At 40.7% G+C, this 551,482-nt stretch overlaps 12 protein-coding genes across 42 annotated transcripts; 6 read left to right on the top strand and 6 right to left on the bottom strand.

The window, feature by feature from the left end:
* Positions 1-498: 498 nt before the first annotated feature.
* ADGRA1 (adhesion G protein-coupled receptor A1) lies at positions 499-278,765 on the bottom strand. 10 transcript variants are annotated; one of them, XM_038181087.2, is made up of 19 exons: positions 278,694-278,765; positions 227,448-227,519; positions 175,227-175,298; positions 171,327-171,398; positions 161,058-161,129; positions 160,132-160,295; positions 145,014-145,227; positions 133,220-133,384; positions 129,144-129,342; positions 127,705-127,854; positions 124,253-124,414; positions 119,455-119,667; positions 58,029-58,236; positions 56,871-57,079; positions 47,694-47,821; positions 46,656-46,779; positions 38,314-38,459; positions 8,371-8,466; positions 499-5,118 (listed from the first exon to the last, which is right to left on the bottom strand). In XM_038181087.2, the coding sequence occupies exons 4-19, from the start codon at positions 171,356-171,358 to the stop codon at positions 3,897-3,899; spliced, it is 3,504 nt and encodes a 1,167-aa protein (XP_038037015.1). In that variant the 5' UTR covers positions 171,359-171,398; positions 175,227-175,298; positions 227,448-227,519; positions 278,694-278,765; the 3' UTR covers positions 499-3,896. The 10 variants fall into 10 exon arrangements, with proteins under 10 accessions (XP_038037015.1, XP_038037014.1, XP_027316606.1 ...); XM_038181086.2 differs by lacking the exon at positions 278,694-278,765 and adding an exon at positions 271,593-272,003 and having other exon boundaries at positions 127,705-127,812; XM_027460805.3 differs by lacking the exon at positions 278,694-278,765 and adding an exon at positions 271,593-272,002.
* A 55,242-nt stretch (positions 278,766-334,007) lies between these two features.
* Positions 334,008-380,984, bottom strand: LOC101803823 (gamma-aminobutyric acid receptor subunit pi). Of its 5 annotated transcripts, none has more exons than XM_027460181.3 (10): positions 380,898-380,984; positions 373,035-373,123; positions 366,941-367,044; positions 357,968-358,035; positions 356,319-356,536; positions 355,590-355,672; positions 351,030-351,167; positions 341,290-341,442; positions 340,233-340,426; positions 334,008-334,674 (listed from the first exon to the last, which is right to left on the bottom strand). In XM_027460181.3, exons 2-10 carry the CDS (start codon positions 373,088-373,090, stop codon positions 334,363-334,365), a joined length of 1,326 nt encoding a protein of 441 aa, XP_027315982.1. In that variant the 5' UTR covers positions 373,091-373,123; positions 380,898-380,984; the 3' UTR covers positions 334,008-334,362. The 5 variants fall into 5 exon arrangements, with proteins under 5 accessions (XP_027315982.1, XP_012949299.2, XP_012949302.2 ...); XM_013093845.5 differs by lacking the exons at positions 373,035-373,123; positions 380,898-380,984 and adding exons at positions 367,317-367,466; positions 367,566-367,814; XM_013093848.5 differs by lacking the exons at positions 373,035-373,123; positions 380,898-380,984 and adding exons at positions 367,317-367,351; positions 367,665-367,811.
* ENTPD1 (ectonucleoside triphosphate diphosphohydrolase 1) lies at positions 368,182-436,272 on the top strand. 9 transcript variants are annotated; one of them, XM_072039673.1, is made up of 11 exons: positions 368,182-368,262; positions 403,584-403,770; positions 426,343-426,476; positions 426,877-426,994; positions 428,060-428,210; positions 428,931-429,090; positions 429,677-429,913; positions 430,464-430,724; positions 431,340-431,456; positions 431,665-431,802; positions 431,959-436,272. In XM_072039673.1, exons 3-11 carry the CDS (start codon positions 426,363-426,365, stop codon positions 432,163-432,165), a joined length of 1,503 nt encoding a protein of 500 aa, XP_071895774.1. In that variant the 5' UTR covers positions 368,182-368,262; positions 403,584-403,770; positions 426,343-426,362; the 3' UTR covers positions 432,166-436,272. The 9 variants fall into 9 exon arrangements, with proteins under 9 accessions (XP_071895774.1, XP_071895771.1, XP_071895770.1 ...); XM_072039670.1 differs by lacking the exon at positions 368,182-368,262 and adding an exon at positions 383,474-383,604; XM_072039669.1 differs by lacking the exon at positions 368,182-368,262 and adding an exon at positions 402,628-402,774.
* Positions 436,273-439,595: 3,323 nt separating this feature from the next.
* CPN1 (carboxypeptidase N subunit 1) lies at positions 439,596-449,087 on the top strand. Its single transcript, XM_027459871.3, has 9 exons — positions 439,596-440,103; positions 442,546-442,742; positions 442,991-443,146; positions 443,258-443,440; positions 444,304-444,415; positions 444,708-444,847; positions 445,162-445,261; positions 447,155-447,273; positions 448,820-449,087. The coding sequence occupies exons 1-9, from the start codon at positions 439,881-439,883 to the stop codon at positions 448,949-448,951; spliced, it is 1,362 nt and encodes a 453-aa protein (XP_027315672.1). The 5' UTR covers positions 439,596-439,880; the 3' UTR covers positions 448,952-449,087.
* Positions 449,088-453,756: 4,669 nt separating this feature from the next.
* DNMBP (dynamin binding protein) lies at positions 453,757-485,888 on the top strand. 9 transcript variants are annotated; one of them, XM_072039684.1, is made up of 17 exons: positions 453,757-453,894; positions 462,356-462,534; positions 464,838-464,960; positions 465,534-467,459; positions 478,135-478,322; positions 478,925-479,024; positions 479,719-479,866; positions 480,230-480,247; positions 480,861-481,060; positions 481,388-481,518; positions 481,763-481,867; positions 482,065-482,193; positions 482,620-482,952; positions 483,395-483,577; positions 483,655-483,853; positions 483,951-484,402; positions 484,697-485,888. In XM_072039684.1, exons 2-17 carry the CDS (start codon positions 462,390-462,392, stop codon positions 484,883-484,885), a joined length of 4,569 nt encoding a protein of 1,522 aa, XP_071895785.1. In that variant the 5' UTR covers positions 453,757-453,894; positions 462,356-462,389; the 3' UTR covers positions 484,886-485,888. The 9 variants fall into 9 exon arrangements, with proteins under 9 accessions (XP_071895785.1, XP_071895784.1, XP_071895781.1 ...); XM_072039680.1 differs by lacking the exon at positions 453,757-453,894 and adding an exon at positions 457,298-457,890; XM_072039681.1 differs by lacking the exon at positions 453,757-453,894 and adding an exon at positions 457,943-459,786.
* A 408-nt stretch (positions 485,889-486,296) lies between these two features.
* Positions 486,297-503,198, bottom strand: ABCC2 (ATP binding cassette subfamily C member 2). The gene is made up of 32 exons (XM_072039686.1): positions 503,037-503,198; positions 502,651-502,824; positions 502,222-502,347; positions 500,671-500,805; positions 500,132-500,254; positions 499,729-499,784; positions 499,100-499,331; positions 498,587-498,759; positions 497,989-498,166; positions 497,364-497,618; positions 496,824-496,889; positions 496,253-496,390; positions 495,939-496,085; positions 495,580-495,664; positions 495,253-495,319; positions 494,930-495,056; positions 494,574-494,750; positions 494,282-494,449; positions 493,779-493,965; positions 492,799-492,931; positions 492,243-492,348; positions 491,704-491,923; positions 491,104-491,258; positions 490,462-490,617; positions 490,160-490,359; positions 489,453-489,579; positions 488,952-489,053; positions 488,714-488,857; positions 488,013-488,171; positions 487,615-487,781; positions 487,286-487,480; positions 486,297-486,885 (listed from the first exon to the last, which is right to left on the bottom strand). Exons 1-32 carry the CDS (start codon positions 503,076-503,078, stop codon positions 486,756-486,758), a joined length of 4,650 nt encoding a protein of 1,549 aa, XP_071895787.1. The 5' UTR covers positions 503,079-503,198; the 3' UTR covers positions 486,297-486,755.
* A 2,981-nt stretch (positions 503,199-506,179) lies between these two features.
* On the bottom strand, positions 506,180-511,094 carry CUTC (cutC copper transporter). Of its 2 annotated transcripts, XM_038180926.2 has the most exons (9): positions 510,965-511,025; positions 510,607-510,678; positions 510,451-510,510; positions 510,064-510,273; positions 508,976-509,011; positions 508,431-508,564; positions 507,715-507,742; positions 507,212-507,317; positions 506,180-506,623 (listed from the first exon to the last, which is right to left on the bottom strand). In XM_038180926.2, exons 1-9 carry the CDS (start codon positions 511,023-511,025, stop codon positions 506,512-506,514), a joined length of 819 nt encoding a protein of 272 aa, XP_038036854.1. In that variant the 3' UTR covers positions 506,180-506,511. The 2 variants fall into 2 exon arrangements, with proteins under 2 accessions (XP_038036854.1, XP_071895789.1); XM_072039688.1 differs by lacking the exon at positions 510,451-510,510 and having other exon boundaries at positions 510,965-511,094.
* COX15 (cytochrome c oxidase assembly homolog COX15) lies at positions 511,041-515,079 on the top strand. The gene is made up of 8 exons (XM_038180925.2): positions 511,041-511,291; positions 511,539-511,661; positions 511,911-512,097; positions 512,327-512,494; positions 512,981-513,062; positions 513,406-513,560; positions 514,508-514,621; positions 514,842-515,079. The coding sequence occupies exons 1-8, from the start codon at positions 511,098-511,100 to the stop codon at positions 514,971-514,973; spliced, it is 1,155 nt and encodes a 384-aa protein (XP_038036853.2). The 5' UTR covers positions 511,041-511,097; the 3' UTR covers positions 514,974-515,079.
* Positions 515,080-515,209: 130 nt separating this feature from the next.
* ATP6V0E2 (ATPase H+ transporting V0 subunit e2) lies at positions 515,210-516,562 on the top strand. Its single transcript, XM_027460338.3, has 4 exons — positions 515,210-515,466; positions 515,542-515,589; positions 515,687-515,816; positions 516,010-516,562. Exons 1-3 carry the CDS (start codon positions 515,363-515,365, stop codon positions 515,778-515,780), a joined length of 246 nt encoding a protein of 81 aa, XP_027316139.1. The 5' UTR covers positions 515,210-515,362; the 3' UTR covers positions 515,781-515,816; positions 516,010-516,562.
* A 406-nt stretch (positions 516,563-516,968) lies between these two features.
* On the bottom strand, positions 516,969-521,725 carry ENTPD7 (ectonucleoside triphosphate diphosphohydrolase 7). Its single transcript, XM_027460337.3, has 12 exons — positions 521,579-521,725; positions 521,076-521,225; positions 520,792-520,997; positions 520,561-520,714; positions 520,146-520,249; positions 519,948-520,004; positions 519,617-519,765; positions 519,375-519,541; positions 518,730-519,054; positions 518,560-518,645; positions 518,297-518,458; positions 516,969-518,170 (listed from the first exon to the last, which is right to left on the bottom strand). The coding sequence occupies exons 1-12, from the start codon at positions 521,584-521,586 to the stop codon at positions 517,951-517,953; spliced, it is 1,788 nt and encodes a 595-aa protein (XP_027316138.3). The 5' UTR covers positions 521,587-521,725; the 3' UTR covers positions 516,969-517,950.
* A 385-nt stretch (positions 521,726-522,110) lies between these two features.
* On the top strand, positions 522,111-526,386 carry SLC25A28 (solute carrier family 25 member 28). Its single transcript, XM_072039696.1, has 4 exons — positions 522,111-522,446; positions 522,765-522,993; positions 523,814-523,870; positions 525,279-526,386. Exons 1-4 carry the CDS (start codon positions 522,126-522,128, stop codon positions 525,794-525,796), a joined length of 1,125 nt encoding a protein of 374 aa, XP_071895797.1. The 5' UTR covers positions 522,111-522,125; the 3' UTR covers positions 525,797-526,386.
* A 7,969-nt stretch (positions 526,387-534,355) lies between these two features.
* NKX2-3 (NK2 homeobox 3) lies at positions 534,356-536,547 on the bottom strand. Its single transcript, XM_027460331.3, has 2 exons — positions 536,029-536,547; positions 534,356-535,405 (listed from the first exon to the last, which is right to left on the bottom strand). Exons 1-2 carry the CDS (start codon positions 536,363-536,365, stop codon positions 534,765-534,767), a joined length of 978 nt encoding a protein of 325 aa, XP_027316132.2. The 5' UTR covers positions 536,366-536,547; the 3' UTR covers positions 534,356-534,764.
* Positions 536,548-551,482: the final 14,935 nt, after the last annotated feature.

Here is a 551,482-nt window from a genome sequence, read left to right on the forward strand (position 1 = left end):
TATTTCCATGTAAAGAAGATTCTGTGTTAAAAAGGTTACTGGCCTGATCCTCCTGATGACAGTTTAGCTTTCAAATTAGTCAAGTGGACAAGCCTCCCATGTTAGGCAGTCTCTTCATTGTATTAAATTAATTAATTAATTAATTAATTAAATATAAAAAATCTTTTCCAGAATCTAGTCAGCTTTGTAAGCCTTAATCATATCTGTCCAAGAGCAAATTCAGATCTCTGGGGCATCCAGGATGGTTTGGCTCATGTTCCCACACATGATGAACCTAAAGTATACAAAGCATCCAAAAATGTTTCCTTCAACTCAGGCTTTTCTGATCATAAAATCTATTGTGTTGTTTTGCTCTTATTTCAATTAACTGAGCTTTTTAGGTATGCTGACTATTTTTTTTCTGGATTTTATTGTCTTTGTGATCACTGTCAGAGACCGCTCAGACCTATTATTGCAGACAACCAACAGACTTCTTGGGAATGACACATATGATCAGCATAATGTGAAAAAATGTATGCTTTATTTTTACACCAAAATTCTCTATATGGGGCTGGGTACAAATTCTTCCTGTAAACAGACTTAAAATGGAGTCACCTGGATTATCTGAAATTTGGTCATGAGAGCTGGAATTCCTATATGCAGAGAAGAACACTGCATAAAGCATCAGAGCATATTTTTATCCTGGCAGTACAGTAATAATGACCCTTCAGATTTCTGTTGATTGCATTGCTCTCCAAAAATTATCATTTTTTTTGATGAAATTTCTCTTGCTTGATCTCAAACAGAAAGGAGCAGTAAAAATCTGTTCAATCATTTTTATATCATCAATGAATCACCAAAACTAGTACTGATATTGAATCATGTTAAATGTATTTATCCATAAGGAATTTACTAGGACAATGTATCTCTTAAACTCCAGTTATTTCATTGACTTTATTTTCAAAGAAAGAAAGAGTAGTAATGGTTCATTGACTATAATTGACCAAAAACCCACAATAAAACAAAGCCAGACTTCCAAACCATTGAAATTATTTCATTTATCATAAGGAAAAAAAAAAAAGTCAAAAGCACAAAAAGCATTTTGGTCAAATTTGATGTTACAAAACATTTTTATATTTATTTAATATCATGTTCTTCTACTCTGTAGTTATACTTATTTTCTGAAAAAATAATATGCAAACAGATTATTGCATAACACATTTCTTCCAAATTAGCCCAGAAATATTCACTAAATTATTATTTTAACACATAAGAAAAGTGTTCTAATATTTTACGTTTAAATTCCAGAGAGTTTTATCACGTAAGATATTCTGTGGAAAGCAGCACCTATTTACTTCTTTGTAAGCCATTATGAAGGTCGAACAAGCCTTTTAGACGAAATAACAGCGGTGATTAAAACACAAGCTGAATAAAGAAGCTCGCTGAGTGGGTTCTTACAGAGTGAGTATTTCACTTGGCTGTGTATGTGGAACATTTTGCATAATGGTCTACAGACCTCCTAGGATTTTGCTAGTACAGAAAATACATATACATAGTGCTGAGACACAGAGAAGTGGTATTTCACATTATGTCTATGCTTATTTAGGGCTCACTGTCTACATGGAATGAGTAAAAGTAATATGAAAAGAAAATAATTATTAAACAGAAAATATTCCATTATGCAAACAAAGAAAAATACTGTATTTTAGTTTAGAGAGTTCAAGCATATACAGCATATACATAATAAAGCTCAGACATTTGTCTCTTTCTTTCTTTCTTTGCTAAAGAAGCAGTCATGAAACTTGTATGTTGGCTTTAAACTCGACAACCACCTAGTGCATTCTTCTTGCTAACCTTTTAAAAATACACAATCTGAGATGGATACATTGCACTGCTGGAGTTTACAATATATACTTCAAATTTACAAAAATACAGAAAAACAAGATTTCTTGCACTCAGATACTGAGCATTAACCCTTTGAGTACTAATTCCCACCTGCAACACTGCAGAACACATTCATCTGACTTGCATGTTTTTATAACATTCTAACAATTATAATTGTCATCTTTATGTACACTATTAGGAAATGCATTCCTACATATCAAAAAAAAAAAAAAAGGTAGAGACTAATAAAGTACTAATATAAAAATAATGGGTTGAAGTATGTGAAGATTTCTGCAAAATATACACAGAGAATCACAGACAGATGATTTCTCTAGGGATTTTTCTATTTCCTTTCTGCAGCAAAGTAACAATTATGTAAGTCCATGTTAGGACATGACAGCAAACTTTCTCATGTGGCCATACAGAATTGTGCTTTTTCTCTTATTTATGGATGCTCTGTTCACTTTTCACTGTAGACATTTCTCTCTCAGCTCTATGCTCCTATTTGCTTGAATGCAATCCATTATTATTCTGCACCATTGCTGTCTGAAAAAAAAGGGGTTTTATTTCATGTAAGGATAATTGTGATGCAGTTCTGTACTGTGAGTTGATGCTTTGTGTCCAGATGTTCATGGAAACATGAAAAAATTTCTTGCCATAGCAAGTCTTGTTAAGCCTTGTTAATAGAGAATGTTACTGACCCTGGGATGCCCTACAATTCAGCAGAAATCATGAACATAAAGAATTTCTCTGAAGGTCAAATTTGCATTAAAGAATGAAGACAATGTGAAATTTGCTGGGAGAGGAAATGGATTTTCAGAAAGCAAGAGGTGAAATTAAGAAATAGGCTCTAAGAAGGTATGTTTTTGGAAAATGACTGAGCTTTCTCTTTCTTGACAACTCTGGACTACATTGATCATGTAACTAAATAGATAGAATTGTATATACAGCATCTCTGAACTAGAGTAAGCTATTTTTAAGAAAATAACTGTAGTCCTCAAAGAGTTAATGATAAAACCGCTCTACTTTAACAGATGTGGAAAGGTTATTGTGAAATAGCTTAAAGATTTGTTCAAAAGGCATACTTTACAAAGAAGTGTAAAACTTGTTGAGACGATTGTTATTACACTGTACAGTGTCACATACAATGAGTAGTGCATGCTCTGTAAAGACATTAGAGTGGACCCTTATCAAAGCTATCATATAACCTTATACAAAGGATTGTGCCACTTAAACTAGTGCAGAGTGTTTTTTTTTTTTTCTGTAGATTTATAATGCTCTAGATTAATATCAATAGGGTTTTTCACAGCCTTGTACAACACCTTTTTTTTTTTTCTATTTTTTTTTAAACACATGTAACACTATAAAACAGCAAATGGTATATCCTGACATATGTCATGCAAAATACAACCAATACAGCACCATAGATGTAACAGAGACATTACCTAGCACTTTTTTCCAACAAGAAAGAGGACATAGCAGAGACTGTACATTACACGACTTTACAGGCCATATGCTACAGAAGTTCTTTAGAGGCAGTATCACTTTTGTAGATCTAAAAAGCTGTAATTTTATAAAATCCTGTTTATCATTTCTACTGTAGTCACTTCTGATTAAAATCCATGGCACAGTAATAATATTTTGCTACAAAAATAAATAAGTAAAAGTTTAAGATGCTGATATGCTTATAAAAAGTGTCTGAAGTTACTACAGAACAGAAATGAAAATAATGAATGCAAGTGATGTATTTCTAAATAAATGTGCTGTGTAACAAAAGGATATTGCCTCTCGTATTCAGTTGTCTAGACTTCATTTTCTAATTACCTTTCAGAATAATTTTATAACTTTTAAAAATTACTTTTAAAACTCACTATCTCTTTCTTTTAGACTCTTATTAAGAAAATGGAAATAAAGATGGAAAAGCTGTACAATTTGCTGATGAACGACACAAATAAGCCATCTTATTTAGTTTAGAATAAAAGCAAAGATAACGATGGTTTAGGTGGAAAAAGGACATTATGATGGCCCATGAACTACACAGTAGTTTCATTTTTCCAAGGGCCAGTTTTGATATTTCCTGTACTATCTGAGCTGTATATCATGGCTTCATGCACATTTCCCTTGAGAATTCCATTGTGATTTGTCGTATTAAACGGCAGTGACTGTGTCCGTGGGTGCATTTCAAAATGAGCTGGATGGTGCACAGAGTCACTTTCTGGCATTTTAGCACAACTATATATTACAGTACTTGCGTCGCTACTTTCGGGCTGGTTGACAGTGGGATATGGATCACTTTTTGAGCAGCAGGCCCGTCTGTGACCTGACTGGCTATCATGTGTACTGTGGGGACTGTCTGTATGTGAACTGTGGATGCTGCCATCAATACTTGAAGGAATGTGGTAGGCATATTCTCTCTCACCTGCAGATCTATGCCGGCTGAAATAACGTGGCTTAGTTCTGCTTTTCAGACATCTATGAATGTGCATATTAGGTCTGAAGCTTCCCTCATTATGGACATGAATATGAGCTTCATCATCAAGCAGCTGATCACAATGCATTTTTGCACAACATGGTGTCACAGGAGAAAGGCAGTTAACGTGATTTTGAACTGCTTGTAGGTTAGTGAGTTTGCAGTGGCTAGCAGCTGGATGATTAAACACTGCTGACTTGCTGGGACATGGTGATTCCTGAAGACAAGGTGCATGAATTTGAGTGTCCCCATTGATGTTAACCTTTGGGCGCACGTTAACTTGGACGGAGTAGGTATTTCTTCTAGATGGGCAACAGGACCACCAACAATGCCACACATCATCTCGCTTTGCACAGTGATGGATCAGGATGAAAAGCCCCAAGGTCACACAGAAGGCTCCATAAAGACAGCTAAATATCATATCCAAGAAATGACCTTGAGATACTGCAAGTGCTCCAAAGGTCCACGTGGCAGTAAACAGGAACAAAGTGAATGCTGCAGCTCGAAGCTGAGCCTTAAATGAATGCTCATTTTCCAATAAGGAAGAAGAAAGCATGGAGCAGGCTGCCTGGGGAACAGACACAGAGTCTGTAATATGACCATGGCCCACCTCAGTACTTGGTATTCTCTGCGGATCTTCTGTCCTTTCCTTTAACTCATACTTGCGTTCAGGATGGCGCTTCAGTTGAACATACGTGCAAAGAAAGTAAACACAGGTAACTAGCACGATGAAAGCTACTGGCCCATAGAAAGCACCAAGACTAGGCTCCCATGCCATCCAGCAACTGGAAACAACAAAAAGAGAGAGTCAGGAACATATTATAGGTCACTTTAGATGTGATGCACAACAGACTGAAGTGAAACTGGGCTTTCTTACTAACTTGTATGTCCCAACAGTTTCTCAGAAGCTTGGATAGGTTTATTGTGAGAACAGGACTGTGTCTTTAACATCAACGAAGCTGCAACACTGCTTTCCTTTTTTTTTTTTTTTTAATCAGAATAGAATGTCTAGTATAATTTAGAGCATATTAGGGATGAAAATTTCAAAGAAATCTAGGTCAGTTTAGAATCTAGAATTCCACTGAAGTCTATTTATGTCAACCTCCAGTATTAAAAATGTCAGCTCTAATACATTGATAAAAAAGCAAATGAGGCATAGCTTATACAATATGCGTGAGCAATAGAAATGTACAGATTTCAATGGGACATTTTCTTAAGTTTGAAGATTGTTCTCAGGCAATATTCTTGTTCCCAAAGTGGAGAACTGGCTGAGTGGAGACTCAGCAGGAGAGGAGACTGAAAAAAGTGTTTCAGTTGAACAGTGTCACCAATTTCCACAGTGAGCAGACCCAAAAGTTACATGGCATTTCTGGGTTCTCAACACTTTCTGAAAGTGCTGGCAGTTAATTTATATGAATTATTTATATAGTTATTGAATGCTATCAGAAAAATTAAGGTAATTGACAGCCACTTTGTAATACACCGGTAGCATAATATTACTGTAGCATTATTATTTGCTGGGCTTTAAATACTGTAACTATGACTATTTCAAAGAAGTTTAAAATAGTTCTTGGCCAGTATGAGATGAATAAACCTCAGTCAGCTGCATAATTTAGCAGCAGTCTAACAGGACTGTCCTGAGGATGAACGAGCTGATAAACGTCAGAGAAGAAAACACTTCAGGCTATTGAAATCCTAGATGGACTTTGGGAGAATTTGGGTTGGGGGTGGGGCAAGAATTAATATTTGCCCAGTTTTTACTCTTCTTTACAATCTACTTTTACCCATTGTTACAGACAGGCTACTGAGCTGGTGGTATAAGCTAGCACAGCTGTTATTAGGTTCTTTATTTCTAAATGTTGCATGGATTACTGGAAAGAGAAGTTAATTTCCTTGTTTGTTGGACTGTAACAAAAAGTAAGCATCTCAAACTTCAGAAAAAAAATAGAAAAAAAGGTTTAAATTAAATTTTCAAAAAGTTTTCTAGCTGTTAGGATAATTATGGTAATAAGCCATTGGAATAAAGTGTGGTGTATCCATTATTTGAGCATTTAAAACACCTCAGATAAATAACTGTCAGCAATAGTTTGAATAGAGCTAATTTCCCACTGGGTCAGAAGGACAGACGAGGCGATCTGTCATGATCTGTTCCAGCTCTAAAAGCAACCCTGTGTGACACTTTGTACCCATTTAGGTATACGTGATTGGTCACAGTCCCTCCATTACAGTGAGGAACCTTCTGATATCCCATTCTTGTCAAGCCAGGAATCATCCACCACTTACTATAAAAAGGACAGAATGAATTTATCTTCCAAGCTGAGAACCTCTCAGCTGAAAACGATGAGGTCCCACTGGGTATTCAACATGACAAACTGCAGCATAAATACCTTTTTTTTTTTTTTTTTTTTTCTGAACCTTAAACAAAAACATACACCCATTCCATTTATTAATGAACTTAGAAATCATCCAAGGGGTATATATTTTGCTGTCAGACATGCACATGAAAAGATTCCATGAAAAATATCTGTGAAAAGATAGGTAAGCTACTACCTATATTTAATTGGATAAACATGCAGCACTAAGCTACATAAATACTTGAAATACATTTGAATTTGAATGCTGCATATTTGATGCAAAGTGGAAAATGGAATGTTCCCCAGTGGAACAGTCTCTTGGGATGCTCTTATTTCAAGTGGAATCTCATTGTGCATCACTTCAAAAATCAGTTCCGTAAAAAAAAGTTTAAGTTTGTGCATCTACATTTTTCTGTGCTAATACTATTAAAAATGAATAAGGCATATAACCCACTATGCTGTTGTTGAATTAGATGATTTTTATTCATTTTTAAAACCATCCCTCACCTGTGCCTTGTTTTCAATAAAGATTGTGGTACCATGTACTGATTGGCTATGATTAACATCATTAAAGAAGTATAACCTCTGTAACTGTGCCAAAACCTAAAATGTCTCACACATTTATGAACATAAATAATTGAGCCTTTTAATATACTGTTGATTATAAGTGATTGTCTAATTGGATAAGTTTGAATAAATATATGAATATGAGTTGGGCCCTAGGCAAAGCAAACAGTTAGCCACTGTATGCACTAATTTATTACCAGAATTTAAATTTCAATTACCTATAAAAATGCTTTTAAGGAGCCAAATGTTCACTTATGAACCATTCTGCTTCAATTTCCACTCTTCTTACACAGAACATAGCTAGTTTCAAATGCATTATAATAGATGCTCAAAGCAGTAACTAAGAGTAACATCCTCCAAAGTACAAGCAACAAGGTGCTGGCAGAGCACTAATAGATCCATTTATCCATTAGTGTGTCAGTCATTACCATATTGGTCATTTACATAGAATCTATTTAACTTTACAGTCTAATTCACTTTCTGCCACGCTTTTATGGAGAGGCTTACTGTTCTTTGTTGATCTCTCATGTTTCAAGCCAAGAATTAACAACATTATGATGCCTGGACACCTTGCAGAGATACACTGAAGACTAACATGCTAGTACACAAGAGAGCTATGTCACGACTGCAAGACATGTTGACTGAAAAATTTCCATATGGTGAAAATCCAAAATTTTATCTTTTTTTGGGGGTAGGAGGAATGAGGATTTTTTCTTGTCCTTTTCTTCACTTAATGATTTGTAACTTACTTTAAATAAGTTTTCCTGAAGAATATAAATTCAAGGCAGATAACTTAATGAATTAAAAGTATTTACTTAAAGGTCCCATTAAACATGCCTTCCATTTTATAATATTCTTTCAGTTACTCAGGTGTATATGAGAGGTGATTTTATAAATGAGAAGTGGCTCTATCGACCATAATGGAGTCAAACTGGCAGACGTGAAGCAGCAGGCCTCAGATTAACAAATCACTCTTTCATACCTATCAATCCATAAAATTTCATATTAAATGGCATCCCAAATGACCCTTTACAAAGTCATTTATATTTATAAGCATAATAATAAAAATGTTTTTCTTAAAATTTCTATTGTAACAGTATTTATTGTAATACTTACTATGGTGCATTGCCTTCAATCCCATAATTATTGATATTGGTTGCTGCTGTAATCCCACATATAATAAAAGGAACTCCACCACTAATCAGATAAAATCTGTTGAGAGATAACAACTGATATTTTAATTTGCCTGACTTGTAGCTGAATAGTTCTTTGTAAACTGTTGTTATTTCATGAAGTTTCTTGACTATACAATATTGCCCAAAACATTAAAAATGTCCCTAAAAATCAGAAAGCAAAACCAAAGTATTATCACAATAAACACTGCAGTTTATAAAGCAAACAGAGCTTAATATTTGATATTTAAATGGATCCTCTTTTCTGTGTCTTGAAGAGTTACTCTAGAGTTACTACTAAATCCTTAGTAATAGTTACTATCAGTAATCTTAGTAAATGTAGTTACTATTGCAGTCATATGGAGAACAAAACCTTGTCTAATGAAAGAACCTACATTTCAAATAAAAATACTTGCTTCACTTACCTATGTATTTGTATTTAGTAATTATTAAATGTGTATTATATATTAAAAATATCTATTAAAAATATATAATACAGACAACAGACAACTGTTTTCATTTTAACCTGAAAATTTTCTCAGTGAAATTCAGTAAATTCACAGAAACTGTTTCCTAATTCCTGGATGACAGATGAAATGGAGTTGAGTTAGGCAAAGAAGGAAGAAGCAACCAACTTGTCAAAATATATATATATATTTTTTTTTTCTGAACAGAGGAGTAATCTGGAGCAATCAGGAGGATTAAATATCACTTTGCATGTACCATACTTTTGTTCATTAAATACCATTAAATATCCAGCCTTGCAAATGCATTAAAATGTGAGGGCCTCTAAAACTTCAGCAAGATCTCATAAATATCTAAGAAGAGTGTTCATCTCCATGTTAATCTTTCTTTAGAGACTTGTATTTGAAGACAGAAAGCACAAAGTTTCTTACCCCTTTAACTGGTTAAATGCCACTGAGCTACTTGGAAACAGCAGTCATCCCAATGTATCATCATTAGGCTTAAATTAAAGTCCTAGGGGATACCTCACTGAAGTTGGCATCCTGCATTCCTATGTCCAAATGCAGAAAAATATATTGTCCTCACATTTCCATTTACATAAGCAAAGCACGAAATTACATGTGGAGCACAGCACTTCAACTGCTGTGGCCTCTGAGGTGGAGAGCACCAGTGCCTGGCACATGTAAGGCTACAGCTGGCAGGAATGCTGCTTAGCGACAACAGAGCAAATGTTTCACTGAACTTAGAAGCTCAGCTAGTTCTCTGAACATCCCTACTCATTTTCTGTTTCAACCTGTGCTCTTCTCTCAGTAGAAAAAAAAAAAGTTTATTTACAAGACATTCCTTTGCTGTGGGAAACATTAGGCAGGGATGCAAACACTTTCCAATCATTGATATTACATCGTCCAAAAGGACTAAGAAGAGCCTGATAATATAAAGAACACATTCTGTCCAGAATCTGGCCACTAGTTTTCTAAAATGTTATACATAAATTAGAATTTTTTTTCAGCCACTGCAAGGCAGGATTTTTACAGAAACAGAGACATAGTAACTTTGACCATTTAAGTCCAACCCTGAATTAGTGTTAAAAATTTCTTCACTTGTTTCCCCCACGTCCTTGGGAAGCAGAATTAGAAGCCAGGCCTCAGAAAATTTCACGTTAACATTTACAGTCAGTCTTTGTCCTAATGATCTAAGCTGTAGACAGAGTAGAGAAAATCATCCTCGACATTCATCAAAAACCCTTTCAGCTTTTATAACTTCAAAGTCATTGAATATATACATTTTCTTCAAACTTGGCTTATTCTGTAAAGCTCAACAAATTCCAATGAACAAGCTGCATCCTTACAAAATCCACTCATTCACTGCATTTTAATGATTGTATCTTTTGACTTGAGCATATTGAATAAGCTAGCTTAATAGCTTATTATTATTTTTAACAAAGATGTTCAATGACATTTTTTGAAACTTCAGGAAATGGCTAGGGTAAGCAATGAGGCATAGAAAATTTAATCCCAATTTGTCTAAGAAATAGTAAACAGCAGAAAAACAGTATAGAAGGAAGTATAGAAAACTGCACTTCAAATTCATCTGAAGTGATTACACCATAGAATTTACCTACAATGCAATCTATAATTTCATTTTTTGCAGAGCAGCCACTTTTTACAAATTGGATACATAGATTTAAATCATATCATTATTTAAAGTCTCATACAAGCCTGTATTTGGGTGTTAGATAACCTACTTCATATCTCACACTTTCAGCAAGCTGCTGTACAAGACAACGGTAGCATCAGATGTTCTGCAAGCACTTAGCTACTCGGTGCTTCAGAAGCATGGCAAAATCTAGCCAAATTCCTGTCCTGTCTCATTTGTGTGAGCTCCTGGATACCCCAAAAAGTACATTAAGAGAGAAAAAATGTAATGAAAAATCACCAAAAGGAGAAGTATTGTTCATGAAAATCTACATAGATGTGAGTTGTGAGGAAGTTAATTTTACACTTAATAAATAAATAATTTAGACCAGTATAAATACAATCTAAATGAAAAAAAAAAAAAAAAGTTTTTATCAATTTCTTCTTTAACACTCAGATGAGATGATTAGTGTAAAAAAAAAAATTAAATTAAATGGATGAAATGAATGAATGAAAATGTGAAGAAAACATTGATACTAAATAGCCAGGATTTGTACTTGTAGAGAACTTTTTATCTAAGAGAATTGAAGTGCTTTATAACAAGAATTAATTTAACCTTGCAACCCCCTGTGTGACCAACAAACATTATTTTCCCTGCTGTATAGATGAGAAAACAGACAAGAAGAGATTAGGTGTTCAAGGTTATGCAGAAAACCTGTTTCAGAATGAGACTCCTTAAGTCCTATCATACGTTTAAACACACAGCACCTCTATAGTACTCTAAATGAAGAGCCTGGGCATATCATACTATCTAGATATATGTCTCCAAGCCCAAGAAGCAGGGTTTGCCTCTCCAGGGGTTCAAGCAGGAACAAGAAGAAAGCTCCTTGCTGATGGATTCCCTGGGTAGGGTGCTTTCCTGTTACTCCCTACAAAGTTTGGCTCCTGGAGGACGAGCTTGTGTGCATTATTTTATTATTACACCAATGATAGGACCCATAGGAACAGTGTTAAGCTGAGGCAGGGGAAGTTTAGGCTGGACATCAGGAAGATGTTCTTCACCGAAAGGGTGGTCGCACACTGGAACAGGCTCCCCAGTGAAATAGTCACTGCAACAAGCCTGTCTGAATTTATGAAGTGATTGGACTGTACACTTATTAGCATGGTCTAAACTTTTGGGTAGACCTGTGTAGTGCCAGGAGTTGGACCTGATGATCCTTATGAGTACCTTCCAACTCGGGATATTTTATGATTCTATGATTATTCCCTGTGCAACACTAGCACTAACGTCCACTGGTATTTCATACAGGGTTGCTGAGCACATACATGGAGCTTCCAGATCTGCTCAAGTGGTCTGAGTTAAAGGCTGTAACTGGAGAGATACTTCTCCACCTTCTCTTTTTCCCCTCAAAAAAAAATAATAAAAAATTACATATATATATATACATATATATATATTTCTCCGACACTGTTTGCCTAGCTTACATTTACTACTTCCTCTCATGATGGTCTTGGTTTTAAAGCTTGAAAGGTCTACAGCCTTTGGCTTAGTAACCAGCTTTCATCTTTCAATTACTTTCTCTGATTTTTGTAAACATGATAAAAGACATTTCGTATGAAATGTATACAAGCCCTGGCTCTACACCTATGACTTAGTGAGACTGGAACTGTGGGACTTAGGAGATTGTTTTCTCACTATACCAGTAGTTGTCTCCTCTTCTCTACAAAAAAACCATGCAGTAACTCAGGTCTCAGAGCCAATTTCATCAACTTGTGTTACACTTCTACCATTCAAGGAAATGAAGGGTGATACTCAGATTACCAGTAATGAAATGCTGTAGGAAGCAGAAAGAAGATGGGCTATTTGGAGATCCCTGCTTTGACAGATCTGACTGTTTTGAAGGAGCCAGCTAACACAGAGGACTTGTAGTTGAGATAGCCATGCACACGGATCTTTAAAGACTGGGAAACCACGGGGAGGAAATTAAAGCTTTTTTCATCTAAAAATTGATCTTGACAAATGGTTAATTTATATAATATTTTTAAATTGTTTTACAGGGAAGAGCATAAAATCTGTGGGGTGATTTTGGACTTTGAAGCAACTGCCAACCTGTTGCTTCAGTAGCCTTTGGGAAGAGTTTTTAAGATTTGTATATTGTTGTTTTAGGCCACCCAGGGATATCCTGAGGATTCCGAGCAGGCTCTCACATCAGCATACATTTATTTAGTGAAGCTCATTCTATCACATCTTCAATAATGTTGTTATCCAGTCTAATTAGATTAAAGCTAGCATGGTAGGCTTCTGCACACTGCATTTGCACCTTCTAGCTGCAGTGCAGGCACCACCTGAGGCCTGAAAGTCAGACTATGCAGATGCACTCAAATGATGTGCAGCAATTTGTGAGGTGAGGAATCATACTCATTGAACATGAGAGGGCATCCCTAAGTTCCTGCTGCAGCTGCCTGAGACCAGTGAGTACCATATTTTTTATTACAAGCAGCAACATAAACACAAAAAATCCCCAGCACAGAAGCAGACACTGCTTGAGGTGATGTCCCTCTGTTGACATCACATCTTACTATATTCCAGCTTCCTTTCAGCAAAAACTCCTCTTGTAAAGCGAATTGTACAACAAAATACTGGGAGCTACATAGCCAATCTGATAGAAACAGGATAATGTCAGCAAGAATGACTGCAATAGCCTGCAGGCAGCATCAATTCTGCTAACTTAACATACAGTATATTCTTCTAAGTTTATTTCCATAAATATTACTCAGTAAGTCACTGAGTGAAAGGAGAGTTCTACCCAGAGATGAATTTCTTGCTTGAGTGTCTGGCTTTTCTCTAGCCCTAACTTGATTCCAGATTAAGACCCTTGACTGGAATGAATTCTTCCTGTGCTCCAAAAAGGATGAGACCTTGGCTTTTTGGGTGTAACCCACAAAACCTTATTTCTTATTCCCCTGCCCCCCAGAGGTTCATATTTATTGCTTGTGTTGTTTCCCTGTCTGCAAGTGTAATATAAACACGGAGGTGACACCAAAAAATAGGGGAGGGGGGAGAGAGAACAGATCACAGTATGCAATATTAAAGTTTATTTTAGTGTTATTAGCAAAGTCAAACTCTTGAAGGTAGATAATACAAGAACAAAGAATTGTGTGGAAACTGCATCTAGCACCTAAATGTGTAAATATTATTATTCATTTTAACTATGTGTTTACATTCCCTTTTTTTTTTTTTTTTTTTTCCACAAGAACTTTCACTCATTCAGCACTGATGTGGCAAAGCTCACTGTATAGGTAGGTATTATTTTATTTGCATATATATAAATAAATATATACATATCCCTTCTTTCTAGATCTAATTGCAAATTAAGAGCTTCACAAACATTAATTAATCTTCAGAATGTCCCTGTGAGAATATGTATAATCTTTTCCGTTTAGAGGCAGAAGCTAAAGCGCAGAGAGATGAATGACAAAGCCATTAAGAAAATTCTCTGCAGATTTGTTGCTCAACTTAAGACGTCTAGACCCTCATTCAACAAAACCGGGCTCTAATTTTCAAGAAAAATTGGCTGTGACACTGGAATTTAAATACTTTGTTGGATCTGGCCTTAATATGGAAATCTAGGTAATAAAGAGGGAGAATGTTAGTCATAGAAAACATGAAGCCTCACCTATCAAACATCTTCAAAAACACTTGCCTCTTTCATGTTAGCCCACTGCGGTAGATAGAGTGAGCTTCTCTTTCTGCCTGGCAGAAAGGGTAAAGGGTTACCCTGTAGGCCAGCCTGAGTCAGAAGAGAGAAAAGAAAAACAAAAATGCATATACCAAAAACAACCAACAAAAGCAAAACAAACAAAAGAAAAAATACCACCAAAAACTTGGAAAAAAGAAAGAGAAAATTCAGAAGAAAAGATAACTATTGTCTCTTGTGTAGCTACACCAACTTGAAAAGTTATTTCATTTAACAAGCAAGGGAGACCTTGCTATTATCTTATCTATTTCTTTATCTTTCTGGAGAATGCTTTGGAGATTGTTGGAAATCAGAAAAAACTGACTCCTACAGCAATTTAGCTCTGTTGATTTCTACTGCTCAGGCTTAACGAATAAATAACTTCAGTCAAGATATGGAGGTACTCATGCTGAATTTACTTCTGAAGTAGTAAGTAAAATATTATATAATGTGTTGATGAGAAAGAATATAAATGTATCACTATTTCTTGAAGAATATGTATCTATCTATGTATATTTTTTAAAAAGTTTAAAAAAGAGAATAGGTATCACAGAGAAAACTCTATGGCAATACTTGGATAAAAATAATAGCAGAAAGCCTCACCCTTCCAATAATTCATGCTTTGAGTATTTTCTATTTGCACAATCACTTTATCCCTAGGAAGCACAACAGGTTTTTCAATTCTGTTTCCACAGTTAATTTCTAGAAGAGAAATGGCTGATACTCTCGTGCTGAGCAATACATTGCTACCTCATTTTTCCAGGCATTTGACTACTCTGGTGTAGAGCTGTTAGCTGGAATTATTTTGCAGTTCCAGCCTACTGAATCAAATGCAACTGCTTCACTGAGCATTGCCGTACACCTTTAGAAAGTCAATTACCATCAAGATGTCCTTCTGCTTTTCAAAGGGGATAAAAGAACCATTAACCTATCAACCCTCATCAAGGCAAGAAATTCTGATAACAGCCTATATATGACAATGACATTTTATATAATATGAAAGTAAAATGAAAAGTAAAACATGCAAAGACAGTAAGTACTATACCCTTATATTGCTACCTATTTAATATCTGATTTGTTTTATATTAACACTATTTTATGCATGTCAGTAGAATCACCTTGAATTTTAAATAGATAATATGGATTTCTTTGCTTTTACTTGATGCCATATTTCATTAAGCCTGCAAAAGGGACCAAATGACACCACTAGCAAGAGGAAATATATTTAAATTTGGATCAGCTATGAAAGCCACTTAAAGGGTTTCTGATCTTTGTTCCCCTATGACTCAATTTTGAAATCACATTTTTTAAAAGGGATTTATATCAATCTGATATTTAATTATGGCATTCATTAATACAACTTTCTGAGTTTCATGTGATGTAGAGTTTGACACTTGTTCTGTAGTCAACTCCTTGATTTCTAATTTATATATTATCTGAAAATCTACTGTTCTTTACTTTCAGAGGAGTAAAAACTTTGGTGAGAACATTTATGGGTTCTTTATTCACTGCTTGGCATAAATTTGGTCTTAGGAATCAGAAAACAGCACCAAAACCTATTTGTTGCATTAAAATTGATACTCTGAGATCTTATTTTTTATTACAAGCTAAATTACATCATTAGAGCTGAATCATTTTGCCTGCATGAGTTTCACAAGTAATATGTGAAACTGTCTATTTTCTAGAGAACAATGGTCTTAGTTATATTTTCTGTTAACTTTTTTTGCTGTACATGCACAGAATAATTCAGAAGATATTCACGACACAGCAATCGATGTCATGAAGATAGGGACTTTATTGGTAGACCCAGGTGGCTTGTTATTAGCTTTGTTAATAACAGCTGAACATTCAAGACAGATGTGTGCAAACAGACTATGAAAAGAGAATACAGGAACTCCTTGGAAATATCTCCAAGGAAGACATGTTAGTTCTCTGCTCCTAAATTCACATAGACTTCTCCTCTTTTTTTCATATATAAATAAATGATATTATATGAAGGGCAAGACCTTTATCCACAGTGCCAGAGTGATTAAAATTGTTCAGCAGAAAGGGAAAAATACAAGAAATGCTTCAGAAATATGAATATCCACAAAAAGTACATAGTTATTTGCACAATTCTTGCAAGTCTTCTATCATATTGTGCAATATTAAATCCTGTTCCAGAGGGCAGGTGATAAAGAATTTCAGCTTTCTCTACTGAACTTTTAGGTGGGCACGGAAACAACTGAACTGTGATTTCCAACAAATTTTGTCTTATGATTTCCTTTGATGTCTAAAAATTTGCAAGATCCTCTTGAGATCTTTCCCATAGTTACGACACTTAGTCTCTCTCTGTCATTTCAGTCTTCCCTTATTCTGAGATATTTATCTTTGACACTCACCTGCCCCTCTAGCCATGTGAAACTTACAGGAACTTAATGACTTCTATCCATCTTAGATTACCTAGCCCGTTAATAGAGTGGGAAGGTCTCAAAGACAGTCACATATATAAACAAATTGCGTGATCAAATAAACCTTTAAGGAAGTCTTTAAAGAGACCACGATATAAGTGAAAGTAAATTTCCATTACAATTATAAACAACATGTGAAAAATGTGAACTTCAAAGGCTCAAAAACTAGCATAGAAATAGGAATCTTTAAATTCACTGTTTTCAAAAGATTTTGTCTTTTTTACACTAATACCATTTTCACTCTGGTTTTCTTTACTCTTGAACAGTGAATGTTGGCTTTAGTACTTACAGAGAGGAAATGGTAGCAAGAAAGCACAGCTACCACAAGCTGAAAAGCATTTTTATCTTCTCTGCTGGCCCTGAAACATTTCAAGCATCTTATAAAACCCATTTGATTGATACAGGTCATTAAAATAATGTGTTTAGGAAATTTAATGTTGTCCCATGAAATCTGCTATTTCTGCCATAAAAAATGGGCTTTCTTTAATGAAAATGAAAATTACAGCTTCACAGATAAGTGCATGTAAAACTGCTGAATGCATCAGCTGGTTTTTGTAGCATAAAAGTGATTGGGTGGTTACTATTATACAGTATACTATCAGAAACTTTAAAATTATAGATGTTCTGCCCACTGTGTAACATGCATAGTTTTAATATTTAGTACCATATATCAGTATCTCCATATAAATTGCTTTCTTGTGAAGTGTTCAGAAAAATGGTAAATTACATCTCTTTATCTAGATTTCTTCAGTGTATCCTATGCATATTTTAAAATATCCACCCACAATGTTCAAGATATTTTTACTGTCTATGTATAGGTATATATGGAGGTAGCTTTACTGGCTTTTAAATATTAAAACTCCAAATTATTACCGAATTCTTACTGTGCCTGAGGTTATTACTGATAAGGTAATAAAAGCCACATCTTTAAAATATTGTTTAGTATTAGGTGCTGCATCATCAAAATTAAACAGAGTTAGTGTTTCAGGCTTCTGCATCTCTGGGTTTACAATTATGTGCTAATCACAATTTACTTCTACCTTCCATCTATTTAGGTAATTGGGTTTATTTTCAACTGCATGTATCTAAAATCAAATCACACAGCTAGAGCAAGATGTATCCTCAGGCAAAGTGAGAGAACAAACAGTCTTGTTTAAGACATGAAGCAACCACACACTAAATAAAAATAATATCATTTTGATTATTAAATCTTCTTGGTCTACAAGAAGTATTCACTCACAAACCCAGAGGGCCATTTAAATAGAGATGCATTTACACAGAAGATCCATGGAAATCACAGAACTATATCTGCTGATTCTTTTAAGCTACCAAGCTTTTGTCACCAATATATCAGAAACACATTTTTAGAGAACACATGAAATGGTTTCCTGAAAAGATTTTTTTCTGATGTGAAAAGCATACAACCTGGTCTTGAATTCCTCTAACGTCCATATTCAGTAAAGGAAGAGACTCTGTTTTGGTTCCCATTAAAAACAAAACCAAACCCCTCTTAATTTCTTCAAATTATTCTAATATTTTTAGGGTTTGCCAAAGGTCATGAGTTAAACAGAGGAAAAATTCCTAAAAGCTAAAACCAAAACCAAACAAACAAACCACAACAAAACAGTACTTAAATCATCAAAGACTTGATTTTCAGTGATACAAAATACTGCTTTCAATCACACAGAAAACCATACAGAAACACTTTCAGCTGAAAGCAGTATAAGACACAGATGTTAACATCCTAAGATATGTCATCCAAGATGATTTTGCATATCAATTATTAAGGCAGTGCAGTATTTTTTAATTTGTTTACCAAGACTGTACAATGGAAAATAATAATAATAATAAAAAAATTAACAATAATAAAAAAACTATTGTGTGCAATGTGTCTGTATGAGTTAAACATAGGGCTTTTTCTTTCTTTGTATTTTTACCCTTAGCTTTTCCTTGCTCACTTGGCGAAATAAATAAATAAATCTGAGTACTTATATGGAGCAATTGAACAGAATAATGTACCTGTCTTAAGAATTAACTTGCAGTCCACAAAGACTGGAGTTATTGAAAATTTATGCACTAGAAATTTTAAATAGGAACCTGCAAATGTAGCTCAGAAAAAAACAATCAAGATGAAACATCTCAATTTTTTTCAACTAGAAATTCTTCTGAATATCTATTACACAATCACTTCTAATTATTTACTTTAATGTTCTTTTCAGAATAAGAAAACATATAAAAATGTTGACATTTCTTACGAATAACAGATCAGTTTTACAACTGCCCACATTTGGAGCACATATATATATACTACTACTTATAACCTCAAAGGACTTATATAGAAAGAAAGCATTAGAAATCCAAAACCTATTAATTTTAGAAAACACATTTTATTACTTCCTCTCATTTGTCACTTAGGAATGCTTAGTAATGACAGCTTCACTTCCATGTATTTCAATATTGTGGTATACTAAGTGTATTAAGTTAAATTTCCTTCTTTTCAGGACTTATTTAGGACTTATTTCAGGACTTATCAGGCTGGACCAAGTCATTTTCAAACCATGTAACAATGAGTAATGTATTTAATATTTTTCTAAAATAATAACAATAGCCTGAACCACATATCATTCATTCTTCACATAAATGAATACATCACATTTTTGTTATGGCATAACCAAGTTCCCTTCATTCTTACACAGACAGGCTGGTCAGTGTACACTGACCAAGGTGAGCAAAGAGCTATTATGCATAACATGTCCTGAGGCAGGAAACAATTTAAAGCATACTGCTATTTGTCAGTTAACTTATTTGAAAAACATTTTTAACAACACCCAACTTCTTGATGTACAAATGTATTATTTTCAGAAAATGTTTTCTCCATTTCTGTTTGTTTGGGAACAATTTAGAAAAATGCAGTCTTTGATTATTTTTTTTAGGAAGATCTCATAGCTGGGGAGTAAATAATAGAGGAAGATGGCTATAAATGTTTATTTGGTACAGTGAATTATTATACAAAGTGAACCTGCTCCTCTCACTGATAACCACTTGTGCAATAGTCAGATGCCTGGACTCTTCTGTGATGGGGAAGACCCAGTCTCAGCTTAAAATAAAAAAAAAATAATGGTCAGTCATATCACATATGAATGTTGACAACAGTAGATATTGAAATTTTCACCCCTTTTTTCAAAAGATATTTTGAATTCACAAGTGGTGCTAATTTCCTTACGAGGTAGGGATGTTTTCAATTTGTGAGGGTGAAAAATCGTTCCTCCAATTTATTTTTTCCTTCAATTTTTTAGAAGTTTGTTAAACTTCTGGAAAGGCTGAAAGACCAGGGAGATAACAAGCAGCGTCCTCAAAGGCTGAGGCAGAATGAGGTGGATACCACATGATGAGTTTCTTTTGCTACCTTATATTCTCTAAGCAATAGCTTAGATATACTATGTGTAATTTTATGGTAATTTCTTGTGTTCATAGACATAATATATATTTTACATTATGCAGCTATGAATTTTATCTTTATATAATATAAACTATTAATTTTAATGATGTTCTGTTAAATTCATTGGAGTTAGTTTATGGGATTGAGAGTGAATTTTTGTGTGCTTTAATTCTTACTAGTTTACAGCCTGTTCATTTCATGTTTGTGGTCCATTTAAGATGAAAGGTAAAAGGAAACAAGATGAAGATGAGAGGAAGAAATTAGGTCCTTGGAGATTTTCAAAATTGAAGAGTTAAACTAGATGACTTAGAGATATTCCTTCCAAACATTGTTTTTATGTTTCAATGATTAACTTATTATTGATTATCTTTTAAATCTTGTGAGGGTTCACCCATATCTTCAGTTGTCATTACTGAGAGAAGGGCTCTTTAGACTTACTTCTAGCTTAAATCACTCTGTTAATTGAAATATATATACTACCTACAGAAGACTGACTCACAGGTGAGTGAGCATAGCTTGAAAATTCATACAGTTAGAAGACTATGTATTAGCCAGGGAGAATTCCTTAGCAGAGCACAGTGCATTATTAAGATGTAACTGAGGAGAGGACTGAGGTCAGAAAGAGACCCCACTTAACATTCCACCAACAATGTCTACAGCTGAGACTGGAACGTAGAACAGTTGCATCAAAAGAAAAATATATATTATAAATATAAAACCTTGTTATTATTGTATCAGATCAGTTGTGCATTCATTGCTTAGGTAAGTGTTCCTATTAACTTTGGTAAAGTCCCATATGAGTGAGATACAAACTTGCATGATTTTGTACTACACAACTGCATTCTTTTACAGAAACTAATCCGCCATTAAAGAATCTTATCAAAGTTTCATTCCTACATTTTGCAAAGGAAGAAGCTTAGTTTTTCTTTTTCTCCCATGGCGAAAAATTATACTAGGATTTTTACAGTGTGATCTACTTCTAAAACTCACAATTTACCTTGACAGATATCCAAGTAGCTAACTTAAAATGTTACCAAGCAGGTGTTACTGGGTATATAACAAATAGCAGTGAAGAGTTAAAGCATAATGGCAATAACTTCCCCTCAAGATTTTGGACTTCTGGCTTCTTACTGGAACATTTTCTCCTTCCTATTCCATATTACATAATTTAACCAGTTAAACTAGAAGCAGCAAAAAACATTGTCTTTTAGTACCATACATGAATGAATGATTATGAATTAACCAGTATTAAATCACAGACAAGCTGTGTTCTAGTAACGACTTGAATCCACAAAAGCATGGAGATTTAAAGTTAATGGTAAAAATTTAGGTTGACATCTAGTCCTTAATTCACCCTATTGAAAAGTAAGAAACAAAGGTACATTGGCATGAGTTCATGAGTGTCAACCCCAATTTTTAGTTTTAACATTGAATTTTTTTTTTCTGTTGTCGGTTTTAGTTTAAGTTGAGCTATAGTAAATACTATATATATGATGATTGTACAAATGTTTGCTTTTTTCTATTTAAAAGCTGACATACACAGTAATCAAATTTTGGCGATTCCTATCCCAGATTTTAACCAGGAGCAAAAACAAAGCTTTTCCATCATATTAAAAGGTCAAAGGGTAAGATTTAAAAAATTTACAGGGTTTCTTGGGACACTCAGCCAGAAGAGATCATGAAACTTTGAAAGAAAAGGGCAAGCAGAGGAAGAGATTTATCTTTATAAATAAATAATAATAGAGAAATAGTAATTAAAAGCTAGAAATGACAAACCATTTCCAGAATGTTATGTTACTGCATTAACAATGCAGAGAATAGAGATCTGAAAATCAGTGAACAGCAGTCACTGCTAGCATCACAAAACTCTAAATTTCATTAGCAATGAGCATCTCATTGCTCAACTTTCCAGGTCAAAGTCTGCCTAGTTTTGCTAGTTATAATAATTGCTATAGGATTTGGAAATGTCAGAACATCAGAAAGAAGTAAAATGTTCTCTCTAGTTGGAAAACACTCAGATGCATGAGGAGGGAGTATAGCTTACTGGTTGCTTCTTCAATATTACTAATGGAAGACTAAGATTCTGCATAAGCACAAAATTTTAATATCCTTGTTATATGAGAAAATAATGACACGATGTTAAATAGTCCAAAATGCCTTATGTATGAATTATAGACATCAGGGGGTGGCTATTCTGAAAATAACAGTGGTAGTAATTCTTTGCCCATGATTCCTGCTCCTTATCTCTTTGACTCATGAGAATGAGTTTTACTGACATCAATAACCCCAGAAATCAAAGTCCAAAGTGGTATACATAAATATTTATGTGAAATGAACCCTGACTATATTTATATGTATATATATAGGTTTTTGTTTATTTATTTGAAAAGCAGGATCCTATGACTGACCATTCATATAGATAACAAAAACCACAGATTAAGACACTCCACATTGAAGTTATAAAATCAAGGATTGCAAAAGTAAAAAGAAAAAAAGTAATAGATATATCTGAAGAAACTGTCATCTACTTAGATATTTACAGGCATAAGTCTGTGGATTACCTTCTTAGTGAATTATCTATTTCTACTGAAGTGATTATTTGTAATAAGCATAGCCACCAGTCAAAGCATTTTAGAATAGGAAACATCTTACATTTCATGTATTTTCCACAAAAATCATATAGAATATTTGAAGATAAATCTCCACAACATTACTAACATATCCACTGCTCATAAATATTGAAAGCCAAATGCTAATGATCTTCAGTAACCATAGTTCTATTATCTCTTAATTAATAGCTAAAGTAGTAATGAGGTATTTCTCATAATCAATAGATAAATAATAGTTTTCTCTGAAGGTCAGATTTTCTTTCACAAATAATTTAGGCTAGCTTTCACTTTCAGATAAACTGATAAAATCTTGAATGATTCCCTACGGACCAAGTGTGGTCCAATAATAATGGCACTAGCCCTTTATTATTTATTGAGTACTCAATTAATATAGGCATAAAGTTTCATCTGGACATTCTGTTCTGCTAATGTATGTTAAATATTATACATTTAAACTATTATACATTTAAACTATTTTAATCCCTATCTTTAAAATTGCAGGAAATTTACATAATTTTAACTAGCAATAAGCAATAATTTTCATCTAAGAACATTTTTTTTTTTTTTTCCTGTGGTTATGTGTGTTTAACTGCCTCTGATTCACTGAAAACACTTTGTGGGTGTGGATGTCTCAGAGCAGAAGTTGGCCTAATTTTTTTGTTATGTTTTATACAGTAATGTGGTACCTGAACAAAAATACCTGGAGGATCAGCAGCCAGTTTCTACTAGACTCATAACATTTCCAAGCACTAAAGGCATATTTGGAACACATTAGTTTCAAAGTCTCTTCTGTCAAAATTTGCTTGCATAATAAAACACTAGAGATTCTTTTAGAGTTCCACAAGACTGTAGGAATTCAGCAGTAAATAAAGGTCTGAAAAATTAGAACACTTAAGAAAAATGCTTAAGAATAATCAAATTGTAGGACAGGAATGAACCTCAAGAGGTCATCTAGAACGCTTAAAAATTCTGAGGCAGGGTCACATTAAACACTGATCAAGAACGGCTTAGGTTTATCTAATCTATGTTAACAAATTGCTAACGACAGAATTTCCACAGCTTCCCAGGTGAAGTGTTTTAATTTACAACTATTCTTGTAGTTTAAAATATTTTCCTAATATCAAACTATTTACCCCCTACTGCAAATTAAGCTTATTATTTAGTCTTCAGTACTTTCAGAGAATTTTGTCATTAATATATTCTAGACATCTTCCTAACATTGTTTTTAACACACAAATAGCCATGAGAGTTCACAATTTTTAAGTAATTTCAGTTCACGTATTCCTTCTTTCAATTTTATAGCTGTCATTGCAAATAAGGAGTTAGAAACTTGCTTTACAAATCCAGGCTGAGGGGTTCAAACAAAATCACATGACTCCAGAAATCAAACTCTAAGCACAATGTGAAATATTGTGAGTTTTATAATTGTAATCGCAGATATTCTCTTTTTCCTTTCCTGCTCTTTCAAATGTAGAACCTCTCAAGAGATGTGTCTCACTAACAGGTAGGTCAAAATTTCCTTTTCTGATGCCTCTCTTCAATGCCCTTATCTCCCATTTTCTGTACTTTCAACTATTTCACTGAGTTTCATTTACAATGCATGCTGTTCTGCACAGGCAATTGTCCAACTGCCTCTGTAAACACAACATATACTCACAGCAATTTATAATAGCATACTGAACTAATGCAAGACAGACGTTGAAAAATCAGATCAATACACAGGAAACAGAATGCCCATTTTGAATATGTTGCAGCTGTACTTGAAAATTTTTTTTAAATGTAAAATGTAAAAATGTTAAATGTAAAAATACGGAGTTTAAAATGTTCAGTTAAAACAGCAGAGAAAATATTACATATGTACAAGAACTGCAGACCTACAAGACCCACAGATAAGACCTGCCTTTCCCCTAAGACATATGAACTACTGTAAGGAAGCTCCCAGCAGGCAATTTTGAATTAATCCAAAAAATGTTCCTCTTTAACACCTACAGTCAATATAACCTATTCATCATTAGTGAATATAACCTACCATAAGGGTTTCATCCGCTCTGTGTACTTTTTAGTACACACTTTATTCAGAATACTAAAATTATGTTACATAGAAGAACTTTCATTTCCCACTCTGCAGTAACCTCAACATCTCTGATTCATTTTCCTGTTTATGCTAAAAGGAAAAGTGCTGATAAAAATAAATGGCAAAACTCTGAGGCATTGATGTATGAAATGTAGCTTTGAACAGTGAGCTGCCCTTCTACCTACACCTTGCTCTTGAAGATTATTTCAGTCCTTACAGCCCTAGCAGTTGAAGGACAACTAAAATTGATCTGAAGCCTGCACAAAGTTCTAAAATACTCTACCTTTAAAGTATTTTGAAAAACAAATATTCCATTTTGCAGGAGGATGCTAACTTTAAACATTTTTGCTTTAAAACTGATTTTCTCATTAATTTCTTCTCATTTGGAGTTTTTAAGACCAAGATGAAAAGAAAAGAAACATCTGTGTTTCCACTAATGGGTTTCAATTATTTAGGATACAAAAGCTCAAGGTGATCAGCTGTGTATATGCGTATTTTACTGTGGTAGCCAAACTCAAAAACAAGTGAATTATTCTAATGCAACTTTTCCTCCTGAGACTTCTAAATCCTCCTTCCAAACATGCATAAACCAAACAGAGATTATCAAATGCATTTGGCAGGACATATGCATAGAATGAGTCAGGTCTGAAGCTGAATTTATGGTACTTAGAGTAAAATATGCTGCAGTATACTAAATTTAATTTGTGTATCTGTAGATTTCACCAGCCATATTTGTCCAAGGAATATATTTTTCTTCCCATGAACTTTTCCAACCCTTAATAAACAGAAAAATCTGAAATGTTAAAATCATACATTTAAAACCATAATTGCATAAAAATATTGTTTAAATATTTGTTTTCTGTTCCTAACTTATTTTAAGAAAACCCATATACTATTTATTGTTTAACAGTTGCTCTTGGTATCTTATAATATCTTAAAGCCAAAATTAGTTAACGGAATAGTGTCAACGTATTGGCAAATTCAATAACATAAAAGATCTATGCCACACTACTATTTAAATGCATAGTACTCGTACTGTACTGCAGTTACTATAGAATATTGAACAATTCTAAAATATACTAGTTGGTTGCCTGCAGTGTTCCAGGTTTCTGTGACATTGCAGTTCATAAGTCTGTAGAACATTACAATTCTTCACATCTTATTTTTTTCTTGCAACATCACTGTTCTCATTACAGTTAAGCTGGATGTGTATGTATAGTTACTTAAAGCAAAGGTGAACTGTGCCAAACTTTTAGTTGCATCTTTCTAATGTAATTTTCATAAGAAGGACTTGTGTCTTACAGAAGTCTAACTTTATTTAAATGAAAAAAATGATTCACTTTTAAATTTTTCAGTAACTTAAATAATCCACAATTAAAAGTTAGAAAGTGTTTTCTGTAACTGTTGTGAATATTATTTTATCTAGATGGAAATATTTACTTCTTTGTCCATACCATGGCAATAGACAGAGTTGAAATTATCTTATGCATTTCTCTTTACAGATTTTTTGCATAATCAAGTTTAATCTACAGGACATTAGAGAATTATATAAGAAAATATTTAGCTCTTCCAAATCTGATAAAGTTTTCTACAAAGCCCCTGTTGGAGTTTGAATATATTATCTTCAAGGATTTTTAGAATTTGCAAAATTTCCAATCAGGGTTTTACATTTTGCCTGGAGCAGCATATCAAAGCATGGAACATTTTATCAAGCTTACCCTACCCTCTAACTTGTCCTGTACAATTATGTATATGACTAGCTTGAATTCTAGAAAGTGTTGAGACAAGGAGTAGTGCGACAAGAATTCTGAATTTACAGAAAACACCTAGATGTGAACTCATGATAAAAGCAGCTGAAAATTCAACCTAATACAGTTCTGAAGATCAGTATTTTGTAATTACAGCCTTTCAAACCTGAAAATATCACATATATCATTACGATTCTTTCTGAAGCTCATTTCTTTGTAAGCTTACAAATGCCATAACTCATATTGTTAATTTTTAAGTCATCGTTCCCTCATTAAATGGCCAGGTCATTAAAACACCATTAAAACACCATCGATGATGTTGTTAAGATGCCTTTTTTTGGGGGGGGTGGGATACATTTGTGAATAACTAAAACCAGGGACACTTCCAGGTCAAGGGGTCTTGATCTTGATATAAGACTTGCAAGTTCAATAAGTAATAGTTAATATATTTTTTGTTTGCAATAACCACTATTCCTTTTTATCTATGGGGAATAATTCAGACACTGTTCTTTAAACAAAGAGGAAAAATTTTTCCCTCTACATCAACATCTCATAAAGATTTGGTTTTATTAAATTTATACTCTGGAATTCATCAACATCATGTGTATGCCACCTGCATGTTACTTATGGCAGTAACAAAATCCTTTTTCTACTTGGACTGTAACAAACTCTTGAAATAAGATTATCAATCAATGAGGAAACTCTTTTCCAAGCATCATTCACTTAAGATGTATTCAGTCAACTTGAAGGTGAAGAAAAGTTCTAATCACTTCCCATTTGACTCAGGCAGGAAAATGCCTCCTCTACTGGCAATTCAATGCTGTCTAAACAAGTATTTACATATCCTATGCAAAGCGCAACATCTTTCTTAGGGTACCACTAACAATATATTGCTACTGTGAAACTGTTTCATATTTTAGTACTTTGCTTCTAATGAAAGTGGTCTAGCATGAAACAATTAGTTCAAAGCTGAATTAAATATTTTCTCTGACCTAAGATAATTTTTCTCCATTCGACGGAAATGCATTTAGCTTCAAGCTGAAATTGAACATGAAGAATTCAGGAAAATGTTTCCCTTGTCACCATTTTATACTCTTTTCCAATACAGATATTTCATTCTAATTGCTGGCTAGCAATAAAATGGCTCTGGCTATAATCCATGACTCCATTTGACTATATATCAGCCTTTCAAGAGTGAACATGTAATACCAACATGTCCCTAATGTATCAAACCAGCTTCAAAGCACCTTTAGGTTCTGGAATACTCTCCACCTCATTCATGATGAACAGACTTCCAAAGTCTGTTTTGTATTCTTAGGTTTTGCTTTTTTGCTCTTTCTAGGTTTTATTCCTCAGGTGGCAGAATCTTTCTGTTCATTCTGGCTAGGGTACCAGCATTGTTTTTTTTTTTTCTCCTCACACTACAGTTTTACAGAACAGCGTTTTTGGTTGTACCATTCTATCACTAGCTGTATCATATTTTAATGTCAGTCACTAAAATTGTCTTCAGAAAAATAACATTGTTCAAAAGATTATCTTTATAATTAAACCTAATCAAAACTGCAATGGCTCCTTAGATTATTTCAATATCCAATATACTAATACACTAAAGTATTTTGACTTTGAATATAAGGAATATTTTGATGAATAAAATTAAACCAATAGCTTGAAGGAAAATATGGCTTCTCTTACATTCGATTTCACAAAATCACAGAATTGTCTAGGCTGGAAGAGACCTCAAGATCATCGAGTCCAACCTCTGACCTAACACCAACAAGTCCTCCACTAAACCATATCGCTAAGTTCAACATCTAAACGTCTTTTAAAGACCTCCAGAGATGGTGACTCCACCACTATCCTGGGCAGCCCATTCCAATGCCTCACAATACACTCAGTAAAGTTCTTCCTAATACCCAACCTAAAACACCCCTGGCACAACTTTAGCCCTTTCCCCCTCATCCTGTCACTAGGCACGTGGGAGAATAGACCAACCCCCACCTCTCTACAGACTCCTTTAATGTACTTATAAAGAGCGATAAGGTCACCCCTGAGCCTCCTCTTCTCCAGGCTGAACAAACCCAGCTTCCTCAGCCGCTCCTCATAGGACTTGTTCTCCAGACCCGTCACTAGCTTTGTTGCCGTTCTCTAGACTCTTTTGAGTACCTCGATGTCCTTCTTGTAGTGAGGGGCCCAAAACTGGACATGGTACTAGAGGTGCGGCCTCACCAGAGCTGAGTACAGGGGGACAATCACTTCCCTAGACCTGCTGGCCACGCTGCTTCTTATGCAAGCCAGGATGCCGTTGGCCTTCTTGGCCACCTGAGCACACTGCTGGCTCATATTCAGCCAGCAGGTCTTTCTCCGCCTGGCAGCTTTCCAACCACTCATCTCCCAGCCTGTAGCTCTGCTTGGGGTTATTGCACCCCAGGTGCAGGACCCAGCACTTGGCCTTGTTGAACTTCATACAGTTGGCCTCAGCCCATCGGTCCAGCCTATCCAGATCCTCCTGCAGAGCATTCCTACCCTTGAGCAGATCGATGCATGCACCTAACTTGGTGTCACCTGCGAACTTACTGAGGGTGCACTCGATCCCCTCATCCAGATCATCAATAAAGATATTAAAGAGGACCGGCCCCAGTACCGAGCCCTCGGGGACGCCACTAGTGACTGGCCTCCAATGGGATTTGGCTCCATTCACCATGACTCTTTGGGCCCGGCTATGCATCCAGTTTTTAACCCAACAAAGCGTATGCCAGTCCAAGCCACGAGTAGACAGTTTATTGAGGAGAATGCTGTGGGAAATGGTGTCAAATACCTTGCTGAAGTCAAGGTAGACCACATCCACAACCTTTCCCTCATCCACCAAGTGCATCACTTTATCATAGAAGGAGATCAGGTTCGTCAAGCAGGACCCGCCTTTCATAAACCCATGCTGACTGGGCCTGATCACCTGGTTGCCCTGCAAGTGCTGCATGATGACACTCAAAATAATCTGCTCCATGAGTTTCCCTGGCACTGAGGTCAAACTGACAGGCCTATAGTTTCCTGGGTCTGCCCTCTGGCCCTTCTTGTAGATGGGCGTCATGTTTGCTAGCCGCCAGTCAACTGGGACCTCCCCTGATAGCCAGGACTGTTGATAAATGATGGAAAGTGGCTTGGCCAGCTCCTCCGCCAGTTCTCTCAGTACCCTCGGGTGGATCCCATTTATCCCCATCGACTTGCATACATGCAAGTGCCATAGCAGGCCACCAGCCATTTCCTCATGGATAGTGACGGCCACATTCTGCTCCCCATCCCCTTCCACCAGCTCAGGGTACTGGGTATCCAGAAAGCAACTGGTTTTGCCGCTAAAGACTGAGGCAAAGAAGGCATTAAGCACCTCTGCCTTTTCCTCATCTTTTGTAACTAAGTTCCCCCCTGCATCCAGTAAAGGCTGGAGATTCTCCTTAGTCCTCCATTTTGCATTAATGTATTTGTAAAAACACTTTTTGTTGTCTTTGATGGCAGTTGCCAGATTGAGCTCCAGATGAGCTTCGGCCTTTCTAATTTTGTCCCTGCACTGCCTCACAACATCCTTATAGTCCTCCCGAGTGGCCCGCCCTCTTTTCCAAAGATTGTAAACCCTCTTTTTCCTCCTAAGCTCAAGCCACAATTCTCTCTTGAGCCAGGCCAGTCTTCTTCCCAGCCAGCTCATCTTTGGGCACGTGGGGGCAGACTGCTCCTGTGCCATTAAGATTTCCTTTTTGAAGAGCGCCCAGCCTCCCTGGACTCCTCTGCCCTTCAGAACCACCTCCCAAGGGACTCTACCAACCAGTGTCCTGAACAGTTCAAAGTCGGCCCTCTGGAAGTCCAATACAGTGGTTTTACTGGTCCCCATTCTGGCTTCTCCAAGAATGGAGAACTCTACCACTTGGGCATACTCACTCTGCCCAAGACAGTTTCCAACCACCACATCTTCCACCAGTCCTTCTCTGTGTGTGAAGAGAAGGTCTAGCAGGGCACCTCCCCTGGTAGGCTCACTAATCAGCTGCGTCAGGAAGCTATCTTCCACACTCTCCAGAAACTTCCTAGACTGCTTTCAGCAAGGTTGGGAAGCTTTCTGGCAATGTCCCTGACCCTGGCCCCAGGGAGGCAGCAGACTTCCCTACGGGTAGGGTCATGCTGACAAATAGGTCCCTCTGTTCCCCTGAGAAGGGAGTCACCCACAACAATCACGCTTCTTTCTGTCCTGGTGGAAGCAGTCCTGAGGCGTGGAGTTGACTTCCTTGCCCTAGGCATCCTCCTGGGTAGACTTCCTATCTCTTCCTCAGCTACCAGTCTCTCAAGCTCCAGGGCACCTGGGAAGGTGGGGCCGGTAGGGGGGGGCATCATCTGTGATGTAGAGCAGGGACCTGTTTCCATTCCTCCTCAGTTCCTAGGTCCCCCGCCTCTGCCCAACAGCAACAGAGAAGGGGGTCCACCCCCATTTGGGGTGTCTCACCCCAGTACCTGTCCTTCAGGCCGTGCAGGGAGTTGTTCCACAAGTCTATCTCCCGCTCACACTCCCTGACATCCCTCAACCTCTCGACCTCCTCCTTGAGTTCTGCCACGAGGTGGACCAGGTCATCCACCTGCTCGCACTTCACACACACAGTCTCTTTGCCCCCCACAGGTGGTAGCAACAGGCTCAGGCAGTCCCTGCACCTGGAGACCTGAACTGCCGCAGTTTTGAGCAGGCAGTCGGTCTGGGTGTGTACAGACTTCCTGGAGAGTGTGCTGTGCCTGGTGTACACCATTGCAGCTGAGATAGTGGTAGACCTCCATTAGAGGAGGTGTTCATATGGGCAGGGGGGAATGCTCTGCCCTGCCAGCGCTAACTGCCGCGCCACTCCCTTCTGACATGCCATGCCCTGTTTGCCCATCCTGGTCACTCGCGCACCCTAGGGGCAGCTTTTGAACGGCCGAGGAGGCCGTTCTGCGGAGCTGCTGCCTCCGACTCCGCCTCATTCACCTCCCTCGCGAGGGCTGCTGGGTCCTGGCGGCTCCCTCAAGTGGGCTCAGTGCCGGAAAAATTAGCCCTGTCTGTCCTTTCCCCTGCTCTGCTGCAGAACGCTTCTGCCCCGGAGCTGATCGCCTCGGCAAGTGGCCATTTTCATCAAGTGCAAAAATGCAAAAAATGTATTTCAGCAGTATGACCTTACTCTGTCCTGCAAAATATGATAAATACTGAAACAAGAAAGAAAGGACCACAGATTTACAAATAATATGTAAGAAAATAGTTGTTACACACTGTTATTTTTAAGAGCTTGTGGTGTTTAGGCTATAAGCAGCCTTCCAAACTCATGAGGATAGAAAAAACTTCCATTGTTCAGGAATGAATCAAACTAATTACAGCACAATTTGAGAGTGACCTAAAAATATACATTGGAAAAAAAATCAACTTTCTAGTATTAACTTACAATAATTAAAATAAAAGGCACTGATGATAACATCAGAGAAGTTACATTTCCTAATGACTGACTCAGCCCACAAAATATTCTTTCCTCTAAGCAAGGGATTCAATAAGGTATTTAAAGTACAGCCAATTTCCATGAGCGTGGCACAGCAGATATTTTAGTGACTGCTAGCTTGCTGTACAATGATTCACCCAAATAGTGAAAACTCTATTCACAGTGTGTGTGTGTGAGCGAGGGGCATCACTTTCACATACCCTTCAATGACAGAACTGTGGCTATTTTAACAGCAAATAGTACAGAGATCTCAGGGGCTCTGAGAATTCTGTCCTCTGGCATCTTCCATTTGTTTCAGCATTTACAAACTACAGAGAGTTGTTAAGAAAAAGGCTCATAATCATTGGGATAATCAAGCTTAAGTTTAAACTTTATGGAGGAGGTTTGGTATGTTCACTGTAGGAAGGAAGAATCAACATCCATGGATGAAGAGTAGAGGAACTAATATTTAAGGGCAGAACATATAGAAGAACACAATAGATTGTAATGGATGCTTTTCATCTGACCCCTCTCTCTCTCCCTCAATCATTATTTGACACCAGAAGACATGAATTCACAAGAGCCAGTGCTAATGAAAAATGCACTAGAACTTAACTGCATTTCAGAGCTATTGGTGTCAAGGGTACAAGTAATGTCTGTGTCTGTCAGAATGTAAATTAAGTCACTTATGATTCACACTCAAGATCTAGAAAAGAACATGGCCAAGAAGATGACATGATATATTTGGAAAACTTGACATTCAACAGAGAATTTGTTATCATGGTCAAATTTTGATTCCCTGTTACACTGATGTGATTATGCTGCAATAAATTATAGCCAACTGGTTATAACTGATAAGGGAAATTTCCTAGACCCTCAGAGAAGTATTACCTGTTGAAGACACTTGTAACCTTGGGAATATTAGAAATCATCAGTTCTTTTTATCATAGGGGTTTTATTTGGTAAAGGATATAATCACTCTTAAAAGAGTGAATATGTCTTTGGTCTTCATTACTGGAGTTAGTACCTCTGTTACAGTGCCAAAACATCACACACCAATTTTCAGTGACCTAATTAGTATTGTAGTATGCAACTCAAGTTCAGGAAAAAGCCTACTCTATTGGTAACTTATTCAGTAAAAATTGCCATATCATCAAATTGTGATGAAAGTCACACCACTTCCAGCCAAGCTCTAGTAGATCCATTTAGTAGGCCCACGAGTTGGTTTCTACCTTGTCAGAATCCAGACCAAGCACCTAAGTGTTCATCCTAAGACAAGCAGGGTTGTTATAAGAAAAACACTCAGCAGATGCCATAACCATTGTGGTGCCATGCAAAAGTCTGTAAAACCTTCCCACTGCCAAAGACAAGAGGCTCATCACCGGATTTGTTGACAGAAATCAAAGGAGATAATTTTTTCTGGATGTGAAAGTTCAGAATGTTTTCTGCTTTTTGCTGTGAAAGAATTTAACAGAAGTCAATGTCACAGACAAATATACTTAGCTACTGTTTAGCTGGATACTACTGATAAATGCTTGGGTAGCTGAGATAACGAACCAGGGAATGACTGTGAAGAGCTGTTGCTACATTTGTAGGAGAGAGGAGGAGGATGTAAATAGAGCATTATCACGCTTGCACATGCATGTGATCAGGTCGTAGGCTGTTAGTCATTGCTACACATAACCCACAAGGAAGACCCCTGTTGCTTCTTCCAAGACATCACTCAGTAATTGTACGTACACAAGCTCATAAAGAACACCAGAAACATACACATGTATGTATGTATGCATCCGCTAGCAGATATGAGTTCAGCTGACCATTTCAGCTGTTACCTTCTAGGTGACATTGTAGACTAGGTCTACTGTTTGTGCAAATTAAAAGATGGTTTCTATAATACCATTAAGACATTTCAAAAGATATGAAATACGCAAACAGCTTTTTTTATTATTCTAAAAAATTATTCTTAACTTAAAAAAATATAGTTAAAAGCAATGAAGAAAATCAAATTGAAGCCAGTGATACTGACTGTAGGTGCTCTGAGTGTGCTTGTGAAAACTGATATAAATTGCTTGAGTTATGATATCCTAAAAATTCTTTATGTTATTTTTTAAGAGCCATAGTACTAGGACTAGCAAATCTGAATACAAAAGGAAGAACACACAATCCATTCATAAATTGTTACTAATGGTATATATACAATTTTTCTAAGGCACTGAAAAAGATACTTTCCCCCTAAGTCCCACAGCGATAGTAAAAACCTTTCAAAAAGTGTATCAAGATACATTACACAATAAACAAGATGAAGTTCAGCAGAGACAGTAACATAACTTGTTATCCATTTTACGATTCAGTAGACTTATTTATGTATATTGGATGGTTTTCTTTTCATGACAGATATAGGATTCTCTATAATCTGAGGTTTGCTCTATTAGTAACCTTGCAGGATGTTCACTGAATAAAAGAAGATGGAGGAAATTAGGAGACGTACTTGTACCCAAATATGAAATTAAAGGTAACTAAATTATCTGTCTCCTTAACACCAATATCTGGTCCATCTGCAGCTTCTTAAATTTTTATAGTGCAATTGTGCTCAGTATTTACAATGATAGCAGTCTAATTTTGTTCTCTTTCTGGAAAGGAATGATTTTAATAGAATACCTTAAAGAAACATTTTCTACCTGGTCTGTAATTCTAAGCTGTATGCACTTAAGTTATCACATGAAAAATGAATGAATATCAGGTATAAAAAATAATGCTACCTGTACCTCAGCTTGGGTTGACAAGTAGTTTTGTACACCACAGGTATACAAAAAGCTGAATCTTGCATGCCCCTTTGCTAGCAAAATATGACTTCAGATTAGTCAGAAGCCGAAACAACGCCAGGTTTCACAAATGTCCACAGAGGATGAACAGACAGAATTACTTATTTCTATTAAGAATACTAAAGAGTATATTTTACAAGAAGTGATTTCATTATCTGCTGAAGTGCCAGGGTTCAGTATTTAAATACACAAAATTCAATGATGCATTAATTTGATCCATCTCATTAGCGTCCAGACACATTTAGTGAAAAATGTCAGAATTGTTACAGCTGTTTTCAGTCAAAGTGGTATGTCCTGACAGTTTTATCTCTATAATTAATGTATAATATATATTTTTATATATTATATATGACATGATATATAATGTATGATGTGTAACATATATGATATATCATATATTATATGATTAATGTATAAAAAGAGGCAATATTCAAAATTATATTGTCATGGATAACAAGTTTCAGTAAAACTATGCTGTAAAAGGGCTTCCAGTTTAATTACTGGATCTCAAAACAGAGAAAAATAATAGGGAACCAGTATTTTACATAACAGGATACATATTTTCTTTTCAAGAAAAACTAGCTGGAAAAGATCAAGTCTACATCATTAATCATACTTCAGTAAATTAATATAATATATAACATATATATAACAATATATATAATATAATAATAACATGGCAGGGAAACAGAATCAATTGTTACAAGCAAATTGTTTTCTACTAAAAGGTACAAATATCCCCTTTAGATATTTTGGTATTTATTTTCAGTATTTCATCTACATTTTAGAGTGGATCAAGCTCCTTGAAAAAAATGTGGTGTGAATGTGATTTCTTGGTAAATTCCATGTCACAGATTTATGTGTTGATTTTTGGCAGTAGTTTCAATTTACTGACTCACAAAAAAATATCCTTATGTTTCATATAGCAAGTGCATACACAAAGAATTAAAAAAAAAAATCATACATGAACTGGAAACCCCGTCTATCATATATATTCATTACCAGAAGGGACTGAAGGAGAACAGCAAAGTGCACAGTTCTTGCCAAACACATTCGTATGTGTTCAGCAAAAGCTGCTGAACACTTTTTTTTAAATGTTCAACAAAAACTGAATACAAGCCAAACTAGTTCTGTAGACGCAGATTACTGACAAACCACCTCTTCCTTTAAAGTTACTTGCAGACTGCATTATATTCTTTCTAGCAGTGATGGTCCTGATACTCAAAAGAACCTAACTCATTCTTCGTTTGAATAAACTTAATATTGCTTAGCTATCTACTGGTGATGATGGAGACAGAAATTACCACAAATACCCCATACCCAGACAAACTGTGATGTTATCTCTTATGTACCCAAGACACAATAGGTAGAAAGCTGGCATCAGCTTATAGATACAAGAACAGTCTGGTTAAAATATTTCTTATAAATGACTACACTGAAATGTAAGTATCTTAAATGGATTTTATGGAAATATTATGATACAGAATAATTCTGATTTTAATTTTATTAAAACCAGTAAAGTTGAAATGGCCATAAAAATAATCATTATAGGTCTAAAAGAACAATAATTACTAATTATTTAGTTTGGCGTTTTCTTGCTTAAAGCAATTTATAATTTTCCATATACTATGCCCATTTTCTACATGAAATAAAATTGATCCTCACTACTTTGAAGCTAGTACTAACCATTAAAAAATCATATTATACATTCCAGTGGCTGTGTCTCTAGGACATATGGTGCCCAGAGTGTGAAAATAACTCTGGAATCATTTTACTTAGTTATTAAACAATTATATTCATGTTCTTCTACAGCTAAAAGTAGGTTTATCATTTCTGTTACTAAACTAAAAATATCTATTATTTATTTTCACTGGCTGAGAACCTCAACATGACTGATACAAGGATTTTAATTAGAATAATATTTTCTGGAACTTGAATGCCTGTTGTTTTCCAGCTTGAACAAGATTTGAATTTGAAGAACATACACTATGCTGTATATATGTAACCTGAAACAATTTTCTACCTTAATAGCCACATGGCAGCATTTGAAAATTGGCAATTATTCATTTTACCATGGGCTACTAGCTGGAAGAGTGAAGTTCTCATCTGTGAAGAATGGTATAGTAAATCATGGATTAGCAAAGTCAGGCACTCTCTGTGAAAGTATTTCCTTTAGCTTGTACCTAACATATCTAATATTCAATATAGCTCTTCTCTTGACTATAAAAAAAATTATGTGAACTTTATATAATTTCTTCTCCCTGAAAGAATATATTTAAAAATCAGGGAACTAGTCATATTAATACAGATTTCACTCAGTAGAGTCTGAACAGAAAAGCTCATTCATATTCCCATAGCCTTTTAACAAGTTGTGACAACTTCACACAGCCATTATAAGGACTGCTTAATAAAAATTTTGTGTTCAAAATAAAATAGCTAGACTGTGTTTAAAAGAATACACTAATCTGGATTTTTTGGCAAAGCCATAAAGAGTAGAATGAATACTTCTTGTTTGTCAGTATATAAAAATGATGTCTTTAGACTAAATTGTCTGTTTTTTCCATGACCTAAGGTGAAAGAGAGATACTTCTGTATGATAACTCATCCTGTCTTCACACAAACATACAAGACAGTTGCAAGGAATTGCTCTCTGGAAGTTCCTCTTAGTCTCCCTCTAAAATCTACACAGGGACACTATATATAACTTTTACCAACACAACACCTGACTTTTTCATAGCTGAAGTCAAAAAAGGCAAATCCCTCTTCTCACACCTGTGGTAGAAATCTTAGTGTTTTTTTTTTTTTTTTTTTCCCCCCCTGTACAATTTTGGCTTGAAGCTAGGCACCCAGTTAACATTCTTGCTGCATGATGGGAGCAGTTAGTCTTATATTCAAGATGCTGCGTTACAATTGCTACACTGTCAGAGACATATTAGTGTGTTCTATCTAGAAGGCTGACAAGGAGTCCAGACTTCCAGTCTCTCCAGTAATAGCATTAGATCTCTAGTGTGGAATGAGGAAGGTTGCTATCAGGTTACTACGCAATCAATACAAGTGTGGGCAAGATTTATAACAAAGGATAAGGGTAAAGAGAACATCGTTATAGAAGAGTTTTGAAGATTAAATAATGCCTTAACCCAGAAGCAAGCCTTTTATTATTATTATTTTTCCCCTATCCATAGGAAACTGAACAAGAACACTTGAATTGTTCCTGTTGAGACAGAGGTATCTAAACATAGCCAATACCAGTTCTGCATATCTCCTGAGTATAGTTAACTATTAGCATACGATAAATATTCAGATTTTTATGTACTCTAAACGACTCATTTCTTTATAGGTTATATTTATAGTCTATAAAAATAGAGTATACAGAAATAAAAGTGTTTAAAATTTACATGCTTAAGGACTACTTAGAAAAATATTATATGTAATATTCTATACCTGAGTAGTGGTTGCTTTGGATAAGAAGGTTGGTCACTGTTTTGGCACGACTGAGGTTTCTTTGTGACTTGCTTATAAATATTCCTTGCAGTTACTCCAATCCATAGCATAGTAGATAGAGTAGAATAATGAAGTACTATGCCAACCTAAAACAAGAGCAGATAGTTAAGCAAGTTAATAAGTATTTCTAACCAGAGAAGGAAAACACTTTAAAAAAAAAAGCAGACAGAAACTGTTAATTAATTATCATAGATAGATATCTGTAAAACCAAATGGTATGTTATGAAATCAAGACTGTAAAGACATTTGTAAAGAACCTGATTAATTACAATTTTTTATACCTGGATTTAAAGTGATGCAAAATGTGGTTTGTTTTACAAACTTTGTTAGCTTATTGTGACAATGCAATTTAAAAAATAATGACAGCATTTTTGCTTGCTATTATAATATTTTCTTTAATTTTTTCATCAATATACATTGTGATATCTTGTTGTAGTTCTGTCTCAGCTATGTGTGTCACAGCCAAGGTTGACTTCTTGTATTGATTAATTATTTGTCTGGGATCAGTGATAGTTGCCTAAAAAGCAAATTACTTGCAGGCATATTTTGAGGAACTTATAAACTTGGCCAGACAATTTTTAAAACTAAATGAGAGACCTTGGTGTCATCCCTCAAAAGGAAATGCAAACTCTCAATAGTGTTATTATCATGATGTCTCCAAGAAACGGGTGTGTTTATCATTGAAAGTAAAATAAAATACAGACACCTTTAAAATACTACCATCTTTGTTATGTTAGTAATTGTTATTCATTACTATGGAAACAGTAATTGGAATTTTATCCAATCTACAGAGCTTTATTACATCAGCTAAGTCTCCATCTGATTATATAAAATGAGGTTACCTTTGAAGCAATAACCTGACATTTTGCAGTGACAAGTAAAATATTGGTATAATTGGAGACCACATAAATGTTAAGGAATACAGAGAATTGGCTAAATAAAGCTAACACAAATCTATTATAATGATTTATTTGAACCAGTGTTCATTTTTGCTCAACTTAGAATAACTGACAGATAAAGGAAAAAAGAAATCCATTAATTTTGTTTTTATTTAGTAACATATCACAAAACTTGAGCACTGCAGAAAATATCATCAACAGAATACCCTTTGTAATTTTCTCTGGGACTTGTCTGACACATTAGACAAGAGAGCATAAAGCCTTCATAGCTGTTGTCGCTTGAGGTAAAAGAAGCGGAAATAAGAGAACGAGACAACTTTGTACCATCAGCTGGCAGACATTGCCAGTTCAGTGGCTAGTGCTGTCTGGACTTAGTTCATGTGCAGCTTGCAGCATTTCTGTAGGGACACAGTGAATATGACTATGAACTGAGGGGAGCAAAGGAGTAAGACAGGAAGGAGAAAAGGGGGAGGAGAAAGTGAAAAGAAGGTGGCAGAAACCAGAAGAAAGAAACTAGAAAAAAAAAAAAAAAAGGTTCAGCACCTCTTCCTCATTTCAGCACATCACTGTTATTATAAATTCTGTAATTATTCCATACAAGTATGCCAAAGACTTGATAAGATGAACAGCAAGGATGAATTCTGTGTGAGCAGACACCAACATGTGAAATTCAGCGTATATAGCCATATATTCAGAAAATGTGAGCCTCTTGAGAGAATTAAATTCCTAAAATAGCACAATCAAATAATTTTATTGAACTTTGCAGGAGACAACTGAACTGAATGGAGAATATTGCTATGCCACACCTTAGTCACACTACCTTTCTCCACACTATGCCTATATTTCAGCAACTTAGTTGCTTCTGATAGACAACTCAAGCAAACACAAAAAAATAGACAGAAATGTGTTCAGCTTCTGTAATATCTTTTCAGCACTATGTCTCTTTTTCTCTCAAAATAAAGTTCTCCACTTGCATTTTTTGCTTAAGGCAAAAGAGTATATATCCTGATGTTACAGGACCTCCTGATGACTGATGAATATGAAGGATAATGGTGACAATATGGAGATAAAAACATATAGGACACTTAACAAAACGTGGAATTTGCAAGTGTGCACCAAGCTTTTATACTAAAATCCAAAGGAAAGGGTACTCTTTTCTCCTTGTGGAAATAATTTTTTCTGGACTAGAAATTTTGTTCTTACTCATTAACTAATAATCATTAGAAAAGGAATGCTTGTCACACATCATCTTGAAAATTCAGTAATTCAGTTTCAAAGTGGTGGGCTCAGCCCTCTGACTCTTCTTTCCCCCTATTTCCACACTGACAGCACTCATGACATGGAGATGTATTTCCCACACTGTTGCACTTACAGGTTGTGGCTTTATGCTCTCTTGTCCCCCTCAGTGGGACCACCTCTTTCTAGCTGTCTTAAGCTAGGTAGACATCTGAGCCCTATGCTATGAATACGAGGTAACAGTTCATGACATCCAAAACAAGGTTAACAGAAAAGGAACAGGACAAAGTTATTTCTGTTCAGTAAATTCTCACTTAGATCCATTAGCAAACATAAAACTTAGGTTTATTGCATAAAGATCCAGGGTATGAGTTTATCCGTGTATAACTTGTTACTGGATTTGTGCCTCTGTAAAGCTGAGGAGGCCAACAAATTGATACAAATGAAATATCAAAATGTTCACTTAAAACTATCTAATGATAAACTTAAAACTGTAAAAGGGAAGTGGAGGTTCTGGTCAATGAAAATTGAATGAGAGTCAGGAGTGTGCCCTGGCAGCTAAATGGGCCAGCCATATTATGGATCAGGTGGATCAGGCACAGCATTGCTAGCCAGCTGAGGAAAGTGATTGTCCTGCTCTGCTCTGGTGTGGCATCACCTTGAGCACTGTGTTTAGTTTTGGGTGCCACAATATAAGGACAAAAAACTATTTGCATCCAAAGAGAACAACAAATATGGTGAATGGTCTAGAGGGTGAGACATATGAGGAGCAGCTGAGGGCACTTGTTTTGTTCAGCCCAGAGCAGAGGAGGCCTAGGGGAGGCCTCATGACAGCTGCAGCTTCCTCACAAGAGGAGTGGCGGGGCAAGCGCTGAGCTCTGCTCTCTGGGGACAGCAACAGGACCTGAGGGAACAGTATGGAGCTGGTACAGGCTGGGTGTTAGGGAAAGGTTCTTCACTGAGAGGTTGGTCAAGCACTGGCACAGGCTCCCCAGGGAAGTGGTCACAGCACTGAACCTGCAGGAGTTTGAGAAGCGTTTAGACAACACTTCTTAGACATGGTTTCATTTTTTGGGTGGTGCTGCATGGAGCCAGGAGTTGGACGTGTGGGTCCATTCCATCTCATGATTCTATGATCCTACCTTTGCTATAAGCGGAGCTTACCTTCACTACAATGTACGTTTCACTAAAATTGTGTGGGAAGGGCTATGTTTTGCTTACAGAACAGGGGTTATGACTGAATATGTTAAAGGTATGATGCTTATTCATAAGAAGGCTTTCCACTCACAAGCCAAATGATACAGAAAGAACTATCAAGACATATGCATTGAAGCCAGCATTGCACCTAAATCTGCTTAATAACAGCAGTTATTATGGGGAAAATTTTCTCATTTCCCTGGACTGTATTCCTAGAACTGGGGATAAGCACCAGCCTACTGAATAAAAGTTTGCGGTTTTTTGCAGTAAGAAGATGCTGTCTTTATGTGCTCCTTCAGCAAATTTCAGTACCCCAGAGGTTAGAAGTTCCACATGATGCAGTTGCCGTGGGAATGACCAGAATACAAATTTATGCAAAACATCCTGGCACAAAACAAAAACAAACAAAACCACTGCCTTACGCAGCTCTAACCTACACATAATTTCCCCCCCCCCCTTTTTTTTTTTTTTTTTTTTTTTTTTTTTTTTAATATTTCAGATAAATAAGGCTCAGACAGTTCTATTTAAGGGAAGATATGGATATGCACTAACATTCTGATTAAACAATTAATCCTTCACAGAAAGAAAATAAAATCTTTTCAGTGAAATGGAAGGATTTTGAAATTTCCTTGTGGTTTCTAACACCAGTGGAAATATGTCGTGATCATAAAGCATTTATGCTTTAGAACAGCCTTAGAAAGCCTTAGAACAAACCTGTTCTCACTTCACGGTTAGAAAATTCATAGCAAGAAGCTGAGACCCAAAAATGAGATGGGTCTCACCAGGAAGGGACCAGGAAGTACAATCTTCATCATGCACATCTAACTCCACAACATGAAAACTCTTTCAGTGTCACTGGTTGCTGCAAGCAAAGTTTCTAGCCACTGATACTCTTGCTAGAACATATGATTAGCTCTTTTCCTCTTTTGGGAGAGCTAAGCAGTGCAGCATTAGAGACCTCTCAAAAGCCTGTATATAGAGTATACTTCTATATCTCTTGAGATGCCCTAAATGGCATACTCAGAAATACTCTTTTCTCCTCTTTCTATAATATTTTTTTATCTATGTATCCAGAGCTCCCACCGAAGTTGTGGCTCTTAACTTCTTAAATCAGTAGGTCACAAAGTGATCATGCTACCTAGTCTACTAGGATTAAAAAAAATCAAAAATTCTGTCCCTTAAAATAACCTTTCTGTCTCCTGAGTCTTGTGCCCCTAAGCCTACTTATTCTTCATGCTTCAACATGTGTAGTGGGACTAACCATTTCATCCCCTTGTGGTTATAGCCTCAGGGCTATGATGCTTTACAGGAAAATAGGGGGTGCCCTCACTCTTTCAGACTGAGGGTACAGAACCAATGCCTCCCACACTGTGGAGAGTGATCCAGCTACAGTTGTGTCTGCCTCCATCTCATTCCTTACAGGAAAGGAATAAGCCTTCTTCCCTGCCCTTTGAAGGATAGTAATCTGAGGGCCTAAGCAAGGGAGATAGAAGGGATTGGCTGCATTCTCCACCAGTTGGCTCAAGCACCTTTCTGTCTAGTGTAGTGTCTCTGAATCATCTCATTATGCTGTTCCTAACACAATCTTTGCCTTTTAAATGAATGATTTTGGCATAAACTCAAAGCTCTGGATTCTACGTGAACAGCCAGCATTCAGTGACACTCAGAGTCAGATTTGTGGGTAATCTCAGTCTGTAGATATAACCTAATTCACACAGGAAATCTGTGAAGAAGCAATTAGCTCTTCCAGACCAGCATTCTAACATCAGCTTTCTTTATAAATCACAAGTAAAGACTGCATAGCAAATATGTGAGTGAGACTGTCTATACAAAATCCTCTCTGAAATTGGTAGGCAGATTTAAAAGTAAGTTTTTAGATTTTTAGATTCCGGATAAAAATAAATATCTTACTATCTCTGAAAATACATTTTTTAATTCAATTACTTTGCCTTCAAGGAGATATGAAGGTTCTTCCAGCTATCTATCAGAGAAAATTGGTCCATTTCTATAGTATTAATTCCTGCCACTTAAAGTTAGCCTGGGCCACATCATATAGAGGGAGAAGGTGATCCAAATGAAGTAATTTTAAAACCATCTTTTCTGGTTAATTATGAAGAAAAAAAATAACTCAGTCTACTATTTCACTTGGGTAAGAATGTTGCAGTGAAATTTTTGTGAAAATTTTAGGAATAATTACAATTAGAAAGGTAGATGTTCAGTGGCTTTGGCACCACATGTCAGCTGTTATGTCAGAAAATGCTTGCACTTGGAAGATTCCCTTATGCACTCAGGAAACCTAAAGTGCAAATTACATTACTGCAAGGAGAAGCTCTGTTTTGAATTTGAACAGATGGAAAGATACCTGTACTAGAACAACACTGATGAGGTCACATGCATGGTATAACTAACATTTTAGTGCTGCTTGAAACAATAATATTTTTAAAAATATGTTCTTAAACTCTAATACCAGCTTTTTTCCAGAAGTAAAAAAAAAAAAAAAAAAAAGAGAGAGAGAGACACAAACTCAGACCTGACACATGACCTCATAGCAGCTGCACAAATGTACCTTTCATTGGTCTGAGTGATTCAAAAAAATTCTATATTCAATGGGCAGAAGAAAAGGAGCACTGTGCATCCCACCCCTGCTTAGGCAAGCTATGGGAAGCATTAAAATATATGAGTTTCTCAGGAAACCATCAGCAAATCTGATCTGTCTTAGCTTTGGCACCCTGAAGGATAAACCACAGGGTAATCCTCTCAGGGTTACCACAGGATGAAACAGGCATTGGTACTCACAGAATTTTGAACACAGGCAATGTCATTAGGCAAGAAAAGGTCCATGGTGGGGTACAATGTTCTGGTAGTAAACATTTGTTCAGCCTGTGTTGCCAGCTACAGGAGTCTTGTCTTAGATTACTTGGACTGTTGCATCAGTCAGCCCTACCTTATTCCATCAATTTCTACCAGGAACCAGAGAATGGTGTGTGTCGTGTGTGCCCTGTATCTTTGCTGTATCTTAACTTCTGACAATGTTTAAGTGGCATGATGACGTCAATAAATAACTTAGTGAAACTGATTAGAAAGCATATGTGGATCCATTCAGTTTCCCTAAGTATGCACGTTTCTCAGCATCTCAGGGCTGCCTCTGTACCATAGCACTAGACAGTTGTCACTGATAATGCATTTTATGAAGATACTTCTGTAGTTTATGTATTACTCAACACATTATTAATAACTCATTTATCATAATCAATTTTTCATTATTACTGCTAACACTGCATTGTTACCATGCAATCTGCAAAGTAAATAACCAGACAATGATTCTAACAACAGATGGTCATTTGTGATCATGTAATTACATGGCCATGGCTGCCCTACAAACTCATCTTCTACCCTCACTTGCAAACTGTGGATAAAGACAATGGTAAATGATATTTCAATTTGATAGAACTCCCGGATTAATTACAACACATTTCACTAGATATTGTGAGATAAATATCTCAGAATAATTTCATGGACAGCTGTGTCAGTTAAATGAAAAATGATGTAATGTACATATGTAGACTTTATAAACAGAACATTATAAGTGCTTACAGATCTACTGGTGCTGTTTACTGATGGTCGTGCACAAGTATACACACAAACTTTCCAGAGCATCTCACTGAAAACTAGAGTAATAACTCTTAAACTGAAAGTTGTATGCTGCCTATCACGGGAACATATAATCTATTTTTAAAAATTAATTTTATTTTTCATAGTGCACAGAAGTTGGAGTCAATATACTTCCTTCCTTTAGTCTTTTGTATCTCATTTTCCTCTAACTTCCCCATATAAATAGGTTACCTTCTTATGCAGTAAGTATTGTAGTAATAACTCAGACCAGCATTCTGAAGCAAATTTATCTAAAACCTTCTAAAATTTTAAAGTGACAGGATAACACAAGTACAAAATATTATTTCACAAATAGCCTTAAAATTCTTCATTCACTTGTTATGAAGATTCAAAATATTCTATCAACTTTTAAAATAAATCGTATTTTTGATTTCACAAAAGCCTGAAGATTACACTGCAACAAGTATAGGTGTATTGTCTATATTTGCATCAAGCAATAATAGTGAAACAACCATTCATTGCTTTATAACTTCATAAATGTATAATACAACAATTTATACTGAAAATTTTCCTAGTTACGTTATTTTCTTGTTTTTCTTAGACAGGAATTATTCTGAGTAAGATATGTAGCTTGCTGTTTATTATTCCTTGTAACTATTCCTTGTAACTATCTCAGAAAGTGTTCAGGTAAAAATTGTAAGATGATTTTTTACACACAAATATAGAAAGTCAATTAATTATGTGCTACTGTTTTCAGTATGCTTGCTGAGAATTAGCAGGAGTGCTTAGATGAGTAATGCTATGATTTTTTCTAATAATAGAAATTTTACAAAGTTTTTTTTTTTTTTTTTTTTTTTTTTTTTTTTTTTTAATTCAAAGTGTGGACATTGTCGCGAGCCAAGAAATAACTTGTTTTAGTTTAACAAACCAAATGGCCCCTATGCTTACAGTAGCTCAAGCCATGCCTGCTCTGTGCATCTCTTTATGCCATACCCCTGGAAAGAACGGAACTATGAAAGATATGAAATAGTCCATAAATCTTAAGTGTACTGTGCTTCGTCTCCTTACTGTGAGCTGTAATTAAAAGACATAATCATGCTATAAACATTAGTCTACCCAAGCAGACACTTAGGGAGGCCAGCACCATCCTCAGATAAATGGCATAATAATGACTTATCATTAAGGTTAGAAAAGACTTATTCTAAAGAACTTAAAATCCACAGACAAAGTATGAAAAGAAAAAGAACTAACAATATTATGTTAAAAGATACAATTTCAAGTTTTAATTATCTAATAAGAATTACTTATTATGTTAAGTATATTAAGGCACATACTTACAGCTTGACATATAATTGGGTATTTAATGCGATTGATTCCACCAGCAAAAACAGCAAAGGTAAGAGCAGTATGGAAACAAAAGTTGAGAAGCATGTGCCATCCTTTTCTGCTTATTCGGATTGTACTGTTGAAAAAAAAACGTTTAAAAATGAAAAAAAGCATACCCACTTTGCAAATTATACTTTGGAAAAATGCTTAACATGATATAGTTAAATTCACTGATTCTTGAATACCTACACAGCAATATGCTTATAGAACACAGTCTAATTTATACAGCACTGCAGTCAAAAATAGGGGACGTAAAAAGGGTCTACTAATTTAAAGGTTCCTCCATCAAATCAAGCATCTAAAGAAGAGTGAGAAAAGCAAAAGGCTTATTGCATAACTTCAGATATGCAGGTTTAACAAGACATCTCTAAAGAATTAAATGGAAGCTGAAGATCAGAAGTCATTGCATTAAGTTCACTTAATTAATATTTAGCAGCTTCTACAGTACAATATATTCCTACTCTTTTAAATTGCTAATGGTCTTTAACAGAAGTATGCAGTTAAAATGACATTTATATAAATCTTTTATATAAAAGAAAACACAGGTTTTCTAAAACCAAGAAGACTTAAAAGTTGAAGAAAGTTTCTTTTACCCAATGACAGTAGCCAAATCTTTCAACCAAACCAATACCCGTGTAGCTGTCCTAGGTGCTGCTGTTTTGCTATTTCAACAGAATTTGCCAGACAAAACTTTGATAGTGCCTGTGGTTTTATATTAAATTGTCAAGTTAGAAGTCTTAAGAACTATACACAGACCATTTAGAAATACATCTCAGGAAAGATAAAGTTTGGTAAAGGTTAATATAACCTTTTTTTTTTTTTTTTTTTTTGGGGGGGGGGGGGGTCTTCTCTGGTCTAAATCATGTTGACAATGTTGCCATCCAGCAGCAATTCACAACATTCATCTTCTCAGTAAGGGTTAGAAAAATTGCAGTATCTCAGCGTAACTCTGATCACTCTAACACAAATCCTTTAAAACTGGATTCTTACCTGTGATGGACAATGTAGGTGATAATGGAAGCAAACAGGCACAACAACATAACTGCAGTACATGCATATACCACAGGGTGCAGAAACTCCCCTGGGTACTGGGGGAAAGACAGCACTGTCTTAAAATCCTATGGAGAAAGCAAAATGATTTAACACTGTTAGGCATGTGTGAAATGCAGACTTCATTTCAATATGACCTGTCATTTCTAGCTGTTTCTTCTCTAGAGCAGGAAAATAAAATGATGAACTTTTTATGTAGATACAATTCATGAATTTACATTGACATCAGACTGCTCCTTCCTCATCTGCATACACTTTGCAAGAGAAATTAGCCTTTTTGTATAAGCAAACATATCCTAATTAAAAAAAAATAATAATGAAAAAGTATACAGAATATTATATCTTGCAGGCTTTAGTAATATCTGTTCCTTCAGATAACATGAACTTTATGCATGTATTTTACTAGGATATTAAATACAAAATATCAAATTACCATAAAGGTCCCCAAATGGCATACAGACAACTTCAGAAGAACCATTCAAAGGAACAAAAGCCCTAAGATTACATCCAAAATATTGACTTAGCAGCTCCTATATTCAAATACTATCCCCAGTTGATGCACCCCTTCTGACCCAGTGACCTTCGTGCTTAGAAGCAAATACTCTACTACCTATACAAATTCAAAAGTAGTTTGACAGCTATATTAACAGAAAAGTAAAGATCTGTGTATTTCTTTTGGACCTGCTAGTGTCTACTAACAAAATTCATCATAAAAAAATCAAGAAAAACATTAATATCTTTGTAAAATTAACCATATTAATTTCTGATTCTAAAGTACTAGATCTCACAATGAAGAAATAATAAGAGAGCTAAGTCTGCAGGTGAAATGGATGGAAAGCAGGAGACTGTTACAGAAAACAGTGTCTTCACACTGTCTGAATTACACAAAACATTAGATTTCCACTGTAATACACTAAGCCACATCTGTTTGTGGCACTACATTTCTGGAAAAAAAAAAAAAAAATATATATATATATATATATATATATATATATATATATATATATACACACATAACTTATCACCCAAGTGCAAACAAAGTATTATCTGTATGCCAGTTTCCATGGGCAATGCCATTAACTGTGAACTGTGCACACAGGAACACACACACATCCTAGCACAGAAAAATGCAATATTCAAAAAAGCTACTAAAATACAATCCAGGAAATATTAACACTGAAAATAATGACAAACTGTTTTATTTATGTGTTTGTTTTTTAATCTTATTGATCAATTTTAGGTTGTGGTGGAGTTTAGCTCCCCAGTAGGGCAAAAAAATCACACTTGGAAAAAAATATAATTTTCTTGAGGTGAAATTTCCTCTTGGATACTGGGACGTTAATGCTAGTACTTTTCTTTTTTTTTTCTTTTTTTTTTTTTTTTTTCTCTTCAATTACATTTGCATGCAGAGAGCTGCTTTCCAGCACCATTTGTGTATATGAATTTGTCCATGTACAAGCAGCTAACATTCATGAGTACATGCAAGTACTAAATTAGGGAACAAGGCACAGTTTGGTTTACCTCCCAAGTAATATATGCTGTAGTAGTCATTATTTTTCTTTGTAGCAGCTTTAAAATTCCAAAGAGTGATTGTAGCAGTTTCACCAGATATATATTAATTTCAGACATAAACAGAGTAGCTTACAACATATATAAAGAATATCAAAATGAACAAATAGCATGAACTAGATAACAAATCATCATCACAACCTTCTGTCACAGAGTACCACAGTACTCTTCAAGTATTTCCTCAGCTAGTGTGTGTCCCTCAGTTTGAACTCCTCAGTTAAATTTGTTCAGTCATTTGTCCCATACACAAGTACTCTCTGAGCCCTGCCGAGTATGCCAGGACTCAAAGTCAGTGATGGAGTCACTTGTCACAGAGGTAATCTTATACTGTCTCCTAATATTTTTGCAACTCTTCACCACATTTTTTTTTTTTGACAATTAATTAACAATTTAAATTTGACATTAATTAACAATTAACAATTGTTATATTGGACAATTTAACAAGAAATACTCTGCTGAAAGTGTTTACTATTACTAATATAATCATGTTTTGGTATACTAATAGCATAGTTTGTTGAAATTTTAGATATATACTTGCTTCACTCTGTATTAAGAAACCACACTATAACATCGTTGCAACAGTGAAGTTACTTAAGTCAATATATACCTTGGACACTTCTGGAAGAGTCTGAAAAATTACCAAAATCATGAAGAATGAAACACACTGAAATGTGAAGAACACACATTTTCATTTATCTAGCAACAAATGAAAATGACTTTGCATCATGTGGCATCAGTCAGTGTACTAAGAATTATCTTTTATATAGTTTAAATGCAAGTATCAGCCAATCACTATGTTTTAATACTTATATAAAAGAAAATGCCATATGTTTTACAGGAATACAGCCCTTTTGCATGCAGAAGAACCAAGAACAACTGGCAACTTAAATCTAATTCCATTTTTAAATCTTCATTTTTATCTCTTTTCTAATCTTGTACAGCAATTAAGTGGTAAAACTTTTGAGTATTATAATGTGTTACATGTATTACCAATGTAGAATATATTTTTAAAGATTTTTGTACTGATTTCATTACAGATATGCAATAGATTCATCTTGTCTGCTTTTTAATGGCAATTAAATCTTACTGATTTGTCAACTTCCCCTGAGTAATCCTCCGAGGAAGAGAGCATTCAGAAAACAAAGTTTTGTTTTGTTTTGTTTTCATGCTGTATGCAAAGCAGCATAATTGTATGTTAGATTTAAATAAGGCAGGTTTAGTTTATTTTCTGGAAGTGACTGAAATGATGACAGTACTGAAAAAAAATCGGAATTATCTACAGGAAAATGAATACACACAAAACTGTTACCTTTACAAAGGAAATGCTGTGTACAACTCCAAGACCAGTAAAATACTGTCTAATGAGACATCATCATTCATTCACCCTTATAACATTATGTGGTGTAAATACCACTGTAGCTCACAAGGCATGATAGAAATTAGTGATGGAAATTAATGACAAAAGATATTCTATCAGCTATTTTGTCCATCGATGGGAATTACAAAAATATCAGAGTGCAAGTGGGACTGTTTCTCTTGAGTCTTCAAATGCAAAAATCAACTAAAATAGACACATCTCTCCTGATCACTTAAAATTAAATATGGAAGTATAAAAAGGTACAGACGAATTACATGCCACGGGCATCCCTGAGATATCTAACAACAGATGCTGAGAAAGGTGAAGGGAAGATATGGTGAGCTAGTATTAAATACCTGGTACTTCCATGAAATCATATATGTTAAAAAACTAGAAATCTAGTTTGTGTTGTAACTTTTTAAAAATCCATATACTGATATTAGATTATATGTTTATTTTTGATATATTTCTTATAACAATATGACTAAGAAAGTATAATCTAATTGTTTTTTGTGTTTAAAGCACAATACTTGAAATTGTTTTCCCCAAGGAATTCATATCCACATGCCTCAGAGACTTAAAAAGAGAAGTGCATTTGAACAATCAGTTACAGTGAGAGTTAGATTCCTCATACTTAAGCAAAACAAAAATCAGTTAGGTGCCAAAGTCTGTTAAGATGCTTAGCAGCACCACAATAAGGAAATTAAGTGAAGAACTGGGTCATTACAAGGAGCTGAAAACACTGCAATGCACACTGAGTGGAGCAGCTGATGTGCTAGAAGGCAGGGTAGCCATTTGGTGGAATCTCAAGAGGCTGGAGTCATGGGCTGACGGGAATCTCATGAAGTTCATCAAGGAGAAATAAAAGTTTTCCATCTCTGGGATAGAGGAACCCTGACAGCCATACAGTTTGCAAGACAAGTGACTGGAAGCCAGCTTTACAGAAAAGGATCAAGGGGTATTGCTGGACAATAAGTTGAAAGCAAATCAGTGGTGAGACCCTGTGTCATGTACCATTAGCCACCCTTTGGGCTGTATTAGAAAACCACAGACAGCAGGTTGAAGGAAGTGATTATTCTCTTTATTCAGCATTTCGAGACCAAATCTCAAGTAGCGTGTCTGCTTTGGAATGCTTCAGTACAATGAAGATGTTGAAAAAATGGAAGTCCATTAGAAGCAACCAAAACAATAAGGTGGCTGAAGACCTAGATCCTAGGGCTTAAACTTACATCTCTATCACCCAAGAGTTGGCCCATTTTACTGAGCTCCTTTACAGTCTGGATCCCTTTACACCGTTGTGGAAGCTGTACCACTGAGAATGGAAGATCCCTTAAAGCAACAGAAAGCAAGAGCAAATAGATATAAAGAGCTTGAGCCAGAGGCCTGCTTTGCTATAAAGTCAGGGCATTTTGAAGGACATGAACCTGTATTTTTATTCCCAGTGCCAAGCCACCTTATGCATTTTACAGCACACAAAAAATACATACTATGCAGTATAATTTAATGAAAAGTAGATATAATCCAAGGAGAAAAGAATTAAAGAGATCTTGCTCTTCTGATTATACTCACTCTAAGGCTTTGTACAAAAGATTAGAACATTCAAAATATTCTGGAAAAAACAGAAACTTTCTGGGAAGTTGATTTCAATACAGTGCACTAGGCCTAAGCACTGTTTGCTATGTGAATAGTACATCCCAGCTCAAAACTCAGGTGAAGAGTGTGCAGATCTTTGCTAGGCCACTGACTGACAACAGAGCTTGGAAAGTTAGCTCTACACTACAGGAAGCATCTATAGTTGCTTATCAACAAAAATTACAAAAAGCTTATTCTTAAAACTCCCTCTTTAAAAGCAGCCTGATTTATCAAAGGATTGAATGGCTTTTCAACAGTCTGTTATGGCAAAGCCCTGTGTTTCCTATAGGGAAAATGTCAAATACCATAATTATATCAAGCTTCTAAATAACATCTCTGTAATACTTCCCTGACTCATGAATTAATTTCTTGAAGGGTTTAACAGGCTGTTTAACTTGGAGAAACCCTGAAACATGGACATTTAGAAGACTATTTTCAGGAGTGGACTTCATGAATAGGTAAAAGAAATCCTGCAATTTTCTCCAGTCACATTGAAAATATTGAAAATGTAGTATTTGTGGTGCTGTGATCCTTCCAGCTTGGAAAGGCTTCAGTCTTTCAGGAAATGCTCATAAAACAAGGGAAAAATCCTTTAACTTCTTTGGCATGATCCCTTACTAGTACCTTGCCTCTCCACAATTTCTCCTTCACACAATTTTTCCACAAGGAAAACCTTCACACAAGGTTTGCTTCCAGAGTGGTTTCAAAATTTGCTCCATTTTTGTCAGCTTCGTCTCCTCAGCTGTATTTATCACCAATAGCCATCCACTTTTCCAGTGAATGACTCCTTTCAGTTGCAATAAAAAACAACTCAACAAATAACAAAAGAACAAACAAAAAAGAAACACACCTATGTTATTTGGAAGTAGTAGATATATGATGACAATAAAGGAAAGGAGTTGTTTTCAATTTTATGTTTGTTCAACCTATCTCCAAGATTAAAATAAAAAATGCTAACAATATTTATTAATCCATTTTATCTTAATTGAGAAGAAGCATACATAGACTTGAGAATTTTGCTAGTGCTTATTTGTCAGATTTGAGAAAATTACTATTGACAAAGCAGTCTTGTCAGGGGAAAAGGATATGCTGTACACAATTACAGTAATATCCATCACTATTGAATTGCCATTCTGTTCTAAGAAAAATGAAGGGAAGAACAAAGGACAAAGTATGTCAAAACATATTTAGCAAATTTTGAAGTTCAATGTTACTGTTGGATATTTTTGTTATCTTCTGAAGAGTTTTTACTCACATGTACTTCGGCTACAGGGCACTAGATTGATTATAACATACATAAATTATCTTGAAAAATTAAAATATTGATATACAGCTCTGATCACAAAAGAGCACAAATACATAGTATTTATGCAACAAATATTTATAATTAGATATTTTAAATCTTCAATATTTAGTAAATTATATTTCTAAGCTTCAGAACATATCAATTCATAATGTTACTCTAAATCAGAAAATCAAATTGCAGAGGTTTATAGTTTGATACCTCAGAACGTTTTGGCCACCTCCCAAAAGAAACTAGAGTGAGATGGTCTCTCTTCCAACCTGCAGATACCAGAAGAAAAGACAAAGTAGGGGACTAGCCTAAACACAGTATATGAAGGGAAAGGCAGGAATAAACCCAGGAGTTTTATTTCACAATATTTACTCTCACCACTAGGTCATACCATTCAAAAGCTGATCACAAAAAACGATAATGCTGTATTACGTCTGGAACTAGTGTTTCATTTCCATCCACTGGCCCAACTCAGAGCACTGTGAAAGTGTGAAAGCAATGTGAGGAAGGAGCTCATATATCCTTCTTTCCAACTCAAATGCCAAACTGTACTCTCTCTCATTGACATCACTTGAACAACTGTCATACAGAGAAATGAAATAGCTCTACATGAATCCTCTCTCTTGAAGCATGCTCATGCTTATTAATTATCAATCATAGTTGATAAATCCTTGATTACCATCTTTCTAAAAAAGGACTCTACAAAACCTTTATTTTAACCCTTTTATGGTATCTAAGCAGAAGCAACTTTTATAACAGTTCAGTGAACTTTGTCTTTCTATTTAAAATGATGACGACCAAAAATGATGAATCAGAATATGTGCTGTACTAGCCATAAAATGGACAGCTAGATTAAATGAGTCTTCTATTTCATCTTGTTCCACAGAAGGATACATTATTCTGATAGCACTGTAAACCTTCAAGTTCACTGTTACTTTATTGCTGCTCTTCAGTTTACACATATTGCTGCTCTTCAGTTTGCTGATATTAGCCCAAAACATAATAATCAATTATGAATTTTTATAGCTTAATAGATCTGAGAATCAAGATTAAAAAAAAAGTATCATGTTATTCTAGCAAACTTCATCAGCTACATACTATATACTACCTATTTTGAACTTGCTGTCCACTTGTTAGTATTTTAAAATGTATTAGGCAGGTGGGTGTGAATTCAGAAGAAACATATAGACACTTTATATTGCTCATGTTATAAAATAATAGCTAAGTAGAACAATGAAATACATTTTCTGGTATGAGAATTCAACTGCCCAGAAAAGTGTAATCTATATCAAAGAGAACAAACCTTGACTTTATGCACTGATTAAAATACTTGAATGAAAATGGTTGTACAAAATGAAGTTACAGAAGTGTTCTAATAGCTGTTCAGAAAGACAGCTGATGGAACACATACTTGTGTATATATATATATTATATATACATATATATAAATGATTTAAAATCAGACATCTTTTTTCTTAAAAGTGACTGTGAAATACGAGATAGGGAACAAATTATTCGCTACCGTTATCAATTGCAAAGCAAGACTGAGTCTCACATTCTATTTACTTGTCTTGCACAGATAAAAATGAAAGATGCACACAGGAAGAAAAGCAAACTTGAATTACCGTAACAAAATAACAAAAGTCAGAAGACCTGAAACAGAATTACATATCAGGTACAAAATCAGCATTAAAAGTTACCTCAGCTGTCTTTGCGGTTGCGGAAAACCCAAACTGCTACTTTTTATCTGATATAAATTTGCATTCAGCTTTATAAAATTGTGACCCTTATGTCCACATAGTTACACAAACACAGCAAAAACATGGAATTGGTTGCAGGCAATTAGTAGGCATTTAATAACTACTCAAAGTTTAAGAAGAAGAGGCTAAACCCAGCCATTGAAGGAGGAGGAAGCCATTTTGGGTGTGGCACCTGCAAAGTCAACAGGTGCTTTCTTTAATAAATTTATAAAAGCATTCTCAAAGAAGAATTATGTTTCACTTTCAGAGTAACAAGTGGCTTGGGGAAAAAAGGGAACTCACAAGAGCTGTAGAAAATGAGGGATATTTAATGTCATGAAATCTTAGGAATAGCTCTTAAATTCTGAACAATTCTGGAATGGGTGAAAAAATGTTCAAGTAACTCTGAGAGTAATCAGTTCTTATGAAGTGGACGATAATATCCGCATTTAACTCGTGGGTGCTCAATCATAGCCTTGTGCTATGATTGGCTGCCATCTGGGCTCCATCTGACAGCAGCAGATTGGTATTCTCTGCACACGTCCTCGCAATTCCTGTCGCCTGTTTGCTGTCCCTTACACATATACACAATACAGTATTTACTCAACTATAAACATTTCTGTAATGTACACAAGCAGCATCCACAGCACAGTTATGCACCAGCATTTAGGATCAATTTGGTATTAATAATACATATCTGTTTAATCTTTTCTTACAACTGATTTATAATAAAATATTTCATGGTGCAAATATTTTTTCACCTCTATATGTTAGAAACCTTATCATTTTTGTATTTGCTTTCCTTATTTCCCTTTATTCCCACAAGCCATTATTACATGCAAAATTTTTTTGCTTTCATTATGGTAACTTTCTGTTAAACAGGATAGTTAAATAACTGCAATGGGAACTGTGAGTGTGACTGAGAACAGACTCAAGCAGGCTGATGTCTTAGCACTGCACAGAAATATTTTTCTTCACGAGCAGCAATTTACCAAGAAGGCTATCAGAATCAGTATACAAACTAAAACTCTTCCAAGATCAACACAGACACCAGTCCCCTTACTTAAAAGAGCAGAAGATGTTATTCCTTTCCATTTATTAAATGATTCAACATTGCGGTACGCCTGCAACTAATTAGTATGATCAACACAGTGCAGGGCAGGAACAAAAGCAGTCCAGCCTCTGAGATGTGCTGATGTAAAAGCACACAGGAGTATACATTTTTAAACCCTGTCTCATAATTTATAACCATAACATACTAATCATTCCTTGATGGAACTTTCATTTGTAAGACTGAATTAAATGTCATTTCTGATTAGGCCTGTCTCTGGATATTAAAATTGACCAGCACGTTTATTCACTTACTAGCAGTAACTTACTTTCTTTAAGGCTGTCTTATACTAAACATTATAGAAAACAGAAGGTCAGTTACTGACAAGTAAGAATGATACAAGCGCATGTAAAAAGAACATATAAGTACGGTGAAAGAGAGAGCAATAAGTATATTTGCTAAGTCATATACTTACCATTAGCACTGCAAAGTTATTGAAGTGTGTACTCTGAATGGTGGTAATATTGCCTGCAGAACTAATTATGTGGCACCCTTCTCCCCACCAGCCTCCATGTCCATCTAGAAGGTCAAAATCCCAGAAGGCTGCAATGGGGTCTATACCCCGTGCAAAGTGCCTCAACCCTATAGTAAGAGGGCTGGTGAGGTTTCCAAAACTGCACCCATCTGCAAAAGCAACAAACTGAATCAGAGAGATGGAGTGGAAAACCCTTTATTGATGAATGTTGTGTAAAGAGATCAGATACACTAAACTATGGAAAAAAAAAAAAAAAAAAGCAATAGACATATACTCTTAATGGTCAAAATCAAGGGTAATGTTCACATTCAGAAAAGTTTGCAATAGTTTAAATAAATCCGAATGAACATTTCTGTCTCATAATGTGTCCAAATGTTCTAATCAACCTTCACAAAGCTGATTTTTTTTGTCTAAGATTCTTCAGTTACAGCCAGTGTTATACTATTGCCCATGTAACTGCAAAAATGGCAGTTTCATCATATGATTAATAGCTGAGAAAATTCTGCACTTTGAAAGTCACATTTAAGCATTTCAAAAATGTTAATAAAACGAGAGCACTGCTCAGAATCAAATAAAATTATTAAAATTGCCTGGGTGAATAATTAATCAAAATAATGATTCAGTAGCATATAAGATATGTCACATTTAGACAAAAACATTTAACACCTGTTTTATGTCCATTATATCAGAAAGTATACTGGAGAGTAGTGATACATGCAACAGGGCACTGCTCCCTCCCTGACAGTCTTATTTTTCTCAATGTCTACGATGTTAGCATTGCAATTTTCATTATAAAGAAAAGAGTAAAACAAGATTTTTTCCTATAGCTCTTTGTTTTAAGAAACAAACCTCCGTAACAACACAGTCAAAAAACATAGTAACCACAAATCTGCATTCCAGTCATACAGCAATTGCATTTCTTTATTTGCAGAAGAGTTTGAATAAAATGATGCAGATAGGAATAAATTCAAACATTGCTGCTAAAGAAACAGACCATTCCCAGCCTCTCAGCATACGGTATACTCTACTCTATTCTCTACATAATCAAGTATACCTTAGCTTTCAGATTAAAGGAAATAATGCATAACAACTCCTCACCTATTTTAGCAAAAACAGCTGGTGTGGCAACCGTCCTACGTTTCCCATCATCTGCAAGATTTGATGAGTTTCCTGTGCTGGGAAAGAGTTTTCCATTCCGAAAGACAATAAACTGTAGCTTGCAAGTGGAGTTATCAACAGATTGCCAGGCTGAAGACTGAGAGAAGACAGACTGTGGCAAATGAACTGAAGCTACTGCTACAGCATTCTGTACAACGAGAAAAAAAAAGAAACATTTAAAATGCAAATCACAACAGGGTTGCTTTCATGATGTTTTAAACTCCTGTACAAGAAATGTATGCTGCTTTCCTTTTCCAACAGACTGGAAGCAACCAAAGAAGCACGAGCTGTAACCATGGGAATAGGATTGGTACAGTGCATATTAAAAGGGAAAACGTTTTGATTGAATGTGTGAGTCTATATGGTCAAGCTCCCTGCTGCAGAGGTGAGAATGGTTCTTACCGTGCCTGCTAGAGGGTCCATCAACACTGCAGATCTGATTTAAAGAGACAACCTCTACCAGGTTTTCTCCTTCACTTAAAACAGAATCAGACAACTAACATTGAAACATTTCTCTGAAAGGGTATTTGAAGAGTATTAAAATAATTTTATAAATAAAAGTATTATTAAATAAGACAGTAAAGAACTGCAAATGTGCTATATAACACTTCTTATAAATATATTTTTCTTGCTTCATATATGGAAAATCAGTTAACTCCATGTTTTAGCAATCCAGGATAAAAATATTACAAGCACTAATGTAACAGAAAACAAGACAGCACTAAGAGAAAATGAATGAAGACTGTCAGATCACTATAATGGCTTTGCGTTGTGATTGTGTTATACACCCTTTTACAAGCAGATAATTCGCTTACAGCATATTTATAAAGCACACCAAACATTATGTTCAGAGGACTTCACCCATCAAGCATTTTTTTTCCTCTGACCAAATAGAAAGCTAATCATTAAAGGCTGAGATATTTACAAGAAAAAACAAATGATGAGCAATGGGAAAATAAACAGGGAGTCTGTCCTGAGCCTTGAAGTGAAAAGTGTATGTATTTAAAAACAAACAAACTACAAAATGTTCTAATTTGCATTTCCCCCAAGGGCAAAGTATAGCTTCTGTGCACATAATTTACATAGATTATCACACAGTTTACTCATAGTACATGTGCGCTACCTCTTCCAGAAGTAAAAACAATAATCTTCACAACCATGTAAACAAACGATGTTAATATATGTCCATATGCTAGGAGAAATACACGAGAGATAAAAGGCACAACAGAGATCATCAAACTAAAACATTAGAAGCACATAATGACCTCACAGTAAATAGGGGGGAAAATCATGAGTAGTCTGTGATGTCACTGAGATGCTTATGTAAACAGATAAAAGGCTCGTATCATTTTTTTTTTTTTTTAATCACCAAGCATATTTCGGAAAAGTTTTGTGATTCTAACAACAGAAATTCAAAAAAATGCCTTTTTTTAAATATTTAATTTAGGTGATGTCACTTAAATATATTCATAAAATTAATTATGTTAAAAATATTCAGGAAAAATACAGAAAATAGCAACAGCACATTTTTACATTAGATTTTAAAATAACTGTGAAGACTTTAATTGGAATTAACTGAGCTAAACATCAAGTACTTATCGTTAGATTGTTTCCACTGCCTAATTCACTGATTCTAAAGCTGTCATAATTGGCTTTGTCTCATGCTTCTGAAAAAGACATATTTCACTCTATGATATCCCAAAGTATTACTGTAAGCTGAATCTCTGATGATTCCATTTTAGCCATAAATTTGTTATTAATAAGTACGTACAGAAATTTTTAGTAGTGTCATTTGTCAAAACCCAAATCTCTCCTGACTTACCTGGAGATCTACAAAAGTGTAAGAGAAATTATAATGTGATTAAATTTATATAGGATTTTCATTATTATTCTATGCTGGAAAAAGCAACAACAATGACATATTAAATTACACTAATTACTTATTATGCACAAAAAGAGAAAGCTAGAAGCATCTGAATAAGCTTATGATAATGAAACCAACAGCTAAAGGCATTGGGATAAGCAACAATGTGCCATGACTTGACAAAAGCTGTCCTACAGAAGGCAGAGGAACACAACTGGTTTATAGCACTTTTGCTGAGGCAAAATTGTGTAATTCATTGAGGCTCTCAAATTTCTTCTCTATTTTGACTTACTGATAGCAATGAGAAAAGCAGTGATACAGTGTGGTAAACAGAGTTTGACTTTGAGACCGGGGAGGGGAGAGAAGTGGCTGCACACATCCAAAGCACAGAGAGCTGGCTTGTTTGCAGCAACTGGCCAGTTGCACAGTTGCGAATGATCAAGGTGATGGCTACCCCCTCACCTCCTTTACTTCCCAGTCTCTGCCCATACAGAGTCCCTTAACTACACAGTGTAAAGGAACCTGATCACAGAGACCCATAGACTAGCTTAAATCCAAGGGACAAAGACTAATGCAGTGAAGAAGAACTGTGCACAGCCAACACATGGATTCAGCACAGACTGTATGCAATCCTTGGACTGATGGAGCAAATGTCACACGTGCAGCAATGCAATATTTAACTAACCATGTGGCAAAAAAGACACATTTACAGAAAATTATTTCCTCTTCAGGCTTCAGAAGAGGGATTTCCCCCATTTCTCCAAACAGAAGGTACAAAAACCATGAATATCTATAACATTAACTATTTAATAATCTCTGGAAAATAATGTCTACAGGCAATTTCTGGGATATGGTGTAATTTTGAACACTACCCTGTGTATACCTGATATTTCAACCAATTTATTTTGAGTGCAGGCAGAGCAAAGGAACAAATTGTGACAATGTATAGGTAAAGTCAAAACTCAGTGCATACCAAATATTTAATTTATGTAGAAGTTCCTTAAAATTAAACATCAAAATCAAACTGTTTCCTACAGCAACTTGTCTGCCAACAAACTCCTGTGCTAGGATATTCATGAAAAATGCACACACTGAGAATGCCCACACATTTGCAACGCTGTTTAAAAATATGAATATTTGTGAACAATTTTTACATGTAAGATATTTGAGAATCTTTATTTTAATAGCATTAGTCACTATTCACAGGAAAAGAATATGAGCACTCAAGCCAACCCTATTATTGCAGATGAGAATGGATGGCGCTTGACTGGAGGCTCAGTCTTCAATTCTATGTGTTGTGATGAATAATCAGTTCACCACTCTTGCCTCAATTTCCCCCTCATGTGGTGAAATAAAAATAATACTATTTCTTTTCCTCCAAAGCCTAGAGATGAAACACAATATGTGAACATATTATTACTAATACCAACAGTAACATTACATTTTGAGTGAATGACTGTGCTTTAGATGTTTCAAACTCCATATAAATAATCTCCTGTTTTAAATTTTTATTTGGACACCATATTGCCACGTCACACAAGAATTGACATTCCATGGTGCACTAGTGGTAGTGTCTTGGGAAGCCACTCTACCTCTAAGGGAGAAACAGATCTAGAGAAAGAACCACCACCAAATGTACTGCATGGGATCTGCAGCTTTGCAATGACACAGGTCAGCACTGGCAACTTATATTTTCCCTGGAAAAGCTTACAGTATGTGTCAGCAATTTACCAGTTAGGATTTAGACATTCTGTGATCGTTTTCAAAACCGAATGTCAATAATCCCCTCATGACTCCATTTCACTTTTAGTCCTATTAACTGGATTGGACTGGCAATCATTAAAAAGGAAATTCTGAGCACTATAGATTTTTCTAAGGAACATTCTTCTGCTGGAAAATGACAGTGTTTTTAAATGAAAGCTAGCCACAGAGATCCATCCATTTCTACAAAAATATGTTAGAAATTATTCAAATTTCAAAACCTCCCATGTAATCTGTCCAGATATTCCCAAATCTGCTGTGTGATCTGCACCAGGGAAAGAGGGCAAAGCAGTAAACCAGTAAAGCAGTAAAATGTGTTTTCCAGGAGGCTGCCAGCTCTGAAAACTTGTAACCTGGGAAAATTTCCTAAAAGCTAAAGGAAAGGTTCTTTTGAACACTATGATTCATAATTGGAAAGTAAATTAGCAAGAATTTCTGAAGTTTCATTTCTTGTTTCCATTTCCATGCTAAGTTTGTTTGTTTGTAGATTTTTTCGAACTAGCAGAAGAACAGAAACACAGATCCCGAAAGTTTAATATTTGAGTGGAAAACCTCATTCCAAAGAGAAAATGGTTCCCAGAATATTGAGAGCTACAGACTTCTGACATTTTTTTGCAGCCCATGCATGCATGACGTATTAAAAACATTTTAAAGGAAAAATGAAAGATTTGAAGTGAAGTTTTTCCCCAGGCAATTTTATTCTGGTCTGCAGTTCATTCCTTATAATCAATGCTAGCATTTACAAGGAGTTTTTAAGCATTTAGGAAAGACAGCCCCTCTCACCTTAGGTACCTTTGCAATACATTGGCCCTGCTAGTTTCATGATCCTTTAAAAAGAGCTGCTCCCATTTGCTATATTGCTTCCTGATTATCTTGTTCAACTTGGCTAAAATTTAGCATAATTTGAGAGAACATACCTGTTATCAGACAGTTCTTAACAAGGGAGATACTTGGTAACATTGTGGAATGGTATAAATCAAATTATTTTCAGTTCTTCCTGCCTTGATACTAGAATGATATTGAGTTCAAGCACGGTATTTATATTTGAGATAAAATATATTTCATAGGAAAGCATTTAATTTTGATTGCTCAGAACAGCTGAAAGGTGTATTTTTTTCTAGTTGTCACTGTCCTCGACTTTAAAAACTGTACTTTACAAGAAATCGGAAGAAAATGGGGGGAAGGGGACAAAGAGTAAATGAAATCACCTGAACACCAAGCAGACAACTAGAAAAAGCAACTTCACTGCCTCCAGATTTTAAAGAAACTGATTATGTGTTTTACAGATTCAAATACAAGATGTCATAGATTATTAATGATCCAAGGGTGTTGCTAAAGTATGCACAACCTATATAAAATTACGGTAGCAGTAAAAATGTAGCAACTAAGCTCTACTGGTAATAACCTATATTACTAAATAAGTATCGACTGAGTTAACAGTGTGGTCGTCATCATAAAATCAAGTGAATACATTCTGTATATAAATACAATAGATGCTAGTTAGGCCCTCAAACAAGACAGTAGCTCCTCAGAAGCAAATGAAGAGATCGATTTAGAATTTATGTTAAAGGTTTAGTGGCTAACATAATAAAATAGTGTGAAAATGCTTTTCATCTGTCTCTCCTGCTATTTAAATCATACTCCTTTGGAATTATTTCAGCACCTGAGGTAAGGGATACAGAGAAGTGTTTGTCCCAGCACTGTCAAGCTGTATGTATGTACTTCTCTCTTGCTCTGGCATGGAAAGCATCAAGAAAACAAAACAAAAATTTAGAATGTCTGGGAGAATGTCAAATAAGTGTTCTGTAAAAGGAAGGGAAACAATGGCACTTTGAAGAAATATGGTTATATAAGACTCAATGGCAAAGCAATTTGACAGGTCTTGACAAAAAAAGATAGGATTGATGTTTGTTTTTTAAATAGGAGGCCACAAAACAAGGAGAGTGTAAGGAGATTCCCAGAAATATTAGTTTGTATACATTGTTCCAGATTTATTAGTTTACTTGTAGTCCATGAGGCTGCTGAATAACAAAAGTCTGGAAAGGCTCAGAAATGACTAGCAAGAAAAAAGAAAAACTGATACAGATTCCCAGACAGAAATGAAAAGATATCTCCAAAAACACGACATTAAATCACCTGGCTATAGGGATGAAATTGCTATTCATGTTAGGATTATTATGTAATAAAGTCGTTATATTGTAATGCTGAAGCCCACATCCATCTTAATAGCTGGAAACCAAAGTATATACACCAAAATACCGTTGTTGTAGCCAGACATAAATGTCATTTTAACGCATAGTGAAAACGTAACAATAAATATAGGCAATTATACGAAAAGGTACAAAACCATCTTAAAGTGTATTTAAAGGTATATCTAATAAGAATGGCTTTCTAGAATTCATGCTACATAAATGTTAGTTTCAGCAAGCAACATGGACATTTTAGAAAAGCAGGTAATATAAAATAATCTTTGAAAGCCTGATAATCACTAATACCTCTTCTAATATATGTAAAAAATAAAAGCAGTCTCCAATTTAGGATTTTGTATTTCAGATTTTAAAACTTGGCAAACTCTGAAAATTTGTTAATAAAAGTTACCTGGATTAACAAGATCCAGCATGGAAAAGCAACTCAAAAGAGATATTGAATATAATCAGAAAGACTATGAAAAGAAAAATAAAAAAACCCAAACTCATCGATCAACAAAAAAGTAGTTTTAAGTGTCAAGAAATGGATAAATACAGGGATAACTGCCAAAACATTTGCATACAGTACTAAGTTCTTCAGACCTATATTTAAAAAATGGAGAAGGAAAGAAATAGAGTTGCTATGTAGAGAGAAACAGGTAGAGATAAAACTAGAAAAAAATCATTGAAGGTGTTGATGTTTGCATGGAGACAGTTAGGATCAATAAGAAAAACGTTATAAGAAAAATAATATAAGAATTACCAAAAATGTTAAAGTAAAATTCAACATGGGCTGAATAATGTCATGCAAATCTTTGATGCAACTGACACATGAAATCAGAGGACAACTATGTTTTTTTGTTTGTTTGTTTGTTTTTTTAAGGATTATACCAAGCCAGTCATAGAGCACTGATGACTTCTCTGTAAAACGGTCTACAGTTAATGTGAATAAAGTGTGGCATGTAATTAAAACAGTATAGACCTATGCATGATTGACTTTATTGCACAGTTTGCATCATATACAGCTGCTGCTGCCACATCCCCGTATTTGTCTGCTTCCATGTCAAGAGACAGGCTGCTTTTACAAGTCTGAGAGTTTGGTAAATTGCATAAAAATGTGGTGTCCTTAAGGTATGCCTATATGGACGGCTGTGTCATTGTTTGTAACTTCCAGTGTGATGCACTGAAGTTGCTTATGCATTCATGCATAATTCCTCCAAAACATAGGTCAGCTCATTGCATCTAAGACTTCATTATTAATGCATCTGTAAAAATACACTCAGAATACATAATACTTTTTTTTTTTTTTTTTTTTTTTTTTTTCCTGAGGAAGGTAAGATGTGTAGAATTCAAGCAAAAGCTGACTTTGTAATCTGATATTATGAGGGGAAAAGAGAAAGGGTAAAAAAAAAATAAAAAAAAAAATCAAAGGAAAAACTAACACTAAGGGAGACAGGATAGGTTTACCACAGATAAATAACGCCAGACTCATGTAATAGTCCTTGATAACTTTTCTAGACAAGGACACACAGGTCACCTAATTTCTTTTGCCCTCAATAAAATACTGGATACTATATGGAAAGCTGAATTGAGACACTGAGAATTAGTGTCTAAGTCACTAGAAATAGGGTCAGGTGAATAAGAATCTAGCTAAAATTCATAATAAAATGAATTTGAAAGGAAACAGGCTGGAGTGAATGTACCAGAAGTTTTTAATGAAAATTAGTTTGGGGACTTACAGTTTTCGTCTGATGACCTTTAAACAAGGAAGAGGAACATCACCTAAGACAACGCTCAAAATCATATGCTTTACATATTTATAATGAGAATTTCTGTTATAAACTGGTGAAACAAACCACTTTGAAAAACAAAGGACTTGAATGCATTGTTTTATCACATGGATGAATCTGAGCCACTGCAATTTAACAATAAAAAAAAATACAAATATAGTCTGGAACATTTCAAATGAGCCATTTCCATTAGACAGAGAAATACTGTGATTTTCAAGAATAATTTGTTTTACAAGTGCAGAGGAAGAGAGTTCTGCATTGTCAGCCTAGCAGAATGAAAGGAGAAAAGGCTGTGTCTGCTGCCTTTAGAAACACCAGAGGAATAGCATCTAGAGAGGAAGAAGAGTCATGTGAGCATGAACACAAGGACAAGCAGGACGTTGGTCAAGAGCAAAAATTCCAATGTGAAGTATGAAAATACTTCCTAGCCTTTATTACAGAAAGGACATGGTGGTCTCCAAGGAGAATGGACATGCACACACAAAAATTCACCTACTTTTGACAGAGCATTTGAATATTTTATGATAGAATTACACAATACAGTTCTCAGGAAAAAGAAAGATTTTGTAAAACTATTCAGTCATGGCAGTGTCAAGTGACTTACATCTGCAATAAAAGAACATTGAGCATGGAACTGATATCATTATAAAAAAAAAAAAAAAAAAGGAAAAATTCTGCACACACAACAGCTGCAGACAGTTGGCAAACTTGAAAATTAAGCCACATTTAATGCAGACAGCTATTTTAGAAATCTTAATATAAACATGTAAAAATAGAACAATTAAATACAGATCTGACTTGGAACATTAAAGAAATGAAGGCCTATACATTTTTCTATTACTTATCTTCCTACAAATTGTCCTTAAAATTGATGAGATCTTTAGCATTTAAGTAACAAGAGCTCAGTGTCCTATACTGTTTGATGGTCTAGCAGCAATATCTGACACAGATGACAGCTAACTACTGACACATGCTCAGATGAACATTCCTAGTATACAATTACCTAAAAATGGTATCACCCTAATCACTGCACTATTATTCTTTAATAAAAATTCCAGATTTACTCTACCTGAGATGTTGAAGATATCCCTAATTTCTGCTAGCTGCAGTGGTACCATTATCGGTTAACCTTGTGGCTTTGAATAAAAGACAAAATCCTTTGTTTACATTGTTGGATCTGCTAGCAATCTCCCATACACCTATAGATAGAAACATCTTTGACTATAATATTGTGGTGACTGCAAAGAAAGCCTTCAAAGCAACTTGAGTGTAAATTAAAACAGATGATTCTACAAGAGACGCAAAACCACAACAAATCTGCAGAAAGCCCCAAACATATTGCTCCAGTAGATACAATGTAAGAATCAGTATTAAAATCCACATTTTTCAGTTATTTACTACTGATATTTTAGTATATTTTTTGTGTATTCCAAAATTCCATGTCAACAATTTTATTTTAAAATTTCCAAGTTTTACCTATTTTCACCTTTTCTAGAAATATACTTTTCTCCATATGTGACAATAAAAAAACAAACAAACAAAAAATACAAAACACTGTAAAGCACAAAATTTGTCAACATTATATAAATTGGATTTTATATAATAAATACATCACAATTTTGTTATAATTTCGATTATGATTATGATTATTATTTAAAAGCAATTTCAAGAAACTATTTAGATTTTCAAACAGTGTTATAGGATTGCTTCAGTTCAGGGTTCCTTATTTCAAGTCAAGCCGAATCTGCGTTAGGCTTGCCATAATGCAGAAAGCTATGCTAGGGGATGCATAAAATTGGTCTTCTTGGGAATATGAATTCTTAAGGGTGGTTTATGAGTTTTCAGCTGGAATGTAAAGTTTTTTGGGGGGAGATGAGAGGTGAGGAAGGTGGAGATGCAGATCCTTGAAGTATTGATTTCAGACATATCCCAGAATTCATGCTGTATCTTCCCATTGTTTTCCTATGAACCTACAGAGGCTTGCTGCAGCTACATTTTTATAAAGAATGGCTTCTGGCAGTGCATTCTACAGGAAGATTTGCCCTCTTAGGAATTTGGCTCACTGGGCCCTTCAGGCATGTATGTGCTCCTAGAAATACTACATTTTCCTCCAAGCTGCCTGAGATGAATGAGTATTTTGCCTTTTTATTTAGGGGCTCAGTTCATCTTCAGGCATAAAATATGTGAGATCTTTCTAGAGAGTTTAGATTAGCATATTAGGTTGTTGGTTTGTTTGTTTTGTTTTTTAAATTACACTAATGAGTGACTCTGATTGTTACAGGTGCCTTCAGAGGGGATGGGCATATGTAAATTGTTAAAATTTTAAAATATGAAGTCAAAATAAATCTGGTGAGCTAAATGGAACATTCAGCTGCATAATGACAAACTTACACCTTGGATCTTAGGAAGTACATCATAATCATACAGAATACCTAACTAACCAAATACCTTTTGCAGTTTATTGACTACTGAGCTAAAAAGCCAGTAGATATTACTGTTTTTGAAAAAAAATGAATTCTAGCTTCAGTATACCAGCGTGTTGTTTTTTTTGTTTGTTTGTTTGTTTGTTTTTTTCCCACATGCCCATTTTTAATTTCTCTTTTGAACTAGGTGAATTATGTTAATGTAGGCCTTGTAACAGTCTTACTTTCTGTGTGGTCCATAGCTTAGTGATTAGCATACTAAAGAAACTATTAGAAATGGGAATAGATAACTTAATATTTCCCAGCACCCAAAGTATTCATAAAGATTTTTCTGAAGTTTGAGAAACATGATTAGATTAAAATAAGAAGAGATATTAGGTGGCTTATATGCATCAAAAGACACTGTAGTAAACAAAATTCATATACATTTTAGTACAGTGCAATGCATACAATTATGGATTTTATGATTTTTCCAAAGTCTTAGATAATTTGGATATATCCATTCATTGAATATGAGTACACACAGATGCAGCTAGTAATTAATAGGGTAGTTCAAAATGACCGGATATTGCAACTACTTAAGTATACTAGATGATAGGATTTCTGATTTCACTGATATGGTATTCACACTTAGTTAAGCCAGATAAATATAAGGTTCACTTGGTAACATAAGTTGGAATGTAATAAAAAATATTAATTCTGAATTTTTCAAAACACTATTTTGATTTAATTTTCCTGAGGCAAAGTGAGTTGCTATATTGCATGTAATTTGCAGAAGTCCAAGTATTAAGTGTTCTTCTGGTGCTGACTTTTTATAAAGGTGACTGCAATAAGATGCTGACACTGTAGCTTGATGACTACTGAAACATTGACTCTGATAACAGAGGAAATCTGAAACTGCTGAAAATTTTAGCAGTTTTAGCAATTAGAGACTTCAAGGAATAAGGAATTTAAATTTCAAGGAATTTAAAAGTTCCATAACCATGCAACAATTCAGTATTCTACAGATTTTTGAATGGTTTAGGTATTATCCTCAGGAATGATCTCTACTGGCTATAGCCATTAAACAGCGAAGACCTAGCAAAGCTCCTGCAAACTATAATTTAGGTAAGACATGTTTCTAGAGAATAATGTCGGTCCCCTACATTCTCTTGCTTTACTGTATAGAGACCACTAAGCAGTGAAAAAGTGGTAAAGTTGTCTTTGCTTTAGCCTATGCACACTCACACTTTCCTTCAGTCTATTACAAAATACAATTTTGCTATCCTCACAATTGTCAAGAAAATATGCCTCCTCAAGCAAATATAATTTCTTCCCTACCCCTACTCAGTTTTCCAGTTTAAAAAATCTATATATTATAGTCTCCAATTTGCCACAACAGTAATCTGTCTCCTTGATTTCAGCCACTGAGATGATTTACTACCTTCCACAATCCAGAAGTGCAAAATGGTGAGTATAGTCACACTACTAAGAGAAAGGTTCTGAGTCACAAAAGTGACTTCACATTTGGACGAAAGTACCCAAGGCCTCCAGACCATTGAGTTGCATGGTGGTAAAGTGGACGAACATCAATGACATTTTAGACAATTATAGTTGTGATGTTAAATATGAAGGGCAGATACTCCACACCTGCTAATGCCAGTACTTGTTAGTAGTCACTGCTCTCCAAAACTCTCATACAAAATCACAAACCCTGTGTCTTAAGTCTCACATGGATCTTTGGGATTCAGATGCACTCAGTGTGAACACAAAAGATAAGATATTGAGCTCAGTATGATAATGGCACAGTCATGTCAGAATTTCACCTTTAAAGATCAGTTCTGGCCAAATGCCCTGCTGAAAACCTAGAGAGAGCAAAACCAAAGAGATTCACTGCATATGTTTGAGCATAAAATGAAATACCGTAGATATTAAAGGAATTTATCCAAGGCAACATTTACACAACCCAGTTATCATCACTAATGATTCCAATGCCACAGGCATGATGTGAGACATTTCTGCTTTTCTTTAAAACTGGACAGAAAAGCAATGGAGGAGTAGAGTCCATCCGGCAAGAAAGGTGTCAATTCATAAGAGCAATAGCTTTTTCCAAGCCATTGTATTTTGCGGTTATATAGAGCAAACTGATGCCATCTAAGGAATGATATATTCCCCCACTCCCTTTTTAGAGAAAGAAACAATGTAAGTTGTTCTTGCAAGTAATATATTTGAAGATAGATTTTCACCAACAATGTAAACTAGAGGCAGATGTCACGAGGCAGCTTTGAAAATAAAACTTTGAGATGGATACATAAGCACATTGTGTGTATACTTCATGTGCAAATCTGTTGTGTCATTCCTTTGGTTCTGTCAGAAAATATTCAGAGCCAACCAGAACACTTTTACCCTCATCTGAATCACATACACACTCACTGTCTTTAATGTAAATGTTGACCAGGACAGATTCCTTAGCCCAAAACTCAGCTGTAGCAAGCACTTATGGACAGTCTTTTTTTTTTTTTTTTTCCTACTAATTTTTTCTAAGGGATTTGTTACAGAATTATGAAAACACCAAAAATATTTTCTTGCATTATCTACAGTAAAATCCAATAACAACAATGATGGAAGTGAGGTCTGTCTGGTCCTTCTTTCAGATCACATCTCCGCCAACCATCATTTCATATGGTGGTATGACTTGAAGAAGGCTGGAAGAAACCTAACTCTTATATATTAAAATTTCATAGATGCTGAAAAAGCACCTTGGCATATGTAAATTTTGCTTTATTACTGCAAAAATAGTCACTTGATATAGTCAGTGTTAGATACTTCATTTCTAAAAGCTGACTGAACTAAAATCTTAATCCTGTACTCAAATCAAGTTTTGTAGCAATTGATGACAAAGCAGTGATGATGTTCTCCAGATTCAGAGTTGAAAATATTAACATACATTATCATTTTTTTTGTCATCAGTAATCACTACATGAAAACTCATAATTTATATTGGGTGAAGATGCTTTTATATTTCTGAGGCAGTATGCCCTGTATTCCTCTTACTCAAGGGTGTGCCTTTGAGTTGAGGTCCCAATGAAGGTTACTTGAGGCTTCTTGTATCCTGCATGGACCCAACTGAGATATGAACTAACCACTGGAGGAGCACCCCTCAATCCCATTCATTGACAGCTGAGAATCAAGATACCTACCATAATATAATTGATTCCTAATGTAATAGATTCCCTTAAATGCTCAGGTAGGTGCTAATGTTAACCTAGCTAAAGTTAAACAGGATGAATAGAATAGTAATAAACGAAGACTGAGAACTAAGAACTGCACCAGTCTTCTCTCCTCATTTCTTAGATCAAACAAAAGGGAATAAAAATAACCTTCCTAGATCCAAATGAAAAACTGTTTTTAGCATGCAATATATGACTGGAGTGGATGGGAAAGCACAGTGTTTTGCTTATGGCTTATGAATTAATATAAGTTTCCAAGTATTAGTGCTGCAGGGCCTGTATCCTGAAAAAGCAACAGCAACATGTTCATTAAAAACAGCAGCCTCTATGCCGTGAAGTGTTCATTTTTAAATCCTGTAAATTGGTTATATAAGTCACAAATTTGCAATTTAATCAGTAGAAAATGAATTGTTTTACATTGTTATATGTAATCATTTTCAATAGTTTGAATATTTTGGTCTTCCTTTCTTGCTATATGAATTTTCTGATCTCTTTCAGTAAAGGTCAGTTCTTCTGGTATCAGTATATTTAATGGGTTCACAGATTTGTACAAAGGACCTGTATTCTTAAGGGCTTCATTTTATCAGTCAGACACATCAATGGTGTGTATAATTCAAACTTTCTCAAGGGCTTCCACTGCCAAATTTGACTGATTCTCCCCTCCCCCCCCCCAAGTGTGTTATCATTCTCACTGAATCACTTTCAGTCTCCTGTTAAACTGATATGCCTTTACTTTACACATCAGCAATATTCATTTTTCTAACATAAAAACTTAATATTTTCACCATTTCACTATCTTTTTCTTCTAACTCCACAGTTTTACATTCTGCATTAAATAGGATGGGAGTACTTTATTGAATCCTGCACATGCATTTCTGAACTCTTACTACTGCTAACAGCAGATGCTGATATGAGTACCTGAGCGTATAAATTAATTATTTAAGAGCGAGGATCAGAAAGAAACATGCTCAAGAAGAGAAAGTGAGAGAAAAATCAATACAGAAAAAAAATTGAGTCTCTCATGCCAACTGAAGGTCTAACACCATGTACAAAATTAATACCTAACATTATTAGCTGAAAGACAGTGTATCTGAGAAAATCTGGCAGAGTCCCAGATTGTCTATCTCAGTAACAGGAAAGTCTTAAGTTTTCTTATCAGGAATTCTGGGTCCTGGTAGCTCTGCACATTGACAATAACATGAAAACGCTGCTGCCAAGGGCACAGACTCCACTAGCAACTGGATTCCCATTTTTCTCTATTGGCTAACATAAGGAAGAAATATTTGACTAACAAACTGGGTATAGATAAAACTATAAAAGGCTAACTTAGAAAATAAAACAATAGATTTTGGTCCTATTTCCCCAACTACACTTCCTGTGTTTTCTTTCTTTCGTAATCTTCTGAAAACACCATTAAGTAAATGTCTGAATATTAACAAACGAAATAACTTCAATTGATGTCCTATTTTCTTCCAGACAAACAAAAAAATAAAAACTGATTGGCCAGTTTCTTTTCATCTGCCATTCTAAGTTCTCATATTCCCATATTTCTCCAGCAGATCTACATAAAAAAATACAGTGAACAATACATGTATATGAAAACAAAACTGTATTCACTAGTTATAAATATCTTGCAGTCCATCTCTTCATTTTATCACCTTGTGGGGGCTCTCTGAGGAACTTACCAAAAATATTTTCTGGATAGTTTTGATATCCTCTAGCTTTTTAGATTTCTTTTAATGTCTCTACTCAGAAGCAATAAATCAAAAATGATACAGTCTGCATGTCTGAACGGCAGCGTTTTCTTGCATTGTAACCTTGACATGGAGAAAGCCAGATACTTGTACTTGCTAAGACATGGTCTATTCAGCATCATTGTGTTAGCATTATTCACCAAGTGGAATTAAAAACTGCACTACAGTTACCATGACAACCAGCTGTCTCCCACATACAGCATCAGTTTGAATTTGTGCAGACCATTTCTAACAATGATTTAAGTCAACAAATTCAGTATTACCCTAAGGTAAAAATATGGTTTAAGAACAAACAAATACTTTCAGTTTCATAATATTACTTAGCTCGATACATTAATACCAAGTATGACTTAGGAGTTCTTCAGAGAGCTGACTTTTGTCAGAAATTAATGATGAATGGTAATCTTCTTGTCAATATATAGTTGGGAACAACTGAAATTCTTAACCCAATAAACATGCAAGCTGTAATATTCAATACCATGTTTTATTAAGCAATATTAAAAAATTTCTAGTCCATCACCTTTGTAAAACTGACTCAATGTAGCATATGATGGAATAAAAGCCCTGTGCTCTTTTAGACAGATTTTAGTTTTTCATTTTGATTTTAAGGCCTTCTCTATACTATGTTGGTAAGGTGTTGCCCATTGCAGATGGAGAAGTGAAGGCATAACATTTGTAGGAGAGTTTGTGTGGAAAATGTGTTAGAATATTTATTTAATCATTCTCTAAATTTACATTTGAATTATGCTGTTGATTACCGTGTGTAGTATCACTAAGATCATTAGCGTATGCTCACTGTAGAGATTCTTACTAGAAAATAGGGTGTAATTCTTGTTCCTCCAAAAGTATCAGCCAGCAATTCTCCATTATCATTTGGAAAAATAATCTAAAACCTGAAATATAATTTCTGAGCTGGGGAATTCCAAAATTCCAAAAAGTTCCCTTTCCCGTAAACTTAATGGCTTTCTTTTTTTTTTTTTTTTTGTATGTTTACCAGACCAGCTTACATGCAAAGAGAAGTCTCAGTCAGTCTTGAAAGAGCTAAGCTGTAAAGAAGAGAGGGTATATCAAACTTGCATATCGTATTTACAATGTCTGATGAAATATCATACATTTGCATGTCTGGTCATCTGTATGAAACAGCTACCTGCTGCTTCACAAGTTCAAAGCAACATATTTTGGGTTCTTTTGACTTCCAAGCATGATTTCTGTCTGACAGTCATTGCAAGTACGTAATGGCAATGATGGCCAGTTTTGCTGGCAGAACAATAGGATGTATTACAAGGAGAAGGAAAATACAAACCTGCAGAACAACATGGAAAACATACAATTACAATTGTGTATGTGTATGTTAAGTGTGGGGAGAGAAGAAAAAGTAAACACTGAAATAAGGGTAGTTAAACTATTAAAAATTCAATGTATGGTCAAACTACAAGTAATAAGGCTATTCTTCATGGAAGAAACTATTAAAAAAATCAAAGACAACTTAAACAGAGTCCATAATTACTAAAGAAACTGCTAATGTTACATACTGAAGTTCATATGTATTAATGATACATCCTCAACTCACTCATTTTTCTGGAAGCAAGTGTCAAAATGAAGTGTTACTGTAGATTACCATTTGGTACGTGGTATAACACTTGTTGCATCACAGAACTTAAAAACACATCAGAAAAGAAAACAGGACAAATCAGTGCAAAGTGTTTAGAGTTAAGAAATTCAGAGGCTATTAGCAATGTGAGGGCTCTTATGAGTAGAATTTTAATCTGTGATTAAGAGTCATTGAAGCCTAGCTCTCAGGTCAATACATAATAATGAAAATTTTGAGTTTGAAAATAATGCTTTCAGTTTTAAATGATTTAATTTATGTGGGAGTGCTGGTCAGATAGAAAAATAAGTGTGATCTAAAAGATTGAGGAAGGAAGTAGCACAGAAATGCATTTAGTCCTGTATCACCATGGACACATTTGTTATCAGTGACAGGCAATGTGAAATCAGGCACAAATTGAAATCAAACCCATCTTTAAGGTTACACTAAACTGAACTGACAGGAACACTACACACAAGAAAGAAAAAGAAATGGATTTCTATATAGCACTTCAATCTTCAACAATGGGAGTGCATAATGCTTAAATGTAAAAACAGAGGAATTCAAGGCAGAAAAGAGACCGAAAACAAGAAACAGAGTAAAATATAACCTGAGGCATCAAATCCACAAACCCAGACAGGAACATTTTTTTTTATTTTTTTTTTTTGTCAGCAAAAAGACTGTACACAGTCAAAAATAAGTGTCAGTGGGAAAACAAATATGATTGTTACTGGAATTTAACAGATATGTAACAATCCATTAACTCCTAGATTGAGCTGCAATGCAATACCATAAAATAAAATAAAAATTAAAAGTAAATCAAGATGACAATCTATGCAGATGTGTATCATTTTACCCTGAGGCTGAGTCTATACCCTTGTGTCAAGGATGCCTTAGTGGGGCTAAAGTAGCATTGCTAACAATTAATGGATGTTTTCTTGTTACATTTCAAAAAGATAGAGCACCATTTATTATTATTATTTTTTTGAACACATAGCTATTTAAACAAAGGAAAAAAATAGAGCATTTCACCACTGCATTTTTCTAAAAGAATATATTTGAACAAGCTTGCCAAATCCACGTTCCTTTAGTTCTGTAGACTTCTGGGTTTGTATGTATTAGTATTTTAGTTTAGATTAGGAACTCTGGCCTGATTTCAGATATTAATTTCATCATATTGCTTTCAAATCTGAACACCAATTTTCAAACAATTTTCCTCTGTCTGTTGCCATGCTTTGACACGGTAGTCTCATGGTGCCCAATGTGGATTCCATTTGGATAAAACAATCACAAAATCCATTTGGATAAAACAATCACAAAATATAACTGGTGAGTTACACAGGACCAGAGCAGAGCTAAACTGGAGCAAATTCCTCAAATACATTTGAGGTTAATGACAGACTCTCAATACCATCTGTTTTGCTCCACAGATTTGCACATATTGCACTGCACTACTTTCTAAGGTATTTTTAAAATCATGCCTCTTTTTTTTTTTTTTTTTTTTTTTTTTTAAACAAATTTCTTTTTCCACTCTGTGACTCTGGTCTCTCCTGGTTCTCTTCCCTGACCTTTGGAAGTAAATGAAGTCTGTCCTCTCCTAAGCCTTAAAGCCAGCTAAAATGGAGTCCTTGCTGCTCTTCCCTACAACACAACCTGTCCTCTTCCTCTTTCTAAAACTGTGAATAGCTCTGCAATCCTTACAATCATTTCAGTCTTTAGGTTCAACTAGAACTTCTGTAGACTCATCATTATGACTAATAACTGGCAACCTCATCTATTGTCTCATTCAAGGACAACTATCTGAGCTGGAATTAAATGCACTCATGGATTAAGAAAAAAAAAAAAAGTCAAAAAAAGCTTCAAAGCAAGAGGCATAAATTTGATTACATTCTCCCCAAATAAGTAGGCAAAATAACAGTGGTTTCCTGGGATATGTATAAAATTATTTATATGCAAACTGAGACTCATATTTTTCAAATATATTTTCTCCTGAAATAATGTTAGCCACAGCTGCAATACTATCTGTGTACTCAGGTTTTAATTTTAACTGAGTCCTTTACTTTTTATGAAAGAAAGAGAGAGAGAGAGACTCAAACCAGTGAAAACTTCTATGGTCTGATTAACCAATTTGGCAAAGACCCACCCCTGCACTTTTGCAATGATCCTTTTCAAGTCAAATTTCTTTCTACCTGACAAATTAATATTCTAAAATTTTAGGACTGTATCATTGTATACAGGCCTAAAGAACTGACAAATCAGAATGTTTTTCATTAATGTAATTATTATATCTTGTTATTTATTTTTCTTGAAAAAATATTCATCTTTCCACATGCTTAAATATATGTGAGTAATATGATTATATTACTACTTAGATCAATTTCCATAATCGTATTTGATAAGTGTATAGGTATAATTTAAATATACTATATTAATATAATAATATAATAACTACTATTTCCTTTCAGACAGTATTGCTTCCTTGGAAATAATTTAATGAATTAAACAATTGGTTATGAAGCTAACACAGCTTTATTTAACAATAGGCTTTTTCACCTGAAATTTGAATAAAATGTTACAGATATAGCTCTAATTCATTTATTTAGAATGCATACAAGCAAACGTTCGTATAAAATGGCATACTAAATATAAAATTGAAAGTTAACAGAAAAGGTGAAAAGAATCCCATCTGTTATCATAAAATAATTTCTTAGAAGAGCTAAACAGCATACATATGCTTACTTTAAAGAAGCAATACAGGGGAAAATCCTGTATATACAAGGCAAGTGCAATACACATTTTCCAGAAACTAGATACTCTGCAGAAAATGTAGCATAAGCTCTAGTCAAATAATATAGCTGGATTTGCACCAAGCAAAAGCTTCAGCTAGATGTTACTCTGGCAGTGTCTGATTCACAAAGAACTTTCATTTTGCAGTTTGCTGTACAGCACATGTCCTTTCTGCTGGATGTAAAGGAGTGTTAGCAATTTCACACTGTGCACTTGCCTGTATATACCATATGGAAACAAAATTATCTAACAAAATGAACAGAATACATGTAAATTAATATATATCTATTGTTTTAAATAGAGAACACATACTGTTCATTTAGGAAATACTGATAAATGGCAGCTAATATATATTGACAGTTCAGAAGTGAGACAGATCATCAGCCACTGTTATCTACACAGCTATGCTAATTTACAGCAGTTAAGCATTTGCTGTAGCCACCTTTCTGTTCTCAACAAACACACAGAAGATTGCAAAAATATAGCATGATTCAAAATAAGACTATTTTCACACGCTGTAATTTTCAGCAGCCAGTAGGACTGTTTATCCTAAGCAGTGAAGATCTTTTCCTGCTTAATCAATGAGTTACTTCTCTGGCATCAAGACAGGCAGAAGCACTGAACGAAGGCCAAAGTTTTTGTAACGTAAAATCACTTATTGCTGAAAACCAACTCTCTTTACTTTGGCAAAACAGTGATGAAGAGGATGGATGCATGGGTTATAACAGGCTTGAGAACAGATTTATTGTATATGTTTCAATCCAAAAGAATCTCCTCTTTGCTCATATGGTAAATGACCAATTGATTTTCTTGTCTCTATTCTGAAGTAAATAACCTCACATACACTGCAAGGTGAGGCAGACATCCAGAAAGTCACGTTTTTTTTTTTTGCAGATGTTTGCTTACTCCTCAAAGTAACCATGTGTCAGAGTCACACCGTGAGCAGTTGAAACATGTCAGGACTGCAGGCTTTGTCTCATACTGCAACAGGGTCTCTGAACAAAATGTCTCTGAACTGAAATAAATTTTCATTTGAAATTGTTTTTCCACAAATATCAAAAGGTTGCCGGTTTTATGTAGATATTTTCTATCACATTTGTTATACACATTTGCTCTGCTTTATACTATTCAATACTAATGCCATTAATTCATTGCAGATCACACCAACATATCTCCAGTGTTACAAATGTTCAGCCCCTTTCCTAAGCTGTCCCCATCCTTCAGCTCCCACATGCTAAAACAAACAAACAAAAAATAAACTCTTAACTTAAATGAAAAGTTCTAACACACTATTTTAAAGTCCTTTCCTAGAATTTGTGACAACAAACCAGTACCAGTTTTCTAGCTATTTAAAAATGGGCCTGTTAAAAGGGAAAACTGCTACCATGTTCATATGTTGTTTCACAATATTCTGATTTTCTAAAGACATAGATCAAAGGATCACCGTTCACATATAGATACACAATATCAGAGCTCAAAATCATGGGATGGAGGTCAGAAGAATTTGCCCACTGCTCTGGCACAGTATTTAATGAATTGCATGGAGGATTCTACAATGAGATAAAAGAGAGAGCATCTCTATGGAAACACTATGGTCTACTTCAGCATTAATGGATAGCTCAAAAATGAGCTATCCAAATGTTACGAGGCAGTTCAGTAACATAATGATTTGAAACTAGCGCCTACAGAACCAAAATGGAACTATAAAATGTCTCACACAAATTGCCTGGGAAATTTTACCAGCCATAACCACCACAGAGGTGATTAAACTTTTAATTGTTCTTTGGCCGTATGGCACATAAATTCCCTGATGTCACTTTCATTATATGCTATGTTTCAAAAATAAGATGTAAGCTGCCATAGCATAATTTTTGTCAGACGAAAACTTTATGAATTTAGTACAGTTTTAGTAACTGACCAGCTAACTTCAGCTTTACATCACAATAACAAGTATTTTAAATGAAATTCCACTAAAAAAAAAAAAAAAAGACTATGCTAAAATGGCATTGTTTTAATCAACAGCTCGACTCTAATGATGTTTATTTAGGATGGAATTTCTTACTTCAGTGCCAAGACATTATTTCTGATTTTCTATTGTCATCAGTCCAGATATAACACAGCAAGAGACAGAACAAACTGGCTTCTGCTTTTCCTTGTGCATCACCAGACTGGTACAGTAGCAACTACAAAAAATTAATTTAAGTCAGCATTAGCAATAATGGCCTAAACTGTTCTATTAAGAAATTACAGTTTCTGATTTAAAAACACAAACTCATTCTTTAAGCTACTTCACAACTGGCTTAGTTTAGAGGGAAGAGAAAGTTTGGTACAGCTTCAAAATGCTGCAAGAGCACATTAACTGATCCTCACTTTTATAAAGAATAGCTAGCATATCTGAAAATAGGGATGAGTGAAAACAACAGAACTTGAAAAAAGACACATACAAGACAGAAGCTGGACTAAGCAAGTTAAACAACAAAATGAGAGCTAGAAATAGACAAAGTATATTCAAGTATATTCACTGAATTATTTTTTCTTTTGTGCCCCTATCTCCTCCATCTGTCTCCTGCACCCAATAATAGGTTCTATAACTAATACACCACACATGTATTTTATACCTGACAGCAAAGATGGTGATTACAGTGTGCATAAATATCTTAAATCTCAAATCTAAGATGTAGGAGGACTAAACTTTACTTTAAAATTTAACTACATTATTATTATTATTATTATTATTTATGCATCTGTAGCTTAGGGGTAATACTATTGTGGCATAAAGAACATTACAACTGTTTCTCTTCCTTGTATTGTATTTGTGTGTATAGGGTCTAACAACTTTCTATAATAGTTTTTACTAAAAAAAGCAGAGGAGGAGAAATCTTGGCTATGCTGAAGCACACAACTTTTATTTCAGCTTCAGTGAGACCAGTATTTTGCTTGTTTTTCATTTGTTTTTCAAGGTTTGATAATTACATAGCTTGTTTTCTTCCAACATGGGTTCAATGAAGGTATTGATAGATTATTCATTTGTATGTGAAACTAAACAAATTTCCCTACAGATATCTGAATTTCTCTGTCTTAGCTCAAACTTACCTGTCTTCAGAGTCTCAGGTATATCCACCACAACACTGTTTGAATCTCTTGTACTACTTTATACAGAATAACTATGGGTTTTAGGTATGTTGACTGTGCCCTGGGGAAAATTATCATGCTTGTCTAACTGAAAATTATGTTTCTAAATTATCAGTTTACAGTGTTCTTTTTTCTACCAATTCAAAAAGAATAAAAAACAGTTATAAAACTAGTGATAAACACAACATCCAAAATCATGAAAACAGTGCAGGATGAAAAATTGTATTCAAATGTTCCATTAATCCTAATGATTATCCCATAAAATAAATACGGTATTTCTTAAGAAAAATCAGAATGGATGGCATGAAGTTAAAAGTAGAAAGCTACAGAAAAGAGATATTTTATACTACACATACCCAACCAGTACTTGGTATATAAAATTCTAAATTATCTTGAAGTACATTTAGAATGGGTATTTGGAAATGCTCAATTTCTCACATTTTAGCTGGGAAATTTTAGATAAAGCTGCAGTTGTATACATTATTTATGAGAAAATCTAAATGATGTACATTCTAAATGTTCTTCTGCTACTTAAAAATAAGCCTTACTTTTTTTTCTTTACTTTAATGATTATTTTTACAGAATTTGTTCATGACGTGAGAAGTATTCTATCAGATTTTGTTTGGTGAAAGCATTACTTTGTTGAGCGTCATTGTGAATAATGGCTCCCAATGGATCCCATATCATTGGTATGGGATGCCATAAGACATACAAGAAAAACAAGACAAAACACAACCACCAAAGATTTGACTGAAGCATGCTACCAAGAATAAAATACAAATCAACTATATAACCAGTTTGAACCACCATGCGTAGCCAAGGTAAAAATATATATCTATAGGTACATATATATATAGGTAAGATGTACTGAGAACACGTTAGATGTGTTTTTGGACATATTCTAGACTTGAACAATACTTTAAACTGAGAAAAAGGCTTTAGATTTATCAACTTAGACTAATGAATGATATAATTTTGAACAATACATGACATATATAAAAGAAAATGACCTCAATTTAAAATTAGTTGTAACAGATTTTACCCAGCAATGCAGTGAAACCTAGTAATCCAGTAAAACTCAGTAAAAGGTAAAAAGAATTCTATAAATACAGGGATATGGAAAGAGGAATTCCTTCTTGACTCTTTCAAGAATCACAGACTACTTTTGGAAAAGGAGTCCTGAAGATGCAAGGACAACAGCACACTTTAGGAATATGTTAAACCAGTATGTTCTGTACGGACTTGATCTCCAGCAAAGAATATGGTTTTGCTAACATGTTTGCATTTAATGGTGAATTTTTGAATGGTTAGGCTGGTACACCCAATTACTCCCAGAGTAGCAATAAGAACAAGCACAGAAATTCATCTTATTAGAAGCAGCTATATTCATATACTACAGATGTTACGATCATTGGAATATGCTCTTTAAAAAAATGTGAATAGAGAACAGGCATGACAAGTGAAACTAAGTGATTTGCTTAGCCAGAAATTCTTAACTTTGTCTTTTAACAAAGTGAACACAGATCAGAGCATAAATTTTAAGCTGGGAATTTTGTTGTGCTTCCTTCACTAATAGGAAGTTAGTTAAATCTTGGAAGGTTACTTCTGGAAAGTTTTGGTATTTTATAATTCTTTTAGTTCTCTGTTGTGAGGGTCATATTTTCTTCCTTCCTCAAGGATCAATGAAACTGAACCCTGGCCTAAAAAAAAACAAGAATGGCATGAAGAAGGTAAAAATTCAAGAGAAGATGAAGAAAAAGCACTGATGAAATTTACAAGAAATATGGTAAAGGTAACCTAAATTTGCCTTCAAGATTTCAGACCTACACTGCTGCACAAAAGTAGCCACAAGGCTAGTTTTGAAAATGGATTCATACTTTTTCTATACCTTTTTTTCATTAGAGAATGCTTGGAGCAAGCATTATAGGAAGACTCAGTCATACTCCTGGGCATTTGGGTAGGCAATTTAAAAGGCACCTTTGGCTGGATTTCATAGCCATGAAGCTACATTTGTCTGGTCTACCAGCCTCAACATATTTCATCTGTTATTTGCTGACATCATGAGACTGATGTCACAAAAACAATGTTTCTGGCATTGTGCAATCATACTAGACATAGCTACAATAACCTTGTTTTTACAAAACACAATATAAAGAAACCTGCACTTAATACCGAAAATCTGTTGACCCTTCAAAGCAGAAGTAATGTCTCCCAAATATGATGTCTTGTTATTTAAGACACAAAACCACGGATTTAGAATAATAAGAAAATGACCCTAAAGAAGTCCACAAGCTCTGCACAGGATTCAGACTGAGCAGAACGTACACAAGTATGAGTGTGCAGAAAAGATCCTGAATAAGTATAAAACCATCATAATAGCATCCTGCTGAATGTTTTTTTTTTTTTTTTTTTTTTCTCCTTCAATTCACACTTCATATTGGAAAGAATTTACAACTCATGGTCTCATAATTAACTAAAGTAATTCACGCCCCTATATCTTGCTATCTGAAAATAACACTCACTGCAAAAAACAGTATTTATAAAAAAGAAACAGAAAAACTAACAAACAAACACAAATATTAAAAAAGAGAGAAATTCAGCCCAGTACTAACTTAATTTAAACAAGCATAGTTCAAATATAGATAGAAAAGCTTTCCTCGACTTACAAGAATTCATTTGAATAGAAATGAAAAATTTCTATTATAGAACTTTTACATAACTAATCATTTCTGTTGAAAACTTACACTTGCCAGTTAAAACAATTTTATCTCATTATTTGAATAACCATAGACATTCATAGAGTAAACATAAGAAAGTTTACATTATATTCCAAATTCTGAAGTAAAACAATTTAAGTAGTGTTACAAAATGTTGCATGATTGGCAAGCCGGACCTTGTAAATCACATTATTTAAATACTTAATAACTACCATGAACTGATTTATCCAGCTTCTTGATAAATTAATTTACAATCAAATGCAAAGAGAACTGAACATTGTGGTAAACTTCCTCAAAACAAAAATCTATTGCTAATGAAAACCACTTTTCGTTCCTTTATCGTAATCTATTCAAACATTTGAAAGTGATTCATTAACACTTTACATAATTCTACAAGATAGTAATTATCCCTTAATTGCTCAGGTTGTATAATTGGGTCTCAGAAAGTACAGGTGATTTAAGTATGATCATCCAGAAAATGGGGTGCAGGCAAAAATTCAACCCAGATCTTCAGCACTGTAGCCGGGAACCTTACACAAAAGGCCACAATTGTATTTATCTTTGGCCTTGTGTTAAATTGAACAGATACTGTAATAAAAGCCTACTCAGAAAGATTTTATAGGTATCTTCAGTACTGCTTCCTACCTTTTTCTTTTCCAGTCTCCTATTTGCTTCTGGGGCCCTTGCTGAACCCTGTATGTTCACATCCTTTTATTGGAGAACCAAGACGTGTTGGCTCACACAATCCAACTAGTCTTACTAGCGCTGAGTGGCTCATAGGCCACAGACAGGCTGCAGTATCATTAGTGATGTAAAAAAGCAAAAAGTGACTTATAAAAGCAACATATACCTGAGACTCCAGTCATGAATGTTTCTATGTAATGTTTCTATTTTCATGTTTCTATGCTCTGACTGAAAAATTATCTATGCAAATACATAAATAGCTAGGAACAGTCCAATTGAAGACGCTGGGTGGTTTGAATTTATAATGAAAATCTAGATGGCCTTTAGTGCAAAAGATATAACATAGAATTCTCCAGAATTGAAAAATATTTTTTAATAAACTCCTGTAAATATGTATTTTTTTAAAAAAGGCAAAGAAATGGAGAATGGTAGCAGTGAGGATTCTCAAAGTGTCTTAAAAAAAAAAAAAAAAAAAAGAAAAAGTATCTAAGCATGTCCCTTATTTTTTACTATCCAAAAAAGAACAGTAACACAAAAATCTAGATGGCTTCTCATCTGATGAGATGCACTACATATTTATTATGTGATGCAGAATATATGATTTTCTTTAAGTATCCATTTTCTGTACTGAGATTTTCATGGACTGAGTAACAATATGAATTAGTATACATATCAGTATATGTTAAGCCCCTAACTCTTATTGTTAAGAGATCCACAATTCCTAGAAAACACTTCAGAAAAAAGTTAATGAGGGTAATAAAAAAATCAGTTTCTTCACCATAGTTAGAACATATGTATCAGTTTTTGGGAGCTTAAATAAAACCATATATAAATTATAAGAGAGTCCTTTTATGACCTTATAAAATAGATGTTTACACTTCAAAGAATATTTGTGGAAAAAAGATGATATAATCAAGTAATTAATTTTGGATGTCTAATAGTAACATATATAATATGCTGGATCCAGTACAGTATATACATAATTTTCTGTTCATAAGAGAAATTTTATTTTCAAGGTATTATGTAGAAGCAAACTCTAGATAGCCTTGCAATCCAAGTAAATTAGCTCTACATACTGCAGAGTTAAGGAGAGCAAATTCCTCCCATAGGGTTCACAGCACTAAAGCAGCTGTTCTGTAGTCGTTACTGTAGTCCATAGGCAGCAGCAGCCACAGCTGTTATACATTACCCTAAACAAGCATTTGGGGCAGTAGATTTGTGTAATCACAGCCTTAATGGTCATCTTTCCTTCTCTTCCCCCTAGCCCCCACCCAACTCATTAACTCCTCCTCACTGTTATGGTGGGGGGATGGAGGGCGAGGACAGGGGGACAGATTTTCCTGGTGTGAACTAGGAACGCAGAATTCCTTGTATGCTTTGAATGGCTTTCCCCCTTAGCAAAACTTTACGTACATAGTGCCATCTGTGTTATGTGCCACAATGGAAATTTGTCTTCTAAACAGTGTATTTCTTTTACATCATCTTCATTTTCCCTTTATTTTTCTCTGTATGCATAATTGGTTTCTGAAGTGTACACACATTTTTTACTATATTCTGGATATTATTTGAAATGTGCCCTCTAATCTGCTGAATAAATTGAATAATTAGCCAATACTTATTGCTAATCTGCACATGCATTTAATTCCCAATTCTACTTAACATTTCTGTCAACAAAGCAATTCTCATTCAGATTTCAATTCTGTTTTTTAATTATTCATTACAATAGTCTCCAATAATTTAATGCCCCACGTTCAGAATCTCTCTAGTTGTCAGAAGCTCTCTAGTTGATCTTGCAATTTGCAGGCAGTATCTTGGTATGTTTCCAGTTTCCACCTTTTTCTCAATATTGGACATGCCCTTAGAAGACTAATGATGTTCTCTTCTCTCTTTAAAAGAGGTCTCTCTCTTTAATTCCCCGTCACACATGCTGTACTCAATACATTGATCATGACATACTTCCCAGTCATTTAGTACAGTTCACTGAACTCACCAGATTTCAGTTTATGAACTCAGATTTTTTTTTTAAATAAAACTTACTAGCATTCTATCACTACTGTACTGATACAGTGTCTCCAAAAGCTATAAATCATTAAGGAAGGACATGCAGAAGAAAAAAAAAAAAAAAAAAAAAAGCAGTGAGGCACCATATATCTGTAATGAATATGCTTTCTCTGCTGTTCAAAAGCCTAAGACCACTGGATGAGAATGAAAGGGAAGGAAGACTCAACCAGTCTCATGATATGGGTCAGAGATGTATCAAGTCTAGATGGAGGGCAAATGACTTTCTCCAAAGCAATTAACAGGATAGGAAGTGGTAAGCTGAGTACCCTAACTCTGATACATAAGCAATGCTAGAAAATACAAGTTGTCTAACGAGTTCTCAGTATTTGCTGTAAATAGATTCAGAGAGTCGGACAAGTAAGCAGCTAGAGACTACTGTTTCAATTCTTATTTATATAGGGAATCTGGCAAAGAGTATAAGGAAACCATTCTAGTGAAAGTTACCAGAAAACAATAAGAATTCTCAAATACTCAGAAAGGAAGGAATTGCCACAGCAAAGTAAGAACAATGGCATTCCAAAACTGCACTTTAACAAACTAAGGAAACAAAAGATAGAATCTCTTGGGCAGACATTCAAAGTGTTTTTGTTTTGTTTTTGTTTTTTAATTATGAATTATTGTCTTTTGGGGGTAGGAGTGGGTGGGCAGTAGTAGTGGTGGTGGGTTGTTATGTTCAGAACAGGAAGCTACTAATAGAACTAGTTTTGGAAGCAGAAAAACATTGTATCCCAAACAGGAAGATAAAAAGGAAGTACAAGAAGAGACTTAAGAGTCTAAATCAATATTTCTTGAATGACTGATATTCAAAAGCAAAATAAATAAATAAATAATGCCAACAGTGTCTATAATAGTATACATAAAGGCATAGCAAAATTATCTTGGTGGCCTGGGGTAGATTATGGTACTAACATGTAAGGTGCATTTAAAAACCAAATGAAACACAAACAAACCAAGAAGATGCTATTAAAATAACAAGTAAAGGAAGCAAAAAGTTCCTCTTTTTTTTTTTTGTTCATTATTGAAGTTGTCAATCAATAGAGAAAGATAAATTCCCTGATAACAGAGAAAGCTAAAGCAGTTTGTACACTTATTTTTGTCTCGTGTAAACAACTAGTTGTAACCAAGCAGTTGACATAATTTTAAGAAAAGGGATAGCACAGAAGACAAGAAAAAAATGAAAGAGTAAAATATGTAGATTTCTAATTCAGCAGGAATGTGATGACACTTCTTTTAAATTACCAATTGAAAAAGAACCTTCAGTTGTTAAAACTGACAACATATGGAAGAGGGGCAGCAAAACCAATATTTACATATAAAGGAACAGGAGAAAGTATCTGTGAATTTACAGATTAGTTGATTAAATTGGGATATCTGAAAATTTACTAGAACAAATAATTCAAAAATCTATTTATAAGCATGTGAGAATAGGAGAATACTAAGATAATAAACAGTCAAGAACAAATCATATTAAACCAAACTTTTTTTTTTTTTTTTTTTTTTTTTTTTTTTTGGTCAGAGTAATGAATCTAGTGGATAAGAAACAAATAAATATTCATGATGTATCTTAACTCAGCAATGTCTAGTATATAGTCTATACTCTACTGTCAGCTATAGTCTAGCTGACAGTGCTGAAAGATAAGCACACACAGATTGGAAATAAGGACTGCAAAAAGCAGGTTTTGACATGAGATTATAACAGAAAACATTTACCCCTGCATTCAGAAAGGCCTGGTTGAGCAAGTCACTCTTTTGTATTGCCATGAAACTCCCCAAACTGGAGTATTGTTGCAAATTGGAAGTATAAAAAGGTATAATCCACTTAAGAAAGATACACAGTACCTTGCCACTTACCTACTGGCCAGGTCAGTCTACAGCTGTCTGTCTAAAGCATTCTTAGGTGATGAAAACTCTATTAAAACAGCCCACCTTGTGTTGTATTTAATAAGTATGTATTCAAATTAAACATACTTATTAAAAATTAACAAATAAAAACAAGAGACTTAATTGATTGTGTATTTAAGGGTAGAAATGTGGAGATTAGAGAATTTATATTGACAGATATAATGTCAAGACAAAGATTCATAAAAAATAAAAATAAAAAAAGAAAACCCAATGCTTTTCATCTTTAAAGCCTAAATAAACCATATGCCTGGAATTTAAATGTAACTCATTTGTCAGATTTTGTTAAAATTTGTTGAAGATATCCTTTAAGAGAATGTGAAAGGAAATTTGTCAGGTTCAGACATTAAAAAAACTTTGATTGTATTTAGGTATATTCGGTAATATGATGATTATTTCAAGAGCTCTCCCCATTTTCATCTGAAGCACTCAGATTTACATGAAAAGCATTAAGTTACTTTCTGAAAATTAGCCAAATGATAAAACACAATAGAATCTACAACTTGGAACAAAATCAGGCTTTTCATTCTATAGCTATCCCTCTACTGCTCGAATAAACTCTGTGCCACGACAAGGTTTACCAGTCTCCTTTACCAGTGAAACTACTGGTACTCTCTCCATAAAGTCTCCATCCTGTTCAAAATCAAATGGAATCCATCTCACCTGCAGTTATGTCTATGTCTGTGTACCAGGACAGAAAAACTAATAATGAGAAGCAAAAGATTATATCTTATGGATTTTGTTTTGATACTTCAATACATCTTTTATGGCTCTTAAGGGTATCTTAAACTTTTAAGAGACATGTTCCATATCATTTTCTTGCCTGGTCATGGGAAAATAATTTATTGCATTTAGTTACTTCTTTGCAAAAACTTGAGCATTCTCAATAGAAATTCAGACATTTCTAATTAAGACACTTTTATTAATATCAGCTTTGTGTCTTACCTGTAAAATATCCTAGCTACATTTTACAGTCTTGCAGCTGTGTCTCACTTAACACAAATTAGTTTAGACCTCTCTTTCTGACTACACATTACTCAAGGAAGAGATAATAGGGAATTAAACCATATTATTATTGTTACAATGTTATAAATGCTCTAATCAGCTTCTTCTGCACATCAAGTAAATACATTTTATTTTAGAAACTTTACAGTTCCTTCATTGCAAAGCACATTTACTAAAAGCTAAAATACTAGCTTTTTATAGGATGGCTTTTTATTCCATTAGTTTATTATTATTATTAGTCATGTAAGGAACATTTTTAACATGCTGTGCTCTGAGAAAGGATCTTTGTTTATTCCTGGAAATATCTTGGCAGGATTAGCTGTACACTATCTACATTTTCAGTCCTTAACCTCTAAAAATTGTTGCCTGGTTCTTTGATTAGAAGGGTGGGTTTGACAATGTTCCAGACAGGGGTCATCTTTTAAGCCTTCTGAGTTGTCCTAAGGTATCTCCATGCTTTACTTATCTGGAATTACAGAATTTTGTTTGTTTAGTTCAGCTGAAAAACAAACAAATAATAATAATAATAATAAAAACAAACAAACAAAAAAAACAAACAGTATTTTTCCTCTGGGTTCTTGTGAGATAATATTTAGCTTTAGTGCAAATTTCATTCCATGTTCCTCTATGGAGAGGCAGTAAATCCAAACTGCATGTTTGTGTGCACGTGTGTATGTATATGTAAACTTAAGAAAAAATGTACTGAGAAGCACAAAATTCTTCTGAAGGTGTAGATAAGTATCTACAATGATACAATGAACAATGCAGCAGAAAACCTAGATATTACTAAGACATAATCACTCTGTGCTAGTTAACAAGCAAGGCTGTGATTAAGGAGAGTTCCACTGTAGAGATGGCAATTCGCATACTACCAAAAAAGGCAATGGATTACAGAAGTAAGTTACTTAACTTGAGATAACACACAAGCAAACGATAATTGAGAAGACACTACAACAGCAACAGGATTTGGCAGTTAGGATACATTTTAACAAATCTTCAACTCAAAATACATTCTCATCATACCATAAGGATCTCATAGCTGGAAATTCATCAGCAGTGCGAACAGATGTCAAAGAACTTTCAAAGCAACTGCCTTAGAAAAAATTATACATATTAACTTAAATCAATTTATAAACATGCCAAAATTTCTCAGAGTTCATCAACCTTCTCTCCTCTCTGTTCTTACCCTGAAAATATGAGGCACACAGGAAGAATGAAACTCCAGTATTTACCATTGCATCCCTAGGCAGCAAATCAAAGACGCAGTGGGACAAATGAAATTCTCTCTCAATAAGAGCTCTTGGAATTGAAAACAAACAAACAAACAAACACAACAACAACAACACAACAACAACGTGGATTTAACAATACAGGAAAAAAAAAAGTCATCATAGAACAGCGATAGCATAATCGTATCAGTGCCAGAAGAAATATTAGATTCTGTGGGAAAAACTGAATGGAACAAAGTTGTTGCATAAACACTAATAACATGGGAGGCCACAAGGGGGGAAGTCTTTTATTTATTTATTTATCTATTTATTTATTTATTTATTTATTTTGGGGGGGGGCTAACACTGAGAAACATTTCTCTTTTTTAATGTATAAATGCAATTTACATAATAAATTATGTAAATAATTATATTTTTTTCATAAATCATAAAATTATTTGGGTTGGAAGGGACCTTAAAAATCATCTAGTTCCAACTCCCCTGCCATGAACAGGGATACCTCCCACTAATTCAGGTTGCTCAAAGCCTCATCTAACCTGTCCCCGAACACTTCCAGGGATTCGCAGGAAAGATTTGCAGTCTTTATATTCTAGAGAACTATTTGTGTTTTCTTGTTTTTGTTTCCCCTTTAAATACTCTGTAGAAGATTAAGAAGATGACAGAAAAGACTCTACTGCTATAGAGAAGAGGCTCTACTGTTACAAGTACAATTTCTAGTAAAAATCTGTGGGGAAGAGTTTTATATATTGGTCGCTAGGACACTTTCTCTTCCTGGATATGGAAGACCACTGTCAGGGCATTGTGACTTAATATACACAACTTATGGCCTACCAGAGTGAAACACTGTATTCTGTAGTTGCTTGTAAAATGAATTTGTCAAAAGATATAAAGAAGAGTTTCTCCCATTTTTATAGAAAAGCAATCATGTTTTATGATATGTTGAAGCAACCATTTATTTGATACAAAATATTTCACTTTTATAAGAGGCAAGCTAGAGAAATAAAAGCACTCTACCTAAAAGTATGGTGAGCATATAATTGCTGACATGTTAAAAAAGAAAAGATATTGGACCTGCTAGTCCAAATGAAATAAAATACAGAGAGCTAATTTTGCCTCTTATCTGAGCCTTCTTCACAGACAAAAAGCCAGTAGTCTAAGTTTCATTACATAGTTAGCGGACGAATAATATTATGACTATTTAGTCAACAGATTTCAACACACAAACCATGGGTATCTGTGAATTTGTGGAGTAATTCTAAGAGGTTTATAAAGAAAGTGCTAAGAAAAATAAATTAATTGATACTGAATACCACATAGTTTTAAGATGGCCTATAGCATCAATGAAAATATACTAATGTTCCAGGAACCAAAAGGATTGAAAATCCTTAGGTACTTGAACCTGAAGAATCACATAGAATTGTGTATGTGATGCTTCCACACAGCATCTGAATTAATTTCTCATGAGATCAGATAATCATGTTGATATCTGGGCCTATGTTTTCCATTTCCTGTTCTACTGAGAGTGAGCTCTAGCATGATCTTATAGTTTCTCTGAAAAGATACCCCCCAAAAAACAGTCATATAATCAGAATGAGTAAGTCATCATATCTGTCAGCAAATCAAAATGAAATATCAATGGAGCAAATGACAGTTTTCACCTATGACAGATCATGAAAGCTGTATTTCTTACAGTGAAAAGCTACTAAAGCACTTATTTGTGAATGGTCAAAATTAAGCATTAACACTTTTGCTAATATCATACTTTCATAAATATATATATATATTTAAGCCTTAGGATAAAATTATCTATGAGAGTTACACAAAAGCATGACAACTTTTGCAGGACTCAGGAAACAGTATGACTGAAATTTTACCTTGCCTTTATAAGTGTAGCGTAAGCTTAGTAACTTCAAAGCCACTGCAGCTATTTTGCAGTATTTTAAACACTATTTTTAGCTACTCATATTAAGTCATCATTTCTAGTGGCCTACTAGAATTGCACAATTATTTCCAATTAATATTTCATTTATATTATTAATTATTAAATTAATTTCTCAATACAGAAACATTATAAGCTTTCTTTAGGTCCTAAAAGAAGAAAAAGTAACACCATAAGAGGAAGCTTCTTTGACACAGTTCTGTCATGACTATTTACAGACAGGTCTTCCAGCGAAGTGCATCAGATCACACAAGATGCTGAATACCTGCTGGGATCTTAAGTACACCGTTTTGGCAGAATATGCACTATGCAATACTGAAAGTGCTGTAATTTTCATTAGTAACAGTAAGACTTTCAGAAATCTCTTCATTTTCTATTCTGAAAAAGTTCCTCAGATGTAATTTACCACAACACAAACATGAAGACAGATTTAGCCTTTGAATGCCCTCAAAGTGCAGCGCTCTACAGTCTTCTAGCTGAGTTGTTACCAGTACGAAAAAGTATAAAAACATTTCTGACAGTTAAACACCAAACCCATGATTAACCTGATGTTTAAAATGGTTTATCCTAAGTCACAATTCTGTCTCATTCTCCAATAAGAGAGTCCCTAATAATAATTCATTATAAGATATTCCCCTAGTCAAGATTACACAGGAAATCCCAGAGTTGCAAAATGATGGAATCTGGAAAAGTGTTCTGGGACACTATTTCTTCAGTCTAGTCCTCTTCTGACACTCTTCCCTAAGCATTTACTGGTAGCTACTGCCAAAGACTAAATAAAGAATTAATTAATCTTTAGTATGGGCTATTTGTATGTTCTTTATTCTTTACCAAAGTATCCTACATTCAGAATTGGTTTAGTTAAGGATGATATTTATACAAACCAAATATCATACCTTTACAGAGGGGCCTTTGAAATTCAGGGGTTGTATCCTACATGAGAAAATAAGCAAAGGCCACATAGAAGACCTACCTCCTCCCATAGTATGTGTATAGCTCATGACTTCTAAAAACCTGCAGTGGAACAGGAGAAAATATTCTGTTGTGAAAGAGATTCACATCAAGTTCCAGTGCAGAAAAACATGCCCAGACCACAGCTGTTGCACTCAGGCGTGTCTGTATTTTACAGTGTTGTGGACTGTATTCAGGAAAGAATGTAGATGTAAGCACTATACCCATCAAGTCATTTCCAAGGGAAATGCAGATATGGAAGCTATATGCAGAAACCACAAAGTAACTAACAGGTAGCTTTAATTTTGTGAAGATAATTAATGGTGGTATATTCAAAATATGACAGTAAAGATAAATGTGTCTTACTTAGCTCTTTACTGACAACCTGTTACTACTTTTTTCTTCTAAAGATATAGGGAAACACACCCCAGTCAATAATATTTGACATAGATTTTTAAAGTTCAGGAGAAAGTTCAATTTGTAGTAGCTACATGTCAAGCATGCATATGCCTGTACTTGACTTTCTCTGTCTGACTTCTGCAGCTCTTTCTTTGGGAGGCTTGATCAGTTTGAACCTTCAGTAAGATGGTAAATATAGTATGCATTTAAGTTCTAAACTGTTCACATAACTGACTGAAGGTCAAGCCTATTAGGCTCGCTTCAGCTCACATCAATTATCCCCACCATTGAAGGTGATGTAACTACAATTCCAGCTAATTAAGTCTGTAATATTGAGATACAGTGCTTAATAAGGCACTACATGGGAGAATCAAGTCAACTCTGTCAATCTTTTTTGTAGTAATGCATTTTGTCATCTAAATAGTCCAACAGCCCAGGATTTGTATATGCACATTCAGTTACCTTTTTCTAATCATAACAAGGCAAATTCCTGGAACCAGAAACTGCATTCTTTTTGTGGTAAAATATCCTTAAATTACATTCAATGGCATTGCAATAAATATATTTTAGTACTGAAAAAGCTAATGCTTATTTAACTTTCTACAAATAATTTATCACCTGTAAAACAGAAAGCCAGCGAAATACCCTCCAAGCAACATCTAGTTACTAACTGTAAGTAAACAGGGAACTATCTATCCAGTCATTCCTAGCAGTCAGGGTTAATTTTCTCTGTCTTTGTATAGCTGTAGATAATTACATTCCTGTTAATTTACAGCTATGTTCTAATCCTTAATTTAAAACTCTACTGAGATTTTGATTTTAGCACCTGAACAATCATTCGACAATGCATGAAGTGGCAAAGGAATACTAGTAAACCTGAGATTTAAGTTTTGCCCAAGGGTAAACATTCATGGTAGAAAAGTAAGGAAAAATCCTAACTAAAGGAACATCACAACAGTGACCCTGTTTTGAGGGTCATTCATCATACACCTGCCCATGCATGTGGTTATGTAGTCCTCCTCCATCTTCCTGGTCTCTGGCTGGAGCACAGAAGCTGGAAGTTGGAATTGTACAGAACACAATTTCTTCCTTTCTGGGAAGGCCTGGGAGAATTCCTGCATTCCTGCATTTATTTATTTTTTCTCCCTACCCCAAAGCTCAAGAATCAGCTGAGCCAACTAACAGAGTTAGATGAGTTAATGTTAAATATTATTACTTCAGTAACTTCTAATTGACAAGGCAGGATTCCATGCTGTCTTACTTATTTGGGATGTTATTTAGCTGACGTTTAACATGAAATAATTTTTTAAACATAAATGTACTGCTGCAGTGGCACTCAAGTTACAGTACAAGGATTGTAAAGCTCTTCTATCAGGCTTTCCATGACAAATTAACACTCAGCCCTTGCCACTAGCAGTGTCATTAATTATGCTTAGACAGCACAACAAAGTCAACAGGTGCTTGTAGAAAGGTCATACAGAGGGCTTTATAAGGAACTAAAAAGTGATTATTATGACAGAGCAAACCAACAATACAGACAGAAGAAAAATAGATTTCTTGAAAACTGTTAATGTTGCTAAACAAGGAACACTCAGCTAGTAGCATCAAGAATATCTTGGCTTTTAGATTAAAAGAAGTAATAAAAACAGAAATATAAGCACAGATGTGCCAAACTGATTCAGCTTGAGGAAGTAAAATATTTCATTAAAGAAGATGCAACTTGGTCTTCTTTAAATGGCTTTAACTACAATTTTATTTTATGCACAGAAGAAAGCTTTATACTATGTATAAATAGCAGTTTATAATTATTCCAATCTGAATGTACTACATACAAAAGCAATGAGCAGCATACATCAGACAGAAATAGAAGAGACCTACTTTGCTACTAAATCTCCTGCCAAAGATAAAATGATGAATTAACTTATCTGACCATGGGTTTTAAGAAAACGTAAAACAGGCTTGACGAATATGGCTGTTTTTGTATAGCTTGGATTGACTCTCCTCATCATAAGGCAGAAGAGACACCAGAGATATTAACATGGCTACATTATGCAACTGGAATTACTTGATATTCCTTCCTATTTTCACCTGCTTCACTTTATGGTAACAGATTACTCTTGCTCTAAGTCTCATGGCCGTTGCAGAGACTTTTGATTTTCTTTTCCTAAAGACAGGGTAGCAGACTTAAATGACTTGGTCCCCTTTTAGAAGGTTTCCTTTTTCTAGTCCAACTGTAGTTACAGAAATTGACTGTACTGAGCATAAAAATAAAGAAGCAAAAATAAGAATCTGCAGGACAAGAGAGTCTTCTGGACTGAGCAATAGAAATGCAGTAACTACCCACCTGTCATACAAACACAGTTTGAAGATAGGCTTCTCCTTACTCTTAAGCTCCTTCCTGTTCTGGCCATTTTCATGGACAGTAAAATAGCCAGACTGTTGTAAAACCAAAAGCAACTTCTAATTTACATCCTATTAACAGCATTTGCATATTGGTAATGATGCAAAATTAAAAAAAAATAAAATAAAAAATGTATCTTGGTATCTAAGCATTGATACTGAACAAATAACTACATCTTTGTAATAAATGCTGAGCAGTACTTGGAATAGAAACAAAGCTGCTTTTCGTAGTTCTACTTTATTAGTTCTCCCTGTTTAGCAAGAACTAAAAACAGAGGGAAAGGGCAAAGAATTTGCTTTTCTTGCAAAAGACAAGCCCTGTCCCCTCCAACTCTGACACCATGGGTATACATTTCTACCCTCTGAATGAGCAGATCACCTTTATCTTAGCTAAAGAAGGGGAGTGCCTCCTTGATTTATTTCTTAAGGAATAAGACTGGCTATTACAACAGCAGCAATAGGTCCATAATGTGGATTACTAAGTTTCTGACACCACTTCTTCTTCTCATAAAAAGAGTGTTTTAAAAGAAGAACTGAATATTCTTTAGAATTCTACTCCTTTTTATAATGCTATATACAGATTAACATACTTGAAATTGAGTCTGATACCCTCCTCCATTTCTAAAATCATTAATAGTAACGTGAAATACTTTTGAGTTGATATTTCAGCACATAGTTCCATTTCTAAAAATAAAATATACTTTTCCTACTTCAGATGAGTTTTTGAGTTTTAAAATAATAATAATAAAGCAATATACCTTTCTTCAAGGTTCCTGGGACACCCAGAAGTGAAAAGCCTACAGACAGAACTAAAAGCCTACAGTACAGACAAAAGCCTACAGTACAGAAACAGAGCAAGTCTACCATATGAAAAAGTACAGAGATCTTTAATAAAGATCCTTTATTCATTTGGAATCTTGTTCATTTTGTGGATAACTTGTGACACAGGCCACAGCAATGGAAATCAAAGGAGAGGGGATGACAGCAAAAGGACTCGAGGAATAGATGACGTGAGCCAAGGTTCACATTATGTGGTAGTCTCAATAACTTAGCATGTGGTACAATACCATGTTCTAAAAGGATATTATTTAAAGCTTCCTTTAAACAAAAATACAATCCTAAAACAAAAATACAAGCAAACCACCACAGATACCTACACACTTCATTTTCATCTATGTTAGTTCTTGGTTCTGGGCATTTAAAATAATCACTATGAAGTCATGATCCATACAGATATGGTAATGAAAGATTAATGTATATGTCAAACTTCAGTTTTTATGCACTGACCATGATCTCCAAAGTATTATTTTTAGTAAAGTACTATTATTTTTTAAACCAATAACAGCAGTTATGTATATGTCATAAATGATCCATAAAACCATATTAAAGATTCCACTCTCTTACCAGAAAAGTAAACATCTACTAGTCCTGCCAGCAGAGCAAAAGATGTGCAAGTTTAATTGAATGTACACTGAAAATTCAAATCCTATAGAAAGAGGTGAAAGATAACATCAGTGTTCTTAAGTCAGTGTCTGTACACAGAGAAAGGGATTTGTAAGGACTATAATGACTATATAATAGCTATATATAGCATCTTTTAAGATGTTTATACATTACATCTCCTGTCTTTTGATAACATATGATCATTCTCATCATTCTTTCAAATTTCTGAAGCAGGAGTTCTGGAAAAAAACAAAACAAAACAAAATAAAACAACCAACCAACCAACCAAACAAACAAACAAAAAAAAACAAAACACAGCCTTGTCTAAGCTTTAGTAGCAGAGGGGTGGAGGGAAGAATAATGTTCTCTCTGCTTGATCATCTCCTTTAATTTTGACTGCAAAACACTTGAACCGCTTGAATTCTTAAGTCCATCCTCTTCAGATCAAACAGACTTCATCTTCTCAATTAAAAAAAATAAATTAAAAAAAAAAGGGGGGGGGGGTATTGAGTGATAAATAACACATTTGTCTCTAAATAACTCTGGGAGGCTATCTGGTTAACCCTTGCATAGTGTTTTAATAATTTACGTACCATTGCATGTTCACTCACTATGTATAATCACCATGAACATTACAGGCAGTTTGCCCATTGGCAAAATTCAATGATTTCTATGTTTAATGGAAGGTTAAATGAAAGCAAGAAAAATGCATAAACAGCTATTTGATATATGAGAATTTAAAATAAATTATAAAGATTTAGATTGCAACTCAATGACTTTTCCCCTCAATTATCTGATTTAATTTTAATTCACTTTTAAAGCACATTCTACAAGAAAGCAAGCTCTTACTCCTGTGGGAGATAAGAGTAAAAGCAAAAATGGGACAGATTCTTGAAACATTAAAATTAATGGTGTCTGAGAAATCATCATGGTTATAAACTTTGAGCCTGACAGTTTTAATTGAAGGCTCACAAAAATTGAGAAAAAGTTAAATAAACTGAAAGACCAGATGGTCTCAACCTTTAGGGAATTAACTACAGACAAATAAGTTGGTAATCAGGAGTCAAAAGTCAGAAACAAAAGAAATTCTGGTGTTTTGAGAGGTCTGATTTCTGATTAAAGTCTTGAGAAGATCATTTCTCTAGAGAAAAATACAAACAAAAAACAGCATTCCTGAATAGTATTTTTCTAAGTGCTTTTTCATAACATACATTAAAAAGGTTTAGATTTTTATCTCTGTAACCAAGATCAGATCCCCGAAGATAGTTATTTTCATAAGAGGCATCAAGATTTACAAGTGCCAAAGAAAGAAGAAAATATTCGCCCTCTTTGGCCAGATTTTCTTGATAAATAATTCAAAACAATTAATGACCAGAGCATCAAGTAAGACGACAAACATTAAAGACTTAAATTAATTGCAGTATATTATTTCATTAAGTTCAGTAGGAGGACAAGCACAGGAATATTTAATTACTGCAAACTGCTTAGCCTTATAAGAGGAATTTGTACATTACCTTCCTGTTTTACCTACCAGTTAGATTTTTAATAAAATACAAAAAAAAAAAAAAAAAAAAAAAAAAAAAGCAAGCCTGTGTGAAGGATTATTTCTTAGTGGTTATGTTCTCACCACAAAAGTGAGCTATATTCTACTGAAATTCTTCAAGTTGTATAATGTTATGGAAACAAGCTTAATGTAGCAAAAATATAAGTTGTTTGGAAAAAAATACAGTCACTGCTATGTTATATGAAAAAAAAATCAATGTAGCTGAAAGTAATTTCAGATATTAAATAAAAATATCAAAACTGGTAATCTGAAAATATATAAATTTGGCATTAATTTAAGTTTTGTAAACCAGTGTACTTTGACCTTTAAAACACTATTTCTAGAGATCATAACTACAATTAAAAATGGGGCTTTCAGAGTGTAAGCAGCTATTCTTGCAAATCACTGCCTTAACAGGGGTGCAGAAGTTCAGGAAAGAATTTGTCTCTTTCTGTCTGCCAGAAATTTAATTATTCAGTAATTTTCATATTTTAATATCAGACTGAATCTAGATAGTAGCAGAAACCAAGCATCTTAATCACCTAGCCTGTTCAACCTATGTTCCACATAAAATCACTTACATGTTTTCCTTGCATGTATTTATATAAATCTTACTGTTTATTTGTCCACACAGAACTAAAACATTACCCAAATTAGATCTGGCAAGCATACCACCATTCTTGCAGAAAACAAAAACAAAAAACAAGGATTAAAAGGATTTGAAAAAAAAAATAAAACACCATTTCAGTCTTTAGGTCAGAATTCAAGAATTTTAGTGACAGTGGTGGGAAATGAATAATATCTAGGAGCTTGCCCATAGGCTCTGTCAGTTGTTCTTTACATATACAAATGATTTCAATTTCTATTACTTTGTGACAAACATTTCTGAAGTTGAAATGTAACAACATAAAACTTCAATTTCTTTCAAATAGTAGCACAGATGATTACAGGCAAACAGAATTCCTTTCAAATCATTCTAACCTGAGGAAATTATGGGAGACTGGAAAAATTCAACTACAGTTTGATGATTAAAAGTAGAGAGCAATTCAGTTCAGAGGTTTCTGACAGGTCACTAATGACAGAAAATGCATGAGTGACTCATCAAAAATCAGCCCTTTTTAGAAAATATAGACTCATCGCAATACTCTGATGACATCATTTTCAGTAATAAAAATCAACAACATTTACCCAGTTTTGCTTCTAAATGATAGAGACTGAAATAAATTCTCTTTAGTACATTCTTCCATTTCTACTGAAAGGCAAGCAAACAACCTGCATATTAAAACTTTCGTTTGTGAAATAGAACGGTGGAAGAAAAGTCAGTTACTATTAAAAACTGTCACTCAGTTTTACCAGGAAGAGATTAGGATAACAAATTCTTCTACCTGCTGTATATACAATCATATTGTCTGGACTCTTCTACTCCTCCCCTCTCCTCCCCAAAATGCTGTGCAACACCTTGAAATTCACAAAATTTCATAAGCGAGGAAGATGACTTCTGGTCAGTGGAATACAGGGTAAGAAAGAGGGAGTCTGAGAGGAGATTCATCAGTCCCCTCCATAAAATTTTGGGCTAACACCACAAACAAACCAAGAAACAGTGGAAGAGTAAGAATCTCTGCTACTTCTATAGAGCTAAAGAAGTGTGGAAAGAAGTTGCCTTTTGAAGGAAGCTATTCTATAATGTGGCTTTGAGAGCAGCAAGAAGAATCAGTCAGAAAACAAAATTAAAGCATTGGAAGACTCACCCCAGTGATGGCCTTAGAAGTGTTACAAAGGTGGCACACGAGCCCAAATGGGTTCACCATCAAGAAAGATTATCTACACCGTTCTGGAAGACATTAAACATCAAAATGAAAGTATCCAATTGTTTATTTCAAAACTGGTGAAAAATCTGACCTGTTAACAAGTAGGATAGATAATACTGAAATTCAACCATGAAAGGAAGAGAACAGACTGAAACTGATGATAGAGTGTCCATGACAAAACAAACTAACCAAACAACAAAAAATACACCAAACCACCATCCACAACCTAGGCCCTGTCAAAAAGGCTGATTATATTTTAAAAGACTAGAATGAAGCTTTGATGAAGTTCAGATAAATGAAATTAGGGTAAACTTTTATTCTATAATTTATTCTATTGACCAAAAGCAGATGATCCAGAAGATCTAGAGTACTTCAGCACTTCTTGCTCCTTCCTAAAATAAGGTCCTAAAATACTGAAAAGGAATGCAACGTGTCTAGTGAGGTCACTGGAGTTCAGTATTAGAACCACAGGGCACAAAATTAATAAGGTTTAGGAAAAGGCTTTTCTCCAAGAATCTCTCTTGTGCACACATATATATGTACATATGTTCTGTAATAAAAAATCTAAATCATACTACAAATGTAGATTGTTTTCACTGCTTTCCCCTGCAATATACCCGTAGGCAGACTTTACGCCATTTTCAGTCCATGCATCCCTCATTTTCACTAGTAACATCTACAAATCTGTTTCTTGTGGAGGGAGACTAAACCTCTCATTTTGACAAGCACATAGATTTTGCCATGAGATGATAAGAAAAAAATTGCATCTGAACGTAAACATTAAAAAAAAAAAAAAAAAGTCCCTCAAAGTTATGTCGCTTTATGGTACTTTCAGTCCATCCAATGTATTTTGATAAAAGGGACTACTTATTTATTTTTTTTCCAATGATTCTTAAGACAGAAGTTGAAAATTGTATATCTTCAAGCAGATAAGGCAAGTAATTGCTGGTTCATCCTTTCCTTGTCCAGGTATGTTTCTCAATGACTTTTTGATTTAGTATGATAAATCATGAAGCATTAAAAAAGGAAAAGTGTGTTTTGAGCTTTCCAAAAGACAAGGAAGTAATCTTAAATTGTGGAAGAAAGCGCAGCAGTAAAAGTTCCTGTTCTCTGAGACTGTAAGCTGCTCACCCTCAAAGTAGGCTTACTATAATTTTTATTGGGCAAACATTTCTCATCAAGACTATGCTAACTGCAACTGAAAGGAAGATATTTATATCAATATAGGTTTTTTTTTTCTTTTCTTTTCTCCCCCTGGGAACAGACTTCAATTTCACTTGCACAGCCATTATTCACAACTTTTGAAACTAGCACTTCTAATGTATCATTTATAGGCTAACAACTACAAGCATATTTTAACACTTTCTGCTCCTATTTTCTGTTAGTACTGGCTAATTTTCTTGTAAGTCTTGAAAGCAGCTATCTGACATTAGTCAAGATGAAACCATCTTAGATGTATATGATTTCATAATAATGCCTGCTCACACCTGAGTCCGATGGATTTTCAGTACAGGAAAGCAGATACTTCTAGAAACAAAAGGCAGTGATAAATGTCACACTGCTTATAAAACTGGATATCTAAGGCTTACATTTTTTTTTTTTATTTGCTGATAATAATTAATAATATTAAGACTTTGAGAGGTTCTATCTTACTATGTAACATGATTTTGCCCATCACTTTGCCTTACTGATATTAAATCTCTTTGATCCTGATAATGTCAGCACAAAATGCACACCAAGTAAATAATTATTCTAGCTTCTTCACCTAAATTTGGTCTATTGAATGTTTCAGAAAAAGAAGAAAAAGTCAGTTCTAAAAAGATGAATGATGCAACAGAGCTCTATTTTCTACATCCTGCACTGATAAGTGAAGCAGAAAGCACCAGCATAGAGTTATTGTTTGCTGCCTATGCTAATGTCAACAATGTAAACAAACCAATAGCAAGCAGTAGTGGGCACACCTTCCTTAATCTCAGTCCTTCCAGGAAAAGGATTTATAGTGTTGGTAGTGAGTCATTTTCCCCCGCACATTAGCACTAATCAGGAAAATAAAAGGTTTAATATTTATCTTTGTCTGACTCACATGAACATCTGGCAATTGAAAGTTATTAGTCTGATATGAACTAACCTTTGTCACAGAAAAGCAGAAAGATAAGCAAATACTGATTTTACCACAACTACACTGTGAATCCTTGTACACATTGGTCAATTCTTGTTAGCAATTTGGAGGGTTTCTACAATAATTTTCTAGTAAATTCATTGCAGAGTAAATGCACTATGAATGCATTTTTGTCCCACTTTACTAAAATTATGGATTAATTTTGATTGATTTAAATAATTAAGACTGAAGTATGTTGCTATTAAAAAACTGATATAAAATGAGTAAAGTTTCATCCATCTTCTATTATTTTAGTAGTAATAGTTTTTGTAACTTGGGCATTTATGAAAAGTTAATAGAATATTTGCTGAGCTATTTTTTCATGCTTTATATTGCATGTGATTAAATTCTAAAAAAAAATAATTTACTAAATAAAAAAAATCTAGAGCAAATCCAGTAATTTGAGAAGAGAAGTTGTGGGTGCCCTATGCATAGAAGTGATAGGGCCAGGTTGGACAGGTCTTTGCGCAGGCTGGTCTAGTGGAAGGTGTTGGAACAGGTTGGAACTGGTCTTTGAGGTCCTTTGCAACTCAAATCATTCTACGGTTTTGCGAACTGATGGCTGCTTTTTAATATTTAAATATATATACCCTTTAATATATAAGGGTAATATTTTGACTTTCCAAATTTGCTGCAAAGATTTCAATAAAATTTGAAGAATTTACTATAGCTGTGCCATTTCAAAATCTTATGTTATTACTTTCTTGGTAGTGCTGTTGAAAGATCATGGAAAGAAGGAATAGAGCTTCCCAAAATGAGAACTGATGAAAGATATTAAGGATAAAGTTCACAATAGTTTTCTTTGATCGTTAGAATTTTGAGGTCTGTCAAAATTCATGGTGCTTGCTTTCTACCTAGTAGAGTCCTTCCTGTGAAATTCAGGTTAGCTGTATTTATTACTGGTATACAAAACCTTGAATTCATATTTTAACTCATTATATAAAACTCTCAATACTGAGACCACAGGTCACCCTTTATGTAAATTTGCTGCAGCAGTATCAGTAAAAACCTCCAACTATTTTGTTAGATGGAGATTATAATATGCTTCTCTCAAAGAATTATTTAATCCTCTGGGCTTGAAAAAACAGGATGAAAAAACATCCTATTCCCCTGAAAATACCAGGAATCTTTGCTATTCGTTAAAAGCCAGATTTTAACCTGAAACTTCTTTCAGAAGTCTTGTAAAACAATGCTTAATTTTTTGACAAAGCATTATCTTATAACATAGACAGCTAATAAAATCCTCCTCCTCCCACCCCCAAAATGATGTATGTTACTTGTCAAGAAAAATTAGGTAGTATCTCCATTACTCCAAGTTTACCATATATTTACCAGAGGTAAAATGGACTCATCCTCTTGAAGCAGGAAATTTCCCTTGTGTCCTCTAAGTAGCAGTAGTTTTTATCTCAGCAATCTGCTTTCAAAGCTCTTGACAAAACCAGTTAAAACTTACACCTTCATATATTTTACATTCATTAGCAAGTGCGTGTACAATTTTAAAAGCAGACATACATTGCTTAGTAGAATGCTAATAAAGATATTGCTGCGTTTAGAACAAATTTGATTCTTCCTCTCACAGTTCACTCCTTGTAATACCCAATTTATATATTGTCAACATTTTAAAAGTTTTGTCAGTAATCTTATATTGACCTTTGTCAGTTGGGTAACCTGTGAAATGGAACTTATGACAAGATTTTTTTGTTCATAACAATATAAATTATGTTTTATATTGTATTAAACCAAAGAAAAAAAAAACAGTATTGATACTAAGTATTATGTAGGCTTCCTGAATTCTTTTTTTTTTTCTTTTGTTTATTTGGTTGTGGTTGTTTTTTGAAAATCAAGATCAGATGCACCAGACAGCATGGTGTTTTATTTTCTTTGAAACTAAGCAAGTACCTAATACAAAGAAAAAAGCCAAACTGCTTTTTTTCTTCCATCCAGACATCATTTTAATTTGCCAAGCATAATGATGATATGCAGTCTGCCTACAATTTTGTATAGTATTACATTTGCATTTTATTTTGCTCAGACTAAAAATAATAATATTCAAATCAACAAAATTTATTGAAACAAATCAACAAAAATTTTTACATTTTTCAACATTTTTTTATGAAAATTTGATTACCCAAAACTACTCACAGATAAGTTTTCCTTCATTCAGCTCTGCATTTTTCCTTCAATAGCTGCTTATTTACTTTAAAACCTTAAAAAAAAAGATTGTAAACAAAAAGTAATAATTCTATTTGTTCATTTTATTTATTTTTTGTTTAATAATTGTAAAATAATTATTAAAAATGTACTGTTATATAACAGTATGAAACTTGATAAAGAAATCTCAAAGATGTTATCAAGCAAATCAGCTTGAGCATGTTTTTAGACCTGAAACCTTCCCAGTGATTTCTGAATATTGTATTTTGCAAAAATCCATTTCAGCTATAGTATAGCTTTTGGAGCTTTACTAATGACGAGTAATTAAAAGAGTACAGCATTTTTCAGTATGCAGTTCCACAGATAAAATTATGTACTTTATTTCTTATTGGGATAATGAGAGGTCAGTCAGTCAGTCTTGCTGCATTGTGTAAGAAAAAATAAATACCCAGCCAGAGTGCAATAGAAAGATGAAACCGAAAAAAAGATAGAACAAAAACATCTGTTTCAAGATTAAACAAAGACAAGGTCATTCTCCGTGGCAAAATTAGTATAGGATGTGCCTTTTATGCCACACAGGAAAAACTGTGGCAAAATATGGAGAGAGTGCATTTTTTAAGAATGTGTGCAAGGGAATATCAAGAAAAGTTACAACAATTTGAGCAAAAGTCTCAATTTCAAGTGAATTAATAAACTCTACTTACCCATTATTTTCATTTTCAGCTGAAGTGGCCTTAGTTCAATTTAGATGAATTAATTTTGAAATTAATTCAGTTATACTTAACTGAATTAAAGCCACTTTGATTCTGGATAAGGGTGCCTGCATAGAGTTTCACTTAAACACTTTCAAAATTCATTTAGATTAATTTTCCCCAGTGTCTGCATGGACACAAAGCCCTTAAACTGAGCACAATGGGAAATGCAGAAATGATGCGTGAAGTGCCTCTACAAACTTATTTCTGAAATATCCTATTCAGCAACACAGAACTTCATCGTTTTCAATGCATTTAAAATGTGTGTGTATAAACACACACATGCATGCACTGAAACTCAGGGAGGAAGAAATAGGCATAGGTTTTCTCCCACCAATTCAACTCTAGTAGTTCTTTGCAAATCAGTGCGTTATGCTTTCATGGGAGAACATAGTAGCAAAATTAATTAAACAACATGAGAAAAAGAGTTCTTACAATTATACCTTACACTGCTAGAAATGTTTTCTTGTTCTTTGTTTTCATCATCATGGCTGTATGTGAAATCTGTAGTCTGTTCCCTCCTTGCACTGATGTTTAATTTACTGTCCTAAAGTTGTGAACCTCACTCCAATAGTTGTTCAGTGAGCTGAATAAACATCTTCTCCCTGACTCTTCAGGTTATATAACAACACATGACACATTTGCACATTTTGCCTACACAAGGTATATTTCGTTTTTGATTTTCATAGCCCTCTTGCAGAAGATGCCTTTCATTTCAGAGGAGGTTTATTCTCAGTTGCTATTAATGACTAAAATATTTAAGTATTTGGACTGAACTATGACGGCAGCCTATTTTACCACATTCAGGGATACTGACAAGTCAGCAAATATATGGTAGTGTATACCAAGTGAATACATATTCCTGAAACTGGAAGACATTGGAAAACAGATTGCCACATATTGATAACTTACTTTTTCCTAGTGGTAAGGGTGTATTATGAGAAGGAGGATTGTTGGGGATGTCTACCACAGAGCAACCCAAAAATAAACCTGAATAAAAACAGTACCATCTATGAAGGATGTCCAGATAATCATCAGTAGCAACCAGTTGCCAGCTCATTCTTATAGCATCCCAATACTTACTGCATATCTTACATTCATTTTAAAATGTTGATGATTTGGGTTTGACATAAACTAAAGGAAACTTGAGCCTAATACTAAGAAAATCATCCTTCAGACTTAAAAATGAAGAAATAAAATAGTATCAGTTTATTTCTAATACTAACATACTGGATAAGGTATTTTGAGAAATTCACAGCTCATTAACCAAGCTTAATACATACTTTTTTTTTTTTTTTTTTTGGTGTGGTGATTCCATTAGGATTATACAATGGTAAATCAGGCCCAAATAGTACCACTGTAGGTTTTCTAAGTATTTACTGGAGATACCAAAAGCTTTTAACATTCCCTGCTCGTTTTATGTCCACACTAATATTATAGAAATTAAAAACAAAACAAACAAATAAACAAACTAAAAACCACAAGCAGCAAAACAAAACAAACAAACAAAAAAAACAACACAAGAGTCACCATAGCAAAAGGTACTAAGTGATTCTGATCCAGTTTGAAAGTTTCTCCCTTACAGAAACTCTAAGAACTGCAATGTAGAGAAAAACTTAATGCTGCAGATCGACTCTGACATTTGATTTGATTTGTTATTTGATAGAATTAAGCTAAACTCTAAGGATAAGATGCACTTTATTTCAGATTAAGTACATACATGCTGACATATACTCCCATTACACATTTACTTACTACAGATATGAAGACTTAAAAAAGACATGAAATTTCTGGACAGGAAGGCTTAAGATATAGATGCCAAATCAATCAAGTACATTGAAAGTCCACAGAGACTGAAAACCATTGTTCCAGTGAACAGGAGCTGTTAACAAAATAGTCTGAAATGCATGTGGAACCCTATTTTATGTGGAAATTAATAATATACACATTTAAGTGATCAATACCACTTAAATAGAATATTTGATGGTCTACAACATTTCTGTAGATGACTATCAAGTGCAATGATAAAGGTTGAAGAAATACAATGTAGCTGTAAATAATTTCATTTCAATGATTCTGATAATTATATGCAACTTTGCATATGCAACTTTGATAGACTATATTTAGCAAGAGTTTCAAATCTGGTAAGACACTTTACACAGTACTGATCAAAGTGAGCTTATGAAATACAGGAGGTTTTCTGTAATATAATGTCACAGAAATTTTGTTTTGTTTTGTTTTTTAAAGTGTCAAGTCCTAAGATCACTTTTTCTTTTAGAGCATATGCTGGTCAGTGAAGCATTAACTACACAGCTGTTACATCTACTGTATGACCTGTAAATACTGAATTAGCCATTGTGCTTTTCAATTCTGGTTCATCAGACTTGTGGTCTGAGGGACTTTAATCTAAATTTAGCAAAGGAATACAATTCAGTGTTATCTTGTCTATCCATAATTCATAGCCTCCAGCCTGTTTTGATCTAAAATAATTGTTCCTTAAAAAATAAAAACAAACCACAGAATATATGAAAAATCCAATACAAGGATTAATAACAGAAAACCTCTAGGAGTGCAGTTTGACACTCTATGAATATATATTTTCACACACAAAAAGAGAATGTTAACAGATGCTGGCTTTTTAAACAACCATCATCACTCCTGCGCTAAAGCTTTTATTCTACACTAAGAAAGATTACTGTATCAACATCTTAGAACACAAATAATACAATTTAGTGAATACATCAAAACCGTGTGGTACAGTAAGACCAAATCCATCAAGATGTCTCAAAACTTCAGAGCATTTTTTCTGCAAAGAAGGAACCAGCTTCCTCTATTGATGATCTTCTGGATACAGTCTCTTTAGGAAGCCCATAAGCCATACAATTGCAAATATACAAAGAGAACTACAACCATATGATTCCCCTGCTTTATGTCTTTTCACCTAAGCATCAACCCCACTAGACTCCTACTAGAGGCAGGAAACCAGGCCAGACTGGGCTTTTGCCTGACCCTTTATGGCTCTTATACCCTTAATTCAACACTTTACACTAACATTTGAAAGAACATTACCTTCAAGTTTCTTTCTGGAATACTGTATTGTTTTGGTTATCACAAGTAACTTGTGATTATTATCCTTTTAATTGCTTTTGAATAACTCTTTGTGATACCAATGGAAGAAAGTAATATAAAATCTGGACTAAGAGTTATTTAAAACTATGTTCTTAATTTGGAACTGAACCCAAGTCATTATTTTGAATCTCAGCAGGAACAAGAAATCCCATTCTTCTAGGAATTCTTTTCTTTTCTCTTCAAGCAGGCTGTAGCAAGAGAGAAGAAAGAATGGGAGTCCTGTTGAACGAAGTCTGCTGCATAGAGGATCATGGGGGAAATAAATGATTGCTGTATGGTGGCTCCCTTGGCTGTAAACCAAGGAAAAAGCAATGGCAAATAGATCCCTAAGGCAAGATACTAACAGAGTGTTAGTCAGAACTAGATTTGAACTCTATGTGCATACTTTTATAAAGGAACATTTTTAGGTTACCTTAATATTTGGAATATGTATTTAAAAGAGGGAATTAATTTTCAGCGGGATAGTAAAATGCTGAGAAATATGGTTACTATTTTGCTTTATGTCAGCACAACCAATCAGAACAACACATTCTCTCTTTCCAAATAATGTATTATGAAACCAATGCAGCAGCAGATGTATTCAATAAATAGTTATATTTTAGTCTTATCAATATTGAATACTTCAAGCCCAAACATTTAACTCACTTTCCAAGAGTAAAGAAGAAAAATTTCTTTAAACACACAAATTGTTGAGCTTCAGTGGATCTGGTAACACTGTACTCAAAGACATTTTAATTTCAATATTCAGAATAGAGAAATGAAAACGCCATTAAAAGCTGTATCATTTCAATGGCCTAAAACTTAAGTATCATCAGTTTATTCCATGTTCTAAATTGTATTTAGTACACTTGTCATGCACTCATACAACCAAGTTGGCTAAAGATAAACCAAGATGACCGAATTACAAAATCAGCTACCAGAGTTATCCCATCTGTAAGCTGCAAATAATTACAAATTAACTAACTCTGAGATGTCAAAGGAATAAATTTTGAACCAGCACAGAACAAAAATGTGCTAAATACGTATCTAATTAATTGATATAACTCTTCGAGGGGGAATTTAACTTCAAGTTGATTAAAGAAATCTAATTGTCTGTATTCTGTCATGAAGTTCCCTCAGAATCAAAGCAAAGCTGAGGATGAGTTTCATTCCTTAGAAGAGATAGTGAAGCAAATTAACTTCACTTAGAATGACTGTCTGTGTCTAGGCATATAATGAATATCTATTTAGAATTCCTTTCTCTCTAAAACAGAGCATAAGTGCTTCAAAAAACAAACAAACAAACAAAAAAAACTAATACAACATTAAAACCAGTAAATTCCTTCAATGATGATTTGGAAACTCAATTAACACCCGCAAGTTCTTTCATTGACAGTTTGGGAGAAAAAAATAATTTAGACTAATGAGTTAATTCTATGTAGGAATACAGAATTTTAAAGATGTGATTTTTATAACTTACAGTCAGGTAGTTATTCCATGATCATAATACATGCAGACCTGAAAAGTACAGATATGTTGAACAACAATTTGACTACTGTACTACCTCTTCTTAATATAGGCCAACTATACAGAGGAAGATTTCCCAGTATGAACAAGAATCAACATTCGTTTACTTAAAAATCCATTTCTGACTGAGATGGACTCAAGAGACAACATGTCTTTGAGATACACTTTTAAAATATGATGTAAGAGTGCATGACTACTGTCCCAGTAAGTAACACATGACAGTCTAAAATGGCAGACAAGAATAAAAAATAGACTTCTGATATCACAAGTCTTCTTGTCATAAAGTTTTTTTTTTTTTTTTTTTTTTTTTTTGTAAAGAAAACAACAGAACAGACAACTCCTTCTCTCCCATCACCAAATATCTTGCTCTTCCCACACCCTCTGACAACATACATTTTAATAGAGCAGGGAATGATCTTGTGAGAACTGTAATCTCAACAAACTGATTTTCAGTTTAGCTAGTTTTCCACTCTCCTTCTCTCACTCTTTCCTACTTCATTCCCCAATGAAAAAAAAAAGATTTCAAAAGTTCAGATAATGGATGAGTTAAATAGGTATAGGAGTGCTTACAGTCACCATAAATACATAATATCTCATTTGTGTGTTCACTAATGTTTACACTATTCCTTCCAGAATAATCATTGCTAACTCCATTCACAGAGAGACCAAAACTCCAGTCTCCAAAATCATGAGACTTCCTTAAAAAAAATCCATAATTTATTTTTTCTATATAATTTCATGTAGGTGTACATGCATGTGTGCTCCAGGACACAGAAAAAATTTCGTGCAGGAAAGAACCATGGAAGTTTACTTCAATTTTTAAAAATAAGAGAAAAATACATTCTCACGTCATTACTTTGTATAGGTGTTTTTAGTGACTACCACTGTATTACATCAACAACTATTGCAAGACAATGTTTTACTTCACAGAATTTTGTATCTTTTTCTTTTTTTTTTTTTTATATTAAGACTGAAATCAACTAACAAAATGAATAAGAACATGCTATGTGTTTCTGGATTCACCACAAAACAAAACATTTCTCAAGTTCCACAGAATAATAACAGTCAATGGAATAGACTCTACCAGTAAATTAGGGAAAAAAGAAACAAACTGAAAATATTTGATATGTGACCTCAGAAACTGTTTTATTTGCCTTTAATAAATCACCAGATTGTTAATTGAAGTTCAGGCCACTGCTTTCACTATTAAAAAGTGAAATTTTGGATTATTTCTCAGTGAGCACCTTAATATCACATGCAGGGTTTGAATCCTCCAACAGAAACATCTCTCACACTTGTGCCATTGGGTTTGAATCCTCCAACAGAAACATCTCTCACACTTGTGCCATTGGCTCCTTCCCCGTTATCACATACAGCTGGACATTGGAAAGTCACAAAACAATTACATTTCTAGAAGGAGAACCCACACTCAGAAAACATTTCTAGCCATATCACCTGCTAATTTTCAAAGTAATCTATTTTAGTGAACTCTTTATTGTAATCATTTTTTTTATTAAATCAAACTATAACCAACAAATAATCAACTATAATCAATCCATAACCAACAAAATAAGCCAAGAGGAATTAAACCAACCCAGAAAAACAAACAAACAAACAAACAAACAAACAAAAAAGTTATATATATTTCTATAGTTACTAAAATTATATGTTTAGAAACCGAAAATGTCTTCTCTAGCAGCAAAAACAGGTAATGCTCAGTTAAACATGTGGTGAAAAATGTTTTGAGTAATGAATTATAAGTATTTATTGGATGCTGAGGTATGTTCTCTCTGAAGGTTTCAGAATTTCTCAGTGAAAGTTAAGTAAGCATTTAAAAAAAGATTTTAGAAAACAGTAGTTGAAAGTATTGAACTTTGTATTTTACAGAGCTATAAAAATAGAACAGTTTCTCAGTATAATAGCAAAATTAGAGTTCAAGTATAATTTCTCAAAAGTGAATGCACAGCCAGGAATTTTGCTAGTACTCTCAGTATTATACTTACTCATTATTATCTTCAAGCCACTAAATCAACTTAAAATATAATCTAACAATTAATGTACTGCATTATTTGTTACAGTGTCAATGTGTTTCTGTTACAAGATTTATCTTAATTAGTATACGAACTATTATTAAACAGCGGAATGCATATGAGGAAGTCTGGTAATTTTGCTTCCTTTGTTAGAAACAAAGGAACTAATCTTATAATGCCCTTTGGGCAGTCCCAAAGAGAACTTTTCCATAACAAGGATGGTGCAGAAAATCAGAAGAAAACCTGGTGGATGAGAAAGTGAGAGCATCTTTCTCAGATATATATTGAATGCATACATAAAATCAATACGACTAGTGCCTGTCCAGAAACAGAAGATTGTTTCACAGGAAAGCAAATGTGAGTTGAAATAACAGTTTTTTATATCACAAATTGGTAACTTTCCAAGTCCTTTTGTTCTTCTTCATAGGTGCACAAATTAAAAATCCAAACTGTACATAGCATTAATGGAGAACTTAATATCAGTTAAAATATATAAGTTTTAAACATGATATATGTATCAGAAACATCAATACCATAAACAGTGAAATACAGAAAACACATCCAGGTGACTGATGTAATTTGCAGAGTTAAGTCTTAATCTGCTGAAGACAGGGCATGATAAGTGAAGAGTGACATGAACTTGTAATGAAACATTTTAAAGTTTGTTTTATGCAGAAACCACATATAAAATAGGAAAAAAAATGATACATTTTTCCTACTTTAAGAGAACCTAATGTGCATTCATTGCATTAGTATATGTTAAAAAAATGTAAGAATTGTAGAAACCCTTCTGTGTACCTACTATATTTGACATTGTTGCACATGCATAGATAGTATTTTGACGCTATTTCATTTTCTGCATGTTTAGAAATAGCAGCATAGCCTTTCACATCATAAAACACATTGGCAGTATGTGCAGAGTAAAGAAAGCATACTGAATGCAGGACACCAAACTATATGTATACTGAAGATGTCATGAGAGACATAAATAAAGACATTTTTTGAGAAGGAATAGTAGTAAAAAGTACAGATATGCAAATGTCTGATTTGAGGATTTTGTAAGAAGAAAGATAGGGACAGTTTGTCTTGTTTGGGTTTGATTTTGAAGTTAAACCCACCCAACCAATTGAATGTCAGACACTTTACTTTTTTCTATAGCTAGTACTCAGTGTACAATCACTGCTCACCTTCAAGCAAATTCATACCTGCACAGAAAATACTAATTCCTATGTTACATGGCTGTAATTCAAAATAAGTGGAAATTCTTCCCTGATCTTTTCTTAGTACTAAATGTTTCCAGTTGATACAGATTTTATTTTAAAACAATGAAAAAATGGCTTTAATAAGAGAGCTACCAGCAGTGACTTTTCTGGACTTTTATGTATCTCCCAGATTTCACGTATAAGAATGAAGAATAATGTAAAAACAGTATTTTAAAAAGTAATTATAATGAATATGGTCATTCAGAATATTGAATAAATAGATACTATATGTCTGGGTAGATTCTAAGTCACAATAAAAGTCACTATAGGATAATACTTAAAACTAAATTTTAAAAACAAAAAGTGTATAGAATAAATGTTCAGGAATGGAAGCAGGTTAAATAGAATAAACTTTAAAATCTCGTTATTACATAAAGATATACCTTTGTGACAGTACAAACAAACTATCCACAGAGTAAGAAGAAACAGACCTAGAATGGTTACTCTAAAATCAATATAAAGAATTTACATCCAAGCAAACTTATGGGAATAAGTTCCCAGAGCAAATTCCCAAACCAATATCAATATCCAATATAAGAAAAGCAAAATGCTTTGTGTGCCATAGCACACAAAGAAAAGGGCAGATGAAAAGGAAAATGGGCAAAAGTAGACAATTCCCAAAGCAAAATGAACGGGACAAACTCTAGTGTGTAAAATGAAGTGTCTTGGTATGGATATACAATCACGATTGTTTTTGCAATACTTGGAGAAATGATACTTTGAAACCCAAATAAACTATGATGTTATGTCCATCAGAATTGAGCCAAAGCCATGGTAATACGCCATACATGTAAACTGAGAAAATAGCTTTTTTTTTTTTTTTGGTGGTGTCCTGCTCCACTAGGCAGTTTTTTATTTATTTCTGCAGTCATAAAAGGTAGAGATTAAGAAAGAAAAGAAAAAAAAAAAAAAAGGATAATCTTGTAGTATTCTGTTACATGATTTACACAGACATATTCAAAGTTCATCATATTTGATGAGAGAAGTGCCATGATACTCTCTAAAAAGTGATGTATACTGGGAAATGAGAGAAAATCATGTTGGAAATGTTGATAACATAATTCATGCTACATGTATGACACTCTAGAAGAAGAAGTACAGAATGATCCTAATGATATAGTGTAGCATGATCCAACTGATATATTGTAGGTAGTATAGCAGTATTTTGTTGGGTATTTCAGGTTGTATTTTGTAAAAAAGATGTATGTGGTTACGCAAAATTGCTATGTGAATCTTCTCTGCACAAATGTGTTTCAGTGTCTTGTAATCTTTTTAGTGTAGAAGTGAATGAAGAGATATCCAGACTGGGAGAACATGTCCAGACTGGACCAGAAAAACTAGTTAAAAGCAGATAATTCCTGTGAAAGTTGCTGAAATTATTTTCATTTACATTTTAATTGAGTTCACAAATTCTACACATTACTTAAAATGTTAGATTTCCTTAGCTGATCTTATTGCCCTGAAAATTTCAAAAAAGTATCTTTAATGTATAAGCAACTCAATGAAGTTAGTAACACTAAGAACATGCTTGAATGAAAATACTTTCCTTAAACAGGTTCACAGGTAATTAAAATATATATACATGTCTGTTCATGAAAATATATAATCTAACAAGCTGGAAGGTAAGTTTTTAAATGCTGTCACTGCAGGTACTGTTCAAATATTAGAGTCAAAACTACTTGTTTTTGTAGAAATACTATAGGAAATCATTTTGGAATCCACTGGTAATCACCAAAATTACCAAAATCCTAACTGCACATCTAATAGTCTGGCTTTGACATTTCCAGTATAAATCATAATTATTATTTATATAAGACTTAGTTTCTGCATTAATGAGAAAGTTAATTATTCCACAGTCTACTAGGCAGCTTCTAAATGGATACAATTAATTATCTATAAAGATTCTGAGAATTTTACATACACTGAATTGCAGTGAAAGGCACTTTCATTATAACACCTATTAGGAAATAGGTCTTATACAGCTTAAGACTTTTTCCTTCACAGTTCCTCTTTGGGACTTTCTGTGCTAGCCCGAAGTAGTGGCTGGCAGTGGAAATCCTTGCATTAAGTTATTTTTGGCAATCCTATTAACCTTTACATATGAACTTACTATAATTATATAGATTTTCTGTATGATCTGACATTCATATTGATTTTATGCAATAATATATATATATATATTTACATACTGATTGTATATTTTTCAGTAACAAAAATATTTCTAAAATTGTATAATGTCTGAAAGTGGTATAAGCAAGTGGTCATAGGATTTTCCCAAAGAACTTCAGAATTTTTCTTCACGATTAGCATATCTACTACCAAACATAGTACCAATTTAACCTTTAACATTTTAGCATATGGACATCACCTGTAATGCAATCTGACAAATCAAAAGGCCACTCTGGCTCAGAAAAAATAAAAGAAGTAAACAGAATTGAAAAGTTAAACAGAATGCATGGAACGTATTATGTGGAACTTGAATTTCAGAAATTAGGGATTATATACATACAGGCTATGTTTGCTCCTTTGAATTCAGTCCTGTGTCAGATGAAAAACTAAACTTTTTATTTAACAAGTTTTTTTAAACAAGCAATGAAGCTGAAACTGTAAATTACATTAATCAAATTATTTCCTCAAAGTCCAAGTGTGAATACTGAGTCTACAGTCCCCTATAAAATACATGTTTGTCTGTGATACACAGGAGGCTTAAAAATTCACTTTATGTTGACATTTTAGTGAGGTAGAGGAAGGATTAACTGTATAAGTGATCTCTTTACACAATGGAGATAATTTCCAGGATCAGACTAGAACAGGGATTAGGTCCAGACTACTGGTCTGATGGAAACCAGACGATGGAATCATATTCAGTGGTAATAAAATTTCATAAGCTGTTCTCACATTGAGTTCAAATGTTACAGCAGACCTATTTGTGTGCCACTGTTGTGCTATCCATACAGCACAGTCAGGTCATGGGACAGTGTTTTGGAAGCACTTTGTAACATGATCTTAAACTGGAGTCTTGGGCTGGGAAGATGCCATTAAGCCAATTTAAGAGAGATGGAAATGACCACAGTATCAAACTACAAGCCACTGTATCATAAAACAGGAAGCTATATTATCTTGAGGTCTCTTCCAGCCTAGAAATTCTGTGATTCTGTGATACCGAGCCTTTTTTTTTTTTTTTTTCATCCAGGAGTCCAGTTGGGCAGTGAAAGCTGTCCACTACTGATGGCAGAAATGGGATTTTAGATCTGCGTCTAAACTCTAAAAAATGAACAGACAGCTACTGACTAAATTTATATCCATTTGTACAAGTGCCTGAAAATATCACTATGGGCAAACTACAAAAGTTTGTGTTATTAGGAGAGTTTGTGATCATCTGTTTCAGTTCTCTCCCATCACCTGTCCACTAATTGCTTTATGAGCTTTTAAAAATTCATTAGTACAATTGGCTATCAAAAGACAGACGGCATAATGCTTAGTAAGCAGATGATTTACAATATTGTACATTTGAAGAGGGCTACAAATTTTACCACAAAACAATGTAAACATTCTCATTTAATAAGATTTTTTAAGCACAACTTTTTATGCTTTTATTAGAAGTAAATTAAAGTTATAATCACCATTTGTACTTGGTGATTTTCACCAGATTATTTTTCTTCTTTATGATTAATCCTGTGCTAAATAGAGAAAGATTCTAAGAATAAGTTCATCATCTAAAATGGCATTCTAAATAGTCAGAGTAATGAGTACTTTAAAATACAGTGACTAAACATTGGAAACTAGGAACTCCCACCTCCATCACAAATTCTCTATTTTCCTAATTTTGCATGGCACACTCAGGTAGGTTTACTGTTTGTCTCCTCTGAGAATATACAGAAATAATTTTGCTTGTGGATGATGATAAAGAATCCTATTTTCTGTTATCATTTACATTTCTACAGATTGTTCTATTAAACAGTGAAGAAAATAACAGAAGGAATGCAACTCATTTGAGAATAAATTACAGGAATTCTTAGCCAAAAAGTTTCAGAGAACAAAAATTAATAGAAACCCCTTGTTTATCAGGATTTGGTTAAAGGAATATATTCTATTTATTCACATTTCTCATTTAAAACCTGAGCACATTTAGTGCTAAAACCTAAAGCCATGAAACTAATATTTAGTTGAATCTCCTGTAATGCGCTGTTACAAAATGTACAAATTCACACACATGATAACTAGTGATCTAATAACGTGACTTCTGCCAGAATAAATATCAATTAGTTTAAAATTTCTTTGCATGGAAGTAAGTTTCCTTTCTATATTCTAACTTCTTCCTCTGGATACGTAGTAGTCTCCCTTCTGTACGTTGTATAAACTCAGGTAGGTTCAAAATACATTAGGAAAGATTTTACTGAGCTGTTTATAGGGTAACATTCTGCTAACACTTTAGAAAGGGTTTCAAACATATATTCTGCCTTGCTCTGTGTATTTGGTATATGAATGCTGATATGAGAGATGGGAAACTTGTATTTATGATACAATTAATTTTAAGAGGAGAGAGACACCAGTACTTGAACATCAAACTTTCAAGAAATGCATTTACTAGAAATGCTGTTACTCAGTTTCTGAAACAACAATATTGGTACAGATGATAAAGAAAACTTTCCAAATTACGTAATTCCACGTATATTTCTGTACTGATAAAACTATCCCATACATATCCCATACTGACAAAACATATCCCATACATTGCAGAGCATTTCAGGGTTGCTTCTTGCAGAAATCTTCTTTTAGATCTCTGATACTTGGTTTTCATCTTCCGTATGTCTCTTTTAAGAGACAACTGTCTATGTTATCTTATAGACAGAGATGTTAACACTGTCCACAGAGGAAATGAATTACATTGCAGTAACAAATTTTAACAAATTCTTCCCTTATTAAGAATGGCTCTTTTTTACTAGAAGACCCTGAAAGCACAAACTACTACATCACTGCCTAATCTTTATAGAAGATTAAAATGCAACAGAGAGAAAATAACTTAAATCAAAATACTTTCAAAGTTCAATACACTGGTAGTATTATCCAGAAAAGTATCATTTTGTCATACTAAGTATTTAAAGAAATAAGCCTATTAAACTGAGATTCAGCTGATGGATAACAAAAATTAAACTCTGCAATACTTAAATTTAATAACATGCTCAGTCAAATGTAAAATTCCATTTCCTGCTAGATCAGAATTTAATTGTTCCACTTCATTATTTGATAATAACAGTACATTCTATTAAAAGGCTTATTTGTTATTGTATTTCTTGGGCTACTACTCAAAAACTGCAATGTAACACTCTCCCTCTGTATATAGTTCAGAAAATAGAGAATGTAATATTATTTAGCGGAAGTAAAGATAATTTCCCTAGACTAACAAATTTCTGAAATCTGAAATCCAGAGAGCACCTCACTAAAACAAATATTCCTGAATTACTTCAAATATGTTGCTTATACATTGAAAAGTTTGCAGAACTGTTCTGGGTCAGAACTGTTTGCAGAACTGACCCAGACACAGAATGCACAAGACATTTACTCACTTCTATTCACATCCTGCATTCCTTCATTCTTCCTGATTATATTTGTGGATATCTGTTAGCACAACAAAATATTATGCACCCAATACACTAGTTTATGGATACTTAAATGTTGAAATTATAAACCAGTTTACAACACCAACAACCCATAAAATACATTTGCCAAATCAGTACTCTGCTTAAAGGTTCTACTCAAAACACATTAAAATACTTAAGTTGTATTCACAACTGTACTGACTTACCCTGGTAGAAGAATTCACCAAGGAACTATTCAGATTGCCAGTGTTGCACTTGAAATTTAAATGTTGATCAGAATGGGGATCTGCTTCCCAGCTTCCCAAATCATGTACCAACTTGTCAGAATTTGCAGATATTTTCTGGAAAGCAGTGCAAGTCATACCTATGAAACTTGATGGCTTGATCATAAAGGCCTCCAGAGCAATATTATGAGATACCTGTCAAGAAAGATGCAGGTATGTTGCTAACTCATTAAGCGTAATTACATTATACATGCATTTTGTATTTACTGTACGTATGTTATAAAGGATTGTGCACGTACATGTACACGTACAATTTGCTTTCCATACACATGCATATGTGAAAGAAAGAAAACTGAATTTATTTAAAAAATAAAAAAAAGATCTAGAATTCTACAATAGTACATCGGGTTTGCTTGAAAATTCCTTAGGGATAAATAAAAACAGACAGGATAGCAAGTAAATATACAAAAGGACTTAATTTGTCTCTCAATTTGTATCAGTTTTGTGACTGTGTCATTATCAGCTTCAACAGACTTAATCCCAATTTAAAGCATATACATATGAAGTGAATTAGTAACTGCAGTAGTAGGAATTATTTAAAAAACGGGCAAGGATGTGCTCTCTGCCTCAGAAGTGAAACAGAAACATGCTTAGCTATTTGTTGTGTGGACTGATTGATTTCTGATTTTTTTTTTATATATATTTTTTTATTTTTGCAGATCATGTTCCATTATCATGTTTGCAGAATACTGCTAACATAGAATCATAGAATGGCTAGAGTTGGAAGGGACATGGAAGATCATCTAGTTTCACACATACACACCACCATGGGCAGGGATGCCACCCACTAGATCAGGTTGATCAGGGACTCATCCAACCTGGTCTTGAACACCCCATCCACAAGCCCTCTGGACAACCTGTTTCAGTGCCTCACCATCCTTTATGTGAAGAATTTCTTCCTAACCTCTAATCTAAATCTCCCTTCTTTTAGTTTAAAACCATTCCCCCTTGTCCTGTCATTATCTGATTGAGCAAAAAGTCACTTCCTATCTTTTTTTATAAGCCCCCATTAAGTATTCATAGGCTGCAATAAGGTCACCCCAGAGTCTACCCTGTAGGCCAAACAGCCCCAGCTCTCTCATTCTTTCTTCATAGGAGTGGTGCTCCAGCCTTCTGGTCATCTTTGTGGCCCTCCCCTGGACCCATTCTAACAGATCAACAACCTTCTTGTACTTGGGGCCCCAGACCTGGACACAGTACTCCAACTGGGAACTCACATGGGCAGAGCAGAGGGGGAAAATCACCTTCCTCTACTGTTGGCCGCCCCTCTGTAGATGCAGCCCAGGATGCAGTTGGCATTATGGGCTGCAAGCATGCACTACTGACTCATGTTGAGCTTTTCATCCACCAGAACCCCAAAGTCCTTCTCTGCAGGGCTGCTCTCAATGAGTTCTTCTCACAGTCTCTACTCATTGCCAGGACTGCCCCGATGGAGGTGCAGCACCTTGCTCTTAGACTTGTTGAACCTCACTAGGTTCACATGGGTCCACTTCTCAAGCTTGTCCAGGCCCCTTTGGATGGCATCCTTTCCTTCTGTTGTATCAACTGCACCACTCAGCTTGGTGATACACATCACCAGAATCAAGCTACTTGCCTCAGTTAAAACGTCTGTGTGGAAACACATGTTCTTGAACCCTGGCAATAGCCATTTAAGTATTCAGAAATCCAAATTTCTGCTGTAGAATGGAATAGCACTGGTTTCCTACTACACATTTGTGAGATGAAGGTTAATAAGCAAATGTTAGCTAGATAATATTGTATAGAGGATTCAGGTGATTTCACATGTAATATCCATGTTTTTTGTTTTGTTTTGTTTTGTTTGTTTGTTTGTTTGTTTGATTGATTGTTTGTTTTAATTGAGTAGGAAATTCTTTAAACATAAATCTTTTCACTCCACAAATAATCCTATAAAGGCCTGACAACATTCAAATAATATGAACACACCATTCTCAGCATACAGAAATGCATAAAACAGAACGCAAAACAGTTTTCCTTACATAGCACTCTAAAACGAGCTTTAAATTGATACAGATGAACACAGAGAAAAAATATCCATGGAAACAAGCAACAGTCAGAAAGGTGCGTGTTAGGAAACAACAACACAAGTTAATTTTATATAAGTGTTGCAGATATAGAAAATGCTAATGTGGAGCCCATTTCCTAAGTTTCACATAAAAGCACCACACTGCAGAATGGCCAAAGGGTTTCCTTACAGGGGTAAGCTGAGAACAGCACTGAAGAGAGCAAAGTGAAAGCACAAAAGCACCCAACCAACCAATCAAAAACTTTGCAATTAGCCTAAAATATTCTGAAAGTTTCATCAGGCAGAGAGTAAAATTAAAACTCTTCAGAGGCTGGTTCGAAGGCAGCTACACTCTCCTGACAGGACTACAGAGTTACGTTTTGTCATCCATGGGAAGGCTTCCTTCTCATATTGCACATCTGACAGGTACACACAGAAATATGTGCTAGAGTGAAGAAGCACCTCAGAACAATACCGATGCCTGCCTGAGCAGTGTGGTGACTGTGTCACAATCTGGCCACCAGCCAGCCACGTTGCCCCAGGCCTGCCACTGACCAGGGATCAGCCTCCTTGCCACAGCCGAGCCTGGCAATCACAGGGCTGCGACCTGGCCCGGTTGCCATCAGCAGGCCTCACAGGGACTAGCAGCGTTATGATCCCTGCTTGGGCTCATCACCACCACTGAAGACATGTGCCTGGGCTGGGGCAACCCTGCCCTGCCCTGCTCCCTGTCTGGGGGCAGTGGAAAAGGCCCAGGCTGGCAAGGCCTAGCCCTGCCACCCACAGGGGAGACCCAGGCCCTCAGGCCACCCTGACATAAACTTCTTTTCCACAGTACTTCTCTAAAATTTTAAATAACATACTGAAAAATAATATTTTGTTTTAATTTTAACTGTTACATGATTATTAAAGTATAATTTTAATATAATAAAATATAACTATGTAATAATAAAGTATAATTTTAGTAGCTTTAAGTATATATGTGCAATATATACCTCTAGAATGTATCTATCAAATGAGATTTAAGAAGGTCTAAATGAGGGTGTCAGTCATGGCATTTTTCTGACCTTGAAATTAGTCATTCCACAACTTTATGGAACTCGAAAACCATTTTTGTCTTTCAGAAATGATAAAGGAGTAACAGCAGAATTTACTCCCAGGTGGCTTTTCAACATACAGGGAACACAGTTGTGCATATGATATACAATTGTCACAGCTTATTGAGGTCCATTTTTTTCAGGAACCTTATTATGAAGTAGTAGTTACTTAAGATTTGGGGGTTTTATATGACATTTTCTAAAATAAAGAAAGCAGATGCAATTTCTGCATGAAGTTTGCTGGTTAGCCTCCAGAAGGACCAGAAGTGTTTGATATTTGAGAAGATAACACCAAAAAAAACTTCATAGCCTTGTTTATTTACAAATTGCACTCAACTGTTCTGTATGAAGCAATAGAGAACCCCTAGCAAATTTGCAAAAGACATTGCAGAAAACATTGCAAAAGACTTCTAAAAGGCAAATCATAAAGGCATCGTTCATTGATATAAATATTTGTAGCAAACTTGATTATTTTATGTAGATATTTTCTTTTAAAATTATTTTTATAATAATATTATTTTATTCTTCTAAAAAAAAAAAAAAAAAAAAAAAAAGAAAAAAAGAAAACCAAAACTATCCAATGTGTTTTATCACTTTATTCTGCAAGTGGAAAGATTGATTTTCTAAAATTATACAGAGAGGGGACTAAGGCCATTATGCTGTTAAGTTCAGCTTTTTTTTTTTTTAATATACCTTATTGCATATCTGAAACTAAAACTGAATTCACCTCTAGTAGCTTCACCTGCATTTCTCAACTTCATTGGACAGTGAGAAAATAATAAATAATAAAGGTTGTTTAAAATCAAGAAAGCAGGCAAGTGAACCCATGGAGCAATAACACTTCGAAATATTTAACTAAAACTCCGATAAAGATAACTTTCAAGTTTTAGATGCATTTCTAAGTTTTAGACATTGAAACAGACAGTTTCTCAGTATCAAATGAGAACCCTTCAGTATCCAAATGTCAAATTCATCATGTAAGTCAAGACCAAGGGAAAAAAAAACAAAAACAGTTACTTCATCCTGCTCCAGGTTGCTTCTAAATAACTAAAAATATCTGCAAATTAGTAATCTTTATGACAAGTTTTTTTTTGTTTTTTTTGTTTTTTTTTTTTAATATTTTGTAAATTCTTTAAGCATGTGTTCTCTAAACTCCTCTCTGAAAGGCATATTAAAAACTTTAGGTGACAAGGGAGCATGTTGTCTTTGCTCTTATTAAAAAAAATTCACTCAATTTATCCCTTTCAAAATAAACCCAGATACTACAGTGAAAAATAGAAACTGAGTGAATACTAAGAACACTAGAAATATGAAGTTGTGAACAGTCTATTGTATGGATGCATTAAATCAAATTCAGGAAAACCAATTTTTAATACGATTAGTGATATTCAGAAAAAACAAAACAAAACAAAACAAAACAAAACAAACAAACAAACAAACAAAAAAACAACAATCCAAGTGTATCTACATACTATTCTGTGTACCTAGTTTATACAGTCTTGCCCTCCTTCTCTGCATACAAGTCAGTAGTAAAAATCGTGAAGAAAAATAACATCTAAAAATATTTTTTACAAAAAATCTTTGTAATTTTATGAAATACCTTTGATATAACTTGAATGTTGCTGGTCAGTACTTGATTTGCAATATGTTCCACACATCGTACAATCCTGGTGCAGGCTTTGTCTTCTTTTTGAGCCATCCACAACACATGATCATCAACCAACATTATATTACTAGCAATTTCAATGAGAGCATCCCCAATCTGAATGATAAAACAAACAAAGAAAAAAAAAAAAAAACACACAGTATTTTCTACAAGACATAAAAATAGAATATAAGTGCACAGGAGTACAACTAAAAGTAGGCATTGTATTCTTAGTAGCCATCATTCAAAGATACTTTTGATTCTGTTAAGAAAAGTAAATGGACTGCAAAATTGATGGCAATGAAAGAAAAATGCTACTGCTTTCAAAGAAAAGCTTTTTGGTTCACAATTTTAAAGCTTAACATCAAGATGCACCACAAATACCAATGTCTCTCATTGGGTGAAAAATGCAATCCCAGAATTATTAACCTCTTTCTTAAACTAAGCAAAACTGGCCAAACCTCTCTAAAGAATTGTTTCATGGTTAATAAAAGAACCTTTGGGGGTGGGAAAGGGAATATATTTGGGAAAAAAATTGTTATAGACATATAGATATAGTTTGTAGATATATTTGAGATTTAACTCAGGTGCTGATACATCTGTAATTAACTGACAGCAGAATAACATAAATAAACAAAAGGTGAAAAATAAGAAGAGGAAGTTTATATTATAATTAAATGTATTATTGGAGAATAAATGCATGACATGAAAAAATACAAAATTTTGGGCTAATACATGTACATCTTCCTGGTAACGAGGAACCTGTGTGAAATTGGCGAAAGTATGGGCTTGTAGCTTTGTGTGTTTTGATTCACTCTTGCAACTAACTCCTCTTAGAAGTGACTATTTTTAGGCAAGGATACATGTAAATCCTTGTCTGTGCCTGGTGATACCTTGCAGTTTTCAATAAGTATGCCTGTGTTTCAAAATGTTGTTAGTATATCACATTTAGAAAGAATAAATACCACTGTGAATATTTTGGTGATGTTTTCACACTGAAGTTAAAATATTTACTTTTTAAAATTTTAAAAGTTTTTTTGAGCAAGATTTCAAAATTAACATTGCCATTATTTTTGAAGGCTTATGGTTACATGAGACACAAAGATATGCCAAAGATACACAAACCTGAATACAAAGTTATATAACAGAAAACAAATGACCAAGGGAAATACAGCTTAAAAAAAGCTCAAGAGGTTAAAAAGTCAAACTAATAGAAGCATAAAAATAAGACAAATGCACAGATAATTCAGTGAGACAAAAAAAAGAAACTCAGCAATAATGAAAATGGTTTAAGGAATGACAGTTTATGAAGTCAGTTCTGCATTTTCAATAAAAAATACATACATTTCACGTGCATTTCAAAGAAGAGAGAAGTAATGAGACTGTGTGAAATTATATGTGACTATTCCCGAAATATTTAATGTATTTTTGAGAATGTAATTACCAGGTAATTCTAGATGGATTTGACAATGTGACAAATAGAGTTATTGATACAATGAATAATAATAAAACACATTAAGAGACTGAAACGATTTATGAGAAAAGATTAAAGCATAGACTAATCAACTAAGCAATAATTAACTCAGGGCAGAACAATAGACTATAAATATACAAAAGATGAGAAATAAAGAGAAAGTAATTTATATTATAATTAAATGTGTTATTGGAGTATAAGGTATGACATGAAAAAATACAAAATTTTTGACTAATATCTTCCTGGTAATGAGTTGCAGTATACTGCAAATACGTCCCCAAAGTAGTTGAAGCTTTCTTGCTTTAGAAGTAAACCACCAGATGGGACAAAGTACAGCTAGGTCTTCTAAAAATGTGTAATCCAGTGCTGGCTAGGAATGGCACTTCCCAGAAAACAGTTTTAAAACTATTTTGGTAAATCACAGAAAACCTCCCTGTATGTATTTACTTTGATTTCTAATGATTTTAGGTAATTGTTGTTTGAGCTGTTAGTTCATTCCAAATTAACCTACCTTTGTTCATATGTTTCCCTACTTTAAATTAATTTTGATTCCATTTTGATCCCATTTTCATCCCATTTATTGAGCTCTTGGTTCCAAATTAACCTATCTTTGTCCATATGTTCCCCTACATTAAATTAATTTTGATCCCATAACTCAAATGTCATGGGTGAAGTTACTGACACTTGAACTTTACATGTATGTTTGTACCCTATGATTGAGAGTTAAGAAATGAGTGTTAGTAAAGTGCTCAGTGAACAAAGAACCTGCGTAGTGAACTTGAGAGAAAGGTATAAAGTTCAAAATAGAAGAGGACAACAGAGACAAATGAGGAGAATGTTCTAAATTACAAAAACAATATGAGATTATGAAATTACAAATGTAGAGGTAAGTGGTGGTGATAGAGCTGTTTTAGTACAGAAAACCAGAAAATGAATCCTATTTGAAAATCAACTAAGAGATTACAGATGATGCTCAGTTTTAATGCATAATGGAATGCACCAACTGCTAGTATGTGAAAAATAAAGAGACTCTATGGATAAATCCAAATATTTCTTTTTGGGTGGGAAATTATTTTTATTTTTATTCAGAAAGCAGTAAGATCTTATCAGGATTTTGAACTAGGAAGTTGAAATAGAGTTGTAGCTTTGAAACAATTCTTGGAGAGCACTTAGTAAAACATTTTAGGTCTGGTGAATAAAGATGAAATTGAAGTTGGAGGCTTTTTCAAATTGTCACTAAAATGTTAACTATTACAATCCCCAAAGCCAGAATGGAATGAACATTGCCAAACCAAAAGAAAACAAATGCTTTAACTATAGCTATCATATGTACAAAAAATACAGGTTATGAAATCTAATGCAAGCAGTTACTCTGACAATTAACAGTAAAAACTATGATGAATATTACTGTTCTCTATAAAAACTTATTTTTCCCATAGGGGTTTGCATACTTTGATTAGACTTCCCTGTAAAAATGCCATAGACTTTGCTAAAATTGTCTGTGGAAATTTGTACTTCAAGACACATTTTCTTCTCTTTACATGAAGTTCTACATGCTTTCAAAACTCAGTTAAGAAAACAAGAGAAGCATGAGTAACTCCTAGATAAAGGTAAAGAAGTGGCCAGCTTGAGAAGCACCTTGAATAAATTCTAATATGTTAGTCATGGTGGAAATTAAAACGAAAAAGAAAACTAAAGCCATGGCTTATTGAAAACTGAATTCTATTCCTTAGCAATAACACCTCTGTCAATCAGATGAGATGGCTCAGTTGTCTCACATAAAGAAAGACACAGCAGTATATGCAGAATGTTTGCAACCAGAATACCAGCAAGCAATTTTAGAAGCTTCAGTGTGTGCCTGCATACATTAAGATTAGGACCATCTGTGAAGACTTCGCTTCTAATTTTTTTCAGCATACAGAAGATATCTTACATCTTCAACTTCATCCACGAAGACAATTAACTTTTCCATTATATAAGCCAAATATATTACATCCATTTTATCCGCAAAGTGGGAAGCACCTCTCGTGTAGGCTGTCAGCTGGCGGGAAAATTCAAGCACAGTCGTCAAATTGATGTGCATCTGAAAATACATGAGAATTGCTAGGTGTAATAAATCAGCTACCTTTGTTCTCTAAAGACTGGAGATCCCATCCATTTGTATAATGCTTTCTATAAATTCACATGGAGTTATATGCATCACTAGTACCATAAACATAAATTTCAGTGAAATATTGTATTCTCAGCATTACATCACAGATTTCATTGTTGTCATCTCCAGACACCACCACATGTCAACAAATATTGAAAATTTTTGCATGTCTGCTTTCTCTGGACTGGAACAAACCAGCCTCAAAGCATTATACCAGCCTACAGTCTTGCCTTGCCTATATAATTAGATCATTAATGACAACAACAGTGGTATCAGTGAGGGTTCAGTGGTGCATAGTGGTGCATAGTTTTTACTACGCCAAAAGATAAGTTCAGACTGGATATGAGGAAAATGTTTTCTACAGTAAGGATATAGTCAGGCATTAGAATAGGTTTCCCATGGAGGTTGTGCAGCCTCCATCCTCAGAGGTTTTGAAAATATAAGCAGTTAAAGCCCTGAGAAACCTGACTTAACTGTATAGCTTACCTTGCTTTGAGCAGGAGGATTTACTGGAGTGCAGAAACCAAACAGAATTGTTTTCTTATCCTATAATTCTATGGGATCTCTTAATACAGTAATTATTCCTATTTAAATAGGAATACACTTGAAAACAAACTTCCTGTGGTATCTAGCACTACTAGTTAGGAAAAAATTACAAAGGAAACTGGAAGTGGTAAAAGTTATAGGTCTATGCCATCCTCCATGCTATTCACTGTTGTGCTCTTTTATCCTCGTGCATTTTCATCAATTTGCATTTTTACCTCATCCTCTCTTAACCATCACACACCACTGCTCTTATTTTTCTTTTTTTTTTTTCTTCCCTTGGACGGTATCAAAATGGCATTCTGAAGTAGCCTTCATTTCCACAGCTTGTTTAAATATATTATGGGACAACAGCAGTGGGAAAACAAAATTCCAGTCAACAGAACTCTGATATAGGACTTCAAGAGAAATTAATGTATTTCTAGTAAAAATGCAGGAAGGGTAGGCAAAGAAAGAACTGAAATGAAACAGTGATGACCCTGCCAACATTACTAATGGTCATCTAGTCTCCAGGCACACAGAGAAAAAAAAAAAAAGTGTTTCAAAAAAAAAAAAAGAAAAAAAAAAGCCAGCTACCAGCTACCACAAGCTTGTGGCTGAACAGACATTTCCTTGCAAGCTATTCAGTAAAACCAGTACCAAAACCAGAAAGGAAGCTCTGCATTTCATAAAATTACCTGACTGAAAGCATGAAGAACTTGAGTTACTTCTTGTGAATAAGGACATTCAGAATAGTTTTCTTCATCCCAGCGTCCAGTTCGATTACATTTACGCCATGCCTTAGACTCTTCTGCAGCATTGTGAAAGGCAATGGAGTTAAATGAATACTGAAGACAGGGATGGTAAGCAGTTATCCCAGCCAAAGTTTTGGGCCATCTATGATAATAAAAATAATAATAATAATTTAAAAAACAACAACAGCAACCAGCAACAACAACAACAAAAAAAATCCCACAGTGTAAATCTTCTTTTCAAAGGCATTTTACAATAGAGCAATAATATGCATGATATTTAAGGGGGGGGGGGGGGAAAGCTATTTTAAATTTCACCTCCTTATGTTCTACAATGAATTCCTTTTTTTCCTTGGAAAATGTCAGACTTATACAGGCTGAAGTCTGGCTGGTCACACATTAATTCTGAATTAATTGTAAGAAAGTATTTGGTGTTCAGGAAGAAAGAAAAAAGAAAGAGAAGAAAGAGAAAGAGAAAGAGAAAGAGAAAGAGAAAGAGAAAGAGAAAGAGAAAGAGAAAGAGAAAGAGAAAGAGAAAGAGAAAGAGAAAGAGAAAGAGAAAGAGAAAGAGAAAGAGAAAGAGAAAGAGAAAGAGAAAGAGAAAGAGAAAGAGAAAGAGAAAGAGAAAGAGAAAGAGAAAGAGAAAGAGAAAGAGAAAGAGAAAGAGAAAGAGAAAGAGAAAGAGAAAGAGAAAGAGAAAGAGAAAGAGAAAGAGAAAGAGAAAGAGAAAGAGAAAGAGAAAGAGAAAGAGAAAGAGAAAGAGAAAGAGAAAGAGAAAGAGAAAGAGAAAGAGAAAGAGAAAGAGAAAGAGAAAGAGAAAGAGAAAGAGAAAGAGAAAGGGAGAGGAGAGGGAGAGGAGAGGAGAGGAGAGGAGAGGAGAGGAGAGGAGAGGAGAGGAGAGGAGAGGAGAGGAGAGGAGAGGAGAGGAGAGGAGAGGAGAGGAGAGGAGAGGAGAGGAGAGGAGAGGAGAGGAGAGGAGAGGAGAGGAGAGGAGAGGAGAGGAGAGGAGAGGAGAGGAGAGGAGAGGAGAGGAGAGGAGAGGAGAGGAGAGGAGAGGAGAGGAGAGGAGAGGAGAGGAGAGAAAAGAAAATAGAAAAGAAAAGAAAATAGAAAAGAAAAGAAAATAGAAAAGAAAAGAAAATAGAAAAGAAAAGGATGTGTTTTCCTTACATTCACCTTTGCAGGTTGCACAAAGCAGAGCAGAAAGTCCACTAAGCATAGAACACCTATTGCTAAATGTTGTAAAAGGTAGATGACAATCTTACTTTGCATTTTGACCCAATATCACAAGGCCCTTTTTGCCGCAAAGCCCTGAGAAGCAAAAAATTCTGAATGTATCAGAAACCAATAAACATAATTTGAGTAGAGATTATGTCTTATGAAGGAGCTAGCCCTCAAAAATTAAGTATTAGGTATACATGATTTATCTACTGATATGTATGATTATGATATGTATGATGATTTATGCCAAAACAGACAGTCTTTGAAAAGAAACAATAATTCAAGAGGAGCCAGAATTGTTCTATTTATTTCTTGTGTCTACTGTGCAATACTATTATTTTTATATCTGCTGCATTCTCTTGAACTGCACATCTGGGATTGTTTGTCTAAAGAAAAAGAAAATCCATTATCCATTGCCATTTCCAGGCTAGTATGGACATAGCAGGATTAGGTAATTAAAAGAAATCAAACAAAAAGAGAAGAATATCATCTTCCAGTCAGCATGTCTGGAAAGGATGTGGTTTTGTTTTTAATTGCACTGATGTAATGACTGAAAGCAACCAATCAGAAAAAAATAAAATAAAATTCTGCCTCACACTGGCACACACCTTGACAATCAAGGTTTGCTCAAACATACATATAAATCCCTGTTAGTTATAAGAGGCAAATCCATTTGGACATTGTTACATAATATACAGACAGGTTTGGGGCTAAGTTTACATGTTTTCCTAGTTTCTAAAAAGGAAAGGTAAGGAGAAAAGTATTTTTATGTCATAGCTAACTGTCACTAGAATAATTCATGTGATGTGAAAAGTTGATGCAAAATGAAACATGAAAGGATTGTCACAAAAAATGAAATATGTACAATATTATTATATTCTCCTTTTGACTCTGACTCAATTGAGATGAAATATTATTTCAGTAAAAAAAATAGTATTAATTCAATTGGGCCACACTGAGTAACACCATACCTCAAAAGTAAAACTAAAAGAGGCTATTCTAAAAGTAAGGCACATCAAGTCTTAGCACAGATTGCAGAATCTGGTCTTTTTGACTAGGAATAATAGGGCAATGCAACATTACTGTTTGCATTTCAGAATGTTCTTCTGGTGAGCTGAAAAACAAAATATGAGCAAAAGATGGCCATCACAGAGAAAAACTCTTGGTACATAAGGCCAGGTCATTGTGACTCAGAGTGCCTAATTCTTACTGCAGTTATACAATTATAAATACCACCTAGGCTGATGAACTAAAGGAACCATACTTCCCTAACAGCTGATGCCTTTTTCTTTTTCCTTTTTTTTTTTTTTTTTTTCCCCAATAAAAGAACTGTTCTTTCTAGCTTTGCTTTTGTGTTGGAACCCTTTCTACTTATGTACTTGCTGTATTATCAAAACTTCAAAGACCTTTCTAAGAAAAATTACTGGTGAGATATCTGTATCTCTGAGGGTAAACCTTTGAAATAGTTTCAAGTGTTAATGCTAAGTTTGACCCTGATAAATTCCCTATAATTCTAAATTCATTCCCTTGAAATGCTAAAGAAATCTATGGACTCAGCATCCTTTTAATATACATTTTAAAAATAAATTTATATAGACTTCTGGAAAGGTGATCAATAGGGAGAGAAAAGCACACTCCCGTTCTTTTGGTTTATATAAAATGACAAAAATGCCCCTGGTGTTAGCACGGTCTGTAGAATTTATATATGTATATTTATTAATAAAAAGATGTAATTTTATGGAAAACAAAACAAAACAAAACACACGTGTGCATTAAGTTGTTATCAAAAAGATTTTTTTATGACATTACTTGTTATTTCATAGGATATATATCCTATGAAGGTGTATGTATCTTTAAAAGACCCAATTAGAAGTTTTAAAGTCAAAAGTATGTACAGAAAGTTCTGGTGTTTAAGAAAAGCTTCCTCTCTCAGATACTTTCCTTTTAATTAACTATTCAAGCTGAATTCTTATTATAATTCGCCTGGTAACAAATTACCTTCCTGATTTCTCAATGGGAATGCCATCATACATCAGTGTTATTGTCAAGCAGGTAATGATATTTTATTTTTAAGAGCTTTATGCATATCATTGAAGCGTTTTTAGAGCCAATCAAAAACAATGCCAAATTTAAAGAATCCTAGATTTTTTTTTTCAGTTTAGGGGTTTTAAAATTAAAAACAAACAAACAAAAAAATGACATATAGCAATAAAAGTAAAGATGAAATAAAAATTATGTAACAACAATATTGTGCAGAGACTATAAGATTCAGACAGAAAGATGGATGTGTTTTCTAATCATGTTATATAATACCTCCAACGATCTTTTACTAAATACTTTTACTCACTAGTTTGATTCTTTTCGGCAAGGTATTTTAGTAACAGTTTTGTATTTGTAACTTTTAATCTCAGCTGAATAAAACTAGTCAGAACTGGAATAGATTAGGAAAGTACTGAAGATTTAATCTTCTAATGCTTTATTGTAGTGTCATTATATTGCATAATTTCAAAAAGACCAAGAACAATTATTAACCTTCTTGCATTTAGCTATGAAGTGCCAATACCTTTTTAAATTTTCCATAATCTCACACTGAGGAATTTGAAGGATCCTCAGACAAACCATTGGTTTTCTTGAAACACTAGCTGCTATTCCCATAATAATCACACAGTACTCCTTCTTCTTACTCTATTACCTGACAATGACAAGTAAAATAAGTGACACATTCATACTCAACACTGTAGTATCAGCAAACATGGATATTGTCCATATGTGAAAATCACTCCCAAACCAGGAATTCATACCTGAAATCTCCCTTGTTGTTAATAACTCTTTCTGCAGGGCAGTAAGGTGCAGCCGTTTCCAGTACCACAATTTCTACTTGTTTAGTGCTATTTCCATAGGAATTGTTGACTAGACACTCCCAATCTCCACTTGCATCAATATCAATGCTAGATAGGATAAGTTCACTATAAAAAGAAAAGATTAATTACTGAATATACTTAGTTTTATAAAGATTGTTGGTAGTTTCCTGACATTAACTTCTCTTCAGAAGTTTTCTGTGAAAACATAAAAATGGGTTTTGATTTATATTATTATTATATAGACAGACAGTATGTGATTGTTTTGTATTAAAATTTTAACACCAATTTGGACTGACAACTCAGGTCATGAGAGGCTATAACAGAGATTGTAAGTCATCACTAAAGAACAGTTATGCATCAGTCCCCATTCTCCCTTTCCCTATTATTATAAAATACTGCGTTTGTTGCATAACCAAGCACTTGAAAGTCAGAAATACATTTTGAGTTGATAACACAACCACTCCTCAGAGACTGTTTCCCTTCAGCTGTGATTGGAGCTCCTATGGCATTTCAAAACCAGAATCTGCTGTCCTGTGTCATCACGTGACAAGTTTTCTAGAATAGCCGCTGACATTGGAAGCCATATATAATTTTCCTGATGAATGCAAAATGAGATGAGGCAGATGCTGATATTTCTTTTAGCACTGTGCTACTCACGAACTTCTTTCATACTGTCCCCCATCAAATGTGAAATGTAGTTATTAATATCAATAAATTAAGTTTGAATAAACCCTTTATAATCAAAGTGATAGACATGTTAAATATAGAGACACTTTGTGGCTTCACTTAAAATATGCACAATATGTGCGCATTGCACATTACTGCACCATGCCAATGTTTAGCTGTCTAAGCTAAATATTCTATGCATAATCAGAGGAAATAATTTCAATAATATTTAAAATTGCCTATAACTATTTTTGTTAGGATTTTCTGCATATTTTGAAATAAATTAGAAGATTTTATTCTTTTAATGGATGAAACCCAGGCCCAAATGAAGTCAATTAAAGTTTAGTTCTTCAAATAACTTCAGCAGGGAGAGAATGTTATCCAATTACTGTAATTCTATAGATCTCACAGACAAAAATAATGCTAACTACTACATTTTAAGAAAGTAATATATTAGATCTTAAATCTGTCATTGGCTTAGAAATAAATTTTACTGTAGTTTTAAAGAAAGTACAGCTTCTGAAAGTAGCTGCAAGAAGGAAAAGGTAGTAGTTATCTGAAGTATTTATTTTGCTTTGCACAAATGACTTGTTTCTGAATGTTTTTTGTGGTTTAGACAATCAGAAATTCTGTGGGAAGAAATGGAGTACAGTCCAAAAGAGGAAGATACATTTAAAAAGCAGAAGCACGGAATTCAAAAGTTATTAAGTTGATTTCAAATCTGTATATAAAACAAAATCTTAAAAAAATGTTCTTGTGGCCTTTGGTACTTTCATAAGGAGCCTGATATTTTGAAATATATACACAGAAAAATTATATACATTTTTTTTTTCTCATTTAAACTTCTCTAAAATGCCATTTTTTTCATTTCAAATCTTTGTATATTATATATCCACTTTTATCAGTGTTGCTACAAGAAAGGAACAAATATTCTTGTATATAAACTACTTCTTATATATAAATAAGTACACCACAATCAAGGTAGGAAGTAATTAGACAGCTGTTTACGTAATTTTCCCTTTGAAAGATGCATATAATGAAGGATGATTTTCTCAAATACTTACTAGAGGACTGTTATCTTGCTCTCCAGAAAACAACCAACCTGTGGTAAATAGCTTTTCTTTTAAGTTAAATTGCTCCAGATTCCTTCTGTAATTCTCTGGTAATTCTGTCCAATTTATGATTAAACTACCTTTAAAAATCTAACACCTATTTAGCATGGATTTGAGCTCCAAGTAGCCTGGATTCCCCAGTTTCATTGTTACAATGAATTCTAACATTTTTTATTGCAGAGAAAATAGAAAAAACTTCACTATCCAACACTGCTCAAAGTGACTTATTTCTTTCATATCAACAGCAGCAACTAATCTCTTAGGAAGTACCAGATCAGGAAGACCAATAACAGCAACCTCCTAGCTACCTCTTCCTAGCTTATCTCTATCTTTCCACATTCAGGCTGTAAAAGTTCAGTGAAATTAACCAGTTGATAAAAATTTTCAAATTAAGTTTTCTGTTTCATATGTTCCAACCATCTTGCATCATCTTTATAGACAGCTGAGAAAGAATATGTTCCTAGAGCTTACAAAAACTATTATCTATGAAAGCACCTTTTTCACTGAAACAATAAGCAGCATAAAAATTCACCTCTGGCAGCAAGTCCCAGAGACATCCCAAGTCCATAGAATGTATGAAAAACGTGCTCGTCTTTTGATTTCCACATAAAATAGCTGCAATCATTATAATATAATATTATATATAAATTATTAAAAATACAAATATTATAATTATAAAAATATAATATTATAATAACTGTAATCATACTGCAAATTTGATAAAACTGGGAACCGTGGTGATTTTAGGTAAATGATGGAGACAGAAAGTAAAGGAAAACTTGAAGATATCAGTTTTACAGGTAAACAATATGAAGATAAATAAATATGAAGAAAATGAGTACATTTTCTATTCATTTAAATTGTTGAAGTGTGTTCTGATGTAAATTTATCTGTCACTAGACAGATTTCCTGTCAATTAATTAGATGATGTTTCCCAGTTTCACAGACAAATATTTACTGATACATCATTTTTGCTTCTTCTAGAAACACAATACTTGAACTCTGGTCCAAGCTCTCTAAAATGATAAGGAAATCCTCAAAGTCACAATTAATTTTCTGTGGCTCTTCAGAACTAAAATGTTTGTTAAACCAAAATAAGTTTACACAATATAGAAGAAGCTGTGTAATGACCAAAACATGGAATCACTTCCTGAATAGCCACCTGGCCACTATAAATGAAGCACTTATATTCCTCTAGAACAATTTGGATAGTAAGACGAATATTGAAACTGTTATTGAAACAAATTGTTTTATAATATTGTTATTGAAACAAATGATTATTACCCTGGAGAATTTAAGGGACTACATTTAAAAAATAATTAAAAAAAAGTGTTTTAATTCTTAAAAAGAGGTCAACTTAATCTATTTAATACTTTCTTTGCCTATAATTTTGGCAATTCCACAGTCCTGGCAGACCAAAAGGGAAGGGTGGGCCTGCATAGAATTTTAAACCTCTTCATTAAATTCTTGTTAGGTTGGATACATATTTTAAGTTTTGACACTATTACATTAGCATCCCCAGAATTTCCAGTGTTTTTCGTACTGCCAGTAGAAAGGCATTCTTGATCTTTCTTGGTCAACAAGTCTTGGCAAAAGGCAGGAACCCTCCTGTTACTTGAGAACATTGGAGGACTCCTAAAACTCTGTGTTTTAGGAGCTTGATAAGAGCATATTAGAATTAGGAAAGAAGAGCACCATTGACTGTAGTTTACTTGATTATCCTATCTCACAAAAACTAATAAATGTCAGGCCACAAACAAAATGATTTTGCATTTACTATGCAGCTTTCCTACAGATGGATTATGCATCAGAAAGAGTTTCTGTTCACTCCACGCTAGCAATCAGACTCATGAGCACTTCTCAGAGTTGTGATAGCTGCTACTTTTGTGGAAATTTATGACCTACCAACCGATAAACAAAGTCAGACATTCATGAGGTGGAGTCAAGGCAAACTGAACATGAAGACTGCTGCCTGATGGGAACAAAAGGATGGCTAGCAAGCCTTTCTTATGTTTTCTTTGGAAATCATAGTGGCCTTCTCAGTAAACCAAAGAACACTGAAAATAAGAAACAGCAGATACATATTTCTTCTTTGCACTGTGAAATTTCATGCATATTAGGGTTCCTTCATCAATTGTAATAACTGACATATTGACAAATTAATTAATATGTAGAGCTGATACAACTGCATGAAAAAGTTATAATATTCAATAGAAGCCTGTGGCATTGGACAAAGAGAGGAACCTTAATACAGACAGAAGCAATACACATGTAATAAAGTAACCTATGACAAAAGATTTCTATTTGAGGCATAGTTTTGCATTGCTACAGCTATGCATAACTAATTAGACAATCAGAAGTAGGTCTCATTATGCAAAATTACTCAACCATGTCCTAAAGTAATACCTTAGTGACATTTACTGTAGGTCCCAGCACTCATTTGCATGCTAGAAAACAGTAACAAAGATGAGACTTCAACACCACATTTTGATTGGCTTTCCATGGGAAAGGTTTTAAAGTCTGGCTTGATTTCCTTTAAGACTGGATGAGAACCAACCACTCTTCTTGAGAAAAAAATAAAAATTAATTACAAAAACACAGTTAACACTCTTCTTCAGATAGGTAAGAGAATGCTTTTCTATAGTTCAGGCAGAAGGTCTGCATAACCTGCATCCAACACATACCACCTTTTATTATTAATACTAACACAAAACTTTAAAAATGAGTCTCCAGAGTACACTGCTGCTTGGAATACAGCCTTTCACAGGGGAAATAAGGTTAAAACACAGAAAATTAAGAGAGAATGTGTAAATCTAGGCACTTTAACTGAACCTCAATTGCTAGTTTGATCTCTCTGACAAAATTACTTATTTACCCCTGAAAAAACATAAAGCTGATGGCCTTTAACAAAACTTTCTATCTGGCCAACAGCAGTAAAAAAGATAGATTAAAGATTAAAACTGGTACTTTTTAACAAATCAATTTGTCATACATACAGGAAATACACAATTTTCTGTTTCTTCTGATTTAATACAAAACCAAAGCAAAACTTATCATTTAATGCCATCAGAAGCTATGCAATAAGCTTAGCATGCTATAACTTACTTTAAACATGATTTAAATGTTCATGTTAGTATTTTACTTGGATTTCACTTCAGAGGTGCCAATGGAAAAGAGCTGATTTTCTTGACAAAATATTGACAGGAAAAACAAAGAAATATCTACTTTCAAAACGGAATAAAAGACCTTTGTGTTAGTAAACCAAATTACTGTATTTTCCTTTGTGTTGCTCAAGTTACATCAACTGAAATGTAAATGTTCAAAATATTATCGATTTTTTATATAAACATTTGCCCAGTGGTAAGATGAATTTTCTCTAAGTGGATGTCAATGAACCTGTGACCCCCATTTATGTGCCATCGATTTATCTCTTAAAATTCTGAAAACAAATAATGCTAATACTACAGTAACTATACAGTACCATTTTCAGAAACAGTCTGCTATGTTCTAAATAGCTCTAACAGATACAACAGGCTTGGTATGTTTTATGATTCTTTTCTATCTTGCCAGGTAGAGACAACCTGTCTGCTGCATTGCTCAGTCTGCATGAAGTTGCATTTATCTTCATACTCCCACAACTCTAGAGTCAATATATGCCAGTCCAGCTAGCAGAGAACTTAAAGTAGAGAAAGAAAAAAAAAGTTATCAAAAGCTGTAGAGCACTCAAAGCTTTCTCTTGCTGAAGAAACCTTCAGGCAACTGGCAGGTCTGTTATGGCACAGTGCTATAAAGCTACATGAAGAGTGTACTCCTGAACCAGGGCTTATTTAAATACTTCATGAATCACATGTCTATCACTGAACTGCCTCGTCACTCAGTGAAAGGTTTGGGATGCTAAAATTTATGTTTATTGCTATTAATTTTTTTCTAACAGCAAACTGCTTGACTACAGGATGCATACAACTGCAGCCTTCTCAGGAAATACAGCTACACCTGCTGTATGCCTTTCATTTGCCCTTAAGTAGTCTGCAATATTATATCCAGAGAAAGCTTTATTTCATTAGCATAACTCTTATGATCTGTACAGTAGCAGAGGTTCTTAGACAAAAATAACACTATGACAATCAGTCCAATAGTCAAAATTGCATAAAAAGCCTTTCAGGGAAAATATTTTGCAGATGATTTGTAAGTGTTAACCTACTTATGACGAGTCTTGATTATTTGATTACATGCCACTGGGAGCAGGTGCCCCCTCCTTTCCTCCCTCCCCATTTCCTCCTCCCCCCCCCCAAAAAAATAAAAAATAATAAAAAATAAAAAAATAATAAAAAATAAAAAATACCACTACTTTGCCAGAATTTCCCACCCTCCATTGTCAATCACTTGTTAATGGTGATGTTACAAATACAGATTTTTTTTAAATGAATACTTACTTAATGGATTAAACCCTTGAGTAGTGGGGCTATAATACTGATTTTTTTATTGGCTGAGCTGTAAGAAATTTGGGAAGAACAAATAAAGAGGCAAGATAGAGCAGATTCCTATAGAAGAACTTCAGGAACTATCTCTATTCTTACTCCAGAAGCAAAAATGTTATTTTGTGATGGCCAAGAGTCAGCTAATCAAAATATCATAAACAAATAAAAATTAGATTCTTTTATTTGTATGGTGGATTGCTCTGATAATTACAGCTGGTTCAGAGGCTTACAAACTACTGCCTGGACTGAGAGAAAGTGTATAATTACACCTTATGTCAGAGCTGACAGGAAAAGTAATTTCAAAAAATACTGTCCTGGAATGTTCAGTCCAAAGCACTGCTGTACTGCAGTATCTCCCTCAGTCACACAGTTGCATTTTAAGCTGACCTTAAAAGTTCATTTCAGTGATACAGATGGATGGGCCCATAATTTTAGGAAATAGGCGGAGATGGAAATAAGAGGACAAAATCAACACTGCATTTATTGTACAGAGTGTGCAAGGCATCTTAGCATGGTCTCAAAAAAAAAAAAAAAAGTCTTTTAAAAGCATTCTAGACAGACTCTGTGATTTTTTTAGTTATTTATTTACTTTATAGTTTTGACTTACTGCTTTTCTATTTATTTCATTGTATCTGGCAGAAATTCTAACTAATTTTTTTTTCTGTTAGAATATTCTGTTTTTCAACCATATTTTGCTAAACAGTTCCCCAAAAGAAGCCTATGTTTTTTTATGGCACAGCATAATACTCCTTTAATCACAGAGAGTTGCTGGTTTTGCTTTTCATGTTATTGGCCAATTTTTCCACAGGTTATATTTTATATTATTCCCCAAACTGACTTGAGTAAAGCTTTCATTGGGTTTTATTCAGATAACTAAAAGCATGGTAAAGAAAAAGCCTAAGCTTAATTAATTAGCATGAAGATTCTCTTAATCCCTGGTAATCAAATCCTTAGCATATGCTTTTCATAATAATTTTCAATATTATCTTCCTGTCTGAAGCACAAGAACTTTTCTGGTAAAGGTACATCTGTCACTGGTCCTTTACTTCCAGCAGTGCCTGAAGTAAGCCACAGACTGTTGACTGCAGCATTTGAAGTAATCACAAAACAACATAGAAACATTGATTTACAATTTAAATGGTTATTTTGCTTCGTTTCTTTCCTAACTGCTTGACAGCTAAGGGTCAAATAGAGTCAATTAGGTGCACTAACAAAATATCAGTACTAAACAATTTCTGCTGCTCTCCCCTAGCCTCTCAGTATGACCTGCAGCTGCTCATCAATCTCCAAATGCTCATGACAGCAGAACACAGAACACAGAACACAATCAGATTCCTTGGGTCTGTTCTCTCACTTATTTTTTTAATCTCACATGGAGTGAACCTGCAATATTTTGCCATGATTTGGAATATGTCTGAACTTTCAGTTGTGCAACCAATGTGTTCATCACTGGCATACCATTTTCAGACTGCTCGTTAACCTAATATTTGTCTGAGCCACTTCTGCTTGCTTTGCAGCTCTTCCAGATGTATTCTTGCCACAAACTGTTAAGAGAGTCCAGGGATCATTTGGATTCTTTCCACAAAAAATAGACAAAGAATTTCTGCCTTTCTCCCTGAATTTCTCTGTTTTCTTCTTTCTTATACAGTTTGCCTGTGTGCATCACCAACTTGTCACGATACTACCTGTATACTTTGGCACCAACATGTTCATATTCAATTTCTTTCACTAACCACATTTTGAATTATCCTTATTCTTTTAGTGAAACTGTTTCAGTCAAATTCCAAATCCTTACTCTGATTTAGAAGAACATTTAGATTACAAAAAATATTATCATAGTTTTTGAACCACAATATTATATTGCTTTTAATTTGTCTCCCTGATTCTTCATTATTACAAGTGGATCATAATCTGGTGCTCTTCTCTGCTATCAGACATTTCTTTTGCAGGGGGAGGTTTTGGCTATTATCAAATAACCATATACTTCTCAAAGTAGCTTTCTGAAATGTGTATACACATTTTATGAATAAATATTTAAATGAGTGTTCTTACTGATGTCCTTATCAATATTACACCTAAAGTAATTGGTTGTAGTTCCATACTGTTGCATCCCAAACATTTCTATTTCTTTCATATACTTTTTAACATCCCATAGTGGCAGCTGACTGCTGTCAAAATGTAAGGAAGTACTATATGCTTTAATAAATAAGTAAATACATTTAAGCTTAGTTCTTTTTCATCATCATTATTATTAATTATTATCATTTTAAAAGAGACTGCAGTTGGCAACCATATTTAGAAGACTGAAATAGTTTGCACAGAGTTATTGATTAATATATGTGTGTGTGTGTGTGTGTGTGTGTTTGTTGTTGGTGGATGTGTTGTGTTTGTTTTTTTTGGGGGGGGGGAGGGAGGGTGAGTGTCACAGCTGAGATCTAACAGTCTCGATTTCCAATGGCACACCACTATGAAAAATGACTTGTGAAGAACTTATTTTACACTAATACCTGCTGTCCTAGGTTTAGTTAAGAGCATATTAGTTTCTCCAGTTGTAACATTATTTTCTATGGGTTCTTAACTTTCTGTACAGTTTAATGTTTTTAGAAACAGCCAGTGTGAACTGTAATGTTCCCAGAGCAGCCATTACAGCTGTCAGACATAACTGCTATTAAACACTCAGCACAAGTATTTACAGAATAGAACTAAAAAGACACTAAAATAGTCATTATGGTGTATGGGGTAAATAAGCAACTCCTGAAAATTAAAATCTCACACTACTATGGAGTTGCTTGGTTCATAAAATTAAAATATAATATATTTTTCTTTAGTTTAATATACTAATAACTGTCCTGCCAGCTGCTCCAGATGCAGAAAGGGAACAGTGGCAAGTAGGGAAAGATGCTGTGCTGCTTGGAACCATACATAATCCCTCTATCTATGAGGTTTCAGGGATATGGACTGTTTCATTGCAGCTTATTGGCATCAAGTTCTTAATCTAATATTCCAGATTTAAGAAATTAAGCCATCTTCATACAAACAAAAGTCACAATTTCAGCTTGACCCATTCTCAGATGATAGGAAATTAGTTCCATATCACTTTCACATTTTAATGTATGTCTATGACATTTATACACAGGAATAATGACAGAAGTTCAACATGAACAGAATCAAATATTATTATCATTGGCAAGAAATGGTAAATGTGAGCTAGCAGCAGAATTGAAAACACCTACTCAAGATCTCCTGCAAGTGAATATTCTTTGCCAAGAAAAATGTCACAGGCCAGAATACAGTTCAAAACTTTAGCTTAATTATTGCAACAAAAACATTTATTTTAGTTTATTCTCCTTTATCATAGGAGAAAAATAATACACACTTGGTTATTTCATCCTTCTCCTGTGAGAGTTTATAAAACAGAAGGGTTTAGTATGACATTTGTGTTGTAAATACATGTCCAGAAATATCTGGAACTACCCAATAAAATAACCACTTAAAAATGTTTGAATAAGCAGCTTTTGGAACTGCACTACACCTCTTTGTTTGAAACTAGCTTCAGAAATCTTTAAATTGCTTACCAGCACAAACCAAAACCTATCTTTTAGTGCAATCACATAAAGCCAGAGAGCAGACAATTGCTGTAAAGAATAGGTATAGGAAGGGAAAATATGACACTGTACGAACTGATTATAAATAACCTTTTTTTTTTAATCCAAATCATATGTTCAGCATATGATAACCTCAGGAGGGCATAGTCTTTCTGATGTTTCACTGTGTTCCACTAAACAGTGTATAATAGCATGTAACAAGCATATTAATGTATACTATTCTAACATGTGATAAGCAAACTATTACTTTAAAGTGTAAAAATGTGATATTAACAGAGTTGTAGCATGGTCTTGAAGATGAGATTAAAATTAAGAAATGCTCAGGAGTTTTTACAATCATAACTTGATCAATGTTTTCTCATTTTCAATATGAAGATACAATGCATATCTATAATGTATATAAATAAAATAATTGAGTTCAAAATATTATGGTTTTTTTGCTACTTTCAAAAGCACAGGGCCCCCACGCCTTCATTGAGTTAATTCTGATCAGCCCCTCGATAAAGGCAGAGCCATGTTTGCTTAAGTACTGTCAGTTTTTACTGGACGAGAACCATGTTGTACAATAAATGAAGCATTGATGCCCCTCCTGTATTGTGAAGTAAAACATACAGCTCAAATAAAAGGGCAGTGAAAATGGTTTAAGCTTTTAAGTAATTGTTTAGAGATTCTGAGTTTAATTTGAAGATTTTTTTTTGTCTTATTTTGTCAGTGTGTATCACAGTTTGGACAGGTCAAGTAATTTTTTTTCCATTATATAATAGCAAATGCTGCAAGGTGTTTAGAGAACACTGTTTCTGAATGCCTGGTCCAGGTGCATACCACAATGTAAGCATCGACTTTGCTGGTTTAATAGCACACTAAATGAGGTAGGTAGCAGATCTTTAATTCTTATTAAAATGTTATGGTGGACAAGGTTTTTTATTTCAAGGTCTGACAAAAATATAGCAGTATAAAGGAAAATTCAGGCAAGCTTCTATACTTCTACATACTTCTGTACTATAGTTTTTTAAAGAGGACAGCAATTAAGAAAATAATTTTAATTTGAGAATTTATTTCAGTATATTACTATGCTATGAATTGCTTACCTACTACAACATATAATTCAGTAGAAAAACAACAGGTGATTAACAGCATGATTTTTAATTTTGATATTGTGGAAATGAGAAGAACATGCTTTAATTTAAGTGACCTGGCAGTTATGTAATAGCTTATGCACTTGACATTACCATACTAATTAGTCTTTTTCATTATCCACCACAGCCCTACACATTGGTATTATAAAAAAAGCCAGCAGCTGTTAGGCCAGATCCACACCTCTAGATCTACAGGACTCCAAAAGGGGTCAAAATAACCAGTAAGCAGATTAAATTAAAATCAATAATACTGAAAGACCCCAGTGGAGATGAATTAATTTGACTCCCTTCATAATTTTCATTTGATAGTTCAAGAAGCGTTTCAGGTCAATTATATTAATAGAAAGTGATTGAGTGAAAAGAAGTTAATGATGAACCAGAGCTAATTAGCATAGCTATTTTCACTCCATCTTCTACACAGAATAAGACTTTTTTTGATCAGTGATGAAAATTGGCAGAGGACAAAAGGATGTGTGCAACAGTTTAGCAGCTTTTAGTGACAAACCTAGACTATGATGAAAACCAAAAATAAAGATAAATAAATGAATTTATAATAATGTATTAAATCAGATTTTAAAGGGAAAACTGATGCAAAACTAGAACAATACTTTCATTACCAAATATCATTTATATTAATTGTTGCTTCTTTTTACGGAAGCCTGTTCTGCATTTTTCACATCAGCATCTGTCCACCTTGTCTACAAGTCTGAATAGTACAAGGGATGTGTATACTTTACCGTGTAATTAAGCAGCAGTCATGAATGATGCTGTCTTCCACGAATATGCCACTCTCTTCATCTGTTTCAATAAGACGACCAGCATGGTACCAATGTACTTGAGTAGTATTGTCAACGTAAGTTGCAGTACACTGAAATGGCAAGCGGTCTCCATGAAAAACAACTTGTCTTTGTGATGGGATCAGCTCAAAAAGAGGAAGTTCCAGAGGCCCAGCTGCAAGGAAAGCAAACAAAAATAAATAGAAAAAAAACTTTCACAATGATTTCCTCTCCAATGAATATTGTAAGATGTACAATATGAATATTGTAAAGTATACAATTCTAGCTTCATAGATCTTAATAGGAAAGCACTAATATAAAATATACACCCACAAACTACCCACTTGAGTCTGATGATGTTAGTTATAGAGATCATATTTCTTTCATTAGTGTGAGATCAGATTACTAGAATATCTACAGAAGATGGATTTCACAGAATAGTTCACAGCATGGCTGGGGTTAAAAAGGATCTCTTGAGAGCGCCTGATGCTGCTTTCTGCTCAAAAGCAGGATGCTTTAATACAGACAAAAATCATTCTTCCAATTAAAGGGAAAAAAAAAAAAAAAAAAAAAAAAAAAAAAACAACAAACAAACAAAAAAAACCATATTAGTATAAATACGATTAACATTTACAAGATCATATCAGTGTCAGAGGCTGAAATTCCCAGTGAAAAAAAGTAATCACTGTAGAGATCCTAAACTATCTCTCACGCCTGGGATTTAGATACTGATATGACTAATAATGAAAGTTAAACTTTCCCCTCAAGTTCAACTGCCATTATGATTTCTTATTTAACTGTCCCTGCTTCCTTTTGTATCTTCTACAAGTCATCTTCACTCTCTAGATGTTTACTCTAGATTAAATATTTATCTAAGAATCTCTTCCTACTTTTTCTAGCACAGCACATATCATTATCTTCATGAATTTTCTCTCTCTTGTCTTTCCCCAAGAAATACCCTAATAAGAAGAATATTGCATATTCTTGTTCTAAGCAGAGTCTTACAAAAAAAACAGCTGCTATCAGCACATACCCAAATTTGTAAGGACAATTAAAAAATAAATAGCATTGTACTTTTGGAAGGCATATGCCTTTTTGAGACTGCTGAAAGTCTATTAATTTCACAGATTTGTCAGTAATTGAATTTTGCATCCCTTAAGACTGAATCTCTACATGGTGTTTCTTTCCTTCCATTTTTATTATTTCTAGACCCTGAAACAACCTAAATGCAATTCCTGTAAAATATTTTCTATACATTGTGAGATTAATGTGATTTCTTTAAATCGATAGCAGAAGATTGAAAATAAGCATTCTAGGGAAGGTATTGAAACAGATAATCTGCATCTAAAGGAAGAATAGAAGGTCGTCTTTTATGGGATAATAAGGAATAAAGGAATACCTTATTTTCTTTCTTCTGATACAGTCTCCTTAAGTAGGAGAAGAAAATTACTACCTTTGACACTGTTATCATCACGTAAAAATTCTAATGGCAATAAAAATACTAAGGACTCACATATGTGATTGAGGAAGACACTACCATGGTGATCCTGCATGATAATTCCTAAAATACAACCTTTTCACTTCAGCATACAATGCCAAAATAATTGACTGAGCCGGGGTCACTTTTAAACTTTATTACTGCAATCTCATCTTAGACACAATACCTACTGCCCTGCACCTTAGAAATCCTTCTAACTTGGTGAGAAAAAAAGAACTTATAAAGCTGTGTCTTCTCCCTTATTTTCCTTCTGCTTCAGTTTAAAGACTGCTCATAATTATTGTCTATCCAGCCAACAGAGCTGTCAGTTGAAAGGTCATTCTTCCACATTTGCACCAATAGTGACTATCTCAACCATCTATTTTCCTGACAAGTACTTTAACTTTTTTTTTTTTTTCCATTTCACTGCCTACAATCTTATCTTATCTTAAACTTTTTCTTCAAAATCCTCTATTTCCCATAACATATGCACAGAGGACCTTACCCATGCCTAACCAGATTGCAAGCCATAATCACCTGTTTTAGAACTGCTAATGTTTGTGTATAACTGATAGTGTTTGTTGCTCCCCTTACTCAGTATCCCACTCTACCACTCTTTACACTGTTCAGATGTTGTCTTTGGATCAGTTAAACTGTGAGAAACTGCATTTGTAAATCTAGCTTTTGGCTCTCAATACTATTGGGGAATTTAAATTTTAAATAGTATGTTCATCACCTACTTTGAATAAACAGTGAGAGGGATCACTTCTACTTTTTTATAGAGTAAGAATGCTGGCCAGCATAATACACAGGATTTGTGCATGAGTGAATATGTGATATTGCTACCTGGCATTAGCATACAGAGGATTAAGGGACTAACTGCTATCTACTGAAATGTTGCAAGTCTGTTGTTACTAAAAAGGTCAGGCTTCAGATATCATTCCTTATTTGCATATACATCCTGTGGTTTATCCTCTGATTGTGCCTGTTGGTGGACATGGATGCATTAATAAAAATTTTGTGAAACATACCAAGTATTTTTATACCTTCTTTGACTTCTAAGGGAAAGAGAAGTTAAACCAGATTACTACCGCATTCATAATAGCTACAGGCTTGGTCATTTGTATTAAAGGTTTTTACCTGAAGACTGAGATGTCAATCTCTTTCTCCAAAAGGCTGCAATCTTTATATTGCATCATGAAGTCAATTATGGAGTATAAGCAAAAGTTATGTTGTGAAATTTAGCTTTAAGTTGACTGAATGTTCTGTTTTTCTGGCTACATTCAAATCCCCCAACCAAAGATAATGAAAACAGAGTCCAAAAAATTAAACACACTGTCACAGCTACAACAGCAATATACAGAATTTGCAGAAATAAAATACTTCTCATGAAAACATTTCTCGTTTTCAACTGAGGATAAATGTAAGTTTTTGCTTAGGCAGTGAATGACACAGAGTGCCATGTAGTTATGAGGTAGTAGTAAAAGCACAAACTATAGTATCAATATTTTTTAAGTCAATCTAAATAACTTGCCTGACATATGGGTGGTATAGGTATAACACTAACTCTTTGACTTTATCTCTGCCTTTATAGTTGATCTTCAAGGCTCTCCTGTTATTGCTTCTATTGCTCGGCCTTGGGAATCAGACCAAACTCAAAAATGGAGTATGAATGAAGTGTTCTGAGTAGACTTTCACACTTAATGAACAGAAGTAAATGAAACGTTTTTTTTTTTTTTAATATAGTACATCAGAAGGAAGAAAATTATCCTTTTATTGACATCAATCATATCAACAACCTATTCATTTTCTTTTTCTTTGCAAGTCCAAGTGCCAACAAAAATGCAAAGTGAATGAAACATACTTTTGGCTTACCAATTGGATTGAATATACTTCTGTCCAGCTGAATCCTTTCAGAATGTACATATTTGGTTTGGCTAAATTGACAAATAATGCTGCAAACTAATTTTTAAAATAAAACTACCAAAATTTCTATGGATTATGACGTTTGCAGAGCATGGAAGGTGCATTTAAGTACATCTACAAAACATCTGCATTTAATCTGTGATGTCTATAAAAAAAAAATGACTGGGGCTGATTCTGCAACTATTACTCATGCAAAAGTTCCAGTTAACTTCAGTGACAGGTCACAGAGATAAGGATTAATTGCATAAATAAGAGCTTCAGGATTAGGGCCAATACCCTTTATCCCAAATGAAAAGATTGTATAGTTCCATCAGCATCAGTACTGAAAATATATATTTTAGTCCATAATTCAACAATCCTTCAGATTCATAATAAAAATAAAAGTATTTACCAATGCAAAGTATTTAAAAATGCTGCAGATAAGTTTTCAAGCTTGACTTTGAGGATAAAGAAGTACGAAAGGCAGAGATTCTAAGAGTATTTGGAATGATTTTGGCATTGATTTGACAGCATGTGAAATACAACTGCTCTGACAAGCATATCCCTATGCAAGAAATTTTCTCTTTGATTAGGTGATTACTGAAGACCAAATAAATACATATAAACTCTGAGGCTCATGGCTCATATATATATATATATATATATATATATATATATATATATATATATATATATATAATGAAGGCAAATACAACTGTCTCATAAAATTAATAATAATTTACAGATTACAGTGGTTTTATTGGGAGGGAAGGGACTAACTTAAAGGGTCTTCCTTTCTTCCTTCCTTCCAAGATTCTCCTTCCAAGACAATCCACATTGCTGCCCTCAGGTCTGGAGTAAAAAACACCATCTGCAAATAAGGGGTGTGAATCTCCTATGGGCACTTAGATCAAGGACTGCTGAAGTGTTTTACAGTCTTTACCTGTCTTCTCTCTAGTCAGCTCTGAACCATGATTGCAGCAGAGCACCACAGGAATCACTGATTGCAACATGAATCTAAAGGTCTAACTCATCATTACAGTAATTACATTTTTTTCTTTATCTCTCATTTCTCAGCAGAAAAGGGTTTTATTGACTGAAGGTCCCATTTTTTTGCTATTGAATCTTGCATTTCAGATTAGTTCTAGACTAGAATATTGAGGGCATATGGAGAAGGAATCAGGTTGCACAAATACCACTGAATCAGAGTATCATTTCTCACAGAGAGTGTATCTGTGCACATTTTAATGCATGCAGTGTCCCAATATGTATATGAAGCTGAAAAATAAAATGGATTTTTTTTTTTAATAACCATTAGCTAAAACAGATTAACAGCAAGGTGCACTGGAGCTTTGAGGACATGTTTTGCTGTTTGTGCCTTAAGTAACTTTACAAAACACCTTATGATGCGTATTTCAGATTTTCTGCTTTTTTTCCATTCATTTAATTTCTTGATATTTTAAAAAATAGTTTGATTTTCATTCTAATGTTGACCTTTTCTGTTCATTGTTTTAAAAAATGGAAAAGAGAAGAATGTGAAAGAAATACTGCTATCTGAAGATATATGGAAGATGAATATTTGTACTTATGTTGTACAAATACATTAAAAATGTACAATGCATCTCTAATCCATATTTTAGTTACATTTTAAATACTATATGATTACATTTAAAGTGTATGCACTTATAAGGAATGGACATTACTGTTTCCTGGATGAATGTGTATGCAGAAAAGCTGACTTATGCAAGAAATTTCCATCAGCACTGCAGAAAGTTGGCTAGTCATAGTCCAGCATGACCAATACAAGATGCTGGAGACATGAGCACAGAAAATGAAGCCACATCCTACCTAGTTTGTTGCATTTTCTCCTGCATATACAGTAGCATGGGCAGCTAAACTCCATACATCTAAGTAGCTTCTAACCCTCATTAACTAGTTTTGTCCATACTGGCAGCTTTTATATTCAGAAACAGGAAAATCCACAGGTCTCTCCAGGTTGCCCCTGCATCTGTGCAGTATTACAGTGTGAATATCTAAGGATATACCATTGACTCCTGTGCATCTCAGTAAAAAATTCAGTTTGCTACAGTGCACCACAAGCTTTAGACAGAAAAACAAACAAACAACGGTAATAACAACAAAAAATAACAGAAGTTGGCATTTTGCTTCTTGTTAATCACTTGATTTATTGTATTGCCAATGGGCTTTGTATTTGAATAGAGCATGCCTACAGAGTGCGGCACATCCTGCTGACAAAAGTGTGAGTTAGAGCTCTAATATTTGTATACAATCTCAGTGGGAAAGAAATGTGCATGGAAAGCACAGTGGGGAGAAGCTGGAAGTGAGGACAAAGTAAAGGAACAGGTCCAATAAAAGGACAGATGAAAATGAGGAAAAAATAAATTGAAAAATATTAGTTAAAAAATTGAATTGCTGATGAAGCAAATTACATCTGTTGATACTTATTGAACAGACCTGAAGAAAACAGAGTGATCTGAATTGCTGTGAGGGCTAGTTCTGCCAAGAAGGGGAGGTGCCAATACATCAATGCCAATTTCCATATAGCAGAATTTTCTGAGAATAACAAAAGGTCTGGCGTGGAAGGTCATAGACCATCCTATACGCTAAGTCAAGAACAAATAGAAAACTGGAGCCAAGCTTCAGTTTTAATAAAAGCTTTGCCTCGCTCCAGTTTTAACATAATATTAAGAAAATACAGATGCCAAGATGTATTAAACACATCTATATGAGATAGTCTTTTGGACCTGGGACAAGAAGGTTTTGGACCATATTCATTTACTGCAGAAAAAAAAAAAAATCTTTTATTTGTGTTTCACACCATTTTATCAGTCCCTTCCACCATCACATGTTTTTCAGGCAGGAGCATAAATAGATGTGTTTGGTTTTTTTTCAGTATCTCATAATTAAACCATAGCTTTAAGTTTAATTTGTAATACTAAGTGCTACACTGAAATGTTACAATATAATTAAGAAAAAAATGGTAGATAGTAATATAAGAGAAAAACTTCAGGCACATTATACTGCTTTACTTTCAGTTATGGATTTCTGACTCCTGTGAAGAGCTGTCAACTGGAAAAAAAAAAAAAAAAAAACAGGGATGGGGCATCCAGAGCTTCTCTGGGAAACCTGTAACCTTGCCACCCAGATAGTGAAGAATTTCTTCCTTATATTTATTCTAAATCTACAATTCTACAATCTTTAAATCTACGATTCTAAATCTTTACATTTCAATTTAAAGCCATTACCCCTTGTCCTATCACTACATGCCCTTGTAAAAAGTCCCTCCCCAGCTTCCCTGTAGGCTCCCTGTAAGTACTGGAAGACCACTACAGCCTTCTCTTCTCCAGGCTGAACAATGCCAACTCCCTCAGCTTGTCTTCACAGGAGATGTACTTCAGCACTCTGATCATCTTCATGGCCCTCCTCTGGACTTACTCCAACAGGTCCATGTCTTTTGTCTGATAGCAGGTTCCATTAGCATTTAATAAAAATGCCTAATATAACATTAATTTGTAAAATGGCAACAGCTACTTGAAAACTTTCCACAATAGAAAATTCAATTTTACAGTCTAATTAATCAAAAATATCTGCATGCATGCAAAATGAAATCCAAATCTTCTATTGTCCTACCTAGTAGGCTTTAAAAGAATGGGCAAAGAGTATTTTCATCACTAGTGTCTTCCTTATCAAATGCATCTGCTGTCACTTTTAAATTTCTTCTGTTCAATTTGTCCCAGAAGACTACTTAAGTAGCTGGGGAGAAGCAGAAATATTTGAGTGTTTGCCACATCCCAAAACTTGAAGACCATGACATACTGACAGCTATGGTATTAGAAGATTCATCAGGACAAATTCCTTCACTGGCAAGAGTCAGAAGCCATTACTAGAAAGCTAACTTTGATTACTCAAATTGTCCTTATGGCAGGCAAGTTGGCAGGCTCATGGCTATGAACACTTGTTACAGCTTGCAGTTAGTAAAAAAATGGCTGAGTGGTGGCAACAATAAAGCACCTAGCTCTACATAATATATTGATTATCTATCTGGGAAGTGCAGGGGTAGCACTCATCTTTTCAAACCTTAAGCACCACTAGCCACTTTCTCTTTATTTTCTCATCATTACTACACATGAAGTCCCAACAGTGGCAGTGCTTGCCCCTAATTGCCCAGAGTCCATCTGACTGCATGAGTAACCCTCTGTGTTACAAGAATGTCAAACATGGAAATATAAGAAACATAAAAGGTGCAGAACAGGTGACTTCTTTTGAAGTAAGAATTTGCCCCAGTCACTCTACAGAGGTTTTCCTTTCCAAATCCCTCTCATCTCAGCTGACAGTGCCAGTAACTGCAGCTCTCTATAATCATTTTTATACATATATTAGAGAAAGTGATTATTGAAAAGCGCTATAAAAATGTGAAAAATCATTATATAATAGGATACAAAGACAGAGGCTTTAACAGAACTTTCTCATGAGAACAAATAAGATTAATTACAACAAAATGTAATAAGTGCTGACAACATTAACACAGGTTTGGCAAAGAAGCTTACATCTTTTTGTCTATCAATTACTAGTGTAAAGTTTAAACCTATATTTTTAATACAGATGTTGCCATATTAAGATTATAAATATATATTCTAGGGTACTCCAATGCTAGCTGTCTTACTTTGCTCAGGAGAAACTAGGTTTTGGAGATGGCCAGTCAAGTCTCTATGTCTATAAGTTTTGAAGATTAGTGAAGCTTTGTTTCACAAATATTTTACTTAATACCTGTTAGCTAAATTTTCCTTTCAGTAAAAAGCTTTTTGCAAGCATCTGGGAAAAAGCAGACAAAGAAAAGGTAGAAAACCTGACACTACTGTACATTAAAAAACACTGAAATACATTAAGAGTAAGCTATGGGAAGAAAAAGAAATTTGGTACACTTCCAGCATTTAAATCAGTAAGATTTCAGGGGTGGAGAATCCTATGGAACTACATCTTCATGTGTGAGTACAGATGCAAGAAAACATGTAGTAGTAAAATCTCATCCTTTAAATGTATGTAAATGACTATTTCAATACTCCTATTATTTCACATTTAGTATTTTTAAGTAATGATATATTATTAATTTTGTGCACCCAACCTTGCAGCAGTGTAATACATTATCACTAAAGAAAATATATAATGTTTGATATTAAATGTAGAGTACTATGCTCCTTTTTCTTTTGTCTTTTTTTTTTTTTTTTTTCCAATTTGAGAATGATCACATTTAGATGAAAAATCTACAGTTTGGATCCAAAAGGTTAGAGTATTATTAGTTTCATGCTACCAAACGGTATACATTGAAAACTTTGGTATCTAAAATGGTCTGCTTAGTTCAGACAGAAAAATTACCACATCAGTCTTTGAAAGATCCAAAACTTACAGTCATATTATTTGATATATAGAGAATCTGTTACTATCCATATTGTGTTATTAAATAAATCCTGGATTGCTAACCCTGTAAAATAGAAAGAATTGTAAGAGTCTTTAATTACAGCGAACTGTATCACTATCTATATCTCGCAAAACTAATTACTAATACGCATACTTCTATTTAAATATCATTAGACCGTTCATATGATTAGGCACTCCCTGCAGAATTGGAGCTGAAGTCTTGATCCTGCATATTCTTGAAAACAACAATGCTCTGCACGAATGCAGTAGGCTATCTGTAGGCTGCCAAGAAACTGCGGGATTGGAATCTAAATCTGGATAATTAATCCATCGTTCGTTGTACTTGAGATTTTGAATTGAGTCAGTTACTACACATTGGGAAAAAACAAAAACAAAAACAAAACAAACACCACAGTTCAATATTTACATTATGTTAATATACTATGAATGACTTGTAAACAAAGAAAGAAGTGGTTGAAGTTTAAGTAAATAACAGATAACATTGTGAGAAATAAACGAAGAAAAAATGTACCACGTCAACTCTGAGACATTATTTATTATTGCAGTATGTTTCACATAGGAAAGAAAACTTAAAAATAATCTACATGCAGAAGCATACAGTTAGTTTAAGACTCCAGTGGCAATACAGATAATTCATTTTTTGCCACCATCTGAAAAAGGCAACTTTGAATCTCATTTTTCACTCAATATCCCTGGTGCAAAATATTAGATGCTGTTCTTAAAAGCTGATGCAGAATGTAGCTAAATGCATTCTCTTGATTTCAGGCTCAAATTCAAATGCTGAAAAAGTACTCATTCAAAGATAAAATTTCCCAGTTTCTATTTTTGGCATTTTAAAAGTACGCATCTCTTTCAAAGTTCTTCCTATTACACAGTGGAAGCACACTTTGCTAGAGAAGTGGAAATGATGTGCAAGCACATCAGATAAAAAATTCTAAGGACATTTCCACATTCATAGGATACAAGACATTGGTATTTCACTGTTTCTCACTGCTGCTGAGAAAGCAGTTAAAGCCACACTGTATTTTATGAAAATACATCAAGAAAACAAACAAAAAAAGACTTCAAAAATGTAAGTACTGTATAAACTACTGCATAAGTATCTAAAGGGTTTCTTTTCACCCAATTGCATTGTTGCAATTGATTTAAAATATCCCAAATCTGATTTTTTGTGTGATATTTTAGACACGATTACAAACAAAAACAAACAAATAAAAATACTTATGAAAATATACTAGGGAGCTGCATAAGGTCCAAGACAAATACACCTTAATAATCTGCTGATATTTAATTGTGAGAGACACAAATTAGATACTTGAAATTTCTTTGTAAGAAATCAAGTCTTAAAAAAGTCAATAAATCTGTAAGAACACAAGTAGAAAAAGTACATAAAGAATATATATGTGCTGTCTCTCTGTCTCTCTTTTTTTAATATGCACATACGGTGGAAAGGGCTCAAGGGTTGAGATAAGGACAGGGAGATCACTCACCAATCATAATCACGGGCAAAACAGCATACAGACCCACCAGAGGGAGATTAATTTATTGTCTACCACTAACAGATTAGAACAGTGCAAAACTAAAAGTAAACTTAAAACACCTTCCCCCACCTCTTGCCATACACTTTCTTCTACCTTTTCCACCTGAGTGTTGCAGGGGAATGGGGAATGGGTCAGTCCCTAAAGTCCCTGAAGTCTCTGAAAGAGAGTCTCTGCCACTCTTTCACAGTCGCTCTTTGCCCCTGCTCCAGTGTGGGGTCCTTCCCATGGGATGCCATCCTTCCCAAACTGATCCTGCATGGGCTTCCCACAGGCAGCAGCTCTTCGAGAATTGCTTTAATATGCATCTCTACCTTGGGGTCCATCTATCAGAGGCAAACTGCTCCAACATGGGTCCCCCCATGGGCAGCAGCTCCCCCCAGACACCCTGCTCCTGCGTGGGCTCCTCTCCATGGGCTGCAGCTCTGGCCCGGGTCCTGCCCCTGTGGGGGCTCTCCATGGGCCACAGCTTCCTCCAGGCCACATCCACCTGCTCCAGCAGGGGCTCCTCCATGAGCTGCAGTGTGGAGATCTGCTCCATGTGGGACCCCTGGGCTGCAGGGGGACAGCCTGCTCCACCAGGGGCCTCTCCACAGGCCGCAGGGGAACTTCTGCTCCCACACCTGGAGCAGCTCCAGCCGTCCTTATTCACTGACTTTGGTGTCTGCAGGGCTGTTTCTCACTCTTCTCTCCCAGCTGCTGTTGCACCACAGTTGTTTTGTTTTGTTTTTTTTTTATCATTTCTTAAATCTGCTCTCGCAGAGGCCCAACCACTGTGGCCCAACCTCAGAGACCCAACACACTGGCTCAGTTTGGGCCAGCAGCAGGTCCCTTTTGGAGCCAGCTGGAGCTGGCTCTGATCTGACATGGGGATGGGGCTGGTCTCTGCTCAGAGAGGCCAACCCTGTACTCCCCTCCACCTTTGCCACATAAAACCAATACACTGTCCCATTCACGTTAATAAAAGAAACGAAAATGACTTAGCTGCAATATGTTAGCCATTACTCTGTGCTTTGCAAGTTCTGTCTCCACCATATTTTTCCCCGAGAGCATATTGCAAAAAGATTTTTTTTTAACAATTGAAATTATATTTGTTTCTTTACTCTGGAAATGTCTTGACTGAGGAGGATACATGAAGAACATGCACTGATTGAGGGGGATGATTCTATCCCTCATCTCCGCTCCATGAGACCATACCCAGAGTGCCGCATTCAGCTCTGGGGCCTGATGTGAACCCAGACTAAAGATGTGGACCTGTTGGAGTAAGTCTAGAGGAGAGCCATGAAGATGATCAGAGCGCTGAAGCACCTCTCCTGTGAAGACAGGTTGAGGGAATTGGGGTTGTTCAGCCTGGAAAAGAGAAGGCTCTAGGGAGACCGTATAGTTTATAAAGTACTTACAGAGGGCCTACAGAAAAGCTGGGGAGGAACTTTTGTTTTTTATGGGAGACCCACATGAGAAATATTTATTTCTCTGTGGAGAATTAAAATATATATATAAATTTTGGTGGAAAGCAAATAATGCCAATGTCTTAAAGCACAACAAAAATGTCAGAAAAACTCTGAGTTTTATACTTTGACCTTCACAACATTTTTTGTATAATTTAGTAAATATTTACAATATTTTCAGCTAAATCATTTATTTAAAGATTACCAATATTTTGTCATCTATTTTCTAAACTTTACATAAAATCTAATTGGCGGAGACAGGAAGTCAGCACTTTTCCAAACATCTGTGTTCTGATGAGTCAATGTTTTCTATCAGAAAAAGGCTGCATTAGAATTACTTGCCAATTGTAATTTGCAGAACAAATGAACTTTTACTGCTTGAAGCTCAATAGCATCAATATAGCTCTGAGACTGAGAAACTAAACTCTAGTATTTCATTCATTGATGTAAATAATTAAAAACCCTTGTTAAGAGCTATCTTTTGTAATCCTATTAAGACAAAAACTCATACAAGTCTTCACTCAGTGAAGAATTTAGCTTATAGAATCAACCTCTGGTGATGAAGACCACAAGGGAAAATCGCAGACATATCAGGCCTCAGGTGGAATTTACAGCACTGTGTTCAGGTATTCAGGAAAATGTAATTTTCCTCCTGTAAATTGAGTAAGTTTTATTTGGAGTCATGGAGAAACAGTAACAAGGCACTGCATGAAGCCAATTTCACAATCATTTTTTAGAAAGATACTCTGTCTATACTGTTATGAATTCACTGCAGTCCCTCGTATTTAAGTACAAGAATGCAAAACTATCTTTTATCATCAAACTACTTTTCAGCCTTATTTCCAACACTGTCAAAAATTGCTTTATAACCACATTTCTGAGAGCTGGAGATTTTTGTTAAAGAAGATTTAAATAGCTCTTATAAGCTGTTAATGAAATATGGAAGCAGAGTCATGAATTCCAAACTATGCCATTACTTAGATTAACTTTTATAAAAATCCCAAAGCACTTTTCTAACTGCTGAATGGGTCACTTCTTTGGCTACCTTAAGTTATCAGATGCATGAGAAAGATTTGCCAGGAAGGAATTTGAAAGATGATTTCATGTCCCATCAAAATGTGAAATAGATGTAAAAAGCTCATGGCAAACTGCATGCTATATTGTAGGTAGAAGGATTTCTTTTACCGTTTAGTTTCCTCTCCATTCCCTTTCACATACTTCGACTTTTTGGTTCATTCCCTATCTACCCTGTGAAGATCTTTGCCATTTCTCTTCTATTTTTTTCTCTCTTCCATTCTCCTGTTCTTTTCTCATCTTGTGACAATGATACCTCATGACCTCAACTAGCACATAGAAGGAAGAACAGTAACTCTAAATACAAATGTCTGACAGTATGGAAGATGTTCACAGGCAGAAGTCTTCAATTTTTAAACTACTTCTTAATATTTTCTTTAAGATATGCTTCATTTGATTAGCTCTATGCATATTTCAACGCATACTACCCTAAAAACATTCTCAATAGTTGTTATTATTTCAGTGCCAGACAGCCTTCCATTACACCTAAGTTCAAATTAAGTTACTGAAAATAAAATTGCTAAATGTTGCGGGCATCATGATTTGCCCAACAGATATGAACACCATGAAGTATGTGGCAGGCACTAGAGAGCAAGTGGAATGCTCAGCATATATAATCAACAGGAAGCTCTCTGCAGATATTAAAAGCAGTGTCAAGTTATTGGCAGTCATTACAAACCCTGTCAAGTGTTCTGGACATTATAAATAGCAGTAAGAACTAGAAAGGTATTACAAATTCTGTATCAAGTGTGGAATGGAGTCCTATTTGGATTTTGGGTATGACATCCTGAGAAACTGCTCTCAGTTTCATTTCATCTGTAGAATTTGAAGGCACATTCACTGGCAACCTGGAAGTACCAATTAACAGTCCTTAATTGATTCTTCTGATCATTCCACCATTTTCAGGAGGAGGACTTTTCCTGCTGGGAAATGGATCTCTATTAAGATACCCATGCTGGGTCTCTGTAAAGTAAGAGCTCACTCACTTGAACTCTCAAAAGAGTTTGAGAGGGATTGCAGATTTTGAAATGTTCATTAATGCAGACTACTGGAAACTTCTCTCCCTTTCCCTCACAAGAGCACATTCCTTAAGATCCAGGCAGGTATCTGCGCTTCCTTAACAATTCAGCCGCTGGACCATTTGTGGTCTACAGCCTATAACATCTCTCCCAACTTGTAAAGGTCTGCATTGGTTGTTGTTAAAACCAAATTTTTTGTTATGACTCTAGTCAACCCTGATCTGCCTTCTGCTAGAAATGTGTTAGCAACATACAGAATTCCTCTTGTGGTTATCAGAATAAAAGTGTGTCATTCCTTTAGTTTCTGTATGGCATCAGCAAAGTCTCCACCCAGCAATTTTCTGTCATTCAAGAAAGTCAAGATTCTGTGATTAATATTTATTCATCAAATCATATTTCTGATCATGGAATCCAACAGCATAATCTCAGGCAAGGATATTTCCTCTGAACTATATGTTACTTATAAAATCTCTGGTGTTTGGTTTTTTTTGGTCTTTTTTTTTTTTTGGTCTATCCTTTGCTCTGCAGTGTTTGGCAAGAAATTAATTTTCTTTACTCATTCATACATTTTCTTGTTTATTTGTTACCTCATACTATATCCATCGTGTTTGCTATGGTGGAAAACCTTTCTTAGAAAGTGATTCGCATAAAGAATTTGCCTAACTAAAGCTCACTGTAAAAATCATACCATGTCCTGGGGATGAATAAAGTGTATAGTACAGGTTTATAAAAATGAAAGATACAAAAATGATATCTGACACTTATGTCAGAGATATAACTGAAAGGAACTGAAAGGAACATTCTCTAAATCCCTGTAGGAATCCTCAGGTTCATGCAATAAACCTGAGCTTAGAGCTACCATTATATATGCATGTTTATATATTAAGCAACATGAATTTAGGATTTAAATCTGGACAAAGGTGTTCTCTAAATATATGTATTGTTCTGGATGAAATAAGAATACTGTAATTTTTCCATTCTCTTTAAATATTAGTTGCATTTCCTGTGCAGTATATCTGAATTTATTGTCCCTACAAGAAAACCAGAGTTACTAACTTTTTGCATCACTAAAAAACAAACAAACAAACAAAACAACAACAACAAAACCACACACACTTTTCTCTATTCCATTTCTATTTGTAATACTAAGTCACAGCTCACCACATATCAGCTGGTTTTCCTTCAGGTTACGAAATGACAGTCCTTGTAAAGCACTAGGGTAAGCACAAACTGTTTCCTCTGCGATTCGGACTGAAGTATTTCTGGCCCATTGCAAGACCCATTTTAGATTACAGTCACAAATGAGTGAATCAGTGTTGAAATGCCTAGAAAGGCAAAGAAACATCACAACTGGTGTACGTATACTTCTCAGAAACATACTTAAACACTTGTTAGATTAAAATTATCTAACTCTAAAGACAAATATACATAGACATATAAGTAATTACCAAGATATCCTGATTAATTAATAGACATTGTCCCCATTTTAATGGCTTCCAAGACATTATGGAAAAAATTGGTTTTGGTTAGAGAACAGTAATCAGTATCACTGATTACTGAATTAAATTTGAGGAGATGGTGGAAGGTCATACTTTAACATACATTTCCTTACTAAAAAAAAAAACAACTCCTTTAAGAAGAAACTTAACTTTGGAAACACCCAATATACATTTTAAATCTCAGAGAGGTGCATTTAATATAAATAACTGGGAACCATTATAATTCTAGAAAAGTATTTAACATGAGTGTTTTTTTGCATTCAGAATTATCAGAAAATGTAGTGAAGGCAAACATGGAAAGGAATGATAAAGAAAAAAGAAAAAAGAAACAAACAGGAATGCCAGTCAGGATGGCCAATCTGGGCTTGTCAGGAACAGGGTCAAGTTGTCAGCACTAACTGATAGTGCTGAAATAGACAATAGACATATTGTCTATATGTGCTGACGTATCTAGACACTGATAACAAAACATATTTTATATTTCTAATGCATTCATGGCAACAATCCTCTTTGAATTCATATTCAACATTTATACATTTATTGCAATGTTTTTCCTGACTATTTCAGAATGTAGAGGATCATACTTACAGTGCTTTCAGAGCTAGCAGCTCAGAAAAAAGTCCATTCATGAGGCTTGAAAAAATATTACCTGACAAATTCCTAGAAAAAAAAAGATATTTACAGTCAGTTACAACAAGTACAAGAAAATAAAATTGTTATATAGTATAATTTTCAAAATGCTAATTAAAAATCTGCTTTCTTGACAACAATAAAAGCAAATTTAAATTTGTACATTGCTTTTTCATAAATAACAACAATCAAGTCAAATCATGAAATTTTACTCCTTTTATTTTCACAGCAGGTGTACATACAATTCACTCTGTCTAATAAACAGGAATACCAGTACATATTTAATAGAAGTAATATATTCTAGAATTTAAATGGAATTATTCATACAATGATTAGTCAGGGAGAACTATGTTGTAATTTTACTGTACATGTAGAATGCCACTGCAAGGTAAAGAAATAAAAACATAATAATTTAATAACACAGAAGACCTCAAGGAATTTATGGGAATACTAATGAGTTTTCAAAGTAACTAAACAGTTTTATTGTGAAGGGTTTTAAATAAACAGATTTTCCCATGCTTAAATTCTTATGGACATTTGCATCTTAACTACTATTTCATTATATTTTTGGTCTTGATGTTTGAACAGTTTAAGCTGAATACTTGCATACAAATGTAATTTAATATTGCCTAGTTTAGTAGTATTGTTGTGCCAGTGTCCTAACAATAAAAACAAACAAAAACCATAAATGCTTATCAAGTAATACTGCCTTTTTCTATATCAGTAAACCAAAAATCAGTGCAGTACAAGCTTAACATTTCATAAAGCATGAACTATGTAATTAGTTTTTGAAATACTGATAATATGTTCCTTTCTATCCAATGCCTGAAGCTACATATCTGAATCGAAGGATGGCTACAAAATTTCAACTGTTGGTGAAATTCCATATTTCTTCACTGGAGACTTGTTGTTACATATAGAAAATAATTTATTCTGCCAAAGAGAATTGATTCATTACTTTTTCATTGAAAATTTTGTTTTTATAATCACTGATTTTACTATACTTATGACTATAAGGTAAAAAACATACATTAAACTGAATATTCAAACTCACATCAGGACAAATATTCCAACAAGAGGTAAAAGATGTGAACCAACTTCATGAAGCAGAGAAAAACAGAAATATGAAGCATACTCTCTACAGAAACATTTACAGATACACAAATAAATAAATTCATAGACAAAAGAAGAGAATACATTGCAAAGTTTCAAATTATGTCAATAAAGTTATGGAGCCTTCTTGAAACAATAATTAATCTTATTTTCATATTCTAGACAATTCTTGAAGTGCATTTTTTTAATCAAAAAAGAAGAAAAAGAAAAAAAAAAAGAAAAGAAAAGAAAAGAAAAGAAAAGAAAAGAAAAGAAAAGAAAAGAAAAGAAAAGAAAAGAAAAGAAAAGAAAAGAAAAGAAAAGAAAAGAAAAGAAAAGAAAAGAAAAGAAAAGAAAAGAAAAGAAAAGAAAAGAAAAGAAAAGAAAAGAAAAGAAAAGAAAAGAAAGAAAGAAAATGAAAATGAACTTTGAACACTTGAAATTGTCATGGTAGCCTAAAGCAAAACTCTACTATTGCAGAAAAAATAATTGGCTCAGATAAGTTAAGTTAAATTATTTCTCATTATACTGAGTGACAATAAGTTGTTGCTATAATTGAGGTCATTGCTAGTATTTTATCTAACTGTGCACCTTTAATACAGTTGTGGTGCAAAGCTCTTGGAAATGGAAGGGCTTTCAAATATATCTTGAAGTGTGGGTGGCCTCTTTACTTCATATTAAATGGATCTACTGATTCTTATTGGACATAAGCCCTGACTAGGTACATGCTGAAGCAGCTCAGTGAACCAGGACCTCAAAACGGCTAAGTCAGAAACTGATAACGTTTACATTGAAGTAGATCAGAAGAAGCTCCACTAATATGAAATCTGTTACAGTAGTATACAGTTACTAGCAGAGGACAATCATGTTGAACTGAAGGACAGTGAAAGCAATCTGCCTAGCCTTGCATGGATGGCAGTCAGGTGGGAGAAACACGGGTTTCTTCTTTCTCCCATACCCCACTAAAATATGACAACAGTTCCAATTTTATGCAAATCCCCTTTTTTCCCTTAAATAGCTCACCGGACTTCATATAGAAAAATAAAAAGAACATCAATTCTGAAATTTGGTAATTCTGGTTGGACCGAAGTTTTATGTCTGGTCAATATTTCAGAAAACAAGATAAAACTAGGGATCATTTCCATCAGGGTTGAGCAGATGTATAGTAGCTATGCACCTGCCAATGATGTCCATCCTACATCTACTGAATCTATGTACTTTCCATAGGACCTACCAAACACACAGAGATACCTAGCCAGAACTGACTTTTGTTAACCTAAAAATGTATGTTCTACTAACAGATTTGTTGTTTCTTTTTATCATGACAGAGAAATATGTAACCCTTTTCTTCAGTGCTTTTACCAAGTGCTGGAATAATTGAGTTAAAGTTGGCACAAAGCCAGCAAATGAGTTTTCAGGTTCTTTCATATTCTTCTGCCAATGACTTGGTTTGAAGTTTCCATATTACTATTGCTAATTCGCAAACCAGGATGCATTTTCAGTGCTTTTACAGTGCTGTGTAAGTCAGAAAGAAATACACTAATATGCCCAAGAAACACCTAATTACAATGCAGAAGACTAGATCTCCAGCAGTGGGAATAGCTTCTTCTCTAAATCTTCAGATGTATTAAATCATCCCGATAACTGAGCACTTTTGAGATAGATATCTGCAGCATGCTGCAGATTCTTGGTTCTGTTGGTTCACATGCTGTTTATATTCTGTATTAAAATATCTCCATATCCACAGTTCTGTGAAATTCCACTATTTCAGATACATTAAAACCCCACTCTAGCTTGATTTAAAAGGACATTTTTTCTAAAAACATCTCTATCACCTAGTTTTCAAACATTTCAAACATAACAAATTAATGCACTCCAAAGCTGATAACACTTACAATGCCATTAACTTATTCCATTAACAGAAACATGTGCTCTCTATCAGAAGTAAACCATTTTAGTTTTATGCACAAGGTCCTGCAGTTATTTTTTCATATACCAAAAACTCTAGAGTTTTTACATAAATTAATAAAACACTTTTGCCAGAAGCTTTAATATAAATAACACATAACCATAAAACAGTCAAATGTATCTCGAAGGACTGTTTTCAGGCAAAATACAGGTGGAAGCAGGCATATATGAATACGAAGCATGCTTTGCTTTTATGAGCAGTATTAAAAAGCAGAGGCTGAATGCAAGGGTGATAGATTCATTTTCTGTGCAAAAAGACTGGGATACAAGGGCTAAAAATCTACAGTAGAAATAGAAATGTTCTGGTGCATGCTTTCACTGTGTTACTGAGATGGGGTCCATACAATTCACCGTGTTACTAGTTTTGTACGTTATCTCTGGCACCATACAAAGGGGTTATTTGCTCTAATCACCGCTACAAAGTCACACGAGAATTTATGGTGTAATAATATCATAAAGTTTGATGCTGATGATGATTCAAAGACAGGATGACAAATAAATCAGATGTGCTGTAATCAAACAATTGGAAGTAAAGAGGAAGGCTTGTTTTGAACTTCTAAAAGATACAGTAGTAGCTATCAAAATAGGTTTCAGGCTGCAACATTTCTGAACCTGAAGGGCTAACATGATTGACTAATAAAATGAAATCTGGTATATCGGTACAGTGGCACTACCCCAGTACTCTGCAGCTCTTGATATTTAGATTAGGTATAAACAGAATTAATGAGGATGGCAGTTCTGTTACCTACCAGAAATATATTTGCATACATCATTCTGGAACAAAGCACTGAAACATGGCCACTGAGGGGCCAAAGGAGATTTAGAAGATTTGTTGCATTCAATTATGTCACTCCTAGTTAGAATATGTGCACCTCATCACAGCATAAACACAGCCAAATGGTAATATATAAGCCAAAAAAGTTAAGCTAATATCTTTGAAGACAACAAATCTTCCCTTATGCTGTCTGATGCACTGTTAAATCCAACTGTCATATGATGTGAAAGCATTTTGGAATCATTTTCCAAGTACAAATCATCAGATCCAAGAAGGTGTAAAAATTAGATCAGTCCCAAGGAACATAATCACAACTCACTGGCTGCAGTAATTTCAGGAGCGGAGCTGTGTGAAATTTTAAATTTCATTAGTAACTTGAAATTCAAGTCCTATTCACTAAAATATACATCCTGAATACAATCTGACTAAAAGACTTTTTCTACGTACATTATCAAGAAGCTTAGATTTTCTTTGGATTTTGTATGTGTGCATCTTTTCAAAACAATACTGATTTTGTTTTTGTTTTTGTTTTTATTTATTTATTTATTTATTTATTATATAACATAAATTTAAGAAGCCAGCTGTCCTGAACAAAATACACTGCACAAAATCACTAAGCCTTTTGAAAACTCCTTACATTATTCCCGAATGTTCAGGCAAGTTTCATCTTTCATTTTAGTGAAGAATTTAAGCATACCTTTACCCTACTGAGTTTAAATATATTCATCACATTACTTGATTAAAAATGTATGTCAGTTCAGGCCTAGAGCTGACCTTGTACTATTTTTTATTTTCCAGCTGAATCAGACTTAGATTTTACAAGGCCAAGCATACTGCATTTTGTCCCACCTGATTTTGTGTTTGTAAAGAGTACAAGAAAGCCTCATCTATGTAGTTCACAGAAGGTGCATAAAGATTTACGTCCTTTGCTCTTTCCGGTGGACTCACGGCTCTCCCTGCTGGTTTTGATAACAGCCTGCAAAGATCCTTCTGTACTTCATTTCTGCTAAATTAACACAGGAGAGCTCTAATTACCACAGTCAACAATTGCATAAATTAGCGTATACGTATATATCTTTATAGTGCTCCTTTAGTAATCTAAACCATACTTGGTGGCTATGAAACCAGCTTTTTCTTAAAGAATTGTCTTCTTTTCCTTAGTATAATTCTATACACTGATGTTACATTAAGTAAATGCTGCTCCATACCATTTTCAGAGAGCATACTCCTGAAATTATAAGTAATCAGTAGATTACTTAACAAAGATATCAGTAGCAACAGAAAGGTAACTTACTCTATTTTACACATTATAATAATTTGATTCTGGGTTTTGTGTATAAAATTCCAAGGTGGGGAAAAAGCTAGAAAGCATTAGAAAGGTGGCATCAACCTGAAGTCACCAAAAAATCACTAGTTCTTACATCAGAGATTACAAACTGAGATTACCAACTCAAATAATTATCATCAACATTATGTCATTAATCAGATTTCTGAGATTGAGGAGCAATTAGCATTATGAATGGCAAGGATCAGTTCCTCTTGACTGAGATGATAGCTGCAATTCTTCACAATATAATCGCTGACCCAACAAGAGTAATGCTACTTTTGACTCTGGTTTGGTAAGGAGGACAGTACATATAAAAGAGAAAGTCATAACTTTTGATACAGCAATCATAAACTGATTTATCTGAGATGAAAGGGAAATTTAGACTGATCTATGATTAGGCCTCTCACTTCCAAAGGACAGACTTTTGAAAAAATAATAAAAAATAATAAAGTAACTGGAGAGGAAGTATTAAAGTAGATGTACTGGAATATGGGATAACCTCAATAGAATAATCAATTGTATAAAGGCAATTTAAAACCCAAATAAGAAAATTGAGAGACAGGTAAAGTGAATAAATAGCCAAATCTTAAATCATGAATAAGAATTCCATTTTTAAAAAGAGCAAAGAAGATATCCTATAATAATCAGAAAAGGCTAGCAACAATCCAGAAAGGGATTATGAATACCAAAAATTAACTTACTCTTTGCAAATTTTGCTAAAACAAGGGTTGTTAGTATATTAAACAATTCTTTTTACAAATAAGTAGTGAAGAAAGTAGATCATACATATCCTAAATATATCTCATTACTACTATGTCTATCTGTTCAGTAATGGTGGTCTTTTGGATTACATGCATTTATGGGAAAAGCATACATTAGCTTCCAGAAATGATCTTTCTTCCTAAGACCACCTACAGGATGACTCGTAAACTGCAGAACTAGTTAAAATCCATAAAAAGCTGGGCAGCTAGAGACCTTCTAGGCTAGTCCCAGTCAATAAATAAATAAATAGTATATTTATGTTTTTCCTGTTTCTGTAGTATCATGTTAGATATATACTAAAATCAATTAATAATTTTCCTTGACTAGAAAATCCATGATCTTTTTATATGCTTACATGATAAATCTTCAATTTCAATTTTGATTTTTTCCTCCATTTTCAATTTCCCAACATTTTTTCTATTTTTCTTTCTTTTAAAACTCACTTAGTAGCTGCGTCAAAACAAGTGAGGTAAGGCTAACAGGTCTACCAGAATCATCATTTTTTTTCCACTGACATACACACATAACATCCATAAAGATGGGATGCAGAAAGAAATGAAGACCCTGAGGCTAACTGCATTTATTGTAAGATACTGCAAGCTAATAATGGGAAGGATAGAAGGGAGGGGAGTGAGATGTTACTGGTGTTCTGCAGAAATCATCCTGTGACTACTCAGTGCTTTCACTAATGCTTCTGGCTCAGAAATGTAAACATATGAAAATAAAATCTGGTAATAACAAAACCAAGAACTGGTCAATATTAAGAGAACTACAGAATCATAGAACCATCTCGGTTGGCAAAGACCTTCAAGATCATTAAGTTCAACCATCAACCTGACCCACCAAGTCCCATCTATATCCCTTAGTGCCACATCTGCACCTTTTAAATACCTTCAGGGATGGGGACTCCACCCCTTCTCCCTGGGGTTCCAAGCATTTTCCAATGCTTGACCAACCCCTCTGTGAAAAAACTCTTCCTAATGTCCAATATAAACTTCCCCTAGTACAACTTGACTGTTTCCTCCTGTCCAAGAAGTCATTTTGTACAAGAGGTGAATGCTCTTGATGATGAGAAGTCTAGTAATTTCATTAAATAATATTATTCAAAGTGATATGTGTAACAAGAATGCCACCTGAGAATTACAATTAATTAATTCAAATTTCAGCTATAAACCACAGCCACAGAGGAAAACAATAAAGAATGCCCTGAGCCTATACCTGCTAGGAAATGAAAACTAGCCTCATATTGAGGAAAACATAAATATTTACCTAGGATGCACAAAAAGACTAGATGCTAGAAAACACTGTGTTAGTGATAACATATAGGGAACTAATGAAACTCTGGATCTGCACACTCAAAAAACATCTGCAAACACTGGGACAGGGACTGAGTTAGGATACTAGAATGAGCAGGGATACATAAATCTTTACAAAAGGAAACTGCAATGTGCTGAAGTTTGTTCAGCCTGGAATCTACCAGGCTTTTAGTGGGCATACATGCCCTTTTCTGACATCTCCACTACAAGCAAAGGATATGGATATAGACTGCCATACTCATTCTTGATATTCAGAGGAAAGTAATAATACAGCTAAACACAGTCACAGAACAAATGCTGTACACTCACCGTGAGTCATTTTCTGTTCCTTATCATCACAAGATTGAAAGTCTGTATTTAACTTCTAATTGTTTTTTAAGATGCAGTTTGGAAGATTAATGAATAGAATTTTTAGATGTTTTCTTGAGACAGTAGAGATTTGAACAGTTTCTAATGAGGTTACTCCTAGTGTCTAGAAGCACCTTCCATTTAATAAGGTGGCTTCAGCAGTTTGAATTAAACATATCTCCTATGATAGTCTGATTTCATAGTCACAGTCACATTCAGCGTGCACCACAAAAGGAAAACCAGCAAACCACAAGGGTGAGTCAGGCTTGTCAAGTTTTGGAAACATGTCTGAGTAAAAGAGAGGTGGTCTCCACCCATTCATCAACTTACTATCAAGGCTTTTCCTATAATCTGTTCTCATTTGTTTACATCAGAGAAGATTTGGCATAATTACTCTCATTAATGCGATCAGCAAGGCGTGCCAGATTTTGGCTTTTTACACAGTGTCATCTTGACCTCGTGGCAGATCTTTCTAGAAAGAGAAGATTTCCCTGTTTTTCTGAGGAAAAGCCATAACTGACTGGGGAGGAAGAAATAAAGTATGACGTTTGTACCATACTATGACACAGGACAGGACTGATTTCCCATTCCTGAATGAAGGTAGATATGGATAAAAATACAAAGCCCTCCTGGGTCTGGCCTTTTAAACCAGGATCCTGTCAATGTATCCTGTTGAGACAAGTGTATAACAAAATATTATTTCCTCCATTTATTTTTTCAGCCTTCAAATATTTGAGACCTACTATTTTCCTGAACAAGATAGGGCTTCTATAAATTCAGTAACCTTGCAGGGATTTTTATTTTATAACGTCCGTAGTCCCTTGACTTCATGTAAAAATTTTAACAGCATCCTGCAGCAAAATGTTCCATGTTCCACAGCTTAGTCTTTTGTTAAAATAAAATCAAAACAAATCCCCTCTGCTGCCCCGCATTTACCTCACAGTTTTTTCTGTACTGTGAGAGATGATAAAAAATTGGTTGCTGTTTGTCTCTGTATGTTATTCAGAATTTTACAGTCTTGTATCATACTCCCTTTCCTTTCAGTTGTCCTTTTCCCATCCAGGAAATTTGCAACCAAGTTATTTATTCCTAGTACTTCCCTATACTGTGCCACAGCTCTCACCTTTTTTTTTTTTTCTTTTTTCTTCTTTTTTTTCTTTCCCATGAACCTTTTCTAGCTTTGTTCATCTTTTTGAGCTGAGCAGACTGGAGTTGCCCATGTTATTTAAAGTGTGGGTTGTTGGCTTTTGAGTAGTAGAATGCGTGTTCTCTTATTTGTTCTCACATCCTTTAATAATATGGCCTAATTATTATTATTAATTTTTTAAGAGATACTGAGCAGATGTTTACATGGCATCATCCACTATAATCTCTAAACATCTTTCATGAGTTTTAATGATTAGTCCAGAACATACTGTTGGTCTTTTTTCCTCCCTCGAATCACTTAATGTTTACCTAAATTTCATCTCCCTTTTTCATCTCCCTTTTTACTGTGAAGTCATGGAGTCCTGTCCATTACTTCTGTCCTTCCACAAAATCAACCTTTACCCTGATTAATTCAAAAATCAACCTAATGCTCCGATTAACTTATATCTTTATATCTTTAGCAAACTTGGCCATTGCACATTTTATCCCTTCCTCCAAGTCATCTGATTCTCTCTAAAACTGAACATCCTGGGTATACTATCATAATCTTATTTTTTTTCTGATGGCTCCTTCTATAATAACCTGAAAATCTATTGATCACACATGCTCTCTGACATGCTTATGGGTATGCAAATTGATTGCATGTTCTAGGGCAGTTGTATGTGATAGATTAGTGACTTAGAAAGTACCATGACAAAAAATACGCACAATACAATACCTTAAATGGACAGTCTAAATTTGATATTTCTGAAGCAGTCAGAACTATCCTGATATTCCAGATTTAACTGATACTTTACATATTTTTTCTTCTGTTTACTTACATTCTTCTGTAATACTTTTTAGGAACAAAAAATATATATAACATTCTAATTGATCTCTAATGGATAGAAGGAGCAATATATCCATTTTCACAGAATTTTTTCACAGAATTTCTAGGTTGGAAGAGACCTCAAGATCATCGAGTCCAACCTCTGACCTAACACTAACAGTCCCCACTAAACCATATCCCTAAGCTCTACATCTAAACGTCTTTTAAAGACTTCCAGGGATGGGGACTCCACCACTTCCCTGGGCAGCCTGTTCCAGTGTCTAACAACCCTTTCGGTAAAGAAGTTCTTCCTAACATTCAACCTAAAACTTTCTAACCAGTGTAAGTCTCAACTTTGTGAATCATCATTTTTTTGCTTGACCTTTATTTGTTTCCAAAACATGCAAACACAAATGTCACATTCAGTCTCTTTACAATGTGAAAATGAAATATGTTCAATTTAATTCTTTGGAGTTCCGATAGATTTTACATTTACAAATAGAAATAGAAACCTCAAAATGTCAAGTAATTACAATCATGGGCTCAGCAGAGACTCTTTGTTTTCATAGGAAGACTATATTAAATTAATTTTGATGTAATGTAAGTTTATTGCCAACTGTATTCAGGTAGGCCATGTAACAGTATGGATTTCTCCTGTTTAAAACAAGAATGGTATTATACTCACAATTTATGAAGACTGTTAAGTCCAACAAACATTTCTGGTGTTAGGCAACCAATTCTGTTATTTGAGAGATCCCTGAAATTAAAAAATAATTATAATGGTGAAACATTAGTTCTGTGTTATTTGTGTACACATCCACATAACTACATAGAGTCTCTAATTTTAATGCCTAAGAAATTAGAGGAATTAGAATTTTTAATCGAATTAAACAGCTTTCACAATTTTAAATAAATGTTATTAAGCAATATTCCACAATTAAACATAATGCACTCCAATTTAAACTAATTGCATTAAAATGTGTTTTAATGTAACAAATAAATAAATAAATAAATTTTATGTAACAAATAAATAAATAAATAAATAAATTATCTTTAAAATAATTTTCCATATCAAATTTACTTGCACCTGTTTGTTTACCAATGAAAAATGTTATGTTCTGCATTTTATTGTATGCAACATTTAACCAAGATTGACACTTTTACTGTTTACTAATGTCTCAAATCATAGACATCATTTCTTGCTGAAGAAATCACATAAGCCAGGGGGCAATTAAAGTTTTAGCTAGTAAGGTCAGTCTTGCTAAGTATTTGACAAACTCTTCTAAGACAAATACTATGTCTGTCTCAGACTACAAATGATACAAAGCATTATGTTCTGTACCTCCTGTCTACAGAAAGGTGAATGAATGTTTTCTGTACAACTCATACATACAACAAAATGCATAGAATCCTTCTAGAAAGGAGATAAAAATAGGTATAAACAATGATAACAATAGAAATACTGCCCTTGGAGTATTCTGAAATAACATTTAATTTTCAAATGTTTGATTTTCAACTTTGACTATAGTATTCCTTCTTATCAAGTTTTTTATATATGTATATAATTTCACTTATGTAAGGATTTTAAATGATTATAGATCTTTAAAAACATTAAAATTTATCTGAACATTATGAATTTATTTTTGTTAAAGAACCAGAGGTAGCCTTCTAAGTCCTTTGTTGCATTGTGCGGATTCCCTATTTTTCTATTGCTATATGAGAACACAAAAATCAAAACAGGAGAATAAAGATAAATCCAGTTGGTGCTTTCATGGAGACATATCCAATCAGCTAGTATGAAAAGGCAATTTCTTCAGAATTTGCCTTCAGAATTCAGAAGGCTTCAGACAAAGAATATACTGTTGTGCAATTAAACGATGAAACATTGCATTAGAATGGAAATATTTCTTAAATGCTAATCAGGGACATTAAGTAGACAACAGCTGAAGAAAATAATCTGGATAACAATATAGTGCATTAATTGCATATTAGCAGTTATTCTTTAAATTTTCCTAATAAAAGCTACATAGAAGACTTAAACATGCAAACTTAAGGCAAACACATATATTTATCTTTCTTTTAGAACAGATACACAGTAAACAAGAACTCACCCAGAATTCTCAGTTGGGTGACTTTCTTTTGGCCTAAGCAAAGTTTGAACACATACAGAAGAAATGCATCACAGTGTGGAGCATAATTTGGGTAGGAAGAGTAAATTTTACCTACACTAATCAAAATAAGTACGTATTTCTCAACACGTGACACAGCAAAATAGTATTTTTAACAAAGCAAAAGGCTATGTACATGTCCTCTTCTCAAAGCCTTTTTCAGTGTTATTTTCACAGTAACATGTACATGGCTGAAGTCCCTATATTGTAGAACCTGCTTTTTAAAGCAAAAAGAAAAGACTGCTTCTTGCGCGTTCTTCCAGAATAATACATATTATATTAGGTATAATTCAATTCATAATGTACAGAACTGGTGTTCCTTTTCAGGAGAAAGACATTCAGTTTAATAATGTTGACTTGTAAAATTGATGCTAGAGAAACCAAGACTCTCCCCTGTTGAATAACCAAGTGCAGTAATTCTAGTGCTTCATAAATTTTCAATTTTCAACAATTTTCTGTGTACCTTTTTGCGTAAACCCTTGAAATAATTCAGTTTTTCATTCAAATACAAATTATAAGAGTTCTCCGAATTATTCACAGAGAACATTTTGATGTTGACAGCCTGCAGTTTATCTGCCTGACTTGCCATAGTTGTATCTCCTGCAATTGCCCATTTACATCAAATTCTACTTTTCACGGAATCATTTATATTTTATATGTGAAATAAGAGGATATGAGTGTAAAGTACAGTCATACAGTAATGATTGTATTCAGCATTCAACAAGAGTTTACACTATTTATTGCTTTTGCTCAATTGTCTGTTACTCTGCACAACAGTGTAGAGATTTATTTGTGTTGTTGTTTTTTTTTTTTTACCATGAAAAAATGATTTGTATGAAATTTGAAAATCTTGTAATTAATCAACTCATTGTCTCTCAGTTGTTCCCAGTGTTACTTGCTCATACCAGAAAAAATGTTTTGTTGTTGTTGTTGTTTTGCTTTTTCTTTTTAGATTTAGCATGAGACATCGCAACATAGCCATCCCTTGTTTACAGAAGAGAAATTTAATCTCACTTTTCCCAAAGCCTAATGACTTCACCTTCTTGGACTTTGGTAGCTGACCTAAGGCTTCACCTGTGCAGTCTTCAAATGTCCAACCCAGGACTTGTACAGGTTTCACGATTTTCCCACCAGAGGTCAGGGTTGTGTTATTAGACTATACGGCCAAAGCAATAATTAGAGCTCATTTTGATCACTTCATTTTGTTGTTATCCCTATATACAGAGTGAGCAAGAAAGTTTCAACTTCATTTTTTTTATGGCATTTAAAAAAAAAACAAAAAAACAAAGCATATTCTGCTCTGACTTCATATGTATCATGTCTTTTGATCAAACACTAAAACTCACTGCTAGGTGTGTGATCAGAGCTGGAAGTCTTTTAATTACAGCATGCAATTCGAGAATTTAACCTCAGAGCAAAAAAGCAGAATGATCCATAAATTTGTTTTCCTGTAGATTTGCATTACTCCTCATTTAAATCTTAGCATTCCTCTAAAATAATGTTTTCTCACAGGTCTCTTCACACATGAGACAGCATACATGATGGCTAGGCAGACCTCTGTCAGCCTTCTCAGCAAGTACATGGCCACTTGGATGCATTCACTTGGAAAATTATAAAGAGGATTCTTAGTTCTTCTCACCTGTTCTTCAAGGTGAGAAAAATTACAGAGGCTTTAGCCCTTGTTAATTTAAAATGAAAAGCCCCACCTCAATGACATGTAGTAACTTTGATAAGTTCTTACAAATATTGCTTAGTAATCAAGCAGTACTTCTGAAAGCACTTTGATAAGATTTTCAGTACAAGAATGCAAGAATGATGGACAGGAGATAAATTATATAAGTCTCTTTCCTTAAAAATAATAATTAAAAAAATAATGAATAAATACTACTAATAAAAAAAAATATCAAGCAAAGTCAATGTGAGAGATAAGAAGATTGTAGACAAATTCTGAAACAAATAAAGTTTCCTTTCTAGGAACTTATTTTACAGAACTGGCCTGTGATAAAAATAAGTAAATCTTACATTATGAAAAAAAAAATTATAGAAAAAAAGTAATGTTTACGCTTACTTACACCACTTAGTTTTAGTTCCAATGAATGTCTAAAGTGACATCTTGTCTGCTAAATCAAGGTTTGTTTTAATTCTTCTAATTAGGTTTGTTTGTAGATGTACTCTTTAGGATATTTATTGAAGAGCAAACATATTTAAATGGGGAAAAAGGGGGGAGGGGGGCGGGGGGAAGAAGGGAAAGAAAAAAAAATCATGGTAAATGTAAAAAGTATAGTGTGTAATTTTCTATTCTACAGCCAGTGTCCTTATGTTATTAATATGCTTGTTGGCATATTTGAGTTGCCCAAGGATAGAAATGTTGATACAAATGCAATTTTCAGAATAATTCAAATGGAATTAATACTTACAGGCGCTTTAGCTCTGAAAGTCCATTGAAGGCCCCTGGCTCAATTGTGCTAATCAAATTATTCTTCAGATCTCTAGAAAGACAAAATAGGAGGAGCAATTAATTATCACTTTACCTACTGTATTACTGCTGTACATACCGAGTGAGAAATGTAATGCAATTCTAACCGTTGTCTGTCATTAAAAAAAAAATAAAAATAAAAAAAAAATTGTAAATAATAACACCAAAAGCATTACATCATTTGCAGTTTATGAAAACATATTTTTCTAAGTAAGAAAGTGAAGATTAGGTGCTAAACAAAATGTTTTTAATTATTCTCCTATTTGTAATTTTCAAAACAAGCTTACCAGCCACTCTTGCCCAAGGAAAAAATGTTTTAATCAATGAGTGAATAAAATAGTCGGCAAAACAAGGGACTTTTAGTTTGCTTATTCATTGTGCTATGCACTTAACACTTAATAAATTTCTCATTTTCACCTAATGTAGGCAAAGCAGCTGGCACATGAGACATAAACAGATAGGTCAAGTTTCTGTCCTGAAATATAAGCAAATTTTCATATTTGGCAGATAGGTGCTTCATTTTGTACTTGGTGACAATCCAGAGGATCAGTTGTTGTGCAGATAAAGAATATTTCACTGGCATTAGCAATCTCATCTGCTCTTGGCACAGTGCTTGGGGCCATGACATTGCTCTCAATTCAGTCCCTGCAGAGATTTACTACTGAATTGTCTCAGGACTCTTCATGATGTGAACTCTGAAGAAATGCCTTCAGTGCAATTAGATAAGCAGGCCTAGGAGATGAACGCTGTAAATTCTTGTAGAGTCAGTGTTCATCTTCTGACAATTTACAATTCATAGGGAATGACTGGTGTGCAATAATATCAGTATTGTTTCTCTGACTGGCCACTTCCAGCATATTACAGCACATACCAGCAACTGCTTGACTGCCAAAGGATGGATGTATCAGCAGCTGTGTGAGTCACCTTATTTATGACTATTTACTTTATTGTAAAGAAAATGCACACTGGGTGAAATTGTAGTTCCACTAGGTGTGATTACATTCAATAGGGCAAGATTTTATCATAAATATTTAACTTACATTAAGATAAATTTTAATGTGAAAGTCCAAATAGTTCCTAATAATAAATATATATATATATTTATTTTGTTTATCATTTTTGCAATTTTTAATACAGTTCAAAAACTTCTGCATCAGATCCATTTTAGTGATGATGCTGATGAGTGATATGTCCCTAGCAGAGATCTCAGACTATTAAAAGTCAAGTTCAGCTTTCAGCTTGAATCATGTAACACTCAAACCCCTTAAGAAGGTGAAAAGACATTCAGATTACTTATGTACAAGTTCTGTCTTGCCTATAAGAAATGCAGGGCTATCAAAAGCACAGCTGACAGAAACCAAGTATATGCTGCACCTCATCTTGTGACATTACTGAAAAAAAAAAAAAAAAAAAAAGGAGAAAGGTAGGAAGGGAGCTAAATATTTAAAACTTAAATGGAACAATAAGTTGTGCTTTGAGTCTTTCTAATACATACATGTAAGTACTGCAGACCATACATGTTTACTTGTTTACAGTGTTTGTGATTAAGTACTTAAAATGAAGTAACAAGGATTCATAAAGCTATGAAACAATTTAGAAAACTTTATAGCCTCTCCAAAAAAACAGTGGTTGTTTCTTACTGTTTTTACCTTAGCTTGTTTGATGTTTTGATTATCTTAGCTTGTTTGATATTCCACAGTTCCTTTTATTTCTGTTGTTGTTTTTATTAATAAATCATTATTCATTAATCATTCAATCCCAATAAAATATGCTAATCTGAGTACAACACAAGTACAATGGATGTTGTAAGAAAATATTAAAAATGCAATATCACTCTTTTCAAGTACTGGTGTAACTTTTAAAAAGTGATGCATGAACATGTGCATATATATCTACAGATGTATACATATTTTAAATATATGCATTACATAGCATAGGTAAGCATTATTTACATGAGCCACAACAACACTGGATGCTAAGCCAGTAGAAAGCATAAAACCCAGAAGTGCTCCCTTTTCCCTGTTACTACTGGGTCTCGGAAAAAGCCCATAAAATTTCCCAGAGTGGCAAGCAAAGAACACTATGAGCCAGAGGCAGCAACAGAAAAGATGGCACTTGAGAGGGGAAAGTAAAAGGAAAGCAGCTGTTCAGGGCCCAGATAAATGTGCCAGAAAGGAGCAAAAGCTTGGGAAGGACCTTGATGGTGAGATGCACACTCTATGACAACTTTACACATAGGTCCAAACTCTTTTCTTTCTCCTGGAAATCAGTAAGTACCACAAAGGCAACAGCACAGATGACAAACCTAGTGCTTGCGCTGGTTCTTATGGACAGTCTGACAAAGAACACAACAACTCCACAGACAACAAAGAGGAAAGAGGGACTGCAGCCATCCTCCTGTGGGTACTCTGCCCTACTCCCTAATCCAGGCAAAGCAGTTTCTTGCTTGCTTTGTCTCCTCCTGCTGGATTTGGATGAAAGCGACAGTTGCTGATCTAATCAGACGTGAAATACAGTTGATGATATTTCATCATCATGACATGGTGATGTCATTTCATGATATCACAAAAACACTAGACATTAAAGAAACGTTGGGTTTTGTTGATGTTGTTTTAATGTTGTGCTCATTTTCATCTTGGCTCCCTGGTACCAGCAGCAGCTACTAGGTTATCTTTCTTCTGCTTTTATATGGTCCACAAATTGTGATCATTCCTCCAAACATCTAACTCAGAATTTTCCATACCTTTTCCTAAACAAACGACTTGTACAAAACTTTTGCAGTCTCTTCTCCAGAGTCCAATAAGCTTGCAAAGACAAGAGTTTATTAATGTGAGTGTATGTGAGTATATGTCAGTGTGTTTTCCTTTGATAGTTTAGGAAATTATTCACTACATGAGCCAAAAGTTCTCAAAACCTTTTTTTTTTTTTTTTTTTTTTTTTTTTTTTAAATAGACCTTCAAATATTCATCTGGTCTACTCTCATTCTGTTCACACCAAACATCAGGGCTTAGCCTTCTCTAGGCAGCACTACCGACAATATCCTCAAGAATTAAATGCAGACCCTTTTCCTTATGCAGTATGCTAAAGGAGGTCAGAGAAGTCAAAGATATTTCTTTGGTTTGTAGAAAAGTCACATAGAAAAGAAGGAAAGGACACTGTTCTCATTATCTGAACTTCTGTATTATTGGAACTTAAAAGACAAACAAACCAAAATAAAACAAAACAAAAAAATGACAATAACAAACAGCCTGATAACATAGACCTTTTGGATCTGTGCTACTTTATTTCATGCTTCACACAGGGATCCATCTGAAAAACTACTTAGAGGCATAGTTCAGAGCAAATATCCACATTTCAGGCAGGGGAAACTGACAATTTTAATCTTTACACCAATTACACACATTGTCTGTTAACCGCCAGCTCATCTAAATGCTCTGCAAGTTGTAATTAGATGGAGTGAATTAGATCTCTTATAACCAACACTGTCAACAACACACAACAAACATAAAGGAATCAATGAGTGGCAGACTGTTGGCAGGTAAGTTTTAATGCCAGTCAAAACAACCACGTAGACAAAGGTCTCCCATTTACTGAAATGTTCTATGTTCCAGTTTATGGAAACTCTGCTCTGTTTCTCCATAACTTGTAACCACATAGGAAAAAACAGCCTAATCTTAAACTATCTTCTACAGGAATAAAAATGTCTCATTTAATGTTAGTAGAAGCAAGACTATTTCAAGGAAAAGTGTTCATCAGTTGCACTGTCCCAAACAAGGACATTTGGCCTTCATATTTTGGAAATTACACATAAATTACCTAGGTCATTCTAAAAAGAGGATATTCTAAGATATCTCTAAGGATATTCTCAGAAAATTGTAGATGATTACAATTGTAGTACCCACAATCTTGGCACTTTCTTAGTAATTAGCATTATTCTATAATGTTTCCATATACTTCTGGCCTAACAAAATAGGTGTTTCCTTCCTTGTCATCCTTGGAGGACTAAAATGTGACTAAAATATATAAATAAAATGATCACACATGTTACTTGCTGTATTTATTTCTACATTAGAAGAACCTTTTATCTTTCCTCCCACTTGTATTTTTTACATAATTAATTTTATTGAAATATTATAATTACCATCTCCTATTTTCTAATTTAGGAAAGAGTTTTTTGCATTGAAACAATGAGTATCAACTTTCACTAAGCTAAATAAAGCAACCAGGGTGAATTTGGTTGTATGTTTACATTTTTTCCCCAAGAGCTACTGCTGAGGTTTGGCAAAAGGTCATGATCCAAGGCATGCCAAGCAGCAGCTCAGCTTGGGCCACACACAGGCACACATGCATGTATACCATGCAAGTGATTTTATTGTCAACCAAAAGTAAAAGAAAAGAGAAAAAAAAAAAAGTATCATAACATTGAATCATCACAGTATGACCCAGTTAAAACCTAAAAAGAAAGCATTTATAACTAACAGTTATGGTTTTGCATCATTTCTGATGGAGCATTCTAACTTAAAAGTATCTATTCTGAATCTGAATGACGTGTTATTAGTGGTGTGGCATGACCCAAAATCTAGTGGCATGACCTGAAAATAAATCAAAGCCTTTTACAATTACAGATAGATGGAAGCTACATAAAGTTAGCTATAGTCAAAACAACTGCAATATTTATATCAAGGCTGCACAGCTGCACAAAAAAAAAAAAAAAAAAAAAAAAAAAAAAAAAAAGTAAAATACTACAATATTGAAGTATATTCCCCCTAATTTTCTTAGTTGCTAGAGGTATTTGCTGTATGGCACCCTGATATCACGTAAGCTTGACTAGAAAAAGAACACAGAATGGACCTTGTTATCATTATTTAAAATCTCAATGGTTAATAAAGGAGAGTTTCCTTTTTTCTTCAAGTCTGAACTTACAAGTATTATACTAACCATTAGGCCCTGTCTACATGTATGTAGATAATTTGTATGTATAGGTAAATAATGCCCCCACAGGTAAGTACTGAGAATTCTTTTACTAAAAATATCATGTCTTTTACTACTACTATCACAAGTTACTGTGAGTTTATCATCTTACACATTAATCTTTGAATGGACTTGTAATTACTAATTACATTTAAGAGGAGTTACCTCAACAAAAGCAACTGACTTAAGGAGGGGAAATCTGTGTTTGAATACCCAGTTCCTGATGGCTTAGCTGAGATGTAGATGAAACGAGGAAGAGGCTACTGATGGGGCTTTACAAGAACATTTCATAGCTACTCCTGGCCTCTGAGCTATTAGACATCTTCTGTAGCCAAATCCCTGATTATCTAAATGTGTCTTTGAGATTCTTGATCCTTCAAGTTGTACGCACTTGTACAACATAAAAGATAGCGGGAAAAATATTAAAACATATCAAGTGCATTTACAAAAGAAACATTTTTTTTTTCTTATATCACATCCTGAAAGCTTAGCTATTTTGTATCATAGTCTATGCCTTCAGACACTGCAAGCTCTTTCCCCAACTTACAATATATATATACTGTAGATATTTTCAATACATATTCATAACAAGAATGTTCAACTAATTCCAGTACTTCGTTCAAATTCCTGACATCGATACATCTTTCATAAAAAATTATAGGTTGTACCAAGAGGACATCTGTGTTTAGAAAGCTGTCATTATGGTGCTGCAAACTTTCCAAAAAAGCTCTGAGAAGAGCAATCAGTTGTTGAGCAGATGCCAAATACCAATGAAATATGACTGACTTTCCACATTTTGCATACTACTATGAAACAACAACAACAGCAAAAAATATAAGGTCACATCTTCCACTTCTTTCTCATGCTAAATACTCCAGCTAAACTAAATGGTACTTTTGCCCAAGAAATGAATGCAGACTTGGGACAGTTAAAAGAGATTCTCTTTTAAAACGTCATGGTGGTGGGAAAGAGGCACAGCCAATGACGAAAGACCGCATTTAGCACATATCCTCCAGTCACAGTAGTGACACTCTGACAGCCTGGATATCATCAAAAATTATTTTCATCTCCATTGTTGGCAACTGCATTGCTGGTATTACACTGTAGACCAAGAAACAGGCAGGTATCACCATCAAAAACTAAAGCACACAGTGCTCCTACAAAAGTCCAGAGCTCTTGCTTTGTTTACAGGTTTTTTTTATGAAGACAGTGGATTTTAATCTACTTTCCAGAATCTGAAAAAAAATATGGTTGTGTTGCAGCTAAGTTTCAAGATACAATGATATATATATATATATTTAATATTATTTCTACAAGATAATGAAAATAAACATGCACAGGAATATGGAGAATAGTTGTGCCTTTGCAGACACAGAGGCTACAATGGTTGGATTACCTAAAACAATACTCCCTAAGGACTGGACAAAAAACAAACAAACAAACAAACAAACTAAAAACCAAAAATAATAATAATAAAAAAACACTGCTGGCTACTCAAGGTACTAGTGAATTACTGGAAATTTCAAACCAGTCACTTGGGATGGCAACAATGACCTATAAAGCAACTGAACAGTCATCACTTTTCTTTTTTTTTAATTTAAGGATGATGACTCATTCACATCAAATGTGCTGTGGTAATTTGGCATTTACTCTTTATTTAGGAACAAGCCTAAAAATGTTAAACAAAATGTCAATAATGGCAGCTGAAGCAAAGCAGAGATATAAACTCTACAGCAGTTTGCTCGCTCAAAGTGGTCCACAGAATGTTATTATGTATTTCATTTTAATAACCATAGAGCAAGAATATAAAGCTGAGAGCATACAAACCAAGGGAGCAGTATGTCAAAGATGGAAAAGTAAGTAAAAGGTATAGTAAAGCAGGATAGATTGTCAGTGTACATTTTTTGTTTATATATTTTTCTATACGTAGATATTCGAAAACTACTTTTTAAATCCCTAGTTTCATTCTAAATATATCAGAATATGGGATGAGGATGCAAAGAATTTTGTCAAGTACCCTTAGTTTAGTATTTTGTTACAGATAATTCAAAATGAAATGCATTTTCTAACAAAGAAAAATCATTTAAGTTTTTCCAGTTTGTTTTCCCCCGTCTGCTTTCAAGCAGAGCAAATTCAGCTCCATATTCAAATTCCCAACATATACAACTGTTCATATATATTTTTCCTTCTCCTGGAAAACACCACAAGAACCAGAGATATGTGGACTGTGGACCAGTTCCACAGGACTAAAGCCAGACTGGAAGGTCAGAGGCAACAGATGCCAAGGGAAGTAGACTTAAAAGAACATAAGCAATTCTTCACTGAATTTCAATTTGAACTTCAGAAACATATTTTCTTCCATGGCTTAAAATAAGTAAAGGAAATACAAGTACCTGCAGATGACATATCAACTTAGAGTAGTATTGAGCCAAAAATAATGTAGGTCACTACTCATGTAAATCAATAAAATAAATAGCATCTTTCCTACAATGCTTTTTTATTGTAATGACCTCATAACACAAAAATAGAAAACTTCAGAAAATAAGGTGATTCAATTATAAAACGTCAAGAAGAGACGCCATCTTTCCGCCTGTTTACTATTAATGTACTGCATTAGTAGAATAAGAATTTAAATGAAAGTATCACAGAGAACATAGTCACTGTTTACGTATACAATCTTGGGGGAGCTGGGAGAACTCTGCAATAGGCACCTTCAGGAATGAGTGTGCTCAAAACACTTATTCCTATTTACTGGGGCAATCCCTCTATTGGGGCAATGCCCAGACATATCCCACCTAAATCAGGAAGCCTTTTCCAGAAAAGGCAAGCAAACAGACAAACAAAGAAAAACATTCAAACAAAATGACCAATTCAGCTATTGTTAGAAAGAACATGACTTGCACAGAAATCTTGAAAATTTACAGCTGTTCAATAGTAAAATAAGACTTTGTTTAATGCATAATATAGGAGAACTCTCTACAAGCAGTTTAGCTCTGAGGAATTAAATCTTGGTGAAAGACTAGTCTAGGAATCCCTCTCCAGAAACCTCTGTTGTTATAAAAGCCATAAACTGCGGCTTTGGTAAAAACTAAGAGAAATTTAAAGTTAAAAAACCAACCATGTGTGCCAATAAGAAGGCATGAAGAATTGTCTTCTCCTACAGAAACAAGGGTTAATGATTATCCTGTTCAACCACTCTGAAGAAAAAAGGAGGACACTAGAAAGGAAGCAAGAAAAATGATTAGGGATAAATAGAATATTGTTGGTGATAATTACTGTTGAACAATGATATATGCTTGCTCAGCTAGATGTCAATTCCTTTTTGCCATCCTTCTCAATGGATACAATAATAAAACTTCTTTTCCTAGCATGCTATTTTATACAATCCTCCATGGCATCTCTTCTACATGCTTCTCATCACCTCTTTCCCAGCCCCTCAGAGACAATGCTTTGTTTCCACAGTCTTCCTGCACCGGGTCAGGGACCCTACTATTCTGTCCCACAAATAGTTAATTTTATTTGTTCAAACCTAGTCCAGGCATGAAGGGGGCAGAAAACCTGACAGGTGCTCTGGGAAGCCACAGTCAGATTTCTCTGCTCCCTGCCTAGCCAACTGTGCCATGCTGGTTTCCTAACAGGTTATTTTGTTTTCAGTTAGTTGTGGGAGTGGATTAAGGAATGCATTTCAAACTATAGCACATGCGCTATACTGAGAACAGAAACGTGTTTCTTAATCAACAGCAGACATCTCACTTTAAAGCCCAGAATCATGCCTTTATGTGATAAATCCTACACCTATTTCCCTACAAAGAAACAAACACAGTTAATGTGTTTCAGTGCTGCTAGTGTTGTAAGTTTTCAGGAAGAAACTTTGGTGGCAGCAAAGGAGCTTTATGGTGGCTATTTTAACACATGTATCTATAAATCTGTGCTTGAGACATCTTCTTTAAGGATGACAGCATCTGACACAAATCATGTGTTAACTTAATGACAACACTATATAAAACATCAGATGAGTATATCATACAGCTGAGATGGCTGACTGCACATCAGGCTAACTGGACTATTTGTGGTCCTAATGGGAAACAGGAGCCTAGATACTCATAAATTCAATTAAGTGAACTCCTGAAATACATCTAAACTTAAGTTGTTACATAAACTAAAGCCAAACAAAAATAAAAACAAAAAAACACCGCAGCGAACATATGATACATAATTTAAACTGCTCTATGAACTAACTTAATAAGTTAGTTTACTTTATATTCCTGTCATTTCTGACTACTAACACTGAATTTTATATAGATCATGTCATGTAATTTTTCTGTTGTCCAATGCCCTTATAAATCTATTCACAACTGTGCTGTAGCACGTATCACCTTAGTAGATAATACAAGATTGTATACAAATATAGTTTATTCGACTTTACAAGCAAAAATTATTATTTACACAGTATTGAAATGATGACATAAGAGCAATTAACCAGGCAAAACTCCCCCAAAATACTGGTGTTTGTATACTCCCACATTTTCAGAGGTACATAAAAAGAGTTTTTCATAATAAGAACTGTTCCATCTAAGAAACATATCTAAATTATTGCTACCCTAGAATAGTAGCAATATTATTGTAATATTATTGTCTAATAGAGTTACAGCTGAACTAGAATGGTATTTAATTGTACAGGTGCCTAGCACAGACTTACCACCTGGGAAGGATCCTTTTCATTCCTGACATCAGAAGTTATGTGAAAATGATGACCTTTTTCTCATATCTACAGTTGTCTAACACAACGCTCTTCCTCAACAATTCACTCACTTTTAATCAGTGGTGATTTTCCCAAATTTATTTTAGGAAATATGTTTAGCCTTTTTAAAAAGTACTGAGTCCAGTACTGATTCACAAAAGAAATCACAGGACTAGACTATGACCTAAATGATTTTTAATCAAAAATTTAAAAAGTTTCGTAATATTTTTATGAAGTAGAATAAATGATTGAATTGTGGATTATGAACATCACTTGAAAATATCATTCTAATTAAACAGAAACAGAATAATCATGATCTTTTCTGTAGTCCTGCTATGAGCTGTTTAGATATGAGGATAATTAATGTAATATAAACAAGACATTTTTGCCTTTATATAGTCATTTATATGAGAGACATAAGGAGCATGAAGATAACAGTTGCACCAGTAAACTATATTGGTATGGTGAATTCTGCCAAGTTATTTCAATTACATACTACATACAATTTTCAATGATTATTTAAGTACTGATGAAGTAATTTTAAACCATATATTCAAAGGATCTCCTGCATCTCTTCATGAAGAGAAGCTTTCACAGATGAGGCTTTCCTAATTTGGACTACAAAGTCACAAATAGTGTAACCAACAGAAAAACATTAATCTGTGGATAACTTAGAAAGCACTGTGATGATTATTATTTTATGTTGTTTTGATTACAAAATTATATCCTTTATTGAAAAAATATTTACAGTTTAGTACACAATTTGCAGTTCTGTACTGGACTTCTGCAAAAGCACCTCTCTGCAGTGACTAATTCTCTTATCAAAAAACAAAACCTGACCCTGCTGTGTCTCTCTCCGTGTTGAAAAACATTACAATATTTCTTGCTTTAGGAAAAATTTATTAAAGAAAAAACAATGCCGTTTCAACATACCATTTCCTTTCTTAACTTGCCATTTTTCCAAGCTACCTCATACCTTCTCAGCTGGAACCTTACCAACAACTCTGTCATTCATGATGATGAAGTAATTTTATGTAATTGTTAACTATTATTAATATTTATTTTTTTGTAATAATTGTAATGATAACTTTTGTAATAATTAACTATTAATTGTTAACAAATCATTATTTGTGTTCCCAAAGTTTGATATCAAATTTCCAATTCATCTTTTTTTTTCCTAAGAACTTTAACTTTATAAAGGCCTAAAATAACTCACCTCAACAGATTAGCAACAGCTGCCAGAGAACTCAATAAATATTGCACATGTCGCTCTTTGGAGGCTTGATTCTTCCTTTTGTAGGTTATTTTCACTTAGCCAATACTAAGACATAAATCTGTTACATTTTTACCAGAAGTATTAGTAAAGAATTCAGGGACACAGCCAGTCAAATCATGTAAAACACTCACAAACTGCAGTACAAACATTACTGAAATAAGAAGCAGAACCTGATAGTTCTATCTTCCATCAATTGTCTTGAACGGCTGAAATCATGCTGAACACTTTAAAATACTCAAAGCATATCAAACTCAGAAAGAGTAATGTACTCTGGCCACCAAAAGCATGATGGTAAAATTACTGGCCCAGCTCCAAAAAAGCACTTAGGCCATCTGAAGCCAAACTGCAGTGGAATATAGGTACTAAGTCCCAGAGAGCAGCTCACAGCCCTCTTTTCACTTCCCACATGTCTGCATGGCTGCTACAGATACCTTACTTAGACTTCACTTTTCAACTTCCCCATGCACAGAGATGGAGTTGGTCTCATAGAAAAGCTTTTTTAGGATTTGCAGTTGGGATATGCCCACACTAAGGATCTCCTAAGGGCTAGCCAGGTTAATGGGATGTAGTCAGCATGGCCACAGACACAAAACACAGCACAGCATCCCAGAGCACTACAAAAGGATGAGGTGGTGTTGCTATCCATCTTTTCTACAATAACTTAGTGATTAGAGCTCGGGAAATGGAAGACATTGTTTCAGTGCAGTCCTTGCCCAAAAGGGAGGCATAGCTACATTTAAGATGCACAGGAGATGAAAAAGCAGAGAAAAGCCTCTGTTTCCCAGAACAGTATTTCTGTGTATTATCAAATTAATGTTTATAGCAAAACCCATTTTCTCCTTGTTGATGAAATACCCTTGGCACTTGACTGCTTCTGTTCTCTTCTTCTTGGTCCCATAAATTTTAAACACTCGACTACATATTGGCACAACTCCACTGCAGACAGACCCACATCCTAGTTAAAGCCTTTCTCTCAGAGGTAGCAAATGCATGCTGCTCTCAGCTGAACATGAGGCTTTCTCTTCCCAAGCAGCTACTCTAGCCACCAGGCTGGTAAAGAGCACAAGTGCCCTTTACTTTCTCTTATGACCAGGTTTCAAAAGAAAACATTGAGTTAGTTATGCTTTTAAAAAGGAGAATCTTCAGAAGTATTCAGCTGCAAATCCCAGTCCCACAAAGGCTTCACTGGGAGCCTGAGTTATTAGGGTTACTCAGGAAAAAAATAATGTCAGGCCTCAGTATTTTTGTAAGCTACTGAGTGCCTTTTTAGGCCCTTTGCATGATGGCAAGATGGATCCTCATTTTTAGACACCTAATTCTCCCCATTTGCTGCACAAAGAGTTTAGGTCTCCAAAGAATAGATGAGAATTACACTTCAAAAGCTAGATACTGGTGCTCTATGCACGATAGCGCTGAGAGCCGTTAACTCCACTATATCTTGCTGCTGATGGGAGCCTTAGTGACTTCCTCAGCTACCAAGCTGCTAAATTTCCTGTTTAAGGGTTGTATGTATTATTTACTACCCATTTGGCTGTGATTTAGCTTGTTTTTAGCTGTTTTCAGATGGCTTCAAAATAGGCCAGGACTAGAACCAACTTCCTCTTCAAACCAGTAAGCAAAAACCAAACAAGACAGTGGTAGCAAACCAGAGCTGAGAGCATAATTAATGTGACACATGCTCACAGAGCTAAGGTATGTGCTTGGGACTGCAGCTCAAATGTCTAGGAAATAATGGCACAGTGAAATATCCCTAAGAAATGCTGCAGGCAAGACTTTGAAAACAAATCATTCTTCTAACTTTCAAAAAAGACATGTGGCATAAAGCTAAATATGATTTTGTATTTTCTTTCCCAGTTAAAGTATTTTAAAAAGAATCAATTCTGGAGAACAGTGTCTTCCTGTGGAACAATAAGCACTATGCATATATTCCATCCTTACCCCTTCCCTTCTGCAGATGAGTGGTGGGAAAGGGCAACTCAGAAAATATGTCATCCCCTATCTGTCTCCCACTCAGCACACACTAACCCAATTCTCCAAAATCTCATCACAGTGTTGTAGCTCATTAAATTCAGCTGAAGGATGAGAACTGAGCTGCACAACTAAATGTGCACAGTTTGTGTTTACCAGCAAGAACACTGTATGCAGTGTTGCTTACAACATACTGCATAATACGGAAGCTTTCTTGTTGGCAGCTTTGACAATTTATCTATTCATATCAAAGTGAAACAGAGGCTGCTTTAAAACTGTTGCTCCTTGTCCTAATGGGAAAAGAAGAATATTAAAAACTGTCACAGTGAAATCTCTGTTACCATCAAAAGGTCGTTGATTCAAGAGACAAACAACCTAGTGTTAATGATTTAACAAAACATTTTTCACAGAGATTACATGCTCATCTGTCAATATATGTTTTTCACATAAAGAAAACAAGGATCATTTCCTTCTAAAATGCAATTATGAAGAACTATGTGCAAATCAAAGACAATACTTTAGTAATTACGCGTTTACCTAAAAAAATGAATTATAAACACAAATAAATATAAGAACAGTTTGCTATTGCTTGCAAGTTAGACTCATTAACTGGAGAACTGTCCTAAAAAGAAAACAAAATTGTAGTGGAGTTTGTTCAACAGACACTTCATTTGAATAGAACTGTATGTAGGCAAGCATTCAGGCCTGACTTTTTTCACTTCTTTTCCTCTTTTTTTTTTTAAGCACATATATCCATGAGGATCGAAAACTAAGAGGTTGATCCTGATTTGATGAAAGTAAGTGGAGAACGACCTTCCTGACAAGCAGTATATAAACTGAAATGAACATCAGACGTTATTCCAACCATTTTAAATTTAAGAGAAATGAAACTACCATAGTAAGCAAAATAGTTTTGTTTTGTTTTGTTTTTAAAAAAGCTATAATGGCAATGTTCTTACACAGTCTTCAAAAATACCTGTCAACATTTAAAAGTTAAAATCCAGCAACACTCATCATCATCAAATTTATATTTTACTTGCAACTATATATGTATTTTTCATAATTACAACACACTTGTTTACAAAAAAAAAATGTTGCTATTAAAAAAAGTGTCAAAGATGTTGACAGGTGAGGTGGGTTTGTTTGTTCTGTCTGTTTTTCTAAATGAAGGTTTTACTCTCATTTTGAGTAGAAGTACATATAAATAAACATACTAACTTTGAGTCTGTATAATGTATGGGTGACTGATCCAAAACAACATCATATAGGAGGTATACATTTAAAATAATTCTCTGACATACTACCTACACATGTAGCATGCAAAGTTATGTAATTCAAGAAAGATAATTTCCATAAACCAGTAGATTCTGAACAGGGCGTGAATTTCAGGAGAGGATTTAAACTCTGTCTCTTGGCAAGATATTAAAAACAATCTATTTTGATCTTTGATTTATTTTCCACTTTTGTGATTCAATTGCATCTTCGATGTGTGAGTTCTTTTCAGAAGAATACTGCAATTCATCTAGAACTGGAACATTTCGTCAACATTTAGATTAAGTTGTTACTCTTGATTTGCTAACCAGTTGGGGTAGTACTAGTCTTTTACAAAATCACAGGGCTAGACATGAGGAATGAAAACATTCTACTATATTGATAAATCTGTCCCTTTACATATAAATAAAATACAGAAGATGATATCCAGAACAACTTCAGCATTTGTATTGATAAGATTTAAACTGGAAATATTCTTGTACTTTGTGTACTTTTGGCTCAAGGACTAGTTTCCAGGTACAAGAACAACAAAAAAATTTTATATTTATCTCACAGAAGTTTCCAGAAGGTTCCAGTCAGGGCAGGAGATCTTTTGTGCTTTGCAAACACCTTCTTTGTTTTTTTATTTTTTTTCTTTTTTTTTTTCTGTTCTGAACATATATGTATATACGCTCATATATACATAAGGATATATATAAAAAGTGACTGGATATAAGCTCACCCATATATAATCATTTGCAGGATCAGCTCACTGACCTCTGAGAGACCACAATGCAGTCAAAGAAATTGTTGTCATATAACTACTTGAAATACACCAGAAATACAAAGTAGCAACTGAAAGAAAACTTAAATAGAACAAGATTTAAATAATCAAAAACTACTCAGATTGCTCTTGAAGAAGGAGTGTTCATTTTAAGCTAATTCTGTAAACAGTGAGCATTTGACTGGGCACAGACTCTTCATGATACTGACTCTACAAAAAAAATTCCTTCCCAACCAATCTGCTTCTACTTTCTTAGGTAATGTATTTATGACACCAGTACTTAAGGATCTGTACAAGATTTATAGGCTATCACAGCATGAACTCTTGCCAGCAAAGTCTTAATTACTTTCAGAGAAAATGAGGAATGTGATGATCATGTTTATTGTTATAACCTTATTTCCTTTGAACTAATCAAACATGGCTTAAATGATTCACTGGGAAGACAAAATATTCATAAATGCTCTACAAGACAGTAATTATTGGAGGAAGTATCAGAAATTTTCAGAAGCCTGTCCCTTTTTTTTGGGGGGGGGGGTGGGGGGGGGAAGGGGGATGGAACAGGGACGACACCACCCCGGCATAGACCAACATTTCTGGCATTTATAAATGTCTGCAGTGTCACCCAGAAAACAGATATCTACTGTATAATGTATTAAGATTCTTAGTCCAGATGGTCCATTTTTTCTAAACTCTAAAACCCATTTCCAAAAATACAAAGCATTTTTAATGGATTTCAATGGTCTCTTTCTTTTACATAAAATCACTCAGAAGAAGGATGTTTTCTTAAAAACAATCTGCTGTCCAGGTCCACCCTCCCAGGCATGTCCCTTGGAACCATTCCCAAACTATCCCCAAAGCACCAGCGTTTCAGCAACTGGAATGACAACTTCTTTTTAATTGTTTGAGATCCTGCAGGCTTCTATCTGAGAACAAAGCGTGCACATAAAGCACATTCTATGGCCATGATTCAAGTCCTTTTGAAAATAAATTATATATTGAAACAATGCTATGTTATATAAAGCAGTCTATCTGACATTGGATGTTCAGCATTAGAGCAAATCATGTCCAAGTTCATTTCCCACCCATATGTTTGGACATACAAGACGTGCAATAAAATTTACATAAAGTAACTTTTTCATTATGTGAAAGCTAAAGCATTTGATGGAATTATGAAGAGACTTGGCTATGAAGAAGAAAAAGATGAAGCCTGTTTAGTAATGGACAAATAAAATAAAGAATCCAACATAAAAGTCTATTTGATAGTTGGTAGTGATACATTTTAATACTACAAGAATAAGGGAGTATCTAATGAAGTTCAAAAGCAATGCATTTAAAGCTGTCAAAGGAAGTATTTTAACACAATATGTAATTAACCTCTACAGTCTCATTACTGAAACATATCATTGAGGTCAAGAGCTTAGAAGGATTCACAAAAAAGAATTAGGAATTACATGCCTAATGAGGACATTCACATACACATCAGACAGCTTTTCTCAGGACACAGTATAAAACAAGGAAGTTTCTTTTATGGAATAGTTATTCTTTATCAAATCTTCCAGAAAGGAAATTAATTTTAGGATACATCTGAGCCCAAATCCTGACTCAACAATATGGGTAATGGAGCCACCAACTTTAGTGAAACAGGATGCTCATCCCTGGCATTGGCAAGGGACAAAATACTGGAAAAATTACATTAAAATTCTGATTTAGGGCATGATGACTTGAATTCTTCTAATTAAACCAGTAAAAGCCATAATGTAAATGCATTCAGAGCAATTTAAAACTGCTTAACTATATGCAACTCTGTTAGTAAATTGTTTAAATTTGCTTAGCCTACTTCTGTAATCTCTACAAGAAGTTGTGTGTATTTATTAACACACAGCATTTCTTCCCACCTCGCCCTTCACTACCAGCACTAAGGTACACCACTTCTATCATTAATCCCTTATTAATATTTATATTATCAATCTATTAATTTTTAATATATTTTTTAGCATGCCAAATGGCTCAGATACAATGTAAAGTTAGTGATAATTGATTTTGTAATTTAAACCAAGGGCTTGGGTTTATTTTTTTTTTCCTCAGAGTTGGAATGCATTTCCCAGGCAATATAGAGAAAATCACATTTATTAAATTAGGTCTCGGGCTTTCAGAAGACTTTACAAAAGGTTATGTTTGTAATCTTCCGTGTTTATTTTACTATGAAACCAACACATCCAGCAATAAGTCAGATTTATTGTGAAAATAAACACATTAAGACCTTATAAATAGTTGTTAGAAAAGTTCCGTATGGTCTGCCAAAAGTCCCAAATGATTGGTTCATGAACTTTTCCTTTGTATGCTCTAATGGCTTAAAAAAATTGTTTATTTTTGACTGGTTATGAATAGATGAGGATTATATTTCATCTACAGCCTCCATTAAAGCATCAGGATTTAGAAAACTTCCAAACTTAAGAAACTCAAATTAAAAAAAATAAACTGTTGACAGCAGATATACATAATGGCATGGTGAAATGGAGTGTTATTCTAAAGCTGCATTTACAAAATGAGTTTCTCAATTTACCTGATTATATCCCCTAAAAAGAAAAAATAAAAATAAAAAATCAGTGCTCAAAGATATTGCAAGACTTTAATGGTTTATCTAAATGCCTATAGCAATTGCTGTAGCCTGAGTTACTGCACAGAACTGTATCTCAGAGATTGAGAAGAATTTTACATCGCCTTCTACTTGCAGAATGTATGCTTTAACAGTGAGAGTAGGAGCCTTCTGGTGAGAGGCTGTCTGCACACCTAGCTGCCCATGATCCCTGCATCCGTTGGTATGCAAGACTCTCCCAGACTGGCTCCCTAAGAGCAACAACACTCGCCTCTATCAGGGCCAATTTCCAAATCACTCATGTCATTTCAGTTCTCTCCAGCACACAGTCTTCATACAGAGACCAGAATGCTACCTCCTGAAAATAGGATGGAAAAACATTCTCAATTATGTCTCTTCCTCAGCCATGCAGAAAGACTAATGCCCTAATCCTCAAATCTTGAAAGAATATCTGAAAAAATATGTTTCAGTGTTTCTGGGAGTACAAAACCAGTTGTTGCTATTGTAACAAAAAGCATACCTGGGTAGATCCTGTATAAGAGAAAGGTTTCAGGGCAGTGCTAAGTTCATTCAAAACTAGAAAAATCACTCTTGCAATTTTTTAAATTTTTATTTTATTTTTTTATTTTTTGAAGAAAACAGGAGAGAGGAAAAACTAAGAGGCCAGCATGCAGAACATGCCTTATGACAGAAAAGGGCCACTGCTTCCAATGCTGGGCAAACACTTGAGTTTGGCACTTGCTTTGATTTTAGACAAATACCTTGTTGGTTTTGATTGTCAGAATCGTTCTTCTTTGTATGTATAACTAAATGCTTTCTGCATTGGACTGGTTCAACAGAAACCATCATCTTATCTCACTTACAGCAGGGAGTCCCAGCAATCCCCTGCAGTTCCAACCACCCCTTCCCTCTCAAACCTTTGTCCTTCCCACTGCAAGAGCCATCAATGTATTACAATAAATAAATAAATAAATAAATTTTAAATTATAAAATTTAAATTATATAAAAATTATAAATCATGAATGATAAAAATAAAAAATATATAATATTTTTTAAAATTCAGTTTTGAATGAGAAAATACCTTCCCCCAGAGGTTTGAAAACACATGGACTCAAATGTTACCTGATATCAATCAAAAATTAGATGAAAATCCAAATATTGGGAGAAAAAAAAAAAAAGCATCATAATTCCTCTCTTAAGTGAGCAGAATGACCTCCTCTTAAGGTTTGGTGTTCCCCTCCTCCCCTCATCTAGTTACTTTTATGTGCTACAGCAGATGTACCACATTTTGTATTAGTTTCTGCTTGAATGAATAATGGAGATATGTGCACTTGTATAAACAAGGAAAGGTATTTAATGAACATATTGTACATGCTAAAGAGGCAGCTTTTTGCTGGAAAAGTGTAGAATGCATTCTTCCAAGTGCATGAAAATCCCATATTAATGATGCATGAGTTTTCTATGAACTGGGCCAGGAATAAACTGTCAACTATATTTAAAACACTGAGTCAAACCTGATAATTGCTTATTTCAGAGTTAATTAAAAAATAAAAAATAAAAAAAAATCCCTACACAGAAAACAGAAGATGTTTAAAATGATGATATTATTTTTATTTAGTTTTTCATTAGAGATCATTTGTTTGTATTTCTATTTTGAAAATTCAATCCTGCTGGTCCCAGATAAATGTGCTCCTCTAGAACTGCAATTTGTTTCATTGTATTTTCATTCATTTTCATTCTCTTCATGAGCAACAGTGACATTTACAAAACCAAAAGAAGAGGACAGAGTAGTTGGAACCTCATATTTACAGCACATTTATAGCACTTGGCACATTGGCCACAGTTTTCTGAAAGATATTATTAGATTTGTCAGTGAGCGTCTTGCTGCCTTTTCAGGACTCTGTGGGTTTTATCTACGAAGGCAAATGCTGAGGCTTTAAATGCCTGGCTGCACTCAGAGCCTCAAGTGAAGCTCTTTGGGCTCCTGTGCAATTGGAGTACAACAAGAACTATTAGACAGAATGAAAATAAAAGTCCATCCAGCCTAGTCCTGCATCCAATTGTGGCCAGCAGTGGACATAGTGCATGCTTACAAGGAACAGATACCTAGGGATGCCTCCCTTGTGTACCCTCCCAGCTCTGAGCTGGATGCACCACATCTATTTCATCATCAGTTAGTCATCCAGAGGTGACAGCAGCATGCCCTGATACCAAGATTACAGAGAAAGCATGCTGACATGATGAAGCAGAGTAAGTAGAGGTGGATGCAATGGGAGGTTGCTATGACTTTTCCCACACTTACTGGGAGTCTGAAGCATGACAGCAAGCACAGTAGGTGAAAGCAACATTGTCCCACTGAAATGGTCACCAGCACATCAGACCTAATGTTAAAAAAAAAAAAAAAAAATCTCTGGAAAAAAACTTCCCTTGAGCACCAGGTTCCTACAAAAAAGGGGTGGTACTAATTTTGAAGAAGGCATTTTTTGCAATCTGATGATATGGGCTACCAAAACCAATGACATAAATTTGGACCTGGCTAACAAGACAAACAGCGGGTGTTGTGTTGACAGCTATTTGGGTGACGACTTGTGGATTACAATCATAGCGAAAGGCAAGGAAAACCTAGAATTCACAGCTGGCTCTCCCAGTCTGTGTGACATTCTTCCCAACTCTGCTCCCACACACAGTGCAAATACTTTGGTTAAACAGAAATGATACCACTCATTCCATTGCATAAACTTCCCCCACGCTAAACTGTGGGGAAGGTACTTTCTCCACTCACAGCCTGTAATGTGCAGCTTTTCTCAAAGGAAAGACAGGAATAGTGATGCTCTCTCCTTTGTAGTTTAGGGAAACCACATCTTATTTCCAATATGTAAGATCTGAACTATCATCAACCATCCAAATATCCTCCTCAGCTACATATTTGGTATCCTCCTTGTGGAATTTGTTAATTCCCAATATTTAAGTTTTCCATTCTAGAATTAAACAATTCTACATCCTAAATAAATAAATAAATAACATCCAACTGATTATTCAGTTGGTGATGTATTCAACAGCACTTCCTGACTTGCACACAAACTGGTCTTGAAGTTATATATTACTTCTGTCATGCAAAACAGTACCTCTAAAACTAGAAAAATATCAGAGAGAACTCTACAATATATTATTGCTCTGCTTTTTTAGACAAAGTATGTAGCAAGATTATTTACTTCAACAGTTGAATGATCATCATTAATAAGGTTCTGTATTTCATTTAAGTCTTCAAGAGAAGTTATTACAAAATTTGTAGATTGTGGATTTTGTTTGTAACCTGCCAAGATTTTATTGCAGACATCTGAAACTTTAATATTAAACCTGGTCTAATCTTCAGGTTAAAGGGGGTGGGGGATAAGGGGGTGGGAAGCTCAAGTCAAAAACGACTAGATGGATATTCTAACACCATATGTATACCTCAGTAACAAAGCACCATCAAAAGCATGTGAATATACCATAGAAGCTACTATTGAATCTAAATGAAACAACAAAAATGGAAAATAAATTAAAAAATAATGTAGACTTGTAAATACTTGTTTAAGATGAGCAACTATTAACTAGTAGCTTGAGAAAATAGTTCAATCAGTTAATTTGGCTTACCTATCTCTACTGAAAACATTTTATGGATATGCTGAACTAAATTGCCAACTCATATAAGATGAACCAGAAGTAAAAATACATCCTTTAGGCAGAGGAGCAACAGTTACATGATGTGACTGGCAATATATAACTATAACTATATAACTATATAACTCTTAAAATATGGTTTTTGAACCCATTTGTTTTGTCTCAAAGTGTTCAGATTCATCTGTTCAAATGAATCTCACAAAATCAAAAAGCTATTGTATCTCACTTGCAAAAGACAGAGTAAAAGTTAGAATAGAAATCTCTTTGAATTAATGTCTTTTTTTTTTTCTTTTTCTTTTTTTCTTTTTTTTTTTTTTTTGGATGCTCTGGCCACTTATCCTTACTTAAGGATACACAATGCATGATGAGCAAGCAGGGGTGACCAGAGCAACACTCTCTTCAGGATTTTACTCACACAGAACTTTTCTGTTTTTTCCCAAACCCATTGTTCATTATTTTCACAGAGACTTGTGTATCTATTTCAAAATGTGTAAATATGGTATATTTAAATAGCAGCCCTGCAACTGTTACTGCTGTGACCTAGAAAGAGAAGCAAAGGGCAGTAAATGAACTTTGTTTAATTCACATGTTTTATTGGAAATAGGCTTCAGTGCCTCCATCATGCAGCAGCAACATCTAGGAACCAAACTGCTAGAGGCCAGTAAATCAAACAGCTACGAAGGGACAACATGACCTTTTATTTTTCAGCTACTGATTTTTTTTTTCTTAAGAAAAAATAATAATCCTACTATATACAGCTATATAGAAAATATGATCAATTGCACATGCTTTATCATCATAGAGCTAGTAGTAATATTCAAAATTTTATATGGCTGTCTTTCATAGTCAATTATAGGCTCTCTTCTGAGAGTGAAAGACCATCATCATTAACTGAATCCAATTTCACATTGATTAAATTAATCCTATTAAAATAAACCTACTGGCACAAAAGGCAACTTTCATTGTTTCTTTCCAATCAGCCATGCGGGAAAAGAAAGCAGACTCAATCTATTTCTCTTTTAATCAATAAGCCCTTTAAATGGCATCCACTGTAGTCCTTCACTGACACTGTTCTCTGAAGAACCATTCTGCAGTTTTACTCACCTGGAGACCAAAAAAGAGCACCATGTTGAACTGTATACCTTTCCTCTGCACCATTCACTCCGACCTCACCACCATCAGCATTTTCCAGATAAGTAAAATTGTTCATATACCTCAAACTTTGGTCTAAACAATGAGAGTGATCAAATACACCAATAACATCACAACAGATTTCCAGCTTCAGCTTGTTAGGAGAACTAAACATTACATATTGATTGACAAGAGATTCATCAGAATGTTTTTATTGACAACTTCTCAGCTGTATGAGCTCAGCAATCTTAAGTCAGTCAGTTTTAAACAGTAAATCTACTGTGCTTGAAATCTTAGCAAGCGACAGAATGGAATGTATCAGGACTAGAATGTGGTTTACTCAGCTGCTCCCTTTAGTGGCTCTGCCTAGGGAAGCACAATTTAAGGCTTGGACTTATTTTCTAGAATATTACATGATAGTGCAATATATCTGAGTCATTTTATATGAGTAACAGCCAAACTGAGCTGAACACCCTGAGCTGAACTTCCAAGAACCAACTGCCTGAAACAAAAGTCTACACTATGGAATTAATAGAAGAGCTTTGTATAAACACAGCTATTCATGGCATACTACTTGTCATTTTTAAAGAACTAATTTTCTCAATTGTAAAGAACTTACCAAGCTATTCTACAATTTAAAACTCAAAATTTACATAGCCAGTTTGACATACGCCTATAACGCCTATTGAATACTTAGCAGATGTTTTCACAGTTAAACTACCAAAAAGTACCCAAAGTATTCAAAGTATTGTGGTTCCAGGCATTTTTGTAGTCTTGCATAAAAGAGACGGTTACACCCTGCAGACCTCTGAAATTTTCACAGATGTTCTTACTTCTTTCCATTTAATCAGGCCATTCTTTCTTTGTCTTATCAAAGAAGATAATTTAAGAGAATGTATTTTCATGCCTTAATCACATTATCTGAGATTCAAATGAATTGTTACCTATAGACACTACTTTTACTCTCAGACATCAGTTACTTGGCTTTTCTATCTACTTTTTTTTCAGAATCCAATAATACGTATCAGATATATTTTACTGAAATAAAATAAGAAGTGCTGATGCTAAATATTTTTATGAATACATTTAGATCAACACAAAGTTCAGTATAAAACTTTCAATAGGCAATAGTGACACATCTAATATATTGTCTAGTATTGTTACAGATATTGTGACACAAAATTGTTGTACCCTATTACAGAAATTTACAAACATTGTTACTACTTTATAACTCCATGCTGTTTCTTTGCTTTTACATGGCCATAAAAATCTTCTCTATTCGTGTATATTCTAACAGTGGAATTATTACATAAGGCAATTCTTTGTCTGTATCATTTTTAGACACTAGAAAAATAATATTTCCTCAGTCCTCTTAATACTGACATAGTGTACAGTTAACTGACATATTTAGTATTCTACTATAACTATTAATCAAAATAAGACACTAGTAAAGGTTTCTGCATTAACTCCTCTTAACTGCAGCTGAACATGACTTAGACAAAGTCAAGACATCTGTGGTATTCAGTGCAGGAAACAACACGGCCCTTCATCTTGACCTTTTTATCTCCTTTGTATTAACAGAAGGAAAACATTTCAAATGCAACTAATTATTTGGTTTATAAAATTACAGGCAAGTTTTAAATCACAACTCTAAAACGTGTGGTGTGGATGAAAATCTATGGTGGTGGAAAAACTAGTTTTTAATTTTCTAGTTTTTCAGTATTTTAGTTTTAAAAGGCACTAAATACAAAGTATGATGCATAAACTGCTTAAGAGTATATATCTTCATATCACCTGAAACCAAAAGTGCTGAATGTTCACAGTCAAAGTCAAGATGCAGCAAACATAGCAATCTCATCTGGAAGGCTACATACAGGCAAAAGAGCCACTGCCATTCATTTCATCTGAAAATTTGCAGGTGTAAAACCATTATGAAAACTGAAAGGCACGAGAGACAAATTTCAAAAACAGCAGTTGTTTGGAAGTGAAGGATGAGTTTTCAATGTATCAAAAGGTTTTGAAGGAGAAGGTAAATAAGCATTACCCAGATGGTATCCGGTTGCCGGCTATTCATGAGTTAAATCAGTGAGATGACAGAAGTCTGAACCACAGTCAGAAGATGATGATTCTATAGCCTGAAATGTTCTATATTGTCATACAGCATCATGAATTTATATTTGTCACTACCAGGGAACTAGGATACAAAGTTGACATCAGGTGATAAAGGTCAGGAAACGCAAATCAGTCTAGCAGCCCATTTGTCATATTTTCTGTACTACATACCACCAAGAATTATTTCCCACACAGTTTTTCTTCTTTACTTTAACATTCTATGTATACACAATTTCCTGCCCCAAAATCTAAAGTTTTGCCCAATAATGGAATATGTGGCATCAACAACACCTCAAGAAGTGCTTCAAAGTCTTCAAGTTATTGTAAATAGTGCAGAGCTGCAGAGAAATAAATAAATAAATAATAGAAGTCTGTTACAGGTGCAATATCTGCCCTCCAAGCATCTGAGATCTTTTTCCATAAAATACATTTCTCACTGACTCAGGATACAGAAATCATTGTTAAAATACTCATAAAAAAATATAGAGAAGAGGAGAACAGAAGCCAAAGGAAAAACATCATCAGTTGTTTTAGCCTGAGAGTGGCACTATATCGAATAGAATTTTTTTCAAAGTATTTGATGTCTGCACATAGCAGACCTGACACTTCAGCGACACACTGAATCCAGCAGTGTTTGGCTTGTGCCAAGGTCCGCATCTGCCCAGAAACTTGACCCATTGGATTTATTTCATATACCCAGACCAAAAGCACATGCTCCCTGGATGGGCATGTGCTACAGTTCATGGATCCATAACATAGTTTTGTCTGAGGTTTTTCAGAAAAAAAATACAGAGCCAGGCAATATGGCTATAGTAGTGCATCTTTCCAATTCTCCCTGAGACTTCTGTCAGTTCTAAAGCTTTTCATACAGCTATCCAACTCCCAAGTCTGACATCTGTGGTAATGGTATTTGACATAACAATGAAAATAACCATGCCAAATATAGTAAAAGTATACTATAAATCAAAATAAAATACTGACTGAATTTCAAATGTTGAAAAAAAAAAAAAGGCACAAATCACTTCTGAGGTTCTTTTTTACATTGATTTAATTTGTAAAAACAATAACGACAATAAAATATGTAAATGAACCATTCCATTGTCTTCCCCTACGCATCTTTTACAGTTTTAAAAGGCTAATTTTATATAAATGTAATTAATTATTTATTTTTTTAAAACCAGTTCTGCTAACTAGTCTCAATAGCATGTGCCAACCCAAGATTTTTAAGGGGTAGTTAACTACGCATCTCTACTCTTTTAGCAATGCACATTGTGTTTAGCAACACAACAGATAGAAAACCACCCACAACCCTGTTCCTTAATCAGTAACCTACTTGCTCTTCTCAGCTTTCAGTTAACTGAGAAAAAAATATAGTCAAACCTACATGAGTATTCAAGACTAAAAATGACCTTACATTAATCAGCTGAAATAATTAAAGAAAAAATATAGGAAGCTGCTTTTTTTTTTTTTTTAAACTTTCAGTCTTGAACTCTGTGTTAGCTCACAAGCAGGAAAATCTGAAAAACTGCATAGAAATTTTTTGAAAATATAAGAAATGCCATCCCATGTGTAAAATATAAATAAATAAATAAAAATTTGATGATTAGTCTCAGTCAGAGGTTTCCTAGCCAAACATTTATGAGAAATGAAAAACTTGATATCATGCAACACCATCTCTAAGAAAAAATTAGTTTTAACAGGTTTCTGCATCTCATTTACTGTCCTGTAAATAGCTATCTGACAAACATGTCATCAAATTTGGTATAGCCTCTCTAATCCAGGAAAAAGGGAGCTGCAGAATTTATGTCAAATGAAAGTCTGGAAAATAAGTGAGACACAGCGTATGCTAATATAGAGAACCACAATTCCATTGAGTTATAAGTCATATCTACTCATACGTCTTTGCATTGTCCTTCTCAGGACTCTGGTTTTCATAAAGACTGAAGAGCCTACATGCAGTACTGTACTCATCCCTATGTGTATTTACTTTGCCATCACTCATCTGAACATTTATTACTTCTGTAACACACTTCTGTGTGCTCCCAGTTTCAGCAGAGATCCAGCACAAATTTTGAGCTCAAGCTTTGCACCACAAAAAAAAAGTTACACTGCTGCTGAGCTCAGTCATCAAACATATATAGACAAAAGTGTACATGACTCTGGCTGAACAAACAACTTTCAGAAGTAAACTAGAACTCAGATTATCTACTAATGGGTAAACAAAAACTGTTCATATTTAAGGGGATCATTTTCAAAACTCAGCAAAACATTCTACAGGCATCACCAGTAAGGATAAAAAAAAAGGGGGGGGGGGGGGGCGGGGGGGGAGGGAGGAGAGAGATTTATTGACAAAAATTCCATGAAAACAGTTGTGAAGGCTAAAAAACAGAAACAACTCCTTTTCATCTACTTCAGTGTTCATAGTATTAATTTGTAGTAGTACTTTCCAAAAATCCAGAAAGCAGAATATATCTTTCACTTTAAAAGCAACACTTTCCATTATACCCAAGACCCCAGTCCAGTAAGCAGGTTGATGGCTACACTATTACATGTTTTCATTATAGTGGTGGGGAACATATCTTAGAGCAATACTTGGTGCCTTTTTTGTTTTCCCTTATGTAGGCTTCTAAATACTCTAAACTGATTTCTTTTTCCAAGTAGAGACAGTTTTCTCAGGGGATGGAAGTACATCAACATAGGAAAGGAATTATTTCTTTAGGGAACAGAAAGTTGTTGGTTTTTCCCCTCCCAGTACCAAGGTAACATGACAGATTTTGTAAGTGAGGAAATGAGCATAGAATTCAATCTGTTTTCCCATATAAAATGCCATTAATGATATATTAACTTGTATAACCAAAACTATCTCAATAAACTTTCCAATTACATGTTTGAAGTATTCTTTGAGATTGACATCATTGATACCAATGAGAATTAATAGAAATTCCACAATGTTCTTTAGTGCATCAACAGAAGAATAACCCCCAAGGGAATTATTAAACAATACCTATATTTAGCAGCAATATAAAAGAAAATGGTTACAAAAAAGCTGGCATGTCAGCAGTCCTTATTAATAGTAAGAGTTGTTCCATTTTTCTTTAAAGGTCTTGCAGAAGAAAGGTGAGGGATTTTTGTTTTTTGTTTTGTTTTGTTTTGTGGTGTTTGTTTTTTGTTTTTTGTTTTTTTTTTTAATTTATGTATTTACTTTTGTCAATATGGCAACTATAATGCTGGTTTTGAATACAGGATTATAGAAAAATTGGTTATAGTGAGAACATAATCAGGAGGAGAACAGACAATATGCAGTGCTTCAGTGAATAATGCTTTCCTGTGGTTTGAATATGGCTGGCATAGAAGAATCTTTCAGTAACTTTAACTGAAACCGAATCAGCCTGTTAAGTAACTATAGAGAAACAGCTACACGCTTGTTCAGGTCTGAAGCTCTGTCTAGAGATTTTTTTCCTCTTTTCCTTTCCTGATTTAGGAAAGATTCTGTTTCCCATTACTTTCAGATTGAACTTGAGTAGTAAGATAACAGAATACTGGGTGAAAGATCCTGATGTGCAAAATCTATCCAAATAGCTAACTTTAACAACATGTGAAGTAATACTAGAAGATTTTTCTCATTTTCCAGCAGTAAACCCTTCATTTCTATAATTGGGTGCTTCTCTCCTGGGCCGTCAATAACAAGGTGGGTTCAATAGCAAGGGGTACAAAGAGGGTGGCTGGGAGCACAAGGAACATACGCACATGCTTCTCCATGCTCTCTGTTCCCATGTGCTTCCTCAACTGCATTCTTTTGCAAGTCTGCATATAGAGCTGGCTACGACTAATTTAAAATTCCTCACTTAGACAATGCATTCTTGCCCGAATGGTGCACAGCTGCTTCAGACATTTAGAATATTTCACAGGAGGTTGGTTTTGCTCACAAGTGAGCATCTTCCCTAGCGTCTACTATAAACTAGCTTATGTTTGCAATAAAGGAAGTTCTATTTCACATGTGCACTTCTATATCTGGTGAGTTTCCTTGTGATAAAATGCTTTACAAGAAAATAAAAGTTAGCTCTACAGTTATACCATTTTGACTGTATGCATTTCAGAAACTTTATTTGCAAATTGAAAAGTACAAATAAAAAAAATGAAGTAGTCTTTGTCAATGTAAATCTTGTTTCTATTGGGAAACCAGAGAAATAGAATTGGTATACAGGTAGACAAACATGGTCTAATAGGTTATTTACAGACATTATTATATTAAAATATATATATATATAAAATATATACCATTACATTAATCATATATAACATATATTATTGTAGTATGGGTAACTGAAAGTTTTACCCAGATGCTCTTAACATTTGTATAATCAGAATTTATGTAATAAACTTTAAAAACATATTTGCTTATGATGCTTTGAACAGTTAAACAGCTGTTTGAACAGAAAAACATGCAAGTTTCTGCTACCATGTGCATTTTAATTCAAAAATTCCTGATTTTATTCCATTGGATTCAGAGCACTACAGCTACATTTTAAAAACAAACATACCAAAAAAAAAAAATAATAATAATAATCCAGAGCTAACTAGTTTTTAAGGCTGGATCTTATTTTAAATTTCCACCTAAAAAAAAATCCATTATAATATAAGCATATACACAGATAGGAAACTATTTAGGTCAGCTAACTGTACAAATACCATTTTGCAAATACAACAACAAAAGTGCTCAATATCAAATGAATTAATACTACCATAGCTGCGTGGTTCATAACTAACAAAAATTTAAATCAGGTTTAAAGCCACCCACTGAGCTGAAAATATTTAGAATTACAAATGTAGCACACTATAATGAAGGATTTCACAAGCTTTACGTCCTTATTGCAGACAACTCGTTCATTAAACATTTGATGATGTGAGAAAAACAGAACACACTGTCTGTGTGAAAACCTTCCATCTAGCATAGCAACAAAAATAAATATTTCATTGAAAAAGCCTCAAACCTGTAAGTGAGGCTACTGCTATTACTTATATGGTATCTGCTTTATCTCCTGGGTGGCCAAAAATGCACTAGGCAAAGGAAAATGAAGAAGTTTTGGGGAAAAAAAAAATAAAAGAGAGAGAGAGAGAGAGAAAGAGACCTCATTCCTTTGTGTTTGACTAAGAATATTAAGCCTTCCCTGAAAATCTGGGTTATATTTCCATACCTTGTAAAACACTCTGCATACAACCTGGCACAACACACCCCCGAGAGGGTTTATCACACACCAAACTCCTTACCGTTTCAAAACATTTAAAAGGCAACCTGCTGACATATGACAAATTTCCATGGACAGCAGCAGCTGCGTGGCCTGGTGTTGTTGCCACTATTAACCTCCGTTACAATCTGATGGCTGAATTAAGTTGTCTGCCAGCAGTTCCAGCTGGCATAATACATTACTATGTGGTGTCATGCTGTTTAGCTATGGTCAGTGTTGTGACATGCTGAGCTCCATGTGTTTATCCTCTTTTCATAGATAAAGCTTAAATCCTGAAGCTTCATGCAAAGCACTGATTTCTTTAAGTCATAGCCAATCCAAGCCTTATTGGTTCTAGTTTTATATAAATTTAATCAAAATATACTACTAAACAAATGAAATTCATCTCTGAACACTGTGGTACTATAGATGACAAGACTGGGAAGAAGATAGTCTGAAGACACAGCTAAATTCAGGCTGGAGGCAAATAAAGTTTCATATCTTTATATTGCCTGGCTTTCAGATTGCTGTGAGGGCTGAAACAGCCTGGGGAAGATTAGTACAAATTCAGGGTAGAGTCCTGCAAGCTATTTTTGGACGGCACCTAATCTTGATTCCACAAAGAAGCACAATCCCATCCCAACGGGGATTCAAAGAAGCGCTTGCAGAATATGAGAAAAAATCTATTTGTAAAGCAACATAGGTCGTTACTTTGCTAACATCCACCCTTTTAAAACAAAGGTGCCCAACTTACTGTCCAGAGGCACAAGTGATATGCGCCTGGTACACCTGGTGTCCTGTTTTCTGAAGGTGGTTACCAGCACAGGGCACATGCTGCAGATACTCATCCCAGTCACAAACAGTGAGTTACCTGCTTATATGCATGCTAAGCCCAATATATCTGAAAATCACCAGCCTGCCTCACAGCTCAAAACACTCATCTGGAGATGCAGAGACACCTCAGTGTTCAGACAACCTCACTTGAAGCACAGCTGCATGTACAGCAGCAGGGTGCCAGAGAAAGAGCTAAAGCACATGGACATCTTTGGCATTAACAAAAACTAACTGTTCTGCAGCCACAGTAACTGCACTGCTCTCCCAGCAGATCAGCTGTTATCCATACCTACTGGGAAGGTCCTTTACCACCTTGGTTATCAACTGTTAAAGAGTTCCAATTTCCAAACCAAAAAACAAAATTCTCAGGCAAGTGTTTTTTTCAGAAGCAGTAACTACTGCCCATCCATGATTTACTTGCCTGAGAGAAAGCCTCTTTTTTCTATTTTTTGTGGAAGGTTCAGTGAGACAGGTTGTACTTTATTACTGCAATCTGAGCCCCACAAAATCAGATGACACTAACAAGCACTGTCTATTTCTCTCTTGTTAATCATTTAACAGTTATCTGCTCCAGCAGAAATGGGAGAACTTTAAAACAACGTGCTCATACAGTGTATAGCTCTGAATATTATATTATTGCTAACAAACTAAGTTTGAAACTGCATACAGCCATGACTTCAAACAGATTTCTGACTCTGATTTTAAGAACAGTGAAAGAACAATTCCATTGTCATGGCTCGCTTTGAGACACTGAGAATACTTCATAGTGGTATTTTGACAAACACCTTGTTATTTGAGAAATAAACTCCAAACCAACTCTCCAAAGGCAAAAGAAGAGTTTAGGGTGGTTTGTTTGTTTGTTGTAATTTGCATTTAACTATGTTGCATATGCATCTTCACAAGCTCTATTGTGTTAATTACTGTAAAGCCTTACTTAGAGAAATAAAATGCAAAAAATGTCATGGATTTTCAAGTGTAATATTTTTTTCTCTTCACTATCCAGTTTCCTTTCCTTAAAAATAGAAGCTCTATATTTTAAGATGAATAACTTTTTGAAATGCAGACAATGAAGCAAGGACAACCTTCCTGAGCAAAGCAACTTAATGAAATAATGGGATTTTATATAGTCATATTGTTATTGATTGCATTCACCACACAGCTCTGAAAACAAGAAAAATAATCCTTTCATTAATATTATACTAGCTCACTTTTATGCTACATTTAGTTGCATAAGAGATTTCTGAGAAGTTCTGAGATTTTTCTGCAGGATTAGCTTTCTCCTCCCATGCTATTTTTGAAGGTATCGACATTTATTAATTCCAATACTGAACCTAAACAAGACCTGTGGCTCCATGCAGAGCCAAGAGGAAGCAAGCCTGTTTCCAGCATTTCACTGACCTGTTTGAGATGGGGCTGGACTCCCTGCTTTTGCACACTCTGACATTGAGTCTGTGTTCTTCCCCTCCCTAATTACAGCAGCAACAATAATGAAACCTTACAACATTATTAACAAACTCCACCACAACACAGAGCCTGACCACTTCTAAAAGCTTACCTTTTTTGCAGTTACAGTCATTCTTTGAGCTGTTACTTAACCCATATCAACAGCTCAGAGAAAAATTTGAGAAACAAACTCAAATGCTTTTCTGAGTCAAAATGAGTTTTAAATGGTGTTTTGGTTTTGTTGTGTGGGGACTCTTTTGGGGAGGAAGGGGATGATGTCTTTCAATCAACTTGAGTGAGAGTCTTTCCCAAGCAAGCAAAATGTGTAAGGAATGCAGAACGGAGCCCTTGAGGTATTTGGGGGATGGTGAGGGAAACAAAATTAAAAGTAACTGAGGTGCCTCTGTTAAAACCATCTACTTTGTACGCATATGAACATTTCCTCATTAAACATTCATAAGGACTTTATAGTTTTAATGCACATGTGGCCAGTGTTACAGTTCAATAGCCAGCACTCTTAAAAAGAAAAGGAAAAGAGATGAGAGGAGATACTTTGCTGTTTTTTTAATTGACTGCCTTTTCAGAAGGGATAGAAACCTGCTTTTTTACACACCAAAGCTCAACTGCTGCAAAAGCCTGTCATTTTAAGAAAGACCTGAACAGATGAAAAATAAATCAGTGTCTGTAGTAATGCATATTCACAACTACTGCCCATTTCCTGCCTCTGAATTTCTGCATTTTCTTGTCCCAACAAAGAATGAAACCATGACCTGCAGTCACAACCCTACAATCACCTACCTGGCTGTGAGGAGTGCCTTGAATGGCTCCTAAGCAGCAAAAGATAATAAGGTACACAAGCAGAAAAGGATTACGGAAGGAAAAGGGGAAAGAATATACACACACATCAAGTTGAAAATTTGCACAGAAAGGTCAGCCCTGGATTTCTGAAGGTCAACCTAGGGCAGAATCTGCCCACAATTACTGCTGTTTAAGAACGCAGGGTTTTTTAAGATTATTTTTTTTTCTGATGCAGGTTATACTCCATTTCTCCTACAGTCTGTTGAGTAGTCATAGTAGTTGTGCCTCACAGGCTCTGGTATTGTTGCCAATCTTCCATCCTGTTACTTTATTTTTACTGGAAAGGTGAAATACTTCTATTCCTCTTATCCTTGTCATTTTCTTCTGTTGTCCAAATTATTTTTCTGACTTTTCAGGGATTCCTTTATTTTTCTCCCTGCCTCCCTCCCCACCCCACCTTTTTTTTTTTTTTTTTTTTCCCCAGAAAACTATCAGTACCTGAAAATCACCAACTAGACAGAAATCAGGCAGGCATCAACAAATACCCAGTCTGGTATCAGGGACTTCAGGAGGATTAGTTTCATGTCAGCAGACCTCTGGCATAGTTTTACAAAGGAAGTTTTGCAGTGGAGCAAATAACTGTGTAAGGATTACCCACCAGAAGGATTAGTGTTTTTGACTTTTTTTATTGGACACTCATAAATCATTTTTTCCAGTGCAAATGCAGACCATCCACTTTTTTGCCAGATCCTCCCTTCAGTGCCCTGCAAAGCAGATCTGATGCATATTATTTTTAAGCAATACCCACTCAAGTGGACACACTACACACTATGCAAGTGGTTTAAACAGATTCAGAGAAATGTTTTTTTTTTCTTTTTTTTTTTTTTCCTTTTTCAGCAGCTCTTTGGTACCCTCCCTTCTCCACGTCAGCATCCTGTCACTCAGTCACGTGTCCTGTATTTATGTCTTCCCAAACTACCTCTACTATCCTACCAGCCTAAGTTCTCCATCTTTGTTCTTTCCATCTTGATTATTATTTAATCTAATACTCCATTTTATGTTTTATCTTCTTATTTCATATTTTATCTTCTTTTTAACCTTTCCAGTATCCTTTTTAACAGCAGAGGCCTTTGTCATAGTGCTTTATGCCTTAATAACAATATTACCATCTACAGTGATCACCTTCATCTCCTGTTCAGTTGAACACGTGGTTTCCTGATATTGGTCAATGTGCTGTTTGGCTCGGTGCTGTGACACTCCAGCATGGACAAGAAGCTCTGCACTGCATACAGAACATGTAAATGCCTGATAAAATAGGCAGCCTTCCTACACGCTGATTTCTAATTCTATATAGCTTCTCATTATGATAAATCCAATGCTGTTTTCCCTCTATCAGTAAAAAGTTTAGTGCTTTCAGTTTGACTTTCATTTCCCAGAATTATTTAGCAATAAAATTCTTTATATCCCAAGATAATTGTCTTACTATTGGCTTCACAAAGTCAGAATATTTTTGTAGTGAATGACCACATCTCTACTGTGTCAGGATTAGTTAGTGATTAATAATGAGAACTAGCATTCTACCTACAAATTTCCATGCTCATGATTATCTTACAGCTAGATTAAGACTATATACTTGTAATAAATGTTAGTCACAAAAGCACACAACTTAGCTGGCAGCAGCAACAGACTTCTATGAAGACAGGCAAAACATAATTTTGATCAGTGTAAGTTTTTTCTTCTCAAACGTTATTGCAGTATAAGCTTAGTTTGCTAAGTTTTCTTGTGATTATAGTACTACCAGTGATTCCATAGTATTTGGAATTGACATACATTGACAAATGTATTTGTATGTTTATGCTCCCATCTAGTATGGGCAAAGACAATTGAGTTGACCACTGTAACAAAGGATACTCTAAGGATACTCTAAACAGCAATTCCCATTGCAACACCTAGATTTCACAGGAAAAAAAAAAAAAAAGAAAAAAAAAAAAAGATATTTGATACTTTTCAATATCAGATATTTGATAGATATGAGGAAAATTTCAAGGTTCCTTAAGATGACATGCCTTAGAACCATAGCAACCCTTAGAACATTATTTGTCAAAAATATTTTAACAAGTAAAATCAAGATAAAAAGACAGATAGATGGTAAAATTTTAATTTTCTAGACTCCTAAGCTTATGATTTCTTAATTCATTCTGCTAAGATCCAGGCACTCCTGTCATCATCCATTCTAGCTTGCTTATAATACAATAATAATAATAAAAAGAAAATGAATACTGCATTTGCAAAAATTCTTATTTTAAGTGACCAAATTACATTAGATTTGCAGGTGATTTATATATATATATATATACATACATATTGAATGTTTTGTATTTAGTTTAATTGCACAACATGTAGATATTCATTTACAGGCATACTAAACCACTGATATTATAATTCCATCATATACCACAACTAGGCAATCAGAATTTTCAGTCTATTCCCCAATTAATGAGGCTGTAATTTTTCCATTCAATGCATTTCAATCACATACACTATTGTTAGTTATTGTCCAGAGCTCTGTATGCATTTTTGAACTCATTTTTCTCATATTTTATTTTTATGCACTCAAATCCAGCAAGTTACTGCAAGAATGACTTTTACTGGGAATTTCCACTGTGTTTATATATGATACACACACATATAATGTACAAAGTGAATGTTGTTAGATCATTGATTTCATTGTTTAATATAAATCTTTCACAAATGTGAGGGATATTGTTTAAAACTTTGCAACTCAGCCAAATGAAAACAGATTATATTACTGAACTGTGGATGACCACATCTGAAACTCAGGGACAAATCTCTGCCAGATTTGTAGTCTGAATATTTCAAGTCTGAGCATAAAATGTTGAGAGAAGAGAGACAAGTGGATAAAAATCACAATTTTGCATAATTTCTTTAAATCCTGTCCAAAACTTCTTTTCCATTTGTCCTCTGAAAGAACTCAGTTTCTTTTTAATGAATCTCTGTAAGAAGTTAACCCCTGGTTTATCCCTAAGTAAATCAAACAGCAACCAAAGATCTGATGAAATTATTAGCACTAGAGATTAAAAATACAGGATTAGAACAAATCTGTACTAAGCTTTTGGAGTAGAGTTTTTTATAGGGAAAAAGAAAGAAGATCTCAAAATTAAAGTTTTAACCTTTTAAATATTTAATTGGAAAGCTAAGTCTGCATTTTGGAAGGTTTTTAAAGGAAAGTATTATATGACTATGCTATGTTATTTAAGTTCTAGATCAAAAAAAAAACCCTTGTATTTCAAAATTACATTTGCCTAAAGGTTGACAACACTAGCTTTAATGAGTATCTATTATATTCCAGGAAAATACAGTATACAATTCTATTAAACAGCTATAAAAATACTGAAAAAATATGTTTAGAAAGAGTTCTCTGGTGCAGTAAATTAGTTTTATTTTGTTTTCCCTGAAAAAGGAATTTACAATCCATATTCATTACGCAACCAAGCAACCAAGAATAGGTATCCAAACTTATGACTGTTCCTAGTATATAAAAAACAAACACAACACATTCCAAAAGTATGTGAGATGTATATAAACTGTTGAGTATATTTTAAGCAAAATGCAGTCAGATCAAATGATGGCTGATGTACTTGTTGCTGATGGAAACCGTTATTTCAAGAACAGACTCATCTCCAGCATCACTTCAGACATAGACTTAATTATGTTAAGATAAATTATATTTTTTTTTTGGCTCTGGTAACAGTCAATTAATTTATGACGATGATTACTGATTATCTTTAAAAACATCTTCTAACAAAGTTTACCCACCAATAATAGGCAAAGAAACCAGAAACAGGAAGGACAAGCCATCAAGGGGTGGATATATTAATACATGTATCTTCATTGCCTGAAATACTATCTTCCCCTGCAAGGTGTGGTATGCTCTAACCACTTCCATTGCCTTGGTCTCTGACAGAAGAGGAGGAGGAAGCAACAAAAGCAGCAGAGGACAGTGACCTCTGGCAATGCTGCACTTTGTGTTTCTATCAGCCCCTTCTTGAATTTTTTCTTTAAGTCTTTTCTTTGACATTGCTAGGAATGATGCAAACAAGCAGTAAAACAGACACCTTCGATTTAATTCTAGAGTCAGGTTGGATAAAATTAAATGGGAATGCCTAGGCAAATATGCTAGTAAAAATAACACTTAGAAATCCCTTGATTTCAGCAAAGATGATGAAATAAGATGAAATAAAATATGATTAGGAAAATTCAAGTCAATAAGCCAGAAAACAAAGCCGACATATCCCCAAATCTAACATATGGAAAACTCCCAGAATAGCTGGCATGCAAATGGAGAAGTGCCAGTTAAGAACAACGACAAAAAAATGCTTTGACTTCTAGCATTCTGGGATGTACATAGCTTGCTGGGTAATTGGCTGAGTGACTGTTCTCCTAACTTTCTGGGAGAGTGGTGGAGCAGGCAGGCTGACTTCCTTCAGGCTCACTGCTGGCAGATTGGCACTGATATTATACATATGTGCACATGTATTCTCTTTTTTATTTTCTTTGAATCCACGTTCATTTTGTCTCACAAAGGAGCTTGAAACTTCAATGGGAAATGAAAGGTAATTGTATCTAGAATAAATATTGCCAAACTGGCAGTATTATTGCAATCCATCAGCTCTTACTTAGCTAACCTGAATTTATCTGAGCAAGTGATGCAAACAGTGCACTCGTGTAGCTGTAAGGTAGAAATTCATGATAATTTGTGCTATTCTTAATGTCAGAACACCATCTTATGAGCAATGAAGTTACAGGTAACATTACCAAAATAATATTGCATTTAAAAAGATTGTTCTGAAAGTCAAGATCAGTACAAGTGGCCAGGTATGCTACTGCCTCAATATTGAAACAAGAAAAGGGGCCATTTAAAGTTTTAGTTCAGCATGCAGATAGATTGCTCTTTTTACATTAGCACATTGCTAAAGTATGACAGCAAAAGTTGTAAGCCAGTGTAAAAGGTTCTTTCACTCATTCTGCAAGACTGAAAATACATTGCTTGATCCTTTCTGCTTTTGGCTGGCTCACCACACCTCATTAGATTTTGTTTTTCATATATCATATATATCATTTTTTAAATGTTGTGTAACTGCACAATGACTTAAATAGGTCATCAGAAAAGCTTTGGCTTCAGAAAATTTTCTTCATGAAAGTCTGTATGTGGACCACAAGGAAGCATACATTCTGTTCACCCTTCCCAGATATCTTATATATTTTAAGTTTCCTGTAAATTCAGTTAATGAAAACAGTATCCACATCTGTTTTTAGATTAGAGTAACTTAAAAGAAAAATTGGGACTTCATAGTCTACCACCAGTAACTTCACTAGCATACACTAGAGCAACAGATTTACAGCCTCTGAATGCAAGAATTAAAATAAATAAATAGCTAAAACACACAACTAATTCTCTATAGTTCATTAGAAACACTAGAGATTTATTCTGTTGAAGCCTAACCCTACTAAGACACTCCAAATATTTGAAGAAAGGTATTTGCTAGGTTTGCTCGGCAAAAGAAAATGTGGCAGACCACGTGCAAGCAAGTTGCACAAGTTGAAGTAACAACTACAACAATAACATCCCTGTACAGGCTTTTGCATACATTGGCCAGAGTCCTGAAGAGTTCATGCTCTGATTGCTGGTGTGTGTTTAACTTCACATGTTACCAGTATACTTACTTGGTAAATTACTAATCATATTCTTTGTGGACCTCAATCAGAGACGCTGTTTCAGCTCTCTGTCTGAAACTACCTTTCTTCCTAAAAATGTTTGCTAATGAAATGTCTGCTCGGCAGCATGCCAGTTATGTTTTCTGAAGCAACATGGGCTGTTCCTGTGAAAGAGGTGGAGCATGAAGGAACTGCATCTCCATAGCATGGAGGTGTGGAAAGACAAGGGCTACTGAGAGGCATTAGGCAGGCTGAAGATAAGAAACTTGGCTTAACTCACTGACATGAGAATTAGAATTTTATTCTTTTAATTGAGGAATTTTCATACTAAAATGTTTTAATGGATGTCTGGAAAAACAAGGCAATGGTATAAAAAATACAGGACTTCATGCACACTTATTGAACTGTTTAACTAATTATACAGATATTTAATACTTCATGCAAGAGGGACGTGTCTGTCTTGGTTTGTAATTTCCACACAATATAAGTAGACAGAATGATATGGGAACACAAATACAGTGACAAATATTTTATATATATATATATAAGCCTATAGGAATCACATGTCTAGGAAACGACTATTTCACTTAAAAAAAAAAAAAATCAAAAGGGGAGAAACCTGAAATGAGAACACAAGAACATAGGACATACATCTGTTAGCACAGTGACCTAACACAGAGGTGGAAAGACCAGTAATTTCATTATGTCAATATGAATGAAAGAAGAAAACATGCATAAAGATCATGCATAAATGATATGCTGTTGCTAACTCCTTCCAAACAGACAGGTGCCTTCTGACATTCCATGTGCATCCTCCACTCTTCTAATAATATTTATAATTTTATCATATTATTTTTCTACTTTTGCTAGATGTTTTTCCTTTCATTGCCACTGCTTAACGTAAATCAAGACAAGGCAAATAGAGAAGTAGGAAATGGCAGAACGAAGGAGAAATTATGTCAGAGCTATTAGCTAGGATGAATTTTTTCATCTGACAGTAAGATAAAATACACGAGCAGACAGTTGTATGAAACCAGGGAGAAGCTGCTGACAAATAACAAAGTTATAACAAAGGAGAAAAATAAGTGAGATGTCTAGTTTGCTTCTGAAGAAAAACCGTTTCATTTGATTTACACAATTTGCAAAGTGATTATCACAGACCTCTGCCCACAGACCTCTGCCCACACACCTGAACACAAGGAACTCAGGAGAGAAGGCCTTTAGCAAAAGGTTTGCATTTTGTCCTCTTTCTCTTTGCAGATGACAGTTCAAATACAAACAAATAAATAAACACCCCCAGATGATTAATTTACTGAGTTCTCAGTTCTAGAGACAGCAAAAAGAAACAAACTTTCTCCACCCATACTCAGTAATATCATGATTCAACCTGAAAATAAGGAGAATAGAAATAAAAATAAGGAGAAAAGTAGGAATCAGTTCAATGTCACCAGCAGGAAGCTTTCAATTTTCACTGTGTTTAAATGACAATTTGGTCAGCACTGGCTGGTTACACAAGACCAGATAAAGCAGACCTCCTAAGCCCTAACATCCCAGTGAATTTCCAGAGGGTATTTACTGCATGTAGGTTCTCCAGAGGGGTCTTCCATGTATTGACCTGTATGAGAGGTTTACAGCGTGAACATAATTTTTGGATGTTAAGCTAGGCGGAAAAATTACTTGTCTGAACATTCAATAAACTGGATGCAAATATGTTTTAGACTATTAATAAAAGAATATATTGTCATTGGATACAGACTAAATCTTTGCAGATAATGATCTTACTTTTAGATACATTTGAAATTTTGCGCCCATAAATAAACATTTAAAGGTTATTTTCATGATGTCACTGAGATTACCCTATTTTTGGCTTGCTGAGCCCAGAAAAGTAAATATTACAGCATTGTTTATTAGTGGTGAACTAATGAGAAATAGTTTAATTTAAATTAAAGGATAACAGTAGTATACTGGATAAATAATAGGTTATTAGTACATTTAGACCACATATTAGAAAAAGTAAAAATGATACAAAGATATTTAGCTATTGCAAAAGAAAAAAAAAAAAGATTTGGAGCAGCCTTCACCATTTTGTTTGGTCAAAATGCTGTTTGAAACTGCTATGGAAGGGGGTTTATGTCTGGATGGCATTTACTAGAATTAAAAATTGCAGTTTGTGATATGAATCTTTGCATCTCCAGAGCTGAAGCCTCTCAAGGCTGTCATGCAAGGACCAGCAATTATTTATTTATTTATTTATTACTTCTTGTTTGATGCAGGATGTGGCTTCTGGAGGTTCCACCCCTGCTACTCCTCCCTTTTAATTAAGCTGCTAAAAAGTACCAAGAGAGGGAGTGTTGCATAGTATGTGCTGGCAACCTGAACTGGTTAGGCACTGAAAACATGTCAGGTGCCTGTGTTAGTGTACCTTGCTAGCACACTCATGGTTAAAGAAACCATCAGATTTGAACTGATAAGGATTTATTTGTTCCAGTGGCAAAGAAACATAAAAAGAAAATTATGAAAATAAAATTAAATTTAAAAAAAAAAAATAAAAGTGTCACATTACAATTTCATCTCCTCTAACACATTATATTTTTAAGGGACATTATTTTGAACTGAAGTTTCAGTGTTCTTAATGGAGTGCTGGAAAGCAATTAATGCTGTGGCTGGTTTATGGTGTATATGATGAGGGGGAGCATTGAACAAATTTTCTTTTTATCCCTGGAAATAGTCTGGCTGCAATCCATTCTGGTCACACATTCCTAAATATTTTTGTAAGTTCACATAACTATACAGTAGAAAAGCCTAATACAGTACTTAAACTTCACTCAACTGGGAGAATTGTCCCTTGTGAGGCACAAGCACTTCCCAGAAAAACCTAAAAGCAATTAATGGTACAAAGGGGAAAAAAGCTATCAAATGCTCAACTTAGCTGCTGACACATTACAGAAAACACTGCTTTGTTCTGAACACAATGTACTTTAAACTCCCGTTTCAGTTGAAAGGCATGTCTTTAAGGTCTTTTTTAAAAGTATTAACTTACTTTGCATTGAAACAAATGTGAATATTGAACACAAAAAATAAAATATAATGAAAAATAGAACACTTGCCGAAAATAACAAATGCACCATGTGTCTGGGGAATGTACGTTAACTGTAAAAGTTTCTTTCATTGGCCAGTAATTACCACATCATAGCAAAAGTATTACAGCTATGGTTGAGAGGGTATGCTTTTTAATATATATATATTTTTTCAGATACCTATAAAAACAATCATTTTTCCTGATTTAACATCTTTCAGATTTTTTCATAGATAGAAATGAATGGATTTGAAGAGTTTCAAGCTGCCCTTTTGGCAGTTTTTTGATTTATAAAAGCATGAAAAAACATTTTATTTATGCTTCAACAAGTTTTTTTTTTTCCCATTATGCTAACTCAAGTGGCTTATTTTTAACTAAAACTGTTTATTTCTATGAGATGAAGCTCACTATCATTACATATAATAATTTCAGTTTATTCATTCAAGTACGCAAGTTAATAAAAATACACATTTTTATTCCAGCACAATGTTTCTCTCTGTATTCTCCTCAGCAAAACACTTTCTAGAGTAGACCACAGAGGATTTTTTTTAATTCTTTTTTTTTTTTCCACAGAATATGTGCATAGCTCAGACTACACAAACATCCTCTATAGCTCTCCCAGTCACTTTCCATTTCAAGAACGAGGCAATTTGTGTTAACACAAGACAGCTTATCATGTGCTAAGTCTGCATGCAATTTTCTCGTGAGAACAACCATTTTGTACCTACTTGACACACGCAGCACTATACTACACCCAACTAATCAATTCTGTCTATATTAAGAAGTGGGGAGAAAAACTGCCCACAGCTGTTATATTACATCAGCTTTCCTAACTACTTCAGACAACTTATTTTGGGTTTGTAATTTTTTTTTTTTTAACTAAATTGGCATAAAACATAGTCTTTCCTTCTACTTCAAGTGCATTCTTTTTTTTTTTTTTTTAAATCTTCTCAGAGATTTTTGGTGAAGTACAAAAGTCAGAAAATCAACTATACTTTCTGCAAGCACTACAATAAGTTTTGAGGGCAACAAGCTCCAAGGGTCATTGGTTGCCATTGGCACATTTCTGCACTACCTTTCCATGAGTGAGTAATAGGTGTTCATCAGAGACCTCACAGGTCTGTAGACCTAAGCTTTTGGGATAGAACAAATTTTATATACTACTTTTTTTCTATAAATAAGCTAATGAGAAATGTCTGTCAATTGAAATCAAGTCAGAGAAAGAGAGGGAAAGAGGGAAAGAGGAAAAGAGAGAGAGAGAGGGAGAGAGAGAGAAAAAACAAGCTAAACTGAAAAGGACCAGTAAAACCTAGAAAGCTCTGGGAAGGAAGGATGGACTTTGGACTGGGCACACCCTTAAGCGGGAGAGATGTTGCTGTTCAAGACTTGAGGTGCCTCGCGTTTTATGCCCATGTACTACAAGATGAGGTAACTACCTTTGGCCTTTTTAACATTAAAAATGCTAAAGACCACATCACATATGAATTCAAGGATAATTATAATACTTTTTGAAGTTTGAAAATATTATTCCATCTGCATAAAAAATAGCTTACAGCTGAGGAATCACAACCTCAGAATACTGAACAGAGGGAGTCTGCTAGCAACTTATCTTGCAGTTCATTCATTAGATTAGCTCAGTTATTGATCAACTAGCACTAATTTTTATCAGCTTGGCTTCCCACCATGTTGCTGGTATGACTTTATACAAACTGCCCTTAAACACCTTGTTTTTCCCTTCTTCATCGACCAGTAAGCCATTTCTTTATAGGAAAGGTATACAGATTGCTTCACTACTTAGTAGTATGGTTCAGCTTGATCACTGACAGAAGGTTCTGCTATATGAATACAAAACAGTATAGACTTGAAATGAAATACTGACATCTTTGACAATGGTGTTCTTTAAAGTGCTGCATCCCCAGAAAACATTTTTATTCTGTCACAGCAGCATTTCCAACAGAAATCTGTTTTGTCAAGTAAAAAAAAACAAAAACAAAACAACAAAAAAAAAACAAACACTGATGTTCTAAATACTATTACTACATATATACCAGCATCTGTCAACTTCATGCCCAAGCTGAAACCATAGCTTCTTGCCCAAACTAGAGGAATGTAATCCCAGCAGCATATTCAGCATAAATTCCCATCAGGCAATAAGCAGTAGCCTGCAAGTGAATGCAGCCCTGGCAAGTCTTATGTCTAATTATGAAGAACAGAATTAAGAGCACAGACATGGTCTTTTAGTCCATGTTGTTTCTGTCAGAGAGTAAAAATATCAGAGGGAAAAATAACATGAGACCCCGAGAAATGAATGTTTAGAAGATAAACAACAGACTTGTGGTAGAAAGAAAAGATGAAAAGAAAGAAAAGTTGAAAATCACACTTGGTTCTGGATCCTTTGCACTAAAACTATGGGATTGACTTCACTAATCTGTTCTTTCAGAGTTAATTGCTGCTGCTTTTAAATGGCACTGTAATATCCCAAAGGAAATATATTTTCTTTCGAGAATTATTGCTTTTTTAAAGTGTCATGATATAGAAGCTCTGCACAAGTATATATACGGGGTATTTTCCTGTTGCCTCATTCCCTAAAATGTGAAGTATGTGATATCCAATATTGTGACTTTGTACTGGATAAAAACGACTGCCTAGAAGAAAAAAAATACATTATCTTTCTGTCAGATTACATTACAAGTGCCTTGACAGTCACTTCATGCTTGCAAGACTTACAGTACGTATGCCTATTAGAAAGAGGGTAATGTAATTTTTCTTTTTATTTCTAACTCTTCTGTTTCTGACAGTCGTACGAAAGATAACAATAGGTTCATAATTCCTGATAAAATGCTAAATTTCTCTTTGATACTAAGGCACAGTAATATCTGGAGTTTGGAAAATTTGGAGGTTGTAACTTATTGTTGTTGTTGGGTTTTGTTGTTGCTTTTCTTCTCCTCCCCCCACCCCCCAAAAAAAAAAAAAAGCAAAAAAAAAACTCCTACTTAGCTTATGTGTTACTAAATACTAAATGAGTAATTCATTGTTATTCACAAGATTTAACCAAGAGATCCATAAAGGACCACAGAATTAAGTTAACACCAGTTTCATTTGTGACATTAATCTTGCCTCTGTTTCTCCTTCTCTGTTTTCTCAAAATTTCTATGCAACAATTGAAAATTAATACACCCTTCTTCTGTGGAATACCTTAAAATACTACCTACAACAAAAACAGCATTTACTTTGAAATAAGTTTTACCTGTACTCCCTGACTTCTACATGAGGACCAACAGTGCTTTTTCCAAGTCCAGTTTTCCGTACCATGATGTTTTTTAAGGAATCTTCAGGTTTTGCTGCTTATGTAAGCAAGCAGGCATTTTCATCAAGCTACAGTAGAAAGGGCATCCACGGATCTCTCTCATTTTGTGGTTAGAACACTTAACCCAGTAAATACTAACAGAGAATGGGAGTATCAATTCTTCAAACTCAAAAGCCTAGCTTGGGGTAAGCTCTGGTAGGCTTTTTTTGTTGTTGTTCATTACATTATTCTTACTTGGCATATTTCTGATTTCATGTACTGTCCAAAGGGGGGGGGGGGGAAATACATTCAATAGGAAAGCTATAGATGATTTTTATCCATTAAAAAATAAAAAGCAACAGAATATGTCCAAATCTTTACATGAAGACTTACTTGCTAACAGGATTCTAGCTGTTTTTTATAGCAGTATGAATGCTTCATATATGATCCATCTTGTTTGAATTTTTCCCTGTGATATTTGGTTACACCGGATTAAATTCTTCCAGTAATATACATGTATGTCTGGAGTAATGCTGACACTGAAAAGCATGTCAAGAAGGCAGCAAGAGGATGACCACAGCAACACTTCACTTTAACCCTGCTAGCATTTGTCATAGTTCTCTCAGGTACAGAGATGTGCTGGCACTAACCTTAGTCTTGTCACTAAGAGATCCTGGGTCACAAGAGATTATAGACTGAAGATCATCTCTAGCCCTGTCCAACACCTGTACATGCACTGTGCAATTCAGCCAGGACCACACTCAGATGGTCTCCATGGGATTTAAATAAAGTTACTTCCAAGCTAAAGATTTTTCTGGTATGGGAAAATTTTCTGCTACAAAAACTGACTTTTCTTTGCTTACCAAAAACTGAAGTTTAAATCTACTACTAAACCCAGCTAATAACTTAATTTTGGTGATGCATGGAACTGCACAAAATATATCAACTAAGCATCAATACCCTCTCTGCACCTGTGTATTCATGCTGCTTCAGACTGCTTCCCAGCCAGGCTGTAAGGAGTGCATCATAAAAAAATAGATTATTCAATCTATATAAGGTTGCCACATAAAATAATTGGCATTACATAATTATCATCATAGTTTTTCATATAATCTTTTCACTCTGAGATCTCCAGTATTACTAAATTTGGAGATACTAGCCAAAAAATATTATTTTGCAGATGAAAAATTAAGGTAGAGAGAGATGTGACAAAGATTTAATAATTTATGGAAAACAACCCCCTCAAAAAAATACATCCTTGATTTTCAGTCATTTGCCTCAAATAAATGCTTTTTTATTTATTTTCTTCTTTCAAAGAATTCTTTTACATCAATATACAAGTATCATGTCCTATTATGTATTTGCTATAGCATGCATAGAATTCTCTGTGAATACAACTTATGACTAAGAAGGTGTAATTAACCTTAAGTAAAAGGCACAGTGGCTAAAAATCTGCTTTTATTAATCAAACGCAATGCCTTAAATGTAGCATCTACAAAAAAAAAATAAAAAATATATCTGCAATTGAATCCTGGATGGATCACAAAACTTTACCTTATAACAACTAGTATTTATATATTTTTAAACAAGTCTGTACAAGAACAAATATTTTGAAATTTAACTTATGAATTTTCTAACTTTGAATATGTTATATATATATATATTATTATTATTTTTTTTAATTTAAATTGTTTCAGCATTTCTTTAAGCATATTCCCAATCCTGCACACTGCCAAATAAGTACATTTCTGTTTCTGCTTGCGTACACATACATTTCAAATGTATAGGCAGGAAAAGTTAAGTGGCTAGTAATTTAAACAATGTAAATTGTATGTTATAAGAAACACTTCAGTATATAAAAATGCAAAACCTTTATATTTTAACCTTTCATCACTTGAGGTTTTCCAAAGACCACCTAAATATCATATTTTTATACCAGCTGCTTAACAACATAATTTTTTCTATGGTCTAATTTGCTGTGTTTGTCTTTCCTGCCCTTTCATTCCAAGTTAATGTGTTATTATTTCAGTTGCACAGCACAACATATTGTTGCAGAAAGTCATTATGCTGCAATCTAACAAAAACATGTTTTTGTGCATTCTTATCTAATAATAAATGAGGACAACATGTGCCTGCATAGCTGGTAACCTTACAATAACACAACATTTAATAAAGTTAATATACAATGTGAGACCTAGTCTAATAAGTCCGGTCCATATAGTTAAAATAAATAAATAAATACATAGATAAAATGAAGAAAACTAAAACAAAAAGTAAATTAACCCCTAAATTCCTAAAGATACTTCAGTGGTATTTTCATTGTCTAGAAACACTAGGAAATGCAATAGCAAGTTTCTGTAAAACAGTCACTTTTAAAGTGACTGTTAATGCCTGGTTCTTGGTGAACTGTGAAACAATCTGTGTAATATTGCACAGTGATCTTTCATCCTGATTTCCCAATGAAACACTGCTTATGCAATGATGGTCTGTTTGCATATGTTTCTTTATTTTTATTTGTTGATTCCCTCTAAATAACTTCTGAACTTGTTAAAGAGTTTCAGCCACAGGGGAAAAAGTAGCAGCAGCCTCAAAGGTAATTATGCTTCTATACACTTCAAGAAAACATACATTCAGTTATGAAAGAGAGAGAAAGCTTTCATAAAACCACTTCAGAAAATGCACAAGTACTAGATCAACTAGAGTACCAGGAAACCCACAGGGGAGTAGAAGCCACAACAGATTGCCCCAGGTAGAAGGAGCTTGGGGAGCTATCCACACAATTTTGATGCAGTGGCTGTTGTGGAGAGTAAGAAAAATTTGTGTTGTTAATAGCTCAGATGCATACTGTTTTTTGCCAGCTGACATCAGGATGAGGGAAAAACATCTAATTTCCTAGTTGAGATCTAGACTTTGGGTTCAGCGCAGCTGGAGCACCTGGTCCAACAGCCTCAGTTCTTGTACTCAGAAGCATTATTTGGAGTAGGGTACTCTCCAGAAGAGATACTTCTAAAGGTAGAGTATTGTCAAGAAAAAAGATATTTTCCACTACTGCTACTAATAATATTCATTTGTGGCACACTGAGACTATAGCGCTGTTGGATAAGGATCCATGCCATCTACTGCCATGATAGAGCACCTGCTAGTAACTTGGCAGTCTGCACTAGCCTCAAGTGATAACAATGATTATCCCTACTGCTCATAAGTTTATACATATATATATATATATATAAAATCAAACTATAATAGAACAGATTTTCTATTTAATGTATTGTTTCAATTTATGGAATATTTTTTACCACCAAACTATATAGGTTCATACCCTATCAGTTATTAACATCCTCCAAATCACTAACTAAATGAGAGCTTCTGGATAGCTGAGACTTACTCAACAGGACCACCTCATTGTCTCATGGCTTGGAAAACCCACTTTGTCTTTCTTATATGGTCCCTAGAGCATATGAAAAACTTACTTTATGATTACTTCATGCTGTCCTGCTCAGATCAATGTATCTCACTAGAATGTAAGACACCAAATACCAACAGGGTAGGCACCGGACCCCAAATAATTACAAGCTGTCAAGTCTTTGCCACAAGCTTCAAAGCCATACTGAACTCTCAGCCTTCCTGAATACAAAGCCATCTCCACAGGGTGTACCACAAAAATGGGTTCAAGGTCGTAACAGTTTGTTTACCACAGTTGTTTCAAATACGTTTATTTTTCTACCCATACTTCTGATTTTCATCCAAAACAAAGGGAGTAGTCAAGGTGTATATAACTAAGGACAGTCCAAATCCTAAGTTTACAGAAAGGTTCTATTCCCACATGGTTTTTTAAGTAATACTATTCACTTCTTAATACCTCTTTTCAGTTAGACTACAAAGTAAGCCCAGAGGCACAGAGGTGCATCATGATCCAGATGCTAAAACACATTTGTGAGTCAACCTTTCCAAAACACCACAAGGGTTTCAGAAAACTCAAGCTAAGTACTAAGAGTATGTGCCACCTCTACAGAGCACTCTTGTGACTCACAGTTCACACACACAGAATACAAAAAAGGCACCTTTTGTTGGATGGTGTTTTTTCAAAGCATTTTTGTAAACTGTTGAGTAAAAATGTTAACATTTATTAAATATATTCTGATCATTATTAATTATACATGTTTTAATACAGATACTATTAAATGTTTTATTTTTAATACAAACATTTATTATATATTCAATATTAATTAGTAAAGATTATTATCTTTTTTTATTATCTTTCTTTTTTTATTATCTACAAAGGAAATAACTGTATCCTCTTTTTTTTTTCCCCTCCGGGTGGCTGCATCATCTGAAAAGTTAACATCAGATTTATTTCTACAGCAATAAGACAGTTTAAGACAATTCAAAATAGAAAAGTTAAAATACTCATTCTATGTTAGAAAAAAAAAAAAAGAAAAAAAAAAAAAGAAAAGAAAAGAAAAATTCTGAGAAGCCTGCAGAAACAATACAAAGTGAGATCCAACTAAGATTAGAACAAAACAATGAAAAGTAATGCATTTCATGCACAATATGAGACAGTCTTCCACAGTCTTAAGATTTAAATAAATAGGTACTCCCTTACTAGTGGAACCGACAGTTGATGAGCAGTTTGAAGTTTCTCAGTTTACTTGATTAAAGTTGCATAAAATGGGGAGTTCTGGTTTAAGACTCAGTGAGACCTCTCACTTGTGTAACACACTGTTGAGAAATCACCAGGACTTGGGAGAACTAACACTTCTGTAATCCAATTCCTGTTGTGACATGTCTTGGAAAGCAAAATAATAAGGTGAAAGTTGTCTCTAGTTTACTGTACTATGGCTTGAAACAACTCTGTGCTCAAAAAGTGGTTTTGAGCACTCTGGGAAAAAGCACTCTGGGAATATACAAGTCACTCTGCTCCACCTGAAATTTTACTTCCCCTCTAAATTTTTCAAGTTTGACATTAAATGATTTTATAGTCCACATGAGCTAATGCTCTTGTGGTTCACAGTAACCACAAAAGAATTACTGACACACAATTCTTGTCTCCGTGGCATTCTCTTCACTAACTTTTTGTTCATTTTAAGACCACAAGGAGTGCAAAGCTAAATTGAATGAGTAAGCCTTAACTTCAGCATGCTTACATTCTAAGCACATCATCTTGTAAACTGAACATTACTTCAGTTGGATTGGTGCTCCGTTTTAAGCGTCTGTAGTAACTCTAAAGTGGTTTATGTATAATGTGAGGCATAGTTGGGAAACCTTGTCTAAAGGTTAGGAGTACTCACCCAGACCACACCCACTGCTTCCACCTCTTAAGTAGATTATCCAAGCCATTTCCAACTTCCCTGCTGAAACTGGATCTTTGTAAATACTGATGTGTGCAGGGACAGAACAAGCAGCAGGGCATTTGAATCTGATGAGAATGTCACCACCTGACTCCTAGTCTTTGCTGCAAGAATGACTTATTGATTTTGTATTAGCAGTGTGGCCAAAGAGCACTTACCATACACAGAGATGACACCCATTTCATCTGTAATGTTGTGAAAATCAATACTATAAAATTAATAAGGTTTAGATGGTGACGACAGTTGAGGCTACACAACTAAGGTATTTTGTTGTTGTTTTCTGACTGTTTTCAACACCATTTGCAATGTCTCTTCAGGTTAAAGTATTTCTCAACTAGATAACTAACAAGATTTTTTAAAAGTACATCCTTAATGCAATTACCAGTTTATTCAAATCTAATTCATTATGAATCCATATGTATCTTTGTTTTAAGTTTCCTTGTCAGATGTATAAAAATGCAAATTAAACATAAAAAAAAAGGAAATAAAAGAAAAACAGAAAATGTTTTCCTCTATTTCTAAACAACAATGCTTTATTTGTAATACATTAGGATTTTATTTACTGATTTATTTTCTTTCAATAAATTTGTAATTCTATATTTTATTCTACATTTTCTCTAAAATGTTTGCATACATCTTTACGAATCATCATTGTTACAACTGAGAATTAGCTAGTCAATAAATAACACACATCAGAACTACTCCATTCCATCAATATTCCACTCCTTAATATATGCTAATATTAATTGAAGAATTTGTTACATCTATAACTGTATGCAGAGAAAATTTAATATTCACTTACATAGTTAGCTTTATCCTAATCCTTGAAGGTGCTTAAGGGATTATTCCATTGAAATATATTGTTTGTTTTTAACTTACATTTAGACTAGTCATATATCTCAGTATCACATACTTAATTACCTGGCTTAATACACAACCATAAACAGCAGCAGCAGGCACATCACACACATACATAGTAAAATATTAGTTAGTGTTGAATTAAATACATTTTTTCCTGTTTTTTTGTTTGTTTGTTTGTTTTTTACTATATGGTAACATTCACTTGTCATAGAATACATGAATATATTCATGAATACACAAATGTAACAACCACTTTATATCCACAGCTCTATATAATGAAGGTGTTCTTAGGAATGAACATAAAAATAATTTAGCTTAAGCTGCAGGAGATATTTTAAGATAAGGCATAATATAATTACTCATTTAGATGTACTGGCAAAGTAAGTTGAGAAGTAAAAAAAAAAAAAAAAAAAAAAAAAAAAGAGACTATAAAGACTTTTAGACTTGCTGACATGATTGTTTTCAGACGAGTGACCTATATATACAGAAAACAGTTTTTCTACAACAGAGTTGCACAGTGCATTTATTTCATTGAAGTTTCCAAATGTTTTTCTCCCTATTTCATCAGTTGTTTCTGAGCAGATTAGACGGAAACCTCATTCTCTACCCCCTCTAAATGCTGACTGCAAACATACAAACATGGAGCTATATCAATGTCACTGTCTGCTCCAGTGATAAATGCTGTCCAATTTCTTTGTCTAGAATATAATTAAAAATAGAAGTATTGGAGACCAGTGAGTTAAACAATCCAAACTATATGTCAGGTACGTTAGTGTTACCATTACATATACCAGTCTTCACTATGATAGTGTACACAGCATAGTACAAGTCTTTGACTGGATGTTTATTTTAGTTCCAAATTGATGGTAGTGCCTTCCTGTATTTTCAGTGTCCATCCCCATTCACTCATTTCTATTCTGTTTCTTTACTTGACAACTGCTTAGAAACAGTACTATGCAGCACAGTTCAGAACACTTTAACGTTGTTTTTGAGGTTTGTTTTTACACTTAAAATATGAAGACTTTTTAATTGAAGGTGGAAAGAGGTTGATCAGTTACTCACAGTCTCTCCAGGGATCTCAGCCCAAAGAAAGAGCCATTCTTCAACCATAAGATCTTGTTGTTACTCAGAATCCTAGAAGAAGTCAGAAAATAATTTGGTTAATAGAACATGATAATTCCACTGATTAAAAACATGTAATTATAGTAAATGACTGCTCTGTAAAATACTAATCACAAAATTCTGTGCCTCATTTGCATTTTCCCATCATAGCAGTACATAAAGATTACCATTTCCTTCAGTTTCTTATTTATTAAATAAAAGCACGTTCAAGAAATATGTCAACAAATGAACTTTGGCTACAACTTGGAAAGTATAATATCGATGTGTCCCCACATCACTAGTAGATTCAAAATTACTACTGGCAAAGATATTTGCTGGACTTCCCAGTCAGCAAAAAGGCTGATAAAGCTAGGGAGATGTTAAAAACTGAGACAGAAAACAGAAAATATTTCCTTTTCACCTTCTATAGAAAAGAGAAAAGAGGGGAAAAGAAAAAAAAAAAAAAAGAAAAGAAAGAAAAAAAAAGGAAAAAAAAGAAAAAAAGGACTTTTACCACAAAAACGAGGCTTAGTCAAAAATGTTTTCCTCTTTCAACCTCTTTACAGTAGAAATTCAGTAATGCAGCAAAGTTTGTACCATTCACAACCATCAAGTATACATGCAAACTGACCCTACATACAAGCTATTGAAGAAGTTGTCTATTTTTCCTCTGTTGGTGTCACAAGAGTTAATTTAGTCATTTTGCACTGCAATATTTTCCTGTCTATTTCAGAAGCAATACAATACAAATATGCAGTCATTCTGAAGATGTTACCTATTAAAATATACAATATACAAAAGTGCAATTTGTTTTGGAAGCTCAAGAAATCTTTTTTCTTTTTTTTTTTTTTAAAAGAATAGTTATTCAATGTGCAGAAGAAATTTCTGTCTCTTAACAAACTTATTCCACTTTCTGTATGCTGTAAAAAAAGGAATATTTTCATGTAACGTTTAGAATAAGTTATAGAAGAGCTCAAAGTCCATTTCAAAATAAGAGACATTGCTTACCATAAGGATAGAAACCAAATGTCAGAAGAAATCATATGCTCATAACTAGCAAGCTTGAGACTTTGTGAGCCAACATTTTGCTTTTTTTCCTAAAGTTTTAAAATTATGTGTTGCACAAGACTATCTTATCTTGTCTGGCTCTTAGTATTTCTTATTACATATAAACAGTAAGCACTTTTCCAAGCATATGCATATCACATATTTTCTTATGTATAGATGCAAATGAAAACACATTAATACTGATACTGAAACAAAGTATAATTGATGTAGAAAAATATTGTAATGTTAGTAAGATTTGGAGATTTTTTCAAGTTATTTGTAAAATTTACCAATAAACATATGCATATAATTTGAGGTATTTTTATGGCCCACTGCCAAAGGATATGAAGAACAGAGCAATTCAGCTCTGAGCTAGGAGCTAATGTGTGTGTTGTTACACCCTGATGTGACTGAATGAGCTTGTGCAGCAACATTACTCCTTACCCAGATCCAGGCACTATAACATACACGTGGCAATTTGGGATCAATCATGAACAATTAAACCCAGGTATCTGAAAGCATGCAGATTCCCGTGTTTACAACATAAAAATGGCTATGCTCCAATATACACGCAGTATACTGTCGTGATCTAAGAAACTCCACATCTCGTAAGATCTGCCTCCTACTTTTCAGATAAAAAAAAAATATCATATGTACAACATTAAGTATTTTTCTATTCAACTGTTTAGGAAAGTCTTAACAATGTATTTCAACAACAACATAATGAAAGATCAAAAATGGATTCAATTTGTCTTATTTGTCAGATTTTCTGAATTTTTTAGATACCCACACTGTGACTAAATTTGGTAATTGTTTTAAAATTATAAATATCTAAACTGGAAAATGTAACTACATTAAATTTTCTATTATTTTATTCTGTTATTTCCTTGATCGTATCTTCTGAGGCTGCACAGAACTTGGATCAGTCAAGAAAAAATAAAGTCCCCACATTTAAATTGGCTAGGCTTGGAAAGACTAATGTCTCAAATTCCACTTCATACTGGGTCATTTAGTTATATATTGTGTTACAGAGAGACCATCTCTGAGGCCTATTACAATGACATTAGATATAAATATTATATTTGGACTGTTCTGCAAAGCCTGATTCACAAAGATACGTGCACTTCAGAACTCTCATCTGGCTTAAATACAACTATTTCTGTCTTTGAAAGATGTTCACGGTGCCAATTTGTTTTTCAGGTCTTCTGTTCATTATGCCTAGAAAAAGAGGGCAGTCTGAACATGACTGGCAAGTCCATGAAAATCCCACAACTGAGCAGTACACTAGTCTCCTACTCCATTTCTGGGTCTCCTGCCCTGTGGCCCCGGTAAGTAGACTGAAAGCAGCATCTTTTATCCACATAAAACAAACTCCTAGAAATTACAGAGAACTATCTAAATAAATTACAAGATTAAACAGAACACTTGGTTTATAAACAAAACAGTCAGTAAACACAGCTCATGCTCTATAATACTGCCATCTCATTTAGTCACAATTTTGTTTCTCCGAAGAAGAAATTCTTGAAAAATATAACAGACACCACAAAATTAAAAAATATAGAATTTAACTACATAAATTTGCATTTCTGAACTAATTCTTTCAGGTCTTTATACCGCACTTTTACAGAGACTTTCACACAGAGATCAGGTTTCGAAACTTAGGTTTCCTTCAGGGCCTTCTCTTCTCTACACTGCCAACTAAAACGCAGGTTTAATAAACACAGTAGTATGAGCATCATAGTTAAAATACAATTGTTTTTCTGTTCAGAATATGAAAGGATCATGGCTTTAGAGAATCCTAGCATTCCTATAAGGTCTGTGGGGAAGAAATTATATATTCTTCTTTAACAATTAATATGTTATCTACATTTCATTGAGATGGTTTGTTACATGGGAATTATCCACCTGCTTTTAATTAGCTGCAGTGAAGTCCAAAACCTTGCAATGGGCTGTTATCAGAATGGATTTGATTTGCACTAAAAACCAGTTCTGTGAATACAATGAACAACTTCACTGGAAAACTAAAATAACGCTACTTTTGTACAGTTATGAATTACATCAAACTTTTCATGCAATTCATAACATTCTTCCCTTCTGAGAACATGCTGTGGGAAGGGGCTGGAAGGGAGGAAAATGTTTGTTACACTGTTCAGCATACAAACACAGAAATGAGGCTTAACTACAGATGATGAAAAGAAACCCTTTCAAGTAATCAATACCTGGTCAAATTGTAGCTCTTACTCTTGATGCTGAAATTACACTGAATAATTTTGTATATTACTTCTTTAGGAAAAAAAAATGAATGAAAAATATGAATTATAGCATAACAAGTTAGGCATCTCTTTTCCCTTAAACACAGTTAGTCACCTGCATACAGGAAGATGCTTGCAATTAGAGACCTGCAGAAATCTTGAAGGAAAAAAAAAAAAAGACATGAAGAACATTCTTTTCACATACTTACAGACACAAAGGTTTGTTGGATAAACACGTGGAAAAGGGTGCTAGTCATGCATTTGATTTTAGATAACTTATACTGTAATTACAACTTCATGATGTAAAAGTACTTTTAACCACATCAGAAAATTAATCATTTATTTTAATAAAAGATTAAATATAATTTTGATTTTTAGAACAAATCACTGCTGTGCACACATTATTAAGTATTTCTCACATTTTATTCATTCACACCATTTTCAATTGCCTTATTTTTTCTCCTGTGCTATTGAATCATAGTGATAAAATAAATATTGCTATACATTGCAGCTAGGCAGCTGGTTTAAATAATTACCAGTTTCCAGCCATGTGTTAAGAATCTCACATTTTAAATGTTTTATTATGAGGAAATAAACACTAAGAAAATGAACACTCTTTATTCCAGTGAAGTTATTTTCCTAAACCAAATTCCATTCAATGTTTTACTTTTCTTTTTAATAAATAAATAAATAAATCGTTTCCTGGAGAAACCTTTTGAGAAGGTATTTATTTTAGAGTTCAGTTTTCAGACTGTCCTTGCAATATATATAATGATCTAAACCCCAAGTAATGGACCTAAGATGCAAACCAAATAAACCAGATGATGGTACTCAGTCCTAGATCTCATGAAATCCATCTATCTAAGATACTACTGGGGAGCACCACTCCCCTGAGCAGATACATTACTGAACTGCCATCTCACTTCATTAATCCCTTTGCAACTTAGGTCTCCTTCTCCCAAGATGCTCTGGGGGACTGTTTGTCCCAGGGACCACATCCAGAAGACAGTAATTCTACACCAGGTTTGTCCTTTCCCACCCTATGGAGCTGTTCCCACAGGCTCTGAAGCCTTCAAACACTCTCTCATGACATATAGCTCAGGCTATACCCTAGAGCATGTAATCCATACATCACACAAACACACTTCCCTGGTGGGCTGCAATGCAGGCTGTGGGCTATTTCATTCATACCACACTGGAAACCAACCAGCCTCACATACACAGCATTGCTGCTTATCTGGGAGACATGAGGGCCAGTGGAGATAGAGATCCAAAACCTCAAGTATCTGCTATGAGATAACTAGCCCAAAGAAGTGTGAATATTAGGCAATTTTCCATTTGTCCTTTTCACCTATATAAAGGTAGAAGGTTGCAAGGCAGGTTCATATTTAAATGGCAGCTTTTTTTCTTTCCCCTCTTCTTTGGAGGGGATGACTACGGTGAAAAAAATATTTAAGTTCTTGATATTCACGGCAAATATGAATGTATTTGCAAGCACATATCCAACTGCATATACTTGCTACCTTTAGGAATTTGTTAGGCAACATCACAGAGCAACCAACAGAGCACAAGTAGAACTCCCTCAGGAAAAAAAAAAAAAAAAAAGTGGGGTTATCATAAGGGTTATTATGATAATGGTGCTGGTCCGATGTTTTCTGAATGCCTAGAGAGACCAAATGGTGCCCTGCTCTCATGACCAATATCCCCAAACTATTCCAGCAGCAGCCACAGAACAGTTGTGGTATTTTCAGCTTGTGCATTATATGACTATATGAGCATTACTATGTAAAAAGGGCCAGATATCATTCCCTGAGGCTAAGTGGCACCAACTACTTGGCTCAAGGCCTTAGATCTTTTCTTGGTCCCTTCTGGTGTTCAGATCATCCTAAAATAAGTATCAGTTTGTTCACAGTATCTGAAAGAGCATGGAGGGAATGCCACAGAGAATCAGAACAACGTTTCTGAAGCATGATTTTCGGTGTGGAGGTGTGTGGCTTCCTGAAAACAGAAGATGATTTGCCAATGGAAGCCTGCTGGAACAGGACTGGAGAATTGTGTGGGACAGAGTCTAAAACTTTCCCTTTTTGGGTAGAACATTGGCATGAACATTTTCCAGCATAGTGCTCCCTAACAAGGACCAAAATCATGCCAAAAAGCATGTTAACAACTGAGAAGCAAAGACAATCAAAGAGTCATTGCTTCCACTTTATGTTATTCTTTATTAGTGCCAACATACCTAAAAGGATTAATTGTTCTAATGGGCTACAACCCATTTCTCCAAACTCCTTTCTAGTCCTTCCTTTAGAGTTAATCAAACAAAAATCATATCACAGTTTCCTTAAATGGTTTCCATGACTTGCTTTCATGAAACTACGAAAAGTGCAAAGATGTAGTCCTCAGCAACAAAGTCTTATTCAGGTATAAAACATGCCTAGAATTAGGTAATCTACTGTAGTACATCAAGATTTGTCAAACAAAAAGTTCTCAGTCATAATGCAAACAAACTTCAAATGCAACCCCTCAAGCAAAGAGAAATAATCTTTATATCATGCCCCCGAAGTCAATGGACTTGGGTTCACTCAATATAATAAACAAATTCCACAGCTGAAGCCTTTTCAGTGAGACAATGCCACATCCCAAAGAGCATGAACTCATGCAGTAGTGAATCCCACACAGAAAAAGCACATCTCTGATAACCAGACCCAAGAAAGACAAAATATTTAGATGGAGCCTGCAGTTCCCAAATGCATACTGAACAGAGAAGGAAGAGTTACTTAAAATATGCATTTCCTCTGATAATTTTCCCAGAGAATAAAAAATAAATAAATAAAAATTTCACTTGGGAAAAAAAAAAAAAAAAAGTAAATTACATTGGATTTTCTGCTGGGCAGCCCAGGAACTAGTTCAGACCAGACTTGACCCAGTTCTGCTTCTAGCTGATGGATGAGCTGAACAACCAGTATTCAGCTCATGAGCCCCTCTGAACTCCTTTCTTTAGGGTCCATTCCAACACCAGCTGAAGGTACACCAAAGTAACACAGGGAAGTGCAACCACCCCTGCCCCTGCTGTGCACTTCCTTTTCATTTCTGTTGTGTTTTTTTCTCCCCACAACTTCTTAGATAAAAAGGTGTGCTAGATGGATATCCAAGATAATTTGACAAAAGATAGAAAGTTCAGTCCATTAAGACTGTACATCTGGGACCTCTGTGTTGGGGTTGCGTGAAGAAATTGTTTTTTAAATTTTACAGCTTCTCTTACGTACTATCTTCAGTTCAAGCAGAATAGAACAACTTTTATATAAATATAAACAAGCACTAATAATAACTCCTTTAGATGAAACTGATAACAGTTGAAATGTAACAGTCTAAGCTGTTTCTTCTCTTTACAGTCATTATATGATCAGATACAAAAGGAGTGTGTGCAGACATCCCCTAAAAATGTGTGAGAATGTACTTCGTTTCTTTATGGTATCGTAATAAGACTGGAATTTTTTATATTGAAACACCACAGTGTAAAATGATAAATTATTTTTAAGGTTTTGAAATCCTCCTCGGTAAACCAGAATATTGTTTATTCCAACAGCATGCATAATTCATTGAGAGTTGCACCATAAAAACAAATTGGGAAGAGAAAAATGGTAAGAATTAAAAAATAAATAAATGCTTTTTGTCTTTTTATACTGCATATGTAGAGACGTACAGAGCTATCATAAAATACCATTAGTAATTGCACTTTTTTCTTCTCCAAACTGAAGACCACAACTAAGCTACTACCTAAGACTTCAGTAAGTTCATAATAATAAAGATATATTGGGAGGAAAGTTGTAGAATAATAACAAAACAGATTGAATATCTGAAGAGAGAAAAATGCCTGATGAACAGTGCTGACTGCTTACCAGATGAATGGGGTTGGGCAGACACCCACACATTCTAATGACAGAAAGGAGGAAAAACTTCTAAAATGTGAAAGGTATTTATCCATTCATTATCAGTCACTATCTGTATACTTAAAACTTAAGACAGTAATCCACAGTGCCTGCATTTGAGAATACCCAAATTTTAAAAAGCATCAAGAGAAGTTATCAGTATACTACAGATGTGTATAATAGTCTCAAGAAATGTATTCATCCCTAAGGTGACTGTGGTCTATCTTATTGATTTTCAGAATAAAAAAAAAAAAACAAAAAAAAAAACACCTAAATCTGTTTTCAACATTTTTAACAGGGGTCATACAAAAATGTTATAGCACATAATACAAAGTAGTCATTTAACACACTAATTCCAGTTGGTTTTATTCCAGCGTATTCCAGCTGTCAAGCAATCAGCTTTAATTTATTTGCAACATAACCAGTCCCAACCACTGGAGAAATAAGAAAATTTTCAAAATGACCTTCAAGTGTAGATAAGAAATGTGCTGCCAGTGGTGAAAATAAATAAATAAATAAATAAATAAATAAATAAATAATGAACAGCTATAGCCAAAGCAGTAACAATGTACTAATTATCCATCTAATTAGAACAGCGTTGGTTGAAAGATATTTCCAGATCCTGACACTATGTGATGATATCAAAAGAAGTGATAGAACTATAAGCACTGAGAAATTTACTTCTCAATAATTATTTATGTGAATGAAAGTCTTTGCACTCCAAAAGTGCAAAGAAATACTAATCGTCCATCATACATTTGATAGAATGCAGTAAGAGAAACTGTAGCACTCATAATATGACTACTTATGTTATGGAAACAGAATATTGCTTTTGCAGAAAATCACTGTTCAATACCCTCACATTTACTAAAACAAAATAAGAGGTGAAATACTTAAATACTTATTTTTGTTTCTTCTGTTCTTACTGGTGGCTTTTCATCAATACTTCTCTTGGGTGAGATAAGAGGCTGCCAGATCACACTCAAAATAACAAAGCCAGAGTTCTTGCATAAATCATCAGAGCAACTGATTTAATTGACTAAAAACATATTCAAGAGCATTTTTGTGTAAAAAACATCATAATCCAAACAGTAAAACAAATTATCGTCATCACTAACAGGATACACAATTTATGCTCTCCCTGGTTCAGTGGGATTAATGTATTAAGGAAAAAAAAGCAGGAAGGTCATCCTTGACGAGAAATCTTAATATGATTTTGTAGCAGTGGGGGAGCTAAAGAGCTCCCAGCTTTTGAAACAAGCTCCCTTCACTAAAAGGTGATATTCATTAACTGAATGGGAAAAGAAGCGGCGAGAATCAAAGCATTACTAGTAGGACAGTAAGTACTTCAGAAAAGAAGTATGAATGTCTATTTTGTGTTTTTGTTTGTTTTTAGTTCAGAAATTGCCAGTGCTTGACAAAATGATCCTCTTAAGTAAAGCATTTTTTCCATAAAAACTGATATGAAAAGATCGTATCTATAGGTCAGTGAAAACTGAAAGTATTCTACAGTTAAAGTTTGATTAACTGTATTCAAGGAATTCAACACATAAAAATTTATTTCACTAGTGGGTAACTGTAGAAACAGGTTTGACAAAGTAAACAGTACACAGAATAAAAGTGTGCAGTCCTATTTCACTGAAATCATGGAAAAAACGAATTTCTGAGGATATAAAAAACATGATGAATCATTACTATTTTACTACAGCATGTTATAACATTATTAAATACTCTATATAAATCTTGCCTTAAGTTTTTATCTCAGTGCAGAAAACTTTCAAACGTGATTTGAAAAAAAAAAAAAAAAGAAAAAGAAAAAGAAAAAAGATCTTTTGATAAGACAGCATTTCCATTATATCTTTTGAAAAATGGTGAACTTTTGGACTATGCTGTTACACATATCACATGCACAATATTTAGTCAAGAGATACTTATGTATGTTTAACTTTCAGTGATGAGTCCTACCGAGTCTAGCAGAATTGCTCATATGAATTAAATTTACGCGCCTTAGTTTCTGAAGATCAAAGATTCTACTCTCAACATTTTCTTTGGAGAAAGAGAGGAATTGTTTAAAACTATCTCTACAATGAGAAGGGAACTCTTACATCTGAATTTTCAGTAACACAATTTCTGAAAGCATAGGTAGATATGACAGCATGGGTCTGCATGCCATAGTTTTGCCTTTGACTCCTCACAGAGACTTTTATATCTATCTATCTATAAATCTATCTATCTATATAAATATAGATAAAAAATATTTATATATTTTGTGTATGCAAACATACATATATATAAATACTTAAAATGCATTTTTAATGGCAAAGACTAATAGAAAATAAATCTAAGTTCTTCACTAAATAAGCTGGTATAATATGTAAATGATTTTTATGTAGTCTTCATTTATAGGAGAATTAGCTTTTTATTCAACTCAGTTTACATTATGGTGAAAAGACATTCTGATTTTTTAGTCATTCATATTTTTATACAGTTCACTGATAACTAGAGTGAAAACAACATTAGGAGGAGCAGAACAGCTGAGTGAACAACACACAAGAACAATGTGCAGATTTGAGAATTTCAGTATGCTCAGCACCATCTAGATAAATAAGAGCCTAAGAAGCCTACCTCTAGGCAACCTCTAGGATAGGAAATTCTACACATTTCAGTGCGCCAAGGACATCATTTAGGATCCCCATTTCAAAACAGTGTGAAGGTTACTACAAGTAATTAGCCAGGGTGATTCATTGTAAGAATTGATTCAACACACAGCTTATTCAAATAACCATCAGTATCCCAATATTCCTTGCAGCTCTTTCAGGTAAGCAAAACCTGTTGCTTCACATTGGCTACAACGAATTGGAGTAGCTTTTTATTTTCAGAATAAGTTCTGAATCTTTGTTTAAGTTCAAAAAAAATTTAATTAAATTTCAGTAATTTCTTTAGTCTAATTTTTTATTAGAAATACTTCACTTTTTCTGTTTTGGATCTTACTACAACTTTCTAAGTCACTTTGAAAAAGGATTAACAGTTCCTGAGTCACCATTCCTTGTTTAATATACTTTTTCTATTATCATTTATTTATTTCCCTCATAGATCCTTTTAGCTTCTTTCCACATTGTTACTCTTACTCAGGGCAGCTCCCTTCTTTTAAAGCCTGAAACACCTGTCCAGCTTTTCCTAGTTTTGCTGTTTTTGTATTTTTTAAAACTGCATACTGGATTTTACATATTATTTCTGACATGACATTATGATGAAATAGATGATATAGTTTATGTAAAACATGATGAGAATTGTCTCAAAAAGATGTATGTCTCAGTTACTGCAACAGATAAACAGTAAACCTGTGGAATATAAATCCAAAAGATCAGTAAAATCTTCTCACTGTAGTAACTTATTTTGATTTCCTCCAAAACTGGTTTATTTTTATAACGGTTATATCTTAGCTCATAGGTTCTGCTGGGACTGTAGTTGTGTTTTGCAAAAGAGATATCTGCAGTAGTATTTTCCTAAATGATGATATATATCAACAGGTAATTCAATAAAAATACAAAACTCATTCTGTATCCTTTGGGTAATATATCTGAAAACTGAAAGCCTGAAAAAAAAGGCACATCTGACAACAGAAAATTATTCCTAGATGAATTTTAAGAGAAACTCTTTTCTTGTAAGGAGACATTTTAAAGAGATAGATTATTAAATGTAAGTTGTTTGCTCTATATTGCCTCAACCAGTAGGACTGCACATCAAAACACTCTTGGTGCTTCATTTGGTTTCAAAGAAGACTGACAGGAGCAGAGATTTAAGTATAAATCGGAGCAACATTTTAAGTATAAAAGGGAGCGACAAAGAAGTTTTTCTAAAGTCCTGCAGACAGCTACTGGTATATGCACTTGCAGAATGGGATGTGAAACAGTTGGTGATTATTCATATTTAATTCAGAGAACCAGCAATCCCTCCATAATACATACATGCTATCAGATCAGCTTACAGTTCTTTTAATGGTACTGAAAATGGCTTGAAAACAATTTTAAAATTTGAGATTCAGAAGAGCATCCAGTTGAGGTAGTAAATGCAAGACTATATGTCTAATTACAGCTATTTCGCTGTCTCTGAATCACCTCGATTAGAAGGGACATCCAATGATGGACCTCCAGTGAGGGACCACCTCTTGCCCAAAGCATGTCCAGTTAGATAATGCTGTTCACGGATGTGTCCACTTGGGTTTTGAGCATCTCCACAGAGAGAGAGATGTGCCCAGCTATCCAGTAGGTTCACAGTCTTCCTATGATGGGAACCTAGCACTTGCAGCTTTAGGCTTAACAAAGGGGAAAAAAATATGATATTCAGTGCCCATTTCAGCAGTAATGAGTCCAAAAGAAAGTATATTTAAATTATTAAGTCCTCCTTACTCTTAATCTTTATAGAGTTTCTATTGTTTCTGGCACTAACTTTAAGAGATTACTTTAAAAATGTTAAAAATGTTTAAAATGATTAAAAATGTCTCCATATTAATATATTAATATATTATGGACTAGATATTCAGAAAAAAAAATATTTCACATTAGGCTTTCAGCTTTTAATTTCCAAATTGAAAAACTTATTAAGGTGTGCCAAATAATTACGCTGAATTAATAATGAACTATTACAGGTAAAAGACTCAGTTTGCTTCACTAGCAGTACTGATTTTGAGCCTGTGCCAGGCTCTTGTTTCTTACCTCTGCAAGTGGATTTTGCACTGGTGAAGAACAACGTAGTTATCTCAAGAAAATGGGCTAAAACCTAAGATTCCCATAAGCAGTTTTGGAAAGAAGTTCTCACCCAGTGTAACAAATGTAACACAACAGCAATCATCTCCAAGTGCACCTACCTCTCAGCTTCTAAGCTAAAATGGCCAGTGACAGCCTTGCTTATGATCTGTCTCTCTCTCTCTGTTCAATATTTGATGTTCTTTCCATTTTAGTTGTAACTGCAATCTTAGAAATAAAGCTTTCAACACAACTGTTCAAAACACTGGTATAAGTAATACAAACAAATAAACAAACAAAAAAACTAAAAATTTACCTGACTTCCATCACAAAATAACTTTTTCCTACCTTGCTTTGTTTCTTTATATTAGTCAGAGTTCAGTTCATTCAACCACCTTTTTTTGATACTTGATTGCAAGTATTCAGCATTACCTCCCAGAGTGCATTTCTGACAAATGGCCCCAATACATTTAGTTCTACAGTATCTGTAGCTGACTGCATCACTTTTACAATAATAAAGTCTGGCAGCAATATCCACAAGGAATTCCAAAGCCTTTGTAGGGAATCGTGTCCTGAAGCTATCACAGCTGTTATATGAAGCTCCATTATTACTAATGGTTTGCCTATTCTTTTATTTTAGTGTTTTATTTAAGTTTCCCTTAAAAAAAAAAAAAAAAAAAAAAAAAAAAAAAAAAAAGAACAAAACACGTTTTTGAAGTGTCTTTAGAACCTTGAATAAATAATGAAAGTGATTACACCTTTTAGGGTGCCTGAAATGACATGAAGAGAAATTGATCTTTCTCTTATATATTTATATAAGAGTAAGACCAGTAGCATTTATTCATTTCCATAAAAACAGAGAATGTCCACAGGAAGAACAAAAAAAATAAAAATAGAAGAGGTAGGGCTGATATAGATATATGAGTACTAAAAAAGAAAAATGTCTAAAGGAAAGGCTGGTCCACACCATACAATTACACACATACAATTAATCCGCTATTTATTAAACTGCTCCAGAACTGTTCTTTTAAATAAAGAACACTTTTTTTTTTTTTTTTCTTAATAAAGAACACTTCTTCAGTAAAAGCAGTTCTTCTACTTTAGGAAAGCAGTGTGACCTGTTTGAAGTCAAGTAGAATGACAAAAAATGAGAAGATCCTTAGATAACTCCTCAAATAAATATCTCAGGTATCATTTTGTGTTCAAGACACTGTTAGGGTAACAGACACTTGGGTGTAGCAGAAGATATGGAAGTTACATCATTCATCAAAGACACACAGTGTGCACATAATGTTAGCATATAAGATGGGCACTATTTAAGGCGACAAGTTGCTAGTAGAGGTACTTAGTCTCTTCAATGGATTTAGACTGAAAGCAGGAAATATTTCTTAAAGGCTGACAAGTGCCAGACAGATAAAATAAATAAATAAAAATAAGTAAAAATCAATATTAGAAGAAAAAGTTTGTAACATCCACTCTCTGAATTTAGAAATAACACTTGGAACATTAAACCTGAATATTCTGGTGTTTTCAATAAGTTTTCCCCTTATGCTATGGTATTATAAAGACTAAAGAGAGGGTAAATATGATAATTTTCCTTCAAACTTCATTTACATATCTACTGCTGTTGTGGTTCCTTTACTGAATTTAGCTACCTTCAGTATTCCTTGCTAGTTGGGACCCTTTCTCTAAAATTTGTTTACTTATCTTCTGTCAGACTCCAAGTTCTTGTAGAACTGCAGGCAAGCACTCACAAAGATTTAGAGATTAGTTCAAATTAGTTTAAATAAATGCCACAGAACAGATAAAACATATCAAAAAAAATCATCCACAAAGCTGACTGAATGACATGTATTAAAGATTAGGTAAAAGCAGAGTTTCATTTTCAAAGCTAAACTCTTTCAAAAATGTAACAGAAAACCCAATATATAGAATTTATGTAAAAGTATAAATTCTACTGGCATTGCCTACTTATTCTAATCTTAATAAAAAAAAGTCTGATACAAATTAAAAACTTTCATTCTCAAATTTTCCTTTCTACTCATTAAAAAAAAAAAAATGTTTCTACCTATATGAAGTACATCTTGTTTCAAGATGACAGCTCTGGAAATGAAGTTTTGGAGGAACTTGGCACTTTTTAATCTCCATCTCCATCTGAGAATTCTGATTGTCTGTTTTAACAGTCTTTAAATAAGAAAGTTTCCAGCTATTGCAGATGCAAAAATAAAAGCATAAAAAGCTGACCTAAGTGCACCACATAGTCCAAAACTGGCTAGTTAAATAGAAAAATCCTTAGAATAAAAGGTTTGTAGTTATTTTTGTTTTTTAAATCCTGATTCATGACTGGAATACAAAAATTTGGCAGTAATGTCTTCTTCGCCCTTCAAACTCTAACATTGTAAATGCATACTGAAAAAAAAAGAGCTTGGAACCTTGAAATAAAAACAGTTGCCTGAAATATCAAGGGAGGTATGTAACTCCCTGCTGCACGAGAGAGCAGGCAGTGACCTCTGCAGTCCCCTCCATTCATTTCCTCTGGACCTCACCAAAAATCTTGCAAAGTCTATGCAAAGGGAAGGAAGTCAGGGCAGGGAGAGCAGGCAAGCAGCGGAAAGTGAACTGGGCAAAGACCCCATGCATATGGGATTCGAAAAGCACCAGGGAGCTGCTGATGGCTGAGTCCACACCAACAGAACTTTCACACTCACTTGGATTTTTCTCAATGTAGCAGAAGTCAGAATCAGAGTAAGGATCTGAGGATCTCATCAAGCAACTGAGTTTTGAGTGCCCAAAGGGCAATTCTCACAGCAAAATATTTGGGGTGTTAACTCTGAAGCACACCTTAACTAAAGGCTGTATGATCAGATACTCTGTACAGCCAGAACTTTAAAAGCCTATATTATATAAATAGGAAATTGATTTCCTAGGTGCTATTTTTACAGTTGAAACTTCTAACTACAAAGACTCCATTTGTAAATTTACTTCTTTTCATTGACACATGCTGGAAGCGCTCAGCTCAGAAACATTCCTTTGACAGACCAATCACTCTGAGAGAGGAAGTTTTACATTTCAGACACTACTGTGGAGGTGTTCAGACATTATTTGGGGATTCAGCAGAGCCAAGATTGCTGGAGTTTAAAATTGTTTTTGATGTTTCTTGCATCTACAGCAATGAACAGCATAACAGCTATCAGTTGTGATATATATGTGCATCAGAAGACAGTTATCATACTATACGTAGAAGAATGTTCTTTGTATGTGCTAAACTAAACTGTTTTCATACAATCAGAGCCAAAGGGGAGTTGTAGAAAAGTGAAAGGCAGTATTTTCTTGTGTTCTCTTTTATAATGCAAACTAGAGGATATATAAACATATCATTACTTACTCTGGAAGGTATTTTACTTGTCCAACAGTATTTTCTTAGCATTCTTTAAGGAAACAGATTTTAAGATATTTAAAATAGCAAAGTAAAAGATGTTGAACGTCAAAGGTCATTATTCATTGCTAAGCCTTCTCTCACTAGCAGAATGGAACTGATACTGCTTTTATTTTGCAATAATCTATCTGGATAAGCACACAGGACATGAATAAACACAAGATTTCAAGCTCCCAGTGCAAAATAACAGCCATCAAGCTCAGTTAAAATGCAATTATAAGAATAATGGAAACAAAAATATATAAACATTCACACAGTCTTTATGATCAAAGACAAAAGCCAGAATGGTGTCAAAGAAGCAAAAAAAGAGAGATGGTCTTCATCAAGATCCTAGCACTGGATATATTGTGCATTGTCTTTTAAAGCTCATCTGAGTATGCTTTGCCCTTAAAATTACAGCCATTTCTGTAAGTATTATTATTTCACAGACAGTGAATTAAACTACTAGAAAGAGAATTATTTGTGTGGTTTTGGACTTGTGGCTGAGTTGGCAACAAAATCAAATTTCCGGTGTTTCAGACTGAAGCTCAGAGCAAGTGACTCTCCTTCCCACTTCACTGATTTCAACCTGAGCATTAGGTTGAATGAGAATTATATAGCTGAGAATTACCACAAGAGCAAAATTGTGAGCAAGAATTGGTTGAGATGTATGAGCCAACACAGGAAAGCTTAAGACAAGTTCAGCTGCACTTGTTTAGGGCAAAGCTAATTTCACCCCTAAGACTGAGCTTCTTATTAAATCACTGCATACAGAAACCAAAATGTATTCACATGTTCATTTTATAAATTCCAATTAAACCAGTTCTGTTTCAGTGAAGACCCAGCTAATCTCTCTGTGAAAGCTTTCATGATGTTTTTCTTTTTTTAGTGTGAAACGCAACTGAAACATTATGTCAGCAACGCCATGTCTAAAGAGAAAGGCAGTGAGAGTGGTGATTCCTTCCAGGGAGATCTGATGCCCCAGTGCTGGATGGCAAAGGGCTCTTCTGAGCAGCATACTTAGGAGACAGAAAGTCTCAGAGCGAAGACTGATTTCATCCTGTCAGTACTCCACCATCTGACACAAAAATTAACTACCTTCGTAAGAGATAAACCTAGAGATATGCTCAGGTAATACACTGCAGAGAATAATATACCACAATAAAAACTGGGAACATCATTTCAGCAAGCATCAGCAATCCTAGAGAGGGTAATGGCCATTGCCATTTTTGTCAGCATTAAGTTACATACAGGCCACATCAGTGCCTTTAAAAACTGTTACACTAAGTGCAGTTATCTTCATAGATATCATGCCAGATCATATTGCTGTTAAAGTCAGAGAACAAGTGTTTTTCAGGCCTCTTTGGAAAAACAGTATCTGCTCTATCCTGCCAAACACTAAGGAATATCCAACTGAGCTTTAAAGCAGCATTCTCTAATTGTAACCAGTATGATTTGACAGAAATTCTGAGATAGCTTAACATAATTTGAGCAGACAAAATTAAAAAGAATTGGAACACAACCCAAGTATTGACTTTGCAAAGTCAAACTGTAAAGCCTGAAATCTCTTCCACTTAGCACATGCCACGTACTCAAAGACCTAAAAATCAGTACAAGACGATCTGCTTGCTGATCCACACAGTTCATCATAAACTTAAAGGCAGCAGCAAACAAATCCTGCCTGAGAATGCAGCTAAAGAACTCCATCAAGGTGTCAGATGCATGCTGTACTTTCAGCTCCCTTTTCATTGTAGGAGATAAATAAAAAATATTGCTGGACTCAGTGGCATTTTTGCAGAATTCTTCAAGCACTTTAGTTTGAAAGGAAGATTTTGACTGTCAACATCTCTTCACAGATAATCTCTCCACATATTTGAAGGGCACAAGGTAGAAAATTTACAGCCATTCCAAAGATTAAGATGACAAGTGACCCCAGCTAATGATAAGTACCTTCATTCACCACTCACAACAGCTCACTGTAGTAGTTATATCTGGAATTGGCCCAGGAAGGGTTAAAAAAGTTTTATCTTGGTGAAATCCTAACAGTAACTTTTATGTAGATGCTTGGCTACCAAAAGCTATGAAAAACTGTGGTGGCATTCATTGACCTTTCATCCACACCTAATACTGTCTGATCGAAAAACTGTTGCTCAATTTGTCAATTATAAATTGCCACCTTGCTCTCACTCTGATCAACTAAATCATTTGTGATACTATAAACAAAAAGCCTCTCTATAGCTACCTTGGCAATAAGTCTTATGAAAACATTCAGCATTGGATAAGGCTTTGAGCTTGTACCGGCCTTTTACAGCTGTGATAAATCACCATTACTATGGTTTGTGTGACCGCATATTTATCTTAAATGTAGATGAAATTACATTTGCAGTTATGGCTTGTACTCCAAAATAAGATGGTTACTCTTGTAAACCTTTCAAAGACTATTTTCTAAAGATGATTTCAGAATTTTAAGGACCTAGTGCTAGCGCTTAAGCCTGAAATCAGATACCTTGAAAACCATAGCATCTGTTCTAGTTCAACTTTCAATAATGCTTCCCCCAATCCCCCTTGATCCAAAATCCAAAACTCAAAGCACAAAATTAATGCATAACAACTTCCTGAAATACTCTAGAGTTGATATGAGTAAAGTAGTCAAATATCAATCTCATTTGGAGAATGTCAACAAAACATAAAAAAAACATTCAAAGTGCTGTTGACACTGCCTGACAGAGCAATACACATACCTTCAAGACTTTATAGATTTCATCACAAACACCTATTCCCCTTCTATAATGGACTAGTGCTTTTCAAAATGCCAAACTTGTAGCAAGAACTCTTTTCTTCAAGATTTTTCTATATTGCATATTTATAAAGCTAGTAAAATTATTAAATAACAAACAACTTAAGGTGCACTTTTCCTTGCTTGCGAATATAAATCAACAATGGTAGGGATAGTCCATACTTTGCTATTTGTCACTTTAAAGATATCTCTTTTATTTTATGTATTATTTCTGCTTTTGTACTTTCAGAGAATTAAAACAGTAATTTTAATAGATGTTTAACGTCTACAAGAGAAATGACTCCATACTTCCTGCCACTTCCATTCATGTTGAATTACACCGATTGAATACTTGAGTCCATCACTCTTACCTGTTTTAAGAAGCTGAGAAGCAATGAAAGTCGCACTGAAATCTAGAAGACTTTTTCACATTTCTAAGCAGGTGTTCACCAAAATTAACTCTTTGTAAAGACCTAGACCACTCTCAGAGAGTACCTGTTTTACCAACACAGAGTATCAATGTATGTGCCTTAGAAACTGTTATCAGAATAATCTCTTGCCTTCTCTTGTTTCAGCAACTGAAAAAAATCTATCACCACCTGAAGTACAGCGTGGAAGAGATCCTGGTCTACAGAGAGAGACAGAAGAAGAAACGAGGAGAAGATCCAAGACAAAGGCAACAAACTGCACAACATCCTTGTGCAACAGGCAACTGACTGAGGCAAATAATTAACTGGATCAGATTGAATTTATAAAAGTGATTTCACTTTTTTGCACTCCCTCATGCTTTTTAGATTTCAGAAATGTCTGACAAAAAGAGGTTGCAATGAATCCCCCAGCAAGTTTCACGGTGTTCACCATACTCGAATAAGGAACAGATTTTGGGTAAGTATCCTAACAAGAGGTAACCCACTTTAACTACTTGATCTCCCTTCTTCTAAAGCATCATGGTTGTAATTTTATACAAATGATATACCAGAACTATAAAAAGCTCCTTGGCCTACAATCTGGATCATCTCACTCCCATCTGTAAATCATCAGCTAACCACTGACTAGTCAGCAGTTACACATTTTAGGTAGTAATTTATTACATAATTTTTTAAAAATATATACAAAATGATTGTGGGCTTTGAGAGGTATGCAAGAATAAGATTAACAGATTTCTTATTTAGCTTGAATATGACTTAAATGACCAAGTCTGTAACAAGAAGCTTGCCCAGTGCATGCACTATTATTTCATTTATATTTCCTTAAGCTTGCTACAAGATTTTATAAGCTGCATTAGCCCAAGGCATATAACACTCATAAGATTAGTACAATTTCTTGCTGAATAGTTTATATTGCATTATTTTGTAGCTGCACAGTTTCAAGGAAAATGAGCAGCAAAAATCAACAGCAAACCACCACTAGCCTCATTCATTCCCAAATGAGTTATCACTTAAACAACTGAAAATTCCAATATCTTACTTTCTAACATGTAGCATAACTTAAAAAAGTACACTAAGCTTGGTTTCCAACTGGACTTGGTACTTTACAACATTCACTCTACTCCCCAGAGAAGGCTACTGAGCTCCTAATAGTTCCATAAGCTCAAAATAAAAGCAGAGCTCTTGGCCATACTGCTTTGGAATGTTAAGTCTGCAAACAAGGCAAAGTATTTTATATGCTTAGGGGTGGTTTTGATTCTATAATAAAAGGAATTTCAATTCCTAAATCCTATGGTGTTGTTATGAACCTTCAAGACAGTTTTCTAACCTTCAACAATGTGCCTTTATCTTTAAACTCCTTTATCTTTCCTACTATGTTTAAAGAGAAAGAACTTTCATAAGACTGATTAAAATTTTCTTAAGCTATATAGTTTCATAAATATGTTTTCAAGAAGAAAGAAGAGCTCTTGAACTTGAGATGGGCAGCTTTTGAATCTAGAAATTCAATTTCCTTAGAGAATATCTGAAAACCACATTACAGGAAGCTATGGTTCCTGACTTAAGGGAAGTGGATGGAAGGAAAAAGTATAATAACAAAACGTGCAGCCAACCTGAACCTGCCAAAAATAAAAATAAATATTACCTTGCATATATTGTCCTGAGCCTACACTACATTAAAACAGAAGCTGACATGCACCAATAAATGAAAAGGGTATGAACTTTGTTTAATATGTCAACATTTATCAAATTATCAAAACAACTGTAGCAGATTAAGTGAACTATTTTTATCAGCATTCATGAAGGTTTTCCTGCATTTTGCTCACATTTAAAATACATTTCTGATTGCTTTCAGCAATAAACAGCACAAAAAAAAAAAAAAAAAAAAGGTAGGAATTGTTGTAAACAGATTTTCTCAATCTACAGTTCCTTTTCCAAATTTCCTTTTAAAGCATTATATTACTTTCATTGACAATTTCTGTCCCTGCATTCAAATACAGATTATATTAGTATTAGTTGGTTTTAGCAATTTTTAAATTTGTCTTTCAGATTAACTAACTTTACTGCTTCTGCTTCATTTAGGTATTTCTAATTTAATGAAAGAACTTTGTTTAAGATTGTTCTGTTGTTGTTGTTGTCTTTCTTTAAGATATACTGCAGTGGTAAACTTTGTCTAAATAATATTACTTTCATAGGTGATGTTTGTGCTATACTTAAATTTTACTTGCTTAATTTCACTTCCTTTACAATGTTTTTTGTTGTTGTTCAGAACTCCAAAACATTACTGCAGCATAGAAAAAGAAATGGAAGCTTGTATTTTCTAGTTCCTTAAGTAAAAATATTTTAATGGAGACATGTTATTGTTTCTAAAAAAGAGAATTATTGTCATATTTCAAAATTTGCATATAATAAAATGTTGTTTCAGTTTGTTTTAAAATTCAAGAGTGCCTAACAGCCAGTAGTGATTTCTCATTAGCAGTCATTTGTGCAAAACGTGAGCAGAGTTTAAGAATACCAAGTGTAGACCAAGTCCTGCAATCCTGATGCCTGCCAAGGATAATATTCCCCTCCCAGTAAGCTACTGGTTTTTGTCCCTATCCTATCCTAAGGAGGAAAAGAACAGAATTAAAAAAAAAAAAAAAAAAAAAAAAAAAAAAAAAGCAATTAAGCACTTTTTCTGGGTTCAATGGACAAACATATAATAAAAGTATCAAAAATAATATGATTTATGATAATGGCTTGTATGTGTTAAGAAACAGCCCTGTCACTAAAGTATTTTAAAACATATCCTTCATTTCATTCTCCTCGCTCCTAATATAAACAGTCCAAATCCCTCTTCTTACAACTGCATAGGAATAAATTTCAAGATAATTTTGATTATGCCAGCATCCATGAGGTTTCTTATATTTTTACGCTTCAGCTTGAAACTTTTCTTTGAGGGTTAATACATTGGAATTGTCGTCTTCCTTCTGGGGAATCATTTTTTTCTGGTCTCCAGATTTTCAAAATGTTATTACAGCAATTCACATGTATTTGATGACTTAATTCTCCTGCATTACCTTCAAAGTCTACCAAATACCCTGTACCAAGCAACTCATTCATGGGATAAAATGACAGGCCAACAGGCAATGTCAGAACCATGTTGAGCCAATATGGCAATCCAGCAGTCATCAAATATAAGCCCACCTACCCACAAAAGCCAGCCCTCCTACTTCTCAGATTATTTATGAAATCCAATACATCTTCAGGGTATTTTACCAATAAATGATGGCAGGGGATTTTCATGCAGAAACAGGTCAATCATCATAGCATACTGGTACAGCATTTGTTTACAGCCATCACATTCTTAGTCTTAACGCATTGAGGACTGCACCTGTTATTTTTAATACATAACTGATCATCCAAAGACATTGCTGTCACATTCTTATTTTCTCACAAAAACCTTTGTCTCCAGATCAAAACATGGATACAGAGAGTGGCCACCCTGAAGAAGGCTGCTGTTTCCAGTTTGGTTTCCAGTTTGGATTCCAGTTTGGATCCAGTCAGTAATGGACTTCTCAAACCAACCAAGGAGGACCCAAAGCCCTACCAAAGCTCCTTTTTTCCTCAGTGACTGAGCATAAGACAAGAATGATTGTCTAGCATGGACATGACATTCCTGGGAGAAAAAACGCTCAGGGCACAGCAGCCATTACACTGCCACGGTTGCTACTTTTAGGCTAGGACTTGAGAAAATCCTCAGGAACCAGAAAAAAAGAGAAAGGAAAACAGGTTGTTGACTAAGCTGAGCAACTTTGGCATGACAGCTGGGAGGTTTATCAGCAACAGGGCTGTCGGTGCTGGACAGTTTTTAAACAGACTTAGGGAAAGCCTGCGATCCAAACACCACCAGAACATAACAACCACTCTCCATATGTGAAACTCAGTTTAGTTTCTAATGTATCTGTAAAGGCCTAGTTTACATTAAAATCAGCACAGTGGTAACAACACAGATTGTAACATCTAGTTACCTGTAGCTGGCAGTTTAACACTTTGACTGACTGTTGTAGGAAGTAAGCCAGGCTTACACGGGCTGGTGCCAGCTATAGCTAAAGACCATCTGGAAGTGCACAAAGTTTCATCTGAAAGCACTCCAGTGGAAAAGGAGAAGGAGGGGGGAAGTACTTTCCTTCCATCTCCTCTGAATTTCAGATTCCTTTAGAAGCAGAAATACATCAGCTCCCCTTCCCAGATAATGAAATTTCACAAGAAAAGCATCTTACACCAACTTGAGAATGAATGTATTTATTTAAAGATTATCCATTTGGAACATGCAGCCCTAAAGGAAAATGGCCTACCTCAGTGGTGCCCTGCAGGCAACACCTGAGAGGCAGCATTGACTTTTCAAAGCTCTGAGTTACTGCCAATGGTTCAAACATAGAATCAGAGTCATTAAGGTTGGAAGAGACCTCCAAGATCATCTGATCTAACCATCACCCTACTATCAATATCACCCTACTAAACTATGTCCCTAAGTGCCAAGACAATACTAAAATCCTGAATTATGACCTGCAGCAGCACGAGTCTTGAATTATCTGATGGTATAATGCTGGTTACAATAATTTCTTCAACAGAAGGATGTTTAACCTATATGTGTCTGTTCAAATACTCCACATATCTTGTATCTGATATAACATGATGTTACAATTAAAACTCACTGTGTTAAATCAAGGTAAAACAAATCAATCTGTCCTGTGAATGCACTAATTCTCAGTCAGAATTAGTCAGATGGCCTGCGTAAAAGCTGTGCTTAGCCAGTTTCTTGTCTTGCTCTTCCATACTCTGGCCTTTACATTCAGCCTTTTAATTTATTAAGTGTCTTGGTTATCAGCTGAAGAGTAACAGGAAACGGTAATATTACAAGAAAGAAAGCATTTTGAAAATAGAGCTAGTTCCTTCCCTTTTCAAATAACTTGATCATTTAAAAATGCTCTGTCCATATGAAAAACAAAAACAAATCAGCTTATTTTAAACACTCACTGCCATTACTTCATATTATGCTTTCTAAAGGTTTCAGTAAACATTTCAGAACTGATCCTAGCAAATATCCAAAATCAGTTTATCCCAGGCACTTGCAAGGCATATGGTTACTTCACTTCACAAGCTCAGTCATGTCAAAAAACAGAGACATGACTGGAGATGCACAAAAGTACTACACAGCCTATCAAGAAGTCTGAGCAATTTTGTGTGCAGAAATAGAGTGGAATCTCTGAATTTCTGAAGTATTAGATAAAACTACAGCAAGTAATTTTCAAGTATGTGCAACAGTTCTGTGAGTTGCCCAGAGCTGTGAAGATCTCCCTAGTCTTTCTCCTTGTGGTTTGCTCCCAACAGAAAGCTCAGTCTTTTAACTATGACAGAACAGAAATAAATGGGAGTTAAATCTAACGGTCATTGGATGGTCCAGAAGTCAATGACCATTTGGTCACCCTTTCCACACAGTCAGTGAGGATTTGGGTGTGTAGGTTTGCTTTTGTTGGTGGTGTTTTTGTTTTGTTTTGTTTTGTTTTTTGCTTTGTGTGTGTATGTGTGTGTGTTTTTGTTTTGTTTTGTGTGTATGTCTTCTTTTTGAGAATTGGGTTTTTGGAAATTCAGTGAGTTTGACTTGCATCAAAATCTGCACTAACCCTTCTGGCCTTTCAGGAGTCTTTTCTTTCCACCCCTGGTTTGCCCACACTGGTGTTTGAGTTCAGGATATGAGCACACTTTGAAGGGAATCTCCTCTTCCTCCTGCTCAAAGCACTTCTGTGCTTTGGTTTACAGCACAAACCAGCCTGAGAGCACACTGATGGGATTTCTTGCTTATGAAATCAAGTTCAGGCTCAGATCCAGGAATGCACCTAATGCCTTTCAGAAGGCAAGGAGCATTTGGCCTGCATGGCCAGACTAGCGTTAGTCTGAAATTAAACACAAACACTCCCACTTGCACCCAAAATACGTGTAAAGGAGATCTACAGCAGCACTTACTACTCCAAAGTGATAACCAAACCTCCATGGGACAGACATCCAGTCCTCAGCACCCACTATCTCACTCCACACAGCCACAGTGCTGCCTGCACAGGAGGCCTGCAAAAATGCCCCACACCTGCTCACAGCCACTCCTACTGCTGGGCTGTTTGGGATCTGGTAATCCCAAGCAGACAGTTTTCTCTCTTCCTCATACCAAATTTCCAGACAGACTGAAGCACTGTACCTTCTTGCCCTCAAGCTTCATCACAGTAGCTTGTATATTTTACATAGTAGTGAGGGCAAGGAATTACTTCATTTTGGATCCCAACACCCCCATCCTTCTGTCTTCCAGAGGATATCAAATGAAAGTCCAGGGACTTTCATTTGCTGTGCATCCGTACAGCAGATGCTCGGTTAATCTACTTGCATATTACTCAGCTTCTGTGCTTGACAGAATTTCTTGGAAACACTAAAAAACTGTGCAACTGACCACCCTTAAAGTCCTCTCTTTCCCACCTCTGCCACCAGCCCTACAGATTAAGCATATCAGGCACCATTGCCATTTTAACATGTTATCTATAACTTCTTAGGCATAAAGAGAATAAATTCTTTGCCTTGTCCTTTACAACACATTCAAGAAATCCAGCCTAATAGTTCTTCTTTGTACTATTGTAATGAAAAAAAAAAAAAAAAAAAAAAAAACCAAACAAACAAACAAAAAAATAAAACAAGGTAATAACGTAGTAGATAGATGTGACCATGCAATAGGACTGAAAGATGGATCATTAAGCCATCCCTCTGCAGCTAAAGAACTATCCGTTACTTACTTGAAGAATGATATTCCACTATGATGACAATATTCATCAGAATCTGTATGATGTTTAGCAGTATATAGCTTTCCTGCAAGCTCTGCATCACCATTGCTCCTTCTCATTTTTCTTTCTTTTTTCCTTTATCCTCTCAAAAATAATAGTGCTGCAACCTAAATTCATACTTTTCAAAATGAAAGAATTTAGAGAGGTAATATTTGACTCAGAGTGTTTGGAGGTTTATTTGTTTGTTTTAATATTCCTAAATAGTGAATGTCACTTCTGAAAAACTTCAACATGCATCTTATCATGAGGATGATAGATTAAGCTCTCAAAATAAAACATGGACTCTTATTCCAAAAATCATTTTATTATGAATACAAAATTTTCACTCATTTTGGACTACACACCCAGAACAACAAATACCACAGATAACATTGGCATAAATTTAGCTCTAAACCAGACTATAAATTCTGGTAAATACTACAATTAAGTCAGCCAAGGTACTCTAATCAGAAAACAAATACTGTAGTATTACATTTTTGTCAGACTATACAAAATGTCCTTCTAGGTAACTTAAGATTTGTATTTTGAGTACTTTCAAAAAAGAGTAAAGCAATGGACATTATTAAAAATATATGGATTTTGATTCTGAATACTCAACCAATTACACAGCGCTGATTTCTCACTATATAAAATAGGAATTCATCTGTCTCACTTGCATGATTAAAATAAACCTAGTACCAGACTATCATCTCGCACAAAAGGATCTATTGGAGTATTTCTATCAGAGTAATGTGAAAAAGTTTCCCCTTTCCATATTCATAAAAGTAAAATGAGATTTTATTCACCTTGAAAGGACACAGAACACGTTCTGCACTGTGTTCTTGTCATAAGTCCCATGATAACCTGAAGCTATCACTCGCAGCAGGCCCTTAACTTAAACACCTAAATAAAATATTGTACCATTGTGTCCTGGAAATAATTCAATTCAGGAAAAAAAAATCCTCAAAGTAAAAATTTTGCTACTTGCACACAAGCCTGCTATGGTCGGTTTATATTTTCTCAGTTTGGCTGCTGTTAAGGTTTATTGACAGTGGCATTTGGCTATATACTTCATAAGAATCCTGTATAAATATGTACTGTATTAAGTAAGACCAACAATCTTTGATCATACACATGGTATCATAAAACTGTCACATACAGACTTCATTAACAGTGCCGTTAAACTAATGTGACCCAGAAAGGCTTTTTCTGTGAAAACACTACCTATGTCCAGAAATGGGCAACAAGCATTCCCAGATCCCATCTCACTCAGGAGACACTTCAAATGAAGTGAAGAGACCTGAACAAGCAACTTCCCTTAATGCCTGCAGCATGAATACCATAAAAATGCTTCAAGATCCTGCTACTGAATTCTGGCAAAGGAGTTTGGTGTTGAATACTTTTATAATAGTTTGCACATTGTCTAGGAAAAGAGGGTTATAGTCAGTCAGTTTTAAGTTACAGAAGAGAAAAAAAGCTTGCTGGTTTTATATGATTTAAGTATCTTTTGTTGTTGCTGTTGTTTTTTAAAGCATAAACCCTGCTCCCAAAAAGCTATGCATTGTATAGCTTTCAATTCCAAATGATCTGGGGAGTGAGGATGATCCCCAAATGAGTGGGGATGTTCCACACAGCAGAGAGCTGAAAGCTGTGTTATAAACCCCCCTCCAAATATCTTTACTTTACAAATTGACGCAACAGTAACTTAACTGTCTAGAAAGCATCTGTGATTAAAGAATTGTCAGCATGAATATTCCTCCTTTCCTCTAATACCTTGGATTACTCGTTTGGGTTACAGTTTTAGCGTAATATAATCTATATGCTTATACCTGTTACACAAGAGATTATCTATCAATATTACATAAATAATCCTAGATTACATACGACTTTACCAGTGCATCTTCAGGGTGATTAATATGTTCTTTCAAATAGCTATAATTTCATTCAGTAACTAAATCATATGAATTTTACACAGACAAGCCGTAGCTGTAGGTTTTCCAACTTCCTGTAAACTTGATTGAAAGTGATATGAAAAGAGCAAAGATCAAATTTGTTTACCCTTTTAAAAAATTATATATATATATATATGCATAAAAAATATTACTGTAGTTGTTTTACAAATTCTAAAAAATCTTATGAAAAACAGAGGAAATGCTTTAATATGACACATTTCCTAGCACAGGAAAAGGAACAGTGCAAAGTTACCAAAATCACATTTTCTTTTTTCTTTCAGTTTTTTTCTTTAAACTTAAAATGCAAGGTACTGGGGAGCTACTGAATCATTAAACTTAATGAGAAACTTAAAGATCAAAGCATAGTAATATTCAAATTAAAAAACTCTTCATGACTTTCATCTCTGCAATAAAGCTGCTGTGAAGTGACTTAGAGCGATACTGTTTTTAGCAGCATCCCTCTTACCAACACCCACCACCCAATAAAAATCCCACTGGCAGTGACAGGGAAAACAGAAATAGCGTTCATTACAGAAATATGAAGACATGGTCTGATTATTTTTAAATTTCAGCTTCTTAAGCTAATATATTTATTGAACATCTTTTTTGTTGTCAATACTTTGTAGGTAAAGTGGCAAGGGTTAAAATTGATGGGGAAATCGAATAATTGGATAACAATAACAAACACAATTAAAATCACTGTTTGACATCTCAAGAGTTAAATTAGAGTCAGAGTATTTGGCAGAATTCAAAGCAGAAGTAGTATTCACAGATGAAGTCCACCTGGTGAACACGTTTACCAGTGTCAAGCCAAATGACACCTGGAAAATTTCCAGTGCTGATTATTTCCAAATACACAGTGTACTACTGTACAGTCAACAAACAATTATTTTGATACTACAGCAATTCTACTTCTGCATTAAACAACAAAAAGAGTCACACATTTACTAGTATACGAATAGAATGGGAGCTTCTCCCATGCAGAAAAAGTAGATTGTCTTGGTAACTCTATGCCCTTACCCTAAAACACATCACATTTTAGTAGCATTCATGTAAGTAGCTGTCGGTATCTAGAAGTAGATTTTCACTATTTTATTTATATTAACACCCAGGAGAGACCAATGTGAACACATCTGATAAAGAACCTCTCCCAGTACAAGCCCAATTTCTTGTTGAGCTTTTACAATATCCAGTCTTAATTTAAGGAAGGAAGTATCCACCAGTTTTTTTGTCTTCCAAACGGATATCATTGTCACTTGAATTTCAGCTTTCATTCTTATACCAAATGCATTTTGTTTGAGCTCTCAATGACTCTATCATTTCTTTTCCAAATTAAATTATTTTTGATATCAAACATCTATCTTCTTTGTAAACAAATATGGGACATGATTGAATAACCTTTTAATCTCAAATTTATGAGAAGACTTAAGTATGCAGCATACATTTTCTAGTTTTTAAATCATCCTTGAAATGTCAAAATATACCAAATTTTTCTAGTAGGCTCCTTTTCCAGTAGCAGCAAACAAAAGTAATACCAACTCCTTAATTCTGCTTTTCATTCCCTGCTTTAGATCCAAGACGATATTATCAGAGCACTTTTAGTAATATCACACCAAGAACAGATGTTTAATCGATTATGCACCATTATAATTAACTGCTTTTCAGTGACACAGTGCTGGAACTGCTTTCTGGAATGTACATGTGCAAGATACTTTCTTTGTTCTGGATGATCTGACAATGTTCTTGGCCATGTTAAAATGAATGTTGATCTATCAAGTCCTGCTTGCCAAGTGATCCTGATTACTCCACAGAACTGCCCCAGGCTATAATCATTCCTCCAGACCCTGTCTTCTGAGAACTTCACATTTTCCATCTGGATCATGAATAAATACACTGAACAGCATCAAGTCACCAGGAACAGGTCAGATAGAAGTCTGTTTAGATCACTGTCCTGTCTTTGATAGCAATCAAGAAAACATTTGTAGATATAAAAGCTACAGCAAAAAGCCCTGCAGGTAATGTGTGTGAGGCATGAAGAATTACTTTTTAGCTCTTAGAAACTCCAAACTAATAATTTGTTGCCTCCTCAATCCTATACCATGTAAAACCTAAAAAAAAAGAAATAACCTTCCCTATTCACTTTTAAGTGTGTTTCAGGAAAAAACTCTAAAACTCCCTTAGCTATTCATCATTCCTCATACACAAGCTGTTCCATGGTTCTGCACATTTATGGCCCCTTTTCTGTACCTTGTCTTGTAATGCTATACCTTTTTTGACATAGAAGAACCAGAACTGTACACAGCATCCAAGATGCAGATGCATCACCGTGTACTGACACAGTGGGAACAAGATGTTTTGTTTTGTTACTTGTGTTGACTACTGCTGAGCTGTCAGAAAACAAGCATCTAGTTTAAAGTCAACCAATGCACAAGTAAAGTTAAAACGTTCTACATGCCCTTTTTTACTTAGCATTTATTAATACTGACATTTTTCTCAATTTTATCAGGCATCTTCTCAATCACAGAAACTCGCTGAAGAATAGAAGAAAAAGAGTAAATAGCTAATATAGTATTCACATGTTCCAGACATCCATTCATATTCTCATCCTCCCCTCCAGCCTCATTTATTACTCTGTTAAGTACAGGCAAACTAACCTTAATAAATCATTTGTTTAGTGATCAATACATCTTTTTCTGCAGAAAAATCTCTATTACAGTGCAAAAATACCCCCTCGCCTCCCAAAAAATAAAATAAAATAAAATAATAATAATAATTGAAGATTTTCAGGCTCAAAGTGAGCAGTCACTTTGGGTTGGGGAAACCTTGAAGTGAGGGCAAGTCCTATAGCATCCTCCGTGGCTTCAGGATAGCCTTCAACTCTGACTCATCTTCAACTCTGTCAGCAATGCACACTTTTGTCCAGAGAGGCAGAAATTGCTGGGCGGAGCAGATGACTGGGCGGGATGTTCTCCATGAGGCCTGTAAATCTTCAAACCATTCACACAGATCAATACAGGGAAGAAGTGATTAGAGTTTTTAAGTATTTCACTCTTCCACAAGAAGCGTCAATCCAGCTGAAGAATTATACGTATATTATTCTCTTACTCTAATTATCTCCCCTTTTGCGGGGAGTCTGGCAAACACTAGGCCCTCTGAATGATCAACAGAGGCAAAGACTCTCCTAGCAAGGCCCAGGAACAGGAATTCCCTGACAGCTAGTTCCTGAAAGGTGTTTCCCATAATTTACAAGTTTAAACAAACAACAAAAACATAAATGAAGTAGTCCTCCGTATGGCAGGAAATCAGGAAAATGGTGCAGAATGAAGTAACGACTAAAAGGACAAAGCATAGCTTTAGGTCCAGAAACATGGATGAAAAACGGGTTTAGTGGCTAACCTACACAAAACAACAGACTATAGAATCATAAAATATCCTGAGTTGGAAGGGACCCACACAAGAATCATTCAGTCCAGGGACCCACAAGGATCATCGACTTCAGCTCCCGTTGAGAGTATTAGTTTCAGGCATGTCCCCAGACAGAGAGATAAATAGAAAAACCATCTCAAGAAATCAGGCATCCAAAAATACTTCATCTAGATCTGCTAAGAATAATACAGCTTAAAATCAGATTATCAATATTTTTACATGTTTTCTTACCCCACCTCACCCAGTCCAAAAGCTGAGCCACTAAACTTTTAATTTTTCCACTTCTGTTTTCTTTTAACCATTCCCTTCCATGCATACACTGATAACTCAATCTCTAAGTAACAAAATCTACTAAATCATTATCATCATGGCTTAGAGCTGTGATCTGAATCATACATAGAAAAAGAAAATGAAGATTTAACACAAACGAAGTAGCAACCAGCAAGAACCAATATGCTGCAACCTTTCTGCACAAGAAAATTGCTAACATCAATACCATTAAAAAAAGATTTTAGCAGAGGAGAAAAATGATTAAAAAAAAAAAAAGAGTGAGAGAGAGAGAGACCAATCAAACAGTACTCTGTGACTTTTAAAGTCATCTACCTGATCCAAAGCCTTTTTTTTTTCCCCCCACAGGCATGCTGTTATGGCAATAGTTATTCTCTCAATCATACTTTCTTCCCTCTTTCCTTTCCATAGCACCAATAACTAAACAAACCACAAAATATTGGCCTTAATGTACACGTAAAAGTGAAGATACATTTATTATTCAGGAATACAGAGGGAAGCAGGAAAATCTATCAACCTGCCAAGAGAAAACTAGGCCAGCCAATGAGAAAGCTAACTTTAAGCTTTTGTTCATTTTTCATTAATAAGCAGGGAGAGAGCTCCCTTTTTCTTTCTAGAAGACCAATGTACTTCTTCATGAATTGCACTAAAAATGCAATGCCTTTGCTTAAAAATAAATAAATAAAATAAGATACTTTTTAAGAAGTTTTATCATTGCTCTCTTTTCACAAAGTTAAACAAACTCTATTTACATACATGAAAGAATAATATTAATAGCGTAAATTTTTTTTTTTGAAATTCCATCACTTCTTGCCTTTCAGCTTCCTTGCCTAACAGTGATTAATGATAATAAGAGAAAGGTAAAAGGACAACTAGAAAAACACCAAGACGAACTCTCCTCTTAAGCACAAAACACAGCCCAATTTCCTGAATTTGAAATATCCTGAATTTGAAATTTGAATCAGCTCTGACTGAAACAAATTACTAAGAAAGAGTTTTGAACTCTTGGAACTCAGACATAAACAGAAGGAGACTATTCCTTATTGACACACAGTTAGGCTGCAGTACCTCTCGCCACGGGATGCAGAGCTGGAAAGGGTTTTGGGGTGGGATGGACAGGGCTGTAGAAGAGCAATCCATTTTGGTAAATTAAATACACGGGAACTACAACTCTTAGATGGGATGGAGACTGGAAGATCCTTGTGAGAAATATCTGCTACTCTACCATAGACTCCTGATTCTAAACGCTATTGGATACAGGCTGTTGGTCTACATGGCCGTATGGTCTCATCCAGGACAGCCACTTGCTTATTTTTATCAAAGATTCAGACTGTAAATTAAAAGCTTGGAATTATAAATATTTTTTATGTTCACATATGATGTTTTTATAGATTCCAAAACTGAAAATTTAGGTAAAACAGCAGAGCAGCTAGTAAGAAAAGATGGAAAGCCCTACTACTCCAGTTCTTCAGCCTACAAGAAGCTTTATTAGCTATGCCAATTTCAAAAACAAAACACCAACCAGCTGAAAAGGCTTATACACTACCTATTCATATGGAACCACTGACTCAACATATAATTCAATACCACCATTTTGACGGCCAGTTTTACAAAAGAAAAAACAAACAAACACAACTAGTGCTATTTAATAAATGATTACTTGAGGGATTTTATTTGTTTAAAATAACTGTTCTACCTCAACTAAAGTAATGCCATGGAAAGCTAGCATTAAAAAATTATTTTCTTTAATCTATTCCAAATTTGGGCTTGGCAACTAATCCCTCTTCATTAACAAATACCTTGGTGACCAAGTAACTGTAATAAAGATATTGAAAGACCTAAGTTCTTCAAAGGTGCCTACAGAGGACAACAACAAAAAAAAAAATCCTAATCACCTTTTAATTACAGGAAGACTCAAGCAGCCAAATTTCTTAGTCTTTTAACTGATACATGAAAAATATGGAGAAAATATGGAGGACAGTTTCATTTGAAATCATTTTGTCTAATTACCAATATTGCTGTTTTGTTTTTTAATAAACTAAACTAAAAAAAAAAAAAAAATCAAGATGTCCTAGCCAGCAATTTAATCTTTAAATGTGTAAAATTGTTATGAAAATCACCTTACAGACTAATTCACTAATAGGCTATTTATTAAATTTAAAAACAAATTAATTAATAAGAATTGTTTTAGGAAGAATAGTTAATAGTTAAACAGATTTATAATCAATAAACATGAAGCAGTAACTTGATTTGCTCTAAATTCAGAAGATTGAAATTTATTACATTAATTTAGCTTTTATAGATTTTTTTGGTTTGGGAATTTACATTGTTGACTCTTAACATTATTAAATAAAATGCAAAAGCAAGTAATATTGCAGAAAGTGAAGAGAATTTTGAATTGTACAATAAACGATTGTGTGTTTTTTTCCCCTCACAATTTAATGTGAGAAATTCCAATATTCATCCTTTTCTCTTTTCTGCAGATCTCATTTTTTATTTTTCTGATTAAACTAAAGGCATTAGCTCTAGAATATCTGCTATAGCTTCATGAGGATTGGCAAGGATAAATGTGGCAAGTAAGTCTATTTTACACAAGCAGCAATTGGCATTCATTTAATACATACTTTAAATCATACTAATAAATAAAATAAATACCAAAAACATCTATGACTAAGGTCACACCATTTCCTGATATTTATATCTCAAATCATAGAATCATTAAGGTTGGAAAAGACCTCCAAGGTCATCTGGTCCAACTGTCTCCCTACCACCAATATCACCCACTAAACCATGTCCCTAAGTACCACATCCAACCTTTCCTTAAACGCCGCCAGGAACAGTGACTCCAACACTTCCCTGGGCAACCTGTTTCAATGTTATCTACTTTTTCTGAGAAAAAAATTCTCCTAATTTCCAACCTGAAATGTTGTGGTCCTCCACTCTTCCTCAGATATACCAAGACAGGTCCTCAAGTCCTAAAAACTTAATGTGACACTATTAACGTCTGTAACTAAAGAAATCAGAAGAAAGCAAAGTAAATCATGACCACATGAATGAATGAATGGATAAATAAATAAATAAATGGATAAATAACCCTTACACATGGCTTACAAGCTGCACTGGATAGACTTAGGTTCTTACCCAAAGTTAAATGCACCATTAAACCAACAAATTAATAAATGTATGGAACTTCCCTCTGGAAGACTCCTGTATAATATAACCAATGGAAAGTGCAGATTAACTTTCCAAGAGCTTATTGTTATACAGAATACAGAGAAATATATATAAATATATAGAAATGTAGAATACAGAGGTGAAAACTGCAGAAATTATTCTTGCATGCACCAGTAGTTTAACAGGTACCTGAATATGTGGTGTTGTAACGCCTACAGATTGACTTTATTTTCTAAGCACTATGTAATCCAATTCTGTTAGCAATCACTGTATCATATTTTGAAGAATTACTCAAAGCATAATATGACAAAACTCTAACCCTTCCCATCTACATATAATTACCTTGCTATAGATGAGGGAATATATCTCATTAGGGTCTCTTGTAATAAATAAATCTAATGATGAGAGGTTGGTACATACAATTCACAAAATGTGTGCATAACATGAAAATAAGTCTTATAATGATGACACTCATTGCTGATAGAATAGCATGTACTGTTTTATTGCAATGGAAAGCATGTTTCTTTTGTATGACTTACTTAACAGAGCAATGCTAGTCAGAGACCAGGACCAGCAATGTAACTTGCAGGAACAACCACATGTTACTGAGCAATGAAAGCTTGTGCATTTTGACCATGTTACCTTTCTCACATCCCATTTGTAACGTGGATGGGAAATCACAGCTTTTGCAAAATTAGTATAGATTTGTCAGCTATTGTTGAGAACAGTTTGTTAACTTGATCTAATTTAAGATGGAGCTATATGATAAACTTACATTGTGAATAATACTAGGCATATCACAGGAGAAAGGAATGCTGTCCCTTAAGCTTAGATTTGCCTACACATTGAAAAGTTTAGTTTTTTGGCTCAAGAACTGCAACAAGACTAATAGCACATGTCAAAAATTCATCTTTATCACTGCAATTACTTGTGTTATACACATTTCACAGTTTTGGAAGGATGGTTGCAATATTGTTTGAATGTTGTCAGAAAGGGTAGAGAAAACTAGAAATTACACTTTTCCTCTTCCCTCCTGAACATTACACAATCCTGGGGATGTAAAACAAACCTGGCCATCACGACTTTTCCTTCCTACCATCAGCAGCACAGCCAGTGGATCAGTGTAAAATCACTGCTTGACACAAGAACATTCAGACTTCTCTATGCTGCTCGCTGCAGTTCTGATGATAAACTCTTTAAGGAGGCAGAAACAAACATTTTTCTTTTTTGAAAGTTGTGTAATAGGATCAATTCCATCTGCCTGGCACCAATTCCAGGCACTGCTGAACTCCAGGACTTAAGTCAGATCCCTCTAAGGACCAATATCCTCACTCATTTCAGTTTCACTCAGCAAGTTCAGAAGAAAAGAATAAAATGAGTCGAGGGCCAAAGGTGATGAGGGAAGATGTAATGGAGGAGTTTAGAAGAAACTGGACAGTCATGAAAGACTAGAGAAGTGTCTGAGACTGTGAGCTGGAAGCAGCAGCACACACCAGTGAAAGTGCAGAAGCTGGCAGAGAAATGGATACACATGGGAAAGTAAGAACGAAGCGCGTCAGAGGACCAAAACCAGAGCTGACCAAGAAGGAGGCAGATTTTTTTTTATTATCATTTAATTTTTGAGATGCATTTGTAGCAAGAGAAAGTTTGTGGTACACATGAGGCTTGAACAAAAATAAGATACAGGTAAGAAAGAAAATGGGGAGAAATATCAACATAAGAGCAGTAATAATAAAAGTAAAGTGCAGAATTACAAGGCTCTGAAACTAGTAGCAGATGGCTCCGCACACAGAGGATGACCCATGGAAGACAAAGAGAATTAAGCATTTTCCTTAGCATGCAATACTACCCTGAGAGAATACATGTTAACAAGGAAATACACTGATACTTAGGAGTGCTGGTAAATTTGATTCCTCAAAATTGGTAATGACTGTTGGTTTTTTTTTGTTTGTTTGTTTGTTTAAATGTTAGTAAGTTTCCTGTTGTGCCAGGCTGTTAGCACATTCCTTTAGAGGAAGCTTTCCTAACATTTCAATATGCATCCTCTTAAATATCTATTAAAGTCACTGTACTGAGAAAGTTCTGAACAAACAGATTATGCTTTTCTTCCACCCCTCCACTCTCACAGAAATTGATACCACGCATGATAATTTGAAATGCAGATATCCAAGTAACAGTTGCCAGGGAACTAATAATATATTGCAAAGTAAAGTGTTCAATTCTTTTCTTAAATCAATGTTTTTCTCCAAATTTTCCAGGCTTGATTTGATTACTACTACTTTTAACTTTATTTTCCATTCTAAGATTTAGTTCTTTCTTTTCTCAAATTACAGTACACTTAAACCTTTACTGTCCCAGTTTATACTTTTATCGATAAAACATGCACTAATGCACTCTCTGGGATAATTTATGCCATAACATAAAAAGAAGGACTTTATGAGGAGACATCATCTTGATTGTTATTAGAAGGAAGAAATCACAGTAATTCTTCAATAAACTAGGAAAATCAAAATTGTACATAATTTGGAATTTGAAGGCCTTGACTGATCAGGTTACTCAAAACCATAATGATACCTTAATAACACAGAAAATTGTTTAACCTTAATTTTGTGTTCTACAAAGTCTACAGTATACACACTGAAAATGTATGCCAGTGCCTTTATACCTTCATAAGTTTTGATGAATAGTCATTTCAAAAGACAGCCATTTACAAAAGGACCTAAACCTTAAAATACAAGTGTAGAAGAATTTGCTTACTTATGCATAGCTATCAGCAAATTTGAATTCTATATGATCTAGGAATAAATCTCAGGTTTTTGCACAGATTTATAGGTCTATGAATGTAAACAGCCATAAACCACTGTGTATTTACTTTATTGGTAGAACAGTTTATACATTTGACATAGTGCTGTTGAGATAAGCTTATATCCAACTAAAAACAGAAAAGAAACTATCAACAAGGCTGTAAGACTATAATAAAAAATGCAAAAGCAGAGCTTTTGTAATGACTAAACATACCTTCAGAGTACTCTCAAATCAGTCCCAGACATGAAAACACAGTTGGAAATGATTTTAAAAGAAGGGTGAAGAATGGCATGTTGCCACAAAAATAAACCAAGCCTGAACTTTTTCTGTGTTACACAATTTACAAAGTAAATGGAAAATATATTATTTCAAATGTAATATTTTTTGCCAATTGAGATTTGGGAAGTCTAGAATCAGACAATAAATTTGTGATTGATCAGCATTAATCATGTTAGAGAAACACACGCCCAACCTTTTCCTCCTTTTGTACACATTTGAAGCTGTGATGGTTTTCTGCATCCTATCAGGAAGATGGAAAAGGAGGAAGCTTAGAAATCAATAGGCAGTTTTTCCTCAAAATCACAAAAGCACAAATAGAGATTTCTGAAAACATGCACAGATGTTATTAAAGTAGAGAAATTCAAGCTGACAGAAACTTCTGACTTTCATGTACATGAAGGAAGTGTGTAAGCTTCATGTGTGTGTGTATATACATGCATGCGTACATAGACACGGGTATATGTTTCCTACTGGATATTACACACAAATCCCTATCTCATTGAAGACACTCTGCTCTTTAACTTCCAGATGATATCAGCTCTGTATTATAAAAACAGGACAAAAGACAGTAGCGAGAAAAGCAGAAGTGGATTACGTGGACTATGGCTGAATACAACAGCTGCAAAATTTGTTACGACAGAAGGCCCCAAGTAAGGGGCCTATGTTACTCTGGCCATTTCTGCCCAGAAAGCTGCTGGGTCTGTATTGAAGGCAAAGCAAAAAAATGGACTTCTAGAGTCACAGGTGTGTTAACCAGACCCTTTTGTTGTATAGCATCAAACAGTCAAAAAAAAAAAAAAAAAAAAAAAAAAAAAAGTGATTTTAAATCTGAAAGGTGCAGAAAAAGGAGAATGTACATAAATATGAAACACTGTAAGCTTCATTTTAATAACATTTTTCAGACCCTTTCCTTCTGGCTATAAAGAACTGTTTAAGAGCTTTTTCGCCTTCTTCACCTCTCTCCCTACCACATCCCTCCCACATCTTTGCCTTACCTCACTTAACCTCTTATGATGCTGACAGGGTATTTGGTAGTGGACAAGGAAAGAAAAATATATTTTGAGGAAATATTTCAGTATGTCTTTCTTAAAATAAAAATAACAGAAATTGCTACATTCTCAAATTTAAAGAACAGTCCATTTTAAGGGCCAACCCTTGGTCTCAAAGGGCAGCAACTTGCACAACTTTGTACAGTGGGAAATTCCACATACACATATCATCTTCTCCCTGGCCACTGCAAGATGATAATACCTATGGTTCAGAAACAAATTTCTGTTGCACATATATCTTCTAATCATTAAAACTAGTTATTTATACTAAAGCTCTTCCTGCTTATGGCAAACAAGCTCAACAAGCTCAGTAGATAACCAACTGACAAATTATATGATATCATAAAACCCCAACTTCATTTAGAACTTCTGAATAGGTATCAGATATACATATATGATAAAATTTCTTTCCATGTGTATTACTATCTTCCTGTTTATCTCATTGGTTTACTTTTATCTCTGGAATTAAACTCAGTGTAAGATACTGCAAATTCCCTAGTATGCAGGAAGGACTTGGTTTCTATGAAATTAATGAAACATTTGATACAGTAAAACAACTTTACCTGTTTCCAAAAATTCTCACTTCACTCTCTTCCACAAACTGCTTTCATCAGAGGAAATTACCTTGAGAACTTAAAAACACCAGGACACATGGCTTTTTTTTTTTTTAATTTATGACATTTGCAGATAATAAATAGGGAAAGAAACTTTAGCATGATTAATATAACTTTAAAAACTTAATGTAATAACTGTTAAATAAGTTTTTATGGTATTTTGGAGATTATTTGTAAAGTTCTATTAAAAGAATCTTTTCGTGCTCCTCTCATGTTAAAATTTCCATTAATGCCAACAGATCATTTTCATCAACAGGAAATCATAATTTGGTCAGAGTACTGCACAGTATTGACACACAAACAAGAGAATTCAGGTGTAGCCACCCTCTTATTAGAAATAACATGAAGAAAAATATCTTCAGTTATGGTATTTTCTGGCCACCCTAGCCAAATACCTTGAAATATCAAGGGAATTCAGACTTCTGTCTAAAAACTTTTCTCTACTGTTTTTCACTTCTCTTTGTTTTGCCTTCCCCAACCATTTCTCTCAGTTCTTCCAAGTCTTCTGTGTCAGTTTGCTTTATGACAGGGATGTCTTTCACAAACTGCTTTTTTTTTTTTTTAAGAGCTTTTGGAGAAAGCATGTATAAATATGTATACATACATCAATAATGGAGCAGGAAACCTGGTTTTTATTCCTTTTTTTTTTTCCTGCCACTTTGAGTGAACACAGGAAGCTAACTAAGGTGAAAATGTCTGTGAAAATCTTTACAATGAGAAATATCCTACAGTCTTTAAGAACCCAAATACTTAGAAATCAGGAACACTACATGAAACCTCATACTAATAAAGAAAAAAAAAAAGTGAGATTTAAGATGTGGAGATCAAGCTACTGAATAATATTTTTTTGTTCATCCTTACCTCAATTCTTGCTCTGTTTGTTTTGGCTAGCTCATTGTCTAAACTCTTTGGGACATTAAAAAAAAAAAAAAAAGGCATATTTTTTACAGTTACATGCTTACATAAATATAAAAAATATAAAATTATATGCTTATAAATCATATTGATATATGCTAAACTGAACTAATATTGAACTGTAAAAGGAAAGACTGGACATGAAAAATATACAGTAATATAATAAATTAGAATAAATGCCAGTAGATATGACATAAATGAATGTGACATAAAAGTAATTTGGGGGCAGAGGAAAGCAGGGAGAATGCTGCTTTCAGAAGACTGGGTAATATTTGTGAAGGGCTTTCAAGATGAAAACCTCTACGTACATTTTATGGCTATGGATTTCCACTGGAGTCATGTAGCATCAGTCTCAAATTGATAATCTGAGGACTTTGAGACCACCTTTGATTCACAATCAAAATAAGTGCATTGATATAAAAATGGGAAGATTCATATATGATGAGTTGCTATGACCATACACTGCTTTAAGTGTTCTTCGTTTCTACAATGACGTTTAAAACAACTTACCCAGGTGCATGTGTAGGCAAAATTTGTAAAAATAACACCTTCACATATGTTAACCTTCCTTTAGAATTAAGAGGGAGGACAAAAAAATAATGCTGCTATTATAATCTGACAACATTTATATCTAAGTATATTCTGTCCAGAGATGTAATGATCTGTGAATTTCTAAGAACTGGAATGATAAACTTCTTGACACCACTTAAGAGAAAAAAAAAATATTAAAAAAAGTACAGATAGTAATCAACCTACAGACATACTGTCCAGTTTATGTGGAATAATTCAGAACAGAACCTAATTACTAATTCCTGAAATTTAAAATTGTAGGATTTCTTCTTTGTAAAAAGTGGCTAATCCATTTTTACTGTCTTATTCTGTATAACCCAAATTGCAGCAAGTCAGTAAAAAGTTTAACAACTAAAATTTCCATTAATGCAGAAGAGAAAAAACTTGCAAGTTATTTTTTTCTCTGTTGTTACACTTCAACAATCCAATCACACAATTTAAAATAATAATTTGTAAAGTATTGATTCAATATAAGAATTCCCATGTATTCAGCCATAAAGTTTAGACTGAGAAAGCTGTATTATCATGAAGGGGTATGATTCTTCCTTGTCATGTCTACATGTCCATGCTTACTGAGAGCGATGTGGGGAGTGCTGCTTGCATAATTTCATGATTCAATAGCATGGGAAAAAAAAAAAATCCCTTCCTTCTCCCCCACCATGATACAAAAGGCACAGAAATTTATGTTGCAAATCAATAAAGGCTAGAATTGCTTTCAACAAAATACACGCAAATACTTTGTGGAGCTACAGTTGCTTTTTTGTTTGTTTGTTTTTTTGATCCAGATCGAGCACTTGAATCCCATCTCCAAAGAAGTAAAATACCGAATAAAGACAGTAAAACAGTAACTCCAAAACTAGGTTCTTCACGTTGTTGTGGTTGCTTTTTGTTGTTCGTTTGTTTTTCTTTCTTTTAATATAAAATAAAGGGGATGGAAGAGTTCATATATCAGTTTATATTTTGATTTTATTTCTACTGTCATGCATACTGTTGGGAGCATTTGGACAGTACTGAATGGCTGCAGTATTCATCTGATTTCAAAGAAACTGTAACATGACTTTCCCACATCATACACTGGAAATGATTGGTCCAAACCTGTCAAGAATAAGCATTTCTTCTGTGACTTCACACTAGCTTATGTTAAGTCAAACCATTGCCTACCAAATTCCAGAAGTACTTTCAGTAGCAATACTTTTAGTGCATACGTGCCATAGAGCCTGAATCATCAAACTCAGCCAAGGTCCATGGTCAGTTAGTTGGAAAAAAAAAAAAAAAAATCATTAAGCTAACAAATTGTAACTTCTTAAAATTTGCTGGTAAGCAACGTTACCTAGCAAGTAAATGAAAAGTTACAGACCTAGAACTTCATCTCTTAATGGCTTAAGAGATGTAAAGGTAGCCCCTCTGTCATCTTTGCAGAGCAATTAAGTTGGGCTTCAATCTTTCCTTCTGAAAGGAAATTGCACGTGAGAAACAGCATCCCTACCTGAGAAATATGAAGATGATTTAATCTGCCAAAAAAAATCCCCAAAACTGTTCATTACATTGTTTCATTAAATTGTGACTGCATCTGAACATGCGTTCCTTTATTCACATCTATATTTCTTAATTTTTAAAGCAAGCCAAAAGGTTATGCTCCGTATGTTAAAACTCTCTTTCTCTCTGTGGGCCCATAAAACTGAATGAAAACAGGCAGTGTCTACTGTAATATTCACTTTTGTCTAATTCTTCATGCAGCTACAAAAACAAATGTACTAGCACTAGTGTTTGAGCTTTTTATCGTTATTTTCTGCAGCTAGCCAAATCTCACAAGTGTAATTTAATTCATCAAAAACAGTTTCTCCTGGAAAATTTTTGACACATTCAATCAACTTGTCATCTGTATGTTCCAACTACTGAAAGTTATTACATCCCTAACTCAGATTTTAACTTTTTTCCTTTTTACCTTCAAGATTTAGCAATAAATTTACTTTATAGGAAGGAAAACAAAAAAAAAAAACAAAAAAAAAAAAAACAAAAAAAAAAAAGACAGTACGAGAAAATGGATCAGTTTAGGTGAAACATGGTACTGTATTTGTATTTATTTTCAACATAGTGAATATATACTTCTGTTGATCTTACAGTCAGCAGAATTTATCTACTGGTACTTACCTAGTCAAAGGAAAAGTTTCTTAAAAAAAAAAAAAAAAAAGAATAAAACTCTGTAAATCAATGTTTAAGAACAATAGCCTTTGAAGATATGCTGAGTTTAAGAGTTCCTACAGAACTTTAACAAATGGAAAAAAAAAAATAGTTTGTGTCTGTCCAAGATGTGTCCAAGATGTTGACATTTTATACCATTTTGGGAGGCAAAAACTATATAGCCAGTTATATAAACTACAAAAGTACCAGCAAATTTACCACCTAGGTTAAGAGTTATACTAATGTAATAAAATCATTCTAAAACAGTCTATTAAAATTAATCAGGAAGTGTAGTTATTATATCTTGTATATTAACAAGTAAGACCTTCCCAGATGAATAATCAGCATACAGCTAATCAGCATCAAGTCACTCAACTGTTATAGCTGAAACTGAACTGAAGCATACGCAGCACATCTGTACATTTACAAGCACGAGCTCCACAGATGTTATAAATTACTATCTTTACCAGTTGTCTCCTAAAAGTGTTGACTTAAAGAAAATGCAGTGAACAGTAGAGATGTTCACAGCAGGAATTGTCAACAGAACTAAATTCAGCAGTAAAAGATCTGTTGAATATGTGCATGATCTAAAGGGTAAATGTCACAGAGCTATTACTGCTTGGGTCCATTATAGGGACATTACTTTCACCTATGACTGGTGATACAAATTCTACTAGTTGACTAACCATATATAGCATTTATTCAAGTTTACCTATGTGCAACAGGCAATAAAACATCTTAACCTATTTCCAAGACACATGGAGAGAAAAAAAAAAAAAAAGAAAAGAAAAAAAGAAAGGAAAGAGAGAATTCAAACTCCAAAGCGCTAGTCATTTTTAGCAAAGTCAGAATAGTATTGGAGATTTAGTCGTTTCAAATAGTTGGACACAAACTCTTATTAAAAAAGGAGACGTCAAATTCCAAACTTTATTTAGAGGAGAGAAGGGGGAATACCAGTTAATGACACACAACTCCAGCAGGCAGTTTGTCATTATCGCTACCATTCATTGCCCGGACAGTTTGCGCCCATCCCGTAGCCAGCAGAAAGGTGCACCAGTGAGCTCCATCAGTTCAGCTAGCGCTGAATTTTTCCAAACCACCACACAGAGCAGCATGCAATTTACATCAGGGTAAGCCCAGCTTTCCCAGCTCGACCAAAAGGCCAGCAAGAGTTTCCAAACTGAGGAAGAAGAAATAAAAAAAAAAAAAAAAAAAAAAAAAAAAGAGCTCACATACTTTTTAAAAGCCGGCCCAGGGTTATATTATAATCCGCTGGGAGCGGCTTTCCCGGCTCCTGCGGCAGCGCTCGGGCACGGCCGCGCCACGGGGTCCCCCCCGATCCCCAAGGATGCGCGCCGGCTCCCCAGAGCCCCGCGCCCCTTCCTCCGGGGCGCTCCCGCGGGGGGTACTGGGGGCCGTACTCACAGGGACACGGTGCGGTTGGGCAGCACGGCGGGCTGCAAAGTTTCCACCAAGTCGCCTCCGCTGCAGACCACTTTGATGCGGAGCGCCGGGCGGCCGGGCCCCTTGGCTCTCTCGGCAGCGCAGAGGCAGCGGTCCACGATGAGGTCGGGGCAGTTCCTGCTGCCCCCGCAGAGCCCCCCCAGCACGGCGGCCAGCAGGCAGAGGCAGAGGCGGCGGCAGAGCCCCCGCATGCTGAGCCAGCGAGCGAGCCGCCAGCAGCCGCGCCGCGCATGGCACGCTCCCCTCCGCGCCGCTCCGCGCTCCAGCCGCGCTCCCCTCCACGCCTCCTGCGCCCACCCCGCCCCGCCTCGCCGCGCCTCTCCGCTCCGAGGGACCCCCCCTTCCTCCTCCTCTGAGGAGCCGCCGCTCCTTTCCTGCCGCAGCCCGTGTAGCCGCGGCGCTGGGCGGACCCCGCGGACTCCCCCCCCGGCGGCCGGAGCCGCCCCCGCGCCCCGCAGCGGGTGACCGGCAAGAACCCCAAGGAAGGGGGCAGATGCTCCGGGTGCGGGCTGCACCCAGGGCAGGCACCAGTTGGGACGTCGGGAGGTGAAGAAATTACGGGGAGGGGTTGGGATGCTGGTGCTGGAAATACCCGGTTTTGCCTGCACGGCCCTTTAGCATCGTGTGCGCAAAGCGGGGCTCATACCTGTATTGGTGGGAAAGGAATGTCAGGCTGTGGACAAAGGTCAGCACAGACCAAGAGGCAACACAGGGCTCCAGCCACCTCCATCGAGGTGGCTCCACGCAGTTATCCCAGGTCAAACATCTCGGATAACGCTGCGGGCACCACCTACAGCAGCAGTGTGATCGGTGGTCAAGAGTTGCTCCGCCATCCAGGTCAATGAGCAGCTTGATTTTCTGCTTGGATTTGTGGGTTTATGGTACTCCATGGCTTTGGAGATTCTCGATGGTATTTTACATCATACAGACAGTAATTCTTAGTGTGGATGTTTACTATCAACTGGTAGCTACCCTGTTTTTTGGTTGTTTGCTTCTGAAAGTGAACAAAAAATCCAATTTGTAGCAAGGACTTCCATTTTTAATGGGCTTTTACAGCAGGAGCATGTTCCCTGCCTTGTCTTGCTCAAGGGGGACTCACAACACACATTTTCATTGCAGGATCTAGGCCAAAGTCCACCACGGCTGTAAAGCTGTTTTAAGAAGTTACTAGTTTTTAAAACAATATTATACTATAGTCCCTAAGGGGAGATTTGTCTTGCCCATTTACAATGCCTCTTATTGCTGTGTTTTAATACCTAATTGGAGCCTTTAGGCGCTAAGTTTATTAATAAGTGATAGAAGGATTAGTGCTCTTGTGAAATTCCAGGAACTTTCTCAGGAACAATCTTCTTTTCTGTACAGTTGTTGATTTAAAGAATCATTAATATTACAACCTCTGCTCTTTTATTTTTAAAAGCAAAGTTGTGTAAAGCTTACTGACAGACTGCAAAATGGATGGTGTTATGTGAGATCACTCAGCATTGTAACAGTTACATGCTGTTCTTCCTTATGATAAAGAAAACCTATATAGCATTTCAATTTGCAAATACTTTTTTCAGCTTTGAAATATTCTCTCACCTATTCTCTCCACTTGTGAAAGTACAAGTGGAGAATACCTATTTATGGAAACATAGCATGAATTTCATTTGGTGTTAACCTTACTAAGGAGTGGAAATTTGCAGTCAAACTCAGTCCTAAACACATACTAGCAGAGTTTTAACATTTTTTCTAGATCACTGATCCTGAAAGTTCTTAAAGAATATTGTTTTATTAAAGAACAAGAAGAGTTGTGGAAGCCATCTATCAAAACGTACAGCAAAAATGGAAAAGGAGCTATTATTCCCAACATTAGAAATGAAAATTAAGGGAGAATTTACTCTTCACTTCCCCATTCATCTCACATTTCCTTTCTTTCTTGATTTACTACAAATAAAGAAACAGCCATCGACCCCTTCCTTCATTGTTGTTTTTAAATATGAAAAAGTAACTTTTGTATGATTTACAAACACAGATTATGTTCCTGCCCTGAGACCTCACAGTTTAAACAGAGATCTGGTTGAAAAAAAAGAGTCCTGGGTACCTAAACAGCTCACTACTGCTTCAGTTGGCACCAGCCAGCACAGCAGAATTTCAGTGTTGGTAGCAGTGAGCCAGTTTACCAGACTTTGGAAGATGAAATTTCAGCTCTCTCATGATATGCAAACAACTGAATTTTCAGTTTCTTGGAAAAGTAGGATGATCCCAAGTTCCCTTGTTAGAGGGGAAGAAAAAGCGCTGTGGCACCACAGTTTTAAAAGCAGCCAACATTGCTCTTTTTGGGTTCCAAAACTGTAAGTTTTAGACAAACAGAATTTGCCTACAGCTTGGGTGCCTGTGGTGGCTCACACAGTAGATAGCATATTACGTGAGCCCTTTAGATGGATTTTGGTATGTGCAAAATCAGAATTCTGAGTTTATAATGTATATTAAAGCCAAAGACACTTGAAAAAGTCAGATGTCTGTGCAGTTAAATAAGAACTGAGTGAGGATACTGCAGATTGCAGTTGCCTTTGTGCCTTTCAATTTCTTTGAAATATTTTTAGATCTATCCCAAGATTATCACACATGGGTACAACCAGAATGTGGTATGTGCTGGTCTCCTTCTGCTCACACAACCAAGAAAATTTGTGAAATGGTTGGAGTAGAAGAAGGCCAAGTCCTGCTCAGATAACTTCCTGGAAGACAAAAGCATGACTGAACATTTTCTTGAAACATGGCATTTCAAAATTTTAATAATTTCTTTACAGTTAAACTCTTGCTTTTGTTGTTTGATTCCATAATGGAAGTGAAGGATAAAATTTCTTGGACCGGGAAAGAAAGAAAATTACTTTTTTGTGTGTGCACGCACATCAAAAGTATTGAGGAGTTTCAGTAGGTGTGTTATTGTGTGCATACACTACATCCTTGCAGCAGTACTTGAGAGAGGAATTTTATCCCATGGCTGAATGTGTAAATGTTGAAAGGAATGTAAATAAATTTAGGAAGATAATCCTAAAATGGTATTAGCCTGAATTAAGATAAATGATATAAAAAGGAATCAGAGGTTAGAGATACAGGAGATGCATTGAACTTCAGGTTTACATTACATTTAGATCATGTTCTCAAGCACAAAGCAGCAGCAGCACCTGCTTAGCATCACAGGACATTACACAGCAATTAAGTAACAAGAATGTGTTATACAATAATAGGAAATATGGGGAAGCAGAATGTAAATAAGTCAATTTGAATTTTGTCAGGATTTCAAAATAGTATGTTAGTGTTGGAAGAGAGCCATGGAAACTTTAATAGCCACAAACCGTCAGGGCTTTTGTTTTATTTCTTATCCAGAAGTTGGCACTCTATCAACCCTTTAATTCCTTGAACATCAACCCTTTATTGACAGCAGTGAAACAAGGACTCACTCACCCCATTTCCTCCTGCGCCCCAGTATTCTACCACCATTAATCCAGGAACATCTCATGCTACACCACATCTACATGGCACCATGTAAGCCTTTAAGTCTGTAAGCCTTTACAGTGAAATTATTTAAAAAACACTGGAAGAGATTTGGCCTAGAAAAAGGATAGGTAAAGTAACTGGGAGAAAAATTATCCAGAGCATGTTTCCACTGGGACACTTGGAATTCTGTGAAAAGACATTATTTGAAAGGTGATAGAGGAAAAAAGCCTAATGAATAAAAGCACACAGTACAGCGTTCACATCGAAAGAACCCAATGATTTTTTTTTTATTTTTTTTTTTTGCTTCACACAAGGTGAATTAAAATGTCCGTGTTAAAGGTGGGATTGTCTTTTTCCATGAGGTTCTCTCGTAGGACATTGACAGTCTCAAAACAAAGATAACAAAACAATACAAGCAAATTTGTCCAGAATTGTTGCCAATCATTAGAATTAATTGGATAAAACTGAGTGAGGAAACCAACTCTCAGTCCTGAACCTATTTAACAGATTGAGTAATCTTTTAAGGAAATGCGGAAACTGAGTCATTCAGAGCTGCAGTAATCAGAGCAGTGAATAATGTGCCATAGGGAACAATGCTCTATTAGAAAGAATTGACAGAACAGGATTTCCATCTCTGCTATTCTGCATTAACACAATCAGAAACACCTCTCTATTAATTTTACATGAAGAAATGATAGTATAAGAAACCCTCAAGTATAATTGCATTGTTTTCCCTCCATTCTTATTTTGTATCATATTAGTTATAAATGTTCCAGTTATATCATATCTGGAAACAAAATGTTTCCAAAACTTCAGTCTTTGCAGGGTGGCAGCTTTCAGAAAAAAAAATGTATTAAAATTTTCATTGAAATAAGTAGTGTAGAGACTTCCTGGAAAATAATAATAATAATAATAATAAATATATATGGTTTTTATGAAGCAGAGTAGAGCCCAATGAACAATTCTGTTAGAAATTGAGAACGTAGCTGTGTAGTTATGCACAAATATTGATGAACTACCTGTGGAGAATGGAATAATTATCACAAAACTAACAGTGAAATAAATATTTGGAAGAAAATTAAACCACCACCCTACAGTGTAGGCTGTTTCTCAAAGCTGAGACAAGATTTTTGCAAGGAATACTCCAGAATTATTGCCAAACAATATATATACATGTATATAAAGTAAAAATAGAAATCATATCTGCAATGGGAATTTATGTCAGTGTAAATTTCTGGTGATCACCCAGTGCAACTCCAGCTGTTACCAAATCCCTCAGCCACCACAGAGAACAGACTGAAATTGTTCCAAAATCACACTAAAGGTACATGTTTATGAGCATTCTACCCTTCATCTCTTAATGCCACTTTATTTATTTGCACAATAGCAGAATAGCAGAATCACAGAATCACAGAATTGTCTAGGTTGGAAGAGACCTCAAGATCATCGAGTCCAACCTCTGACCTAAATAACATATAAGAAAAATATATATAACAACTCATGCACAGTCAGCCAGAGGAGAATAGGGATTTTAACATCGTACCTTCAGAGGCTTTGCATGGGGTTAGTCACAGAGCAGCGCAGTTAGACAGAGCAGCACTGCCACAGGCCCACACATTAGGTCCTGCAGAACACAAGGTTTTGGGAGAGCCATCCTCCTTCTCTCACACACAGTTTTAAGATGCGCTGTCAGGGTGTATTTTTGGATGTTGATGTACACATGCTAGTGCTTTGCAGGGTTGTTCATTCCTAAACACACAGGAGAATTCTGGCTGACTTACCAGCAGACTTTGTATCAGGAGAAAAAGGAGAGAAAAATCACAGAGGGAAAATAAATAAATAAATAAATAAACACAGATAAGATTTAAAACTCAGTCTTTTCCAGGTAGAAATCTATCTCAAGTTTTATTTTTCTGTATAACAGAAGAATAAAAATTCTCTGATTTCTGAGAAATTTCACAGATTTCTCTGTCATCTCCCTGCATACTGAAAGTCAAATGAGCCCTTTCTACACCTTCCTGAGTTGCAAAGATCTCCTGATACCTTCCCTTGTCCTCCTAGAGATAACCACTCAGGTGGTCCCTTCATTACAGAAGAGGCATAAAATGGTAAATGAATATTCTGAGGTCAGGAAGATAACAAAAATCATATACATAAATAACTAAAGAGACGACTATCTGTGTAGCCTCATTAATGGACTTTAAATATGCTTTATAGTATTTGATGTGATTTATATCAGAGGGAGCTCTGGACATCATCTGGGTCAAGTCCCCAGGCAAAAGAGCGCCAGCTTCAAAAGTATGTTTGGATGCTCAGGGTTTGTCCAGTGAGACTGTGAATCGCTCCATGGAAGGGGATTTCACAGCCTCTGGGCCCCACCACCGTATCTGGCTACCCATGCTACAAATATTTTCTTTTCTTTAGCTCTTAAAATAATTCCCCTTGCTGCAGATTGTATCAATTGCCTCTTTTTCTTTTGCTGTGCATGTCTAGGGAAAAAAAAAAAAAAAAAAGAGAGAGAAAAGTTTCTGCCATGCTCTCTTTAATTACCCATCAGACAATTGAAGACAGCAACAAGAGCCTCCTGCTCTCTTCCATTCCCTGTGGACACCACAGCTCCCCAGTAATCTCACTGACCCTCGGATGAATTAAAGTGTTTTTTGTATGACTGTACCATCTTGTAACAATGTGTCAGTGGTGCAAAATAAAAGCAGTTATTACTCTCTTACTTCCCTTCCTAATCAACTTAATGGCAAGGCTATTCAGAACATTTCTGAGTTACTTGCCATCATGCATCCAGTGAAGTAAAATTGCATTATTAGCATAACCTTTATTTCACTGTATGGTGTTTTATTTGCTCATAACGGAAAAGTGGCATGCATAGGAAAATAATAATTTATAAACTGAGATGCAATGGTTAAAATCAGAATTTCATTATGCAATAAATGTTTAAAATAGATAGTCAAATATTCTGTTGCCTGTTACATGCCTTGTCACTCAGTTATATGGTATCCCATCTGAATTCCAACAGTAGTTTTGTAGAGATTTTCCACTGTTGCTAACAACTTATTTGTTTCTAAATGGCCAAAAATTTGAAGATACAGGGAAAAAATGACAGATTAAAAGAGAATTCTTTTACACATGAACAGTTTTAAGAAATACGCTATACCATGTCTTGAACTAATTTTTTAGAGAGTTTAAATAGATTCATATTTTGTGGCCAAATTGGAAAGTCCATTGATGAAGCCCTAACATGAAAAGCCAACAAATCCAATTACCACAAACAGCTGCAGAAGATTGTACTAATATCAATAATCCCTCAGTCTAACTAAAGTTTAACACTTTTCCATCTTTCTCTAAATTCCTTTTGTCAAAATAAATTTATGTCCCTGTTGCTTTACATGCAGAAAGCCATATCTATTATTTTCTGTCTGCATAGTCTCATTTTTGTATTATTTCTCACTTCATGCCACTTGAAATTGCGTCAGTCGCTATTACATACCATCATATTTGAGTCCTTTGGAGAGCTTACATTTTCCTCAAAACAGTTCTCTTCCTCAGTGCAAAGGTGGTTTTGAAACTTACCTTCTCTTTTATCAGGTGGATGTCATCCTCCCTCTATTTGTGATATCTTCTAGGTTTCTCAGTAATTCTTGAGTTTGCTTTTATACTTTGTTCATTCTTGGAGAACTGGCGTATTGCCTTGCTCTCCTTCTGCAAAAACACCGGGAATAAACTATCACCTCCACAGTAGTTCACTCCCCTGTTTAAGGGCTATTATGTTCTTTGCTATCATTCATCTTGGTACTTTTAGAAAGGAAAACCTTTGGCATTAAATCAAAGTATTGTGTAACTACAGTACTATGTACAGAAACAACAGCAAATGTCTGCAAGGGAAAAAAACACTTAAGTACAATTACAGGCATGGAAAATAAAAAGCATATGTATTTACAAATCTTAATTGTTGTTAAGCGTAGCGTAGATGATTTGCAAAATATTACCACTTTTAAAGGATCCCGCCTATGCATGAATCTCATTATCACAATATATCAGGACTAGATGCTGAGAATGTAGTTGTTGCATTGCAATTCTGAGAATCTAATATCCAAAAAGCCCACTGCAAAAACAATTTTAAACTGTTTAATCATCTGTGAATAAAAAAAAAAAAAAAAAAAAAAAAAAAACCACCATAAGTATACTACGGAATAGGAATAATATTCAGGAAAATATAACAACTGGAAAAGATCACCGAAATAATTCAGTTTTTGTGAAAGTCTGTCATACAGATATTAACTACTATCAGACACTGCACCTATTACAAAACAACCTGGTGAGGGCTGGTTTTTAAATGAAGACTTCTAACTCCCGACAATCACTAAACTCTATTTTCTTGTAAAATGTACTGTTTCCCCACTCTGTTTCCTAACGTGCTCTTTTAATATGCAAGTGCATTGGGAATAATGAATCACACTCCAGAATGGTAGCAATTGGTATGCATGGAGTGTTAACTGAGTCAGGAAACATTCTTTACCAGATGGATATGGATTTTTGTGAATGCATAATGGCCCTTTAAGAAGCTTAATAGAAAAGTATGAAACCTTTTACAAACAGCATTCCAAAGCAAGATTGCCAAAAGCAAGTGCACATAAATAGGTCAGATAATTGGAGCCGTATCCCCGCACCCATCCACAGCAATGGAGAGAGGGGTTGCTGACCATGCTTTACATTAACTTTCTCTTCTAGGCTGCTGGTAGTCTTTAACTTGCCTTCCTCTCAAATATCAGGTTAGTTACTGTCCTCTCTGCCAGACCTTTAGCACTGGTTAGTTACTTTATGCCTTCCACACATGAGTAGGCTTCATAGATGCTGCACTTGTCACAGAAGCAGCTGCAGGCTGGTACAAATATCTGAGCCCTGTCGTGCCATGCATGCCTTCTCCACACACAATGATCCCTGTCCCCAAACTGTTAAAGAGAGGAAGAGGAGATGAAAGCCATCAGGATAGTGGTAGTGCAATGAAAAAGACACGGGCACCTCAGTTTTACATTCTTCACTGGGCCAAGGGACACAACTGCTTTCTGGAGCTACTGAAAACTGTAATGGAAGTTTTGATGAGTCTTGTGGAAAGAGCTGTCTACATAATACTATTTTTTTTTTTTTATCTGTTTTCCGTATCTGCATTTTCAAAAACATGTGTATGGCATATGTTTCTCATCGTTGACTATGACCTTTGTTTATTTATAGTTTTAAAAACTCTGACTACTGCCAGACACTATTAAAAATAAACATTTTTAATTGTTTTCATGTTTTATCCTCTCCTCCCCTTTCCACCCAAGCCTGACAGGATGAAACATTGTTTTTGCTTGGGATATAGCTACTTCTGCTGCAAGAAGAAAGAGGAACAAGAAGGAAGTTGTATGCGTATTATCAGAATAGTTTTATATCCAACAGTCTAGAAACAAAGCAACTACCAGCCCCCAGCCCCCTTTAATATAGGTCTCCCCATTCCCAGGATCTATCTGCAGCTGAGAGGGCAGAAAAACACACTGTTCCTCTGCCTTTAAGCCCAGCCAAAGTGAGTTTTTTTTTTTTCCCAGCAGCACAACCTTAACAGGAGAGGCAGTCTTCATTTCCTATATAAACAAACCATTCAGCGTAAGGTGGGTTTTTGTTTCCTCAGGCAGAGAAAAAGTCTTCTGCATCCAAAATGAGTTGCTTTAACTACTAGAATAAATGTTGAAAATGTCACAACTCTGTTGTATCCCTTTCCATCTCTATTTATCAGTTTGTATTTTTTATTTGTAGTTATACACCCCCCTTTTTACCTCTATAAGATTCTGATACCAAACCTAGACAAAATGGGTACAAAACACCAAAGAAAAGCTAAAACATCTTTTTTCTAGTCTTTCTGATCATCTGGCTTTTGTGGTTCATCACACAGATTAGTTTTTTCAAAAAAAAAAAAAAACAAACTGATTCTGGGGTACACAGTCATGCTCAGGGAGCTAAGATGCCTCACAGGTGTTACAGATTTTACTGTGTGAAGTTAGCCACCCTAACAGCATTGTAGAGCTTAAACCTTTTAGACAATATGCTGGTGAACAGGATAGAAATACATTAAAGGTACTCTTAAATCTCCCGATAACCTGCTGTTGATTAAAATTCTTGGTGCACCTATCAGAAAAATATATAAAAAATAGAAAAAAAAATCAAAAAGTAGAAGAGCCACTAAGCTAAATCGGTTTTCCAATGTGAATGGGGGTGGATGGCACCACATGTCTCAGTTCTGCATTCTTCCAATTTTCTTCTGTTTGCCTTAAAATTCTTTAGGGAAAACCATTCTTAGAATGTGTTTTTACAATGCCTGACACAAGGAACACCAAATAAAGCTGGTGCCTTTCAGTAGCAGTTTATTCTTTTTCCCCCCAAAGCCATGTTGGAGCAGAATTGTTTTACATGCTCTGAAGCTGACAGTGAAGGTCCACAAATCCCTCTTTTTTTTTTTTTTTTTTTGGGGGGGGGGGAGTACAGGGGAGATAGGTATTGGGGGGTGGAATGGGGAAAGATGACAACAACACAACACAACAAAGGATGCAGGTTATGTGTATTCTTCATCCTGGTGAGGTTTCCCAGCTCTTCCTTCTCCTCCCTTGTAACTGCATGGCAAGGTAAAATCTCCCTGGTAAAGGGAAGTGAAGGAAAAACTGATGCCCTATTTAGGGAGAGCCTTGCAGATGGTGGAGCAGTATAAATCTAATAGAAAAAGGATGATCACAGGATTGAGGCTGTTTCACTCTGGAACGATTACTCCCTTTTTTTCCCAGAAAGGGAGAATATTCTGAGACTTTCATAAAAATTAAGAGCAAGTGAGTGAGTGCATCTGCCTGGGACAGTGAGGTTGTCCAAATAAGGGGGCAATGGAAGTTTTTGCATTCCTCCTGATGTTTCCAGGCAGCAGGTTGAAAATAGAGGGGGTGAAGAGTTAAGGACAGCTGTTTTGTTTGAATGATTACTAGCCCATCTGTGAACACAAATTTCTTCTGAATATATTCATTTCCTTTTCTTGGTCCTTTTCCATATGAACATGTCTATCACTTTGTAAAAGAGATTGCAAATGGAATTTCTGAACTCATCTCTACTTTTGTAGCTACACCTTGACCAGGGAAGATAAGCAAAATCAACCTTTACTGCAGGAAGGAAAGTCAAAGTCCAAGGCCTAAATTAGTGATCTTTGATTTGGAGATCTCTTCTTCAATCTTATCCCAGCAGGTGACCACACTTTGCAGTGTTGATTCACACAGCCTTGTCTATGCTGACTGGAAAGGTAATGTCACTCTTTAACAGGAAGAATGCTGGAAAATTTTACTGCAGAAATTTCCAGCCCATGGCACCCTCAGTACCATTGTGCTTGGGAACTGCTACTCTGTTGAGGTAATACACAAGCTTTGAATTTCCAGAGATGCTGCAAAAATCAGATACCTCCATCTGCTGATGCTGCCATTCATGCTTCCTGTCTCAAAAGCCCCAAATGGATGTTCTGGATCACGGTGCAGCTTGTGAACCATGGCCAGCAGCATGGATGAACACAGCCTCCAGCTTCCCTGTTTGCAGAGGAGTAAAAACTTGCTTTCATCTCATGACTCCACCAATATTTCAAATCAACTCATAATCCTAATTCATAATCCAGAATTACTGCTGGGTACTTAGATCACCCAGACAAATAAAATATTGCTAAATCGTGATATAATTTAAATTAGTGACAGTATTTCCACTGAACTCAGCATAGCCAGGCTTTCACCCACTAAATCTTGCTCAAATAGCATAACGTTTATTAGTAATCAGGGATTCCACTAATGCTCTGACAGCCTGATCTCCTGCATAAGAAAAACAATAGGAGTTTCCTGAATTATGTTTTAAATAGCAGTAAAATACAAATGACTTTGGAAAAAAAAATATATTCAACTTTGATTTTTGCATATCCAGTAATGGAAAAACCTACTAGCATATTATGTAAGTCATTGTAAAAGTTAATTTTAATTTCTAGAGAATCAGCACATTAAATTTTATTCTACTTGTAATTAATCGATTGAGAGGTATCCATTGTCAAGACTATTTCTTTGGGATTTAAAAAAGTACCTTCAACCTACGCATAAACGAGTAAATGGTTTGAACCTCGAGTCTTATATTCAAGCCTGACATCCTCCCCCCATTCTTGTGACTCCTATCTAACCACTCCAACGTTTTCCTGTAGGAATTGGGAACCTGGTGTTCAAGCAGTTACACCCGAGCTGATACCACTCCTCCTTGAAACCACACATTTCCGGTCACTTTGGTGCAGACTTGTAGCAAACTGGTCTGAGTGATTAAGCAGATGTTCTAGAAAGAAATTCCATTTAAAAAAAAAAAAAAAAAAAAAAAAAAAAGGAAGCTTAAACCAAAATTAGACTACTGTAAAGGAACTTCACTGTGCTTTACTGAACGAGGCAGGCAAATGTTATTTCAGATCATTCTACCCATACACATAATGGATTATATTAAGATATATGCACTGGAAATTTTTCTAAGTGGAAGAGAAAAGAAAGAGGACTTAGAATTGTTCAACTATGAAATAAAAGCAAGTTTACACTTTTTAACCAAAATCTTTTTTATATTTCCCTTGCAGGTTAAGTTATATAACTGAAGTAAATAATCAGACATCCAGACTCAGTGTGTGTGGGCATGCACATGTGTTTCGGGGGGTGGTCTAATATTTGTCTGAGACCCTACAAAATATGATTGGATAATATTTCAATTCCATTTTGTTGCAAATGTATCAAATACTAACAAGCATCACTGTCTTCTTGTAAACTACCTAGAAATCACACAAACTGATTTTTAGAGGCAGGGTAAAACTTGTCTAATTTTATTTATAGAGGTGGAGAGAGACAAGGATATCCTTTGGACTACCACAGCTCAAAACTCAGAAAGAGCTTCCTGCTTCCAACCGTGTAACAAGGAAACAGGAAAAGCAAAAAAGTATATATACCAGAAAAATATTCCTCTTATTTGTATATATTATATCAAACCACTATTATTACTGGCCATCAGGAGAGTAAAAAAAAAAAAAAAAAAAAGTTTAACATCTAGTCTTTCTTTTAACATCTCATCTCTTTTAGGAGACTTATCATAGATTTACACTTCTGAAACCAGGGCTAACTGCAGAGTTCCTCTGTGTTCAGAGAGTGTTTGTGGGCTAGGAATAGCTATTGACAGAGGAAACAAGCAAGAGGGTCAGGGGACAAGCAAATTAAAAACAAACCCAAAATAACACAAGGATGTACTAATTTAGTAAACAAACTTTTTTTAAATACTGCTGTTGTAAAGAGAATATCTATATCAGATCAATAAAGTATATATATTTACTGAAATTTACAGGAATTCTGGAGGTATTTATTTTCATGTGAAACTCAGACCTGAAATCTGCAAAGGCAACAGGGAGTATTAATAATGCATTCCCCACCCCCCAAAGTGTGTTAATCCTGATTAATCCCAATTTTAATGATATTTCACAGCCTGAATTTATTTTTTTGTAAGTTGTTACCACAACACAGTAAATTCTTAGCATGGCTGCCAAATTGATTTAATCCTGTATTTCACTTTAAGTAAAATAGTAGTGTTCAATGTTTTCTTTCATTATAGAAAAGAAACCTCCTAGCTATCTTTTGTTGAAAATGCTCAGTTCTATTAAGGCTCATTAGCAGCATCATCCAGTTGCTATTTCTTCAGGACCTGGAAGTAAGGTTTTCAGAAACCCTTTCATGATGTCATTCCAAAAGCTCCACGGTATAAATAACTCTGAGCACAAGTACATTTAACAAATACAAGGTAGAAATACAAGGCCTGACGATGTCTTATGATGAGTTGTGTGAACCTGTAGTAAGTGGCTTTCCGAAAAAAAAATAATATCTTTTTTCTGTAGGAAGTGCCAGGAAAAAAAAAAAAAAAAAGCTGCTTAGTTGAGACCTAATCTTGATGCTTCAGAGAAGGTTTGAAAAAGACATTATGCAGAAGCATGAAAGTCACATGACAGCTTTCTTGTATTTTCAGTTTTAGAGACAAGGACGCTACCACTACAAAAACATCAGATAAACTCAATCTCAATTTGAGCCACTGTAGAGAGGGTCAGCTGCAATCTTGTAGCTTTGCTGCAGTGTTCAGCTCCTTCTCTGGGAAGGTACAACCTTTCATATCTTAAGCAGGTGTTTGAAGGAATGCTGCTACCATCACTGGTTCATTCAAAGTGTTGCTTCTCCTGGCTTTCAGTAAGGTGCAATAACGTGCTCTAAAATAAGCCAAATGATCCAAGCTGCTTTGAACAAAGACAAACAATCTTTTCTTATCGGTCCATGCTAGATAAAGAACAGATTTGTTTGCCACTTAAAACTATTGGATGCCTATGATGAACTAATGGCCAGCTGTGAACACTGACCATGAAGATGTTCAAACATTGTCATAGGTTGTAAAACTTTTAGATTGCTGTACAGCTGAGCTGTGTTAAAATAACAGCTGAACTTAAAATACTGCTTATTAATTATCTCTTCCTCTAATCTCCACTTTCCCCCATCAGTCTAAGTACTTGCATATTATAGAGAATAGCTTAAGCATTAGGAATGTGTTTTGAAGCCAATTTTCTTGACTATTTTTATAGTGGAAAAAGAGTAGACTTGCTTTTGAAGGGTAAAACTTTGAAGTATTATTTCTCCCTCTTGGACAACGAGCATTTCTAGCAATGAAATGGAAGTCTTATCAAAATTCTGTCCCCCAGATTATAACTTGTGTCCATATAGTTCCATCATTACCAGTTTCATCCATCCCTCTATCCTTCCTGCAATATGCTCCGACATTTCATGGTAATACACAACATCAATTGAACAATCTTAAAATCTTTACAAAGGGTGTGTAAAAGTCTGTCACATCTTTCCACAGGATATATGAGTCAATCAATCCTTTCTGAAAGTAAAAAAAATAAAATAAAATAAAAATAAAATAATAATAATTAAAAAAAAAAAAAAAAAAAAAAAAAAACAGTAAAACAGTGCTACTTTCCTTTCTTAACCAACCACTTTTCTTTTTTTCATTTAACTATCAAGACAGCGGTGCTTTTGCTGATATACCAAGAGCCTGATATGGAATTCTAGAACATGGAGATGTCTTCAGGGAGTGATAGGCTGAAAGGAAAGGTCTGAGCTGGCAAAGGCAGTTCAACCATAGTGGAATGCCTGGTGCTTCAGCAGAGTTGCACTGGCATGCAGACAGTATAACAGCACCATACAGTTGTCTTCCTGGCTCCTTTTCAGCCTGTTTGCCATCATGAATCAAAGCACCTAGCACATCTAAGAACTTTTTCTAAGTCTACAAAAGGAAGCTCAAAAATTATCAGTTTTGTAGAAGGTCAAGGATATGTTTCCTTGTGCCACTTCGGAATGGATTAAAGTGCACAGTACTGCAGCACTCAACTTGGACATCAGTGAAATAAAATAGGAGGTATACATTTTAAAACTTGCACATATTTCCTGAGTGCTCCTGAAGTACAACTATAATAACAAGAATAAACACAGCAAGGATGATGAATAAGGGTTACTTCTAAATGATCAAAGATACAAAATCAAGAAGAAATCATCCATGGAAAAACAAAAATGAAAGTTTTTCCCTTTTGTTCTGCATAACATGATGAATTTTTATCTTGTCTCACATGATTTGAATAAAATTTGGTTTTGTGTTATTTCAAAATAATGGTCTTGCATAAAAAATGTATAACAAATACTTGCAAAAAATCATCAATATAATAGAAGCTTTGGTTTTGAGTATGAAAATTCTACAGGCTGGCTGTGGAAGCTGAAGACATCTGATGCTCATTTGTAAGAATTTCTGTACAAGATTACCAAGGAGTTAACTCTCAGCCTCAGAGTTTCTAAAATCTACTCATCAACATTAAGATTCTATCTGTCTGATATCCCAAGGCAGCCTGGCATTCTGCTGGTTGCCAGAAATTTCTTTGATGGAATAGAGGAAAAAAGCCCATGCCATGACATACAAAGAAGCAAATGGAAGTGAGTGCTCACATAGCCCACAATGGGAATTAAAATAAACACTCCATTTACAACAAGGAATGAGTCTAGAAGAGAGCAAGAAGTCCTTTTTGCTCACTTGCTCATTCTCACCAAAATGAATGATTTCTGAACACATAAATTTGTCAGAAGAAATAAGATATTTATAATACACAAGCCGTTGATAATAAAACAGTCTCACTAAAGACTTAAATAGCAAAATCACAAAGGTGATGGAACTCTGACATGTTTTCTCCCATAGTGACATCCACAGTGACTTCATCAGTACTATGTCAGGTTAGATAAACCAGATTCCTGCTGCCCCTCACTTGTTTAGATGTCTTTCCTCTGTTTTTACTGTACTGGTAAGTACCTTCTTATTAAAGGTACACCAACAGGTCCCCTAGTCACACACAGATCATCTTAGCAGTAAACTACATTCAGAACAGTTATTTTAGAAGATCTAATTTTTTTCTTGTACGTAAGTATGTGTGTGTATATATATTTAGTATAGTAACCTGTTAGAGAAACACAAATCAAGATTCTGCCAAACAGTTGCAAGATCAAAATCTCACCATTGTAATTTCAGTTCACATTACTCTTCCCTATTATATCTACTAGCATTATGCTTCCTTGAATTTGTGCTGGAGGTCATGAGGAAAAGCTTTGTCGTTCCACCCAAAAGTTGTTTAACTCTTAGCGTAAGATAAATAAATTTTATTCCAAAAGAAGTTTAGGACTGCTGATCATCTGCAGTTAATGAACACACAGAATAATGGAGAAAACTGAAATGTTCTGGATAGGATGACTTCTCCAATGTTTCCCCTAGTTTCTGTATCACCTACAAAATGCATATGAAGTTGTATCAGACCAGTGTCAATGTTCCAAACTGGACTATTAACACTAACACATTAACACATCAGATACAATAAGCATAGGAACTATAATACTCTGTAAACACCATAGCTTCAAACATGTGATATTCTGCTTTAATTTTTTTAGAAATAATTGGCCAATATGTGAACTTCCGCATTAACCTTTCTTCAAATAGGTTAAGATACTTGTTGAAGAAATGTAGGATGAAAGAGAATTGCTTTACTTTGTTAATTCTTTGCAAAAAAAATCAAGGGAGACACATTCAGGTATTGTACAGTTGAATGCATTGAGAACCACTGCAGGACTTCAGAACCACTGCAGGACTCTATTCCTGGCTTAATAGGAAACCTTGCCACATAGCCTTCCATATCTATGATTTAGTTCACCTGCGGATGTCTGTTTTTATGAAGTGCTTTGCAATTTACTCACAAAAAGATATGAATGAGTCATTATTCATACTACATACCTAGTGATTTTAAGACTAATCCCTCCTGTTTGTGTGTCAAATTTCTTCTTGATCTCAGCAGAAGTAGGATCAAGATTTCTGGTAGCAATTTTTGGAAGTTTAGGATTTTTCTGACACTGAGCTATACATTTACAGATTGTTATTTGTCAATAGGTCTTCAGGTCTTCCTATACAAGTTGTAAGATTGAGGTTAATAATTTGGGGGAAGGAGGGGGGAGACATGACACATTTCCACTACTTGTCCTGTAGTGGAAAAAATGTCATTACATAACTTTGATCCTGTATTTGCATTTGTGTTGTGTGCTCTCTTTGAGGAGAGGGGGAATGAGAGAGTGGTTGTGGTGGAGCTCGGCTGCCCACCTGAGTAAAACCACCACAACATTTTATTCTAGATCATTTGCAAAGGATGTCTTCCTGGGAGCTACCAGTTTCCTTCTGTCATATGGCAGTTAGTCCCTTTTGACCTTCAGTCACAGAAACTTCAGCTTTCCAAGAAATAAAGCAAATTTATAAATGATTTCACCTGATATTAAGTCAAGCAGTAGTAGAATAAAACTTATAGATGCAGGTGTAAGATATCTGAAAAACTAATATACTTAGACTAATATTAAGCAAACATTATTAGAGCTCCAATTGTCTCTCCAATGCATCGTATATATATATATAGATAGATAGATAGATAGATGTATATATATATCTTCTGGTATTTATCTCTAGCACTACTGATTAGCTGAAGTTGTTAAAGCACTTTGAAATGTCAACAACAGCTAGTTTCGTTACTAAAACATAGATGGGAAATACAGGGTGGGGAAGAGAAACCATTCAAACATTCTGCTACTGACTGCTCCAGATCTCCCTGCTCATGACCCATATATCTTTAAAATGCCTTGTTTAAATATCCTCAAATTTATTTAAAAAAAAAAAAAAAGTTGTCAGCTGGCCACAGACCACACATTCCAGAACTGAAGTAGAAAGGAATGTGAATGGGTGGGTGGGGGAGAGGAAGGAAATCAGATTTAGTATTGAAAACAAGACTAAGCTGAGAAGCAGCTGATGTGAACTCGAGCAGTTGCAGTGTGCAATACCAATATTATTTTTGTTCACAGTACCTTTTATTCAGGAAAAAAAAAAAATGGTGAATAGCCACTTACTCTTTTACTTTGAAGGTTTTACTCAATCACTCTAAAACCATTTATGAGATACCAACGACAGGAAGTAAATTCAGACAAGCTGCAGGCCACAAAGATAGTTAACTCATTCTGAATAAAGAAATATTAATATCTCAAGAGATACCAATAGATGAATTCACTTAACTATAGGCTAAGCAAGCATGGACTCCCAAAGGTAATGAGAATGAGAAATTATGAAATAAACTAGTCAGCTTGAAGATGGAGACCAAAAGTTTGTGCTATTGCCAATGTAAAACTATTCCAGTGATTTTTGCATTTGGTATGTCATAAAAGTGAGGATGCCTAACTGAGCTATATTTAATGTTACTTTTTCTTTGGAGAGGAAAGGGAAGAAGTCAAGACAGATTTTAGTCTTATAAGTATTTAGTCAAGAAATAGTCGTTTCGTTTCCAGAAAATCTGTAGATTATAGCAACCTAATGCTTCTCTCTTTCTACTACTGCATCTGAGAATCCCAGTCAGCCTGTTCTCTATTCCTGGAAGGATCTCAGCTGTAAGACCCCAACAGGTCTGTAGTGGAATCAGAGATATCCCCAGGGAAAGAACTAGAAAGGTCTGTAAGAAGCAATAGGGGCAAAGAAATGAGGTCTGTCATTTTTATAAATACTTCAGAGATAAAATTGTTACTCTTTGACAAGGCTCTGTGTTGGTTCAGCTGGTTCTGGGCCCTCACACAGTAGTAACATACATCACTGTACTGGGAGATTTTGCACATTTCATTGCAGGAATTAAAACAGGACAGAGTAGGTCAGACTTGTGATATAAACATCTGGTTAGATTACTTGAAGAAGGAAAAGATGGAAGATAAAGCCAGATGGGAAAGCAACCCACTTTCCCTGAGGGAAAGAAGGTCTTATTGAAGTGAGGAACACCACTGATGGTTGCCGAGTTGGCTCTGCAATAGACATCCCTCTCCCTGTTTCTCAGCTGGTCATGATCTTCCAATAAACCAGCCTTTTGACAGGATGTCAAAGAAAAGCCATAATCTGATTGTCATTGTCACTAGTTATATGAACTGGAGTTTTATTCTAGTAAGTAAATTAGTAAGTGAAAAATAATACAACCCGCTTCTACTGCTTAAACTATAGGCCACTGGAGGGAAGATAGCCATACCAATTTATCTCTGAAACTGTAGTTCTGAGGAAAGGCTGGTCCTAACTACTCTGCATCTGAGTTTTCTGTACCAGCCCTTCTCACCATCTTTTTTGTAGACCTCTCTTCAGAAACCTTTATAATAATGACAGCATTTCTAAAATGCTTCATAAATGCCACAGTTAATGTAAGGGGCAGTTCTTCTTCGCTTTTCCTCATTGAGGAAAAAATTATCAAGGCTTAAATTTGGAGTGGGTTTAAGTGAGCATCACCACATTCATCATCTAAGTTCCAAACCTGTGTTTTTGTCTTCAATGTTTTTGCATCCCCTTTACTCCAAATTTCTAACTCAAATATTTCTGAAAAAGATTTCTAGAGGAGCCCAAATTTCCCTAATTATGGAAGGGGGAAAAAAAAAAAAAGAAAAAAAAAAAAAAAAGCTACTTCCAAACCCAATAAAGCAGGAATTATTTTATTTACCATTTTATGGATAGTTATAAAATATTTCCTTCACACAGGACATCCCCTACATTCAAAATTTCTTTAAAACTTTCTCCTATCAACAAGGAAGCAAATACAGTGTTTAATTTGCCATTATATTAAAATCTATATGCAACTTATATCCTGCAGCAGAAAATACAAGTGTCAGATGTTCAAGCCTCAGAGTTCACACTCTCAGACTGTAGGTACAGGAGTAAATGACATTTCTACTTCTATGTATTTTTTTCAAGTTTAGAATAAAATTCTGCATTAAGAACAATGGAAAGTTAATAACACCTAGCTAAAACAGTAGGAAACAAAATGATACTAAAACATCAGAGGAAGTGTTTTACTCATGAAAACATTTTAGTTTGGCACTATTTCCTGTATGCTGTTTAACTGTTTTCCTCAAAGACTATTAAGAAATGTTATTCCATCAACCCCTCATAAAGGTATATTGAAAGATTTTTGAGTCATTCATTTTTCACCTACTAATGAAATTAATAAAATTAAATAAATAAATGAACACAGATAACAGAATGGGTAAAACTGACAATAGCAGAAATACAGGAAGCAAACTCACCACTTCAGTAGTGTAACTCACCATTACACAATATAACATCAATGGCCTAAGAGCTTCCTCTAGCCTGCTTCTTTCCTAATAAAAGCTCCTTTCCCTGCCCCCTGAATCAGACTTCAGCCTAATGCACCTGAGATTAATTTCCTAAAATGATGAATTCCTTTAAGCTGTCCTGTATGGCACAGGACACGTCCTGCACACAACTGTAGCAGGCTCATGCAATAATGTATGAATGAGGTTAAATCAAGCTATCATGGTTAACAGCAGAGAAATATTGGGTTTGCAGAATATAGGGAGATAATTATTTAAAAACTTATTTTTATTACAAGGGTGCAGTATTATGGTTGTGTGTTAACTTATGATCACATGTGTGGTTTTGAACTTTTTAATAGGAGCCTTATGCATGTATGCTCCTTATTCACCTGCAGAGGTTTCCATTTTTTTTGAAGATAAACCTGCCCTTCATTTAAAGAACTATAAGAAGGCTCTACTTCCTATCAAAGCTATAAAAAAAAATTAATTGTAAAGTTATACAGTCAAACTGCATCTAACTGAATGGGGTACTAATTTTTAGTTAGTTTAAAAGAAAACAAAATTAAAATTACCACATTAGACCTTGTACATTTTGATACTGAAATATTTCTGAATCAATAATTCCATTAAAAAAAATAAATACAGAGAATTATGGCTTGTATATTGTTAAGCATAATGGGGAAAAACAGTAGAAAGAGTATGTATTACATTTAAATAGATAAAACTTCAGAATTTCAAGATATGTCTTAAGAAAATCCCTTAAGGAGGCAGCACAATATACATAACTAATAAGTCCCATGAGAGATTTTTCATTGAAAAGAGGATCAGACATCATATTTCCAGTTACATCTTCACTTTCTAATTGTCCAAATTTATCATATGATCCATTGGCCCAGTAGCTCATAACTCATTAGTATCATAAATGATTATTTGGTGTCTGCAGTCTTCCTGTCACCTGCATTGCCTGACACATATGCCTGCTTGTTATTGAAAGCAGTCTGCTTCCCATGTGGGCTGCAGGAATTCAAAGCTGAGAGTTTTCAAAGTAGTCCAAGGGATTTAATTTCAATAACCAATATCCATGTAAAGCCCCAGGAGTGCTTTGAATAGTCTCAGCTCAAAATCCAAGCAAGCTGGATTGGATTCAGATAATCTCAGGTGAATCCATTAATTACATTGGTCTGCTTGTTTAAGAAAGGCATATTTGGCTTATTACAAATAAATACTTTCTCAAATTTCTTGACCTGGGATTTCTTCTCACTTTAGTTATGGTACTAGTGGGTGGATGGGTTTGTGTGAGTGAATTAGTCAAAAGTTCCTATAACATTAAACTTGAAATGAGTTTGAACAGGAACTGTGATTTTCTGCAACGGTTACTAAATCTGCATATAGACAAGGTTAAAAGATAGCATTGTAGGTTCAGCTGTTATCCTAGTTGCAATCATTTCTTCTGCTCAAGAATGTAAGCAAATATCACCATTTTCTTCCTAAAGTGAATGCATATGCTGTGGCGATTGCTGTTCAGTACACTACATATCTCTTCTGTAATCTGTACATTAAATCAAAATCTAAAAAGTGTTACATAAAACTTTTCCAGTAGTGACTGAATGCATATTAGATGCTGTTAAATGTCAGTTGGCAATATAATGTGCATTCTACTGCATGAGTGATTACCGGAGGCAATGTCTTTCACCAACAATCTAAAAATGGTTGTGGTGATAAGATAACACTAATACTTACACATGTCAGTCTGGAGCCTCCTTTTATTTACATGTGCAAACAAATGGTCTCAGAGTATGCAGATATTTCAGAAAAGCAAGTCTGAGTGCAAAGGAGGTCCTTTTCCAGTCCTTGCAATGAGACTGGGTTTGTTCACATTAAGAAATGGCCCTACAACACATGGCAGTGAAATCACTTTTGTTTATCAATACAGTAAAAAAGGAGGTACATATCTTTCAGACTGTAGACCTTTAGACTTTTTTTTTTCTTTTTTGTAGTACATTCTGACTGCAGGCAGAAATTGGAATGGTTTAGTTATCTAAAGTCTGTGGAAAATGAAATGTCCATTAAAGTGTGAGGTAGAGAGGTTCAGACGGCATGCAATTGTAATGACTCACAACTATTGCTTGTGGTAACTACACAGAGTCATTAGATGGAGGGAAAAAAAAAAAAAGTTGACAATTTTATGGCATATATTAAGGGTATGAAATTGCATATGTTCAGGTTGCTGATATTATTACCATAACTATCACCTTAGGGCTGAATGGGAATACCTATATTGTACTCAGCACTTTGCAAAAACAAACAAAAAATCTTTACCCAAATTGCAGAAGTCTTAAGCAAAAGAAAAGAGACAAACAAAAAAATTAAAGGCAGTAAAACAGGAAGACATAAAGTGCAAGGATGACAAGACAAAACAGCATTATAAAGTAGTGGTTTCAGGACATCACCAGCACAACTTTTTTTTTTTTTTAGGACAAGCGGTAAATGATTTGCCATCTACAGTGACACAATATGCCTCCCGTGAGACATCCTCTAGAAAAAGTCAAAGGTTCTTGTAATCAGTGTTTAAGGTTATCCTGAAGACAGTCAAGGAAACTAAGATCCTGTTTCATGAGAAAGGATTAGAAGGTTTGCTCTTTGTCTGTTTTGCCTAATAAAATGCAGAGATAACATTGCTGTCTATAAATACAACAATAATCATGCTACAATAGTCATGGGTAAACACTAGAAGAGGGGAGGATTTTACAGTATTGGACACTATTAGTACAGGAATAAATAGTTGCAGTGTCAATGGGCAATCTCTAGCCACGATTGAAGAGAAATTCTGAACAGCTCGCCAAAAGATTAGTTGAAGCCCAAACTAGCTATTTTTAGGATTGCTTTTGATCCATTTTATATAACATGACTGCTATAGCAGGACGTTTACCTATATTTAATAACCCAAGCAGAAGTGCATTCTCTGCACCTTCTGTGGTTTGATTACTGGCCCAAAATTTAGTAGGCTGAAATTGGGTGAAATGAATTCCCTACTCTGTTATTTATATATACACAATAGTATCATCATATCAACAGCAGGAAAACTATACTGTAATTGGACAAGGTTAGACATCCGCCACTCAAATCAGTGGGGCTCCATGGGGTGTAAATATCTGCTTACATGGATTAAAGTGTCATGCAGGATTACAGATTACAGTTTCTGACATGTTTAAAAGGAAATAAATAAATAAATAAATAAAGCTTACAACATATCTTGCAGTTCCATGGGGTTAGTGAGGTTAATGTTAGGCTTCCACAGACAGTAATTCATCATATTTCCCTGTGAATGAATGGGTTGTATATGATTAATGAAATCTACAGATGACCTGTGATGCATGTTACATAACACAAGGTCTGGTACATTTCCAGTGATTGGCAAAATCAATCATTTTACTCATGCTTCATTACAGCTAATAGTTTTATAGCCACCTTGAAAAATTTATGAAGTAGTGAGAGTCAACTTTTCAGCTTGGTAGAATGCTTTAATAATTAAAGAATAAATATTTACCCATGCCCTTCAAACTGTAATGTTTATCTTTTAGTCCGTTTATTTGCATGCTGTCTTTCCCATAGAAGAAAACTTTCCAAGTTTTGCACTTGCTCCTAAATTTCTGGGAGTCTATACACCAGGAATTAGAGTGAATTTTAGGAAGCACGCTATATACCTCAACCAAGAGAAAGTTATTTTATAAGAAATTCTTAAAAAATAATAATCAATAAATAAAATAAAATAAAATAAATCCAAATACTTAAATTGACTTTTTGAGCTTTTTGATCTGCTTAATGTTTCTTTCCGATTATATGAAAAACAGTACCATCTAACAAAACAAAACAAAACAAAACAAAGTTTCCAGCAGGAGAGCAGTACAGAGACAATCTATTACCTTCTAATCATTTGAAACTCGTTTTTCACTAAAATCTGTAATTATTCCGTCAGTATATTTATGAATTAAATTTATTTATTTATTTATTTAACTATGAGAAATTATTGAAATCAAACTAAATTATTTGCATCCAGGAGGTTCTTATGGTTTGGATTTGTGTGTGTGTGTGTTTTAAGACTATCCTGTATTTATGCCCAAATACAGGAAACTCAGACAGTAAATGTCTACTTTAGATGTTTCACGAATCAAGAACCCTTGCTTATTTATACTGAAGCAACTAGTAGTTTTTCTTGTGACTCTAGAAGAAAAAGAATACGGGGAAAAACCTACACGCAGTGGAAGTGAATATTTTGAAGAAAAGTTCAGATGATTCATTGGTGTTGTTTGCTGGTTAATGTTCATTTCTGCGATCGAGGTGGCTCTCTACATCAGTCACAGACTTAAACGGTTTCATTAGTTTGACATTTATGACACTACAGCATTCAAAAGGCATGTTTTGATGGTGAACTCTCAACTCCACATAATCACAATGACCCAAACGGCATCAGAGTTGACAGCTTATCCCCCAGTCTCATGTGTTACAAGAGCTCTCTGAGTGGATTTTCAGGTTGATAAACCTAGCTGTCTCTTATGATTATCTGTTTTTCCTGGTTTTACTGTTTATTCGTCTGAAATTTCTCCATGCATTTCTCTACCAGATTGATTCAACTAATAAAAAGATTGTGTTTTAGGTATCTGAGGTGTCCACAAAAATGTTATAAATGTTTACTTAGTACTGTTTTCCCCCTCTTAGCCTTAGCTTGTTAGATATTTTTGACATGTTTGGGGTCTATTCTGTTGTCAGTTATGACTGAAAACATTCATTAAGTCCAGAAGCTATCCTTTAAATTAGACATTGAAAAATGTATCTTTGGGATAGCTCTCTTACAGATGCCTTTTCTTGACAGATTTTATTTCAGCTAAGATTTTTGTCAATCGCTTTTTCATTTAGATGTGTACTTTTCAAACTGAAGTTCAGAAAAGGGAATTTTGTTTGAGAGTGCATGGCTCACACTGAGCAATAGGTTGTGTATGAGCTGAACACAAAACAGAGGCTTCAGCATATGATTAATAGACTTCTTGCACGATATACATGTATGTGCAATACACTACAAAGAATGGGAAGGAAGAAGGAAGGAAGGAAGGAAGGAAGGAAGGAAGGAAGGAAGGAAGGAAGGAAGGAAGGAAGGAAGGAAGGAAGGAAGGAAGGAAGGAAGGAAGGAAGGAAGGAAGGAAGGAAGGAAGGAAGGAAGGAAGGAAGGAAGGAAGGAAGGAAGGAGAGAGGGAGGGAGGGAGGGAAGGAAGGAAGGAAGGAAGGAAGGAAGGAAGGAGAGAGGGAGGGAGGGAGGGAAGGAGGGAGGGAGGGAGATGCAAGCATGCCTTGGCTTTTAATTTTAGGTTAGGCCACTTAGGGCCTTCACATCAGGGCTTCACCCCTGATAAACAACCTGCAACCAGCTCCTGGAATCATTCAAAAAATGTCTGCAATAATGTCTACAGTGGAACATAACAACAGAGAGAAGAAATTTTGAGAGCTAACACTGGTCTACTGAGAAAGGGAAAGGGAAAGGGAAAGGGAAAGGGAAAGGGAAAGGGAAAGGGAAAGGGAAAGGGAAAGGGAAAGGGAAAGGGAAAGGGAAAGGGAAAGGGAAAGGGAAAGGGAAAGGGAAAGGGAAAGGGAAAGGGAAAAGGAAAAGGAAAGGGAAAGGGAAAGGGAAAGGGAAACAAAAAGTTCTCAAGAAAGAAATAGCTAGAGCACTTAACAGAGTGAAGGATTCACCGACTAGTTTTCTAACATAATTGATCCACTTTTTTTTTTATTTTTTTATTAACAAAATGCCTGCTAGAAAATGAATGTGGGTGTTATTTACTGTCAGGAAGTCCAAGGACAGCACTGAGCATGGAAGCAAAGTGTTCTTTAAACCTTACCTTTTCCCTGATAACTTGGAGATCCAACTGGATTCGTCTGAGTTTTCCTTATTTAGACAGATCCTTGATAACTAACTTTAGTGTTTGGACATTGTAAAGTTTCCTTCTTTATGTAATTTTTCCATGCAGGAACTTGCTTGAATTATTTATAAGACTGTCTCACTTTTTAAGAGAAAAATTAAATCACCACCTTGCAGACAAATAAACTATGCCAGAAGAATTCCTTAGTTTTCATTTCTGACTGGCTTTTATCATATTTCATGGCAAGCCTGTAGATTAATCTTCATAAATCAACAACACAATTAAATACACCAATGGGTAAAATTCTAAGGAAAAAGCAGTTGAACAATGCCATCATCACTGATTTGCAAAATATCAAGACTCTTTCAGTCCCGTACTTACATAGTGCCATTATAAATGGCTACGTGTCACAAAGGGCAAAAGAGTCATTTTGTACTGACTAAGGAAACTGGCTTCCAACTGACAGAGGATGTGGATGTCCCTTCTGCACATGAAAATAGATCTAAAAAGTGGCCTATACATAGGAGAAAGCTGAGGTAGACATACAATGAAGATTTTTATTGCAATAGTTGCAAGTTGTGGTTTAACTGTGGTGTAATTGTATGTAATTTTGTTTGAGAGCTTGGTCTCTGGTGTCCTGTGAATACGTGAGTCTCAGTCCTCATTTGAACAGCAATGCCTTGTCCTGGTCTGACCAGAGTGGAGTTTGAAATTGTGGACTCTGAAAGTACTGAGAAAAGACTGAGTTAATTACTGAGATCATAGGACAAAATGTTGAAACACATGTCACAGTATCGTAACCTTAAACTCATGAGTTTGATTTATTACAATTATTTTAGATCCAAAAATATTGAATGAATCAAAGGCAGAAGAGCTGATACAGAGCTGTAAGAAATGGTTTTCTGCTTATCATAATCTTCAATTCCGTTGGGGAAAAAAAAATAATATATATATATATATACATATATATATACACATATATACACACACACAGTTTTTACATGAATCAACACAGATTTGACTTTTTTCCCTGGAATAAGATGTAATAAATCTCAGAGAATATCTACTCTGTTCTGAAGGTCTTGCTGGGTAATATAAGAAACTTGCTTTTACATCTTAAACATCCCCCTTTTCATTTTTTATGGGAACTACAAGACATCTATGGTGATACAAAAATGCCCCTTCCTCAGAGAAAGGAAGAACTGAGAAAAAGTAAATTGTCAGGCAAGATGCTATCTCTAGCACTTATCCCTTGCACTTATCCCTCACTGGGGAACTTTGAAGTTCCTTTTTTCACCTAACAATAAGTTACAAGGTTAATTTTGTGGTTATGGTAGAAATGCAGTTTTCTGCCTGTGTATCCAAGATGCCACCATTTCCCCAATGAGACTTTAGTTGATGTCTCCTTTTCTCAGATATTTTTTTTCTTTTGAATTCAATGTCTTAGCAGCAAAAGACAGCGTGAGTAATGCACTCAAAAGAAATTACAGTATTTTATGAATCATTAAATGAGAATGGCAGAGATTGAGGTTTATTATATGAGACAGCAAATGCCTCCGACGGTAAATATTTATGACTAGATTGAGTTGCAACAAACTGAGGGAAAACAGGTTCAAATAACCTTCTGTCCATTTATTGTAAGTGGAATACCAGCTTAGGCTTATTCTGTGTGTCCTTCCTGAACACATGCATGGAGAAACAAATCTTTTAACACAAGTACGTTAGAAGAATCATAGGTCACAAGAGTAATTGAATGATGTCAAAGCCATGGCTTTGTTTTATAAACACATTAATTTGGAGAGGCGGAGCAGAGCTAAGGAGAAAAGCTTTCACACTCTTACAACTTTCTCCAGACACTGTTGAATTTCATGAACATTTCATTTCTAAATGCTCATTTGACTAGATGTTGTAAATTAAGAGTACGGAATGCATTTTAAAGTGTAATGTATATGTTTGTTTGCATTAAGAGATTTAAGATGTTCATTTAGAAATAATCTTTATTATTTTGGCTATCAACTCTTTTTCAGGAAAAAAACTCTCACTGTGAATGCAGCATAAGTACAGTCAAACTGAATTTTATGATCAGGTCTATTTAGTAAATACGTTTTTAAAGGATAGTATGTTTTGTATGATGATGCAAAGTAAAACTTTCAGCAGCCAAATATAGCCAAAATTGCTATAGAATGTACACGTCTGTATAACAAGATGATTTTAATACTATGAGCACATTTTATTTTATTTAATTTCGTTTTTGCAACATCACTGGAAACAAAACAAAAAATCTGGCATTTATGAGTATGGTTGCACATTGTGTGTCTTCTTCACTGCTTATTTAGTTGTAGTTATTCTGTAGTCAGAAGGGATGATTTAAATTCTTTTCTTACAACCTGTGATGACCCTTTTAAACAGATGGGTAATTTGAATCAGAGAAATAACAAAGAGTACAAGGTGAATGGAGAAAAAGCCATAGATGCAAAGAATAGTAGATTTTTGCATGAGGTGTGATAATGAAGGAGATTCTGAAGCAATAAAAATATATGCCAATAAAAATATGCTATGGTAAAAAGGGATCCTATTAACATATTTTCTGAGTTTTAAAAGCAGGCTGTGCATAGGTCATTGTACAAGTAATTTTGTTACTAAATGTCAGAAGGGAGGATGTAGAAAAACATGAGGTTTAATCTTTTACTTTAACTTTATATTGTGTGGAATTTGACAATAAAAAACAGATATTTCTAAAATACCTGCAAAGGCTAGATCACTATGCTATTACATCTGACACTTCCAAATAGTTCTTTAAATAATAATTTTCTCTATTGCCATTTAAAGTTGATTGATGACACAAGCCTGAACTAAACTTCTGATTAAGCATCAAAATAAATGATACACCAGCCAATTTGTTTAGCTTTTTATTAATTCAAATCCACCCATGCTGCAAATGGAGAATAGGGTAACACTATAGGATATTAACTTTTGGCTAATATAAAATCATGAAAGCCACAGACAGACCTTACATATGAAGAACTTTAATGAACTTTCCTGCCAGACAGTAACAAAAAAATTTGGACTGTTTTCTATTGTCCAAACTACCCTAATTTATCTGAATTATGTTGCTTAAATGATTTAAGACCTTTTGAACATTTAGCTAAGAGTAGCATAGATAGTTTGGTCTTTATAACATGCAAATACCAGGAAACAGTCCAGAAATTTAAACAATGAATAAGAAATAAGAAAGAGGTAAAGGATTGTGTGCATCCACACAAGTATCTTGAGCTTACCAAGCTGTTGTGTAAACAGTGGACTTAATGAAACCCATCTTCCTTAGGGTCTTCTGTCCCACAGTCTTGCACTTCCTGACCTTCCCAACAATTCCAGCTTGCCTTCCCATTTTTGCTATGGAATCACTATCTGCAATATCCACAATTTCTCTGCAAGTATTCTAACTCTCAGCACTTTCCTTGACTCCTGTCTCCATAAGTATCAATTTGTGCTGCAGCTGTTTACTAGGGAACAGTAAGATGGGAGTACTCTCATCTCCAGCTTGCATCTTAAAACTGAGAGAGCTCTGCTCACTGGAACCAGATGGATAAATAATCACATGTGATTTGGAAATGTTGTCAGTGAGAAGAATAAGCAGTTCAATGAGATTAATAAATATTTCACATTGCCTTTTAGAGCTAAATATGACCAATGTTGATGGGGCTGATGCTAGTTTTCAGTCCATGTTATGATTAATTAGGTAGACAACTTACTGGAGTAGTAGTGCTAATAACACATTCACAGTAAATGGTGATTTTTCAGGATTGCCATCTGAGATTTTGGTTTAGAAAACCTTCCAGTAATTTCAGTGGATATTTCAAGTAAGAAACAGACTACTAAGAAATGTAAGTTTTCTTTCTCCTACTCATTGAGAGTGCCTAAATCTTTGGGGAAGGGATATCCCAGCAGTTAATGTGCAAGAAGTTCAAGTGCTCTTGTTACTCTTAAATCTATGAAAATCTTTCACTAGGATATCTGCAAAGTTTTAAGAAGAAGAGCAAGAGCAGGAAAGAAGAAAATAAGTTGGCTAGAAATCCTTGGGAAGAAATAATAGTTATTTATGCATGAAGCTTTGCTGGTTCCCAGTGGTCTGGATCTCTGCATACAGGTTTCTCTGAAGCCTTCCTGTATGGTGGCTACCTGAGGTAACCTTGACATTATAGTCCCTTCCACCTAGATTGCCAAACAGCTCTGGGATGAATGAGAAGCTGAGAAGAGGGCTTTTCTAAGTGAGTGAACCTTCACATGTTGCCAGGCTCCAGCAGGCACCAGATGGCAGAAAACTATAAAGGTTAGACTTTTTCCCCTGCTTTAGCATCTTGTCTGGAGAAGCAACAGTTTTGTCTTTATATAGGTAGGTTATTCCAATATCAGTGAAGTCAGGAAACAGTATTTTGTCTGTTGCTATATTAACTATGTACAGTTTGGGTTTTGTTAAATTATAACTAAACTGAATAAAAGTTTTGGAAGTGCTTATTTGAGGAATAATATGATCTCCCACCTGATAGAATGGTAGCACTTAATACCTCTATATGGTGAGCAAGAGTCTCTGTTTAATCATGTGCTAAGCCAATATTGATAAATTCCCTTACATTTACTATTTTATATACTCTTGATTGAAATGCCCCATGTTCTAAAATAGAAATCATTAGTGAACCTGTTAGTTCCTCTGACCTTAATAATGTGTAACTGGAATTAATTATCACATTGAAGCATTTGCTGTAACTTGTCATTAAGTGATTATTCCAGAGCAAGAATGCAGTATCTCAGTGCATTAATCAGTGACCTATATTTTCTGGAGCTTCTGCTTAAATTTAGCCTTGGTCAGAATGACGAAAGATCTGTCCAATTGCATTCTCGTTAAATGTTCTCAACTGAATAAGTCTGGTTACTGTCAGTTAGCGAATAAAAGAGTGCTTTCTTCACAATGCTGTCACACATGGATTGGCATATTGAAGGAAACTTTTAATTCACTCAGCCATACCCACACCACAATCTCCCCAAACCCTGGGTAGGATGCAGGATCCTGCTGTCCCTAAAGCAATGAGAGCCTTTCCACTGAATACGCTGGGAGTGTTTGAAACGTAAATTATTAATCTACATTTACTTCAGAGGGCTCAGCAATGGAAAAAAAAAAAAAAAAAGTTTCTCTGAGAGCAAACCCATTTGAATACTGTGCTAGACACCAGTAATTCAGCCGTTTAGAATCAATGGGCTGCAGCAATTTACTTGTACCATACTGTATGCCCAGGAGCTTGGAAAAAGTGATAACCTCATGGTAAATGACAGTTTCTGACAATAAACAAAAAGGTTATGGTTATTTTGAGAGAGATTTTTTTCCTCACCCATATTTAAATATACAACCTGTCATGAAAATAAATTCTATCAGGAACAATAGGAAGACATTTTTAACTACAAACCCTGCACTAGAATGGTACTAATACCATATAGTTATATGCTCCTCAACAGGAAATATAAAAAACAGTTTCCATCATCAATAATGAGGTACAATTTGAACATCAAACTATAATATTTAAGACAAGATATTTAATATTTTAAAATGAAAATAAAAACAGAAGAAAAGATGCAGAAAATTAAATGGGTTGAAGCAGGCCATATAAAGTGGAGACTGTGTAGGTAGGAGACAGATCTAAAAGTTAAAGAAAATATATATTGCTTGCTCTTTGACCAATAAAACTAGAGATACAGAAAAAGAAAGAGCAAACATATAGAACAGATTTGCATACAGATGTCATTTTGTTAAAGTATTTTTAATAGAGAGCCTAGATGCATGGGATCAAGAATAAAACAGAGAGGGCAAGAGTTCAAAGGAGAGGTTGAAGGTAAAGATCAGATGTTTTTCTGCATGTTTTAATTATTGACCTTGAAGCTAGAAAGTATGCTAGACGTGACCCATCTGACCAAGAGGTGCAAGACCACTTTTTCCCAACAAGTTTACTAACTGAAGGGCTTAAACCACTTTTGAGGGCGAATGGAGACCCAAGTCCAAAGAAAAACAGGGGAAAAGAAAAGGTATCCTGGAGGACAACCTAATGTGAGAAACTGTCGTTTGTCCACTGAGAAGGAATCATGGTTGGGGACCAATTTCAAGTGCCAATACACATGGGAACACAAATTTGGGTTACATGGGAAACAAATGTGAGTTACAAGACTGCGCACGGTCTCAAGGACTGTTACTACTGGCATCAGAGGAATACAGCTGTGTGATGAAAGGACACAAGCTCTTTAGGAAGGGCAGCCTGGTGAGACCAGGGGAGGTGGGGTGATAACTCGCTATATGAATACTGTGCTCAAGTACATGCAACTTTCTGTGAAAAAAAGTGATGGTTCTGTTCAGAGCTTCCAGATCAGGATCAGGGGGGAGGCCAGTAAAGGGGATACAGTAGATGTCTCATTTACATTGCCAAACCAAGAAGATTTCATGGATCTTCATAACTGCATGCATAATTTTGGTTCTTCTGGGAGCCTTTAAATGCCCCAAGCTTCTCCTGAAAGAGCAATGACTTGGGATGCAGTCCAGATTTCTGGAGTGCCTTGGGGAGGATTTTTGACACAGATGTCAGCCAATGCAAGCAGATGAGGTGCTCTGCTGGACACCACAAGTAAAGAAGAATCAGTCATCGGCATCTTAGACGACAGCAGACTTGCTGCAGTGACCATGAGATGGTAGAATTCAAAATCCAGAGGAAAAGGGCGGAGGCAAATAGCCCCAGAGCGGCCCTCAGGAAAGAGGACTTTGCTTTGGTCAGGGAACTGACCAAATAGGGGAGGCTGCTAAAGAGCAGAGGGACCCAGGAGATCTGGTCATTCTTTACAGACAGCCTGGTCAGAGCAGAATAGACTGTCCTGATGCAAAGGAGGCTGACAGGAGATACAAGGGGTACTGCAGCAAGAGGAAGGTAAAGGAAAATAAGGTTACTGAACAGAGCAGGGGACCTAATGAAAAGGTTACAGAAAGGCTGAATTGTTCATTACCTTCATTGTCTCAGTCCTTATTGACAAGGCTTTCCCTCAGACCTTCCAGCTCTAAGAAGCCTGAGGCAAAGTCCAGAGGATGAATTACTACCCGCAGTAAGTGAAAATTGAGTTGTAGATCCCTTAGGCAAACTGAACAAAACACAAATCTACAAGTCTGCATAGGATCCATCCAAGGATGCTGAGAGAACTGTCTGCCACCATCACAGAGTGACTTTCTATCACCTTTGACAGGTTGTGGCAGTCAGGGAGATCCCTGGTGACTAGGTAAAGAGAGATGCCACTCTCATGTTCTAGAAGGGCAAGAAGGAGAATCCAGCAAACCACAAGCTTCCTGTCCTATTACTTGTTTACTGTTGCCAAGCAAAAAGTCAATTTAAAATTTAATCATAATTGTTTGTTTGTTTAGGAGTTGAAATCAACTCAGTGTTTTCTTTAATAGACTACAGATGAAAAATCTCTGTCGCCAATTGAAATCTGTCTTCAAAGTCTCAGTAGAAACATTTCAGTACTTTGCACATTAACACAAAACACACAAATGTCTCCTATATTCATATACACCAGCCCAATATTTGTGGATCTTGCATACTAGAATACATAGTTTGCATAAAACAAAAAGTCATCGTTTGACTACAGATACTGAAAAAAACCTATAAAATGAAACAGGGCTGGCTGAGGAAGAAGAAGCTCGTCTCATCAGTGAATACAGTTTACATAATATAGATTTTGACTTTTTTCCCAGAAAATCTGTTGCCTATTTCATTCCATACTTATCTGCTTTGTTGTAACAGCTGTATCTTTCCAGCACAGTACGAATGAAGATCACAAATAATATTTGTATTGCAATTTTTAACTACTGTACAAACAGAAGTAATGACTCTCTTAATTGCCTTCTTCTTCCTCTATGTACAATACATTCTTTATTTTTAAAAGAAATGATGACACTCGGAGCCCATCAGAGTGGAAATCTGTATCTTCTATTATTAATTATGTGAAGTTTCTTGCACAGATTAATCTTAGAGATAAAAATATAAGAGGCCTCTTTTTCTTTATAATAAACCAAATTTATTACAAAGAATATAATTGCAAAAATGATGGTACCATCTACCTCTTGCTGGAGTACCTGGAACACAAGAGCAGCTGAGCTGTATCAGAGCCGAGACCCACCTCACACTCCATCTTGTCTTCAGTGATGGTCATGAGTAGATGATTAGGAAATGGTGCAAGTGTAGAGTGATGATTCTTGTGGTACATACTGCCAATGTTCATCTATTTATGGTTTAGACACTTCTTGAGTTTGAGATTACATCAGTACAACTTTGCTTAATAGCCTTCGGTGGGTATCTTTTATCGCTGTAATAATTACCTTGTAAACCCATTAATAACTTTGCATTTACTAAGTGGGGCAACAGTGAGTTCCAAAGTTATGTTATATATTCTGAGAAACAGTGTTCCTTTTGTCTATTTTGGGCCTCATGCCAGACAACTTTATTTGGCCTCCCTAATTGTCAGAATATATTACTACTCCTTTTGCCATTTTGTTCTTAAATAAGTTCTACAGACACTGTAAGCTGAAAACTCCTCAAATTTATCCCCTTCTGGTCCCCTTCCTCAAGCTAATTTTTCCTTTTTTCATAAGCACCAGTGCAAAAGATTAATTTAATTCATTTAGCTCTTTTGCTTTCACACGTGTTTTTTTTTTGTTCTCCTTCTCGATGTTCTTTACATCTTGCAATCCTTGCCTGACTTTTCAGGCCTTCAACATGTGTACTACTTTGTCCTCTAAGGTTGCTTAATGCCTTCTTTAAGGTGCTTAATGCCTTCTTTGCCTCAGTCTTTAGCGGCAATACCGGTTGTTCTCTGGATACCCAGTACCCTGAGCTGGCAGAAGGGGATGGGGAGCAGAATGTGGCCCTCAATATCCACTAAGAAATGGTTGGTGACCTGCTACAGCACTTGGATGTGCGCAAGTCGATGGGGCCAGATGGGATCCACCCGAGGGTACTGAGAGAACTGGCAGAGGAGCTGGCCAAGCCACTTTCCATCATTTATCAACAGTCCTGGCTATCAGGGGAGGTCCCAGTTGACTGGCGGCTAGCAAACATGACGCCCATCTACAAGAAGGGCCGGAGGGCAGACCCGGGGAACTATAGGCCTGTCAGCTTGACCTCAGTGCCAGGGAAGCTCATGGAGCAGATTATCTTGAGAGTCATCACGAGGCACTTGCAGGGCAAGCAGACGATCAGGCCCAGTCAGCATGGGTTTATGAAAGGCAGGTCCTGTTTGACGAACCTGATCTCCTTCTATGACAAAGTGACATGCTTGGTGGATGAGGGAAAGGCTGTGGATGTGGTCTACCTTGACTTCAGCAAGGCTTTTGACACCGTTTCCCACAGCATTCTCCTCAAGAAACTGGCTGCTCTTGGCTTGGACTGGCGTACGCTTCATTGGGTTAGAAACTGGCTGGATAGCCGGGCCCAAAGAGTCGTGATGAATGGAGTCAAACCCAGTTGGAGGCCGGTCACTAGTGGCGTCCCCCAGGGCTCAGTGCTGGGGCTGGTCCTCTTTAATATCTTCGTCGATGATCTGGACGAGCGCATTGAGTGCACCCTCAGTAAGTTCACAGATGATGCCAAGGTAGGTGCGTGTGTCGATCTGCTCGAGGGTAGGAATGCTCTGCAGGAGGATCTGGATAGGCTGGACCAATGGGCTGAGGTCAACTGCATGAAGTTTAACAAGGCCAAGTGCCGGGTCCTGCACCTGGGGCGCAATAACCCCAAGCAGAGCTACAGGCTGGGAGATGAGTGGTTGGAGAGCTGCCTGGCGGAGAAGGACCTGGGAGTATTGGTGGATAGTCGGCTGAATATGAGCCAGCAGTGTGCTCAGGTGGCCAAGAAGGCCAACGGCATCCTGGCTTGTATAAGAAGCAGTGTGGCCAGCAGGTCTAAGGAAGTGATTGTCCCCCTGTACTCGGCTCTGGTGAGGCCGCACCTCGAGTACTGTGTTCAGTTTTGGGCCCCTCGCAACAAGAAGGACATCGAGGTGCTCAAGCGAGTCCAGAGAAGGGCAACGAAGCTGGTGAGGGGCCTGGAGAACAAGTCCTACGAGGAGCGGCTTAGGGAACTGGGATTGTTAAGCCTGGAGAAAAGGAGGCTCAGGGGTGACCTTATTGCTCTCTACAGATACCTTAAAGGAGGCTGTAGTGAGGTGGGGATTGGCCTGTTCTCCCACGTGCCTGGTGACAGGACGAGGGGGAATGAGCTAAAGTTGCACCAGGGGAGTTTTAGGTTGGATGTTAGGAAGAACTTCTTTACTGAAAGAGTTGTTAGACATTGGAACAGGCTGCCCAGGGAAGTGGTGGAGTCACCATCACTGGAGGTCTTTAAAAGACGGTTAGATGTAGATCTTAGGGATATGGTTTAGTGGAGGATTGTTAGTGTTAGGTCAAAGGTTGGACTCGATGATCTTGAGGTCTCTTCCAACCTAGAAATTCTGTGATTCTGTTCCTGGTCACCATCCCCACCCTGGTCACATTGCACTGTTATTATATTTTATTACATAGAAATAGAATTTCCATCCACAGGGATGACACATAATTGACACATCAACCTTTAGAGCCATGCCAATTTTCTTCCTTCATATAGTATGTATACATCACTGATGATACCTATTGCTATTACAGCAATACATTATCAAGTTACAGTGCATCCACTATACCATATAGATAGCAGATGCTTCCTAATCAAAATAACATATCTATTCCAAGTATGAAAAAAATACTGTTAATCTATTTGGACATTCTTTGTGTGCAGTAAATTTTGAATAGAAATAATTATTTTATGGCCTTCGATATAGAAGCAGATAATTGCTTTCTTAGAGTAAGTTAAAGCCTAAACCACTCTACTTCTACCACTGAAGTAAAACAGGATTCTCACCTGTTAGAGTGGAACAGTAGTTCAATCTTTGCAGCCTCCAATGTTCGGGGAAATTTTGCATTGTTTGAAACTGACCAGACACATTGAAGGTGAAGAAGAAAATGTCCATCAAGGATTACTAAACACACAGAAATTATGTCTGACTCAGCACTGCAAGTGGCTAGATTCTCTCAGAGAGAAGTATCTAATATGCTTGCCCTGTCTTGCATTATTTTCTGGACATCTGCTTTCTCTAGGCAGTGTGAGACAGTGCTAAATGCTATGGATCTTTGACTTTACCTAATGCAGCTGCTGTCATGTTCCTATACTTAACAACAACCTGAATGCAAACACAACCAGTCTCCAAAATGCATATACTTGTATAAAATACGACAGCAAATCCTAGAAGCAGATAAAAGCTAACACACAAATGAGTTGTGGGACTAAGTGGTGGTTATACATGTATTTCCTTCCAGTTTGCAAATATACTTACTTACGGATGCATGATCATTTTTTATATCTTTCCATCTCAGACTTCATTCCACAGACTTCCCTCGTCCTCTAACTTCTCCCAGGAACATGATGCTTTCACAGTTGTAGATAAAGAATTTACTGTTGGGCTAATGCCACATGGAGCTTGGAAAGTCCCAATTCTTAAACATCTGCTCTTTTGAAGTAAAACTGGGCACATTTGTAGCTTAATGAGTGTGATATTTGTGATATCAGCTGAAACTAGAGAGGGTATCTTGTAGACAGGTGCTGGAGCCCCTAATCTTTTAGATTTCAAATACTCATCAGAATAGAAGGAAAGTATCTTAATAAGATGGAAAGATACCCATGAGAGAAGATGAAGTAATTAAAACTTCTGACCTTAATCCTGATTTATAACTAGGTATATCAAAGAGTTATACAAATATTAATTAAATCTCACAAAACCTAATGAACATAATTATATCTGTTCTACAGTTGAATGGAAGCTGTGCACTGTAAGTAGGACATATGTTAAAACTCCCAGCTGTTGCTTCTGTATTTTTGATGAGACTATAAAAGCTTATAAAAAAAGCTAAGTCTGTTTTAGTTTTAGTGTGTATGTGTATTTACTTTTCCTAATCGAAGGCTTATGTGACAGTTCAGGGCTCATTTTTTTGGAACTTGTGGCTATGGCAGGAGGATGTATTCATAACTGATTTTCAGTGGAAAGTAACTTACTACAGTTTAATTAAGTAGGTTCTCCAGTTTATGGATAGAAAATGGGATTAGATTTTAGAAGGGACTCATAATATCTCTGTTAATGACATATATGATATGTCATTTGTGTACACATTTATTTACTTGTGAAAACATTCGTTCACTTGATTCAGCACTTCTTTAGGCAAACATATGGTTCATCATGCATACTTATGGTCCTGTTTGACTTAATGAATTCACACAAATTTGCTTCTCTCTGAGCAAATAACTCCTGTGATGTTTCTAAGGAATGGCACATCTGCATTTGAGATTTGAAAGTCACAGAACAGGATGAAATTTTGCCACCAGGAGTACAGCCGAGGGACTTGGTCCAAAACCTGATAACCTGATGAAAGTATCAGACATAGAAACATATCTTTATAAACTTCCTTTCTTGATGTGTTTTTTTTTGTTTGTTTGTTTGTTTTAATTAAGTTGATGGAGAAAGGTGTAGTCTTTCTCAAATAATTTCAGCTATTGCTGTGCAAATGTAATATTCTTTGTAGATGCTTGTCAGTGTAACACAAGTGCCAGCTACAAAATGCTTTTAGTTTAACTGACAAGCATCTACTCCAGAGTACTGTAACATGTTTAAACAAAGTGTTTTTAAAACAAAAAGAACAAAATATACCTCTGTTAAGTGCCACATACATATATTTTTAATTATTTTTATATGCAGTAAAAGATTTCTCAGTTGCACTGGAAAATTTTAGTCCAAATAAACACCAAAGATATGCAGTCCCAGAAATACCGCACTTGATATTTTAGATATGTGTGAGGAATTTCAGAAGTAAAGGTCTTTATTTTACATTCTACAGTATGTGAGCGTTCTGTTTTTATTATATACCCCCATTTGTGACTGATCCACTACAATATATAGCTATCATACTGAGACACAAATGTCCATGAATTTCAGATGCCACAAACTAAGAAAGTGTCTGCCCCTTTCAAAGCTTTTTAAAAATAACATCAACTATCTTTTAAATAAATGTTAGGCAATGGGGTTAAGAAGGAGGAAATTATAAAATCATCTAATAAATTGTCCTTTCATAGAACTGTTCAGATTTATATTATTTCTTATGAAACATATAATCCTGGTGATGAGTTTTTGTCCTGAGAATGTAGCAATGGTAAAAAAAAAAAATTAACATAAGAAGCTGCAGTGAAAATTGAACAGATTATGAGATTATTCGCATCCTGAATGCCACTCATAATAGGCATATCAATTACATTTTTAATAAACATACCCTACCAATTATTGTACCTAATGATATAGGTCATTTGATCTGGTCTAAGCAACCAAGGAGAAATATTCCCTGCAGCTGAACATTTATATTACAGGCCTAGTCCACTTGGTATCCAGCAGCCAGAACATATATCTGAGTTTAGTTTGAGACACTTCTGGGAAATTTGTATTTTTCTCTTATGAGGGAAAAATAAACAAGGGCTCCTATGGGTGTGTGTAACCTGTGAGATCCCAGAGTACCTGTCTCCAGATGTTGGCTTATCTCTTGGTTTTAACTATACCCCCAGAGCAAGCTTTGTTCTCTGCATGCCCTGGCTTCCCAGAAAAGGCAAGGAAAGGGATTAAGATGCAGTTCTGTACCTTCATTAACAGGCAGCCCAGGAACCAATGCACCAGGACTCATGGGGCACATCTGCTCTGGAGTTTAGATGAAGCCTACAGACCTGATGATGGTCACATAAGTAACCTGGGGTATTTAATACAAGTTTTTTCCTTATCTCTAGGGCTTCTGGATCTATAGCCAGAAAATCTAGAAGTTTTCCTTGCAAATCTAGAAGAAAAGAATTATCTAATCAAAACCTTTACTCTGTCTCTAAGCAACTCACTATGAAGATCAGGCCAGTCTTCTTTGAGGAGGAAAAAGTAGATGTGAAGCTCCTCTTGGATGCAGGATAACTGCCTTCAGGATGGAAAGATTTCTTCTAGCACTGAAGAAAGCTAAGAAAATTTCTTCTGCCTCTGTATAAATAAATATAAACACAAACAGAGAAATAAAAACAAGAGGAAGTAATACCAAAATGAAACACTCTTACAACTTTTGCTTCTCATGGGGAGGGACTGAATGTACAAACAACAAAAAGACAGATGTGGGGAGACTGCTGTTGTTTTTTTTTTCCCCCTCAGTGTGGTTCTGAGAGGAGCTTCTAAAATTATGATCGCAAACATTATATAGGAAACCATATAGAAAATAACAGGGCATAAACAGTTTCCTGCCTGTATAACTGCATTGCACTGCCAATTTTGTACTGGATGGTTATACACAGATGCTGCAAGAGTTTGGCCCTGAGACTGGTTGTTTGCCAGCTGTAACAACTGAAGAATTAGATCAGCTTCTGTACAGTGCCATAAAGTGAACAATGGCTGTTGTTATACCATATCTTACAGACTCTTCCATGTGTTCATTTTTTTTCAATGATGAATGTAAATATTAAAATGCTGTGATATTTTTAAACTTGGCTTTAGAATGCTGGAATGACTCTGTGGGAAAATCATTTGTCCCTGGCTGTGTAACAATCACTTTCCACCAGTCAAAACTCTGGCTACAATCTGTTTCTAATTAATCAGGAAGACAAGACAGGGTGAGCCTTGTACTGAGACAATGTCATATACAGTGGACTCACTGTAAAGCATGCCAGACAAAAATGTGTTTAGTGCTCTGAAAGGAACATTCTAATTATCAGCTTAATGTTCAAATTTTAAGTTCTTTTGAAAAAAACAACATAGCATTAAAAGCATAGCAAATAGTTTGGATACACTGAAAACACGTAACATAAAATACTCATGTGTTGTCCAAAATGGAATGTTTAGAGTTTTACAATACAATTATCTAATTCTTCTAAAATCCTGCAGAGTGCAGAAAATTCAGAAATGTTGAAAATCTAATTCCTTATTCAAAGTCAGGTCTTTGACCACTTATCTTCAGTAACTCCTAGAGCTGATAGAGCTGAAATAGTTTATACGGCTTACAGAGTACGAAATGTGATACTCTAAGAGGTAATGGAAATAGAGAAGTTAGATAAAAAATAGTTCATGAAAGCCAAGTGTATTTTTTTGGCCAGCACTATTACTTAGAGGCTGAACAGGTCTCTCTTGCAAACCTTGCTAACACAGATGGTTCAGCTAAAGTGTGGGGAAGCATTCATCTATCAGCTGTGTGCAGGGGCAGATCATAAGAGAGAAAAATGATTTTCTTTAGAAAATGGGAGTAATGGAAAGTCTACCCATGCTCACTTTTATTTGCTCTTATTCCTTTTATTCCTGATGTGAGGAGCACTGTAGTGAGTGCTGTATGTCATTGCTCTTTGGGATGCTGGAAATAGAATAAGAATTGCTCCATCAACAGTTTAAAAATGATAGTCAGTGAGTGCATTTGTGAAAGGGGAGTTATGTCTGTTTACTGTTCTGTCTCCTTTTGAAGAAGACCAGAGCTGTCCTATAATCTCTTAAAATTAATATCTTTTCAAACGTTTAACAGAAAAGTATTTCTGATTTTATTGCAAATATGAATAGAAAGCTAGGGTACTGTTTCTGTACTTAAAAAAAAAAAAAAAAAAAAAAGTAATGGTTTGCGATTTCTATATGGATAAAGTAGTAAAATAACCCGTAGGTTTATTTAACTTCTGTTCATGCTATAGCACAGTGTCAGATAAAACAACATTCTAAGTGCATGAGTGTAGCTGAAGGGTCAATTTTACATTGCAGATTAGAATCGCAGATGAAGGGAAGACCTACAGGTTGCTTTGTATACCACTGACAGCTTGAGATTTCAGTTGGCTTTTACATTCGAAGCCGTTCTTGTGAGTGGGTGGGCTTTGTGGGCAAAAACTCTCCCAGGACTGAGATCTGACTTGATAATCTGGCTGCAGATGTAAAAATGTTAGCCATTGGAAATGTAATCCAGCAAGGGCCTTATTTTTCTCTCTAGCCTTCAATCTATGCAGTACAACTGGAACTGGGCCAGGCCTCTGCCCTTTTACTCTGTCCCCTCAAGATCTGTTTCTTCATCAGGGGGGAGAAGATTTGCTAAAGATTTGTTTTGCAAGATTTTTTGTAAAGGATATCAGCACATGAAAAATGTCTAAATTTAACCACTCTGATATCTTTTAACTTTGTTTTGGCCTACAGAAACTTTCTCTGTTGCTGCACTCTGCCCAAAATTAATAGGTATGCTCTTTACAGATAGAAATTTGCATGGAACTCCTAGTTATGCTGAGTATAAAGGTAGTTTTGCTCCATAGGATTTTACTGCTTGCCTCTCTCCATGTAAAGCAAGGCAACTAGCATGCCTTTGGGCTATAAAAGTGTGAAAAAGAATTCTCAGAAAAATAAATAAATAAATAAATAAATATATATAAATAAAATAATTGGAAGGAGTGACTAAAAACATATTAAAGTGTGAGGCAAAACTAAGTAGCATTAGTCATTTTCTCAACAGGGATTGCTTCTGTGATGTGCACTGATTGCAGGATGCCAAGGACCAAAAGTTCACTGATACCTGGGTTCACCATTGTCACAAGACAAACAGAAAATTCCATGAGATTTGCTGTGATTTATAAAACAAACAGCAGCAACACCACCACCACACACACACAATACACTTATTAAAGCAATTCAACTGCCAGGTACCCCTCAGCAGGGGATCACCATTCTCCACTGCTGCAGTGAATCACCAGTCGCGTCCTTCCTGGAGGTTTGTGTACCCATTTGAACCAACTAGCAGTATCAAGTAAAAAGATTCTGTTCCAATACATAATATGTCACCTTTATGCCTCTGGTTATGTTTTATACACAATTCCTACTGCTCGAAAATGCTAGGTTGCTGTTATATCAGAACTTGGTATTTGCATGGCTGTTACAATTAAATACAAATATAATTAATATTTTTCTTAATTTTAAGAAACTTCATCAGAATTACATTAGCTTCTCATATACATGCAATTGTATTAATTGTCATTGGCTATGAAATCCATATGGAAGGTAAAGGTAACACAATCTATATAATTTATCAATTAAAAAATAGTAGAAACTTACATTTTCATTGTAACTATAATATATTTTGCTACCAGAAACAGGGGGTAAGTTTAATAAGAAACTAATATTTATACCAAATTGTTTCATTTATAATACCTCTATCTAGTGATTAAAAAAAAAAAATTGCAAACAAGCTATGCATTTGCTAACCATAATGGGCAGATTTGGATACCCTTGTTTCCATTGCTAGAGTACATATATCATGGAAAAGAGTTTACCCAAACACAAAAGACTGGAGCCATTCTTCTTTTCACTGACGGCTCTGCTGCCCCTTTCTCTCCTGAAGACCTTCTGACCCCACAGCAACAATTATCTCCTCTCCCATGCTTAATAAGCATATTTCAGATTAGATAAAGATATGGCAACTCAGTTGCCTCACTGTTTATAAGTTAAACCACAGTTTGTGTCAGCTGAAGCAAGTTCCGTATATTTTGACAACTCTAACTTGTTTTAAAGTATTATTTATTTTAAAACTCATGGAGGACATTTTCTATTTTTATGAGAGAGAGAGAACAGACATCTATGTGTATAGTCAGCAAGAATGTGAAAATACAATACGAAGGAAACAGCAATCCCATAGAACTAATCCTGCCAAATAACAGAAATAGCATGAAGCCCTAATGCCATACAAGAAATTCACTGTACAAAGTTTGCTGTGGTTTCTCCAGAAATTGAACTGAGTATCTGTGGTTTGAACTTTAGGTATATGGACAGCCAACCCTCAAATAGCATTAACACACAGGGACAGGGGTGTGTGTTATTGGAGTTTGGGTTGGTTTGCTGGGTCCTATCCCCACCTCACTCCCCCCCCCCCCCTTTTTTTTTGTGTGTGTGTGTGGGGGGGGGGGGGGGGGGGGGGGGGAATAGGGAAGCAGGGGATTTATCAGGTTTATTAATTTCTCTATTTCTCTTAAGGAAACTGAATCCATGAAGAAAAACAACTGTTTATCCACAACAGTCTGTAATAATAGCTATCCAGTGAACGCAACAGGAGGTTGGACTGAACACAGAGAAATACTGTTTTATTCTTAGCTTTATTGTACATTTTCTATGTTCCTCAGGGTACAGAAACTTCAGCAGTTCTGCTATGACTGCCCAGGTATACGTCCCTAGAAAATAATAAAAACAGGACAATTTAAGATAGTTTAACCTTCCTGAATAGGTTTCATGCTGTGAGAGGTCTTATTTTCACCTACATTTGCTAGGTTCCTATGTAAGCTTACTTGTTGAAAACTATGATTACCAAGCACTGGGTAAGTTTGTTCCAGATCTTAAAAGTCACAGATCAGCATTAAAAGAAGTTTACCTAAATCCTTGAAATTTACTTTATCTTTAAAATTACTCAAATACTTCAAAAACACTGGTTTTGTAAATTCATTAGGGCTGTACTGTCAAGAGTACTCCTATGCCTGATCATCTTTTTGTTTATGTAAATAGAAGAGAGATTTCATTGCTTATTTTTACTCTGGCCTTTAAAGCAGAAATGAAAACAATTACTTCAAGAATTCTAAATTTAATCACTGAAGCCCAAAGACATCCCGTGATATGCTACCACTGACTTCTCTGAATGTGGGAAAACCTAGAGGAGATTCTGATATTTTCCCAATAAAGTTCCTCAACAAACATGCTAAGGATTGATTAATTGGAGGAGGCAGAGAGGAAACAACACATTTGCAATTATTCTGAAATTAAGTAGTCATAAACATTATGAACTGAAGTCGCACATTTCACAGTGAACTAGCCTCATATGCCCTTGGATGCTGTACATACCTGCATAACTAATATTTAAAAAGATTTCTATTGTCAATAAAATTTTCAATCTGCAGCTTGTTTTCCTGTTAGACTATTTCAGATGAAAAAAGTGACGTAACTCCTCAAGTCCTTCTTGTATACACACAACAATTAATTGCTTGAAGACTGATCTTTGAGCTAGATTCCTTCTAGCACTCTAAACAGTAATCACATATTGTTCACACAGCACCCATTGTGCACTTGTTCTAGTAGAAGTTGCATGGTGACTCCATGTGAAAAGCCCACAGACTAATGGGATAATTTCTTGTTACTGGTAAATGAAAAGACATCACAAACAATTAATGCCCAAGCTATCAAAATAGTCATCATTTTGCAAAATGATAGATGAGATGATTCTACTGAACTTTAATGAATTGTTATTTCTGAAAATGACAAGATACTGTTGAAAAACTGAGAGTCTCTAAATTATTTCATGAAGATCACACACCTCTGAAACATGCTATAATTAGGCATTCACACCTAATTACAAAAGAGAAGGTGACTTAAACATATGAACGTGTAGAACTCTGAAGAAAGTCTAACTTTCCTTTAATATCTTTTCACCTCTTGATGCAGGATACCTGGATTTCCCAGTCCTCCAGTAAATGTCACTGCATTATTGTTCATCCTTTGGAAATTCCAAAGACTAAATTTAATGAGTTAATGTGAAATGTTGCCAGCCTGAGCGGATCCAAGAAATGAAATCATTTCATGTGTTTCAAGCTGAAATAGGCAGGCACATGTGTCTCCTCTAGATACTCAAGTATATAACTTTTGCATCAGTTATACATGAATGGTTACCCAAATGCTACTTCTCAGCATTCTGTCAAGGTTGAAGAAATGCCTTGCAGCCTTAATTTCCTCAAAGAGTTCACTAGTGGGTTAATTAGCTTTTGGAGACTAACACAGACATTTAACAATGGAACATATTATTGGGCATCATGGATTTAAAAAAAAAAAAAAAAAAAAAGCCAATTATTCACTTTAGTACAGAGGCAAAAAATTACATAGCATTTGAGTACATAAACACATTAAGTAGCATCTCCACCACTATTAATATGATTGGGTATAAGACAGATAAAAGAGAAAAGTTTCAGAACAAGTGAGACACATGGCACTGACTCATGTTGTCAATGCATTTGTGCACACAGGAATCAAGAAGTGCTAAGACAAGGCTTATGAAGGTTTCCATTGAGAACACCTCGCAATAAGCAGTGCATTTGGGAAATTAATTCAAACTAAGCCATACATGCAAGTCTTTGGGTCACACAGAATCCTTTACAGTAAGGCTCTCCTCATTTCTGTCTCTGCACGAGTGAAAAGAGTGCTAAGCCTACCTATGGAAGAAAAATCTTACTGTGCCAAAAGCTTCCTCATTTGTCTTCAGAGGGAATTAGTTAGTGTTCCTCACTTGCCTAGTACAGTCTTACAAACATAGCTATTATGAAAATCTTTTCTAATATAGAAAGTAAGCATTCTGCAGCTGTCAGTAAGTCTTCGTCTCTATGGAATTGGAACAGAAAAGCCAAGGCAGGAGCAGGTGGAAACTGGACTACAGAAGGTGACTAACTGCTTCATCCTCTTCACTGGTGTCTTGGTTTTGTTAGTTTCAGTATAGAGTTCATCTTATCTAATCAGCACTGTGCTGCCAGGTACTGGCATGGGTCCCAGAGCTGTACCTTCTGGAAAGCTTAGAAGAAGATGCTTGCTGAGACCCCATTCCAGCTCAAGTAACCAAGAACAAGCATCAAGAGCTGATGACACAGAAGCCATACGTCTGGTATAATTTGGAAATCTGGTAGATTAGGGAGAATATTCTGCTGTCAAAATAAATTAATTAATTATTCTTCCAAATGTAGAAGTTAAAAAAAAAATCCAGATCAAAAATGCCAGATGGAGATATAGTTTTGCAAATACTTGCACAAAAATTCTGACTAGGCCTTTTTCCTCCTCATGTTTTTAACTGAAAAAATACATAAAAGTATTCTCATAAATCCATAAGGTTGTGCACAATCAAGAGTCTTGTCATTGATATTGCCTCTTTCTGTTTCAGATTTGGAGAAAAGTCTTTAGACTCTTCTACTTAAAAATGAAGTGATACATTCAGTTTGGGATTGAAAAAAATATGTTAATTGAAAAGGTTAGTATAGTGTTTACTTTCTGAGGGCTGAATGGTTTCAAGATCATAATGTGTGTTTTTTTTTTCCAGCCATCTCATAATAGCTTATACATTGCAATATATACATGTATATAAAAATACACAGAATATTCAGACCAAAAAGACCCATAGTGACAATTTTGCTATAAAAACAGCATATCCTTAATATCAGTTTTGATAAGAAATTTACTCTATGACTGCAGATATTCTGTGAATTACTGCAATAATGTACGTAGAGCTTTTACGCTAACAGGTTATCATAATCTGTAATTTGAAAAATAAGGAGATATATTTTTATTGATTTTTTTTTTCTCCTGAGACCAGTTCAAACTTATCTTATATTTATCACTATTAGTTATCTGGAAAAACAATAAATTCTGACAGCTTATTTGGCTTCTGTCTATCAGAATGATTTAATAACCTCTGTCTGTTTTCAGGCTTTAAACTTCAGAAGTTTAAGCAAGGGATTGCCCATTCACATTAACATACTCCTTCCATATATTTTAATTTGCTTGGTGGCTTGAGAGCCTGATGAAACTTTAATTGAAGTCAAACAAAGATTTCCGTTAGCTCTGTTAGAAATTCAATCAGGCACTTAGCCTGCAAATAACACAGAGCGAGACATAATCAGTCATATTTTTCCTTATATTACTATTTACCAAATTTCCTGTGACTAAGGCTAACTTTTGAATGACTGGTATGAGAAATAATATTTGAAAAGTTTGGGATGTAATAAGCAAAATTCTTGGCATTTTTTGTGATGTTATTAAACTCAGCGGTTTTCAATAAAGAGGATGATCTGTATTGGCTCAGTAAATGCACTGAGTTATGTGCATCAGAAGATTATTTAAATAGGATACAGTAAACACCCTGTAAGAATTATTTGCTCATTAACACTAAGATAGGCTGCAAAGAGAAATCCAAGTCTTTAAGTCAGTGTGCATCAAATATGTTTATACAAGTGAATAAGAACAATGACGTGTATCAGTGGTCCAAACCCTTCCTTAGGCAGGCCTTCCTGCAAATCCACCCCTTCTCCTCAGAGCCTTGGCTCCCTGTGTAACCTACTGGACATCATCTCATTTCTCCCCATCTGAAAAAGAGATGATTCCTCCACCCAGTGACTGAACAAAAGAGCATTAAATTCTTCTCTATAGTAACTAATTGGCATTTGGATACTGCATTCATGAAGCATTGCAAGAAGCACGCCCTGTGCCTGATTTTGCACATGAGGAAGAGGAAAGCAAATCTGAGATTTAGTCTAACAAAGCTCTGCTACACTGCTCCTTTGCTGCCAGATGGGCACCAAGAAGCGTCAGTCCAAACATCCCTTACCCACACTGAAGCACCAACCTGACCTCAGCTGAAAGGGACAGCTAAGCCTACAATGCCAACTGCAGAAGCAAGAAATATCCAGAGAAGGAAGCTAAGAAAGCAGTTTATGGGTCTACTTGCAAAACAATACTACTTTATTTCCTGAGAAAAACAAAATCTAAGATCCTCTTTTGAGTGCAAGAAACCCCTAAATTAAATTCACATCTGTCTATGCATAACTAATGACAGTACACCACTTTTTGCTTATTAGGGCTGTTTGCAGTCTGGACTCTAGCCCAGGAGGGGCAACATTGTTGGGAGTCTTTGTTCTTGCTGTCTGGGCTAGGTGGCAAGGGCAGCACTTTCCCTGACTGACAAGTGCTGCGGTCTGGGTGTCTCCCCAGGCTAGTACCTACTAAATGGGATCCACCACACACGACCCCTGCTTTTCTTTTTTTGCTTTGTTGTTCTATTTCTCCGTTGTTGTTATTGTTTATTTTTAAAGTACTGACAATTAAAACATTAACAGCCACAAAATACTAAGTGAGCATGCATTCTAAATCAAGGTTGAAAATCAGACAAAAATATTACCTGCTTCTGCAACTTGTCATTTGTAAGAAATAATGATCCACTAACCAAGCAGCATAACCAAGACTATAAATCAGTAAGATTGAAATCCCCACTGCATCACCTTTTTGTCAGCCTTTCTCTAAGACTCACAGAATTACTGGATGTCTGCCAGAGAAGTAGCATAAAATGCTACAACACAAATAAATGAAATACACTTATAGCATCTACAGTATATTTTTGTCTTTTTAAGCATTATTCCTAAAGCATTGTTCACATATACCTTGGTTCAACATTTCTTAACTTTTTTTTTCCCCTCCTTCCATGTTCTCCCCCTGCCTCTTCTAGAGAGGCAGCTAGACAAAGCCTCTGGGAGACATTTATGGCTGGGTCCACCACTCGGTTGCATAACACTGTTGTTCACACCTTCGCCATTTCCCTCCCAAAGCCCATCCAGTGCAGCAGAGGGGGAGATACAGCAGGAAGTCCAGCTCAGCCATAGGTAGGATAGCACATTGGAGCTCTGGAAATTGATTTGTTCTTAGCACACCCGCAGAGTTGGGTTCAAAATACAATGCCTGTAGATGATAGCTGCTGAGGAATCGTTGTCCTTCAATATTTTTCCATAGGCCTTTTCTTAGATATTAGCCATAAGGTTTCAGGACCTGCTTCACATCTGATTATAGCCAGGTATAGCATTCCCAGTAATTAAAGGTAATATAAAATAAAATACAAAATGTTATGTTTTATTTTGATGGCTCATTTTCAGAGGCATTCAACTCACGTAAAAATATATATCAGGGCAGAAGTAAGGACATATTAATTCTGTAGAACCTGAAGAATGGGAACAGCTAAAACTCTTGAATTTAGTCCTTTTAATTCTCCAGTCTACACAGGCGTTATCAGTATTAGATACTGCTTTTACTAATAAACTAAAACAACAAGTTTGCTTTTTACTCGTCTCATATGGCAATAGACTCAAACATACAGTTCTCTCACAGAGAAGATTTCTAGAGAACTACTTGCATGTGAACAGCAAGTATATTTTAAATCCACCTATTTGAGCAAAATGTCTAATTGTAGGGATCAACCTTCAATCCTGAAGTTCATCACATACAGATACTTGGTCTTCATAAAGTCAGCATTAAAGACATAGACTTTAAATATATCTCAAAAATGAAACAAGAAGTACACTTACACTCTTAAAAACAAGATTGTTGAAAAGTCTTTCCAGATCAAATATCTTACTTGATAAAGAGGCTCCCAGAACTAACCCCATGAATAGCTAAAATTGCTGTGTCAGTATAGGGCAGGGTTTTGCAAACCTTCATTCAGTCATTTATTCCCTATCCACCAGCTGTGATTATTCTGAAAAGGATTGAATTCACATGGTACTGAATAGTTCTCTGTCCTGTAGAGATGTCTGTGGGTTATCTGAAGCAATACAATTATAGTCATTGCAATGAGGAAATAACTTTGTGGTTCTTTACATATAAATGCATTTTAACTATAAAATATTCATTTTGTTGTTGTTGTTGTTGTTGGAGAAAAGAAAAACAGCATGTAAAAATGCCTGTTTTAAATCAAAAACCAAATTGCTGTTGTTTTTACAGTTTCATTTTTTTCTATTTAAAATATCTGAGATGAATGCCCCGACTTCAACAACAAGGGGTAAAAGGTGCAGGATCAGTCATATATTCTCGGGTTTAGTTTTGCTGCAGAAATCCATGCTGACTTTTTAAACGCATTATATTCCAAAGTCTTTTGTAGGGTTTCTCCAATTTTCTTGCTTATATTTTCATCAGAGTTCCAGATTCCCCTTGAGAAACACTGATGCAGGCTATTCAAATGAGCAGGATACTTTCTAGCTGTTCTATGGTATCCCACTTGCAGAAAAGGGCTGGTCACTCAAAAATGACTGATTAAGGATTGATCTAAAAGTTGAGAAGTAAATGTAGATCTTTATAGTAGCCTGACAGAATAACCAATTTAAGCAGCTATGTAACAATTACAATTAATTGTGTATCTATAATCAGAATATCCTTAAATATCCATGCAACAAATACACTGGTGATCTTTTCTTTTCTTCTTCCTTTTTTTTTTTAATGTAAAATCATTGCTAATCAATGCAGGTAAGTCAGGCTTAGTAACAGCTTTCAGACCATGGATTTTTATGAACAATAAAATATTTACTAGTGAACAATAAAGCTAAACAAAAATTATGTGTGGTTAAATCATTAGCTGAATAGCAATAGGCAATAAACAGAGATCTACTCTTGTACATATAATCAGGTCAGGTTTTCAGGGGCAGGCCAAATAACAATGCAAGCAACAAATGTGAATGTCTAAGAATACGTGCAGCCATGACAATTTACAGCTTGCTGCTCCTTCAGATATTGGGGCCAGAGGAGCAGCTGTTTACAGTTCATTTGCTGGCTCTGAAAGTGCTGGTGGAGGTAGAGACAAACCAAAGCAGAAATATTGAATATAAAGTCTTTGTTGTGACCTATAAAAAACAGCCCATTGTCCTTAGATATTTTCAGAAATAGAATAAGTCAGCTGATTCTTTGCAGACTGAGGTATCAAACAGAAAAAAATATTAGGATGACTCCCTGTGAAAAGCAATTATCTTTTTCCACTGAACTATAAAAACTATGTGGATTTATCTGAGACAGTTGATTTAAAATTGCTTTAAATACAAGAAAGTTTTTTTAACACAGAACAGTTTGCAGCTAATTGCTTTACATAATATATTCACCTTTGTTGGCCTTACACATCCAAAAAGCTGTGATTCAGAGCTTGTAATGATACACGGAGTCTCTCTGGATTTGAAATATTTCTGAATAGATAATGGTGTTAATAAAAAGCAAACATATCATCACTATACAACTTTTTACAAACACATTTCTTTGTGCCTTCACTTGCCCTGATAACAAAGACCACCACAGAGTCAAAGAAATGGGGCCTGTAGATGGGGCCAGATCCTTTTCCCAAATGTAGAAAACTAGAGTCCCTGAAGCCCTACTAGAAAAATCTATTCTCTTATTCAAACAGTAACATATAGCTGCTGATAACAGCTTGCATTATCAGACAAAGGACTTTCATGCGGAAGGTGAAGAACTTCCAGCTAAAAATTAAAGCACACTAACAGAGTTATCAGGAGGACTAGCACAGAAGTAACCAAAATCTCAGCCTATTAGGCTACAGGGCTCCTTATGCTGGTTTGTCAAGTAAAATCTGATGAAAATCAAAACTTCAGGTTCTTCTTTTGTTTAGTTTACATCTCATCAACTGCAAAGGCATTCAGAGAGGGAAATGGTAGTGTTCTGGGATGGGATGATCTTCTCCTTTTTTATTACAGTGATCCAGTTTGGGGTGGAAAGTTGCCTCGGAATTTGGTGAAATAGATTCATGTTTTCCAAAGTGTCATCTTGTGGGGCTCTCATCACACCTCTAATAGTTTTCCTCCAGGCATTTAGAAACTGAGTTATTGATGTTAACACCTGAATAGTCCCCTAGACAAATCTGAATTTTTAAGCAGCAATGCAACCAGTGTGTTACCATCTCTCAGGTCACACTATACACACATTTGTATTTGTAATACTTGCTGGATCTTAAGGGTAAAACAATTCTGCTGCCTGCATTGCAGTGTTTTAGCTGCAGTGCAGATCACTAATATCTGTTCTCCCTGTCCAAGTCTCAGAGCGGTCAGATATGATTTTGTGAACATCCCTCTGCAATTGTTCTCTTCATGCTAGTGTCTCCTTCACAATCAGTGTGATTAGAGGGTATGTACTGCCTTTCTTCTTGTACTAGTTACTGCTGACCTGATGGTTCAGTTTCTGCTTTTTCCTATGACTTTCTAATGCACCCTCTTCTCTGGCCCTCCAGACACTCTCTCATCCTAAGTAGCTACAGGAGTGACCTATGGTCTTTGGTCTTCCTTCTTCAGTATGTGGTGGATATCCAATAATTCATGTGGTTTTTTTTTTCTCTGACATGCCTTTGAATCCCATTTTACAGTAATCCATGTGAGCGCAGAAATAATCTTCTCTCCCAGCAGCAGGGACAGTGCTGCCCAGCTATGTGGTTCCTTCATTTTTAACCTGTCATGTTGAAGAGTGCATGAACAGCAGGCACTTCAATAGAAATCATTAGAAGAGAAGTGACAGGTTACCTCTTTTGTTATATGGTGTTTTCAGATAAACATTTCATAAGAAAACTGCTCGTTTTTATGCTTGCTGCTGTCTCACTTTCATTTCTTCCCTTTTTTTTCTGAGAAACAGCAAACATCATAAACCTACATCTAAAATGGTGGAAGAGAGGTTTTCCTTATTCAGAGCCCTGGCAAATATCAGCCATTTTCCCACCAATTTAAACAGACTCAGTGAAGCAGGGAGCCTATTTTCTCTTCTGCTTGTTTTCTTAATTCTTTCCCAAAAGGCTGCTCTGGGGAGCAGCTCCTCTTTGCACGTGGACCTGCAGGAGCCCTGCTTATTACTTACTTTGGTTTTTGATCTGATAGTTGACGATGCTCATTATTGAAATACAGTCTCTTAAGTGCAAAAGGAACCAACCCATAAAAACATGCTTTTCCAGGAAACATTTGTACATATGTATAGGCATATATAGATATACATATGCACACAGACTCAGAGCAAGAGTCCTTTTACAAGTCACTTCAATCACTGCTGTTAAATACAAGAAATGTGAGCCTCCACCTCCAGGCAGTTTTTGTATGTGCCTGTAAAAAAAAAAATGACTACACAGTACTTTATAAGTGCAAGTATTGTTAGAAAAAGAGAAATAGTGAGGAATCAGAGTGAGAGAGGTCTCTTCTATAAGCAGACTACTCCAGGGCTAAGTGCTCCACTGTACCAGCTAACAGAGGGTGCCTTCCTCCTACCTGAACTGGCCCTCTGCTACAAGCAAGCTGAGTCTGCAAATGTTGAGTATTAGAGCTGTGACTTATTCCTGTGTTCTAGTGCTGAACGTATAGTAAAGTTTCATTACCTCAAAAGACTGGCTACAGTCTTTTTATCAATGAACTTTTATAAAGCTTATTTTTATCTGTGATTTTTATCAACACTTTCAATAAAATTTATCAAATACCCAGCATTTTCTGATGTAACATATTCCCTGAAGAGAACTCGGTGCTTAAAAGCTTTACTGAATCAGGATTTAAAAACTCATTACTGGCAGCACTTATATTTCATTAAATTCTTCTTTAAAGATTGAGTAATCACATATTTGTGAATACATCAATATTCTGGATATTTCAATAATTGGAAATTGATCGCTTTGGTTATATGTTATTGTTCCTTTTTCATGCCTGGAGAAAAACGCAAGGGTTATTGTAATTAGTTGTTCCTCTTGCAATTTTAAGTTTTCCACAGCACTGTTGTGGGTGTTAGAAATTCAGTTCCTGTAAATATTAAGGTCACCAGAGTGGCTGCATGAGAATATGAATATAACTTTAAAATAGCTTAGGCCCAAATGGAGAAAGTTCATATTACAGAAAACATTCAAAAGATATAAAAGCTCTAGAACTAATTGAAGACTTGAACCTATATTTTACACATGGTACAGTACAAAGGACAATATTTTTAGTCAAAATCCACATAAAAATATTATGAGAAAAAAAAAGTTTATTAATCTCAACAGAGAGAGACAAAAATTCTGCAGACTTCCAAAAAATGCTCAAAACAATAGCAAAACAGCATGAGCTGAGAGCACCCTCTTCTGATCATTATTTTATTTTTCAGGTTCTAAATAAAATATCTTCTGCATATGTTGTAAAATTCCTATGACCTGGACTTTAATCAGGATTATAAATACATAAAATGTTAGAGAGGTTAATACAATAAATTTGTTTCAGCTAAAAAAAAAAAAATGCTTTAACTAGTCTGTCTTACAAAAGTAAAGACATTTCTTCTAGTAACTTCTACCCCTTGTATGCTCTAGCTTAAAGTCAGTGAGGCCATCCAGGGTTGGAAGTAAAGGGGGAAGGCTGGGTTTTTACTCAATTCATGTCAACAAGAGAGATTTAAATTCATCTGGAAAAAAAAAAAAAAAAAAAAAAAAAAAAAAAAAAAAAAAAAGTCTAATACTAAAAGACAGCATTTAAAAAGATGAAAGAATAAGGAAATTGGGGGGGGTGGAATAGTAACATAAATATTTTCCTATAGTAATAGCAGCATCATTGCATCATTTGTACAGTTTTCTCACAAAGGACAGGCTAAAACCATAAATTCTGACTCCTTCTGTAATTTAGGAAAGAAGCAAAGGGAGCAGTGCTTCTGTCCTTTTTCCTCACATTCAGTCTCTGAGGACCAGAGAGGAAAAACTGTTCATGAATGTTAGAGCAAATGAAGCCTGATTTTCTCCAGATTTGTGTTTCTGTGTTGACTGACTCTCAAGTCTAGAAGATGTAAATTGTCATTGAATCTTTCCCCCCATTTAAGGCATATAGATGTGCTCTCTTTAGTGTGTATTCTCTGGGATCTAAAAAGGTTTGAGCTCATGCTGTCTTTTTCTCAGTGGGGAAGCAGTCAGATGTCTCTCTGACTAGGACATCTCCTTTCATAAAGCTCCTAAGAACGTCCTGTCTCAGGGATTTCTATTCTTTCATTACATTTGGTGAAAATATAACAATGGGTTCAAAAAACTAGGTAGCATGGACTAGTGGGCAGATATATCAATATATCTGGCCTTATGCATTTTTCATCCCATCTACTTAAGTCTCTGAAGCCTCTTGTAGGGGGCCCTAGGTAGGCAGAAGTTTGGGTAAAGGTTCCCCTTGGTGTGGGTAGTGGTTCACATGAGAAATGAACCAAGACGAGTGGCCAGCAGCCATGACTAAAGAGAGCCCTGCACTGTGGATGAGTCGGTACATTTTAGGGTAAGTCATCCTGCTGCTACTAGCACCCACCTGCAGAGAGGGAGATTTACACACCAGCATACACTCTCAGCATCGTGCATGTCGAAAGCCAATAGAGATAAAATTGGAAGATACAAACAAAATCCTATTATATGATAAGGAAGCCAGGATGGACAGAGACAGCAGAGAGATAAGAGGGTCATGAAAGCTAACAGAGCAATTTGGATCTGAGAAAGTGGATGCACAATTCACCAGATGCACTCAGCCACATTGGATTGCCAGATGAGGCTAGACCTTGTCAAATTGTAACAGATTAGCCTTTTCAGCTCTCTCTACATTTAAGGCTCTGGCACAGACCATTTTAGACAAATACAGATTGATGGCTGCAGTGCACACAGGAATGACACAAGACAAGGATGATGTTGAAATATCATTAAAATTGATGATTTTGGCTTGTCCCTCTGTTAACTTTCATACAGCACAGCAGTGCATCTGAAGACTTGACATTATCAAAAACAATGTACAGTGAAGGGAAATGCTAGAACTAAATAGAGGCTTATGCAGATATGTGGAAGAAACCAAAACACATTTTGGTTCTAGTGGTAAAAAGTTGCATGTTAATTCAAGTAATCTGACAATAAGAGAAATCCAGTTCTTTCCATTATGTGCACTTTCTTATGGAAAAGGTAGCCAATAGCTGGGTTATAGAAACAAAGGTACAATACTGTTCAAAGACTCCAAAGTAACACATGGCAACCCAAAGCAAATACAGCTTTGAAATTATTGGACCAGAAGTGGCACATTACAAAATAGGATATCAGGTTGGAAATAAAGGAATTGTCTCTCCCTTTTGGTCTCTTACAATGTTTTTGGCTGGAGATGCATAGAGAGACTAATCAATTGGGGAAAAAAAAAAAAAAAAAAAAAAAAAAAAAAACTACCATAATGAATAATGGATGTTATATTTCCTCAATTTTGAAAACCCTTAGTGAGGCTTTACCCAGCAGCTGGAATGTGCTGGGAAGTACAGTGACAGAACAAGGAGTCTGCATTTTTGAGTCTGGCCATTTGTTCCACCTGAAATAAGATCCCAGTATTTGTGAACACATGAAGTTTGAAATGATGCAGAGTCTGCTATGTATTTGGCATTCACATGGGAATCTTTTTTGAAATGAATGGAAATCTCTAGAGTTATCAGTTCTCACTTATCAGGATTAGCAAAAGTTGACCAGCAGTGTGTAAAAAGGTTATTCAGCAGAATTAAAACTATCCTGAAATGTAAGAAGCCTCAGACTTCAAAGACTTTAGAGTATTTGCACATCATATTTCAGATTTTTCTTTTAAAAGAAAAGTAGGATCAGTAGGATCAGTAGGATCTCTGAATCTTTCATTATGAAAGAACTTCAGGAAGTACTGGGAATGATACCTGAACATAACACTTACACAATTATAAAGAACAATGGGGAAAGATGAAGAAATTATGCTCAATATCTTATTCATTTTCTGTGATGAACATTATCTTTCTGTTCAACTTATATTTAGCTACTCACAGACCTTAATATTCTATATTATTATTTTGAAGATTATGCTATTTTGAGAGGCCAACAGTATCTCTACTTGTCAGAAATGCACTAAGGGTTGTCACGGCAAGCCTTATAAAACTATTGCGAAGATTGGACCAGATCCCTATGGCCAACTCACAGACCAATAATGTAGGTTGGAAGCTGTTCTTGTAGATCTAGTTTTCTTCACAAGGAAGGAAATTGTCTCAGGAAAGGACAGTTGTATCCATTAAATATAATCAAAACTATATTGCTGTGAATGGAGATCACTTTGATTAGGACTAAATTAGCTACATGCATAGCTAGTTCAGCATATGAGTCTAGTGGACTAGTATTTAAATGCATAGAAATGTACAGAAGGTTTCCTTAGAAGAGACTAATGCACTGTTAAATGATTCTTCTTCATTCCTTCTTTCATGGCCAAAAGATAGCAGGAGATGGTGAACAGATGGGCAGATAAAATGCTGAACCTTTTGTCCACAGTCACGTAATGGTTATGTGACCATTCTTGGAAACTTATCCATGATCCTCAGTAGGGAGATCATCAGTTTAACAATGGGACAAGGATTAAGCCAGAAAGAACCTAGGATGGAAACAGGTGGGTCTTTTGCGATGGAGAAGCACTGAGACGGCCAGAATTATATCAATGCCATTTGTGAAAGAAGCTATGTGGGTAAAGGCAGATAAAGGATGAATCAACTGTGGGCATGAATGGAAAATATTGATAGTTTCCATTCCTGAATGTGCATATCCAGTAATATTTTGATGTTGATTCTGTGGAGAAAATATGATTCCAGAGACTGTGGACCTCTGGAGGAGGTAAAGGAAGATGCAGGCTGTCTGTCTTGTAGTGGAATTCATCCAAAGCAGCTTCTTGACAAAGCAAAACTGGAAGTGGATTGAGTGAACTGGTTCTTAAAGAAACCATCAGGGTCAGGGGCATGCAAGCTGAGAATATAATGCCATGTAATTCAGGCTTGAAATTCATTTTATTCTTTTTTTTTATTATTCTTTTTTTTCCCCTAACTTTGCCAGCTTGTTTTGCTTGCAAAGCAGCTAGGCCTCAGTTAGACCGAGAGCTATGAGATTCTGGATCCATTCCTTATCTGCCTTTAAACGAGCATAGTGAGATTCCCCTCCTTTCTGAGAAATCAAATAAAGTTACTATCAAATCTTTCTACTGTCTAGGTTCCAAAACCTGCTACAGCAAGGGAAGCATCATCAACTGTTTGTGCATTAATACATATGAAGTTATCTAGTGGTTAAATCTGGATTAAATTCAGATGCAGAGCAGAATTTGAAAATTAATCAGGGCTGTGGTTTGTGTGTATGTATGATGGTGCTATTTTTTTTTTTATATTTTTTTTTATCTTCTGAAGCTTTAGCTGTATTTCATCTGGAATAGGAAAACAGGGTCCATTCCAGTCTGAAAGCAAACACAGAACCCAAATTATATGAGTAAGTTCACATCAGAAGACTAAAATGCCCCTAAAATCCTTCTCTCTCTGAGGATGGAAAGTTTGACTGCTAGATGAGACTAGGAAAGAAAAATGTCTCCAGATGAAAACTGATAAAAAGATGAAACTGGCAATATGATTAAACTACACGCTGGTATTAATTATGAAGTTATATAATATTATATGAAGTAATGGCAAATCCATTACAGTCTTCAAAGTCATGTCAAGCCTATCAGCTACAAACACCATTGAGCACCCAGTTCCCTACTATAGTGAGCAGCATCTATCCCAGTCTTCAGCACTCAGGTTGAGAGAGCTTGTTCTTGCAGTGACATCTTTAATCAGCCCAGAAGACGCCCCCTGATTCATTTCCCACCACTTCAGTAAACCCCATCTTCAAGAGAAACTTCTCCTAAAGATTTGAACTGGCTTTTATGATTAATTTGATGCTTGTGTTAACTCTTAGCAGTGTGCCCACAAATTACCTGTGAATATTTATTTAGGATTTTTAAATATTGATGAGAAAATCATAGGTACTGCCACTAGTCTGCCTGTCTTGAAACACTGAGGTACTGTAATACTTTGATTTGAATCATTATAACCTGCAGGAGAAAACCTCAACCTAAGGATAGATATGTCAGGCATTGAACACAAGATACTGTGGTTGCGATGTTACTTCACAGGTTGGCAGAATATGCTACTGATTTAGGTGGCTAAAATGATGGCACTCTGGGTTTGAGAAGCCTGAACTTCAGTGCGAAAAACACGGTCCACCTGACTACACTGTTTTGTCTGGTTTTAATTAATCTGTTACTGAAAACATGACCTAGTTACCATAATACAAAAGTCAGTTTCTAATAGCTTTTCTCTAGAGTCCTTAACTAGCCATTTACGTTTGCTCATTCAATCATGAAGAGTAGTTAATTAGCTCCCTCTACTGCTGCATAAAGTGAATTGTACCAGTAGTGTCAGTTCTTCAGTAGCCTCTCCACATTATAATCCCAGTGGTGTTTTTTGCACTCTGCTGCACTATGCCACTGCAAGAACTGCTAGTGGAAAGCAGAAGATCTACATCTTTCTGTTTCTTCTTCTGTCACTGGCTTTACTATGAAGTATGCTTTCTTTAATCTCCAATCTTTTTTAAATTTATTTTTGAATTGCAGAGTGAAAATGTTGGATGTTATTTCTTTTAATATATTTCGCATGTCAAAAGACACAACTGTTCTTTTAAAATAACTATCACATACAATGAAGAGACTTGCAATGAAAGGAACAGAGCTATGTAGGTTACTGCTGTACTGATTATAAAGGTGGCCACGGTGCTGAATATGGCTACTCAGACCAACAGATGGATGGGATGCCCTTGTCTTGTGCTTGCAATATGTGTTGACTGGAGAATTCAGATAGGGCATTTAGTTGTCTAACTATATGTTAAAACAAACTTTCTATACTTATTTAAAGTGCCACCTTGGTTTATGAGTTAGTGAATGCCTGTTCCAAAACATCATCTTTTTAGTATGTGCCTTTTGATTTAGGTGGAATATTTCAGATACAGTCATAACATCCCTACCAGCATCTCACTAAGCAGGCTGCACGATACTTACCTAAAATATAGTTGATGCTGAGAAAGACAACAAATAATTGACAAAGAGAAAAATCAGCAAGGGCTAATACCTTCAAATGTCTAAAATCTCCAAATATATATATATTGTGGTATTGTAAGACATAGCTCAACAAATGATTTTATTTTCACAATAATTTACTGTTCTGTTAAGAAACAAACCACCAGGAAGATGAATTATCTCTAAACTAATTGGAAACTACAATGCTTATTTTACAACTGTAGTAAATGTTAATCCTAAATTTAGTGTTAACACAACAGATAATTTGTACCATATGCGTGAGCTATTTAAAAATATTCAGGGTCAATGTAAACTTCAGATTTAGGAAACTAAATACAGAGCTCTACTTATGCTTCCTGTGAATTTTATGGTGGAAAGAACTGGAAAAACATCTCAAAATCCAGTTTCACAACTCATTTCCAAAATAAACAAAAAGCAAAACTCCCATAATCTGTTTCTGAATACAAAGTTTAAGATTAAATCTGCAACAGCAGAACGATTTAAAGAAAAGTACACAATACATCTTGTTTCTTACACCTCTTATGGATTTTGCTGCAAGGAAGGGCAAATAAAACTCACTAATATTTTATGCTTTCTTCCTTCTCATAATAGTGTTCACCTTCACAGGCATCATACTGCAAAGAAGCTAAGTCAAAGACTGTTAACATTACGGAGGATTTCTAATGAATTTCTACATGTGCAGTGTTGCATATCATCATAAATATCAAGGTACACAGTTTAAGTTGCACATATACGCATCTGTACATATACATAGAATGATTTGGGTTGGAAGGAACCTCAAAGGTTGCATATACTTGCAACTGGCACTTTTATAACGGTAAGGGAAAAGTGCAACAAGTGCGTCTAAACTTCCAAACTGCAGTACAGGAAACAGGTTGCCAGATCAGTAACTTCTGTAACATCTATCAGTGAAGTCAACAGTCAGAAAGACTGTGATCATTTTTCATCAGGTGTAACCATTCTGTAATGTGGGTTGTAAGTTTATCTGTGTAAAACCTTCCCTCTTCTCATCAAGAGTTATTGCGTATCCAGGGGTTTTCTTGTCAGCTTTGGAAGTAAGCCTTTTCATCTTTACACAAAATTTTTAATAGCAAGTGACTGAAGCAGAATTTGCTAAGCTGAAAATGAAGCATATCAAAATTTTCCTCTGCATAATAGTTACTCAGGCAGTTGTAACTGAGCAGAGTGCAGAGTACAAACATCAGCATCAATGGCCATATTCCACTAAGGATTGGCCAGCCCCTAAAATTTTCCTCACTTGGGGAAAACAATTCTTTGGATCTAAACTTTCTTGGCTCCAGTCCACTTCTATATTCTGCCATGCACATATTCAGAAAAGCTACTGATGCCTTTGGGAGTTCTGTGTAAAGACTTAGGAAGAGGAAGACTGAGGAAGATACTTATTTGCAGTCTTACAAATTTGCGCATATTGTTTAGTTGGTGGTGGTAGCCCACACCTTCAAAACTGTTTCTTTCTATGAAGCAAAAATACTTTAACCTGCAATTACCCATCTTCATATATAAACTGGAAAACTTATATATTACTGATAAAGCTAGATGGAATTGAATACTGAAAGTATATGAAGAAAACAACACTTCAATGTCTTTATTTTTCAACATATTCAACACAGTTCAGAAACAACTATAATATAGCTTTTATTTTACAAAGTTGACCATTAAAATATTAAAAAGGATTTAATGTCCATTGACAAGTAGGATAATATGGGACAGGCATGCTAAAAGGAAAGTCATTTTCAGATGACAGCCATTTAATAGTGGAAAAGTGAGTTAACAAGAAAGTTGGCATAAATGCTTGAAAAGATAGCATGTCCCCTCATATCCCTTTATCCTAAGGCAGCTTTCCCATACTACTGAAACTTCCCTACTGTATCCAGTTTCTAACCTTTAAACCATGCTATTTTTAACTTTAAAATATTTAGAAATACAAATAATATACCCAATAAAATACATTAATTATGATGAATGATAACGGGAAAGAAAATCTGGCATAGTTGTCTATGTGGTAAGGATTTTTAACATGGAAACAATCAAAGATACAGAAAAGTCTTTTCATCACTGACATTGGTGAACTACATCCACTGTGTTTACTTCTCTCCTTTTTGCCATTGATGCTGGTTTTGCTGCTCTTGCTTGAATCAATTTTGTTCACATTGTCAGAGGCACTGCAACTGTTAGCAACTGCTGCCAGGACTCCATTCCTTTCTTCTTCAGCCTCTTCATCCTCAACCTGATTGGAAACAAAACAGCACAGCAGGAACCTAAGTGCACATTTCCTTGCCTATTTACTTTAGAAGTGAAGCAAATAATAGGATTTTTCCTACAACTCTTCCCCTGGTTCAGCTCCATGATTCCAAGGGCAAGCATCCCCAGGCACCAGACAGCTCCTTTCAGTTTTCATAGTCTCTATATACAAGTAAAACACACTGATTTAAACAATAGCTTACCACAGAAGCTTTCATAGGGCTGCAGAGCAAAGCAGAATGTGTTCAAATATGGTGCACTAAGCTTTATTTAAGAAAGCAGCAAATCCACAAAATGAAACACACACACACACACAAAAAAAAAAAAAAAAATGTCGTCAGCTCAGGGGAAACTCTCACAAAAGGTAATATCTACAAAGTGAGTAAAGCACAGCCCCAGCTGGCAGATGGGGTAGAGGGAGTTAGCAGACCAGCTAATGAAGCTGGTTGCAGCCTAAATCAAGCATCCCAGAATACAAAATGCCTTCTGAAAAGTTGGCTGCTCTATTCCTTGTGCTTCATGATGAAAATAGAAATAGTTAAGATAACAAAACAAAATCCAATTAAAAAAAAAGACAATCATAAAAAGCATAAGCTGCACAACTAATTCAGTACTAAATAGTACATACTACTATGTTTCAAGTCCTGAAACCCATGCTTTAAGTTCAAAGTTATGCTAAGATTAAGCACATTTTTATGTGCTTTGCTGCATCAAGACAGCCCTGTGGAGAATGTTGTATAAGCCTTCTGGTGGGTTTTGTTTCTTTGATTAGAAATGGCTCAGAGCCATGAAGTTCATGTATGAAATCTTCACCCTTTGAAGTCAGCAGGTTTACTGCCACTGACTCAGAGGACATGGGATTAGACATCAGCTCTAAGCGAACTTTCTTGAAAGTTCTGGGGTGTTAACTCTGGTTTGGGATATTGCAGATACCAGCAGATCCAAGCCACAAAGTTTGGCTCCAGATTTGTATCTAACCTAAACCTAATTTTGAAAAGATGGAAGGGGGAGTTGTCTTAATTGAGGCAGTTCTATACCTAACTAAGTGTCTACTGATGCTTTTATTACTTTCCACATCAGGGAGTGGCAAACAAACAAGAAAAGGCTAAAAATTTACTTGTGAAATGTAGAATTCAGAATCTCTTTCCTCTGACCAATTCACTTGTTCCATTTGCATCCTGGAAATAACTAGATTAATCAAGGACAAATTTTAGAAAAGTTAATAGGTACAACCCTATGCATAGCCACACTAAAGCTCATTTAGAAATAATACAGCTAATAAAGACAATGAATGCTCATTAAACCACCGGACAGATCGTCATGGTGGTGCAGAATAGTTCTTCTGCCCAGGGTACTTGCAAACAGCCTGGTTCTTGGGCCTTTCTTCATCTAAAATTAGTAATGTCCTTGAAAATTAAAGTGGAGTCTGGACTATGTCCTCAGACTGATGTGAGTCAGTGAAGCAAGACAGATGGAGATAGAAAAAGGGATTATTATTGCTTTCCATTTTCAATTTGAAAAAAAAAAAAAAAAAAAAGTCTAGTATATTTTATTTGACAGAGATAATCATAGTTCATCACAATGTGACATTAAAAATACAGTGACCACAAAAACTTATTCACCCCCCACCTAGCCTCCTGCAGCTCTGTGAGAACTTTGAAACCAAAGGCCAGGACAAAAATCTGCCTGTAAAGCACTCAGAGGATCAATCCACAAAACTCCGGTCCAAATCTTAAACAATTCCCGGGCTAGCACTAAAACTCAAACCCAGAGTTTTCTGTGGAGCCCAGCTCTGTTAGAAATACCTGGTTCTCCTATTTTAGAAAGCTCCCCTGGCTGAGGAGAGCACCAGGGCTGGCAGGGGAGCCCCCGCTGCTGCAAACACAGCGAGCGCCCAGGCTATCGCCTAACGAAGGCACTTGGCGCTTCAAAAGTGAATAAAATAAAGGAACCTGTCAGAAGAATCCTGACTTTTTTTTTCCAGTGCTCTCATTTTTCAGAAAGGGAAAAATAGAAGAACATCTATACGTCAAAAATGGCTGGATTTAGGGCATTTTTCTAGATAAGAGTCTATTTGTCTCTCAGGTAGGGCTGGCTAAATGTTGGTACAGAATTAGTTGTACTGCAGAGCGTGAAAGGGCATTGCGTGCGTACCATTTTTCTTTTCACACAACCACATGTGAACAATTCGCAGGAAGCTGATGCTTTATTAGGCTGTTCTTAACTCCCTTCTGCTCCCTAAGAGACATTTATAACTTCGGCAGCAAATACTGTATGTGGTGCATATGTATTCGGTTCTGCTTGTGGTGTTGCAAGGTAGGGTTCTTGCTTAACAGAGATGTATTTACACCAAAAGTGCTGGAAAAGTGGCTCAAAAAGGGGAAAGTTAATCTCAAGAACAGACACAAACACTAGTTTATTAAAAAAAAAAAAAACCTACAATCTTATAAACTGGCACTATGAAGGGACTTTTCAAACTCATTATGGAGAAATGAATACAATGACAGATTAAGATGTTTCACATTATTAAAAAAAAAAAAAAAAAAAGCATTACAAGAGTTCAACTGTGACTCTAATTTTAAATGTCATGCTACTTAGATTTCCCTGGATTCCAGCTGTCAATGAGAAAATGGCAGCTGGCACTAAGAAGGGCTCTGTTTGGACACAAAATTGGTAACATATAGGAAAGGTACTGTACATCTTTGACACTACAGGGGACCTGCTGCTGTGGCTGCTGTTTATGCTCACTGAAGTACTTGTTGACATCTAACAGCCAGCAGAACTGAGAAAAGTTGTTACTGCCATTGAATGCATTGAATAGATGCTCAAGATTAAAAACATCTCAAACAGGAGTGTTGCACACCTGGAGCTTCTTGAAATGTTCATACAGACCACACAATGTTGGCACAGAAATGCCAAGTATGCACAACACTGCCCTTGTAACCTAATTTTCAATCTTTTCCCCTTTCTGCCCCAAAGGAAGAGGTTTAGGTGAAAGACAGATGAAGTCCAAGAATGATTTCTCTGCTTTATAGAAGGGCACAATTCACACCTGTGTATAAAAGAAGAGAAACTCATGCAGTTCACATGAATGGCAGATTTTGTCCGACCTTTTAGCAGGTGGTTCCTCTGCTTTTGCCATTAGTTTTGAAGCTCTTTCAGTGGGTACTGCTTCACATAATGTGAAACACTAAGAGCATGGATGTGATGAGCAGTTTCACCAGTTTTTACTACAAACTGGAGATCCCAAAAGTCTCAAAAGAACTTCATATGCCAGTGCCCAAGTGCTTTAAAGAACAAAGCAGAAAGCTGTGCAACTAATTCCTATACAAGGCAGAGGGTTACATTTTCAATTCACATCCTAAACTTATTTACATAATTCTGAGAGCAAACATTATATCAGCTCGCATGAGAATAACAAACTGAGAGGTGAGATTTCTAATTACCCTATGTCCACAAGAGCACATGATAATGAGGAGAACACATTTGTGGTGACGATAATCACACTGAAATTTGTTAAGTGCCTGCTAGACAGTGACATGACATTTTAGCTACTACTTCTGTCTTTGTGATATTTTGTTTTTCACTGTGAAATGACAAACAGAAGCCAGGTGTGCTTTATATGGCACCCTGCTCAGTAAGCAGTGCTCATTTCCTTGGCTGCAGTACAAGAAAGACATGACAGGCATTTTCCTTATTCTAAGAAGTCTTGATTTGATCTAGGACCCACTAACTGTCTCTTCCCTATGCTTGTGTTTGTGTGGGCAAGCAGTGAGCTGGACTTGCTCACCCCTGATGCACAAGAAGGCAGGAAACATGCCTAAAGTAACAGATCACCCCTTTCGGTCATTAAGTCTATCACAAAACTGCACGTTAAGTTTTCCTTCCTTGTTTAGGGCTGTACCTCCACCTAATTCCATGAGTTCTCGCGTCTGCTCCATCTGCAAGCACTCGTGCTTGTGCCCCATATGAAAGGGAAGCTGACACAGGTAGGCAAAGGCAAGGGCAGTCATAAATGCCCTTCACAGATCTGAAAATGCTTAATCATCCAAGCACTGAAGCGCTTGGCTTTCTTACCTCCAATAAGCTTTCTTTTTTCTTTTTTTCCACTCTATGAGCAAATGACAACCATTTACTTCACAAGATGGATATGCTCAGAGGGAATTGTCACTGATGCTATCTTGCCAGGAAAAACGACCTTCAGACTTCCCACTCAAATCCTCAGTCAGAACCAGTATTTGCCCATTTGTAGACATTCCCCAGTTAGAGTATGACTTTTAAAACCCACTGGGTGGCTCACCTTTGTGGCCCTTTTTCAAACCTTCTTCACACACCTAGATCTGATGGCAGCTTTGTTTGAACATAGTCCTGTGCATTTACAAAACTCATCTCACATTCACTCAGCCAAAATCCCATATCCATATTAGTTGTTGAACTATCTAGGCATAAACAAACACATTTCAGCTGATCTTCACATTGTTTTTAAGCTTTGTTACTTGAACTCGAGACAGTGTCCTGTTTCTTGAACCTACTGAGGAGCTTTGTTTAAGCATTTGCAATGCTCTGTTCTAGTATTGCTTAAATTGTTAACAATCTTTTTTTTCCGGCCATTTAACTGTACAGCACTCAACCAATCATCTTCCTGTATTGTTTTTCCTCATATTCTCATTTTTCATGCTTTATTAAAAAAAAGTGAATTTTTTGATCTTTGTCTAGAAAATTTGTAAGCTGCTTTAAATTTTCTTTTTTTTTGTCACACATATTAGACTCGGTTCCATAATTAAAAGCTATAAGACACTCAGCTTCCAACTTTCTCATGACTTTGTTTTCACTGCCAAATACTGAAGATGAAGGATATAACAGAACTTCTTCATGAAACTGTCCTGATTATTTTAGCAAGATGACAACCACCAGACTCAAAAATGCCTATGTTGACTTGATCCTTTTTTATTTTAAGTCTATTTCACAATATCTCACCGTTCTAAGAAGCTCATTAGAGCAGCAAAAAACATTGCTATAATAATGACCCAGAACAGAAAGTGAATCACAGTCTGAGCTTCAGCTGCAGCTGTTCAGAAAGAAGGTGTAGGTGGAAGGCTATAGGGACCTGACATACCTAAGACATGAAGCTGTCTGCTAGTAAGCTGATTCACGTATCATGCAATATGCAAAAGGTTTCCTAAATGGTAGATGATAAAACTTTGTCTGCTTTTGCTGTACAGCAATAAGATCAAGCTGCCTTGCTCAGTCTAATTTTTGAATTGTAAGAAAGCGTATGCCATGGCTTGTGAGAAGGTGGGTGCCTGACTTTTGTGATACATCTAGCACATTGGTGTTTTGGTTTGTTTGATCTCTTCCAAAAAGTTCCAGGAGTACAAATCCTTTTCCTTTTTTCTTGAGGTTATTTTGTTATTATTGTCATTATTCTAAAATACAAAATTCTTTAAATACCTTTATCATTAATGCTAAATAGGATAACTTATTCTTTTTAGCAGATATAATAGACGTCTACTTTGCAGGTCAACAAGGGAAGAATTAAAATACCTTCGGAAGTTCCTTTGAGCTCGGTCGATGCAGAGTACAGAAATGAGCCACAGCATATTCTAACAAGGCTCCGAAGATGAAACTGAAACAGATACCGAGGTACACATCAATTGCCTTAATAAAGCAATTAGCATTTGGGAGTGAAGTCCTGGCTCCCATCATCAGCGTTGTCATAGTTAGGACTGTGGTAACACCTGTGGAACACAAAAATATAAATTCTGATAAAACAAGGATAGCAAAGAGGCCCTCCAATGCATTTGGGAAACCAGGATAGTTTTTTTCCTGAGCTTCATGAACACCTAGTATGCCACAGAATTTAAAAGGGCATGTTTTGAAAAGGAGACTTCCAAATGCATTTGCAATTCTGAAGTTAAATGCTTGAAAATACTCAAGAACAATGTTTGGAAAGTGGAAAAAAATGAAAATTAAAATGGAAGAGATTTTCATTCTTTAGAATATATATTATTAACTCATCATCATTGCAATGCAATTCAAATGCTTCCTTTAAAACTTTCAGATGTCATGTTTCTCAGTGTAGTTGTCCACCAGCCTCATTTGATGTGCAATCTTTTCTTTGCTATTCTATAGAAGTGTTTTTCCTACCCCACCTGCAGTCTGATCAGAGCTGATTTGCATTTTTCCCTTTCAGAATCTCCTTTATTTGAAATTAATTATATTTAATCTCATAATTCTCTTATTATTCCTGTGTTAATTAGTATGTATCATTCACCCTCACAAAAGCCTCATAATTCTGTCTGTACATAGCATGCGTTTGAATATTTTGAAATGATTTCCAAAACGACTGTTTTTTCCTCTCCTTCCAGTAGCTTCTCCTGCTTCCCAATCTCCTTTTGCTACCAAGGACATTTGTTTTGTTAAAGAATAGCAGAGCTTCAAGGAGAATTTGCATGATGTGCTGCAGATGGCAAACTAAAAAAGTAATTCCATAAAACTTGGAAACATTTGCACCTTTTGGAAACGGATGCCACGTACGCACTATAAAACAAGCATCTTAATGTTCCAACCCTTGTTTTGGTTTGTTTTATTGGCTTCTCACCTATGCAGATTCTGGCTGGAACTGATGACTGGCTTATCCAAAATGATACCCAGGAGAGCACAACCAGGAGGATTGATGGTACGTATGTTTCTAGTATGAAATATAAGATGTTTCTCTTGAGTTCAAAGTGAAACACTAGTTTTGGGTAACGCCCTGTGAAAAGAGCAGGAAAAAATATTTTGAAGGTACAATTCACAAAAAGTTTTTTTAAATTATCAACCTGTATATTGCTATGCAATAAAAGATTAACAAATAAGCTTGAAAAAATTAAACACTGTGCTGAAAAATTCGAACATGAAGATTCTACATTGAACTGAAGGGAAAAATCCATATATATGACATCTAGTCACTTCATATCCATAGCTTCATTAAAGACATCTTGAATTAGAAATTTAGAGGGGGTTAGTGTGGAAAGAATTAATCCATCAATGCATGGAAAGGCAAGGAAATTTAAAATCACCTATATATTTAGCTATGTTTATTAACAAGAATTACCTCTATGAGCTACTGTATAAACTAGCATAACATTCATAGCATCATAAAGTTAGCATGGGTCCTTATCTTTAACTGCCTCACAGATCAGGCTTATTTTGATTTTCATTTCATTTAGTATTGTTCCAGATGTGGATGACAGGTACTTTTTCTAGTAATACTGACCTAACTCTCATATTCCACTTGAAAACAATCAGTGGTTTTGCATCTCCACTATTTTTTTCTTTACATTAGAGCAGTGCAGTGTTTGCACTGTTCTAAGCAGTCACTGTTATCACAGTGACTTTTAGCAGACTGACTGCCAGAAGATGAAAGTTTGGGCCCACAGAGCCAAAGACAGAATCAGGTTTCATTAGGGAATAGCACACTGGTAAGCAAAGTCTGAATTTGAATTCCAGCACACTAACTGAGCAAAATTTAGCTATGCTGGGGCAACAGAAGTGTAGGATCTCAAGTTGCTACCTGTCCAACAGATCAAATTAAGGCAAAAGCTTGCTTTTTACTAATTTAAAGAGCAGAACAGACTTTTTATTCTGAAGTTCAAGATTAAGTATGTTTAACAACATTCTTTTAAGAAAATTATTGTACTACAATATCAGTGAGAGAATGTAATGCTTGAATGTACTGTGGTTAGATAGCCTTGGCTTCATCTGTTTTGTTCCAACAAACGTCGATCTTCAGGAGGTATGTCTGTTTGCAGTGCTGCATGCTGTGAGTCAGGGCAGAATTACAGCACAGTGAATGCACCTCAGCAACAACATCATGTGCACAGACAGGCTATTTGTGTATCCCTCAGGTGTGCAGTGAGACATGGAGTCAAAGAAAAGCACTTTTAAAAGCTTGAAGTATAAGTAATGGATGTCAAGAAATGCTTTATTGCTGCCAGACTAGAAAATGGATAGTTAAAATTCAGTTTTTAAGTGTTGTATAAACTGAATCTAGAGAACTATAAGATTTGCTAGAATTCCTGAAATCAGAGAGAATTAGTAGATTATGTAGTCTGACCTTAATCACAGGCCATTAAGTATTCCCAATTATCCCTTATTTTGAATTCATTCACTTTGTCTGGAATAAAGTTCACCTTTTACATGGACATCTAGACTTTATCTCGGTATATCAAGACAAGCAGCATTCATCAAATAATCTGTTACGTGGATTAAAATCATTCTATCTATTACAAATGTGTGTTTAATTTCTAATCTTAACCTGACTTCAGCTTTTTGTCATGTTGTCTCTGCCTTTTCATTACTGGATTAAACAGTCCTTTGGTAGGCGATTCTTTCTCCTTCTGAAGGTACGAATACACTATTTACGGTTCTCCTTTGTAAATTCAACAAGCTTCTAATGGTAGAAAGAAGGATACAAAGACAGACAGACTTTCTCTGTCCATGAGGCAGGAGGAACAAAGACTATTTATACCATTTTTGTCATTTTTGTGTGAAAAGAGGAATGTTAAATTAACGTAAACCTATTCATATTGTAATTTTTACACATATAGCTGTTTTCTTAAAGTTTTCACCCATCAAAATTGATTTTAAGTGTTTAGTGGACCTAAGTAAACCTCTCAACAATTAGGAAGTGCAACTGTTGACAGTGCAGCATTACTTCTACTTTTGTCTGCATTTGTTCTTGTGCTAAATCAAGCACTGGTGCTACAGAAAAGCACTGGGTCTGTACAATAAAAGGGCATAAAGCATGTTTAGGGAAAGAGAATTAAGTTTGTACATGCAGTTGTAAATCTGTGACTTTCTACTGTCCAATAGCAAGCATTTGAAACCTACATAAAAACAGTTACAAGTATTATTAATAAGCCTCTTTTGATTTCTAGTTCAATAGAAATTTCTAAATAAAAAGATTTTCTCTGCAGAGTTTGTAACTCACAATGCCCTAACAGCAGCATGGTGGCAGTTAGTACACAAAGGATGATGGCATGGCCACTGCGAGTGAGGGAAGGGTGTCAGTCCAGAGCTGGTGTGGGAATGCAAAGGATGTGACCCATCAGCAGGGAACCAAATCCTCCACAAAAGTCTTCTCTTTCTGTGCAAACCCCAGGGAAGGACACGGTACCATGTACCCAGGAAATGGGGTGAAGGGATTGGACAGCACTCCCTGCAGAGTTCCACAGGCACTTGGAGTGACTGTGGTTCAGCCACAGAGATTTCCTCCAGGAGGGAAAACTCTGAAATAGTCAATACAGAACAGTCATACAGCACCATCTTCTCCTGGTTAGCTCCCTACATCTGTGTCTCCATTTGCCTTAGTGTAAAAGCCAAATGTGTCTATGGGAAGTTATTTCAAAATATCCAACTTGAAATTCACACTTTCCCATTTTGCTGTAATTTCCAAGCATGGACAAGCCTTTTGAATGTTCCCATATTCTTTTGTGTTATTTTTCCTGATGCCAGAAATTTCTCAAGTAATGTGAGCAACAAAGAAAAATAGAGATGTAACAGCTTATAGCTGAGTGGTTTTCAGGGAACAAAGAAAAGGCATTTCTTTAACCTTAAGGCTTTCTGCTTGCCAAAATCCAAAGGCACATCATGGACATGATAATAATGGTGTCTCTAAAGAGCTCAAAAGAGCTTTTATAATGGAAATTTTGAAGAAACCTATATATAGAATTCATATGAACTCCTCCCATAATAAACCAAAGGAAAAAGAGGCAAGAAATAGTATGTAATGCATGTGTAGCATCCTAAACAAATGACCAATGAGATAAAATAAAGATAAGGAACTACTACAGTCCTTTTTACCTCTACACTCCACGTGTATCAAAAGTTATGTTTAAAAAGAAACAGATTTGCTACTACTGTTATATGCATTGCATATGAGATAGTGATGATGCACAACTACCTTATCTCATTGGCTTTCACTTGCACATCCAAGACTGTGATGCTATAAATCAGATCAAAAGTGAAACAGGTGCATGCAATTTTAATCCTGCCTTTACTAAAGTTAACTCCTGAAAACTGTCAAGCCTTCCCCTTGCTTGAGTGATACTGAGAACAAAATTTTTGCATTAAAGGTATTTTTTTATTCAAGTTTTTGGCCCATGATGGATGTCACCTCAGTATGTGAGTGCCCCAATTTAAATTTGATTATGCGATGGAAATAATCTCTGTGCAGATAGTTAACTCTGCAGTGAAGGCACAGATTTAGCACTTACCAAAGCATCAAATCACTGTGTCTAATAGATTGTCAAATATGAGTTGAACCTGAATGGCTGTCAATATACCTATTCTTAACCTGCCAAAAGGTGAGACAATCCTACTCAGGTTACCCAATAGTGAAAGAAGATTAAGGTGAGTTACTTTGGCTTTATAGAATTTACTAGAGGGCAGAAGTACAAAAGTAGATAGTAGCTCTAGCTGACAGATGAAGTACATACCCAGATAGCAGACTACAGTCTCTATATATACTCCCAATTCTCTCTACTGCTTTAAAAAAGAGCACCCTAGAAAATGAAAGGAAGTGAACAAAATCAAACTTCAGGTGGTTCTAGCTGACTACTTCTGGTTTAGTGTCCTAAAAATTATACCAGTTTCTTTCCCATTACCTGAACAGGTATAGGTCTAAGTCTAAGGCAGAATTTTCTGAATGCAAGAAAACACAGCTTATTTCTCTTATAATTTGGTTTTTGGTTTTCACTTCTAAAACAATATTCTAATTTACAGCACAGCCCACCTGACACTGTTAGATCTTTACATAATACTGATGATTTTAACAACACTACTATTGCACTGACTGAGAAATACACAGTGAGAAATAAACCTTTAAAAAAAAAAAAAAAAAAAAAAAAAACAGGCTTCCTTATCACCCTAGATCATCCATTTTTTAGATATGCCAAAATCATTTCAAGATCATTTTTCTAGGGTGTCTGCTCCTGGCTGATGGCAGAATGCTGCCTCGCTGCACTTTCTGCTCCCCCCAAAACAGCAGACAGTCACAGCAGAGGAGCCTGAAGAAAGGACTGATGCTCTACAGACAGCATCCCCATTTTAACTTAGGAGCATCTTCCCACAGTTACTTCTTATGGACGTGAAGAACTCTACTCCAGTAAAAGAAAGCTCCACGTTACTCTTTATGTAAGAAGCAGCACTTTGGTATCCTGCACAGGGGTGTGCAGTCAGGCACAAAGAGTACATTCTTCCCTATCATGAAATATGTATGCCAACCCCCTGGGTGCCAGATAAAATGTGTGATGTACATCTCACACAAGCACGTCAGTATAACTCTACCAATGTATCACTTCCTTCCCTGCTTTCACCTTTTAAGGGGACAGTACAGGAGAAAGTCTAACTGCCTTACCTACGTGCTGAATTTGTAGTTTTCACTATGCAATTTTACTTGTTTATAACATAAATATGCCTTAAGAAATAGCACTGTTTACGTTTTTACCCAACAAACAAGTTGTGCAACTGTAAAGCAATTTATCTGACTCGTAGGATGCTAAGGGTACCAATATACATGGGTAGTATCAAAACTCCTTTGTCCTTCCTTCAGAAAACAATCATAGTTTTCTGTTCTTCACAGTCAGGATCTTATAAACTACTTCCTTTCCTATTTGTTCTTCAGAGGTGAACAAAAGGAAATGAAAGATCAGGATGGGCTTTGCGTTTCATCTTCACAAAAATGCTTTACAAAAATTGAGTTTGAAATTCAAATTTCCTAAGAAGGAAACATACTCTTTCATGTCGTAGTTGTGTACAGATATACATGTATATGTCTATTTAGCTTACCTGTTAAAAAAAAAAAAAAAAAAAAAAAAAAAAAAGAAAAACTTAAAGACAATTATGCCGCAGGAAATTTTCTATATGTTTGTATTTCTGTCTGTACTATAAAGAACTTTCCTGAAGTTAATAATAACATAAAAAAAAAAAAAAACTCTTACCAGTGTCCTCAATATTCATCCAGTTCATAGCCTTTCCACATGCTTTTCTGCTACTGTAACTTTTTTAGTGCATTTTTCATAACTGTTTTCATTCTGAACAGTTCTGGCTTTGGTAAAGAGTGTGAAGCATTGCAGAAACATCACAACAAGAACTAATGATGGAAAACTTCTGTACTTCAACTCAAGTGGAAAGGCTTACTTAGAAAAAGCGATTATCTGAGTGAAGAGCTCAGATAGGTAAGTTGAACATACGTGGTAACAGATACATATACATATGTAACTGCTTGAATCTTAGCTGAGGTCCCCAGATAAGATTATACTAAATACAGTTCTAGGATTGTTTTTGAGACCTGTATGTCAAAGACAATATTATCAGAAATAACACTTAGAGAGCAATTACAAATTATAAAAGAACTGATAAAGTGAATGACAGAAGTTATTCAGTGTACTGCGCATTGAAATAGAAGACCTGAAAATCCTAGAAAAGTTTGGTTGCTGATTAAGAAGAAATCTCCTTGGGGAACTGCAGAGGGTCCTGGAGGACTGAGCAAGGTAATGCCTCTATATTTGGAGAGAAAAACTGTGAAAAATCCTGCAGACAGACTTCAGACAAGGAACAGCAGCCAGCTCCCATTGCAGGCTTTTTCAGGAGGGCAAATGCCTTATTATCATCGTGCATCAAGGACGGAAGGCTTTGTCTCTTCTTTCTCTCTGTTCTGCTAGAATAATACCATTTGGATGTGCTACCTTGCTGACTTCATGATTTCTAAGAGGGGAGGTCTGCCTGACAAAGCTCTCCCTGGCTTCTGGGCAGGGGTTGAGGACTCTGTGTTAGGCTGAGCAAACTGAGCCTCAGTTCTCCTGATTCTGCTGAAAATTTGGCAGGAAGACTGCAGTGAGAGTAAGGAAGATGCCAGGCAGAAAAGAGGAAAAGCTATCAGCAGCTAATTACCCTCAAGTATCAAATCCTTTTTCTGCTTTTTTTCCTGATTAAAAATATAAATAGAGATTGATAAGCTATTAGTTGCTGTGAAAATAGAAGAATTTATTGAGTGGGAACACACAGGAGTCCACGCTGTGTCCAGAACTTCTCACTACCAAATATGATGGCATACTATGGCATACAGAGTGTCTTTTAAGAGACACCGAACAGAAAGCAGTGTTATTGCACTGGAGAGAAAAACTGGAGTTCAAAATTATCTCAAAAAGTATCAGAAAAAGCCTGAATAAAAGAAGATGCAATTCAACAAGAAGTAACTACTACCCTCAGACAGGAATTACTAGCTTGAAATTGCAAGCTAAACAAGGTCAACAATGCACAGGAATTTTCTGCAAGAAAAGCAAATATCAACCTGGAATGGATAAAGAGGAAATGCATGAAGTAATCCCCTCCATTTATTTACAGAGGACTTCAGATAGGAACAGGGTACCCAGGGTACCAGCTCGTGTGCACATACAACAAAGACAATAGAAAGTCTACAGAAGAACAATAGCAAAGACAGGAGACCTAGAAAACTGTTTGTATGAATTAAAGAGAGGGAAAGTGCTAGTCTGAGAGATGTACCTCTTTTGAGATGGTGAAAGAGCTGCTGAAAAACAGCAGGAAATTTGTCTTCCTTATCCACAATAGACAATGCAAAGCATAACAGGTTTGAAATGCAGCAAGGGAAATCAAGATGAGATACAAGGAAAATATGCTTTTAATAATCACCAGAAAAAATCATCTAGGGAGGCCAAGGAGTAGACACTTTAGAGGTTTGTCTAATTTACTCCTGAAAACATCTGTTAGGAAGTTGGCTGTTGGTATAGATGATCTTATCTTGGGACATTAGAATAGATTAAGTGAACCTTATTTCTATTATTATATACACAAAATGCTAGACTGTAACAGTCCTTAATTCTTTCATGTTTTTCCAGTAAAAAAGGCAATCTTTTTACATCACCATTTATTACTCTGAGAATGCAGGTGGTGTTGGCTAGACAGCTAAAATAAAAACCCAGCATCCACTGATGCACATACTTGGTTTTGGGGTCCAAGAGAGTATGCTTCAGTGTCTGCAGAATAAGGATTATAGTTAAAGACCTCCAGAAAGTAGTTCTAGCAATGAATTTACCTATGTACAAAATTAAATTATTCTGTGTCAAGAAAAAAATCAACACAAAATTGCAGTCCAGCAACATAGTTAATGTTATACAAAGTAACTTACTATTATGTGATTATAATAACATCACTACTATTATGTGATACATGGTGTTCTTTAAACAAGATTAATCCACGATGTTCTTTTCTTAAATTTACTGAAGTTGCTTATGCAGGAATTTTGCTGACCACATTCTAATCTTGGCTCTGTCTGTGGTCACATGTGAACTTGGGCTTGTATCACTGTACAATATTTCACTTGCACAACAGCTGTACTGTCTGTTCAAGTTCAAATCCTGATTGCTTTTTTTGCTGTGTTAGGAAATACTAAAGAAAAGCAGTGTTGTAGTAGCTTTAGCCTTGTGAATCATAACTGTTATTTATAAAATACTTTCAGGCATCTATTAATCACGTTAAGGAAATCCAAAATATAATTTTTCCCTTCCAAATTGATTACATAGTTCCATAATTTATTTGCTTTTTTTGCATTTATTATGGGCTACAGAAGGCACTGCTTTCCTAAAAAATCTGTAGAAAATAGCACCTAAACCATAGACTTGGTAGAAAATTAAGAGGATTATGAGATTTCATGTAAAAATACTGCATAGCACTTCATAATGTGGCTTTCTTATGCAGGCAGTAGAACTGAAACAAGCAGATGTGGGAAATTTTAATCAAATTAAGTTGCATATGTTAAGACACTAAAACAAAAAGTGCCTTTATATATATGATTATTGCCAACCTAAGGAGAAGACAGCATCATTAACTGAAAAAAAAGAGCACAATTTATCTGACCATGCCACTTCAGTTGTAATTATTCCATCTGCTAAAAAATAATAGAAATTTCTTTTGGCTTTCTGGCACTCTCTGGACTCTGTGACAGAAGGTGGTAAGAATTAGGCAGTTTTCCTCTCCCTCTTTCCTGTATGGTGAACAGGTTCTAATACCCTTCTGGGCAGAACAGCAGTAAAGGCTTATTCTCCTTTGATTGAACCTGATGTTGCTTAGCCTGAAGCTATAAAGAGGAGGAAGGCAAGCAGATGTCAGTTATATAAGTAGCAAAGTACTTTGTGATCCCTGAGCCTGCTCTTATATATTTCTTTTCTACTTTTATATCCATTTAGAGAACTTTGACTTTCAGCCTAAATTAATGCCTGAAATCAGACCATGAAGTTTCTCTGTGTTGTATTGTTAAAATAGAAATACCCAACAATGGAATATCAGAATGATATATCAGTGATTCAGACTTAGTAGCATACAATCTTGAAACTACAGCTTTGAAGGATGTTTGTGTCCTCATTTAAGGATTCCCCTTGCATATTCTCCTTGGTATGTTGGCTTGGGCAGAAGAGAAACTGAATATGCAGTGAAGAATAGCAATGAAGGACCTAAGAGCAATTCAAGGAGCAGAAAGCACATTTGGCATGTCTTGAACTCTCCAAAAGCACTGTCAAAATTTCAGAGGGAAAAAATAATAAAATAATAATAATAATAACAACAACAACAGGAGCAGACTCTTTAATGAGGTCAAGTCCTGCAGTGAGCGGAAACTTTCTACAGCTGTTTTCTAAGATCAGCAGAACAGCAGGTCTGTGGAAATGCTTCAGATCTTTTCCTGGGCAGAGGAACCACAGGACAGGCAACCTGCACTCTGCTGCCCACCAGGTTGGACAGAGGCTGCTGCAGACAAAGAGCTATTCCTGCAAGCACTAGCAATAAAGCACAACTTCTTGGTGTTCCAAGAGCATCCAGCATATTCACAGAAATTTCCATGGTCAAATAAAGGCTTTCGCTTTGTCAAATAAAACCAGAATGGAAATCCCAGACATGCTGGGAACTGTCCTGAACTGAGCACCCAGAGTCCATGGTCTCACTCAAATTTAAATGCTCAACTTACAGGTCCTTCTTCCTTTAAAAGAATTCCTCCTGACATTACGCAGATAAATAATGCATTTATTGTTCATTGTTCTTTAGACAATATGTAGCCTCCATAATAATACTGTCCAAGAAAATACTTAAAAACTTCCAACCTTAAATTAGTTGGGTCTCTGCTGGTAACATCTGAGAGATTCACGTAAGGCTTCCAGAACTCAATCCAATAGAAAATGAAAATGTGTCACCCAAAGAGAAAGCATCATGCCTAGCTTCTGAATGCTGTTCAGTTTCCAGCGCTATATTCCAAAGTGTACCTAGGAAGTGTTATAAGGGTGTTTTTACCTGTCTCATATACCGCTTCAGATACCGAGGTAAAGTGGTCTTCTACTGTATACTGTGCCAGCCGAAGTGTGTCCAAGCCTCGAACTGAATCATTTCCTCTCGTCCAGTAAAACATGACATCATTGATGTTGTAACCCCCTGTAGTGATACATAAGCCAACAAAAGTGTTTATTTTACACAATAGTTAATTTGTGCAGAGTACAGTTATGGTTCAGCTGTTTCTTATTTGTCTGCCTGAAAGTACAATGAGACATAAACACCGACTTTTCTGGCAGAACATAATGCTCGTTCACAATAAAATTCCCAAAGACTGAATGTGCAAAGGCTTATCGTTTAAAAGCTTGGAGGTGGTCTTTTTTTCTCACATAAATGATATGAACAAACAAAAGAGATTAGTACCATATGGTATTTTAAAGGCAAAAGCTATTAAGCTTTAAAGAATTACATTTTTTAGGAACTAGAGCACTGACAGCATTTGGACTAAATGTTGAGCATGCCTTTTGTTACATGCTGGGATGCTCTTTCTTAGTCAGTCAGATGATGGACAGTGTATTTGGTCTTCCCATCAGCAGACATGAAGGGCTGAGGACTCGTATGCCAGAGCTGCACTCTGAGTGAGGCTTGGGACATCCCTCAGATGGCATTTTGGCTTGGGAGCTTGGACCCTTCCCAAAGGCATCAGCCTAGAAGCTGGTGTTTCTGCAGGCTCAGCAGCATGGTACGCTTCAGGGGCCGCAGGAGATTTGCTCTTAACCTTCAAGTGCTAATTAGGAGCTGAGATGGGACACGAATCATCTATCAGAAGGTAACTGTATTTTGCACACGCTTGTCAATATGCGTCACAATCATAGCTAAAATACCTCCATAGCTTTTTCCCATTATATTAAAAGGCAGGCAATTTTCAGACTAGTGTATATGATTAATTCAAGATTATGTTAATGTAATTTACATGTTAACAGGGAGCATTTGAACATCTTTTCCTTTAGCTTGCTTAGATCAATCATTCTTGTATATGACAGACTTTTATTGTGCAAGTTAATAGCTAAGCTTAGGGAACAGAACCCCGAGTAGATGATTATTTTTAGACTCCAGTCAATTGTAAGTAAATTACATTGAGAGACAATAATGCAATACATTGCACAAGGATATATGCTGCAAGAAGAACAGAATTCTAGAATCATATAAATAGAGATGTATTAAAATAAAAAAGGAGTAGTTTAATACTTTTAATATAATGGCTTTGGGTCTTGCAATATCAAAAAACTGATTTCTTATAGCCATTTAATGTAGGAAAAACAGGAGTTCAGAAACTTCATTTCAAGGAAACAATGTGCTGTTTACCAATTAAAATGAAAATTTTACCTGGAAATTCTTTCCCTGACCATCCTTTAAATCTTTTTTTTTCTATCACTGGTAGTTTTATGAAAATTTATCATGGCCAGGGATCTCTGGTCTCCTTTTTACACTTAAAGTAATTAAAGCCAAAACACTGCTGTGTTAAAAGACTAAGCCAAAAGCATAGGTGTCCAAGCTAAGATTCTGATTCTCTAAGACTACACTCTGGGAAATATCTCTGACTTTGAAAATGAAAAATAAAATAACGTTCTTATAAACAAATGGTTACATGGTCCTTGGTCAAAATAAAAAGGCTTTTAAAACAGCTTTTATGCACAATTGACAAATTCATTTTATTCTCCTCTTAAATGAACTGCAGATAAAGTCTAGAACTACAGAGTACCACAGTATTATTTTTTTTTATTGGATATTGATTGTTTCAAGTAGCATGAAATGTGAGGAAATTTCAATGCCCAGCTAGGCAATAACAAGTATATCTCCAAATGGAGGTTCTTTTGCTTTAACATAACCATTTTTATTGTGTTTTCCAAATTATTTTCGTTAGCTGAATAATTAGCAGGTTTTGATCATCCTCCATTTGAAAATACCTACAAAATACTAATTCCAAAACTCTGTGAAGAAATTCCTTGGGGGCAGTCTTCCAGAGAGTAAAGTTAAATAGCACATTGCTCCCTCTGCGTAATCTTATTCAGGGGATTAATACTTCACTAATTATAAAATGTTTTTAAAAAAATTATATCAACGAGATTCTTAAGCTATTAAGCTTTTACAAACAATCTCTTCTTTTTACATGATACTGAGTTTTCATTCTCACTAATTCCTCAAGCCCAAAATGTTTCCTTCCTGTACTTCGTTGATATGACGCAAGCAGCCAATATCAACGCTGATACAAAGTAAGCAGCTAATATCAACAGGGTTAACTGCAGGAATAGTAAATTTGGGATTAAACATTCATAATGCCTAATACAAATGAGTTTCTTTACCATTCTGTGGCTAATTTTATTTTCCCTTGATTGTCAAGCACAAGTTAAGTGCCTTCACATGGCTCTTCACTGAGTAAATGCTAAGGGATGAGTTCAAAAAGAAAATAAAATTTCAGAGATGGGCCCAAAAATAAATATGTATCTGGACTGGCCTGCATGTGAATAAAAGGGAGGGAAATGACTTCAGCACAGTGTGAATGATTGGCAGCATTTCCTCCCACATGTCAGAGAGGACAATGCCCCCACTGCACTAACTGGTGCCCTACTGTCCCCTAAAGCGATGCAGTAACAGGGAAATAAACAATAGAAATGTGGGGCTCAGATGTATTGGTGTAGAATGTAGAATTCAAATAGCATTATTAACTATTAGTAATGGAAGAGCATGTTGTAAAGGCCACGAGGGATATTTTACTGCGTAAAGCCAGTACTTGATAATGTCATGTCGTACTTGTTTTTACGTTAGTAAACGTTTAATAAAACACCTAGCACTTTGATTCAGCTGAAATATTTGCTGCATTTTTTACATTTTATTTATGAGTATTTTTATGGATGTGTATTTGTGTGGACGTGTGTGCATGCTCACATTCACAACTCTTAATTCCACATAATGGTATTTGCAAGCAGTACTCTAGGATGATGTCCTTATTTGCCTATAAATTAACATTGCTTATCTCATGAGGGAGCAAACACCATTTCCAGCATACCCATAAGAAAGCATGAAGTGCACTGAAGATACAGGGCCATGGCTAAAGGCATACTCTTTCCTTGTGTAATCATCATTTCTAGCTGTTTTCCTCAACACTAAACCCAAATGACATGGGAGCATTTGTGATGACATTACCATGTCTTCCCCTTGGACAGCAGACGCTTGTGTGTTGTTGAAAAAGCAGATGGAATCATTCTGAGCAAAGCTTATTTTTAATTACACAGGGAATTCTTTTTTTTTTTTTTTTTCTTTTAATCCTGACTCCTTTAAATCCCCATGTTCCTGTGGGACATATATTTCATTCTGAAACTAGAGTAAATATTAAATGACTCATTAAGCAATGTGTTTAATGTAAATCCATGTATTTTGACTTACCAATATGCTTTCCAAAGGAAAATAAATTAGAGATGAATCCAAATTCTTATTGAAATTACCATTAAACAGATCTTATCCTTAAAAAACAGCTGTTTCTAGAGGAACCGCTGTGTGAGGAAGGTTTGGGGGTTGATTCCCTTTGTTTTATAGTCTAAAATGAAATTTTGCAATCATCTTCTGTTAGTTAACAGCAAGAAATGAAGAACACGCACACCCTTCTGAAACGCTAAAGAATAAAACTCAGCAAGTACTGAAAAAACTTCCAAAAGAACATTCTGAATATATATTGACAAATATTTTAAAATATTTTTTCATCTTGTAGGACATCTCTTAGGTGTCCTTCCACATCATTCCTACATTATAATATAAAATATTTTGCTAGTATCTTATTAACAGAATAGCATTAATTTTAAACATGCACATTTGGGTATTTGTAAAGCAACTATGCTTACAATGTATTAGGGAACATTTTTAACGAAAAATATGAGGACATTGATTAATAAAATGAGAACCTATAAAGAATATTTAGTCTCGGTCCTTCAATTTATGACATTTTTCCCACAGCACTGGCACAGAGAACTAAGCCATAGAAGGATCTGTTTATACCCATCTCAAAACAGAACTGTCTATGCAATTACCTTTTTTCAATATGAAGACAGTAAATTAATTAAATATGAACTCTATGCCTTACAAATAAGCCTTATTCTAATTTCTTTCTTTCCTACAGGAATCACGCCTTAGGGGGGAAAAAATAAATCACAATATCCTGAAAGAAAGAGAGGCAAATCTGTCAAAAAACATTTTCTTGCCTTTCCTGGAAAATCCTGCTCAAAGAACTCCCCCTGCAGACCGACAGAATAACTACAGGACATCCTGCAAAACAGCTGATTAGTTTCATACGTTTCCATAGTTTCATTCATCGTTAGCTTTTCAATACTGCCATGCTATTTTCGGTGAAGCCTTGTGAATTTATCTTTGTATAAAAATACTATTGTAATTCAACAGAGAGTGGTAACGTTCTGTCACATGGCTTTTTTGAATATTCCAGCCTCTTTGATAGATCCAGTAGCCAGTAGCCTAGGGAAATAAAATCAGACATTTTTCTAGTTATATAAAAATAGAAAGAGTAACTTTTCTTACAGCTTTCCAGTTGCAAGGTACATGTCTGTTTATCCATTGGGTATTTGGTTAGATCCATGCTGCACGCCACAGTTGTGGTGATCCTTGAAAAACATTGTAGTGCTGATTATTAATGGGATAAAATTGTTCATCAGTAAAAGTAAAAATGACCTATGTAACTTTCTGTAACTAATATTTGTAGTCAAGTATCTATTGCAAAGAAAATAAATCTAAATTTTACTGGTTCACATTAGATACAAGTTAACAGCACTCAAAACATGAAAGGACTCCAAAACAACTGAGTTTAGCAGCAGCCTACAAAGGGCACTTTTTTCTCACGTATAGCATACCTTTTCCCTTTGCTGTAAAATAAATTGCAAAACAGTAACAATCTTATATTCAGCAAAATCTATTGTAAAGAATAATCTGCAATAAAAAAACACAAATCAGTCGCTGTATCTTTCTTTCGTCTGTGATTTCAACACAAAACTAGAATGCCAAGATGCAGCTCCTATATTTTGTGTACATGAAAGCAAAAGGAGCTATTTAGTGAAGAAATTGAGACCTAGTAGTAAATTTAAGATTTTAATCATATTAATAAGTCATATTATGTATTTGTAAAACTACAAGACCATGAATATTCTACTTCTGAATTAGACCAGTTTCTTAAGCATAAAATCACGCTGAACTGAAAAGTTTAAAATGTACGTAGAAACCAAGTACAAAGGCTGGTATGTGGTATATACATACCGTATAGCATACAACACTGTTCCATTAGGGTATATTCTTATAAGACGATTCTCAACAGTAATATCATGAAGAAAAGACTTTTTGGAATCAACTATGAAGGTATCTGGTACCCAAAGCATTTCCACAAGCCGACCATCTAAACTTAAACTCTTATTACCATCGAAACATAGCCTCTCATCAGTCCACCTCTGCCTTAAAAATATGGTAGCTGTGTAATCCTGAAATACAAAAAACATATATATATATTACTCAGAACTAGACACCATTATTCTGTTTTTAAAAAGTGCATGGAACCAACTACTGAGCACAGATAGCCTGTGACTCTGTGTCCTGATCCTAAGTGCTGGCACTCAGACAGATCACAGTTGTACTGGCTCTCATTCTGCCAAATTTTCCAGCACTAGATGTGATGTTGATGTCATTAAGAAATATTATCTTGAATAGATTTTGTTCTTACGGTCACTGAAATTTTACAGTAAATGCTGAGGGCTTCAGCCTGGAGCTATAAATCAGCTGAAGTCATCAGAGTTTTGTCAGCACATAATCTGGCTCTGTAAATCTTTAAATCTTAGGATGATTTATATAAGTGATTGCAAACAGCATTTTGTTCACATAAACCACTAAATAATATATTTTTAAGAAAACTTTAGGAAAAGTTGCATAAATTCAGATGCATAGTGGCAAAAGAAGTGAGTGTAATAGGAAGTTACGGAAATATAACAAATACATCATCATCTTCCAGCTCAATCTATCTTTTCAACATGACCAGGGAAACAGCAGTGCCAAATTTATTGAGACCTTGAAGATAGCTCTCAGCCCAATTTACCTTCAATTCACGTATGCCTTGTCTTACATTAAAATCACACAATTTCTTAGCACCTTTTTAAGCAACTTTTGATTTTATGGTGTGTTTTTATCAGCATAAGTTCATCTTAAGTTCTGTCCTTACTTTTTCTTTTTTAAATACCTGTGAATACTTGCTGAGTACAAAAGGGATTTTAAGATTCAATTGCTCTCGAAACCTGAGCGAGGTAAATTTCGATACACACACAGAAACAGACACACACACACACACTTTCCAGTACTGAATATCTGACTAATGATTTTTGCCTTTTGGTTCTACTTAGGCAGGTCAGATATTTCATTAGAAAAGTATATTCCATTTCATAGTTTGTTCAAAAATAACTGATACAAAATGTAATGAAACAGCTGGAATAAATATATGACAGTAACAGAAAAATAAAATGTTTTCAGCCGTCTAAATATAAGGGAAAGGAGTAGCTTCAAAGTCACGTGAATATATCTTTGATTTTCTGAAATGCATAGGGATTTAGACACTTCATTTGGAAAATAAATACTGCTTTACATACCTTTCATTAAGATTAATGCTCAGTAGCAAACTTATGTTTGTATCTACAAGAGGTATGATTTGTCTGCTTTTCTATACAAGTATTAGTCTAGAAATCTAGTCATAAGAAACTCAGTACTTATTATAGTGCTATAATTACTCTCTGTAGTGAAAAATTAATCCTTCTCCTACCTCATACTGACTGCACAAGGAAAAAAAGAACTCAAATTCATATTGCCAGTAGCTGTAAACACAAGACATTATCTTACCAACAAGCAAAAAAATGCAAAATCTACAATACCATATTTATTTCTGATATTGTATCAATGCTTGCAATATCCAGACTCATTCCAACTGACACAGGACCATCTGAAATAATAATAAAGAAAAAAAAAGTCAGCCAGCACCTAGCACACAGTGACTTAATACATGGTGTTCACAAGAACTGGCTACGCAATCCTCCATGACATTTTCCATCTTTTTCTAAATGATTAGTAGCTTTTCTGAAAGTATCACTAAAATTCTGATTACGAAAGAATTTTAATGATTTCATAACCAAAGTTTAATACCACTAGAATAACATTACCTTGGTTTTAACAAACATGTTTTATTTCCTAAGATGGTTTTATATTTTTCTTCACTCCCTAAAAAGCGTGCTGTGGAAAACACTGCAGAACAAGGTGAGGAAGGCACAATCCCTGTGGTACATCACACCCTTCTGCTCTGAGGTGCAGAGCGGTGGAAAGAATTCTTCCAGTTGCAACATCTGGTCCATCAGATGTTGGTGAACAAAGGAGTTGCTCCTGGCAATGTCACATGCTTAATATGCAGATGGAATATCTGAATGACTTTATTTACTGCCTGTTTAAGAATACATTGTCTATACCGTGTCACTGATTTTAACATTGTCCACTGGCAGTTAGCTTGTGACTTAGATACCTGCATTTATAAAGAAAGCTAGTCACTTTGTACTCCTTCTAATAATAATATCAGCTGAACATTTATTCAGTGTGATTAAATACCTCACCTAGGTAGTTGTCATGATGTCATTGTAGTGTTAGCATGCACAGGCTCTCACTTCCCTGTGAATGCATATTTCACAGTGTCAGAAGATCACCAGCTGTGCTTTTTAAAAACCAGGATTTGTGCAGAGCTTTCATGGAAACATAACACTAGTCCTGGTTGAATATGTGCAGAATATATAACAAAGCAGATACACATAGAAATTCCTATTAAATACGTGCATCTTTCCATGTACTTACAAGAAGCTGAGAACACAATACTTAGAAAAGGAAGGAATAGTTTAGATACAATCTGTGCAGCTGATGGTGCCCAGAAACCACAAGTCCACTGCTGAGACCTACTGAGGCCACTTGCAAGGTATTATGTAGGTAGCTCTTATATGACCCTATGCAGCATGTAGAGATCAGAAAGAGGAGATAAGATAGATATCCCATTTGAACAACATTAAAAAAAAATAATAAATAAAGTGTCACTCTAAAAGGTATCTTTGATTTTATTTTTTTCATAATAATTTTCCTTTGCAATGCAAGTGTTAAAGTATCAATGTCTGGCACAACTGTTGAGTCCCAGAAACCTGGCACTCCTGAAAGAATCTGTAAATTATTCGTTCTGGACTCAGTTGAAAGTTAAAATATAAAGCTCCAGCTTAAAGCAGGACCATAGGCTTGCAGCATCCCTTGATGGCAATCTGTGTGTTTATTATAGACTATAAACTGTAACTAGGAATGAGAAGAAATTATCAAGTGACACATACCTAGTTTTGTATAAGATGTCCTTCAGGCTCAGACCGACTGTCCTAGCAGACAAGTGCCTTGCAATTCAAGTGCTAACAAGTGGTGGTGCAGTTAGGTCAATACTGTCCCGCTCTGCTAGCCCTGCCTGTCTCCACAGCCCAAACACTTCTGTTGTGCATCCAGCCTGTCTTGAGTCAAGCTTTCATGAAAACTCATGAGAAAGAGACATTCCCACAGATATTTATTAGACATATACACCACAAGTCAAAGTAAAAACAAACAAAAAGCTGCATAGTTTCACAAACTTTAACAATAATTTCTTGTGTTCCTACGTCAGTTGCCTTCAATCAAAAGATCTAAAAGAGTCCAAAAGAGTATCTCCCTTACAAGATTGCATTTCTGGGTCAGTGGGACACAAAGGGCGTACCAGAAGGCTTTGATCATTATAATCCTCTGTCCTAGCTTTCAGGGCCTCCTTCTTTCACACTTGAGCTGGCAGATGTGGCCGAGATGAGCAGACAGTGGGAATGCTGTTGGCTGGAAATGGCTGTAGGATTCCACATTTGCAATTCTGATCTTTGTGGTTATCAGGAAACTCATTTAAGTAGGAGGTGGTAGCGTATGCCAAAGAAGAAAGATTTTTTCCATGAAGGTGTGGCTTTGACATCTGTCACAGGTAAGGCACATAAATCAATACTCTGTGAAAACAATCTCAGCTAGCTTCACCCTCTATAACAGATTGAGATGCTAAGGCATGGGTGTTTCTCTGTGCAGAACATCAAGGGTGAAGGAACAGGATCATGAGTGAAATCACAAGCACTTGCTGCAGTTTCAAGAACAGAGCTTCAACTGCAAAAACAGCAAATCCAACAAGGCAACTAAGGCATCATTGGGTACTGCCCAGAAGAGCTTTCATTAAGCAAAGTAATTGCCTCTTCTCCAGTTCTTCAGACATATTCCAGCCTGTGAGGATAGTAGGGCACAACATGCCAAGGATGGTTTGTACAGAAAGAAAACTATGGAAGGAGTCTCTACAATCACAGGCTTTCAAGAACAGCTGGGCTTTAACAGTTAGTTAAATCAGAACAATATTCTTAGTTAAAAAAAAAAAAAAAAAAAAAAACAACTGTTAAGGCTAAATGTAATTTACGGTGACTTGTTAAATAAGCAAAGCATTAATAATAGTTAGAATGAATCTTTCCATCCTATCTTCATAATTATCCACCAGAGTTTCTTCTGACCTTCCTCTGAAAGGTTTCCTGTTGACAGTGTCAAAAACAGGGCAGTAGGCCAGATGAGGCAGTCAGTTCCTACATTTCCATATGTTTGGCAGAATTTTGTATATAATGACAACTTCCAAAGAAATCTACTGAACTTCAGAAGAAGACTAAGTCCTCCATAAATGAATCTTAAAAACTGCCAAAGAAATGCCAAATAGCATATTTTGTTATAGCAACGGGTACAAAGTCTAATTAAATTTCAGTAAAAGTTAAAGTCTATGTTATGTACAAGGGTGGTTATTTTATGCACTTTACAGATATTAACAGTAATCCCATGTGGGAAAGTAGCCAGAATAGTGACAGGTATACTATAAGGAGTCAAATAGCTAACTGACTTTGGACCACTGTAGTGATCACAGCCTGGTAAACTTCATACCAACAAAGTCAACTACCATTGAGTCGTGTATGTGTTTGATTTAAATGGTAGGTCTTTAAATGGTAGGTTTGATTTAAATGGTGAGTTACAATCAACAATATAATGAACAGCTAGTGCTAGCTCTTCTTTATTCAGTTTAAAAAAAGCTTAAAACAAATTTGGCATTCAGAAATTTCTTGAAAGGGGTGGTCTTTTGAAAGAATACCTCATTCTTGCAGGGACTTTAGCAGAAAAAAAAAAAAAAAAACTTAGAGAATTAGAAGCAAAAGTGTAACTAAAGTAATTTATTATATTTTTCATTAAAATGTTTTTGTCCTCCTGATTTTCTTCTTTGCTTTGTTTGAGAATATTACGGGACTTTTAGATACATGTATAGGGATACATTGCACCTGAATTTTTTCAGCATATTTAACTTCCTAAATCTTTCTTGACAAATACATGTTATACGAAATTACTAGACAGATTAATGTAGCCCTTCTGACAGAATTCAACTGTAATAGTTAATATGAAGACATCAGAAGACAGACCCATTTCTAGCAGGAATTGGGTTCAATTCCATTTGTTTGCATCAATGATCTTTAGACAGTGATGTATCTTTGATAGTACAGTTTATGGATGAGATAAAAATTAGTGGGGATATTACTAATAACAGCTTGTTAAATAGTTTGTCAAAAAACACAATACAACCAAACATAAGCAACTAATATGAGGACAAATAACACAAGACAGTACGCACAGGGCAGGAAACTATCTTGGCAAATAGTGTCTTTGAGAAGGATTTAGAGATCGTCTCAGTTATTTCAACAGGAGCTTTCAGTATTATGCTTTGGCAAAAACACTATTGCGATGGAGAGCAATACACAGAATTACGTTATTTTATAATCTAGACAAGTACTGGCAAGACTGTCATTAGATTACCATGACAAGATTTGTTTCCTACATTTCAAAAATCACGTAAACAGCAGAAAGGGTTCAATGGAGAGAGAGAAATATTCCAGAAGATGCAAAACTCTGGAACGGTAACATGAAAGTTTGCAACACGAAAATTAATGAACAGTATTTACTCAGCTCCTCCAAGAGGAGACAGAGGAACACAGAAAAGATATCCAGCTGTACAATACTACATATTTGCTGACAAAACCAAGCAAAGCCCCAGTTTATACAAAACGAAGACAACATGAAACATCAAATAAGTTGATTTTTTCCTAACTGAATCATTTTCTAACTGAATTCATCATTTGGAACCTCTAGAACTCAGCATTTTAGTAAGAAGAAAATCTGTCGTGAATGCAGCAAGTTAGGTCTGATGACAGTGGTAGTCTCATTGTGTCTCTGATTGCCATAAAAGAAGGGAAATCTACATCACCACCTGTGTGTTAAAGTTTACAAGTACCAAGTCAACAATTTACTAAATCACAAGTCTTAGGGGAAAAAAGAAATGGAATCCTTAATATACAAGTGGCCACACACATCCTTGGCTTTTTGCCTTTTGACGAAAGATTAGATATTGGTTGTATTTGTGGGCAGACACCAGATAAGAAAGCTAGCTGTGCATAAAATATCCACTTGACAATTATTTGGTATGTCTTTCTTACGTACCATGTGAGCTTGTCTTATTAAATCAAAAAGTCTTAGACACACTGAACAGCCTGATACACGTATCTTTGAGGGTAATCCGTAAACCTGAGACCTAAGCTGCCATTATCTAATTAAACTCTGTGAACTTCATATAAACAACATTTGGGAAAAATATGGTGACCGGTCTTATAGAGAACGTTGGACTAGAAGATTTGTTTTCCTTGAATATAAACATTGAGACCCTGAAATGTATTCTCATTAGAAAGCTAAGGAAAACGATCTTTTAAATGTGGTTTAGAGTAACTGATTTAAGCATGGCACTTTTTTATACCACTTGAAAGTAGCTTCCATATTCAAATACACTTAGCTGTGACCTTTTCCTAGTCTCTCTCTTGTTAATTAGAACACTTAAATTATCACATTTAATCACAGAACAAAATCTATTTGTATAAACTTATTTACAAGATTTTATGCATCCCTTAACAACTCTGAACCTGATCCAAGCCTCACTGAAGTCAGCAGGAATTGCTCATTAATTCGGAGAGGTTTGGCACAGCACCTAAGGTAAAAAATTGGTCTACACACTTGCAGCAGAAAACCTGATGTTAAAATCCGCTTGTCTTGGTGCGATGAAGTGTCAGGGTTATGTAGCACATTTAAGAAAAATAACTGTGCATTTTTAAATCCCATGTCAACTTTTCTACAGAAGACTTACACATCTATCTAAAAGGTTATGATGGACATTATTACACTAAGGGGCACTATCTACTAGTACTAATATAAAAACATTTCATATTACAGTCCAAATAATAGCTAAGATCATTCTATATCAGGTAGTCTTTTAATCTCTTAATAGAACTTCCAGGATCTATCTGCTCAAATTATTTAGACTTGCTTGATGAACCAGCTCAAACAAGAACATTAAAATGCTGTAGGTAAGAAAAGGGAACATTTTAATATTGATATTCAGATGGTAGAAGAGACAAGTAACCAGTCCTTCTGGGATTCCTGTGTATCAAACACTGCATAAATTAGCCCTGTGATTTTCTAACTGCTGTGTGACACCCAGTACAGACAAATATAAGATGTTTGGTCCATTTTACTTGTCTACCCTTGAGGTACTAAGCCTGGCTTCATCTAAACTAACTGTACGCACCCTATTTAGGTCCCTAAAGACCTAAAGAAATGGGAATGACAGTCTGTGATGGGCATAAATGGCAGTGTTCTGGTAGCAAGGGTCTGTAAAGGTAACCTGTGTGGGAGGACAGAACTCTAAAGTAAGGTAAATTTAACCCAGGGTTGAAATCTGGAAAATCTAATCATTCAAATCCATGCAAGAGAAGACGATGTAATGTTGTTATGCATAGTCATCTAATTCAAAAGGAAAATATCTTCATATCCTCTTTAATGAGTTATATCCACTTAGATAATTTTCTGCCAGTCCCAGCAAAAGGATCAAACACAAACTAAGAACACACAAACTGCCATAATACTTCCTTGACTAATATAGATTTCTTGTTTTTGCAGCTTTAGGAAAAAGCAACCTTCATTTTATGATCATCAGCTTATATCTAATGCTTTCTTTTCTGGACTAAAAATCCATTATGCTAAATATTAAGGAGTTCAGCATCACTGATTTTATAAGGGTATGATTGTGTCTTGGCAGCAAACATCACTTCAAAAAAAAATCTCCATTTCCTGATTGAAGAAAAAAAAATCAAGGCCAAAGAACTTGGAAATTACTTTGAATTACATTATTCTAGAAATCAAGCTAACCTGTAGCCATCTCACATCTAACTGAACAAACAAATAAATAGACCATGCACTCTTCTGAAAGCAAAAGTAATCTTAGCCCCCAAAAGGGATTCCATTGTCTTGGAAAGGCTGACTTCAGGTTATTACTTTATTATATTTCTTCCCATTTTATGGGAAACTTTTCATGCACTTCAGACAGCAAACACTGATGTTAGGGTTAATGTCCATATGCATCCTGTTCTGTTCATATTTCTAGAAATACAAGTTTCTTCTTCAGAGTAAATCAGCACTGATGCAACTAGAAGTGAGCAGACTTTTACAGAGGCTGATAATCTTCACCACTACCAGAACACCCCTGGTTATTTTTTTATTATGCATTCATTCATTAGCCTACTAAACCCTAAGCAACAGGTTAGAACAGGTTCATTTTTTTATTTGTCAATCCGCTGTGGAGGGAGGACAAAGGAGGTAAAAAAAAAAAAAAAAAAAAAAAGTCACAGATGAGGTGTAAGGGACTAAACTCCAGTTTCATCAAGTATTTAGCTAATGTCTTGTAGCCACTGATATGATTGTAAGTGAAGGCAATTACACTAAAAATCCCTTTCTGATGAAGGACAGATATGATGTACACCTTCTGCATACCCATAGAAATAAGTAAAATATTACACAGAACAAGAACAGGATAGCTATGGCCACCCAAATCAGCCTTTTTTTTTTTTTGTGAAACCAACAGCTCTGCATTTACAATTGGCACCAGTAAAATGTTTTGGCTTTTTTGTTTTGGTTTGTTTTTTTTTGTTTTTTTTTTTTTGTTTGTTTTTTTTAAGAGTCCCATCCCATTCCTTCAGCAGTTGAGCTATTACACATCCATCAAAGATTTCTGGGACACAAGTGTTTTCATGCCTGAACTGTGGTGAGCATATGCAGTGATTCAGACACTGTCTGGAAGTGCTTGGCTGGCTCTGCATACCAAAGCTGTGCTTGAGCTCCTCTGGGAGTTCCAGGCCAAAAAAAAAAAAAAAAAAAAAAAAAAAAAAAAAAAAAAAAAAAGCTATAGATTTACTACTGTCCAATAACTGAGAAAATATTCTGCCTATATTTAAAGATATATATTTTTTTTATTTATTTTTTTTTTTAAAAAGGATGTTCATAGCTCAAGAGTGTTTTAGTGTTGGTCACAATTACAATAACAAGATGTTATAATGAAATTCCAATTCCATTTGCTGTCTAACAATACACATTCATAATGGCAGTGCCAACGTGCTTCCATTACCAGCACAAAGCAATGAATGAAATAACTCTAAGTTCAGTGATCACTACTATATTTTTCATTGCATATTACCTCTAATCAGAAGGGGTTAGTTTATTTGCTGTCATTACTTTTATTTTGCTGATAATCTTCTTAATGACCACGCAAATACTCTAAAGCAGTTGTATCAGCAGTTGAGGCAATTCCAATAAAAATGAACAGATGAAATCATTATTTTCCCCTCTCTCTTAAACCTAAAATATAGGTTTCTCTTAATGTTTTAGGAAATTGATTCAGAAATTGCATATAGCATGAAATGCCCTCACCAGGTGTTTAGATAGCAAGAGGTAACAACATGGTCTGATAATCTCTTTAGTCAATCACTTTTAAGTGGGATATAAAGGGATATAAAAGCCTTCATTTGTAACCCCCAATGTTTCTGAATTCCTAATTTAGGAACAATTGCCTAACATTTATTGTCTAGGTTTGTTTTCTGACAGATACACAAAGCTTCGCATTTTTTTCAACATGCAGGATATCTTCTGTGTCAGAGTTCTGCAGTTAATCCAGGCAGAGATCTGCGCCCCCCACTCTGCAACTCCCTGCTGTTTGTGATACATACAATAGCCATAAACAGCCAAGGAAGATGTTCATTACTGAGGTTTTAAGTGTGCATAGCTGACTGTGCTGCAGGGCACTAAAATCAGCCTTGGTGCCAGAGACAATGTGGGTCGTCCAACCTGGTGACTGTGACTGTGTGACACAGGGATCTGACATTTTCAGTTCATTTTCCCTTACAGTACTGCAATGAACCAGTTCAGTGACCTTTAAGACCCAAGGCAAAAAGCATTTATTTAATTCTCTTGTAGATGCACATAATACTCGGTATAGAATAAGACTTACCAATGCCTTTATGAACAATTTGGTATGTAGAGCTGTCTTATCTTTAACAAAAATTTTGCGTAGTTGCTATTTAGGAAATCAGGGTAAATTATACTTTTAAATAAGTGAGGTTTTGCAGTTTGCTTCACCGAGAACATGTAAACATTAACACACAAGTTTCTAACAGAGTCTGGAATTATCACTTATGAATATCTAGAATATATAGATTTTACTTTTGGCCACAAAAAGCATTATGTTATGTCTTATTATATATTAGGACATTAAGTAGATTCAAAGGAGTCACTGTCAAACAACAGGGAAAAAAGCATTAGGAAAAAAACATTTGCTCTTATTGCTGGTTTTCATGACTCACAACAATCACAGCTTTTCTACTTACTGTCAAAAAATGGACGTAGATACTTGTTGTATCCTTTTATTATTTTTTGTATAGTTGGGGGAAGAATTTGACCCTTTCCTTCAGCTTCAGAAATTTGCACTGACCTAAAAGAAAATGAAAGAAAAGAAAGAGATGATTTAAAACAAAACAAGATGTAGCAGAGACAACATTCCAGACCAATATTGTGTTAGTGTCAAAACTGCTAATGATTATTGCCTAATGGGTGACTTATGAGATATTTGCATTTTATAGTTCACAACACTACAGAAAAAATACTATTCTAGAAGATACCAAATTTATCAATCTGTTAATCCCTTATTCACAAAAAAATGCTGCTTTTGTACCTCAAAGTCTATAGTATTTCTTAATACCTCACCTGAGAAAGTAGTTCAATCTTCATTAATGCTTTCTCTGTAAATAGGACACTATTGTTATAATCTAGGAACATGGGAGGGGTGTCAATTGTTTATTTCAGCATTTAAAGTTAAGCTTCTTTTTACATAATGAAATACATTCAGTTTAGCTCCTGGAGGGAGACAGAAACCAGCCTCAGAGATTAGCATGTAAAAACACTTTTAATACCCTGCTTTTACAGCAACATTTTTAAACAGGTTACAGAAATAACCTTGTTGGGCCAAGCCAGCAAAGTACAAGAATACGTGCCACCCCTGTGCTCAGAAACAACTGCAAATACAATATATAGCAGTCAAACACAAATAAGTACATTCAAACTCTATCTTTGTGCTACAGCCCTTGCAGTAACATCACATGGAGGCTGCAGACTAGTGAAAGGACTGAAGAAGCCACACACTCAAGTGATGATCCCTCACTTAGGCCATGTGAGGACTCTTATTTTTCCCCCTTTCACAAGTCTTGATGCTTAGCAGCTGTGGGAGGGACAGCCAGGCCCTTGGGATTTATTGCTCTGGCATGAACATGGTTTTGCCCTGAATTTTTGCTTCACCCCTACAGCAGCACTCCCTGAGCGGGAGCAGGCTATGCTCCTCAGGAATTAAAACACAATTGATACTGACTGCTCATTGCCGGTAATCTGAGAAAAGTGGAGGTGTGACCTCTGTTTAATTATTTAGGTCAGAAACAAGCAATTGGTGTGCATGATGAAGGAAGCTCAGCTGGCTGTGGGCACAGGCATTGTCTCTCATGGAGAGCAGCCACCTGTGTATCTAGCAGAGAGGGCCTCCACCTTTCTTCCCCAGCCTATAACTGATAGGGGTCTCTCTTCCCACCCCAGCCCATCTTTATTTCATAGTTTTCCTGCAGCAGGCATGAAAGCTGTAGCAATCTGGCCCTGGGGAGGAGCTGTAAGTATGAAGCTATGGTTGGGGGAGCTTCTCTCTGAGTTTTCTCTTCCTAACCTTCCTAGAGCTGCTCCTGAAATCCCTGCTTGCTCTTTCCAGCTATGTTTCTGGGCCTTTTGTAGCCTTTCAGAAATGCCCTGTTTATTGGGATATTGTTATGTTTCTGAGAGAGCTTTAGCGGCTCTGTCATAGTGTGGATTTTTGTCTGCTAGGGTAGTGTATTGGGTATCTCAAGGTGGTGTGATACTATGATGCTATACTAAGATACTCTTAATTACTGATAAAGTCTCACTGAATACCTGTGAACAAAATACTCTGTGGTTTTAGATGTGGTGTCCCCTGCCTTTCAGTTTCACTGATACTTAATTCTTTTATTTACTAGAGCTAATAGTCCAATAAGTAGCTGGCTTTCATTAATGGCCTTGAACTTATATAGCTTGCATATTTGGATGACCATGTTTACTTCCCTTATATTATATTAGGCATTTATTTCTTTATTTTTAGAGATACAAGTCATTGCTCAATGGTCAATTAAATATGATCTTAGGTAATGACAGCATGGAAATAAGGAATGCTTTTCATTTAAGTTCAGTTTCTTCCTGAAGAAGCTAGTGTGGTCACACTGAGTTAGTGTGTGTGAGTAAGAATGTTAGTCTTCATATTTCACAGAAGTGTGGGAATTATAAATGCATTTTAATTTTATTCATGTCTTAAATACTGTACTTTCAACAGATTTCTTTCTGCTTCTGCGATTTACATTTAATTTCATTGAAGTGTTCAATGAGCTGTATGAGTTTAATTTCAGCTTTACTGGATTTCTCCTGCATAATTTTCAAGTACTGTGAAACAGTAAAGAAAACTTGCCACTCTTCCACTGCAAGGGTATAATCTTGTTCTGTGGATCAGCGTGTGGTTGCAGAATGGTCTTGTGTTGCCCTTGTTAACAGCTATCTGCTGAAATGAATCTTGAATATTTAGTATTGTTTAGGTATATGAGTACTTAGCTTAAAGCACCTGTGACAATTCTTCTGAGAAAATTCTTGTTTTCCCCTTAACAACATGTGATGTGTAGCCTTACATTTTTGTTCTCTTAGAGACTTTGTTTAAAAAATAACTCTTTGCCAAGAGAAAGCTGTTGTGCAGTACTTGATGCAGTGAATTAACATGGCTTGACCCATTAAATGCTATTTTGCCATACAATCTTTGAGAACTCCTATAATAGCAAGTCCCTACACAAGAGGAACTCACTGTATCTTAAATATGAGCACACTGTATTGCTAGATCCTATTCTGGTAACTTTGGGCATACCCAGAAACAAGTTGTCAGTGTTAAAAGGCAAAGAACCTCTAGATGCTACATGCCTTAAGTGATTTTGTTTATCTATGTTCTAAAAGAGGATGTCTGATGCCTTTAAAGTGCTCTTCAGTGCTCATGCAATGTTCGTCACTAAGCAAGAGTGAACTCATAGCTGCCTGTAGGAAAAAAATCTGTGCCATTGCCTTGTGCAGGGATCACAAAAGATAAAAGCAAAAGCTGGGGTGGTTTCTTCTTATGCCTATGTATCACATCACTTGAGCTTTTCTTTTACCTGATATTTATATTTATAAATACAGCTATGTTTTATTTCCTCCATTTTATGCGTTTAAATATACCCTGGCACACACCACAATATGGAATTGCCTTGAAACAGCAGTTCCAGCCACTGGAGAGAATATGCTTTTACAGAAGAAAATGGAAAATATTGACAGCCTGGAGTACATATCTGTTCTGGGCTGACAATGTATAACATGTTAAACTCTTTGGGTTCAGTGACCTGTACTTTCTTCTGTAAAATATGAATTATAATGATTAGATTTCCTTTTTTTATTCCTGTGACTCAGAAAACTTAGTATTTTACAGGATGGGCTAAACCTGGAATGTACGACTGCAGCTTGTTATTTAAGATAGCTTCAAGCTAGTGTCTCTAGCAGAATTGGGTAACTGGGGTGAGGGGCGCAGATGCTGCTCTAAAACAGCAGTACATATCACTGCTTAAAACAAAGGTGCGTTCTAGACACGTGTGTGGGAATATTTTCCCTGGCTATGTTTGTCAAGACTCTGTATTGTGAAAGACAGAGAAACACCTCAGAACTGAGTGAGGGAGAAGTAAAATGCCAAACGCAATCTGAGAAAGCTTTTGAAATGCACCCCTCAGGAAAAGCTGGGACAAAAGCTTCTTTCAGGCAGTGAGGGGTTTGCACAGGAAAACAGAGGCGTTGCTTTTTGTTTCACACCTGACATGTTTAAGGAGATAGGCTTTTCTGTTGCATTCATAGACAAAATGCTGCAGGATCACCTACATCACTACTGATTTCTCCACTTTGAAACAGTCTGTACTGCCATAGGCTTTTGGCTAACTGGCATAGTTGAAACAGTGGCATTACATTATCACTTCCCAGATATTGGATAAAATACTTAAATAATGCAAATACTCTTTAAGTTGGCAAAAACATCAACATCCCACAATCTTCTGGATCCAACCCTATAAATTTTGTCTATTACCTAATTTGAAAAATCTTTCCTGAAATGAATCATAGCTGTTCTTGGGATCAAATACCATATATTTAAGCTAATTCCTGATAATGATTCAAACTGTAAGCTTGAATTTGATCACAAGTTGATTACTTTAATAAATCTGCCTTACATTTTTTCATCTCCATTTCTTAATGAAAATATTTCTGGGAAAGTGACCATTCAGGCAACTCACTAGATACAGATTTCTAGTATGCATGTCTATAAAGTAACTTAACCTCACTTTCAGCACTTAACATTAAGAATCCTCATTTAGTATCTATAATGTAACATATACAGTCTGATAGTCTGGTGTGATGCTGTTAATAAGTGGGTTGTGACAGATCATGTCCATTATGTGGCAAGACAGATGAGGCTATGGCTGTCTCAATCTTTTTCAAAATGTTTTAAATGTTTAAACTACTTCAGTCAGTAGAGAAAACTTTCTAACCCCATCCTTCTCCTGCTTGTGCTCAAACTTTAGCCAGAGCTTATGCAAACACGCTAGCTACTAGACCATTTGGGGAACAAATAATTCCAGCTCATGTTTCAGTGCACCTCTCTCCTTTGGTACTGTTAAGAGATCTGCCAGAAACAGGGTGACTGAGGAGCAACCTCAAAGTTGCTGATGTTTCCCACAATTTGGGCAGTAAAGCCATGCAACAGCTCTCTCTAGGGAAGCAGAGGCATTCATAAATACTTGCTCTTTCACTGTGGATTCTGCTGTGGTAGGGTTAAATATTATTTCTCAGTTCTAGTGTAAAGTTGTATAGTTCTGATTTAAACAGCACTTTCATCATATCCTATCCACTGGAAAAAGACATCAGTGCACCTCAGCATCACCTGGGCAGTGAGCTAGACAAGGGGTAGAGCTTCCACTCAGCATCTGCTCAGCTTTGGGTGCAATATTGGCATGTCAGATTGATGCTGTAACTCATGGCCTAGCTAAACAGGTGCTGTGAGCGCTCACAGCTTCCATGGATGCCATCTAGGAGTTAACTGTTCCTGATTCTGGACATTCAACCTTTTTAAGTTGTAAGAGAAGGTCCACAAGGTCCATCTGATAAGGAAGGCTAAACGCTGGGGAAGTGGGGGAGGAGGGAGGACATGACATGCATCCTTGTTACTTAGATATTTCTGAGATCTTATTGGTCTCTGTGGTTTTATTAGTGCAAAGCCATGAGTGTTACCCAGTGACTATAGTGTACAGCATGTATCAACTGATGAGGAAGAAAGATGAAATCAGAGCAACTGTGTGTTCTGGACAAAAACATCCTTATAGCACTGCAGAAGGCAGGGGAGGGGGAGGTCTTAAACTTCCTTCCAGGAAGTTGCCATCTGCCCTCACAAACAAGTGGGGCTTTATCTAAAAACTTATGTTTGCACATCAACTTGATAAGGTTCTGCCTGAACTTTACTTTCTTGAGGAATTCTCTGGGAGCCTAAATGGGTTAGGTATTTCTATAAAGAGAATTGGCTAAAGAGAATTAAAATATCTTTTGGGTAGCTAAAGACTGTGGTGACAAGGCTGTTTAAGCTGTCCACGCTTGCATTTTCTTATTAAAATTGCTTACAAAATGTTCCTTCTAAAACAACAACTTTTTTGAAGTGTTCTATTTTTTTTGTTATGGCAACTGTGCTGTTAGCAGGATTATTTGTACATTAAAGGGATCAGTTCCACCTTCCCGCCTAAAAATTCAGCTTTCCTGAAGGTTTTCCAATTTAACCTGCAAAGCATATTAAGAATACATTGTAACCAGGTAATTAAAACACTTCTTTAACAATGAATGCATGAAGATGATTCTGCTACCTTGAGCTTGTAGTACATGTAGTTGTGCTGTCCTTGGGCGAAGTATAATAGTTCAGTCAAGGACCATGTGCCCTTCTAAATCTGCTGAGCATTTAGTATGATATTCACACTCACAGTAATCCTTCATCTGAAGGATCATTTGCTTAAGTTGAATTCCTTTCTTTTTTCCCCTACCGGTCTTAGTGAAAAATATCTGCAGCTCAATCAAGGCAGATTCATGAGGTTTGGTCCTGTGTTTTTGTTATTATTATCAAGGTTGGTTAATCTTTGTAAGAGGTAAGATTCTGCTGTCAGGTGGATTTGGGTTTACCTTGATCAGATACATTTCTAGCTATAAGCTAATGGTATTATATATATTGAGGATTTTTTTTTTTTTTTTTTTTTTTTTTTTTTTTTTTAAGCAAATGCTTCTTACCTACATAGCACCAATAGAAAAAGCACTCTTAAACTGCAGCATCTAAGAATGCACATTTTTAGGTCTGGCTTCAGAAGGTCTTGCAGCTTCTAAAAAAAAAAAAAAAAGAATGCAGTGGTAATGTTTTACCGTACATATTTGCATTACAAATATACAGGTTTCTCAGGGTTTTCAACAAACTGAAGGGTTGGTACCTTTAGGAACTGCTGCTTAAATGTATTACGAAATATCTACAACAGTTAAAACTACATTTAAAAAGACATGGTATCAGCAGTGATGTGTCAATAGAAATTACATTCCAGTATACTAGAGCACTTTCATTTTTGTATCATTTAATTACTTGTGAAAGTAATTGTTTTGAAAAATAACTGCAGACATGCAGTTTAATATCATAAACACCGAGCACTGCCTGTACTAGATCCACTGAGTACACTTCAGTGTGCTCAGTGTAAAACACAAAACTACCATTTTGAAATGTAGGGCTGTTCCAGAGCAACATCTTGTGTACATGTGCAGTATCAGTACCTATGATGCACATCTTTGGTAAGCCTTTAGTTAACAAGGAAAAGTTGTCACAGAGGAAATCTCTTAACTGTATATAAATAATCATATAAATATCTACATCAGAATGTTGGACTGAGGCAAGGTGTTTTCTGAATGGAATTTCTTTGCTCTTGTCAGTGTGATTCACAACCATAATGGTTATTTGTAAGTAATCTGTCAGCTCTGTAATCTATTTCTGGATGAAAATAGTATCAATCAAAATAATTTAATGCAGTCATTCAACAGATCTGAAATTGATGTGCTCTGCCAACTCTTACTATATATCATCAAATGACTGAGATGTTTGTAAGATTTACTTCAAAACACTAAAAAAATTTAACAGGAACACTACCTACTCAGAATCTGAGAGAATTACTAAATGTTAATAAATACAAATGAAATCTCTTTCATATTTGCTTCATAAAACTTAACAATACTACTTCCAATGTCCAGAACAAACTTTACGGAAGTGTCTTGCACTTTAAATTCACAGTAAATTACTAACAATAAAGAATTTGAAGCTTTGTTTTACTCTTCTTCAGCTGACCAACACGCGATGCTAGCAAACTTTTTTTTTTTTTTTTGCCCTTAAGTAACCTTTGTTTCAGTCCACAGTCCTAGTAAAAATAGTACTATTGGAATTTGCTTGATTTAATGCAATTTGAATGGTATCTGACTTGTAACAGTGGTGAAATGACAAAATAAGGTGCTAATATCTGCAAGTAAAAATGAAAGCCACTCAAATGACTTTAAGTACTTACATTCAGCATCTAAGATACTTTAAGCATACACCAGCCTGGTAAATATTAATGTCAAAATAAATCATCCGCTCCTACACCAACTTCCACAGAAAATCATGCATGAGACAGTAAGAGAGCCTTTAATAAGAAGACACAGCACAGATGAGCAGATGGTGTTGTCAGAACATTGCTCTCTAAATGCTGATTCTCTAACACCCCCGCTTCATATTGCGGTATCTCTGCTGCATATCTTGTTCCGGGTGGTTACTTTCTAGATTTGCTATCTTTATCTCACAGGAAAATATACCAAAAATAAGTATTGCCTCTCTGGTTTCCCAGGAAAGCTCTTACTGACTTCATAAAGCCTCTTTTATATTTAGCTTTTGAATTGCTACTATGAGCCCCTAATGTTTCTTAAGATCCTTTAAAAACAGATTAAGGAAAACTGTGGATATCTCTGTACTTGTTTTAGTTTTTACAGTGCTGCAGATCAAAATGAATGAATTAATCACTAATCTTTCTAAAGCAACTGGTTTATGTTCAGATGTCTTGCAACTTGGCAATTTTATTGGGGGATTTTATTTGGTCCCTAACACACAAAAGGTCAAACTCATTCTGTGCTGGGTGAATTCATTTTGTATGCCAGGGAAGGGAAAAGACAGAAATGAGAGGAAGCAGAGATCTCTCTGTGTAAGAAGACCAAGAGATCCAGTTGCCATATTGACTGGCACCCCATCACTGCGAAGGGACATTTCCTGCCAGCTGAAAAATAGAATAGGGTAGCTACTGAACTCTTAAATAACTTTATAGATGGCACTTAATCTAGATGTGTAAATCACTTCTGCATGTGTGTACATGCATCCATGCATGCTTTCTATGCCGTCCATTTTTTTTAAAGGGCTTATTGAACTGTTTTGTTCCACTAAAAAGCCTACCTCTTGGCATGTTTGCACATCTGGACTTCTTCTGTCATGCAATTATCAAATACTATATGCTTGCAGCAGAATTTCTTCCTGCTTAAGTGGACCTTATTAATTATTGGTATTAAGGCTAATTCAGCAGGAACCACAGTATTTTCCTCTTTCCTACAGCCTGGAAAAATACCCATAACCCATTCTCTGCATGGAACATTGAGCCATTTGGATTTAACAGACTATTGTGCACATACTGACACACCTTCATGTTCTAAGCATACCATGAATTAATTGAGGTGAAGGTAACAAATCTGCCCGTTTCCCATATGATCAAGCAACAATGATTTCTACTTCAACTCAGATCAGATTAAGACTAAAATAGTATCTAAAGTTTTGGAATTTCTCTGGAGAACTTGATGTTTATTATCTCAGCGTGAGAGGAAAAGAGAACTATGTGAATTTCATGAACCTCTGGGAATGAAATGGGATGAGGCAGTGAGCTGGCAGAGGTAGTAGCAGTATCTCAAAATTTAACTGGAAGTGGATTTTGTGCAGATGAATCAAAGGATGAAATGCTTCATACTGCAGGATCTTATCCACAAGCAGAAGTGTGGAGAAAGTGCATTTAGTAATTTTTAGTCTATGTCATATGGTAATGGCCATATGCCTGAATTCCCATGGCTGCTGTTGCAGGCATCTAAAACTGTATATAGAATTATCTAAAAAAAAAAAAGTTAGCAGCAGTTTTATAGATAGCATAAGCTGAATTGTCATCGCAGTTGCTTTTGACATCTGCACCCGAACTGCTGAATGACAGCCTCCTTTAAGCGTTTGACTGAGGGATTCAACCGGAGTGCAGAAGGTAGCCAGCTACCTCTCCTGCACTGCCCTGCCCACGCTGTCCAGTACAGCTGCGTCACAGCTACAGATCTGTGTGCTTTTTATTCCATCCTCTGGCTGTTAGAATAGCGTGAATTAATTGTGGGGAAAATGATGGAAAGCTGAAAATAGTAAAAATGCACTTGGAGCTGGTGTATGGAAGGCAGTCATAAGATTTGGAAATACAGAGACAGATAGGTAGAGAAAACTCCATGGGATATGACCCCAGAATGTCACTGTCGTTTCCAAGCTCTTTATTCATTCTTCACTCCTGCCCTTGTTTTTATGCATTGCCACCTGACATTACTGCTTCTCCAGTTCTTGTGGGCAGTCTTCCTTATTCTAATTTCCAAGCTGTATAAGAAATTTTTTCTTAACCCCTCTTCCTTTGCCTGTGTACAAGCAGAAAGTAAAAATGGACAGTGGCTAACTTTTGCACATCACTAGGAAAAGTGAACTGCACACAACTGGGCTGTGGTCATTGACAGCGTTATGCAAAATACAGTGAAGCATTCATGTTAATCAGGCTGCCTGTCTGTAATAGCCCTAGTTCTATGGTGTTTTTTAAATCTCCCTAAAATGCATAGGTCGTGAAAGGAGGAAAAAAAAATGCAAAATTTTCGCACTAAGATTATTTTTAATAGGTAAAGATCAATTAATACTGCAGAGAGCAAGACTTGAGTGGAAAAATGGTAAATCAGTATAAGTGTTGCAGATAAGATCTGTTTTCTTATTTTTATTAAATGTGTCAAATTAGAAGGAATAAAGCCCAGCAGCAGCAGGTCTAACTGGGGAATTGACTGAAAGTGGACCAATGCATGTGTCTGCATCCTGTGAGAAGAGGCCCCCAGTCATTCAGCTGACAAGCTGGCTGCTGGCATACCAGTGAGCTTGTTTCTAAACTCTAACCTCGCAGGGGCACAAACTATGCAGAGTCTCCTTGGGCAAGTAAACAAAGTTAGATTTACATGGTCCACAGAAAGTAGCTGTCTTGTCTTGTTGTCTTTGCAGAGACAGCCAGTATGGGGGCCATCAAGTGCTATCTTAAGAGCTGGGAGGGTATTCAGTTTCTACTGTTGATATTCCCAGCAATAGCTCCTAAGTGAGATGCCAGATTCCAGTTATGCTCTGTTCTGATCAATACAGTTGCCACAAGTGCCAGCTAATACAAATAATGGCTAAAATTATTGCTTTCTCACTGAAACACTCAGCATGTTCCTCCAATCTGTACAACACCCCACAAAAAAGATCTTTTTGTCAAAGATACTGCTTGACAGCAGAAGGTCTTATTAAACTAAGCAGAAGAAACTTAAGACTCACCAGACAAGAAAAATCTGAATTTGCTTCTCTGGTGTAGCAAAAGCAGCGGTAAGTGAAACTTCATACTGAAGTGTTGCTTATGTGTATAGGGCATTGTATGAGTTTTTAAAAAATGATCCTAAATAAATCTATGTCTAAAAGGTACATTGGTTTAAAAATAATTAGACAAGATTTTGGACACTATCAACAACTCAATTACATATTTCAGGATCCCAGATAATGGAAGCTGACGTGTAAAGTTGCTGTCTTCAAAAAAAAAAAAAAAAAAATTCATTGAAAGACCATAAGCTATATCAAAGAAATCTAAAGGAGTAAGAACTAGCAGTATTTTCATAATAATTAATACTGTCCAGTTGTTAGAGACACTTGCCTTTCTAGGTTCAAGTCTGTATTTCGCACCAGGTTCTCTGCATTATCAATTTCATAAACATCAGTGTTATTTATATAACAGACCAGGATCATAATTTTTATATTTATCTGTTTTTGTGCATTTTAAATAGTTTCATGTGTATCTTGGGTTATCTGGAAGATAACTGGTAGGAAATTTTAGTGTTATAATAGATGGACAACAACTGGGTGTTTAGAATGTTATGATTCTGGGAACATCTTCAGGAAACAAAGGAGTAACATCCTATGTTATAAAGTCCTAACATCAGGTGTCCTACTTCCAAGCATTGTAACACTGAAACATCAATATTCACAGTAAACAATGTTTCAAGAATCTAGTAAAATGGAGATAGTAATGAACAGTAAGAGTAAGTTTAATAAATACAGTTAAGTGTAGCTTGTGACTGCTTAAGCATGGTATTTATTACAGGCTCTGCTCATATATAAAAAATTCTATAGCATGTGTGCCACGAAGGCCAATTTCTAGTATTAAAAAAAAAAAAGGATTTAAGTAATTTATCTATGCTTTGTTCTTAAATCTGCTTTTAGACAGCTGACATCCAAAAGTCCAGTACATCAGCGGCACTTGAGTCATGATTACTGATTTGTAGTTATCCAAATTAATCAAACATTTGTGGGGTTGTTTATCTATGTGTACATAGATGCTTTATTCATTTAAATACTTCACTTGGTACATCCCAGTTCTCCTATCCATGCTGTTGGTCTTCTACTTGCATCTGTGGATGTTTAAGGGTTGCCTTGTATGAAATTGCATCTTTAAAATGAGTCCCTGCTGGTTTTAAAGGTACACACCAACACTGCAAGGTGCTCTGAAGTTCAGTCCTGTAGATGGTCAGGGCTCACCTCCTGCCACCACAGCAGCTAAGAGCAGAGAGGCACTCAGTTCTGGTGCCGTTTCAAGCATAAATCTTTAAATCTTAAGAGCTAGGCAACCTTCAAAGGCACTTTGGACTTGCACGGAAGATGCAAGCAGCTTTCTCATGATGAACACCAATCTCTTGAGTGGCAGCTGCTGGCTTCCTGAGACCTGGCAGCTGCCTGGGTGACCACTTTGGGTCACCAGGTTTCTAAGGGGTACCTACAAGTGTAGTTTGAAAGCAGATACTGCAGCACTGATACCATACCTCAGTAGTTACACAGCTTGTTTCTGTAGCCTGTAGCAAAATGAAGTCACAGTTTTGGGCACTATCAAAATAGATATGATTATGGATTCTCAGCTATTTATATAAAAGTTAGACAGAATATGCTGCTTCAGGTTAAGAAAGTAGTAACTTGATTTGAAAAGACAAATGAAACGATGTCTTTCTGATGTCATCTTAAATTATTATTCCTCATGAAAGTTAAAAGCTGGGATCTTTTGGCTTATGACCTGGAGGAGAGAGTCTCCCCACATAGACACTGATGTCTGTGGGCTTCACTTGAGCATTCTGGTGTGGCAAAAACTATTCAGGACCCAACCAGTGTGCCCTCAGCTTCCATCCATGCAGCCTGTGGCACAGGAGAATAAGGGACATCGCTCTGTATGTCACCAAACACATGCCTGAGGCTTGAGCCCTGCAGTAGCAGATGAGGTCTAAAGCTATCTCCATCTTTGTAATGGATGTCTCTCAGCCAGGAGGAAAGATGTTCCTCTGAGATTTACAACAAAATTAGCCCCTTGGTTTCGATTAATTTTGTTTGTAGTTGCAAAGGATGGGGTGGAAGAGAGGGTGTAACCTAACATTGCCTTGTTGTCCATGCAAAATATGACTTTGAACAACAGATTATCTTTTTCCTTCTCACTCATGTAAGAGTAGTCAAAACCTCTACATGAAGAATGACTTTCTTGAAGATGCTAAGCCACTCTGCACCTGCTCATCAGTTTGAGTCTGAAGTTTTTAATTCCTTGTTGAATTAGTAAGTGTCCTGTAACCAGGAGATTTCTAAGATAGCTGTTTTTGAGCAGTGCAAAAGGATGAAAGACTGGGAAGGAGAGAACCAAATTTTAAAACAGCTTTGTTTTTTGCTGTCTATAAAGTTGATGCATTTGAATCAAGCTGGCACAAATTACTGTAACTAAAACTAGTAGAAACATATGCACTAGTGAATGATATTCACAGGAAGAAATACTCCTAATTATACAAACACAGAATATTGGATATTGAAGTTCAGTGCCCTGGGCTCAGTTGCACACTTGTACCTGCTAAGACTAAAGTCAGAGGCATTATTCTAACAAATGTAAATCTGAGCTCCAAGTCAGCAAGAACTCTAAGGGGAAATCATGAAAGGGACTTTGACAGTATGTGGTATTTTTCAATAAAACATGTATTTTGGATTTTTTTCCCCACTAATATGGATTTGGCTGATTTTTCCCACATGGCTAAGTGTATGACTATTTCAAGGTCTTCCTATTCTTTAAGTACATACTGCATTATCTTTATTCTATGACAAGTCATTAGAATTACCTAGAGTTGTCATGCTAAAAAGTAACCTTTAAGAACCCTATTTATAAAGTTTGAATAGACACTGAAATTGTGTATAGGTGGGTGATTTTTATAATTAGAAAGTGTGCTAAAGAAATGCTTTCATTTAATTCAAATATTTCCTTCCATCATGACTCAATAACCGGTTTAATCAACAAATTGTTTTCCTTCAGATATGGCACACGTTTTAAAGCACATGCACACTGCCAATCTGCATATTGATTTGAGGTGAGCCACACAGATTTCATGGTGAGTTGGAGGAAAGATGGAAGCTGGCTCCTGAATTAACCTTCCTGGAGATGCTTCCCCATATGCCACTCACCATTTTTAAAACAAGTTTTTGTAAGCTTTTTTTCTAGGGAGGGAGAACGGGCATAAATCACTCCTCAGTCCTTACTTTTATCTTCCTAATGGCAATTTGAGTTATTCTGGCTGTTGTTTTTAATCCAGCAGAATGCATCTTAATACCTAAGGGATGCGGAGTAACACCTAAAAAATAACCATAATAATCTAAGGGGGGAGGAATGCGAAGGGAAGGAAAGGCAGAGCACCCCGGGGAAGGAGCAGCGCTTGGGGCAGGCTCCCGGCGCGCCTTACCTGCGGGCAGGGGGCGGCGGAGGACGGAGCGCTGCGGCCGGCTCCGTGCAGCCCGGCGGCCGGCCCGGAGTGCGGGGCCGCCGCGCCGCGGGTTCGAGCCCGCCCCCGGCCAGCGGGGGTGGGTGGGCGCTGGGAGAGGGGGGCCCCCCTGCTAGCGCTGGCTTAACGCACGCACACATGCACACACACGCACTCGTAGGTTCCTCTAAGCAGCCTCATCCTCCTACTGCCACTCCTTTGCTTGCTCTTGCCTTGTTCAGTTTCTAGCGGGCTTTGGGTAAACTGTGCTAGAGGGAGAATTGGCGAGGGATGTCTGCGAAAAGAGTCAGGGCAGCACTTCCCAGCATGCTGCTTGTGTTGTGGCCCTGTACCAAAGCTTGCATAAAACGTATTTTGTCATTTTCCTTCTTGCAATAGTTGCACCCTAGCTACTACGGGATGAAACTTCCATTCTTCTTTTCCATCTGATGTAGAGATGTTCTGGTGGAGGTTTCAGATAACACTGAGTCTTTCACAGAATCACAGAATATCCAGCAGTGACTGGAAGGAAAAAAAATGTTTTTTCCATTGCTTTCCTTTCTGACTTCTTTACTGAAAGGGTTGTTAGACACTGGAACAGGCTGCCCAAGGAAGTGGTGGAGTCACCGTCACTGGAGCTCTCTAAAAGACGTTTAGATGTAGAGCTTAGGGATATGGTTTAGTGGGGACTGTTAGTGTTAGGTCAGAGGTTGGACTCGATGATCTTGAGGTCTCTTCCAACCTAGAAATTCTGTGATTCTGTGACCTGTTACCTCTGGAGCTGTCTGCAGCCTGCATGTGCCCAGAAGTATCACTCTGGGGTAACGCTGTTCCATGCAGCACAAGATGAAAGAAAACACTTGGAGAATGAAATTCCCACACCAGGCTGTATTAGGGGAGGTAAATTCTGTCAGTTTGATATGCGAGAAGCCACTGCCTGCAGTTAAGATATAAGGAAGAGCAAAAGAAATGCTTCCTGACAGGGTCACTATCAGCAGTACCAAAATATGGTATTGCTGGTCCAAGCTGTGGAGGAGAGATGGTTTTGACAACTGCAGTTTCAATCACTAGCATTGTTGTTTTTTTTGATGTTGATGATAAAGGCAAAGTCTGAGAGATCCCAGCCCTGCATCTTCCAGCAGTAAGTACCTTCAGATTTAGTTCCCTTTCTCTAGTGTGTGCTAGTCTCAGTTCAGTAGGCATGTGTTGTTTGCTTTTTCTTTACTTTCTCTATAAAATGGCAAGTGATGCCTCATTATAGGAGGCTGCTTTGACACCACGTGCCTGCTGTTGCTGCGCTGGAAGCTCGCCCCAAGGTACACGACATGGAAAGGGCTGGCGCCCAGAAAGGAAAAGCACATCTCTGGCAAAGTGGAGCTTATTTCCTTGCTGCTTTGTGCCTTTCTGTTACTGTTATTGCCTAAAGCCCTTATTTATTACTGCATCTGTGGGCAGGAGAAATTAGAAATGTAAAATCCCACATTCTCTGCAAAAAACTGAATGCTGATCCAATTATAAGTCAAGAATATGTGCTGAGTGTGCCTGCTCTGGGGTAATCCCCCCCCCCCATATCTCTTGTTTGAACACACTCTAACTGTAACATGTTTAGTGTTTATCTTTAATCAGTCAAGCAGAAAGCTTGAAACCCAGTGGGGGAAAAAAAAAATCCCTGATTGTTTCTATTGCAGAGCAGCTGCAAGTAGGAGAATCAGCAAACTTGGTCCCATGTGGCATTTCATAGCATTAGAACTGAGAAAATGGCCTTAAAGACTATTCTATTACCAACTGGCATAGAAACAATGCTGATGTTTATTATTCCCAATAGTACTCCAAGAACAGATTATATCTAATGGATAGTATCAGAAATTCTAGGGAACTTCTCCCATCTAAATCTTAAAACCTATTTCGAGTTCCCACTAACTAAAGGTCATAATTTAAATAGGATGAAAACAGTCTCTGAAAATTTGAAGTATGCTGTTTCAGTTGTCAACACTCAAATGGAAAAATCTGAAAAGTAATCCACTTTCAAGGAAGTGAAAATAGACACCTGTCTGACTATCAAGCTTTTTAAAAGACATCAAGGCAGTTGAGATGCATTTGACAATCCCGTGCAGTGTGCATTCCCTCCAGAGAAGAACACGGAGCAGTAGCTGCCACTGGGACTTGAGATCACCTGAAATAGCACCCAGGCCATGAGCAGTGTGACGGTGTCTGCTGGAGAGAAGCAGGTAAATGACAGTCTTAAAAATGAATTCAGTTCCCAAGACAAACCAACATAAGGTTTTAGGCTGTCGGTGAAGTCTGTTAATATAAAACTAAAGTTCATGTTGGTTTGTCTAACCCCGGATTAGGCAGGTCCTTCAGAATGCCTGTGGTTGTTGCACCATCAGCAAGGGCTGTGCTCCCTCCTTCTGCAAAGCCCGTGCCCTTTCCCATTGTAACAGTGGGACCTCTGAGGTGCCAAACCCCCGTCACCTGCCCTTGAGTTAGTCCCAGAGCAGGACGGCTCAATTATTAACCCAAAGCTCAAGTCTTTGAATAGAGCCATTCATAGGCTGGGAAAATCAGCTGACTCCATCCTCAGGCTGGTAAAGACTAATGAAATTGTTTCAGAGCACACACAAAATCTGGCTGTCCACAGTAAGAAATCATCTAACTCTACACATTTAGCCCTCTGCATCTGTATCGGGTAAGTTGTTTTTTAGTAGTTTTTCGTTATAAATAGCAACCTCAGGAGTTGTTGTAATCTGCATTGCTGATTAAAAAGCATTATAATCTGTAATGACTTTCAATAGCTGTCATGCTAAGAATAATAGAAAATATAGTGAAATCCTAATATCCCTGAGAATCCTGGAGATGTATTAAATTGTGATCAGCAGGCTGGCTATGGGTTTTTAATTGCTTGAACTGCTTGCTCAAGAATAGATTACCCTTATAAATAAGCCAATATCATCATCATTTAATCAGATTGATACACGAAATACTTAGTGATGTATCATAAACCAGAACATCCCCATTTTTAATTACATTAACATTTCATTAGTATCATTCTTGAGATGTTAATGCAATGGTAAATGCTTGGAATTCTAACTAAGCCAGTCCTGAATAAAAGCAGTATTTGTGAGGACCTGAAAGTGAGACCAAATATTACAATTCTGTACCTAAGCTAAATGCAAAACAAAAAAGTTTGAGAATACCCAGTGACACAGAACTGATTTAAATCTTTCAACTTTAATGAGCCAATATGTAATACTGATGTTGAGGACTTACAAAATCTGCTAATTGGAGAATATCTATTTGATATTACTATGAACTACTCTTTCATTATAGAGTGCCCCAGTGAGTGTAATGGAATGGCTGCAAATAACACAATAAAACATCCTCCATCTTTAGAATTCTTTAGGAAAAAGTTTTCTGGTTAATATATATTGGAAATAGAGGGAGAGTCAGTTAGTGTCCTAAAATATATGGACAAACATTCCTACTTGAGTATAGACCCTGAAAATCTAAATTCTTATACCTAATACAGACTGCATGAATAGTTGCATTGAAGTGATTATTATAATTCTCAGTGACCCGAAGGCCATGTACTCTGCAACTGTTCCACTTTATTTGAGTGAAAATAAAGGAAATAGAAAATAGTTCAAAATCTAAGAATTCAGTCTTCTCTTTTGTATCTTGCTGGCCAGTCATACAGAAAGGAATTTTTGAGTGTTACCTGCAGGAAGAGAGACACAACAAAATCATTGTTTGAGTATTGGATGTTTTCAACATTTTGTTTTAGACCTATCTAGGACTGAAATTTCTCTGCTCTCAGTAAGCTTTTACTTGTCAAGCAAACTTAGTATTTCACTTCTCACCTCTGTGTTTCACTGAAGTCACTGGGGCTTAATGGCTTGCTTTAATGTTCGCTCGACCTCTTGTAGGATTACTCATATGCTGAAATGTTGTTACTGAAGTTGGGGCTCTACTACCCTGCCTTTCAGCCTGGAGCACTGTGGTTCTGTTACCTCAATGGATGCCACTATTTGCAGCCAGGATGCATCTCACATGTGAACACCTTCAGCTCAGGTCATAGCATTCTGGCACTTTGTTAACCTTTACTCCTCACAAGTAGTGTCAAAGCACTCCAAGGGGATACCACCCCGAGGGCAAGGCAACTTCACCTGAAACCATTGTTTCTCTAAAGGCTGTTTTGAAAAGCACATATTTTGGGTTGTATTACTTGTCAGTTGCTTTACAGCAGTAAGGATGTATTTGGCATAGCTTTGTTAGCTCTTGCTACACTATTGAGTATGTCCAGGTGCTGGCTTTAATGAAGTACTTATGTTTCCATTATGCCTAGAATAATGTCAATACTTAAGAATTAGATGAAATGAGTGAAAGAGCTGAAATGAAGACACTGGATTTGATTATCTCGGGTAATTGATTTTTCTTTGTATGATTCTGTCAATGCTTGAAAGGCCAGGTGGATTAACTGATTCTGTCAAGAACAGACAGGCTTGTGCTAGCCTTGCATCATATACAATTTTCCAGTTTATTAGGGCAGTGGAAATGTGTAAGCCTCTGGCTGTGATGCGTCTTGCTGGCTTGAAAGACGTGGCTTGACAGGTTTTCTTACCAGCCCAAAATGCTCATTTTTAATTGTGAGCAGAATGTACCTGTTCAGCTATCGATTAAAAAGCCTCAAGCTAGTGCATTGCTCAAACATCAAGACGGTTTTCACCATCCCCATTACTGCAGGGAACTGTATAGATATTAATGCACTACATCAACATTATAATGTCTCTAGCCTGGGCCATGATAAATACACTTGAGTATAGGTAGGAAACCCCAGCTGTAAGTAGAACCAGGAAGAGGTGTGAGACACCAGACGTGGGAACTGTCTGGCCAAACAAGTTCACTGAGTTGCTGTTATGCAGTCCTAGTGGTAAAGGCCAAATCACTGGAAAATGGTTGACCTTTCTTCCCCAAAGCTGGAGTGGTTATTGAACCTTTCCTACTCTTTATGAAAGTAGTTCTCAGAAGTGACACTTTCTGCTCTCTCCTGCTCATGCTCTGTCTACCTAAAGATGCCACCAATGTTCATGACTGTACATGATCACTTTCTATTATCAGCTACGCAGGTATGAGACATGCTAAAAACTTAAGAACTATACATCAAAGGCTCGCTTCTTAAGCCCTACCTGCTGTGTGATCTGAGCAAGATGAAAAGGATTGATGACATAATATTGAAATGCTGCTTTAACAAAAAATACTGTTTTCCAGCTCAAATGGAGTTGCACTGTGCTGTGATTACATGCCCCAAGGGTCCATCTGTTTACAATTTAGTTTATACCTCTGTAATCTTTCAACGCATGACATGATGTTGAGAAGATCACGTAGAAGCTTGTTTCTTTTACAAGGAATAAAAAACTTATTTTGTTTCTTTCTTTATTTTCAGCATGAGCTATGAGTTCCAACTGCTAATGTACTCCCAAGTTTGAAAAAGCAAATTGAGGAACCACACAATTTTTTTCTAAAGCTGGCTGTGTACTACCCCATAATCAAACTCCTATTTGTGTTCTTAATTGGTTCTTAATGTACCATTTATTAAGAGTTAGGTTATGTATAAACAGAAAAGGTGTTTAACAGTGTTTACTTTAAAATTTACTTATGAATGTGGAGACTGTTTCTAACAGGTGCTTGTTAAACTTCCACTTATGAAAGCATACAAGAAGAATAAGACAATAGCCTACTAAATATACGATTGTAATTTAAAGGATGTTTATCAAATTAAAATGCAATGTTTGCTTTTGTCTTCATTATGAATATGCTGTGTATAACCCCCAATTATGTAGAAATTCTAAGCCATACTGTGTATTTAGGCCAATAGCTGGTGAAGTTAAACTTTACCAATGTAGGCAATGACAACGTTATTTTTTGATTGGGAATAACTCTTTGTAAGGCTGTCAGTTTATAGCAGGATTTCCAGGAAAAGAAAATTCATTTTAACCTCAAAACTTCCTGACTTTCTCTAAAAAGCTTTGTTAGGGGAAAATTCATAGACCACAGAGAAATAAATCCATAAATACATAAGCTTGGCTTTATGGAAGTTTGGAGCAGCAGGTTCCTCAAGTACATGATTTGCTAGAGGTATACTTCAGTGCCACACAACTGCACTTGTAGTACTCATGCTGAATCCTGGCTGTGGAAAAGTGTTGGGCAAAGGTGCTGACGCTTTTCACCAGATGCTTCCGCAGTCCTCTGGGGAGGACACAGACAATCCATTCAGCATTAAATGTCTGCTATAGTTTGCAATAAGCAGGGTGATATAGCCTAGGCAGTGTTAAAGCAACACAGCATTGGAAAAATCTCAGATGAGATCTGTCTTCATTAGAAAAACATCATAAGAGTCTTTTTTTAAACCACTGGGGCATACTTATGTCTCTGCATTCCTGGAGCTATTCAGATTGATAGTTTCAGATCTGTATAAAGAAATCACTATCATGATGTTCTGTCTTTCTCAGGTTCTTGTGCAATGTATGGAAATTATGCCTCAATTCCTGTGATTTTTGAAATTACAGGCTATGCTGCTAGCTCACAAGTGAATGAAATAAGTACAGAGTATCAGGCTAGATTACAATCCTAAACCTAAATAAACCTAAATATCCATATTTTAAAAAACCATAAAAGGATCTGACAGATTACTGTCATGTTTTAATGTATCTGAACTTCAGGTCAATACAGAGGACTTCCACATCTTCCACATGTTCCTATTTAAATCAGAAGCAAAACTTTAATCTGGGTAACAATAGACCTTAATTCCACAGGAGAAACTGTTATCTCTATTATCCTCAAGGCAAAAGTGTTTTAAATTGCCAAAAGACCATGTGAGAAATGTATAATTATGTTCAAATCTCTTTCCATTTTCCTCAAGAACACATGTGGAGTTACCTTAATTCAAAAAAATATAATATGTCTGATCTATTAAACTAGAATAAAAAAATAATTCTGAGAACAGAAAATGCCAAAGGCAGTTTAAAAGGAGTTAGATATACATGTACTAAAATATTTCAGTAGAAATTAATGTGAGTCAACGTCTACAGTGATCTTAGGTGTCACATGAATTCAAAATCATACAGTAATTGATGGAAATGGAGTGAATTATCTTCAGTGTCTGTTTTATTGAACTCAGCGGAGAAAACTCGGCAGAGAATGAAGTTCAAGCCTACTAAATGGACCTTCCTTGGGATGTGCAGTACTCACATTACACATCACTTACATGTTTAAAAAGCATACCTTTAGCTGTATATGTACTCTTAAATTTGGTAAAAGACTAAAAATACCATCTAAAAATTGAACTGTAGCTGTCAGAGCCACAAATTTTTTGAAAGTATTTGTATTTTTAACTTAAGACTATTTATTCCAAATATAGGTTTGGGTGTTGTTTTTTGTTTTTTCTTTGCAGGGGGAGGAGAAGGTGTGTTTTTCCCAGCCTAATCACTCCTGGTGTTTTCTTATTATTCTACAGTACTGTTTGTCCTGCATTTTCTTTATCTTTTGCTCTTTACGTGTATTTTATTAAAGGCTTGCAAAGTTGCATTGAAATTTTAATACCTCAAGTTGAAGAATTACTGTTAAACTCCTGGTCTAATTTACATGATGATGTAACAAAGTTGTATACCGATAATTTTACAATTCCATTTCCAGACTATGGGAATACTACAGTGCTGCGCTGAAGGGGGAGCCTAGAAAACAGCATATTTTGGCCAAATACCCATAGCTGGTGTATTCACCTCAGTGGAAAAACAAGCCTTGATGCTTGGCTCTGGGATGAGAGTAGACAGCTGGAAAATGGAAACTATTTGTACCTAAATTATGAGGAGCGAGATTATGAAAGCCCAGTTCCTGTATTTGGCCCATAGCTGGTATCTAAAAAGGGGTCTGGGTTCTGTGCTGATGCTTTGTCCCGACTGGGGTATCGGCGACAACTCTTGAAGTTTGTGCTCCTTAAAGGCCAGATAAGGTTAAGTTCAGGATTCCAACTTTCTTCTGGGAAGAAGGCAGGATAATGAAAGATCTGGTTTTTCCTTCTGTGTTTATTTTTGAATAAGTCTATAAATTTGAAACTAATTGTCTATCAAACCTGAGTCAAATTAGCATATTCAAAATTAATTACTGGGAACTTTGAGGCTAATGTGTGTAGGCAATGACATATATTTTATTTCCTTAAACAACTAGATTGAAAACTCAAAACTGCAGGATTAATGAAATAAAACATTTAAGATTTTGTCAGGTCTGTAATGACAGTGTGATTACATAATGTCAATTCTGCACTGTCAAGAGAATAAAGTATAATTTCAATAGCTAATGTGCTGATGTTTTTGAAGAAGCATCAGTTTTATCTCTGAAGTAAACTAAAGCTTTTTGGGAATTTTATTAAAAATGAAAACAATGTACACCTTTAGCACTTGGAAAAGCTAAAATTTAAAATAAGGGTAACTTTTAAAGTTGTACTAAGTCTATTCTGCATGTGATGTTCTTCCGTACTTTGTGTACTGAAATATATTATCCGCAACTACTTCAAGTAGCTACAGACCTAAAAATTTGAGAATTTGCCTCCTGGAGGTAAAATAATGTAGAATACTGTTTGCTTTCTGTGAGGTAAATTTACTTTAAATGAATTTCTCTACTGCCAATCATATAAAATAGCAAATGTTAAGGAAAACAATTTATTTACAATATATTAATATATTTTAGGCTTATGGTGTAACATATATGAAATGTGAGGGTATTGGCTCAAGTTGCAATTCTAGTCTAATTAGTTTTGTGTAGTCAGTTAGTACTACTTGTGAAATTTTCTTCTAGGATGTTATTTTCCTGGTCACTTTCAGACAAATGTGAAAAGAAAATGAAAATGTGGGTTCAGATGGAAAAAAAAAAAAAAAAAAGTGTTGTCACCTTTATTCAAGGATTACCTCCTTGATGCTGTTACATCTCTATGACTGTCTTCTTGAAGGGTGTATAATGTTTGTTACTAAGCAAATGCAGACATAAACATGGACAGGAGATGGGGATTGTACTGTTTTATACCCTGAACATGAACAATTGATTAAGGGAATACAGACTATACAGGGAAGGAGATCTGGTCTTGATATAAGTAAAAGCTATTCCCAAATGTTTCTGAAATTATGGGTTTTGTATCTCTTAAGCCGATCACACAAACTTGAGCGAGTGAGAAATCACAATTGATTCCAAGGTAGATACTTTAAAACAGGTACTCTGTTGAACTGATTCAAAAGCTGCCTTAAAGGTAAGAAAATAGAAGTATTTAAATTATAGAGGGTAATGATAGCTAAAGTGTCCATTAAGTATGCCAGCAAAACATGAACTGTAACATTTTAAAATCAAATATGTTATACAAAAGTGGTTCTTGTAGACTGTTTTTTTATGCTTATACCCAGTGGGGAAAATGAAAGTTACTTGGTTCTGATTTCTCAGCCAGTGTATATCTATGAAAAAGACATATCAAACTTCTTCATAAAGAATATTTACCATTGTAATTGTTTGTCAGTCTGTCTTTATATACTGTCTCCCTATATCCAAAGAGGAGCCTCAGCAGAGCAGTGCAAAGTTTATCGGTGTAGGTGCTTCAACTTTTTATTTCCTGCAAATGAGACACTGCTTGTAACAGCAACACACAGTGGATGGGAGACAGGTTTATGTCTCACAAAGTGAAATCAAGATCACTTGAGGCTCTCTTTTTCTGAAAGGAGGAAAATGCTCGCATTGATGATGATTTGCTGTTCCTGCTGAGGGTGGCAGTGTGGTATCATCCTCAGAACGAGGAAAACCCTGCTCTGCTTCAGCAATCCCCACTGCGGGGTGAAGGTGCACATAAATCGTGCAGCCTAGGAGGCTGGCTCACAGTAATTACAGCTAAAATAATGAGGCCTAACTCAGGTGAGGTGCATACAACAGCATCTGTAAATACAGTGAAGTCATGAGAGAGACTGGCCAAAGCAAGGTGTGTGTGCGGGGGGGGGGGGGGGGGATTATCACAGTCAGGGATGGCAATTCCACCCCCAGGGAAAGAGCAACTGTTTTGCTTGCAGGGGAAACGCTTTTCCCAAGGTGGATATAAGGGGTTTGTGGCTTTGCAGCTGTGGAGAGTCTGAAGCCAGCCTGCCAGTACATGTAAACAGCTCCTACAACTTAAAAAGCTTGCATAAAGCACTGACACACCTCTGTTGAAAATGGCTGATGTACCCGCAGGAGCAGGGCAGGTAGACAGGATAGTGATGACTCTTTGTTTAACTATGGACTGATTTTTGAAAATATGTGGAATGTATCTACGTTATTGACTGCTGATGAATTCTGTTTATCATCAATGTTTTATTTACATGTGCAATAGCTTATTTCAGCTAGTGGCTTTATATAACCAAGGATTTCCTGGTAGTTGTTTACCTATCTCCTTATCTAATCAGTTCTCTGTATTGCGAACAGTTCTGCTGTTTGAATGTTGATCAGTGTTTGGGTAGCTCTCAAGTGCTTTAAGAGCTTTATAATCAATATTTATATTGTTACCTTTAAACCAGGTCTTTAGCAATATTACTACATTTAAACACTATTTAAGTAAAGTATTGTAAGTGCCAGTGCTGTTTATGCTAGCCAAGGCATTTAAATAGTGGAATTATTAATGTACCCCATGCAATTAAGATACCCAAGATCTGTAGCCCTAGGCAGCCAGCCCTGCTTCCTAATTGCAGCTCAAGCTCTTCCTGCTGTGGTGCTGGCAGCCTGAGCCTGGTGTCACCCTGCTGGGAGAGCTGCTGCTGGAGGGCTGTTGCCTCTATAAAGTTGTTGAGATTTAAGTTCTGTTGGAGCAAATGCTCTGATAAAGCTCTAAATACTTATTTTAATGTGTTAGTGAAGACATTTTTTTAATCTCAAAATTATGTCTAAAAAATTAGTTTGTTGGATTAGTTAAAACTTTAACTGACATGTGCAATGTCACCTTGACACTTTAAATCAGCAGCTTAGTAATGAGGCTGTACAAATATCTCTGGAGATTAAGTGAGCTGTCATTGCATTCAGTCTAGAACAAGAATACTGCAGTCTTCACAAGGGGGAAAAAAAAAAATGTTAAAAATGCTTAAATGGGTTAGGTGAACTTCATTGTGAACTTTTAGGTTCCTGTTTCTGCAGTGTGATCACCACAGTGTGATCACCAGGTGAACATGCATAATTGTTATACTACTTTCTCAAAGAAAACAAGTATTTTTGCTGTAGCGCACATCAAAGACTAGCTTTGAATGCATGAACTAAACAAACCTTGCACGACGTGGTAAATTAGCATTCAATGACCAACATGTTTTCAAAATAACTGAAAACCTTGGGTTTCACTCTGCTTATAAATTCTTTGTTTGAATGTTTTCTGCTAATTATATTTCAAAGCCTTAAGCCACCACAGCTGCCTAAATTTGGATAGGCTAGAAAGTCATTCTACCTGTGACAGAATTTTTGTTTACTTTCCTTAAAGAAATTATGGTCATATTTGCAGTAAAATTCTTGAAATATTTCTAACTTCTTTGCATCTGTAGATTTTTCTTTAAATTTATTTCCATTTGCACAGGACATCTTTTAGAAACAGGCCATGGTACAAACTCAGAGTATATGTCAGGATAGATCTCTCCCATGCCTGTCTAACCCATGCATTGCTGCTTAGCCATGTAAGGGACAGCCCACAGGGCATGCTGCCTGCTAACTCTCAGATGCTCATGTGCACAGCCTTGGGCAAGCGCTGTCTGAGTTTCCCTGAGTGCTTTCAGTCCCAAAGGGATGTTTGTTTCCAAGAAACTGCATACATCCTGCTCTGATTAAAAAATACAAAGAACATTTTGGTGACGACAACTAAGGGACATGCATGCAACCCTGGAGGGCACTGTGCTTTGGGTGCACTGTGCCTGAATACAATCCCACCTCTTCCTCCCTCTGAGGAAACCACAGGCCTGGTACAGACTCATGGTCTTGTAACAACAAATCCCAGTGTTCTCTTGCTTCTTGTTTTATTTTCTCTTTTCTGTGGGAGAAACTAAGGTCTATAAACACCCTGAATTAGAAGACTAAAGAAACAGGCAATCAAAGCATGGTTTGATCCCAGATTTTTGGCTTTTGCCAAGAATCTCAAGTAGTCTACAGAGAAATACTCCTTGTATATCTCTGAACCTTAGTGAACCTCATCTTCTAAATGTTTGAATGTTTATCTGCATTCAGCGCCTGCTGGTCTGCTTGCTCCTCAGTGGCCGTGCAGAAGCATAGTTAATATAGTTAATGTCTTATGTGGTGGCACTCAAAGGAGGTGACTTGGCTGCCATTTGTTTTGAGTTTTCAGCTCTTGCCTGAATGACTGGGTGTTCTTTCACTCGTGCTGGATTTTGGCTGGAGTCCCAAATTGCTCTTGAACTCAGACTTCTTGAATTGCCGTTGAAGGAGTAAGACCAGGATTCAATGAGAAGTGCCTGAGGGTGTTTGACATTGAGATTTTGTGTTGCAGGTTTTCCTTTGTTGCTTGTCTTCTCCTTAGTTATTCTTTTTATAGTCATGTTAACAGCTTGTTGGAGGGTAAGGTAGATTTATAGATTTCTTTATTAAAAAGATGATTGAAGGAAGGGCATCAAGGAAGATAGTTTCATCAAGATTTACTTGGCTGACAAGTTCATGAGTAAAATAAAGAGACAGAAAACTACATGGAAAGAGACATTGAAATGGGAGTAAGAAGATAAAGGGATTGTGAACAGAGCTGGGTGAGTCTGAAGAGGTAACAGTCATTACCAGAGAGGGGGCTTGTCTACTCCTCCTATAAATTAATGCTAGTGGCTAAGCTATCCTTATTAAATCAAAGTTAAGGGATGGATCACAAATATTTAACTTCCATTAGAAAGAGGTGATGAACTTTACCTGGAATAATCATATTACAGTTCTTTTATTAGTAATTTGCACTGATGTGTGTATAAATATACATAAAAGAAAGAATTGATCTTCAAAATATATACTGCACTCTTGTATTTTGACTTTCCTTTGTCAAGAACAGTCATCTGAGCAATCGATTTGAGATAGGGTCAATCTGGGGTGAAAAGGATGAAGTGGGGGGAAATAAAATCAGAAACCATGCTTATGTCTTCTTCAAATAAAGAATTGTCAATAAGGATCAAAACCTTATGTTCTGTAGTTTGAACAAGTGCAATTATTATAATACTAATACTTTAAAAACTAAATCCAGACTGTAAATGCTAGTTTTCTGCAGGTGGCTGTTACCATCATTTCAAAGTAGCTTTTTAATGTATTTTGTATATAAATCTTGCTATATAAGAAATGGAGATAAGAGCACTTATGAGCCCATTCTGCAGTAGATCTTCAGCTTGTCACTGCTGTCCTTCACTGCTATCACTACTGTGTCTTAAAATATATTAAATATGTGCAAAAGGATTGCCAAATTTTAGTTACAGGCAGTCATTTTGAGGAGCAGCAATGAGAGACTACTACATAAATCATGCCATACTTTAATTAGTAAATGTTGTCATCTTTAACGTAGTCTTACAGATTACATCTGGGAACAATTTCAAGTGATGTTATTACTGTTGTTCTAGAGTAAAACCAGTCTTCATGCTTTAAACTTAGTTTAGCAGCATTTTGTTTAGAATTTCTTAGACACAAAAGCACACCAATTATAAGAAGTCTTCTCCAGAGAAAAGAAACATATGAAAAACTCAGATAAAATAGCTTAATGTAAAAATATTAGATTTTTTATTATTATTACAAGAAAAGGAATAATACTAGGAAGTGAGAGGAAGGACTTCTTAAAAGAGAAAGAGCAAGCTTCAGATGGAGGAAGGGAGTAAAAGAAGTGAAACTTTAACTTAAAAAGAAAAAGGAAAAAATGAATGCTAAGGGAGGGGCTTAAAAATAGCAAAGAAACTATGTAAGAAAAGACTAACACATCGAGGTTGGCAGTATTTGCATTTGTACATGCTATTGTAGCCCCCATCAGGTACTCCGGGATCTCTGTAAGTTTAAATGAGAGTTTACTTTGGGAAAATGCATTTTCCAATTTCATAATGCTAGGCAGGCCTGTATCACAGCGGTAGGTAATGAAGTCCTCTGAATTCCAGACTGTTCTTTGAAACAGAACAGAAAAAAAGTGCTCAGAGCAAAAGAAGCAGAATAAGCTGGGGCTAATCTGCCAACACTTGGAGGGGAAAAAAACATTTTTCCCAGCCACAAAGAACCCTATTGTTCCAATGTTAAATACTTAATTTTGCCTGCATTTAAGCCAAGCTGTCTTTAAACTCTGGTTTCATACTATGGTAAAGCATGTGCTGGTTAATGTGGCAGTGTGCAGTGGTACAACTCCAGGGAAGAATTGAAATATGGATTTTTCAGGGTTGTTCACTTTTTCACAGCCTGCTTGCACTGATTTCAGTGGAGGAGAGTGCAATCTGCCTTTTGGGATTGTGAGACCTTACTGTGTGTTTAGCACCTAAGAGTTGGTACTACATGAGGGGAAACAAACCCATGAGAAATCTGGGCATTTTGGAAAACACTGGATATTAATGACAGATATCTGCATATGGCCTTCTGGTAAATCTTATTAATGGGTGTTCAGTATATTTGCTATCATATTGCCTTTGACACTAAGTGTTCAAACTCAATTTAATTTGCTGTGCACATTTATGTACGTATGAGCTTCTCTTCATAGTTAACAAGATAATGATACTTGCCTATGAGGTGTATTTCACTGGTAGGGCATCAAGTCAGGGAGAGAGACAGATCTCAAGCAATTATTGAAGAATTTCTACTTCATTTCATAGAAGTGAAGCTGTTATTAATATAATAGATATATAATCTGTTATTAACAGATACTACTCACACAGTGCTTTCAGTCATTTCCTTCTGCAGTCCCATGCAAACACACACAGGCATGCATTTGCTCTCGCTACCCAGTGAGGAGGTAGAAAAGGCTGGCATGCTGCTGTGCTTGCTCCAGCAGGCCAGTTTGACATGTACATAATAGAAATATTAATAATAGAAGAAACCAAGAGGAGCTTGGGGAGGACTGTCAGCAGACAAATATGATTTTGTAGGAGCAAATGATGTGGCTTTTTTTTTTTTCCACAGCACTCTTAGATGAGACTGCTTCTGCCTGTCACTACAGTCTGGTAGCCTCAAGTTATGAGGCAAATTAAATTTGAAAAGAGTGGATAGTTCCCTTGATAACAAGTGGAAAGCTATTTGTGTTGAGTTAGCTTTGGCTTGTAAAGATGTTATACTTATAGTTCTCTTACATCTTAGCATGTCTGTATAACTTGTTTAGTAATATGGAACAAAAGTCTAAAAAGCATAAAGTTGTTCCAGAGTAATACAGTTTAATAGTACTATGGTTTAGGCCATAAGAGGATGAAACATCTGAAATCTCCAGAACATACTGACCCGGTATATTTTTGTACTGTGTGGCATTGTTGCTTGGAGAAGTTCCTTGATGCTAAAAATAATCGTTTCTACGCTGTTTTCTATCTCCAAGGTTACTAAATCTTTCTAACCTAGGCATAATTAAGATTATACCTACAAGTTATATTTTTAGCATGCTGGTTTTTTAGTGTGATGTAATTTTATTCCAGCAGTCATAGCTTAGTTCAGAGGAAGTCTGTTCCATGTAAAAGTGAAAAGTAAAAGAGAAATACAGCAACTTCTGTAGGCAGTTGTTCTCTTCTGCAGCTTCCAGCATTAGTCCAGAAATTTTGATTAATGACTCACAGGTCTTTAAAGACCAGCTATCAATTTATTGAAAGAAGCTTAAAATGCTCAATAAGGAAGTTGAAATCTGAAATTTGAAATCTGAGTTAGGAAGTTTCAAATTTGACATTCCCTAATGGGCTTGAAAACAGAACTATTTGTTGATTCTACTTTTTAAACTGGTTTCTTACTCTAAAGTCTCTTAAGAAATGGACTAAAACCCATAAACCTGTATTTGCAGCTGACTGCTTTTGAATGTTAGTAGTGACTCTGCTGCTGGATCCAGCGGTGCTGGTGAGAGCTGAGCCAGGAGGTGGCAGCTGATGTCTTGCCTTTCGCTTCGCATCCCTTCCTGACCAATGCTACACTGATCCTGCTCCAACCATGCCACCTTCCCTACCTGAGTGTCCTGGCATCCAGGGCTGCCAGTGATGGCATAAGCTTCTTACCTGCTGAATTCAAGTGCCGCTGTAGAATGCACAGGTGACTAATTTCTTTACCCAAGCACAGAAAGCATGCTTGGGTAGTGTGGAACTGTATAAACAGGGTCTTGTCTGCACCTGAGGACTGATCATACAGCCTAGTAATCTGTAACTAAGATAGTTAACATATCTAATTTGTGAGATTCTCTACCTAAAAGTGGGTTTCACAAGAGACTTTAAAAAATGATAGTTCCCTTAAAAGAGAAACTGTCATGCAGGAATTCCTTAAAGATGGTTGAGCGTATTTGTTTAGTACTTTATGAATCTTTTTAGTTGAGAATATTTTTTTCAGACTTAGATATCTCTTTACTCATATGTATTCACAGAACTCCATTCCTCTTGTAACTTCCTTTTTTCAAAGAATGCAGGGGGCAAGGGGGAATATAATTAACAAACTAATTTCTACAATAATCTGTTTAATAGAATTTATCAGTATACTCATAGCCAAGGAAGTTGAAGGTTTGAAAAGTTAATGATTTAATGACAGATGCTGAGATGTTTAACTTCAGGGGGAAAAAATATCAGATTGAAGAGCCTCAGCTATCAGATAATGCTGAGATGTAGAAAGGCTACTCCTGAAGGCAAGATTGTCAGGTAAAAACATACCTACGCATTTAAGTAGGTGAAGATACTTGTGTTTGTCCAGGAGAGCACTAACAATGCAAATGACAATTTGAACTAGATATGGAGCTGGAGGCGTGTTAATGGAAAAAGTGAGACGAATGATGTTACCTGCATGCTGAACAAGTAAAGCATATGTTTAGGAGAAAAAGCTAAATATGATCTGAAATTATACAGGTGTATTTAGTAAGATAAAAGATCTGTACATGTATTAGATATAGATTGTGTAATGAAGATGTGACACTTGAAGTTGGTGATGGAGGAAAAAAGGGGAAGCCAACCAATACAACTAATAGAAGGACTGGAGAGCTATTTATATCATGAAGTGGATATAAATGAGTCTTTAGACCCCAAAGTGATTAATCTCTGTTAATACATGCACAAACTCATAAAATTACAAATTAGGCTTCCAACTTCGGATTTCATGTGAAGCTTGATACAACTGGAAATCACCAAGCTTAACCTTTTCTCCACAAGCTCTAAATTAAGTCAAGTACACAAAAAAAAAAAAAAGTTTTAGTAGAAAGAAGTAACTGTTGTGCTTAACTTAAAGAGAATCAAAATGCGGTGAAGACTTTCTGTAAACCAAAAGTACTAGTACCTGTGGAAGCAGTGAGTTAAGATACAGTGTTTTCTGACATTCAGGGTTTCTTTGAAGTCTGTCCTTTTTTCTTTCCATTTTTAGCAGTCTGAAGTACAAAACTAAAAATGAGAACATGAAACTTCACAGAGACTAAATAAGATGGCCACACTGAAATGCTTTTATTTAAAGTGATGTAAGGCACATATAAATTCATGTGGAGAAGTATCTCACAGTGTGAATCTGAAAGCAAGTCTGAAAGTATCTTAAACTCTTATCTCTAGAGACAGTTCATTGTAGTGCTAACATGCATAGGACATGAGCAAACTCAGAACAGACCTATGGAAATTAGGTGAGGTATAAAGAAGGCAACAGGTTTTACAGCTGTGAAGATCTAGTGCATTCCTCTTTGGTAAAAGGCAATAAATGGTCCAACACAAACTGATGCTTACTGATCTCCCATGGCAAAGCCTACTTTCTGTAACTCTGCTGGAAGGGAGAATATTTTGTTTCAAGAACACAGCAAAGTAGGAGGGATGATTTATCATGTGTGTATTTATGGCTAACAAATATATGCAAATTAAAGATACTCAGGAATTTTAAGCTATCTCCCTTTTCAACACTATCTTCAGATAGTCCCTCTGGATGGATACAGTCAACTTCTCTTTTGCTGATGGTCAATGTGTCTGTGTGCTGCAACTGGTCTTCCTCTGCAGACGCTCACTTAATAAAGAACAAATCACTTAACAGAGGGTGAGTGGGTAGTCAGGCTGAATTCAGCCTTTTTTTTTTTTTTTTTAAAAAAGCGCATTTATTTTAAAGTTTTTTTTCATTTTATGCATATTTCCTGCATTCTGTGTACTCTTATCTGAAAAAAAAAAAAAAAAAATAGTGACTTAATCTGATCTAAATATGTACAGTTCTTTTTCAAAAATAGCTGGTTTGGGGGTTATTTTTATATTTATCTTTGTCTTAGCTACCAATGTATTGCATGATGATTTCTGTCTTGTTAAATCTTAATTTAACTTTGGTCATAAACCATAGAGAAGAGCTGGTAGCAAAACTTTCCTCCTTCCTTCAGTCATAAGATAGTAATTATTCAAAACCTAAAGGCATATTGACAATTTATTTTTCTTTTTTCATTCTGCAATTTAAGTTTGAGGTATTGTAAAGTTCTGCTTACTAGACTGGCAACTGGTACTCACTGTTCCATTTCAATATATGAAAACACTAGCATATTTGCTCAAAAGCAGTAATATTACTTGTTTTTCCTTTCAGGAAACTAGGTATAAGAGCTCTGTCCCCAGCAGGGGAGTATGATGCATTGTATAAACATGATGGGTAATGACACAAGAAGCAGACTTACAGGGCAGGGTGTTGCCTTGTTTGAGACTGTGACTGTTTTTATTAAAATTGTCAAGTAAAGTAAGATGCTCTGGAGTTTGGTTTAAAATATTTACAGCTGACATGGAATATGAAATAACCTGAGCAGAAAGAGCTGTTGATGTTTTGTTAACTAGGTGGTTAACTAATGAACCCTGTGACACATTAACATTTTAGAGTATATTTTTTTATACTAAGCTGTAGAGTTTATGAAGGTGAATTGGTTTTACTTTTAGTATGTTAATATATTTTTAAGTGAAATGAAAGTGGCAAGAGGATTTTCAATGAAATGAGATAATAGCATTGAAAGTATATTGAATCCATAGGATATGGTATTGCAAGCCTGTTATGGAGTTGGACACTTTGCTAAATAATGAACACATAAAATAGATTGGCAGCTCAAGATATTTGAGCGTGGGGCTTTGGTACTGCTTTAAAATATTTCAGTGTCCATCCATCATTCATATTGCTTGTTATCCAGAGGCTGTGTGAAAACTTTTTCATACGTTTCATTCGCTGAAGTTTTATGTATCTTTAACAACAAGGGTGTTAACTTGTATTTGTACAAAACAAACTAAACAATTTGTGCTAAATGGCTGTGATGTTTAGAGGAACAAACCTAATAAATCAACTAGAAAGCTGATTCACCTCTACAAACAAATGCAGGAACTCTTTCTTGACCTGTTTCAATGAACGTAATTTCCTCTGTTATCAGTATTGTAGACATCACATGCAAACAGTAGATAACTAACGGGTCTGCTGAGCACTATGATCTCTGCGTCACTGAAAGAGTTCAGTTGACCAAAGGCTATGAAATCTGAACATGAATGGAGAAAAATGCATCCAATAGTTGATGACAGGGTAGTGGTTGAGTAGCAGACAAGTTGGATGTTTTTCTGTTGAACTTGATAACAAAATAGCGTCAGGATTTCTGAGGAAATTATGTGGAAGTAGAAAGAAGCCAGCAATACAGATATGGTATGGTGCAAGAAACAGTGAAGAAATTAAAAATAAATAAATAAATAAATGAAAGGGACTTGTAGATATTAAGACTGGGTGATAGAAGTGGTAGTAATGTTTACTGATGGATTAAAAAAAAATAAAGTAATAAGTAATTTTAAAATAAAGTAGTAAGTGAACAAGAATGCAGTAAAAAGGTTTATCATAGAGACGATATGCAGATTTTGGGTGATGAGATAAGAGTATTGGTGACAACGTAGTGATATCCTGTGACAATTACAAATATTTAAACCAAAACAAGGAACTAACATGTAAGAAAGGAACTTAAGGCATCTTTACAGATAATGCATTTCATAAGCTTAATGCTGAGGAGTAGAGGAAGGAATGATGCTTGTTGGTGAAGGTCATTATCTTTTTTTACCTAAATTGCAATAGTAATTTCTCCTTTATAAAGAATGCAGTGATCGGATCATTTTCAGTGTACAAATAGGCAAACATTGCAGAGCTTGTTGCTTTCTTCTGTTTCTTCAGAAGTCATGCAAGAGGTTTGGTTTTCATGAAGAAAGTGTTTGGGGTATTCAGATTAAGCATTTGGACATTATCTGTTGCAGATAAACCTAGAGATGTGGGAAGAATTTGACCTACTGTGTTGTGAAAACTGTCATGTCTGGGGGGGTTGCAATGTGGGATGTGTGGGCCAAGGAAACTAAAGCTGGAGGGGGAAAAAAGCATCTTGGCACCAGCAGTGCTTTTGGTAATTTGTCTTTCTAATGCCTGCCCCCTCTTCTCAGCCTCCCTTTCCAAAAGGAAGCTGTCTGAATCGCTCAAAGCAACCTCCCTTTGTAGGAAATTCTGCTCCCTGTACTGCCAGCAATTTACCATGTTCTTGGAAACCTTAACTGCTTATCTGCCCGGCGCAGAGGTGTGGGGAGTAGCAGGCTGCATACCTGCTGCCCTCCTTCCCAGGGCTGCTGCTCTGGCTGGTTGGTGGTGAGACCAACTGGCACACAGGGCTGAAAACCTGGGAATGCCTGAGGGGTATTCAGCCTATCTCTGTTAGGGCCAGTGTTTACACACAGTTTTTCTTGAAGCTTCCACTACACTCTGTTAAAGGTGTAGAGAGTGATATGTCAACATCTAAATACATCCCCCTAGGCCATGTCCCTAAGCAAACACAGACAGAATGACTTCAGTGTTGTTCTTCAGTGGTGATGGGATGGCCTGTTTCTGTTTAAAGTATTTTAGATGTTTTCATACCAATTCTTTCTGTAGAAACAAGCTACTTTTGTCTCTAATGCCTGAAGATCTGTTCCCAGGCTCCTTAACTCTCCTCTCTCATGGCTCTCTCATTTCATCAGCCCCAAACTGTGAGATTTTAGCTCCAGATTCCAGCTTTATTGCCTTAGTTCCTTCTGTCTCCTGTTTGCTGGAAATGGAGCTAATGTGTCCCAGGGCTCACTCTTACTCCTTTTGAGTCCCAAAGGCAGCACACCTCATCTTCAACATAGCAAATTCAAGAATGAAGTGGTGTTTTTTTAGACATACACACATACACTTGTGTATACTCAAAGGAGGAAGGTGATTGAGACTAATCTCTTACTGTGGTTAGAAAGAAGATGGATGTTTAAGATATATTTCGGTCTTCCAAAATTGCACAGGATCCTTGGTTTTGACCTAGGAGCAGAAGACTAATCATTTCTTGCTTTGCTATTCTTACCCTTGTTTAAGATGTGTGGAAACTACATCCTGATCTCTCTGGTTTCCTCTTTTTTATTTCTGTTTTCAAGCTTCCTCCTCACACTGTCTGGAACCTTATCTGAACATAAATGCCCATCTCTGGGGCTGCTTTTTTTTCTCTCATTTTCTTAGTGGAAATGACGCAAGATCTGTTGTTGCTTTTGTTAATTTGCAGCTTGCAGTCAGGGGTTTACCCAAAGGCAGGAGGATTTGAAGGACTCTGAAGCCCTGTATGTAGCTGTGGCTCTCTGGGTCCCAGCACCAGCCTGTGGAGTCCTGCTCTTCCTGCCTCTCCTGTGGACATATTCTGTGGAAACTGGAGGTGGGCACAAAGCTGGATGGCTCCCAGCTGCAGGGCAGCGTGTCCCCTTGTTGGGCTGCAGAGAGACACCCCTGGGAGCAGAGAAGCAAGACAGTAACAGCAATGCCTACGAAGAGTAGGCTCTGGTACCGGCAGGGCAGCTGGCTGTGGGTGGTGGCAGCCTGTGCTTGTTACTTCATCCTCTGGGTGACCAGCACGGAAAGACATAGGAACAGGGAAGAGCCCTGGGGATGGGGAGTGGGTGGGCAGTGCTGTGAAAAGGAAGTGAAAGAGCTGGGGTAGGTGGTAGTTTCCCCTGGAGTGGGAGGCTGGCAGACCCAAGGCAGGAGTGGGGGGGACATGTGGTGGCTGGAAAGGGCCTGAGTGCCAGAGGCTGTAGAGGAATGTTGCTGAGGCTCATCCAACCCTGACCTGTGTTTGTCACTGGGGTGCAGTCCACCTGGGAGGTGTGCAGCTGTGGGGTGAGGAGGGGTCCCTTAGAGCCTTCCTGGCAAGTAGTCAAAAACTTGGCTCCCTCCAGGAGCTGCAGCCAGGAGTGCGAGCTCATCCTGTGGTGCAGACACAAAAGCCAACTCTTTAGCTGTTATTGGAAACTACTGCATCTATTTATTAATTTTTTGTCCCCTGCCAGCTGCACCTGAGATACGAAGATGGTTCTCTTTGCCCAGCACAGTTCTCTTTGCGTACCTCCCTGGTACAAAGGGAGCTTGCTCAGCATTATGCGACTTTAAAAAAAAAAAAAAAAAACAAAAAACAAAAAACAAAAAAAAAAAAAAAAAAAAACCTGACAGATCACCTTTCCTCTGCAGGCACGATGACATCTCGCCCTCGGAGCCAGCGATGCGACCCCTTTTCAGAGCGCAGCCCCAACGGAGCAAGCGGCGGCCGCCCCCGCCGGTAGGCACCGGGACGCCCCCCGCACCCCCCTCCCCGGCTCTGCGGGACCCTCTGACCCGGCGGGGGAGCCCGAGGCACCGGTACGGCGGCGGCTGGGAGGTAATCTGTCCTTTAAGGGGAGCGGGAGGTCAGCCCGCGAGTCGGAGAGATTGAGGCACGTAGAGTTGAGCTATAACCCCTCCCACTGCCATGGACCACTGGAGCGCCCATTTTCATGAGCACCTCGCACTGAGGCAGCTCAGAGCCGGCAGAGGCTGAGGAAGGAAGAGGGGGGAGAGCGAGGGAGGAGGGCGCGACCACCGACCCCGATGGACGAGCCGAAGGGTAAGGCCGAGCCCCCCGCCCCGATGCTGGCGAGGGGCCGCGACCCTCGGCGAGGGGGGGCGCGGGGGAAGGGGGCTCCGGGCCGGCATCCCGCGGCTCGGGGGGGTGTGCGCGTTCCCGAGGAGCTCCTGCCCCTTCCCCGGCCGGCAGCGAGCAGCGGCTGCGGCATCCCCGGCAGCGCGTCCCCTCCGTGCCCGCGGGGGGCTAAGGCTGGGCGGAGGGGGACCGGTCTGGGGGTGTCCCCCCGCAGCCCCCCCAAGCTCAAGCCGGCCTCCAGCCTTCACAGTCCCGCTCGGCTGGGTCGCCTCTAAAGGGTCGCAGCCGGCTGCCCCCCAACTTGCGGTGGTGGTGGTGGTCGCAAGCCGGGGGCGGCCGGGGGCTGGCGGCTCCCCCGGCGCTGCGGCTCCGCAGCCGAGCAGGCGGCAGCGAGCGCTCCGCTCCGTGCTTGGCGTTTGCAGAAGTTTGGCCGCGTCAGTGCGGGGGATTCCCTTCCTGGCCGTGCGGGGGAAGAGGCGGCGGGGCCGGCGGGGGCTCCCCGCCTGCAGCCCGGAGCCGCCCGCAGCGCCCGTGCCGAGCCCAGGGAGCGCGCTGCGAGGGGAAAAGAGCAAAAGCTCGGAGGAAGGCGATGGCTCTGCGGGGGGAGAAGCGCTGTGCTGCCTGCCGGGGGCTCTCCCGGCTTCAGCTCGGGGCCAGGACCGGCTCCGGAGCGCAAGGAAGAGGAGGATTCCCCCCAGGAAGCCCTCTCGCCTTAACTGCAGCGCCAGGCAGCGCTAGCTGAAGATGCTCATTGCACAGTTCTCTTTTTTTTTTTTTTTTTTTATAAGATATCTATCTTGTCCCAGGGCTTGCATTTTATAATCAGCCTGCTCGGCGCACGTAATGTGAAGCATAGCAGTACAAGTCGCACTTAACATTTGGCAGAAACATTTTTCCAGTTTAGAGTCTGCTTTTGTCTATCTGGATGGCTTACAGTATTTACAGCAACTTCTGCAACACGGGCTGTCTTTCTATACTGCTGACAGCACTGGGCTCTTTGTGTGGGGCTTTTAAACACAGAGCAGGAACGCAGACAAACGAGCAAGTCGCAGTAAACTGGGAAAGGATCTGGGCAGAAACTTAGCCACTAAATTGAGTGAGAAGCTTAGGGATTAATAATTTTCACTATTTTGATAACTTCTTATTCAGTACTAGGTATAGCCTTTCAGGGAACAACAGCCCTACAACAACAGGGAATCAAAAGGTGATCTGTCTTTCTTTTTTCCCTCTTCAGAATAAATAAAATGGAAAATTAGACCTCTCCAAGTTTTTTACATCATAGAATGTAATGAATGGTGTTTGTGTGGAAGAAGAACTTTCTCAGTCTGACCTAAATCAAGATTTAAAGCAAAGACTGGTAGAAGTGGGGGGTTAGCTCATTAATTTGTGCAGTCATGAGTGAAGATGGAAATATTTAGAAACAATTGCCTCTGCTGAGAAGGGAGATAAGAATAGCTTTGAAACCAGCCTTTAGAAAGTTTCATTCCAGAAAGGAAATGTAATGTGTGAATGGAGATGCCTTTTCCAGTGAGGTGAGGAATCACAGGGAAGAAACTTAGACTGTAATTGATACAGCAAAGACAACTGAATGAGCCTGCATTTAAAAACTGGGAGTTTTAGTGAGAAGGAAATTGACAATTAGTGCTTGAGCTAGTTCTGGAAAAGGTGGTGATGGTGTCAATGTGCAGAAAATGTCAGTCTACTTGTAAAGACTTAGTGGAAATTGTTGCAGTGAATAACAAAAATGTAATAAAATAAAATAATGGGAGAAGAAAGGAGGCACCATTTTTTAAAAAGGCCTCTCATACTATGTTTCCCAGAGGCAGCAGTCAATAGTCTCAGCACAGAGGAGTCCAAGGCAGCTGGTATCTATCAGCCAGAAGGAAAGTTTCCACCTTGAAATGAAGCACAAGCACACTAATAGCAGATCCTTTCATCAAAAAGGTATTACTAGGGGATGTCTCAGTGTGAGACAGACCTGTTACCCTGCAAGTTTTTTCTACAGGGAATACAATAGGCTTCCCATGCTGCTCCTCAGCTGAAGGAGACCTGTGTTTTTAATACTGATACTGTCAGCTCTGCCTTGAAATTTGGATCGATATGCTAATGGGCCAAGGGAGAAACTCTGTTTGGGTTGCTACAGAGCAAGAGATGATATCTATGATCAGTGTGAATACCTTCTTGTGCACTCCTGTAAAAGATGTAAAATGTAACAGAAAAGGTACTGAACTGAACAAGAAGCAGTAACTCTGTTTTGGAGTTCTATGTATGTGTTGAATTAATTGCTGCTGTCAGAGGACCATTCTCTATGGACCAGCGATCGTTCCAGCATGGAGCAGTAAAAGCACAATCTGAGGGGGAAAAAATGTAAAGGAATGCGAATGAAGATTGCAAATTCAAAGAATATATACCAGCTGGTACTCCAAAAACAAGAATAAGAAAGAGTTTGGCTAGTTCTCTGAGGGCAGTGAAGGTAGCAAATAGAAGTTAAAACAATTAAATGCAAAGGAAGTGGAGAAAGAGGAAATAGAGAACATCTGATACCACATAAAAGCTGTGAATTGTGGAAAATTATAATTTTCTCCTGACATCTTTATTTTCTTTAAATAAAATCAGCAGGACCAAGCACAATTCAAAGGAGGCATTCTCTGTGTCTTAGGAACAAACTAATGTATATCCAGCAACTACATAATCATTATGTAGGTGGAGAGCATAAGATTTTAATGATACAGAAAAACCCACAATGGTGGTAGTTAAATACTTTTCAAAATTTGGGGTTGGGGTGGTAGATGAATTCTGATGTGAATGAATATTTTATATAGTATAACTAAGTAGCCTGTTTTGTATGTTTAAGATTGGGGGAGATAAAGTTTCATAAAAAATTGAGATTAAATGCAGGAGAACACTAAGGAAATCAGACAGCAGGAAGGAGGATGACGTTGAACCAATATCCCAGAGGAATGTTACCAATTTAGCCTGATATCAGTTGTAAGTTATTGGGGAAGCCTCCCCACTGATAAGTCTTAATAGGTAGCTTGATTATATTTTGTTTTTGTAGAGCATGAGACTTGCCAGAGTAGCTTTCAGAATAACATTATTGTGGAAATGGACAGTACAGGCAAAATGAATAATGGAAAGTAAAGCACCAAGAAGGAAATTACTTATCCCAGATGGAAACAAACCTGTGAGTTCATGTGGTCCACTCAAGTAAGGTTATTAATCTGTGTCCTAGAATGGAGATGGTCCCAACTACAAGAGCCTGCAGCAAGAACTTTAAGGATTACATTCCCTTTTCTTTGGAACTCTGTGGCTGGGGAATGCATTTATAAGGGATAAAGTACTCCAAGTAACTTTCAAGTACCCAAGTACTCCAGAGACCTTGCTTTCAATAAAAGTTTTAGTTTGGTTACTTTACAAAGTCATCTGACGTACAAAAAAAAATGTTAAACAAGACTGACATAATTCTCATTTGAAAAAAAAAGTCTGTTTTGTCTTATGTTATTCCTACTAACATCTTCTGGATTTTTTTCAATTGAGGCTGGAGGCCTACAAAAGTTTTAAGAAAAGTACTCTTAAAAATCAAGTGCACAGTGAATAAATCTAGAAACTCCTAAAGCCTGAGTTCACTGACAGTTTGGGAACCACCCCACACAGGAGGAACTGGAAGAAGAAATCTCCCTGGCTGGCATTTGATAGCCACGGAGTGGGTTATGAGTGTAGGACTGGGAAGGCAAATGGTCATTTCAGAGCTATTTTCCAATGAAGTATTTGTTCTTATTATAGAGATGGCAAACATGGTTGCAGATAGCAAATACAAACCACCCATGCTTCAACTTCTCCGTATCACAGAAGCATTTCTGACTTTATTCTGATTATGAAAGTCTCCTTATGAGTCTTCAGCAAAGAATGAATTAATGGATTAAGACCTGGTTAAATGACAGACCTCAAAAATATTTACCAAGGGAAATCATGATTCAACAGCTGTGTTTGCAGAGGTATTCTGTAAGAGGCCTGATAGCATGAGATACTCTCAATAATCTAAAAAAAAATACTTAAAAGAAAAATCATTGCTGATTTACAGATGGGGCTTGTCAGTGCTAGGAGGACCAGTATAAATACCAATTAAGTCAGAGGAAAGTCTAAGCCAAGAGTGGTTGGGAAACATAAAGAGCAAATAATAGGCTTCAAGCCAGTTAGTAAAGCACAGCTCGTGCAACTTTGGGAAGAAAGTTGGATATTCAAATACAGAATAGGCTAAAAAGATTTCTTGGAAGTTTTGTTTGGGAGAAATCTGCAGAGGTGTATGGGTATGCTTATATATGTGTGTGTGTATGTGACAACCCTAACTCCGTTTATTTATGGTCTTGTACGCATGGCTGCATTGCATGGTAGAAGGAAAAAGTTGTTCTCTATGCAAACTTATTGTGACCATGCAAACCTGTGTTTGCTTCTCCAATTGTATTTACCAGAAACACGTAGGAAATGCGTAAGGCATTTCTGAAGGAGAAAGAATAAATTTCAAGCTGGACACCTGAAAAGGGAAAGGTTACAAGAGCTATAATTGATAGTTTTGGGACTTTCCTGAGTTGTTTAATTGGCTTAATATGGTGCAAAAATAGCAAGCCTGGTCACATTCCTTCTTTTCCCCAGGCATCTTTGCACCTTTAGCACGGGTTGGTTTGAGAGCAACTAGCAAGCCTGACTTTGCAGTTAACACCCCAATTTTTTTGCAGTTAAGACCCCTAACCCAAATCTTCCAGTGCTCACCGACTGTTTACTGTGAAGCTGGATTTGACTTGAAGTGGGTTGAGACAGGAGTCAGGTTCTCGACTTGGAAATGATCTGTTTTGACGGTTAAGATGTGATTAAGGCAGAAGTGTTTGGACTGAACCTGGGGGTGAGCTGGATGATGCTGAGTTAACACTGGTTGAGGAGCCAGTCCACAAGGGATTAGTGTTACTTGAGACCAATCAAACTTAAATTGTAAGATTCTGGACATGAGAAACACTTCAGCTGATTTTGTGAAAGACAAGTTAGATAAGAACATTTCTTAAATTGTATTTTCATATGTTTTTGTCAGGTGGATGTGAGCACCGGCTTTCTCTCTTAGCTTGGTGGAAACTTCTCTTTCCTGAGCAGAGCTAAAGTTTTATGGCAGGCACTTCCAATATGCTTGTGTGGGGAAGAGCAGAGCCCAAGGCTGCACTTCTGCTATCAGTGTAGTTTGACATAAGTCTATGCTGCTGAGATAGAAAAGGGACCTGTCCTTGTCACTAGCCTTGATTTTTATTTTTTATTTTTCCCTGAAATAACTCTTAGCTTCTCTGACTTGAATGCCAACACTAGCCGAAGTGAAAGAGGACGAGGAGGCAAGGGTGAAAGTCACTTGGATCAAAGCTATTGTGAGGGCTCCAATGTAAGACCGGGTGTGACACAAAACCAGCCCTGTGCTCTGAAACAGTGCTGCATTAGCAGTGCAAATTAAGAAATGAGTTAAGGGAAAAAGTGTGAGAGACCAGATGGAAAGGAACAAAGTCGGCTAAGTGCATGCTGTGCAAATTCATCTGCTCATGTCCTCCTGTGCACTCACTCCCCCCATCCTTCTCCATGGGCCCCATCTCCCTACTCTGCCATTCCTCTGTCCCTTGTGTCGTGCTGGCTGTGAGCTGCTGCTCCTGTGTTCAAGGGTGAGAGCTGGTCACTGCACTCAGTGCTCAGCCAGCCCCAGCAGAGCTGCAGATGCCTCATCTTCCACCTGCTATAGCTCTTGCGTGTGAACCCTTTTGGGCCCTTTCTCTTAGGGGGAGCTTCCAGGGAGCTTCTGCAGAGCTGCTTTGCTCTCCGCCTTCACATTCCCCTTGTAAGGTCTACATATTTTGTAGATAGTGATAAAGTTTGTGGTAGGAGACGTGTGCCTAACAGCCTGCACTGTCCTGTGCTGCTCGTGACTTTCATCTAGATGCATGCTACGTCTCTGCTGCCCCAACAAAATAACCCTTGCACAGTGCCTGAATGGTTCACAGGCTGAGACTTGCACCTTTGATCAAGCATTTATAATTTGCACAAATAGAAGTCAATTGCTCTTAGCTCAGTTTGTTTTCTCCTTTTTTTTTCCTGATCCTCCTGAGAGCCTCCTTCCTGCTTGTGCATGGTAGTTAGTGCTAGATCCTCCTCAGGGAAGAGAGTGAAGAAGAAAATCAACCTGTTTTTATAAAAGAATGAGTTGGCTGGCTTCTCACTCTCTCAGCTTCTCAGCTAGAGCTCAAATCGTAACTGGCCTCTGAGCTTTGCATGCTGCCTGGAAAAGGTGACTCAGCAGCTGAGGATATCAAAACCACTTCTGCACCTCAGTTCACAGCATTTTCACGCTGTGCTCAAAGGGCTCCCCAGGCAGCGGAGTGACAAACTGCCGTTACGGCCGTTGTGGTTTCTGTACATCAACCAGCGGTGAAGCTGCAACTGGCCTGGGGGTGTCAGCACCCTCTGCTCTCTGGCAGAAGGGGAAGGCTCCTCCAAAATTGAGGGATAGGGAGAAATGCGAGCCTCTGCAGCCCGGTTAATGGATGAAGAGGTCCATGGTGTACATGGCAAAGCCCAGAGAGCAGGCACATGGTGGAAGCGAGGTCAGAGCTCCTGTATGGAGCATGGGTTGGAAGTGGGAGCAAATGAGAAAGTGGGATTTGTTCCTTGGTTGGAAACCTTCCCTTCTTCTTATCTACTATTTGCCCAAATGATACTGGGCAGCTCTTGCCATGGAGGACATCTGATCTTGGCCAAGATCAGCCCTTAACTGCTGGCTCTAGCAGCTGTGTAGGGATCACATTGCAGAGATGCAATTTTGCCTTGAGCTGAATGTGCCCAGTAGGTTGATATCCAGCTGTTTAGTCTTGCTTTCCTGAAATAGTATAGGAAACTTACTGGTTGTTAGTTTTGTCTGAGACTGCAGTAAACAAGAAACCAGCCAAAGCTGAAAAAAACTTTAATCTAGTAAAGCAAGTGATCAAGTTCTCATTTGCAGAGTTGGAAATACTGGAAGTAGTGGAAGTCATAAGACAAAAAAAAAAAAAATTCAGCAGTGTTGTTTAAGACTTCTGTCATTAGAGAGAAGGCCTTATTTTGAAATGAAATAACAGTTTAAAGAAGAGCAAAGCATGTGGTTTAACATGGGGAATTGGGTTAAGCTGTCTGCCCTGCCCATTGAGTAGGGCACTCAATCCCCTGCTCCTTTCCCACGCTGCTCTGTGATGCTGTTAGCACACGTGTGGTTCTGTCTGCCTCACCAGAGAACATGGCCTGTCTGAAGGTTACTGTGGTAGAAAATTTTAAAAGAGTCTGTACTTGTACACGTGGAAGATATAACACTGGCAGAAGACAGGCGGGATAGTCCCTTTTTGTGGCAGAGCGCGTGGGTGAGTTAAGACAATTGTGAAACTAAGCCTTTGTACTTCATCATAAAAATAGTTTGTCTTTTTTACAGCAGAACCTGGCCCCATGCTATGAAGTCCTTGTTAAAGGCAGTAATTTTACAGTTGCTTTTTAGGTTACAAAGTGTGTCTCTGCTTCAGAGACTAGTAATTTCTCTCCCAGTTTAAGGACCTTTTTGTGTTGTGGCCACTTAGGGGCTGTGAGATTGCAAACTGGATCTCATCAGCCTTGCTGGGAATAGATACCTTCTGTAAATAGTGATGTTGGAGAGCCTTTCTACCCATTTACCTCTCAGGAAACTGCAACCAAGAATGTACATGGTAATATGCTGCAAACTGCATCGCAGGAACGTTTGTTGTGGGTGTAGCAGCTAGTCTTTAGGTTTACTGGCATTTCATAGAGATTACATATAACACAGCAGGACTGCTGTTAGGTAGTCCATAACTCCTTTATGAAGTAGTAAATAACTTTCACTCTCCTGGTTTCTCCTTCCTCCATCTCTGAAGCCAGACTGTGGGGAGGAGACCAGAGGAATGCATTCTTTCCAGCTATGGGGCTCTGCTGCCTCTGTTTCTTTTCATCATGTTTCTTCTAACCTAAATGACATCTTTCCTTTTCCCACACTTTTAAAGTTCCAGCAGAGCTACATAGATCTTGTAGCATGAGTCATGTGTTGTGTACTTTACTAGGCCAATAATCCCCAAGTTGCTATTAGTGTGGTAGAAAACAAGAGAGAACACACCAAAACAGTGGAAGACAAGTTCAAGAGTAGGTGTAGACGGAGTGTGTGCTGCTCCTGCCTTATACCCTGGGAACTCTGCCTGGGTGGGAAGGAGTGTGCTGTGAGAATTTCCCTGGCAAGTGGATGGAGGTGGTTGGAGGACAGAGCATCAGGGTGGCTTTCTGCTGCTCTCCTGTGCTTTTTCCCCATCTGGACAAATGGGGCAAATAGTGCTGTGATACATGGAAAGCACTGAGACAAAATCAAATATTATGGCTTGGTATTAGGGAAAGGCTGATGTACAGCAAACAGAAAAGCCGAATATGATGGTTGGCTCCAGCATTATCTGTTTGGTGTTAGCTCCCCTCATGTTCTGAGCTGGCAGGACTGCTCGATGACTGCTGGAGTCATCTGTGAAAGCCACAGAGTCAAGGTGAGCCTGGGAGCAGTGGAAAGCAATGAGACAGCCCTGGCCTTGTGCGGCGTCCGTCTGCTGAGAGAAGGCTGTGACATGAGCATGGGAAAATGTCTGCGCACAAAGGCCTCCTTGTGTGTCCTGCGGTCCTGCCATGGGATAACTGCAGCTATCCTGGCTGGCCAGGAACTTTCTAGGAGAAGCTGATGTTTGTGCCAGCCCTGCCGTGTTAGCCTAGTGACAGAACACTACCAGCTCAGGGCTGCATCTGTGGCAGTGGTCTCACCCCGCACCACGCCTCAGGCTGCTTGTGCCCTGGTGCTGCCCTGGGTGCTCTGTGCTGGAGTACAGAGCTGTGTGCAGCAGCACGGCCTGGACCCACCACCTGAAAGTCTGCCTCCTTTGCTGTTGTGCTGTTACTGGGGTCACCTGTAACCTAGCCAAGACAAGCAGACCTTTTTGCTACCACAGTGGAGGTCTGGGAAGCACAGATCCAGGCATGCCATGCAGGTGAAGAAGCAGGATATTAACTGTTCTGAATGAAGCACAAACAAAAGTGTATATAACAGGGCTGGATGAAGCAACAGAGCAAGGACTCAAAGCATGGTCTGTGCTGATAACTGAGGATGTGACTGAGTGCAGTAAAGCTGGATAAACATTGACAGAGGTGGTGCTTGTGACAAGCCCTGCATCCTGCACCCTGATAAGGGATGGCTCGTCAGAAGGAGCCATGCATGCTGATAAAGCCCCCATGCAGATGACTCCTTGAGACAAAAGCTGTGTTCCTATAACAAGATGATAGTGAGGTTGCAGCACATCCCCTACGCACCACCTCCTGTTCCAGCAGGAAGGCAGGCTGTAGGCATAAAGAAACCCAAAAGGAGGAAACAGGAGCCTAGCTGGGGCAACCAGCTGTCGCGAGGTACTCAGGAGCTGAAGTAGGCAAGGTTTCAAGGCATACTATTAAGTCCTAAAGATGACAAAATACCTGCACAAAGGGGTGTAGGTGCTACTGAAAAGGAACCCAAAGGATGCAGTGAGGACACTTAGCACCCCCGGTCCCACGTCACGCAGGATCCTGCCAGACCTGGACACGTGAGTACTGTGGGAACGAGTGTGGAGGAGGGAGTGAGTGCAGCTGAAACGATTTTGCAAAACATGCATAATCTTTCTGTTCCGTAAGATCTCGCGCTGTTGTTATGTTATCATAGCCGTACCATAGCTATGCTAAAAATTATTCCTTTCTTAAATGAGAAAAAGATGTGAAACCTTAGATTGTTTATAACTGGTTTATAATGTCACTTTGGGTAAATACAGCAGAGTTTAAAAAGTTTGCTTTGACATGATTAGCGGTACAAAAAAGGAATCTCAACAACATTGAGTTTTGACCTCAAAAAAAAAAAAAAAAAAAACTATTGAAAATCATTTGGCAAAAATATTGGACAAAACAGGAGGGCAAGGAAAGATGTTAGATCCTTTCGGTAATAGAGCAAAACTGAAACTTCTCACCAGCTTTTTGCCTTCACCATTTCCACATGAACCAAGTTGTTTTCCAGGGTGTCTGTACGAAGGGTGAGCAGGTCATGGCCCGGGAGGAGACCCACTGCTGGGAGTTATCTGAACGGGCGGTGTGGGGAGCCCAGCCAAACAGTTCCCAAATGTTGTCAAAGCTAGGACTCCACATCTGCTCTGAGCAGCCCCACAGACATCCCTGTGCAGAGCTGCTGTACAACTCCCATTTCTCCTTCAGCCTGTTACCCTGTAGTTCCACATTTCACATCTCCTGAAGTAAGCCCACGTCTCTTTGGAACCAAACCCTGTTTCTCATTAATGTTGTCTTTCTGAGTATCTGAAGTTTGAATTGTTTTTCTCGTGTTTGTCTTTTCCATGTTGTATTATTTCTTGTGTAGGATGGTTTCCGTAGATACGATGGATATTATTTATCTGTCCTCCCTGGCTGTGCAGTTCCTTCCAGTGAAATTTACCATTTTTATTTGAGGCCTTTGTTTCTGCATCCATATCAGTGATGGCTTTAATGCTGTCATACCATATCCTGTCATCTTGATGTGTTGCCTTCTGCTCTTAAATACCATTCAGTCCACACAATAGAACTCTTATCCCAGCCACTTTAATTTTTAAAGATGATATATTGCATATCTATTTTAGGGAATTTATACTTCTAATTGCTGGAAACTTCAGCTCAGCTTTTCTCTGCTACGGGTAACTCTTAAACATAACAGTGTATTGTTATTCTTTGTTCTCCTTCCCACTTGAGAAATGTTATCAAAGGAAAAAGTCTGGTAAAATGTTCAGGACTATCTGAAAGCTCAAATAGCACTGGATAGTATTGTTTGAGACAGCTCTCACATGAATTTTCCCTCTCTGTCTTGTTTCTACTTTGTTCCAGAGGAAAGTGTATGTCCTGGACTGCAGAGGTAGAAGTAGATGTGAGTCACTGTTTGGTATTTAGTGGTGAGAAAGTTGACCACTATCAGTCTTCCCAACTAGTAGCAGAAGCCAAGAAAAATCTGTTCACAGCATAAGTTAGAGCTTTCTTCTTCAGGGCACTTCTATCCTTATCTGGCTATTAACTGCGCAAGCAGGGCTGTTCTGCTGATTCAGCATCACAAGGAGCAGTGCCAGGGCAGCTCCAGGCCACACTTAAGGAATTACAAAGGAGACCATTAGAGTCACAAGTTTTCTCCTTAGATGATTTATAAACGGATTTGTTTTCTTTCTTGCTCCTTTGTCCCAGAGCTGTTAATAAATAGCCTTTTAAACCTCCTGCAGGAGATGCAAGGAAAAACCCCCTGCTCAGGCCTCTTTTGTGCACACTGGAGACAAGTGCTGCAGCTCTAGGGGACCTCCAGTCCCGGAGGGAGAGCCCTGCTCAGATGGGCTGGGGCAGGGAAGGAGCAGACCTCTGGCTGTTTTTGTGGGGGCCCAGCTGTGCTGGCTATTCCTGCTACACAGAGGCTCTTAACGGAGCCAGCTGGTGGCTTTTTTTTCCATACTGGAACTCCATCCCCTTTGCTGCTGTGTCAAGCTCTTCAGCTGAATAACCTCTGCTTTGTTGGCTTTTGATGGTGAAGACTATTGATGTCTCCATCCTGGTAGGCACCTCTGGTCAAAGAGGCCAGAGCATGGAGTAGAGAACTGGAGGCAAATGTTACTGAAGAGCTCGAGGGCTTTCCTTCTTGCACCTCCTTCCTGCTCTTGCTTCTCTAGGGCGGGGGGGATGTGGTGAGAAGTTGTAGCTGCACCTTCGGTTTGTGGGCCAGCCCTGGTATGGTCTGTGCCGAGGTCACCCAGAGCAGATCATCGTGGTTTAACGCCTCTGTAGCAGCCCCTGGCATGCTGCATGCAGACAGGGCAGCTGGGGCACCTCTCACAAGAGCCCCCTGTCCTTGTCGTTGCTGTGTACCCACACACCCACACTGCCTTATCCAGAGCATTTTGGATTTGTATGTTGAACTGTTTGAGGCAAGGATGTTGTAAAAAAAAAAAAAATAATAAAATAAAAAAATAAGGAATGAAGTGAGGAAGACATGTGATTCGTACTGTGGTTTGATTATAAATGAGTTTCTTTTCCTAAGCCTGAATCTCCCAGGGATTCACAGTATCTCCCTGTAATAAGTAATCTGAACTTTGGAGGCTGATGAGTTCCTGTCCCAGACCGTTCACCCAGCAAAACTTACTTGCTGTTTTGTTCTGCAAGGCCCTAGCATTTGCAAAGTGCAAGGCTTCCAACCACGAAAATTTAGATTCGTATTTAACTTGTACTGTTTTCTCAATCTGCTTTTTATTACCTTTGCAACCTCAAAGGAGTAGTTCTTCCTCTTCCACTCAGACGTTTTGCTGAGGCCCGTGCCCCACTACAGGCTTTGGTCCCTTGTTCTTCCCATTGGTTGTCCTTGAAAATACCACAGGGTAATTTGTTTCCTGCTATTTGAAATGGAAATAGTAGCAGCATGAGGAACAGAGTGTGATATTCATGCCAAATATCATGAGCTGAATTCTCCCCATGGTTTGTGGGAATCCTAGTTATTAAAGCTGACCTCTGAGAAATCAGTATATTTTTCCACAAAGCCTAGACAGTGGGGGCATTCCTCAGTGGGAGACAAACTATCCCAGCTGTTCCCAGTGTTGTGCTCTGCAATGAGGAAAGGAGATAGCAGTGCTGACAGCTGGAGGTAAGTGGGAGAAGCTGGAATTATTTAAGTAGCGATCAATCACTTTCATGTATGCAGTCTTAGCCTTTACTTATTGAAGGGATGCAGTGAGGCTTCTGCCCTGCCTTGATAGCAAGGCACCTTACGCTTTATCTGCTAGAACTAGTTGCAAGGGAAAGGCCACTACAGTTTTTGGGTACTATGCAAGTTAGGGCAGGAAAAACTCGCTCATAAAGTGAGTTTTTATGATAAAGTGGCCTTGGCAGCAGCTCTTCTCTCTCCTGGGGCACTGTTCATGCTTCTACAGTCTCCAATGGTTTTTGGTCCCGAATGGGAAGTGAAACTTCAGGAGGAAAGCTGGTTGCTTTGCTGTGCAGAACCGCTTGGGAAGCTCTGGTTTTCCACGTGCCTGTTTACATGTGGTACTCTGGGTAGCCGTGTTTTTGTTGTGGAAGCTGGGGAAGTAAGCCCCTGAAAAGCGGTAGTGGTGTTTGATGTGCAGGGCAATCCCAGGAATCTGTGATTCAGAGGAAAAACGTCCCTGAGATGTGGTGAGTGTCTTGCAGCCTCAGCGCCTTTGAGGCAGTAGCAGCTGCCAGTGGAGAGGGCAAACAGGGAAACTGGTGGCTTTTAGGAGGGCATATTTTGACACTGGGGAATGCACAGAGCAGCACGCTGTGGGTGGCAAGGGATTTGGATGTGTTTTCTCTGTGGTCGTTTCCCTGCCAGAGCCGCCTGTTGGGAGGTAGCAGTATCTACCGTGCTCAACACTTTGTTTTTCAGGAAATTTCTGAACTTTCTGGCCCAATGTGGTTATTTGGGGGGTGGAAATGGTTCTCCTCAACGCTGTTTCCGTTATTTTGTTGTGGTAATTTCTGCATCCTCCTGATGAAGGGAGGCTGATGGGCCTGAGAAAGGGTGGGCTGCTCTGCATCGGCGTTGTGACTTGCATGTCACTGATCTTCCTATTAAAGTCTCCCCATTAAAGCAATGGCCCTGCTGTCTTTACCAGCAGCAACAACAGGTAAATGGTCACAAGCAATAGATCTGCGGGGCTGAGCTAGGAACCAACAATCAATGCCAAGCGGGTGAAGGTTAGTGCCTGTTATCAGCCAGGATGCCAGAGAGGGGCAATGACTGCCTCTATAGTTAGCTTCATGAAAAGCTGGTGTGATGGCAGATGTCTGTCAATAACAGGGTAATTCCTCAAAACCAGGGGTGATAATCTTGTAATTTGCAATGCATTGCTTCCAGTGCAAAGGAAATGTATGCAGGCCCTGTCTTGATAGAGAAAGAAATAGTGCTTTGAGAGTTAAGAATTATTATGCAAGTAATACACATCTATTCTGTATTAACAAATAATGCCTAGTAGCTCTTTAAAGAAGTGGTTTCCCAAATTTAAAATATTTGAGCTGAATCAGCTGAGGATTTAAAATAATCCAATAGGAATGCAAGTCAGAAGCAGCCTATTAACTTACTCTGTTCCTCAAAAGCCTTAATCTAACAGTTGAAAGTTATGCTAATTTAAACAAAAAATCCTTTAGAAATATGCATGTTTAGAGAGGAAATAAAAAAAAAAAAAAAAAGGGAAGCTGACTGCAATTAATGCAAATTCAAACTTAGAAGATTTAGAAGATGGTCTAAAGAAGCATAAGGAAAAAATTATAGCCAGAGAGTTGAGAACAGCAAAGAATTGAAAGATGTTGAGCACAAAAGGAAGCCTAATGGGAACACTCGCCCATGGCAAGTCAGCATATTGGAACTATCAATAATAAAAAAAATGTGTCAGTGCTTCATGCTGCTTTTTACCCTGAAAGAAAAATGAATATCTTCACGTCATGTGATAACCAAATACATTCAAACAATAACTTGGGTGATAAGTTTTGGAGGGCAGGGTAAAAAAGCCATCTTGAATTCACTAGGTATTTTCTGACGAAACTTCAAGCTTTGTGGTTAATAATAAATTTTCTTCAGTTAAATTATAGCTTTGATGGGCTGGTAACACAAATTAATGCCAGAAGTCTGGTAGGAGACGGATGTTACTGCTAACAGTTATTTCTTCTGATTTGAAAGCCTCTTTGATGTGTGAATCCTAAAGAAAAGAGCATAAGCAGGGTCCAGATTTAGAAGCCTAGTAAACATCGCATAAATGTGAAAATTAATTGTCAGAAGGTCACTGTGTCAGCCCTATCCTACCACTTGTTGGGTGTATTTGAGAATATTGAGCATCTCTGTCTGACTGCTGGGACATAAGCCAGCCGGATATCTTCCCATAGAGGGACGATTTAATGAGCGGGGGGTGCGGGAGCTGTGATGTGGCTGGGGAGGCGAGCAGGGCTGGGAAGCCACATGCACCAGATGTGGGAAGGTCTCCGGCCAGGGATGGAAGGGGTTTGTTGGCTCCCGTCCATAGTGCCCTGATGTGGCTCCCCTGGCTCACAGCCACACCACGGTTCCAGAGCACGCGGGGGACGTGGGAGTGCCCCCGGCACTGAGCCCCCCTGTGCCCCTTCCGGATGCATGGGCACAGAGAGAAGGGCCCTGTGTGCTGCCTGATCCTTTGTTTCCCTCTCATGCTGCCACTGCTCAGCTCTTGCAGCCTCCAGCACTCCCCAGCTCTCCAGGATTGCAGTGTGCTGCTTTATTTATTTATTTATTTTTTTCCTGGAAAACAGGGCTACTCCAAGGCATCCTGTGCAGTTTTCCAGCGTCATGCCCCAGTCGGGACTTGAAAAACAGCAGGAGGATGAGGTGCTCCCATCCAGAGCAGTGCTGTACGTGTGGGGGGTGTAGGTGTAGGTCTGGATATTACCTAGAGCTTTACTGGGGGGAGGAGGTGAGACTTATTCGAGCAGATGCAGCTATATCCCATGAGGGTAGCATACCCACTGCCTTGGCCCTTCCTAATGGCATGACTTTTGAATGCATCACCCTGCTTTTGTTAATCCTCGAGGAAACAGATCTGGGAGAGAAGTCCAGGATCCACTCCTGCCTCAAGGCAGGATCAGCTACGACAACACTGAAAGATGACCCAGCAACCTCATTAGCTACCTTCCCTATGACTTATTCATCCTCACCTTCAGAATTATCTTCCTGATGTTTAGTTTAAGCTTTGCTAAAATCCTTTTTCTTCTGCTTTTTATTTGTCTGAAGACAGTTATGTCTCCCTTGCTCTTTTTTCTAATCCAAACAACCCAATTCCTTCAATCTTTCCTCATAGGTCAAGTTTTTAGACCTCTGATCTATCTATTTTGTTCTCTCCTGGAGTTTCTCCAAGTGGTCTACATCTTTCTTGAAAGGCAGTGTCCAAAATTGGGCATAGAACATCATACGAGGCTTTACCCCTGTTAAATGAAGGGAAGAATTTCTTCAAACTGCTATAGCTGCAAGAATGTTCTCTCTGGATGTGCGCCTTAACCAGTTGTTCATCATGCTGTCTTTGTGTGATGCCTGTTTTCTAAACGTTGTATTTGCTCTTGTCCTTACTAAAGTGAGTTGGATGGGTTCCCCAGGCGTGTTCTCTGTTTACCAAATTTATTCTGAATTCCAGTCCTATTCGTCAGTGTGCTTTTACTCCCAGCTTGGTACTATCACAAATGCACTAGGCACGTTCTTTATTCCATCTCCTAGCTCACTAACACACACACAGGATCATGGCAAAAACTAATTAAAGTTCTTTGTCTGGTTGCACAGTCTGGATCTATACAAGCCTGCTTGTTTTGGGGATCAGTAGGTAGGGCTGTGCAATTTCAAAGCATCAAGTGTCTCTGAAAAACTCCATTTAAAAAACAAAAAAACAAATTATGGTTAATCAGTTTGCTAGGATTTTGGTGTTTGTATGTCAGCATTTATAAGCACGTCATCTGGAAAACTATAATGCAGTAAATATGCATTTGAATTGTACATAACACCACAATGAGGGGCAGCTCTCTTACCAGTATTAAAGCCAGTATCTTTGCCATATGAATAATTAAAACTTAAAGCACAACTCCCTATACTATTCCACATAACGTCTGTTATTACACATAAGTGGTGTAAAGCCTGATCTGGAGCTTGAATTGTAATTTCAGCATGTTCAGTGTCTTGCCTGGTATTTTGAAATAAATGCTTCCAAACCAAAGCAATTGCATACAATACTGTATATGGGATTGTGTCTATATGCTAAGACAAAACCGAGCCTCTTGCCAGCCTAAGAAAAGGCTTTCCTGAAACATGTGGTTCACATTATTTTGCAGAAAAATATTCCTCAAACCCTGCTGTGAGCTCAGCAGCCTCACTGTGTGTGCAATTCAGCCTGACAAATGTTCATTTTCCCCTGGCAGAAGGATAATGTATGTACCCCATATGCACCTTGGCAGAACAGCAGCACTGCCTCCTCCCACCCCCTTTCCCTGCCGTTCCTGCAGGCAGAACCTCAGAGACGTGAGTTCTCGCAGTTTATAAACGGGCAGGCTGCATTGCCAAAGCTCCTGTCTGCAGGGCTGTCTGGTGGATTGGGTGATGTTCCTCTGCAAGTGCCTGACCCAAGGGATGCTCCTTGTGCCCAAGCCACCCAACCTGTGCCACTAAGCCTGTCACTGGCTCTACGTATGTTCAGACTTTTGTGGGATTCAAGCACCCTTCAGCCATGGGCTCCTGTGCCTTCTGGCTGCAGCTGGCAGTCAGGCAAGCACATCATTGCTCCTCGCTTTAAAAATACGGTGAATCATTCATTTCAGCCTGTTCTGTTCCCAATTTGTCAGTCAAGTCTGCCTGTTTTCCTTTGGCAGGTTCTCAGCGTTGAGCTGTGTTTGTGATATGTTTGGGTTCAGGAACTCTGCAGGCTGTGCTCCTGTTGTGGGCTATGGGATCGCACAAGCACCCAGCAGCTCTCCCCCAAAGACTGGACGTGTGCTTAGGAAACCAGTCAATGGAGAGACTCCCAACAGGCTGCAGCAGCAATGTGGGTTGGGTGATCAGCAGCAGAAGCAGCTGCCGGCTGATGGGCAGGATTGAGTGTGACGCTGTCTCAGTCTGTCGTCACTGCAAGCCCTGTGGGTGGCAGGCAGCGTGCCTTGGAACTCCCTTTCCTTGCAGCATGACAAATAGCTAATTGAACTAAATGTAGTTAAACGTAGGTTTGCTGGGGTGGCATAGTAGAGGTGTTGGGATGTCTGTGATGGCAGGTGATTTTGTGTCTGAAGCGGGGACACCTAGCTTAGGTGTGGGGTCCCCACCTTGCTGCATTTAGGCTGGGACTGCAGAGTCTGCTGTAACTGGTATGTTACTGCACAAGGCTGGTCTCTCTGCAGATCTGGTCAGGGATGCTTGAGAAAAATAAATAATTCTGCATGTGGAGAAGGGCTGCTGGACTCTTCAGGTAGATGGAGAAGGTTAGAAAGACGCAATCCAGAGGGGACCATTATTTATCAATTGGTTAAGAGAAAATTCAGGAGGAGTGAGAGTTGCTGAAGTTTTGAGGCAGAGGTGGACCAAACACAGAGGATTAAAACAGAAATAAATAAAATGAGGCTGAAAATGAGAGTGCTTCTGACCATGCAAATGTGTGCTGAGAGCGTAAGGCGATTGTGAGGAGCCAGCACGTGTCAGGGGGGCACTTGTGTGGCGGAAGGGTTATGGCCTTACCTTATAGCCTCTTATGGTCCCTTCTATAATAGGCTGAATGTGGGAATCCAGAATCCAAAGGAAAGAGCAAACACCAACTTCAGCCTTACCTGTGTTTATTGCACCTCTGCAAGTAGTTGGCTGCCTGATTTCTTGTAGCATTTGTGGTTAAGTTATGTTTGGTGAGAAAGGAACAGGGAGGTGGGCAGCCCTGGCCGTGAGTGACATCTCCTGGCTCGCAGGGCTGCCAGTGACAGCAGGGTTTTGGCTGGAGGAACAGTTTCCTATTTGTCTTACGGCTCTGGGAGATGATGGGGAAGATCCTGCTCACTTGCTGTTGCACAGAGCTGCCTCCCACACTTGTGCAGGCCTTCCTGGGTTCTTCACCAAGAGCAACAGGGTTTCTGCAGAGAAACGGCTGTCAGCTGAAGTGCCTGCCAGCATCACTCTCTGTTGATAGCTAACTCAGGGACAAAAAAGATAGCAGACCTGTTTATGCTCTGAGCCCCGCAACAATCACTTGATGGAGCCAGTGGTAGCCCCTATAAAAAAAAAAAAAAAAAAAAAAAAAAAAAAAAAAGAGAGAGAGAGAGACCAAAATTAGAAACAGAGATGCTGGAGCAACTGGGCTGGGCTCCAACATCTGAAGAGTGTTTCGTGCCTACGTAGCCGGACAGGGCTACAGCACCAGGCAGCTCCGAGCTTTGGGGTGGGGAAGAAGAAGAGCAGCATATAGCTTCTATGCCTGCTTATGGCCTTACATGATTTTATTTATTTTTTTTTTTATCATCGTTTACAGTGGGGGCATGATGGGAGAAGGCACAGAGGCATGAGGTCATGACTTCTCACTCTTTGGCTAAGGAAAACTGCTGGTGAAGAAGTGCTGGTGTCTGGCAGTCACAGAGGTGCTAGAGGGTGAAGGGCTGCCTTGCTCGGTGTTTGCACAGTTTACAGCAGCAGAGACATGGTGCAAAGGAGCTGGGGAGGCTGGGGAATGAGATGATTCTCTAGGCATTGAAGAACCTGCAGTTACGTCTAGAGATGATGGTGGAAACCAAGTGTATAGGAAAGGGAACTTGTGCAAGTACTTCACCTTTCTGAGCAAATTGCAAATTGCAGATGCTTTATTTCAATTGCGTTGAATTCTTTATCTGGACATGCAATGTTTAAAACAAAACAAAAAAATCAAGTACTCAATTTATGTGCTTTTAACGGGATGTTTGGCAGGTTATTGTTTTGCTAGTTTATCCTCTGCGTTATGCTTGTCATTTGTACTTTTTCAAGTACAAAATGTTTCAACAAAGTACTGTTTGGTAGCATAAGAGGTCATGCAGATGGATGCCTTGATATGGGATACAACGATGAAATCACTGTCTACAACCCCCAGAGCCCTGACAAGGACTCGTGATGCTGAGTTAGAATTCAAGAGGCGAAAGTCATGTTCAGAGCTAGGGAAATAATATGCCTTGGAAAAGAAATGACTAATCTGAGGTTGCAGGTGGGATGCAGAAAATTATGTCTGCCTACAGGCAAGGGATTTCTCTAGCTGCTTATTGAAAAGGCCAATTTTGGTAGGGAAATTATTCCTACTTTGTTGCTAATACCACTACTTCCAGAGTGCTGCTGCTAAAAAGATACAGCAGGTAACAATACCCGTCGTAACAGGAAATGTGCAAATCTTAGAACTGGTGCAAAGGCACCCATTCTTCAACCCTAGGACTGTAATCACCAAACAAAGCCATTAGTGGCTGCTTCTAGACAAGATCTCAGAGTAAGAGTGGCAACAATTACATGGATTTGCTGTGTAGCTGTCAGCAGCAGTTTCTGTTTTCAGCCATACTATGCAGCTAATTATACATTCTATCATCTGCTTTTATTCATTTTTTAGTGTTAAAATTCTTTTTGTTCAATGGACATGCTCAGTACATTCATAACCTGAGCCAACTGTCTCCATCGAGAAGAAAAGTCTCCCAGCTGTCACACATTGCTGTTTCTAATCAAGTCAAGCCATGAGTTCTGGGGCCCTTTTGAATAAAGCTGTGTAAAATGCATTCTTCCCTCCTACTGTCTGGTATGTGCACTAGACTGTTTTTTTAAGCTACATTCTTGGAGATATTGGCAAGCATGCTGTGCCTCTAACAGGCACTCTTAAAATGTGAACATAACAAGCTTCCAAATTTCAGTTAGCCTCGGCAGATTTACATGTGAGTGTAATGAGAGAGCACAAAACTCCAGGTTAGCATCAAGTTTCCTATGGGGAAAGCCTGTGGGGAGATTTTCAAACCAAGCTCTCTTGACACTTTTAAATTCCATTTTCTTTAGCTATATGGGAAGAAATGATTAGTCTACAGATGTAGAGATTCCCAGAGCCCCCCCGCACCTTTTTCAGAAGTTTTCCCATGTGAACTGATCCTATGATGCTGGATCATTTGTAGGGTCGGGTAGCACTTTGTGTAGTTCTGGCATCTGGGGCTAACATTTGTGTTAGATGATGATCCTGTTCAGAGCTTGAATCCTCTTCATATTTGCCTAAAGGGCTGGAGAATGAATGACCTCTGGAACTCAAGTTCTGGTGTGCAGATGCAGAGCAAGCACAGTTACTTTATTTTCTTGGAGTGTGAAGATAGTTGATGTGGTTGCCTGCACAGAGGTATGATCACCCCGGGTGACTTCTAAACATCTCCTAGAGCACTTAAGAAGAGAAATTAGCACCCATGTGCACAGTAAGAAAATCAACTGCTTTTGAATATGAAACTTCAGCGTGGCTAGAAATGGATCTCATGTAATAATGGGAACAGACATTAGAGTGCCAAAGCTATTAGTTGTAACTGTTGAATTTACAGCTAGGTTATAAAGTTGGAAAATATTTTTGCTAGTACCCTGTCTAGAGCTTTGTGTTGAGGATTGTATTCTATTAAATACCAAAGTGACTGATCCTAAGTTGTAAAGTGAAATTTCCATTGTGGGATATGTGAAGGAGAAGCCAAAACAGAAAAATGCAGTATACAGCATTATGCTAGCCACTAACAAATGCAGATATGTTAAAGCTGAAGGCTCAAGTGCTATATCAGTTGGTGGAAATAATTCAGAACCATAAGTAGCATTTTTAGAAAATTGTACTGCAACCCGTGTATTTCAAACCACAAAATATTAATTTGCTGGATAGGTCATAGCAATTGTATTGGTAACAATTAAGAGATCAATCTACCACAAGTTCTGCAAAATGTGTGATTTTTTTTTAAACTGTATTATGCCAGTTGTGCAAATACAGACTATTCACCATCACTGGTCTTTTGAGGAATGGCATTAAAAATCTCTGTAGGTTTCTTAAATACTCTGTGGAGTGCAGATATTTTCCATGTAGCATTGCCAAGGTGCAGGACAGTGCTGCTTAAACTGTGACTGCCACATACTGAAATGTTAGTGTTAGACTTCCTAAATGACAAGGTAACTAGTGACAAGGATGCTGTAAATTCTCATCAATGTTGTGAAAAACACAACGAAGCATGACATATACTATGACAAAGTATAGCAGGGGTTAAAGCTTTTGGATCCACGTTTGTTTATATATTAGCAGTCCGATGTTGTTTCAGCTTCTCTGAGATTATTGAACCAAAGGCAGATCTACAGAACAAGTGTGTGTTTGTCCAATGCAGATGTGTTTTGTATATGATTTCTCAGCCTCCTGTGAATATCTCAAGGACATATTAGCCATAAGGGCATCCTGAACTTCTTCTTCATCCCCACTTGGCCCATGGAGATGTGTCATGGCCTGTGAGAGCACACCTGCAGGACTCCAGGGTCAGGCTCTGCATCGAAGAAATCCCACGTGAGGACACAGAGAAGGAGATAGGAGTGGAGATGGGCAAAGGCAGATGCTTCAGAGCAGAAAGGGACTGCAGAAACATTCCTGAAAATTTTTGGGGTGAGGTAAGATGGGTCACTGGGTTACTAACGTGTTTTTCCTGCTCTAGTCACAGGTACCAAACCAAAGATGTCCTGGACAAGAAAGATTCTACTCATCCTGGGATTCCTCTCTACTTTGGCTGCAATTGCTTTAATTACTGTAGCAGTGACCCAAAACCAACCACTTCCGAAGAATACTAAGGTATTGCAAGCTGGAGCTTTTATAGGAAAACAAGCCAAGTGGGGGGTTTGAGTGCATGAGGCTCTGGGACATGTTGCTGTCCTTGCTGGGTCTGTCTGATCTCTCCTTCTGGCTCCAAGCACCTTAAGCACCTCCTAGTACAACCTCTTGGTAGGAAACAATGTGACTTCACAGGGGATCATCTCCTAAGCAATCATTCCCAGTTTTGCTGCTTGTCTGCTCTCATTCTCTTTGATAGAAGCTTTGAACTGAAGCGCTACTGAGAAGAATAATGAATGTGGCATGTGGCACAGTTGCCAGATTCACAGTTCATTATTTCTGGTCCCCTGTGCGTGAAGACCAGCACACGCTGTGTCCAGCCCTGGCTCAGATGCGATGACAGGATCTGTTTTGTCCACAGTATGGGATTGTGCTGGACGCAGGGTCATCCCACACTAACCTGTACGTGTACGAGTGGCCAGCGGAGAAGGAGAACGACACCGGGGTGGTGCAGCAGGTGGAGGTGTGTAAAGTCGAAGGTAAGAGGAGGAAAGGAAGCAGTGAAAGGGGCATGGGCTGAAGAAGAGATGAGGTAGCCAAAGGGTGGGGGAGAAGAAATTTGGAGGAAGGGGCCAACAGTGATCGTTACCTGTGGGCTCTAATGTATCTCCACTGCTTCCAGCTGAGAACTGCATGTGCCTGACCTTCTTGAGAGGAAAGTTGGGTCCATTTTCCTTTTGTTTGGGGATGTACAGAATTAAATGCTTTTTGGAAAGAGCTACATCCAGGAGTGCACTTAATAACAAAATTTAATTTCTGCATGCATCTCTGATGAAGTGGTGCTAAACATCAGCAAGTGGGGAGGGCAGGATTTTATCTCATTTTAAAGGCTTCTGCACAAGCTGGGCTCGCGTGGCAAGGTTGCTCAACTTATGCATGTCATCGTTTACTTCTTGCAATATTGAATTGCTGTGTAAATAGCAATTTTATGATTTAGGAAGGCATTAAAGAAAGCCCAGAGGATACGTGTAATGAGGAACAGAGGAGAAGTGGTGTCAGCCTGCCCTGGGCCATTTTGCCCTGGCCACAGCACTGGGGAGCGCCCTGCTGTCAGCAGGCTGTGAGAGCTGCTGCAGCGTGCATGCAACACGCAAACAGATCACATTTTCCCCTGGAACGCCCAGTGTAGCAAAGGGTCAGGCATCTTCAGGCTCAGATCCATGACCTACAGCCAGCCAGGAGCAGATATGAGCCTGAAGATGTCCGATTTGTGCTAAACAAGTCCCGTGTCCACCACAGCCCTCATCTCTGGCTCATGGCCTGCTCCATGCAGAGTGGAGGCAGGTGCCCAGTGCTGCAGCCATCCCTGCATGTGTTGGGCTTCCTTGTGGCTCCTCACTCCTTTTGTAGGGCCCTGGCTGGCCCAGAAGGTTGCTGCATGTCAGAGAAAGGGATGGTGCTGTAGGATTATCAAAACTCAAACGGGGCAGTTGAACCTGATGTTGCTGCGTGTGATAGTGATGTGGTTTAGCATAAGAGGCTCATGGCAGCCCTCTGGGGTTATGCTTGGAGTTGGTGCAATGAAGTCTCCCCATTCTTTGCAGGCCCTGGGATCTCAGGTTACTCCCATGACACAGAGAATGCAGGCCACTCTCTGGTGCAGTGTCTCCGACAAGCACAAGGTGTGATTCCCTCAAAGCAGCACCAGGAGACCCCCGTCTACCTCGGAGCAACTGCCGGCATGCGGCTCCTCAGGTACTGCAGGGCTCTCCCCCTTCCCCTGCACCTTGGGCCATCATGGATGTTTCCTGGGGGCCTCTGGGGTGAGCTTGTTGGAAGCCTCTGGGGTGAAGTCCTTGGAAATGCCACCAGTTCACATTTTGCTCAGATATCCCCCTCTGCTGCTGGCCTCTCTGGGCACATGGGAAGGATGCTCAGACATCCTCCACAACCTAGTATTCAATAAGTTTCATTCATGATTTTTGTGTCCAGTCATGTCGTAATTCTTCACATGCCTTGACTCTGCTTGAGTCAAGATAAGGTAAGTCAAACTGAGGTAACTTTATAATCATATCTCCTTTAATTTTTTTTTTTTTTTCCTGGGGGTTTCCTAGACCTGTTACCTGGCTGGAGCAGGGAGCTAATCTCTTATATGTATTGCCTGGGGAAAATCAGGGTATGAGAGGTCATGGAGTTCTGTGATGGTAGAGTGAGGAGAATCTCCCTGATGAATCCTCACCAAGTGATCTGCAGAGCTCTGCTCCAGGCCCTGCTGTGGGGTCTGTAAGTGTCAGAGCTGGTGGCAGCTGTGTGATAGAGAGGGACATGGCCAGTTACGACTTGATGTACCCATATGAAGGACTGTTAGCTTATAACTGATGCTTGCTGGGGATTTGCAGCCTGTCTGGTCAAAGCCCCTCTCTCTGCAGAGAGCTGTCAGCCAAAGTCACACCATCCTTTCTTCCATTCATCCAGCTTGGAGAATAAAAACGCAGCTGACAAAGTCTTGTCCTCAGTAGAGAAGACACTGCGGTCAGCTCCCTTCAACTTCCAGGGTGCCAGAATCATCAGCGGTCAGGAAGAAGGAGCCTATGGATGGATCACCATTAACTACCTGCTGGGTAATTTCAAGCAGGTATTGTATCAGTGGAAAGTCTGTGTGTGAATCATCAGCTGGCAGCACGTCATAAATTATGCCTTGCAGGAGGGTATTGTAGGCACAAACTTTCAGGATGCTGCATATCTTGCCTCAGCCGTTACTGGAATCAGGCTTAGAGCACTGAAATAGACAATCAACACATTCAGTAACTTCCCTTGGGTACAGCATCAACCTCACTCCCTGACCTAACATATTTCTGTGCCTGGGTGAATATCTGTAAAGTGCTGCTATAACTTTTCAGTTTTCAACTATCAAGCTTATAAATTATCTGGGCACTGAAACAGCAAGCTGACTGTTTTTTCACATAACAGTTGTGTTATATTGCATATTCTTAGTCCTCCCCCAAACACTCAGACATGATCCATCTTTTGCTTTTTTGAGCCTGCATCTTGTTCTTGTCTTATTTCAGCTCTAATCTCATGTTCTCCTCCACATCTTCCTCCCTTTTCTGTGTGTGGTGCTTCTGCTACTCTCCTCCTAAGTGTTTCTCTTTTTGCTCCCAAATACATCATCTACGTGCCTGACGTATGTGTCTTTGATTTTTCTTTTTTTTTTTTTAAAGTCTGGTTGGACAAAACTTCTACATTCCCTGAAATCTGTAAGTGAGACATCAGGAGCATTAGACCTTGGAGGAGCTTCAACACAGATTACTTTTGTATCAGATGAAAGCCCTTCTGAGTCCCCAGAGAACCTGCTGTATTTTCGCCTCTATGGCAAAGATTACCGAGTGTACACGCACAGCTTCCTCTGCTACGGGAAGGACCAGGCTCTGCAGCAGAAACTGGCCAGGGACATACAGGCAAGTGCATCTGTGGTTGCAGGTGGAGGTTCTGGGCCCTTAAGCTTTGACGTGCTGCTGCTGCAAATGTTGTTGTGTTCCAGTTAAACATCTCATCCCTTAGCCTGGATGTGGGAAATGTCATTGTCCTCCATAAACACAAAACAGGTGTTCAGAGAGATGACAGCCAACAATTTCAATGGTACTACCAACATGAGGTGCCTCGATTTGTTGTCATGGGATAGCACAGGAGTACTGTGCTTAACTGAAAAACTTGGGGGATGGCATTTTGCCATCTCTGAGAATCCCACATCAACAGCAACTTCATGAAGTGTGGCTGGCAGTAATATGCTCAAGGTCATACAGGGAGGTCACAACAGAGCAAGAAGCAGTAGCCACATTTCCCAGGTTACAGCTAATGCCTTTTAAATCCATCCTCACCACTTTGCCCTGACGTGTATGTATCTTGGTGTGACGTACCCTGACAAGTGCCTTGTGGTCACCCTTCCTTGTGGCTCTTTCCCAGTGTGTTACTGTGAAGTGTAACAGCTTGGATTGATCTTTCTTTCAGAGCACAGAGAGCAACAGCATCCATGATCCATGCTTTCACCAAGGGTACCAGAGAACTATAAATATCAGTGACCTCTTCAAAAACCCTTGTACTTCAGTCGGGAAAAAGCAATTTCCTTTTAGCCAGCTGTACGTTATGGGAGAGGGGAATTATGAAAAGTGCCGAAGAAGCATCCAGAATCTCTTTAACAAAACCAGCTGTCCTTACTCCAGCTGCTCCTTCAATGGGATATACCTACCTCCGTTGCAGGGGGACTTTGGAGTAAGTCTTTGTATTCTTTAACTTTCTATAACCCAGAACTTTGGGAGAGCAGAAACTCAGAATAATACTAAAGTATGTTATCCATGACTGGGGCAGCAATTCAATTACAAGATGACTTTCTGGACACAAAACTAGAAGTCTTGTGCTTGCTGTGAGGACAACAAATGTAAGAGCTGCTGTAGTAGATACCGGCCTATCAGCCAGTGTTGCTCCATTTTAGTGATTCATTCTTTAAGCAGTGCCCCCCGATGGCCAGCACCAGGGACAGGAGGGCTTGCTGCAGGCTGCTGCAAACCCTGTTTCCTGAGGTTAAAAAAAAGTGGCACCAGATCAGAAATTGACACAAGTGTGTGAGCATTACTGAAACTGGTCAGCTCACCTGTCTGCTTCTCAGATATGATGGGGAGGCAGTGCACACTGAACACATGTGACACCATTATTCCAAACAGCAGTTCTAGAGCTGCAGGTCTGCAGACGCTATGAGTGATGCTGCTCTTGAAAATATATCTCTTTTTGTATGTGTGATGTTGTTTCTTGTATTTCTCTAAATAAAACTGTTTTCTTTTGTGGGATTCCTGTTGTCCTGCTCAGGTTAAAATATTCTCTCTCCTCCAGGCTTTTTCTGCTTTCTACTTTGTGATGAACTTTTTGAACCTGACAAACGATAACCCCTTTGCCCTGGACAAAGTGGCCAGCGCTGTTCAGAGCTTCTGCGCCCGGCCTTGGCACGAGGTGAGCAGCACTGCATCTCTGCAGCAGGGTGGAGAGCTCGGGTACCTGAGCCGCTTGTGCCCTGCTGTAGGATAAATGGCTGGGAGTAATTTCCAAGGGAGGTGTGGGAATGTTCTCTCCAGCACCTGCACTGAAAGCTCAGGTGCAAGCTGCAGCTATGGCAACCTGGTTTGGCAGCCTGGTGACTTCTCCCTCCCTCCCTCCCTAGGTAAAGGAAGCATATCACCAAATAAAAGAGAAGTACCTGAGTGAATATTGCTTCTCTGGGGCCTACATCCTCTCTCTCCTGGAAAATGGCTATGAATTCAATAAAGAGAACTGGCAAAGGATCCACTTCCTTGGAAAGGTAGGGTTTGTGGCGGGGAGGGCTCTGCCCCACTGAGTGATTGCCCCTTCTGCAATACAACCTGGCCCGTCTGCTGCAGGGGCTGCTGCCTCCACGGCAGTGCCACAGGCTGCCCTTGCACCTTCCAGCCCTGATTCTGCTCTTCTCCCGTTCTAGATTGGCAGCAGTGATGCAGGCTGGACCCTGGGCTACATGCTGAACCTGACCAACATGATCCCCGCGGAGGAGCCCGCTGCACCCCCTCTTTCCCACGGCAGCTACGTGGGGCTGATGGTGCTGTGCTCCCTCGTGCTGGTATCTGTGCTCGTGCTTGCCTGGCTTCTCTTCCACAAGCCCAAGTGCCTGCAGAAGGGGATTGTTTAGGAAGAGCCATGGATGGAGAGGGGCCGTGTCACCCCAGCCGCTCAGGGCCAGGAGCCTGCTGCAGGGCAGGCTGTACCACAGAGCCCTTCTTGCTGAAGCTACTGACTGTGTACAACAAGGGCATTTATCTCTCTTGACTCTCACTTGCACTGACAGACGTCGGGGCACCAGGCTCGCCACCTCCCTCTGCAAAGGACTGACAAGCAGGTGTCCCCTTCTTGAATGGGTCGTACTTTCGTTCACTGAAACTCTGCTGCTTGTTGGTTTTTTGCCTTGTGCACAGCATTATGAAGAGAAAAGCAGCAGCAATCTTTGGGAGCCGGTGCTCCTGCAAGGGTTATCTCAGGGTCCTACATGCCACTGAGCTCTTGGGAGTGCTCGCACACAGGGTGATCCGGCTCCTCCTCTGCTGAAGCTGTTCCCATTCCCCAGAGCCCTTCCAGCAGGGAAACTACACCAGCATACCTCTGCTGGGTATGGTCACCTGTAGCCTGCTGGTCCCCAAAGGCTGGCCATGCTCCCCAGTGTCACTCTGGAACAAGAAGGGATAAGGATGAAGAAACTGAATGTGCTGGCGATCATCAGTCCTTAGCTGGGCTCTGGGAGCAACCTGCTCCTTTCACAGGTGGCAAAAAGCCTCTTTCCCACGTCTTCCTGATGTTGTTGCTGGACCAAAGCTGGCTCGCTGTTATGCTGAGCCGTTCCCATGTCCCTAGGGTGCATTGAGACGCGAGTTCCCAGACAGGCATTGCTGATTTTTTGTGGGAAGAGCTCGTACTGGTCATGGATCCTTGACCAGTAGTGAGCACTTATGCCTGCAGGGACTCTGTTCTGATTAGCATGCCTACAGGTAGATATCTACTAAAGCAATCCATTGTCACTGTGCTGATCATACAGCAGTCTCTGACCCAGGGAAAACGTTTATCGGGACATGTTCCTTTTTATTAAGACAGCTGGCAGCAGTTAGCTAGCATGGGCACACACAGATAGAGCCACTCTTTCCATCAGCAAAATCAGTGAAAATTTGCTTTTGCATCCCTTATGAGCTAGACTTATCCCAAGACTGTAAGACCCAGGGTCTGCAAGTGCACATACCGCAGCCCATCTTCTAGCATGCCACTGATCAGAATTATGAATCTTTCTTGTATTTCCCATTCCTTGGTCATAAAAAAGAGGTAAGTCAGAAATCCATTTTTATAACACTTGGAAACCACTGGTGCCTGTTTACCTCCCAAGAAATCTCAGAAATCTCTTCTAATGACATGTATGTGCTGGAGGCAAAAAGCAGATACTGCGGAGAGAAAGACGTGGCACACAGACACCTTCATGTATTTCCCCAAACAAAGATGCAAAAGTTACAGGGGAGAATGTGCAACCTGAATAAAGCCTTCTCTTTTGGGCAAGCACAGACTTAGAGCTCAGGGCTTTTGTGCTCTCCCAGCTTGTCCCTCTGCCCAGTGCAGGCTGGAAAATGTCCCCCAGTTATTTCTACTTCATGCCTGGAAGTAGGAACCATAACATTGAAGGACCTAAAGGTAAGGGGAAAATCTATCCTGTCTTATGGTAAGATGTCTGAGCAGTTCACTGTTCTTCCAAAAATCTGTCTTATTTTTACTCTGAATTAGCTGGCTTCAGCTTCTTATGAATCTTGGTCTGCCCATTTCAGAAAGACAATAACTCTGCTATCAAAATCCCTTTTTCTTTGTTGGTGCTTGCAAGTCGTCATTGTATCACATTAAATAGATTGACCTTCAATCCGTGAAGTGCTTTGTTGTGGCCTCACTTGTAGCTCTTGAGTCAACTTCGAATTTTTTTACATCTTTCTGAAGTTTGGACACCAAAGCAAGTGGTAGTAGACACCCTAATAGTGTATGTAAAAGTAATACCCTCTGTTGCTGATCTACACTCTTTTTTTCCTATTCATATATCTCAGGGTCAGATCCGTTCACTTCAGAGAAAGTTTTATAAGGGACTATTTTGTTCAGTTTAACTATTGCATCTTGGCCTTTTTCCCCCATTGTGGCAAAAATGGCCGTGAAAAGGCATCAGAATGGACACTGTCTTACAGCATACATCGCTGTTTCTTATCATGAGATACTTTGCCTTCCATGTGGCTCTGTTGAAGTGCATACCATTCTACGAACGTTTCCCCAAGCAAGTGATCCAGGCCAACCCACAAATGACATTTCCCCACACTTTGTTCATTTGCCAGTTTATTTTGTCTGCAAATACACTGAGATGTGGGGATTCATCTAGAGACAGAGTCTTCCTTCTGATCTTTTCAGCAAAGATGCATAGATAAGAGATTAACAGGAAGTTTTGATCATGGAAGCAAGGAAGAAGACCTCATGGCAGAACAGCCAGCTGCCAGGGCTGCTTAGGTTTGTCTGTGATGCTGGAACTGGCAGATCCACCAGGAAGTTTCTGAAACTGATGTGGAAACTGGTGTATAGTGAATATCTGTGTTAATCTGGTCCCTGCTAAGGGTTTATGCCAAAGGAAAAGAGATGGGATACAGACAGAACCTGGGTGAAGAGTTTTAACAACACTTTATATCATTACTGCATCTACTATGTCCTGTTTACAAAACAAAATAAACAAAATGCAAATGTATTTTGAGTGCAACCTAAAGGCCCAAAATTGAGAAAAAATATAAAACAAAAACTTCCATTATTTTAAACCTTATGACTTTTAGATCACATTTTTGAAACAATCTCCAGAATTAGAATTTCTGGGGGAGATACCAGACATACCACCTAGAAATCTGTTAAGCAAGCTGAAGCTCCAGGAATTGGTTGACTGAAGCTATCCTACCATGGCAAGACCCTTTCATATCATTAGCTGGAGTTGAACCTTCACAGAAAAGGGTATGATTTTTCTTCCCCACCACATTCTCTGCCATTGCAGGACTTCATTTCTGGGGGCTGCCCAAAATCCTGGGTTGGAGTTCAATTTTAGTGGATGTTCATGTGTTTACTTCTCTGCTGTGTCTGACCCAGCTGCATTTGGCTCAGGCGTGTATTCCAGAGTCACCCAAGGACAAAACCCACCATGAAGACGATGAAAGATAGCGGGGAGATATGTCAGATGGTAATAATGTGGTATCACTTCTCTTGTTAATGCAGTTGATCTGTCTCTCTGATAACTATCTGTGCCTTATTTCTAATTTTAATAGATTCTGTCTTTAATTTCCAGCCCCTGGCTCCTGTCGTTTTGCTGTTCTAGGTTAAAGCATCTTTAAACACCATGAGTTCTTGTCTTGCAAATATTTACACGCTGCTTAGCTCAGCTGGGCTGCAGCTATCTCAGACCCTGCTCCCTCCTGTCTGTGTATTTTGTCATGGAGCCCTGAGAGGTGCTGCAGCGATCTGGGGTAGGTGTCCTGGGATGAGATCTGATTTGGGCATGGGTGCCGAGAGGTCCCCTTTCAGGAAGGCCCCTTTGGGACTTGCTCATTTGGCAGAGCACAGGAGCAGTCTGACCTCTCTGGGACCGATGACTTCCATGAGCTCTCTCCTGCTCACCTTAGGGCTGGGTCTGAGGCAGAACTATCAGTGAGACCGAGAGTTTAGGGGGAAGGAGAAAAACTGCAGCTCTTGCAGAGAGCAACCTGTCCCCACAACAGGCTCTAACGAGTACCCGCACTCCTCCCCAGCCCAGCTGGCTCTCCTCTCAGCGCAGGCTGCAGCTGCTTTCTCCAGCCCTGCAGCAAAGCCCAGTGAAGCCAGCCAGCTCGCTGGAGGTCTCCTCTCGGAAGTGGGGCCGTCACCTCTGTGGCGAGATGCTGACTTGCAGTGTTGGCGCTGCCCAGGCCTCCCCAGCCTCTCCAAGAGCAGCTCCCAGCTGGACCCATGCCTCATCCTCATCTGTCCCAGCTCCCTCCCTGGCTGCTCTGCGCCAGGGCCAGGCCCTTTGTGGCTCCTGGCTGTGGCCCAGAGCCCAGCAGCCTGTCGGGGCTGGGGGCCAGGCCGAGGTCAATAGTCCCTGTGCCCTGCCGCACCGGCCCTGCGCTTCCTTTATGGGGCTCAGCCCTGCTGAAATGGATTTCTGTTTTGCTGCACACACCGATCTCTGTATCCTCATCACAATAAAGACTTCCCAACCTGTGCCAGTGATGTTTTTGTGCTGTTTTCCAGACCATGGGACCTGGACAGTAGCGGAATGGAGCTTTTGGCATAAAAGATGGAAAAGGCCTGAGGAGGGATTTCCTCCTGCCAGCTTCCCAGTGCCCTGGGTTGCATGTGGAGCTGCTGTTGGATGGACAGGCAGCACTCGCCCGTGCAAGGAAAAACACCATGCCTCTTCCTGGCTTCAGGCCCCTCCCAGGGTGGTCTGTCTCCCTGGAAATCTGCTAGCGCCCAAACCCCATCTTTCCTTGGCTTAGTTTTACTGTGACCTCCCTGAAGCAGTTTTGTCCACCCAAGCCATGGGCTGCAGGCCTCCGTCCCTCTGCCCTGCACCAGCTCCGCTGGCTTTGTGCCAGTGCTGTGGTCCCTGGAAAACAGGTGAAGGACACAGGGCCCATGCCTCGTGCCGGGGCTGCGCGGCTCTGCCTCTGCATGTAGCCACAGCTGCAGCTCAGCCAAGGCAAACATACTTGTCCCGGTTCATCATTTTTCTTTCAGCACACGCTCTCCCCAGTTTGCTCATTCTTACGTCTCTTAACTAGAACTTTCCTCACATTTTCCAGCCTTCCTCTGGTAACAAGATGGCCAGAATTAAAGCTAAGGCACCATGTGGAGTCTTTAGAGGGCTGGCTGCAGAGGCATGGGCTCCTGCGACCTGCATGAGCCAAAGGGGGACGGGGCTGGAATTCATATCCCTCTTGCCACTGTGGCACAGCACATTCCTGTTTGTGCGGTCCCTTCTCCTCCTGCTTCAAGGTCTCTCCGTCTTTGAACATCTGGGATGGGGGGTGGTGGTGGTGGATGATTTGTCCCAGATGTATTCGCTGCATTTTCCAGATTATGTCTTTGTTTACTTCCTGCGCTGTTTCTAAGAGCTAATGTCCTCCATTGTTTGTTTCTGCTTTCATCAGTGTCTTTTAACATGTCAGGATTTATTATTGGCTCAAAGCTTCATTAGCGTGTTGTTTTCCTAGACTGCAACGAGGGCCACGCTAGCTCAGATCAGATGTGCGGTGCATCAGCATTGGTTCCAGCTGTGCGGTGGGTGACGCTTGAGATGGATAGTTGGAGAAAGAGTGTGATCCCCCTCCAGCAGTCAGTGGTTTAGGAAACTTGTGATCAAGTGATTGCATCTGGACTTGTACAATTAATAGCCATAGATGCCCCTGCTCTCCATTAATTCGCATGATCCTCTTTTGCTCTAATTTATCTTTCATCTTCAGTGAGGTAATTTCATTGTGCATTGTGTGCAAAATGATTCCTGTTAGTTTGATTTAAACCTGCTGCCTGGTTGTAGGCTGCCTCCATGCCTGTGCTATGGATAACGCTGAGTAATTCTCCAGACCCAGTAGTGCGTGAGATGCATTCTCCACCCACCCCAAATCTTGCTCATGGCTCTTTTTTAGGACCTAGCATTCTGCCATCTCTTTTTCTTGTTGTTTCTCACGTCAGTGTCACCCTGTCTCCATAGGAAAGTGCACGCTTTTCCCATGTGTCCCTTGGCAGCACTGCAGCTCCAGCTCCGCCACTGCTGTCACAGGCCACTGAAAACAGCCTGGGAGGAGAAAGGGGAGAGGGAGGCAGCCCAAACATGGGGTTTGTGCGGGTTTACTACAGCCCTGCCTAATGCTCTCTGGCTGCCAAGTAACACCAGCAAGCACTGGAAAGCTGCCCACCCTTTTGGCATTGCCTGGCTTGCTGAAAGACGCGTAGCAGCGGCTCCACGGGAACCCAGCAGCCCTGAGAGCTGCGATGTGAAGGAGGCAAGGGCATTCCCACCACTGCGTGGGCTGTCAGCCCTGCAAAACCCCACCAGACGTGGTGTGTTGTACAGCTGACGTTATCACTGCACACCCACCTGGCTGTGCAAGCTGCTGGAGCAGCCGTTGCTACATGGCACAGGTGCTTTGTAGGCGAATGCAACACAGTTTTCCCTCCCCTCTGTATCTTCATTACCTTGCTCATAGGCTGTCCCCCCACCATGAGGACAAGTGCTCAAAATGCTGCTTGCCCATCGCTCGGGCAAGAACACGGTCTCTCTCTGCTCTGCCCATGGCCCCAGGTGAGTGAGCTGCCCTGAATTCCCACATGGGAGATTTCACCAGGATATCAATGTCCTAGGGTGCAGACAAGAGACCCCATATCCAAACGAGGACCCTCAAACCTCCCCTGACCTATAAACAAGGTCTCCCTGTTTTTCTCACTGCTCCTGGGGAATTGTGGCAGAAAGGTGGGCAGCAACCCAAGTGGATGTGGAGGACAGGAAGGACAGCAGTGGTGCCAGGCAGCACCGCCAGAGGAGGCTTTGCTAGGGAAGAGGCAGCCAAAGCAACCTTTGTCACAGAGGTTAGAGCCACGCAGTGGGGAGCCACAAGAAGGACTGGTAGCTGTTGAGAACAGCCCTGAGTATGCTGAGAAGCCCATTGCTTCTGGAAGGGGAGGTGGCAGGAGGAGCTCCTTTCCAGGGTGGTCACTAGCCAGCACGGCATGCTCATGTCAGCAAAGGCAGCCTTCCTGCTGGTATGCCCAGGTGTGGTGGCGAACCCTTTGGCTGTCTGCTAGAGCAGGGCTTGGGCTCTGTGTCAGAGATGGCCTACTAAACACCCGGGTCAGAGCAGCTAAACTGCTGGAGTTTTAGCCCCACGGGGCGAGGATGCAAAGCAAGACTGTCCCTGTCCGTGGGCAGAGCTGCGGGACCCTTGGGTGACTGCAGCCCGCTAGGGCAAGCGTGGATGTGGCAGAGGGATGGGGGAGGAATCAGGCTCCTCCAAATCCAGAGACAGTCTGCATCTCTGCAAACAGACGGGGGCATTTTCGGCTGCCTGAAGGCTGTTGAGCTCTCTGCTGCTGCCCGCTGGGTGCTGGAGGGCGCTCAGCAGGCGGGCTCACACCCCCGAGCAGGGGGCTGCGCATCCGACAGCAGGCTCCGCACCGCCCCCTGCTCCCCCTGCAACCTCCCAGCTGGGCTGCCCGGGTAGGAGGGCACGGGGAGGGCGATCCTGGCCCCATCCCAAATCGGGCCGGGGCGGCGGGGCCGCATCTCCCCCACTTCCCCGGGAGATGGGGCAGGAGAGCAGCCTCGGGGACCCGGGGGGCACCCACCCTCGCCTCGCTGGGCTGTCCCCCCACGCGGGGGTCTCAACCTCCCGTGGGCATGGCTGCGGGGGACGACCGGGGGAGCTCCCCCCAGAAGAAGCGGCCCCGCGGGGCGCCCCCCGCCCGCTCCCCGCTCCTCTCCCCCCGCCGCTCCCCGCCCGCCTGTGCGCTTGGCAGCCCCGCCGCCCTCCGCAGCCAGTTTTCCAGCCCTGCTCTTCTTCTGCCGTGACAGCCAGGGGCGCCGGGGGCCTGTTTGCCGTCCGGTTAATGAGTGAGCCGCAGCGGGGAAACTTCCCCGACGGCAGCGGGCGGCCGGGGGGAGCATCCCTGCCCCCGCTCCCGCCGCCCCCCGCCCGCAGGTGCAAGGGGCTGGCACTCGGCGGGGGAACTGGAAAGAGCTGGTTCCAGCGTGCACTTTAGCTCCTGGCCGGGAGGGAGCCGGGGGCCGGGAGGGAGCCGGGGGCCCGGAGCGCCGCCGCTCGCCGCGGGACGATGGCGCGGGGGCTGCGGCCGCTGGCGGGGGCGCTGCTCCTGCTCGAGGTGGCGGCCGCCGTCAGCTTCGTCCACCACCGCTACGAGGAGATGGTGCAGGCCCTGTTCCGCGTGCAGAGCGAGTGTCCCTATGTCAGCCGCGTCTACAGCATCGGCCGCAGCGTCGAGGGCCGGCACCTCTACGTGCTGGAGTTCAGCGACTACCCCGGCATCCACGAGCCCCGTGAGTACGGGGGGACGGCACGGGACGGCACGGGACGGGACGGGACGGGACGGGACGGGACGGGACGGGACGCGACGGGACGCGACGGGACGGGACAGTCCCGCTGCTCTCCTGCCACGCGGCGCCGTGGGGACACGGGTGGGGGCTGCCCCCGTCGCACGCAGGACTCGCGGAGGTGCCGGGGGGTTCTGGCAGGGTCCCCGGGGGCGCGTTCCCAAAGGCTGCGTGCGCGCACGGAGCGTGCCGGAGCCGCAGCAGGGCCCAGGCACGTACTTTGGACAGAGCCGTGGGTTTTAAACGCAGGCTGACGCAGGCGAGGTCGTTCCAGCACGCCAACTTCTCCGCCACCCTCTCCTGCCCGAAAGCCAGCCCCGAGCCGCAGGGAGAGGTGGCAGCTGCCCCCCGGCCTGCAGCAGCAGGCAGCGCTGGGGGGGAACAGTCTGGTCCCTGCTCCTCGGGGCTGCACAGCAGAGGTGGTGATGAGCTCCCACGGCTTGGAGAGGGTGCATGGAAAAGTCATAGTCCCATGGAAAACAGACGGCAGTGCTGTAGGGGTGAGCGGGACCTGCTGCTGCACACCCCCCCCCCCCCAGTGGAGCATCCCCCCCAGATCCCATTGCACACCTTCCTGCAGCCCAAAGCATCGCTGCCAGGAGTGGCGGGCAGCACGGTGAGAGCCTTCCCACCATGATCACCTCCGTGCCAGCACCGTGCAGTGAAACCCACACAGCACCAGGGAGACCTTGGACACCCCCACAGCACATCGAGGGCTGACTGAAAGCAAGGAGCGAGCAAAGGGCACTGGCGATGCTGTGCTGGGTTTTATATTGGCAGAACCACAGCAGAGTGGCTGGGAGGGCTGCAGGAGGTGACTGAAGTCTCCCTGCCCCAGGCGGAGACTCAGTTTGACCTGCTCCTAATCCTCAGTGCAAGGAGCCCTGGCAGCGTGGTCTTGTGGCCCTGCTTCTTGGGTGCTTCCAGCTTGTAGCATGGGAATTTGGGGAATCTGTGGACTCCTTTGAAGGCCATGGAATGTAACTCCAAAAAGTAAAGCCTTGAGTCAGCTGGCTTACATGCAGGAATTAGGGCTTGTGTGTCCACGTGGATAAAGTTTAGGGGTCTGCGAATTGAAAAAAGCTGACAAATCCTGCCTCAGACTCAAACAAAACAAAGGAGGAGTCCCTGCTGAGACCTTCTTTTTTTAAATGAAGGCTGCACATAACCCCAGGACATTTTTATCGATTTAATAACTGGATTACCTAATTAAGTCAGTTCTCATGTCTCCTGAAATCTAACCGGGTCAACACATACTGCCCACCCGCAGCGTCCTTCACTAAGGCACGGCAATCCAAAGGTCACAGGCAACAAACAGGCAAAAGGAAAATCTGGTGCCAAAATTATAATTGTTTTAGAGTCTGTCGTCAGCACATCTGGAAACTTGGTTGGATTTTGGAAGCAGCAGGTGCCCAGCAAGCAGGGCTGCAGTGTCTTTTGCCCCAGCATCATCATGGACACTGGGGATCGCTGCTGGTGGCTGAAAAACTCACAGTGAGTCCTGAGCTCTGCCAGCCCAACATGTGTAATGATGCCCTGTTTTGTCCTTACCCTGTCACGTGAAATTTGGGCTCCCTTTTTAGCTGGATTCTCCCGGTATCTTTCATCCTACTGGTGCTGGTTGCAGCCTGCAACTTGACATTTATTCTGTGGCAAGTAACTGCTTTAAAAGCCTCTGGAGCAGGGAAAGCTTAACCCCATCCCTCATGGGTGCTGCCTCTCCTTCAGCAGAGCAGTGAGTCTCTGCTTGCAGACTCTAATTTTAGAAAAGCCGGGGGCAAGAGGCCTTCTTGCTCATTCCAGAGCTGCCCAAGAGGCAGTTTGATAAGCATTCAGCTCAGCTGCTCAGGGCTTCTCAGGGCTCCCTTCCCTGTCTCTGGAGGGTGAGGAAGCCCCCAGCCATCCTCTCAGAGGCAGGTGAAGGGGAGGCAGAGGGGAAACCTCTGCTGCCTCCCACACGCATGGAGTCAGTGGGGACCCTGCCTCTCAGTGAAAGAGCATAGCTCACCAAGGGCCAGGGATTGATTTTATCCTGTGGTGGAATGAAAATCTCCTTAAAGCTTGCCGACCAGGAATGTGCCACACGGGTGAGAGGTACTGACAGCAAACTGCGCATGGCAGAGGCAGCAGAAAATGGCCTGTCCTCTCCTTCCTACCAGCAGCCCCCCGCACCTCAGGGCTGGGGGCAGCAGCTCTCCTGCCACCACCCCCAGTCCCTCTGTGCCACCTCCATTTTCCAAGGGCTGTCATTTTCCAAATGACAAGAAAGGGCCACTTCTTGTCATTTACCGGGGGTCTCTCAGGCTTGCTGTGTCTCCCTGTGGTGGGAAGGGGCTTCCCGGACCCCAGTCACAGCTGATGGTGCTGCTGCTGTGTTGCTCTCTGCAGTGGAGCCGGAGTTCAAGTACGTCGGGAACATGCATGGGAATGAGGTGCTGGGCCGCGAGCTGCTGCTGCAGCTCTCCGAGTTCCTGTGTGAGGAGTACCGCCGGGGCAGCGAGCGCGTCACCCGCCTCCTCCACAACACGCGCATCCACATCATGCCCTCCATGAACCCCGACGGGTACGAAGTGGCTGCCAAGCAGGTACCAGGCAAGCGAGCGCCGCCTCCAGCCAGGCAGGGGCCGAAAGCCCTCCCAGACGGGGCACCCTGTGGGGTCCCCTTTTCTGGGGCAGTGGGAAGGGGACATCTTTGTGGTGGGTGCTGGTGGATGCTTGCACGCCAGCCTTGCCCACTGTGCTACAACTCAAAGCCACCAAAGCACTGTTAGGACAGCCAGTCCCTGCTGCACCCACCCTGTTCTTACCCCCACGATGCACCTTTGTCCTGCAGGGCCCAGACAGCATTGGGTACTTGACGGGGAGGAACAACGCCAATGGCGTGGACTTGAACCGCAACTTCCCTGACCTCAACACATTCATGTACTACAGCGGGGAAATTAGCGGGCCGAATCACCACATCCCGCTGCCTGACAACTGGAAAAGCCAGGTACCAGCCTGGGATGCTGTATCTGAAAAGGATACAGTGGTCCTTTTCTGCACGCAGAAAACCAACGTGGGCCTGCCCCTTGTCGCAGTTCACCCCTTCTTCTCCTCACAGGTGGAGCCAGAGACATTGGCTGTGATTCAGTGGATCGGCAGCTACAATTTCGTGCTGTCAGCCAACCTGCACGGCGGAGCGGTGGTGGCAAACTACCCCTACGACAAGTCTCAGGACCAGCGGTTTAGGAGCCACCGGCGCACAGTCAACACACCCACCCCTGACGACAAGTTGTTCCAGAAGGTGAGGATGGGAAAGTGTTGGTACGTCCTGCTGGTCCTGCTAGGACTAGCTGAGCCTTTGATTTTTCTCCATTGTTCAGCTGTCCCAGAAAACAGTGCCTTCAGTCACCGCTTCCATTAGGAAACTCAGAAACCAGCATGAGAATGAGCAAGTCTGCGTTAGAACAGCTAATGAGAAAAATGTCTGAGCTGGAGTCAGCCTTCCTGGGAAGCACAGGGCTTGCCAGAGCGCGCTGGGAGCAGGGCTACACGCAAAGCCAGACAAAGCCTGCAGCCTGGGGCAGAGGCTGGTGGTCCCCACTCAGCCTCAGAAGTCAGACATGCAATGAAGTAACTGTTTTTGTGCTGACAGAGTGAGCTTATACCAGCATCTGAACCATAACACGAGGAATAGAGTGTGCATTAGAAAATGGAAGCGCCACTCTCTCTTAAACTTTGTCTTACACAAAGAACAGGCTTTGGATCCAGTGTCCCAGTTTCGACCCTGCCTTCATATCTAAAAATAAACAGCAATCTTTGATAAGGGCAATAAATATGAAGATGCCATAAACACAAGTTGCCCAAACTCTTTCCTAATAAAATTCCCCTGGTAGATGTGATATTTGCATCAGGGTTGACACCAGTTAGCTTTTGTCCTGTATTTACTCCTCCCTTTGGTGCCAGTAGCTGGGTGGGGGGGCAGCAGGAGCAGGCCAGAAGCTGTCTGTGCCATCAGCAAGCCCTCAGCTTGCCACATTTCTGCTCTTCCTCCTGCTCTTTCACCTGCCTACGTTTCCTAGAGGTCCTGGCCACCTCAGGTTGTATTTCACGGCAGTGAAAGGCAGGAGCTGTCTCCTGTGTGACTGCCAGCTGTGGTCTTTGCAGTTGGCCAAGACGTACTCGTATGCCCACGGCTGGATGCACCGCGGCTGGAACTGTGGGGACTACTTCGCTGATGGCATCACGAATGGGGCATCCTGGTACTCACTCAGCAAAGGTAAGGGCTGGGCAGCACCCGCTGCAGCAAGGCCCAGGGCTGAAGAGAGGTCAGGGGATAGGCAAGACACTTAGGGAAGGCTGATAGCACTTTTCTGGTGGTTGTACCTCAGAGAGATGGAAGGGAAAATAGAGCCCTGAAGGAGAGAGGTGGACAGCCACGAGGGGAAGGAGCTGCAAAGAAAGGGAGCAGAGCAGTTCTGGTGGAAGAGACATGTACCAGGACACTCGGGACATGGGAGCGGGGAGGGAAGGGGCTTTGCATTCCCCTGGCCATGGCTGTCCTCTTCCAGGCATGCAAGACTTCAATTACCTCTACACCAACTGCTTTGAAATCACCTTGGAGCTGAGCTGCAATAAGTTTCCCCCCGAGAAGGACCTGGAGCGGCAGTGGATGGCCAACCGGGAGGCACTTGTTGCTTTCATTGAGGAGGTAAGGAGGTGGTCCTGGAACCTACACCCCTCTCCTGCAGGTCCCAGCAGGCCCCAGCCCTGATGGTTGGGGGCCAGCAGGCACTGGAAGCACTGGAGTAGGAGGGAGGGGATCATGGACCTTGCTGGGTGCTCTGGAAGGAATGTTGTGGGCTTTGGGGTGGCTGTTGTGTCCTAGTCCTGGGGAGAACCAGCACAGCCAGGGGTATGGGGAAAAGTGGTGGTGTTCCCAGAGCTCTGCCTTCCTCCAGCACCCAGAAATGCCCTCCTGAGCAAAGGGAGGGCCTTAACCCAGCCAGCACTGTCTCCCTGCAGATTCACCAGGGCATCAAAGGGATGGTGTCAGACGAGAACAACAACGGCATTGCAGGAGCAGTCATTTCTGTCCAGGGAATCAGCCATGACGTTACCTCCGGTGGGTCGCCGATCCCCTTGCGTGGTGTCCCCCTGAGAGGCTGTCTGGGTTTGTGGGAGGGGAGTGAGGCCACACTGAGAATTTTGCTCAACACGTTTTGCTTCTGAAAAACGTTAGCCGTGAGAAATGAGCAGTGTGCAGGGTAGTGCTGCTGCCTGTGCCTGCCGGACCAGGGAGAAGGTGGGTTCACAGGCAGCTGGGCCAGGGCCTCAGGGGATGCAACCGTGGTCTAGGAAGTGAGAAAAAATGAAGTGGATTTTCTGATGTCATCCTTTACTGTAATGGTTTGTTAAAGTGTAGGTACACTGGCCACAGATCATATCAGCTACTGTTTGAACAGACAGGGTAAAGATGTAGCTAAGCAGCAATCCTCTAATGTATAATCTATAGAAGGCAAGACAAGGGGGATATAGTGCTGGGTGCTGTGGGGACAAAATGCAAAAATGGAGAGCGCTGAGGGAAGAAAGAGGTGAGAACTGGAAAGCAAACCTTTTTGTCAAGGACTTTAGAGTCCTGTGTTATCTGAGAGAGAGAAGAGAATACCCTTGTACATAACCAAAGAGTAGGTTGAGGGAATAATCTGCTCAAGTATCTCAGTGTCTACCCAGAGCTCAAATACTTGATAGCAAAGGACACGATGGCAGAACAAGATGAAAGGCTGGGAGTTCAAGCCAAACAATTTTAGATTGAGAATGAAGTGCCACTTCAGTTGATCTGAATTGTGGTGGTTTCTCATTTGCTGGCTGATTTTAACCTCGTCTTCATAATCACCCTTCTCCAACCTGCCTGGCTGCAGGAAAAAAAAAAAAAAAAAAGCCAATATTGCAGTTCTCCAGAGGTCAGACTAGGGAATCATCAAAATTAACTTCTGGCCATAGGTCTGTGACTCGGTGGTACTCTAACAGTAAGAGTGGCACTCTTACTGCGCCAGCCAGCTGCAAGGCCATGCTGGTGTCTCTACTCCAATGTCCTGCTGGGCGCAGGATTGTCCCAGCACAGGCTCTGGTCTGACATTGCTCTCTCCATCTGATCCCCACTGACCTCCTAGGATGGAGATTTCTGTTGACCTGTCTCACCCTCGTGGTGAAGCTGTGCTCCCTGATCCACCCTGACACTACCAAGCTGCCATCCATGATCATTGCTCTATGTACCAGGAGTTTGGCTCCGCCATCCTTGTAGCTGTCCTTCAAGGAGCTGCAGGCTGTGAGCAGATCCCTCCCCACCTCTTCCCAGCCAGGCTGAGCCCACCTAAGCCAAAATGCACAGGCTGACTCAGATTTGCGATTCCCGTGCAGTTCCATAGATGGGCATGCGTTCAGATGCTCTAAGTAATCCCTAACGTGCTGCTCCCTCGCTGTTGTCAGCCCCCTGCCCCCCGTCCCTGCCCCAGCAGTACACAAAGTGCTCCTGGGGCTTCCTTGTGCAGGAAGAATCAGGGGAGCAGTAACCTGGTGAGAGATTACAACTCTGCTGGTAACACAGACGTGGCAAAACTGAATATGACAGGCATTAAAGATGCCTTCTGCATATGCAGAAGGAGTCAAACTGGAGCCATGAATGCCCTTAGGCCTGCTTCTGTGCAACCAGCGAGTGCTCGGATTTGCACCCTCCCTGTGAGAGGGCACAGCCAGCACTGCTGCCTTGTCCCCTTGCCCTTGGTGTCTCCTCGCAGACCGACCTCTGCTCCGTGGCGCTAGTGAGGCATCACTTGCAGGCTTCCTGCGTGAATCCAGCCTTGCAGGAGCCAGCAGATTTGGAAGGAAGGCCAAAAATTGTCTGGGTTTTGAAGGCTACACATCCTCAAGGAAGGATGCTCAGCAAGAGCTACTGGAATATATTTTACTCTGCAATCTATGCATCCTGAGTGCTTTCTCTTCTCACCTTGTGTTCCAGGCGATATGGGGGATTATTTCCGGCTGCTGCTGCCTGGCACTTACACTGTCACAGCCTCTGCAGAGGGCTACCAGCCCCAGACAGTGACAACAACAGTGGGCCCAGCTGAACCTTCACTGGTGAGTCAGGCTGCATAGTCACAAGGGTACCTCAAAAAGTCCTGTGCCCCTCTGCTTCTTGGCCATGGGGTGAGCCCCTGGCTGGCTGGGGCTGCTGCTCTTCAGCTCTCCTCCAACCTCCCCACTTTCCAGGACATGATGGTTTAGAGGCAGTGTCTGTTTCCTGAGGCTGTGCTGTCCCCTTTGCTCTGTGGGTTTCAGTGCTCTGCTGCCATCTGCATCGTGCCTGGGATCAATCATCAGACAGGCAGCAAGAGGCTGAGGGCTGCCCCTTTTTCTGCTGAGAGCTGCCGTGGGGACCAGGTGCCAGCAAAGAACAGCCAAACACTCCTTTGGGAGTTTATCTCCTTTGGGAGATAAAGTGAAACCAGCTCTTACAATGCCCTTCTAAGTGCAGGCTGGACAACTCAAAATAGGTTATAAAAACAGTGGTTGGTCAGCCGTTGCCTTCTGAATGCAGCAGGACCTTGGGCATGGTCTTGGCTGAGGACTGGCAAGAACCCCCCGACTGCAGCATGCTGGCACGCCATGAGCTTCTCTGCACGCACTGCTCAGGCCCTGCCTTAAATACACTGCGGTGGTTCTCCCACCCTCCGTCTCTTCATCCCACCCTACCCAGCCTCTGAAGTTCTTCCAGTGCTGCCTTTTTCTCAGAATTAGAAACCTTCTAATTTCCAGCCTAAATTTATTTATGGTCAGTTTATCCCTATTTGTTCTTATGCCAACACTATGCTTTAAATAGCTCCTCTTCTTCCCTGGTATTTATTCCCTGATGTATTTATAGAGAGCTGTCAAGCCCAGTCCTAGCCTTTGTTTTGCTAGGTTTAGCACCCTGCTTTTTTGCTTTCCTTTGTAAGAGATTTTCCCTTCACCACTGTAGGAGACAGATTTTCTGTAGGAGACAGATTTGTTCCCTGAGGGTCTCGTTTTGCAGATCTTCCCAGGTCCCTCTGCCCCTTCCCTGTTGTGACTGCATTTGTTTGCCTTGTTCCACTGCTACCCCACAGCCATTTGTTTGATCCTTTTTGGTTGGACAGGGGTTTCTTTTGTGGATTTTTTTTTTTGCCTGGATCTACTCAAGTCACTTGTCGCTGCAGGAGTGATTAAGCAGGATTCAGGTAACAAGATGCAGTTGAGAAGGTCTGTCTGTCCTCACCATTCTGTGGATTAAACATTTACAGAAATGCAAAGCAAAGCTTTTTCTTCATTCTCTGTGAGAAAAGATGAAAAAGGATCATAGCTCAGTCACTTGCCTTTCACAGCTCATCCTCAAATCATCCGAGGACACTGCATTGCCACAAGAGCAACTCCCTATGTAAGAAATGTAGCCGATGGTTGGTACAGTATTTTCCATGGGGAAAAAAAAATATTTCCAGCTGATTTAAGCACTGAGTTCCCATTGTATCATAACACTGAGCCCGTGATTGGCAACGCTTGTCTTGGCCATGAGTTAGCTTAGAATACAGTCAGCCGGGGCAGGTCCTGCAGACCCCTGGAGCCAGCAGGGCACAGTCACTGTGTTACACGGTTGTTATTCTTTCTCCAGGTGCATTTCCAGCTCAAACAAGATGTGGTGAGGAAGCCCCCAGAGCGTAAAGCCTCAGGCACACGCACGAACAATAAAACCCTTCAGAAGAAAGTAGTGCCAAGAGCCACCCGCCGGGGGACCCAGAGATGAGGACAGCTCACTTGGCTGGGAGCTAAGGGAAGCCCTTTGTATGAGGCCTGGCTGAAGACTGCAGCCAGTGAACTTTCCAAAAGTCCAGCATGAAACTAGCCCGAATTATTAGGTTATTAAACGAGGAAGTATTTAATCCCTGAGCAAATCGTGAAGTCATTCACAGCAGAATGCGTCTGGGCTGCAGGCCCCCAGGCAGCATGTCTGGAGCTGCGGAGCTGCCCTCCTGCCCTTGTTCTAACCAGGAGAGCTCTGCTCCCTGCACTCCAGGAATCAGCTGCTACAGCCTGTGTGAGACATTCAGGCACTGGTGCACAGCAGGGAGAATGAGTCCAGGTGGCGAGTGCTGCCCTCACTAGCAGGGCACGTGAATCCTGGCGCTCATCCTCTGGGTGTGAGCACCATGCTTCTCCCTCAGGTAAGGATGGTTGCTGCCTGCAGACCCTGAAGTTAGAGGAAGGTCAGTTTAAAAGCAGTTGGTGCTCAGCTCTGTGCCCAGCTCTGGACACAGCGTGTCCTGTGCGTAGCACAGCTGTCGCTGCATGGAATACCACAAGGAGGAATTCAGCATTGGGTTGTGGTGCTCCAAGGTGAGCGCCCAGCTAGTGATGTTACATCCATGTTGCTGTGCAGATGGGACTTCCTGGTAGCTCGTTTGGATTATTTATAGTGAGACAGGATGAAACGGTACATGCCGGCAAAAGCAATGGATTATCCTGTCTCCGTATGTCTTCAGATCCAAACCAGATGGCTCTCCGAAGGGTCTGCTCACGCCAACACAAGCAATTAGTCTGAGCACAGGAGCAGCTAGGTGAGGTCTGACAACAAGTGAGTAGGAGTGCAGGACAGGTGATCTGATGGTCCTTTGAGACAACTTGTCTGAGTCTTGGTTCCGTCAGTGTGCAGCAGGGAAATCCGGATGTATGACTGCCGGCGGTGTGCTGGGCAGGCACAGTGCAAGCCTCTGAGCTGTAATGGGGTTAAAGGTATGATCCAAGGTTCAGCCAGGTGGGGTGATAGAGGCTGGGTCTTAAAATGCTGCTTGCCCTGTCTGGGCAGGCTTGAAGTAGAAGCAAAAGTGGAAATAAAGCTATTTCCACCCTAAAAGTATCTTAAGCAGGCAAAATCTTTCTGGCATTCTTCATATAAATAAATAATTCCAGAGGGAAAAACAGTCCCAACCCATGCATCCCCACAATTTCTTTTTGTATGACTGATTATCCTGAGTTCCCCTCCGTTGCACTGGCTCTCTCCATCGCTCAAGCCTCTCCAGGACGTTCCCCCAGACATCTCCTTGCTCCTCCTCTTTTGAGACTTCATCTCTGGAGAGGAACCTCTACCAGCCTACTGCACAGGCGGTATTCTGCACTTCATCCCTCGCTGTCGCATCCTCCCCCGTCTGTGCTGCAAGATGCTAGCGGCATTTTCAGCCCTAGCAGCACACACACGCCCTTGTACCTCTGCCTGCTAACAGAAGCTGTTTCTCTGCCGTGTCTGTTCTTGGAAAGGCAGAGCAAACTGTCCCTCAGAGGGTATCTAGTCAGGCTACTGCAAAATAGTGCCAGAAGCAGTATTGCATGTTACCATGGCTCTGAGTGATTTTGGTCTGCACAGGGCGGTGTGGGCCAGAGACAGTGGCCAGTTCCATGTTCATAACCAAAGCTGAATTCAGATTCTTTTTTTCTTTTGGCATCTGGAAGGAAGTGAATAAGGACAGTGAGGCTGAGATATTCAAACTCTGTTGTGTCTTAACACTTCTTCCCGTGGCAAAGCCCTGCAGCCTCATGCCAAAGGCTGGACCCTCCTGTTTGAAGCCTCGTGTAGGTGCACATCCACACAACAGAATTGCCAGAGGACGTGCAGAGAGGGTGAGGGAGGCCACCCTGGCCCCATGCTGCACGCTGAAGGATCTGCTGTCACCGTGCATCTGAACCATGTGCAACATACTCCTGCCCCCAACCACGGCATTAGCTCAGCTTGCCTCCGAGGACATATTTGAAGCTGAGAGCAAGGAAAGGGCTTGCTAGGGAGCAGCACTTGGCTGGGATCCTGCCCTGGTTGCACTGCTGACTAGATCAGCCGTGTGGTCCCTGGGCAGGGGGATGGATGCGCTGCTCACACGGAGCTCCTCATGCCACCAGCACCCATCCCAGCATGGTCACAGGTGGCCTTGCGGAGCCTGCTGGTTGCAGGGTGCTCTCATATTGCCCTCTTGTGGTCCTAGAAAATGTAAGACCATCTCGGTTCCCCTTGCTTTCCAGGGCAGAGTCGGAGGAGGGGGATTTCTTCTGTTTGGAACAGGACAGGCCTTCCAGGAGGCCACTGCACTCACTCTGGCAGGCTGCTGTGGGGTTGTTGGCACAGTAGCGAAGTTGGAGTCTCCATGGAAAGCTTTTTGCCCTATAAAACCGTTCCTACAAGACATAACCTTTTTGTTTTGAAAGCAACTCTCTCTGGGCTGGGATTTGTCCAGCACAATCCCCTCCCAGCTCTGAATATTTTTGTGTTGAACAGTTTGGTAAGGCTCCACTTGGCCATGGCCAAGCTCTCCACGTGAAAACACAGTTACAAAATGTTTCCGAGGCAGCACTCTGTCAAGCCCGCCTCTCAAAGGCTTGCCATGAACTTAGTCCCAAGTGTTGCAAAAAACATGGTCTAAAAACAATGCTAAACCCTCAGACACATCTGCACTGCAATGATTTCACATCCTTCTTCCAGGCTGCAGAGTCCCAGCCTGCCTGGCAGTTCCCGTACCCCTGAGCATCCTCACTGCCCTCCTCTGAACCTTTTTCTGTGGCTTGCATGAAGAAGGCAGAACAAGGGAAAGTACAAATAGCTGAACCCAAAGAAGGGTGAGCCATCTTTGCTGGATGTCAGCAGAGGTGGTTTGGTCATGGCCGTGACCTGGAAGGCCGCAGGACTGGCATGATGGACCGTCCAGCAGTGCTGAGGTTAAACAAGAGAGAGATAGAAATGGATGACTGTACGAAGAACAGTCAGTAAAATGCTTAGTGGAGCCATACAGGGGGACACATTTTACAGCTAAAAATATACAATTCTTTTTAAAGTGCATAGCTTTTCCTGGAACACTGGAAAAGTTGAACGCAAAGCCAAGGAAAGGGTTGGCTGGAAGTGAAGATAGCAATGAAAAGCTCAGAGCCACCACATAAGTAATAGTGGAGGCAAAGGCAAAAGAAGAGGGACACAGACCTGCCCAAATGCATTCAGGTAGTCCAGTGTGAGAGTTATCAGGAAAAGCTGGGCGGCCTCAGAGCCCTACAGGCTTCAGGGTTTGTTGCTATATGCAAGAGTGGTTTGGGACTCAGCTTCCAGAAAAAGCCTCGCAGCTTTCCTTGGATGGTGTTATTTCTGTCTTGGCACGTATGAGTTTAGACTGATTGCGCTGCTGCCTGCAAAGGACTCTGTGCTTTTACCCAGAGGTGCCACTGTATCTACCACCCACCCTTATCCCCTGGCTGCATTTCTGTGCTGTTCCCACAGCCCTGTGAACACTGACACCTGTGCGGTCATTTTACGGTGCCCTGGAGAAAGCTGTGGAGCTGCACCGAGCTCACTCTTAACTGTGTGCAGTTCAGGTCCCCCTCCTGGCTCTTGCTGGTCACATGCTGTGAGCCGGGAGAGCTTCCAAGGAGGCTGTGCACAGCTGCCAGGTCCTTCTGCTCCTACACCGCTGGGTAAACACTACACCTCGCTGGGCAGCACTGGCCATTGTTGAGGCTGAAGACTATTTCCCATTGCTACTCAGGGCTACGGTCCTCTAGAGCAGATTGGCTGTTCTTTCTGCGTAAAGGATGGAGTACCCTGGCTCAGAACCTCTCAGCTGGCAAGAACAGCAGAGCTTTTAGGCTCAGAGGACAACGTTTAAAACCCAGTGGCAGGGTCTGGTGTCCATTCTTCGGCTCCAGCAAAGTGCACACGAAGAACCATACCTGCAGGGAAAAGCACCCAGCTCCTTGTGCAGCCCCGGGCCCCCTGCCAACAGCAAAGCGCCGTGGCAGCCTTGTGGGTCCCAGCACCAGCAGAGCAGACGGGGAGTCAGCTCGGAGCCTGTGCACGCACTAACACGACTTTTACAGCGGGGCGTGCGCCGTGCTCTGCGCACCCTGTTCCCAGCTGGTGGCAAGCCAAGCTGTGAGCTCGGAGGTTGCCATGGAGAAGTGTAGCTAAATGCACAAACAAGTGTCAAGCTGCGATATCTGCGCTGGAGGCTGAGGCTCGGGGCTTCACAGCGTGCTGCTGAGGGAGGGTATCCCTTGGGGCACGGAGGCGTTTTCGGCCTGCCAGGAAAACCAGCGCGGGACCAGCTGTGCATGGTGCGCCCCTCTGTGTGCTGCACAAACCGGCTGCTGCCTTCTGCCGGGAGCTCTTTGTTGTTCTCCATTTGGGGGATCCTACAGCGGGGCTAAGCCGCCAGGGCCAGCTCCTCGCAGCAAAACCGAGACGGCACCAGATGGACGGTGCAGCCCCGCTCCTCAGCTGTTGCCCACGAGGCAGCGAGAGACACCCAGGCGAAGGCAGCAGCGGGGAACGGAGCCCTGGCACCAGTGGTGCCTGCGAGGCACCAACACGTTGTGGGGCAGGAGGCGAAGCTGCGGGGGCTGCTCCTGCTCCAGCAGCGCCGCGAGGCTGTCCCGGGGCCGTCCCCATGTCACCGGGGGGGGGGTCCCCAGGCTCGGGGCCTGCCCGGGGAAGCAGCTCCGGCCGCGGCCTCCCAGCTCCAGCAGGCCGGGCCGGGCCGTGCGGAGGCGGGCAGGCGGCGGGGCGGGCCGCGGGGCCGGGCGGGCGCTGGGGGCCGGCCCGGGCGGAGCCGGGCGGCCGCGGGGCCGGAGCGGGGAGCCGGGGGCAGGGAGGGGGGACCGGAGGCGGGAGCGGGGACCCGCAGGGCCGGAGCGGCCGCGGCGCCCGGAGCGGGCTGGGAGCAGGTAGGGACCCGCCGGGGGGAGCCGGGCTCCGGCCGCTCGGCTCCCCCCGCTTTGCGCCCCCCCCCCCTCGGCCTGCGCCTCCCCCGGCGCGGCCCGGCCCCCGCCTCCGCTGCGGCCCCTCGGTCTCTGCCCTGCCTTCCCCCGGCAGGGAGGCGGCGGGGCCGGGCTGCCCCCGCCCCGGGCCTCCCCGCAGTGCCCCGAGCCGTGCCGGCTGCCCCTGGGCACGGGGGGTGCCGCTCGGTGGGCCCGGGCCGCCCCTCGGCTGGGCTGTGGCTGGGCTGTCCCGGCCCCCCAGGGCACGGAGCCGGGTGCTCGGCGTGTGCCGGGGCTCTGCCCGCTCACCCGCTGCCCCGACAGCTCTTCGGGGGGCACGGGGTGCGTGGAGCAGCCTTTGAGCCACCCCGGTGCTTCCCACCCTGCCTTCGTGCTGCCCGGCCGAGCGGCATCGGGGTGGGGTGGCTTAAAACGTGTGTGTGCGGCTGGTGGGGTCTCGGGGTGAGGGTGTGTGTGCCAGCAGACCTGCAGGGAGCTGGCACTGCCAGCTTGCTAACGGGGAGCACCTGGTCCTGGAGAAACAGCACAGGCGTGTGAGCAGCAACCTGAGCGGTGATGCTGTGACGAGGGGCAGCACAGGTGCCCACGCAGGGAGCTAAAGCTGCAGGGTGCAGCGCCGTGCCTTCCCCAGCTGCTCCTCTGCGAGCACCCACGTTGCTCGTGCCAGCCTGGGAAGAGAAACTTCCGAGAGTTTCCTCCCCTTCTCGCTCTAGTAAATGCCAACTGCTGAGCGTTGCTGCCAGCCTGGCAGCACTGCCTGGTACTCTAAGAGAGGCAAGCTGGCAGTGCCTCCTGCAGTGGCCTCGCCAGGGCATGGAGGCTGCATCCTGAACGCCCTCCGAGGGGCTGCAGCTCTGGGGCTGAGCCTGTTGCTGTCACAGGCTGAGCAGAGCGGTGCCGCAGCTGACCCTGTCCTTGACACAGTTTTGGCCTCTGAGTTGAAAGAGCTCCACTGCCTTTGCTGGTGTTTGAAGTACTTCCCCCACACCAGTCCTTTCACATCTCATTCTCCTTGCACAGTACCTAGCAAGCCTTTAGTTGTGTAATACATATTGCAAGTAACATCTGTTTTGAGGTTTTTCATGTTTACATGACTTTCTGCTGAAAAAGCTCGCTCTCCGCTTGCCTCTGCCATTCTCTCCTTCGCCGCTGCCATTATGATTCTCTTTACATCCACAAAAGGTCTGAAAGAGTTTGTAGATACAGAATTTGTAGCTTTTTAGGTATTTTGCCAAATTCAGCCTCTGTACTGTGCTGGGAGACGTCACCATCATCCCCCTCATCTTGACTCACTTCTCTGGCTGCAAGTCATGCTGGGCATCGTGTTTAAATGTGTCCTCCTTGTTTTCAAGGCCCTGTATAGCACAGTTAAAGCCCACATCTCTGAGCTGGCTTCTTTTGCTGTTCTTTAGAAATCCTCTGCTCTGCCAAGGACAACATTTCAGTTCTCTCTCCAGCTGCTTCAGTTGCTCCCAGTGCCCTTTTCCCACTTTCCCTGATGCCTGGCTGCCACACCACTGCACCCACTCTGTTGCCATTCCTCTTAGGATTAGCAGTGACATTAAAAACTTGTATGTATGTGTAAAGATTTTAGAAACATGTTAAATTTGCAAGGGGCCAGGAGGAATTCCTACAGGAGAGGAAAGGCACGAGCCTCGTGGCCCTGCAGAGCCCCAGGTGTGTTCGCTGCCCTGGGGAGCGTGGCTGTGTGATAATCGCAGGGTTCGCTGTGCGGCTGCGGTGTCCGCGCAGTGGGTGGCTGTTCGGACGGACTTTGTAATGCCAGTGATGTGTGCCTGGGTGGGGTGCCCTCAGTTGTGCTTAGCACTTCACTACCTTAACTGATAATTTCCCCTCAACCTCCAACAAAAATGTGTTTCTAATGAATTGTAAATTCATGATGATTGCTTAACCCCGCTTCTGAGTGGCATAGCTTTTAGTTTGTTTTGGTTTTAAAACCTTTGTATTAGGGCATAAACTATATTGCTTCCTTGTCAGGAGCACTTGGAGGCTCTGAAAAGGGTTAGGGCCACATGATAGCAGGTATCAATGGAGTCCCTCCCAGGGGATTCAGCTTCTCTGGAGATAGTGAGCAGCACAGAATGGGCGTAAAGGTGAGCAAAGAGTAGAGCTTCCAGTTCAAATGAGTAATCCCCATATTTCTGCACTCCCTACCCAACAACCAAAGCATCACTGGGGACTTCTGTTCAAAAGCTGCATTGAAAAATACCGGTCAGGGTACAAAGTAAAGCTCTCAGGTGTTGAGGAATGTCCTTGTATCCCCAGTTCAACCTGTTTTGGGTACGTACTCAAGGTACAATGACTAATTTTGTGATTGTGTACTGCCTACCTGAGGGATCCCAGGCACAGGTACTGCACGGCAGAAGGGGTGCAGCTGTTGGGATTTTGTCTGGTCCTTATTCTATATTGTATTTATGTTGTATCTATGTTGTCTGGTCCTTATTGTATGTTGTATCGTTTTAGATGTGTGCCTTGGGGAGGGAGAAGACAGGACTCGGTAAGGGTGTCTGTGAAGTGCATGCAGCCACTCAGTACAGTATGGCTTGAACTGGGGAAGCTCTTATCTCCTAAGCTGGTGCTCTGGCCTCTGTGTGTTTAGGGCCACAATGCTATAGATTAAGTATCCATCGCAGTGTCCTTGCTCACATGTTTTGGCAAGGTGCTCTGCTTTGCATTAAAAATTGATGCTGTGCTCAAGTTTCCAGATGACTTTCATTCGCTTGCCATCTGGCCCAACGCGAGCTCCTCTTCCTTCCTCCCCAACCTACGCCTACCCCGCACAAACCCTGCCAGCCGGCACCGAGCCGTGTCCCGCTACCGAGCAGGTGACAGCACTGTGACAGCCAGTGCCCAGCTGGAGGGAAAAAAACGTGGTTTGGGTGACTTGTGTGATACACACAGAGCTCCTGTGGCAAACACCCCGAACTGTCACACACGTGCTGTGGGGAAGGCAGAGCTCAAGCAGCCGTTGTTCTTGGTGATCCTGGATCTGGGGTTTTGCTGATCCAACTTTGGTGTATTTATTTTAATTATTTCTGTATGTCAGGTTTAAAAGGAAATGAGGCTATTTCGTTTTAAAGCAGGGAGATTCCTCATCCTCCTGGGAGCCATATGGGGTCTGGAGATGGCAGGACGTAAGAGAGATCACGTGTTTCCCACTGCGAGAAGCTCAGCGGGGGGGCTCTGTGGGATCTGTGCAGACAAACAGCATAACGAGAGGCTGCAGCAGTCCGCATGGCCCCGGCAGGAGAAGGCTCCTTTCTTGCACCATTAAGCCTGGTTTTGCCCTGCTTGCTGTCTTGTCCGGTCTGTTGAGGTTTGTAGGGGTGGCTCTGCAGTTTTCCTCAGTCCCTGCATTGGCACCATGTCCAGGGCCTGGCTCAATGGGGTATTGTTTGTCCCACCCGGGAATGTGCAGGCAAGCAAGGACCTCCGGGAGCTTGCAGAGCAACACGTTCTGCTCGGAGCAGGGGGGTGACTGTGGCTGGCAGCTCCAAAGGCTTCTGCAAGTGCTCAGGGTGTGCTCCAGAGTGGGTAATGTCCTGTCCTTGAAGCATGGCTGAGGACTGTGCAGGCCTTGCAGATGCAGCGGGGTAAGGAGGAAGGGAGGAGAGGTGGCCACATTTGGAGGCCATGGGGAAGTGGGAGGAACAGAGGTAAAGGGCAGGGAAAATGCCTCGGCACGTAGTTAGTGAGCTGTTCCTGACACAGTCGTGTGAGAGGCCAAGTGACACTCCTGGTTTCTGCCCACTGCACGTTAGGTACTGCTCCTGCACAGCGAGCGCTGCAGCAAATGTCCTGTGGAAGCCAGAGCCAGCAGCTGAGCAAGGCAGAGGGTATCGCTGTTTCTGGGGGTGGATTCTGTTTTCGGCGAACAGGCATTACGTTACAGTGAGGGGAAGGAGGCGTTAAAAGACAGAGGTAAAACGCATGGCATTTTTAAATTTAAAAAAAAAGATCAGTGGCAGCGTTTGTTAATATTCTTTAATTGTTCTGTGACAAAGTTGGCTTTTGTGCACTTCTGGGAATCGGACTCCTTCCTGGCTTACTGCTTAGGCTGGCTCTCAGTTTTAAAGAGGCTGAGACATCTGCTGCACAAGAACATACTTGTCTCACTTGTGCAAACCGACTGTGCGTGTGGAAGCCTGCACTGCATTTTTTTTCTGTTTGGTGATATATTAAATTCTTGGTTACTGTGCTGGTGAGTTGCACTGCAGTGCTACCCATCGCCAGCTCTAACAGCACTGGCTCTGAGCGAGAAGCTGAGAAGTATTATGTGGAGGGAGGCAGGTAGGGATGCTGCCCATCAGGTTTGGTTCTCTTGCTGCTAAATTCGTGGCATCTGTTCATTATTGCTTTTTATCTCATAATCTGATCAACGCTTTGGGTGTACCACTGGATTAGCTGTCTCAAAAGCCTTTGAGTCTCTCCTTTTACTGGGGCTATTAATGCTGTTTGTAATCAACCTAAAATGATCTCTTCGTGTCACTGCATTATTTTTTAAGTGCTTGAAATCCTTGCTTCAGCAAAAATGGAGAAGAGAGAACTCCTGTTTTGAAGCTACAGAAACTCGTCAGAAATCAATTTACTCATCCGTACGATCAAACAGCCCAAAAGGGCATTTGTATCACCAGCTTCAGGAGGTCTGCTTCCATGTAAGCTATGATCCTTTGAGCAAGCGCCTGGTAATAGTTCACTGTTGTGCTGGTGAGTCCTTTATTTGAGGCATTTTACCCTGTCCAGTCTCAGCCACGAAGAGAGAGGAGGGTAAGAGAAATTGTCTGAGTCAGTGTGTAAATGTCTCCTCTTGGCTGCCGTGGCGTGATCTGCGCTGAAGGTCTCACAACAATCCTGTAAGTGAGCTAATAGCTCTCATTTCATTCCGGTCTGGCCTTTCATCAGCCCACACTGGACCAGACATACTCCAGAGCTAATGACAAGAAGGGGTAGGCTGTCTTCCACCAAGGTGATGTGTGCTGAGCATGCATGTGGGGAGGCTGGGAGGAGTGATTAATGCCCTGGGAATTCGCTTCTCTGCCTCGCTACACAAAGCTGTTGTGTCCGGGCACCGGGCGGGCTGCAGCTGGGCGCCAGGAACACGTTACCTAGTTTGCTCAGGATCAGGCACCGAGACAGAGACAGCGTGTTCTCAGCGGGCCGAGCTCGCCGCTGTGCCACAGCTTCATACTTGCACAGTGAGGCTCTCTTTGGACGTGGATCTGCTGCTAGGCGGAGGCAGGAATCCTGTCCTGCTCCAGCTCTGCTGCAATCTCCAGCCCTGACCTCTGCCAGGGTGAAGTCCCGGAGTTTGCTGAGTTGTGGGGGAGCTCTCCCTCCCCCTGGCTGGGAGGGATTGCCCCCCTTGGAGGTGAGAGGGGATGGTGCTTGGCCAGCAGTCAGGAGCCGTGACTCACTGGGGATCACAGGCGGAGCCCTGCTCTCCCTGCAGTCTGCTCTTCCTGCTGGAGCCCCTGCACGAGCAGTTGCTGGATGTTTTTCTCACCGGGCAGATCTGGGCTGGAGCTGGGAGAAGCTCGTGTCCACCATTAAAGCTGAGGAATTGGACTCAGTAAGTTCCTGGTCTGCAAGATGCTGGAAGGCTTCCTTTTCTAGGTGGAGGTTTGGAGAAAATGTTGGCAGTCAGCACTCTGTGGAGTAAGACAAGGCCAAGACCCTGGAAAACATAATATTTTGTGTTCGAATCATGTTACGGAGCAAGCAAGCCCTGTAAGACTGATCCACTGCTTTCAAAGACAGGGGTATACTGTCTAGACTCGGACGGACGGAAAAGGACAGCAAGCAGCCTAGTATTCAGAGGTATTTCACAGTCCCTTGCTGGAAGAGGACAGTTTACCAGGTGCTGGCCCTGGACTTTCAAGGGACAGAGTGATCTGGGAGGTGTTGCCCCAGTAGGACCGGCTTTAGGGGCTTACACTCCCTGCTGGCTGGCTGGTGAGGGGCTGGTCTGGTGGTGTATGCAGGGCAATTTAGAGAAGGATGTGCAAAAGAAGTGTCAGGTATTTCTGGAATACGGGTAAGAGTGGCCACTGCTGTCAGTGACCTGTGTGGGCTCATCAGAAATCCCCAGCAACCTCGCAGGAGAGTTTGTGTGCTCCTGGCTCTTGTCCCTGGCACTGGCACCAAGCCACCCCCGTGCTTGCTGACACTCGCATCCCTCCGAGCCGAAGCATCTGCGCTGCGGCAGTAGGGCTGTGGCTGCTCCCTTCCCTTCGTCCAACAGTCGGTCAGGGACTCCTGTGTATCAGAAGTAAGTTGCTGGATTAGTGTCGTTGTTAGATTGCTCTCTGTTTTCTGAGACATTTATCTCTGAGCTAAAGGAGAGCACGCCCAGTTTCCCTGGGTCCTCCTGTTGTTAATCTGCCGTATCTGCAGTGCTTCTGAACTCTTCTGTCCCACTGAGTTGTGTGTTTTGTCAGGGAGTGATCCTGCTTCTCAGTCCTGCTGAGGGAACATGGGCTTGTTGGGATTTTTGGGGCTGTTTCAGAAGTTGCTTAATGCTTCCTTGCCTCATGGGATGGCTCTCGGGGATTGCTTTTCACATCAATATGTTAGTAGCTGTGTTTTATTTTAAGTGCAGTTAATAGATATGTGTCAGAACAATTGCCGGTGTGCCTGCCTCTCTCAATCTTCTGTCTCGTTTGAAACAGAGCACCTTTAATGAATGAGTCCCCAGAGCTCCAGGTGAGTTAAGGAAGGGATGCTGCTGTTTTCCCCGGCAAGTAACTGGGTCCCAGGCAGCAGGAAGGCCATGTCCTCACAGTGACCATTGTAAAGGGTTTGGGTCCGCAGAGCACATGCTGTGATCTTTGCATTCCTCAGACCACTCTTACGTTACCCCTTTGACAGAGGAAATGGCAGAAATTCCACTGTAATCCTGGAGAACCTACCCTGAGGCAGCAATTTCACCTGCCTATTTTTATCTGTTGTCCAGTGCGGCTGTGAAGTGTGCAGACTCAGAATATGGCAAGTGTTTTTAGGACCCTGGGCTCAGCAGGTCCTTGTGCCACAGCCACCCCACCTCACACAGCGTGAGGCTGCTTTCTTGTCTTTACTATTTCCAAGCTAATTGAGGGCTCTTCCATCTTTTTCCCAGCTCCACATGGTCATGTTTTTATACTGTTGCTCTTTCTGCCTCAGTAGGTTCCTGCTATCCTGAACTGCAGCTCTTTGTGCTCCCGATTCACTCCAGTCCATTCATCTCTTTTTGGTGGCAAAGTGCTGTCGGCTGCTGGATATTGGGCTCTTTGTTTGCTCAGCCAGCACAATGCTGGTAACAAAGGGGCAGCCTGTGCCCCAAGGAGCTCACGTGCTAGGGGTAAGGCAGTGGCGAGCAATAGGGGTGACAGCAGGAGCAGAGGTGCGGGTGGTGGGAGAGCTGGCCATGCTGGCGGCGGCTGGGGGCGGGCAGGGACGTGCCCAGGACACTGCGGCTGCCGAGCACAAACCCGCTTTGTTCCCAGGAGGTGAGCCGGCCTGGATAAACAGAGCAGTCCCGTCAGCAGAAAGCATTTCCCTGGCCGGAGCCCCTGCTGGCGCTCTGGCTGGAAGTTTGCTGCCCGTGGGTAGCAGGGCTGTTTTGCTCCTCTCCGTGTTAGCCTGCCCTGCTCCTGCCTCTCCGGGGCTCAGGTGGGACATGCACAGCTTTGTGTTCTTGGCGTGTGTTGCTGTGTGTTGTCGCCCTGCTTTTTCTGCTGCTAGCGAGAGACGCGCCTGCTCCATAGCCGTGCTGTGTGCACAGCCAGCTCTGCGTGGCACTGGGAGGGTGACTGCTCACCGTGCACATTGACATCGTAGGGCTCCTGACAATCCTGGACAGAGGCACCTTTCAGTTCCTTTCCTGAAGGGTAAGGGAAGAAGGGACAGCCCAGTAAAGCTGCAGGGCTGCTGCTGCCTCAGTGCAGCGTGGGGCCTCGTTGGGGAGGCTGCTTGGTGCAGGGCAAAGGCGACACAGAGGTGTCCTGGCTCGGCTGCTGTGTGCAGTGGTGGCTGCTGCCTGCCCACAGAGGCCCCAGCACGCTCTGGGCCTGCCCTGGTGTCAGGGAAGCGTGGAGCTTCCTCCCCTCCTCTTGCTTCCTTCCTGACGGGAATTTGCTTCTAGATTTTTTTGCTGCTTCTCCCCCTGGTACAGCACAAACGTGTCCTGGCAGAGGTAGCCAGAAAGGCCAGATAAGGCAGGCAGGACCACGGGGGCTGCACTGCTGGAGACCCCCCCTCCTTTGGCTACATGGGGAAGGGGCTCAGTGAGCTTAGGACAATGCCCCCTCGGTGCCCCTGCCCCTTGCACTCAGGAAAGGTTTTCCTTTCTGAGAATATTTGTGGTAATTTCATTTTTTTCCTGCCACTAATGGATTTCCTCTTGTCTCAGCCTTAGGTACCGATCAGCCTGCAGACCCCACGCAATGGAGGCTGGCTCTGTGGTACGAGCGGTCTTTGATTTCTGTCCCAGCGTCTCTGAGGAGTTGCCCCTCTTCGTGGGAGATGTCATCGAGGTGCTGGCTGTGGTGGATGAGTTCTGGCTCCTCGGCAAAAAGGAAGGTGTCACAGGTAAGAGCCTGCCCCTGGGTCCGTAGGCTGCCACCTGCCAGCTCAGCATCCACCATGAGCACCTTTCCTGGCCAGTGCTTTGCTCCTGGGACATGCAGGACCAGATCTGTTGTACCAGAGCTTTCACTGGGCTTCACTTGGGACTGAGGGTGCAGGGTCCCTTCCAGCTGCACGTCAGGTGTTCAGATAGCTCACTTGTTCTTTTGAGAGAGATCAGTGGTGTGTCATTCCTTGAGATGGGAGCTTCACAGCACTAGGTGCTACATCCTCTGTGTGGGACAGCCGTTTCCTGGCTAGTTTATGCACTGACCTGCTGTGGAGTGGAAGGGGAGAGAGGAAACAGATGCAGTGAGGGTGGAAGCGCCAAGTGACCTTGTCAGTTCAAGTCAGTGGGACGCTCAGTGACAGAATCCATGTCCCCCCTGGAGGCCTGACTCAGCCCCGCTTCCTCCTTTTTGCTTTAAAACACTTTCCTGGACAAGCTGGGACCAATACCAGGGTGCCTACAGTAGTGTGCAAGTCTGCTAAACTTTTGGAAGAGCGTGAGAGACTTCTGAAGTACCAAAATGCTCTGAGTGAAACACTTAGTCTCGTCATCCTCGTGTAAGCAGCTCTTTCTCATCTCTACTGAAGTTGAGATGTGAGCTCTCAGGGAGATGAAAACCAGGCCACTTCAAAGCAGAAGCCTGACTCTTTGCTCAGCGTGAAGGTAGGGCTGCACTTCCACGCCTGGCCGTGGAGATGGGGCTGCTATTGCAGCCTGGGCTCTGCTACCAGCTGTGGGCTGTCAGGCGCCTGTCTCTGCTTAAAACAAAGATGGACAGGAGCAAAGGTGCAGAGGAGGGCTTTTCCCCTGTGCTCCACATAGCTGATAAATGGCACTGGATGAGTGCATTCCTGATCCCAAGCCACTGGGCACAAATTACTTCTGCAGAAATCAGCAGCGGCTTCTTTACCACAGTTTTTTCTCTCAGTGTAACTGAAGTGCTTGTTCTCAAGAGCATGAAGCTGTGAAGGAACAATAAACAGATGTGTATCATAGCTCAAAGATAACGAAACATGCCAAAGTTAAACAGAATGGCTTTTAATGACCTTTAACTCAAAACCAGCTTGCATTCCTGCCTTTCATTGGAACAGCTGTTGTAGTTTTCTGCCCAGTTTTCTAAGCTAACGTTGCAGGGGATTGAAAAAGCACTTCTTAATAGAAGCTGTGTAGGTGCTGCAGCCTACCAATAATAATACTTAATACTCTGGGGAATAATTAATGTAGCTCTGTGGCTTCCTTTCTAACAGTGTTAGGTTGTTTCCATGTACAGAACAGGAAACTCAGACATGGAAAAAGAGGTGGAGTTGGTCAAAACTCTGAAGGAAGCCACTGAAACTAGAAGCCTGTGGACTGTTGGTTCTACCTCAGGTTAATGACAGCAGATGCCAAACTGCCTAATCCTGATGGGAAGTGCAGGGTGTCCGAGATAGGATGTCTCCAGGTTTTATTGGAGAACATGGAGTAACCACTCAGTGGTTATAATGAGTGAATTCTGGAAGTGCTACTAGCCCATAGTCCATCATTTCTCCTTGCCGTGGATTGTAAAAGACAGGAATGACATTTGTAGGGGGCTTTGCAGTGGGCTCTGCCATACCCAGTCCTCCCAGGGCTGAAATCAGTAGCAGGGTGAAGTCCTGCGATGGCCAACTGTGCACAGCCCTGTCTGGCTGTGGCATGCTCGGAGTAGCTGGGCATCCTGCGGTGGGTACCATGGTGAAAGAGCTGCACGAGGTGGTAAAATGGGCAAGGTCACCAGAGCCTCCGCAGGCTCTGCCTCTGGCTCACAGATGTGGCCTTCCTGAGCGTGGCGGCCTGCCTTTTGCACTGAGGCCATGCTGGAGCCAGGCCTTGCAGAATGAGGAGCACAAGGTGGATGTGCCCAGTCAGAAGTCTTGTGGTCCAGCACTAGTGGAACTCACAGTCCTCATCGTGTCCCTGGGTTGGGATTCAGGAAATGAAAGTGGAGAAAACCTGATGTCCGTTCCCAGAAACTCTGCTGATGGTCCTGGTTGCCTGGAGTGAACTGAGGACACAAAATTTTTGTTCTCTGTTAGCTTCTAAGCATTTTAAATATGAGGAATTTCTGCCTCCCAAAGTCATTCCTCTTCCACCACACTGTTGAGGCACCCTGGGTAGCTGGGGGCACAGTATTTTCCTTTAGCAAGAGGAATAGATCCCAAGGGTCTGGAAGAAGGGTGGAGGGAGTTGTGGTGAGCTACAAAAAAGACTCATTGTTGACAAATGCTTCTCATTTTAGGGCAGTTTCCTAGCAGCTTTGTGGAACCTGTGGATATTCCCCCTATGAAGCAGGGAGAAAAACTGTTTGTTTGTACCAGTGACTTCACATCTCAAGAGCCAGGGAGCTTGTCACTGCAAAGAGGTAATCTCCATTCCCTTCCTTTGCTTTGCATCTCACAGACCCCTGCTGTCCTACCAGAAGAATAAGGTGAGCCTTGGCACAGCATCCTGCCTACAGTGGCAGGGGAGAGAGGGGAGTTTTCTAATACCCCATGACATGGATCACATCAAAACCTCTGTGGACTCTTGTGTCTGTCCCTGCCTCCCTCCAATGCCAGTTTCTTATGATCTATTGTTACTCTTGAAACTCCAAATACTGGAGTTGTGTGATCACAGTAGGCTTACAGCTACCTTTTAACTGCCCTCCAATCCCCAAATCCTAGACTTTGGGGGAAGGAAATCAAAGCTTTGGTGCAACTTCATGGCACAGCAGCTAGAAAGTCACGGAGCTATAACTGTGTAACTTAGCTATGTGTGTGCATGAAGCTGCCAATGCTTCGTGCTTTACCTTCAGTCTGTGCTCTGGTACATCCCCAGAACACACTGCAGAATGCCAGACCCTACCCACAGCCAAAAAGGACATGGGGAGGAAGGAAGAGGAGGTGAGAAGCAATCACGAGGGCAATTTTGAACTGGTGTGTCTCATTCCCTGCAGGAGACCTGGTGATCCTGGGGGGTTCCCTGGCCTCCAGCTGGCTCCAGGGCCGAAGCAGCTGGGGTTCCAAGGGCTTTTTCCCCTCATCATGTGTGCGGGAGCTGTGCCTTTCAACTCGGAGCCGTCAGCTGTCCCAGAGCGCTCTCCTGGAGGTGCCTGCCTACTCGTTGGGCCAAGCCCGGGCCCTGATGGACCTGTCTGCTCAGCTGGAGGAGGAACTGGACTTCAGGGAAGGGGATGTGATCAATATTGTTGGCATCCCAGAGCCTGGCTGGTTCGAGGGGGAGCTCCGAGGCCAGAGGGGCATTTTCCCAGAGGGTTTTGTGGAGCTGCTTACTCCTCTAAGAGCAGCAGGAACCTCAGAAGATCCAGAGCCCAGAGGGACTTGTGACACCAATGGGACAGTGGAGGTGCCCACCAAACAGGAGGAGGACAGCAGAGAAGATGGAGGGCAGGAGCCAGGGAGCACCTATGGTGTTGCCCTCTACCAGTTCCAAGCCCTGGAGTCCCAGGAACTGGATTTTGAAGTGGGTGACAGGATTCGGATTGTGGGCATTCTGGAGGATGGCTGGCTAGAGGGGGAGCTGAGAGGGAAACGCGGCATCTTCCCACACAGATTTGTGAGACTGGAAGCCTCCGACCCCTGCAGGGAAAAGGTGGGTGCTGGAGATCCCCAGGCTGGAGTCAGCTGTGAAGTAAACATCCAGCAAGACCCAGAGAGCGCCTGCTCCAAAGCTCTCCCTTTGCCAGGGAAGGATGGCAGGGATGTGGAGGATGGCTCTATTGCACACCCTGTGGCTGACACCATTACGTCTCACATGGCAGAGAGGTCGGAGGGTCCTCTGGGCTCTGATCTGAGACATCAGGCCTTTCCTGACACAGGACTCCAGGGGCCACATCCCAAAGCCACAGCAGACTCCCTCCCCTCTGACTGCACAAAGACAGTCAATGGCCTTCATCCCTCTGCTCAGCTGCCCCCACAGCAGAGCAGCAAGCCTGGCCAAGCAGGTATGTTGGAGCCTCAGGCCCTGCCCGAGCATGATGGAGACAGTCCCGCCATGCCCCAGCAGGCTCCCTGCTCCCCACCAGACACTTGCAGAAGCCAGGTCATTTCTCCTCCTAACAGCTGGACAGCACCAGAGCCCCAGGAGAACCAGAGCAGCACCCAGGACTTGGATGGTTGGGTGGACAGTCAACAGGAGAAGTCCAAATCTTGTTCTTCCAGCTTGGGAGGTGCCCACGTGGGCTCGGACACCTGGTCTGGGACCTGGGGGGAATGTTCCCTGCTCACAGCTCAGGGGGACGGCTGCACGGACCTCGACTCCAAACTGACAGAGCAGCTGGCGCAGTTTGAGAAGAGTCTGTCGAGTACCGGTGCTGAGCAGGACAAGGTCTCCCGGCACTTCTCCATCTTGGACTATAGCTCAGAGAAGGACATCGTTCGTGGCTCTCCCGAGCCTGCCTCCCACGCCAAGCCTCCAGAGAGGAGGAAAGCCCTGAGGCCACCCCCTCCTCGGCCCAGCACCCTCACGACAGCCCCCATGCCCTCGCAGCCCAGCCGCCTTCCCAAAGGCAGGTCCCTGTCCTTCTCGGTGAAGCCCTCCCGGCCCGCACCTCGGCCTCCGTCCAGCAGTCAGCGGAGGAGCCTGGCCCCTCTGCAGCTGCAGCCCAGCGCCCAGGAGCAGCGTGCAGAGGAGGGCCGCGATGACACGATGCAGACAGGAGCGGCTTCCCCCTGCTCCATCCTGCTGACGAGGATCGGGGAGGTGGAGCGAGACCTGGAGGCTTACGGGAAGACCCGCGCTGAGCTGAGCTTGATGCTGGAGGAGCAGCAGGATGAGCTGGTGAGAGCGGAGACCCTGGAGAACCTGGACTTCTGTGATTCCAACATCGAGAGCCTCAGCGTGGAGCTGCAGGAGCTGAGAGGTGAGTCTGCGGCAGTAGGGGTGCTTTAGTAGGACAGGTGGCCCCTGCCACATACAGCCCCTGCTGGAGCCAGTCTTTTAATCCTTTTTTTTTTTTTTTTTTTAAATTCTTGATTTTGGTTGTTTTTGTAAACCCTGTGGCACTACAAATTATGGTGATTTTGCTTTGCACTTGGAGAAGAAGGCTGCCTGCTTTATGTGGGCACATTTGGACTCTGAAAACCCGAAGGTAAGATACAAAGATCAGTGCTGTTACCTCTGTTATACTTCATAATACAACAGAGAAAGTGGAAACATACATCTCCCACAGTCCCTTCCACAGCTTCTCCCAGGAGCTCTTACAGTGCTGTTCTCTTAGCAAAACTCATGATGCGCAGGAAATGTGGGTACTGCGTGCGGGAGGTGGAGTGAAATGTCAGCTCATGCCTTGGGATTACTCACTCTGATTTCAGTGCCTCCAGCCTCCCACTACTTAATCAGTATTGTGGGGCCCAGGCGCTTTGCTGCAGGATCGTGTGTGATGCAGAGCACGCGGGAGCGAAGGATGATGTCAGTGCGCTGGGGAAGTGGGGTGACACGCAGCCTCCACACCAGTGGGGTGTGAGAGGGATGCTTGGAAGATTCGAGGCTTGGAGTTAGGAAGAGGCAAATCCGGGAAGGATCTTTCTGGGACACGTCTCCTGCTCTCTCACTGCTTCCTGACAGGGGAAGGTCCTGCTGAATTTGTTCGTTACTGAAACTGAAAGTTTTAGGCAGGAACTAACGCACTGGCTTGAGACATCCTGCCTGTCAAGTTATCCCCTTACTAGTCCCAGGGGATTTTTCAGCCTTTTAAGAAACCTGAGGATTTAGAAGAAGCAGTTCTGGTCCTATGATCAGTTTCCTACCTAAGGACACAAAATAGGGCTGGCATAGTCCTGGGGGAACCCAGCCCATCCATTTGTCATCCAGGGAGCCAAATGAACAGCAGAAAGGATGTGTTCTTCTAAAATACGTGTTTAAAATGTGCGGGTTGCTTCTCGGCATGTCTTGTGTGTACACTGAAGTTACGCTAATGACCTGACTTGGGCAGGATTAGTGCTTGCCCTCCTGCAGCTGGAGCAGGAGGGTGGGTTGGTTTTAATTTTGCCTTCTGCCAGCTGGAAGCATCAGTTGTGCGTACAAGTGCTACAAGAGCCTGAAGCATGGATGACCTCCATGGGCTCTTCTGTCTGTTCAGGGCACATTGTGGTCATCTCTTGGCTTCTCAGTGGAGCTTCTGTGTTTGGGGTATGGAAAACTAGGGAGTGTTGCTCATCTCCTGCTGCTCCTCACCTGTGGGTGAGGGCTGGCAGAAGGATGGGGCTCGGCAGGAAGGTATGGAGGACAAGGTTGCGTCGCTTGGGCTCCGTGCTAGCTGCTGGAGCTGGCAGGGGTGTGGAGGCGGGGGAAGAAGGAGATCTGATGCTCAGTACCTGGTCTGTGGCTTCCCATGGTCTCACACGCACCTCTTTCCCTTCCCTGGGGATGTTGTTCTTAGAGCATGGCCTGGTGGTGCCCCACTGCACTCCTTTTCGCTGCCCCGGGGAGGCTGCTGGCTGTGGCAAAGCTGTGGAGCCGGTCTGTGCAGTGAGAGCCTCCCCGCAGCCTCCCTCCCGCCCTCTGGGCTGGTTACTGATTACCTTGGGCAGCAGGTGGAGGAGGCTGGGGCTCTGAGCCATTGGGCACGGCCCCGTCCTGCTCCTGCGGGCTGGTTTCAGGAAGTGCTGCTTGCCTTTCGCCTGGGAAGAAAGTGCTGGAGCGGAGGGGAGAAACGGCACCAGCCCCAGCTGGGGCTTGGGGAGCAGGAGGACGATGTGCACTTATCCCAGGAGGAAATACGGCGTGGAGGATCCTCGGCAGGATCTTCGGCTTCTCAGCTGGGAGTACGAGGACTGCTGTGCTGCGAGGAGAGGGGACGTCACCGGGGTGGACGCGCTGCTCAGGGAGGCTCACTGGAATGAGAGACCTGGGACAAAGAGGCAGCACCCAGACTGGGAGGGAGCAGACAGAGGCTGGGATGATTATGAGGGAGAGGAGGGCGTCTCTGTGGATGAACAGAGTGTGAACGGAGACTGTGAAGGCTTCTGGAAGGGAGACGACAAGTACATGGACTGCAGGAGAACAGACAGGGCTTGGAAAGGCAAAAGCCAGGACACGGAGGATAGAAACTACAGGGTGAATGAGAGGGAGGGTGTTCAATACAGAGACTGCAACTCCGAGATGGGAGCAGGGCGGGACAGAGAGGACAGAGTACCTGGGAGGTACAGGGAGGGGGGAAGGCGGTACAGGGAGGATAGAGGCCCTGCAGAGCCCAGGGAAGGGGGAAGGTGCTATAAGGAGGACAGAGACCCTAGGGACTACAGTGAGGGTGAAGGACGTTATGGGGAAAGGGAAAGGCAGCGTAGGCAGGACAGGAGGGGCTCTAGAGGGTACAGGGAGGAGGGAAGGCAGTACGTAGATGCCAGGGACCAGGCAGCCCAAGAAGACTTTGAGCAGCACAGGCAGCCTAAAGGCCATGTCATGCACCGCAGCGATCCAGCTGGAGGCTGCGAAGCTCCTGCGTTTGCAGCCTGGTCCTCGGGAGACAGCAGCACGAGCCTGGAGTCAGGCTCCTGCTACAGACAGTCAAGGACATGGGACGTGGACTGCGACAGCTGTGGGGAGCCAGGAGGAGCAGCCCTGGATGCTAGAGCAGAGCGCTCCAGGGTACGCACGGGCCGGCCAGACTGGAGCCACATCTGGGAGGCGGAGGAAGACAACAGGACGGGCTCCTTGCTGCAGCGAAACAGTTTCTACAGGAGGACGGCTCCCAGCACCCTGCGGCACTCGGAGTTTGTACAAACCAGGAAGGAGAAGCGAGGTAGGCAGGGAACTGCTTGGGAGTTGCCGGTGCGGTGTCCCGGGGCGTTCCTTCACCCTGCCCTAGTGCCCAGACACACTGCTGACGGCACGGCCGTGACCCTCAGCTTCAAGCAGCTTCGTGGGGCTTGCTCTCTTGTTGCAAGGTCACGAGTAGGTGCTGGGGCAGGGACAGCAAGGCTGGGTGGAGGGAGCCGACCTTGGGCCTGACCTCCCCGTCAGGTAATGGTGTGTCTGAGGGTCTGCTGGCTGCTGTGCCCTTTCTGCGTCCAGCCCAGGCACCTGTATGTGAACTGAACTCTCCCTGAGGGGGGTGGAAGCGTGGAGCAAACAGCACGGCAGCGCAGCAGCCACCTAGGTGGCAGTGCTGGAGGCTGCGGCTGGCTATCAGCTTACCAAAAAAATCTGTTCTCTGGAGGTATTTTGATTAAGCAGGCTCTGCAGGCTGCGTTTCTGTGCTCTCGGCTGCCCTGGCAGGGTGGGACTTTGCTCGGTTGTGTCCCCAGGGTAAGGGAAGGGAGTGGTTTTGCAGTGCCAGGAGGTTGAAAGGGCAGCTAGGAGGGGCCAGGAGCACAGTGGGGAGGGAAGCAGTCTGCAAAACCCTGCGAGGCTCAAAATGGGGCAGGGGCTGGCCTGTGGGAGCTGCACCTGGGAAATACTGCAGGCAGCTCCCAGCTGGGCCTGGGGAAACCACACACCGTGCTCCACCGCTGGTTCCACAGCAGGACAGGGAGAGAGGAAGGCTCCAGGTGTCTTCCGTCTGTCCTGCAGCCTGTTTATGGCTGCAGGTCCCTGCTGTATTGCTCTTCAAGCCTCACTGGGGCCCTGGCCAGCATCAGCAGCACGCCTCCCTGGCAAATGTGCTTAGCCCCTGTAGCTGCACTGACTCTGTTTAAGACCTCACCAGCACCTGGGAGCCTTCCAAAAAGTCATCCCACAGTGCTTGGCAGCAGACACCTTCCTGTCCTGCTGCTAGGAAAAAGTCTGCTCTGCTTTTCCCTCTCTGTGTACCTCTAGGTGCTTTTTACAACGCTGTCTGCTCTCCTAGCCGCCTCCTCCTCTCCGCAGAGTAGCAGAATTCAGGACTTGGAAGCCCTGTTAGGGATGACATGGGGACATCTTTTCCACCAGCTGGGTTGTTACACTTCTCACAGATTTCTCTGTGGTGCAGCCCAGTGACAGCTACTTGGTTAGAGCATCTCTTCGAGAGGAGGCTCAGATGTGTCTGCCTGATGCTCCAACAGAAGGAGACTCCTCCTGACATAGCGGTGCTGCTTACTCACCATCCCTCTTGAATGTTTTGCATGCTAATGTGTTGTATTTCAGCTTTCAACCCCCAACCTTTTTCTACCAAATTACAGCTTTTTAGTTGATTTTTTTTTTTCTCAGACAGGTACTGTAATTACCAGCCTTCAGTTCTACCAGTAATTTTTCAGTCTTCAGGTCTTTGTAATTAATGGTCTTAAAATACTCATGGCACAGGCTCACAGAAAGACCTGTCAGTGTTTATTCTTCCCCATCTTCACTTATTTTTCAGTTCTTACTCCTAAAATAGTGGACTTTAAAGCAGCAGGAGACATCCTAGGTGGGTGTCAGCACCTTGCTGCACTCCTGTTCCTTGTTGCAGACCCCTACACATGCTTTTGCTGCAGCAACGCTCTGGGAACTTGTGCTGAGTTTCGGATGACCTGAGCAGAGTCATTAGTCCCCAGAACACAGCCCTGCGTGTGGCTGCATTTCTTATCCCCAGTAATACATTAAGGCATTTGTCTATGTTAAACCTACTTGGTTTGAGTAGTTCCATCTTGTCCAAAATACCTTGGCTCAGTTAGCAACTAATATGTGTAAACCTCGTGTGTGATCCTACGAAATCATTTACTTTGAAAATATTATATAGGATCAACTCTAAATTCAGTTTGTAGAGAATGTGATTAGAAATGCCTTCTTCTCTAGATATTCTCCATTGGCAATGGGTTTTTGAGGTGCCAGTTAGTGAGGTCTTATCTCAGCTTTTGAGGTGGAAAGCAGCAGAATATTTATTTTGTATAATTTTGCCTTTCCATCATCTTATCAAGAATTTTTCTCTCTCTGCTTATTATAGGATTAGATCATTATAAGTATTTCTTTTATCCTGGGTGGAAATAAAATTGGATTATGAAGTAGCACTTTATTCCCTCATTTAAAAAACAAAACCTGAATTCTTAATTCTGCCATCCATGGATTTGTCTTGATATCTTTCTTCTCATTTTTCTGTACTTGAAAGTTCCCAATATCTATTGTCTATTGTATGTTTTTTCTATATTCATTCATGTGTTTGTATCTGCTGCCTGTATCGAAGAACAAGCCCAGGACAAATTTTCCATGGGTATTGTTCTCTTTCTTGATTGCATAACAGTGTTTGTTTGGATTATCTGCCTAAAACATCCTTTTAGAGAACTTCCAGTTTTCCTTCCATTTTCTCTTGCTGTTTTTGCTCACAGTCATTTTTTATTGACGTCCTGCCTCGGCGTTGGAGCCCATGGTAGCAGAGGGCAGCCAAGAGGCACGTAAGGGCAGGGAAGGCAGGGACAGCCGGGAGGGAGATGGCCCAGGAGGACCATGAGAGCTTCTCACCTGTCTTTGCCAGTGAGCATCTTGTCAGTCCCTATCCTCCAAGGTTTGAGCATGTGGTTTGCTGCAGCAAGGAGCCTGGCAGAGCCCAGCAGCTTGATGTTGTGTGCTGAAGTCCACCTGTGCCACGGGACCTCAGAGGGCACAATAGGGGAGCCAGAAGGCTCCACGTGGGACACCTTTGAGATGAGACCTCCTGGTGGCCCTGGAGAAGTGCCCCAGTCTGTTCCCGTTCAGCTCATCCTTAGGGTTTGAATTTTTCTCATTGCTCCTAAGCAGTGAGACACTGAATATATTCAGTCTGTTGCTTTTGGAGCAGTGGATATGTTGTGTTGTGGACTTACTACTACTTGTGTCCAGAGTGAGAGTTTTCACCCCAGGCAGATCCTGCTCCTGGCAGGGAGCTCAGCGTTTCGCTCGGATTAATTATTCCCCGCCCTAGTTTCATCCCCTCTCCTCTCTTGCTAGGCAGTAACCCCTCCCCTCCTGGCGTCCACATACCTCGAATATTTGCAGCTGGTTTGTTTTGTCCTGAGTCACCGCCTGCCTCTGCTGGGCCCTGAGCCTGGGGCTGGAGTCTCACAGGCGGGTGCAGCTCCGCTCGGAGGCTGGTGCCGAGCGAGCCTGCGCAGGGCTCGTCCTCGGTGCTGAGGCTCCTTGGGCTTGGCTTAGGAGGCACGGGCAGAGGCCGAGGTTGCCCAGTCACAGCCGTAGCTACCGATGGACAGCACATCCCTCTCCGGACAGGGTTAGCAGCCTGGGCCCTCGAGGCTGCACCACGGGAGCACGCGGTGACGGGGGATGCTGGCAGGTGAGCCCTAGAAAGGAGAAGTGGGGAGGCGATGTGGCCCTCTGGGAGAGCTGCCGGGCCCTGCGGGATGGATGCAAATCCTGCTGGGTCTGTGCTCGTGGATTAACTCTGCTCACAAAGTGGGGCAGGGAGCTAAGCTCTTAGCTGTGCCTGTGCTCACACTGGGAGCTCGGTTGTAAGAACTGGACGTTTTCTTGGGTTGGAAGAATGTCAACAAAAGTGGCATTTCTGAGATGAGCAGCCTGAGCCGTGTGATTGCAGTATTAAAAACATGATCTCCACGGGAAGGGCGGAGGTGGGAGTGTGCTCCACCTCGACACCTCGCTGCGTGTTTGCCAGCAGATGTGTTACACATTGCCCTTGGGCCTTATGTGCACCAGCAGGTGGATCAGCAAGGCTCAGAAGCAGGAGCAACTGGGAGACTGCCGCAGGCTGCCAAAGCGTCAAAGAGAGCTCGTTTGTCACAAATAGCCCAAAAGGGACAGAGAAAAAAAAATGTTGTTAGGGATTTTCCTTTGGAGATCCATGTTTCAGAGCTCATGTGAGAGCTGGAAGAGAACAAAATTAGAGTCTCTAAACGTTGTGATTGAGAACACTGTTTTTGGAAGAGTATTTCTGAATGCCCTTTTGGCATCTGTATAGTGGGTAAACATGAATTTGGCACTGGACTGGAATTTGGTGGCTTCATTAGAAATACCAGTAGCATTCCTGCAGAGTAACGGAGACCAATCCAGCTGTGGTGTGTGTCTCGGGGCCTCCAGAACTGATGGCTTGGGTAGAGCGGTAACATTTAAATGGGAATTTGTTAAAAAAGCATTTATTAGACAACCAAAACCCACAGCTATGAAAGAGGGTGAGTTTAGTTAAAAGCTTAATAAGCCTAATTTGGGGAATACTGCAATTAGACATATATGTAAATGTAACAAGTAAGGAAAAAGAAAATGGCAGCAATCAAAAGAGATGGTATAAAATACAAAAAGAAGAGTTTTTAAGTACGACAAGTCCTGCAAATTGTCCGCATCAATCAGGTGGGAGTGCCAAGTATTAAAAAAAAAATCTGTATTTGTATTTTTTGAGCTCTGAGTGTTTGGAAAGAAGCAGGATGGCATTTTGAGTTCATGGCTGAAGGAGGATGCTGGGCTGGTGATAAATAGCAAGAGTCATAAGAGCCGTCCTCTGCAGCTGCCTTGTTTTTAAATAAATCTTGAAGTATTCAGAAAGGGCAAGAAGGCCAGAGGGGAATTAATTTGTTTGAGTATTCGGAAATCACAGGCACAATAATGGAAACACTGACACAGTTTAAGTGGGTGGAACTGGCATGCAGCATCGTGCCAGGTCAGGCAAGCTGCACTAATGACCATTATGGGTTTAAAACTTGTGCAGGAAAGGTTTTAATTTTCCTTCCCCGGGCAGGCTTTTGAGACTTGCAGAGGAAAGGTGTTGTGGAGCTGGAAATCTCAGGAGTGTCAGCCAAAGCCTTGCCTCAGGGCACCTGATTGAGGTTTTTGTGCTTGGGGTTTGCTCACTGGAGCGTGGGGAGCAGCCGTGGTGCTGGGGATCCCCGGCTCCACTCCGGTGGTCTGAAGTGGGTGCAGAGGCGTGGGTGCAGAGAGGACATTGCCCTGCTTAGGGCAGGGCTGTGCAAGGCAGGGCTGGCAGAAGAGGTGCCTGCTGCTTCTCCCTTAGCTCTCCAGCACGGAGCTGTTGGAAATGCCAGGAGCTAGGATCCAAGGACCTGGTTTACCCACAAGATCTTCCTTGCAATCAGACTTATTCCCACCAGATAGCTACAGCTGAATGAGGGAGCACAGCAGGATTGTTAGGCAATGTGGTAAAGTCCGAGATTTCCTGTGCAAAGTTCAGGCAGGGTGGTTGTCACTTTGCATGTGGATAAATGCAAAATTCAAATCTTTGGCCGCTGGAAATTTAATCTTTCCCTTTTGAGCTTGAATCAAATTTATTTCTCCCAGGAGCTGGATTTGATGATCCTTGTTGGTCCCTTCCAGCTCGGGATATTCATGGGTCATTTCTGGCTGTTGTTGAATACAGGCTCAGTTTCAGGACTTCCCGTGGCCACCCCATGCTTTGTCAGCTCATTCAGGACGGGTGGTATCAGCTCACACGCCCACCTTGCCTTGGTTTCACTCACCTGTTTGCATTTCAGTTAACACCTTCCTGCTTCTTCCATGTTGCCCTGCCACTTGAGTTTGCTTTCCTGGAAAACAAATGACATTCCTTTAGAAGAAAAAAAAAAAAATCCGTCTTTAAAATAACTCATTTATTGTTTCTATTTCACTACTGCTTGTGAGCTTCTAGCTGCAGAGAGCTGCTGGACATTTTCAGAGTGTTTCTTTGTCCTTTTGTTGTCTGGTGTTGGGTTCAGACTTCGAGCGCCGTGGCCCTGCAGGACACCTTTGTGGTGTGTTTGCAGAGGACCTTGCAGGGTAGGGCCTGGTCTGTAGCTGAGGCTTTCCAGATGCTTTGCAAATGCAAACAGTGAGTAAATATAAAACCTGGTGTCTGCTCCCCATCCCTCCTCACAGGCTTCTGCTGCATTTGGTTTGATAAAGCTGGCTGGGGAAGTCAAGGCAGCCATCGGTTTAGGTGATTCAATTTCCCATCCCGCTTTCACACCACTGCTGGATACTGCGGTTACCCTGTGGGGCCCGGCAGCCCCAGCACCTGGAGGTGGGGAGCACTGGGGTCTGCAGGGGCTGTGTGGTGGGTGCCAGACCCCCAGATAACGCGGAGCCTCCCAGGGCTGGGGCTGGTGTCAGTGCTGTTTTCCCCCCACTCTCGGCCTGCTGTTGCCTGAGGCTTGCAACAGGAGAGGTCAGGGAGGTGGGGATCTGGACGTGCCTGTCCTGCAAAAATACTTATACAAACATAAGAGCTGGGGGCCTGTCCGCAGCTCTGATAAAATCCCAGTGAAATGCAGCAGCTGGCGATGCGTGGGAGACAGCTGGAGCTGGGGAGCATTTGTCAAATCAGCTAATTGCCGAAAACCACGGATCTGAGGCAGGCCAGGCTGTGCTGCAAGGGGCTGCGGGCCCCATGGGTGCCAGTTCTGCAAAGCAGCAATTAGATGAAGGAGAGCTGAGTTTTGGGGCCAGAGCCTGGCTGGGAGGGCTCGCCAGCTGAGTTTGGGCCATGCTTTTGCCGTGTTTCTGTCTGGGGGGGGCACCTGGTGTAGCAGCAGGCAGGTGGGTACCGAGTTGCTGGGGCCCAGGAATCCGCTGAGATAAAATGTCTGAACCTGAATGAAAATGGGAGGGGGCCGGGCTGGCGGGGGAGCCGCAGGTGGGACCGAAAACCAGGAGGAAAACCAGAAGCCTGTGCCTGGGATAGGGAAGAGGAGGAGGGTGGCGAGCCCCCAGACGTGGGGCTCCCTGCACAGCGCTCCCCGTGTCGCACACCAGCAGTTTGCCACAGTCTCTTGTGGGGAGACTCTGAGGGGACGGTGGGCCTGGGCATGGGGCACATCCCCGGGCTGTGCTGGGGGCACTGGGCCTTCCCTGGCCTGGCACCCACCCGTGTCATTGTGGGGTGCATGCGGCTGCCCCATTCCTCTGCCCCATGCAGCCCACGTTGTCCCCCCACCACCTGCAGCTTCGCCAGGGCTCGGCCTTGGTGCCAGCTGTGGGTCCTGACCACCTCGGTCGCACCCCAGCAAGGCTTTCCTGGCCTCGCACGAGTGCTTCTCCTCACGGTCCAGCTCCAGGCTTTGCCGCCGGCAGCCCCATTGTGGGTGCCTGGAGGCCTTTTCGGCTATTCAGATGGAAATGGCCTGGAGCTGGAGAATGGGGACCCTGTTCCCAGCCCCAGGGGAGGGGACAGCCGCCATGGCCAGGCTGCCATAGCCAGCCCCCAGCCGGCCGCTCCTCTGCTAGGGTGAGGAGGAGAGCAGGGCTCAGCCCCACCGAGAGTTTGCTGAGTTGGGGGCAGAGGTAAGAGAGGGCTGTGCGTCGGGATACCAGGGCCCAGCTGGCGTCATGGGCCTGGGGCAGGTTTGCGTGGCTTGCAGTCTGCTGGCCCCCATGCCAGGAGCAGCAGGGAAGTGGCCGGTGCATATTTGGATTACCACAACTGAAGATTTGGCATGGGGTGGGCAGGGACAGGCTCTGCAAGCTGTCCCTGTGCTGCAGCGCTCAGCACTGTGTCCCCAGTACAGCGGTACTGGTGCTGTGAGGGCTGGTGGTGGAGGCAGGCTGTGGGAGCAGCTGTGGGCAACCTGCTGGCCCTGCTCTAACCATCGTGTTTGGCAGACTCACAGGTTGTGGGCACAGTTCAGCTGCTGCTTGTCTCCTGGCCTTGCCCAGCAAGGGTCAGGCCAGGTATTGCTGGAGGATGCTGATCGTGCTTGTCTGTCTTGCAGAGATGACCCTCCTGTCCTCCCAGACACCCTCCCTGGAGACGTCCTCAGCTGCCACCGAGAGCCCAGAGCACAGGATGCTGGAGAAGAGGTCCAAGGTTATTGAGGAACTGCTCCAGACAGAGAGGGACTACATCCGAGACCTGGAGATGTGCGTGGAGAGGATCATGGTGCCCCTGCAGCAGGCACAGGTAGGAGTGTGGGGGCAGGCTACAGTGTGGCACTGACGGGGTGGGGTGAGGATAGTGAGTCTGCTTTGTTCTTGGAGCAGCAAAGGAACCCACAGGGGAAATTCAGATATGCTGGGGGCAGCAGGGTGATTCATGTTGCTCCTTGCGCTCATAGAAATATCCCATTTGTTTTGGTATCCTGCTGAGCTCCCACTGTTGCTGAGAGCAAGAAAGCTAGCAGCAAGTATCACAGATTAATTTCCTGGGTGGAGCGGGGAACTGTTCTCTTCATTTCTATTGTAGGTTAAATCCATTGACATGAGAAAGAAAATATGGGGTCCTGGCACTGTGACAGAATTGGTGGGAAGAGAGGGAGAATGTCAGGTGAACAAAGGCAGGGATGAAATTGCTGGGAAAGAGGAGTGGTGGTACGCATAAGGAGGGAGAATTTCAATGCACAGTGAGGACGAGGGAGTGAGTACAGTCACTGTGGTGGGAGCAGGCCAAGCTGGGGGGCTGATGGGGAGCTGAGGGCTGGTGGGTTGCAGGAGGGCAAGGGGTGGCTGTTGGGTCTGGCTGGGTCATGTTCTCCCATCCAGGACATCTCTCTTTCCATTCCCCAGGTGCAGAATGTAGATTTTGAGGGTCTTTTTGGAAACATCCAAGTGGTGATAAGCTTCTCTAAGCAGCTGCTGTCCACCTTGGAGGCTTCAGATGCCATTGGTATGAACTCTGCTGTTGCCTTTTCTCAGCAGGCTGGGACGTGATTTGCTAGTGGGGTTGCAGAACAGAGCAGTTTAAATCATGGGAGCATTTCCTCCCTGCTGGTCCCTGTTGGTGCTTATCAGTCCACTGGTGAAGCTGTGAAGACCTGTGTTGCCCCATGGGTCACTATGTTGAGAAATGAGGGCTGGCTATGGCTCCCCCTGGCTCCTTCCCTAAAGAGAGACCCACTCCTCAGACCTGCACAGGCAACTCAGGCCCTGGGCAGCCTGTGCCTTTGTTCCCCATGTGGCTCTCCACTGCCACTGACCAGTCACCCGCTGGAAGGATGGATCAGTTGAGGTCTCTGCCTGTGGTTCCTGGGGTCCCTCTGGGGCTCTTCAGCTAGGGAAACAGTCCCCGCAGAGCCTGAGTGAACATGTCCTGGTGAGTTATCACGACATGCGCTTGGTGCACAGCTTCCCATTTCTGTCCCCAGTTGCTCAAACCACCTGGTCTGTAGTGACAGTGAAGCAGGCAGGATGTGTGGGCATGCTGAGGGTGACAAGGATGCATCCTGGGTGCTCCTGTAACGATGTCCTCTCAAGCTGTGTGTGGAAGGGGGACACAGAGTGTCTCACCATGAATTCAGCGTGGTTGTGGAAGGCAAGGGGGGCCTGGAGACACTGACATCCCACTTTACTGCTGTGTGCAGGGCCGGTGTTCCTGGCACAGCGTGCAGAACTGGAGAGTGTCTACAGGGTGTATTGCCAGAACCATGACGAGGCCATTGCACTGCTGGAAACTTACGAGAAGGATGAGAAGATCCAGAAACTACTCGTGGACCTGCTGGATAGCCTCAGGTTGGAGCCTTCCGCGGTGGTGGCCATCAGGCTGGGGTAGGGGGTTCACTCCCCAGCGTCCCTACCCATCTGCCCCAACGCACAGGGGTTGGGACGCCTACCTGTAGGGCCACCAAAGTAGGGAGAAGGCAGCATGCCCTGGGTTTAAGGTTCTTATTCCCCAAGCCCTGCACCACCATGGCTGGTGAAGAAATGAGCCACTTTGCCTGCCTTGACATCTGCCACGTCTCCAGCTGCCATGGGTCAGAGCTGCCATGGCAGCGTCACTGTCACTGCGGGAGGGAGCTGGCTGTGGGAGTGCACGCCTGCTGCACCGTTAACCTGTTGCTTTTCTTTGCTTTTTGGCACTCTGTGGGCCGGCAGGAGCCTGTACAGTGAGTGGTAAGTGCCTCCTTCCTGTTAGTCCCCGCTTGTCCGTCTGTCTTGGCCTGGCTGCTCCCTTGTGACTCACCTCCCGCCACCAGCTGGGCGCATGTCTGGGGGTCCTGCCTGCGGCACGGTCGCAGCAGTGGCAACGGGTGGGCTGCACAGGCAGGTGGTGAGGCGAGGGGAGGTCTTTTGGGCTGAAAACAGGTTTGGGGAGCCATCAGCTCCAGGGAGGCAGGAGAGCCCCGTGCTGGCTGCAGTCCTGAGCACAGTCTGCCTTGCGCTGCAGGCCAGATCCAGCAGTAGGGTGGTGGGATGGAGTCTGAGGCAGGTGGAGCTCTGGTACATTCAAGGCTGGACCCCCTGTGGGGTCCCACAGTGGGTCTGGTGATGGCTGAGAAGGGTCCTGGCTGAGAAGAGTCACCTGGTTTGAGTGAGGTCTGGAAACCTGGGGCTGATCTGAAATCACTGCGGGTTCAGGAGCGCAGTGGGTTTGGAGGTGAGGGTGGCCTGAGTTAGGAAGTGCAGTGGATTTGGAGGTGTTGGTCCTCTGGGTCTGGCTGGGGTCAGTTCAAGGGGGCAGAGCTGGACTGAAACCTGTTGCATCTTCTTTGTCCCAACTTCCCAGGGGCTGCACAAACTACATTAACCTGGGCTCCTTCCTCATCAAGCCAGTGCAAAGGGTGATGCGGTACCCGCTGCTGCTGATGGAGCTGCTGAGTGCCACCCCTGAGTCTCACCCTGACAAGGCTCCGCTCACAGCTGCTCTCCTTGCAGTCAAAGAAATCAACGTCAACATCAACGAGTACAAGCGTCGGAAGGACCTGGGTGAGTAGCTGGGTAAAGCTGGGGTCAGAGTGGGTGAAGTTGGAGTCTGTCAACTGCACAGTCCTGGAGGGAATCTGACCTCAATAAACTGCACCCTCACAGCAGTGCCATAAGAGAGCTGCTTTTAAAAATCTAAGCATGAGATACAGTATGCAAAGAATAACATAGTATGCATCTGACATACTTCTTGTGATACAGTGATGTGAAATGTATGCAGTTGCTGAATACATAGCCGTGAAATGAAAACAAGAACGATAAGATGAGAATATATATTTAATGTTAACATTGTGCTGATAAGGGTTCTGATTTCTGCTTCAATCTCTCTAGTGCTGAAGTACCGGAAAGGGGATGAAGATAGCCTCATGGAAAAGATCTCCAAGCTCAACTTCCACTCTATCATCAAGAAATCCAACCGTGTGAGCAGCCACCTCAAGCATCTCACGGGCTTTGCGCCCCAGGTAATTTGCATCACCTGGCAGATACACTTACACCCTGTGGTGCCCAAGGAGGTGGTGATACCTGCTGACTCCCCGCATCCCTTCCCCAGGGAATAGTTCTCATCCAGGCCAGCAAGGCAGAGTGAGCTTAGGGTTTGAACCATCCGTCTCTGCTCCCTGGTTTGTGGGCAGGAGGCCCCACATCTCCCACTCTGGGAGGTGCCAGACTCCTGCATTGCCTCCCATGAGCTCTTTTCTCCCACAGCTGAAGGATGAAGCCTTTGAGGAGACAGAGAAAAATTTTCGGATGCAAGAGAGGCTAATCAAGTCCTTCATCAGAGACCTTTCACTCTACCTGCAGCACGTCCGGGTGAGTCTGGGTGTGATGTGGGGCTTGCCACGTGCTGCCCCTCCTGCCTGCATGGTGCGTACCTGCAGTGCCACTTGGCAATGCTTCTGCCCTCAGCCCTGCCTGGGGGTTGGCCCCTGGGGGGTCTGGGCTGCCCTGGGAGCCCTGTTCCCCTGGGTGGTATGCGTGGCTGTGCTGACTGCATGTCCCTGGTGCAGGAGTCAGCCTGCATGAAGGCGCTGGCAGCGGTCAGCATGTGGGACCTGTGCACGGAGAAAGGCAGCGGGGACTTGGACCAGTTCCAGAAAGTGAACCGGCTCATCAGCGACCAGCTTTTCTCCAACTTTGTGAGTGAGCCTGTGCCCTTGCGTGCTGCAGGCACCCCTCTGGGGCTCTCCCACCCGTGGGTGGCTGCACGGGTAACGCAGCCCAAAATAGGTGTGAGCACCCCCATTCAGCTCCTGCCTCCTGAGAGCTTTGATGGCTGTGGGTTGAGGTTGTGCCTTGAGCATGCCTTTAGGCACACGTTTTTTTCAGCCCTGCCAGAAGTGTAACATCCTTCCTCTAGCATTTTCCATGCTAGCACATTTATGTAAGATTATTGTGTATTATGTGCTAGAAGGGATCTCTGGAACTCTGGTAGGGTGCCATCAGGAAGGTGGACCCTGTGCTGTCCTGGGGAGGTTGTGTAGCAGAGGGTGAGCAGCTGGTGTTAGAGGCATGTCAGGAGAGAGCACCTCATCTCACCTGCTCCCTGCATCTCTGCCCACCAGAAAGAGCGGACGGAGCGGCTGGTGAGCTCGCCGCTGAACCAGCTGCTGAGCATGTTTGCGGGGCCTCACAAGCTGGTGCAGAAACGCTTCGACAAGCTCCTCGACTTCCACAACTGCACAGAGCGAGCGGAGAAGCTGAAGGACAAACGAACGCTGGAGGAGCTGCAGTCAGCCCGCAACAACTACGAGGCCCTTAACGCCCAGCTCCTGGATGAGCTGCCCAAGTTCCTGTGCTTCGCCAAGGAGCTCTTTGCCAGCTGTGTGCGGGGCTACGCAGAGGCACACTGTGATTTCGTGCGCCTGGCCCTGGAGGAGCTGAGACCCCTGCTGTCGGTGGGTTCCTGGAGCAGAGACAGTGCTCCAGGCTCAGTGCAGCACTAACCTCTGCACAGGGCTTGTCCCCAAGCTTTCCCTCACTGCAGGGGAAGCTGCTGCTGCTGTTTCAGTCCCTCAGGGAGGGTTCCCATGGGATCCTGTCAGGGCAAGAGCTGCCTGATTGAGATGCAGTTGTGTGGGGAGATGGTGGAGGTGGGACTTGTGCTCTGGCTGGTTCAGGAGCAGTGGCAAGACAGCATTTGCCTGGGAGTACCTCAGGCCATAAGCCTGGGGATCGTGCAGAGCTGTATCCAGACAGAGCTGCAGATCTGAGCCTGATCCAAGTCACAGGCAGGGCTCAGAGCCCCTTTTGGCCTGGGAGTTGGCATGATCCTTGCTGTAGCTTTTGGCTACTTTCAGCAGTAGCTTCCATCTAACTGTGACCTTGCTCTGGTTTCAGTTGCTGAAGGTGTCTGGCCGGGAGGGGAACCTCATTGCCGTCTTCCAGGAGGAGCACAGTCGGGTCCTCCAGCAGCTCCAGGCCTTCACCTTCTTCCCAGAGTCCCAGGCAGCTCCCAAGAAGCCTTTTGAGAGGAAGAGCATGGAGCGTCAGTCTGCCCGGCGGCAGCCGCTCGGTGCCTTGGTGAGTCCCCTCTGCCCCGTGTCAGGGCTCACCGGGGAGCCTGGGACACCGTTCATGCCTGCCTTGTTCCTCTGCAGCCCAGCTACCTCCTGCAGTCGGATGACATCCGAGCTGCCCTCCTGGCCCGTTATTCCCCCGACAGCCTCTTCCAGGCAGAGCGCAATTTCAATGCTGCCCAGGACCTGGATGTCTCGCTGCTGGAGGGAGACATCGTGGGGGTCATCAAGAAGAAGGACCCCATGGGCAGCCAGAATCGCTGGCTCATAGACAATGGGGGTAGGTGGCTGCTCCTGCCCTCGGTGCGTGCTTCGGACTCCCCTCCTCTGGTCCCCCAGGCCCCTGATCTGAGCTCCTTTCCTCTCCCTCTCCGCAGTGACCAAAGGCTTTGTGTACAGCTCCTTTCTGAAGCCCTACAACCCGCGCCGCAGCCAGTCGGACGTCTCTGTGGGCAGCCACTCTTCCAACGAGTCCGAGCACAGCAGCTCCTCCCCGCACAGCAGCACCACGCTGACCTTCAGCCCCAGCGGGGCAGCCGTGGCCTTCACTCAGAAACCCCTGCAGGACTCTGCCTCCCCAGGAGACCCGTACCAATCCCCGCAGACCCCTTCGCAGACGGACTCCCCCTCTGTGCCCCAGCTCAGCTCTGGTGACAGGACGGAGAGGCTGGAGGCTGGTGTGGTGACATCACGCCGCTACAGCCGCCCAGAGCCAGGCTACAGCCCTGGCCCTCGCAATGGGCACCCCGCCAAAGCGCGGCTCAGGCCTGTGTCCTCGGTGGAGGACAGAGACTCCGGGCTAGAGAGCAGCGAGCCAGAGGGCAACCAGGTGAGCTCTCAGCTGCCCAGGGGACTCGGGGTGCCGAGGGCTGACCCTCCTCTCGCTTGAGTGGAGGCTGAATCATCCTGGCCGTTATGAGGGAGAGGAGTGAGGTGGGGGTTGCTCTGTTCCAAGGGGCTGAGGAGGAGATGTGCAGAGCCACAGACCAAGGCTGTAAATGGGTGGGTGGGGGCAGCTCTGGCTGTGCCTTGATTTTCTGCAAAGCGCTGCGCACACATCCTGTGCCGTGCAGCATTGAGGTTGTGCTGAGTGCCTGTCTGACTGACGCCTCCCTCTGCCCAGCAGGTCTATTACGCGCTCTACACCTTCAAAGGCCGAAACACCAACGAGCTGAGCGTGTCAGCTAACCAGAGACTCAGGATCCTGCAGTTTGAGGACATCACAGGCAATCGAGAGTGGTGGCTGGCCGAGGCCCACGGCAAGCAGGGCTATGTGCCCTCCAGCTACATCCGGAAGACGGAGTACACGTGAGAGGGGGCAGGAGCCCCTACCCTGTGCCTTGGGACTGTCGGGGGCCCTGCAGCCTCCGCTGCTCACCCCAGGGGGCTGAGGCTGTGCCTCCTTGCAGCCCTGCAGTGCTTCCAGCCCCACCACACTGGCTGCCATGGACAGGAGGAAGTATGGGCTGGCAGGGCAGGCGGCTTGCTTGAGGGCAGGGGTGAGTTGCTGTCACCCCATGCTGTTCAAGCCTCCTGCCTCCAGCCAGGAGCAGGGGAGCAGAGCATGGGGCCATGCCCCAGGAGGGAATGACTCAACCAAGGCTGAGCTGCTGTGGATTTAAACTGTGGAAGTCTATTGCTGAGACCCTCTTTAGTGTTAAAAGCAACCTGTGAATGCATTCCCAGTGCCTTCTCGGCAGCAGCAGGAACCTGGTCTATCCTGTCAGTGCAGGACCTCAGGGTGGGACATCTGTGCTGGCCTGAGGAAGCTGCTCTGAGGATTGCTGTGAGTAGTTCAGTTTCAGAGCCCAGCCTTCAGGAGCACCCCCAGCAGCACCCCCATGGGTGCTGTGTCCATGTGCCTGGTCTCCCAGGGGCTGGGGCCTCTCTAAGCTTTTCTAGCTTAGAACTAGAAACCCCTCCTGGGGGGGTTTCCAGTCTATTGGGTTCTCAGCTCCCAGAAGAGCCATAGACCTTGAACACCATCTTCCCTTGTCAGCACAGTGTCTCCAGTGTCCAAGACCTGCCTCTTTGCTCTAGCAGGGCTGCTCTGGGGCAGGGCGGAAGGCAAAACACAGCCTGTCCTGCAGCCTCATGTTTCGGGGCTCTGACCAGGAGTGCCTCACCTGTGCCTGCTGCAGGGCACTGGTGATGGTGCTTGTGTTCTGGGAGGGATGCAGTGCCCTTTGTGGGGTGGTGTGTCTTACATGCTGCTGCCATGTCCTGAAGGAGGAAAGCTCCCTTCTCCTCGGGGCAGTGTTTGTGTCCCCTCTACTGCTGCTCTGTAAATAAACATTTGCCCTTGTATATAAGAAGCACCTGTGCAAGTGTCAGGAGAGATGAGAGGAGCGCTTGGTGCATGCGTGGCTGTGCGAGTCGGGTGGGAGCAGAGCTCACAGACCTGGTGTGCATCTTGCAGGGCCATTTCCCTCTCAGTAGGGCACAGCATGCTTCTGCCTTGGTGTTTTGTGCCAGCTGCAGCTCAGGCACTAGTAAACCCTCCCAGCAGAGGTCATCGTGAAGATGAAGGGATTGCACTTACCTCTTCCCCTGCTGTACTGCTACATGACTCAGGTGGGGCTGAGAGGCTTGCATCCCTCCTGCTGTTTGCTCTGCTGTACCTGTGCCACTTGATTTGGACTTCCCACGATCTGTGTCTGCACAACATCAGTGTACCAGCTTCCCCCACACACTTGCCAAGCTTTAAGCTAAACCAAGGCTCATTTAGCATACCTTAACATCAGACTTTTAGTTGGAAGATGAAATGGTTACAAGAAGTAAATAAATTATAACATCTGCTCTTAGATTAAACTGTAAATTTCATTCCACAATGCTACAGCATCTCTTAGCTAAGTTCCCTTGGTACAATGAACACAAAAACTAAGACCCACAAGGGGCTGTGGTCTCCCTGCGTGATGTAACTTTCCCCTCTCTACTGCAGTAAGTTACACAGACCCTTGTGCACAGCAGGCAGAGTGTGGCAGCAAGGGTCACAGCTCAAGTCCGTATCTTCTGTCCCTGACAGCCAGAGAAGCCACTCTCTCCCTTTCACTTCTCAGCTGCAGAAACACAAATTCCCAGGCAGTCCAGCTGCAGGGAGATCCAGGTGCCAGGTTGGTGAGTCCAAGCAGGAGGGAGCTGCTCACCTGCACGCTGCTCCACTCCACTTACATCCACTCCACCTACAGCGTGGTGGTTTCAGTGTTCGTGATGCCAGCATCCTTTGCCATCGCAAAGAAGATGCCCTGCTTCTGAAGGAGCTCCTCAGGGCTGTCGTACTCCACAATCTTCCCTGCGTTCATCACCATCACCCTGGCAGCAGAGAACAAGAACACTTGAGCTCCCACAATCCGAGCCAACGGTTCTGCTGGCACCAGAACTAGAGCCCCACCAGCACACATTCCTCCTACAACCCCATTAGGTGGTTCACCTCTCAGGAGAGAGGTGAGGGCTCTCAACCCTGTGCTGGGGGATGAAATGCATGTGGTGTCAACAACCCCACTACGACCTGTTGCTGTAAAGGGTCCCAAAAATGTTACTCCCCACTAATGCATGGCCCTCCTTCCCATTCTCTGTCCTACTTTCCTGGAAGCTCTGTATATTGCTGTCCTGGGCATTGCAACCACCCCATCTTCTCTAACTACAACCTTGTGTCTGTCACTGGCATCTCCCTCCCCTTCCTAGGAGCCCTGTTCCCCGTATCCCACAGTACCTGTTGCTGTCCATGATGGTGTGGAGGCGGTGGGCGATGGTAAGGACAGTGCAGTCAGCAAACGCACTCCGGATCGTTGTCTGGATTAAGTGATCCGTCTCCAGATCTACAGCTGCCGTTGCCTCGTCCAGGATGAGGATCTTGGCTTTGCGGAGAAGGGCCCGGGCCAGGCACACGAGCTGCCTCTGCCCAACGCTGGATGAGGTGGGGAACATGAGTTACCAGGCAAACAAGTGGTGCTGAGGACCAGCAGGGCATCTGCAAGCCCACTCGCACACGCCACCCTGACCCCACCACCAGCCGGGACATGCCTCAGCTCCTCTGCTCACCTCAGGTTCTCCCCTCCCTCGCTCACAAGGTGTTGCAGCCTCTCGGGAAGTTCTTGCACATATGTCTTCAGGTGAGCCAGCTCGAGAGCCTTCCAGACCTCTTCATCGGTGTACTGGTCAAAGGGGTCCAAGTTCATCCGCAGGGTGCCGGTAAAGAGCACGGGGTCCTGCCAGGGACAGCACAGAGTGTTCACGTCTGCCATGGCCCTTCAGCAGAGGCAATGGCTCCAGGCCTGTCTGCCCCAAGTTGGCCACAGGCTGCTCGCCCTGCTGCCTGCTCCTGGCAAGGGTGGAGGTGAGGGGATGCCCACAGGTCCTGGGCTCTCTGCAGCACCCAGGGATGGGCTGCCCAGGGCACAGAGCCAGGGGAGGCCGTGCAGCAGTGGAATGTGGCTCACCTGGGGGATGATTGTGAGGTTCTGGCGCAGGTCGTGGAGCCCGATCGTCGCGATATCCACCCCGTCAATGACGATCTTCCCTCCTGCAGCCTCCAGCACCCGGAAGAGGCAGTTGGTGAGGGAGGACTTGCCAGCCCCAGTGCGGCCCACAACACCAACCTGTGGAAGCAAATATTTAGACCTGCTGGCAGGGTTGAGGAAAACAGGGCAGGTGATCTCTTGGTGTGGTGGGCCTCCCTGCCCCTGCTCCACAGCACATCTCCCCTTCCCTCTTCACTCCTATGGGAAGGTGTGTGGAGCTGGCTCTACCTTGCAGCCCTCCAGCCCCACATCCAGTTAGGACAGGGTCTGTCTCCCCACGTCTTGGTCCTCTGTGCCATCCCCACATGCAGCTTTGCTGGCTTGTCTGCACCACGGACTGCCAGAGGGCCTGTGCTGGCTGCAGCCATGAACCTTGCTCCCCCAGCAGTGGGGCTTATGCAGGCTGAAGCCACGGAGTGTTAGTACACCCAGGCATGGCAGCAAGCATCTGCAACCACCACCTCCCAGACTACTTCCTCTGGTCCCTTCCCTGCAGCTCTGGAGTCCCCAGGAGCCACATCCACATCACCATCCCTCCCCAGTCCACAGACTGGAACAAAGAGAGCAGAACCAACAGCATCACTAGGGAAAGGGTGCACTGCAGGCAGAGAGGTCCTCACCTTCTCGGTACTCCCAATATTGCAGGTGATCCCGTGAAGAACCAGCTCCAGTTCAGGTCGGTAACGAACTTTGTAGTCAATGAACTGGATCTCGCCCTTGCTGGGCCAGCCTTGGGGAGGACGTTTTTCTGTCACCCACGCAGCCTGGGGGCACAGGAGTGTTAGGGAGCTGCACCATGCAGTCCTGGCTTGCACCGAGCTGTGCAGCCGGTGTTTGCCCACACCCTGGTCTCCTCACCTCTCTCTTCACCTTCGTGTACTCATGTACCCGTTCCACAGCCACAATGTTCGTCTCCAGCTCTGAAGACATCCGCACCAGCCAGTTCAGTGTCTGGGTCACCTGCATGGCAGCGCCAGATGACACAGAGCTTAGCAGGATTCAAGAACAACCACCTCCCACCAACAGCCGAGAGCTCACGAACACAGCCCGGGCATGAGCATCCCTGGCAGCCCCTAACTTTCCTCTCACCAGCCACAGCCCCTTTTCCCCAGCCCTTCAAAAGCTTTGCTGAGGTGTCTCTGATCCACAGAGAATGTGCTCCTGCCCATGGCAGTGAGCATCTCCCTCACACTGGGATGTGTGCTCTCCTGGCTTCAAAACAGTTCCCAGGGATTGCCCTCCCCAGCAGGGAGACCCCAGCTAATCCCCTCCCCACATGTCAGAGCTGGATGCAGCCAGCCCAGAGCCAGCAGGGTGCTGCTCCCAGAAATGGAACAGAAAAAGCCTTCATTGACTCACGTTGAGGGCGGAGGAGATAGAGAGACCCACAATGCCCCCGTCCAAAGTGCCCTTTGAAATCACAGCTAGAAGTGCAGAGAAGAAGACCACCAGGCTCCCAACGAACTCCAGACGGATGGCCAGCCACCTGCACAGGGAGAACACGGCCCAAGCATTGGGCCCACCAGTGAGACCAGCATCCCACCAGCAGCCCTGAGCTCAGCACCATACGTGTGGTACCTGCCCCTACACAGCATGTTGTTTGTGGCTAATTCTGCAAGCTCTTCCACCACATCTGGCAGTCCCTGTGTCTCACATGTAATTTCCAGTGTTGGTAATGCCATATCAGAGGAACCCCAGCTACACAAACCTCACACACCCAAAACATCTACCCAGACACACACCAGCAGCAGGCAGTGCCCCCATCACACCCTCACCTGGCCTGAAGCACCAGCCTCTTCCCAGAACCCAGCAAGAGCATCACAGTCCTCAACAGCACAGACCAACCTGTTCAGGCTCCAGATACTTTATAGGGACCATACTCTACATTTCAGAGTCACCCTAAAAGGTCTCCTTCCCACATTCAGTGGCCCTATCCCAAGCTCCCCCAGTACAGACTCCCAGAGCATGTCCTGAGATAAAGAGGGAGGACTTCAGCATCCCAGGAACCTGTCTCAGGACCTGAGGCCCCTGGATGCAGAGTGCTGTGGCAGAAGGAGCAAACTCACCTATTGGAGACAATCCAGGAGTACACACTTTTCTGATTGATGTCCATTGTGCTCTCATTCTGCTTTAGGAACCGCTCCTGGTGTCCATAGGCCCGGATGACAGAAAGGCCTGACACTGTCTCACCAAAGTGGGAGTAGATGGGAGACCTGGTGACAGAGTCCAGACGCCGCAGCTGGCGTGACGTGGAGATGTAGTAGCGCTGAAATGAGGGACACAGCTCAGTTATCCACACAAACCCTGGCAGCAACAAGGGTACTGCTCCGAGCAGGGCAGAAGCTTCTCTCAAGCCCCAGTTACTCACCAGCACAAAATAGTAGAAGATGCCCAAGGGAACGACAATGATAGTGAAGAATGGGGTGGCCAAGGAGATCATGAGCAATGTGCTAATGATAGCCATGAAACAGGAGAGCCAGCTGCGGAAGGACATGGGAATGGTCTCATCTACTGTGAAGATGTCCTAGAGTGTCAAAAGAAGCAGGGAGAAGCAGTCAGTGACCCCAGAGAGAGGAAGGAACCCAAAGACTTCACACATATACGGTTCATGAGGAACACACGTATTTGTTCATCAGAAACAAAAAGCAACAGGGCTGGCTCCAGGTCCTCCTAGGTGTAGTCAGGTCTCCAGCTGGCTATCTATCCCTCTTCTAGCTGGGTGTCCTGTTTTGGCCCCAAAACAGGACATAGTATCCAGCCATGGCCTCCCTTGCACCAAGCAGAAGAGAAAATAATTTATTGGGATCCACTGTCCACTCTCCTGCTATTAAATATAGCCCAAGAGATGGTTTACCTCATAGGCAGCCGTGCATCCACCATACCCTTCTACTCCCTTCCAGGCCCTGATCTGGGCACATTTGTGCAGTGCTGAACTTCAGCAGGGATGTGCCACTACCCAATGCTCTCCAGACCAGCCAGAACAAACACCTTCTGGGGATTGTTCTCTTACCTTGGCAAACCTATTCACAATGCGGCCAGTGGGGGTCGTGTCAAAAAAGCTCATGGGCACCCGCAGGATGTTGCTGAGCAGTCGCTGATGCATAATGCGGGAGGCCCGCACGGCACCGTGAGCAGACAGCATAGTTGCAAAGAGCAGGAAGATAGCTGTAAGGAGAGCACGGGGTGGTCAGCACCAGCTTGCGTGTGATGCTGGCCCCATGTCAGTCCCTCCGGCTCATGGGACACACCAAGAAGTGAGGAGGCATCAAGATGCTCTGCAGTGACCCTCTGTGCCAATCCTGCACCTCATCTTGGGAAGCCCCAGTAACTGTGTCCCACCACAGGGAAGAACATTAACCCTTTGGGAAGGCTGTGGGCACCAGCACATCTCCAAACTGGTTACAGACTGCAGTCCTCAACATAAGAGGGCAACACAGTCTTCTTGGGTCAGTTTGCTCTGACTTCATGCTCGTAGCTGTACCCAGTCCAGGCAGGAGCAGGAGGGAAGGCACCAGCAGGCAGTTGGACACTGCTGGCTGCAGGCCTTGCAGGCCTTATCCCTGCTGGGCCACATCACTGAGGTGAGCAGATCCTGTGTCCCCACACTCACCTTGCGACACCCCCAGTGCCCCAAAGACGCCGATCCTCAGGTCTCGCTGCTGCACGGGGTAGGTCTGGTTCTGGTAGCGCTCCGCATCGTCAGTCCAGGCGCTGAGCCACAGGTTGGTCCCCACATAGGCCACGTACTGTGCAACATAGCCCATGGCAACCCAGAACGAATACCCCCAGCCAACAGCACGCAGGTACCGCAGGTACATGGAGAATTTCACCTGTGGACCAGTTCAGATGTCACTACTGTGCAGCAAACCCCAGCCAGGAACAGCCAACACAGCCTCTGTTCTCCTTCCCCACCGCCCATGGTGCTGCTCACACACACCTCCTCCTTCCACCACCCTGCACTAGCAGCCTGTCCCCCAGCCAGGGCCACCTCGGCCACCAGCTCCAGGCAGCACTGTCCCCTTCGGTGCCACTTGGCTGCAATGGGGCCACAGAAAGCTGGAGCTGGCTTCTCTGGGCCACAGCCAGGGTCTTGCAGGACTGAGCCAGGGCATTATGCTATCCCTCCTGCCCCCTTGCCATCCTCCTCACCTTGCCAGTTTCCACAGCTTCCTTCTCAATCAGCTGCTGGCCCTTCACTTTCTTAGGGGGCTCCTCCTGGGACTTCTTCAAGGAACTGGTGCTCTTTGTACTGATGCTGCAGGGAGGTGATGGGCACCGTTAGCCACAGGGTGCTGCAGGGTGCTGCGTGGCTCCTACTCCCCTGGGGGTCCACCCCTGGGCTGCGCTGGGACACCAGCCTTGGAACCCCCTGGGATAAGTGTCCTGACGTGCACAGCTTTGAATGAGCTTTGTGGAAACCCTAGGCATTTGCAGCCGTGAAATCAGAGCCCTTGGCCCCAAAAGCAGAACCAGCCCAGCAGAAGGAGTTTCAGAGAAGACCACAGGGTGAGGCTGTGGCACAACAATGCAAGGCAAGATCAGATGCTCTTTACCCAGCCTAGCTGGTGGTGGCAGAAGCTGACAGGAGGGCTCCCAGTCCCTTCTCTGCAGGAATGCCCCCAGTGAAGCCCCCAGGCCCCCTGATCTCCTAAAGAGCAATGCAGGAGCCAGGGGAGAGTGCTGAGAGCTCTGTCTGAGTCCCCACCTGCGAACGAACTCTCTCCGATGGACACTGGCCTCTCGCTTCAGCGTCGCAGACACCACATCATCGGGCCCCTCTTCCACACAAGGCTCAAGAGTTTCATCTCTCTGCTCTTCAACCTCCTCTAAAGCAACAGCTACAGACACAGGGGTGAAGAAAGGCAGGGTCAGGCAATGAGGAGAAGATCCCATGCACCAGAGATCTGCTGCACTCATCTCCACCCCCTGTTCCAGGCTCAGGCTGCGTCCTCCAGCCACACATCACTCCTCTTCCAACCCTGCTGCAAGCCCACCACAGCAGGGGGAGGAAGAAATCCACTCTGGGAGGAGAGCTGGCAGGTAGAGCAGGGCTAAAGGCCTGCACAGAGGCAGTTCCTGCTGCTGCCTTCTGCCTCAGAGATTTGTGCTAGTTTAGGAGGTGCGGGACCCGGTAGGACACATCACACCAGTTTAGGAGCACCTCTCTGAGCTGAGAGATGGATCCTGTGGGGACAAACTGGGAATAGCCAGGCTTCACCTGGACAACTGAATTATCAGTGTTTACCCAGGGCTGAGCCTGGGCAGGGCAAGCATCTACCTGACCTGGTGCCACTCCTTTCCGTAGGACTGGTGGAGCTGACAAAGATGAAATATTATCCAACACCACGCTCAAAATAAACTAAAGGATCTTTCTCACCCCGGCATTGTTAAAGTGTACAGCTTGTTGCCTCATAAGACTATGAGAGCCATACACATAAATGACCTGAAAAGGCAGTAAAGCGTTAGACATCCATTAGTGGCTGTTCACAGTAATACCTGGACGCAAATCTTTGGCAGAAAGCCCTTGAGCTGCTGGTTGTGGGCAGCTGGGAAGGACACACAGCAGCCACAGCTGGGGCCTGGGCTGGACAGAGTCAGGCCAGAGTAATGAATAGGGTCATGGGGCTTTCACAGCCTCAAGACACACACACAGCCCCTTCACCTGCCCAGTAGAGTTTCCAGTACCTGTGGTATTTTTCTCTGCAGCCTCCTCCTCATGGTTGCCATAGGAGTTCAGGAACTGGGCAAAGGCCCCCCTGTTTGCAAGCAGGGTGCTGTAGGAGCCGTGTTCAGACACTGCTCCTGCCACCAGCACCACGATGTTATCAACCTGGGGCAGGAAACTGATACCGTGTGTCACCAAGATCCGTGTCTGCAATAAAGCGGCACTGCAGTTGGAGGGTAGTGAGCATCACAACACCCCCTGCCCCCCAGCCTGCACCCTGCAGGCTCTCTGTCCTCTAGTCGGGGACCTCTCCATTTATCACTGCCTGCCTGTGGGGACACAGGGCACCCCACACTTCTCCACACCCCTCTAGGGATCCACAAGGACTCTCCCACCTACTGGAAAGCTGCGGGATCCTTTCTCTGTCCCAGGCAAGCAACCCCAGCCTTCCCTGGACGGCCAACACAGTGCCAGGGCCATTTCTACCTGTCTTAGTCCCAGGAAGAAGGACACAAGTGCTCACCTTCTTCTGCAGCAGTCCTTTTGGCCCCAGCACGTTCTCGAAAAGGTACTTGCCAACATGTGCATCCACGGCAGAGAGGGGGTCATCCAGGACATAGATGTCGGCATTGCTGTACACTGCCCGGGCCAGGCTGACCCTCTGTTTCTGTCCCCCACTCAGGTTAATGCCCTGAAAGGGAAGGGACCTCTGTGAGCCCTGGGCTGGCACAGGGCAATGGCTCTTTCTCCTGCTGCATGTGTTTGCCCCACAGTTGTTCACCCCCACCTCTCCACACAGTGCCCAGGGCTGATACCTTCTCTCCAATCTCCGTCTGGTCCCCTGCAGGCAGCAGCTCCAGGTCTGGGAGGAGGGCACAGGCCTTGATGACCTGCTGATACCTAGCTTCATCCAGCTCCGACCCAAAAAGGATGTTGTCTTTCAGCGTGGCATTTTGGATCCAGGCCTGCTGGGGGACGTAGGCCAGGGAGCCCTGGCAGAGAGACACAAGAAGAGGTTCATCACCAGGGCACCGGCCTGAACACGGCCCCCTCCCATAGCTGGTCCTTGTCCTGGAGCCCCTCTGGTACCAGTCTGGTCCCTGACCTGGGAGGCTGCACGGTCACCCAGTGCCTGTCTCGCTGCCCCCTGCGAGCCCCGCAGCCTTCTCACCTGGATATTGATGTGTCCCTTGATATTCTCCATCTCCCCCAGCATGGCTGACACCAGGGAAGACTTGCCCGAGCCCACAGCACCCACCACAGCCACCAGGCTCCCAGGTTTGATGTCCAGAGTGACACTGCAAGACAAGAGTGTGGAGTAAGCAGCACCACCAGGTCACCCCTGCACAGGACCAACACAGAGCAGAGGAGCATCTCTGGGGAGTGCACCTCTAGCAGCATTGTGAAGAGGTGACTGCCGCCCCCAGCTAACCTTTTCCAAGGAGAAAGACCCTCTCCCCACCCCTCTGACCCCACACGACACAGAGCACTTACTCTCTTATTGCAGCATTCCCATCCTGCTCCCAGGAAAACGTGGCATCCGAGAAACGCACAGCGCTGCCTGCCAACGCAAAGACACCTCAGGGCTGAGGAAGCCCTGGACTGCCTCATCCCTGATCCCAACCCACACGTCCCCAAACCCAGCCTGCACAGCCCCCAAACCCTTCTGCACAGCCCTTCACCTGGTTCTGTCCAGTTCCCACCTCCCTAGCTCCATCTCCAAACTAGTTCAGCCCCTACTGCCCCACGGCCCCACTGCTCAGTGGGCAGGGTTGGGCCAGCCCATGACCCACAGGGACTAACACGGAGGTTTTTGCCTACCTGAAATGGGGTCGTGATGAATAGCTGAGGTGTCCATCTCTTCTCCGCCCAGGTACCGCTCCAGCCTCGCCGTCGAGACGTTGGTCTGTCACGGCAGAAGGAGGATGGCATGGCTTGGTAGGCTGCCAGGAGCCCCGTAAGCACAGCACCACACACACACAGCGCTCACCCAAGCAGCAGCCCCCACCTCTCAGCCCCAAGCCTGTGTCACACACGAGTCTTTTCCCACCCTATTGCCAGCAGAATCCTGTGCACATATCCCTGGGTGTCCAGGGCCCAGGTCCATCACACATCCAAGCCCCATGTGCTGGTTTGGATAGAGGTACCACGAGACCCTCCTGCACCGCGTGGGCACTGACCTGCACCAGGGAAGAGAGGACCAAGGGCAGCATGGACATGGGGAAGCGCAGCACATTGAAAAGGGAGATGGCAGTAAAGGCCTTCTGTGCATCCAGGACGTTGTTCGGATCCACCAGTACGTAGACAGCAAAGCTCGCCAAGGACACCTGGGACAGGTAGCAGCAGAGAAAGCCACCATCAGTGTGGTTGGGTGCCCCTTTTCTCCCCCTCACTGTACTCCAGCCGAGGTTCCCCATCTCTCCCACCCCCTCAAACACAGCCCAGGCCCAGCTCCCAGGGTGGTGCAGCTCTCCCCAGGCCCTTCGGCACTCACCAGGAAGGGGGCACATGTGAACACGAAGATAGAGACCGACTGCAGGTAGGTGAAGTTCAGCAGGTCCTTCAGCTCACGTGCCCGGATCTCGTTGATTCGCTTCTCAAAGGAGGGCTCCCAGGCAAAAAGCTTCAGAATCTGTGGGGCAACCAGGGTGAGCAGGTCCTGGCCTCACGGCAATGCCCACCCTCACACCCAGCTCACTGGCAGCCAGCACCTTGCTCAGAAGCCTGCTTGCCCACCACATTCCCCCTGGCTCAGAGCACTTCCCCACAGCATTCCCACTCCCCATCCTTGGTTCACAGGTCACTGTGAGCCTCTGCCACCACAGCAGCATGCTCACCACTGTGGCTGTCCAGGAAATCCCTGGGATACCCTTTCTGTAATGAAAGTCTTGTTCTAGGTACCCAGGGATTCTCCCCAGCCAGCTTTTCACAAGAAAATTTAGAGACTGAGACTTGGCCACCCCAGAGACCCCAGGCCAGACAGTAACTCTGATTCTGTAGGGTTATTGGGGTGCACTGCCTCTGGTACAGTGCACCAAGGAGAGGGGTGCAGCTCCACTGCTCACCTTGATTCCATTGAGGACTTCACCCATTATTTTCATGCGCTCATCTTTGTTCTTCATGTTCCTCACCTACAAAGAAAAGAGCCACGGGTTGTGTCAGCATCTAAACCAGGCAGAGCTCACCCTTGGAAATACACCTGTGCTGCCCCAGGGAACAGAAGGGGGGGGCTCCAGACCCCAGAGAAGCCATGAAGCTGGATGTTGCCTCCCTGGGGCTCTGGACATTCTGGTAAAAAAAAACACCCTGTTATGATGCAGAATCTAGAGCTTTATGTTATGGTTGGTAATATCTTGCTTTCAGTCCTCAAGGCTGCACTCAGACCTGTTCAAGTTCAGATTGATCTCACCTGCCTCCTGCTTATCTCAGGTGCTCATCTCCCCCTGGCTTAAGCTCCAGCCCCCCCAGCCCAAGTCAAACTTCCTAGCCTGGGAAAGATCTGCAGCATAACAAGGCAGGCAAGGGGAGTGGGGAAAAGGAGTGGGGAGAACAATAGCAGGCCTCTGGAGCGGGAGGACAGGGAGAATATTGCCCCCACCACTGACCTGAATGCCTTTGGCCTTAGCAACCAGGAACCCATTGATGGGGATGAGCAGCACCATGACTGCGATGCCAGCCAGGACAGAGGGGCCCAGCTCTCCCCAGAGGAAGACAATGGATAGGATAATTTGCAGGGGGGATGACCACAGCTGGTGGATGAAGTTGGCCATGTCCATGAACCTCTGGGCATCAGCAGACATCAGATTCACAGTCTCTCCCACCGTGGACTCCTTGCGGGTGGCACTGGACATGGTGAGTGCCTGGAAAGAGAAAAAAACAGTCACTGCGGGGCTCTGGGAGCAGCTTGGCAGCCAGCAGAATGACACAAAGCAGGGCACTAGCAGGCCAGGCTGAAACTGCTCCTGGTGCTTCTCTGCTGGTCAGGGGTGCTCTCATTACAGCCTGCACATGGGGAGCCAGCGACACGCTGGGAGCAAAGCAACACATCCAAGGACAGGAATACCAGGGGCAGCTGCCCTAGGTGTTGCACTGCTCTGAAGAGAAACCTCTCCTTGGTCCCTGGTAGCCATCAAAGCAGTTTACCCCAAGGTGCTTGGGCAGGCAACAGATGCCAGATTCCCCAGCCCAGCTGGGAGAAAGCTGACTGGGTGGTAATGGGACCATACCAACCTTCTTGTAGATGGCAGCGATGAGACTGGCACGCACGTTTGTGCCTAGATGGAAGCACAAGTGGAAGTACTGCTGCAGGCAGAGGGACTGGATCAGTGCCGTCAGGAAGAGCAGGATGGAATACAGGTAGCCTTGCCAGGCAAACGCCTCCTCATCCGACACAAAGGCGATCAGCAGCCTGGAGGGCAGAGAGGGCCATGAGACACCCACCCTCCTGAGACAGCCCCAGGCAGGATGCTCCGGACCAACAGAGGGAGAGCAGCCTCGCAAGGGTAGTGACAGAGACCCTGCCCCACACAGCTGGCTGGACACACAGCAAGCTGGGCCCCCCGCCTTAGGGAGACTATTTTGAAGGATATCAGGAGCAAGATCTCATCCTCAGCAGCTGGCAGCCAGCTCAGATCTGCTCAGTTCTTCATTAAACTGTAACCCAAGACCTTCTCGTATCTTTGTTGAGGGCACAGAAAGTCACCAGGGTGTGGGACTGGGAGAGGTGTGTGTGTTGTGGCGGTGGGGTTGGAGCTGTGCACAGAGGAATGTGGTGGAGCTGGGTGCGAGGTCAGGAGAGTGCATGGTCAGGGAGAGAGGAATGACTCACTTCAGCAGCTGGGGGCTGACAAACACAAGCCCATCGTGCACCAGTTTGAAAGCCACTGAGAGCAGGAGGTTCTTCCAGAAGGTTTTACCGAGAGCTTTCATCAACCAACCCCTGGGGTAATCCTTGTGAGGGCCTTTAGCCCCCTTCTTCTTCTTCTTTGGCTGCTTCTCCTCCTAGAGGGAAGATGACACAGAAGTAATTGGGTGGGTTGTGTGGCTTCTTGCAGCTGGAAGGATGCTTCCAGGACAGCTCCACAGCCCCCAGACCAGGTTATCCTGAATGAAGGAGCTGCTCATACTGCAGACCTGAGGGTGGTTCCTGCCCTTCTGTAGGGCAGGAGGATGGAGACTTTCCTGCTCTCTCAAAAGTAAGGGGATCTCCTGAGGACTGGAAAGGCTGTGTCATGGGTCACCCCATCCTTGCCAAAGGCCCCACAGAATCACAGTGGGGAAAACCCAGCACTGGGGCTACAGGGAGCTGACGCTATTCCCACAGTTGAGGGAAGGGACTTACCATCACCAAGATGTCTTGGCTCTGGGCCTTGCTCATACTATTCTCATGGTCTGGGTCACTTTCCCGCTGTCTTTTTTTGCGTTTCCGTATCTCCAGTTCTGCTTGGGCCTTCCTCACTGCAGTCTTCATGTTCTTCTCAAAAGCACCATAAATAGCCTGTATCTTGTCTTTATCTTTCAAGTCCCAGACATCCTCAATCTCTAGGGGCTTGCGATAGCCCTTGTAAACCATCCTGTGGGGCAGAGAAATCTCCCCTTAGCAAGCCTCCAGCACTACATCAGCATGAGAGCCTGTGCTGCAAATTGAGAGCTTTCACACCCAGTCTGGCCCTGACAGAGGGAAGAATGCCAGCTCCCTTCTTCGTGTTCACACAGCCTGGTATGGCTGCAGCTTCTCCTCCTGCTCCCAAGCAGCTGGGCAACTTCTGTGCCACACTTCCCAGCTGTGGCAGATTGCTGCTCCCTGAAAGCTGGGCCCCATGCACCAGGTACCAGTGCACAGCAAGGCAGGAGGGGGCTGAGCTCAGGCTGCACAGACAGCATTGAAAATGACGTCTCTCTCTGCGCTGGCCCAGCGCTAAAGCACCACTGATTTTCACCAGCCCAGACCTCCCGTGGAGCCCTGCTCACCTGCTGTACCACTCGAAGGTGATGGAGCTCAGGAAGGAGGCTGTCACCTCTGGATTCTAGGGTACAAAGCAAAGAGAAGTGGGTACTGAGGCAATACGAGTGCTGAGAAGATGGTGTTGACAAGAATTGCCTTGGCACCCCAACCCTTAGGAAACCCCAGAGGTTTCAAACAGTGCCAGCTCCAGCCCCAGGAACCCCTCCTCACAGCCAGAAGTGCCTCCTCCTTGGGGACACATGCAGGTGCCCCAGGCTGCAGGCTCCAGATCTCCTTGTGCCCCTTGCTGACATCCCCCAGTCTCACACAGGCACCTCTGCAGCCTGAGGCAGCCCACCCTGCCCTGCACAAGGCCAGCCGGGATGTGCCACCCTGAGTCCCACACCCGCTCCTGCCTGCACCTCATACCTTCTTTGTCATTTCCTTTGCTTCTGGGGCAATGTCTGAGAAGCCTGAGAGAAGGAAGAGCAGCAGCTGGAGCCCGTAGGAGATGAAGAAAAGGACAAACCGCGGCACATCGGTGATTGGGTCCTGCAAGTGTGCAGAGTCCAGGGTGAATCCTGGGGCTTGCCTCAAGCCCACCAAGCCCTCAGTGGCAGAGCATCCCCAGGACAGTAAACAAGCCAGGCCCAACAGAGCAGTTGCAGAACTTGCTCCGGTCCCTGGCTCAGCTTCCCTTCACCACCCCTCTTTCTTTCTCCCTGACCTCCTCCTGGAAGTCCAAAAGGGGATAAAATGGTCCCAGAGAGCTTATGCTTCCTCAAAGGGAGTGGGTGAGTTTAAAGATCCATTCATCTTCAGGCCTCTTCCAGCCCCCCAAGGTACTTAGGGCAACTGGGACCCCAGTGATGCCACTGAGAGCTTGTCAGGGGGTGAAGTCTGCAGGGACTTCCTTTGGGGACAAAACCAGACTGTTGGGAAGCACCCAGCTTCCTGCCAAACCCGACCTGCAGTGCTCTCCGGATGAGGGACTGGAACGGTAATATCCCACAGAGCAGGGACAGAATCCAGAAGCAGAAAAGTATCCCCGAGTCCCTGCGCAGGCAGAACCGGCGTGTGTCATGGATCAGCAGGACCAGGAACTAGAAGGAAAATCGGTCTGAGCTTCAGGCAGGGCAGCAAGACTAGGTCTTCCTTTTAAACGTGCCTTTGGGGCATGTGTCCCAGGACGTGGTCTTCTGGGATTCACTATTCTGAAGACACTCAGCTCGCTGCCAGCCCTATAGGAGCTTTGGACTTAAATGCAAAGAGCAAAGGTTTATTTCAGAAAGATGTAAGATCAAACTCCTCACAGAAAAAAAAAAAAAAAGGTCTGAAAGCACACGATACAGCAGGGCACTACTCTGTTAAGAGAGTTTTAGATTTGCTGTGAGGAGTGAATATTGAATATCACTTATCTCTGGGCAGTCCCCTCGGATTAAAATCTCTCATAAACTTAGCATGTAAAACCAAATGACATGATAAAAGAGCAATTGTTAGCAAACCGGGGTGCTATGTTTGCTTGTAAGTGTAGCTCCTAAGTTTTATGGCTTTAAGACTGCTACAACAGCTCATAACTTCTACGAGAGATCTGCTACTTCTGCACGTATTCTATCACAGCTAACAGCCTCTATGTCCTTAGTTTCCTAGAGGACACATCTCACAAATCGTTACTCATAAATCACATCTTTAATCACAGATTTTTAATCACAAAACTTTAATCCCAAATCTTTAATTACAAATCTCTACTCCCTAGGAATTCTGTAGCACTTCACAAGTCTTCCCACAAAATTCAGCAGTTACATGCAGGAAACTGAGATATCAGAGCAGCATGCCATGGACTGATGCTCATACTGTGCTATCAGTCCTGTGAAACCCATACTCCTCCCTCCTTGACCTACACTTCACCCTACTGCAGCTTCACCCTTCAGCCCGGCTGCTGAGACACGCAGCTGGGGCCCTTGCTGCTGCAGGGCACGAGGCTGGTTATGGATGGCACAGCTGATCCCAGACCCCTTGGGAGGTTGTGCCTGCTGGAGACGTGTTATAAAAAAAAGAAATCCAGTGTTTTGCATCCAGTTTCTGGGGCTGGCCCCCATCACTTACCGGAGGAGCAGTCAAGTCCTTTCTGATGTATCCCTGTGCTCAGCCTGGCTGCCACATTGCCCATAGCTATGCCTAGTGCACAGCTCTCACCACCCCATCCTGCCCTGCCTGGGATCTTCCTTAAAGCAGAAAGGTCACTAAAGCCTCTGGCAGAAAGTTCAGCTATGGCCACAGACACTGTGCCTATCCCAATTTTTAGTAAGCAGGAGGGAGCACCACACAGCCAGACACCCACCCTCAGCCTATTCCCTTGGGCACTTCCCATACATATTGAGGGCTGCTCCCTACCCATCTCCCCAGCTGTTTCCCTGCAGAGGCAGCTTCCCCCCATCCCTGTGCAATGGAAGCTTTCTGCTGCTCGTCCCTGCAGTCACATCCTGTCTTTCTGGTGACAACGTCCAGCTAGCGCTTACCCAGGTGACCATGTACAGGCTGGGGTTTGTGTACCGGACAGCTGGCGGGGAGTCCAGCCCCATGTCCTCCAGAAATGCCAGCACCAGCTCTGCCACCGCCGTCAGCACCAGCAGCACAGTGAGCACCTGCGTGGAGAGGGCAGCGGTCGTGAGGGGAGAGCCAGCCCAGCGGGTGCACTGGGTACCACTGGGAGACAGTGCAATGGGGCGAAAAGCACCGAGCTCCACTGAGCTCCATTATCCTCTCTGTCCCAGATATACCTCATCATAGGCTTCCCTTTGGGTACCCCCAGCCCATTGCTCCCTCTCTCCTACACTTCCCATCCATCCATTCCTCATCTTTCTCCAACCCAGAGGCTTTCCACTCACCACCCCTTCATCCCAGGCTGCTCCAGCCTGCCCTCCGTGTCCCCCTCAGCCCCACTCCACCTGTTTGAAGATGTAGAGTTTGGTCAGAGATGATTTCCTCTCTTTGCCTCTGCACATGGGCAGGAGCTGCCATGGAGTGAAAATCCAGAGGAAGCCAAGGGGGATCCAGACCAGCACAGTCTTCTGGAAGCACTCTGGCAGGTCAGCATCTGGGCGAGTGAGGTACGAGGCGTTCTGTTGGCAAGGACAGACAGACAGGTCACTTGGGATCACTTGACCCTCACCTGACTCACAGCACAAGAGCCAGAACTTCTAGGGCTCCTACCCACAGTTTCCATCCCACTGCAGCCTCAGTCCCCCACACCCGCTCTCCCAATTTACTGCTCTTCCCTTCCGCTGAGCATCCTTCCCCGACAGGCAATGGGGGCCCCAATGCAGCCACTCACCCAAAAGACAGAGCCGCAGAACTTCTCCAGGGCTGCCGACATGGCTTGGTTCAGGAGAGACGAGACGGCAGCTCCTTCTCCTCGCTCTGCCCAGTTGTGAGAGTCCTGGGTGGATACGCGGGATAAAAGTCCCCACACACCCTCAGCTGGTGTTGGGATAAAATCCCTGATGGTACTCAGTTAATTATCAACTTGGTGTCATTGCACAATGCCACAGACCAGCGCACTGACCAAAAGGGCCTCGGAAAACCTCACAAGCCCCAGGGAAGGGAAAAGAGGAAGCCCCAAGAAAGAAAAGGAAGGGAAGCTGCTGTCACAGAGCCGCCGCAGGCTCTGCAGTGCAGCATTGCACAACGTGGTCACTGCTCTGAAACCACAGCCTTCGCCGGTGTACACAGACAGGCTTGTGCATGGCCACAACACTGCCTTGGTGCAACAAATCTTTCCTTCCAGAACAAGGCTGCTGAATGCTGCCAGAAAGTCAAGCAAAGACTGGTGCCTCAGGAGCATTTCCTCACAGCCCCCAGCAGCAGGGATGCCCAGGACACCAGCAGCACCCAGCCCTGCCAACCTGCTGAGTGCGGCAGCTGAGCTGCCCTCATGCTGCAGTGGCCTTTGTGAGCCCCCAGGGTCCAGGTTCCTTTTGCCACCCTCTTGCTGGCAGATCCCGGAGATTTTCCCAACTTTTCCTTTTGCTTCTCCCTTTCCCACATCCCTGTGCTCACTAGCACACAGCTGTGGGTTACAGCAGGTGGCCAACCACAAAACCCAAACCATTTTCCATCTCTGTTCTAAGGCAATCCTTGGTACCTGAGACAGCCAGGGGACCACTCCCAAGGAGGGGGACTGCCACTAAGTCATCCCCCTCCTACTTAGACAGGGCCAGCTGGGGATGGTGCTCTCCTAAGGCTAGAACAGGATTTGCTTTGTCATGCAAGCTTTTGAGGAACATTAGGTAAAAGGGAAAGGTACAGTGACTGAAAGGATTTTGCTGTCTCATTTGTTCATTTAATAGCTCAGAAGTCAAGGGTAATACAATGAGTAATTGCTCAGGAACAGCCCCCTTGCCATCAGCAGCAGAGGAAGGTCCAATGTCTAACTGATTGGTTAATTATTATTGCCTTGTCTGATTAAATCCTCTTCAATTTCTTTATTTATTTTTTAGGAAAGCTAACCCGTGATATGTCCTCCAAGCCAGCACCAATGTACTGCTGATGAGAACAGCAACGTGATGTGTTAGACAAGAAATCACTGAACTGAATCACCCTGTGGTCCACACTGTGGTCTTTCCTGTCACTCCAGCTCACAACCTTACCTTCTGAGCAGTGTTAACTACAGTGTGGCCAACAATACCACACTTCTCTAAGCTCCCCGTTTTTACCCACATGTGGTCCAACATCTTATAAATTAAATTTTCAAAAGCAGCGCTCCTTCTTGCCTGTCTCACCCAATCTGGTCTGGGAAGGAGACTTCTGCAAGGCAATCTGCAAATTAGCCCAGTCATCGCTGCTCATCTCCCTTTCTGAGGAGTTTGTTTCTCTGTTTTGTTATGGTAAAGCACTTTGAGTTCAAAAGTCTCTTAAAAAACAAACAAACAAAAACCCTTCACGCAAATTGAACTGCACTCTGCATGTATGATACCAGAGGGCTGTGTCAGCAGAACATTCCCACTGAGTTACAGTCGTGCCACTGTGATAACACAGAATCATCAAATCAGTTAGGTTGGAAAAGACCTCCAAGTTATCTTAATCACCACCATGACTCACGAAATCTCACAACTTAAGCCATGAACTCGGGTGTCCAGAACTACAGTGATTATATCCATACATGAAACCACTCCGTGAACTCAGGTGGCCTGAACTACAGCATGAAACCATTCCTTCTGACTTTGAATCCTTCCTACTGACTGCACATCAGCCAGTGCTGGAAAAGGCTGTGACGCACACAAAGCAGCCATTCCTTTCCCAGCTCTTATGTTAAGAAACACCACGTATGCTCCTGAGATGTATTTTGGGAAACACTGATGGATCCATGTGAAAGGTGGATGTGTCCTCTGAGATGCAGCTATGTGGTTAGTCTTTTTACAGGTTTTCAGCTGCCTCGTTTCGTTAAGGTGCCATGCTGCTGCCACCTTTTCAGATATTACATTCTCCTGTCATCCTCACAGACTGCATGCTACTGCCAAGATGGGCACACAACTTTGAACCCAAATCCGAAGTCTTACACTTTGTAAGAATCTCTCTGTTGTCAGGGGGATTCTCCTCAGCTTTGTGCATTTCTAGAGAACACCAAGGAGCAAGATTAAAGGTCCTTTATCACTGGGTTTCTACTCTGACGAACTTCTCTGACACCGTTCAGATATTTTGTTGGGCATTTTGCAAGGTAACTGAAAGGAGTCTTAAGGCTTCAGTTCTGACTAGCCAACAGTAACTCCACAGGCTCTTTCCCCCGAGCACTGTCTGAAGAATAAACATATGGTTTGTGCTTCATGTCAAGAAAAGAACCTGGAAACTCCCCGAGAAAAGCCCCTTGGCTTCCCAAGGAATCTCATTATCTACTCCCTGTCCCCCTCGAGCACTCTCACTCTGTAGCCCAAGCTCGCTCCCAACTCCCAACTAGCTCACCTAACCAGTCACGTCAGTAGACTTCTTCCCATTGTGTACATCACGTGTTTATCACCTCTGTCACCTCTACGTATCGACAGCTTTTTTGTGCTTCTCTTTATCTAGAAGCTGCTGGATTTCTAATCCCCAACTATCCACCACAGCAGGCCTTGTCTTCCAGCTGTGACTATGATGTTTCCCTCCCCGGCATTCTAGATTTGATTGTTTTCTCCTTTGGTGCAGCCGGAGGCTGACTAATTCTGATGCTTATCTCTGTTCTGCTGCTCTCAGACCTAGCTGTCCTGACACATGACTAGGGTTTTAGTCACATTTTTAGCTCAGTGTTTATTTGCCGTTACCTTGCCCCTGGTAAATGTTTGTGTCTCCTGTGCAATCTGCCTCACGTTACACAGATGAGCTCATGTGGACTCCTCCATTCACAGTAACTCTCTAAAAGTGACACCAAAGCACAACGTACTGAACTATATGAAATAGATCACACACTTCTATTTGTAAAATTATTAAAAAAAAAAACACGGCAAGAGGGGAGCAGCTGCAGTGTTTATTTGACAATCACATGCAGTGCTACACAAGTCATTCTCTACGTGCTCAGCTCCCTTCTTCCCCTAGTATTGCTGAGCAGCTTGTTGCCACAACGTCCAGAAATGAGTCCTTTTATTTAAAATGGCCAACGCCAAGTTTCCAGCCAGGCCAGGGACTGGTCACTCAGGGGAAACCAAGGGAAGAGACGTCAGACTTTGTCACCTAGTTTGCATCCTCTGCAGCCTGAGGACGGAAGTGGTACACATCTGTCCATGTGGCAGGGCAGACCCTGGAGTCTCATCGCTCTTGTCCCAGCACAGTTCCTTCCACTACAGGATGTTCTTTGCAATTGCGTTCAGGGTCCTCACTTTGGCCACATCTGCCACCTTTATGGAGTATTCAGGGGCAGAGAAGGATGCTCCCATGGCAACGTTTGGATTTCTGTAAGGAAAACGAGTGGTTACTAGCTGCAGGTGATACAGGTGAGTGAGATACATTAAGGATACCATTTCTCCCAGTGTCAGCAGTTGCCGGAATACCTGCTAGTCCCACCCAGAACAAAGATGAGAGACAGTGACAGAATGAAGAATAATTCAAAGGACAGAAAAAACAGCACCTACAGAAACTCAGCACACACCTGTGATCAAATGTAAACCATTCCCCACTGTGCACAGAGGTGTCTCCCATAGGCCTCCCAAAAGCCACACACAGCAGTTTTACAGGTCAAAGACAACTAGACCAGAACCTGCCTTCCCAAGCACACGCACACTCACAAACCCTAGGGCAGCAGTAGCAGAGGGAATGCCCCAAGGATCTGGTTGTGCTTGGAGCTTGAGTCCAGATGACAAGCACCGCTGGATGCATACGCTGAAGAACAGAGCCAGGCATCACGATCCCAACCACAAGAGCACAATCAGCACCCAGAAAGCTGTTTGAAATTTACACCTCTTCTACAAAATTACATTCACATGAATCCAGCTTTTCCCTTACACAGGATTGCGAGAAAATAGTCAAAATATAACCAGTTACCTGAACTTCATCCCTGAGTCCCGGGCTGAGCGAGCAGAGCAGTGAAACTCAGAAACAGTAGAGCCTTCCAGAATCCTCTGCAGGTTGCGCTCCGTGATGCCACCCCCTGGTGGGAAGAATCCCTGTTTATGTCACATCCAGCACAGAAAGCAACACCACAAACCCACCATCACTCCTGGGATCTACCTGCTAACGGATCAGTGCCATCTGTACAGAGGGGGAAGAGCCCTTGGGACAATGGAGACCCTGGTGCTTGTGAAGAGATGGGAGAAGCTGTGGCTCACGCTCTCCCACAGATCTAGAACTGTCCCCAGATCCTTCAGTGAGCAGCAGCTGCAGGCTCCGAGGCCTTTACTCACAGCAGGGCAGGAGCACCTCCCTGCTGGGGACCTGGCTCAGAAAGCCCCATGAGGCAGCACAACCCAGGGCAAGGGGCTAAGGAATAGGAGCCAGAGAAAACTGGACCTGTTACAGATAAGAAGAAAAATAATAATAATAATTACCTGGCACCACCACAATTCTGCCCTTTGCCTGAAAGAAGAGAAACACGTTAGTGATACTGCCACAGCACCATGTCCCCACGTGCCATTATGTGGTGGCAATGAAAGCTTGTGTACCGTGCCCTCAGAAAGCTCACGAATGCAACCACAGGTTATGATTCACACTCTCACCCATCTTTTTTGTCCTATTCCCATTTTGACAAAGAAAAGCAGAAAAGCCTTACAGCTTACTCATCACTATTTCCCATTGCCTCTATCTCACCTGACTACCCCTCATAAACATATTGCATTTTCCAAACAGGAACTGAGACACCCCAGAAGAGCCCTCACGCTGCTGCCTGTGCGAGTTAACCACAGAAGCAGCTTCCCAGCCAAGTTTCTAAGCATCAGAGCCCTGAAGGGCAGCTCACAGGGGCACTGCTGCCCCAAAGCTGGGATCAAATTGCAGCCAAAGCCCCGTCCTGAAACCAACTCTTACTTCCCTCCTTTGCATGAGCAAGAACAGCCCAATCAGCCCTTGCTGCAGGAGACTTCAGGGATCCAACCCACAGGGACTTGGGAAAACAGACTAAAGCCAAACTAGAGGTGGATGGAAAGAGCTCCTGGACAGCAGCTCCCTCACAGAAATGAGGGTTACCACACAGGAGCTGCCTCCAGGCAATGCCCAAGAAGAAGCCAGAGGAGCAGAGGTGACCCAGTGGAGCAGAGGGAACACTCACCTGCTCTGCAAGTTTCTTAATCAAAGACAATCCTTCCAGCGCTGAGCTGTCACAGCCACTGGTCAGCACACGCTCAAACCCCAGAGAAATCAGGGTCTCCAGTGCCACCTGAGGGTCATGCACCATGTCGAAGGCTACAAAACCAATGGAACAGTTCAGGAATCACTCAGCTCATTGCTCAAACCCTGCTCCCACCCCCAGCTGAGGGAAAAGGAGATGGGAAGGGTCCTTCTCCCAGCTCATCACCGCTGCAAGGAGGCACAGCTCCCGGCTATGACATCGCCCTGACAGCAGGGCTGCAGTGCTCAGCTCCTTGAACATTTCAACATTTCCTCCCCCCACAGGGCAGTGACACTGCTACCAAGCCTGGACCCCCTGGACTTTTTACCTCCTGGGCAAAGGGCACAGCCACAGCGTACTCTTGCAAAGCACACACAGCTTTCCCCCACCTCCAAAGGAAGACCAACATCCATTAAGCCCAGCTACCTCCCAGCCCCACGTCCCATCAGCAGACCAGAAGCTGGGCCCTGTGCCCGGTGACTCACCTCGATGAAATGTGACAGGCAGGGGACGACACGCAGCTGCAATAAGAAGGCACATGGTCAGTCTGGGCTGGTAGAGAGAGTCCCTTGTGCTAGAACCAGAGAAGTACATAAGGTAAAAGAGGAAAAACGCTTCTGGGGCCCATTCTGGGGAGCTCAGAACACTTCCAGCACTTGCTGGGAACAGCACAGCTACAGCTGCTTCTCCTTGTCCAGCTTCTTTGGTTGGGAAAAAATCCTCTACTATTGCCAAACAAGAGTTTCTCTGCAGGAACTAAGTATGGAAGTTGTCTCATCTACCAGGGAAAAGGGACAGGACCAGTGCTCTCTGAAAGCAAGAGATATGATTTTCCCATTTCTTTCACTATCCTTAATTTCTATTCTAAATCAGTCCATAACAAACTTTGCCAATGGTGCTCAACAATTAACTAGGTAAAGGTTATCTACTTCTACAAAAAGAAACCTAACTGCCTCTTGCCCTGAAAACACTGGGCCCAGCAGAGCACCTCATTGCTTTAATGGATGCAAATGCTGGCAAGATCCCTCTCTCGTGCTGTACTCCATCCACCACTTCCATCCTCACACAAAAATCCCAGTTCCATGCCACCAGAGAAAGGCTCAGTGCTCTTTGGCTCAGAACATAGCTAATGGAAAAGATGTGGAAGCAAATTCCTCTCTTGCTGTACGCTGAGGGTCTGGCCTAACAGTTTGTCACAGGGCATCAGGATATGAACAAAGGGCAAAAAAAATGGGAGGGAATCCAACAGTTTAAGATTCTGATCTGCCAAAGCACTTCACCTAATTCTCTCTCCTTTTGAAGCCCTATATTTGTGTTCCAGGTGGCTCCTGACTCAGTGAGCTGCTTGGGGCAACAGTTCTTGATCTGCAATACTTCTTACCTATTTAACATGCTGCAGGTATGACAATATGTGACACTGGTGCAGAGAGGAGCAAGGACACAGACAAAGCCTGCAGACCAAGGCACTCACACAGTGCTTTCCACAGCATCACAGAGACCAGCACAGAACTACGACACTTGCTCACGACGGCACCACACCAAGCTCGGCATTCGCAGATAGCGATGCTCTTACCCAGCAGCGCCGTGCAGAGCTCCGTGTCGATGCGCCCATCCTCAGTGAGAGCCCCGAACACCAGCCCGTCAGCCCCGTGCAGCTTGGCCAGGCGGATATCAGCCTTCATCACCTCCACCTCCCGGTCCGAGTAGAGAAAATCCCCGCCGCGGGGCCGGATCATGACGAACACCGGGACCCGCACGCACTGCTTCACCACCTGCAGGAGGCCTGGCGGGGACAGAGAGAGGTGAAGAGGAGGGGAAAGAGAGAGAAGGCGGGTTAGGGAGGGGGTGCCGGCCTGGGGAGGGCACGGGGGGGCGGGTACCGGGGGGAACGGGCACGGGGGGAGGGGGAACCGGGAAAAGGGGGAACCGGGGGGGTCCGCGTGCGGGGACGGGGCCTCACCCATACTCGGCGTGGTTCCTCCCTCGACGAGGCCCGCGCACAGCTCGATGCGGCCGGCACCTGCGGAGAGGCAGCGGCTCACAGCGGGCCCCATCCTCCCCGCCACCCCCCCCCGGTCCCCCCCGGTCCCCCCCGGTGCCGCCCCCGGTGCCTCACCTCCTCGCTCCGCGTTGACAGCCGACTCCACCGAGTCCACGCACACCTCCATGAGGAACCCATCCTCCATGCCTGCGGGGCGGCAGCGGAGCCGTCAGCCCGGCCGGCGCCATGGCGGCCTCCTCCGTGCCGCTCGGGCTCCCGCCGCGCTTCCGCTTCCGCCTCCTCCACTTCCGCTTCCGGCCTCGCCCCCTCGCGGCCCGGGCCCGCGCCCTCCGGCGCGGGCCCGGGCCGCGAGGGGGCGAGGCCGGAGCGCGCGCGCGGCCGAGGAAGCCCCGCCCCCTCCCCCCTAAGCCCCGCCCACTCCCCCTTAAGCCCCGCCCACCTCCCCCGGCCTCGCCCCGCGCCCTCCCCTCACCTGCGCTGGCGGCGCGCGGGGGTCGCTGCTGGCTCCGGGTCACGTGCCGCGGGAGCGTCATGGTGACGCCCAGCTGACGGCCGGAAGCGCTCCCCTACGACTTCCGGCGCCGCCACTTCCGGGGTCGCTCGCGATGCTGCGGGTGCTGCGCGGCGCCGGGGCCGGGGCGCGGCTGCTGGGCCCGGTGCGGGGCGGGGGCGGGGCCCGGGCGCGGCTCCTCGGCCTCCAGCAGCAGCCGCCAGCCCCGGTCCCGGCCGCCGTGGGGCAGTGGCTGCTCGCCTGTAGCGGCGCCGTGGCCGGGGCCGTGGTGCTGGGCGGTGTCACCAGGTGAGGGCGGCCCCGCCTGGGGGGGGCCCCGCTGAGCGGCACCGGGCGGGAGGTGGAAGCCTCGCACCTGCCTCCGGACATGGCTGTGAGGGGAGAGGGCCGGGGGTGGCAGCTGGGGATCACTGACAGGGATTTATGGGCGTCCCCCCAGCTCCCAGCCCTTTGCCCAGTTCTCTCAGTGCTGCCCGCTACAACCAGCGGCTGTGGGTAACGTAACGCTCAGGGAGTGACCCCTGTCTGCTCGCAGGCTGACAGAGTCCGGCCTTTCCATGGTCGACTGGCACCTGGTGAAGGAGATGAAGCCCCCGAGGACGCAGCAGGAGTGGGAAGCGGAGTTCCGGAAGTACCAGCAGTTCCCCGAGTTCAAAATGTGAGCGCTCAGAGGAGGGATGGGGCTGGGAGCATCACTCCTGTGGCTGTGCAGCACTGGGAGCTCTCACAAGAACTGCAATGCCCTCTAATACCACCAGCAAGGCGAGCAGAGCCCGTCTGGTGGTGGCCACACGCAGTCACCCTCCTTCACTGTCACCTCCTTCTCTGGAGGAAAGTGATCCCTCGTCATGGGAAGCCAGACAGTGGCACCACGTTAAGCAGTTCTTTGTTTTAACACCCCTAACAGCCTGAATCACGACATGACACTGACGGAGTTCAAGTTCATATGGTACATGGAGTACTCGCACCGCATGTGGGGCCGTGTCGTGGGCTTGGCCTACATCCTACCAGCTGCATACTTCTGGAGGAAGGGCTGGCTCAGCCGCCCCATGAAGGGCTGTGTCCTTGCACTCTGTGGGCTCGTGTGCTTCCAGGTGAGCGCTCTGCAGCCACGGGGAATTGATGTGCTATCTCCTGTGAACGTTTCCTGACTGAGCATAGTCAAAACACTGGGGTTAATGAAAGATTTTTGGGCGGAGGAGGGGTCAGTGCTGGTAAGGTGGTTCAGGATGGAAGAAACAAGTTGTTTGACCCCTAACGTTTCTCTGACTTTCTCTTTTATGGGATGGGGGAGCTGGCTCTCACCCTCTGTTGTTTTGCCAGGGGCTGCTGGGCTGGTACATGGTCAAGAGTGGACTGGAAGAAAAGCCAGACTCCTACGACATTCCTCGGGTCAGCCAGTACCGCCTCGCAGCGCATCTCGGCTCCGCGCTGGTTCTGTACTCTGCCAGTCTGTGGACGGGGCTCTCTTTGCTGCTGCCGCGACACCAGGTACGAGGGGGTGCGTCAGCAGCTGAAGGCACAGCGTAACGTTCGGAGGGTGGGGGATGTAAGGTAAAGGAAAGGGTGTGGGGAGTGATGGTTACTTCCATTTTATCCTGTTCCTGGAAGCTTGTAGGAAGGATATTTGCTGACAGTTATAGGATGTTTCATTTGACTTGTACTGTTACGCTCACACTCAACAGTGATTAGTCTCAGAGTTCCTGCAGGCTCAGGCGGGTGTCCGCCTGCCTGGTTTAATTGATTTATGCTAACATTTGTCCAGTGGCCACTTCAGTTTCTGCACGAGGTTGGACTTGATTACTTGTGGTTCTTGAGGAACCATTGAAATGTGGCTGTGCTGTGTGTTGCCCCCTGTATCCCTCCTGTAAAATACACACCAACCTGTCAGCCTGTATATGCCATGAAAGCTTTCCTCACTTGCTGCAAACAGCACTGGAAATGCTTTTCTTGAATTCTTTTCACTTTGTTTTACAGTTACCCGAGACCCGGCAGCTCGTGCGCCTGAGGCACTTTGCTCATGGCACCACAGCTCTCGTTTTTCTTACGGCTCTTTCAGGTAAGGCCGCTTCATATCACTGTCCTGCCCATGGCTTGCTTCTCTCTGCCTTGTTTTCCTTCTGGCCTGGTGGGGACTGCAAAAAAAACAAAACCCACTGTGTTCTCTGGGAAAACGTCATTCCTTTCAGGGCACTTATATTCAAGATCTTCCCTTACTGGGAAGTTCTGAGCAGGCAGAGATGCGCCACACCACCTGTGTGCTGCTGTGTGATCTCTGGACATGTTTCCCAGAGAAATTCAGGATCAGGCTGTGTTCTTGCGTCAGGCTGCATTTAAGAGCTGTGCCCGGGGTGCTGTCTGTACCTCATCCAGCAGCCTTGTTCTCTGCTCTGGAATTGCAGGTGCCTTTGTGGCAGGGCTGGACGCTGGCCTTGTGTACAATTCCTTCCCCAAAATGGGGGAACGCTGGATCCCAGATGACCTTCTCGCCTTCTCCCCCACGCTGAGAAATATCTTTGAGAATCCGACCACTGTACAGTTCGATCACAGGATCTTGGTAAGTGCCATCTTCCTGCTGTGTCTGCTTCCTCCCGGTTGCTTCGTACAGCCAAGCTGTCCTCTTTGGGCTGTGGCTCTGTCAGTGTGAGTGATATCCAGGGCGTCCTGAGGTCCTGAGAGCTTTGTCACTGCCTTGCTTCCGAAGAAAGAGGGAGGTTAGCACTCGTTTGTTTTTTTCCAATGTGGTCTCCTTCCTTAAGGATGTCTTCCTGCCCAAGTTACAGGCGTCATTTCTTTGTGTCTCATTTTCCATAACATCAGCTGCAGATCAGGGTAGCCCTCGCTGCGGAAATGTCTGTGGATGTTGTGTTGAAATAAAACTTGGAAATCTGACTACTGAGTGGTGTCTGCTTCCTCTAGCATTTCTCAAGTTCCTTTACACCAACAGTGCCTTGTGGGGAAAAAAACTCAGAGCAATTTGGATATTAAGTAACACTGCTGGCATTGCTGTGGGCTAAGCCACTGCAAAGACTGAAAGGAAGGATTAAGTGATTTAGAAGAGGAATCATCTGGTGTGGCATGTGTGATGAGATAATGCTGGGGAACTGTGGCTGAGTGGTGAAAATGAGATCAGTTTTCCAGCTGACAGCTTCCACCTTTAATTGTCAAGGTGACAGATGGAGAGAGGGCAAAAACATTGCCTAATGCATTGACGAAATGAGGAAAAGCCATTGGGAAGTAAAGCATTAATTCAGAGAAAATTGAGTTCTCCGTAACTCAGGTTAAATTTCAGGGTTAACCTGGTGGGGGGCATGGGAACTCCAGGATTTGGCCATGGCTATGAACTGTCTGTGGCTAGGAACTGTTCCTACAGCTTGATAAAATCACAGAATTGATTTTGCTCTGTGGAAGGTGCAGCCAAAGGCATCTGCGCCCTTTTCCTTCGGACTTTTCTCGAAGGGCGGTTGTTCCTCCTTCCCACTACAACCTCATTTCCCTCTTTAGGGAACTGCCACAGTCACAGCCATCACGGCGCTGTACCTCTTCTCGCGGAAGATCCCGCTCCCTCGCAGGACCAGGACGGCAGTGGCTTCCTTACTGGCTGTGGCTTGCATGCAGGTACTTCTTATTTTATTTCCTTTGCAAAAGGTGGTCAAGACAGACCCTTCCCAATCATGGAAGCGGTGCAAGATCTTCGCTTGCACAAAGAGCTGGGAGGTGGCACTGCTTGCACAGGCCGATTTGGAGGGTGGGAGGTCTGGTTGTGGGCCTTCCTTTGTCACATTTAGTGCTCGGTGCCATGTCAGCAACCACCCTCACGCTTGTTCCTTCCCGCCAGGTGGGCCTGGGCATCAGCACCCTGCTGCTCTACGTCCCCACGCCGCTGGCCGCCACGCACCAGTCGGGCTCCCTGGCGCTGCTCAGCGTGGCGCTGTGGCTCATGGCCGAGCTGCGGAGGCTGCCCAAGTGACCGCGGGGGCCGGGATGCACGGCCACAACCACCACCACCACCACCACGACCACCACCACCGTGGCAGCGGTCAGGCTGCGTGCCATAAAGGAGCTGCTGTCACCCAGCCGCTGGTGTCTGCCTGCTTGAGGGGCGGGAGGCGCGGGCTGCGGGGCCCCATTGAGGCCGGGCCCCCCCCATTGAGGCCGGGGCCCCCCCATTGAGGCCGGGGCCCCCCCATTGAGGCCGGGGCCCCCCCATTGAGGCCGGGGCCCCCCCATTGATACCGCGGCGCAGTGGGAAAGGGGCGGGGCTTCCCCGCGCGTCTCGTCCAATGGGAGGCGGCGGGGCCGTGGCGCGCCGCGCGCTGATTGGTTGCCGTGCGGGGAGCGGAGCGGAGCGGGGAGGCCATGACTGCGCACAGCTTCGCGCTGCCGCTCGTCCTCTTCTCCGCCTTCTGGGGGCTCGTGGGCGTCGCCGCCCCCTGGTTCGTGCCCAAGGGGCCCAACCGCGGGTGAGTGCGGGGGTCTGGGGGGGAACCGGGGAGAACGGGGCCGGGCAGCGCGCCCTGAGCCCGCTGTCTCCGCAGGGTGATCATCACCATGCTGGTCACCACCGCCGTGTGCTGCTACCTCTTGTGAGTACCCGGCCTGCAGCCGGCCCTCCCGGCCTCCTTCCCTCCCCTCCTGCTTCCCCTCCCAGCCCCGCGCCTCACAGCCCCCGTCTGTCCGCAGCTGGCTGATCGCCATCCTGGCGCAGGCCAACCCGCTGTTCGGGCCGCAGCTGAAGAACGAGACCGTCTGGTACGTGCGCTTCCTCTGGGAGTGAGCCCCGCGCCCCAACGGACAGCCCCCCGGCGTCACCGTGAGTGGGCAGGGACGGCTGATGTGTCCCTAAAACCTGCGGGTGGGAGCTGCTTCGGTTTGTGGGGCCGCGGGGTGCTGAGCCCAGCGTGGGGGTGCTGCATCCGAGCAGGGCCTCAGCAAGCCAAGGACTCCCACCTGAGCTCTGTCTGGGCACAGCTCGGTGCTAACGTCTCCCTTTCTTCCTCCCCCAGCTCCCGCCACTGCTCCAGCATCTCCCCTCCCGTCCCAGGCAGCCCCCAGAGGTGCTGGGCCAGAGGCTGGACCCACAGCCCCAGCGCATCCTGAGCTCTGCATCCCCGCTGGCTGCAGGCAGTGCCCCTGGCCGGGATGAGGAGCTCGTGCAGGCAACAACCTCCCTGCCATCAGTCCCTGGCTGCAGCCGCCCTGGTCCCTGCTGCGGGTAGGAGAAGGGAAGGTTGGTGCTGCAGGAGGATGTGGGCTGGCAGGGGTGCGATGCGGGAGGTGCTGGGGTGTGGGGCCGGGGGCTCTGCCTGGCAGCCTGGGGCTGGAGGGGGGCCCTGTCATCTCCTGCCCCAGCAGCCAGGGTGCTGCAGTAGTGTCTAGGTACTGCCGTCATTCCTACCCATGCCCATGTTCTGAGAACTTATGGAGTTGTCCCTTGCCCCTATTTATCAGATATAACTTATCTGTATTTATTAATTTGTCTGTGTTAAGTTTGTGTTGTGGAAATAAATCCTTCTTTTAGTAAGTGATGCTGGAAGCAGTCACTTGCTTGGAGGCAGAGGAAGTCTGGGCTTTATTCTGATTTTCTCCCTTCCCCCATCACCCCTAGCACTGCTCTTGTGGTGAGAACAAGGCCGGGATCCTCAGCTGTTGAGGAAAAGGTGGTAGCATGTCTGCAGGGCAGATCTTATCCTTGATGCCACCTGCATGGTAGTCCGTTGGACCAGGGTCACAGATAAACCATGGCATGTGCTGTGGAAAGAGGTGGGCAGCATTATTTGGGAGGATCACAGCTGCTCAGTGAGCTCAGCTGTGCAGAGCAGCTGTTGGCACCAAGGCACCTCCCTTGCCCCACACCAGCAGCAAGTCCCAGTCACGTGAACCAACGCCAGGCAGAGGGCTGCGGGTTCACGGGCATGCCTGCAGCCCCCTGGCTGGATCTCACTCTAGAGCACAAGACAACGGCTGGATGGCTCAAGGCTTTTTTTTATTGCTACAGGAATGGTCATAGATGAATTCAAGTAAAAGTAAAGAGCTTGTTTTGGTTGGTCCGGACTCCAGCCCCAGAGGAACAGGGCTCGTGCTGGTGCACAGAGTGATGCAGAAGGCAGCCCCAGCCCTGAGCTGCCCCCCTGCACCCCCAGCACAGCTGGAGTGAGGTGGCTGCCCCAGAGGCAGGCCCAGCCTGCGTTCATGGGGCAAGAACCACTGGTCCTTGCACTTAGTGCCCGATTAACTGTGGGATGCCCCATGCTTAGGAGGGAACGAATGAAAGAAGCACAGCCTGCTTTGGTGGGGCCTTGGGAAACGGTCCCTGAGCCCTCAGTGCTGTGCCTGGGTACCGATTGAGACTGCAGGAGGATTGTTCTGGGGAGGGGGGGCTGCGGCAGACAGCACAGCACCAAGAGGGAAGGCTCTGAGCAGGGTCAGCCCTAGCGGAGCAGCTTTTGGGAGCTTTTGGCTCAGGGATTCCCGCAGTAACGTTTTGGGCCCCGATGCTTGTACCAGCCTGGGGAAAGGCCAGCCTAGGCAGCGGGCTGCAGCACCTCCTCACCGAGCTGCTCTGCGAACTGGGGACTGAGTGAGGATAGCCTGGTCCTTCAGGCTGCAGCCCTGACTGGGCTGCCTCAGGGAAGTCCTGCTTCTCCCAGGGACCAGCAGGGGCTGCAGTTCAACCCTGCTGTGACAGCAAAGGGCTTTTCTGTACCCCCTGCAGCAAGGTGAAGGCCAGAGGCCAAGGAATGCAAAAATTAGGACTGGGGCGAGGCTGAGAGGAGGGCTCCCTTGTCCATTGGGCCGCCTCAGGCCCCAGTCCCTGGTTCTGAGGAGGAGATGACGGAGTGCAGAGCTGAGATGGTCCTCAAGGAAGCGTCCGAGCCCTGGCAGCCCAGGCTGGAGTTCAGTCCTGGTCTTGCAGGTGCAGCTGGCCAGCGGGTGCACCCCCAGGGTCACGGCCCGCCTGCCTGGCCCGGCGGCAGCAGCACCACCTTGTCCAGCCACAGCGCGTCGAGCTGCTGCCGCCGGTGGATGCGGCGCAGCCGCAGGAGGTAGAGGACTATGGCCAGCGCTACGACCAGGATGCAGGCGAAGAAGAGATAGTGGTTGTAGACGAAGGAGAGGCGCAGCCACGAGGCGTGGGCTTGCCGGATGTTCTCCTGCCGGAGATCCCTGCAGAGAGGAGAGTTGGAGTCGGGGGGGAGCTGCACTGGGTATGGAGTGCAGCTGAGAGCCCTTGTCCTGCTGCCACCCCTCCCCGCACAGCCCCAGAGCTACTTCTCCTCCTTCCTGCATTACCTGAGTGGCAGAAACCTTGTCTTGTAGAGGATGGCGCCCAGCGTCCACTGCACCTCCCGGTCGTACACCAGCTGGGCCGTGCGCAGGCTGGGGTAGTCGGGGGGGAAGTGGAAGCCCTGGTGAAGGACTTGGTACATCCAGGCTGACTTGAAGCACTGATACCTGCGGACGGCACACGGGAGCATCAGCCAGATGCGGCTGCAGGGCTGGACTCAAAGCAGAGCCCACCGGGGCCCCCCAGAGGTACAACCACGGCCCCTTACTTCACTCGGTGCTCGTCTGCGTGTGATGAGTAGAGGCCACCGCGGAAACGTTTGGTCAGCACCTCCCACCTCTGGCTGCAGTACTCCTGGGGAAGGAGAAGTCGGGGTTCAGCCCAGAGGAACATCCCCTGCTCCCTCCCAGCACCGTAACGGGTCGGGGCAGCGCTCACCTGGGCAGCAGCAGTGAAGGTGGGGGCGTTGTAGTAGCCCCCCAGGCGCAGCACGTCCTCGGTGCAGTAGAAGAACTCGGAGAAGCCATAAAACTCGCTGTTACTGAAGTCAATGGGCGCTTTGTAGGCCCCCGTTAGGGAGTCCTGGCTGCTGTTGGCCCCCCCCAGGAGGGGCTGCAGCAGCTTGGCACAGGCCTGCCAGTCCCCTCGCCCGCGCATGTGCAGCGTTCGCTCGCCCCTCGTCACCGTGTCCTCCAGCCCCACGGGCAGGCAGGGGTCCAGGAAGGGGGTCTCGGCGCTCAGCCCCGTCTGCTGGCCGTGCAGCCTGGGGAAGAAGCGAGAAATGAGAGGTGAGGAGAGAGCTGGAGGTGGGGACGCGACGGGACGACGTGCTGAGGGAATCCCTGCTGGAGGAGGGGAAGGCAGCAGGCGGTGGCGCTGATAAACCTGCCGGGCTCTGAGGGCAGCGCTCGGGCGCCACGTGAGGCCCAAGCCCGTGCTGCTGGCACCCCGCTGCTGCCAGCGTGGCCGTGGCAGCCGTTATCACCGCAGGCGGCTCCTGGGGCAAATCCAAGGGGGAGCGAGCGCCGGGAAGGCCCCGGTGGCTGTTTCACAACGGGGCGCCTCCAGGCGCAGCAGCAGTACCGGCTGTGGGCGTGGGTCTGGTTCAGCACCAGCTCCTCGTAGCGCTGCCGAGCGAAATTGCCCCCGAAGCCCAGGAAGGTGTTGACGTAGACGCGGTACACGTGGCCGCTGTGCTGCACGTCGCAGCCCAGGTTGAACTCCGCCAGCAGGCTCTTGGCAGCCTCCTCCTGAGGAAGCAGAGGGCAGCGATCAGCCACAGCCCTGGGTTTGCTGCTGGCGCCGTCCCCCGGCCGGGTACGCACCTGCTGCGGGGAGGAGAAGGCTCCGGAGCTGGGCACCTCGTAGGCGATCTGCAGGGAGGCGCCCCCCATGTCCAGGATCCCGACCGTGCGCTTCCGCACCAGGGACTCCGCCTGGTCCCCCAGCGCTACCGTGACCACCGCTGCCTCCTCTGCAACCCGCAGCCATGCATCAGAGAGGGGCAGTGGGGCAGCTCCTGCCCTCTGTCACCCTGCTGCCCCACAGCAGCCTCAGTGCACCCTCCGCATGCAGGGACGTGTCACCGCAGGCAGGGTTGGTGCCTCCTCCCCGTGCATGGCGTCAGGGCCGGGTGCTGCCTGCTCCCCCACTCACCGTCCTCGTGATCAAAGCGGCCCAGGACGAAGTTGATGCCGATCCAAGCGTAGACACCTGGGTGGGACAGAAGGGGTTTGCCCCCAGGCAGAACGCAAATGCTCCCACCCACGGCTCAGCTGCGCCTGATGCCAGCTCTGCGTGCTCCCGGCTAGGGCACAAGGACGAGGCAGCGGAGGTGGCAGCCGCAGCTCCTACCTTCCTGTTTCCCCGAGATCACTTCTGCGTGCGATTTGGAGAAGAGAAAGTCGAACTCCAGGGGTATGTTTTGCACCAAGTCTTCCAGGATGGCAGCTTGCTGCCTGCCGGGGCACAGGAGGGGGTCAGGGGCCGGGGGAGCCCCCGAGAGCTGCTCCCCGCGGAAGCAGCAGGGAGAGGAGCAGTTCCTCTGCAGCGCGCCCCTGCACCCTCCGGAAGAAACAAACGAAAGAAGCTCCAGCTGCTCGCTCCGGGCTCCAAACCAAAGCGTTTCCTCTCGAGGAGGCTGCAAGGCTCCCGTGCTGCCCAAACTTCCCTCCCCATGGGCTCCAACCCTCCTTGAGCCTTCGCTGCTCGTTCCTGGTGCCCACCCCTCATCCTCCCTGTGGCCGTGGCCGTTCCCCACCGCGCTCACCTCTGCGGCAGCAGCCGCATGCCGGCGGTGCACAGCACGTACAGCGGCGTCTCCTTGTGCTTCGGGGCCGGCACATGGGCGGCAGCGAAGCGCAGCAGGGGCCGCAGGTAGGGCGTCGCTCGCTCCGGCTCCGCCGCCGCCGCCACCGAGATCCCTGCGTGGGCATGGCGAGAGCCGTGAGCCCCGAGCCCCGGGGGCCAGCCCGGTGCCGCCCGGTGGTGCCGCACGTACCGGGTTTGATCTTCTTGACCACGGGCCGGCTGCCGCGGTCCCGCATCTGGCGGATGTCCAGCAGGTCGTGCGGGTTGCCGTTGTGCGGCGGCCAGACGTAGACGAAGACCCGGGAGCCGCTGCTGCCGCAGTCCACCACCACGCCGTAGCTCAGCGCCGCGTCCTCCGTATTGGTGGCCGCCAGCTCCTCCAGCCGCGACAGGTACCTGCGGGCACCGGGAACGGTGTCACCCCCCCACACACGGTATCACCACCCCCACCCCGTACCCCCCCCGGGCACTCACCTCTCTCCCCGGCGTGGCGGCGCAGCCCAGCGGCGGGGCGCGGCGGCGGCCAGCAGCAGCAGCAGCCCCGCGGCCGCGGCCAGCCCCAGAGCCACCGGGCGCGGCCGGGACCACGGGAACGGGGAGCGGCACGGGCAGGGCACGGAGAGCCTGCGGGGAGAGCGCGGGGTCAGGGCCGGCACCGGGGAGCACTGGGGAAGGGCACAGGGCAGGGCAGGGCGGGGGGGTCCCGGTCCCGGTCCCGGTCCCGGTCCCGGTCCCGGTCCCGGTCCCGGTCCCGGTCCCGGTCCCGGTCCCGGTCCCGGTCCCGGTCCCGGTCCCGGTCCCGGTCCCGGTCCCGGTCCCGGTCCCGGTCCCGGTCCCGGTCCCGGTCCCGGTCCCGGTCCCGGTCCCGGTCCCGGTCCCGGTCCCGGTCCCGGTCCCGGTCCCGGTCCCGGTCCCGGTCCCGGTCCCGGTCCCGGTCCCGGTCCCGGTCCCGGTCCCGGTGGGTGCTCTCCTCTCACCGGGCCATGTGCCGCCGCCGCGCATCGCCCCCGGGGCCCCGCGGCCACGTCACCGAGCGCCCCCTCCCCCGGCAGCCAATGGGCGCCCGCGGAGCCCGGCCCCGCCCCCTGCCCCGCGGCGTCCAATCGGCTCCTCCCCGCGGCCAGGCCACGCCCCCCTCTTCGCCCCCTCCCTTCCCGCTCCCTCTTCCCTCCCGCGTGACGTCACCCGCGGACTTTCGTCCTATCGCGGCGCCCGCCCCGCGGGCCAATGGGCGCCGTCCAAATAAACCGCACGCGCCGCGGGCTCTGAGTGACGCGCGGCTCAGCCAATCGCGCGGCGCCGTCCCCGCGCGGAGCGGAACAGGCCGCCGGCCCCGCGGGCGGACCAAAGGTCGCGGCGCCCGCCGGCCAACGGGCTGCGAGCGGGGGCGGGGCGAAAAGTTGCGGCGGCCAATAGGAAGGCGGGGCCGGCGGCGGGGCGGGCTCCCATTGGGCGGCGGCGGTGGCGGCGGGGCGGGGCGGGGCGCGGCGGGGCCGGGGCGGCGGCGGCGGCGGCGGCGGCGCCATGGAGCTGGGGGCGGGCGCGGGGGCGGGCGCGGGGGCGGGCGCGCGGGGCGGCGCGGAGTCGGGCCGCGTCCTGCTGCTGCTCATGGGCGGCGGCGGCGGCGGCGGCGGCGGCGCGGGGAGGGCGCGGCGGGGCGGGGGGGGCGCGGAGGAGGTGGAGGCGGCGCCCGGGGGCCCCGAGCCGCGCTCGCCGCTCCTCTCGCCGCCCGCCCCCGACTACGAGGCGCTGCCGCAGGGCGCCGCCGTGTCCACGCACATGCTGGCCGGGGCCGTGGCGGGCGTCATGGAGCACTGCGTGATGTACCCCGTGGACTGCGTCAAGGTGCCGGCGGGGGGGGGACCGGGAACCGGGCACCGGGCACCGGGCAGGGCCTGGGGGGGACAGGAGGCAGGGGAGGGGGGCGGGACCGGGGGGGGGGGAACCGGGAGGGGGAGGGTCCGGGGGTGGGGGACCGGGGGGGGTTGGGCCCGGGAGGTGGGACCCGGGGGTGCTCGGTACCGGGGGTTTATACCGGGGGTGCTCGGTACTGGAGGGGTTGGACCCGGGGGTGAGCACTTTGGGGGTGATCGGTCCCGGGGGCGCACCCCCCTCCCCAGGCCGCAGGGGTGACGGGCGTCCCGCCCGGGCTTTGCCTTGCAGACGCGGATGCAGAGCCTGCGGCCGGAGCCCGCCGCCCGCTACCGGAACGTGCTGGAGGCCCTGTGGCGCATCGTGCGGACCGAAGGCGTCTGGAGACCCATGCGGGGCATGAACATCACCGCCACCGGAGCCGGCCCGGCGCACGCCCTCTACTTCGCCTGCTACGAGAAGTTAAAAAAGACACTGAGCGACGTGATCCACGCGGGGGGCAATAGCCATGTGGCCAACGGTACTCGTCCCGACGGGGCCCCGCCGCCCTCCTCCGGGGCCCCGCCAGGCGCACGGGGCGAGCGGGGGCTGGGGACGGCGGGGAGGGGAGCGGGCAGGGGGCTGCGGGGCGGCGGGGAGGGGGCAGGGCAGGCAGCCCCACGGGGGTGGCGGGGCCAGGGATGTGCTAAAGCCCTGTGCTCTCTGCAGCCGCGAGCTAGCGGTGCCGGGCGAAGCGCTGCTCGTGCCTCCGCCTGCTCCTGCGCCCGCCCGAGCTGCTCCCAGGTATCCGTGGCTCGACGCAGGTCAGTGGCCAGCCGCCGGCCCCCGAGGACGGATGCCCGCGGATGGGAGCCGCCGACGGATGAGCAGGGACCGGCCGCGGCCGCGTGGGTTGGTGGTGCAGGAGCCCGCCCAGCGGGGTCGGGGCTGGTGGTGCTGTGGTGCCCGGTGCTTTTGGGCAAGTCCCGTCCTCGGCGGGTGTGCAGCAAAACGCTGTCTGGTTCCTCCTCCCGCGCGGTGCTGGGTGCAGCCACCCTCGTCCTGTGGGACCCCTGCGAGTCGGTGGCCTGCGAGGGCTGGGACTGAGGGAGTCCCAGCCGGCCCACGAGACTTGACAGACTGTCGCGCTCCTCTTCTTCTCTCTGTTGAACTCTTTTTCGGGTGGGATTTGCTGAGGACCAGCCCGCCTTCCGGACAGGAGATGGAGGCTGCCTTTGGATCTCGCCCTCCTCTGCGGGGGGACTTCCTCCTTTGCTTTGGCGGGGGACTCGGGGTCGTGGTGGAGCCCCGGGGTCTCTCGCCACCTCCTCCCCTCACATGTGGCAGTTCTTGTTTTGCAGGTGCAGCCGGGTGTGTAGCAACGTTGCTCCACGATGCGGCGATGAACCCTGCAGAAGGTAACGATGGGCCTGCCCTGCCGGGGGTCTAGGAGTGGGATCTGGCTGGGCTGCCCCCATCCCTCTGTCCTTGTTGCTCACCCAACCCCAGGGCTCCTTTGGGGGTCAGCATAGGCTGCATTTAAGGAGCCCAGTGGCTGCCACTTACAAAGCTGGGAAGTGGAGGGAATTCGTTCTGGGGAGCACAGCAAACCTCAGCTGAGGAGGAGCAGGGAGGGAGGCAAGGTTTCTTGCTGGAGCAGCAGAGAAAGCAAGAGAGACGTGATCCTTACTCTCAAAGTCGTTCCAAGTGCATTGAAACCAGACAATGCTGTGGTTAAAGCTCCTTGGGAAGATGCGATATGGCTCTAGGTACGTGGTGAGGATGAAAAAGCTGAGGGACAAAAGGCACCTTAAAGAAGTCTGGAGAAAAGATAACTTAGGGAATGTCTGGAAGGCACCGACTTTGTTAAGCTTGGTTTGAAAACAGGAGAAAGATTTTTAATTAATTAACATCTGTGAAGGTGGCGGGAGGAGCGGGGGAGGGATAATGAGTACAGACAGCGATGAACAGGCTCCTTCCTCGTACAACTGGGAGGCTCGTGACAGCAGGCGAGTAAAGATCCGCGGTAGCAGCTGCGGTGGCGAGCACCACACACACGGTGCTGAGCGGGGCCGTGCCCGCAGCCTGGCAGCCCCGCTGCCAGCTCCAGCCGACCCAGGCTGTGTGGCTCCCGCAGAACCCCCTGCCGGCAGCAAGGCCTCCTCCTGCCCACCACTGGGCTCTGCCCCTCGGGAGCAGGCAGCTGCTTCGGCCGGTCGGTTGTCATTCCTTGCCTGGAGCTACTCTTCTTACCCTGGCTGTAGCATTTGGAGGCGCATCGTTTTTAGCTCCTGCTGGACGTGTTAAGTTAGGGGACGCCGGGCAGCTGGAGGCTGTGCTGGGCTCTGCTCCTTCGTGGGGGGGGATTTTGGTGGCTGTGTCGGGCGTGCTGCAGATTGGGGGTGGCCGAGGAGGGACAGGATAACACAGACCTAAAAATCTGGGAAATAACAGAGTAACTGCAGGGGGCTTCCTCTGCCTGCACAGTGGGTCGGTAGGGGCAGGTGGGGAGAGGTGGGTGGCGTGGGGTGCACACGTCGGGTGGCAAACTTACACCTGGGCATGGGGACGTGCCCTGGAGCGGGCTGCAGGGTGTGCAGGTGGTGCTGTGAGGGCGCTGCCTGGTGCAGATGGAAATGGAAATCTGGCCAAGCCCTGCCGGGACGCTGCTGGCTGGAGCCGTGTGCCTTTAGCTCCCGAGCCAGCGTGACTGAAGTGCCGAGCGCCCGCAGGGAGCCTTCACCCTTACCCTTTCTCTCTCCTCTTCCTCTCTGCGCCCGGGTCCCGGCTGCTGCTGCTGCTGCTGCTGCCGCCGCCTGTCCCAAGTGGTGAAGCAGCGGATGCAGATGTACAACTCGCCCTACCAGCGCGTGACGGACTGTGTGCGGGCTGTGTGGCGCAACGAAGGGGCTGGAGCTTTCTACCGCAGCTACACCACCCAGCTCACCATGAACATCCCCTTCCAAGCCATTCACTTCATGACCTATGAGTTCTTGCAGGAGCAGCTCAACCCCCACAGACAGTACAACCCAGGCTCCCACGTGGTCTCCGGGGCCTGCGCGGGGGCCGTCGCTGCTGCTGCCACCACGCCTTTGGACGTTTGCAAAACGCTGCTCAACACCCAGGAGTCCCTGGCCTTGAGCTCCAACATCAGCGGACACATCACAGGCATGGCCAATGCCTTCAGGACGGTGTACCAGGTGGGCGGTGTGACCGCCTACTTCAGAGGGGTCCAGGCCAGAGTCATTTATCAGATGCCCTCGACGGCGATCGCCTGGTCCGTGTACGAGTTCTTCAAGTACATCCTCACCAAGCGCCAGGAAGAGCGTCGGGCTGGGAAGTGAGCCAGAGCTGAACCCGACTCCAGACCTGCTTCATCTCCCCTCCTGGTTTGTCTCCTGACCCTCTCCCTTTCGGTTTGGTTTGTGTTGAAGAGAGGGGGCGGCAAAGCCCTTCGGGGCTCAGCAACGCCATTTCTTGCCCGGGGCTGCTGCAGCTCTGCTCCAGCTGCACGGCTGGCTCTCTCCCGGGCCCTCAGAGATGTCCTGCTGGGAGCTGCAGCCCAGGTCACGTCCCCTGGCACTTCGGTGGAGCTGTGCTCCTCTCCTTCCCGTAACAAAAGCCTCCTCTACTGCAAAGCTCGCCCCTGCTTGGAGGGGAAGGTGAATGTCCTGCCCTGCCGCTGGCGGGGCCGCAGCTCAGCTCAGTCGCCGAGGAGGGGGCAGCGGCTCCGCCGGGGATGCTGGAGGCTTTGTCTGGCTTTTGGCTGAAGCAAAGTGTAAGCCTTGCCGTTGTCTTGTAGCACGCACACATGACGCTGACTGCCCTGGTGGTGGTGGTGGTGGTGGGTGGGGAAGGATGGCACTTGAGGAGGGGAGTCGTAGGTTTGTTAATGTTCCTGCTCTTGACACCTCCAATAAAAACAGTTCTGCTCTATTGTCGCATCCCCTTCTTGCTCTCGGGTGGCACCAGACCCTTCTGACTGCCCAGCGCTGGGCTCTTTTTTTGTGGCTCTCATCAGGGTGGCGGGTGGGATGCCTTGGGAGCAGCAGTGGGCAGATTCACCCACGTGCTTGGAGGTCCTTGTGTGAAGGGCAGGACATCTTTTTCAGCAGTTTGATGGCGAAAGGCGTTAAGTGGTGGAAGAAAGTCCGTGAGGAACACAGTGCTCTCAGCCCAGCCCCCTGCGAAGTCTCCATACAGCCAAGTACCCGTTACTGCAGCCCTGCACCACCGCTGCCACGAGGCTGGACGGGGCAGCTCAGAGCGGCTTCACCTCACAGCAGCGAGGCCGAGAGTCCTGCACCACCCAGCTGGGGACCATCCTGCCTCTCCCCTGCAGCCTCTCCCCTCCTGGGGCCGTGTGCCAGCCCCACTGGCCAGGCTGGGGGCAGAGCAGAGCCAGGCAGGGCAGCAGCCATGCTGCGTCCCCCGCTGGCTGCAGGGTTTCATCCAGGAGGGGCCACCAAGAGGCCCCTACAAACACAGTTGCTCAATATTTTCTCTAATTTAATAATATTAAATTACCTTTTTTTTTTTTTTTTAAACTGTTTTCTTAGCCATGTTGACACCGATTTCTGTTGGAGTCCCACCCGGCTCGGACCAACAAGGCAGAACCACGGGGCCATGTGCTGAGCACTGATGCCTTGCTTGCTTGTACCGCCTTACAGAGCCCACAGATCCCGTTGTGGGGTGCCATGGGGACGCCTGGCCCCAGCGGGATGCTCCCTGCGTGCCTGCAGGAGGGGCATCCATCCCACAGACACAGACGGGCCATGCCTGGAACAACTCCCTGGAGGAAATGCGCTCACAGCCGTGGTATGTGCTGTCTGCCAGCATCCCTGGGGGCTCGGGGCTGCCCCACACGGGGTGCTGGGGGCTCTGCCCTCACCGCTCTGCGTGTCCCTGAGTGCAGCCCCGCGTGGTTGCGTGCCTGCCCGCTGCTCCCCGCCTGGGCTGCGGGCTCCTGTGCCCTGTGGGCTCCTGTGCCCTGTGGGCTCCTGTGCCCGGCTTGTTCTGCACAGGCAGGAGGATCTGGCGCTCCTTAAAGAAACCAAAGCCACCGGGAAGCCGGTGAGCCTCCGCTCTCCCTGTTTCAACAGCTGGGGCTTTAAGAAATAACCCGAGGATTGCAAGATTTGGCAGCCCTGCGGCTCCTCCACCCAAGAGGGAGGAATCCGAGCAGCAGAAAAGGCTGGGAGAGACCCAGGGAGGATTAGCGGGCAGCGCGGGGCTGGGCTCTGCCAGCAGCGAGGCAGCAGGAGATGGGCACGACCCAGCAGAGCCGCTTCGGGGCCGGAGCACAGCCGCAGCTTCGCCTCCAGCCCTCGCACCGGGGCCATTGCAGATGCCTGGGAGGGAAAGGCATAAACACAGGCAGGGGCTGGGGGGAGATTCATGCTGTTAAACCCCTCGGCCGCTGGAAGAGGCTCTATAAATGTCAGCGGGCGAAGGCATGAGTGAAGGTGACTGCGGGGTGAGGAGGGGCGTTTCCAGGAACAACTGCCCGCACACAGGCTGGGGGAGGGAGCGGGACCCCCGGGAAGGGGGGTATCATAACTCAGCACGGCACAGGGGAGATCTTGGCTTCCTCCCATAGGGCCACGGCCTGCCTGCTCTGCTGGGGCTTTGCCAGCTCACCCAGCAGCAGCAGGGCGCTGCCAGTGCCCGCAGAGCAGCCCCGGGGTGGTGGCACTGCAGGGACCACAGCGCTGCAAGGGAGCATCCAGGGGCTTTCCAGACATCCCCTGTGGCCAAGCCATGGAAGAGTGGAAAAATCCCCTGTCCTGCTGCTGCCTCCTTCCATCCTCGGAGCTGAACCTCAGCTAGCCCGAGGAGCAGCTCCAGGACCATGCATGGGCCATGGAGGGCAGGAGGCAGTGTGCCTGCTGCTGGCGCTGCCTGCAGAGCGTGGAGCTGGGTGCTCCTCGCCACGAGATGGCTTCAAACCAAGCCCAGTGTGGGTGCAGTGTCAGAAACCCTGAATTGAGCATCAGGGACGCGCAGAGGCTGCCTCTTAATTGTGCTGACGAGGCTTCCTTAGGTCCTCTGGTCACCCCCGGTCCTGCTGTGGCTGTGTGCGTTTGGGTCCATCTCAGTTGGACAGAAGTCCCACTTTTGCCACCTCTCTTCGCAGGGTGTCTGGTTGATCCCCTGAGCCCCTCTAACTTGTGGGGTTTTTCCCACTACGGGTAGTGCCAGAAACACCTCCTGGGGAAGGCTGCTGCTCTTGGTTTCTCACCGGTGATGATGGTGCTGTGAGCCCTGGGTGCTGGCTCTTGCAGTGACCAACCAGCCCCATAGCAGCACCTCCAGCCCCTGCTCATGGTGGTGGCATCCCCACAAACACGTCCCCTGCCTGCAGTGAAGGGATTTTGCCTTCTCTGGGGGGCTTGGCTGGGGGTTGGGTGCCCTTCCTGGGTCCGGTGACCCCTCCTTGAAGCCCCGCTGCACGAGGCTGGGCCTGTGGCCTCCTCGGCATTTGGCTGTGCTTCATGTGAAATCCCTCCTACAGCCTCTTCTGAGTAACCAGGCTATTTTTGGCCTTCCAGCGAGGGAGCCGCGCTCAGCCCATCGCAGCTCCGCAGACAACCCCATTTCACCCCCCTGCAGGATCCCCAGCCACGTCCAGCCTCTTGCTGTCCTTCGTCCCCATGTCCCATTGTCCCTCCAGCCTCATCCCACTGCTGGTGCTGGGTGGGGGCGAGCCCGCAGCCCCCAAGCAGGGCAGAGCGGGGCAGTGCTGCCAGCCCTGCCCCGGGTGATGGATTTGGGGGCACGGCAGCCCCGCCGTGGCACGAGCCCAGGCTATTTCGGGCAGCCCCCATTTGCCTTGCCAGCAGTAGCTGGAGCTGCAGCGAGACCCAGCCGCTCGCTGGGGTAACTCGAGATGCCTGAGTGCAGGCTGAGGGCAGGGCTGGGGGATGAGCTGCTTGGGCCAGGGGTCTCCTCTCCCCCAGGGCAAAATGGGGAGATCCCCTCAGCATGGCTGTCCTGTGCCTGGGGGGCTCCTGAGCAAATCCAGCCTTGGGTGCTGAGTCCAAGCCACCCCTTTGCCAGCCTGGCTCGGTGGCAGAGAGGAGGGGGATGTGGGCTCTGCCCTGCTGCACCACATCCCTGCCCGCACCCTGCACTACCCCAAAATTTCCTGCCCCAGCCCCTCTGCCGTGGGGCAGCCGGTGCCTGCCAGCCCTGCTCAGCAGGAGGGGGGTGTCTGGCGCCTGCGGGGAGCAGGGGGGTGCCCTCACAGCCTCCCCCAGCCCCGGCTGCGCTGCTTCTGGGATTCCTCAGGGCTCTGTCAGACCCCAATAAAGTTATACAAGTTCTCATGACCCCACGGCCCTGCAGCGGTGGTAAACTCAGGAGCTGGGGCTGCCTGGACACAGAGCAGACGTTGCCCCTGGTGGGCTCTGGGAGGCTGCCTGCTGACCCCTGCTGCTGCTGGAGCAGCTGGGGGACAACCCCTGCCCGTGCAGGTCCCGGGCTCTGTACATCGTGGGGATGCAGGCAGGAGGGGAGCCCAGGCTTCGCCTAACAGCCTGAAAGGTAAAGCCAAGGCTGAAAACCTGCTTTGTGGGCACTTAAGAGGCCATCCAGACAGCCACCCGTGACATCCCATGGCTGGGTCTGCTCTCACTGTGTCTTTGTGTGATGGGAACGTTTGGGGGCTGTTCCAGACCCTTGTTTCCCCAGGGTGCTCATGGCACAGGCGCTGACGTTGCCTTTGGGCAAGGCACAGACCCCGTTTAGCACGGCACAGCGTGCAAGGAGAAATGCAAACCCAAGCCGTCTTCTCTGCCCGCAGCACCTTTGGGTGCCCATCAGAGGCGGGCAGCCCGTCACCTGGAGCCCTGCCAGGGGCTGTAAGGGACAGGAGCAGGGAGCTGGGCCAAAATCGGGCCGCGGCTCCAGCAGGGGCACAGCTCCCTCTGCAGCCCGCAGCTGTGAGAGGCTGCGCGCAGCGCCCGTCCCCGCTGTCCTTCATGTCCTCGATGTCCTTCTCCGTGTCCTCGATGTCCTTGGGGCAGGACCCGCGGGGGCAGCGCGGTGCCTGGAGGCTGAGGGCAGAGCGGGGTCGGGAAGGGGGCTCTGGGGATGCTGCCAGCCTGGGGGGGCCGGCACCGCTTTGGGGTGGCGAAGGGCTCCCCAAAAAACCTCCCCGGCTCTTACAGAGCCAGCAAGCGGCCAGGCACAAGGACCCGGCTGGGGCTAGGGGAGGTGCTGAGCCGCCCAGCACCAACCCAAACCCAGCCGCGGGGACACGAGGACACCGGGGTGCCTGCCCCCAGCCCGGCCCCGTGCGCTTGCCGATAGGTGGCGGTGGCGGATCTCGCTTGGGGACAGGCCGGTGACAGTGTCCCAGCTGGGAGAGGGGGCGCCCGGGGGTCCCGGCCGGCACCCGCAGCCCCGGCACCCCTGCAAAGCGCTCGCGGCTTTTTTATTGCGCAGCCCCCAGCCGGCCGGGGGTGCGGGTGGCCTCCGGATGGTGGCCTCTGGACAGCTCTGTGCTGGGGGGTGCACGGCGAGGGGGCCTCCCCGGGTGGGTTGCTTCAGCCCCCTGGAGCAGCTCTGCACTCGCTCTCGTCAGTGCAGGGATCAGGCTGAAAAATGCAAGAGCCCCCCCTGCTAAGTCAGGCGTGGCCATCTCGCGGTGCGCTGGGCAGGCTCGAGGAGGGTTTGAGGCCATCAGTAACTCATCCACGAAAAACAGGCAGTCCCTGGCACTTGTGCTGGTAGGCAAGGGGTGTGAGATAGCCTCGCTGCACAGCACAGCCACTGATATTTAATTTATTTACCTGATCCATGGCTGGCCACAGCTTTCTCAGCACTGGGGAGCGCTTGGGCAGCAACCCCTCGTTGTTGCTGTCCTCGTTGTTGTCCTCGGAGCAGGGGGGAGCTCCCAGAGGGCTCCTGCGGGGTCCCCAGGTCCCTTCCCTAAGGCCACGGTGGCTGTGCCTGGGTTGGAGCGGGGTCTGCAGGCAGCCTGGGCCCCCACATGTCTCGCCCTGTGCCCAGGCGAGCTCCCTGCTGATGCCTGCAAGCACACCGTGAACTGGGAAGGATGAAGTGCACGAGGGGGAAGATGACCACAGGGCTTGGAAGGGAGAAGTGGAAAAAGATGTTGGGAAGTAGAGGAAACCGGAGCACATCTGCAGTGCTCCAGAGGGAGCTGCGCTGCTCCTGTGCGATCCTGAGCAGGACAGAGGCTGTAGGAAACCAGCTGCGAATGGGGTTTGAGCAGCCCCTTCCTGGCAGTCACTGGAGCCTAGTGGACAGAGGCAAGATCTGCTCATGGGCTCCTGCTTGGCCAGGAAGCCTGGATGAAAATCGGAATTTGAGCCCACGCAAGGAGTGGACCTGAGATCTGGTGGTTAAAGCCTGGCCTCCTCGCCCAACCCCTCCTTAGCCTTAAGCCAGCGAGGTGTTTTGGGCAACCTCAGCCCTGCCCAGAATCAACCAGTGCTTTCAGTGAATCCCTGTTTGAGCGGGATGGAACAACACACGACCTCTGCCCCTTGACCATGGCTTTCTGCTTCCTTGATGTTCCTCCAGCCCTGCCACCACCACCACAGAACCACACAGGAGGGAGTCCCGCCGATGGTCTGCACCCCTCGTCTCGGGTGCATCCGGCAGCGCCCCACTTCGGCGCGGGGCGCCATGGGACGAGGTGCGTCACGGGCGGGCGCTGCCTCCAGTGTGGCCACGCAGCGACTTCCCTCCATTGTGTCTCTCCTCCCTGGGCCGCTTGGCCAATCTGCGGTCTCCCACCACCTCCCTCCCACCGGCCTCCGCCGGCTGTTCCTCCTCTTTGGAGCATTTCACTTCCGCCACCCCGCTCCCAATTCCCCAGCACCGCTGGCTGCTCCATCCTCCCCATCAGCTCGGGGGTCTGGATCCCTCCCACCGAGCCCCTGCCCCCCTCCCACTCCCCCAGCCTGAGCTGGTGGGACAGCTGGGATCTATCCAGGAGCGGGGCTTGCTATGGTGGACATCCAGGAACTCCCTCCACCGTGCCTCAGCAGCCTGCAGCCAGGCTTCTTGGCATCCCTTAGGCCCTGGAAGAGCAGCAGCTGCGTGCTGGTCTGGCCCTGGGTGGGGATGGCAGGGCTGGGGAGCACACACGGGTGTCACCGGGCATAAGTGGGGTGCCCATGAGACTAAACTCATGCCTATGGCAATGCTTGGGGCTGTTGGTGCTTCGTCATGCCGGTTCTGCCTGGCGTTGCCTCTTGCAGCACGGCCATGGGGTATGTGTGTGTGTGTGCCCCCTGCTCTGCTCGAGTGGCCGCACTCCAGAGAGTGGCTGTAGGAGCGTGCATCTCGACCAGAGCCTCTGGGTGCTGCTGGGGGTGCCGTGTGTTTCTGACCATCTATCACTTACTTGGAGGGGCTGTGCTAAGCAGGCAGCTCTTCTCGCACGCCCCAACTTTGGAGGAGGTTGTTCTGTGGTTTCCGTTCCTCCAGCTTGCTCACCGAGGCGTGAACTCGCACGGGGTCCCCTGTTTTTGCAAACAGCAGTCTGGCAGAACATGGAGGAAAATGCAGCTCTTTCCTACGGCAGAGACAAATCTCAGCTTGCTGCTGCCGCGGAGGGAGGACATTGCCTATCTTTGTTCTTGGCTATCCTGTTTCTACCCACGAGACCGCGGGGCCTTAACCGCTCATCTCCGAAAGCCAAGAGCGGAGCCTGGGCTTCCTCTCCCGCGACACCTTGCTGCCATCCAGCAAACAATCGCCTGGGCGTGCCGCATCCTCTCCCAGCGCCGGCCCCGCGAAGCCTCCCGGCCGCGGGGTTGCCGCGGGACAGGGCTGCAGAGCCGAGCCGAGCCGAGCCAGGGCTGGGGCCGGAGCCTGCTCGTAGCCCGGGGCTGTAGCTGCGAATTTCTCCGGTGGTTTCCCAACGGTGCGCGCTTCACTCGCACGGTGCAAAAAATAGTAATAATAATAAAAAATATATATATCAGCGCGGGTGTTAGCAGCGCCCGTGGCCGTGAGCTGTGCGGTGGCGTGCGGCAAAGCCCAGGACACGCGTGGGGCAGAGGGCAGGACGCGGTGGGCACCGCTGGGCAAGGGGAGGCACACGGAGCCCCCGGGCTGCGGCCGGGGAGGCTGCACACCGCTCCCGGAGCACCGGCGGCGCGGCCGGAGGGACGTGCGGGACGCTGCGGGGCAGCTCCCCGCACCGCCGGGCCGAGCCCACGGGGCTCCGCAGCCGCACAGCCGCTGGGCCCCGCACGGCAGCGGCACGGCGGAGCCGGCACCGCCCGAGGGCTCCGCGGCGGGGCCGCGCCCGGGCCGGGACCGCGGCTGCGCTCCCCGCGGCCCCGGGACGGGACGGGACGGGACGGGACGGGACGGGCCGGGAGCGGCCCCGCAGCCGGGCTTGCGGGTCTCGGCCGCCCCCTCCCCCTGCAGCCGAGCGAAACGGCTGAACATGTAGCAATAATGCCCCGGCATTCAGGCTGCCCGGCCCGGCCGGCCCTAATCAGCGGCCCGCGGACCCCCCTCCTCTCCCCCTGCGCTCAGAGAAAGGGGAACAAAACCCAGCACGTTTCTGCAGCCCCCGCGCATAAAGCGCCGGGCCTGGGCCTCAGTGGGGGGCAAAGCGGCCCGTCAATCTCGGCGCCGGGGCCCCTTTGTCCCTCGCCTCCCTGCCACACCTTTTGTTCCCGAATCCAATAAGCGCCTATTCCCGCTACCTTCCTCGGCGGCTCCTTTCAGCGCCGGCCCGGCGGCCACAATGGGCCGGCTCTGAGCTGCTCGGCCCCATTCAGCGCCTTGGCACGCTCACAATCCCGGCCCGGCCGCCCTGCCCCGCGGGCACGGCGCTGCGAGAGCCCCGCCGCCGCCGGGCACCGGCCCCGCCGGGCCCCGGCCGCCGGGCGAAGGAGGAGCGGGCGGCGGATATTGCACCTGGTTTATTGACTGACTCCGCGAGCTGGCGCTGGCAGTAACCGATACAGAGTAGATAGAGGGGCCGCGGGAGCCCCGGGCCCCGCCGTCGGCTTTTTTACAAGCAAAGCTGCTCCGCTGGCGCGGCGCGACCGGCTCCGGGCCGCCCGTCGCGGCGGCACCTCGGGGCGGCGGCGCTTCGCGGGGAGCTGGGGCAGCCCCGGCCCGCCGCTCCGCTCCGCTCCTCTCCGCCGCCGGCCCGCCCCGCGGTCCCGGGCCGAGCGGGGGCCCGCCGCGCCGCCCCTCCGCCGCCGCCGCCGCCTTCGGTCCAGGGCTGCGGCGCGGCTCCGGCTCCCGACGGCGCTGCGGGGCCGCCGGGCCGTGCTGCCTTGTCCGCTCCCGGCCCTGAGTGCGTGCGGGCTACCAGGCCCGGATGCCCTGCAGTGCGCCCTGGCTGCAGGACGGCCCCGCCGCCGCCTGGTGCAGGGGCTGCCCGCCGCCGCCGAAGCCCCCCAGGCCGCCCACGTTCACGAAGGGGCCGGCGGCCGCGGCCGGGCTGCAGGCGGCCTGCATGGAGGCGCCGCCGGTGCCCGCCGGGTAGGTGCAGCCGTAGCCGGGGTTGTAGGAGGCGGCGTTGCCGTAGCCGTAGGCGGGGAAGCCGTTGTAGGAGTAGGGCCCGTTGTACGCCGAGCTGTAGCCCTGCGAGCCGCCGAGGCACGGCTTGCCGTCGCGGACCAGCACGGGCACGGCCACCCTGCGCGGCGGCGGCGGGGCCGCGGGGCCGCCCAGCTCCAGCGACTTGTCCTGCCGCTGCCGCTTGCACTTGTAGCGCCGGTTCTGGAACCAGATCTTCACCTGCGTGGAGGTGAGCTTCAGGCTGCTGGCCAGGTGCTCCCGCTCGGGCGCCGACAGGTAACGCTGCTGCTTGAAGCGCCGCTCCAGCTCGAAGACCTGCGCCTGCGAGAAGAGGACGCGCGGCTTCCTCCGGCTCCGCTGCTTCGGCCTCTCCGCCTCGTCCGGCTTCTCCGCCGCGTCCAGCGGCTTCTTCAGGGCGCAGCTCTCTGCACGGGGGAGCACAGGTCACGGCTGCGCCTCGCTCACGCCGGCCGCCGCCGCTCCCGACGGGCCGCACCGGGCGGCGAGAGCCCCGCGCCGCGCACAGCCCCGTGCCCCGTGCCCCGCCGCTGCGCGCCCGTCGGGGAACCGCGGCTCGGGCCGGGAGGCAGAGCTGGGACAGGCACCGGCACCGTGCTTGCGAGCCGCCGGTTCGGGCGGCGGGGCCGGCCGCGTCTCCGCGCCTCCGGGCCGCCTGCGGAGGCACCGCGGTGGCACCGGCGGGCCGAGCCCTGGGGCCGCGCCGCGCTCGGAGCCGGGCACCTGCTGCCCGCCGCCTCTCCCCGGGAGGGCTCCGCCGCACCGGGCGCCGGTTGGGCCTAACCCGGCCCGTTTCTCCCTCCCTCTCCGCTCCTGAAATTTGGGAGCGGGGGTCTGATCCCGGCGGGGCCCGGTGGAAGCGCTTCCCGGGGCCGCGGAGGCTGCGAATTACCGCAGCGTCTGCTCGAGGTGCTCGGGGGACGCGGCGGGACCGGGGCTCCGTGCCGACAGACCCGGAGCGAAAGGCGGAGAACGGGAGCGGCCCCGTCGGGACCGCGGGGAACGGGAGCGCGGCGGGGCCGATACTCACTCGGGTCGCGGGCCGCGGGGTCCAGCTCCTCTCCCGGGCCGGGGGCCTCGCAGGAGCCGCGCAGCACGGCGTGCACGTAGCTGTCGGTGGAGATCCGCGCGTCTGCCTGGCCGCCGGGCGCTGTCAGGTAGGACAGCTTGTCCTCCTCCTCTTCCTCCTCGCCGTCGGAGAAGCGGGCGCCGTCGGCGGCCGCCAGCAGGCAGGCGGCGGGGTGGAAGTGGTGCTCCAGGTGGTGCGGGAGCTGGGCCCCATAGTGCGGGTCCTGCTGCTGCTGCTCCAGGTTGAGGATGTCTTTGACAGAGAAGGGGGTGGAGGTGACGGGGCTCGGTAACATCATCGGGGCAGCGAAGCGAGCGGCCGGGGAGTCCCGCGGGCCCGGCGGCGCTCGGGCTGCGGCTCGGCGGGGAGCGCCGCGCCCGGTGCGGGGGGAGCAGGCAGCGCCGAGAGACGAGGGGCCGCGCCTGCTCCTGTCTAAGTTGCCTCCATTAGCCCGGCGCTGGGGGTCTGCGTTTTGTTACAGCTTCTGCAGGGACAGCCAAGGGCTCGGGAGCCTCCTCTGCCCCGGGCCGGCACGTCACGGCGAGGAGGGGCCGGGGGCCGGGGGCGGCCTCGCCATTGGAGGGAGGGGGAGGCAGAGCCGGCCCCCTGCCCGGCTCCGGCCGCCCGGCCAGAAATAGCAATGTATTAAGGCTGCGCTCGGGGAGGCCGCTTCCCCGGAGAGCGCCCCGCCGGCACCCGCCCGCCGGGGCACAGCCGCGGGCTCGGGCATCGTGCGCCGGGGTCGGGGACCCCGGAGAGAGCCGCGGCCGCCGCCGCGCCTCCCAGTGCTAAGCACGTGTAGGTAGGTAGGGACCCCCGCCCCGGCGCGCCCCGCTGGCCCCTGCCCGCGCACGGCTCGGCCCGGCCCCGGGAGGGGCGAACACGTGCGGCACAACCGGGGCCCGGCCCCCCCGACAGCGCGGGCACAACCGGCCGCCCGGTTCCAAAAGTGCCCCGCTGCCGGGAGGTGCCCGCCGCGTCCCGGGCGGACAGCAGCCATGCGACGTACACGTAGCCCGACCCTCCCCGTGTTCCCCGGTCCCCCCCGGTTATCCCGCAGGTCCCCCGTGAGAGGCAAATCACCGCCGGCCACAGCCGGCGCGCACCGCGCCCGCCCCGGGAACGCGCCCTGCTCCCTGCTCCGCCGCGGCCGGATCGGGCCCCGGAGCCCCGCCGGCACCGGGCACCGGAGAACCGGGCCGGGCCGCGGCGGGAGGGCAGCCCGGAGCCGCGGAGGAGCGGGACAAGGGCAGCGAACGCTAACCCGGGCCATTCGGCGTTTCCTTTCGTTTTCTTTCGTTTCGTTTCGTTTCTCCCGCCGGTAACGGGAGGGCAGCGGCTCCGCGGAGCCGCCACGCCGCCGTGGCGGCGGGTAATGCACCGGGCGAGCAGGGCGCTGCCCGCCGAGCCCCTCCGCACCGCGAGTACCCCCCGGGCCTGGAGTTGCGCCTTCTCCCCGCCGAGCACACCGGCGCGGCGGGGCGGGGGGTGCCGGAGCCCCGCGGCGGGCCCCCGCGGCCCCCGGGAGCTCGAAGGGCTCAGAGCCGCCGCGGTGGGGGCACCGGGCGGGCCAAGTGTCGGGCGGGGGGTCCCGGGTGGGAAATTCCGTTGTGATTAAAATCCTGCCGCCCCGCAGGGCTCGGATCGGCGCCGAGGCGAGGCGGCGGGGAGCCGGGCGCGCACGGCGGGCAGGTGAGTGTCCCGGGACCGGGGCTGCTCGGGGCCTGCACGGGAGGCCCTCTCGGGTCGTTACCGGGCGGCGGCTCCGCCATTTACCGGCCCTGTCGGTGCCCTCGTTTCCCCGTGTCCCACCGCAACGGCGAAACGCATTTACCGGCGGCGCAGCCCCGGGCCGGGGGCGCAGGTCCCGCGCAGACGCCGCAGCTCCGGTGCTCACGGTCCCGCGGCGGGGCCGGTTCCCGTTCCCCCGGCGGAGCCGGAGCCGGCCCGGGTGCACCGGATCGCTCCCCGCCGCGAAGCCCACGCAGTAAATCTCTCCTTCCTCGCCGCTTCCCGCTCCCTCCCGGTTCGGCCGGGGGACCGGGAAACGCGCTCGCCGTAGCCGGGCCTCCTCGGGGCCCGACTCCGCGCACGGCTTCCCGGCTGTACCGGGCCGCTGCCCCGGTACCGAGGAGCGTTGTGTGGCTCTTACGGCCGCCGAGGGTCTCGGCCCTCTCCCGCCCGCCGCAGGGCCCCGCTCCCGGTCGGCGGCTCTCGCCGAGGCGCGGCGAAGGGCCGGGGCTGTGCACGGGGCCGCGCTCCCGGGAGCCCGGGGCAGGGGCAGGGATAGGGGCAGAGGCAAAAGCAAGGACCGGAGCGAGACAAGACAGCGGTGCTCGGCCTTTTGGGCCCTTTTGGGTGGACGCGGAATTAAGGGTGCTTTCCAGCTTCTGACTTTGCAGCCGCCGTGCCGAGGGCCCGGTACCGGGCCCGGACGGCTCTGCCCACGCTCCTTGGCCCCGTGGGCTCGCCTGGCGCCAGCGCGCTGCCGCCCGCAGCTGCACCCCGGACGGGCCGAGCGCCAGGCGCGGCCCGCGGGCACGGGGAGCCCGGGCGGGGCGGGACTGGCTCCCCGGGGCGGCTCGGAGGCGGCGGGAGCGGTTGCCCCGCCGGGACCCGCTTCCCTGCCACCGCCGGGCCGGCCTGGCCGGGGCCCGCTCCCTCCTGCCGCTGCCGACCCCGGCGGGTGCTCGGGGGACGCAGGCGTCGCGGGTGGACAGGGCAGGTCCCAGCCGGGACACGACTCGCGTGGCAGCACCCCCGGTGGCCCCCGCTTTTGTCCCGGTGGGGCCGGATCGGGCCCGCTTCGGCGGGCTGAGAGCGGACCCGGTTCCCGGCGGGGCAAGGCGAGGAAACGGCTCCGGCCGGAGCTCAGCGGCCCCGCACGGCCGCGCCTTGCTCGGCCCTGCCCGGGCCCATACGCACCGGGGCGGGGGGCGCCGGGGGGCACGGCCGGGGCGAGCGGCGGGGTCCCGGTGCGGGACCCAGGGGAGGGCGCAGCCCCGGTACCTGCCGGCGGGCGTCAGCCCCGGGATGCGGCTCCGGGGCTTTCCCAAGCCGGCTGGGCCGGGGTCACCGGGCTATTAATGGTTATTTTATTTATATCATTAGCGGCGTCCCCTGAGCTCTGTTTACAGCGGGGCCTTGTTGTCCCGGCCGCTCCTGCGCTCTGTTTAGACAGGGGATTATTGTAATGGATGGAGCTCGCCGTGCGGATGCTGCGGCGGAGCCAAGAGCCCCCCCCGGCCCGGAGCGGGGGGGCAGCAGCCCTGCACATCGCGGCTGGCGGGCGGAGCCGCCCCGCACGGCCCCCCCGCCGCCGGGGCCCGGGCGCAGGCGGCCCGGTAGCACGCTGCCCGGCCCGGGGGCCTCGCTCGGGGCGATGCTATCAGCCGCGGGGCCGCTAATTGCTCCATTAGTCTCGCGGGTGCCGAGTGCTGGAGCCGGCCCCGCGCTAATGGCCGTAAACAAACAAACACGGTAATCCGGCCCCGGCTCCGGCGGGGAGCGGGCGGGGACCCCCGACGGCTGCGGGAGGGGACCCCCGGGGGCTGCGCCCACCTGCCCGCCGCCCCGGGCAGCCCCGAGCCCCGCGGGCCGGGGGCCGGTGCGGGTCCGCGCCGCCGGGAGCTGCCCCCCGCGCCCGGCTCTATTTACACAGAGCCTGCCCTTGTGTAAACGCTCCGCGCCGTGGTTTATCTCAGGGCCCGTCTGTTTCTCGTTCTCTGTCAGCAGCGCCCGGTGAAGGATGGCCCTTTCCCAGGGGCTCGGCCCTGATTTATGTGAGAACCGCAGCGCTCCGGGGACGCCCCCGCACGGCGAGGCCGGCGACGCGCCGCGGGGAGGTCGCGGACCCCGGGGCAGCGCCCGGCGGACGGCACCGGCGGTGCCCCGCAGCTCCCGGCCTCGCTGCGGCCCCGCACGCCTCGGCCACCTGCCGGCACGGCCCCGGCCTCCCCGCGGGGCTCCGCGCACCGAGCCCGGTGCCCCGACGGCGGGCGCGCACCGGGAGGCACCGGGGAGAGCGGGCACGGAGCGGCCCCGCCTGCGGCCACCGGGCCGGGACGCGCTCCCCTGGCGCGCCCGCCTTGGCACGGCCCCTGGCCCGGGATAAAGAGCGGCTTTTATCCCAGCCGCGACGCTTTCCCAGCAATGACTCCTTTCCACTCCTGTTCCAAACGAAATGCGTTCTTTAATCCCCGAGAAAGCGGACGGCTCCTGCAGGCGGAGGAGCCGGGTCCCAGCCAGGGATGCTGCGCGCTCGCCCAGCACCATGCTGCCTTCCTCTCCCACTGCCCTGTCTCGGTCCTACCGGGAATGTCTGCACCCTTCTGCCCACTGGGCCTGCCAGTTGACACCTGCATCTGCCTCTCACCATCCTGGGAACCCCCCTGGTTTACCCTTGCCAAGAACAACCACCCAGGCAATGCCCATTTTCTAGAGAAATATGTCACTGCAAATATTTGCTTTTCTTCAATATGTTCTTGCTCTGCAATTGGCTGATTTACACTTGCTTCACAGAGATGTATGTTTTGGAAATATTTCCCCAAACAATACCTCAATGTGAAATGTGTTTTTCTTAGGGTCATACCAAGAGTTTCCAGTGTCCTGAGAAATACTTAAGTTTCAAAATTGGGAGCTTGATTTGAGGGATCCAGAGTGGTGCTGGATACCAGTAGCTGTGTATAACATTCAGCACTCAGCATTTTGGGGAATAAGAGTGGCTCTCACAAGGGTGGTGGTCCTTGCAGCAAGGGAATCTTGGTGGATTTGGACACCAAAGGGGAGGCTGCCCTTTATTTCAGACCCTGGTGGAGCTCCAAACAGGAGCCTGACATCTTGAGCTCAATGAGAGCCAAACCACAGGAGCAGGTAAAGGTCATCCCACAACTGAAGCAATGCAGGATAGGAAATGTCAGCACCAAGGACCCCCTCCTGCCTCCTTTGATTCGGCTTCTCTTGCTCACAAAGGATATGCAGGCTTGACAAAGCCACCCTGCTGCACAACACGGCCCTGCGACTGTGGACGTGCAGAGGGTTGTCAAACACCTCTTCCTCTGGAGGAGAATCTGTCATAAATCACAGTTTACCGCTCATGCGACAAGAAGCTCCTGGGCCAGGGCTGCAGCTGGAGGACACCGCCGCAAACATGCGCACACCAGCAAAACCCGCAGCCTTTGCTCTGTGCTTCGGGAGCCGTTGCTGCATGCTTGTGTCCATGAGGTTAAGAACCGGGGCTGAAATTCATCCCTCAGCAGAGGCCCAGCACGAGGCTTGCTCGCTGCTTGCATCCCCAGGTCCGCGTACCACTTGCATCCCATAGGGCTTAAGTGGAGCGTAAGTGGACCCTGGGCCTTGCGCTGGCGGCCTGCCCGGCACTGGATTTCAGCTCCGAGCCCAGGCCTGCAGCTCTGATTCATGCACGTAATCCTGCTGAGGTCAGCGGGTTTCATCCTGCTCCCACCGCAGCCAGCGGGACGGTTCACACGAGAGTGGCAGGGTCAGGCTCTGTGTTTGCATGCGCTGTAGAAAATGGAACAATTCAGATTAAACCAATTAAATTTTAACAGGTCTGGAAAGCGTTTTATTACATAATAAACAGGGGGGGATTAGCCGTGTCAGGCTTTGGTGTGTGTGTACTCGCCGAGCGGATCCTTGCTGACCGCGGCACTCGGTGTTCCTCCCGGCTCAGGACCTCCCCGCGCCGCCGCCGGGGCCGGTCCCCAGACAAACACATGGCGCTGGAGCGCAGCTGCACGCTGGCTCCTGTTCCCGTCCGAGGCGTCCCCCGGAGCATTCTGGGTGCAGTGCTTTTCCTAGCCCAAGCAAAGCCTTTTCTAGAAGAAATTTCGCAAGGCGCTCCGCGGCTGTTTCTGCAGGCGTCCTTTCGAGACATGGAAAGCCTCGTGCCTCGGCACAGGCGTGTTTGTGAGGAGCGAGAAGCCAGGCTGCATCTGTGCGAGGTGCTGACACGTCTCATCTTGGAAACAGAGCCGATAAGTTCCTCTTGTTTAGGGCATCTCCCCGGCAGCCAGTCCCCACTTCTCTTGCTGCTTAATCGAGATTCCTCCGGCTGCAGGCAGGGCTTGTTCCCATGCGGGTGAGGCCATCCTGGAAATGGCTGCCCCCAGAGCTGGTAAATGTGCACCACCGTGTACACGGTGTGGCTTTGCCAGGGTGTTCTCGGGTTAAGCAGGCTTCGAAAGCACACCAAATCCAGCCTTCCTGCAGCAGAAACCATGCTGCAGGTTTGGGTGTGCTGTAGCTCTCCCTGGGGTGCATGCAGGAGGTGCAGAGGCAGTGGCACTGCTTGGTGCGGTGGCACTCCCCTAGGGGCTCCGGGGCACTGCAGGGCTTCATCCTCTGAGCTGGTAACTCGTCACCAGACAGCTCGGCAGCACTGAGCACAAACACCCCACCTCCTCCAAGAAACCTTCTCGCCTACCTGCAGCCGGGGTGCGGGAGCAGGACAGGGGAACCTCATCCTCGCTGTTCCCAGCGGACAGCCCCAGGCAGAACGGCATGGAGGGCTCGAATGGAGGGTGTTTTGCACGCCGCTTCCCCAGGCAGCTGCAGGCGAGCTCCCGGTGCCGTGGCATGTTTTTCCCTGGAAGTGGAACGGCTGCCACGGGTGGAGACTGCGGCATGTTGAGGGGAAGCGAAGGAAAACAGCTCCCTGTCTGGCTACTGTGGCTGGAAAGGTTAATTGCGGAGCGTGCACTCGGTCCGCGCACTTTTAATAAACACCCATTCTTTCGTTTTCCTTTAAAATAGTTTTCGCGTTTTGCCATTGCGGCTCATGTTGCTTCCTCCTGCGACAGCTCCTCGCCAGTGGCTGCTGCACAAACAGAGCAGCTCCTGGGACCCTCACGCAGGCAGGCAGGTGGGAGATTTGAAGGTCTCTGTTAATAGTTTATCTCTGAGTTAGTTTAATGAATTCTCCTCGTAATTACTGCGCAGGAATTGTTAGTATATCCCGATGAATCAGAACTTTCTAACAACAACTCTGGATGAAATTATAAACTGTTTTTCTATCTTGGAGTGGAGGCTTCAGAGAGGATTCCTAATTGTTCTTGTCCCCTCTGGGGCCAGTGCCGGATTATCCCACACAGGCTTCTCTGCAGACTTGTTTTTAGTCTATCAGTGGGCTCTCTGCCAGTCCTAAGAGATGGGGAACTCAGTTTTCCAGATTTAAATCCCCCCTCCACCCTTCCACTCCACTTACACCTCTAAGGAAGAGCATGGATTAGAGAGGATTTGCCCTTGTGGGGCTTCGGGTTGGGTTTGTGAAGATGTGTCCTTAAAAGCTTGCCTTTTTTTTTTTTTTTTTCCCCATGTAAATCCGACTCCCATCTTTGCATTGGGAATGGGCAGAAGCTGGGCCGTGCTGCTTGGAGAGCAGACACCTCCCATTTCACCACAAATGCTTGCCTTCCAACGGCATTTTGTTTGCGAGGCAACGGCTTGCCTGGGAGGACAACCAGGTGGTCGTGACGCTGGTGTGCCTAGTGCCTGGGGCAGGGCATGGGTGGCACTTTGGGAACAGGACGGGGGTGACCCCTCCTGCTTGCTGTGCTTCAGGCACACATACAAAAGGCTGGATGGGCCCAAGACTCATCCAAAACCTGTCCCCATGCTGGCAGAGCTGGCTTTCTTGGTGCGACTCATGGCTTATCTTTGTGCCTGTCACGTCCCAGTGCACTGGAGCCCATGGCCAGCCGTGTTGGGTCACCTCCACCAACACTGCCAACAACCTTTACAACAGTGTCACGCCAATCCTTGGGCGCACGGACCATGGCAAAGGTGGCTGGGCGTCAGCAAGGGGCTAAGGCAGCTCTTCCTTTCCCCATCCCCGCCATGGCGGGGCGGGAAGGGGCCACGCCGCCGGCCATTCCCCGTCCCGCTGACGCCTGTCTGGCTGCCGGGACACCCCGGCGTCCCCATCCCAGGCACGTCCCCAGCGCCCGGCACGGTGCCGCGGGGCCACTCGGGCCCAGGCGCCCTTCTCCAAACATCCCTCCCGCCGCGCGCCCGGTACCCCCGCCGCCCGCCCCCGCTGCCCCGTGCACCCGCCCTGCTGACGGCGGGGAAAGTCGGAGCCGTGTCCTTGCGCCGACCTTCGGCTGACCTTCCAGTAACGCTCGAGAAACCCTCGGAAAGGCTTTCTCATTGTGCAGCCCCAGGGTTTCCAGGGAATTAGTCAGCAGGCTGGAATTGTGCTCTGTGTATGTGACCCCCCCGCTCACCCTCCCACCCCCCCCCCGCCTCTCCCATCGCTGGAGCCGGACCGGTCCAAGAGATATGTTGCCAGGGTGACAGCGAGGTGTGATGGATGGACAGAGAGTGGCTGTGGAGTGGCAGGGCCGCTGGTCAGTAACCCAGGGCTGTGTTTATAAGAAGGAAGAGGCTGTTTCCTGGAGCTAACATAATGCAGCTCTAAAAAAGGCAGGGGAAATACATCATGCGAGGAGAGCGCAGCCCGGGGAGGGGAGGGCCGCTGGGGAGCCCAGCACCAAAGCGAGCCTGCAGGTCAAGGTGCCTTTGACAGGGGCCTTTTTTATAGGCCATTTGCGTGAGAGTTCGCTGCTGTTTCTCTGCAGCCCTGACAGCGGCTCAAGGCCCAGCCGGGGATCGGGGAGGGTCTAATCTCAACCGCCGCTTTCCAGCCCTTCGGCGTGGGACCCGCTGATTTATTTAGAAAATAAATAACGCTGGCTGACTATTGTTCGGAGTGACAGCCCCCCCGCGGCAGGCAGGAGGAGGTGTGGGGAGCTGGGAAAGGACCGGGGGCTGAAGGAGCAAGGGGCTGGCCTGCAGCCCCCGGCCCGGGCAGGGCGATGCTCCCAGCCCTGGCCTCTGCCCACGCTGGGGGACCCGGGGTGTCCCCAGGACACCTCCCACAGCAACAGAGGCAAACGGCACGGCGTGGGGACATCTACCCTCCTCCATAGCCCGCTTTGGTGGGTTTCCTCCCTTTTTGCTGAATTGCAGGTGTGTGAGTGCCCATAGCTGGTGTCTCCCACAGGGTCTTGTCCCCGTGTCTGCTGTCACCTCCCAGCCTCAGCTGTGTCTCCCCTGCGGTCACCCGCTCTGTCCCGGCGTTGTCACCACCAGGGTCTGGCTGCTCCGTCCCAGTGCTTGGGCTCCTCTTCTGCAGGAGCCGAGCCCTCAGGTAGCTGTGGCAGCTCTGACCCTGCACTATCCCAGCGCCCCACTCTGCCATGCTCTGCTCAGGGAAGCCAATCGAAGCCCCAGAAAACAGCCCTGGATTTTTTTTTTTCCCTGAAAAAAAATATAATTCAACATTTTAGAAAAGAATTTCACATGCACAAACACAAACCTAACCTCATCTGGCTGTAAGTTGCAGCACTTTCTACATAGGAACAAATTGCTTCTATTGCAGCTGAAAAATTACCGAAATCTTAAAAATCTTTTATTATTATTATTATTCTTTCTTCTGCGATTTTATTCTTATAGCTCTGAAATAGCTGAGGAAATTACATTGCATTTATTTTTTCTTTTCTCTTTTTCTAAGAGTGCAAACGCTTAGAAAAGTGACAGCATAGCGAAAACAAGATGAGAAAACAGAGGAGGAAATCTCATGCAAATGTCCGGCTTTCTTCAAGCAGCTTCAGGGTTGGGGAGAAAAAGGAGACAATGGAAACACAAAAACATGCTGTTTCCACATTTTGATTGAATTTCTGGCTTAAGAAACTGAACTAAAAAATCAAAATTTTAATTAAAAAAGATAATTTCAAAAAATCCCATAGAAAAGTTAAATGAAAAGCTCTGTTTTCCGTATAATAGTTTTCAACTGAATTCATTTTAGGCAAGAAAATTATCAGTAATTTTCATAACTTATTTTTTCACATTTTTAGTAACGATAATTCTACCTTATAAATAAAAATTCTCAATTTCCAACTTTTCAGCAAATATTTGGGTTTGGGTGCTGTCCTCACTGCTGTGGGAGTAATTTTTTATTTCAAGTGGAGCCTCATTTTTGGCTCAGATTTTTGCTTTTCCCTTTTTTCTTCAGAGGAGTGTTATGTCTTCAGTGCCGTTCAGACTTCCCTTCTCTAATTCATGCAAATACCACGTCGTGCACAAATTCCTCAATGAGTTTAAACTCGTTATTATTTATTAATCAGCAAACAATTTTTTTTTTTTTGCAGCCCCGCCTGATTGCTGCCTGAAAACCGCTTTCTAAAGAAGCATTTGATGAGTATTTGTATATTTAATGTTTGCATTGTTCTAAGTGACTTTTAACATTACGTTCTCTCACCCGCTTTCAGTTCAAACCAGCGTGCTCACACGCACTTACATTCGAACGCGCTTGCAGCTCGGATTTTATGTAGCTGTATTGAACGGCTCGGAAAATAAAAATAATAATAATAATAAAAAAAATCCATATTGTTGATTTCCTTGGTTTGCCGACACATCCATCACTGCTGCAGCGGCAGCGCTCTGTGCTGGGGACTGGCCGCACCCAGCAGCCCCAGCCCGTGGCCGGGTTTTTCCAAAATGATGTTTTTTGTGAGCTCTTCTCGCTCGGTTCCCACCCGCCCCGTGGACACGGGCTGGCCGGGAGGGAACGAGGCCGGCTCTGGGGCCGTGGGGACTCATCCTCCCAGCTCTGCAGCTTAAGGCCGCCCGGCTCCTCTGCGAGCCTCCCCAGGTGGCCATGATATTTCTAAAGGACTCGTCCCCGTGCCGCAGTAAGCTCATTAGCTAATTCCCTTATTACGCGGCACCAACTGAAGCATGTATGTTTGGGTTTGCAGGCAGCCCCCTCTCGCCTTCCCCCCCCAGCTTGCCTCGCCTCCACCGTGCTCCCTTCTCTTTGTTTTAGCCAGGAAGGCGGGCTTCTAAAATTTCCCTTGGCTCGGCCATTTTGGGCGCGTGCTCATCCCTCCCTCGCCCTTCCTGGGGTGTTTGCTTGGCTCCCGCAGCCCCCAGCCAGAGGGGCTGCAGCCGGTGGAGCGGGCAGGACCCTGCTTGCCCGGCGCCTTCGCCTCCACCAAAGTGGCTTTTCGGGCCCGTTCACATTGCCCTGTCAATCTCGGAGCCCGGCCGGGCGAACGTGCTGAAGGTTTGGTTCAGACAAAGAGAGGCACGGGGCTTTCCAGGCATGGAGGCAGCAGCGTGGAGGCCGGGCAGAAGGATGTGTGGTGGTCTTTGCATTACCCCCGCTTTGGAGAGGGTCCGTTGGGTCTTGTGGCTCATCAGCAAACAAATGCCGAGCACGCTGGATGCTCACCCGCCACCACCGAACCTCTCGTCCCCAACCATGGGGAGCCCGGGGGCCTCTTCCCTCACCGCCAGCTCCGGGAGGAGCCCGGTCACAACCCCTGGCCGGGGAAGAGGGACGGACCCGACATCCCACCCTCTTCCTTCTGGGGGGCCACATGCTGCAAGGTCCACCTCGCGCCGGCGCTTTCCGGCCCTCTGTGAGAACGTACAAATTGTGGCTCCTTCATTGACTTTGAAGAATGTCCCTTTATTCACAATGTTATTTCCTTTAATCACTGTGGGGTTGCAGGAAATCTTCTTGGAAAATTATTTCAGATTGGCTGGAATCACCGTACGGTCGCAGGGATGGAAAACTCACTTGAACTTGTTTTCATTTTACCCTAAAAAGTCACTGTCCCCAGAAGGTTCAGATGAATTTGGATAAACATGTGAGTTCCGAGGATTTTGTTGTTGTTGAGCAGTTTTCTTCCTTTTTTTTTTTTTTCCCAAAACGAACCTCTGCATCTTTCCAAGTTCCTGAGCTTTACTCAAGACCAGGGGTGCAGAGTCAAAGGAAAAATGGGACATTTGCATAAACAGAATGAAGACAGGCAAATACATCATGAAGGGACATGACATGCAAGTAGAGATAACGAAGTAAGTGGCAGCTTTGGCTGTCACCTAAGAGCCACAACTGAATTTTATTCTACTTGCGGATATCTATGCTTGCCAATAGGGAAGACACAGAAGGTGTGCTCAGTCTCGACATTCACGGGACTTTGGTTCCCTTCCTACATGAAATTCTCATGGGCAAGGGAGAGGAACACGGTCTAAATGAATGAGATCTAGATGGACATGAGGCTGCATTGAAGCAAAACTGTCTGGAAAACTGCGTTGAAAGGGGAGTTACCAGGGTTTAACCCTCAGATGGGACCTGCTCTGGACCTAGGCCTGGCCAATGCTTTCATGGGATCTTCACCTTCAAGCAATGCCGGTCTGGTAGGGCCTGCAAGAGTGCAGCTCAGCTTCTCTTGACGAACTGGAGAAATCTGAAAGAAAACTGTAGATAAAAACAAAATAAGGCTTTTCTTTGAGTTGGGGAAAATCAACTGCACACCCACTAACTGTGAATTGAGCAAGCTTGCTTGGTGGGAAGGTAGCTGGAGGTGATGGTGGGTCCCAAAGGGAGCGCGAGCCAGCAGTGTTCTCCTGAGTGAGAAGAGTGAAATGAGGCTGGGACATATAAATAAGGTGTTTGTGGGACACCCAATGTAATCCTGCCTCACTCAAAAGTGTCAGCCCGAGTGCTGGGTCCCACTTTGGGCTGAGCGTCTCAAGTTGTGGTTCTGGGAGGAAGCCCAGGGAAGAGCAAGAGTGATCAGAAATTCAGAAAACATGACATACAGGAGGAGGCTGAAGGACCAGGGTAGCTTAGTATCAAGAAGAGACGACTGGAGGGAAATAAGATAAAAGTCTTCAAATGCATAAAGCTCTGCCACAAAGCAAGAGATAATGGGCTATTCCTTTTTTTTTTTCAGGGTGGAAAGAACGAGAAACCATGGGCTCACCCTGCAATGACTGCAGCAAAGGAGATTAAAACTCGTTTTTCTTGGGAGCTGCCTTCACCACTAGCGGCTCCTTGTAGGCAGAGTTTAGACAAAACCTCCACCAGGAAGGGTTTGCCTCCTTCGGCGGCAGGCAGACAGGCTGGGTGACCTTTCGAGGGCCTTCCAGGCTTATTTTTTATGATTCTGTGAATACGGATACTAGAAAGAGAGATCATTTTGCCTCTAGCCAGTCTATTCGGGACTGGTCCTTGCCAGGTGTGTTTTTCCTCGGCTGTGGATGCCGTCCAGGTTTCCGTCAACTCCATCAGCATTTTTGTTATTTAATCTGAAGCACTTCTTCTTCTACATTTTTATTTTTATAAATCCAGTCTTTTCCCCATTTCTGTGGTTCTTCTTCTCCTGGGAAGGTCATACAGGTCATATGCCTCGTGTGGTCCCCACCAAGCCCTGAACAGAGAGACCTCCTCTTCCCCATCCGATTGACCATGTGCCTACATGTGGGATCCCAGAGCACCCTAGGGCAGACCCAGCCTTGCTTGTGAATCTGTCTGGTGACAGACCCATGGTGTTGCAAGCTCCTGTCTTGCTCGTGGTTTTGCTCCCACCACAAGGCCCCAGTGGGTCATCCGTGGGCTGCGTGTTTTGCTGTTTGTAAAACAGGGCTCACAACAGTTGCCCCAGTCCATCTGCAGGCCCACAGATGTCAACTCTTCCGTGTTTACGCCAAGTTCATGCAATGTGAATTTCTGTGTGTGTACTGAAAACATGATACATTTTTACTCACGATGTTTAAGAGCAGAGTTAGTCATTAGATCACCTATTCTGATCTCCCCAAGTGCTGCATCTTATTATTCTTTTGGGATCCAAATCACTTGGGTTTTCACTCAAGCATCTGGTCTGGAGAAGTGAGGGAGCTCAGAGATTTGTCTTACTGACTAATGGTTAATCCAGCGGCTAATCAGCATTGCTCAGAAAATGCATGTCTTATTTCTTATGCAGCTTTGTCTGGCTTTTAATTTCCAGGCATTGATTCTGTTCTGCCTTTTTGGCTGGAATAAAAACACTTTGGTACGTGGTATTTTCTTACTATCAGAGTACTTGTGCATAGCAGTCAAATTTCTTAAGCTTTTTTAAGAAGAAAACAGGTTGAGCTTGATTCTGTCACTGTGGGGTGCATTCTCCTGCCCTTGTGTCTTTTCCGTGGCTGTTTTCTGCACCCTCTATCATTTCACAGAATAATTTTGGCCTCGGGAGCTCTGGCGGTACAGCCCGCTGGTCAGGCCTCCATCAGTCAAATTTTGGAAATGTCTGAAGATGGAGATGCCACTGTCTCCCCAGTGCTGGTGCTGCTCTCAGTTTTCAACCCACATTCCCCTCCCTTTCCAGCCCTAGTCTGGTTGTGAGGGTGATGTGGGAGACAAAAATGGTGAGGGGAAAGGACATCTTCTGCAGGTTCTGAAATGGGGCACCAGGCCAGCCCCGGGACCTCCGTGTTGGCCCCCCTATCCCAAGCTGTGTTTGGATGCAGGACACCACATCCCAGCTCCTGTTCCCCATGCTCCTGGCTTCACATCCCAGGCTGCAGCTGCTTCATGGTCCTGGCATCAAGCTTACATGTAGGTTTTGCTTTGACTTGGTCGCAGCAGGCAACTCTGTGTCCCTGTCCCGCAGCAGGATGCCAGCAGCCAGTTCGTGCTGCCCCTCAGTCTGGTTGCATCCAGACCCAGAGCCCTTGAGGGACATTTCTTGACAATTGGCTTTACTTAGGACAAATATTTGATCAGAGTGCTGTACGATGCTAGGCTAAGCACCTTGCAGATATCTGTGTGAGATATCCACGGCCTCACTGCTCGCTGCTCCTTCGAAGCCACTGCTTTTGGTCCTTCGGGCAGTTTGCGTCCACACTTCAGTCCCCCATTGAAACCTATTTGTTTCTAATTTTCGAGCAAGAATTCCTAAGAAGATCCTATTAAGACAGCTATGAACTAATAATATCTTCACCATATATGGTGCATTTCACCCTCGGTTTGTGCACGGCTGTAAGTATATGCTGCAGTGCGTGCTGAACGCCGCCAGCTGCTTGCCAGAGTGCGGTTCTTACCCAGCACGGTCCTGTGCTCTGCAGGGGCCTGGGGGCTGGCCCCTTCTCCCACCAGGTACAATTTGGCCCCTGCTCTGCCTTTTGTGAGGCATCGAAACTGGCTGTGCCTGGTCTGTGCCGTGCTGGCACTTCTGTGCTTTCACAGCATTGCATTTCAAAGGCCTGGTTGCAAGGAGGCGCATGCATGTTACCTGCAAGTCTGGCCAAAAATCTGATGCTGCAGTGCACAAAGGAACCCTGCAGCTCTGGAGAATGTGCCATTTTGATGCTCACAAAGGAAAAATCTTTGCTTAAACCTGGGGTACAGCATGGAAAGTGCTAGCATTATATTCCTGCCGTTAGCCCTACTCAGTTTTGTTTCTTATTCTCCCATGCATGGCACCACGGCTGGGCTATTCCTCTTCTCGGAGGTGGCCAAGGCAAGAGCGACTGCAAAAATGACAGTGACATGTGCCAGGCGCCAGCAGGTCCCAGCTCCGGAGGGCAGGTACGTCCCCAGGTGCCAGCCCTGCCAGTG

Source organism: Anas platyrhynchos, chromosome 6 (genome assembly GCF_047663525.1).
Source record: "Anas platyrhynchos isolate ZD024472 breed Pekin duck chromosome 6, IASCAAS_PekinDuck_T2T, whole genome shotgun sequence".
Lineage (NCBI taxonomy): Eukaryota > Metazoa > Chordata > Aves > Anseriformes > Anatidae > Anas > Anas platyrhynchos.

Excerpts from the sequence above, each read along its gene's own strand:
- DNMBP (XM_072039679.1), top strand. The coding sequence starts at position 459,348 with ATGGTGCTTGGCCAGCAGTCAGGAGCCGTGACTCACTGGGGATCACAG. Across the intron at positions 462,535-464,837 it reads CAAAAAGGAAGGTGTCACAG|GGCAGTTTCCTAGCAGCTTT; the intron begins GTAAGAGCCTGC and ends TTCTCATTTTAG. Across the intron at positions 482,953-483,394 it reads AGCTGAGACCCCTGCTGTCG|TTGCTGAAGGTGTCTGGCCG; the intron begins GTGGGTTCCTGG and ends CTCTGGTTTCAG.
- ENTPD7 (XM_027460337.3), bottom strand. Across the intron at positions 519,542-519,616 it reads CCTTCTCCTCCCCGCAGCAG|GAGGAGGCTGCCAAGAGCCT; the intron begins GTGCGTACCCGG and ends CTGCTTCCTCAG. Across the intron at positions 518,646-518,729 it reads CCTTCACTGCTGCTGCCCAG|GAGTACTGCAGCCAGAGGTG; the intron begins GTGAGCGCTGCC and ends CTCCTTCCCCAG.
- NKX2-3 (XM_027460331.3), bottom strand. The coding sequence starts at position 536,365 with ATGATGTTACCGAGCCCCGTCACCTCCACCCCCTTCTCTGTCAAAGAC. Across the intron at positions 535,406-536,028 it reads CCCCGCGGCCCGCGACCCGA|AGAGCTGCGCCCTGAAGAAG; the intron begins GTGAGTATCGGC and ends TCCCCCGTGCAG.
- SLC25A28 (XM_072039696.1), top strand. The coding sequence starts at position 522,126 with ATGGAGCTGGGGGCGGGCGCGGGGGCGGGCGCGGGGGCGGGCGCGCGG. Across the intron at positions 522,447-522,764 it reads ACCCCGTGGACTGCGTCAAG|ACGCGGATGCAGAGCCTGCG; the intron begins GTGCCGGCGGGG and ends TTTGCCTTGCAG. Across the intron at positions 523,871-525,278 it reads GGCGATGAACCCTGCAGAAG|TGGTGAAGCAGCGGATGCAG; the intron begins GTAACGATGGGC and ends GCCTGTCCCAAG.
- CUTC (XM_038180926.2), bottom strand. The coding sequence starts at position 511,025 with ATGACGCTCCCGCGGCACGTGACCCGGAGCCAGCAGCGACCCCCGCGC. Across the intron at positions 510,511-510,606 it reads TGTCAACGCGGAGCGAGGAG|GTGCCGGCCGCATCGAGCTG; the intron begins GTGAGGCACCGG and ends GCCTCTCCGCAG. Across the intron at positions 506,624-507,211 it reads GACTCAGGGATGAAGTTCAG|AAATCCAAACGTTGCCATGG; the intron begins GTAACTGGTTAT and ends TTTTCCTTACAG.
- CPN1 (XM_027459871.3), top strand. The coding sequence starts at position 439,881 with ATGGCGCGGGGGCTGCGGCCGCTGGCGGGGGCGCTGCTCCTGCTCGAG. Across the intron at positions 444,416-444,707 it reads CTGGTACTCACTCAGCAAAG|GCATGCAAGACTTCAATTAC; the intron begins GTAAGGGCTGGG and ends GTCCTCTTCCAG. Across the intron at positions 447,274-448,819 it reads GCCCAGCTGAACCTTCACTG|GTGCATTTCCAGCTCAAACA; the intron begins GTGAGTCAGGCT and ends TTCTTTCTCCAG.
- ADGRA1 (XM_027460805.3), bottom strand. The coding sequence starts at position 271,822 with ATGCGGGGGCTCTGCCGCCGCCTCTGCCTCTGCCTGCTGGCCGCCGTG. Across the intron at positions 127,855-129,143 it reads TTCTTCATGCTTTCAGTCAG|ATGCACATCAATTTGACGAC; the intron begins GTAATTTTATGA and ends ATGTATTTTCAG. Across the intron at positions 58,237-119,454 it reads TGGTGAATTCTTCTACCAGG|AATGCTGTAGCAGTAGCTTC; the intron begins GTAAGTCAGTAC and ends CTCGTTGTACAG.
- ATP6V0E2 (XM_027460338.3), top strand. The coding sequence starts at position 515,363 with ATGACTGCGCACAGCTTCGCGCTGCCGCTCGTCCTCTTCTCCGCCTTC. Across the intron at positions 515,467-515,541 it reads CCCAAGGGGCCCAACCGCGG|GGTGATCATCACCATGCTGG; the intron begins GTGAGTGCGGGG and ends CTGTCTCCGCAG. Across the intron at positions 515,590-515,686 it reads GCCGTGTGCTGCTACCTCTT|CTGGCTGATCGCCATCCTGG; the intron begins GTGAGTACCCGG and ends GTCTGTCCGCAG.
- ENTPD1 (XM_005013450.6), top strand. Across the intron at positions 428,211-428,930 it reads GCCGGCATGCGGCTCCTCAG|CTTGGAGAATAAAAACGCAG; the intron begins GTACTGCAGGGC and ends CCATTCATCCAG. Across the intron at positions 431,457-431,664 it reads GCGCCCGGCCTTGGCACGAG|GTAAAGGAAGCATATCACCA; the intron begins GTGAGCAGCACT and ends CTCCCTCCCTAG.
- LOC101803823 (XM_027460181.3), bottom strand. The coding sequence starts at position 373,090 with ATGTGCATTCTTAGATGCTGCAGTTTAAGAGTGCTTTTTCTATTGGTG. Across the intron at positions 358,036-366,940 it reads TCTACGTCCATTTTTTGACA|ATGGTCCTGTGTCAGTTGGA; the intron begins GTAAGTAGAAAA and ends TTATTATTTCAG. Across the intron at positions 356,537-357,967 it reads CAATATCAGAAATAAATATG|GATTACACAGCTACCATATT; the intron begins GTATTGTAGATT and ends TTTGTATTTCAG.
- COX15 (XM_038180925.2), top strand. The coding sequence starts at position 511,098 with ATGCTGCGGGTGCTGCGCGGCGCCGGGGCCGGGGCGCGGCTGCTGGGC. Across the intron at positions 513,063-513,405 it reads TTTTCTTACGGCTCTTTCAG|GTGCCTTTGTGGCAGGGCTG; the intron begins GTAAGGCCGCTT and ends CTGGAATTGCAG. Across the intron at positions 514,622-514,841 it reads TGGCTGTGGCTTGCATGCAG|GTGGGCCTGGGCATCAGCAC; the intron begins GTACTTCTTATT and ends CCTTCCCGCCAG.
- ABCC2 (XM_072039686.1), bottom strand. The coding sequence starts at position 503,078 with ATGTCGGCAGCCCTGGAGAAGTTCTGCGGCTCTGTCTTTTGG. Across the intron at positions 502,825-503,036 it reads TCTGCGGCTCTGTCTTTTGG|AACGCCTCGTACCTCACTCG; the intron begins GTGAGTGGCTGC and ends CCTTGCCAACAG. Across the intron at positions 491,924-492,242 it reads AAGCTGTGGAAACTGGCAAG|GTGAAATTCTCCATGTACCT; the intron begins GTGAGGAGGATG and ends ACTGGTCCACAG.